Source organism: Python bivittatus, unplaced genomic scaffold, assembly GCF_059951505.1.
Source record: "Python bivittatus isolate LINGU-HERP-01145 unplaced genomic scaffold, Pbiv_v1 ctg000980_np1212, whole genome shotgun sequence".
NCBI classification, from domain to species: domain Eukaryota; kingdom Metazoa; phylum Chordata; class Lepidosauria; order Squamata; family Pythonidae; genus Python; species Python bivittatus.
Window position 1 is genome coordinate 663,692 of NW_028277125.1, and position 561,310 is coordinate 1,225,001.

The window sequence follows — 561,310 nt, forward strand, 5'->3', positions numbered from 1 at the left end:
CCGCTCCCCTGGACTGCGGGGCTCGGGGGACTGGGCGGCTCCTGGAATGCCCTTCGCGGAGGGGGCGGCCGCCGCGGGGGCAGGGGCAGGGGCAGGGGCGGCGGGCCCATTCCGGGCCAGGAGCGCTGGCAAACAGCCGCGGCCTTTCTTCCGCCGCCGCCTCTTCCAGGCTTACCGCCGTTGGAGCCGCAGATCCGCCGGGCTAATCTGGAAGATCAAGGCGGACAAAGGCGCCCCCCCTGCGGAATCTGTTTGCCAAGCGTGCAACTGTGTCAACCTGCAAAGACAAAGGAAGCGGCTGTGTCAACAGGCCCCGAGCGCAGGTAGCACGGGGTGAAGAGGGGCCGAGAAGCCGGAGGCCCCCTCCAGGCCAGGAGGCTGGCGGGGGGTGGGGGGGCTGGCGACCCTGTCTGAGCCTGCCTGCTTTCGGACAGGGACTGCGGTCCTCGGAGCCATCGAGCGACTGCGCCGTCCGTCTCTCTGCCCGAGCGCCTCCCAGGGTGGTTGTGTGGGGAAAAAAGAAGCGAATGTGTACACCGCCTCGAGTTGTACAAAATGAAGGCAAGACAGAAATCGAGGGTCTCCCGAGTCTGCTCCAGGACAGGCTGCACCCAGAGGTCTGGCTGGCTGGCCCAAGTCCAGGAGGGGCCGAGATCACTTGTGCCAGCCAAGAGGTGCCATCCTCCTCTGCTCACGTGGGTCTCCTTCCTTTGCAGTGACTGCAGCTTTATTTAGAGACCGCAAATCACAGGTCTGAAGCCCTTTCATGGCTTCAGCTCCCCTGAAAACTCCTCCGGAAAGAGATGCCAGCTCAGAGAGGTGACCTCCTGGGTGTTCTTGGGCTGCTGACTTAGAGGAGAGTGCCAGGACCCTCACCCCACCCCCCCACCCCAAGACCCATGAGGACGTTTACTGCTGGAAGCCCTGGCTGCTCTGGTACTGGCGATTGGTGGGCCTTGGAGGGGGAGGACGTGGCAGGGCATTAAGGCAGGGGATGCGCCAGCTTGGCTTTGGGGAGGGCCACTCCCTCTGTGCTGAGGCCAAGAGATCCTTCCTTCCTGGGCATGTAGGCCCCCTTCCAAATGCGGGGCTGCCCCCCCATGCTAAGTGATGTCAGGGTGTCCTGGCTGGGGCCAGCTGCCCCACTGCAGAACTAACCTTTCTCCCTGCTGGCTAGAGAAGAAATGAACAGGGCCCTCCTCTTGCTCCGCTCCAGCTGTTTCTTGACTGCGTGGCAGCTGAACTTTGCCCCCCCCTCCAATGCAACTTCCCCCCTTTATAGTCCCCCCTTTGCTCCCCTGGACATGCTGCTTGTAAAAAATGGGATGCCCCAAGCCAGCCTTGGGCTCAGCCAGCTGCAGAGTCTGCTCGTGGGATCCTCCTTTGGAGCGCTGTGGCCCCCTGCGAGGGCCAAGGAGCACAGAGGGGCACAGAGGGCCACACCCCTGCAAGCACGCAGCCGTCCAAGAGATCAAGTGACCAAGAGAAGCTGGGAGCCCTGAACCCAGAGGCACTCGTGTGGCTGGGCCGAATCTGACCCCTGCCCCCTTCTCGGGAAAGTGGGTGAGCAGACCGGGTACCCGTGGCCAAGGGAGAGGGCCTGGCCCCTAAGCAGGGCCAGTTGTGGGTGCCCTGAGAGCTCAGTGGCAGGTGAGAGGTCAAGGACTAGGGGCAGGCGCTCGGGCCAGCGGTCCTCAGCCGTAATCAAGCTATCCCACCAGGCGGCGTCTGGCTCTGAGCCAAGTGGGGGGGCTCATGTCAAGGGAAAAATGGACTGACAAATTCCAAGCAGCGGGAGGTGGATGTCCTCTCCTGGGTGGTGGCTAGAAATGCCCGCCACCTCTGGATCCCCTTGCAGCTCTCGGACCCAGGACTGCCAAATCCTAGCTCCCTGCTCCCCTCCGCTGGTCGTTTGCAATTTCCAGGGACATGGAAGGGGAAGGAGGCAGACAGGGGCCCTGCTCAAGCCCCTTGGTCTGGGGACTCCCACCTTATCCTCTCCTGCTTGCCAGGGACTTTGCTGATGGCGCCTTGAGGCCATGGGGCCCCTGCCACAGTGCGATTTCTGGCCCTTGCGGTGCTGCTCCCAGGTGGAGGGCTGTCCAGACGGCCCAATGCAGGGGAGCCCGCTGGCTGTCTGGCCACGTGGGAGGACCAAGGAGAAAGCGCTGCTGTTGCGGAGCGGTCATGCCACCGGGGAGTGGGAGTGGGAGCCCGGCTGAGAGAGAGGCTTCCTATTCAGCCTATTGAGCAGAACCCGGAGGACGGTCAACGCAGCAGGGCGTGTTGTGTGAACTCAATGGGCGTGGCCCACGCTTTTGGGTGCTTCCCCCGAGGACCCCGCCCTGTGGCTCAAAGAAGTGGGAGGGGCTCCCCGTCCGGGTTCTGGTTCCCTTTCCAGCTGTCACCCAGGCAGGGTCTTCCTTTGCAGCGGCCCCCGGCTGAAGGAGGGTAACTCCCCAGGCACGCTCATCCCTTAGCATTCCCTGGCTGTTGAGGGTCCAAAGTGGAAGGATCCCGAAGGAGCCTGCGCATCTCACCGCAGGGCAGGCGGGGAGAGCGTGGGGCAGGAGCCGAAAGAAGCCAGATACTGGAGGGCTTCGGCGCTGTAAAACTGATTAATTTCCCTTGTGACAACCGGCACGAAAAAGGGAAGGAGCGGCCCTGTGGCTGAAGCTGCCCTTTCGCAGGAGCAGCCGGGGTCCTGGGAGGGTTTTGTGCTGGTCAGCGGGGCAGCCCTCCCTTTCACACTACCTGCTGCTCTGGACAATGCAATCCGACACACTTTTCAACATGATGGAAAACTTGTTCAGACCAAAGGGCCTTTATGTTCAGCCAGGGACCCAGGGGGCAAAAGAGAGGGGGCTCCTTGGCTGTGGAGGAAGAGGACCCTCGCTCTCGCTGCGCCAAAGGGGGCTCCTTGGGAATCCAGCCCGGGAGCGGAAGAGCCTCTCCTTGGGAGGCAACCCAGAGCCCGCTGAGCCCCACAAAGCACCAGGAGGAAGGAGGAGGAGGTGCTGGGCCCCCTCCGCCCCCCGAGAAATGAGCCCAGGGACAAGCCCTGAGTGGGCCTTTGGTTGAATTGGGTTGGGGGGTGGTCATGTCCACCTTCGCTTTCTTTCCAGCTGGAGTTGTACATCAGCAGACTGGTCAGGAGGGAGAAGGAACTGGCGCAGCCAAGAGGCACTGAGCTCCATCTGCTGCCATGCTCTGTCCCGTGTTGGTCTTCATCCCGGCCTGCCAGCTAGTAGGAACAAGCCCCTCCACAGAAGTGCCAAAATACCCACTCCGCCTTTCCCCGCCAGGGTGCTTAGTGACAGCGTTCATAGGCTACAACCTGGTGGCTAAAACTCGTTTTCTGATTTTGTACCACGGACTGTACCAGGAAGAGCTGGGTTCACACAGTGTGGCGCCTCGTCTGAAGGAACGTCCCCGTTGGGCCTTTCCTTGATCTAGTTCGGCCTGTGTGTGAACACGCCCCGTGAGATCCAAGCAGGAACAGCACCTTCTTCCCGAGCCAGTGAAGAGGGTTTGGGGGAGGAATCCCACTGGCCCAGCAAGAAGCTCAGGAGAGACCTGGGTCAGGGAGAGGAGGCGGGCATGACCGTACAGGGGTGTCTTAGGGCACGGATTCCCCCTCCTCACATCCAGATTGGCACCTCCAGGGACTGAACCCCTTGCGTTAAAAAAATACTGGCGCGTTCCCAGTTTGGTCTGAAGTGTTTTGAATGAGATGGACCCAAGGGATACAGCTGGGAGAAAAATCCCTCCCAAACCTCAGAGGGCTCCAGGAACCAGATAAGAATCGTAAAAGGTCATATTTCATTTTCTTCCTGCTTCTACACAGTTCCAAGAAAACAGTTGGAAAATCTGAAGAATGAGGCTCTGATCTCAGGAAATCTCAAAGTGTCCTTCCAACCTAGCTAGGAAAACTCTGCAGCCAGATGTTCCCAGCGTTTGCAGGGATGTGAGGAACATCTGGTGAGATGGTGTTAGACGGCCCGTCCTTCGGCTCTGGACTGTAGAAAAGATAATAAATCTGCTCGGCTCTGGGTGTATTGGCTGGGTGTACAGCTAGGTCTCCTCCACAGAGAGCTTCCCATCGCCCCAGTCTCTGTTGAACAGGTGGAAGAGGGTGGGATGGTGTGGCCTGAACAGCACGGGGAAGGGGCCTGTGCCCCCAAGCAGCAGCAGGAGCCTTGTTGGCAATGGTGGGCGCGCTGATTGGTGTTCCTCACCCTCCCGCTTGTGCCTTCATATACTTGAGCTTGATATACCATACAGCCCCCCTTTTTTTAAAAAATAAAGCAGCTTGCAAGTTTATAAATCATTTGTAATTGGAGTTTAGGAACCTTGTAACTTATTTGGTTTCCATCAGCTTAAGGGATGCTGAAAAGCAACAGTGTGGAGACCAAAGAACCATTTTCCAGTTAAGTAGTAACTCATTTTTTCCTCCCTTAAAATATGGCCACTGTATTAAGTTTTGTTTGCAGCTTAAGAAACCAGTCAATAAAGGTGTTTGAACATCTGTTCTCATTCCTGCAGACGAAGGAGCAGCAGCCTTCATCTGCACAGGCTCAGAGACAGAGATGGATGAGGGTCACCAGGGTAGGCCGAGCCCACTCGCAGCTCCTACAGTGGCCAATTGATTTTCCTGGGCCACTGCACCCACTGCCGGCTGAAAGGTGGGCGTGCCGGAGATTGTTTTCGCCAAGGTATTTTGGAAGGAGTTTCCCCCCCCGGCATTGGGGGGAACTGGGAAGGCGGGGCTGCCTTCCTCTGGTGAATGGGGGGCAGAAGCTGCGTCGTGGCAAGGAGGGCTGCCTCTGCACCCCACTTGCCACTGCTTTGTTGGGGTCCTGGGAAGGGGCTGCCCTAGGCACCAGACCCCAACTGGGGAGACCCCTCCATGGCAGGGTTTGGCTTCCTTTCCTCCACGGTTCAGTTCGAGTGCTGCCCCCCCGGGAGAAGCCCAGGTTCTGCTTTCAGACCTGTGGATGGTTGAGGGAACCCCTGGCAGGAGGAGGAGAGTGAGGGAGCTTCATTCCCCCCCCCCTACTCTTTGCTCTCACTGGGAAAGGCCGGACTGAGCGCTCCTTCGCTTTTCCATCAGGATTTTGGGATCCTGGGCCAAGCGGGCATCCTGCCTGAGGGCCCTGCAGCCCCTGGGTCCGGCTTGGCTGCGGAACCATTTTGAGGTTACAGTTCTGGATGGTTCACAGATTATCTTGACTTGCGTTTTTACAATGGCCAAATGATGAAAAGTACATTAATTGTTGGAGGGCATCAAGAAGAGGGGCAGCCTTGGCCCTTTGCAGGGTCCCATCAGGAGCCGAGAAAGGGTGGGCTCTTCCTGTCTTTGGAAGCCCAGTCCAGCGGTAATAAAAAAATGCCCTGGCACTACAGAAGCACGAGCCCTGACTTCAGTACCTTTAAATAAAAGCGTAGTGCGGGTCTGCGGAGCCTTCCCATTGCCCTCTGCACCCCGGGGCCGGAAGGGCCTTTCCTTCCGAAGATGGGCCCCACCCCAGAGAGGGGTCAGAAGAGTCACGGGGGCAGCCTTGATGGTGCGACTGAAGCTCCCCGTTTTTTACGCGCGACACACAGAAAGCGAGGCCCGCAGCATCGTGGCACGCTCTGTCCTTTTCTGGCCATGCCCTGCAGGCATCCCCGGCCACGGAACTGGCCGCAGTCGCCTTCCTTGGGAACCGTGGAAGCCAAAGTGGCCAGAGGCCTGCGAAGCAGAGGGCAGGCAGAGCCCTTCCCTGGTGGGCAGGAGGAGCACCCGCTGAGGGTTTCCAAGCAGCTGGAGCGATTTCTAAATTCTTTGCAAGGAAGTCTGGCCATTTTTTAACATTTGCCATTCTTGCTTCCCGGCCTTCCTGTGCGTGTGCGTGCGTGCACACACACACACACACAGATGCACCACACTCTCCTTCCCTCTCCCTCACCCACAGAATTAAATAATTAAAGAAATCCAGCAGATGTGGGGCCTGTTTGATCTCCAGGCTGAATAGAAACAAAAGAGTTTGAAGTCTCTGATTATGGAAAAGCAGTTAAGAAAGGAAAGGAGAAAGATATTCAGCGGAGAAAGGGGTCAGTCCGGAAGGAGCACTTCCGACTTTGATCTCCGAGTGCAGGCCCTGCCCCCGCCCCCCCCGTCCCTTGTGGGGACTTGGGAGCAGCATTCGGCCTCCTCCTTTCAAAGGGAGGCGAGCAGGAGCTTCCTCCTCTCACCAGAAGAAAATATGATCTGGCTTTGCCTTTGACAGACGCTTTCAGGAGCCAAGGAGGCCTCTGAGCCCAGCTGCCCCGGGCCTTCGGTCCCCGGCTGGTCCCTCCGCACTGAGCCGGGGACTGTGAGAATTCGGCCCCCCGAGAGACAGCCTTCTCCAAGCGGAGCACTCCTTGGCTGGACCAGAGCAGGTGCTCCCAGCGGTGCCTTCTTCCCCAGCACAGCAGCTCCCTGGCTGGAGGGGCTCCTGAGGGGCTCCATCTGGCCCACACCCAGCGCCTCCTCCAGGAGCAACGCGGGCAGGCCAGCTGAAGGGCATCCCAGAAGCCCAGGTGCTCCTGGCTGGCTCGGGCCTTTTCCAGGGTGTCCGTGTGCATGTGTGAGAGAGAGGGATCAGGAGCAAGCTGGGCCAGAGGGAGACCCTCCTCCGCCGGATCCCTCAGCAGCAGTGGGACTGGCTGGGGGGAAGAGGAGTGCGGCCTGGGCATCCTTGGCGAAGGAGCAGAACCCCCCTTTCCTTGGGGGGGGTCCCCTGGGCTCAAGCGGCGGCCATGTCAGCAGCCAGTGGGCACACCCTGGGCACCAGAGCCATTCCAAAGGTGGGGGTGGGGGGATGAGGGTGGTTCGCATGGAGCTTGTGTGCCAGCAAGGGAGGGGCACTGCCATCGCACAAGGAGGGTGAGGCCAAGAAGATGACCAACCCTCTCGTGCCCCCCCGCCACGTTCCCTTTCCTCGGACTCCCCACCCAGCCCCCAGCTGGGTTTCTTGCCATCAAACCTCCCCCTCAGAAGAGGCGTAGAACTAGCTGAATCCCCTTCTGGCCGGAGCCCCCCACCCAGCCCGGCCCGGCCAGGTGGAATGGGGACAGCCATTCTGCCGCTCAGATAATCCAGCCCATCATCCCCGGAACTGGCCTAGCCCTTTTCCGCAGGGGAACCCATGCATCGACTCAGGAGCCACTCTAACAGCCCTGCTGGGTAGGCCAGCTTCACCCTTCAGGCTCCCACACGGCCACCCGTTGTGCCCTGGAGCTGCCGGGGAGCCTTCCAGCTCTCCTTACGCAGGAGCTGCATGAGGGACAGGCTGATTGGTGATGGCGCCTGGCGGGGTGGACCTTTCAGGGTGCCCCAGACCAGCCAGGCCAGGGTGTTGCAGGCAGCAGCAAAGTCTGCCTTTGGCCAGTAAGCTCTGCGGCTCCTCCCTCCAATGGGAAACGGCCTGAGCCAGGACCCCCCCCCCATTTCACTGCTTCCGCACCACTTGTGCCAACAAGCCCAGCCCAGCAGGATATGCGCTCCCCCCGCCCCAGGCCCCTCTGGGGCCCTTCAGAGAGTCAATATTGACCAGGCCCCTCCCCACCCAAGCAGCCAGGCTGGGCCTCCCCAGGAACAGGAAGCAATGCGGGGGGAAGAGTAAACAGGAGTGGCGAGCTCTGCCAGTGCCCCTCTCCGCTCCTGCTCCCTCCCGACCCCGGCTTCGGTTCCAGCTTCAGGGGGGGGGGGCACTGCTGTGGTGCAGAAGCAGCTGAGATAGTGGGGGCTCCAGGACCAGGACCAGACCCTTGGTCAGCTCAGCCAAGAGGGCCGTGACAGAGGGGCTCTGGATAGGACTCCCCCACCCTTTTTGCATCAGTTGCATCATAAGCGGATCCTGGTGGGGGGGAGTTCTCTTTCATCAGGTCCCTGGGATGGAGAGACTTCCTGTGGGTGAAGCTTGGCCAGAACGTGGTCATGTGGCAGTGGTCACGACGGGCTGCAAGGAAAATCCGCACCCCATGCCTCTGGAGCAGAAATGCCACAGGGGGATTCATGCAAGGGCCCCTCGGTAGCCATTGTGCAAAACCTCAGCACTTCCTCTGCGGCCCTTGCGTGCACACCCCTCACGCACACGCTGTCTGGGACTTGAGGGCTCTCCCGCTTTAGTTGTGCACGTGTGTGTGCACGCAGGAGAGCCTCCTTGAAGGGACAGGAGCTGGACTCTGGGGGATCTGCCAGGGCCGAGTCTACGCTCCTCCAGAGAAACAGAATCCAGCCCCAGGGCAGGCAGGGGATGATAGCATTGCTCCAGCAAGTATTGGCCGGCATGAACAGCCTTGACACACCTGAAAGATGCACCCCGAGGGGACTGGAGGAGCTTTGGCAGCAAAAGCCGACAGGTCTGTGCTGAAATCCCTCTGAGCAAACCCAGTCATCCAGGGAGCACGAGTGGGTTAAATCAGTGAATGAATAGGTCTCACCGCCCCGTCCCAAACGTTTTTCCTGCAGGGGTGAATGTGTGCCCTCAGAAGCTTTCCAAGCACTCTCTGGCCACTTTATCCATCCCTTGCTGCTCTCTGCGGAGGATGAGAGGCCGGTTCCCGTCTGTCTCAGGGGTTGGCCCAGAACGTCACGGGAAAGGAGAGAAACGGAGGCAGGCGGATAAAGACAAGAGGAACCAATGCCCGAAGCGAAGCAGTTGCCCTTCCTGGGCCAGGACAGGTGGCAGAGAGGCCGGGGTGCTCTGGGCCGGGCCGGGCCTGGAGGGGCAGCGACTGGCTGGGAGAAGCAGCTGGAGCTGTGAGGCGGTCCTCCAAGCGGGCATCCCCAAAGCAGCTCTGGAACCTCACCCAAACCCTATTCTGGGGCCTTTACCCCCTTCCGACAGGAGATGCTTCCAGCAGCAGCAACCCCGGCCCGGAGTCCACCCGGTTCAGCGCAGCCCCTTTTGGAGACAGTGAAAGACCCCGCAAGGCCCCTGGAGACTGGAGGTCCCCAGCAGCTGTGCTTCCTCAGCCTCGGTTGCTGGGCGCTGGAGGATCCGCTTCCCTACCGTCTGTTGTTCAGAGGACAGTGTGGCAAGAGGGTCCCCCCTCCACTGGATGCAGATGCAGATCCCCCATCTTTGTTAGCCAAACATCTGGACTCCAGTGAGCCTCGGAAGGAGTCAAGTGCAGCTCCAGAGTTCGGGCCTTTCTTTATAAACGTGTGTTGAACGAATAGTTAACCACATACACTTTCCATTTGCTGAGAAACAGCTTTCCTGAGATGGAGCAAATGGGCGCCCTGAATAGGGGCCTAGCAGAGCACCGTGTGCGGGATTATTTATTCAAACATCACTTTTATATAGCTGCCCATCTCACACAAAGCGATGCTGGGTGGTGTACAACAATTAAAATAAAATAAGTGAATATGAACAGGCATCATAAAAAAAGTTATTAGAATAAAAACATTATCACACATTTTAAAAAATAGATTTTAAAATATACAAACCCCACGGAGAGAGCAGAATATCAGTTCCAATGGAGCGACCTAAGAATGTCTCTGGTTCCCAAAGACCCCCGGGCCTGATGACCCAAGCAGGTCTTGAGGGACCTCCTAAGCGACAGCAGGGAAGGGGGGAGCCTCACTTCCGGGGGGAGGATGTTCCACAAGGAGGGAGCCACGGCAGAGAAGGCCCGCCTCCGGGACCCCCCCAGTGCAAGTCCCTGGCCGGTGGAACGCCTTCCCTGCCGGATCTGATGGGACAGGCTGATGTGACCGGGGAGAGGCGGCTCCTCAGATAACCTGGCCCCATGCCGTGTGGGGCCTTAAAGGTGAACACCTTGAATTGGACCCGGAAGCAAACCGGCAACCAACGCAGCTCACGAAGCAGAGGTGTGATACGTGTCCTTCCAGGAGCACACACAACTGCTGGCACTGCTGCGTTCTGCACCACTTCCGGATACTCTTCAAGGGCAGCCCCATGTAGAGCGCATTACAGTAGTCCAATCTGGAGGTGACTAGGGGGTGAGTGACCACGAGCAGAGCCCCTGATCCGGGAAGGGGCGGAATTGGCGCACTGCACGAAGCTGCGCAAAGGCCTCCTGGCCACGGCTGCCACCTGCTCTTCAAGCAGGAGCCGTGAGGTCTAGGAGGACCCCCAAATTGTGCACCGGGTCTGTCCGGGGCAGGGCCACCCCATTCAGCACCAAAGCTGGAACAGGCAGGACCCTGAATCCAAGGCCACCCCGTTTTGCCAGGGTTCAGCTGAAGCCCGTTGTTCCCCATCCAGACCCTCACAGCCTCCAGGCACCAGGTACGGTGTCCGCAGCAGGACCAGGGTGGCGAAGCAGCGAAGGCTGTGGCCTGGGCTGGGGAAAGGCCGGTGCGAGCCCCCCTTCGCTCTCTCCGTTGCAGGGACATGGCTGCGGGTGTAAACTGGGAGGAGGGGATGCAACGCGGGTGCCTTGAGCCCCCAGAGGGGCAGCAGCCTCCCCTCCTAAGAGAACATGCAGGAGGAGGAAAGGCCCACTCTGAAGGGCCCCAGTGGGGGGGCTTCCTTGGGTGCCCCACCCTTGCGTGGCTGCTCTCCCCACTTGGCTTGCTTCCTTCGCTGCGTTTGCACAAGAGATTTGGCCCCACAGATCAGCGGCCTTCAGCACTGGAGACGCACCATCTGCCATCACCGTCATACCGGAGCCGTTCCCCCTGCCCCACTTAAAAAGGGTTGAGAGCGAAAAGCCCCCCCCCCCGGCCATCCCTGAGAAGCCGGTCCGAAGGCAAAGGATCCCTCTTGGCAGCTTCCCTCCCATCAGAGCCGGGGGGGAGTGGGAGCAAAGAGCGAGGTCAGTTCTGCTCTCCACTCACAGACCCCCCACCCCAGAAGAGACACCCTCCCTGCCCCTGAAGTGTCAAGCCTGGCAAGTTTCCATCATGGCTTCTGACCTTCTTTTTACCGGAGACAGGGCCTCCTCTGAAGGCTCTCCGAAGGGGAGTCACCCAGCATCAGACCAGATTGTTGACTCCCCCCTTTCCTGAAGCCCCAAAGCTATTTCTGCCCAACTGAAGCCGCAGGAAAGAAACCCCGATTGTGATCAATTTCCATTGCAGGAATGTGCTTGAAAGTCTGTCTTCCACCCCCCCGAAACCCCAGCTCCTCACGCCCACTGCTGGTTGCCTCCGGGGCCAACGGGGAAGGCCCTGGAAAGCCTCCCGTGGAGCATGCCCTTGCCCTGACCTGGTTTGGGTCAACATGGCATCCCTGGCGAGGAGACAATACTCTGGCTCTGCTCTGCGCTGGGTCCTCCCCAGGTGATTTGCCACCAGCACTGCCAAGAAGGCCCTCCGGTTGTCCGCTGGCCTTGCCTCCGAGGAAGGGGCTCCAAGGGGCTTCGCTGGCTGACTGGGCCTTTCCAGGCAGCTGAGGCACAGGGAGAGTCTCTCTCTCCCCTCTCCCATGCCATCCCGACTCAGCTGGAGAGGGGTGCAGCCAGGTCTGAAGAAGGGGAGCCCCACGCAGTCCAGCCAGGAGGGCCTCTGGGGTAGGTCAACCTGCCCACTGCCTTGCTCTCTCAGGGCACCTGCCTAAGGTCTTAAGAGGATGAAACAGCTTGGTTGCCCATCTTGGAAATGCAGAGGGCAGGGGGCAAGTATCTTGCTCCCGCCCCCCCCCCCCCAAGACTGGCTCTTTTGGTCATGGAAAAGAAAAGCTAAAATCAACCAAGAGAATACTTTTTATCAGGCCTAGTGAAAATTTATGAAACCGAAAGCTTTCAAGAGTTCCAGAAAACTTGCAGGTCTCACCCTAATAAAGGCATCACCACTGTCAGTTTAGTGTCCTGGGCCTGCTGGAGTGTGGGCAGGCAGAGGGGCCTTTGGCCCCAGTGGCACTTCCTGCCCTGTGGGAAGGCCGGTGCTCCTCTGGCACTGCTCCCCAACCCATGGCCCCTTGCCTTCATGGAAGCTGCTCCCCCGAGCCCCCATGAGGAGTGTGCCAGATGGGCACCTCCAGAGTTTTTGCATCTGGGCACACTTGGACAAGGAGACAGCAGCCCTTTGGGAGAGGAGTGCCCATGCCCCTGCCTCCCCTCCCCCATCGGTTTCCTGCCAGTCAACCGAGCCTTGTGCCCATGCCCCCCTACTCTGCAAATCTGGAGTCATCCCCCCTACTCTGCAAATCTGGTTGTTCCGACAGCCAGCTTTGCAATGTCCCTGCCCCTTGCTTCAGCTGCCAGGGTTTCTCTAGATGTGGGCAGAAATCTGGCACAGCCCCAGACAGCGCTAACACCAGTAGGGTGGCACCTTTGGCTTCCGCTCTGCTGTGTGGGCCTTGACTCCCGGCCCTACTCCTGGGCACTCTGCGAGCCTCTTCCGAAGATCCACTGAGGAACGAGCAAGCACGAATGTCTGAGGGAAGCCTCTCGGCTTGGGCCTGTGCTGTGAAGGCTCCTGTGGGGCCGGTGTCCACCTCCCCACTCCACGGAGGGCCAGGCAAGAGCAGGAAGGGCGGGGGACCAGCGCAGTCCTTCTCTCATCACCTGGGTAGATGGGCGCGTGAGGTGGGCTTCTCAACAGGGCCACAAGCAAGGCGTTCCGGGGCTGTTCCTCCATTCCAGGCACTTCTCGCAAGGAGACACCATGCCTGGAATGGAAGACACCTCCAGAATGGGACCACTTCTGCACCACGCTACGGAGCAGGGCTGCCTCGGCACAGGAGAAGCCCCAGAGCCTTCTCCTGCTCGGGCATTGGAGAAGAGCTGGCTGCCCCACGGCTATGCCTGCTTCCAAGGTGGCCTGGGGTAGGCAAGGCTAGGCCCCCCTTGGCTCCCTCTCTAGTAATTTTCACCAACCTATTTATTTTGGAAGAGGGGAAGGGGGCAATTTTTTATCCTCCTGCCTTTAAAATTCCCAATTTCCCCACGATTATGGGAACCGTCTCGCAGTTTCAGAGGGTGGGGGGAGGGGCGCCGCCACCCGCCCCTTCTTCGCTGGCTGCACAGCTGCGGGATGGCTGACGGCGATTCTCAGTCATCCAGGTGGAATTACCTGGCGGCTGAGTCACGGCAACCGGACGTCTTTCTTTCGGTCTGATACGTGGCGCTGCTTCTCCAAGCAGCTTCTTCAGTCTGAAGAAGGAAAGAAATCCGCTTGCCGTGACTCAGCCGCCGGATACCTGCAAGATGGGTCAGCCGAGTGCACCTGGGAGCCGAGGGACTGCGGTGGGCTGGAAGCTCCGAGCAGGAGAAGGGAGGACAGGCGGGAAGCTGTGCGGGAGCCCCCCCCCCCCCCCCGCCGCTCTTGGGCTTCTCCGAAACAAGCGCGCTCCTGCTTCGGGGACGGGGGCCTCCTGCCGCCGCAGGAGAATTCCCGGGAGGCAGGGCTCGGGAAGCAGGCTGTGGGTCTTCCCGGGCCTGGGGCCGGCTTTCCTTGGGGAGCGAAGACGGGAAACGGCCGCTCGGGGAGCACCGAGGAGCGGGAGAGAGGAGGGAGCAGGCCAGGGACGGACCTAGCGGACCTCTTGCACTCCCACCCTACGCAAAACTGGGTTACGTTAACCTCGGTCACCATTCGGTGGTGTAGCGTGCTGTACAAAGCCAGCGCGAGAGTTTATGGGTCTGCAGTGTGCGAATGCAGAAAACGGATCAGCTCGGGCAGAGCTAAGTCGGCATGAACGTGGGACTGTTGTCGGAATGAGCATCACGCAGGCTGGCTGGCTGGCCGGCCGCACAACACCCCGTAGCAGGGAGTTCCGCCCCGAAGGACTCAGGGTCGGCCCGGCTCGGCTCCCGCGCCCCCGCCGACCTCTGCCGGTCCGGAGACGCCGCGCTCGCTCGCTCGCTCGCTCGCTCCTCGGGCCGGGCTCGGGGCTCGCGGCTCGCGGCTCACGCGCGCCCTCTGCAGGCGGCCGGGGGCGCGTGGCAGGCCGGTGGCCGGGCCCCCCGGAGCCGGGCCGGCCTCGCCAGGTTCCTTGCAGGGCAGAGGGCGCGCGCCTCCCTTCGCCGCCGCCAGAAGACGAGTGGGGCCTTGCGCGGCCCCGCGCGGGGAAACCGCCAGCCGCAGCCCTCGACCGGTGCCCGCGGGGCCGCCTCGCGCGTGGCAGCAGCGCTCCAGCCCGCAGGCGCGCCGCTTCGGTCCCTGCAGGGCAGTCGAGGGGTGGCAGAGCCGGGCGGTGGCCGCCTTCTCACGGTCGCCCGGATCTTGCAGCCCGGCGACGGTCCCCGTCGGGAGGCGGCGGTGCCAGCATCCACCGGCCAACTCCCGCCAGATCTCGGTCGCCCAGCCCCGGAGCTCCGGAGGGCAGCCCCAGCTCCCCACTCAGAGTGCAGCTGAGCTCGGTGCGCCCCCCCCCCACCTTGGAGGCCGCACTGCTGCCCTCCAGCTGTGCTGGGCTGCAACTCCCGTCATCCCCACGCCAGTCTGGAGGGTTGCAGGCGGCTTTGAAGCCAAGCAAGAGCCCCACCTTCCCTGCCCGGTGGGGGGGGCCTCTGCAGAGGAAAGCCTCCCCCCCCCCTTGCCCTCCTCCTTGCCTGCAAGCGAGAGAGAGGCTCCTGCGTGAATGGGGCAGCCCCTTGCTCTGGCTGATGTGCCAGGTCAGCTGCGGGTCCTGCGAGCAGCTCCTGGGACAGGGGCAGCCCTTTGCTCACCAGCAGCCTGGCCCTGAGCGGCCCTTTATTATCAATCCTCCTTCCCTTTTTATCTGGGGGGGGGGGGCAGAAGTTATCTACCATGATTGCCCTGTGCTTCCCGGGACCCTTGGGGTGGGGGCTCAGCCTCCTCCTTGGAGCAGGGTCAGGAAGACAGTCTGGCTCGAGGGGCCATATAAGGAGTCCAGGTTCCAGAGAGCGAGCAAGGAGGAGCCTGGCAAGGGGGTTGGGGGAGCGTCCAGAGGAAGGGGCTGGGGGATCCACAGGGTGTGGTCAAAAATGTCAAGAAGATCTTTATGATTGTGCGAACGATGCTCTTTATGTGCATTCTGCAACTCACCTAAAAACCAAGCCAAGCTTTGACTGCACCCTTGTGGCCCCCATCTTGACTGTGTGCAGTGCCTGCTTGTTGTCCGAAGGGGAGGAAGGGTCCACCTCCGCAGGGGCAGGTTTGGGTCCTTTGGGGGTGAAAGTACAGGGACGTGAGGAAACAGTGGCTACTCTCTTGGGGAGGGAGCGATGAAGCGGACAGCAAAGAACAGGAAAACCACCCCTTTGGCAGAGCCCCAAAGAAGCAAGGGGACCAGGAGGCACTCGATGCCAGTGGAGCTCAAGAACCGATGCCAGGTGGCCCTGAGAGCGGGCAATCCACAGCCGCCAAGCAAACCGTGCCCAGAACATTGTCGGAGGGCCTTGGGCCCCACGGGAAGCCCAAGAGCCTCCCTGGGGAAGAAGAGATGCATCACAGGTGGCATGTGCAAAACCACGACGACTTCACGGGGGGCGTGTGGCCTTCCAAGGGCCGGCCTGCAGGATGTGGCCACTGAGACTGTTCCAACCCTCTGACAGCTACATTATCTCTGTGGCGGGTTCTGGGGAAGAGAGGGGGTACATCTTCCAAAAAATGGGAGGGGAGTGTTGGCAGGCACCTTGCCGGCCTTACCAGAAGAGAACTAGATCCAGAGCAAAAGCCCAGATCTGGATTTACAGCCAAGGATTGGGGCCAAAAAAGCAGAGCTTCAAGCAGGAGGACAGGATGGGGACAGGACCTGTAAGGTGGCTTTCAGGACATGACAAGGGGGTCCCAGGACTCTTCAAACCCACTGGCAACTATCCTTTCCCCTGGATCTAAGGGTGTTCGTGTGTATGTGAGACAAATGGTGCAGCCAGAAGAGACCTTACAAGGGTCTTCAGGGTCTGCCAGGCCTGGAAGATGCAGGTGGGGAACTGGGACTTTGGTCAAGCCTGGGCTGTGCAGACGGTGGCCCCACGAAGGGCTCAGGTTCTGTGACCACCGTCTCCATTTCCTTCACAAGGGACTCCTGGAAAGAGGCGGGTCGCATCTCACAAAAGCGTTGGCAGACACTGGTCGGTCATCAGGCAGCACAAAGCAGGAAGGAGGGTAGCCAAAGCCCTAGCTAAGATGGGGGCCAAGACAGCAGATTGCCAAGGGAAAAAGCGGGGGCCAGGATGGAGCTCAGCATGTCACAGGATGCTACAAGGGGGGCACCAGAAGGTGGTCCGTCAAGCCTCAGATGTTTCTGCTCCGCTGCAGAGAATGGGAAATGAACAGGAAACGGGGGGGGGGGGCGCTAAGTGAAAAGAGAAATGCAAAGTGATCAGCATCAATCAAATGGGGGGCAGGGGGGCAAATTGGTTCACTGGCCCAAGAGATGGGCTCCCTGGTGGCTGCTGAAAATTGGAGGGCAGAAGTCCCCGCCTGGTCCTGAGCTGCATCCTTCCCACAGCCCCACAAGCCGCTTCTCCTGAGGCGTCCCCCACAGAGCCTGGGGAGGCGTAGCACCCAGCTGGCCGGCCTCCGGAGCCCTCCCTGCCCAGAAGGTTGCGCCCGGGGAAAAGACCCTGCTTGAAATGGTTTTTCCACTGAGTTCCTTCGCTTTTGAAAGGGGGTCACCACCCACCTCGCTGGCCCTTAATGGGGAGCTGCAATTTAAGGAGGGGGGATCCACTTGCTGCTGTCTTGAAAAGTGAGGCAGATCCACAAATCTTCTTTCATTTGGAGCATCTTTTGGGGGAGGCTTCCTCCCTAGTGATGCTACAATCCTTGTGGTCCAGAAGCACCTTTTTCTTCCCAGATGCAAAGGTGGGACCGACCCCCAAATGCAGTGCTTTGGAGGGGTCCCAAGTTGTGTTTCCATCTGATTTCCCTCGCTGAGAGTCACGGGTGTTTCCATCCAGTGGGAGATTACCGGATTCCGGCGCTGGAGAGAGGAGTTCCTGGCCAAAGGTCTCATGCCATGTGGCGACGTACTTTGGGGGTCTTGAAGTGGCTGCCAGCCAAGGAAATGTGGAGGCCTCGGAGGTGGTGATTATGCTAACGAGGCACTAAATGAGTGCATTACACGCTCCATTAAGTACGACTGTGCGAACCTGAAAGCACTAATAAATTTTCTTTCTGGGGTCAGGAATAATCAAACGATGGATTCTCCGCCACAACTTAGCCCGAACCTTCGAGCTTGCCGGTCGCTTGTCCCTTCCAGGCTGCTTAAACCGCCTCCTGCTGCTGCCCCCAGAGGTTCCCTTGCCAGGAGGGCTCCAACACGCCCTGAGCAGGGGGCCCATCATGGCTCGACGTCCTATCTATTTTACGTATATGACAGTTCCACCAGAAATGGCACTTGGGGTGGTTCTGTTTAATCAAAACAAGGCTGTTATTCAAATATTAAAATTTGGCCCTGAAAGTTGGGGCTGTGTGGGCTTTGCTTCTTCCAAAAGTCATTCAGGTTAATGCAACTTTTGAAGCGCTGTTTTGCTTATTTAGTTTTGAAACCTTATTGACTGTATTTGGGTCGGAAAGGGGTTTGTCACGGGAAGGGCAAGTAAGACTAGTAGGCAAGTAAAGAATTAAATAAATTGGAATCCAGTGACAACAAATTGGTTGTGTATCAAGATTTCTTTTATATCATTTTTGTATTTCCACTTGTTTTCAACTGGAGAGTTCTGTGATGATAGGAAATTTCTGTTTTCAACAAAGGCGCAACAGCTATGGTTTGATCTAGGGCTGGACAGGGGCATCCGTGGGATGCAAAAATGTGAAGATGGAGGCCACAACCGTGCATTAAAAGGGGGGGGGCTTCAATCACAGCTGCAGGGGCCACCTTGACTTTTTTGACCCCTCCTGCAGACCCTCCTGGGGCTGTTTGGAAACGGACGGCAGGAAGTGCTTTGGATCTCCCACCTGGGCAAGCCCAGCGCCTCCCGGCTACTCATTAAAGCCGCTGGTCTTTCGCAGGCCCCTTCATGAAGAAGCACGGCTGCTTTAAGACTCCCACCCGCATTCAAGAACCAACTCCTTAAAGTCATCACGTTTTCTGGGCCTCCGTGGAAGCCCCGAAAAGATGGGGGTGCTTTGATGTGTGGCAGAAGGTGCTTCGTCCACATGATGCCCGAGGCACTGTCAGAGTGTGAGCAGCCCTCATAGGCACAGTTTAAATATTTGTCTGGGATTGTTTTATTTTTCTAGTCTCTGGAAAGGAAAAGTAATGTTGAACTCAAATCTCTCTCTCTTGGTCACTCTTGGAGATGTATATAGAACATCTGGAGATATTTCTTCTCAAAGTATAAATTATTCCCTCTAGACTGAGCCAGGAGAAGAGAGAAATCCACTGGCTTGAAGGGCAAAGGCTCTATTCCATTTTTGAAGATTTGCAACATATAAATTAGTGTCACTTTGCAACTTTCCATCATTCTTAATTAGAAATCTGGCATGTCATCAAAAGGAAATTCTCTCTCTGTGTCTCATCTATCTATCTATCTATCTATCTATCTATCTATCTATCTATCTATCTATCTATCTATCTATCTATCTATCTATCTCCATCTGAGGAGTGGTTTGGAGATGTGTAAGCAGACTGCGCACTGGTTTGGCTAGAACTAAAGACCATATGGAAAAATGGGGGTTTCTTCCTGAGGACAAGGATATTTACTGCGAATGTGGCGCTATTCAAACAACCATCCATCTTTTACAGTGCCCCTTGGGACTGACATGCACACAGAATGACTTGCTGGCTGGAAATATTTTTGGCATCAACGTGGCCCAGCGTTGGGCAATAATTATATAAATCTATACTTTTATTAAAGTTTATAATTTTCTAGAATATTTTTTTTTACATTTAGATTAATAATTTTCCCTTTCCCAGTTCCTGCATTTGACACAAGATGAGACGAGATCTAGCTATCATCTATCTATCTATCTATCTATCTATCTATCTATCTATCTATCTATCTATCTATCTATCTATCTATCTTTAGAGATTTGATTGAGGTTTTTCTCTAGCCCCGGCTGCCACTTCCGTCTGATGCTGGCTTCCACCCCCTTCTCTCCTCCTGGGGCACTCTGTCTTCATTTCATTGTCCAGCCTGTGATGAAACCACTTAAGGCCACAATTTAGTTTCTGGCTTTCCCCTTACACCACCACAGCCCATCACACTTCAAGGGGCATACAGTCAACTGTGTTGCACCTCCTCTAACCTTGCAGTGAAGCCAGGTGACCAGGATGGGGGGTGATTAGGTATGCACTGAGGGCATGTTGGGGTGCGGGCAGCTGGAGGCCCAGGAGCCGGGTGTTCCTGGTTCTTCCCGTATGATGGACTTTCCCTTTCCAGTTCTGAATGGGCAGCCCTCTCCTGGACAGAAGTGATGCCCAACTGGAGGTCCTCCTGGACCCACAGCTCCTACTCAAAGAGCAGGCAACAGCTTCTTCAGGAAGGCCTTTGAGCCTTGAGGTTCATCTGGTGTGCCAGCTATGGGCGTACCTTGATACGCTCTTGTGTGTCAGCTGCTCTGGTTACCGGTGAGCCTTTGGGTGCATTTCAAGGACCAACGTTCTCCCATTGTGTCTGCCCACGAGGAAGATTCAACCAAGTGGGCATGCTCCAGGTCCCATCTTTAAAGCAGTGCCATCTGATGGCGCCCAGGAGATGTGCCTTCTCCTTCCCCAGAAGAGTATCCCTCCAGAGGGCAGCCCTGCTGTCTTTTCAAGGAGGCCTGATAGATAGAAAGATAGATAGATAGATAGATAGATAGATAGATAGATAGATAGATAGATAGATAGATAGATAGATAGAAAAAAGAAAGGAGAAAAGGAAAGAAAAAAGAAAGAGGTGGTCCCCCCCCGCCAGGCTCTGGGTTGGGAGGAATAAGAGTGAGCGAGAGGGTGCTGATGTGCCGGTGCCCGTTGGCTCCCTGGCTCCAGCCGTCCATCCCCAGAATACCAGTTTTCCTCCTCACCAGTTGCAAGCTTTGCCACCAGGTTTCACGTGCAGCAGGGAGGCCGGGCATTACTTCTGCGATCCACCTCTGTTGCTTTGCAGCCTTCTTCTCTGTGCTCCCTTGAATGCCTCAGAGATGGAAGGCAGGGGAGAGGTGCAAGGGGCGGAGGGCCCACAACCCTCCTCCCGAGGGAAGAGGGGAGCTTGGCGTCGCTGCTCCCCCTCCCCAGCAGCTCCACTCCTGTGTCGGGGGCTCCCCCTTGCCCCTCCGCTGAGCACAAGGGCTCCCCGAGACACGTCCAGACTCCCCTTGTCCACCCCCTGGGCTCCCTTGCCCACCATTCCTGCTGGAAGCAGCCGAAACAGCGGGGCTGACGACAGGCCCTTTCCGCCTCTCGTTGCGCGCAGAGAGAGGAGGCAGGGACACCAGCCCTGCAGTGTTGGCGGTGCGTCTGCTGCTGGAAGGAAGGAAGGTGTTGAATCCAGCACAGCTGTTCTCTGGATGGGTGTGCGTGGGTGTCTCCGGGCCCGTCCTGCTGGCAAAGCACAAGGCGCGCAGGTGGGCCAGGACATTTCTTGCAGCGCGTGTGGGGGAAGCGGGGCTGCCCTCATTCCAGCCCCGGCTAGTGACAGCAAGGCGGCTGGGCCGAGCAAACGCCCATTAATCACGGACGCCTTTGCTGTGCTCCTCAGAGACTTCAAGGGAAGTGCAAACTGGGCCACTAAGGAAGAGGCTGGTAATTAACTGCCGAGGGAATAAGTTTCCGCAAAGGCCTCGGCTGGGGAGCTGACCTGGCTGGTTTCTTTAGAGCGCTGCGCTAGATCAACGGGTTGGCTGGAAACCTCCTTTTCATTCGGTTGCCAGCGGATGGCAGAAAAGCCACCCTGGTTTGGTCGTAAGACCGAGGCAGAAGGGCGGGGCCAGGGGCAAGTTAAGGCAGAAGGGCTTTGGGGGGGAGGCAGGGAAGCAGCTGCAGCGCAGAAGCAGCGCTGCGACTTAGGCCCCCCCCCCCAGTTCTCCAGAAATGGCAGCCCTCACCCTGCACCTTTTAGCAAAATGGCTTAGTGGTGGATGGGGATGGCAGCAACTGGGAGAGCCCAGCCGGTTTTCTACAAAGGCGACTCCATGTCCAAGGTGTGCGACACTGTGAAGCGTTCCTGGCAACGCCTGGTGTGCTGTTGGCCCTCTCAAACGATAACTGCCCCGATTAGCTGGCGGCTGATTTGATGCAACTCTGCGGGGTGGACCATCCCTGTGGAGCGTCTGGTTGGAAGATGCGCTTTCCTAGCGGGCTGCTCCGGAAACCCGGCTTCTCGACACTCCTCTTGCTTCCAAGAAGGGATCGGGGGAGGCCAGGATTCTGCAGATGCTTTGCGGCTTTCAGGGGACAGTCACCACAAGGCCTCCAGCTGCCCAGAGCTTCTGCTGCAGGGACGTGCAGGGAATCAGAGAAAAATAGGGGGCACGTGCAAAGGATCGCTGCAAAATCTGGTGAAGGTCGTGGCTGAAGTTCACCCCTGTTGAACTCACAAACAAGAGCTGGGAGCTCCTTGCTCCTGTGAAGAAGGCAAGGGGAAATTCACACAGGAAATTGGCACAGAAATGCAGATCTAGGTCAAGCAGCATGTAAATGCAATCAGAAGGAGGAACCTCTCCCTGTCGGGGAGAACCAGAAATGTATCCGGAGAGGTCTTGTCTCCTGCTAGTTGTTCATCCCAGAGGACTAGAAGCATGGATGAGGGGGACTGCTGCTGGCCAGGGCCAGACGCTGCTCTGTACCACCTCTTGTGCCAGGCAGGAGGAGCCAAGGAAACTCTTGCTCCAAAGCAGCCATGGTTTGCCCAACACACGCAGCCTCTCTGGGGCCAGAGAGGATCGCCATCTTTGAAAACGTTCAGCTTTCAGTGTTTCACTTTCGAGCAGGTGCCAAAATACCTGTTTGCAAGGACCAAGAGGGCCCAGAGTTTCCTGGGGCCAAAGCCAGAGAGAACCTCAAATCTGCCAGCATGCCAGTGCCAGGACTTGGGACCCAGAAGCCGGAGAGAGCAGGTCCCGCAGCTCAGGCGGGTTGCTTCTCGCCCAGCCCCCTCATTTCCCAGAGCCAGCGGGGCTCCCGAAGTGGCTTCTGCTTCAGTTTGACTGGACGATGGTGGGCTGCCTCTGGGGGATGGTGGGTGTGTGTGGGATATTGTAGAAGGGGCTTCCCAGACAGTCATCCCCGCCAAATCATTCTAGTCAGTTACTAGGTGGAGAAGCAGCGGGTTGCCAAGGGATGAGCAAGGCGCAGCCTCTCTGGCCAATGGCGAAGGGGGCACTGGAGCCCACTGCTGCATCGTCTATGCCCCACTGGAACCACTCATTTTGAGGCTGGGCCACACGCCAGTTCCCCTTCTCTTACAACCAGTGCACAGAGGGTAGCGACTGTGATGAGAGCGCACGGGATCCTCAGCACAACCCGTCCTGCTGTGCTGGAATCATGTCCTTCTGAGGGGGCTGACGGACCCCCCTCCGACGGCTGAAAAGCATTGTCCTTGGGTGCGGGGGAGGCCCGGAGAATAGTGGCTGACAAGTCGCCTGCTTTCCCTCCCAAGGAACAGGTTCCTCCTCCAAGAAGCAACAAGTAATTATCATCGGGATACTTTGCATACTCCTAGGGCAATGAACACAAGGTCACAGCTGGACTTCATCTCATTAAATAGCTTTCCCCTCTTCTTTTTCAGGAGAGTCTAGGCAATGGCATATACAAAAGAAGGAGTTGTTTGGAGTTGCACCGTCTTTGGGAGACATACGTACAGTATGTGGACAGGGAGGCAAATACTGGGGTGACCTGCAAGGCCACCCAACCAAGGAGAAGATACGGATGAAATCTTTGCACATCAGATGGCTGAGGTGTCCAGTGGGGTTTTTTAACTACCTCCATATCAAGTGGGAGTGAAACTTTGCAGAAAGTGGGGGATCCGACAGGTTCTCAATGTACCTTGTCCAAAAGACGAAGGAGGCAATTAGGGGGTCAGGTATACTGGATGTAACGCTTACTAACAGAGAAGCTGCATGAGCCTTAGGAGTGCGATTCTGGCATTCCCCACAGGGCAGGCAGGGAGAATGGAAGATAATCAGATACACGGGAGCAGACTTCAAGAGAGCTGACTTCCATAAGCAGAGGGGAAAAGATTCCATGGATGGAAACCCTGAAGGGAAAGACAATTTGGGAGGATTGGGAAATTCTGAAAAACGAGGGAACCCAGGCTCAAACACAAACATGACTGAAGAGAAAGAAGCCGTTGACAAGACTGGCGTGGTTGCATAAAGAGTTCTTGGACACAGGAAGACCCAAAAAGGACAGGTTTAAAAAATGGAAAGAGGAACACAGGACAAAAGCGGAGTATCGGGAAATAGCCCAAATCCGTAAGGAAGGCCAAGAGTCAGGAGGAGCTGAGGCTTGCAGTGAAAGCCAAAAACGACCCAAAAGGCTTCTCTGGGTAGGTGCAGAGCAAGAGGAAAAGGCAAGGAGACAGCTGATCTGCTGGTTGGAGAAGTTGGCAGGAGGGCGATGGGCAACAGAGAGAAGGCTGAGTGGTCCAAATCCTATTTTGCATCTGACTTTTCAGAAAAGAAAAGGGTGACCCAACTTGTCGGAAGTTGCATTGCAGGACAAGTCCACGTAGGCAGCCAAGAGGTGAGAGAAGATCCTTCTGCTTCAAGCCGCCCAGGCCTGATGGCTTCTCTCCCCGGGTGGCAAAGGCATTGACGGGGGTGACCTCAGAAGAACGCTGAGAGGAAGGGGAAAGGCCAGGAGACAGGAGATGAGCCGATCTTGTTCTGATACTTTGAGAAGCGAAAAAAGTGGACCCAGGAAATATGAATACCTGGGAAAAGGACTCCAGGTGGCTTCGCTGTTGACTGAACAAGACTGCTATGCTCCCTTCACCCACCTGCAAAAGAGGAAGCCGGGAAGGTTGTGCATCCTGGCTCTGTGCCCGCCGAAGCAGGAAAAACTGGTTATGTTGCTTATGGTTGCCGGCCATGGAGCAAGGAAAAGGCAGCCCTGAGCCCCGGGGGATGGCCCTGGACCTCTGGAGTGGCCCGCTGGTGCTGCTGCGACGGGCAAGCGAGGAGAGGGCCAGCCTCCAGAGTTCCTTCTCCAAGAAAAGAGCCCACCTGGGCAAAGTGCCCATCTCAACAGAACCCCACGGTGCTTCTCTGCTGGACCACCAGAGGAAGTGGCTGGGGTGGCAGAAGGTGCGTGGCTTCTGGCTGCTCGGTCCCACTCTTGACCGATCCAGCCCTGCCCTGGCACCAGCCCGGCCACTCCTCTTCTAATCCACATCCGTCACTGCCGTTGTTGCCTGGCGACCCCCGGGTTCCCACAATGGCCGACCCACCTGAGGAAGGCCTGCAGGTCGCTCAAGGAGAGAACGTGGCTTGAAAGACCCCCCTGCCTTCCAGTGTGGCACAACTTTGGGAAGAGGAGACACGAAATGACCGGCATCCATTTCACGTGGTTTAGAAGGAGGCTCCCCTTCGGCATCTGCAGCAAAACCTCGTCATACGTAGCAGCAGCGTAAACAGGCTTCTGGGCCCCAGCAAGAGTGCTGCCAACGGACTATGATCAACCTCTTCAGGAATGGACTCGCTGCACAACTTAGCTTTGGCACACACACACGCACACCTTTCTCCACACGTGATTAAAAGCTGGAGTGAACGGGGCTGAAATCCAGTGCACGCTGCTGAGGCTGAGAAACGGCCCGGCCCGGCCCGGCCCAGCCGTGTGGTGGCTGGACACTTGACCTCTATCTATCTTCGTAATGAAGTCCGTGGAGATGGCCTCCTCAGCCTGCGGAGCGGAGGAGCCCAGCGGGGGCGGGCGGGCGGGCAGGCGCGGATGGTGACTGTCACAGGATTTTTCCAGGTCACAGCCTGGGAAGGGCAATTAGACGCCTCTGGGGCAGTGAGGAAGCCTCGCTGCCCAGCCCCGAAATCATTAAGGCCTCTCGCTTCCTCTTGATAAATGGCTGGGCAGAGCGAAACAACCTGCAACCTATTAATCTGGGCTAATCAGCTTGAAGGCTGACTTGTTTTATTTAGCAATTAACGGGTTACTCAGGGAGGGGGAGCGAAATGATCCAACGCAAGGATGAAGAGCTGGAGGCAGCTGCCGAAGGTCTTCTGAGCCCTGAGCAAGTCATGGCTTCTCATAGGATCCTGGGGTTGGAAGGGACCTTGGAGGTCTTCTCGTCCAGCCCCTGCCCAAGGCAGGAGTCCTCAGACCATCTCGGACAAAGGGTGGTCCAAACTTTTCTTGAAGACCCCCAGCGATGGAGCTCCCACATCTCCGGGAGACAAGCTGTCCCACGGCTGAATAGTTCTCATGGTCAGGAAATTCCCCTTATTTCCAGGTGGGAGCTCCCTCTGACGTTGCTTCTTGTCCTACCCTCAGGTGCCACGGAGGAGAGTAAATCGATGCCCTCTTCCCTGGGGCAGCCCTTCAAGGACTGGAAGATGGCTTTCGTGTCTCCCCTCAGTCCTCCTTAAGCTGAACATACCTAGTTCCTTTAGCTATTCTTCATAGGATTTGGCCTCCGTCGGGTCAGAGGTTGAAAGGGGCTCTACAGGTGGGCCAAAGGAAAGCCCAGGTGCTCCTGGACAGTCCCTGGACACCCACAGGAACTGCTGCTCTGAAGTCCAAGACACACCGGCTGGTGGGGTTCCCAGACTCCACCCTTGGAGGCCCACACCACCTCCGGCCGATCTTCATCCCCCCCCCCCAAGAAGTCTGGCACGTTGGAGGGCCTGGGCTGCCACTGGGGGCCTCAAGCAAGAAGGTTCACCCTGTGCTGGGTGCAGAGTCTTGCTGGAGGCAACTCCCACGCCAAAAGCCGGGTATCTCCCTCTCTAGGCAAAATCTGCCTTCAGCATCAACAGTTGGGTCCAAGGAGCAGGGGGACAATATGGTGCCTCACCTTGGAAGCAGGTGCTTGTCAAGAGTCACAAAAGTGCTGCCTGTGGGATGGAGGCGGCACCCAGCCGGGGGCTTCATTCAGCAAAAGTAAAGGGGCGCCGGGCACAAGAGGTTGGGCATCTCCTCTAGGCAGAAGGCAGTCGGGGCGGGTGAGAATGGGGGTGTCGCTCTCAAAACCCTCCGAGGGGAGGCTGCTCTCTGGGGCAAGATGGGCCCTTAATGGCCTGGCCCCCAAGATGGAGCAGGGGGTGCTGAGAGGACCGCTCAGGCTCAGCCACCTGGCTGGGAGAGACTTGAATCGCTTGCGGTTGCCAAGGGCTGAAGTGAGACTCTCTCACTGGCGCCGCAGCTCATTGGTGTCTCCCCGGTGGGCCCCACTCCACCCCACCACCCATCCCTGCAGGCGGTTGGCCGCCGTCAGCCTTTGTGGCCCTTGCTCAGCCCTGCGCTGCTCCGCTGCTGCTCTGGATGGCATCGCGGCAGCAGCTCTGGGCCAGCCAAGCTCGGGGGCTGTGCTCCCACTGGGCAGGCTTTGCCAGACGCGGGGAGGGGGGGGATCCCAACTGCCGGCCTGGGAGTCAGAGCGGGGAAGGCTGTTGGGACTCCCCGGTGCTGGGGCCCCGGCCTGGCTCCGCCTCGCCTCGCCTCGCCTCGCCAGCTGTCGGCTGCAACTGCCAAGCCCTGGTCTGGCCTGGGGTGCCTCGGTGGCGTCCCTTCAGGGAGAGAAGAGGGCCCTGGCGTTCACCCCTCGCTGCTTCGGCTCCTCTTCCCAAGGCCTGCTGGGTTTTTCTTCTCGTCCCCGTTTTATGTGAAGGCAGCCAAACGTGCTTGGGGGAAACCAGCGCAGCTGAAACCCAAACCCAGCAACTGGCAGCCTTCTTGGTGCCCGCCGTTGCCAGCACCAGCCATGCCACCACCGGGCCTCCTGCGGTTAGGCAGGCTACGGAGAGGTAAGCCTTCTTGCACTCCTCGACCAGGTCCCCACAACAGGAAGCGAACCAGCTGGGAGAGTGGTAGGCTGGGCTCCCCTGCAGGGCCGAGCGGCCATTCTTGGGCGCGTGCCTCTGGGCCGTGGGAGAACCCAGCTGCCCAGTGAGTTCGGGACACAGATGCAGGGAGTCGCGTGGGCACAGCAATTGGGCATCCAGGCTCAGCGCATCAGAGGCAGCTCAGCCCTGTGGCCAGGAGGTCCCGCTCTGGGTTCACACGGTGGCTCTCTCTGGACGCAGCGTGGCCGTTTTTGGCCCTCAGGCGGGGCGTTCACTCCTCCCTCTCCGCATCGTGTGGGAGCCAGTCTGAGATCCCCCGTGGCCGTCTCTGCTCCAAAGCCCTGAACTTCCAAACGGTGGTGGTGTGATTGCCCACCCAACCCATCTGAACCTGCTAATCGGCATAACCTAGAGAGCCCCTCCCTGAGCCAGGCCCGGGAAAAGTGCCCCAGTTTGGCCCCTGGCCTGGAGTGCAAGGGGCCCTGCCCCATCCACTGAGTTCCCAACAGCCCTGCTTTCATTCCCATACAGGCCGACTAGCCGGTTGCCCTGGAGGGGGACCCAACCAAGGCTCCCTCCTTGGCGAAAGCCAGCCGGGAGGGGCTCGGCTGGCCCGGGAGTAAACCCTTCCCCGGGAGGGAGAGCTTCCCAGGGCCTTCGGTGTCCCGCTGTGAGGGGGTCCCAGCTGGCTGGCTGGCTGTTCTCGGCTTCGGAGCAGCAGGCCGAGGGCTCTAGCAGGAGAGTAAATGGGGGCTTCCGGGGGCTGCTTACACACGGAGCATGATTCCAGAGCCCCTTGCCAAGTTCCACTTCACAGGAAGAAAAGAAGACAGTGTGGCTCACGGGGCTGTCGAGCTCGACATTAGTCTGATATTTGCCCTGCTGGCATTTTCCTCGTTCTTCCCTGGGCCCCTGTTCTTCTCTCATTTGCACCGTCTGGGGTTTGGGCAGCAGCTCAGCACCAGAGGGGCAGGGGCAGAGGCCCCTGGGCAGCTGTGGGATCCGGGCAGTGCTTGACAGAAAAGGCCAGCCAGAGGGACTGCAGACTCGATCTGCACGAGGCCAGATCTGCAGATTGAGGTGGGTGGGACGTCCTGGAGCTGCTCAGTGGAGAGGGAAAGGCCCATCTTCCAGCCGGGAACCGGAAGAGCCATGGCCGGATCCTCGGCCTTGTGGAGCCGCTTCTTCATGTGCTGCGGCCCACCAGGACACAGGGGCTGGCTTCATGAGCTCACACCAGGTCCGCTTCTGGACAGTTTTTGTGGCTTGGTCCAGGTATCACTTCCTCCCTTGGACAAGGAGGGGCAGTGGGGTCCTTGTTACGAGATGGGCAGCTATAGGAATTGTTTAAATAAATAAATGCCCTCGAATTTGCCTTTTTCAGTCGACTCTCTTTGGGGGGGCTGGGGGGTTGGTTGCACTGATGTTCCCAGCCCTGAGGAGCGTCTTCTCTTCAAAGTGTTGCTTGCCTGGCAACACCCCTTCCCATTAAATGGGCACTTGACGAGAGGGAAACTCGCCTGACCAGCCTTGGCTGCGGAGCAGGGACCCCGGGAGGCTGCTGGCTGAGGAACCGCTTGCTAAAGCCCCCGCCCTGCCCCGTTTCCGGCCCTGACATGAGGGCTGCTGTGCTTGGCTGACTTGAAGGGCGGCTACGATGGCGGTTTCTCCCACTCCCCTTCCCTGTCCCCCAACCCCCAGGGGAAAGAAAGAGGAGGAAGAAGCAGGGCAGGAGAGAAGCTGCCTGCGCCCTGGAGGGTTGGCGGCCGGCAAAGAGCCCTCCCGGGGACGTGCACTTGGGGGCCAGTGGTCTGGATGCTGAGCCAGGAGGAAAAGCTGGCCATGCCCTGCCAGGAGGGGCAGCCCCTTGGTGCTTTTGGCAGGCTGACCGGAGAGGCGGCTTCTCTGTGCTTATTGTCTCAGCCGGTAAGAAAAGGGTTGCTGGTGAAAGGAAGGCGTCCCTTTCACAGGGGGGTTCCTTCGGGGGTTGCTGCTCATGGAGAAGATGACTTGGTCTTCAGTGATGTCCAGTAAAGGCCTCTGGTTAGGTCCGTATGACAAGGCATCTGCTAGGCCTTGGAATGACCTGGTGGAGGGGTTGCAGGAACAGAGCCCATGGGGTTGCTGAGCCAAACCTTAACAATACGGCCACCAGTGCCACCATGCCAGTTCTAAATGTCCGTGTTGGCCATCTCTGTCTAATGCAACGTTCTTTCAAAAATTTGAGGAACCGAATCCTCGCTTGACCCAAGCTCCCTTTTCCTCCGAGAGCCCCATTGTTGGGAAGCAGGCGATGGCACTCTCGCGGGAGAGGCAGTTGATGCCCGATTAAAAGAACCAGCTTGATCCTGCCGGGTGGCTGGGTTCACACCAACCACTTCAGCTGCTTACTGGGTTCACCCATTTTCTGGATTTACAAACACTGGGAATCCTAAACTTACCCAACGGGTTTGGGCGGGGCCGCTGCATCTGGGCTGCAAAGTCCCGCTCGGCCACTAGATGGCTCAGAGAGATACCAAGAGCTGAAGCCTTTGCTGCCACCTAGCGATCATCTGGAGATTTGCAGCCCAGACCTGGAAGCTCTGCTGTAAGTTTAGCCAACCAATAAGGCCACGGCAGGCTCCAAGCCGGGACAGCAAAATCAGGCCTTGTCCGGAAGGGTGGTGGGGTGTCCGCTTGGGGAAATACTGAAGCCGGTGTAAATACAGCCAGGGTTCCCACGTGCCGTACACCAAAAGAGGGTGGGATGGACCACGTTGTTCCACTGTTCCTTCGATTGATTTTACCCCATTTCTTCTCCCAAGGGGCCCAAGCGAAAACAGTTTCCAATGAAAGCAAATCAGTAACATCTCCTATCCTAAAAAATGCAGATATCAAAAACAAAACTCAGAAGGGGACCCAAAGGGCAGGCCGTAAAGGCTGGGGGTGAGCAAACCGGCAGCGTGTGCCTCCTCCTGCCGACAAGGCCTCCTTCTGTGGGGCTGACTCTCTCTGGGGCGGAAGATTTAGGAGGCGGGCTGAGGACCCTGGAAGGGGCAGCGCTGGGGCTGCTCAGGGCGGCCAGAGGAGTCTTTGCGGGGGCCTCAAAGGCCCCCCTAAGCCCTTTTGCAGTGGTTGCAGCTTCCGGACTGTCTTCAAGGGAAGCCCCATCTGGAGCCCACAGAGGCAATCCAACTGCACGGATATTAGGCGCGGGCTGCTGGAGCCAGGCTGTCCCGTAAAATCTGGGCATGGAGGAGAGCCTGTTCCTTCAGAGGGGCCGCCATCATTTATGGAGTTGCTGGACTGATGCCCTGCCTTGCCTCCAGGAGCGCCCCCACTGCCTCCCCCATAATGAAATCCAGCGGGCTGAGAGTGAGCAGCCGGCCCCAAGTCCACTAGGACTTGGTCTCCCTGGTCCCGGATGCTGCCTCCTCTGCTCCCAGCTGGCTGAGACCCACCTGGCTCCTCGGTCTTGGACTGGGGCTCCTTCCAAGCCACGTTCCTTGCTCCCCAGGCATGGTGCGTCCCGGCAGGGGGTGCGTGTGGGCACACAGGTGGGAGCCTGACTCGGGCATCTTGCATGGAACCCTCCCTGGGACAGACTCCCTGGGCTGGGCTCACCTGCCTCTCGTGCAGGCAGCGCCCCCGTTGCACAAGCGTGCTGCTGCTGCAGGGCAGGTGTGCGAGAGGCTGGGCTGCTCTGCGCTCCCCCCGCATCTGGCACTTCCTTGTGAAATGGGGGGGCATCCAATCACACCTAGAGCTCTTTCTGCTCTGGTGGGCGCAGACAAGGTGGGCATTAACTCCCGTCATGCAAAAATTATTTGAAACAAATGCCCGAGGATGTCCCTCGGCCCCTGACAAGGCTGCCAACAAATGGGGCAGGAACCGAGGCACAAAGGGCTCCCCGCCCCCCGCCCTGAATTAATTTACCTACCTCAGAGCCCATTCAGGGAGAGGCGGGGGGGCCGCTTTGGGGGTCGCCTGTTACACGGCAAGATTGGACTGGCCTCCCCCGGCCTGCCCGCTCTTTGTTGCCACATAATAGGCAAAAAAAAGAAGGGGGGTGCTTGTGCCCGTGGGGGGAGGAACCCCACCTCCCCTGTGGCAGTGATGGAGCCAAGCCTTTGCAAATGCAAACCGCCTGTCCAGCTTTCTGAACGTTGATGCTGGCAGGAGAGAGAGGAATTGGGGCTGGGGGTGGAGGGGAGGGGCTCCTGAGGCTGACCCAGTGAGGAACCCCAAGGACTCATGGGGGGTCATTCCCTCTGTTGCTCCTCCCCTAAGACAGAGGCACGTTTGGCCCCTAGCCCTGGCCCCGCTCGGGACGCGTCCCACCCTGAGGGCACCGTGGGCCGCTGAGCGCCAGGGCTGCAGAGGCCGCGCACGCGGGTCCACGGGCCACCCTGGGCTGGGCTGGAGAGCAGCCGGGCGCCTGGTCGGAAACCCTGGGAGAAATGGGCCCTTGAAGGCAGCCAAGTGGTGGCCTCTCCCGGATCAGCCTTGAACAGCCCTGGAAGAGTTTACTTCCCCCGATGACAACGGCAGGACTAAAGAAGGAATGAAGAAAGGACTTTGCTCGCACACCTATTTTATCAGTGGCAAATGGGTCACAAGCACAAGTATTTGTATTTACTTAGACAAACCTTTCTCCTCTTGAATTTACCGCGAAGCATTCTTGCAGCTTTGCACGTGCCTTGAGAGCTCCTCTTTGGTGGGCGTAAATCCAGTGAAAATCACCGAGACCGTTTTCTAAATCTTCACACTGAACTATCGATGTGCGTTTTAACCCTCGGTTCAAGAATCTTTCCCATTTTTCTCTCCCTCCCTCCCTCCCCAATCCCACTCTCTCCAGTGAAGATTTCTGCCTAAGCATCTTATTTGCAAATTTATGGGATGGACTAATCCGTGGGCTGCTCAGTAATGCACTGTAATTTCTGTATGAAAACAAGTAATAAAATAATTAGGGTAATTTTATTTTAATACCCCCTTAAGTAAAATGTAGCCAGCCACTCTCTCTCTGGATGCCGGTTTGAGTAATTAAAAGAAAATCAATTTTTTTTTGCACTTAGCGATCGCTATAAAATACCCAATGCTTGGTGCTTTTACCAAACCAATCCATCACAGCTAATTAAAGAAGACGGAGGATTAGCACTCTAAAGAAAGACCAAGTGCAGTGTACATTTTAAACTCACTTTTTTTCCCTTGAAAAAGTATGAGGAGGATAAAACCTCTTGTCCCAAAATGAGACAGCAGCGAATAACTCCTCCGACCTGCTTATTTATCTCCACCTTTCATTTCCTCTCCTTCAAGCCAGGGCATCCCTTGCACGCCGGCTTCCCATTATCCAGACGTTGAAAACAAAACCGTTCAAGAGTCGGCCCCTGTGACTTCCCAAGGAGAAGCGGTCGCAGGAAAGCATTGCCTCTGGAGAGGAAGCGGGAGCAGAGACCGCGTCCTTGCGATGGGCTCCAGGGTGGGGCCTGGTGAGGGGCGCTGTGGCTTCTCCTTCTCCCCAGTTAGCACGGGCGGTGGGCGGGGAACAACCTCCAAGGCAGAGGAGATCCCGGGAGACCCGCATCGCAGCCTCCGCCCCGGGGACTCTGCCCTGGGCTAATCACCTGCCCTTACGGGAGACACAGGAACAGGTCGGGCCAAGCTGGGCCTCTCCTTAAACGGCCTCCCCGTTAAAACCGGAGGCCAGGATGAAGCCTGGCCGTATTTGCCTCTGGGGGGGCAGCCCTCACTCCCATTGTTGGTATTGGCTAAAAGAGGCCCCCCAACCTCTGCTGCTCGCCCGCGCACAGGGGCCGGGGCCCTCTTAGGTGGCGGGAGAGGCGGCCCGGCAGCCCGGAGTCATATACGACACTTGGAATTAAATGCTCAAAACCTGCATTTATTTTTCTTCCATGACACCTGCATTCAATAAATAACTTTCAGAGGGACATCGTCTGAAGACACAGAACAGCAGCAGAGGTTATAATCAAAGTGTATCCGATGGCGCAAATTAAAAAGATCAACATGCCATAAAAAGGGGGTGCTGGGTGGTCCCTACAAGGCGGCCTTCGGCAGAGCTCCCTCCCCCTCGCCAATGCAAACAGCTTCGGCCGCTGGACCATTCTGCACCCCACCTCTTCTTCGCTTGGTTCTTAAAAGAACAGACTTCTCCTCTTTCGTATTTTCAAAGGCTGAAGATAGAGAGCATCGGCACCCGCAGAACGCCCCTGCGTTTTTGCAACATGGAGAGCGGAAGCCCAGCCGAGCTCCCTGTCAATCAACGTGTTTCTGGTCTCAGCAGGCCTAAGTGAGGGGCGCAATCAAGGAAATCTAAGGCAAGCGCTGGAGGGGCAGCAGCATTGCCCCCTGGCAGGACCTCGAGGAGCAGCCTCCCATGAAGAGGCATGCAGGAGGGAGAAAAGGATGCTTAGCTTTTGCCTTTCCTTAGAAAAGGAAAACCAAAAGAATTTGCAAGCCCGAAAAATAAGGGGACAAGGGGACTGGCAAAAGCAAGTTCCTCACTCAGGGTCAGTGCAATAGGCTGCTGCTGCGATCCACGCCGGGCCTTTCAAGAAGTGCAGGAGCCCCTCTGGAGCCACTTGCTCCCTAAGCCTCTCCAGCCCACCAATAGCTACAAAGAGGTGACCCGTGGTGGTGTTTTGCGACAGGGCAAATGTGATGATTTGCAGAGGCCTGGGACCGGGGAGCCAAAGAACTGACCTTTCATTTGGGAACTCACTGCAGCCTCAGAACAAAGGGGCAGAACGCAAACTGGGCGAGGTCTGATAAACTGGATTGTTTCCTTAAGATTAGTCAGGAAACAGAACTCCCGAAAGTTCTCCCAGAGTTGCTTATCATCTCAAACTGCCATGGCATCATCATTCATCTGCTACCGCCTGGGCACGCTGTTCTTTCAACACAAAATCAGAATGAAATTCTACCGGGGACCACGAAACATGGAAATGAGATGTGGGTGGCCAAAGGGCTCCCTGCTCCACCTGAGAAAATGGCAGCAAAGTGAATGGTGAATGAGGCGGTGCTGCGGGCAAGGTTTCCACAAAAGGCATCAGGAACGTCCATCTGCAAATCAGCGGGAAACACACAGGGGCTGCTGTCCCTGTCAAGTCCTCTCAAGTGCTTCAGCCAAGCCTGGAATTACTTTGCTATACCCGCCTGGTCTCTCAACAGAACATTTGCAAGCAAAGTCACTTGGGGGACATCTCAACATACTGCATGTACAAGCAAAATATTCATTAAAAGGTGATATTGATATACATACAGATGCCAAAATTTTATTTTAAGCTCCTCGGGTCTCACACATAATGGAGGAGACGAGAGAGAAGATCATCTCAGGCCGAAAATTCCTCACTTCTGTTTATCCCATCTTCAAAATAAAAAAAGGGAGAGGAGAATTGCACAATCTGGATACCACCCCACCAGCTGTCACTTCAAGGATGCGATGAAGTCCAGGTTTCAGTTGTCTTCTTGGTTTGCTTCTCATTCTGAAGCGCATCCGTTAGCATCCATCCGTCTCCCTCTAAGTGCAGCATTCCCTTTTGCAACATTCTGGGAGACTCCAAAAAGTTCAGTGGAGAGATGATCACCATGTACTCCAGAGCAGGGCCTTCTCTTTCCATAGAACTGAAAAACAGAAGCATGCAAATGAATTTATGAAGGAAACATGGAGCAATCGTCAAGGCACACTGTTATACTTCCAAGTGTGTCCCAAGCCCCGCGAAGCTGCAGCTTCTGCCCAGGATCAGCACCCAGATGCTCAGCTCTCTTGCCACAGAGCCTGGAGGAGCTCCTGGAAAGGCTGCCAGGCTGCAGCAGCAGACCTCCCGTTGTGTTCAGAGTCCGACCATCCAAGGATTTCACAGGTAGGAACCGGGAGGCATTTGACCTTACAGGAAGCAACAGCTTAAAACAAATTGTGTTGGATTCGGAAGCTCCAGGTTCAGCCCCCAACTGGCTGGGAAACTGATTAGGAGGCCCAATGTTAGGGGTGCCACGACAACAAACGAGGCAAAGTCTGTAAGATGAAGCACAAAGTTCAGCTGGGTGGCCTCTCAGAGCCATTTTGCCCAGAGATGTTGGGAGGCGGGTGGCATATAAATTTAATCAACAAATAAGAGAACTGCCAGGATCAGACCAGGGGCCTCTTGTTTCCTAAGGAGGCGATCAGGGATCCCTCCACCAGCACACCAGCCCAGGAACATCTTTCCACCCAGCCCCAGAAATTAGTAATGACGAGTTTCATGCCCCCAACCAAGGACAGCCACTACTGGAGATGGGAACACGCTGATTCTTGACAAGACTAAGTGAATTTCCATTGAAGAAGCTCAGCGGCATTACCTGGGCGAACCCGTTACTTCTCCTCTTGATGGAGGGCTTCAATGAAGACTTCAAGCTTCTCCTGGATCTCCCGAACTTTTTCTGAAACATCAAGTTCCCAGCTTTAGGCACAGAGAAGGAAGTCTAGGAAGGGCAGCAAGAGGGTCTCTCGTTCCTTCTCTATCCCAGCAATCGTCAGAGGACTCATTGCATGCAATGAGATTCATTCAGACCAGCTCTCAAACCGGCTTCCTCCAACTTGGTTCCTTCTAGATAAATCTATCATATAGCATATACTTAGCAATGAAAAAAAAATGTCCACACAATTGTATTTAACAGCAGGTACCAGTAAGCAATATAACTAATTATTCAGCCTTTACTGAAACTCACAGAAGTGTGTCTAAGGGCCGGCATCCTATGCTGAGACATGCATGCAAGTTGAGGGGGGCCTAATGGGCAGCCAGGCCTTCTCTCTGCCTGGGAGGAATAGCATTTTCTCTGACGGGCCCCTCCCTCACTGCTCCTTCAGCAGGTGCTCCAGTGAAAACCAAAGGCAGCCCCACGCAAGCCAGGGTTTGTGTCTAACACGCACCCTGCCTGCCTGGATTTGCACCGAGTCTTAATCTGAAGGAAGCCATGTTCTGGGTAGCACCATAAGGTGCTAAAAGGGCTACATTTAGACAACCCACCAAGCCACTGAAAGACCAAATCAGGCCCTAAACTAACCAAGCTTAACACGCTGTATGGTAACCAAACTAACTAACTGGGTTGAGTGAACCCAGATCCTGGATGTGGTTAGAAGCCAGCAATGGAGAAGCTCTGTTATTTCTTCCTGAAGAACAATGCGGGGCAGGCGCTGCTCCCTCTCGGAAGGGGTGGGGACGGGGAGGGCGCATGGCCAGGGCTGCTGCTCCTCCCAGAATGGGCCTCTCCACGTTGGTCAAGCGGTTTGATCAGCTTCAAAAATGCAAGGAAGAAAAACATTAAAAACGCCACTAGCTCACAAATTCCAGAAGCTCCCACTTCTTCCGGAGGGTTGACTGTTCTAACAGAACATTTGAATGAAACAGCCCGGAAGAGGCAGGTGGGCCAGCAGAGAAAGGCGAGGGACTGCCCTGGCACCGCTGCAGAGGTTGTGCTCCATTCCTCAAAACGTGGAGTGGTTTAAAGATTACGTGGAAGACTAGGGCCAAACGCCGGTTCCTGTACTCCAGTCTGCTCCAAGGAGCAGTCCGTCTAATGCAGACCCCGCTCTCCAGGCTAGATCCACCTAGCTCAGGGCAAAGTGCTCCTGCCCAGAAACTCAGCTGGCAGAGAGTCCCGAGACCCAGCCTGGGCCCCCAGCAAGCTGGCACCCCAGCCGAGATGCCAAAGCGGAACTAGGTTCGCCTCGAGGCAGAAAGGTGGGTGAGCTTGCCCCGGAGCGCAGTGGGGCAGGAGAGGCACGTCCAGGCGCGGGGCAGAACAGTCAAGGTGGCCAAGCAGAACTGCCGCTTCAACCCGCAGCTGCCAGCCAAGGTTGGCTCCCCAAATACCCTAATTTGCACCATAGGCCAGCCTGGTACCTCTGGGCCGGGCCACTGGGAAGCCCACAGTGCCTGGAGGACAGCAGGCTGGGGAAGGCTGTCCTGCCGGAGATCCCCCCTAGGCTTGGCGACAGTTTCACCCTCCCACCGGTCACCCTGTGGGGTGGGCTGAGCTGAGGGGAGACGAGAGCTGGGCCCCCCTGGTTCTTGGCCAGCACTGGCATCACCAGACCATGCTGGCTGTGGGATCGTGACTGGACCGCTGGTAGCCTTGGAAAGGCCACCGCCGCCGCCAACATGCTTCAGCAGGATGCGTAAAGGCCCCTGAAATGTGGAGGGCGAGCCCCTTGGGCTCCACGCTCCCCAGGAAAATAAAGAGCCTATCCGAGCCAGTACTGGAAGTCAGGCTCCTCCCCGCTCTACGGGCTCCAAGCGATGCCCATCATGAACAGCGAAGCCGAGCCAAGTAATCCTCCGTGGAAGCATAAGGTACAAACACACAGAAAGGAACAAGCCTCCAGGGTTCCCAGATGGCACCAGCCGTGAAAGGAAGACAACCTTTCTTCAACCTCCCGGACATCGGGAACCCTCAAAGCAGGATGCCAGGTGCCAAACTGGCAGCTTGGGCAGAAGAGCTGCGGAGACAAGCAGCCATCCCGTCTGTACGGCAGAGCTTGGCCCAGGCCCCCAAGGGCAGGAACCGGAAGAGTCAGCGCCAATTCCGAAACCGGGAGGTAGTGAGGTGCCCAACCGGCCAGCTCAGCCCCCGGGCCTCATTTCCTCGGGGCACCCGAGCTGCGCCACTGGGGATTCCGGGCCAACCCGGGGGCCCCGCTGCCGGCTTCTCGGGTCACTCGGCCTTGTCCGTTTCGCATCTCCCCTCTTGCGCTGGATGCCGAGGAAGGGCTCCAGACAATGCCCCTTTGAGAGGGTGAGACACGAACGCCCCCTAATTCTCCCAACACCTGTTAAACAACTCTCCCACCAGCAGCCCCCAGAGGCACAAAGCCTCGTCCCAGCCTTGTGACAATGGACCCGTTGGGCCGAGTGCAGTGAATGCCCCTTCTCCCTTCCATTTACTTGGTGTTTACTCAAAAGATGAGCTGCTCCAGGCTCCATTCTTCCCAGCCCCTCATCTGGTCATGAATATTCCCATAATCCTTTCTCCCAACATCCCATAAACTCTGCCTGACACAGAATGAAGAAACCCTCTTCTATTCAGCAACTTCAAGAGACCCATTCATGTTTGTCGGCTCTTTATCCCCACATGAAACAACATCCATGGGCCACTCATTTTCTTTTCATTAATCCTCTGATACTGGGCTCAAAAACAGACTAATTGATCTGTAATTAGGGTTTGAATACACACTGAGAACACAGAAAAACAAAGCCACAGGGCCAAGGACTGCTTCTGCTCGTAACATCAGCTCAAGATGGAAAGAAGCCTTCAAAAACAACCTCCCAGGATCAGCCTGTAGCACCACTTGGTCCTTGCAAGCAGCAGCGTTGCGGAGAACGAGGCGGGATTTCAGCCCTGGAAACTGGAGCGTGGATCGGGGGTGCGGCTTGGAAGGGAGAGCAAGGGGGGCATCTCGTCTGCCAAAGGCCAGGCTCCTCAGCCAGCCCCCCTTTGCTCTCCATGCGCCCAAGGGTGGTGGTGGCGGTGGCTACAAAAGGATGCCCCTGTTCCCTGCAACCAGGGAGCAGATGGGGCAGCCTCTTTCTAACGACGGATCTGGGTGCCTTGTCATTTGGCCAAATGGGCGCCCAACCACGGGGAGACGTCAACCAATGGGGGCCGGCTATCTGGAGCGCCCTGGGCAGGAAGAGAAACAAATGGCTTGGGAAAGACTTGCTCTGGGATCCTGAACCCTTAATGCCTGGAGGAGCTGGCAGGCGAGCGGTGCCTCACCGCCGGACTGGGCTGCCACGCATCTCTCGGGTTCCTGGCTCCAGAGGTTCCAGGAGCAGCCCAGAGAGCCCCTCTTCCCTCGGGAATCCTTTTTCCTCCAGAATCGGTTCAGCAAAAGGGAGCCAGCTCCGGCCGCAAAATGTTCCACAACTATGGCCCCCATGCTGAAACTGGCTGCTAGACCCTGGCACTGCCCCAGAACCCCACAGAGACAACCATCCTTTTATTTACATCAGGATTTAGAGTTAGCTCATAGCGCTGTGAGGGTGACAACACGTGAGGGCCAGTGGTCATCGCATGGCTGAGAATGATGGTTGCCATCTGCCGAACAATGCAAAATTTATCAGCACGTAACCTCAAGCGATGCTACCCCACACGGACGGAGCAGCCGGCTTCCTAACGTTCGGAATTACCAGGTCACCAGTGAAAAGTGCCCAATGAGATCCTGCTGTTGCGGTGCTGGTGGCTCTCAGGGTGTTGCACAGGGCTGAGCTACAGGGTGCCACCCAGAAACATGCAACGCCAAAGAACACTGCTAACTTTGCCACGTGGAAAGTCTTAAGGGGTGCCCGAGTGGGGAAACCAGAGCAACCCTCTACCGAAGTGCCGAAATAGAACAGAGCTGCTCATTTCAGCTGAACTGCGGATCTGGGTCTGGATCTGCCCAGGAGATTTCTGATGCAGATGTTGCTGGACACACCGTGCACTAGTGCTACCCTGGTGGTGAACATCTGCGATGGGGAATAGGATTCATAATCAACAACAGGGGCAACTAATCAGTAACATCACCCGAAGCAGTTTTGGACTATATTGCCATTTGGATCCTCAACAGAGCTGTACCGACGATCAGCCCTGCGGCTTCTGCACCAACACAGAGAATGGCCAGGGCAAAACCAACCAACCAACCAACCAACCAACCAACCAACCAACCAACCAACCAACCAAGGTTTACAAGGATCTACAGACCATCATCAATGGGGCCCTGAACAGAAGCCTCTGGAGGCAGAGTTTGGTAACCTGCAGCTCGGCGGGGAGCAAGTCATGGGCAAACCAGGTTCTGGTAGCATGGGTGATAACGGGCTGCAGCTGACCAGTTTTGCACCATTAAACCCACCGCTCATTCGCCACGTGTCTTCAAGCAGAAACCCATCCCTCCATTTGCCTGGTATTCCCAAGCACTAAAGTGCTGCTTCTATGATCGATTAATTCCATTTGGGTTCTCTTTTGAATGGTGATTCACCAGCGACGTTCGATCGGGAGCTGGATGTCCCAGGACCACCTCTAATACTGAATGGGGAGCGAAGCCAGAGAGAGATTGCCACAGCCATCAAACAACCCAGCAATGCAGAACTGCAGGATCTGACCAAGTCACTATGGAGATGCTGAAGGCATGGCTGTTGATGATCTTCACAGGTTGCTCTCAATAGCATGGAAAGAAGAACTGTTGGCATTGTGCCCGTGTTTAAAATGCAGAATTCCTGGGCCTCTCCTGGTGTGACTGATGGTGGAATGAGGACCTTTGAAAGATAAGCCAGCCCACAGCTGACAGTATGACCAGCAATGATGCCTTCGTGGGTTTGAGCAGGTCTGCAGAACGGAGGTAGCATATCCTCCTAGGTGACTGCTGGAAAGGTGATGCCCATCTGGCTGGAAAGTAATAAAAATGCCCCCCAAGGATCAGGGTCAGCCAGAGAGAGGCTGGGGCGGGGCACGGCACTGCAGAACTTGCAGTGTCTGCTCAGGTCAGAGAACCCAGGAAGGGGATCTGCAGGGACCTATTAGCCACGGCCCCCACGATTCAGTACTAGAACTGATGGAAGCAAAGCATGCATGATGCTTAGTGAAGGGTTCAGTCCTGAGCAGGGAGTAAAACAAGGATGTGTGATACCTCCTTGGCTGTTGAATGTGTTGTGGATAAACATACAAGGAAATTCACTCGTGGTGACGTTGGAGATGTGCTGCTCAGAGATACAAATGTACATCTATCTTGCATGCAGATGATGCCCTGTTGTTGACTGAGAACTTAAACAATGTTCAGCTAATGTTAGATGGAATGATGCAACGAAGATTTGAGAATTAAAAACCAAATATCAAAGCAGTTGGGCTTACCAGAGAAAAAGGAGTGAATGATTGCAAGCTACTTATAACTGGCAAGAACCGAGAACAAATTCATCTGTGTACTTTGTTCGTTGTGCAGCTATGTCAGTGCTAACAAAATGACAAAAGGAAGAGGTGGTCTTGCTGCCAGGAGAGGATGGTAGGGTTATGGCTCTGCTGGAGATGCCTTCAGAGGACATGTCCAGCAGGGCCATAAGGCAGGACAGGAAGCAACGGTGGGAAGAGGGCAGAGCTCCTCTACTACTTTGCTTTGGTCTTCTCCTGATGAGGAGTGGGGTTCAGATGGACCTAAGCAGAACAATTCACAAAAGAAGGAAGTGACAACCCAAGTCTTCAGGACCAGGACAATTATGTGCTTGTGGATGACATCTCAGACACCTTTTCTGTGATCTTGAGAAATCATGGAGGGCAGGCACAGTGCCAGAGAACTGAAGGAGGGCAAAAGTTGCTCCTTCCTTCCTTCCTTCCTTCCTTCCTTCCTTCCTTCCTTCCTTCCTTCCTTCCTTCCTTCCTTCCTTCCTTCCTCCCTCCCTCCCTCCCTCCCTCCCTCCCTCCCTCGGAGGACCAGGGTAATTCCAGACTGGTTTGCCTGATGTCATTTGTGGGAAAACCCTGGCCTGATAATTAAGCATCGATTTGTAAGCATTTAGAAAAGAATATAATGCTCGGAAGCAGCAAGCAGACCCACATCAAAAACAGTTAAATTGCAAACCAACCTAACCTTTTTTGATGGAATGGCCAGGTTAGTTAACCCAGGAATGTCTGCAGACTTCAAAGACTAGTTCAGAAGAGCCCAAAATGTGAGCTGGACTCTGCTTCCATTATATAGAGAGGTGGGTGAACACCCATACCCAAAACAGTGAGTATCAATGGCTCCCCATCAAGCTGGCGGGATGTGTCAAGGGGCCAACTGTGGGGTTCCTTTCCAGCTCTGTAATGCTCAGCATATTTATAGATGACTTAAATGGGGGGACAGAAGACAGAATGATCACATTTGCAAATAAAGAAGACACTATAATAAGCAGAAGCCAACAAGACGAATTTCAAGGATGACAAAGATCTGCCTTTTGGAGGCAGCATCTCAAGGCTTCCGGGCAACAGAAGAGAGCAAGGCCCTTGCTCCAAAAGAAGGGCTGTGAGCGGGTGTGTGTGTATGTGTGTGTGTGTGTGTGAGACTTGGGCCTGATGGCTTGCAATGGCCCTTCCAACACTGCAGTTGTGCACTTATTTCACTGCGCTTCTGCCCTTCCCCAGAAAGTGGCAAATGGCCCACTGGCGGCTCTTCTCTTCTACCCTCGAGACAACAGCTGCGGCACCAGGTAAGCTCCCCACTGAAGGGGAACTGGGGAGGGTCCAGGACCTGCACCTGGCGCAGGCTTCCCATCCCAGAAGACGCCGGCCCTTCCTCCACTCACGGCCCTCCCCCTCCGATCGGAGCAGCCCAGGTTCTGCGCTGGCTGGAAAAGCACCCGCCCAGGAGAAAGGCCCCCCTTAGCCGCCCCTCTTCCGCCCGTGTGGAAGACCACCACGTGACTCAAGCTGCTAGAATGAAGTGATCTGAACTGGGGTCACGCCATGCTGAATGGCTTGTCCTTTTCTGTAAAATCGCTTTACACGAATGTTTCACATTTTTGAGCTGGCTCCCTCTTGTTCGCATCCCAGGCAGGCCAAGAGGGAAAGGCCAAGCCAGGAAGAGAGCGCCACCCAGGCTGCCCTTCCAGCGGCGGCCATCATCGATCACCCGCAAAGACAGGTTTATAAGAAGGGCCCTCCCTCCCCTGTTTCTGTAAGGCTGAAAAACCAGATGGGGAGTGAATGGGCAGGCGGTGGGTCAAGAAAACGCCAGGGAGGTTCCGCCTGTCTGATGCATTTGTGCTGCCGGCAGAGAAAGGGGGTCAAGACGGAAACGGCGCGGCCGGCGGCTGGGAGGCCCCTTCTTTGGGCGGCCACAAAGGCCGACGCTGTTCCTCATCCCACTGTCAAGCGGGGAGAAAGACGGGCTTGTCCAAAGGTCTTCCACAGCCTGAGATTCCCCAAGAGGCAGAGACAGGCAGATGAAGCTGGGGAATTCTTAAACAATTAGCTCATTAGTGCAAGGAAGCCAGGAGACAAAAACAGCCAAAGAGAAGGCCTCTGAGTGGGATGTGGAACAGTTCAGGAAGACTCGCCCCATGAAGCAGGACAAAGGGGGGTGCAAGCTCCAAGTGAAAGCTGACACCACGACAGACGCAGTCCTGCGCTCGCATCAATAATGGAACGGCGTTCAAAGGCTCCGTTGTCAGCTGTGGGGACGGAAGCCAATTCCTGCCAAGCTTAAGCAAGCGCTTCCTGGGAACTTCACCTTACAGAAGACATGACCCGGAAGACTGGAAACCACGGCAAAGGTGCCACATCTGTACCACTGAATGTGGGAGGAGGAGGCCAGCGGCGTTCGGCTTTGACCTCCTTGCCCATGGGCATTATATGAAGATTGCCCCGCTCGCTGTCTTTGCAGGCACCAGCTCCTGAGACAACCCCAAAGCCAGAGGCTCTCAGCCAGGACAGAGGCCTGATCCCCACCACGGGCTTTGGCTCCCAGGCTGCAGGTGGGAGCTCTGGAGACGACCCGAGACCCTTCTCTCAACAACCACCCCCTCGGGTACCCTCCCCAAGGGTGTGGTGGGGGGCAAAGGTGCACCCTACACAATCCCATTGAGAGCAACAGTTGGTATTCCACAAGCACTGCTACAGAAGAACAGAACGCAGCTGGTGCCCAGGCTTGCCCTCGTGCTGTGTGCCTCAGACACTGCAGAAGGGTGTCCTCCTCAGCCCCAGGTGAAGATGCTGGAGAATATTTAGCAAAACTAAACTTTGCTGTAGACTGGAATTCGCTGGGAGTTGGGTGGCATGTACATTCAGTAAAATATTTGTTAAAACAATGCCTGTCTATTTCAGAGTATGATTAGGTGAGTCTCTTTTAAAGAACAAGAGCTATGTGGCTTAGCTAAGGCTCACAGAGATGCAGATCTTGGATGCTTCCCTCCATGAGATTTCTTAAGAAACAGGACAATGGTGGTCAAAAGGTCCCACTCGTGCCCAGCATCAGCAGCTGATTCAGAAAATGAGCTATCAGGTGACTCAAAAAAAGAAGAGGCCAAATTCGGGGTGATTGTGCACAAGCTCAGCTTAATATAAATGTTCTCAGACCTGGGAAGCAACTTGCAGAGGATCGCAGTGGTTGTTTTCCTTGACCAAGGACCAAGCAGTCCTTTTCACTCAGCCTCTAGAGTCACTTTTATCGCTGCCCAGAGTCACTCTTATGTGAGTTGGGCGGCTATATAAATATGATAAACAAATAAAATGAAGTTGGCGCGAATGGCAACCGGAACACACCTGATCGCTGCATTATTGGTCTCAGTGGGAGATCAGGAGCCCGGATCTCGCACCTAGACTGCGCGAGGCACGCTGCGATGAAGAACCAGTGACGACAGCTCAGCTGGAGAGGTGGCCGCCCAACCCTTCGGCCGCTTCCACCACCCCATCTCAAACCGGAGACAATGGGGCAAGGGGTCACAAGTACAAGGCCGGCCACTTTCAGCAGGGAAGGATTCTGGCGTGAAGCCTGGTGGGCAAGGTCTCTTGCCGGCCCTGCCGGTCTCTCATTTGCAGGAGAAACGCAGGACCTGTACCCAAAGTGCCCTGGGAGCATGAATTTTGCCAGGCCCCTTTTCAGGTACACAAAACAGCTCCCGCAGAGGCAGCAGGGGAAGCACCGTATGGCGAAGGCTTCTTAGACCCAGCTCACCAGGGTCAAAACCACGGAGCAGGCACATCAGGGCCCCACCCGAAGGCAGAAGGCAGTGCAAGGGCTGGCCATCCTGAACACCAGAACCACCAAAGCCCGTTCTCGCCAAGGGCGTGAAAACAGAGATCTGCTGAGAAAGACCAGCGTGGTTTCTGCAGATGGCAACGGCCATCAAGATGGAGCGCCCCCCTGGAGTTTGGCCCCTAGATATGCTGGACTTCAACTCCCAAAATTCTCACAGTCAGAGGGAATTTATCTCAAGGCTACCAGGCCAAAGAGGGTTCCTCTGAATCAGCTCTCAGGAATCTGCTCTAGTTCCATGGCTGAGAGGAAGCCTTTCTTAACAGGAGATAACTTTTAGTTGAAAACGTTCAGCACTCTGTTTTATCTCACGGGGACCAACGCAGGGATCCAAGCAGGCCAGCAACTCAGGTAGCCCGAAGCCTCAGGCGCAAGTGGCACTGAAGCGCTCCAGCCAGGCTCCTGTGATCGGGCTCCCAGGCAGAAGGGGGGGGGGTCTGTGAAGAACAGGGCTGTGGCTGACCTGTGCATATGCACCGGGGCCAACATGTCATGCCCTGATAATGACCTGGAGGGAACGAACACCCCCCCCAATACCTTTCCAGGCAGGCCCCTCTTCCCGCTGCTCCCCTTCAGGGACATCCCAAACCACCAGTATTTCTGAGCAGCTGGAATGAAAAGAAGCCCAGGGCCCCGTTCTATTTTAAATATTTGCAGGGAAACATTCTCTTCCTCTCTCACATAATACCTAGTCAGGACCAAGATCCCAAAGCGTGTAGAAGAAGAGCGGAGAGCCCTTTCCCGGCTAGGCGGAGGAAGGGAACCCAAAGGCCGGCAGAAGAGGCCGGGAATGCCGCAGAAACAAGCCTCCGCTGCCACGGGTCAGCCAGCAAGAGGGAGAGGAGATTGCCCCGGCTGCAGGTTTCGCTGGGCGGAGGTTCGTGCCCGCACGTCCGGGGCGGAGGAGAAGCCGTCTTGTTAAACAATGCTCTGAATAAACGTGAGTGGGTGTTTTTCACAAGAACACTACAAATGTACCTCCACCCTGCAAATTTGGATTTTAAGATTGTGAACTCCACTGTCAATAAACCCCTCTTTTCACTGATTTGAGTCTGTTTAAAATGCTTTTAATCTCTCCTGCCCAAAGCCTGAGGCAGAATGGATCTCTGCAGGGTGAGCCTTACTGCTGGGGCTCAATAAACTGCTAAGCGGCGCTTTCTACTGACTTCCTTCCGTACTTCTCAGAATGTACAGCACCTTCGAAGCTCTCGACGAGCTCTAACCCCTGAGACAGACTGAGACTAGCCCTACGTTCGGGAGGCGCTGGGGGGGGAGGGAAGAAACAAACCCATTCAGGTGTCCAGGAGCCTCCCTTCCCAGAAACCCGATGCCTGGAGCTGAAAGGGAGGAACCCCCCCCCCGGACACCTTCTGTGACAGTTCAGGCACGGCTGGGGGAGGGAGCGGTGGGGGCCTGTGCTCAGTCGCCCAAGGAGCCCAGCATCTCAGCCCGAGGGGAGGGGGCTTCCAAGGGAAGGGGCCACCGGGCGTCTTCTGAGTTAGTAACAGCCACCCTGGTTGGTAGCCCAGCAACTGCCCTACATGCCCCCCTGCTTTACCTGGAAGTGGGGAAGCCCACCTTTGGAAAAGAGCTGGGAGGAAGGATTTGGGTCAGAGAGAAAAGAGGCTTCCAAACTGCCAAACCAGTGGGAGGCTAAGATGGGCAAGCCCGCACAAGCCCCGAGAAAGGACTTGGGAAGCGCCCCCGAGTCCCTGCCCATGGCCTGGGCGATGCCAAGGGTGAGCGCCACTTTCCTTTCCCTGCTGGCTGCTCTGAGTGCCGCTCGCCTTCCCCATGGCTCCCCCCCCTGCAGCTACAGCACAAGCACCGTGAACCAGAAGCAGCAGAGTGACCCCTCCCCCCCGGTTGCCAGAACTGGCTCCCAAAGGCTTTCAGGCAGCGTGGCTGAGGGGTTCCTTGCTCTGCTGGCCAAGATTCCCGCAGCAACTTCTGGAGGCGGTGGGGAGGTGGGGTTCCTGCTGGAGGGCTGTGGCTACCAGCTCCTTTTCTCCATCCCTCCAGGGGTTTCCTAATCCTTGCGATCCTGGGATCAGTTTCAACAAGTAAAAAGAGGCAACTGAGGATGGAAATGCCTGGTGAAATGAGATCACCACCCTCACGGCTCCCTGGAAGAGGTGTGTGTGTGTGTGTGTGTGTGTGTGTGTGTGTGTGTGTTAAGAAGTAATCCCAAACTCACTGCCAGTTCCAATTCCTACACAACTTTGGCCTAGCCAGGATAATTCCCAAGAGGAATCCTAATTGTTGTACACCACCCAGAGTCGCTTTGTGTGAGATGGGCAGCCATATAAATGTGACTAATAAATGAAAAAATAAAATAAAATATTCTAAGGGATGGGAAGCTCTGCACACACAGAAAGGCACAGCTGACAACTTGGGGACAAACTAGATGATCTGTTATCCCATAATCAAAATTACCAATTTTTAAAAAGCAGCTGAGGGGGCTTTCTACAAATCTGAGCTGCTCCCTTGGGGGGTGCATCCTAGCTGCCCACTGGCCTGCCATGCAAAGCCTTTGAGTCCACCGAGATCGCACCCACTTGTTGCCACCCCCGGTCCCCTCCCAGGGACCAGGAGCAGCTCTGGAGGGTCTGCTGGGATCTGAGTGATGGTCAGTGAGGAAGACCACCCACACACAATGCCCCGACTGGCTGCTTTGAACAGCCTGCTCCTTTGCTCTGATCCCCCTCTCCTGGCTAATAGGCTGGGCAGGGCCTGCCCTCTTAACTAGCGCCGGTCTGTTGCACGGCTACCGGGGGGAGGGGGGTTAAACTAACTCTTAGCAGGATCTAAAGTACTAAAACAACTCCAGGACAATCACTGCTGTAGCTCAGTGGCTCCAACTGATCGGCTGGGGTGACTGAGTGCATAACCAGAGTGTCCACTCCTTTCTGGCACCACAAAAACCAGTATGTGATTTCTGCTCAACGTTAATGCTGAAGCCACTGAAATTCCAAAAGGCTGAAGCATATTTACCAAAGGAATAAACACATACTTCATGTTTTCAGGCTTCCCTAACACAGACAATGAAATTGCAGGATGGGCTTTGCTCCAATGCTTTTCCAAGAAGTTCCTTCAACAGCTGAAGCACGACCGTCGTGAAGAAGAGGAAATCAACGCCCAGAGGAGTGTCCCCAGCCAAACCCCCGAGCTCCAGAGGCGAGGGAAGACCAGCGCCCAGGCCCGCCTTCCACTGGAGCCAGTATCAGCCCTTTCAGGGCAGCCTCTGAAGAGCAGGCATGCCATCCGGGGGCATCCCCGTGTCAGCGGATAATGGCAACGCCTCCAGGCAACATCCTGGAGTAATGAAGGGCTGGCGCTGCCTCGGCATCCGGAGACAAGCCCCGACAGGAGGGCGGCTTTGTGGGCCAGGAAACATTTCTAATACAGGAATTCAGCGGGAGATTACGGAGGACAAATACTGAAGGACGACCTACTCAGCGGCTGCCACCCACCGGGAAGGCTCCTAGCCTGGCGGGCAGCTGACTGCCCCCAGACGTGATCTGCCCTTCATTTGGGGGCAAACAGAGCGGCCCCCCCGACAGCGGGGCAAATGAGACGCACCCTGACCCAACGGACGTTTCACCCCCTTTTTCCCGCCTGCAGAACAGAAACCTGGGGAAAGACTCTTCTTTCTTGCCAAAAACTGGTTTGGAGGCTTTGTGGGCCATAAAGACAGCGTGGCATCCTGTTCTAAGATATTTACAAGGGATGACAAGCAGAATCAGGATGGCTCTCGGAAAGAGGCGCCCACGCCTGAACTCCTTAGGGGGACACACGTGAGGTTCAGGCACAAGGACCCAGAGACAGCTAAGGGGTGAGGTGTTGCTTGGGCTTTTTAGCCATGTGAAGTACGACGTTTCTCAATTGGCGCAGCGTCCGCAGGCCCCAGGCCCCAGTGGCTGCAGGGAGGGAGGGCTGGGCCCCGACTTTGAGCCAGGAATACTCACTGAGGTCCTCAGCAAGCTGCACTCGCTTCCCTGTTAGCAACGTCATCTTCTTCCCACAGTCTTCTGCAAAGTCCTCCAGCACTTCCTTGACGTTCTTCTCCAGGCGCCTCACTGCAGAAAAGACCTACGTTTTAACAAAGCTATTTTTGCAGGAGGGCAAAAGGGCTCAAAACAGAAAATATTGCCTAAGGGAAGAACTAGCTTATGCCTCTGATCTAGAACTAGGTGCTGTTCTAGAGGAGACGGGTGTCTGCCCTCCAGCCAGGCTGGGCACTCTGGCAGGAATGGATCTCGGGCCAAGCGACCTACGCCCCGGCAACTGTAGGATCTGCAGTAGCATTCTGGGAGGGATACATTTCCCAGCTCCTGGAGGGCGTCAGAGACCAGCAATCACAGGCAAGGCTGAAGCAGCAGCAGCAGCAGCAGCAGCAGCAGCAGCAGGGCCTCCCACATCCCCCCACCCCCAGCTAGGACAGCCTTTGTCCCTGCCAGAAGCCCAAAGCAGGCTGGGAGAAAAGGGCCTTTACCTTCGGTGTTGGCGAGCTGCTGCCTCAGGGTGTTGGCGGTGATGGCCAGCATCCGCTGGATCCGCCAGAAGAGCACCACATCGTTGCACTCCAGCTAGAAGACCAGAGGGACGAGTGAATGCCGGGGGACCCAGCAATGCACCCCAAAACCTGCTCATCGCATTCAGGTGGGGCACAAATCCAGCACAGCAGAGCAGGTGAGTGCATCCAGAAGATAGGTAAACGCAGTAATCAGATGAACTGCGCTCCACAGATCCACAACTGAACTACAATTACTTTAAAATGCCACAGAACTATTAAAACCATCCAACATCCTGCTGAAATAAGGCAGTCTTTCAGCTTTTCTAGGAAAAAAAAATCTGTCTGTGAGCTTCTCCTTCCATGCAGGTTATTTTTTTTATTTTATCAATTGGTATGGTTGCCGCAGTCACGAACCGCAACTGGGCATGTAGCAGGACTAAAATCCAGAAACCAAAGAAAAAAAGAAAAAAAAGCGTAATGTGACGGAGGCCAGCCCAGAGTCATTCAATTTCACACCACCAGAGATGGGCTCATCCACCACCCTGGCCAACAGGGAACTTCGTGTAGCCTTTGTGGGTCACCCGTTACGGAAGGCCAGCCTGGACACTCGAGCCTTCTGCGGACTGTAACTGCCGGCAGGAGAAGGCAAGGCGGTTTTGGCTGGAACCTTGTGTAATCTGGGAGACTCGGGCCCCTGGCTCCTGCCTGAGGAACAGGTGGTAGCTGTGGCCACAAAGGCTTTCACACAGATTCATCTCCTGTGGCAGCTGTGCCTATACCTGTCCCAGCAGGCTCTTAAAGCAGTCATCTGTGCCTTGGGCACCTTATGTTTGGACGATCGCAACGCCCTCCACACGGGGCTGCCTGCTGCAAGACCATGGCTGGTACAGAACGCAGCAGCACAAGCAGTCACGGGCGTGTCGCAGTACTCCCGCGTAACACCTTTACCAGCAGGCACGTGATCACCTGCAGAGCCTTTCATAGGGGCATAGTTACTCGAGGGCCGCCTGTCTTCCACAGCTGCCGCCTGCCCGCCCTACATGATCCAGCATAGTCGGCCTGCTCTGGGCCCCATCGATCAAGCAATCCACCTGATGGGGCCCAGGAAGTCTTTGTCACAGTGCCTGCCTGTAACAATGACACCTCCCCCCGAGATTCGTATGGCCTCCCCTCCGACCCGATTCTTTCCCCAGGCCTTGGGCTGGAGCGGATGGTGGCCCTTGAGGGCTGTTCAAAGGGTGAGAAGGTGATTGTTTGTACCAGATGTTTCTTCTGGTACTGTGTGGATGGTTTTGTTTTAAATGCTGTATACTGTATGCTGCCCAGAGTCCCCGTGGAGTTGGGTGCCCTACACATTTAATAAAACAAATGCATAAAATAAACCTTGGCTCCTAAGTATGTAATGGAGGAGTGCTGGGCCAGCCGGCAGAAAAGGGAGACCAACCCTGCATGAGGGGGCCCTCTGGGAGCCGAGAGTTTGCCAGACAAAGCAGTAGGGATCCAACGCTTACGGCAAGACTACCACCTAGTGGAACACCACAACGGCACCACCCGGTTGGAGCACCCTCTCTCCTGGCCTGGCTGGGCTGGGCTGGGTGGGAGAGCCCCTGTTCGTGGCTTCTCCACTTACCTCCGAGTCCACAAAATGCCTTTGGTAGTAGTAAAAGCCTCTCCGGCAGAGATTGCAATGGCTCAAGGCTTTCTTCAGGAAATGCTGTCTATAAACCTGGTGCCAGGTATCTTTGATCTGGGGGCAGAGAAAAACACCTGGTTACTCCGAGCCTGAATGACAGCTTCAAATGGCCATGGAAGCAAACCAAGTATCTCTTGCCAAGGAGATTGATCAATCCTGGATTGTGGAATGCCCTCTCCCAAGGCCCTAACCCTGAGCAAAAGGCAATCTGCAGACTCCTTTCCCTAAAATGTTTATGGAGATCTGCTTAATATTCTGTTTGGACCTCCTTGTTGAATACAGTACCTCCAGTACAAAATAAGAGGAATATCTGCTCTCATTTGGCTTCTTTCAATTTCCCTAGTTTGACCATCACAAGCCTGGGAATTAAGTCACGCAAAGTTTTTGACTTTGGAGGTTGCAGCCGTTGGCTGGACCTTAAGGGCCTTGAGCTTGATGGAGAAACTCTGACATTGAGCAGAAAGAGAGAGGGAGGAAGACCCAGGGGTTCCAATGGTCAAAAGAGGAATCCTTAGGCTGATGGTGCCTTCCTGAGATGCTTGGTTTTAGGGCCCACTTTCCTCAGCCAGCATGGTCCAGTGGCCATGAAGGGAGCGGCTAACCAGCCTATGCGGGGGACACTAGATAGGGGAAGCCGGCCTGAGTCACGCTCACTGCTACTGCTACTTCTATCCAGCACACCTCAACAAGTTCTGGGGAGCTCCAGTACCTGAAAACCAGCCAGTCACTTAGCAGCCAGCAAGCATCAGAATCCTCCCAAGAACAAGACTTGGCAGGCAGCCGACCACTGATTTACATGACGGTTGCTTATTTAAAACCCATCTTGGATTCCCTCTCGGTGGAATCCGAAACATGGGCCAACCTCGGTGGAGACACCTTACCAAGCAGGGATCAACGGCTACCCCACGGGCTTCAAGGTTCTTTCGGACGGTGGTGACCTCATCGTTCGCAAGGTAAGCTGGGTGTTCTTCATTGCATCTTATCATCTTCTCAAGTTCATTCTTTGTTTCATTGCGGATTGTCTGAAATGAAGGGAGAGGAACCAGCTTGCTCAGCCTTTTCTAAATTTCATTAAACGCTTCAGCTGTTACAGAAGGGCTCATGCAGCCCCCTGGCTTTTCCCCTGGGCATTGGCCAGGGGGCTGGATGAGCCTCCCTGTAAGGCTCGGCGTGTTTAACGAATGGCCTTGGTTTATGCTGTTTTTGTTGGTGTTATGTTTACACTACTGGTTTTGATTTTAAGCCTATGTTAACCACCTAGAGTCATAATTCATAAGCTGGGCAACCACATAAATTGACTAAATAAACAAATAAAATTTTAACTGTAGTTCTACTTTAAACTAGAAGGAAGGGAAAGCATTATCATACCTGACATGCTGAAGTCTCCCCACCCTGAATACAAGGCGCAGGGAAAACTACGTGGAAGCTATAAACATTTCGGTTTCTCTCTCTACCTTCCTGCTCCTTTTCATAAGCCACCCAAGGGCAAAAGGCCAATCGTGGGGAAGATTTCCCAGCCCTGAGATTCAGAGGAATGTGCCTCAGATTCTATTGCAAACTTAACTACCACCTGAATCCCAGTCAGCCCATTCTTAAGCCAGCCACTGGAGATTTGATCCCAGGTTGAGTAAATGAAATGAAGGAGTTGTGTTGATCTTCTTAGTCAACTCTCAATCCACTGCTTTGGTCCACAGGCAAATCTGGATTCAGAGTATTTTTTACGATGCATTTATTTGTTTGTTTAAGCAATTTACCCAGCCACCTACTTCACAGCTGTGACTCTGGGTGACGCATACAGGACTAAAACCCCAAACCCCCGGGACATAATATACAAAATACAAGACCCAGATACAGGCCCCTACCCTCCTGGCTTTCTGGAAAGGATTAAAGACCTGGCTCTGCTAGCTTGTGTGGGGTAACAACAATCTTACCCAATCCTGGGGGTGGCTGGTGCCTTGATGACACTCCCCGAGTGAACGCCAATTTTAACATCTATCCTTGGATTTATTTATTCTTTATTTATGTAGAATTATTGTATACTGTAATTTTAATTGATTTTAACTGCTTTGTAAACTGCCCAGAGTCATTTTAACGAGATGGGCAGTGATAAATTTGATATAGAAATAAAATTTAAAAAAAATCTCGATCCAAAATAATACAAATGATAATAAAACACCATACACCCAGGTTCTAAAAACATCCCATTTTCCACAGGGCTGGTTTAAATGCCTGAGGGGACATCCGGGTCTTTAATGCCTTGCAAAGGGTCGGCAGGCACAGCGGAGACAGAAGAGGCAGAGCCGGTCGAGCGCTTCTGGGAAAAGCAGAAGCTCCAACTCCCTTCGGCTCTCCTCACCCTGGAGCGATGGCCCCTAAGTGCTGAAAGAGGAAGCACAAATGCCGCAAAGAGGCGAACAGGCTCCGTCTGAACGACCAAAAGGCAACTCCACACATAAGATATGTCTCAAGGAGTTAGGAGGAGCCCTGGGGGACACTGTTGGGGAGCACCTGCATCTACCTGGGAAACCGCGGGACACGGCTGCCTCCTCGTAGGCCCAGGAGCCAGAGGGGGGCGTGGGGGTCCTCCAAGAGGCGTGACCCCCATGCTCAGGTCTCCCTGAAGGGTGTGCAGCCAGCCGTGGTCTGAACGGCGGCCTGGAGAGGAAGCTACGCGAGGAGGGAGAGCCAACTCCGTGGGACGTCTGGGCGTCCCTTACCTGCTCTTTGGAGCGCTTCACCCAGTACAGCCACCTTTTTTTCCAATCCGGACCCACCATGTCTTCAATAACTGACTCCGCTAGACCGGCAGACAAAGACAGAACAAAGCCTTGAGTCCCGCAGTGCAGCAAAACCTTGGTGGAATCTTCCTAGAAGGGGCGCCAAGCTATATCCTGAAGGAGGCTGCCAAGGGCACAGCCACCCACCCTAGGCCCTGGCCCTGGCCCACCAACCACTTCCAACTTTTCCCCAGGAAGCCGCTCCAGCCGGGCCTTCAGAGCAGCCGCCGAGAGGGTGAAGCCCCCGGGAAGGAAGAGGGAACTCACTGTCTTTCAGGCGACTCTGGAGGGTCTCCTCCATGAACTGAATGGCGGCGTCCCACTGCTGCTTGTCGGAGATGGACCGGTCTTCCAAGGCGTTGTGCTGGATCACCCTCTGCCAACACAGAGTGCAGCCATCAGGACGGCCCTCCTCCCCGCCTCCCGCCCGCCCCGCCTCAACGAGGGAGGGCAGGCCCTACCAGGCTGTCTTCCGCCCGCTCGTTCCACTTGTGCCGCTTGATGCTCTCCTCCTTTACGGCCTGCTTCAGTTTGTCGAAGATGTCGTCATGCTCCTTGCCCTTCTGCTCGGTCATGAAGCGAGAAAACTCCTCCTGGAGGGTCTCCCAGGCCACCTGGAGAGGGGCAGGAGGGACACCCCTTAGCGCACCAGCAGGCAAAAACACCAAATCCACCTCGGTGCAGCTCCAGCACGTACCCCACAAGCCCCCCTCCTGCCCGCTGGACACGAGGCTGACGGGGGAGTGGGTCTGATCCCCCCCCGGCCTCCCTTTTAAGCCAGAAGCTGCAGCGGGGCGGATTCTCCAGGCAGCTCACCCTCTTTTCCGAGGGTCCTCTGTTCTCTACAGAAGCTAGCCAAGGACTGGACCCAGCTTAATTTCTTTTCCGAGTCTGATGAAGTATTATTCTATTCATCTAGATCGGCCTCCCTCCCTACAAAGAGGAGGAAGGACTAGCCAGACACTGCAGCTCTACTGGGCCAATAGGAATTGTTTCCTTTTTATCTTCTTTTCCCCCGCTTTGCTTCCCAGTAAGTTGTACAAACCGCAAGAGCCCTGTCTCTCCGCTGCCAGGATTAGTGGGAAGATGCTGGCCAAGGCTTCTCTCTGGGAAATGCAGGGTGGCAGGGAGGAGGCAGACAGGGACAGAGGACTGGAGACTGCCCACCCAGTGGGCTCAGTCCCGCTGCCATCCCAGCATTCAGGCCAAGAGGCAGAAGCCATTTAAGCCGCCAAATAGGGTAGTGGCCCAATTTCAGAGGCATCACGAGTGGAATGGCCTTAAAAAAGGGGAAGGGTGCTTGAAATAGAGCGCAAATGACTGGGGAAGTAATCGGCTGATTTGGTAGGCAGAGGAGACTCTGCCCAGCACGTGGGACAGGCTGAGAGAGCTATTTTTCACCACTATCTGGAAGGGAGATGACAGAGGAGGATGCACAGAGGAGCAGTCCTACTAATGGGAGGTCTGGAGTGGGGGGTGTCACGAGCTGCAGGAACCCGAGTGTGAAGCGTCTCCTGGCTCTGCGCTTATCTGCCTCTCTCAGAAAGGAAGAGGTGAGGCAGGAACGCCAGAGGAGCCGGGCACCGAAGTGCAACCTGATCTGCCGCTCAGCTTAGGGCATCCAGCTGTTCCCACAGAGCTGAAAGCCAAGAGGTTTCTCTAAGGCTGCCAGAACTCACCTCTACAGCTTTGTTGGGCAGCTGCTTGTCAGTCCACTGCTTCAGCCTGATGTCTACGGTGGTGTTGAAAGTCCCAGCATTCAGAGACTGCGCCGCTGGAAGGTAGATGTTTTCTATCACGTGTGTCGAAACTCTGTCCCATAAAGACTTCTGAAGAATTTCCTCCCTAAGAGGCAAATGCAGGAATAGATGAAATCAGAACCAGAAGGATCACAGAAAGGGGAGAAAATTACCACCGGTTGCCTAGATTGTAATCATTATTATTGGGCCGGAATCTAATAACATAGCTATATCTTCTGCTTACAAAAGAAACTCTACAGCAGCTCAAAACAAATTATCTGAGATATTTTAATAGTATTTCATAATATTTACTCCAGAAAATTGAATGTTAACAGTTCTGAAAGGCAACCTTACTTCATCTTCTAAAAATCTCAGTCATTTGGTAGAACTATCGTCTGCCACTCAGAAAAAGAAAGTATATTAAGTTTTAACTGATGAACCGAACTCCTTATGCGCTGATATAAACAGATGTTTCCATTTAAATTGTCATTTTAATAAACGAAATTGTAATTACTATAATATAAGCATAGTTATTCTATGAACTGCAGAAGCCTTGAATGCTTTTGGGGAATGGACAGGAATGTATTAGACTTGCAAACATAAAAGTGGTTGCGATCCGATGGACCTTCCATGGAAAACAGACTAAAGGAGCAGGGAGGAGGGGGGAATCCACATGTGGTGAGAATTCAGCCCTTCTCTTTGCTTGCTGCGTGAACCAGGCCATCGCAGGAAGCACTGAGACAGTTTGCTTGGACACCGCATCCAGTATTCTGTGAACACAGCCGTGGCATTTTGTTAACTGGGGGGTGAGGATTTAGAGAGAGGTACAACCCCAGTAGAAGAGGACTGTTAACACACAGGAAGCCCTGCACCATTCAAGGCAACAGGGCAGAATTCTGAAGACGAGTAATTTGGGATTAATTAGAAAGAAATCTAGATCAACGAGGCAGAAAACTAATGCTGCAGGGATAGGGGTGATAGGTTGATAGTCCAAAGGGTGGAAACAGCCACGGTTAACATAATGAGCCTGAATGTTAATGGGTTCCCTCTGCAAAAGGAAAAAGGTTTGCAAAGAAGGGGAAAAGATTTTCTTGCAGAAAATTTGCTACTTCAAGGGGTGTTTGGTGAGTGAACCCATTCAAATCTCTGCTATCCTGCTAAAGTTATGACACTGGAGTAGTAAATAGGTCCATATGGATTCCAACCAGCTCACTTCAAGCTTTAGAAAAGCTACATATGAGAACTTGAAAGGATACCAAACACTTAAAAAAAAAAGTTGGAAAGACTTGGAAACTAAAAGCAGAAGTTTCTATTGTCTTTGGCCAAATGATGCTTAATGCCGAACTCTTGCCAAACCAGATTGATCTGTTAAAAAACAGCTCCATAAACGCACACGTGCACTTCAACGAACGTGCTGTTGGGGGCCTCCTGATCTGATCAGACAAGAGGCAAGTCAAAAGCCACAGCCCACAGGCCCGAGCAAGCCCCCAATCCCTCCTTGTGACATTTCAGCAGCAGGATTCTGCTTGCACGCACGGCAGTGATTCCCGAGACCCCAACGGAGAAGAATCATGCTAAGCACATACACGGTTCTTAGTCCAGCATCTCTCCTGCTCCATCTTGCTTATATACAACGCTGTTATACAATACAACATTTGAGGCTGCTTAGATTTTTGCTTGCTCTTTGTAAGCCTCTGCATGCTCACAGATGACATTTGTTGGGCAACCAGACACACCTGGACTCTATTTAGAATATTTACAGCTGTGCACAGCTGTTTCACCTCCACTGCCCCTCCTTTTTGGCTGTTTTTAATCACTCCTGGACCAAGAACAATCCACAAATGGGATGATTCCTCCTAGGGGGACTGCAAAACTGTCAGTCCTCAGCAGAACAGCCAGAGGTCACCCAACTTACTTCAGACACGTAGAACCATCAACACTGAGAGTCCCAGATGCATTCCGAGAACTCTGTGCCATCAACAGAGCATTCAAAGCAGCCCATTTTAACCTTAGCATCTCAACTACGTTCCTAACAAAAACAAAAGAAATCAAATACTGTACCAGTGCTTAGGGGTCACCTGGCTCAAACTTATGACTTCATCAAGGATTTCGTTCTTGGCTTTTTCAAACAGCTCATTCTAGACAGAGAAACAGAATTACTGACCATGAGGCGTAGGATAAATCAGGTGCACAAACAGGCACGGCCATTTTCTGCCAACTGAGCCCACTCGGCAAGAACAGCATCCTCTGGAGTGGAGCGATGACGCAAGTCTCTCCTGGGGACTTGAGTCTTCCAGTGGGCTGCTGGAGAGCCTGAATTGCTCCTTGGGCAGCCTCTTCCCCCTCCTGCCCCAACCCCAAATTCCTCCTTTCGCAGGGCAAAGGCGGCAACCGCCGTGCTTCTCCATGGCTCCATCTGGCCTCGTCCAGCGCTTGCTCCTTTCCAAGGCAAAGGGAGATACCTCCGTGGCTGGACTCAGCAGGGCCCTCTTCCACATGGGGTCATGGGGTCAAACCACGACTCCCTTCATCCCTCATGGAAAAGGCCAATAGCTGGAGAGGAGGAGCTGAGCCAAACATCCACAATCTTCAATACCATCCCTGGTTCCAAGGCAGCTCAGGTCAAGATCCTGGCTGCCTCTCTCTTTTCTAACTGTGCTACTATGGGGGATGGAGAGGGGGATGCTGATCGTAATTTGTGCTTCAACTTCAGACGTTCCATGAAAGTTTTATTAGTTAATTATACATTTGTGTTATACCACACACATTTTAATTTTGTGGTAAGCCACCATGAACTGGTGGCAAATAAATGCAACCAACTGATTAATAATACATTTTAGCTTTGAAAGGAGGTGCCGTGAGAAAAAGACGAGGAGGCCACACGGCTGGGTTCGTCCTGCCCCAGGGAGTGCCTTGCAGACCTAAGCGCTGCTGGCAGAATGAGTCCAACCGAGCACGGCGTCTGAGCCTCTATTCCTCCTGGCCCCCTCCTCCTCGCTCCTGGCCCCAGGGGCTCCGCAAGATCAGATCTTGGCGGTGTCTTCCCAGGCCAGATCCCTCAGCGGAGACACAAGGTCGAGATAGGGGCCATTTCCCGTGCTTTAATATGGAGACACGGATAGGCGGGCCTTTCAGGGGACGCCCCCTTTCAGCACAGCCCCCTGCAAGCAAGGCACAGACTAGAAGGTTCCGAGCTGCTCCAGCTAAGGCGAGCACCACCAGCCAGCTCCTGGAATCAGTAAGCCGTATTTCCATGTTTAGAAGATTCCCAAAGTAGGGAAGAATATCAAAGAAAAAGAAAAGCCACGAGGAATATGGAACAACAGTTAATTGCGGGGCTCAGGGACAGGCCTCCACATGGAAGGATGCCTGAGGCCCAGGAGGAAGTTCAAAGGGCTCTGAGACAGACAGGAACTCACCCGGTCCAGCTCTCGCAAGCGGGGGTAGTTATTCTTCCACTCTGTTTCCAAATTAAAGCGGGTTGCTAGGGAAACAAAACATTATTCCTAGCAGCGAGATCCATACCCAACTGCTTGCTCGCTCACTTTTCTGGAGTGCGCCCATTACACACACTGGAACTTCCCAAGACACGCTGGTGCACTCCTCCCCTGACCTGGGGCTTGAACTGCATGATACTGGTGGGAAAGACTGTCTTTATCTTCAAAAGCTATCTGCGTATTTATTCAGCCATTCAGGCATTCAATTCGTATACTGCCAAATCAATAAACCCTCAGGGAGGTTTACAGCAGCCCAGTAAGAACGTACGACCCGTTAAAACATCCACAGTCAGCATCGTTAAAATCAAATGATCTAGAGCCCTAGAATACGGGACCAAAATGGAACACGGTGGTAACTGAAGCTGAAAAGCAGCGACCGTTAACCAGTCGCCGAATGCCCTGTGAGGAGCACGAGGCGGGGAGCACAAGCCTCAGTTGCAAGGGAGGCAACTCCATCCGACCAGGCGGCGGCTGAGAAGCAGCCCCTCCTGGCCTCTTTTCCCTGGCCCTGCAGCAGTAAGAGAGCCACGAAGCCAACTCTTTCGTGACCGGAGAGTCTTCCCCAGGTTTTAGGCAGCTGAGTGGAGAGGCACCTTCATTCTGCCTGCTGTAGAAATGCTCTCCCATTCCCTGAGCTGGTGTTTCTCAACCTTGGCCACTTTAAGATGCGTGGACTTCAACTTCCAGAATTCCCCTAATCATGGAGAATTCTGGGGATGAAGTTCACGCATCTTAAAGTGGCCAAGGTTGAAAACATTGCCCTGGGCCAATCCTTCGTCGAAGGAGTGCAGGTTTCCTTTCCTCCTGCCCCGCCCCACTCCCCTGGGGGTGGCCGAGTGGAGTGATGAAAACCTCTCTCCCATCCCATCCCACGAGCTTGGAGTTCCTTTCCCGAGCCAACATTTTTCCCCACCAAACCCTCAGGATCACACTCTGCCCTGGGAACGCACGAAATCTCAAGGGGCCACAGAGAGAGGCAGAACTGGAGCAGCCAGGCGTCTCCTGCCTCCAGAGCGTTTTGCCTGGTGGCCACTCAGCGCAGCTGAAGGCGGCTTCCCTGTGTCACCCCCTGGGTCCAGCCCCGAGGCTCTTCCCCAATTCCATTCCAGCTGTAGCAGAGCCCTAGAAGCACCGCGGGCCAAGCCCAGCCCTGAACGCTGAGCTTGTCCATCGAAAGCGTTGCCTGAGACCTCCTGAGACGGCTAGGGTAGGGTCATTTCCCTGTACCCCGGAGGCATAGGAGCCACAGGCCTGGCCTAACAATGTGCAGGGTCATTCATGCATAGCCATACACCCCGCCTGGTAAGGACAGCTCTGCCTCGGAGTCTGCCCCTTTACCTTTGAAAGCATCCGCCTGCTGCTCCACGGATTCACGCACCATTTTCCAAAAACAGTCTGACACAGCAAGGCTGAGGTTGCGCGTGGTCACCTGGTGGGGTTTCAGCATGCAATTCCTGCAAGGAAAAGACACTAACGCTGCAGAAAGGTATCAAGCGAGGGACGGACGCCTCAGGATCGGAGGCCCGTCTCCCCCTGCCCCGCCCCCCCAAGGGAAGGAGCACAGGAAAGGGTGGCGGTGGAAACACTCACGCCTTCACCCCCACACCCGTTTTGCCTTTTTCCGGGTGAGGCGGCTGCATTTTCGTTTAGGAAGGGGAACCTACCAGACGCACAGGTAGGAAAAACCCAGGCAGTGCCTGGTTCAGCAGCGGTCCTCAGGAGAAGGATCTGGGTGTCTTGGTATTAGATTTGGCGTAAGCCAGCCGCGTGCGGCAGCTGCCAAAAGAGCCAATGCAGTTTTGGGCTGCATCAACAAAGGTACAGACTGCATTGGTCAGACCACACCTGGAACACGGGGTCCAGTTCCGGTCACCACAACACAAGGCGGAAACGGAAAGAGAGTGGAGAAGAGCAACAAAAATGGCGAGAGGGTTAGTTAAAAGAACTGGGCGCGTTTAGCCTAAAGAGGCGGTGGCCAAGGAGGGACACGGGGAAGAGAGAGTGGATTTCTTCTCTGAAGTCCCCAAGGGTAGGGCGGTGTAGATCCAAGCTCAGAACAAGGAGCTGTTTCCTGACCCTGAGAGCTTGCCTCTTAGATTTGGGGGGGGGGGGGGCTCCACACCGGAGGGCTTCAAGCCCAGGTGGGACGGCCCTTGGCCTGGGATGGACTGAATATTCCTGCCCCGGGCAGGGGGCTGGACTAGAAGACCTCCAAGGGAGCTTCTAATCCTAGGATTCTAAGTTGTATTCCCAAGCTAGATGTCCCCCGATCCTTTATGGCGAGTCTAACTTGACTCCTAAGTGTATGATTTTGCAACTGCCTCTTAAACTCCATTCTGTTACTTTCAGCCCATTTCTCTGCTCTAGTAAGATCACGGTGAATTTTATTTCTGTCTTCTAGGACGGCAGCATCCCACCCAGCTGCTCCAGCGAGCATCCCTTCCGCTTCTCTATCCGAGCCATCGCTGAGAGACTGACGGGGCACCCCATTCAATTCCTTCCTAATCTGGTGGGAAACCACCATCAACAGTTGGGATTTCTGAGCCAGCCAGGTATGCGTGGATGTTTCTGCCACGCAGCCCCCACTTCACCAGCCTGCTTATTGGGCTGCTGTGGTGTCCTGTGTCAGGCGCGCCGGACAGGGCGCACTAGGTAGGTCATGTCCACAGCATTTCCACAATCTGTTAAGGAAGTTACCCAGCCAAAAAAGGAGGTAAGATTAGCCCAGCAAATCCACACCAGCTTCTGGTAATTGCTGGTGCTTTGCACCTGGTGTAAGCACCTGGATTCCAAGGTGCTTACAAATCAATGTTTTTATTACCTCCTCCAGAATCTTCCCAGATCTCGGTGTCAGAGTGGTAATACTAAACCACCACAAATAGTGTCTTTCCCCTGTTTCTGAGGAAATCATCTGGCACTTCACCAGTTCTCCAAGATTACTCAAAATGACACGTAATAATTTGGCTAGACCATCAACCCATTCCTTCAGCATCCTAGATGCCAAACTTCTTGGGTTTGGAAATTTACGCTTGTTCAAGAAACGCTCCAATCCTGCTGCTTTATCCTGTTCTTCCCAGCTGGCCCAGCCTTTTCTTCTAGCACTTTGCTTTATTCACGGGGCACCTGGGATACTGACTTTTCCCTCTTCCTTTTATCTCAACGTGCAACAAAACAAAGAAACCCTAACGTGGCCTGAGAAGGCTGCGCAAAAACACGGTAGCCAAAGAGTGACTGTGAGAGCCTCTGCACATAATCACTTGAAAGTGAATCCTGGGGGTGGCTGGTGCCCTCAGGACACTCCCTGAGCTACTCGCCAGTTTCACTGATTCTGGAATTTATTTATTATTCATTTAAAACTGTTTTTATATTGTATTTTAATTGATTTTATCTTTTCTGTAAACTGCCCAGAGTCGCTTTTTAACAAGAAGGGTGGTGACAAATTTTATTTATACTGTGTGTATGTATGTGTGTATATATATATATATATATATATATATATATATATATATATAATAAATAAATAAATAAATAAATAAATAAATAAATAACTGTCAGCAGAAGCATACACAGACCAGCGTTTCTCAACCTTGGCTGGCTGGGGAATTCTGGGAGTTGAAGTCCATGCATCTTAAAGTTGCCAGGGTTGAGGAACCCTGCCCTAGACTTCTGTTCCTCGGAAGCATGTAGGCTGAGGCTGTAGCCTTAAACATGCTGATTAAGGAGAATAAGCCCTACTGGATTCCAAACACTGATAGGGTCGCGCTGTGCAGCTCCTTCATAGGAATGCAACGTTCAGACCCCAATCCATCCAGAAACAAGTTGTTGCATTTCTCCAGATTCACAGTGCGAGTTCATGTCCTAGTTCGGAAGCATATTCTGCCAGAGCTCAGACACTGGATCGACCTTGCAGCTGAGAAGGCTGAAGGCTGATGGTGGCCTTCCGCCTCCTGATGGAGGGGCCTTCCATTACTCAAAGGAAAATCACATTGAATTGGAAAGTTTTCAGGACAGCCAATTCCAAGTCAGACTTTATAAGCGTGATACTGCCTGGGCAACTGAAATGCTTTACATCCTCAAAAATTCTGAAATATGCCTCAGCAAGTGGCTTTAAACCAGCAAGACATACTTTAAAAACCAAGGATGAGCATACTTCAATAGTTTGGAGTTTTGGAAAAAGTCCTCTTCATAGTCTCTAATAGATTCAATGCTTTCACAGCTGTTTCCTAGAGAGAGAGAAAAGAGAAAGAGATTTGAGATCATCCATACAGGAAGGAAATGTCTAGTAGCTGGACAAAAGCCAACCTTAAGATACCTTTTCCGGTAACCACAGCAAAATACCCCAGAGCCTTCATTGGGAAGAGTTTGCCTTCGATGATTTGCTGAATCTGTAAAAAGAGGGAAGCTGCACGAGTTTTGCTTGGGTTTCCTTTACCCACGAGGCAAAACCCGCCACCCAGTCACAAGGTGCCCTTTAGATCAGGGGCCAGTCCCCCTCTGCTCAGGGCAGAAATCAAAAGTAAAGCACCCTGACAGACCAATGGCTATCTGTCCACCACCTTCCGTGAAGAGGACCCTGCCATCTCTGTAATTCCACAAACTCCCCTCCGCACCCCTCTACATGCAGAGCAGGGGAACTCTTGTAGCCAACCCAGCCTGGCAGCGTGAATTCAGAGAAGCCCCAGATTACATCCTGGGGCTGGGAACGACGACACCGGCCCAAAGCACAGCAAGGCAGAATTCCCGATCCTTTGTTCTGCACCCGCATGACTGTGTTCAAAGCTGAGGGCAAGGCAGGAGGTCCCCTTGATGCCCCACAGAAGCCATTTGCATACACAACTACCATTTGTCTAGAGTGGTGTTTCTCAACCTTGGCAGCTTGAATGTGTGTGGAAGTCCACACATCTGCCAAGGTTGAGAAACACTGGTCTACAGGCACTTTCCTATGAGTATCCAACTAGCACACTAGCCATGAAGCATGTTATTTTTTTTGTAGCTTCAGATACACACACACACACACACACACGCACACAGAGGAGAAAACACACCCAGAAGACATAAAACCTTTGCTAACTTCAGCTAATGAGCAAACTTTCCATGGAAGAAACAAGGAAGCAAAATTACAGACCCAGAATCCGCCCAGCAAACCTGACCAGAATCGTCTGGTTATTCCTACCAGGTAAGAGCTTCCTATGGGAAACATGGCGTTTTAAAAATCTTTTTGCTAGCTGAGCAACTTCTGCTCCATGAAATCGTTCTCCCCCTCACCCTGCTTGGACTGGTCACATTTTTCTCCGCAAGATCCACTTTGGTTAAAACAAAGATGGTCCTCCTGCCCTGAGGGTCCATTTGGCTGACCAGGTCGGTGACAATGCTGCGTTCCGCATCTACAGACCCGTCTGGAAAGGAAACGAAAGCTCAGAGTTGCTCCTGGAGGGAAAGCAGGGGCTCCTTAAAAGCGAAAGGCAGAACAGGCATCCCTGTTCAACTCTGGGAGCAGCTGAACATCCAACCGTCGGAGAGTGGAGCACGGACAAGGACAGAATCATCCCTGCCCTGCCTCACTCTGCTCAGGCCAGGGCAGGAGCAAAGGACAGCCCGCTCTGCAAGCACCACAGCCCAAAGCCCAAATGAACGCAGGGTTTCATCTTCCATGAGCAAAACCTTCCGAGGGCCCAGCAAGACCCTGGTTACCTTGAATGCACAGGATGATGGCATTGGGATTCTGCATGTAGGCTTTGCTGATGCTGAAGATGGTGTCTTTTGTGTTTGGAGCCATCCCTGAGGTCACCGTCTGTGAAAAGAGAGGGGGATGACACGAGAGGACCGTGGGGCCAGCTGAGGCTTGTTTCCATGTCTGTATTTGACGTTTCTGTGGAGGAACAATGTGCAGCTTCTCTAGGCAGCTGCATTCAGGAGCGAACTGTTCATTTGGGATGCTTCAAGTCAACCCTAGCAAGACTGAACGGTTTGGGGTTCTAAGGCCCCTCGGATCTGGGAATTTGCTGTCCTTAGTTCTCAATGGGGCGGAATTTGGGGCTCCTCCTGGATTCAGATTCCGTTTGAGCTATAAATGGCAGCCATGCCCAGGAGGGCTTTTGCACGGATCCATCTTGTGTGCCAATTGCACCCCTTCTTGGATCAGGAGGCCCTGCTCTTGGTTATTCATGCTTGGTTACCTCCTGAATGGATCACTGCATTGTGCTCTACATGGGGCTGCCCCTGAAGACCAGTCAGAAGTTGCAGCTGGATCGGAATGTGGTGGCGCAGGCACTTAAGAGTGCACCTAGCTACGCCATGTTATACACTGCTCTGTGAACTGCACTGGATCCCAGCAGACTTCCAGGGGCAATTCAAGGTGCTGATTATCCCCTATAAAACACTTCATGGCATGGAAACAGGTTATTTGTGGGATTCTCTCTCTCTGTTTTGGCCCAGCCCACCAGATCTGCCATAGTGGGCATGCTCCAGGTGCTTGCCGCCTATTATAAAGTACCCAGGGAACAGACCTCCTCTGTCATGGCTCCTGCCCTTCGGAACATCAAATCACTTGAGATTCATTTGGCCCCAACTCTGCTGGCATTTCGTAAACCCTTGAAGACCTGGATGTTTCCCTGGGCACAAGGCCTGCAGGTCGGGTGAGCCCATCATTGTGGTTTTCTTTGGCATGCCTCTGGTTAAGTGGCTTACGTTTGATTGCCCTCAGGTAGTACTGCTGCTTACTGTTATGATTTATTATTTTTGTTCTGTTGGTTTTTAAGCTTGTGTCTGCTGCCCAGAGTTGCAACTGTGAGACGGGCAGCTATGTAAAGTGATATAATAAACAAACAAACAAATAAATAAATAAATATTTTCTTATGCAATAAATTTTTAAAATTTCATGCTGGGATACTCATGGAAATGTTTAACAGACATATTTCTGTGGTTTAAATCTCTTTTTTCTTGTCCTCAACAGGCTGGATTAATTAGGGTTTTCTTCCCTAGCCTGTCCTATTCTATGAATGGACTGATAATGTTTCGAGCACCAATTTCTGCAACACGTAAGCGAGCCAAACTCCAAACCCTGAGAGCAGCCTGAAGATCAGGAAGACTAAGCCCAGTAAAAAACAAGGCACCCCCCAAATGGCGCTTCCCATCGGCTCAAATCTTGGCCTGTCAACTCAGCCGAAGGAAAGGCCAACCGGCAGCCAGCGCAGGAAGGCCTCCTCTGGGTTGAGTGAGGACCATGTGGCCCTCTTGGTAGGTTATGGAAGCAGTGCTCCACGGCCACCTTCTCCAGGGGTGAGATCTGGAGCTAGGCCGGGGCTGCCTTAGCCTCCAGGGGGTGCCTCCTGCTGAGACCAAGTTCTAACTTCATCCGGGAACCAAGTTCTCCTGAAGGCTCCAGGAGGGAATCTAAGGAAGTCCCCCGAGATCTCCTCACTGGCCAACATTTTAAACTTTTTTTAAAATTAAAACAGCTAAGACCTCAAGAGGTAACCAAAATGCAGAAGAGGTCTGTGTCAGATTTCGGCCATTTTAATTTAGAACACATATTTCTTTTAAATTAAACATTTAAAATGTATTTTAAATGCTGCAGCCCCCAAGGTAGAAAAGGCCACCTAACCTTGGTGTACGCAACACTCCCTCTGCTAACAGCAGCCTGGTGAGGTGATGTTGGGTTGAGAGAAATGGCGTAGCCCCAGATCATCCCCTGGGCTTCCGTGACCGAGTGTGGACCTGAACGTGGATCATACTGCGACCACAACACCACTCTGACTTCTTTGCAAAGAATGTGGGGGATGCCTCTTTCATCCATTCCCAGAAGGACAGCAGCACCCCCATTTTACAGCCAGGGAACTGAGGCTGATGGAACGATGCCCAAGGCCCACCGGAACTTCAGCACTGTCTCCCTCCCCAGCACAGGACACTTACACTGATGACCCCGGGCAAATCCACCAGCACCATCCTCTGCAGGCCAGGACCTTTAACGCTGAGTGATATCGTCTGCAAAGGAAATAGCGCAGCTTGAGGGGGAGAGGGAGAGGGAGAGAGGAGCCCAGGACATTCTGCACCCCAGGGACTTTCTAGAAAGCCTCTCCGGAAGTAGGAAGGGGATAAAATGATGCGGGGCAGAAGAAGACAGGCCTTACCTCCGAGCTGACCGTGCAGCCGCTGCTCACGCTCTTCTTCATCCTGATCTCAATCTCATTTCTCAAGGCTGCCAGCTGTTTCAGCACAATCAGAAATGAACAGAATCAGACCTTAGCAGTCCTGAGGGGAAACACTCAAGGCAGAAGTCTCTTCTACCACTCTGGAACAACAAGAGTGTCGAGCTGCACAGAATCTGGTCTTGGAAAAGGCATCCTACGGCATGGCAATGAAGAAGAGAGCAATCATAGAGGCCACAGAGGACGGGCGTCCAGAGTGCTTACTGTGGAGCTTTTGTGGAGTGGGGCTGCCTTATAAACTTGGCCAATCAATAAACAAGCAAACAAACAGACAGACACGTTCACAGATCCTCCACCAGGCATGACAGAAAAGGCTCAACTCTCCCCTCCCCACCTCACTGAAATGACATCGGACAAGCAGATTCCCCCTGGATTAGGCCACCTGTGGAGAATCGTGCCCCAAGCCATACAACCAGCACCTGGAATTGCATCCTGAAGCTGATGGGCAAACACTGCAGCTCCCACAATAGAGGTATTACGTGGTTAAATTGGGCCTGAGCCATTATCACGCTGGAAGCTGCATTTTGAACCATTTGCAGCTTCTGAATGGTCCTCAAGGGCAGTCCCATATAGAACAAATTGCCATTACCCTCATTCATTCGACCAGCGACAAGAGCATGAGTGAACATCAATACAGCCTCCCGCTCCAGGAAAGGCCGCGCCCGGTGTGCCAGCCAAAGCAACCCCTGGCTGTGGCCTCTACCTGCTCTTCTATCAGAACCCGAGTCCGGGAGGACCCTCACATTGTGACCTGCTGTCTATGGGGGCAGAACCCATCTGGAGTCAGTCAGAATACCATGTTTGATGGTATTAAAGGTCCCAGAAAGGCCCCACAACAGCTCAACCACAAGTGAAAGGTCCCATGCAGTTTCAGTCCCATGCCACGGTCTGAATCTAGGTTGAAAAGGACCCATACGCTTCACCTTGTCCAGGACGCTCTGTAACTCTGTCCCATCACCTCAACAACCTTCCCCCAAGAAAGGAAACTGGGAGATACAGCGAGAATTCCCTAGAAGAGCCAGGCTGAGGCCTTCTTGAAGAGAGGGGCACCACAGCCTCTTTCAAGGACACTGACATCACCCCTTCCTCAAGGAAGGATTCACCACAGCTCACTTTGGCCAGGTTCCATTTGTAAAATGAGCCGATCTCTCTTGACGCCACTGACCAAAAATGTCACACATCTACTGACAGATAATTCATTCTACAGGCTGTGGGGTATGATTAAAAAAAAAGCAAATACTTTGATAGCATTCTGATCCTTGAAACTTACGTCTTCCTCCTTGGTCAAATCAAATTCTCGAGAACTATCCTTGAACACAGCCACGTGGTGAGGACCTTCGCTGAGAGTGACCTAAAGTCCAAAGTGGATTCAAAAAAGAGAAAGCACCCGATAAGACATCGGAGCATATCTCACTGGGATCATGCCCAACAGGCTCTCCTTCTGGAAAGCTCATGGTTTTGGTAGTTCAGTTATTTAATATCCCCACCTTAACAGGTGAGCGTGTCATCATTTCTCCTGAGCCTCGAGGGAAGATCCGGGCTTGAGCTATCATTTCCAGCACACTGGTTTTGCCAGCACTCTGGTCTCCAACCACAACCACCTGAAATGCAAATGCTGGTTTTTCAAAGAAACAAATTATTTCTCCTGAGTTGGGACAAACTGCACTTTTTACCCGCCACTCCAGAATTCCTATTCTGTAAGAGGCAGCTTCCTGAATTTTAAACGAAGCTTTTCAAAAGTTCCAGTACAGAAGATCCAATGACATCAAGGGAAATACATGCCATGTAGATATAATCTACTTAGGATGCCCCAAAACTAGGGCAGAAATTGCCTACCCTCACAATTTGGGCATGTTCAGCCATTACATAACTGTAGCAGCCTTCCTCTTCCTCACAGCTGAACTGGAAGATAGTAATCTACCCATTTTCAGGGTGAATGCAGGCTCATCTCCAACTTACCCGAGGCAGGTGGTCATGGGTATTGTAGCTAGCATCGTAATCTGACAGCGTATCCAGAACTTCAGAGTACATGTCAATCAAAGATTTCTAAGGAAGAAATAATTCACTTGGTGAACGCGGCCAAAGCCAAGCACGGGGAAGAAGGAAGATTACCACTGTCATAGTACAACTGAAGGCAAATACCGGGAGACGCTCTAGTGCAGAACTGGTGTGGAAAGATCCACACTTAACTCCTTGTGGACTGCTCTGGGTCACTCACCCTCTTTCAGTCCACTCTATGTTGCTGGGCCACAGCTGTGGACTGAATAAGCAAAGAGGAGACTGCCTCGCAAACCATGCTGCTCTCAGAGGAAAGGTGGGAAATGAATGCCAGGTTCCTGAGGGTATGTGCCGCACCCAAGGGGGGCATCACAAGAAAATGCCTCGAGAACTTGTGCTATCTCTAAGATACGACATCATCTCCAAAATAACGGGGATGCCATCCATGCGAGGGCACGCTTTTACAAAGTGAAAACTGCTACTAGGAATAGCACCAACGAGTCACAAGAGCATGGAAGACGTTCTGTATTCATTACCTTTAGCTTCCTCTGATGAATGCCTTTCTCATCTTTCTGCAAGACAATCTTCCTCAGCTCTTTATTCTCCTTCTCTAAACGCTCAAGCATCCGTTGATATTTCAACTGCAAAAAGATTGAAATGGTGAATATTAGAACTTGAGAGTGAAGTGCAGGAGAAGAGCACGCAGGGAGATGAAACAGGCTACAGAGTTTGCTGCTCTCTTACCCAGCACAATGATTACCAATAATTTAACAACAAAAGGTCTTGGATTCCTTCAAAACATTGACTTTTGCTTCCAAGGAAAGGTGAAACAGTTCTTCAATAATGCTATTTCAAAGTGGTGGCTGGTGTCACTCTCAAGCCTGCCCTCCTCTTTCCCCAGCATTGTTCATCTTCTGGAAGGGGAAATCAGCCAAATGGGAGTGTCTCACTTCACCTGGTTGGAAACCTTGGGGAGCTTGATTGTGCCTCCCCTGTCGCCCAGAGGGTAACGTGGCTGCCAAAACCTCACTTTTGGGAAGCCAAAATCAGTGGCAACGCAGGTAGCCTCCAAAGGTGAGGAGGAAGCCCCATACAGACATTCTCTTTACACAATGTTTAGGATTTGGGTTAAAAAAAAAAAACCTGACAAAAATATCCCAAAGGGTATGAACTTATAGATAAATGGTATATTATATTAAATCTGAGAAATATTTCAAAATGGATCTGATTATATCTTTAAATGGCATTTTTTTTCAAACTCTCTCAACAGCAAAATAAAATGGGCACCAGCTGGTCACGGGCGATACAGTTGCTGCTGTAGCCCTCGCTGAGTTGGAAGGTGAGGACTCTCCAGGCACAGAACAAGCATCGTGGACCCACGTCTGGATCTCTACCTACACGCGTCTGAAGGACACAGCAGTGACTGGTCCCAGCCTGATCAGCCGCCCAAGCCTGGCACATCTGGCTCTAAGCTCATTCTACGAGACCAGGAAGAACGTCACCATCAGAGCGGCACCCCCCCAGGGGATCAAAAGTTCAGGGGGCTTAATTTATCTTGCTTTGTTTTTTCGCAATTCATCTGGCAAATTAAGATTTTGGCCTCAACAGCAGCAAAGTTCCCATACCTGTGTACGTAATAATTCTTCTTGGAGCTGATCAACCTTTTCTTTATCAGAAACCTGCAACAGCAAAAGAACACAAAATGCATTCTGAGCATTTTAGATGTTACCTATGTCTATATAGTGGGATATAAATTAGTTTAATGCTTTATTGTTTTAATGTTGGTTAGATTGAAGAGTCTTGTATGAGTGGGTGGCCATAAAAGCTGAAATTATAAATACACTGAAAAAACCAAAATATTTGAGATGCAAGAGATCCACAACCCATAAGCTTTAAGAGCCATTACTTTTACAAGAACGATTTAGTCAAGTCCTTTTGCCAAACTGATAGCTTGGACCTGAAAGCAAACTTGTTCATAACAGTATTTTGCCATAACGGCTGCCACACTTACTCAGATGCCTTATTTCGCAAAGCAGCTGCAGATTTATTAGCAATGTACTTGAGAAAGCGCACTCTTAAAACGTTACTTCCTAAGGTGTCCTTGGGAACCAGGTTTTTCCAGATGAAGAGACCTTTTAGATATGCACTGTAATAATATAGTTCACTTCTCCTAAATCCATCTATCTCTGCACAAAAAAAGTCTGCTGAGCTATTAATAAAGAGTTTTTAAAAAAAACGTGCGCAAAGATACGCACTGGGTTTTATGATTTGGGGGAAAGATTTCTCTTAGGCTCATTAATACCTCTTTCATGTATTTCACACCACTATTGTGCTTCAAAAAATTTCAACTGGGGCAAAGATGGATAGGGTATTATTAGAAACTATTCTGATGTTCAGAATAACAAGCTGTCCAATTTCAAAGTTGTCTGAATTGAAGAGAAAAAGTTGGCATTTGTTTGTACCCCAGAATGGAGTCCGGTATTAAGGGCACAGACACTCCTTTGTACACAAAGGGCCTTTCCAAAGTCTGCAGCCATTCAACAGGGAGAGCCTCTCCGTCAGAATGCTTTCAACTGCCCTCCATTCAGCCCAAGACGACCCCTGGGCTGGCAGCTGGGACGACACAGCTAGCAGCGCCTCTGCTGGGAGGGTTTGGAGACAAGGTGACATTGGGGATAGCGACTGGCTGTTTACATTTCTAGAGCCACCCAACCCTGGGTGATGTACAAAGTTAAAGCAACCACCCAATAACGCTGGCCTGCTCTCATGTGAGCCTCTCTGATACCCAAAGATGAGCACATTTTTCAGCAATACTGAAAAGCACCCACAACAATCCCCAAGCTGTGCAAAAGGTTTATGCGTTCTGCATCTCCTGCTTCTCCAGAACAGTTAAGGTACTGTTGGCCAACCATCGTGTTTTCTCCTTTCCTTTATGAACAATTGGTTCACAAGCAAGAAATCAGAAAAAGCATCTCCTTTGCCTAAACCTGTGCCTAAGGATGTTCAGCTCTCTCAAGCAAGACCATTTTGGTCCTAAGACAGGCAGGGAGATCTGGAAGACGCTGGGAACAAAACGGTCTAGGGGGAATTTGCAGCTCAGAAGCAGCGTCTCCAACAGCCTCTTCCACTGCTGCTCCCTTGCAGCTGGGATTTCGGGGAAGGCAACAAACACCGTCAACACCAGGAGCCGCTGAGAGCCCAAGTGCTCCATGCTTTGGTCTAATCCACCCTTAGAATCATCTTCGGTGGTGGCCATCCATTCAAGTTCGGTTCTGAGTATCATGTTGACAAACATGGTGGAGCTTGGCCAAGGGGAAGGAGTCTTCAAGCATCTGAGCAGCTACTCTGCAGGAGAGGAGTCACCTCGTTGTCTGCCTCCACAGTGGCAGGACAGGAGCCGAGGGGCAATAAGACTTCCTAATGGTCAGCACTGTTCAGCAATGGTCACGCTGCCACAGGAAGCAGGGGTTCTGTTTCACCAGAGCTGCTGAAGCAAAGCCACCACTGTGTGCTGCACTGCAGACAGTGAATGGAGGTGGTTGGATTATATGACTTTTAAAATCATCTCCCATTTAAGGGGTCTATTCTGCTTGTTCTCCACAACAGAAAAAAAGCAGAATTGATTGAAGCAGCTGGCAGCCTTTAACCCTTCACTGGGGCAGATGAAAATACTGAGATGGCTTTGGCTGTGGATTAATCCATTTTCTCTAAAAGAAGAGATTTCTGGGCTGCAATAAAATCCAAGATATGGATGACCACCACCTGTACATGGAATAGAAGATCCTGATATACCTTGTTCCTTGGTTCACAGAAAGCAGATTAAAGCAATAATCACCATCCAGGACTAAAGTACAAATTCGAAAAGCAATTAAGCTTATCTCTGGGTGACTATCCAGTCATTAAAAGCACTGGAAGAGTTAAATATTAAAAAACTTTTCAGCATTTGACCAGGAGGCTGACAGGAACTTCCCAAAAGGAAAATGACTTGCTGTCCTTCCATGCTACCTCTCTTACTGGCTCACTCAACAGCCTTGGCAGTGAGACAGCAGGCGGAGCTCCGATGGCAGGTCTTAGAGCCCATGCTCGTCTACACAGAAGAGGGATCTGTTTGAGAACCAGAACAGTTTGCGCCACAACCTCACCTTGGACCTCTCCAACTGTCTTGCCTCTTTCCTCAACTCTGAGCTCCCCTTGCCATTCCCATTCTGTGTTCCCCCACCTTATGTGAAAGTTCTACAGAAATTGCAAATCTGTAGAATCGGGTGGATCTTTCAAATTCAGAGGCACAAACATAAAATGTGGAGGGTCTGAAGTTCAGATATGACGTCCAAAAGCTGTTCAAGATACTTTACCTTCTTACCACTGATATCTACTGAGCCATGCTGGAAAAGACCACAGAGTGCCTCCAGAAAGATCACCATCATAACAGCCTTTGTCCCCATCAGCATACATTGGTCTCAGAAGTTGATGGAAAAACTGCCTGGTTACACATGCATTTTTTTCAGGGCTTAACATCGCTTTTGTGAGAATTAAAAAGACAGGAATCAACATGCTAAAAGGACAACCCCGTGATGAAGTAGGAGCAAACGGATTGGTGCATTCTTAAAAAGAAGGAGTTGAGCAGAAAGCCCAGCAACCAAAGTTCAATCACTGCGAAGGGCCTGATTAGGTGAAAGCAGGGTGGAGGAGAGCAGGAGCATCCCGGGGCCTTCTCTTTCTATCTGAAAGCCATCACCTTTCGCTTCTGCTGGGAGGAGCCTGGCCCATATTGGTCAGCGGCTCGGCGGACCTCCTCTTCATGCTGCTGGATTTGCTGCTGCAAGAGAATGAGCTCGCCCAGAAGACCCTGCCACACGTTTGTGAAAAGGACGAGAAGGAAAAAAATGGAGGTGAGGGGAGCCATAATGTTAACCAAAGGGTGCAACACAAAGACAGGGCACACAACAGAACCAGAGGAATAGCTCAACGCAAAAATGACAACGGGCAGAAGCCTTCATGCCAAACATCTGCTTTCTAGGAATTCTTCAAATGAAAGCAGTTCTACTCAGTCACGACAAGAGACGTTTAACACAATTAAGGTCCCCTTGAGAAGTTTCCCTAAGGAGGCCTAGACAGTGCAACATAAAACAGGAAAACCAAAAGTACTTGAAGAGTCCAAATATGCCAGCCCTCTCTGGAATATTTGGGACTGTCCAGACAATCATAATTTGTGTTAAAATCTTGCAGGACAGAATATTCCAAACGTGTTCATCTCACTGCCAATTCAGTTATGCTGCAGATGTACATATAACACCCGCACAGTTGGCACAATCTGTGCAAATATGGGCAACTTTCATTTCTTTGAGTGCCCTTTCTAGCCACACAACTAGAGAATCGCTTTAGAACTGCTGTGACCAGGGCACAGGAACGCAAAGAAGCAGAAATGATGGGTAAGATTTGAATGCATGTTCTGGGAGATGAGTTGCAACCGGATGGCTGATAAATGAAATTTACCCATCCTTAGTGCTCTCAAAAACGTTCTGGACCAACCAGAGGCAGTCTTTCATTAGCATTCTTGTTTCCTACCGGGTCAAATATTAACACCATTGTGAAAGGTGTGGTTTTGCGCACAGGCTTCCAGGAGGGCCAGTAAAGCCTTCCTTCCCCAGACAGAAGCCCCCAAGGCCAGCGACACAAAGGGGTCTGGCAAAAATGGGGTGGCACTGCAAAGTGCAGTCGGACGCATGCTGAGTTGGCACCACCAGCCTCAAAGGCTGCCTTCTTTAGGGAAGGGAGCGTTCTGGAGTTCGGCCCTCTCCGGGATAGTTAAGCAGCCCCCTCTCTTCCACTGCCATTCCAACCCAGGGGCACTTCTCCAGGGAGGGAGGGGAGCAGGAGGGACGGTCACGCCACAGCGAAACAGGCTTCATCAAAAACCACCCTCCTTCCTGCTGAGTTCCCCCCACCAGGCAGTTTTCTTCTATGGAGTTTTTCAACGTATCAGTCCAAGAAGACCCTCGCTGCTCAGAAACACACCTTCCCTCCTCTGCTGCTGTTGGGGTAGAAAATCCCTGATGCTGCTGCCACGAAGAAAATATTCACTGTGCGATACACAGGCAGAAAACGTGAGATGATGTGCTGCTTCACACATGCACAATGTTGCCTATGCCCTTGTCCAGTTCTACAGAAAGATGAAGGACATTTCACAGAACAAAACATTCAAGCAGAAGGGAGAGAGGGCATGCCAGACTGCAAAAACATAGAAGAAAAATCATTTCTCCATTGTGCAACATGGTCTGTGTCTGTGTCCCGGGGAGGAACTGGGGCCTTCTTTGGTTCTGGGTGGGGGTGAGGGGGGCCCAGCCACTACAAGACAGCACAAGCCAACATTAAGCTTTCTGCCCCCTTTAAAAGTGTCCTAAACAGAACATTAGCTATGCACAGAATGCTGCTTTTGTCCTGCTAAAAAAGAATAAATGTCTGCATGACAGTTGAATTAGACACACTGGTGACATAGTGACCCATCTACTGAATGACTTTGTTTTGCAAAACACCATAAAATCATTTATTATCTTACCTTTCCTTCTGCAACTGAAGGTAGGACACATAGCATCCCCTTCCCCAATTTTATCTCCCAGCACCAACCCTGTGAAGTATGTTTTGCTGACAGAGGCCCAAATTGCTCAGGGAGCTTCTGTGGGGAAGGGAAGCCAGAAGGGATGACGGTGCTCAGGGAGACCTCTGATCTCACACAGAGACCTGTGGGTCTCAGATCAACAGGGGCTTCCCATCTTACCCCCAGAGAATTTTTGGGTGACCACCTTCTGCAAACAACACTGGGCTAGAGGGTGGGTGTTCTCCCTTTCCAGCACAATCATTTGGCACCAGCTTTGCTACCAAGCTGGCCTGGAGCCTCTGCCCAGCACTACACCATGCATGGTTGCTGCCGGCCAAGGGGGATCCTATGTCCAGTGTTACACCACAAGGCAGCATCCTAACAAACTGATATGAGAAGCAAGGTGGGAACAGCCTCACTTAGCTACTCCTTGCTAAAAATGAAAGAAAAGAAAAAAAACTTGAGGCAAAAGATGACAGTCATTTCAGACCACCAGCTTCAACTCTGCTGAAGCCATCTTCCTGCCCATCACGCCGTGTGAACTCCTGGTCTTAGGAGGGGGCCTCTAGCAGACCCTTCACAATCACCGCAATCCCTTCTTGGATCAAGCGTCCTGTATGTGACTGTCTATCCAACATGCAAAACATTAACCAACTGCACCTCGGTCTGGCCATTCCAGGAACTGGCACATATCTGAATCCTAACAACTCTAGAGCGTGGGGTCATGTAACCACATGGTACTCCTGTTTCCTTTGATTTCTAACAGACTTTCCTGGGCTCACCTTAAGCTGCCTTCTTAAGTAAAAACACTAGAAGTAAATTCCACGGAAGTTAATCCACACCCCAGCACCTAGTCCCTCATCCTCTGGGCTCAGTGCAAGGTGCTGATTAAGGGCCTGGGCCTTCTTTCACTTCCTGTGGGACCGCTGAGAGAGCCCACAGACTCAGGCTCCGTCTACGGTGTCATCTACCAACCAAACCCCCAGAGCAAGAAGTGAAACTGGGCTGGAGGCTAACTCTAAATATGCAGGAGGATTTTCTGCTAGTTCTCCAGGGCTATCCTTGATTGTCATTGATTAACGTAGGCAAAAATGGTGAAAGCAATTTCAACTTTCCCACGCTAAGGATTTTTCTTAGATGAAGAATTTGTTATTTTTTCCCATCTTGAAGTCTAGATACCCATTCCAAAGCAAAGGATTTTGGAAAATTAAATATGCAAATAAATGTGTTTGTGACCTGGACAGGAAGGACTAACTCATCAGCAATACTTTTCTGGATTAAAGCACTGTATCCTGCTGAATTGGAACACAGCCCCGCCCAGCCTTTCAGTCCAGGCTTCTCCTAAATCTATTTCCTACAGACCGAGCTCTGTGCCTCCGCAGCTCACCTTCTTGTGCTGCTTCTCATTCTCGTATCCCTGGTCTGTGGCTCTGAACGATGTATCACCGGAAGAACCTGGGAAGGAAAAGGAAGGATTCCCATAACGTGGCGCCCAAGTTCAGCAGAACCCGGATAAGCCACAGCATTTCAGAAGCAATCTGCTCATTCATTCATTCATTCATTCATTCATTCATTCATTCATTCATTCATTCATTCATTCATTCATTCATTCATTCATTCCAGCAATCTGTATGGGCCCTACTTACCAGACCGCAGGTGGCTCACAATACTGAAAGCCGTATTGCAAAATACAGCACCGTAACATACAAAAATCACACATTCACATCCACATATACTGGTGTCCCTCTTAGGGGTCTTCCTCTCCAAACGCCCTGCCAAAGAAGACTCTTCTAAAGCAAAAAAACAGTGGGGGCTGACCCAGCTTGTGGGGCAACCTATTCTGCAGGGAGGGAGTTCCTCTGAGAAAGTCACCCCAAAGTCACCCCAGGCCCCAACAACCCCAGCAGTTTTCTTGTACGAGTTTCTCCACAGGACACTAAAAGCTCTCTCACACATATTTTTAATCTCTTGCTTAAAAATGCACAAATGGAGCAAATTCTAATGCGCCATGCAAAATTTCTCCAGGTAGTTTGTAAGGAACAGGGTACTGTAGCCATGTCTGCTGTCCCACCAGGACTCACTGTCACGCCTAGGAAACGGCTGGGCCTGAGAGTGACCGCTGATTTGCGGGGGCGGTTGGGACCATCCTAGTCAATTAAGTTTCTCTGGGTAGACCCTTAAAAATCTGGACCCTTTTGTCACACTCCCTGAGCCTGGGGCAATGTGAACAAGTTCAAGGGCTCCTGAAACAATTAACTGAATAGGGAAGAGTTGCTTCCAAAGGGTTTATTAGGATTGAGAAACAGGCACCTTTGAACAGGCACTCAGACCACAATTTGTTTTTATCAGAACAGAATTGGGTTTGTAACTGTTACACAAAAGCCTATTCCTGTGTGGATGTTCATTTCCCTCATCTAACTATGTGGAAAGAGTGGTTTCTTAAGAGCAATAATAAAATAATTAGCAGCTCTTGCAAAACTCTGATCAATAATCTAGGAATTTATTAACCGAGCCTGGTCTAGCTTTTTCCACTGTAGCTTAAAGGCAGAAGACGACCTTTTTGTGAAGGAGCAGAACCACCTCAAGCCATTCCAGCGTGATTGCACAGAGGAAATTACTTTTCCTTTATCCTTCTTATTCCACTTATAGTTCCTTGATTCTTTTTCTGTTCCCTGGGGCAGAGGGAGAAAAGGGGGATACTGGGAAGGGTAGAGCTAGAGAAGGAGAAGAGGAAGTTGCAAAAGGAAAGCCAGGATAACTGTGGAACATCTGCTTTGAAATGTTAGCTTTGCAAAGGAACGGAAAGAAGTAGGAAAGATTTTGCAGAGAATGGAGGAGAAATACAGGCGTGCAGATTTGCTTAGTCCAAAAAGCAACCCTGAGTTTTGCTTCAGAGCCACCTTGATTACCGAAGCTGCTGGTGTGGAGAGAGGCGGTAGTCTCTGGGCACAAGGTGCCCAGCCAATGATAAAGGCAAAACCCTCATTGGGGTGATCCAAGGAGACGGGAACTCGCTTTGCCACTCTGCCCAACAGGGACTGAACGGAGTTGACAGGAGGGTAAAAGCTCAGCCATCTCTCTAGTTTAAGGCGCGTAACAACTTATTTAAAAGTAGATATGATCCTGCCTTTCTGGTGACATGGACATTGGCATTGGAATGAATTTTCACACACACACACACACGCCCCACACCATTTATAAGTTTTAATTTCTCTCAGGAGGGGCCCTATTTTACTACCATCTGTGGGACGTTTTAATGCATTATTTGCTGAGACCATCAACGCACTAGTAATGCACATTTTACCTACCTGCAATTGTTTTATTTCTTCCAGCTCTAATGGAAAGAGTGGGCAAGGTCCATCACAGGATTCCCTTTCCCATCTTCTTTTTTAAATTACATGATTTTGTTGCCGTAATGTTTAAAACTGGTGATCCATTTATTCATTGCAGTATATGTATTAAAGATTTAAAAGATCCTAAAATATTCCTTTCTAAAAAAATGATGTACTGTTGGTGTATGACTCCAGAAAAATTATCTAGAATGTATAAGGGTACTTCAAATTTATCCTGGAAATGTGGGAAACCCAAAGGATCATTTTATCATGCCTGGAGGACTTGTAAAAAAGCCAGAAATTTTTGGGTTCAAATACATACACTGATACAAAGAATTTTAAAGGCTAAGATTCAACTGAAACCAGAACTTTTCTTGTTGGGGTTAATGGACAGACAACAAGAAAAGAGCCACGGAAGACTATTTTTATATATGATTACTGTTGCAAGACTGCTATACACACAAAAATGGAAAAACTCTGATATACCCGCAATGGAGGAATGGTTGGTGAAGAGGACAGAACTAGCAGAGATGTCAAAATTAACTTGTTTGCTTAGATTACATTTATTAGTGACTGGAAACCCCTTTTGGACTTTATGCTGAAAAAAAGCAAAAAATGAATTTGCGATTTATGCGTTTGATGATTAGAAAGAGTAGCTTATGGAAGAAGGAAATTATGATGTAACTTTAGAGAAGGTAAAATATAAATGCATTTATAAACGCTGCAAAAAGATCAGAAGCTGCTTCTTTATAATTTTTCCCCTTTTTTCTTTTTCTATTTTCCTTACTTATTCACTATGCTTTTTTAATTTTGTTTCTTTTCTAATAGTGGTATTGCTTTTATTTTGCTAAAAGTTTCTTCAATATAAATTATATTAAACAAAAAGATCCTACAATGTTCCTGAGCACAGGTCGTTCAACTATTTCGGTAGGATTGCTCTGATGTGATGCTCGCTCAAAGACAAATGAATTGGGTTCAGGAATGCCAGCAGAAGTGGTGCTGGTGACGGGGGGGGGCAGTTAGTATATTTTGGGGACTGAAGCTTGGGACAAATGTTGGCTTTCCTCTTTCCCAGCTCAGATGCAGAGCTGAAGGAAGATACACTGTGAAGGCTGAAAGACCAGGAAGAACCAGCTTAAAAAGAAATAAAACACTTCCTGTACCATAAACTATTGTTCAAGGCTGGTAAAGCGAGATACTTGGGTTCAGAGGGTTATCACTCTTCTGGAAGATAATGCAATGATTAAAATAAACAGTGAAAAATTTATTATCTCTAATCTGGTTTTGTTTGTTTATGGAGCAATTTAGCACTAATTACCGTTGTGCTTAGTAATGGGGACATATAGCTACCCAGGGTACTCTCTGGGCAAAAAGCAAATAAAATAAATTATCACTCCATTCCCTTCATAAGGTATTCTGAGATGTGCTAGATAAACAGCAACTTCATGTTGCATGCCAAAGGGTGGATGGATTGCAATGTTCCCAGACTGAGCAGGATCATTTTCACTACATCAGCTGTGGGAGGGCGCTGATCGGATTCTGAGCCACAATTCTGTTAAAAAAGGAAAGTTCTAGAACCCCGAACATACAATCAGAAACAGGGAAATCTTCGTAACCTTAGAAGAGCAGGACATTTGGCCTGTCGTTTGGGAAAAGAACCTCTTCCTTCAGTTCTAAAGAAGTGCTGGCAATCATCGGTTACCAAGAAGGGAAGGCAGCTAGGCAAGATCAAAGGGAAATAAAAATCTCTCACTGCATGCGTAGAAAAGGTGGCAAGCAGAGCGCACGAGAAGGTTCATTCGGCCTGTGTGACAGATGCCGTCGACTCTATTTGGACCTACGAGACCACGCTGCAGGGTCACACATCTGATGGGAATAATACAACTGCGTGAGTTCTGAATTTCAGTTCGGTGCAATGCAGCTTCTCGTTTTCAATTCTAATTCAGCAGCAGGCCCAGGTGAGGCTCAGGCATCAGCTGGGTTTGAGTCCCTGACGGCCCTGCTACTTCCTTCTGGAAGGTAGCCAATTCCTGGCCAGCAAAGGTTTCTCCTCCGCAACAGGTGTTATTTCCAAGGGGTGTGATTTGCTTGAGATACGGTGGCCTCCTTTAATGCCCTAAAGATTTGAGGGAGGGTGTATTGGCTAGATATGGATGTAATTATGTGTATACCATCTAATTTATAAACAATTGCATCAGTGAACTAGTAGCAGACAGAAGGGAATGCTGGACAGGTTGGCTTTAAGGCCTTGTGTAAACCGTGTCAGGAGCACACAGTGCAGCTTGCTTTTGTGCAAATGCGCCCAGGAGGGTTGTCTCCACGGAGACCCAGAGTGAAAAGGACCTGCTCCCAGACCAGCAGCAACCGAAGGGACGTGTCTGTCGTTTGCTCTTTCAGGCTGATGGGACCTGCTTTGCTTTTCCTAGAACTCCGTGATCTATCCACTGGGACAGATTCATTGCTGGAAATTGTGAAACAGGGCACCTTTGCATACCCTTGAACATGTAGGCTTGTTGTCATCAGAACAGAACTGGGTTATTAAGCACACTCCTGAACGCTGGCTCCACTCATGTAGAAGGAGTTGCTTTCTAAGGGCAAGGGTGAAAGAGTTTGGGTCCAGCAACTGGAAATCAGTAGGTCTATATATAGATCCTGCTTACAGTTCCCCAGTGCTGGCTTAAAGAAACTTCAGGCTGGAAAGAGACTGCCTTCTTTTCTCCCCGCTTCCCCCCACCCCGATTACTTTTCTCTGCCTAGAGAAAAGAGGTTCTCACCAGCTGGGTTGATTCCCTTAAAGCACCAGCAGGGGACGGGTTTGGCTAGAGGCCTGCAGGCCAGGTGAAAAAGCAGGCCCTGGGATAGATCACCCCCCACCCCCAAACATCACACTCCAGGAATTAAGGCTACTTGGAGAGTACTCTCCCTGCATGGCTGATACACGCAACTCAGGCAGCTGATGGGGGTGGGAGCCCCTACTCTGTCCTGCATGGAGACGTTTCTGCCACTTTACCCGCCCCTCCCCACCACTGGGTGAAGCCCGGCCGGGCAGAAGTCCAGCTCCCGGCAGGGCCTCCGGCTGGAGCGCTTGCAAGGGAGGCTCAGCCAGCATCGCCCACCCTGAGGCGTGTTGCCCCTCCAGAGGCGGCTGGGGCAGCCTAGGCAAAGGTGCTCTCCGAGCATGGCCCTAAGCAGGTGCCTGCCCAGGCTGACTTCAGAGGAGGGCCATGGGGCAAGCAGGGCAGAGCCACAGCTGAGGTGCCTGCGCCTGCTGCAACGTCTTCACTGGAGGCTCCGGAGCTGCCTTCACCTGCGGGTGGTGGCACAATTTAAGACCCTGGTGTTCTCCTTTAAACCTCACAGGGCGTAGGGTCTGACTGCCTTCCCTACAGAAGGGGCCCTTCTGAAGATGCCCCGCTGCCGGGTGCTCTGGGGTTGGAAACACAGGAAAGGGTGCTAGGCTGCGGCAGGGCAGGGCAGGGACTCCGTAAGAGGGTGCGTTTGGCTCCCACGAGGAAGCAGCTCTCTTTCACCAAGCTTTTAGTAGCTAATTATATTATGAGGACTAACTTGAATTTTGATTTTATTCTGTTTTTATTGCTGCAAGCTGTCGTGATGTTGGCATAACAAAGAAGCAGGGTATCGATTCCATAATAAAATCAAATGAGCAAACAGCCAAATAGAATATGAGCGAAATGAAGACAAAGAATAACAGGAAGGGGTACAAGCAGAGATTGCAACCTGAACTTCAGCAGTGTGCAGTTCAAAACGTCAACACTGTTAAAGACCACACAGAACTGAAAGAGCAAGGTAGGCATACAGACACTGAGCTGCAGAGAAAGGAAATACGGCAAAGGATTTGAGGGGACTCTACTATAAACACAGATTAATCTTCAGCCGATCCTGAGGGGCCATACGCAGCGTGGGCGTTCACCAGGGCAGAAATAAGTCTACGCATCAGGCAGGGGAAGAATCCACAAAGAGAGGAGGAGGAAGAATTCCAAATGCTCCTCACATTCAAGCACAGAGGGGGTGCCACTCTTGGGACAGGAGGGGGTGCAAAACTGGGTGCAACTGGGAGAGACAGTTGGTCAAAGTTTGGATCCTTGGGCAGTGCCATCGGGGGGGGGGCAAATCAAGCGGTGCATGGCTGAACTTTGGTTTAGGCACCAAGAATCAGAAATTAATTCACCCCTCCACTCAGTGAACAAGGTGATTTATGATTATTATCTTGTATTTTTAAGATGGTCTAATCTTAATTAAAAATCAGATAATATTGGTAATGACATTCAATATTTCAATAATGAAATGACAAATAGTAATTGCTGCAATGTTGTATTTAAGAAACTTACACCCGCATCTGAACAGATATTTGACATAGTAACAGATGAACATGTACATATTTTAAATTATATCTGCCCAGATTCTCCATTACTAATAGGACATTTTATACAATATATGCTTAGAGCATTTACACACTTGCAATTTACATTTCATCAAATTGCAACTGTTTTAATTGTTCCTGTTTATTTGAATGGAAAGAGTATCCCAGACTCATCACAAGACCTTGTATATTATTTCAATGTAAAATTTATTGATCTTCCCTTTCTGCTTCACTGGTCATTTTTAGTGTTTATTGGGACAAATTAAAATTAATGAAATAAAAAATCAAGTTTTCAAAAGCCACTGAATTTTAGTGCACAAAACTGCTCCAACTTCTCACTCTTCCTTAAAAATTGTTTTCTAAAACTGAAAAACTATTCTACGAAGGAAAGACGATACTATTAGCCTGACCTGAGCTCACCAAGACTAGCTCCGGGATTCACAAGTCTTAAAAATTACATTCCATCTTAACTGAGGCATTGTCTCCTATTCCTGCAAGCATTTTATTTATTATTACAATTTTTGAAAAAGGGAGGAATATTAAATGGTAATAAAGAAAAGTGCATCTTACACACCTAACAATAGAAGTAGATCAGAAGCTCCTATGACTTCATTAACCAAATTGTAACCTGTGAGAAACCAGCAGGGGGGGGGAGAAAAATTATAAATACTACAAATGGCAAAGCAAATGCAACACCACATGGTAGGATCAACAGCAAGGGCCACGCAGACACAACCACAACCTTCTCAAAGGTATTGGCAAGGGGGTGGACCAAAAATGAACTACCATGAAGGGAAGAGGACATTCCAATTTCCAAAATCCAGAAGCACACAGGAGGGTCTCATCTACTGGTACCACGTTTCTGAGCATATCCTCTCCTCCTCCCATCCGCCACCCCCAATAACCAACCCCCTCTCAAGGCAAAGCCAGTGCACCGGAAGCTTCCAGGAGGGGCAGCCGCCCACTCTTTTCCTCCCACGTTCCTGCATCGGCTGCTGCCTCTGGTTCCACAACACCACTTCCCAGGTCACATCTGGTAAGAGGCAGCGTTATAGCAACGCTCAAGTTGCTATAACACCTAGAGTCACCCGTTGGGGGAGATGAGCGGCATACAAATTTAATAAATAAGCAAGCAAGCAAGCTGGCGTCCATATAGAATGACCGTATTGCTGCAGAGGAGAACCAACTCAGTGAGGAATCAGGTCTGGGATTAACTCCCTGGACAGGATCCAGAACCAGCACCAGGAACATCCCTAAGAAGAAACTGCTGGACCTGTGAGCTAAAAGATGCACATCATCTCTGCCTGGAGACTAGTGTGGTCTGAAAAAGTGGTTTCCTCCAGGAGGGACCCACTTTCTAGGCTGTCTCTAATGAGGAGAGCAAAGAGGGAGGAGGGGGAGTTCTGACAGGTCTGAAGGCTTGGGGGAACCCTGGCTGGTTGCAGGGGGAGGCAGGATGAGCAGGGGCAGCCCCCGGTGCTTTTCACAAAGCCTAAGATTAAAAGGATTAGAACATACAAGGTGATTCCTTTCTAGCTTCTCCAGATTATACTCATTGTGTCTCACTCTGCCAGAGGAAAAAATTCCCTTACCAGGTGTGAAGAAACTGGACAAGGAACTGATGCTCTCGCTGATCTTGTGGAAGTCGGGCATTAGTTTTGCCAGCTCTTCAGAATCTGGAAGAGCCTTTTTAAGTTTTTCTAGGAACAAAGAACAGATTCTTAATGGGGAAAAAAAAATCAGTTTTGCTTCAGTTTGTTACATTTTGCAGAGCACTTCATGCAATACTGCTATAAAAGATGGCTGAACCTTCCAGCAAATGATATCTTCAAAGGATCAACAAGTTCCCTGATGTTTGGAATTATTCCAACCTCACAGGCTACCGGCCACAGCAACTCAAAGCTCATATGAAGCCAAGAACAAACTGGTCAGTTCTGCTCCTGATGCTCCGTACACACAGAGAGAAGACTTCTATATGTGGAAAGGCAAGACAACTCTTGCACCCTCCCTCTTTGGTTCTCACGTGTCTCCATTTCAGGAGGTAATATCACTGCATCTGAGGGGGGACATCTGACTGGAGCCCAGAGCCCAGAACCCCACCAAAGACTAGCTGAAACCAGGCAGGTCCTGAGGCCATAAGTTCCTGAAAAGAGGGCAGCCGAGGCCCTGAAAGGATTCGATTCTGCTGCCAACCGTGGAGATCTGCGCCCGGGAGAAAGGCTAAGAGCAGCTCTCTCCTTCCTGAAGGGAAGGGGGAGGGGGCTTGACAAAGCCTGTTTACCAGTCCAGAAATGGGAAGCAGATGTTTTACTCATCACCTTTCTGTTATGTAAATACTCAAGGCAGCCTACAGCAATTTAAAAAAAGCAATTTATAAAACATAACAGCAAAATAAAGTCAAAATCTAGTCAAGCTACCAGTGGAGTAGCAGCTGCTCTGATATGGTTTTCTCCTGCCTTTCTTTCTAAGTTATTTGTTCTTATATTGTCTTCACTGTAAAACAGAACAAAATACTAGTACAAAAAGTAACACAAAATGTTGAAAAATTACAACAGATATATTTTCACAAGCAGCTAATATAAAAGTGAAAATAATCCACCGACTTTCTAAATGCTGTAAATAAAAATTAGAACAGAAACACTAACCAAGTAGTGGGGGTTAAGATGCCCTCCTGCTGTACTGTTCTTAATTTTTTATTTTTTAATTGTAACAGTAATTTTAGCTTTAGCTTAGATTTAATTATTATGGGTTTGAATTTGTTTTGTGCTTGGCTTGGTTACGATATGAGTGAGTGTTGAATTGGATATAATTCAGGTAATAAATAAAGTACACCAAGAAAGAGAGAACAGAACATTTGTGCAAAAGCACCAGACAAAAGGTTGTATGGATTTGAAGGGCTGCTCTAGCCAGGAAAAATGTATGAGCGCAAGCCAGCAGAAAACAGATTCTTCTGCAATTGGATCAATAACTTTTCCTGTATAAAACTGAGGTTAAACATTTTGTGTGGTTTACCAGCACAGCAAACAGCGAATGCCACCCTCTGCGCTTCCCTTGCCACAGGGGCAAAAGTGGGCAGGAGAACAACTTGGTTTTAAAGGGTAAATTACGTTGACTGCTTTAAGGGTGATGTCTCCCGGAGTTACATGCAGGTGAGATGGGCGGCTATACAAACTCAATAAACAAACTTTTCTGAAGCAAAGAAAGAAACTGGAAAGAAAACGAGGAGCTTTGCTATACTATATACCCCAGATTAGCATCAAAACACCAATGAAAAACCCAAAAGTTGGATTTGGTGAACAAACATCTGGAATCACACTGGACTCAACAAGAACTGTGTAAGAGGTGATAGGAGAATTAAGCACCAACCGAAATCAATGTATTCATCCATTTCCCACAGGAAGTCAGGAATAATCCATTTATATTCGCTGAGGTCAGGCAGAGCATCCTTCCACTGGTTATACGTCTAAAACAAGTCAGAAAAAAGATCATCAAGCTTTTGTATACGTAGGAGAAACCTGAAAAAATCTTCCACAAAATCCAGTCCTGATCAACTAGTTCTTACATATTAAGAAATCCACTAATGTAAATTCATATCTGAATGTGCCTGTGAGACTGGAAACATGGCGTGCAACAGGAGCAGGCAGAGGCAGACTGAGTTCTACCATGATAACTATGAGAGGCTTGCAGGTTATCATCCCAGACGGCTGACTTCTGACTATCAAACAGTAACTCCTGAGGTCACTTCTACAAGCAGCCAAATTAGTTTACTGAGAAATGGGTGCCACGTGAAACCTGGGAGTTGGGTTTTGCACAAAAGACTTTTACATTAGGTCTAGTACCAATCCCCTATCCTACGTGGAGTGTCCTCCAGAGAAGCCCACTGCTCCTTAATCCTTAGAGCAGCCTTTCCCAACTTTGATGCCCTCCAGATGAGTGGGCTTCAAGTCTTACAAAAGGCTGGCTGGGGACTTTTGCATTGAAGTCCACACATGAATCCAGGTTGGGAAGAAGGACTTCAATTAGATCCATTCTTCTGGGCTGCCATTTTTCCATCTGGCTACTGCTGGCAGACTTCAAGGCTGCGTTAAATCTGATTATGGTAACCACACCGAACTGAGTCGCTTATTATAACCAAAAGGGCACTAGTAAGGAGCTTAGGATATTCCAGGCTTAACTTACCTTTGGGTTCCCGGCTCAGTTTAAATAACTGGCCTATTTGCAGAGTCATTCTGAGCAGTCAGTAGCCATTTTTGTACAGAATTATGAATGCCAACTGGACTGTCACACCAACAGATCTTGAAAAATCTAGCCTTCCTGTCTTTTCCTAACCCTTGTAACAGACACGATGCTAGTGGCTCTTACAATCCTGCAACGCTGAGTTCCATAACACAATCATGCGGCCACTTCGAATCCCATGTGTCTCCATTTCAGGAGGTAACATGACAGAGAAGGTGACATTTCCTGACCACATTCAGGGAATAAAGGAAAAGCAGGGTCACTCAACTCCAAATCTGGCTCAGTTCTTCCCCAACAAAAAATTATGTGTTCACAGAAACTGAAGAGCATGACTGAAGCCTGAGTGGACAGAAACATGGCCAGAGAACATACCTCTACTTAAAAGAAAGGTAAACCTTCAGACTTGCTCCTAGAGCATCAAAGGAACTAGCTGATGATCTGGATGTTCCTTATGCATTACCCTTGAGAAAACCTGGAGTACTGGTCAAGTGTCAGAAAAAGGCAGAAGAACAAATGCCGCCCATGTTATCAAAAAGTGAGGAAAAGAAGATCCTCTCCAATGGCTCATCAAATCAGAGAGAGGTGCCACAAAGTCAGCCCCGGACCCTCCACCCTTCAGTATTTTAACTAATGATTTGGACGAATGGAGGAGGAACGCTTATTATATTTGTAGATGATGTACACTTGGGTGGGACAGCTAATTCCTTGGAAAACAGAAATAAAATCCAAAATCTTATTGATGGGTCAGAAAAATTAGCTCAAATTAACAGGATGAAATTTAACAGAGACAGCTGCAAAATTCTTCATCTAGAAAACAGAAAACAAATGCACAGATACAGATTGGAGGATATATGACTTAGTAACGGTGTTTTGGAATAAGCCGCTCCTTGTTTAGCGACTACCTTGATTAGTGACCATTTGCAAATACAATGGTAATAAATGGTAATAAAAAATTCATTTTCCAACCAATGCCTGCATTTAGGATCAAATTTCCTGTGCCTCACAGCAAAAGACTTCAGTATGAAACTGATTAAAGTCTGGTCAGTTTCAGGCAACAGTGAGAGTTGGAGGTTCTAATCAACTAATTAAGGTCACACAACTGAGCTTGTTAACTTGCAGTTAGCACTTTTTAGGGACACACTGCTCTGGGAGAAAAGCAGCTCAGAAGAGATAGCTTGTTTAAGCAATCTCTCCCACCTGCAAGGGGGCAAGAAAATGGGTGAAAAAAACAGGTCAGGCACAGGACACTGTAGGAGAGAACCTTATCTGAATGAGATGGCAGCAACCAGTGATCTTCACAGCATCTCTCTCTCTCTCTCTCAGTCAAGTGTTCACTTAGTGATCATTGCCCTCAACAACAAAGTTGCTGGAATGGACTGCAGTCACTAAATGAGGAGAGGGTGTAGCAGTTAACTGCAAACTGAATATAAGCCAGTAGTGTGATATGGGTGTAAAGAAGGCAAGTATAGCTTTAGGATGCATTAGCAGAACTATAATTTCCAAATTACAGGAAGTAATCATTTTACTCTATTTTGCTCTGATCAGACTCTACCTCAATTACTGTGTCCAGGCCTGGGCACCAAACTTCAAGAAGGATTTGAAGATGCAAGAGTGGACTCAGAGAAAACAGTGAAGATGATTAGGGAACTAGAAACTAAGCCCTGTGAAGAGAGAGTAAAGGACCGGGATGAGTTTAGCTTTAGGAATAGAATACTGGGGAAGGGGGATAGGATAATATTCTGGGACCTGCTTTAGAAAGTGTTCATTTTGCCATGGATCTGATGGGCATGAAAAAAACCCAAATCAACTTCAACAAGATTCATGCTGAATTTCTTTTACATTGCAAGCTTGTGAATCAAATTTATCTGGTGAGAAAGATGAAAAACAGTTGGTACTGACCTTGAAAAAGAGGAAGGACTTTTGCTATAGGCACATCAGAATGAAAAACTCAAGAGACCTATTTTCATAATATGACTTAAATTAGAAAAGGATTTAATTTTTTTAAATTAAATGTCAGGAAAATATTTATATTAGAATCAATGTTGCTGGTCAGGGAAGAAATTCTGTTTTTGAACAGAAATGTCTAATTCTTAGAATCCTTTTATTTATAAAAGATAACTCATTCAAACCTATACCTGCAAAACATATCTATGCATCCTGTTTCATTTCTCCTGAAGCCTATAGGGGGAAAAGGTCCTCTAGTTTACTGCCATTTCCGCTCAGCGCATGATCCACTACAGTGACTATCCTGCCCTTTCGAAGTCCTCTAGCAAAGGAGGGCTCACCATTGCATGTGGCAGTCCGTTCCTCTAGCCTGAACCTCCTTCCTTGTACAATGGTTTTAACCTCTCCCCCCCCCCCCGTTAACCCTCTGGGGCAAGAGAGAATACAGGCTTTAAGTTCCAGGAAAGCAGATTCTGACTGGATGTTAGTTCAACTTTCCTAACAGGAAGAATAATTCAACAACAGAACCAATTCTGCAGAAAGCCTCCGCTTCGCTGGGTGCGTTTGTCTGTTGAGATGCTTTTAGACTGTGGCCCTGGGCGCAGGGTGAATGCCAAAGGCTTCAGTGGCCCCCTCCAGCTCTAGGCCTCTCTGGATTCCGCTGCTCCTGCCACTCTCAGGGCATCCCCTTAGGGGCTGCTGCGAATGAAGGAAATAAAAGCTGCAGGAGGCCCTCCTCCACGGGAAGGGCAGCGTACCTGCACAGGCTCCTCCTCCTGCCATCTCTTGGTACAGAGCAGAGCGCGTGCCAGGTGCGCGTCCTGCCCATCGCTAATAGCTGCCCCTCTGCAGTAGAAGCGCTAACCTGAGCCCTCACAGAGAGAACAAAGAGGAGCTTCATGCCAGAGAAGAACAACTTGGGGGGCACTGAACTCTATGGGCCTCGTTCCAAAAAGTACTTGGTGGGGCCAGGACAAAAACTCAGTTGTATTTCCAATTCATACAGAATTTAAATACAGTTCATATGATTATTCCCCAATCAAATATGTAATCATCTTCTACTCTTTCCATATTACAATGCAGTGCCACGTTTTGGGTTTCTTGGACTTGTGTTCATGTTTTTCAGTAGCGGCCTCCTACCGTGGGGCTTCGAGCTCTCTGCTCAAGCCCTTTGGCTCCATGCTGAAACCTCCTTTCTCTGGGGTCTGAGTGAGAAGAAGGTGGCCCAAGAGAAAAAAGGAATGGAAAAGGAGCGTGGGGGAACAAACCCTGGAAACTTCCTTCTCCCACAATTCTTCATATTCTGCCAATATACTTAATGAGATCCCTGCAGTTCCATAACTTGTATATCATGTAAGATGACAGCCACCACCTAGATAACCATTTGTGTACGCTCTACTCCAACTTCTATTTTTTGAAGGGATACCTAGACTATACAAATTTCAAAAACAAACCATCCTCAAGAAAAGATAATCGGAACAGTCTCCGTTACAGAACTGCCTACCTTTTGGGCTGTGTAGCCACCACCCACCGCAGAACCTAGGACGATATAGCGGAGCCGCAACAGCCTGGACGCTACTCGAGCAAGCCAAAAGTTCCTATAAGGCTGGAACCCGTACTTTACAAGGAGCCTGGGGTTGTGCAAGGGAAGGCGATTAAGGGTGGAGTATGGTTGTGCCAAGGTCCGTAAGAGAAGCCTTGGTAACTTGGAAATGGGATGGCAGGAATGATGAGTTTTCCGTGAAACAAGATGCAATTTCTGCAGCGGCAACTTTCCTCTTGCTCTGTGGGTCCCATTGGATAAGTTCTGACAGGCAACGCTAAAGGGAAGGAAATGCAGATTCTGGATTATTCACGCAGGGTTCTTATCTTCTCAGAGTCTTAAATACATGCAATTCAAACAATTATTGACCATCAACATCTCACTTTGAGTTTCTATAGCTACCCCCAAACCATCAGCTGCTACTTCCCAAGAGACTGTGCGCAACCTCCAGAAGCAAGGTTCTGGGGTGCACGCGGAGGCTAGACCAGAACAGGCAAAAAAGATGCTGCAGGAGGAAATAAGGGTCACTGAGGGACATTCTTTTAAAAAGCACCAAATCTGTGCTGAAACCATCCTCCGCTTCCTCTTCAGGAGCACAGTTTATGGTCAGAGGTCTTGCAAAGCTCCCCTACTTAAAGTCTGTGGCCATCAGGAGAACACTTGCTCCCAGTGCTAGAAGTACCATTCACATATCAATGATGAAGGAAAACCACACCATTCCATGGCAGTACACTCTTTAGGCCCTAGCCTTCCACAACATGGTACCCTCTGGAATTCCTCAATGGGACATGTAGTCCCACACACCTCGAGGGAATCTGGCTCCAGAAGGCCAAACAAGGAAGCCAGAAACAGGGCATGCTACTTCTTCCAAATGGCCATCCTTCTACCGTAGTTACACAGAGACAAGGGATTAAGTTCTTATTCTCATGTTTATTCCATGAACATAAGCTTACAATGCTGCTAATTATAATGCCTATAAAAAGCAGGACAGGGCCTTCTAACTGGGCATTCAAAATAACCTTTGGACACCCCCCCTTTTTTTTAGCCTTCGGAAGGCTGTGAAGACCCAGCTCTTTGCCCAGGCTTTGGGCTAGGATAGAAGTGAGCCCAGCAAATGTAGGAGCATGGGGAATGTAGTGGATGTTGCGGTGCTGGGGTTGGGATATATGGAGTTAGTAGTAGTAGTATTAATTCCATTTAATATAGCCGCCCAGTCCGCTGTTGCTGTGGGGTTTGGTTGGTTGATTTGTTTTTACTGAATAGGGTGATCTTGTATAAGATAGGTGGCCATAAGAGTTTCTAAATAAATTAATCCCAAAAGGGGGATAACAGCACCTTAACGTGGGATCCAACGAGCACCTTTTTAAGCCTACTTTACCAACAGAAGAGAATAAACCTATTTCATTACTGCAAAAAGCCAGGGTGCTCCAAGGCCGGGAGCGCTGCTCTTGGATACGGGAGAACCGGGTGTCTGTCAGCACAGCTGGGCGAGGCGACGGGGGCTCGAGCGTTGCGCGCGCCCGGCCCCTCCGAGCTCTGTTTCCCCGGTTGTCCGCTCGCGCCTCTGAGTCAGCGGGACTCCTGGAGGCCGCCTGGACTAGTCCTGAGTTCTCTCGGCGAGGTCCGGGCGGGGCTCCCCCTCCCAGGGCAGAGCGCGGGACCGGCCCAGGCTCCCCCGCCGGCCCCGCGCCGAGGCGGGACTGGAGCGCGCCCCTCCGGCTTCCCGGCAGGCGCCCTAAGCGGGCAGCGCGCGGGCTGCCCCCCGCCGTTCACCGCCGGAGCAGCGCCCGTCGGCGGAAGGGCCCCGCTCGCCTTGGCCCGGAGAACCGGCTGCGACAAAGCCGCCCGTTCCCGCGGGGCCACCGAGTAGCCCGCGCGCGCGCCCGAGGCCTCCTCGCCCGGGCTGGGGACAGGCGGGGGGGCGGCGCCCGCTCCCGGGGGCGCTCGAGGCTGCGGAAAAGCAGGCTTCCCGCGCCCCGAGGGAGCAGCGGGCGGGCGGGCGGGCGGGGCGGGGCGGGGCGGCCCACCTCCTCCCCTCCCCTCCCCTCCCCTCTGGAGGATCCGCGCGGCGACGCCTCCGCCGAGCCCCACCCGGGCCGAGCGGCCGCAAAGGCTGCTCCGGGAGCGGAGCGGCCCCCGCCCCCTTCCCTTGGCCGCCCGCCCGCCCGCCAGAGGGATGCAGGGAGGCCGCTCGGGGCGGGGTCCGGGCGAGCCGCGGGCCCGCCAGACCCCGCCGGGGCCAGGGAGCCGGCCCAGGGTCCGCGAGGCGCCCCGTACTAACCAGGCCGCCGCCGCCGCCGCGCGGGCCCGCCACATCCTGCGCCGCCCGGCCCGGCCGGTCCTCGCCGCCGCCAGCCGCCGCGCCCTTCAGCCGCTTCCGCTTCCGGCCCGTCCGCCGAGCGTCCGCCGGAGCGCTGCGCCTGCGCGCGAGGTTCCGGGCGGGGGCGCGCGGTGCCGTGGACTGGCGGCGGCCGGAGGGTCGCACTCCGCGGTCCGCACCCGACTCCGGCCCCGCGGGCGACTCCCCTCCGCCCGACGCGGAGCTCCCCGGCTGGCCCGCCCTTTCCTGGCCGGAGACGCGCGCGCCCGCCCGCCCGCAGCCCTCTCCTCTCGCCCCCCTGCCCCTGCCCCTGCCCCTGCCGCGCCGGGTCTGGCGCCGCGCTGGCCGAGACCGTAGCCAGCCCTTCTCGGGCTCCGCAACTCTGAGATGGGTGGACTCCGGCTCCCAGGAGCCCCAGCCGGCACGCAGTGACTTCAGGTCCCAGAATCCCCAGCCGGCAGGCTGCTTTTCTTAGAGGTGATCCCTCCCGTGGCACCCAAGAGCCTCGTTCGGCAGCTCAAGACGGGCAGTCGGAAAGCTGGCCAGGTGGCTCCCGCCGCCTGCCCGCCTTAGCCTGCGCGGCCCCCTCCGCCCCCGGGGGCAGAGAGCCGCGGCTGCGGAGCCCGAAAGGCCGGCGCTGGCACGGCGCTTTCTCTGCCCGCCTGGAGGAAGGCAGCTCAGGGAGCCCCGGGGTTTCTCAAAGCCGCCGCTGCATCTCGGCCACCGCCCTGCCTGAGAAAAGCGGAGTGCATCTGAACGCTTGCTCGGTCTGCCCCTTCAGCTTTGCACCAGCTGGCATCCCTCCTTGCCCCCAGGGAGTGACTTGACTCCCCGGGGCGGGGGCGGGGGCGGGGGCTCCAGTGCACCCTCATCCCGAGTCGGAGGGGAAGAGGCAAGGGTCGGTGAAGCGTACCCAAAGCGGAGAGTGGAACGGCCGGGCGTCTCGGGACTGGGGTAGAGCTGCTGTTTACACATCGTGGTCTGTTTTATTGACCAACGGAAGGAATAAAAACCCTCTTTAAATCTAGCGGCTAACATGAAACCAGGTAATAATGAACGTAGGGTTGGCGTGCTTCTGTTCCGATTGTCGAAGGGTGTTACATTTTTTGTCCCTGACCACAGGCTGCTCTTCCGTTACCCATTTTTCCAGCATTAGGAATCTTTATAGGTGAAGTTAACAAGCCAGCCAAATTCTGTTTCGTGCACTGCTGGCTGGACTGCGCCAGGCACTTCACCTGTTCTTCTGGGGAAGCTCACGTTGGACGGAGAGTTTTGAGGCAGTTTCCCTATACAGCCACTCCTTGTTCAGTGGTTACTTCATTTAGCAACTATTTGCAAATTCAACAGTAATTAAAAAAATTCCAACCAACGCGCACACTTACAACCAAATTTCATGCACCTGACAACACCACACACCAGAGTGAGAGTAACCCTGCCACAGCTGTATGAGAACTTTATCCATTGTCCTTCATGCTCTAGTCACCTCCTGACTGGATTACTGTAATGCGCTCAAAGTGCGGCTGCCCTTGAAGAAGCTTCAACCAGTGCAGAATGCAGGGCAGCCCCAAATAAACAAACAAACAAACAAACTTACTTACTTACTTACTTACTCACCCGCCCATCTCCCCCCAATGGGGGAACCTCGGGGTGACTCACAACAAACAATTAAAAATATAAATATATATAAATACATAAAACATCAGTTAAAAGCATTACTAAAAAGGGGAAGGAGAGTCCAAGAAGATGAAAAATCTGAGGCTGAAGACAGGAGGCCTCTGTGGGGCTAGCCATCCCCATGGTTGAGGTATTCTTAATTGAGGTATTCAGTTCTTAGTAATGTACTCAAAATTGCTTGTTCCTCGCCTCTCACCATGGAAACCCCGTTGCTTCAGGTGTGTGGTGGTTCGTTCCCTCCCTCCCTCCAGCCAGGGAAGACCTCTTGGAGGTAGGAGATGCCAAAGGGGGCTGTCAACTTTCTCCCAATTCTCCTCTCTTCTCAAAAGGGCCTGAAGACAGGCTTGCTCTAGTAGGCCTTTGGCTCCCAGGGTGGTTGGGGCGCCGGTACTTCTTTTATGTCTGTTCTGTGGATCCTGTTGCGTTTTCTTTCTTCCTTCTTTCTGTGTTGTGCACCACCTGGAGTCCTAGTGATTAGAATGGTGCGCACAAATAGTAAGCAACCCCCCCCCCCATATTGGTGACTTTGAATATCACTGTGATTGTGGTTCCACCCGTGAAAGCTGCTGCTGCTGCTGCACTTTCTGGTTTCCTGCTCTGCGGAGTGTGAGAAGCCGAACCCTGGACTTCAGCCAGCGCCGAGAGGAGCTTGGGAACTGCTGGTTTGTTTTATCTGTAAAGTGCCCCTCCTCTAAGGAGAGCCTCCAGTGTTAGTGGCAGGCACCGGAGACATGTACTTCGAGCAACAATAAATGGGCTTTAATGGAGCACTGATACCTTTGAAATGCTCGATCAGATCCTCACCAACAAATGAAGAATTTCATTCCTTGACAAACCTGAAGATAGTATATTTGTAGTTTTCACCACAATTTGAAAGGTGTTCTGGTATGCCTATCTGAAAATGGGAGGAAAATCAATATATTAATCAATTATCAGCACACTTTAACTTGCCCTTGTAGCTGCTTTATCGAACTGCCTTGAACTTTGGCTGGGTTGTAGTCCTCAGTGAATAAATGAGAGACGCAACGCTTCAAATTATTCAGGAGACTCCACGTTAGCCACCAATGTCTGAGGCCTGTAGGGTGAAAACATTTGCCTTGAAGTTCACGCTGACGGGATGATCCTGCATTAAAAATGCCGTGGAGAATGGCACATCTTTTGGGCGGTGCAGCTGTCACTGCTGTCAGAAGCAGTGGTGGCCTGACTCACCTGGGTGGCAGGCAGAGAGCGAGCGTCGGGGACCCGCTGAGCCTCCTCTCTCCTCCACCTGCCGAAGACCAGGAAGACCGCTTGAGCATCTGCAGGGGAACCAGCTGAGAGGGGCTCGCCCAGATTGCGAAGGGCCGTCTGCCGCTTCTGCTTCCTGGCTGCAGCGCTTCCAGCTTGTCTGGGGTCAGGTAACCACTTCCATTTCTGGGGAGTGGAGTCACCAGGAGCCCAGCTTAACGTGTAGGTGGAATTTCTCTGAGAAAGGGCCTGTGAGTTCCAGAGAGCCAGAGAACGGCTCACAGAACGGCCCACAAGTGTTTATTTTGCCATGGATCAACAGACTGTATGTCCGTGGCTCCTTCTTTAAGGGTCAGCTTGTCCTCCTCCTCCTCCTCCTCTCCACAGGGCTTCCTCTGCCTTCCCAAGATGCGAGGCAGAAAAGCAAGGGATTTGGGGGAAGACATCTTAGGAGCAAAGACAAGGCGAAGAGAGGAGGAAGCACCTTCAGAAAGGCCAAGCGCAGAGATGTGGTGCAACAGCCCTCCTCTGATCCAAGTTGCCTCTCTCACACAATCTGGTGTGGCAGTCGTACAGTACCTGCCTTTGTCAGGCGCCCGCCCCAACGCAAATCAATCTGATCCCTGCAGGCAGGGCTTCTTCCTTTGCCTGGCCTGGAGCCCGCCTGGGCACGAGGGAACTGCTGCTCTCCTGTGGCACCATCAGGAGGGAGCCAAGTCTCTTCCAGGGTACAGCACCGGAGAAAGGCGGGAGGGTGGAAGGTGCATTTCACCTGGAGCTCCGGGGAGGGGCTGTCCCTCAGCAGCAGAAGCCTCCTCACAGGAGGAGGGTGTGTTCCTGCAGGTCAGCTGGCATATAAGCTGCTGTCCCAGGAAGGGCTGTTGCACTGACCCTGAAGAAAGCCCAGGAGGCTTGGGGGAACCTCAGGAGACCCGCCAGGACCACTGCCCATGGGGGAAAAGCATGGAGGGAACCATTGGGCCTTGCTCAACCAGGGAGAGGAGGCGGAAATGGTGAGTCTTTGCCCCACGCTGCTCTTCCCCGCTGACTGCCCTGGGAGGAACAGCTGTTCCTGTGGGGTTGCGCCAAAAGTGCCATCCTGGCAACCAACCAAAGCTCTGGAAGTGGGGGCCGAGAGGACTCCAAGGAGTAATGCCAGAAGGGAGCAAGCGGGAGCTCTTTCCAAGAAAAAGGGTGTTTCGCTAAGTCCGTGACAGCTGTCCTCTTCCCGCTGCTGCTCTGAACTGTGAGACCTTCTGTTGAGCTTGGCAGTCCCCTCCGATGGTGCAGCCTCGCTGGGAGGGGGCTGTATCGGAAGCGGCACAGACCACTGGCAAGGAAGCAAAGTTGCCTTCCCTGGGCTGGTGGTACCAAAAAGCTTAACAAGCCCGCTTACTGCTTAACCTCTGACTTACCTGCACTCTACACTACACCAGCCCTGAGAATCAGTTTGGTGAAGGGGCAACGGTGAGTTTGAGTCCTGCCTTAGGCACGAAGCTGCTGAGCGGCCCTCTCTCCGCCCCAGGAGGAAGAAGAAAAAGTTGACTGGAGCCGGGAGTGAACCGAAGACGCAGACCCGCGCCTCACAAACATTTTACGTGCCGCTGAGCGCGCACCCATCTTCCCAAAGGGCCATTTTCTCCTTGCTGGCCGAGCTGTAGCAAAGTCTGGGCTGACCCCTGGAAGCCAGGGAGCTTCTGACCTGCCGCGGAGGCGCTGTCTGTGCCGGGCGTCTCAGGCGGGGCGGGGGGGGGGGAGGCGCCGCAGCGCGAGCGGGGAGGGCGCCGGGCCGCTTCCCCGCCGGATCTTCTGCGGCTGGCCGCGGGAACCGCGCCGGTTCCCCTCCGCAGCAACCCCCGCTACGCCGCGCTTTGTCCCGGCAGCCGCTCCCCTCTCCCGCCCGCCATGCCTTCCTCCGCTCTCCCGCGCGTGAGCGGGGTCTCCTCCTAACGCCCCCTCCCCGCAGCCACGTCCGCCCTCGGGCGAGCGGCGTCTCCCTTTCGTAGTCGGAGCCGCGGGCACGGCCTGGAGCTCCTCGGCTGCCCCAAAGTCCCAGAGGGGGAAGCAGCAGAGGGCGGGCAGGCAGGCAGGGAGGGAGGGCTTGGGCCGGCCGCTTCCATACCTCTTCGTGGCACGTGGGTCCCAGGACGGTTTGGTGGCTTTGGGCAGCAGCCTGCCCCTGCACAGCGCCCGGGCAGCAGTGGGATTCCTCCCATCTTTCTGGGCATGCCTTCAGTCTGTGTAAGGAAGGGCTGGCATCCTCTGGAAACCCCGAGCTCGGTGGAACGTCCCGGAGGCCTGGGCCGCGGTCCCTCCCTCGCCTCCATCTCCTAGCGGAGATGGCACCAGGACGCAGCAAGCGGGCACTCCAGCGTGCTCTCTTGGGGCTCCTGCCTCCTCTCGGGCTGCAGTTTGGACTCCGTGCCCTGCGGAGAAGGCCCCCCCCTTCTCTGGTCTTCCCTGCCTGGCCCTCCCCTCCCTTGACGCCTGCTGCATCACAGCCTTCTCCTGCCTATGTGTCCACCTGCAGAGGCGAGCCAGCCGACCAGCTCCAGATGTTGAGGCAATCTGGGGCCAAACAGCAGGCAGCCCGTGGAAGGGTTGGGCAGGGGAGGACCCAGGCTGCCTGGCGGAGCGGAAGGCCCTGCTCCTCGGGCTTGCCCAGGCCCCCGCTGCAGCCCATCCTCCTCACAAGGGGGGCTTCCCTTCAGCTCACCCATTCCTCAGGACCCGGCCTGCTTCTCAGGCGAGCGTGGCCTGCTCCTGCTGAAGATGCTTCCGCTTCTTTCCTTAAGACAGATGTGGGGGTGAGGACATCCCAAGACCCCCGAGACACCTTCTGCCAGTCCAGGACCTACCAGGTCCCATTCAGGGATCCCTTGGACCCAGCTGCATCCTCCACCAGAGGCCCAGACCTGGAGCTGTTCTACATTTTTAGCCGAACGCACCCTCTGGGGTGGAAAAGAATTGCCGAGAGATTCTCCCAGGCGAAAGCAGGAAGCAGCTTCATCTTTTCTCTTGGGTCAGGCCCCCCAATTCATCACTCCAGAAGAGAAAAAGGGGAACAGAAGACCGCAGGAAGGAGCCAGGGCTAGAGACAGCAAGAGTCCACACTGTGGTGCCGAACAACCTGGTCCCCTTGAATCACCCGGGAAAGCCCCAAGCAGGATCTGCCAGCCTCGGCTGGCTTGGCAGCTCGAGACAGGCGCCAGCCCTGCATGTCTGAGGCTGTGGTGGTGGTTTTGTCAGGTGTTCTCCAGAGAAGCTTGCCAGAAAATACTCTATGCTGTAGTCACAACAACCCCAAGAGGAATAAAAGTGGACGATTAGAGGAAATGGAGGGGAAGCAATTAAAGTGGTAGATTAAAACCATTAAACCCCAGACTTCTAAAACTCTGCCAACGCGGCTCCAGGGAGAGATCCACAAATGCAGCGCCACCCTTAAGAACCCGTGACTGCCCGCCTTGCCCTTAGTCAGCTGGGAGGCACCTTCATAATCTACTAGGATGGGACTGACCGGCCTTAGCTGCCAAGTTCCTCGCACACGCGCCTTGCTCCTTAGAACTGCATTTGCCAGATGGCCCTCCTTCAGCAGTGCTGGACTTCAGTTCCCATAATCCTAGACTAGTATGACTAGTGGCAGTGTGGGTGAGAGATGATGGCAGATGATCGCCGGCGTTTCTGGAGCAGAGCAGCTTGGCGGAGCTTTCCTTAAAAGTTCAACTCAGGCTACGCTTGGATGCCAAGAGTAAACGCGGGACGGGATGGGCCTCTCGCTCGCTCGCTCGCTCAGAGCTTCCGTTCCATAAGCAGGATGGAGCTGGCTGGGGCTCCATCTCCTGGAAATGCAGTGCAAAGCGAACCTGAAGCTGACTGCAGGAAGCCTTCTGAATTCAAAAACGCTTTGCTAGCATTATTTAATCCCACCTGTGCGCTTCAATCACCTGGCTGCCGAAAGTAATTTTGCCTGAAACATAGCTTGGTTTATTTTGGATACATCATATTTGTGGTTTGGTAGCTTGCCAGGTAGTTGGGTGAGGTGCAGATCAGGTGAGAGGATGAACTAGCAGGGCTGGTGCGTGTGTGAAGAAGGCAGTCCCTCCACGCGGGGAGCCTGGAACCCAAAGAAAAGAACTCACTTTCTTCTCCCGAAAACCTACTTGCTCCTCCCCCCCCCCCGCCCCCGTGACGTTACTTGAATGGAGAAGGTCCTGTTAGTCTCTTGGGAGACAAATCAGCAGGAGTTGTACCTTAAAAGTGAGCAAATGAATTCCTACAGAAGTTCCTTTGGATCACCATCTACTCCATCCAGCAGAGGCATACGGTCTTCTTCTGAGAGAAGAGCATCATAAGTACATCCCTGATCGATAGGGACCAGATCGTCATCGTCATCATCTGATGCATGACACATACCTCCTTGTCAGACCTTGGTCCCTGTTGGCTAGCTGCAATAGCTCGTGAGGTGTCAGGCGGTCGTGTCCCCATCCGACTTGAGGATGCAGAGGTTGAGCAACGATCTGGGACTGGCTGTGTGCAAGACTGCCGTCTCCCACTGGACTACAAAGGACCCGGGCATTGTGTATGGCAGGGACCGAGTGAGCCTAGCTCAGGAGGCTCTCCTTGCATCCCTGCCATCTTCTTCATTCAGACAGCTGCAATTTACTCAGGAGACACCGAGTCTGGGAGCGCCTTCAAGACTAACCAACTATATTGGGGAATAACCTTTCCTGAGCAGCAGATCACTTCTTCAAATACTAGACTGGGCTCACTATTACCGGACTTAAAGACAGAAAATTAAAGGGGTCACTGAATGGGTTAGGAGAGACTGAGAGGAAGATCTCAGAGAGAAGGATGGGGGGCGAGTGCCTTGCCCATTAGCAAATGGAATGAGCTAAGAACCTATGGTCCCTGTCCAAGCTTTCTGTAGTGGATAACATTTTCCTAATATGCCATATTCTTTCCTTGTATTATGGTGGGGAGGTTTCTCACTTCCAGCACTGCCAGCTTGAAATGAGCAGTGGAGTATCCTGGGAGGGTGAAATGCCTTGTTGCTGTTTTGAACTCTGGTGTCCCGTGGTGTCCGTTTATTCTTTTGCACAGCATCTGGCTAGTTGTCCTATGTAGAATTCGGGGGGCGTTGCTGGCAGGTGATGCCTTCTGTCACATTAGAGGAGGAGCAGGTGAAGCACCCAAACATTGTGGTGACATGGTTGGTGATAAATCTGTTGGGTTTGCTGCAAGGTTTGCTTCTTGTGTTTGTGTTGTCCGGTTGTATCTTGGCTGCTTTAAACTGGGTGGTTGTCAGAATGCAAGTGCAGGCCTCCCCACCTGGATTCACAGACAGCGCAGTGTACTTCTTAAAAAATTACAACACATTGACTCAAAAATGATGCAAATATGCAAAGGTTTGGCGTTTCCTCTGATATTTAAAAGTGGTGCTCTTAGCATTGTCAGCATGACAAAGCGTGGTCTGAGGTGTTTTTCAGATCTGCAGCCTAGAGAATCCCTTCAGCTTGGGAGTGAGGAGATAAACCTCCACATCAAGCCAGGGAGAAGAACCTAGTGGCAAAATGTCCTGCCTGGGAAGTTAAATAGGAAAGGGCTGCAGGTCCTGGCCTTCACCTTTTGTGCAAAGCGGGTTCATGTCGCTAACGGATTCTCGTAAGCTTCAATAAATGGAGCCCCTTTGGATGACCCCTAAGCAAAGTAGTCTGTGAAATCCACATGAAAATTCTTCATGTCTTTACAGAGTATCTTGAAAGCTGTCTGCTTCAGAATAAAATCCAAAATTCATGCAGTGTGCAAGCCTCAGTGTCCCAACAAATATATTTTATGCAGCTGGGAAATCTGTGTGTCCAATATACAATTATTGGTTGTAACAAAGACGGTTGATTGTTGTGGGAATAGCACCTCACAGGTGCCACGAAATGAGTTTTCACAAGGATTGAGCCTTCGCAGGGGCTGAGCGGGAAGAGCTTCTTCACGGTAAAGCCTTTCCTTCCAGGAGATCTTCGGCTACAAGACCCAAGGCGTCCGCAGGGCCCTGTGCCTGGCCGGGTATCTCCTGTCCTGCGGAGGGCTCCTGCTTCTCTTCCACTGGAAACCGGAGTGGGACGTGTGGGCAAACTGCGTGCCCTGCAGCTTGGAGGAGGCCGACGTGGTGCTGCTCAGGACTACGGTAGGTCCTGCCTGCCTGCCTCCCATCCGCAGAGCCTGGATTTCCCATGGCAGCATGGTCTCTTTTGCTTCTGTGCTTTGATGTTGGAACTCCAACATGGGGGGAATTTCACCTTCTGGATACATCACCTGCATTGTAGCAAGAGCCAAATATGTCCCTATTTGAAGCTGATCTTCACTCAACCTGCCCTCTGTGTGTGTGTGTGTGTGTGTGTGTGCACGCGCGTGCATTTTCATAGCACAAGCCACTCCTGAAAAGTAAAAACAGAGAGTTCACTTGCGAGGTTTACATGTCCCTCCGATCGTTACCTTCTGTGGGTGGTATCAGCCAGCTGCCAGAGGACTTTCCAAAATGAATTTTCTTTAGGGATCTTCTTTTCTGAAAGTTTGGATTCAGGGTTCATTTTAAACTTCTTCTCCTTGGGTCCTAAAAGCAAATGTGTCCATATTTGGGGTGATTTTTCTGAAGAAGAAAGTTGCAGTTTTTTCTTCCCTCCATCTCTTCCTTCCTACCTTTCTCGTTATATCCTGGCAGCTGATGGTGGATAACGAGTCCTCGTTTATCTGGTGCTGTTGCTGCCGTGAGTGCATCCTGTCTAAGATCAGTGTGGCAAACAACTGGGACATCTTCACACAACTCACTCATCCCAGTTGTTTAATTAACCATTTTCTTTGCCTGACACATTGAACCAAACTTAATCATGTAATTGGGTTTGAATGGTATGCTAAGCGACACCAAACCTAACCAAGGTTAATATTATCCAAGTCTAGCATGCTGCGCACACGTCAAACCCTTCCCTGATCTAGTTAAGCATGTCACACCCATGGGGCGAAGGGGCTGAAACTCTAAACTCAGCCAGTCTAAGCTGCAAAGGAGGGCGAGGTAAGAGAGAAAAATGGAGGAAGGAGTTACAGTTTTACATTCCCAAGAAATCATTTGGGCTTCAGAGACTGGGTGTGTCTTTCCTTTAATCCGGAACCTCCTATGTTCTTGATTCAGCCTCCCCACGCCCTTCTCTGAGCAATGGTGTGTTGGTCAGCACAGACCCCATGCAGGGCCTCCAGAGGAAATGGGTCCCCCCAAAGACAAGCAGCCTTTCAGACAGCTGAGTTTCCAAACCATCAGAAGTGAATGGAGTGCTGTGATATTCTGTTCATTAACACAGGTGGGGAAGGTTTCATAGCAGCCTTGAATTAAAATCCTAGGCCGACGTCAGTGCTGACCTGAAGGGGCTCCTGAGAAGAAGATGCTCAGGAGGGCAGGAGGATGGCTGGCTGCTGGCCTGCAAGGCTGACCCTGGGACCATCTCCAAGCAGGCTTGCTGGTGGATGTGGCAGGGTGGCCTGGGCGCCTCCACGTGGCTTTCGGAAAAGGACGTGGGCTGTGCTCAGCAGGAGGGCCCAGGGCTCTGCTTCTCTTCCTCCACAACGTCTGCTCTTTCCTCAGGATGAATTTCAGATTTTCACCCAGAAAAAGGTGACCTGGATCCCTCTGTCTGCCCAGTTGAGTCCCAGCTATCTTGACATGGATGATGAAGGGTCGCTCCTGAACAGGATCATTGTGAAACCAGAGTTCAAGGTAAACCAGAATCCCGCAATTTTGTGTTGCTCTAGAAGCCTTCAAGAAGGGCGGAAGGAAGGGATAACGGGGTGCAGGGACCGCTGGCTTCCCTCACCACTCAGCCCATCCACCTACGTCTGGAGAGCTGCTTGAGTCACCTGGCTGCTGGTGGTCCTGGAAGAGGAAGATCCTGCCCTTCAGGCACAACAGAAAAGGCTACAGCTGGCCCAGAGCCAAGCGTTTGCTCCTCTTACAAGGCCCGTGGCGAAGGGTAGGGGGCCCTTGGCCAGCTTCCTGGCTTCTGAGCTGCATGGAGGTGAAATCAGGGCACATCTCCTGCTGGCACAGCAGTGCAGAAATTCACCAAATGCACTCTTTAGAAGCCCCCAGTTCCCATAATCCACAGCCATGCTGGTTGGGGGGGTGCAGCTGTAGTCCACACATTGGTGGGGTGCCAGGTTGAGGAAGGTTGCCACTGGCTGGAAACCCCTGCCTTGCCTCTCAGGGTGATGCTGTGGCTTCACCAGGATGCTGTTCCTGGTGTCTGCGTGGCTCCTGCAGGAAGCTTTCAGGGGCTTCCCCTCCCTCCCTTTGCAGGGCCTGGTGCTGCTGAGTGTTTAGCGACCCTGGGGGTCTGCGGTCTCCCCATCTCTATTGGAGAGAGGGGACGTTTTTCTCCGCTCCCCTCATAACTGGCCTGGAAGCAGCCTTCCCACCCCCACCCCATTTTGTCTGCCCTTGGCAAGGCCAGGGCTCGTCTGCAAGAAGGGCAGCTGGGTGCAGAAGCTCTCCGCCAACTCCCCCATTGGGGGAGGGCAGCCGGTGCATGCCCCTCTCTGCCAACAAAGCTGCGTATGCCCATGGAGAATGGGCAGGAAGGGAGGTGCCTGGGCTAGCACTGGAGCCCCTCAACACCTGTTCCTGACCTGCCCTCTCTGTGGACCCCCAGGGTTGGTGTGGGGTTTGGAGGCCCCTTTGCTTCATGCTGGACCATCTGTTGCTGTGGCAAAAGAGAGATTCCAGTCCTGCCTCTCTCCCTCCTCTGCCCACAAGAGCCACACTCATGGAAATTGAGGCCAGGACAGTTCTGCAGATGCCCAAGTCCAGCCATGGGCCTCAGCCAAGGTGACCGGCTTGCTTTAGAGGAACAGCCTGGGGACTGGATCGGACTCAAAATCCTTCTAGTCCCAGCAGGGGCTCAACTGGGTGCCACACGCCAGTCAAGGAGTCCATGGCCTGCCCCACTTTGGACCCACCCCATAACTGGCATTCAGGAATCACCCCCCTTCGTACATTTGTATGAAGCTGACCCAGCCGGTGGTCGTCCCTACAACCTGTGGCAGCAAATTCCACTGGTGAACAATATGGATTCTGAAGAAGCTCCTTCTTTTTCTCTATGGTCCATCTCCAGCCCATCGGTTTCCTTGCGCAGTTGCTCCTTGTATTATTTTTTTTCTTCCCCCACCTCAAGCTCTCCAGTGCTGTCCCCCTCACCCAGCTTGTTCACTAAAGCTTGCCATGATTCCCCCCATCCAGGTCTGGGGAATAGCGGTGAGCCCTTTCCCCTTACCATGCCTGCTGTCCTTGCTTGGCTCTGCAGGTGCGATCCATCCAGGTGCAGAAAATCCGGTACGCCTGGGACTTTTCTGCTCAAGAGTTTCGGAAAGTTGGGTGAGTCCTGTTTCTGCTGCTGGTGAGGGAGGTGCAACCAAAAGGAAGCCAATCTCACTTGTGTACCATGCTGGGCCCTCTTCTGTTTCAGAGTCCTTGAGGACAGCTACAGCTGCGTGGAGATCCATACCAAGTTTGGAACAGGGCTGACAACTCCAGAGCAAGAGCTCAGGTATTCTCTCTGAGCAGGGCCAGCACATTTGATTGGGCAAAAATTATGCTTGTGTGTGTGGGTCATTTGTGGCTCAACATGGTGGGAATGTCTTTGTATGTGGGGTCCACCAGGTCACCTTCAGCCACAAGATGGGTTACCTGTTTGTCCATAGCACATTATGGGAACACTGGCGGGTTTCTTGTCTGGTTGAGAGGTTGAAGGTTGTGTGGCCATTTCTGGCCAGCATGCCCCATCAGCATCTCCCCACCACCCAGGCAAGTACCCTTCCCAGGCCCAGACAAAGGGCCCCTTCCCCCACTCCCAGTGGCAAGCCACTTGGCTTGGGTTCTGCAGGCCTCTGCTGCTTTGTAGCAGCATCCCAGGGTGCTTCCCCAATTTATTTATTTGGTGTTGATGTGTTTTAATCTGAAGGTTCTCATTGCAGTATTGTAATCTGAGGTGTAACTTGCTGATAGTGCCTTGGACAGCATTTTGGGTGGGAGCTGGGATATAAAAACACAGGTAGCTAAATAAAGGTATGGGGTAACTTCTTGCTCTCAAAGGCAGGGCGGGGGGGAGGTTCTAATTTGGGAAGGACCTGATGATATCTTCCACATCTTCTGTCTTCTAAGGACAGACTTTGTTTCAGGAGAGAAAGGCTACTGCATGTCTGACAGCACATGCATTAGGAAGGTGTATTAGGAAAACTCAGGGGTCTTCTGCCCCCAGAGCAAGAGAATCACTGTGGCTCTGTGAAGTGGCCACTCAGGCCACCTGCAGACCACTAACTCAGCATTGGCTTTAGCATAAGTGTTTTGATCCCCACTGGAGATCCAGTGGGACCTTGGAGACTTCTGAATGCCACATCCCTGTTAAATAGCTCCCTTAGCCAAGGAGGTAATCCATCATTGAAGGCTTTCTAGCCAAAGTTGGACAGTCATGGTCTGGGGATTTCTGCCCTGGACAGGGGGTTTGGATTAGAAGACCTTCAAGGTCCCTTTCCACCCAAGGATTCCATGATCCATCTTTTGTATTTCTTGGAGCTGGAAAAAAGAGACCTGCACACTTTCTACCAAGGACAGAAATCACGGACTTCCCGTCCACCTTCCAGAAGCTCTGCTGTATTGGCTTGCTCTGAAATAACATTTCTCCATCTGCCAAAACACAAACAATGGAGTGATTATTTCCTTGGCTAAAGACATATTGAACCATATGTGATGCCTTCTACCACTTAAAAGACAAAATCTTGACAGCAACATTCATGAAATAGTGTGCACACACCTAGTGTGTATGGATGTGCTCAGCAAAGAACAACAGTCTTGGCCACCACAACATTTAGCTTCTAGAGGGGTCTTTGGGGGGAATTGAGGTAAACTCTGGGACCCTGCAAGGAGAAGCACCCCAAAGAAAGAAGGGCAAAGGAGAGAGAGGTCTGTCCCTGCTCTATAGCAGAGGAGCGTCTGCAGGCAGGAAGGCTGGCCTTCCTGTTTGTTCGCCCATTTCTGTGGCCCTGAATTCTGTCCCTCTTGGCCTCTTTGGGTCTGGAGTGGGAAGTCCTACAGGAGCAAAAGATGGCCAGAACCCGTTCTGGGGATGGAAGCAGAGGACTTGGTCAGGTGTTGGCCCTGAAGGGGGATACTGGGGTCATCTCTCACTTCCATATTCACAGGAGAGAAATCTGCGGTCCCAACGCCATCGACATTGAAGTCACACCTATCTGGAAGTTGCTTGTCAAAGAGGTACTTTCTTTTCTACGGATCAGCTTCTCTGGCATAGTCTGTGGATCAAGGCAGAGGCTGTGGGTCTTCGGCTTCCCTTTCATCACCATGCAAAGGGCAGCGGGGAAGACTGGCATCTAGTGCAAATGTGACATCTGGGGTGGGAGGGGGGGAAAACAGTGGAAGCTTGCTAACAATATGGATGGTGGTCATCCACCCACATAGGCAGCCTGGGACTTTGGGAAACCTCCAGGGCTGCTCTGGGTGCCCTGCTGTGCAGTGGACGGTGGGCCCAAGTCCAGCCTCGCTCACCTCCCATCCGTCATCCTCCTTTTCATTTCTCCTTCAAAAAGCTGCAGTTTATTCGAAAACCTCAGTTGTGTGCGTGATATTAGATCTGTCTGTAGGAAATGAAATGGGATGGGTTTCCAGGATTAAATCATCTTGTGCTTTTGCAGAAGTGGCTTTCCCACAGCGCGTAAGTCAGTAAGACAAGAAAGGCTGTGTTTATTCAACGTCCTTAACTAAGTCAGATAAAGACCAAGTTGATATTTTTGCATAACATACTAAACCTGTTGTTTGCTGACCGTTGTTTAGCGCCAGCTGTTGTTTGTGACTTTGCCTGTTGTACGAACCGTTCCCGTTTGATTCATTTATTCTACAGACCAGAAAAAGGGTTAATTCAGTAGCCAGCTTAAGCATGCTGCATGAAGGCAGCTATTGTATGTATTGTGAGGAGGGGAAGGTCAAAAACAACACCGCTCCAGGAATGGTGCTCAGGGGAACACATACCTGCACTGTGGTTTTGTTCTGAGGCTAAATGAAGATCAAGCTCAGCTTGAAGGCAAGAGTGGCGGTCAAAGTGAGTTCTTCCGCACGAGTCTCCCCAGAACAAAGGGAGCTGCTGGGATGCTGAGCTGCACAGAGAACTGTGCAGCTTTGGGGGGAAGGCAACCTTGTGCCCCCCAGGAAGGCAAGAAAGGATACTCTTCAGGATAGCAGGAACTATCAGGAACCGATGCACCCGTTCTGATCTTCAGGTCTGTCCCACTGAGGGGTCATCATATATCCCTGCATTCATTGGCCTGATTTCTAGCCTCAGAGAGAATGTTGGCTGCAAGAAGTCACAATTTCCTTCTAAACCACTTATTCCAAATGCCTGCAGGGCAGAAGGCTCTCAGAGCGCTTTGGGTAGAGATATTGCAGCTCTTTAGACTCCTTTGGAAGACGGAAGATCTTGTCTGAGTTTTACATTTTGTGCTACCAGGTACATGGCTCAGTGCCAGCATTTAGGTGGCATCTCTGGTTGGACAACTTCCCAAAGGCCAAACATTCTTGTTAGGTCTTCTAAACTGAGGCATGATGCTGACACAAGCAGCTTTCCTTCTAGTTTCCAATTGTGCACTAATGATGCCTGGTTCAATGGTGAGGGTTTATTCTGAATGAAAGCTGGTTAAAAGTTGCACGATGCTGCCGAGTAGATTGGCAGTTCAACCTGATGGCCATTCTACTACGGACCTTGCAGATGCAATCAACCTGCTGCTGTTGTCGCTTGCTGGCACGTGCTTCTGGATGTGTTCCAACACGGATGGGTGGAAGCCTTGCTGGCACAGGCTTCTGGAACCTATCTGTGCTTTTAGAAAATACCTGTGACATGCAAGGCTGAGAAGGTTTACAGGCTTTCTTGGTATCCAATTTTCTTTTTTTCTATCATGCCTAGAAACAGGTTACTTCTGGTTGCTGGACTCTTTTATTGCTCAGCAACATGGTGGTGCAGAGTTTGACTCTCTGCCCCGCTGGAATCTGGCATGCCATTCCATTCTCTTTCCCACTAACGCCAGGGCAGACCAAAGACCTCGTCTACAAGGGTCAGTTCAGCAACGAACAGAGACTTGCCATCTTCAAGGCATCTCATTTTGATACTTCATGGTACTAAAAAAAGAGCAGTGGTGTCACCATTGATTCTAGACCTCAGCGATTTAAAGAACTTCGTTATTCCTTGAAAATTCCTTCCACTCCTGATAGCAGTTTCTCTCAAGTGGCGGAGAGGCCACCAAATGTATAATGTGAATTTTTTGACACCTTGTGTCTTATACAGACAGCTGAGCACAGCATTTCCCAACCTTGGCAGCTTCTAGATTTGTCGATTTCAGCTTCCAGAAACCTTGGCGATTACTATGCTGGCTCACGTTGTAGGTGGACAGCTGTGTTAGTCTAATAGCAGCCAAAAAACAGGAGTCTGGGAGCACTTTTTCAGACTAACCAATTTTATTAAAAGACATATTGGGATGGTGGTTTTAATCTTTGCCCACCACCCAGTGTCACTGTAGTGAGACGGCTGGCTTTATAAATCAAGCAAACAAGCAAGCCTGATCAGTTAGCAATTGTAGTGTGCTAAAAGCCCATTGTGTTTGTTGAGTCCTTCTAAGATTGCCTGAAATCTTTTGATGTCTGTGAGTTCAGCAATCTCTCTCTTGATAGTCCTGCAATTTTTCTTTTTTCCAAGTTGGTTATATTGAGATTTGAGATCCGTGGTGGCGTGTCCTAGAAGATTGAAATGCTCTGATATTTCTTTGTCCTCGTGCATCTTAGTCATTCCGTGGTGGCTCTGTGCAACTGTGCTTTGTGGACCATCTTCAGACAGCAGAAACAATCTCAGCTGATTCCCCCTTTGAGACAATCTCCTGTCTTGGTTTGTCCACCGTTCACCTGGCAACAGCCTGGACACTTCGTCCTCCTCACCAGCTTCCTTTTTGGTACAGCAAGTACTGGAGACCTCCTATAACTCCAAATGGAAAGCCTTCTGAAATGTTCCCACCACAAGCTTTCCCCCCCACTTTTGTTGCTTTTATAGATTGCACCCTGCAGTTTTTGTCAAGCACAGATATCTTCTAGTTCATCTCTAAAGGTTTATTTGACCGCTGTCTCCACGAACTATGCTCCTGCTCCCAACTGTTAAAAAGTTCAGATCTAGTCTGCACAACCGTTCCAGACCATTAGGTCCCTGACATCTCAGGGTATCCTTTGGTAGCGTTCCCTCTTTGAGACAACGGCTCATTAATCCTGCAGTTCTTAATATGGATGTGACTCTTCTGGTGGCAGTCACCCTCAGCATCAGGGCCAGTGAATTTTCAGCCCTGCGGATTGACCAGTCTTCCCTGATCTGGCTTGGGTTATCTCTGCACTGATGTCTCACCTTCCTGCAAGGGTTTCTGCTCACTGCCAAGGGCCTTTTGACACAGAGGAACTGAGAGGATTTCGGTGGGCTGATGCTCTGTAGGCAGCGGTGGTCTGGGGGCTCCTACCAATGCAGCTTAGCCAGAGAACGTTCCATTCTGGGTAACTGGTCTGCATAGATGCAAACCCACCCATGTACCCATGCAGAGGATCCCTGGTATAATCGCAGCAAAGGTAAGTATCCTGCTGTTTTCTGGGAGCCAGATTAGCAGTTCAGTCAACAAAGGATTTATCCACCCAGTTCTCGACAGAACATCCTGTCTTTTCTGGATCAGCAATTCCTGTTTCTGCAGCTGCTGGGCAATTCCTATGAAGATTTTCTGAACCTAGTCAAGTCATTCAATGTTAATTAAAATTCTGCTTGCAAAAAGGCCTCAGGAGATTCCAAATTAATCCTTTCCTACAGGGCCTTGTGGCTTTTCTTGGTGCCGCTGGGAGCATGGAGCGGGGAGCAGCCCCTGTGTTCAGCCATGCTTGTGGGGCCGTCTGAGGGCCGCATAGCTTCCTTGGCATGGTGCAGGTTCAACGTGGTGCTGTCTGTCTTTAGCTAGGCAAGGGATCAAGAATTGCGCTCCATTTAAAATGTGCAAATGTCTGGCCTGCTGTATCAGGTCCACCACTGATACAGCCTTTCTAGCCATTGACTCCCTCCTGGGTGTTACAGTTTCTATTTTTTAGAATGTATTTTAATAAGGATTCTAACATACAAAGTGATTTAAAAATTATGTTAACCAATCATAATCAGAAATAATAATATGGAAGAAGAACCTGTAGTTTAAAAAGAATAGGGCTTGTCTCTTCTCCAGTGAAGATACACTTGGGGGATCTCAATTGTTTAAATAATGAAGTAATCAAAATGTCTTGTAATGCATTAAAACCTAAATGTTCATGAAGAAATCATGGGGATCTAACCTTTAAACATTATTTGGACGTAACCTTGGTAGCTTTTCTGATGTGCTGCTCAGTGCTGGCCTGAGAAGGTTTGCTCGCTGAGCTATAGGCAGGTGGATTCTTGTGTAGAAGGACTGTGAGGCGTGTTGGGTGCTCCTGCCCAGAAAAAATCCCTGAGGTCTGCATAAGGACATGCAAGGGGTCTTCTCCACCCCAGACTCCTGTCCTAGGGGGTCTCAGGGCTTCCTAAAAGAAGGAAGCCGTGGTTGGCCTGCTCAGCCCTGGCATCGGGGGGGAAGGGAGCCTCCATGGTGTCTGGGGTGGAGCTGTGCCCAGCCCTCTTGGGAGTGCCTCAGCACGGTCAAGACAGGAAGTGTGTGCCCGGGAAGCTACAGGTGCCTCCCTAACCACCTGATGCCTTCTTTTCTTTCACAGGTGCTCCACCCATTTTACATCTTCCAACTCTTCAGTGTCTGCCTGTGGTTTGCAGAGGGTTACATTGAGTACTCCGTAGCCATAATCATCATGTCCCTCCTTTCCGTTTCACTCACTGTATATGATCTCAGAAAGGTGAGCACCCTACCTGTCCCTCCCTGGTCACCAAAAGGTCTTCTCTTCCCACTGTCAGCCTTAGGCGTTGATCAGGAGCTGATGAGTTCATTCCTCAGTCGCTGCCCAGGATGTTCTGCCTCATCTTCCCTGAATGACCTGTCGTGATGCTGCTGCCCAGGATTTGCCCAGGCCCACAGGAACTCAGATTTATAGAGAGGGTGGTGGAATGGCGCCATTAAAAGAATGGCTGCCAAAGAGATGGACTGCCACCCAGATGCTTCATGGATCTGGATGAATTCTGCCGGGTGCCAGGAATCTTGGGGGCAGTTCCTGATTGCCCACTGGGAACAGGAGGTGACCCGGATGCAACAAAATTGCTCTAAAGGACAGATCCTGGATAGCCCCTTGGTTTACCAAGGAATTCTAGAAGATGAAGTAGCACGAGTGAACCTGGAAGAAGACAAGACGATGTAATGGTATGTGGGAATGGCCTTAGGAGACTGGGCCCAGAGACACTGCCTAGGGACTAGTCAGATAAGAGACAGCATAGCCCACAGCTGGATAGTGGGCGGGGCAATTTCTTGGGGATAAAGGAGATGGCGGGAGTGTTGTACCTTCAGACTTGCAAGATTCTGTTAATGTAACCTTACAATAAAGTAGAATTAGCTCATCTGGCCGTGTTTCCTGTCTGGTCTACCTGATAAGGCTGACCGATGTGAACTTGATCAGGCATGAGGGTTTGGGTCAAGTTCGAGATCACCCGTGGCAATAACAAAGTGTCACTGTTTCTCCTCCCAAGGAAAACTGATGCTGACCTTCATTTCTGCAAAGTATGAAGTAGAGTGGAGGTTCACGGGCTCCTGAGCAGCCCTCCTTTAGAAACAATCTTGAGTTTCACGTTTTAGCCTTCCAGAAACTTCTGGATTCTGTGTTTCTCTGGGTGGCCTGTGGGAGGTGACAGGACAGCAGGACTGATTGGTTCTATTCTGCTTTGAGGTTTGATGGTTCTGTGTGTCTCTTTCCTGTGGATTTTGACGGCCTTTGGTTTTCTTGATGCTCTTAATTTCCATAAACCATCAAGAGTCTGGTTGATTAAAAAGATAGATAACCAAATGGTGGCTTAAAACAAAGAGCCCCAACCTCACCTTGAAGCCTGGGCAGTTCTTAGTAAGAACTCCCCTGGTGTGCTGCCAGGCAGCTCGGATGAGACTGAACATGGCTGAGGGCAATGACAATACACAGGAGCCTTCAGACCCTTCACCTGCACTCCGCTGGAGCCCTCAGAGCAACCCTGGTCTTCGTTCTTGACTTCATTCTGGAAAACTGCCAAGAAAGGGATTGTGGCTGGCATGCCATCTCCAGTCACCTGATACCAACCCATCGGGGTAGTCCAGACAGGAAACCAATACTATGAGTACTAACACTACCTTCATTGTAAGATTATAATAACAGAATCTTGCCAGTCCGAAAGCACATCTCTCCTCCCTTGCCTTTATTTTCCAGAGAAGTAGAGAGGCTCCCTTCTGAGACGCTTCCCACGCCCCATTCCTTCTGTGGGCTGAAATGTCTCTTATCTGACCATCGCCCTGGGTGCAGCTCTTCTTCCTCCTCTCTCTCAAGGATATTCCCATAGACCATTACACCTTAGCTGCTGGAACCTTTCCAGCAGGCTGGCAGAGGTCTTACCCATCTGCCCACTGGTTGGCACGTCCCCCTGTCCCCATTCTTTCCTGATCTGATTCTCCCTTTCCTTCCAACACAGCAATCAGTGAAGTTGCACCAGCTGGTGGAATCCCATAATAGTGTCCTGGTCAAGGTGTGCAGGAAGCAGACAGGTAAGTCCAGTGCCCAAGAGGACTCCATCATCCTGCTCATTTTGCCAGTGTCTCTGCCAGGGATGAGAGAGAGCAACGAGGGGAGCGCTGGGGAGGAACCAACTCTTGCTAGATTCCCATGGGCGGCGGGCCTGCCTGGAAGAGGCAGCAGCCTCAGGGCACCCCATCTCTGCGTGAGGAGCAGCGATGCAAAGGCTGGCGCCAAGCTGCCCACCTAGACTGGGACTGTGAATGGCTTGTGCAGAGTCAGGCAAAGGAGGCACGGGGTTCCTGGGCTTAGCTCAGAGAGAACTGAGGATCTGCAACGCAGAGACTGCAGCCTTTGGAGTGACCGTGCAGAGGCTGCTCTGCAAAGACCCTCCCTTTTCTGGCAGGCATCCAGGAGATAGAGTCACGCCATTTGGTGCCTGGAGACACCCTGATCCTGGACGAGGGCAAAAGTCTGTTGTCCTGCGATGCCATCCTGGTCAGTGGGCAGTGCGTTGTGAATGAAGGCATGTTAACGGGTAAGCAGTGCTGGTTTGATGGTCTTTACAACTGCTTGCCCCAAAGTGGTAGCGTAAAGCGCTGAAGCAGCTTCCCCAATGGGGGGTGGGTCTGGGTCAGTGGAGGGCACTACAGCTCCCCTCCTGGCAGCTATGTCCAGCACGTCTGGTCAGAGTGAAGCGGGGGGGGGGGGAGATTTGCTTTGTAAGCCTGCTTTAGTGGGGTGGAGTGCTCCGTCTGGAAAGGGGACATCTGCGGACATGAAATGCAGAGAGATGCAGAAAGGGAATCCTTCTGGTGAGGAAGTCCAATGAAACCTGAGCGGTTTCTGGGAACATTCTGAGTCTGCAAAATAAGTTGGCTTTGATATTGCAATATTGGAAATTATGAAGAACATGATTGTGTCCTTTATTTTCTTTGTTTTTGTCATATCCATGTACAAAGTATTATAGGGGATCCATATGAATAAAAATATGCCATTCATATTGTTAATACAGGTAGTCCTCGACCTATGACCATTTGGTCAGGAACTGTTCCAAGTTACAACGGCACTGAACTAATGGTGGTTATGACAGGTCCTCAGACTTCTAGCCATCCCAGCACCTCCATGGTCACGTGATCACGATCTGGGTGCTTGGCAACCCATTTGCATTTATGACCAGTTGCCAAGTGCCCCGGGATCACATGATCGCCATTTGCAACCTTCCTTGTCAGCTTTCCCAGAAAGTCGATGGGGAAGCTGGCAGGGAAGGTCGGAAGTCGCTGGGGTAAGTCTCCCCACCTGTGCACCTTCCCCCAGCCCCTCTGCACTCACGTTGCGCCAGCCACTCACGTATCCTCCCCAACCTTTGCCATGCCTCCTTTGCACCCTCATGCACCCCCTTGCACCCCCTGCACGTTCCACAACCCGCATGACACTTCCCTTGCACCCCCGCGCACCCTCCCTGACCTATGCAGCGCCTCTCACACGCCCTCCCTGATTCCCCCTGACCTGCGCCATGCCTCTTGCGCACCTCCTCGCACCTCCCTGACCCTCCCCAGTCTGCACCATGCCTCTTGTGGACTCCCTTGCACCCTCGTGCAACCTTCCCGATCCATGCTGTGCCTCTCATGCACCCTCATGCACCCTTCCTGACCTGCGCCACACCTCTCACACACCTCCTTGCACCCTCGTGCACCCTACCTGACCCTCCCCCAGACACCCATACACTCCCTCGCTCCCTCCCCCACCTGGCAGCAGCCGCTCACCGGCCTGCAGGCCTGAGACTTGTGGCTTCCTGCCAGCTTCCCCACCGACTTTGATTGTGGGAATTGGTAGGAAGTTGCCTCACCTAACAACTGTAGGATTCAGTTAACAATGGCAACCGGGATTGCAGGGATTTCCATCACTAAGCAATGCGGTCGCCCTTTACGACCGCATCGCTTAGTGACAGAAATTCTGGTCCCAATTGCCACTGTAAGTCAAGGACAACCTGCAACACAAAATCACAATAAATCAATACAATTCAGCAAAGTGGGCACATTGTATAGAAAGAGGGGGCAGAGCAGGAAAAGCAACAACCGCCAAGTGCAGGCCAAGGAAAGTGGACCCTGGATCCTGGCCTGCTTGCCACCCTGAACGAAGGAAACGTCTCCTGCCAGCCGAGCCAGAAGAGCGCAGGGCAGCGCTGAGTGGCCCTCTCCAGGACAGCCTCTGTCCGGGGGGCTGGCGGAGCCAGGAGAGGAGAGGACCTCTGGTCTCAGGTTCCAGAGGGTCTGTAAGCTCCCCACAGCAACAGAAGTCACCCAGTTTGGGTTGTGAGAGATGGGGTGTGGAACAGGACAGCAGCGGCAGGCCCAGCTGCTTCCTTCAGGAGGAGAACTTGGCTCTCAGCCGGGTGGTGCCTTTGGCCAACGTTGCCTCCGCTCAGCGGGGCTGCCTCAGGAGCGCGTGCCACCCTTTCTGTAAAGCTGCAATGGAGGGAGACGCATCACTGCAGAATTCTGCTTTCCTATTTTCAGCCCACAAGTGTGGGTCAAGATTAGGGCAACCGAGAACCCAGCTTCCATTAAAGGAAGACATGGGCGCACGCGAACCAGCTGCTAAGCCTTAACCGGTCTCTCTCTGCACCCGTGGGGGTGCCTGGGGGCAGGGGGCAGGGATGGACTCCCTTTCCTGTACTGTGTTCTCCTCCAGGGGAGAGTGTTCCCATCACAAAGACCAGCTTGCCCTGCGATAGCAAGAGCACCCAGCCATGGCATCTCAGCTCACCCGAGGACAGCAAGAGGCACCTTCTTTTCTGCGGGACGGACGTCATCCAGGCCAGGGGAGAGGACAGCGGGCCAGCGAGGGCTGTTGTGCTGCGGACTGGTGGGTGAACAGGCAGGTTGTGTTGCATGTAGTGGAAGGTGTAAGCTAGACGGTGTAAGGGGGACAGCAACCTCCTCCCCCCTCAATGCCTGGACTCCTTGAGATCTTGGAAGCGCCCCCCTCTTTGCTCTTTTCATCCAAACCACCTGATTCTGGCATCCCTTTGGCCATCCGGTGTCCACCCCCAGATCTCTTCTGATGTGGCTTTCAGCCAGGGATGAAGTGACTCTCTGGCGGCTCAGGATGTTTCAAAGGTTCCTCAAGCACATGAGGTCGCTGTGGCTCAACAGGTCCCCCTGTTCACCTGCAGAAAGCACCTTCCCATTCACGCTTACCCTGATCCAGGTAGGAGCAAAAGTCTCTGTCCTTCAGCCTGGTCTCTGATGCGCTGCCTTCCTCTTCCTCCACCTTGTCTCTACTCCAGGCTCTGTGTGAACTGAACTATAAACCTGCAAGCCAAACGGTCTTCCATCTCCTCCCACCCTCAGGATATATCTAACGGTTGCTGTTCCTCTCTCTTCTTCACCATCTCAGGTTTCAGCACAGCCAAGGGAGACCTGGTGAGGTCCATCCTGTATCCCAAGCCTATGAACTTCCGGCTCTACAGAGATGCCATGCAGTTTCTCTTGTGTCTCGTGGCGGTTGCTGGCATTGGAATGATCTACGCTGTCTGTGTCTTTGTAATCAACGGGGTGAGCAACTGGGGAATGGCAGAGTCTGCCCAGGGGCTTCTGCAGGGCAAAGAGGGGAGCCCCTTCCTTGCTCCATCAGTCCTGCTGGGGGCTCTACAAATCCATGTTCCATGCAACAGTTCAGAGTCTATAACTGCTGCAGTTGTCACAGCTTTAGTCTAGAAGGATCTAGATCAGTGTTCCTCAACTTTGGAACTTTTAAGATGTGTGGACTTCAGCTCCCAGAATTCCCCAGGCAGCCACCCAGGCAGCCATGCATCCTGGCTGGGGAATTCTGGGAGCTGAAGTCCACACATCTTAAAGTTGCTAAGGTTGAGGAACACTGATCTAGATTAAAGCGAAGATCTATCTGCCAGGTCAGAAAGAGTGGGCACACTCCAGGTCCCTTCCCTTAAATGTTGCTGTCTCGTGGAGCCTAGGAAGTGTGCCTTTTCCATAGCAGCCCCTGCCCGATGGAGCACCTTTTCCCTTGAGATCCGGTAGGCCCCCACCCTCTTAATCTTCCGGAAAGCCATAAAAACTGCCTTTTCCCCAAGCCTTGGGACAGTAAACTTGAAGCCTGCGGGACTGTATAGATGAATGGGTGTAGTTGTTGGCTTAGGCACCTGGTTTCACTTGGTTTTTATTTTATTATTTTTGTTATTGATTTTATTATTGTTATTGCCACCCAGAGTTGTGTTCCACAAGAAGGCAGAAATAATAATAATAATAATTATTATTATTATTATTGAAAAAGATTGAATCAGCAGAATCTTGCTCTCTTTTCCCTCATTCTCCCATACCTTTGTAGCAATTTTCTCCATGGGAAATTATTTTTTTCTGGCATTTCTTCACAAGAAAACAAGCCTTGGATGGAGTGATATATGAATCCATGAGATTACTGTTGTTTTATCGTGCCAGAGCCAGTCTGGGGTAGAGGTTAAGGCACGAGGCTAGAAACTGGGAGACCGTGAGTTCTAGTCCTGCTTAGGCACAAAGCCAGCTGGGTGACCCTGGGCCACTCATTCTCTCAACTCAGGGTGGGGTGGGGAGAAGAAGGCAGCGGCAAACCACTTCCACAATCGTGCCAAGAAAACTGCAGGGACTGGTCCAGGCAGTCACCAGGAATCAAGACTGAATCGAAGGCACCCCCGCCCACTCAATCAATCAGTCAATCAGTCAATCAGTCAATCAGTCAATCAATCATGATTCCAGTATGAGAAGGGTGACGTTGACTGGGTCCATCGGATTTGGTTTCCTGGGGCAAACAGCTGTGACCGCTCCCATAATGACTGGCCATGCTGGCTGGGGCTGATGTGAGTTAAAGTTCAAAACATCTGGAAGGCAGCTGGTTGCCTCCTTGATGTTCCTTGGTTGATGGCTTTCAAAGAATCTTCTCTGAATTTTCCTAGCATGAAGATGCAAGCTGGTTGAGCACCCATATTCTTTGACGTACAGCCTTTCCATCTAGGCATGGGTTCTCTATCTGCTCTTGCTGACTGCCACCATCCTTCCTTCCACATGTCCACTAGCAAGAGGCAGGAGAAGTGGTGAAGAAAGCCCTGGATGTCATCACGATCGCAGTTCCTCCCGCTCTGCCTGCTGCACTGACCACAGGGATCATCTACGCCCAGAAGAGGTTGAAGAAAAAAGGGATTTTTTGCATCAGCCCCCAGAGGATTAATGTATGTGGCCAGCTGAACCTCATCTGCTTCGACAAGGTGAGTGCTTTCTCTCCCAAGGGAGCCAAGAATTTCAGCTTGAGGATGTTGGTAGATAAATACAGTTGTTGACGAGTGTTGTTGGGTTGCTTTGAAGGCTGCGAGTCAAAGCTCTTCAAGTCCTTGGCTTAGTGGTAGGAGGGATAGAAAACTATGGGGTGGGGAAGACTCTTTGTCATCCAGTGGCCCTGTCTAAGGACACTGGTAACTGTTTAGGAAAGGACAAGTAGGATGATGTGCTGGGATGTGTTTACAAGTCATTTTGCTGACCCAATTGCTCATATGCAGTCCCACAAAGGCAGAATCTGAGGAGGTGTAGTGACATCATCTGGGATTCATTTCAGCTTGTGGACTCTGAGGAAACAGACAGAGTTTTCTGAGGCGCACATTCCTTCACCTGCAGTTTGGATCCTTGTGCCCTGGGGTCATTTGGCCTGTTTGCGTGTGTGTGTATGTGTGTGTGTGTGAGATGGGTATGTAGCTGGATTTGAAAAGTCATTAAATCCCTCTTTGAGAGAGGGGGTGAGGCCACCTGTCCTGAAGGAGGTAGTGCTGCAGACCGTCCTGAAGAAGCCATCTCTTGTGTTGGACAATTCTCCTGGTATCCGGTTTTTCATTTGTATGGAAGGTTTTGGGAAAGGTGACAGTCAGTGCAAAGAATCCTAGATGCGAAGTATTTGGAGTGCTTTCATTTGGGGTTCAGTCCTGAGCCTGGGATGGAACCTACCTCAGTTGGTCTGGTAGATGATCTGCATAGGGACTTGGATGGATGGACTGAGTGGTCTAATGGTCTTATTAGACCACTCAGTGGCATTCAGCATCAGCCAAGGTACATTTGTGGGCCACCCACAAAGTTGAGGAGAGATGGCACCATGTTACAGTGGTTTCACTTCTTCCTGAGTGGGGTGTTTCAGCCACCGGTAAAGGGGAGGAGCAATCAAGGCCTTGGCTCATCCTTTGGGGGGTGACACGAATTCACCATCTCTGTGCAGCTGCTGGAGGAAGTCTTTCATCAGTATCTCCCTCTAGGCTGGTCTGGTCTTCACCCAATGACCAAAGGCTTTGAGGGACTGGATCCCAGTAAGGTGGCCTTCCTGTTTGTTCAAAAACCATCTGGCTCCTTTCTGGCTTTCATGATGGTTTGGGGTGGAGCCCATTGCCAAGATTCAGGACTCCTGCTTGGTCAGCAAAGAGACCAGCTTTGGTGGGTGGGCCAATTGGGACTCTTTTTGGAGCAGGAGTTTTTAATGATGGCAACTCATGCCACCATCCCCTCAAGGTGACATGGCCGCAATGCCTTTTGCTTGGGGCTGCCCTTGAAGACTGCCTGCCTTGGGCAGCTACTCAGGAAAAGATGCTTTGGATCCGTCCCTTTTGTGTGGGGGGGGGGGTAGGAGCTTGGAAGCAGGCCTTTTTGTTGTCCCCCCCCCCTTCAGAACAACAGTCATGGCATCCCGGAGGATATTTATTTATTTATTAAATGCATACAGCTGCCCATCTTAAGTGTATAACTCAGCGAGCAATACACCCAACCCAATATAACCCCCCAAACCATTAAAGGTTACAGCACGAAAAAGACGCAAAAGCCCAAGGCACCACAAAACAGCTCCATAACACAAAACACACACACGTGTTGGGTTCCCCAGCATCCCGGCCCTGACCCTTGGGAGGAAAGCCACATTTTAACAATCTTCCGGAAGGCCAAGAGGGTCCGGGCCATCCAAATCTCCAGGGGGAGGCCGTTCTGTAGGGCAGGCACTGTGACAGGGAAGGCTCACCTCTTTAGTCTCACAAGATGGCACCGTTTAAGAGAGGGGATCTGGCGTGTGCCCACCCTGTCGCATCTGGTGGACCAGGCAGAGACCCTTGGAGACAGGTGGTCCCACAGGCAACCTGACCCCATGCCATGAATAGCTTTATAGGTGGTAACCAGCACCTTGGACAGCATCCAGAAGCGCAGCTGTGGCGTTGCGTGGCAAACTATGAAGTACTCAGGACTGTGTGAACTGCCACGTTCTGCCCCAGTTCTGCCCCAGTCTCTGAGCGCCCTTCAGGAGCAGCCCCATGTAGAGTGCATTGCGGTAATCCAATGGGGAAGGAACTGAGGTGTGTTCGATGGTGAGCAGAGCATAATTGGTGCACAAGAGAAATCTGTGCAAAGGCCCCCAGGCCACAGCTGCCAACTGCTCCTAGAGCAGGAGCAGAGAGTCCAGGAGGACCCCCAGATTGTCCACCGGCTCTGTCTGTACCCCATGAAGAGTTAAGGACTCTTCTGCCATTTAAGGCTTAAGGAATTTCTGAAGCCCTTTAAAAAAAACTGTTAACTGTTTAAGTTTTAACATTGTTATAGGGAATTATGTTTTATGATTTTATGCGAACTGTTTGGAGTTTGCTGAGCTGGGGTAGGCCATAGGAAATATATGATAAACAGGGGGTCCCAGTGAGTTCCTGGGGGGGTGATTCTGGACTAGAACGTTTAGATCAGTGCTGTCCTCCAGGTAGGCTGAAGTGCAGTTCCCGTCCCAGCCAGCCCTAAGACCTGTCAGCCCCACAAGGTAGGCAGGCCAGGAAACTGACTCCACCGGAAGACTAGAGCCATACTTCATTGAGACAGGCTCCAGTAACAGAACCTTGCAAGTCTGCCCGCGTTTGCCCTTCCTCCCTTTTCCTGCCCCAGGGAGTTGGGCAGGGGGCGGGGGAGCCAGTCTGAGTTTCCTTCTTATGCTTTCCCACCCCCTGGGCTTAACCCATGCTTCTTCTGCCCCTGTGGTGCTAATGGCTACTGGATGCCTTCTCCAAGGTAATCTCTGGGGCTCCCTACAGACTACTACCCATCCTGACTTGGCAATTATAATCACATACTAGTGCATGTTTCAGAAACTTGTTAACCTTATCCATGAGGTGCAAAGATCGGATTTGTGGCACAATTACCCTGAACCCCAAAGAAAGCTCACGAGTGCAAGATTGCATCTGGGAGGACTTGGCAGGTCCTTCTCGCATCTTCCTGCTTCCTGACTGTGCCTGTTGTTTTGTTCTTGCCTCGACTCTGGCACCTGGTGGACCCACTGGCAGACTGGCACGCTAACTGAAGATGGCCTGGATCTCTGGGGAGTTGTTTTGGCTGAAGGAAAGAGGTACCGTCTTCCTGCTTTCCTGCCTTTTTTGACTTCCAGCCACCTGTCTCTAATCTCTCACTGTGTTTTCAACTAACGGCTATATCTGAGAAGTAGAACATATTGCAATCATCTTGCCTAGCAGATGTTGGAAACCTGGGTAACTAAAGGTCCTGATCCTGCTACTCATTGAAGCATATGGGAAATCCAGAGTCTCAGCAGATGGCAACACCTGACTAATCTTGCCTGACTTGGAAGCTAAGCAGGGTTGGCCCTGGTTAGCACTTGAATGGGTGGCTGGGCTGCCACCTGCTGAGACTAGACTGGAGAGTCCACAATCGTCCCAGAAGAAGGCAATGGCAAACAACTTCAGTGTTACTGTCCAAAATCTGGACAGAGATGTCCATGAAGTCAAGCTTGAGTTGAGGGCATCTATCCTGCATTTCAGAAATTCAGTCGGATGAAACCCCAGAATAAAATCTCCATCCCCACAGAAGGTGGATCTTTTCCCTCTTCCCCAGGAGCTCCAGGAAGGTTCCAAAACCCCCTCACTTTGCTGAAACCAGAAGGGTTTTTGCTGTGTCCCATCAGATGCTCACAAGATCTCCTTGCCTCCTAGTTGGCTCCAAGCAAATAGGTTGCCCACCCAAGGTTATCCATCTCAGAGTGGGGGCACAACCCTACTTTGCAAGGCACAGGGGTCCACAGGTCTTGTGGAAGAACAACAGGAGCTGATGCATAATTTCTGGGAAGACCTGGAGGCTCAAAACTCAAGGCAACTAAATATGCCTTCATCTGGGGTGGTTGGTTTCCTGCCTCTGTGGGGCACCCAAGCTTGCCTGTGCAAAAGTGTGTGACTTGCTGTCTCAAACTCAGCTTCCAGGAGGTCCATTGCTTCTCTTCTGGCCGGATGATGCCCTGGAGCCCAGCGTATGCCGCCATGGCCAGCTGCCATTCCTTGATGGTCCTGGATGGGGAGATTCAGGGAGATCCGCTGGACCTCAAGATGTTTGAGGCAACTCACTGGGTGAAGCTCCATGTTGTTCTTTTAGAATTAGCCTACATCTGGGATCGGTGCCGTAGGTGTCCCCTGATGTGGAACCTGTATGAAGTGTGGGCGTGTGAAGTAAGAGGGGAGAGATGCCCCACTTGGCCCGATCTGCAGGCTTCTTGCCTGATTAAGTCCTTGGTGTGCAATCTTTCCTGCTCTCCCTCCAGCCAAACTCACCCCCAAACAGATTCCATTTCACCCACTTCAGTCCCCCTCTTGGGGCAGCAGGCCGGCAACCTTGTCTCTTCACTATGTCCTGGCACGTCACCAAACAATTTGTTTCACCATTAGTTCAAGACCCAGAGGGAGGCATCTGAAACAAGCCTAAATGATGCCACGTGGGTCACAGTGTCATCACTCAAATGATATGAATCACATCATTGCATTATTTGCATGTTGGTGATGTCATGATGTGCCCCCCCCCCCCCCGGTGCTGATTTCTTTTCAGCAGTTTGACTTTATCAGAACAGTGTGTTTCTTGAAGCTCTCCAGCTCCTCTTTAAAATTTTGGGTAATCTTGTCCACCTTTTAAACAAACATAGAGCCCATACAAAATAACTTTTCCTTCTGTTTAAAACAACAGGAATTTGTGGACTCCGTTGGTAGAGAAGGAGGACCGGCATACTCTGTGATGGTCAGACCGGGATCTGAAGCTGCGGAGGTGAATGGCCAGTCCTTTGGCCAGCCCTTAACAGCAGGAGGCACAATTAGCAAAGAAGAGAATCTCCTCTCTTCCTTTGGGCATTTGTCCGCCTATAAATCTGTTCAAATTTGCATTAGTAGACATGACTTTTTAAAGCAAAAAATTGCACATGTTTGCATTTTTATATGCACTGCTTTTAAATGTATTTTGATGCTTCTTTTTTAAGCCAGCAACTGCATCACAGCATTTAGGAAATGCAGGATCCAGCAGATGACTAGGTTATTATCTGCCCATCGGCTGGGAAAGTGCACAGCCAATCAGGCGGCATCTACTTGTGCAAAGATCAAACCTCTGAGATCCCTACTTGCAGCTCAGCGCGTGGAGAGCAGCCTCTGGCTGATCCTGTCTATTAAGCTAATCAGAGCAGAGCAGGAGACCACCTGGGCAGGAGACCATCTGGACACCCCAGGGGTGCGGTGCCTGACCCTTAGTCCTGCTGCTAAGAACTGTGCTCAGCTCGACTTGCGAGAGAGGGCTCTGTACATGCTGGTCTCCTTTAGGCCTGGCCTGCTGTAACTGGACCCCTAGATTAAAGCAACTCCATTGAGTTGAGAGATGGGGGTCAGTCTGGACGGGGGCAGCGCAGCCAGCAAGTCCAGCCTTCCCCAGCTGGGCTTCCTCCAGAAGATGGGACCTGCAGTCTGAGTCATCTGAAGACTGCCACGTTGGGGAAGGCTGATCAAGGCCGCGCCATGCCCAGGCTGAGGTCTCCTCGGGCCTTTGCTCTTAGCCTTTACTCTGCCCACTGTGCAACATTAGCTATTTATTTAATCACTTTTCGAAATGCCTGTTCTCATATAATGACATATCCTGCCTGCAGTTCTTAGAAATAAAAAGCAAATTCAAACCATATTAGAAATGGCGCTCCTTAAAAAGATGCCCAACAGACTCACTGAGGCAATGTTCCTGCAGAGAAGCTCTGAGGGATGGAGACTTTCCAGAGGCATTAAAGGAACATGGCTGGGGGGCAAGAGGGGGCATTCCCCACCCCAGAGAGAGGGGGCTTGCGTGCAAGTAAGGAGCAGGTGGGCCCCTGGCAGGGCTCAGCTCGGGGACCAAGCCTTGTGGCCACTCGGCCTGACGCTGTCCGCCCGTCCCCGAGTTGTTGAGTGCCTTTGCTGCGAAAAGGGAAGCCTTGAACTGGCATTGGCTCCCACTTGGCAGCAGAGCAGCTGCTTCAAGCGAGGGGCAACGGGTGGCCCCACTGCCTGCATGAGCTGCAGCTCTGGGGCCAACCGAAGGCACTTGTCCTGCTTATGGTCTAAGATGTTGCGGAGGGGGCGAGTCTGCGGCCACCAGGTGGGTCCATCTCCTGGTGCTGCAGGGACACAAGCCATCGTCCCCCCATCCTGGCCCCTCTGTCAGTTGGGTGGCTTTGGCCACGGGTCCACCTCCACAAGTGGAGAGGGGCCCAAAGCCTGTCAGGGACCCAGCCACGATGGGTGATGGGTGTTACCTCCGGCTGCTGCCAGTGGGCAGAGTGGGAAGCACAACCCGGGGAGCTGGGGTGTAAACCGCTGGGACCCGTGACTCGGTGCGAACCAGGAAGCCCTATTCTGGCTTCACTAGTTGGCCAGCTTCACACGGCATGCTAAAGAAGGTGCTGGGCTGGTTCCCGTGACCGCTGACCCGTCAACGTCCCAGTCCCATTTCTGCGTTATGCGGACCAGGCAGGGCATCGCTACGTGCGCAGGAAACACCTTTTTCTCTCCTGTGGCTGGGAGGCCGGCTCAGCTCCTGCCTTTCTCCCCAGGTGCCCGTGGAGGCGATGGCCGTCCTGCGGCAGTTCCCGTTCTCTTCAGCCCTGCAGCGGATGACTGTGGTCGCCCAGGAGCTCCCCGGGGACTGCCAGGTCTTCATGAAGGGCGCTCCAGAGATGGTGGCCAGTTTCTGCAGGCCAGAGACAGGTGACCCCTGGCCTGGTGGCCCGGCCCCTCAGCTAACAGAGCTTGGCGTTGCTCTGAACCACCCTTCTGCCCGCCGTGCCTGGCTGGGCTGCACAGCAGCGAGGGCTGCAGAGGGAAGGCCCTGCTCTAGCCTGGCGGCTGGGGAGGAGAGGAGAGGAGGCGCTGAGCTCTGGAAGGTCTGAGCTGGGGGGCTTTCTCTGTAGGACCCTAATTTATGCAAGTGCCTGAAGGGAGGTCTTGGCTGGTGCTGGCCCCCAGGGGCACGCGGCCTTTCTCACAAGGGCAATTGCAAGGCGGGCTTCTCGTTTGCTGAGCCCCCCGGCGAGCTCTTCCACGAGCAGCTGCCTGGGAGAGAGGTCACCCAGGGCCTGACTGTCTCCCTCTCCCCCAGTGCCCCCCTGCTTCGCCAGCGAACTCCAGGGCTACACTTCCCAGGGCTTCCGGGTCATTGCCCTGGCACACAAACGCCTGCAGGAAGGAAAGGCGGCTGCCTCTCTGACCAGGTAAGGGGCTTGGTGGCCCAGCGGGCGGGGCAGGAGAGGGACCCACCGCCGCTGCCACCGCTGCCCCTGCTGGCTGCCCGGGGATGGCCAATGCGGGCTGAGACAAGGCGCCTCTCTGGCCCTCAAGGCAGCTCTGCCCCGCCTGGCCTGGCAAACGGTGCTGGGGTAGAGTAGAGTTTCCCACCTCCCGCCTGGAAGGCTGTTTGGAGGACGACCAGCCCCGAGGCTGCCAGGCAGTCTGGCAGAGGACAGGAGGAGAGAGAGCCGAGGGCGGCGGATGGCAAGGTGGGGTCCCTTGACCTGGTGCTTGGGTGGCAGGGGCTGGCGCTACTGCCAGCCAAGAGGCGGGCAAGGGGGCCTTGCTGCCTCCAGGCGCCTCCTCGGCTCTCCTGGGTGGCTGGGCAAGAAGGACCACCTTGGCTGCTCCTCCTCAAGGGCCCACCTGTCCCTTTCCTCTGTCCAAGGGAGGAGGTGGAGTCCGGCCTGACCTTCCTGGGCTTCCTGGTCATGGAGAACCGCCTGAAGAGCGAGACCAGGCCCGTCCTGGAGGAGCTCAGCAGGGCCCGCATCCGGAGCGTGATGGTCACAGGTGGGTGACCTGAGAAAGCCTCTTGCTGCGCTCCACGAGAGTTCAGCAGATGGTCCAGCCGGCATCCACATCCTGGTCTGTGGATCAGCGGTGCCCGACGTGGGTCGCATCGGGAGCAGGAGCCCGGGCTGGGCCTTGGAACAAGCCCCACGAGCAGGCCGCTTCTCCCAGGCTTCTCCTGACTTCTCCTCCCGTTGGGCTTCCTCCTCCACCACCACTCGTCCCGTGCCTCCCTCCCTTTGGGGCAGCAAAAACAACAAGAAGTCTTGTTTTGGGACAGCAGAGGCATCCCCTTCTGTGCAAGGAAAGGGGGTATGCCGCCATCTGGCACCAAAGCGGCGCCCTTCTTGCCCGCTTCCCCAGCCCGTCTGCCTGAAGATGAGGGCGAGGGTGAGGCAGGGCCCGTCTCCAGCACAGACTTCCCGGAGCTCCAGGATCAGTCAGTGACTCCGCCGTCTCGACTTCCTTCCAGGCGACAACCTTCAGACCGCGATTACTGTGGCCAGAAACGCAGGCATGATCCTCCGGGGCAGCCAGGTGATTCTGGCCGAGGCCGGCGCCCAGCCAGGCCAGCCCTCGGCCTCCGTCAGCTGGCGAGTGCTGGAGGAGGTCACCCTGGGGGGCGGCAGCTGCGCAGAGGTGAGTGGACCGGTGGAAGGGGGCCAGAGGTGCTGGTGTGGCTGGGCAAACCTCTCAGTGGCTGCCCCCTCGCCCTCCAGGCTCTGTCAGGATCTGCCCTGGCTGGGGTGGGGAAGAACAAAAAGGCCGGGGGGGCGGGCACCGCCAGAGGCCCTGGCCTCGAAGAAGCACGGCCTGCTGAATGCAGCCAGCTTGCTTTCTTCCACCGGGGAGGCCACCTCCCCCAGGGAGGGCAGGGGGAGAGGGGAGAAGAGCCCTCCTGGCATGTGGCCGTGGGAAGGACTTGCGCCTTTACGTGGCATTGGCTCCTTTGGGAGATGCCAGTTTGCCAGGGGCATTTCTGCTCCGGCCCAGTCTGTGCCACACGGTGCCCTTTCATCTCAGGCCAGAGCTGCCTTCCGACCCTCTTCCTCCACCCCTAATTGTGACACACCCTGTTTCTCCCCCGGGGTTGCACCTGTTGGACCACTGTCTGCCCCGGCAACCTGCTGAAGGGAGGACCCCGCGTCCAAAGGAGGGAACGAAACATAAAGCGGGAACAGCCGCCTCCCTCCTCTGGATTTTGGAAACCTTAATAAAAGTGATGGGAAGGGCGTTGGGAAGGAGGTGACGCTGAGCCCCCGGGAAGCCTGGGAGAATCCCTTCCCCTCCCCTCGTGAGGCTGGGGGTGCTGAGCTGTGTGCTGGCTGGAGAGCGCTCTCCCGCCAGGCAGGAGGCGCCCCTTCCCCTTCCTCCCATTTCCCCTCCCTCCTTTGCAGGCAGCTGCCGCTGAGCCTGGGGGAGACTCTCCGCCCCGCGGCTACCACTTCTGCCTGAGCGGGAGCTCCTACGAGGTCTTTAGCCAGCACTTCGGGCACCTCCTCCCACAGGTGAGTGCGAGGCCCGGCCCGGGGGGGGGGGGAGGGCTTGCCCGGCCAGCTTGGTCTCTGCCCCCTTGTCCTCCCCGTGGGTCTGCCCCCTGTGAAGCTGACAGCTCTCTCCCGCAGCTGCTCCTGAATGGGACGGTCTTCGCCAGGATGTCTCCTGCCCAGAAAGCCCACCTGGTGCAACAGTTCCAGCAGCTCGAGTGAGTGAGGGGCCCCATGGGCCCCTGAAAGGGAACCGGGTGGAAAGGAGAGGAGCTGCTGGGTGCACCAGGACTCACAGAAGGGGGTGGGCGCTATCTTCTCTTCCAGTTACTACGTGGGCATGTGTGGAGATGGGGCCAACGACTGTGGGGTGAGTCTTCAAGTGCTTCTCAGCAGTGGGCGTGAATGGTGGCACGCTTTGGGAATTGTTCACTCTGCCAACAGTGCTGGCCCTCCCCTGCCAGGCTCAGGGCAAGTCTCCCCTGCCAGGCTCAGAGCAAGGCAAGAACACTTGGCACCTTTGCCAGGCCCCAAGCAGCTCTCTGGAACACACTGCTTGGCAGCAGCCCATTCACAAGAGCAGGAGAGCCTGCTGGGCCAGGCCAGCACTTAGTTCTTGGGCCAAGGGAGATCCGCGAGCAGAGCAAGAGGGCCACGGAGCCTCTGGCCCTGAGGCAGCAGGTAGTCGTGCCCGTGCGAGTTGGTCTGGCGCTGCAGGACAGAGATCTGGGGAGAGTTCTGGGTGTCGCCTTCGCCGGCCACCCTCAGCCTCCTCTGGCCCCTCTGCCCCCTTTGGGGACCAAGCTGGGTTCTGGCACAACGAGAGGAGGGGTACCCATTTCCTCCATGCCACGGACCCTTCTGGCAGTGGGATCCATGGCTACCTCCTCGTTCTTTCTCTTGAGCTAGAAAGCCTGAACTCTTGTTGGGGCCCTTGTCGCCGTGGTCACCCTCTGGGTCTGTAGAACAGCTTTAAAACAATGGCGATTCTAATTTTGGTGGGTTTCCTAATAATCTCCAGTTGCTCTTTTCACAGCAGCTGCCCCAAAGCCTCCGAGTTTTCTCTGTGCAATGGTCCCTCCCCCACCTCTCTGGATAGCAAGAAAAGGGCAAATTCTTTGTTTCAGCCAGAGGCGGGCGACTAAAACATCCAGCAGTTCATACTAAGGCAGGCAGCAGGGTTCAGGCGATAACAGGAGACTGAGCCTGCTCTGCTGTGGGGTCCGGATTACCAGTTTTGCTGGTGTCCAGTTGTTATTCATTGCTGCACTCAAGGGGTTCGGGGGGGCAAGCGATGCCACACACGTCGTGCAGATGATGAAGCGGCTGCAGTTCCCTTCATTTGCCTTGTGGCATCATCTTGGCTCTGCTGGACATCAGGGCAACGTTATGGGGTGGGCAGCCTGCCTGCCTGAAGTAAAAGGAGAGGAAGCGTGCCTCTGGCTGCCAAACAGGAGTTTGATAGGCTTATTCGACACGTCCCTCACCGATTCGTAGTAGGCAAGAGATGACTGGCGGGGTGCGTGTGATTACGCTGAGCTTTTCTCAAAGGTCCCGAATCAAGCAGGTGCTTCTAAGGGGGTATGGAATTGATGCTAATGCTAATGCTGCTGGAGACGGCCCTCGTGATGACCTTCCGTGCCCAGGACTTTCTGTTTAAGATGCAGCCCTGCTCAGTTGCAACCCACCCACAGTCAAGTGAAGCCAGCGGTTTATTTGGGCATCCTCTTCCAGGCCAAATGAAATTCATCCAGGATCCTTAGGAGGGCCGGGGCCCCCGGCCAGGAGCTCAGCTTCAGCCAGAGAGGGAAGATGCCAGCCAAGCTGGTGTCTCCGCCTTGGGAAGAGCAGCCGTTGGCACCCAAGGTGGCCTTAGAGTCTGAAGCGGGACCTTGCAAAGATGGAGCGCTTAGTTTCTAGAGCAGGGTTTCCCAGCCTCAGCCACTCTAAGAGGTCTGGACTTCAATTCCCAGAATTCCCCTGCCAGCATAACTCCCAGGTGGATCGTGAACCAGCTCAAGGAACAGCCTCCTTCCACCTGCCCGTGAACCTGGCAGAGGGGCTTGGCTGATCCAGCCAGGGGTCTCTACCCGCTTTGGCCAAAGCGCTTCAGTTCAGGCTAGCTTTTCTTTCACTGGCTGGGCAGGTTCCCCAGGTCTCCCGACGGATCACGGGACCGATCGCTTTCTTGGTCTCCTTTGCTGCGGTTGGCCCGAGTGGTGCACGAGCAGCGGAAGTCCAGGAGTCGCCCTTCGAATCGTTGCGGCGGGGGTGCAGGCGGGTCGCCGGTTCCCCAGGCCTGGCTCTGAGCCCGGCTTCTCTCCTTTCAGGCCTTGAAGGAGGCCCACGCGGGGATCTCCCTCTCTGAGCAGGACGCCTCCGTGGCTTCCCCCTTCACGTCCAAGATCCCCACCATAGAGTGCGTGCCGGAGCTGATCAGGTGGGGCGCAAGCAGAGATGGGGCAGGGATGCCGAGGGGAGCCTGGGGCTCTGGGTTGGGGCTCTGCGCCTGCGGTGTCCGTGGGGACTTGGACGTGGTGCCTGCTGCCCCCCGAGCCTCGAAGGAGAGAAGCCTTTGGGTCAGCAGGATCTGAATCAGAGGAGCAGCTTTTCCAAAGGGGCAGCGGCCTCATAACCACCAGGGGCTCCTTTGGCACAGCCGGGCTTTTGATGGGCCCCCAGATCCAGGGGAGGGGCCGTGGCTCCCCTTCAGGGCTTTCTCTCAGGGAAGCGGCGGGGGGGCATTGCCTGCGGTGTGTGCTGGGAAAGGCCCCTCCAGAGCACTTGCAGCCTTGAGCTGAGCGGTGCATCTTCGTGCATCAGGAAAAGCCTGTTGGAGGAAGGGCCCCCTTTGCTCCACCAGTTCAGTCAAGCCTGGGCCCTGGGCACAGAAGAGCTGCTGGGCTTGGTGTGGGCGGGCAGCTGGAGAGCCTCTCCGGAGCGCCCCGTTTTTCCCCTCCCTTCTCCTGCAGCAGTTCCACTGCCCCTTCTCCTCCCCCCTCACCGGCCTCACATTGGGCTCTCCAGACAGGGCCTGGCCCCCCTTGCTGATGCTCTCCCCCTCCCGCTTCCCCAGGCACGGCCGGGCTGCCCTGGTCACCTCCTTCTGCATGTTCAAGTACATGGCCGTCTTCAGCCTCGCCACCTACATCGGCGTCCTCCTGCTCTACTGGGTATGGCCGTGGCACCCCTTTTTCCTGCCAGAACTGGGGCAGGGCGGGCACCGCAGGGATTAGTCCTGCCAGGAGCCAGGCGTCTTCCTGGCAGCGACCAGCAGCATCGCCCGTGGGACCTTCAGACCTGAGTCTGGCGGCTCTTCTGGACGCCCTGCCGTTCCCTGCAAGGGCTCCTCCTCCATTCCCAAATAACACCCCACGGGGCTGGGCAACTGGAAGCTGTGCCTCCTAACAGCCACGCGGGCGGGTGGTCTTAAGGGGCTGTTGGCTCAGACTGAGCTTTTGTCCACCAACAGAAAAGCAGCAGTTGCAGCGAGGTCAGGTTGCCAGTGGGGAGGGTGCCGAACCACAGAGCCTGCCCCCAGAGGTGCTTGTTCTTTCCAATGGTTCCTCCAAGGAGCTGGCTGGATTTCTCCCAGGGCCCCTAGTCTGGTGGGGAAGCCCAAGCCCCTGCCCCTTTTCCTCTCATCCCCTCGGGGGTCTGGGCTGGGAGGGAGAGGGAGAGGGAGGGGGAGCGGCCGCCTCCGGGCGTTCTGGGGCTCAAGACTGTAACTCTGCTTCTTGCTTTTAGCAACTCAACTCCTTTGGAAATTACCAGTTCCTCTTCCAAGACCTGGCCATCACCACCGTCATCGGGATGACGAGTAAGCTGTCCGCACCACGCCGTGCAAAGAGACTGGCCTATGTGAAAAGCTTGTCAGGGTCTTCCCTGGAGACCCGGTGAGGGCACCTGCCCTGCAGGAGAGGAGAGGGCGAGAGGGGCTGGCTCTGCCCGATGGGCCATCACTGCTCTGCAAAGCAGTGGGGCTGAAAGGCTTACGGGAGGGAAGGGCCCCCTTTTGGCCTGGCAGAGGCCCCTTCTTTCTGGGCAAAGCTGCCCCCACCCAGGCCAGGGGAGCCTCGTTCAGGGTCAGATCCTCCAGGTCTGCTTCCTTCCGACTGCCCCAAGCCAGGGTGCCGAGGGGAAGGCTGGCATGCGTTCCTTCATTTACCCAGAGGGAACGTGCGGGTGAAAATGCTGGGGTCAATTCAGGGTGCGTTCAGCAACATCCCCACGCCTCCCACACCAACCCCCCAGGCTGGCACCTGCCTCTCCAAAGCCCTCGGGTGGGATTCAAGTTGGGGCTGCGGCTCTCTGCCCGAGCCAGGCTGCAGCGGAGCTGCTCTGGCCCAGAGGCATCTGGCAGAGCTGCGGCTGCAGACCCCGCCCCGTGCCCTCTCTTGCAGTGAGCCTGAACGGGCCTTACGCCAGGCTGGTGCCCTACCGGCCCCCCACGCAGCTGATTGCCCCCCCGCTGCTGCTCTCCGTGGTGCTGAACCTCCTTTTCAGCCTGGCTGTGCAGGTGTGCGGCTTTCTGCTGGTGCAGCAGCAGCTCTGGTACTCCCCCAGCGACATGCACAGGTAGGCCAGCCCTCTGGTCCCAGGGCATGCAGGAATCTGGCACGGGGAGGCAAGGGGGCCCAGAAGAGCTGAGGCACAGACCCTGCTGCGTGGGCAGTGCCAGGCTAAGATGGCTGCCCCCGTGGACAGCCCTTCTGGGCCTGCTGCTTGGAATGCCCCTTGCTTAGTCCTTGGCAAGAGTTCCTTTTCCGCTGCCCTCGTTCTGGCATTCGTGGTGGAGCGGAATGGGGCAAATCTGGAGGGCTGAGTATTCGGCAGCCTCAGCTCAGCGGCTGGGTTCCCACGAGAGGCTGAATCAGGCCAGGGAGCAGCCCAGGGTGGCAGGGGCGCGGTGTGCTGATGTGCCCGACCTTTAACCTGGGCCCAGGGTTTTCTGCAGCTTAGCATGCTGCTTGCACCCAGGCCACCAGCACGTTTCTGCTTCTGTCTGTAGCAAAAACCCAGAAAATCAGTTAATTTGGAAGCTGGTTCTGTGCTGTGTGATTGCTGCCCCTGGCTCTTCTAAGAACAGGGCGGAGAACACAGCCTTGCACAGTTGCGGATTTAAAGAAAGGGTTTCAAATATTTTTTTATCAGTCTAGCTCCCTACTCAGAAGGTGGAGTGTTTATTGATGTCTTCTAGCACAGACAATAGCTTTTTAAAAAAAGAAATTGAATTTCTCCCCCAGAAATTTACTTAGCAGCTCATGATGATAAGAGAGCCTCTGTGTGCAAGGGAGCCTCCATCCGCATGTCCATTGATCGAGAAGCTGCAGTTTGGTGGGGCTGCTCTACCTTCGGGCCCTGCTTCTGAGGCGCTGGGCTGGTGTCTGACTGCAAGAACTGTGGCCTGGTCTGCCTCTGACTCCTTCTGCTTGGGAGCCTCCCACGTAAAGCTGGAGGATGTTATTTATTTACTTAAGCAATTGATATGGCCACAAATGCAGCTTTGGGTGGCTCCCAGTAAGTTAAAAACTACCTACAGAACATCAACCCCAAATAGTCAGGAAGAGTTACAACAACAGTCAAAGACTGTGTGCTTGAGATCCCCCCAAGTCTCCTCCACCTTGCAACGCAATAGCCAACAGATCTGTCTCTCTCTGAGAGCAGTGGGGCAGAGCTGCCTGGTCTGCTGAACTCAGCCCCTGCCCCCGGTGTCTTTCCAGCGCCTGCTCCGCAGAGAACACCACTCACAGGGGGCTGCCGGAGCCAGTCAACAGCAGCCTGGGCAAAAGCCTCAACCCTGGGGACAGAGCTCCCCTGCCAAGAGACAGCTTCCAGAGCTATGAGAACACCAGCGTGTGGCTCCTGTGCACTGTCAACTGCCTGATGGTGGCCCTGGTCTTCTCCAAGGGAAAGCCCTTCAGGGAGCCGGTCTACAAAAACTGTAAGAGCCACCAAGCAGATGAAGGGGTGGGAGGAGCCTTCCCAGGGGCTGAGTGACTACAGGTTCCCACCTGCCACAACCTGGGGTTCGGTTGCCCATCTGCAGCCCCTGAGGAATGGAACTCATTGAGATGAACCCAAGTGCCCCAGACCCACCTCTTGGGCTTGGCTGCACATCACTTTAGTCTGAATGCATTTGGACATGCTGAGTCTGAAACTCTTGAAGGCATCTGACATGTCAGAGGAGAATCAGTTTCACGCTCAGTGGAACAAGGAGATAATAGGAGTTTTGTTTGGGGCACAAGGCCCCCCCCCCCCCGCTTTGAGCCTCTACAACAAAAACCTCCAAGAGAAGTCTGGAGAGATGGCTTGGGGGTCATTGGGCCCCACTCTGAAGTTCAACTTGTCCCACCAGGGCAAGGGGCAGAGAGGTGCACCTCTACTCCTCCTGCAAAGGGGACCATCACAGCTTCGTCTCTGGCCAGTGTCCCTTGCCAAGAGATCTGGAAGTGGCCTTGGGGTGAACCCTGCCTTCTGGCCAGGGGAGCTGGGGCTTGCCTGGTTGTGTTCCAGCTCTGGCCTTGGGGCTCTCTGTCCCCTGACCCAGCGTGAGAGCGCAGCCTCTTGCAGGGTGGCTGCCAGTCACAGTCGCCCAAGCAGGACGATGGGTTGCCCAGCTTGGCTGGTGGAAGGTGGTTCCTTCTGAGTGACAGCCCCAGGCAGGGTGGGCTATTGCAGGAAGAACCGCCTTTGAGAGGGGTTCTCTGGAGCAGATGGGCATGAGGAATAAGCTCCACTGAGCCTCTTCTTCCTAACCCCCCCCGCCCATCCCCGTTAGCATCACGGGCCTTTGGGCTGGCTTCTCAGATCTGCATCTTTAAAGGCCCCTGTCTGGGATGGAGCGATTGAACACCTGAGGGACTGTCAGAGGGCAGGCGAGGGGCCCTGGGAACCTCCTGGCTCAGTCATTTTGCCCTTTTCCCTGCTGGCACCAGCGCGTGCCCTTCGCCTCTTCCCGGCCTGCTTCCTGAGTCCCCCAATGCTTTCCTCCCCCAGACATCTTCATGGCAGTCTTGACGGTGCAGCTGGCAGTTTGCCTCTTCTTCCTCTTTGCCAACATAGATGAACTCTATGCCCAGATGGATGTAAGCGGGATTTGGGGGCAGGGGAGGCCTGGCTCGGGGGTTGGGAGGGTGCCATCCAAGAGATCCACTTAGCCTGGCCGGGGTGGGCCGGCTTTGCGCTGAGCCTCGGGGCAGGGCCATGGGGGGCCTCTTCTGGGATCCAGCTGATGGCAGAAGGTTCAGCTGACGGCCTGGAGGTGGGCGGGGGGGGGTCCTCTTGTGCCCGCTCCAGTTGGTGCTAGAGTCAGTGTGAGGCTTAGAGCAGCAGCGAGCTCGGCTCTTTGACTCACTAGCAGTGACCACGCTGCCGGACTCACTCCACGCCGTCGTTCAGGGCATCCCCCGTGGATGCCACTTGGCTTGTGGAGGGGGAGCTCGGGGGGCGATCCGGCAGCCCGTTGCCTGCTGTTTCCCAGGCCTGAACCTTGGCCTGCAGCCAGGCTGGCCATCTTCTGGCTGAACGAGACCAAGGCCTGCCCTTGGGACCCAGAGGACCAGGACCCTCCCTGTGGCCGAAGCAGGGGTGGGCAGGAACCCCCTCCAGGGCCACCCCCCCATCCCATGGCTTGCAACCTCTGACCCGAGGCTCTGTTGGCTGCGCATGATGGGAGTCGGTCTGGTCCACTGGAGGGCTTCAGATTGGGGCAGGCTGATGCCAAAAAGGCGGGCTGCCCCTTTGCGGGGTGGGGGGTAAAGACCCGGTCAGTAGCTTCCCAGGGGAGGCAGCAAGGGGCGTCTTTAGCCAAGAGGAGGCACGGATGGAAGGGGAGGGGCCCCTCAGACCAGAGGGGGGAGCAAGATCAGGAGGCCGCAGATGCAGGGCCCACCCCTCTGGCCCCCTCCCTCTCTGACCCACTTCCATCTCCCCCGCCCCCAGCTGGTGTGCACTCCCACCCTGTGGAGGGTCTGGCTCCTTGGCCTGCTGCTGATCGCCTTTGTCGTCTCGTTCACAGTGGAGGTGAGTGGGGTCCTGCTGTGCTCCCCCTCCAGCCGAAATCCCCCCCCCGGGATTCCATGATGGCTTAGGAGCAGTCGCGGCTCCCGCACCTGCAATGGGCACCCACCGTGGAAGCTGCCGGGGAGCCTGTGGGCAGGGTGTGGCGCAGCTGGCATGCCCTTGGATGCTGGAAGGGGACTGGTTCCTCAGTAGCTGGAAGCAAAACGCCCCCGAGGGCCTCAAAGCAGAGGGGGGCTTCCCCCTTCTGACCCCTTGGCTTGGCGGCTGACTGTCAAAGTGAGCCCCCTCATGCCCCGGGGCAGGAAGGGTGGAAGGGCAGGATGGGCATCTCGGTAATTTGGAACTAACCAGCCTCCCCTCGGGCCCACCACCCGCTTTGCATCCCAGGGCCAGATCCGGACCGTGCTCGGGGGCGGGTGGGGAGCTGCAGTGAGACTGAATGCCCCTCCCGCACATTTGTCTTCTTCAAGGGAGGCTGCAAAGAGACTCTGCAAGGCTTCCTTGGGGTTACCGGGCTACAAAAATCCGGAGGACCCCCGGGGGCAGCTGAGAGCCGCAGCCCTGCAACCTCGGCTGCCCCCTGGCGCTTCATCAGATCTCTGTCTTTGGCATGCAGGTCAGAGCTGGGTCCTGGCACGGGGTGCCCACGGTTTATCATTTTTATGGACCCCCAAGAGTGGCGAGGTGGGACCGTATATCGATTAAGCAGAGGAAGGTGTTAGTGACACCTAACCTCGGCGGCCTCCAGCTCCTGAATGAAACTCTGCGTGCGCCGCTGGCTTTGTCCGCAGGTGCTGCAGACATTCAGCTGAAGTTATTTAACCCCGTTGCCCATCTAAGACTCGTCCCATGAAGCCGAATCTGGGAACCTCACGTGGGTCGCCGTGCAGTTCTGCTGGCAGCAGCGCGGAAGGGAGGTGCCTCTGCCTCCTTCTGGGCGGGCATTTTCTCCCTTCCCAGTCTAATCGAGAGTCTAAATAAAATGCATTGCAAGTTTGCACCCAAATTAGGCAGGCCCGTGAAGAAAAACGGCGTATTTTTCAGCATTTTTTAACTCAAGGGGCCTGTGGAAACTTTGAATGGATTGCCTGAAATTTGGCCCGTTTATGGTGCTATAGCCATACGGTCCTGGAGCTGGGGGGGGGGGGGCACAAAGGAATCCACGGGTGCCTGGGAGGCAGCTGCGGAACAGGTCACAGACTATTTGGGCTTATAATGGCAGAAACATTAATGGTTGAACTTTTAACCCCCTCATTGACAAACAACACAAAAGAAATAGAAAATGTGAAGAACATAAATGAATAAAATATCAAAAGATGCGTCCCAATCCATGGGAACAATGGTGCAGTTTACTCAACTGACGGTGAGTTAGGCGGTGGTCCTGATGTCCCCCAATGTGCAGTGTGCGTGGTGAGTATCCATGCGTGTGCACAGGTGCAGATGTGACTTGCGTCTCAACTGCCTTCAGGGCACCCTTTTTTAAAACTGTTCAGGTTCTGAGATGCCTTCGAGGCCTGCCAGCTCCACCGGTCTCATCTGCCGCACCAGAAATCTGCCAGGGGCAGCCTTTGCTCCCAGGCTGTTGCGTCCTTCCGGAGAGCAGCTGGGGAGGACTCTGCCCGCTGGCCCTGCCTGACAGCCCTTTCCTCCTCTTCCTGCAGGAAGTGCTGATTGAGAACCGGGCGCTCTGGAAGCTGATCAAGAGACGCGTGGGGTACCAGTCCAGCAGCCGCCACAAGCAGCTCCAGCGGGCCCTGGAGAAGGACTTGGCGTGGCCACCCCGGGACAGGACGGACCTCTTGGGCTCCGCCGCGGTCCACGTTGAAGGGCCGGGGGCAACCTACAGCAACCCGGCGTTTGTGAGCCACGAGCAGCCGTCCCAGGACAGCTGAGGCCTCCTTGCCCCCGCCGGCCGGGTCTCGCTGGCAGCACAGTCAGGCCCAACCTCGGGGGACACGGCCCCAGACGCCCTTTCGCGCCGGCCCTCTGGATCTTGGGAGCAGCAGGGAGATGCCTCCCGGTCGGTTGCCCTCCCCCGTGGGCGTCAGTAGTTGGGAGGCAGGAAGGGAGGGGAGGGAAGCGCTGGGGGAGCCTGGGAAAGGGCTGGGAGCAGCGAGCCCCCCGATTGTGTGGATGGTCCCAAAGGACAGGTGCTCAGAAAGAGGAATGGGGCCCCTAGCTCTGAGTCACTGCCCCATTGAGCCACAGCGGGCAAAGTCCAAGGACGCCCAAATCCCGGGGGTGGGGTGGGCTTGCCCCGGAATGTTCTGCTGGGCAGCCCTGGGCCGAAGGGGCTCCGTTTGTTTCTCCGGGTGCTGGAAGGGGTCACAGCTGCTCCAGATCGCCCCCCCAGCCTGGGGACAGCCTTCCTCCCCCGGCTGCTCTCCCGATGCCTCGGGTTGCTGATGCCATTGTGCCCGGCCAGCTGGCCCCAAAGGCTGTTGTGCAGATAACAGCTGGACTCCCCCAACATGTGGAAGAGTCACGTAGTGAAGGGAGCCAGGAGTTCAGCTTCGTGGGAGCCGCCCAACCATTGGAGGGACGGGCCAGCAAGGTCTGGTTGCTTCGGAAGACCGTGTCACGCGAACGCAACGGTTGCCCTTTGGAATCCAGGCTTCGGGCTTGGTGTGCTATGTGACACATCCGTCTGGGGGCTGCCCTGTGCAAGAGCAGCCGAGATCCAAACACCCGTCTCGCCCAGCACACCGCAGAGCCCCGGCAGCTGCGCTTCCACCCCAGGCCAAGCTCGGCCGGTGCTCACCTTGTTCGTCTTGCTGTGACTCCCTTCAGTTGCTTTATTGCTCAACCTACTTGCGAGCCTAGAAATGGGTAATCGGCCAGCAGCTTGAGCGTGTTGTGTAGACACAGCCAGGGCGAGCTGATGGCTGAGGCAGCTCCTCCTCCAGCCTGTTCCATCAGGGATCTTGCCGAGCTCCCTCCCTCCCTTCCTCAAAAAAGGGGCCCGTCCTGGGCCTCAAGGGCCAAGCCTTGTTTCCTCCTCACCGTTCGCCCAGCAAACGTCTCTTCTGCTTTTCTTGAGGCCCAAGACGGGCCCCTTTTTCCCTATGGGAGTTTCTCAGGTGCCCCCAGCCCAGGTTATAGAAACAGCCGGGCTGGAGTTAGGGATGGCCGCCCTTTCGTTCCACCACGTACCTGTGGTCTGGGGACCTCTAGTGGTCACCTGGGCGCTGCAGGTGCAGGTCCTGAAATCAGGAGGTCACGGCCACTGTTTGACTTAAGCTGGTTTTTGTCAAATGTGGAGTCCCGTGGGGCGTGCGTGTGCCAGGGTGCTGACCAGCAACGTCCTGATGATGATGATGATGATGATGATGACGATGACGATGTCGATGCAGAGCTCTGCTTAAAGCAGCAGCTCAGGAACGTTTTGCGGAAGTTCATCTTTCTTTAACAGCGCCCAGCCAATCCCACCCAGACTTTTCTGTTCCGAGGAAAGCAGAGGAGGAGTCCGCAGCTTTAATTAAATGCAGTTGACATGCTTACTGTCTGTATATCTGATCATTCCCCCTGCGCGCAGTCTGAAAATTGCAGCCTCTGGATGAGGTCTTTGGGGCCACCTGCTCCCTGGGGCCCTGGACGAAGGCTGGGGCATTGGGGGCTGGGCTCTTTCGCCCAGGATCCCCTCGGCTGTACCAGCCGGCAGCCCTCTTGAGGGCGGCTGCCGTCCCTCCCAGCCCTGAGCTGAGCAGCTGGAAAAGGCCCGGGACACCACAGAGCCACGTGGAGAAGCAGCGGGTAGGGGTGGGGGCACTTTTCCTTGTCGGGAGAGAAAATACCTCCCTCCCAGGATCCTGTGGGCTGAAGGGGACCCTTTGGGGAATGGGAACTCAGTTCTGGCGCTGAGCAGCCCCACCACAGGTCCTGGCTGAGCTGCAGAGCCACGTTCCATGTTGCACAGCCTGGTCTATGCAGGGTGCCCACCTGCAATATCTGCAGGTGAATAGCTCGGCTAGTGTGGGGCTTCGCAGCAGTCAGCCCGTGTCCCCTGGACACGCTGAAAATGCCAGCGCCCGGCTCGTGGTTCTGCAAAGAACAGAAGTTGAGTATACACTTTAAAATGGTTTATTTGTGTATTTATCACAGGCCTTTGCACGTGGTAGGAAACAAAGCACAAAAACCCGCAATAATTACCAATCAAGTTAATAAAGCCAGCTCAGAACCCAGTAAACAAGTATTAGCAACCAACAACCAACACGGCATTTAAAACAGTGCCCGGGAAGAGCACTGAGTATAGATACTTCTGGAACTGTTCAAAACAGGTGTTAACCTGGAACGGCCAGCTAAATAAGGGCAGGGTAGAAAGACCAGGCCCTACACAAACCCACTAACCAGATTAAAAAAAGGGGGGGTGGATGGATCATTCATTCATTCATTCATCAAACACATCTCTTGCACCTCACAATCAGGCAGCTTACACAGACTTCAAAAAGACAAAACTTCCAAGGTAACTTCTAAAAATACCCCCACAGATCATGAATAACAATAAACCACACCGAGCAAAGAACAATAAATTGAGAATAAAAGCTAAGGAGGGCCGCATCACACTGGGGGAGGCCGTCCAGAAGAAACATTTTCAGAATGTCAGCAAGGGGGACCCAGGCCGGTCTTCATGGCGATGGCTTCATAGCGTTGGCGCTGCAACAGAAAAGCAGCACCGTCTCGCTTCAGCCCCCCGAGGCTCCCCAAAGTGGGATTTGCAGCTGTTTCTGCCTGGTCCATCTAATCAGCTGGGCTGGTACTGGTCAGAGTAGGTGGTCCTGCAGGAATCCGGGCACCAAACCATGAAGGGTTTCATAGATTAAAACCTGCACCTTAAATTGTACCCCGAAACCAATCAGGACCCAGGCAGGGTCTGCAAAACAAGTGTTACGCACGCCCAAGGTCAGGAGCCAAAAGCACGTAGGCCACTGAATAATGGGAAGTTTGTGCCCAGAGGATTGTAAGCCTGGGCACCGGAGGTTTGAACTGGCTCTGGCTCGAAGGGGGAACTGGCAAAGAGGATGGGCAGCACGACAGAGGGCACAGCCAGGCGGGCACAAAGAATGCTAGGCTTCAGTCTGTATGCCAACTGGAAACTATACTGGCGTAAAACGTGCTGCCTGGTTCTGCCTTACTGAAAAAAATCCATGCCCTTGGCACAGACCCAGCCATCGTCCTCCAGCCAGGCACTTCGCCCCACCACGACCAGCACTGTCCCTGCGCTTTTGATACGGGACGAACTAAGGAAAGCAAGGGGCAGATTCTTGCCAGCCTTGCCTTCCCTTCCACCAAGTGCTACCTGCCAGTGGGAAACAACCACCTGTGGCTCTTCCTAATGCATGGTGGGCAAATGTAGGCAGGTGCTTGGAAGATGCGCTTAAGTTCCTCAGGTGTGGCGCGCCCGAGACTTGTCAGTCAGGCTATTTCTGAACACGGGTCTAATGGCTTTCCGAAACAGCGCTGAGCCTGCGTCCGAAAACAGACTGGCTGAGAGGCCACGGGGTGGAGGGGGCACGGGGGACTTGGGGTGACTGGCTGTTAATGAGCCAGTTGGTCTCTGAGTAGTGCTGCAGGGAAGGACCGGGCTGTCCAGGAGTCCAGTTCTCCCTTTGCCTCAGGGCTGGAACGGAGACGCCTCTCAAAGTGATAAAAGCCATAAAAAGTCCACCCGTGTGACTTTCCTGGTCAGCAGAAGCAGCGGAAACCCTGTAACGCACCCACTCATGCCCGAACGAGCAGTGCACGGTTGGCAGGACCCACCTCTCTGTGCCCTGAAGGGCAGCTGCTCTCTTGAGTCAGGACCAGCTTGTCCCCCTTCTTACAATTCGGGCTCTGTGACCGTCCCTGGCTACGCCCGGGGGCTGCCAGCCACCAGAACAGAACCGGACGGATGGCAGCCTGCCCAAGGGCACAGCAGGCTTGTTGCCAGTCCCTGCCTCCCAACCCAGGTCTAGCGCTAAAGATGTAGATATCTCGAGTCCCCATAAGTCTTGATAAGTGTCAGCCCTTCGAGGTGGCCCGGACAGGAAACCCGAACCGTGAGTGCTAACATTACCTTTTTTGTCAGGTTACAGGAACCGAACCTGGCCAGTCTGAAAGGGCTTCCCCTCCCCTGCCTCTGCTTTCCAGAGAATAGCCAGGGTCCCTTCCAAGACCCTCCTGCTCCCGTCCCTCAGGGTTTATTCTCACCGCCCACGACCGCAAGAGCCACGGAAAGTGCTGTGCCAGCAAGGTGCCTCTGCAGGAGCTGAATGTTGGGTCTCCCGCGGGGCCAGAGGAGAGGGGCCGTGCCCACAGCAGCCAACGGGAGCTGGGCAGGCCCACCTCTGGCCAGGTCCTCCGCCACACTGTCAGTGAAGCCCGTCAGAAAGCTGCACGCAGCGCGAAAGAGCAGCGCCAACACTTTAGCCCAGGAGCGAGCCAAGTCGGTCTGAGCGGGCTGGCGTGAGAGCCGGGCAACGCGATCTGTCGCTTACGAGCGGCTACCGGGCCCGCGAGGGGGGAGTCAGGATGCCTGCCGATTCGTCCACGTCGAGGAGGCCTCTGTTTTTCGGCTCCGTTCCCAGTAATCGGAACTGACCAAGACATCAGGAAGTGTGGATTTTGTGCGGGGGGGCGGGGGGCGCACTAAAATAATGATTATACGATACAGAAAAGATGAACCTGCAGCTGATTTGCAACAGGGTGTGTTCTCTGGGAGCACTCAGATTCACCTTTTTCACAAAAAAGGGACCAAGGACCGGGAGCAACTGGGCAGGTTTTTTCCCCTGGGGGGTTTATGGCAGAATTTTTCATTTCTCCTTCTTCTTCCTTTAATGCTACACAACATCGTTAACCCCAACCAGCTGGGGAGGACGGCTGCACCGGCACCCCCCCCCCCACGGAGACATCCTTTGGGGTGGCTGGTTTTGCACTATCAGAGAATGGTCTATTTTTAGCAGCCCCCTCACGGGGCGGGGGGTGAGGAGGTGGCTGTGCTGAGGGCAGTGGGGCTCCGGATGAAGGGCCCGAGCTCTGCATGGGGCATCAAGGAGGGGGTGTCCGGGAGGGGGAGCCATGGAAAGCGCGGCTGCCAGGGGCTGCTGGGGGGGGCTGGTTCCGCATCTGCGCCTGCGCGGGTGAGTGTGCGCGGGTGTGCAGGCTCTCCTTGCAGAAGAGGTGCTGCTGCGACCCAGGCCGGGCCCCCTCTCTCCCAAGGCCCCCGCCCGCCTCAGTGCACTTAGCTCCTGGTGCGAGGAAGGCAGGGAGGTCTGACGGGCTCGTTATCCGGATGCCTCCAGCCGCTGCACCTTCTTCCCGGACGCTCCCTGGAAGTGCCCTCCAGCGGCTGACATCAGGGCGTCTCCTCCACTTGCTGGCATCCTGTGGGCACCGCTCTCGGGTGAGGGATTGGCACAGGGAGGCGGCCCCCCAGGCACTTGCAGATTCCGCTCCTCCTCCTCCTCCTCCTCCTCCCCCCCCAACATGACCTGACAGGCTCCGGATGGGAATCCTGCACGGGGGCGGGGACAGCAACACTGTGGGAGAATCCGCCGCTCTTCCGCCCCTTCCCTGCCCTCAGAAAAGATCTGTGGCGCTTCGTGGGGTTGCTTAGGGCTGCGCAGGACTTTCAGGGGAGGGGGCTCGGGTGGCCGGAGAGCTGTCAAAGTCTCCAGGATGCTGCCCTGGGCCAAATGGCAGAGACAGCCAGAGACCGGGAAGGACAGAAAGCCCCGTCTTCAGGTCTTGCAACTCTGAAGGAGGAGATTATGAGATGCGACGGTTCGGTTCGTCATCCGCAGGCGTAGCTCTCCTTGCAATCAGGGCGGATTCCCAGCGAAGCACTTTATGTTTCTCAAGTGGGATTATCTCTAGGTTCTGCAGCATGACCTAGGGGGGAAAGGTGTGCGGCTCTCCGGCTCCAACCTTCAGGGGATGGAAATGCCAGAGTCTTCTGGTGGTGGATGCCACCCTGACGAACGTCTTCCAAAGGGGTGGCACCAGCCCAGGCAGGAAGAAGGGGAGGGAGGAGTTGATGGGAAAGGCCCCTCTGTGACCAGCAGCTAAAGAGAGACTCCGCCCATCATGTGAAGCAGCACTGGGTGCGGAGGGTGGCATGGCCTCTGCCCACAGAGACAGCATCCCAGCCCGGGTGACTCAGGGTGACTGCCAGGAATTGGTAGCTGCTTGGCATTAAGGAAGAAACACGGCTGGGGATGACACTGGTCCTGGTTTCTGTAAGGTGTGACAAAGCATCAGTTGTTCCTTATTTATTGTTGATAATTTATTGTAAAAAACGATGTGGCCATCTCGACCACCGTGGCTCCAGGATGCATACAACCAACCCAAAACAGAGCATATAAACGCTTCTAATTAAAATCCAGCCAGATGTGAATAGGTCAGAGGCTCCCATTCACACCCCCTTCAAATCATCTCAGCCCCAACGTCCAAGGAAAAGGCCAGGTTTTTACTGCCTTTTTGAAGGACAACAGGTGGTGGCCAACTGCGTGTGGATGTCAGCCCTGTAAGAATTGCCCAGAAGCGCCAATAGATCCAGAATGCAGTGGCCCAGGTCGTTCTGGGTGCGCCTCGGTGTGCCCGTGTAGCACTCCTACTTCACAAGTTGCACTGGCTTTCTGTAGGCTTCCGGGTGCAGTTCAAGCCTAACATTCAGTTAAAGACCTGTATGGCACAGGGCCGTGTTGTATGCGGGACCGCCTCTCCTCCGTGGTATTTGCCTGTCCCCGTGCTCCCATGGCATGGCCATGCTTTGGGTCCCTTCCCTGAAACAATGCCATTTGATGGGACCCAGGGAGCATGCGCTTTCTGTCATGGCCCCTGCCCTCTGAAGAAGCTCCTTCCCCACTGTGGCGGGCGGGGGGAATGGAAGGGCCAGCACCGAGGCAGCCGTCAGTGCATAAGACAGGTTTGAGCCCCGGTCCAGAAGATAATGTGACAAAACATCTCAGACAGGCCCCTCCCTAGTTCCCCTGGAGATAAAGCTCATTCAGACCTGCAAGATCCTGTCACTAAAGCTGTCCCAGTAAAAGCAGTGGCAGACCTGTATGGCATTGGCTTCTTAGTCGACCAGGGCACGAGTGACAGCGGGCAGGACCTCCCAGTCCACGAACAGGCGCAACTGGCACTCAAGAGAAAGTTGTTCACTTGCTTCTACAACACAACTCCCCCCAAAAGGAACAGCGTTGAAAAGATGCATCCAGCAGATGGGCTAGAGAATGTGAGCCGGCTGATGAAGATGCAAGATGGCACTTGGGCCCCTCAGAGGCAGAGCAAGGGCCTTCCCAGGATGAGCCAAACGGCGGGTGTGGAAACCTGCAGGAGACCCCAGGTGGACCAAAGAGGACTGTCCAATCAGTGAGTTGAGTGGGATGATGGACAATGTACCACAGTCATCTGCCCAATCAGGAGCTATGTGGGTTGTACCCACCAGGGTCCTGAAAAGACCACCTGCGGCCCACTTAAACTCCAGTTCTTGATCTTTGTGTTACACAAGAACGTGTGTAATCGAGTGTTACTGGCTATCTAGCTAGTGCCTGCGTCTTTGGAAAGGATCCAAAGTATGCAGAAATTTAAGATCAGTTCCCGTGCGACAAACATAACACGGTTCTTTGCCTTATTCTTCGCAATGCTTTGCTTTGCTTACCAGTTGAAACAAAGCCCTGAAACTTTGGGAGGGACTTTGAGCTATTCTCTCTCTGCATGTCACCAAAAGCCATTTCAGTGTGACAAGAGGAAATGCAAATGGGAGTAGTCATACTGTTACTTAAAAATAAAGTTGCTACTGTGGAGTCCTTGGGGTTCTCTGGGCTTGGTTCTTTTCTTGCAAACATTTCATTACCCGGCTAGTAACATCTTCAGTGCTAGAATGGGATGGGGTTTGCTCTCTGTTTATATGCTGTGGCAGTATACTGAACAAAGAGTTTTGGAAAATGCTAGAAGAGACAAGAAGCAGTCTTTACATCTATAAAGACATTGAAGATGGAAACGGACGCAGAAAAGCAAGGAAAGTCTTTCAAAATATCTCTGAACTCAGGAGGAGATTCCACTCTCAAACTGGTCTGCTAAAGGACTCCAGTGGACAGATAATAACCAATTCAAAGGAGATCAAACTAAAATAGAAGGAATGTACTGAAACACTGTACAGAAGACTTGTCAACATCCAAGATACCTTAGAAGATATTCCCTACTTATAATAACCTCTAGCACTAGAAGATGAAGTTAGATCAGCACTTTGTTACCAAGTTGGAAGGCTACAGGAAACGATGGAAGACCCACTGAAATAAGGCAAGCAACAGAAGAAGAATCAGTAAAGATTCTAACCAAGCTACGCGAGCAAATCTGGTGAACGACACGGTGTCCAACAGATTGAAAGAGGTCAATCTACGTCCCAGTGCAAAAAAAGAGAGACTTAACAGAGTGTGCAAGCTTTTGTACTGTATCCTTAATTTCATGTGCTAGCAAAATAATGCTTACAATCATCCAACACAGATTAGAGCCCTACACGGAAAAAGAGATGCCAGATGTTCAAGCTGGGTTTAGAAAAGGCTGAGAAACATGAGACATTATGGCCGATGCACACTAGATAATTAAGAAAGTCAAAGAATACCAAAAAGAAGTCAGTATGTGCTTCACTGATAGTAGAAGGGCCTTTGTGTTGATCATGTCAAGCTATGAAATGAGTTCAGAAAAAGGGAATCCCAGAGCCTCTCACTGTCCTCATGAGAAACGTATATACAGGTCAGGAAGCGACAGTATGGACAGAGCGTGGTGAAACAGACTGGCTTCTGGTTGGCAAAGGAGTGCAACAAGGATGAATGTTATGTTAAGGGAAATTGGATTGGGAGAAGATGAATGTGGTTTTAAAACTGGAGGAAGAAACATCAGTAATGCTGATGACATTACTCTAATAGCTGAAAAGGCAAAGGATCTGCAAAGTCTACTAATAAAAGAGAAGGAGCATAGTGAAAAAATGAAACCAATTCTAATATAAAGAGGACCAAATTAATGACAACAGATACAACAACCAGCCTTAGAATTGATAATGAACGTATTGAAGTGGTAGACAGCTTCTGCCTTTTAGGATCAACCATCAACAGTAGAACAGCAAGCAGTCAAGAAATACACTGCAGACGGGCACTCAGTAGAGCAGCCATGAAGGCCTTGGAGAAGATCTTCAGATGCCATGATGTGTCTGTACCTACAAAGATCAGAATCGTGCAAGCCATGGAATTCCCTGTGACACCCTATGGAAGCCAAGGTTGGACTTTGAAGAAGCAGGATAAGAAGAGTATTGCTGCTTTTGAGCGTTGGTGTTGGAGAAGACTCCAGGGAATACTGTGGACAGCCAAGAAAACTAACAAATGGATCATTGAACAAATCAGCCCAGAGTTCTCCCTTGCGGCCCAAATGGTCAGGCTCAAGTGATCCTCCTTTGGACACATGATGTGAAAACCCAGCTCTCTGGAGAAGGCTCTGAAGCTGGGAAAGGTGGGCAGAAAGAGAAGAGGACGACCAGCAGCAAGGTGGAGGGACTCGGTTACGCTGGTGACAGATGCACTGTTGGGAGAGCTGAAGGATCAAGTTGAGGGCAGATTGTCATGGAGAAAAATCTATCTAGATGGTTGCTAAGAGTCGACACTGACTTGATGGCACATAATCAATCAATCAATCAATCAATCAATCAATCTTCTTCCTCATCCCAGGGCTGAATCTCTGGGCAGGGTGGGTTGTTCTTCCACTCCAGTCCAGTCCAGTCCATATTAATGAGGTTATGTCCTTTCCAGCAGCATTTGAAACATGAACCCCTCCCTCTTTCTCTGCTCTCCCTTACACTTTTTATGTTCTATCTATTTTATGTTCTATATCTAAGGCGTGTATGTGCCACTCTTACAGGTGCTTTCTAAGCATTTTCCCCTTTTCTGCCGATGTGTTTTTGGGCTTGGGCTGACTCGTTTGCCTTTCCTAAGAAAGGTAGGACCTTGGCACAGCCCCGGCCAGGCGCTCCCCCCGCCACGGGCGGCATCTCCGTCACTGTCTTAGGATGTTTTCAGCACGGGCAGTCAACCCTCATGGCTATGGGTGTAACTACACGCAAAATCAGCAGCATATGGTGAACAATGCAAGATCAGCAGCATCGGAAGAGAGGCAGCAGCCAAGAGCCGGGGGAAAGTGGGGAGGCGGCCAGGCGTTTGGGCTTTATTTCTGTTATGTCGATTTAGACGGCCACCCACCTCACAGATGGCCCTCTGGGCAGCGCACGTAGGGTTAAAACCAAGCACACCTCATAAGAAATATAAGAGAAATCACGGCGCCCGAAAACAAACCCTTCTCCAGTCACAAACAAGGCCCACTCCCCCAACCTCCAGGCCCCAGGCCCAAGGGGACATCCAAGTCTTCAGCCTTACGGACAAGACTGGGCCTCCCCCCGTCGTGGGCGCCTTAAGCCCTCCAGCTTGATGCCAGTCTTGTGGGATGTCCTTGTTCTGTCTCCTTCGGCAGGTCCATGGCCACGGGCCAGATGCCCACCAGAAGTCCTGCGCCAGGGGAAGGGGGCCATCTGCATCTGCAGCCGAGCATCAGACCGCTCGGTTTCAGCCCCATGGTGCAAGGCCTGAGCCTCTAATGGCCAGCCCGGCTGGGAGCCTCCGGATGGGCTGCTGAACGTCTTTCCTTCCCGCACAGCCAAGGGCAAAGGGCCGGGGATTATGTGAATGGACGTCCAGGCACGGGGGGCAGGGGGGAGACATACTGAGTTATGAGCACGGGATTGGCAAACGCGCCCACTCGCTAAGGTCTGAAGGCCCATTCCCACATGTGGCTGAGGGTTGGACCCACCCTCGCACACACAAGGGCTTACATAACATCTGGAAGCTGGCCAACCAGAACAGGTTTTCTCAGCTATGGGTATTGCAGACATCGAAGGTGTGCATTGCACAACCCTCGAAAGCCACCAGTGGCATTATCAGCAAGAAGGAGTTCCTGCCCAGAGATCAGGTTTTTGCAGCTGAAGTGGGGATCGCCTTCCTCCTGAGGCCGGCCACCCGGGCACAAGGGCAGCTGCCAGCGTGGGGAGGAGGCGTCCCATGGATCCCCAGCATGCCTTGCTCAACGAGGGGCAGGAGGGCGAGACGGTAAGAGTGGCAGTGCCCCATCCCCACCCCGGTTCAGTTTTCCAGGAACCCCCACAGCTGCCCCCACCGGACCGCTGGGCTGCACTGGCTTCTGCTCGCCTATCGCTGCCCACCCCACGGCCCAGCAGCTGTGGAAGGAACAGCCCCAACGGTTAGGGGCCATCCTTTGGGGGATGCTCGGGTTCCCCTCCTGTAATTCAAGGCGGGTGGGCGGGGATCTGCTGCTGGTCATTCCTCAGGGACTGGAGGGGGAGGTTGGTGGGGATGGGGAGGGAAGAGAGAAGTTGGCATCGCCTGGAAACATTGTCCAGTTCCAGTCCTCATCAGCCGTGTCCTTTTCCAAGCAAATCCTCCAATTCCAGGGGTCTTAACTGAGGCCGTTTCGTTCACTTTATTCTTCTGTTTTGAGCTGCTCCTGCAAATCTTTCACAAATCCCCCTGCAGAAAACAACACTTGCTGCCTTTCGGCTGCATAAAGGTACTTTTCTGTATTTGAAAACCCCTTTCCTGTGCGTTGATGGTGTTGGAAAGGGGAGTTCTGCTCTTTGGGTTTTCTGCGGTGAGGTCCATGCCTGGTCCGTGGGTGAAGGGATTCCTTCCTCCTGCAGCCGGCATTTGTGGGTTTTCCGGAGTATGAGTTCTGCCTCTCCTCTCCGACATCAGTGACAGAACCTATTTGGGAGCCTGTTTATAAGATCCAAGCTGGTATGTCTTGGCCCCTCTTCCTATAAACCTGAGTCAGCAGCGAAGTGCGGAGGCTGCTCGAAACACGGCTGCCTTCCTGGGGCGTATTAACAGGAGCACAGAGTCCAGATCACAGGAAGCGATGGTCCCCCTCTGCTCAGCTCTGCTCAGACCCCACTGGGAGTTCTGTGTCCAGTTCTGGGCACCAGGTCCCAAAAGGAGGGGATGACCTGCAGGATATTTAGAGGAGGGCTGCTAAGATGGTGAGAGGTCTGGAAACCAAGCTCTGCGAGGAAAGGTTAAAGGATCCGGTACGTTTAGCCTGCAGAGGGATGGATTAAGGGAGATGCTTCAGATATCTGAAGGGTGGTGACACACAGAAGGCGTGAAGTTACTCTCTGCTGATCCAAAGGGCGGGACCAGAGTCAGTGGACTAAAACTACTGCACAAGGAAATGGGTTCAGTCCAGATGCCAGGAAGAACTCTCTAATGCAGGAGCTGCCCGCCAGTGGAACAGGCCGCCACATGAAGTGCTGTGTTCTCCTTACTTCGAGCAGAGGCTGTCCAAAACACTTTCGCAACTGCAGAGTGAGCGAGTGTGCTTAAGCTGAGAGGTTCCTCATAGGAATAACTCCAGTGATGGAGATGTAGAGGAAGAGGAAGAGAGCTCTCTTCTCTCTAAGGGAAAGGAATGCCAGGTGGCCATGCTCCTGTTACGCACCAGGGACAGATGTGGCCAGAAACAGACTCAGTCAGGCCCCATCCAGCTTTCTTGGCTCAGAGCAACATCTGCCAGGCAGGACCAACAGCTGTCCTCTCCAGATGTGTTAACCTTAAAAAAAACCCCAAATCCTGTTTGAAATGAGTCATTCTCCTTTATCCTTTGTCCTAATGGCATTTTGGCTCCATTCGTACAATCAGGAGGTTAAAAGGGGTGCGGTTGTTTGAAGTTCAATGTGTTGCTGGCACCAGCCATTATCTTACATGTTGTGTGAATCAGGCGATCATGTTAAGCTAGAATACAGCTTGTTTTGCAGTGTGGTGGTTTGGGTCTGACATGCTGTAGGAATACAGGAATTGCATCAGGTTAACCTGAATCGAGCCATTGATTCTCTGTTCCAAAGCGCTTTGTATTTAAAAAGATTGGTTTGCGGGGTGAATAAAGTCTCATTTGCTGGGATAACTCTGGCATAAGACATCAGGACTGTGCAGGCCTCTCTCTGCCCCACCTTATACCAGAGAAAATCAAGGAGGGATAATTCCGGGTTTCTCTCGTGCGCTTTCCTCTTTCGGAGGACTGAGAAATCCTGTCTGAAGATCCCCCTTGACAGGTCCCCTTCCCCTTCCCGGCTGCGATCACTGCAGGGACGACTTTGGGTTTCCAAGTGGATCTCTAGGATGAAAGACAAGTGAGGCATAACTATGATCTCCATACTAGAAAACCATTATCCTGCTAACTGGCTGCATTTACACCATACACTTAATCTGGTTATGGAATGAACACACTTTTTGGATTTGCACTACATAACAAACCATAAACTAAACAACTGGACGGGGTTGATACAATGCATTCAGCTACCCCAAAAATGAACCAAGCTTTGCACACTATACAAATGCAGCAAGTAGGTCATTCACTGACTTGGTTAAGTCTATCGTGTGCGTAAAGCCAATAGCTGTGTGTGGATCACACAATAAGTTCATCCAACTTATCAAATTAATTTATTTTTGGAAAGGCAATGCACAGAATCTCACCCTCTCTCTGTCTTGCGCACACACGTAGTCTCCTTTGTTGGTTTATGGTTCCATATATTGTGTGAACCCAGGAAATGGATTAATTTATTAACTGGGTTAGGGATATTGTGTGAACGCAGTCAAGGGTCCTTTCATCCATGGGTACCACTGTAAAAATGCACAGGTTGCAGTTTTGCTGGAAGATTTTGATTTGTGTTGCACAAAAAGTCATTCCTTGTTGCACTGCTGCAGAAGAGTTCCATTTTGCATAGTGCCCTGGGGAAGAAATTAAGCCGTTCGAATGTTATTACATGTTTTGGCACAGAGCTCCTGAGCATAGTGAGAGTATAAACTGTAGCAGCAAGTATTTAACAAGCAAATACACTTCAAGAGGACATTGTTTCTTCGTTGCATTAGGCTGTCTGAGTTAGATGCAAGACGAAGTGGTTGCAAAGACTGCTAGAGCAAGATGCTAGTGGAAAGTTTTGCCACTGCACAGTGCAAGTCTAACCCACTCACCTCTGTCTTTGCGTTTCCTCTGTAGCCAATCATTCTTATGCCTCTGCAGCTTCTTGTTGCTTAATTATAGATCTGGCTTATTGTCTTTGTTCTGAGGTCTTGACCCTGGAATGCTACTGATCACGTCCATGTGTGCTTGAGCTGTCTTCGCAAGCCCACCATAAAGTGTGTGAGTTACTCTGCCGTTCTGCGTGAGTAGGCAAGTCGAACGTCATCTCGTGTCTGTGGGGCCTAATGGGAAGGGAGAGAAAATGTAAATCAAAAAATGGGATATAAGTCAACAGAGAATTTCCCTCTCCAACAGCGCCGAGCAGCAAGGTTTTCAGAAGGCAGAAGGGCTTGCCCATCAAAGGTCAGGAAGGCTCCCTGGGCCATGCCTGGATCGCAGCCCAGAGAACCTCCCTTGGCGTAGCCAGGGGTGGCGAGGCTAACTGGCACATTGCCCTCCCCAGTCTGAGGCTAGCTGGCAATGGCTAGCAGGGCCGGGGTGAAGACTCAGGTGCTGAGAGCAAGTGCCGACGCTTCTGGGGCAGGCGGGGCGGGGGACATGACAGCCTGTGGGGGAGAATTCCCCATGACCTAATTTATGACCGGAGACTGCAGGATCTGCTCGAGCCGAGTTTATCTGAACAGCGCTGGGGACAGATCTCAAGATTCGGCCGACTGAAGGAGGGTACAAGCAACTTTTATATGGCCATATAATCAGTGCTAACCAGAAATGATGTCAAACGCCAATCATAACATGGTTTAGGTTTTCTGCTTATAGTGAGAATACACAGTTAATAAAACAGGTTGGCACAAGTCAGTTTTTGTGGTCAGTTACTTCCTAGTTTTCCCATTTAAAAATACAAGCGCTGATTTAAGATAACTCGTGAGCCAGCATCGGCAAATGCCCGAGCGAGCTATTCAGGAGGCCGACTGGGGTTCAGGGGCCTCGCTGGCTTGGAGGCCTTGGTCCGGGTGTCTGCTCAGAACTCAGCGGCCTGAACGGTCTGGCTGGGGGTGGGGAGGACATGGGCCGCCCTACGGGGGGAGGCCAGCAAGGCCGGAGAACTCATGAGCCCCAGGAGGGCAAGCGGCAGAAACCAGCTCCCGTTCAACGGTTGCCTTCCTCCTCGCCTTCCTTGGCAAGCCTGATACTTGCTTCCTTTACAAGATGGCTTTCTGTGGAACCGCTCGGCTCGGTCACCTGCGCATCCCCCTTCTCCAGGACAGGAATGGACACCGCGTTCTCCCATTTCTAGGCCTCGCCCTCTGGGTCCCTATTAGTTTACACCCTGTTTACCTCCCGCTTTAGTTGATTCAATTTCTGGTTCATCAGCTGGGTTTTTCCCTATTGCACCACAGTTTCTATGGAAGTTTGTCCTTAAATATGCTTTTCTCCAGAAATGTTTGTCAATCTACAGTCCTGTTTGCAAAAGTTTCCAGTGTTGTTTCCAAAACCCTTCATCGCCTTTGCCTCCCTGAGATCCCTCCCGTGGTCACTCCTGAACGCTCCTCTTCCCTGTGACCTTCGTTCGCCTCCTGGACGGAGCTCCTCGTCCTCCTTGCCTTGTGACCTTCCTCTATTTCTTGGCGTTCTCGGCTGAGGTTTCTTCCTCTGCCCTTTCTGGCCTGATGGCGGAGGTCTTGCTGCCGGGGCGTTGGTATTCCGACTTCCCCCGACTGGCATAAAAGGTTGGCTTGAACCTCCCGAAGCTTTTCTTCTTTACGATTTTTGGAATCGTTTTACCTCTTTGGATTTCCTGTTGCCTCTTCTCTCTCCCCAGAGCTCCTCAGGTTCATTTTCACACGTTAAGCAGATTGAATCTGTGCCTTTCACTGATTTTATATCCATAGCTTGCTTTATTTATTTATAAACTCACCAATAGCCAAAACTTTCTGGGTGGTCTACAATGAAGCGCAGTAAAAATACAATTTGAATAAAGACAGGTACATTAAAATGCAAAATAAAAACACCATATAAGCTAGGCAACTGCAAGGAGGTCGTTCAAAAACTGAAATAACATGAATGAAAATGCAATTAAAGGGCAGTTAAAAAGTCTGGGGAAAAAAGGAAGGTCTTTATCTGGCACCGAAGAGTGGGCACTAGATGAGCTTCTGGGGAGGATTTCATATATGGGGTGCCACCACAGAAGAGGCTCTCCCCCTTGTAGAGGCCGACCCCAACTCTTAGCTTAATGGCAGATACGCTCTTCAGTTTGAGTGATTATCTGTTCCACGCTCTGCCCCCGAACGCCGCTGGTTGACTGAGCTGTGTTTCTCCATCGGCTTCCGGGTACTTGTTTGATTCTGAAGTGTGAATCTGGGGATGCCATGGGCACGGTGGCATTTATGTTACTTGAAGCACCTGTTGCCTGTAAATGAAGAACTCTCTTCACAAAACTCTCTTCGCCTATCTCTGCACGGTTGTGTTTCTCCCATCCCAATCTCCACGGGATTCTGGGTTCCTCCATTTCTCCCTCCCAATTGCCCAGGAGCAGTGCTGTGTCCTTCCTTGACCTAGCACCACTTGCAATTTGCCATAGAATCCCTCGGGGCCTTCGTCCATCGCGCCTGTTGTGAAGTGTGCACGTTTGCGTAACATTGCTGATTGCCAGAGACCTACTAATTCTAAGAAATATCGTTCTGTGGTTTATTGCATTATGCGGGATGCAGCGTCTCCCTCAGCCACCACGCCTGGTTTGGTTTTGTCTCTTGGAAAAATCCAGCCATGGTGGGTTTTTCTGCGCTGGCCTTGCAGAAAACCCCCGAGAAGCCTTGGTGGGGGACCCTCGGCAGGATGAGCTGCTGTTCCTCCCCGGCTGGAAAGGCAGCTTACCAGGGCTGCAACCCAAGCGAGCCGCCCGCAGCAGCTGCTCTGCAACCGGGGGGAGGAGCAGGAGGAGGAGGGGTCTCCGCCCCCTGAAGGCAGGGCCCCTGTGGGGGTCTGCCCTGGATGGAGGGGCATCTCCGCAGCGCCTCAGAGCCGCGATCCACACGCCCCCAACCACCTGTGGGCAGGTCTGGTGGTGCTTGGCACCGTACCGGCTCCTCGTAAGCAGGGGCTTGGCCTGCCTGGGGCCTGGGGCTCAGCCTGCCCCCGCTTCTCCCACCTGTTCCCCCTGCCCCCTGCCTGACCCGGACCCAGGCCCCCTTCTCAGCTGACTGTCGCCCAGCAAGGAGCCAGGGAGCATCTTGGCTGCCGTTGGGGGGCTGGCACCGAGCACACCTAGGCAAGCAGGGCAGCCTGACGTTTGGCTTCATGGGCAGCCTGTTCCACCGGCTGACCATTCGTACAGTCGGACCGTTCCTCCTGACGTCTAGCCCAAACCTCTTCCTTGCAGTTTCCACCCAGCGGCCCTGATCCTGCCCTGGGCCAAGAAGTCCCCCCCCCCCGTCTTCGGCGTCTCTGCTCCACCGAGGCGTGAGGGCTGCTCCCATCCTCTGCTCAGCCTCCTCCTCTGGAGGCGACCCACGCCCCGCGTTTTCGCCACTGCTCTGAAGGAGCCAACCTCGACTGGGGAACGGAAGCCGCTGCGATCTCTCGTTGCCAAAGCAGGCCAAGAAGCAGACGCTGAGTCTCCACGTTTGTTACCGTCTGGCTTCGAACAGCTGCCTTGTCCCTTTCCGTGGTGGAGATTTATCTCCCGCTGCAGCTGTTCCTGGCCAAACTCTTCCTCATGGAGCAAGGCGTCAGCCTGCCTGCCCCACGCCTGCCCCAGCTATGCAACTGGAGGAGACGCTGTCAATCCGTTGTATGCAAATTGCCTTTAAGGTGTTCCTACATTCTTCCTTGTTCTGACAAACTCAAACTCTCCTACAATTATTTTTTAAATGGATTTATTGATTATTAAATCATTAATAATCTATCTAATTATCACTGAAATCCCATCAAGAACCTTGCATTTGATGGGTGGAAAACACAACCTTCTGTCTATCAAAAGGGCGTACTGTATTTGAGACGGACAAGGTGACAAACCTGCATGCGCCGATCTGTATTAACCTGTTACCCGTTCACGGATCTTTCCCTTTGAACACTTAACCTTCCTTCTGCAAGCAGAAAGCAGCGTGAGAAAAGAGCTGCTTGCTCGCGTGCCTTTTTCTCTTTGCACCCAGGACATGGAATCAAAAATGAACTAACCGGCCTGGACTCACACCATGCATTAAGCCCAAAAAAGCCTAACTGAGGTCAGCAATAGCTACACTTAGGGTGTTGTGCAAATGCCACACCGAGTCTTTCACTGACCTGGCCGAGCCGGTTGGGTGGCCAGATTAATTGCTACCCTGAGTCTTCAATTACCCCTTGGAGGTACCCTGGGTGAATTACGCAGCTGACTTGTATCTGATCCATTGCTGGTTGGCTAATAACACATCATATACACACAGCTCACCTTAACTGCTGTTCCTTGCAATTGTTAGGAAATTGCTGTGGCCAGTTTCCAGCTAGTTTTGCACCCAGCCCATCCCAGATCCAGATCAGGGCAAGCGCACCTACGACTCAGCTCAGCCAGCCAAAAATGTGGCTTGAGGCTCATTTAATGAGCAGCAGCAAAGATCAGAACAGTTGACTGGCAAAACGGGGCAAGAGGAGGCAGGGCAGAGCCGGGAGATGAGCGACCGGCAACCATTCACATTATCTACAGTATATCTTCCTGCATCCGTCTATGTCAAAAGGCGCAGGGCTTTCCAGAGCCCCTGGGAAAAAGCCCGGGTAATTAGCCTGGACAGTCCCAGGGAGGGGCCTTTAGTAATTCCAGCCTTGACCCTTTTGTAGACATAATGGCAGAACGATAGAGATGGAAAATAGGACACCAGGTGATCCTCCTTTTCTGCACCACGAATGAAAGCATTTGGTTTCCGAGGATGATGTATCCAACAATCTTGCATCTGAAGATGACAAAATTAGGAATCAGATGCACCTGGCCAGATGATCTCAAGTACATCTGGTGGCAATTTTGTTCAGAGATGTTTCCGCTCTGGGAAAGGCTGCTGGGAATAGGGGCTGAGTGGATCGTAACACTGCAGGAAGGAGGCTGTCATGGAGTGCTCTTCAGAAGTTGGGGATCGTGCTGGAAAGAGCCTTCCTGCTTCTCAGGGGATCTACCTTCTGCCTCTTTCTCACCCGAAAACGGTTCTGAAGCAGAGACCTAGAGTGTGAATAGCTTGCCTCGTTCAGGCCGAACCATTATTCCTGTTTGCATTTGACATGTGAGAACAATCTGGAAAATTGCTGGGTGTCACATCCTCAGACCCTAGCGCGCTGTGGCTTTATCAGGTTGGGCAACACCTACAGCTGTATTCACACAACATGCGAAGCTGGATTAATCTTAACCCTGGTTAGGGTTTGCGCTGTCGTGTGTTGTACAGCTGCTGAGTTTATGCTTCAGTACCTTGTATGGGCTCATTCAGCCACCAGGTTGAGCACGTTGTGTGAACTCATCCGGGGTTTACCTCACACCGATGTTCTTCCCAGGAGATCTTCGGCTACAAGACCCAAGGCGTCCGCAGGGCCCTGTGCCTGGCCGGGTATCTCCTGTCCTGCGGAGGGCTCCTGCTTCTCTTCCACTGGAAACCGGAGTGGGACGTGTGGGCAAACTGCGTGCCCTGCAGCTTGGAGGAGGCCGACGTGGTGCTGCTCAGGACCACGGTAGGTGCCTCGTCCTTTGCCGAAGCAGCCCGCCTCCCCCGCAGCCGCAGCCGGGGCGTTGCGTCTTGCTCTGCACAGTACTGGCGTGGCCCCGTCTCTCCTGAGCGAGAACCCTGCTCTGCCCCGAGGCGCTGGAGAACGGGCAGCCTCCCTCCACTCTCCTGGGCACAGACATGGCTCGGACGTGCATTTCAGCGTCTCCTTTCTTGGGGTTAAACCGCGACTTGGGCGGTCCACAGCGGTTTCGTTTCTTGGCTGGGAAGCATCCACCACTTGGGCTACGAGGTCATATTCGCTTTTCAGAAATCCAAAGATCGGGCTGGTTGGAAACAGAATCCCCACCATATTCAAAGGGGGAGACAACATATTCATCGTTTCTTCCTTATTCTGATTTCATGCTGGGTCCTGGAGTTGACAGATTAAATCTGAAATCCTTAACCTGTTTCCATGGAATCTAATGTAGTCTAGAAATCTGAAATCGTTTTCCAGCATAGTTAGTCTAATGAAGATTGAGAGTTCTTGGCAACCTGACAAATCTCACTTGAAGAATTAATTATACCTTTTCTAAAATGTTTGTTATTATAGCTGAAGTTACCAGGGCCCAGAGCGAAGATTGATTGAGTGATTGAGTGATTGAGTGATTGATTATGTGCCACCAAGTCAGTGCCACCTCTTGGCGACCACAGAGACAGATTCCCTCCAGGAGGGTCTGTCCCCAGCCTGGCCCTTCGGGTCTCCCAACGGTGCCCCCATTGCCACCGTGACTGAGTCTGCCCACCTTGCTGCGGGTCGTCCTCCTCTCCTTTTCTCCTTCCACAGGGAAAGGAGTCGGCATCATTATGAGACCCGCACCTTAGTCTCCCGCTCAAGCAATAAAACAGTCCTGCTCTAACCGAAAAATCGCTAACTCTGAAGATTCTCTTCTTCCCCCCCCCCCCAGGATGAGAGTAAAAAGTACGCGCGGAAGAAGGTGATCTGGCTGGACCTTCAGAATCTCTTGGGCCATGAAAAATCGGAGTACAGCTTCAGTACAGACAAGCATTCAGTCCTCAGAAAAGCCATAAAGATGCCTGACATGAAAGTAAGCAGGGGGGGGACCTGGGGTTAACTGGAAACAGGGGGGGGCAGGGGGGGGGACCGCGGAGAGCTTTCCAACATGTCTTGCTCTGCCACCTGCTGAGTGAGTTCCATCAGGCACAGCCTGAGGTGAGAGCAAGAGCCTCTAGCGAGCAGCCGCCTCGCCTTGTCCGGTGGAAAAATGCGCGGCGCTCCACCTGCGGGCTTCTGGCGTGGCCTGCATTCCCTCCCTGGTTTCAGACCTCCGGGGCCCAGCCAGAGCCACGGTGGGGGCCTCATCGGGAGGCAGGGGGAACGTCAGCTGCGCAGCACTGCCCTGGGCACCTCCAGAGGCCACGGGGCACCCCTGTACATCGTGGCAACCCTTGGCGCCCTGCGGGGGGAGGGGGCGGGGCTGATCCTCCCTGCCGACCCACCCCGGCCCCTTCCCAGGCAGAGCAGAGCCCCAGGGCTCCTGGCTCGCTGTGCGTTCCCCCGGAGGGCGGCCCTCTGCTCCCGGCCCGGCTGAAGCGGCCACTGGGGAAGGCTAGCCAGGCCCTTGGTGTTCTCATGTGTTCGTGATCTGTTGCTCTTATAGGGGAGATATATCCAGGTACAAAAAATCCGCTATGTCTGGGATTTTTCTGAGAAACAGTTTGCCCCAGTTGGGTGAGTTTTCCGCTTCTTGGAGGAGAAGGAGGAGCCGGAGGGTCCCTGCCGATCTCCATCATGTTTCGGTGTGCCTCCTTTCCTAGGTCCCTCGAGGACAGCCACACCTGCTACGAAATGCATCACAGATTTGGGGAAGGGCTGGAGAGGAAGGAAAAGGGTCTCAGGTATGCCCCCCCCACAGCCAGCACCTCCCCCAGGTGGTCCCCCCTCCTTTCCTTCTCTTTTCACCGGGCTCTGGAAGTCGCTGAGGCTGCAGGGTCACCGGCTGGGAACTCCATCAGCCAGAAACTCACCTTCCCACAAGCCTGCGTCTTAAAACAGCTGCAGTATTAAAAAAGTTCCCCATATGCTGTATACCGGCACTGAAATATTTTCTCAGCCTTGACTCTGGCCAAGAATCGCACGTGCAAACACACACAGAATTAGATGTGCATGGACCCTCTGAACTTTTTTCTTCTTTTGTTTTAGTTCCTTCTTTCCTTTTTTTAACTCAATTTTTTTAGTCTTTGTCTTAATGTTTTATTTGTTCCGTAAGGGTTGGGAAGATTTTTCAAGTGCAGAGGGTTGCAAATAGGACACACAAGCTTGTCTGTCCAGGGAGTGAGAGGGGAGGAAGTGCGCTTGCCTGGTCTGGCCTTGGAGGTTCCTACATCCGATGGGCAGTGGGTGGGGGGCCCGGTTCCCCTGAGAGCACCTCGGGCGGCTGGGAGGGGTCCTGCCCTGGCCCGGGCTCCTTCCTCGCCTGCGGCTTGCTCCGCTCCGCTCCGCAGCACACTTGCGCTTCTCCCTCCTGCCTTCACAGGAGCTTAGTGTGCGGCCCCAACACCATCAAGATCGAAATCCGTCCCATCTGGAAACTGCTTTTTAAAGAGGTAACGGGCTCTCTGGCAAAGACTGTGAGGATGGTGCTGAGCAGGCTCGGGGTCTTGGGTCAGACCCTGAGCTCCTTTGTAAGACTTCTGCATGCTGGCAGGTCTCGGACAAAAACAAAGAGGGCGAGGAGCAAATTCAGGAAATTCACGGTATTTGACATTCCTCTTGGGAAGTCGAACAACAGCAAACCTTGCTCTCCCAAAACGATGGCGCTCTCGCAGAAACTGGAGAGAGATTATAGTCCCCGCCGTTTGCGATGCCACAGCGCAGAGCCAGCTCAGCCGTGGGCGCTGGGCAGAGGGTGGGGCTTCCTGGCAGCTCCTCCTGAGCCGTGGCGAGGGAGCTGCAGCGGATGCCAGGCGGAGGGCTGCACTTCTGGGGGCAACCAGGTGTTGGCGCGGAGCTGGCTTGCTGTTGCCTCCGGTGCAAGTCAGATCCGGCACTGGGGTTTGCAGGGGGCCCAGGCCACAAACGCCCTGGGAAGGCCGTGGAGGCCTGTGTGGCTCGAGGGCACCCTGCGTGGCCTACCAACGTCACGCCTGTCCTTGCTGTTGCTGCAAGGCTGAACGTCTGTGGGCACTTTGTCAGGTGCCCCACGGCGGCCCTGACAGCCGGTCTGCGTTCTCTGCCGGCAGATCCTGAACCCCTTCTACGTCTTCCAAGCCTTCACCCTGTCCCTCTGGCTCTCCCAAGGCTACATTGAGTTCTCCGTGGCCATCATCATCCTCTCCGTGATCTCCATTGCGCTGACCGTGTATGACCTTCGGCAGGTGAGCAAACACCGCTGCCCCGGCCAGAAGGCCGGCCCTGCCCATTGCGATCTCGCGGAAGAGGGGTTGCCGCCCCACCCTCACTTGACGGACTTGTTAGATCAGCGCCCTGCCTGTCCCCAGGCGCTCAAGGAAGTACATGTGCACACCCTCCTCCAATTTCCCCCCATAACCACAACCCTCTGAGGGAGGCAGGGGAGAGAGAGGCTGAGCCAAAGTCACTTGGTCAGCTTCTGTGGCTGGGACTCCCTGGTCCAGTGGTTCTCCTTACTCTGGCTTTGTTCAGAGATGGAGTGACCTGCTCAGGGGACTCTGCACATGCTCAGGTGACTTTCAGCATACTGATCGCTTCCTGGGTTGCAAAGCTGCCTTTGGGGTGATGAGCCTGTTTTGGGGATGGACCTGACCGGGGGATCCCCAGGCCCTGAGGCAGCTGCCCCGGCAGACTTCTCCCCTTGGGGGTCGATGTGGGGAGGGGTCCCGGGGAAGACCGACTCCTCCTCCAGCTCTCCCAAAGGGGCCTGAAGCGTCTTTCTCCCAGGGCTGCTTTTTGTGGGGGAGGGAGGCGCTTTGCAGTTCTGGACTTAGGGTACGGGGGAACAGAGCTCTCTTCCCCCAATTCGTTTTTCGTGGGTGTTTCTTGCGCTGATGCCCGAGAGCCCGAGACGTGCCCTTTGGCCTCTGGCTCTGGAGCGCCGTGTCACAGAGTTGCCCATTTTCACTCTTCGGTCGCTTGGAGCAAGAACACCTCAGCTGCAGATGAGCACGGGAGTCCTGGTGCCCCTCTCGGCTTCCCGCCCCGGGAAGCGAAGGGCAGAGGAGGCGGGGGGGCCCAGCCCCAGCGGGAATCCACACAGGGGCTGAGTCAGTCCCGGGGTCCAGGCTCTGCCTCCGGCCCAGAGGGAAAGGGGAGCGTGCGCCCCCGCCTTCTCCCTGCTAACCCCCATCTCCCCTTGGCAATGAGCCTCGCCTTTCGGGAGAGGCCTTTGTCCTGCTGTTCTCCCCCCGAAATCTGCGGTTTTAGTAGACAGGGCCAGTTGTCCATCTTTGCTCTCCAACGGCTTCTCAGTCTTCTGTCACCATCCAAAAGACTCTGAAGGAGAGAAATGGATAACGCTCCCCCACGCTTTCGTGGGTCGTCCCTCTGGGAAAACCCTTTCTGTGTGTGTGTGTGTGTGTGTGTGTGTGTGTGTGAGAGAGAGAGAGAAAGAGAGAGAGAGATGGGTAAATGGCTTTCTTATTTATTAGTCACGTTTATATAGCTGCCCGTCTCACAGAAAGTGACTCTACATTTTCCATTGATAAAATTTGGCAAATCTCACGCACCCCCCCGGGATGTGGATGAGCCTTCCCCCCCCTGCCAGAAAGAGGGAGGCAGGGGAGATGGACTGAGCTGGGGGCAGGGGCAGAGGCGGTCCAGGGCCAGCCCTTTAACCTTCTCCCCTGCCCCCCCCCCCCAGCAATCCCTCAAGCTGCACAAGCTGGTGGAGGAGCACAACCGGGTCCAAGTCACAGTCTGGATGAAAGGCGAAGGTGGGTGTGGTGAGCCGATATCCCTCCCCTCCCCTTCCCTCCCCTCCCCACATCTCCCTCCCCCCCAGCCACTTGGGGAGAGGGGCTTCCACGCTGCCTTCTCGGGCTCCCTGATCACTCCAGCAATGTGACGTGGGGCCAAGGTCTCCTTCAGTCCAGGCAGGCTGGCCAAGAGAAGCGTCCAGGAAGGTTTTTCTGCCAGTCTCCTTCCCAAACCACCGCAGTTCCTGGAGCAACAAAAGTCTCCTCGCCTCCCCTGCGTACAAAAGCGAAGCGAAGAGAAATGGTTAGATGGCTTCAGTCCATGTGGTGTGGCAGATTTGTGATCAGGCGAATGTGGCATCTCTCTCTTTCTTGTCCTCGCCAGGGAGTTGCACCTTGGAGTCTTGCCACTTAGTCCCGGGCGACGTCCTTCTCCTGGAAGGCCAGCGGTTCTCCCTGCCGTGTGATGCCATCCTGCTAGAGGGGAGCTGCGTGGTCAATGAGGGGATGCTCACAGGTACAAGCCGGCAGTTCGTGTGTCTGGTGGTGCTTCTGCTCCCCCCAGCCTGTGGGTCTGGCAGGCAGAGAAAGGGGTCTTGCTGGGGGGGACGTGGGGAGAGGGTTGGTGGGCCGGTTTTACGTGAAACTCTGGCTGTTTCATGATGGAGGTGACTCGCCACCAAGGGTGCCCTGCGCAGCTGCAGCCATCCAACCGGGAGAGCGTTCCCCGTGGCTGCCGGCAGCAGCCCGTCCTCCCTCTGGCTGCATCTCCGCTCTGCAAGCTGCTTCCGTCCGTGGACGCCTGTCCTTGAAGGCCATTTCTAGGCTTAGCTGCGTGTTTGCTTGGAGACCCACCCGCAGATAATGGCAGCTGGTGGAGAAATGGAGCCACGAAGCCCTTGAACCTCCCCGTCTCCCGGAGCGCAGTAAGGGCAGCGAAGGAAGAGGCTCCTCTTGCTCCCGGCTTCCATTTCCCTCCGTTTCTCCTCCTGAATCAGAATTCAGCCCGTACGTTCCTTGGGGCAGTGGCCGGTACCCCTGTCGAGGAGGGGGGCGGGGCACTGGGCTGTGTGGACTCTTCCATGACCTTTAGGTGAAAGTGTTCCGGTCACGAAGACCCCCCTGCCTCACACCGACAACACCATGCCCTGGAAAGTGTACGGGATGGGGGATTACCGGCGGCACGTCCTCTTCTGTGGCACGGAGGTGATCCAGACCAGGCGGGCAGGCCCAGGGCCCGTCCGGGCCGTTGTGCTGCAAACAGGTGAGTCCAAGCAGCGGCGGCTTTGCCGGGAACAGCGCAGTCTGGCCCCCTGGTCCAGACAGAAGGTACGCCGGAGGCCCCGAGGAAAGGGGAGCGGCGATGCCGTACTTAAGCCAGCAAAGGAACTAGCAGGAACGATGCCAAAGCAGGAAGAACAACAGCTCAGATTAAGCCCCCCTTTTAGGGCGTGGCCCTCGGTGATCTCTGAGGGCCGTTTCAGCTTTGTGAACCTGTTCCATTGTTCCGCGTTAATCCAGGATGCCCGCAGCCTTCGCGTAATAACCTTTCTGGTGCCAAACCGTACCATATGCTCACAAGCGAACAAGAGCAGCCGGGCAGAGAAGCCCGCAGGGCTGCCGCGTTCTGCAGGAAGGGTCCCGTTTCACGGAGCGATTCCAAGCGGCATCGATCCCAGCGGCTGATCCTTGAGCCGGCGCTAGGCCCGCCCTTGAACCTGGGGGTCGGTTCTGCGCAGGGCGGATCTTCCTGCTTCCCAGGAACCGGGCCCCCTTCGCAGAGCTGCAGGAAGGCAGCGGCTCTGCAGAGTCCCACCTGGGCAGCTGATTCTCCCCCGGGGGTCCCAGCGGCCCCTTTACAGGCGGGACAAGGTGAGGCATTTTCCGTGAGGGAAATCTGGCTTTGAAATGAACCAGGAACCTTTCTCTGCAGAGACGCCCCTGCTCGCGTGGGCTGCTCTGGCTGGGCTCCCTCCTCCGGAAGGCGGGACGCTGCCTGAGCCCTCGGCAGCCTTTGCCACAGGGATGAAAGAGGCCTTCTTTCTTTCTGGAAAGCGGGGCCAGCTGAGGAACCCCCTGAGATGCTGAGCTGGGAGCAGCCACCCCTTTTGCATAATCCTCAGCCGGGACAGGTTACGCCTGCTTTGGCCTGGGCAAAGGGGGCCCTCGGAAGCTTCCAGGCTGTCTCCCCCCACCCCGAGACAGCTTTGGACTGGCACCCTGAGTCCCCCTCGCCTGCTGCATGTTCCCCTGCAGGCTTCAGTACCGCCAAGGGAGACCTGGTGAGGTCCATCCTCTACCCAAAGCCACTAAACTTCAGGCTTTACCGAGAAGCCTTCCAGTTCATCGTGGGCCTGGCTGTGGTTGGGATCTTGGGGCTGATCTACGCAACCTGCGTGTACGTGATCCAGAAGGTGGGTCCCGGAAGAGCCCCAGAATAACTCAGGGCCCCCAAGAAAGCTTCACGGGCCAGCAGGAGACCCAGCGCTGCTGCTGCTGCTGCTGCTGCTGCTGCTGCTGCTCCCTCCCTCCGCCTGGCTGGGCGCTGCTGGGTGCACGGGGAGGAGACGGGGCTCAAGCAGCAGCAAAGGCTTGCAGTGAGGAGGACCGATGCACCTCTGCTGGGAAATCCTTGCCAATCCCCCCCCCCCCCACACTCCAATTTTGTCTCTCAGCTTTGGGCGGGCCTTTTCCCCTAAAGAAAAGAGGTTCATGGTTGGCAAGTTTGGGGCATGCACAGATTCCAGGGGGCGGGAAGGGGCGGGAGGGTTTGCGCTTACCTGGGACGGTGCCCGGAGGATGTTCTTTGGCTGAAGGCTGCCCAGAAAGGCTGAACCGAGGTGCAGATGCTGCACAGCTGGCACCTCAACAGTTTCCCTTGTTCGCAATGGCTGCTTGCTTAGCAAAGCGGAGGACCGTCCTGGGAATCGAGTCTGAGCATTTAAAGGAGTGGGGTCAGCCCGGGTTCCCTTGCTGGGTATTTTCCGACAGGGTTCCTGCACGCTGGGAAGTCTGGGGCAGTTGCCCGGTATCCTGAGCCCAGCCTGGGTTAATGGCCTGCAGCCTTCCCTTGCTTGCAATGGCCCCCTTGCAACTGGCAGCAAGGGACAGGCCGACCTCCCCCACCACGTGTGCTCCTCTCAGAAGAGACTGTGAACACCCTCCCCATCTTGGGAAGAGCGGCCCCCCAGCACTGCCAAACTTCCACCCCCTGATCAGGGCTGCCTTTCTCGGGGGGGGCGGGTGGAGCTGAGCAACCTACACGGGCTCCTTGGCTCAGCCCGCCCACCCCAACCACGGTGTCCTTTCCCAGCAACCCGTGTCGGACACTGTGGCCATGGCACTCCTGCTCCTGACCGTTGCCGTCCCCCCAGCCATCCCAGCGGCCTTGACCACCAGCATTGTCTATGCCCAGCGGAGGCTCACCAAGAAGAAAATTTTCTGCATCAGTCCCCAGAGGATCAACATCTGCGGCCAAATCAACTTGGTGTGCTTTGATAAGGTGCAGCCATGTCTGTGTGTGAGTGTGTGAGTGTGAGTGTGAGTGAAGGGCTCCTCTTGGGGGGGCGGCCTGTCTTCTGGGAGGCTGTTCCCAGCCGGCTCCACCTCCTCAGGGCCGCTGCCCTGGCAAAGGGGGTCAAGCAGCTCTTCCACCCGCAGAGCGCGGCTCTCCCCAGGCTCCGGCCCCGCCTTGGGCATGGCCCTCCTGTCCCCTCTCCCCTCCCTTGTCTCCATTCACAAAAGTGGGGGCGGCCGTGCCTGCACCCCTGCCCCGGGGGGCTTAACCATGGTGCTTCCTTCAACCCAGACAGGCACCCTAACCGAGGACGGGCTGGATCTCTGGGGTGTCGTTCCTTGCCAGAACAAGAGGTAGGAAACGCTGGATGGAAATCTGAGAGGCGTTTGCAATCTCGGCCATCAGTCATGGATGCACAGAGACTGAGCGCGATGCCGGGAAAAAACATCTTTTCTTAGCTGAGAGCCACACTGAGGGGTGGAGGGCTGCAGAGTGGGTGGGGTGCCATCACACACAGGTGTTTGGGGGAAATTAAGGGGGAGAAAACAGTGATCAGCCTGCTTGGGGGCAGATTTATAACCTTCATCTGTTGCTCCCCAGAGCATGGTAGTACATGTGTCTGGCCGAAGGAGCTCTGGGGACTGGAGGAAGGGGACTTGGGGGTGTCCGGTTGCCCCCTGCCCTGGGCTGCCTCCTTCCTGGTTCCCCCTTGGGGGAATGACACGGACCAGAGCCTTGCAGCTCCTCGGTGGCCCCCAGCCGGCCATTTTCTTAGCTGACCTGCCCTGGAGGCACAGAAACTCCCCTGCCCAGGGGATGTTGGCATTCAGGCCCAAGTACGGCCAAAGTAGGAGTGAGCTGCCCAGGGGTCTCCTGCCATAAAGCAGGTGGCACATCTGCCCAGGGAGCCAGCTGGGAAATGACCTCCTTCTGCTCCGCACACAAGTGAGCTCATTCCACCCTCTGCCTCAGCTTCCAGAGCGTACACAGCTTCTCAGGGGCCCCTTTGGCCTGGGGGCCCTTATGCAGCGCCATGGCCACTTGCCACTCCCTTTTGCTGCTGGATGGGAAGATCCAGGGAGATCCGCTGGACCTGAAGATGTTTGAGGGCACGGACTGGGTGAGCCTAACGCCCTTCTAACTGCTTCCACCACCCTTAAGTTTTCCAGCTCTTGCAGGGGAATTGCAGGGAGGGGGAAGAAGGTGCCTTCCTTTTCCTCGGGGCTGCAGTGGGCACTACCAGCTACGTTCCTGCCAGAGTCACTCATTGCCACGTTTTGGGCTGGCACAGAGGGGTGAACAAGATGGACAGTCTCCCCTGCTAACAGATTGCATGCTGAGTTCTGGGCTCCCTGAATTGCGGGAATGGGTTATCGGATGGAAACAGGCGGCATGAAAGAGCAAGTTCCAGGAAGGGAACAAGGGGGTCCCAAGACTATAAATCTTCAGGAACCTGCAGAAGGTTTCCCGGCTGGCAAATTCCTGTAGGGCGCTCGCTTGACCCATCAGCTGTTGAGTGTTGCCTGAGGGCAGGTGCTGCATTCAGCTAAGCCTCTGAGGATGGGAATGTGAGGCCTTGGGGCTCCAGATCACCCCCTTGCTCTGGAAAAGGAGAGCTGGGCAGGCCAGCCACCCACACCCTGGGCTTCCTGCAGCTGCCCTCCCTAATGCACGCCAAGAAAATAGTTTTGAAGCATAAACGCTTTTATTCCAGCAGTGCAGGGGGTGTGATTGAGAACCAATGGGTGGCTGTCAGGATGGTGAAGCCCTTGGTGGTGGTGACTGAGGGGTTCTCAGCCATGGATCTTCTGTGAACCAACAGTGGTTCCGCCAGCCCCGCTTTCTGCCTTGCTTCAGAGAGCTCTTCAGTCTAAATGGAGTTTGAAATGCAGCAGGGATTGCTCTGGGGTGTTTTGATGATATCCAGAACAGGTGGAGGTTTCAGTCCGTGCACTTGCGGTTGGCAGGTGGTTGGCACAGTAGACTCGCTGCTGGCTGTAGTCACATGGGCAAGGCTAAAGAAAATGGTGGCCTGCCAAATTCAACAAAGAAGACCTTGAAAACTGGCGCGGGGGGGGCGGGGAGGTTCCACTTTAGGGCTAATTTCACCTGCTTGGCCCTGCCCCGTTACTAAGTGTCTGAGCAAAATGTGCCCTTGGTTTAACTCCAGGATGTGATTTTCCGTTTGCTTGTAATGTAATAGTCTGAGTGAGATGTTGGTTCAGCCTCCCCTTGCTTCTTTCTGGGGTTGGAAGGATCAGGTGTTTGTTTAATTTTGTCGTGCTTAATTGCAATGCCTTTTCTGCTTGCGTTACCAAGTTAAGTAACACACACGCCCTGGGATTATGGTTGGCGGAGCGTCACGTGTCTCAGGAGAGGAAGATCGTAGCCTGTGGGGGGACTGAAGAACGGGTTTGGTGAGGGAAAGACCTTGGGGGGGGGCGGCTGGAGGACCATTCAGAAGACTGACCACCAGTGAGGATGCCGGTAGATTAAAGAGAAATCTTGCCCGATAGGACAGGGAACCATTCTGCCCACGAACCAAAAAAGAGCTTTTCGAGGGGCACAAACTACTCAGCTTTGCAGGTACTCTGTGCCTTCAGACCTGACCAGACTACTTGTATTATGAAGGAAGAGAGTGGGAATTGCTGCTGTAGGAAGAAGTGGATCCTCCAAGTAGCTAAAGAGAGAACACAGCCTTGGTTGTGGCAAAGGGCTGCATGTAAATTAGGGCTACTGTGTAAGTGCTAAGACACGTAAGTCCGGCCTCAAGGAGGACAAACGGTGCGCCTTCCATGTCTTTTACACATGCGAGCAAGTTGACCTGTACTCTCCCCACCCACCCCAGGCATGCTGGTTCAGTTTTTTCCCGCTGGTGCTCTACTTCCACAGTGGCCAACCAGGCATGGCAGGGAGGAAAAGCAGTAAAGTGAAGGGACCCACATATCAAGCCGACCAGCCTTCAGTTATGGGGCAGCTGGGAGACGGTTCCTCCAGGCTTTGACTGGTGCACAATGACTCCTGATAAAACGCCAGCACCAGAAGCCCACAGGCTGAAGTACCTTCCTAGTCCTGAACCACCAAACCGGGCTCCTCCTGAAAGCAAAACCAGGTTTTCAGCACCCCGGATATTGCGCTTCTCGTTCACATCACCTGCACGCACACACCAGCAGGCTCTAGAATACCTCCTAATGCTTCTGATTATTTTTCCTACACCAGGAAATGGAACAGCCCCAGCCGGACAACAGCCGAACCAGCCTACCCGAGTCATGCGTCGTCGTGAAACCAGGCCCTGCTGCTTCCCCAGTAAGCCAGTTCTCCGGCCCTGGTTTTTCCCCGTAGAAACCGAGGGCTCGGCTGCCAGCCGGCGGTGCAAGCGAATGAAAATGGGAGGTGCAGGAAAATCAGGGGTGGGAGTTCTCTGTCCACGAAGGCGGGAAAAATCTAAGATCACAACAAACCAGCAAGAATGGGTTTGGCTCTGGAGCTTATTTTCTGCACAGATGCAAGCAGATGGAGGTCTGAGGATTTGTACAATTATGGTATTATTATTTAATCCCTTTATTTATTTAAGCCACTGTGAGGCAGGAGCACCTCTCCACATTGAGTGGTAGTGCTGGCAACTTGCTGGTGGGCAACCAGCAGGATCTCAGAGGCTGTTCTTGCAGGGCTGTGTGTGCGGGGGAGTCTCCTTTCAAGTAATCTGGATTTAAAGTTTTACAGCTTTAAAAGTCAGAATAATATTGGAATGGAATTGGGAAGCGTGCTGACAAGGAGGGCCACTTGGGCCTCCTCCAACAGCAATTAGCCAGTTCACAGACCTGGTCCTTCAGAGGGAGCAGGGCCCTTCCCACTTACAGGTGAAGCTTCTCCTTCATCAGATCTCCCAGCCCATAATAGTTCCATCTACTCTTGATTAAAGCCCACCTTGTATGCCCTCATCCTCATGCCCATGTTGCCTCCAAGCACCAGTTCATCAGTTCCAGACCCTCCTTCTGAATGTTGGGTGGGAGAGAGCTGATCAGCAATATATAGCATTAGTGACGACAGCCCAAACTTTCATGTGGTGGACATGAACAACAAAGCTGGCAGTACCCACAGTCCAAAGGCAAAGGTCCCCCTTGAGCCACCTTCTGAAAACACTGGTGCCATCGTAGCAGCAGACTCTCCAACCAAACTAAGCCAGGCGCTGCTGGAGGAGACCGTGGTCAATGGCATCAAAATCACAGAGAGGTCCAGGAGAAGTAAGAGGGCTGTAGCCTCCTTGGCTATACTAGGAGGGAAATCCACTAGGATGACCAAGCCCCAGAGCAGGTCCAAATTTGGATCAGAGTTCATCCAAGGAACTCTTTTCCACGAGGCCTCTACCAGCTCCTGAAGTTAGCTCCAGAACTGAAGGTCAGGCCCAGCTTGACCAGTTGTGGAAGCCTAGAGTTGGTCTTCTTTTCAGGAGAGGCCTAACCATTACATCCATAAAGGCCGTTGGCACCTTTCTTTGTCTCAAACAAGCATTTGTTCCTCCTAAAATCCTGCCTGGCAAACCTATGGGCAGGTTGTGGAGGTTAAGCCCTCAGCCTGCCCTGATGTCAACCCTTCGAGGCAGACCAGACTAGGAAATCAAAGTTATGAGTGCTTATACTGCTTTTGTTATAAAGTTACAGTAACAGAATCTTGCAAGTCTGAACGTACCTCCCCCTTTCAAGAGAACTACGGAGGGTCAAGTCTGAGACGCTTTTGCAAATTACATTTCTTTTCTCTGACCACTGCCTTGGTTGTGGCTCTCCCTCCTGTTCCTCAAGGTTATTCCTTCATCCCACTACATCTGCTTCCCTTCCCTCCCAGGCCCCTGTGGAAGGAATTGTAATCCTGCATCAGTTTCCCTTTTCCTCCTCATTGCTGAGAATGTCCGTCATCACGCAAGAAGTGGGGAAGAGCAGGTACGAGCTCTACATGAAGGGAGCCCCAGAGACGGTGGCCAGCTTCTGTGAGGGAATGACTGGTAAGGGACAAAGAACCAGCACCCCTGAATCAGAAAGGAATCCTGTCTCCATGTCCAGCTCCACACTTTACAGGGAACTCTGGTGTTTCTCTCAGCAGGCATGTAGGGTGCTTAACTCTTACCGGAATCATCTTAACCTCACTGCTCACTGTGTTTGTGTGTGGATTGTTGGAATTGGCCAGGTGGGGTTGCAGCCTTGGGGAGCTTCCTCTTTACCCCAAATTCTCCATGTGGCACTGACCTCAACAAGGGTGATTAAAGCCCAGCTGGGGACAATCTCTTGATGACCTCAGCTGAAAGGAGATAAGAGGTTCTGCACAACTGCCTTGGGGATGGGAGTGGAGGTGAAGTCAAGGGAGCAACCAGACAGAAACCAGTGGAATGGGTGGGGGAACCCCTATGGCCAATGTTTGGCTCATGAGCTAGACCTCGCCCTTTCCCCGTTTCATTACTGGGAGGGCACTGATAATCCTACACCAGCAGAAGTTGTTGCAACAAAATAGGTCATCTTCCTAACGTCCCTCAGCCTTTATACAATAGACATGACATACAGGGTAGTGTACTGTCTTCTTCTGGACACTGGTTTGAGATTCTTTTTCCCAGCTGTCTGGATTGTTTCCTTGTGCAAAAGGGAAAGTGTGTTCAGTGGCCTTTCAGGGCAGTTGTGTTCTTGAGGTTTTCTGAGGTACAGTCAATGTACGGGGCCCATTGTTCCATCAGTGGCTTCACATAATTGTGGCCTTCTCTTTCTGTGGTTGCTTTCCTCTAGTTCCAGTAAAGGGGTGGGATGGCGAAGGAAGCACAAGGATCTGCACTGGGCCAGTTGGCCACAGCAAGAATCCAAGAGCAAGGGAGACCTGGATCTGGACCAGATCCAGGCCCAGTTTGATGTGAGACCATGAAGATTTGAAAATCCCAGATTGATTTGCTGAAAAACTGGGCACTGATTCTTGCCTGGTTGGTGGGGATGAAGGAGGAGCCTGGATGGTCCAGGGCAGCTGGCACAGCGACGGTTGGAAGAAGGAAGGGCCTGTGGAGACCAGGAGCCCCAAAGCCATGGCTGTGGATTGTCCAGCAGTTCTGCTGCCTTCTGTCTCATCCCAGTGTTGCCTGAGCAGATTGAAAGCGTGGAGGGTGCCTTGGGGTGAACATCTTCTCGTCACTGACTGGAGCCATCTCCCCTTCCCCAGTTCCAACCAACTTCCAAGCTGAGCTGAAACACTTCACGGCTCAGGGCTTCCGAGTCATTGGCTTGGCCCACAAGAAGCTTGTCCTTCCTGAAGGAGCGGCCTTCAGTGACCTGGAAAGGTAAGCCGGGACAAGGGGCAGCTGCAGCCAACGCTGACCTCTCTTGGATGGGTACTTAGGAGCAACACGGTAAGATCCAACTATTCAGCTCACAGACTTCAAAGTTCATAGTCTCACTTCTCCAAATTTTAGCTCTGTCGAAATGCTTGTGTTCAAGGCAACCGGAGAAGAAGGGTGGGTGGGGAGATGGAAATATTTGCAACTCTCTCAGCCCCAGTGCACCGAGCACCCAACTGGGCATCTCTGGAGTACACCCCCCACCCCACCCCATTATTTCTCCCTACATTGAGAAGTGCCAACTCTTGCAACTTTTGGAGCTGAATTTCCTTGCCATATCATCAAAGAGAAAGGCCTCCAAACAAGCCCTGCTCCAGAGCAGGCCACGCGGGACCCAACCAAGGTGAGGACAACAGGCTTAGCCTCTTCCCTGCCTCTCCTTCTCCCTCCCTCACAGAGAGGAGTTGGAGTCCGGCCTGACCTTCCTGGGCCTCCTGGTCATGGAGAACCGCCTGAAGAGCGAGACCAAGGCCGTCCTGCAGGAGCTCAGTGGGGCCCGCATCCGGAGTGTGATGGTCACGGGTATGTTGGGTGGGAGGGTTCTTGGGTCGAGTAGTGGGCCAGGGTGAGAGGGCTCAGCTGCTGCACAGCAGCCAAGGGGGCTCGCTGGATTGCCTGTCTTTTGAACTTGCTCCCCTCGCCTTCTAGAGCAGCAACGGGTAGAGGAGCCCCTCGGCATCTGGTTATGTTGCACGTTTCCCAAGAATCTCCCCCGTTCCAGGAGCTGCTTTGGTCCAAGGGCCTCAGAACTGCCCGCCAGCAACTTCTCCTGCTCTCTCCTCTGCCACGAATCCCCTCACCCTCTTTTCTTGCCTCCTTTAACTGCTCCAACTCAGTGGCCTCATTCCAGAAGCGCAATTACGCTTTCTAGACTTTTCTCACCTCCCTTGATTCCTAAACCAGGAAGCGCCACTCTCAGCATCGTGTCCCAGCAGCCTGTGGGGGCTTCTGAGGCCCCCGTGGGAAGGGGCTGCCTCCGACTTTCCCAGCTCTCTTCCAGTCAGGGCTGCCACGTAGCAACACTGGGATCCTGGCCCACAGCTGGATATTCGGACTCACCTCTCCCACCTCCTTGTCATTTCAAAAAAGACACAGGGTTTTGGTGCCCAGGGCTCGATGCTGTCCCTTTGGGAGAGCTTGCCCGTCAGACTCCAGCCTAACCGACTGAGTCACCTGCTGCAGACGTGCGGATGGCAGTGACTTTTATTCTGAAGACTGGCTCCACTCATCTCAGCCTCCCTCATCCCCAGGTGACAACCTTCAGACAGCCATCACCGTGGCCAGGACTGCCGGGATGCTTCCCAGCACCAGCCAGGTGGTCCTGGTGGATGCCTGTGAGCCGGAGGATTCCAGCCCGGCATCCGTGACTTGGCAGCTGTTGGAGGAGGAGGCGCCCTTAACCGCAGGCAAAGAGGAGGTAAGGCAGCTGCCCCAGAAGAGAGGTGACTCCGGAGGATGAGCGGGAAGGGCTTGGTGGAGGAGGAGGAGGAGGAGGAAGAGGAGGGGGGAGGGGGAGGGGGAGGGGGAGGATGATTCTGGCCCCAGATGTTGGCTTGAGTTGCTTGCGGGTCAGAGGAGAGCCAGGATGGCCACGTTCCTTCTCACTTTCTTAGGAGAAGGTCATCTTGGTCCATCTGGACCAAGTTTCTCAGACTCCAACTGAAGATCTCTGGCATCAGATGTTCCCCAATCCCTGGCCTGGCTGAAGAGAAGCCCACCTCTGGCAGGGTTTCTTTAATCCCTCTGCTGGGGCGTGAGCAGCTGGGGCCATGACACAAGGCCGGGGCAGCAGCTGGGGTCAATTTTGTGAATTTGGGCAGGTTGGCACAACACACTAGACTAGGCTCAAATGGGGTTGGGGAGTTCAGTTCAGGATATTGTGGGAACCCAGACCTTGCCTTGGTCTTGAGCGAGACGTCCTGTCAGATCCTTGCCAAAGGTGAGTTGGGGTGGGGGTGGGGAGCCCCCTTGCTGCGGATCCTCAGTCCAGATTCAGTTCCCCTTTCCCTTCGCAGGAGGCCATTCTAGAAAACCATTTGTTTTGGGCATCATGGGTTGTGTGACTATGGCAGTTGGGCTTTGTTAACCAGGTTGTGGGTTTAAGGTGTTGTGTGAACCTGGCCAGTCAGTAAGTGCGTAGTTTTGGTTCTGTATGGGAGCAGTGGCTCTGCAGCTCTTGGGGGCTCCATTAGAAGAAGATGGAAGGTTCACTCTTTCTCCGTGCCTCAGTTGTGACGATTCTTGTGGGTTGAAATAAGGAATTTGTTATGAGCATTCTTGGTGGGGCTGGGATGGAGATCCTGGGGAACTGCTGAAAAATCTTAAGGTTCTCAAAGGCTGTGGCAATGCCTGTGCATTAAGTCCAGCAGGGCCTGTCCTGGTGCACTGGTTTCCTCTTAACCCACGGCTCCCCAGGCCCTTCTAGCCACAGCATTGACGTCCGTGCATCCAGGGCCAAAGCAGCACTGCTTCCGGGGAGGGGATGTGGGTCTGCCGCTGTGACCAGGGGCGGGGGAGAGGAAGATTCAGGCTGCAGCTGGACAGGTTGGAATGGGATTTCTTTCGGGGGGGGGGAGTGCCAGGGCAGACAGAATTTTCCTTTGAGGGTCTTTCCCTTGGGACAATTGGCTCATCATCCGATGCCTTTATGCATTTCATTTCCATGAGCCCCCCACAAGCAGGGGCAAACAGTAATTGAAGCCTAATTTTCAGGGCCTCTATATTACCCTGGAGGACTCCAGTCCAAAAGAGGGGGGCCGTGACTTCCACTTTGTCTTGACTGGGGCATCCTATCAGACCCTCACCAAGTCCTTCAGCAGCCTGCTGCCCAAGGTGAGTGGGGAAGGGAGCCCCCTCGCTGCCGAGGGGTCCTGACTCCAGAGTCGGCTCCCTTTTCTTTTCGATTTGCCCCCCTCATCACTTTCAAGGCATCACCCCCCCCAGCAGGCCCTGCCTTCCTCTCCTCCTGGGCAGCAGAGGAGGAGGAGGAGGAGGAGGCCCTTTTCCGGACAGTTAGGTAAACGGTGGCCTCTTTCTTCTGCAGGTACTCGTGAACGGAACGGTCTTTGCCCGGATGTCTCCAGCGCAGAAGTCAAGCCTCGTGGAAGAATTTCAGAAACTTGAGTGGGTTCCTCTCATGATCTGGGGGAAGGGGTGGGCACCGAGCTGACGTCCTCTCTCCCCACCTGGGGCCTAGACTGGCAGGAAATAGGCTGCCCCCATGGCCGTTGCCGTGGCTTCGCCGGCACTCCGACCCCTGATGAGCCCCCAGCGGACTCTCTCCTGACCGTTGTCACGAAGCGCCCGAAAGGGCTGCTGTGAAACTGCCCTCCCGGGTCAGCCAGGGCCAGCCAGCCCTGCCCGCAGGCTCCGGAAGCAGCCATGACATGCAGGCGAGGGAGGGAAGGGGGGTCCCCGTGCCCAAGCGCCCCGCCAAAGGCCCTCCACCCTGGCAATGCCAGAGGGCAGAGGAGGAGCGGTAGAAGGAGCAGAGTAGCTGTCCACCCAGGCCATGACCTGCGGGAAGCAAGGACTGCCTTTGACCCCAGGATGGGCAGCAGACCATTTTGAGCCTGGGGAGGACACGAGGCAGATGTGGCAGGAAACCCTCCCTGGGGAGGATCCGCCCTGGGTGCCTTTCCATGCCCAGAGAGATTAAATGACCACGGGCCTCTCCTTCTTCTTCTTCTTCTTCTTCTTCTTCTTCCAGTTACTACGTTGCCATGTGTGGGGATGGAGCCAACGACTGTGGGGTAGGTGAGAACCCTCCCCAGGGTCTTGCTGATGTTTTCCTACAGGTTGCCACCCGTCTGATCCTGCTCCCCAGATTGGGCGAACGAAGGCAGACATAGCTTTTAAAAACTCACCCTTCCAGCGGAGAGAGAAGATTCGGAACCCTCTCAATGTTTAAAATCCTGATTGCGGATGCAGAACTCTCTTTTTATCATCAAAGCATCTGTATCACGGCTCCTGCTCTCACATCTGCACGTTTATTAGAATTAAAACACAGAAAACCGCCCCAAGGGCGCCCTGGGAGACTCTGTCCAGGAATCCTGAGTCTGGCCCTTCAGGAGGCACTTTGGTTTCGCCCCCCCCACCCCACCACTTGGGTCACCTCCATTTGCAGGGATGTGGTCACAGCTGGAACATCTGGACGCCCAGGACAGAAGGGGCCACATCCTTACTGTCGACACTGACACAGGGGCAGCGTGAACGAGTGCGCTTGCTTTCCAGGCCCTGAAAATGGCTCATGCTGGGATCTCTCTGTCCGAGCAGGAGGCCTCGGTGGCCTCCCCCTTCACTTCCCAGATTCCCAACATCGAGTGTGTGCCAGCACTGATAAGGTATGGGGGGGGGGGTCCTGGGGGTCTGTTCCTCTACAGCCGGCTTGCAGACGGGCCACTCTTCCCGCCCCTTCCCCCCTCCTTTCCCGGGTGGGAGGACCCTGAGAGGGGCTCCGCGAGTATGGTCCTCCCGTCTCTGGGCGATGCCTGCCTGGGGAGCTGAGCAGGGAGGGAGATTGCTGCTTTCCTTCACGCAACTCCCTCTGCTCTCCTCTCCCCGACACAGGGAGGGCCGGGCCGCTCTGGTGGCCTCCTTCGCCGTCTTCAAGTATCTGACCCTCTATGGCATGCTCCAGTTCTTCGCCGCCACCCTGCTTTTCTGGGTAGGTGTGGGGCCGCGCTGGGGGACCACCCACAGGGCCCGAAGTGGGGGAAGCAGCTGCCTCTGAGAGGATCGGGAGCCGCCTGGCACAGCCAGGGCACGTCCACCGGCTCAGCCCTCATGGCCCTGGGAGGTGTTCAGAGAGCTGAAGGTCTGCCCAAACTGTGGACATCCCATGCTGCGGGACGGAGGCCAGGCCCTGGAGACACTTGGGAGCCCGAGAGAAGGATCTGTCTGCGGAGCGTCTTGGCAGGCTGCCCATTCCCGTGCCAGCCTCCTTGCCCGCCATGATCCTCCTTCTCCAGCTGCCCCGGACAGAGGCCAGGGAGCAGAGAGGGGGAGCAGCTGTAGACGAAACACTGCCTGCCCCTGGAACCGCCGGTCTTGGCGCCGCTGCAGCTGCTGCGTGAAATGCACGTTCCCGGTTCTGGCTTGATCACCGGAGGATTGGGGCGGGGGCGGGCTTGGCTTTTGAACTACCGCGCAGGCCATCCTGTGCTGGAGGGTTATGAGAGAGCAACGCTCTGGGTGGGTGGGTGGGGGGCTGTACCTGCCCCCCAGTAGCAATCTTGGGGTCCTTTTGCAAGCTCCAGGGCCCCTTTGCACATCCCTGTGAATGAAATGCTAATCGGAATGTGGCCGTAAAACCCTTCTTGGAATTAACACTTTCCTTTTAGCAATTACAGATTTTTGGGAATTACCAGTACCTGATTCAAGATGTCTGCATCACCCTTGTTGTTTGCCTAACAAGTAAGCAGCCCCGTTCTTGCCTGTTTTGTCCCAGCCACATCTGGGCATGCTCATGCTGGCTGCGAGTTTGGGGAGGGGCTTCCCAAGACATTGGCAAGGCGGCGGAGCAGGGAGGGCTGCTCTGCACCCAGGTGCTCCTTCATACAACATGCTTGAAACGGGTTCCCATTTTCTGGGTTCCCACAGTACGATTACTGTGGGAGGACTAAATTCAGCATGAGCCCCATGCTCCTGGGTGTAACAGATGCTGAAGGGATTCTAAGTAACCGAGTGGCCCAACATCCCATCAAGGAGACCCAATAAAAGTGCTGTAACTGCAACTGTTTGGGACCCAGAACATGCCAGCGAATGCCGAAAGGAGCCTCGCCCCCATCCACACCACATCTTGGAGAGAGACAGAGGAAGGTCCCTTTGGGTCTCTTAAACCCAGAGGCTGTTTCACAATGATCAGACCAGAGATCCCACTGTGGGAGCCCTCTTCCCCTCATCTCTAGTCATCAAAAGGCGCCAGGGTGCCAGGAGATGCCCTGGGAATCATAAGCTGAGCAGACTGACTGGGTTGGCGCCAAAGTCCTAGCCAAGCTGAGCGTCTTGTCTGAAACCACCTGACAGTCCTTCCTTGCACAGCTGAGCGTGCTTCAGGTTGACCCTCTCCCAGACTGAGCTCAGCCACAAGGAGCCCGTCTGGACAGGCAGTGCCAGGGTTCGGATGCTGGCATCACTCTTGGGCACGGGCACCCCCAGGAATGGCTCTGCTCGGGGATCAAGCAGGCATTTGCCTGCCACTCTGCCTCTTGCTCCCCCTTGCCTGAAGCAACGTTGGGCAGGAGGGGGCCCCGATGGGTGGCGGGGCGGAGAAGGATCTTGCTTTTCCTTGGGGCACCTCTGGAATGCTCTTCCCCTCCCCCCCAGTGAGCCTGACCCACGCCTACCCCAAGCTGGCCCCCTACAGGCCCCCCGGGCGGCTCCTCTCTCCACCGCTGCTGCTGTCGGTCCTCTTCAACGTGTGCCTGAACCTCCTCGTCCAGGTCTTTGGCTTCCTCTACGTGAAGCAGCAGGCGTGGTATTCACGGCTGCGCAGCCACTGGTGAGCACTCCCCCAGTGGTTGGGAGGTCCTTCCAGTGGGGAGGGTCCTGGGGCTGCTGCCCCCCAGGTCTTGGCGCAGGCGGGCCTGCTCTGCCTCTCAGCACCACTGGGACGCTTCCAGGGCGGGGCAGGGAGGGCAGGCAAACCCACGTGCCCCTCCCGCAAGGCTGCTGCACGGGGGGGGCAACTGGAGGGTGGGCGGGAGGGCTGACGCTTGGGGCTCTCCGTCCTTTCCAGTGGGTGCCCTTTGGGAAACCAGCCCGCCTGCCCGGGCAATGGGACGGCCAATGCCACAGCGCAGGAGCACGGCATTTTGAGCTATGAGACGACCACCCTGTGGCCCCTCGTGACCGTCAACTGCGTCATCATAGCCTTCGTCTTCTCCAAGGGGAAGCCGTTCAGGAAGCCCGTCTACACCAACTGTAAGTGGGGCGCCCCCCTCCCCTGTCTCGTCTCCCCACTCCTTGCCTGGGGGTTTGCAGAATCGTTATCGATATTGTGATTCTATTACGTTTGGAGGCCACCTGGCCCTATTGCCAGGTAGGCTGCAATTAGAAAGGAAGGAAAACGAACACAAACATGAGTGAAACAGGGCCATGCACCATGCAGCAGAAGCAACGGGTGGGGCTCAGCTGCCACCTACCCCCGGCCCGGGCGGACAGCCGGGCATCAAAGGCGTTCGGGGCGGCATCAAGGCGGGAGCTACGTGGCTCTCTGCTTTCAACCAGAACGCGTTGCAGGGCTGTGGTTTTGCGCACTGACTAGGGGCACTAAAACGCCCCGAGGGGCATGAGTCCTCCTGCCCTGTACCCGCCTGGGGAGGGAACTGGGGGTCAGAGGCCCCCTTTCTTCCTTGCCCTCAGCCCAGGGGCCCCTTGCGCACCGGACGCCCCGCATGACTGCCCGTCCCTCTGTTGGGTGTGAGAGGTCCGCTTGTTCCCTGGGACTGACAGGGTCTCCCCCTCCCCCTCCCCCTCCTCAACCTCAGATATCTTTTCTGGCATGCTGTGCGCCCAACTTGCGGTCTCCCTTTTCCTCTTCTTTGCCGACCTGGATGCTGTCTACAAGACGATGGAGGTGAGTGGGCAGGACGCTTCGTCCTGGGCACGAGGAGGGGTGGACCTGCAGGCTCAGCCCAGCCAGGTCAACTGACGGGGAGCCTCTCCCCTCCCCACAGCTTCTCTGCACTCCAACCATCTGGAGGGTCTACGTCCTGATTATGCTCCTGGTCACCTTCCTGGTCTCGTTCTTGGTGGAGGTAAGCCACACTGTCCTTCCCCAGGAAAGCATCCGTGGCTCCTGGGGTGGATGCAGCTTAGCTGGGAAGCAAACGTCTCCGGGTCTTGGCGTCCAGTCCCAAAAGCCACCCACAAGTTTCCGCCAGGGAAGAGTGGGGGGCTGCAAGGAGGGCTGGCTCCAGGACTTCTCCTCTCCTGCAAAACGGGGCTAGAGGTGGCCTCTGTGGGCCTTTTCCCCTCCTGGAGTCCCACTGCCTGTCCTGATGGCCGGTCCCTCTGCTGCAGTCCTTCTAGGCGGGGGTTACTTTGCTCCCCTCCCCTTTCAGCGGGAGCCCCACAGATCAGGACGGCATGGGAATGGGGAGGGTCTGCCTTTGGGCTCTGCCTGGGCCGGTTTGTTTGCCTGTCCTGCCAAGCCCCACCAGGGCACCCCCCAAGTGAAAACACTCTGACACAAACCTGGGGGACACCAGTATGGAAGTAGCCCCCCAGAGGGAGGGAGGCAGCCTTGCTGGGACTGTGCAGCTCACTCTTTCTGAGGGGGAGAGGCGGAACAGAGTAGCTGCTGGCCCCCAGTTCCCTGAGAGCCTCCCACCTGGGGGGGCGGTGACTGAGGCTCAGAGACTCCCTTCCTTCCGCCTTCAGTGGCAAGGAGCAGGCCAGGAGAAGGCCACTGTAGTCCCTTCCTTCCTTCCTCCCTGCCTGCCTGCCTCTTCCAGGACGGCATCCTGCAGAACCGACGCCTCTGGCTGCTGATCAAGGCGCTCTTCCGATTCCGATCTTCCAGCCGGTACCGCGTGCTGCAGCGGCAGCTGGAAGGGGATGCGACGTGGCCTCCCCTAAGTGGGCGAGACTTAGCAGAAGACGGAAGCAGCCCGGCCTACCTCAACCCCGCCTATGAGCCGGAGGAGGCCACAGGCTACCTGGGGACCTGCACCGGGAGAGCCAGCAGCGGCTGTGCGCAGCCAGAGGGGAGCAGCCCCGGTGCTTTGCCCACCAAGCCCTTCAACAGGGGTGGCGCCACTGAGGATCAGGATGCACAGGAGATCCCTCACCGGCGCCCATCCTGCATCTAGCCCTGCTCAGAAGGGACCCCTCCCCATTTGGTTGCGCCCGGGTCGGGGAGGAAACTGGCCCAAGGACCCAGCTCCTCCCCAAGGAGAACTGAGCGGGTGAAGCTGTTTCAGGTCTCCTAAACAGGCTGCTAAGGTCCCCCGGTGCAAAATAAAGTCGTTTTTTTCCCCTGGGGGAACATCACATGGTTTGCTTGCCCGCTCTTTGTCAGCAACAGAAATGGGGCCGGGGGCCGTCGGGGTACCGGGGGCAGGGTGTGGTTTTGTGAGGCTAAGGAAGGAGGAGGAGGACCCGGAGGCCTAAGGAGAGCGTCTGAAGCGGGACGTCTCGACTCGCCCAGCTGGCCTCGGCCTGAATAAGAGATCCTGGGGAACATTCATGAGCTGCAGCCGCCACACTTCGAAAAATAATTTGGTTTATTCTGGCTGGAGGCGGGCTGAGGGAGGCGGACTCCAGGGCCAGGGAGGCGCGCCTTCTAGTCGTGCTGAAAGCCGGGGTTGGCGTGAGCAGACCGGTCCCGGGTCCGGAGGGGGCGGGTGCGTTTCCTGCCAAGACAAGGCTGGCGTTAGAGCAGGACGGGGAGGCGGGGCCAGAGGAGCAGGGGGGTCCCAACGGGGGGGGGGCTCGCTTGATTAGAGTTTCAGGTTTCCAGCCCTGAGGGTCAGAAGGGGGGCTCTTCTATCCCTCTTTGCTTTGGGGGGCTCTTTGCTGACTCGGGGGACCAAGTGGAAAATGCTGCCGCCAACGGTGCTGGCATTTGGGGGATGCGCTCGGGGGTGGCGGCAGCAAACGAGAGCGGAAACAGCCGATGCCCTAGCAGCCCCCCCCACCAACTCGGCCCAGGTCGGCCTCAGCTGCTTTTGCCTGGTTTCCTCTCCTTGTTGCCCGCGGGGGAGGGTCTTCCTACGTTCCACTCTTTGTCTCCGTGCCCCTGAATCCCCCCGGCGGCACCCCCTCTGCCCTCTCGCTGCTGGGTGCTGCCCTCGCCAGCCGGCCGGCCTCCACACACCCAGCGGCCTCGCTCGCTCGCGAAGACCCGCCCCGCCTTTGCACCCCGGCCGGTGGTGGCGGCGTCTCACCTGCGCGCCCAGAAGCAGGTGGCGATGGCGACGAGCAGGGCCAGTAGGACGGCAGCGGCCGCCGCCACGCCCACCGCCACGTAGATGACGGTCCGGTCGTCCTCCCCATCCGGGGGCAGCTGGTCCTCTGCGGGAGAAAGGGCAGTCGGCGGGGCTCGGCCGGGGGCGCCGCAGATGGGCGGGGGGCCCTCGAGCACTTGGGCTGCGGGGGTGTCCAAGCCCAGGAACGGGTTGGCTCGGTCACCAGGCGCTGCTTCTCAGGCGCTGGGAGGGCAAGCGGCTGCGGCGCCCCTCTGCTCGTGAAAGGCCGTGGGGCACCTGCCTTCGGAGGGGGCAGCGTTAAGCCGTTCGGCTGACCTGGGACGGTGGGGAGGCTGCCTCTTGGATGGGAGACCATCAGGAACTCGGAGGGTTGGCCTGGAGGCCAGGCTGGGAAGGTGGAAAAGACGTCTCCAAGAAGGCAAGGGCGGCCTCTTCCGCACGAGGCCAGGGCGCCTCAAGGGGCCGAGTCCTTTCTTTTCGCATGCATGCTTGGGGGCCCTATCAGACACACTTAACTGGCTGGTTAAAGAGCAGAGCATCCCTTTGTGCAAAATGCTAATGTTGGCTCGGGTTAAGCTCGGGATGGGCCAGGGGCGGGGGAACAGCTCAGGCCATTGTGTGAACCTGGCCTGTTCGGTTTTGAATCGATGCGTTGTGCGGACCCTGAAGGCGGGCTAATTCAGTCTGCTGCCTGCGTGCAGCCTCCATACGTTAAGGGGAACGCCGGCTTCCCTCCGGCCGGGCAGACAATGTGGCAGTGCTCGGCTGGGGTCCTTGCAGGGCCAGCCGCACTGGCCAGAGAAGTCAAAGAGCAGAACGGCTGCTTGCTGTGGCTGGGAACCCAGCGCTGCTGCTGGCAAGAAGGGCCTGGTGACTCTCAGCCCTGCTGATGCCGAGCACCCCTCCCTGTCCAGGCCCGAGGAAGGAGAGGCCCTGTGTCCTCCCCAAGGCCTCTGCGCCCAAGAGCCTCGGGGGAAGCCTAAGGAGAGCCTGGGGAGAAGGCTTATGGCGGGCCACCTTGGACAGACTCCTCCTTGGGTGCGCCAAGCAGCGGGAACCCTCTTCTCTTTGGGGCTCCGGGAGGGCAGCCCAGCACCACGCACAGCCCTGCCTGGAGAGCAGGCGGCTGATGGCCCTCAGCCTGGAGCCGAACTGACCGCCTGGGACTGACAGGGTCTGGGGACCCTTCCAGGGCCCAAAGCAGCCTGCACGCTTACGTCAGCTAAAACCACGGGGGCGGGGTGGGGGCGGGGTGAGGAAGGGCTTTACCTTCTGGCGTAACCTCGATATCGCAGAGTTTTCCATGATATTTCTCAGGACACATGCAGTAGAAGGCATCCAGGGTGCTATCGGGCAGACAAACCCCATCATGCAAACAAGGATTTGGCTGGCAGGGGTCGGCTGCAGAGGAAAGGAGAAGGGGGTTGGAAATGGGCAGCTGATGCCCCCTTTGGAGACGTGGGTGGGGCAGCGCCTGTGTCTGCTGCCCTCCCCCCCTGCTGCGGCTCAACCGTTCGGCGTCTCCAGGAACACTCACAGCGGTAGCACCCACGGGTGAAGTTGGAGATCCCGCAGCGATAGTCCTGGGGACAGGCTGTCGGGGTGCAGGAGAGGCCGGAGCTGTCCATGCAGATGCAGTCCTGGCTGCAGTCATCGGCCATGAAGCGTTGCCCAGCCTGGCAGAGGAGGAGGGAGCAGGGGATGAACCTGGCCTGGCCAACCAGGGCCCTTCCCACCCGCTTCACCCCAATCAGCCGCTAACAGAAACACTCAGGAGGAAGAAGATTGCCTAAACGCTCGGGTTTCTCCAGCAATACGTGAGCGATGGGTGTGAGAAGCCATTTCGGCCAGACGTGCCTGCGATGGCGACGAAAAGACTGTAAAGGAGAACAGCAACCTCTCCTCCATATCATAACCTCTGTGAAAAGGCCCGCTGCGGCTTACAATGCCGCCGACATTTTCGGCATAACAAGGAACGGAACTCACTCCTGGTACGGGTTTAAAGGAAGCGGGTTGCTGAGGATGAAGGGCTGAGCGGTTCCATGAAGGATGCGAGCAGACTGAGAGACTGTAAAGGGGGGACAGGCCTGTGGGGGAGAGTCAGGAATCAATCTGGGGAGAGAATGGACTGGGAAGAAAAGAACAGAAGAGACAGAAACTAGAATGAAAGTAGAACGACTGCTGGAAGAGAAAGTCTGTGTCTGTTAAGCAAAATGGAATAGAAAGTCATCGCCTGAGGAGGAATGGGGAACGGGCGTAAGGAAAGATGATGTGGAAGCTGAAAAAAAAATTAAGATACAGAGGTCCACAGAAGTACTAATGGGAAACACAAAAAATAGGCTGTTTGGTGGGAAGATACAGTGAAAGAGGAGAAAAACATAAGGAAATGATTGCTGGGGGGGAAGAAGAAGAATGTGAATGTGAAGAAAGGACAATTACAAAGAATGCAGTCAAGGAGAGCAAGGAATGATCAGGATGAAAAGAGGTAAAGAAAATGCAGAGGAATTTTGATCGAAATAAATGTTTTGGAAGTGGGTGAAGAGGTCTTAGCGAAGGGCCTCCAGCAGAGCGACCGGAATTAAGAATAAAACTATTGAAATGACTTGGAATGAAACTGAAGTGAGCGAATGTTGGAAGGAGCATTTTAGAGATGAGCATTAGAATTATAGCAACATGTGGAACTTAATCACATGTTATAAATGCTATTGTTCCACACAAGAAAGGAAAAAAAGGAAGTCACACGTGCAGTGAGAACATTAGTGTAAGATTGTGGGTGTAGATGAGAAATGTTAAAATGTGGTTGCAGTTTGCTTGTGCGTGGCTATAGGACATTTTTAATTGCGCGTGTGTGTGTGTGTGTGTGTGTGAGAGAGAGAGAGAGAGAGAGAGAGGGCTGCATCTGTGCAGCCTGATGACTGAAGAACACAGTGCAAAAGGAAAGGGAGCAAGAGTGAGTGCAAAAAAGCACAGGGGGTGAGTTGCCTGAGAAGGTGCTTGGCATAATTCTGTGGGCAAGGAGAGGGGCAGTGACCCTGAGCACGGCCCGGGAAGGGGAGCGTGGCTTTATGCCACGCAGCGAGCACGCAGCCCACATTCTGTCACTGAGAGATGTGTGAACACAGGGAAGACATCTTAGACGACATTTCCTGTTTTAGGGAAAACGTACGATAAAGCCAATGCTTTGCAAGAATATGGAAGACTGATTGCTGAAAGCGATACGAATGGTGTCAGGGGGAAGTAAAGCCCGCGAGAGGATCCATGGGATGCTCAGCAAAGGGTTCAGCATTGAGCAGGAAGACAAAGATGTGCGATCTCCCCTCGGTGGCTCGATGCGTTTACGGACAACGTACGAGGAAAGCCTGACTATCGGAGGCGTCTGCACCGGGGATGTAACTGTACCTGCGCTTTCATACGCCTGCGATGTTTTGTGGGCTGAGAATCTGAAAGATTAACAGGGCACGTGAGGCAGATTGTACCACGCAACAAGCAACGTGGATCGGAAAATGATCAAACACGTCAAAGACCAACGTAGCTGGCTTTACAGAGAAAAGGGGGTGAACCGCTGTAATGTATAAATGGCAGAAAACCAGAGCGGGTAGATGAATCTGCGTGTCTTCGTAGAATGGTTACTAAAGATGGAAAACGGGGGGGGGACTTTTAAGTTGGACAAGCGCTGGTAGAAAGGTGGTGGTAGCATGTAGTCTGTTGTGAGGAAAGAACGTTTGTTGAAAGAAGCGAAGCTGGTCGTGTGGAGAGTGTGAGGGGTGAGCGTGTCAGGAGAAACATCAACGTTGCATGGGGTTGGGGTTAGGGTGGGAATAGGGTACGCAAGAAGCGGGGGTGGGACAGCCAGAGGAGGGGCTCTGGAAGGGACAGGCCCTGAAGGCAGGGGCATCAGAGGGGGGTGCCCGACAGCAGAAAAGCCAGCTGAGACGGTTTGGTCACGCAGCGAGGACAAACCGGACCGAATCCCAGAATGAGGGTATGCAGGGAGACCCCATAGGAGAGGAAGGGGCAGACCAGCAGAGAGTTGACAGATGCTCAGACAAAGGGCAGGGAGAAGGCTGAAGGCCGCGTGGTGACTCGTTTAAGGACAGGATGGAAGCAAGGATGGTCCGCGGGGACCCAGAGGCATTGGAGTCGGTGAAGGGCGTGAAGAGGTTTTTCCTCTTTCCCCTCCTGCCTTTAATTCCTTGTACTCGCACTTCCTCCTCGTTTCCTGTGCTCTGAACTGAAAGAGCAAGGTCTTTATGCACACGCACGTGTGTTGGCAGGTAAGCTTGTCACAATGTCCGGTCCAGGGATCCTCGCCTGGGGGTTGAGACAGCCCTCAACCGTCTCCCTCTTTTTTGAAATCATGCCTCAGGCCTGGCGCCTGAGCCTGGATCTTGAGCATCCCTAAGCTTAAAAGCAGTTGTCCGCTCCTTCCTTTCTTAGCGGAGGTGTGAGGGCTCCGAGGAGGAGCTCTGGGGGACGAGAGCAGCCCCCTTCGCCTCCCAGCAGGCAGGAGCAGTCCCTGGCCTGTCGGGGGATCCGGTCTGTCCCAGGCTTGCAGCACCCGCGGGCCGGAGAAAGACCCTCTGCTGCAGAACAGGGAACCCGTGAGTTGGCCCTGAAGGGGGTGACGGCTGGTGGGGAGCAGTGGGGTGCAGGAGCAGGCCCGTACCTGGTAGTAATTGCCCATGAAGCTGCAGCCACAGTCCCGGAAGGGCACACAGTCGTAGCCGCTGAGGACGTAGCCGTCGTCGCACTCACAGCCTTCCTGGCAGAGGGGGCTGCAGTCGTCAGGGACAGCCAGCTCTGAGCACGACGGGGGGCAGGCGGACATGCACGGGTTGTACTTGCTGTGGGGAGGGCAGTTGGGTGCTGTGGACAGAGAAGCAGAAGCAGTCAAGGCGAGAGAACGGCCCTCCTCCACCCTGGGGAGCCTGGGCCCCCTCCCTCTGGTCCACCAGGAGGCAGCCAGGGTGAGATTGGGGGCTGCCCATTGGCACCATGGGGAAAAGAGAGACCCCCGGAGGGCTGGGGCAGGAGAGGGGCTGGTGATTCTGCTGGCTTCCGAGGCCAAGCCTTCATCCTGGGGTCAGCTCAAGGAGAAGAAAAGCTCTGCTGGTTCTCACCGCAGCCCATCACTGCCCTCCAGGTGGCCACCGAGACGTTCTTGCTCTGGCAGGCCGCGGCGTACTGCTCCAGGATGGGGCACAGGCGAGTGACCCTGTTGGCTTCTCTGCACATGTCGAAGAGGCAGCTCCTGCAGCAGGAGGAGAGGCAGCAGGCACCCGGGTGAGGGCAGGGGCCCAGCCCTGCCCGGGAGGGGCCTCTCCAGAGCAGGGAAGGAAGGGGGGCCCCAACACTGGAGGAGGAGGAGGAGTGTAGGAGGAAGATGGGGTGGCCTTGAGGGAGGGGAGGGAGAACTGCATTGAGACTTGGAAGATCCTGTTACCACTAACAGTACCACAGGTCTACCTTACTTTGGTTTCCTAATCTGGTCTACCTTGAAGGGCTGATAGGCAGTGGCCGGTCCCCAACAGACGAGGGATGCCTCCCTGCTCCTGTCCCCTACCCAGGGGCCCTCTTCCCCCATCACACTGAGGCCCAGGGGCAGCATTTCCAGCAACCACAGCCACTCCAGGTGGGTCTTTGTGGGGAGCCATGTCACCTGGATCCAGCCCCTTGGGCCTCTCGGCAGTTCAGCGTATGGTGTGAGGTCCCAAAATGGGATAATTGAGGAACTAGCTGAAGCATCCGGGGTAAACCCAGCTGGGGGGGGAAGGAGGTAATAAAAGGTGGCAGAAATGGAAGAGAGGGAGAAAGAGTGCATCAAAAAGCAAAGAATTGGGGGGGATTATTTATTTTGGGGGTGGGGTGGAGTAGGGTGGGATGAAAATGTCTCTGAAGTCTACCAGATTGGAAATTCCTAAATCCTGGGAGGCTGTGACTCTTCCGCATACTAAAGGAGAGGCTTTACTGCTTTGGCTCTTGGCTAGGGCAGTGAGAGCAGGAGGGTGACTGTCCTGCATCGGGTGCTGCCCAGAAAGGGGGGTGAACGCGTGGGGCAGAGGAGAAAACCACCCTCTGGAAGGACCAGGGAGACACAAGGGAGGAAGAGGGCCTCTCTGGGCTTGCGATGGCTGCCCCTTCCTGCCTCTCTGCCCAGGCCCTGCCATTCCTTGGGCTTCCTCCCAGGTGGCAAAGCCTGACAGAGCTGGCCCCCCTTGCAGCTGCCATTGGTGCTGCAATAAAGGGGGAGGTGCCCCAAATGCCAGCCCCGCTAAGGACACTTCAGACCCACTCACTTATGGGCTGGGCTGTGGGGAGAAGACGAAGACAAGGCCACAGGGATGGGCAGGAGGAGGAGTGGACTAGGGCACGTTGGGTGCAAGGGGGAAAGGCTCTTGTGGGGCCTCGCCCTGGAGCCCAGATCCCCATGGCCACAGGGAAGGGGTTTGGGCACCGAGCAGTGGTGGAGGCGGCCATCAGGAAAGGAACCAGCCCAGAGGCTCTCTCGGTCAGCCAGAGGGCTGCTTATCGCCCCCAAGGACTCCTTGGGGAGGAAGCGCAGGACGGAATCCGGCTGCTGCGTCCTCAACAGCCAGAACTGCCGGGGAAGGCGGTCCGCAGCCCCGAAAGCCCGCAGTTCGAGTGGCTTCGGGCTGAAGTTCAGTGCTTGCGGGCTCGGGGGCCAGAGGAAAGAAGAGCGTCACGGGGAGAAATGACCGAATAAAGGTTTTGAAGCGGAGACCCGGAGAAGCGGCCGAGGCGCCCTGAATTCCGCAGCCTCGGGGGCCGCGTGGGGGTGCAGCGACTCCCCCGGTCTGAGCAGGTGACCGGCTTCCCCTCCTCCTGCAGCCTCCCCGCGGCTCCTCTCCAGCGCGTTCCCCGGAGAAGAAGAAAGCGGCACTCACTGCAGGAAGTGCCCGGGCGCCTCGTGGGCGAAGCACTCTCGGAACGGCCCGCTCAGGTCCGCCAGGACTCCGCAGGCCGAGCTGCTGTTGGCCGCCCGCACGTCGTCTTCCGAGCAGGTGAGGGAAAACCCCACCTCCAGCTCCGCCTCCTCCGGGGCTTCTTCGGCAGTGAGGTCTCGCCTGGAAGGAAAAGGCGCTCGGCAGGGGGAAAGGTGGGCGGGTCTTTGCCCCGAAGCCTGGGGACGTTGGCAACAGAGCCCTCCGCCTGGGCCGCCCTGGCAGACATCCTTCCTCGCGCAGCCCGGCTCGGGGGGCAACAAGGAAGCGCCCGGGGCCGGTCTGGGCACCCACCGCACGGCCACGCTCATCCCAGGGAGAGGGAAGAACTTTGCCAGGAGGGACCACGACCAACACGAGTGAGATCTGCAGCGGGCCCGTGCAAGAGGCAGGAGGGCGCTGTTGTGCCCAGAGGGATGGCAGCTGTTGAGTGGGACAGGTGCCCTGGACCCCCCACAATCCCTCCTCCGGCCAAAGAATTTGTGCCTGGGGATGGTCAGTTTGCTCCCATCTCTCCCTCCCCCCTCCCCCTCCCTGAGATTATTGCACACCTAGTGCAGGGAGGGGAGCACAAGTTATGGGGGGGCGGATTTGTCATTTCCTGATGACGAGGTGGATCTTTCACCTGCCATCTAAAGCAAAACTAAAGGCTTCACTCGCCCCTGCAGCTGTTCCGGACCCACAGCTGCTGACGTTTCGCCAGTTCGGCTGCTTCTTCGCCCTTTCTCCACCCTGCCCGTTGCTAAGAAGGCAACAGGGAAATCCCTCGGCTCCTGGCTCCACCAGGCAGCCGGCTGTTGCGGGCCCGTTCTGGACCTGACTGAGGCCCCCACCGCCGAGGACAGAGGGGCCTTGGGGCTGCCCAGCTACCGGAAGAAACTGGGCGAGGGAGGCAGCAGCAGCAGCGTCCACCAAAGCGGCTGAGTTCTCAATCGGCGCCCTCGGAAGAAGGACCCAGCACCCCGAGAGATGGGGGTCCCCATTCCCTGGGTGAGTCCAAGCAGAGGCTAGGCAGGCACCGGCCAGGAAGTGCTCAGAGCAGGGTTGGACTGGTGCCTCTGGGGACCTTCTGGCCTAGGATCCGGGGATACCGGTGCAGGACAGGCTTTGGGGGGTCTGCTGTCACCGCTTCCCCCCCCATGGGTTAATTCTGCAACCAAGCTTAGGCTACTGTCAAATTACACCCCTTGGGACCTTGCTGACCCTCCTCCGCAAGGAGCATGCCCCTGGCAGCGTGGCAGGAGGGGGAGGGGGCCGCGGTGGGCCTGGGGAGGGCTCAGCCTGGCCTGCACTGCTGCTGCTGCTGCTTTGGGGAGCCAGTACCTGAGGCGGGGGGGTCCTCTCTCGACGGGGACTTGCCAGCTGTTCCCGAAGGCATTCACATCTTTGACCAGGGTGCCATCTGGCCTGGTGAAGTCGTTCTTGTATCTCCCGTCAAAGTTGCCACACAGCCCTTCAAGGTTCGTTTTGTAGCTGTTGGGGAGCGCGATCCCTGCCAAGAGGAAGAGGCATGTTGTGGTGGGGGCCCGAGGCTCTGGGCCGATCCAGCCCCCCCAGTGCTGAAATGATTTCCTTCAGCCCGAGCCCAAGGGGAGCCTTGGAGGGTCCTCTCTCCCCTGGGCAGCTGCTTCACCTGAATTCTCCACGCCGTCAAAGCTGACCGAGAGGCCAAAGTCGGACTCCAAGAAAATCTGCCTTCCGCTCTGATGGATGCGAAGGCCCTCGTGCGGTCGCGCCGGGGGCACAGTCTGCACACCGTCCACCTGGGCGGAAGAGATCGGAGTGTGACCCTGGTCCTCCAACGGCAGCGTCAGCTCAGCCAGGCAGCTCCCCTGGCTGACCTGCTCCTATTCCAGAGGGAGGCTTCTTGGAACAGCCTGCCCTCCCCCCCAGGCCAGGAAAGATGCCAGGCTGGGCCACTTCGGAAAACGTGTGCAGGACGTGGAGAGGCAGAGCATCCCAGAGCCGGTCCTGGCCAGGAGCTGGTGGGCTGCAGGCCGAGGCTACAAATGGGGAAATTAAAAGTGCTGCCCCTCCCTCAGCCACGAGTCGGTGGCTTTGGGCCAAGGATCGCCCATCTGTTTCCTTCCTTTCGGGCGGCAGAGGGGCAGAGGCTAGCAGGAACAAGCCATTTTAAAGGACCTTCCTGGGAAGGTCCACAGCAGCTCTCAGATCTGGACATCATCCTTTCGTTGTGGTCTGATGGCAGCGAAAAAAGTCTTGGCAGCACAAATTAATCTGATTAGGAGATGACCCATGGTGCTGGGCTAACAACTGCACCAGGCCACCGTGCTCTGTGGCTGAGTTTACCGGGGGCCGTGTCCACGCCAGCCGGGTCCCTGCTCCAGCAGTTCGGCCTCGGCAAAACGGCCGCGCCCTGTCCTGACCTCTCGTACCCTCTGCTCCTCTGCGTGCCTCGGCCCGTGTCTGCTAAGTGCTCGGTTGCCCAAATGTAGCTCAGGTGGGGGGCCACCCTCCCAAATCCCTGCTCATCCCCCCATCCCACGTCCGACCTTGGCCGTCCCCACTCTCGGCGCTCTGCTCTTAGATCCTGCCCCCGCCAGCTGCTCCAGGGCTCGCCCACCCACCCCGCCTGCCCAGCAAGAAGGCGCCACTCGCCGTTTGCTCAGGACGAGAACGCGCAACGCCGTCTTCGACCCAACCCCAGCCCACCATGATGGCCGCCCCATCCCCAGTTTCTTCCACTGCAAAGGCGCTATTTTCCCACTTCTGCCGGAACAGGTGGGTGGCGGGCCCTGTTCTGGTGGCCCCCCAGGGTCTGGCACGCCAAGGAGAATCTGGCCCTCCCCTGAGCCAAAAGCCCTGAGCCAAAAGCCCCTCTCTTCAGCCTTGGGGCCTTTGGGGTACCAGCTCCCCCCAGCAAAGAAACCCTCTTCCCCCAACAGAAGGAGAAAGGGGGGCAGTGGGGCTCTGGCGATCAGTGCTCCAATCTCGGGGTGTCAGAGAACTGGCAGCAAAGGAGCAGGTCTGCCCCTTTCCCACCTCTTCTCCTCCTGTCCATGGGTGGCAGGAGCACTGGGGTGGGGAGAGACAGACCCTTTGCTTCCCCCCACAGAAGGTCCCCTGTCCCGAACTACCAGTTCTGCCTGGAGCCCTGCGAGGCAGGTATGGGGAGTGTTCACCCATGGAGCCCCAGGAGAGCCCAGGGGATCCCAGGGCAGCCTTATGCGGGGTGCTGCTTACACCCCATTTGGGGGAAGGGAACTCCCCAGCTGCCATGCCGTGGGGGGACGTGGCTCTGTTTGGCAGCCAAGAGCCTCTTCCATCCTTCTCTCTGGGGGTGGGGGGGAGGGAGAGAAGCAGGGAAATGTCTCCTTTGTGGCCCATTCTCCAACCCTTGGCAGGGATCACCCCGAGTCTCCTGCTGTCAGCACCTTCACCACAAAAGCCCCCCCCCCCGCTTCTCCTCCCCAAACTTCCCTTCCTCTGCCTCGCCCAGGCAGAGCCCGGCCTGGAGCTGCAGAGAGCCAGACACTTTTCTGCCCAGGAGAGCCTCCCTTTAGGCTTCGGCAGAAGAGGAGGTCTGGCCCAGAGTCGAGGCTGAGGGGAGGGTTGAGCCTGGCTCTTCCAGGCCTAGCCAGCCTTCTCCCCCCTGCACCCTCATGGTCCTCTTCGCCTTCCTCTGCTGAATTTTAGCAGGCAGGAGCCTTGTCTCACCCGCTCCTTCAAATGCCCAGCATACTGCTGGCTTCAGGACAGAGAGCGGGATCCCGAGCCCACTCACAGCCTTGGTAAAGGGTGGCAAAGATCCAGGGCTTTTGTGCCACCCGGAGCCAAGGGAGCGCGAGGTGCAACGACCCCTCCTGCTTGAAGAGGGGACCTGCCAGGGGTCCTTCTGGCGCACCAGCTGCTCTCTCTGCCCCTCGGTTTCAGGACCAGAGGCTGGAAACAGGCCTGTGGACTTGCCGGCAGCACCTCATCCACCCCCCCGCCACCCCCTGGCACTTGCCAAGCTGGATCAGATGGTGGGGCCCTGCAGAGCTAAAGCTGGCGAAACGGCTTTGAAGGCAAGCCGGGCAGCCTCCCCAGGGTGCAGCAGCCACGCGGAAGATTGCCAGGAAGCCTTCGAGCTCAGCATTGGCGCAGCGCTGCTCTGTCAGGGGGCGCTGGGGGAGTCCTTACCACGAGCCTCCTCCTCTGCTTGAGGAGCACCGTGTGGTTGTAGACACGGATCAGCAGCTCCTTCAGCACGGAGGGCTGGCTGGCGCCCACCACCACCCGGTTGGTCCCCTCGATGCTGAAGGGCTCCAGGCGTTCCGAGGCAGCGGGGTGGGTCTGGGAGAGCACGTAGGTGCGCGTCCCTTGGAAGTGGTGCAGCAGGCCGTCAAAGGTCATGTAGTGGGGGTCTCCCGTGATCAGGCACTTCCCAAATCCTGGGGAGGGAGGGAGGGAGGGGAGGTCAGCCAGCCACTCCTGCACCGTCACGGGCCCAGGGGCTCCAAGATGGAGGTTCCTCAATGCTATTGTCCCCAAGCAGACTTGCCTGCGGTTCTCCTTTCCCAGCAGCGGGTCAGCTGGCAGCATCCGCCCATCCTGAGCGGGTCACTAATTCCAGGGACCCTCGGGCTTTGGTCCCCCCGCAGCTCTCTCCCGGACCATGCCCCGGTTTCTCCCCAGCTGAACCCCCAGAGGCGGGGAGGGGAGGGAGGGGGTTTCCTGCTCAGTGGCGGCTGCACTTTTCAGAAAGACAGCCCCGAGGGAGACCCTCCTGCCCAGAGCTTCGGCTTCCCTTTCCCCTCCCCACAACTAGCACTCCTAGCACTAACCCGTACCTGTTGATTTGCAGTGTAACTTCCCGTTTTTCTTGGCATTGCAAACCTCCCCGGGTTCACAGCCAAACTCCTGGCACTTGATGGTGCCCCCTCGGCGACAGCGGCACTTTTGGCTGCAGTGGGGGGTGAGCCAGCTCTCTCCGATCTGTCAGAACGAGCATGGCTTAGGGGCGGGCGAGGGGGGCACCAGGGGAGTCCCTTGCCTCAGCCGCTGGCCAGCAGCCAGCCTCGGGCACCGCTGGGGCTCCCCCCCCCACGGCCAGGCCGCTGGGGCAGAGACGGGGGCCGCCCTGCCTGGGGCCGCCCCACTCACTTTGTGGTACCGGCCGTCCTTGTCCTGACAGCCGCACTGGCTCAGCGGCACACACTGGTCGTCGCTGAGCACGAAGCCCTCGTTGCAGACGCAGCCTTCCAGGCACTCCCCAGGTGGCTTCTCGCAGAGCTCGCTGGCGTAAATATTGTTGCAGGTCGGGGGGCAGGGCAGGGCACAGCTGGAGTAAAAGCTGTTGGGAGGGCAGGGCAGAGCTGGGGGAAGAAAAGGCAGCGGCTTCAGCCAGAGTTCCCGGTTACGCAGAGGCAGACCGGCTGGGGAAGAGCGTTGGCCAGGTCAGGTGTTTTGATGCCCGCCCCCTCTATGGCATGATGACCCGGTGCGGTCCTCTGTTCCTATTTGGACTTTTCCTCTTTCACCTCACCGATTCTTCCCTGGACACCCCCCGCCCCCCGATTTGCTTCCCAGGGTGCTTACGGCAGAAAGTGCTGTTCCTCCACTGGATGGTGACTCCCTTGGCCTGGCAGGCATCTGTGTAGGCTTGCACCACCGCGCACAGCGTGGCACGCATCCCGTCATATTTGCACATGTCATAGATGCAGGTCTGGATGAAGAGGTCTGGCTGCACCAGGGGGTGGCAGGGGACAAAGGCACTTGATTGCAGAACGTGGCACTGCTCTTCCACAGACGGTCGGGCTTCGGGGGTGCAGGGCGGACCCAGCTCTGGACGTGTGTCTGGCAGGCAGCTGCAACAGAGGCAGGTGGAAGGGGTTTGACCGGGGAACTAGACACGGAGTGGGACTAGGTGCCTCTCAAACTCAAGGGGAAGGGGGGCGGCCCCAGCCAGCAGCCCTGGCAGCATCTGCAGCTCCTCCAGCAGACCAAGGCTGGGAACCCCTCACAGCTCAACTACTGCATTGGCTTCTACACGGGGCTGCCCTAGAAGACCACTTGGAAGTTTTAACTGGCCCAGAATGCAGTGGCACGGGCAGGGGTGGGCTTGCCAAGGCATACCCATGTGACACCTCTGCATTGCGATCTGCACTAGTTATCAGTGTGCTTCCAGGTGTGATTCAAGCTGCTGGTTGTTCCTTGTAAAATCTGGCATGGCATAGGGACCAGTTATTTGAGGGGGCACCTAACTGCCGAGGCTTCTGCCTGGGCAGTATGAGCCGACAGGGTTGGCACAGTCTGGATCCCTTTGATTAAACAGCGTCATCTATTGGGACCCCAGAAGCGTGCCTTTTGTGTCATGGCACTGCCCTCTGGAATGCGATGCCCCCTGAGATCCAGTTGACTCCCACCCAGATTGCATTCTGGAAGGCCTTAAAGACTTGGTGGTTCTCCCAGGCCTTGGTGTCGGGTGGATGGAAGCCCTTATCGGATGTCCTTGGCAGATGGTTGCATCTGTCTTTGGTGGATTTTCTGTCTTGTTCATTTATTTGTTTTTTAAATCTTGTTCTTTTATATTCTGAGTCACCCAGAATCAATTTGGAGTCAGGTGCCACCGTCATAGAATTAAATAAGTAAATAAATAAATGGCGGGCGGGCAGGGGGACACACCTTGAATCATCAGGATCTTCCACCTTCCAACTGTTCCCAAACTGAGTGACGTTCTTGGCCTGGGATCCATCGGGCATCAACAGCTCATCTTCCGTTCGGCCATTGTAGTTCCCACAGAGGCCACGCACCTGAAGACAAGAGGGAGGTTCACAAGTGCTCCTGGACCCCAAGTCCAAAGCACAGACCCTAATGCACAGCATGGCCGTGTTTCCATCTGCCGTTGCCTGGTAGAATGGGGTAGTTTCATCCTCAGAGCATCGGGGCAGTTCAGTGCCTCATTCCAAACCATCCTCTGATGGTTCAAGATGCTGAGTGAATCTAGAATAGGGGCTTCATTGGTGGGAGGAATGCTGTGAAGACATCTGTGATGCCTTGGCTAGCCCTTTCCCGGAGGAGTTCCTGGTTCTTCAGAGGTCACCTAAATTAATTCAGGGTTTTCTGAAGAGGAGGCCTGTATCCATTTCCCCAAACTCGCTGCTGTCCAGAGATACTGGGCTTCAGCTCCAAAATTTTTGCTTGCCCCTTATGGGAGTTGGGGCTGCACATATGGAAGACTGACAGAAGGTTAGAAAGGGTGGGGCTTCAGCAAGGCAAGTTTGACACAGGGATGTGAAGTTCTGCATGCTGTCCAAATATAAGATGCAGATACATGCTCCTCCCTTTGTTGTGAGATGAAGTCCAGGGCATCCAAGGAAACTGGCAATCAATACAGAACAAGCAGAAGAAAGCTCTTATTCACATAATGCACAATTAACTTATGGAACCCAGTGCCAGAAGATGGAGACCAGGGTTAAACCCATTTGCAGAGGACCAAATAACTCTTAGCTGTGATAGCTCAATGGGATTCCATTTTCAGAAGCAGACGGCCTCCGATAGTCAGCTGATGGAAGGTGACCAGCTAGGGACCGGCCAACTGACTTGAATCTTATTTGGGAATTTCCTAGAAGTACTTGGCTAGCTATTGCTGGAGCCAGGATGCCAGGCTCAGAGGATCTTGGGCCTAACTCAGGAAGCCCATTGGTGTGCCTTAGGAGAACTACTAGTGAGCAGGAGAAGTCAGAGCCATAGAGCTGTGGTTGAGGGTACCAGCAGGAGTGTTTGCTCCCAAGAGATGAAGCTGAGAACAAACCCAACATTTCAGCCTTCACCTGGATCCCTTTTCATCTGAGACTCACCTGAGAGAAGTAGGAGCTTGGCAGGCTGATCTCCAAGTACTGATTCCCATCATATTTCACCATCAGCCCAAAGTCAGTTTCCATCACCACGTAAATTCCGACGTTCCCCACTGTCACGGAATTTTGTTGGTAGCGGCTTTCCACTGGTGTGTAGGTTCTCATGCTGTTGAGCTATGGAGGACAGTCATGAGTCAGCACTAGGATGGAAGCAGCATGCGCACATGGCCAGAAAACTGCGGTGTTTCCTTGGTCCCCCCACTGGGAGAGCCACAGAACTACTTGGCTCTTCCCAAAGGATTGAACGGTTCTGGAAAGTCCCTGTGAACAAGCGCAGACTTCAAACCAGCCACGGCTATAAAGGGAGACTCAATACACGCCTAAACTGAAGCTCAGTCAAAAGTGACTGGTCACTGGCAAGTGCCCAGAAGACCTGAAGCCACCCCAGTTCCCGTTTGTACCAGAATCTTCTTGTTTTTCTGGAGCGTGATCCGGATGTCGTACACGTCCACATGGACCTCCCGAAGGTAGGTGGCTCCTCGTAAGCCTCTGTCTTCGTTTTTCCCAGTGATGTTGAAGGGGGTGACGGTGCATTTCTGGCTGTTGTCACAGGCAGTGACCAGGGTATACAGGCAGGTACCCAGGAAGGTGTGCATTACTTTGTCAAAGGTGTAATAATGGGGATCACCAACCACGTGGCATGATGCTCGGCCTGCGTGATGCAAGGAGACTTGGCTAAGCTCAAGGGGGCATATTTACAATGGCTGTGCCACCCTGGACCCCTTCTGAAGATTAATCTCTCTTGCTTTCCCCTCTCGCTGTACCAAGTCTGTCTGGTGTGCTCAGGACCAAACCCCACCTCCTCCCTGGAGACTTTCCTCGGAGCTTCTAAGGGACTGGTCTGTTGGGCCAGAAGACCGATCTCTCCTCTTTGCCCTTGGAAGGCCAGCATGTTACGCTGATTTGCCGGCAGCTCTGTCAATTCCCCATCCTGCCCATCACAAAACGTATGCCAGTCTGAAACGCTGGCCATCACTAAACTTACTCTTGGTGTAGCAACCCAGCACTCCATCCTGAACAGCGCATTTCTCCTGCACGCCACATTGCCACGCTGTGCACGTGATGCTGTTGTTGTGCCCGCAGGTGCAGCGTTCGCTGCAGAGCTCACTGGTGAACCAATTCTCCCCCAGCTGCCAGAGTAAGAGGAGGAGGAGATCATCAGTTAGGAAGCCACTGTAGCCGCGTGACTTCCCCTGCAGAGATGCCCCCCCCATCACCCCTTCTTGGGTGCGGGCTGCTCCAGCCCAGCCTCCCTGTCGCTCAGCCCTTTCTGTCTCTGCCGGCTTTCCGCTTCCCCCAGATTGCACCTCGGATGGCCCGAGCTCTGGATCCCGTGTCCCGTCGAATACTGGTTCCGAAGAGGCAGATTTCCGCCCCTCTTCTGGAGCGCAGCCCCTCTGTTGAGAGAGCCTGCAGCACAGAAGCGCATGCGGGCCAAAGCCAGCCCAGATCACGCCCCCCACCTCCCACGCCAGAAGAGAAACACCCGCCTGGTAGTAGTTGTGCTGGTGATCCACACAGCCGCAGTCGCTCCTGCTGACACATCTGTCTCCACTCAGGACGAACCCTTCGTCACAGAAGCATCCTTCTACTGGTAATGGGCTGCAGGGGGGCAGCCCTGGGGGCGTAATGCAGCTGGAAGCACACCGGCTCCCACAGCTGCTGTAATGACTGTTGGCAGGGCAGGAGATGGCTGGAAGAGACGCCAGAGCAGTCACGGGAAAGACCTCTCTCACCCACACGTAACTTTTCATATGAAATCCCAGGACTTCAGCTCCCCTAAACTCTAGTCAACATGGCCAAGGGACTGAGGAGGACAGGAGAGGAGAGGGGTGTGTGTGTAGAGCCAGACTGGTTGCCTGTTGCCAGGGCCGTGAAGTGGAGGAAAGGGGAGAAGAAGAGGAGTGGGGGGGGGGAGGTAGAACAGGCAGGCGACGAGGAAGAGATAAAAAGGAAGAAGGCAGCTGGGAGGGGCTGAGAGGTGAACTGGAATGGCCCAGGGCGAAACTGACAGCCGAGAGCAGCTTCGCCCACTTGGTAGTGGTAAGGGGAGAGGTTGGGCCATTAAGCTCCCCGTTACGAGGCTCAGTCCTTCTGTTCAACATCCCACATGAAGCCACTGTCCCCCGCCGGGACTGAGCTATTATCAACACGTTGCTGATGCCTAGTGATAGACCCCAGGGGCCATGGGGTCTGTGATGTGCTAGAGGTCCTGACCCAGTGCCTGGACTTCCAGACGTGCAAGATCAATGCCGGCCTCCCAAGTAGAGCAGACAGGAAACACGACAAGATGGACTAATTCAACTTCGTTGTAAGGCCACATTAACAGAATCTGGCAAGTCTGAAGTACAAATCTCCCGCCGTCCCTATTTACCACCTGATCAGTTAGGGCGGGTCCTTCCTAAGTTTCTCCCTCTGCCCGTCGCCCAGCTGCGGGCTCCTCCCCCTTTTGTCTGATCCTTCCCTGGGCGGCATCTCTTCCCCCGTCGTCTTCCAAGGCCGTTCCCGCTCCCGTTCCGTCCTTGGCCCCCTCTGCCACGGCTCCGCTCCCCCCCCCCCAAGCACAGCACTCACGGCAGAGGGTGGCGTTCCGCCATCCCACACACACTCCCGCGTTGGAACACGATGCAGCGTAAGCTTGCAGCCCGTGGCAGACGGAGGTCTGCTGTCCCTGGGTGAGGCACACGTCATAAATGCAATTCTCCAAGAAATGGGTTGGGTCCAGCACAGCATGGCACTGCCTGAAGGGGCCTGTGCGAAAGAAGAAGACGCCTCAGCACTGCCAGAGCCCCTCGGCGCTCCCGTTGCCCTGGCCGCTGAACAGACAAAACGCCGGTACCTGGACAGGACCTGTTGCCCAAATGGCTCCTCTAGAGAAAGCCTGCAGCTCGGCAATCAGACGTAAAGGGGTCTCCGAGTCAAAGTCATTTGCACAGAAATTTTTCTCAGCCTTGCTGCTACCCGGGACTCTTTTTAAACCGGTGGTGCCACAGATGGCAAAGCATCCGCCACAGACTCAGAGCGTGCACGGCAAATAAAACCTACCTCCGCCCTTTACCTTAGAAGCCCAGCTTGCCCTTTCAAGCGCAGTGTGAGCCGTTCCGTCCCATCTAGGGCTAAGGCATTTATTTACCTGTTGGATCTGTGATCAGGTGGCAAGCAGAGTCCCTCTGGAGTTCATCCTCGAGCTCCGGCGCACACGGTTCTGATGGGCTGGAACATCTGCCAGAGGGGGGAATAGCTCAGGACGATCCCATTTATGGTCTTCTTGAGCTACCAGTCATCTTTATTGGGAGGGAGGGACATTGAGTCCCCCCCCATGAAAGATGATGGGGAATGATGGGAAGCACAATTCAACATCTGGGGGGCCCAATCAAGCTAAGAAACACTCAGCTTGAAGTCTCTTCTCTCAGCTCAACAGCTTTTATCGATTGCGAGTCAAGTCTTATCGTTCCTGTTCCTGATGCCTATTTTACCAGGCTGTCCTAAGAGCTATCAAAAGGGTTATTGTGGGACACTATGAGAGCTCCTCTGTAAGAACAAATGATTGATGTGGTACCACAAAGAGGGCAGCCCAAGGGATCATGGCCAAGAATTCTGAGAGTTGTGATCAGGGATAGTCTCAGCCACCACCTTGACTTTTCTGACCCCTTCTGGACACCTCTGGTTGTAATTCTAAGACATCTGAAGGCACCAGGTTATGGCAGGCTGACAAAGATATTTTGCGGAGGATGAGTCTAGAGGCCTTTGAACAGGGGAAGCGTCATCTACAAGGAAGACACTTGTAGCTCTAAGAGTCACGGAGCGCTTTGGGCAGTCGCTCCACAGCCATCCTTATGCCGCCCGCCACTTACTTGCTGTAGTTGCCTGGGACAAGCCAACTGTTTCCGAGCTGGGTAGAGTCTCCTGCAGGTTGTCCATCTGGCTTTAGGTTGTCATCTCCTGGATTCCCGTTGAAATTACCTTTGGGGGAGGGGGAAGAGAAAGCATTCATCTCTGGGGCCCCATTTCTTTATCTGATCAGCATTTAACATTCTGTTCGAAAGGGGCGACCACTGCCCTCTCCTGGCCAGGCAAAGAGCTGCAGGACCGCAGGTCTTTGCTCCCTCCCTTGCTGATCCATCGCTATCATCCTCCAGGAGCTGCCCTCCCTTGTCCGTAGCAAGGGCCCACGTCTCACCGCACAGGCCGCAGAGCAGCCCCTCGTATGCACGTGGCAGGGAGACCTCCACGTGTTGGTTCCCATCAAAGCGGATGCCCAGGCCAAAATCTGTTTCCAGGAACACGTAGCTGCCGCTCTTCTGCACCACAACCTTGTTGCCCTCGATGAACACAGGCAGGTTCCTCCGAGCCCCGTTGACCTGGGGAAGATTTCCAAGAAGAGTCATACCCTGCAACCCCCAAGCAAATGACTGCCCCACACCCTGCAGTGAAGCCGAGGAAGCCTCCTTGCTGCTTTTCTCCATGTGGGAAAGAGCACTCAAGAAGGGTATGTATAAATAAACAAACAAACAAATAATCCTTGGGATCTGTCCTCCTTGCTCCTAAAAGCCAAGGGCCACTCCCAGGACACGGCCAGGCCTTTCCCAGCAGCTGCCCACCCGCTCTGCTCAGGGCAACTCCCAGCACGGGGTCCAGGTAGCTTGACATAGATCGTTTTCTAAGCACAACCAACAAAATTAGTTGGGCCAAAAAACTTCCACAGCTCTTCCTCCCAACCTGCCCAGCCAGGTGCTCTGTGTCCTCTTTGAGGAATAGGGAGGTTAAAAATAGGCTTGTTTTACATAGGACAATTTGTTTGTTATTTATTTAATCTATTCTATTTATAGATCTGCCCATCTCACATAAGTGACTCTGGGCACCTTACAAAATACATAATATAAAATAAAAACACATAGCAGCTGAGCTTAATAAATGGCCATCAACAACGCCAAGAGGCGGGCTCTAGTGTGCTCCCGGGGCTCCAGGCCCAGGCACAAAACCACGTTTCAGGGCCTTGAGAAAGGCCAGCAGCGTCGGGGCTCACCTAATTTCAGGAATGCTATAAGAACAGTTGTATTCCCCTGAAGAGAAGACAGCCCTGAATTTAAGACTACAATGCTCTCTCGAAAAACAAAACAGCAAAGGAGAACTGGAATAGCTAATCTGTGTTAGCCTCTGCTCAGCAAATCTAAGACGATTCCATCATTTGGAAGAAACATTATTTGGCAAAAAAACACCCTGCCTTCCTTTTAGGGAAACGTGCTATTCGTTTTTTAAAAAACAAATTATATATCCATTTGCAGAGCTAAGTTATAAATCAAGAAAAAATGATTTCTGGAAATCTTACAAATTCTGGGCATCTCCAGGGCAAAAACCTGTTGGACATCCAAAGGGGACGAGACGCCTGGGCTGGCAAAGGCCTTCCTGTGCCTGAGAGTCCAAGAAGTGTGGCCAGCCGGAAAAGACTCCTCCCCTTCCCACCTGCTCCCTCCGAGAGCTCCCAGGATGCAGTTCCCAGCGTTCCCGGTCAGTGGGGCTCTGCTGGCGGAGAGTCTCAGTGGCAGCCTCAGAAACTCACTCCGTGGGTTGGCTCAATTTCCTTTTTGCCTGCTTTCTCAGGATATGGGCACACCTCCCACAGCGGCCATGGAGAACCTCGTAGAAAGGCCTGCTAGAGGTGGCCCTGCCCATACAGGCTCTAGAGTTGCCTTTTGAAGGAAGGCAAAAATCGAGATCTGGGGGTAGCTAAATTCTGCCGCGGCCATACCAGGCTCACCCACTCTCAGCATGCGTGAAAGTCTGTCACCTCTGCAACCAGCTGCCCAACCATTCATGGATGACCTCGCCCTGACATTTTGGAAAGACGGTGCCACCCTGCAGCCCCCAGCACCTGGGTTCCCTTACATTAACTCTCCTGTTCTTCAGCAAAGACACCCGGTTTCCATACACCTCCACGTGCACTGAGTTGACATAGGACACAGCCTGGTTCAAGCCTCGGTGTTCATTGGAGGTAGACACATCAAAGACACCCAGGCCACTGCTGGAATCGGTGCAGACTTTGGCCAAGGTGTAGGTACAGTTGCCCATGAAATGGTGGACCCGGCCATCAAAGGTGGTGTAATGAGGGTCGCCTGAGGCCATGCAGACAGCACGGGCTGTGGGGGAAAGAAAGAGGGCATTGATTGGTTGGAGATCTGTTCATGAGTAGCATGGTCAGCAAAGCTGCCACAAACTAAACAGCTAGAAGATTTCTGCTCACAAAATCTAGCAACTCATGCAAAAAGTGTGTGGTAGCAGGATTCCCCCCGCTCCATTCCTCCAAAACCCCCTTAATGAGGTGTGAAGTCTCCCGCTTCCTCCAAATTTCTCTCCAGAAAAACAGCCTCTGCACTCAGAGATTTAAAAACAGGAACAGAAGGAGTAGAACAATCTTGGATCCAGCCTTGGAGTCAGGAAAGGAGGAGATGGTTTCTAAGCACTTTTCAGCTCAGAGTTGGGGCAATTTTCCAAGAGCTCCACTTGAACACTCTTGGAAGGGCAAGGGCTGCAAACCAGACATGACAATCTCATACACAGGTGGGGCTTGGCTTTACCATACTGGGTGATTATATTTCTGCTGTTTCTCTATATTGTTCTAAGTTCTTGTACAGCTTTTCGGTGTTGTTAGCCACCCAGAGGCATGAATTTGAGATGGGCGGCCACATACTACCTGCCTCATCTTTTCCTACTGGAAATGTGCAGCTGGATTGAGGCCGTGACTATCCTTCAGGAATTGCAGCCAAGAAAGATTTGAAATGCAGCATTACCTGGGACAGGCGGTTCCGTGGGAGTGGATGTTGGTTCTGGTGGACGAAGGAGAGAAGCCAAGTTATGATCAACCCTCCCATTGTCATTCATCCCCTTAGCAGAGATGGAGTGTTGGTGTCGACCGTTATGGCTTTCAGCCCCCTTAGCCAACAGGGTAGACAGGAAACCACCTGTGGGTTCCTGCCCTGTCTTTTCCTGCTTGAAATGTGCACCTAGACTGAGGCTGTGGCTATCCTTCAAACATCATAGTCACGATAAATTTGAGGGCCAGCATTACCTGGGCTGGTCGGCTCCACGGGAGTAGGTGTTGGTTCTGGTGGACAAAGGAAAGAGGCTGGGTTGTGATCAACCTTCCTATTATCAATGCTACACCTTATGACCAACCCTTTGATAAGAAGGAATGCCACCTTATGATCAACCCTTCCAGTGTCATTCATCCGTGTAGCAGAGGGAGAGTGCTGGTGTCTACCCCATGGCTGTCAGCCCCCTTAGCCTTGGGGTAGACACCAGACAGGAAAGCACATGTGGGGCCCAGCCCCGCCTTTTCCTGCTGGAAACATGCAGCTGAATTGAGGCCATGGCTATCCTTCAAACATCGTAGTCACGATAAATTTGAGGGCCAGCATTACCTGGGCTGGTCGGCTCCATGGGAGTAGGTGTTGGTTCTGGTGGACAAAGGAAAGAGGCCGGGTTATGATCAACCCTCCTATTATCAATGCTACACCTTATGACCAACCCTTTGATAAGAAGGAATGCCACCTTATGATCAACCCTTCCAGTGTCATTCATCCCCGTAGCAGAGGGAGAGTGCTGGTGTCTACCCCTATGGCTGTCAGCCCCCTTAGCCTTGGGGTAGACAACAGACAGGAAAGCACATGTGGGGTCCAGCCCCGCCTTTTCCTGCTGGAAACATGCAGCTGGATTGAGGCCATGGCTATCCTTCAAACATTGTAGTCACGATAAATTTGAGGGCCAGCATTACCTGGGCTGGTCGGCTCCATGGGAGTAGGTGTTGGTTCTGGTGGACAAAGGAACAAGGCCAGGTTATGACCAACCCTCCAGTTGTCATTGATCCCCGTAGCAGGATTTGGGTCAAGACAAACGTGGCCCTTCTGTCCTTTCGGCCACAATGCTACACCTTATGATCAACTTTTCCATAAGAACGATGGCCACCTTATGATCAACCCTTCCCCTGTCATTCATCCCCATAGCAGAGGGAGGGTGCTGGTGTCTACCCCTATGGCCGTCAGCCCCCTTAGCCTTGGGGTAGACACCAGACAGGAAAGCACATGTGGGGTCCAGCCCCGCCTTTTCCTGCTGGAAACATGCAGCTGGATTGAGGCCATGCCTATCCTTCAAACATCGTAGTCACGATAAATTTGAGGGCCAGCATTACCTGGGCTGGTCGGCTCCATGGGAGTAGGTGTTGGTTCTGGTGGACAAAGGAACAAGGCCAGGTTATGACCAACCCTCCAGTTGTCATTGATCCCCGTAGCAGGATTTGGGTCAAGACAAACGTGGCCCTTCTGTCCTTTCGGCCACAATGCTACACCTTATCATCAACATTTCCATAAGAACGATGGCCACCTTATGATCAACCCTTCCCCTGTCATTCATCCCCATAGCAGAGGGAGGGTGCTGGTGTCTACCCCTATGGCCGTCAGCCCCCTTAGCCTTGGGGTAGACACCAGACAGGAAAGCACATGTGGGGTCCAGCCCCGCCTTTTCCTGCTGGAAACATGCAGCTGGATTGAGGCCATGCCTATCCTTCAAACATCGTAGTCACGATAAATTTGAGGGCCAGCATTACCTGGGCTGGTCGGCTCCACAGGAGTAGGTGTTGGTTCTGGTGGACAAAGGAAAGAGGCCGGGTTATGACCAGCCCTCCTATTATCAATGCTACACCTTATGACCAACCCTTTGATAAGAAGGAATGCCACCTTATGATCAACTCTTCCCCTGTCATTCATCCCCTTAGCAGCGGGAGAGTGCATGTCCTTAGCAAGGGAGAAACTTAGGGTGAAGAACACCTTCGCCACCCCAGAACTTCAGAACATGAATGGATTGTGAAGCCCTGCCAAAGGAGGGGCAATGGCAGTGGGGGCAGCTGGTGAGACAGAGAGTTTCCACATCCGGCACCTAGAGAATTCACGCTGCCAAAACGAGGTAGCTACTTTTGGCAGCTCCGCACACGGCTTAGCGCTCATTGGCAGGAACTCTGTGGAACTGTACGGCAACGTTTCCACAAAGTACTTCCGAGGGTGTGGGATGTCTTTCCAGAATCCTGCTTCTTTAACTGCTCGGATCTCATTTGCTAGCCCCCGTTGACACCTTCAGAATAGCTGGAAGACACCCGAGTCCCCAGAACAGGTCAGCTCACCACAGGCCGTATCCTTTCTCCAGTCGCCGAGGTCTACGCCGTTGACTTCGCATGCGGCGGCATATGCTTCCAGGCTTTTGCACAACTGCCCTAGATGTCCCCCGGTGGCACACTGGTCATACACGCAGCTTTCAAAGTACAGCTGGGGAGGGACGCTCCAATGGCAGGCCGCTAAAGGCCCGTTTGTGGACAGAATCACTCTGCACTGATCTTCGAAAACGGCCTCTTGCGCAGGGTCGCAGGGGAGTGGAACTGGGGGTTCTGGGAGACACCTAGGGGCAGGAAACCAGCCAACAGTAAAGCACCATGCGTGCAGAAATGGACGTCCTAACTAACCAAGAAGGCTCCGCCGGCCTTCTTGTTGTGGCACTAGGTGGGCTCAAGTGCTGAACAAGGTAATGACCAACCAGGTAATGTCCAGTGGCTGCCCTTGAAACCCTACATCGTTTGGCTTCCTTCCTGCTCTCAGGCAGGGATGGCTTTCTCGTCAGCGTACACGGTACCGCAAAGCGACCGATCGTGACTTCACAATGCAAGTCAAAGAGCTAGATACGGAGGCCGTAGCGGAAGCCCTCAAAACGCCTTGGTTACAGCCACTTACCTCCACTGGTCATCTGCCGCTCTCCAGCTGTTGCCAAATTTGTTGGGATCCTGTTCCAGGATCCCGTCTGGCCGCTGGAAATCGTCCAGCTGGTTGCCCGAGTACGTGCCGCACAGCCCACATAGCTGTCCCTTGTATCTCTCGTCCACTTGGATAAACAGCTCTTGATCCCCATCAAACTTCACCAGAAAGCCCAGGGGGCTGTCAACAACCACATACGGAGGCTGTTCCTCCACCCGGAACTCCGGCTGTCGCTCCAGAGGAAGATCCACTTTGACTCCATTCACCTGAAGAAAGGAGAAAGGCCAGCACGCTGAGCCCCATCTCACTGGATTTCTGGAGCAGGCCAAAAATGCCTCTTGTCTACCACGCCTTCCCTGGCCACCACCTCTCCCACGCCCCTGGAAAGATGACAGGCACACCGTGCTACGCCTCCTATTCTCTGTTCCTATCCAACACATGGAAAACAGGGCTAGCCCGCTACCAAAGTTCTGGTTTCAGTAGCTTAGCACCATGGATAATAAGATTCTTCATCCATGTTTGCGGTAATGGGCAAGCCTGCTTTTCACCCCTATTGCGTATCTTCCTCTTTCTCTGTCCCCCACAAAGAGGTCCAGAATTCCAGTTCCAGCTGTTTCCCAGTTTATCGTGTGTGTCAGAGTTCTTCCAGCGTGGACCGTGAACTCAGTGGATCAGAGTGTAAGGTATCTTCTGAAATGTGGGCTGCTACAATAAACTCATTGAATATGACCTTCTAACACTGATCTAGATTAGCGTTAGAAGATTAGCGAATCCAGGCAGGTGAGTTCCAGGTTTCCCTTCACCTTTGCGGGCTTGGCTAGCTTTTAGGGGACACCTGGGGCTCATATGCTCACCTTCTGCATCCGAGTGCTACGTGGTGTCAGGAATGACTGTATCTGCTCCAGCCAAACTTTACTGGAGTGCTGGCGGATGTGCAGGCAGAACCCCAGAGATTCAGCCGGGATGGCCCCTTGCGCTTGCACAGCCCTTCAGGGTGTAATACTCACGTAGACCTCTCTGTTCTTCCTCAGAGCCAAGTGGGTGTTTCGCAGCGAGATGGCCACCGAGTTGAGAGCCGTCCAGTGCTGGCTCCCGCGATGTTCGTTCCGAGTCGTCACGGAGAACTGCTGGGAGGAGTTGCTGCAGATTTCGACTGCAGTGTAATTGCACCCACCCTGGAAATGGTAGAGCCGGCCGTCGAAGGTGACGTAGTGTGGGTCTCCGTAGATGTGACAGGTGGCCTTGTCTGGAACGTAGCAGCCCAGGATGCCATTCTGCACTTTGCAGACTTGGCCTTCTTTGCACCTGTCCGGGTGACAGACCAAGCTGCCATTTTCTGCACAGCGACATCGGCCGAGACAATCCGACAGCCAGAACGTCTCTCCTTTCTGTTGGAGACAGGGCGAAGAGAAAGATGAGAACCGTGCACCCTTCTGGCAACTCACAGCAGGCTGTCGTAGCCACAGGCGTTGCTTGGGAACCAACCTTGTAATATTGGTCTCCATCGAGGCAGCCGCAGTCCTCCCGCGGCACACACCCTGCTTCGCTAAGGACAAAGCCTTCGTCGCATTCACAGCCCTCCACGCAAGGCTTGGTGCAGCTCCCTGGAGCCAGTGGACTGGAACAGGTGGCGGGACAGGAAGTGGTGCACACGTTGTAATGGCTGTTAGCAGCGCAACGCCAGTCTACAAAACAAAGCAAGAACCAGCCAGGCGGTCAGGCTACGCTTCCCAAGGCCACATCTGACGCGAGCGTTTTCCGGGTCCGCTTGCTGAGAACTAGAAGCTGCCGGCGGTGCTGGGAACTACGGGGACTCTGCCTGGATTTTACATGCGCGGGGAACCACACCTGCCAAGCGGATCGCAACAGAGGGAGCCACGGCATCTCTCCTCTTTGGCAGATAGATGACCTGCAGGCTGAGGCGATAACTGAGCTGATGGCCCACCTCCCACGCCATCACCCCCCCCCTTCTTAAGATGGGCTGGTCCTTCAGCCAAAGGCAGATTGCAGGTGATACCCGCCTTTCCTTCCTTGAAAACTAGGCTACCACTGCAACCGACTGAGAAGGCATTTCCCCCCGCCTACGGCGGTTTCTCATCTTTTAGAGTATTGTCAGACAGGGACTCACCGCAGGACGTGGCATTCCTCCAGTCGGGAAGCTCCACGCCAGCTCTTTGGCAGGTGTCAGCATAAGCCTCCAGAGCACCACACAAGGCCTGCTGGGACCCATCCAAGGCACAGAGGTCAAAGACGCAACTGGTGAAGAACCTTTCGGGGTTGATGGCAGAGTGGCAGGCTGCCAGCGGCCCCCGGCTACTCGTAAGTTGTCCGCAATAGGCCTCCGTCTCGTAGAGACTTCTCAGCTCGGGGGGACAAGGTGGTGGTGGTGGTGGGATTGGCGGATGGACCCCACAATTGGGGGGGTCGTACTCTGCATTGGGAACTTGCCAGCTCTGTCCCAGCTCATTGGAATTCTGGGCTCGCTCTCCGTTGGGCATCATGTAGTCATCCGGCCTGCGGCCGTTGAAGTTCCCGCACATGCCGCAGGTCTTGTTGAAGAAGGTGGTGGGGAGCCTGATTTCCACCGAGTGGTCCGTGTCGTAAGAGACCGTCAGCCCGAAATTAGTTTCTAGGGTCACGTAGCGTCCGCTGATGCCCACTTGCACGGAGTCGTTCAGCATGCGCACGGAAAGGCTGGTCAGCACTTTGTTCACCTAGAAGGAGTCGGACAGAAATCCTAAATATCTTTCCTCAGAAAGGAAGCATCTCAAGGCCTCCTTGGGAACTACCAGGATGCGAAGGGCTCGCTTCCCCGTTACTAAGTCCCTAGACAGAAGTGCTGCCTCTGACTACAATTCCAGGAGAGGGAAAAGAAACATGACACCCTGGTTCTAAGCGAAGGAGGGGCTGCTATGACTATTCCTTCCATGCTTAACCTCGTTCAGACTGATACGCAACCAGAAAGGCCTTGGCGAGGTTTTGGAAAATACAGGGCTCAAACATCACTGCTGTGTTTTGAAATGGCTTCCCCCGCACGTTCAGATCGAAACCTGACTGGCAGAGGCTTGAGAAGGAAGATAGCGCTCTTCTATTGAAAAGCACAAGTAGGAAGTCAGAAAGGGCATTTGCTTACCAGCACTCGGCCCCTGTCTCCTTTGAGAATTTCAATCCGCTGCCCGTAAACCTCCACCAGGACCCGCTGAACGTAGGACACGTAGGGATTCCCGCGATGCTCGTTCTTGGCCTCGACGTTAAAGTGGTGCAGCCCCGTCTCGTTGGCGCAGACCTTGACCAGGGTGTAGGTGCAGCTGCCCATGAAGTGGTGTGTCTCTTTGTCAAAGGTGTTGTAGTGAGGGTCGTTGTGGACGCGGCAGACCCCGTACGTACGAGGGTAGCAGCCTGGGACACCATTTTGGACTCCGCAGTAGTGATCTTTTGGGCAGGAATCGCCGGAGCACGTCACTTGGCCACCTTGACTGAGGCACTTGCATCTGGTGGAGCAGGTGTCGTCGGTCCAAAACGCAGAGCCCACTGGATAATGCTTACCCTGGTGCCAGCACCCACACTGCTGGCTGGGCACACAGGTGCCATTGTACAGGGAGAACCCGGGGTCGCAGACGCAGGCTTCCGCGCACGGCAAATTGCAGCTGGCCGGAGCACTTGGGTTCGCGCAAGTGGACGGGCAGGCGTTGGCGCAAGGCTCGTAGTGGCTGTTGAGCGCGCAACGAATGGCTGCAGGAGGCAAGCAGATCTCCGTGAGGTCAGCGCCGAAGGCTCGGTCCCGAAGGACGCACCGCCTCCCTCAACTGAGTGGGATGCGAGTCCCTCACCGGGGGAGGGTCTCTTCCTAGATCGCATTCCCTGCTCTCCAGCATCCCAGCCAGAGATTTAAGATAGTTGCCCTCCGAGATAAGCTGGAGTTGCAGACCGCGTGTCTCCGAGAGAGAAGGTGGCGCTCTCTGTGCGTCACTCAAAGGGAGTGATTCTCTTCAAAGAGAAGGAGAAAGCGCCCGCCCCTTTCAACTGATCCCCAGGCTTCTCCGTTCGCGCACATGCTCCCCCGCGCTCAAGGCAGGCTGCGGGCGCCGCTGCCGCGAGACTTACGACAGAAGGTTGAGTTGCGCCAGGGCTCTACGGGAACGCCCAGGGACTGGCAGGCATCTGCGTAGGACTGCAAGCTCCTGCAGAGGGAGCCTGGATCCAGGTGCAAGGCGCACTGGTCATAAAGGCAGCCGGCAAAATGCCCCATCGGGTCCAAGATGCGATGGCAGTGTCGGAACGGTCCGCTTGGATCCGTCAGGCGTCCGCAGGAACTGTTGCTCCGGGCGATGTCTTTCTCGGCCTCCGTGCAGACGGGAGCAGAGCCTGCGGAGCAGCTGGGGACAAAAGCCACACCGTGGTTCGATACCCTGCGTCTGCATCCCGGGGAGAAGCCGCCGCTCGCGGATAGCAGCTACAAACCTGGTGAGGTTGGCCACCTGCCAGCTGTTGCCCAAGCTGGTGGAGTCGGGCTCTGGTTCCCCACGGGGGTTGAGGAAATCGTCAGAAGGGTCCCCGTTGTAGTTTCCACACATGCCGCAGACCGCCCCTCGTACGAGCTGGGGAGGGACACTTCCACTTGGTGGTCTCCGTCAAACTTGACCCTCAGCCCAAAATTCGTAGAAACCACCGTGTAGAAGCCGCTGGGTAAGATCTCCACACCCCCTGTGGGGCTGGAGGGGACGACCACCGGCTCCCCGTCCACCTAGAAAGAGATTCGGGCATGGCTGTTGGGGACTCGGGCCCAAAGGCGCTATTTCGTGCCCTCGCATCACAGCAAAGGCGTCCTCCGCCAGCGCCACCTACCTTCGCCGTTCCTCCCTTTCCCAGGGTGACCCGGATGCCAAAGACGTCCACGTCCACGCTCCCAACGTAGGAGACGTGCGTGTGGCCCCATCTGTGCTCGTTGCTGGCTTCCACGTTGAAATAGGGGAGCAGAGAGCTGTTCCGGTCACATAGGCGAGAGAGGGTATAGGTGCAGTTGCCCATGAAGTGGTGAGTCTGCTTGTCAAATGTGTAGTAATGGGGGTCACCCGATACCAGGCAGGACTCTGGGAAAAAACAAGGGGAGGTCAGACGCACGCCGGCGTTAGCTGCTTTGAAACCGCAATAGGTACAGGCTATAGCTGGGACCACCCATTCGTGAGAGGAACCGCATTTCTGCTTCAGTCTCGAAGAGACTCACCTCGGGTGAGAGGAATCGGTGTGGTTGTAGATACAGGGGTGGTTGATGTCCATGCTGAAAAGAGAAATGACGTTTGTATTTTGCTCTAAGAGTGAGAAACGTAAAGGATCATTAAAACATCACCAAGTCTTCCTGTCCAACCTTGAAGCACCCTTGGGCTTGTGATACGCATTCCAGAGGGGAACTGGAGAAGCTCCTCCTCCTTGGCTTCATGCATGGGGAGGGACGTGACACCGTATCTCAGCAGATTCTGGCAATATCGGACAGAAATGCGTCCGCCAGTTGTCCACTCCAGGCATCAAACGTAATTCCATCGGTTTGGGGTGGACAGTATCCCAGAGGGCCTTTTTTCCTTAACCTCCGGGGTCCATTCCCGCTCCCCCCACCCGCTGGACATTTCCCGTTTCTGCATGAAATTCAGTAAAAGTCGAAGTTGGACAAAACTGGAGAAAGAGGGATTCCCCTGGGGATATTGTCCCACATGACCTTCAAAGTGTGCACGAAAGGCCAGCTATAGGGCAGACACCAGGCTAGCTATAGGGCAGACATCTTTTCTTACTGGAAACATGCAGCTGGATTGAAGCCACGGCCCTCCTTCAGGAATTGCAGCCAAGAATGATCTGACAGGCAGCATTTCCTGGGACAGGGCTCTCCTCAGAAGGAGGTGTTGGTTCAGGTGGACCAAGCAAAAAGCCACATTATGATCAACCCTTCCAGTGTCATTCATCCCCGTAGCAGAGGGAGAGTGCTGGTGTCTACCCCTATGGCCGTCAGCCCCCTTAGCCTTGGGGTAGACACCAGACAGGAAAGCACATGTGGGGTCCAGCCCCGCCTTTTCCTGCTGGAAACATGCAGCTGGATTGGGGCCATGGCTATCCTTCAAACATCGTAGTCACGATAAATTTGAGGGCCAGCATTACCTGGGCTGGTCGGCTCCATGGGAGTAGGTGTTGGTTCTGGTGGACAAAGGAACAAGGCCAGGTTATGACCAACCCTCCAGTGGTCATTGATCCCCGTAGCAGGATTTGGGTCAAGACAAACGTGGCCCTTCTGTCCTTTCGGCCACAATGCTACACCTTATGATCAACTTTTCCATAAGAACGATGGCCACCTTATGATCAACCCTTCCAGTGTCATTCATCCCCGTAGCAGAGGGAGAGTGCTGGTGTCTACCCCTATGGCCGTCAGCCCCCTTAGCCTTGGGGTAGACACCAGAGAGGAAAGCACATGTGGGGCCCAGCCCCGCCTTTTCCTGCTGGAAACATGCAGCGGGATTGAGGCCATAGCTATCCTTCAAACATCGTAGTCACGATAAATTTGAGGGCCAGCATTACCTGGGCTGGTCGGCTCCACAGGAGTAGGTGTTGGTTCTGGTGGACAAAGGAAAGAGGCCGGGTTATGACCAGCCCTCCTATTATCAATGCTACACCTTATGACCAACCCTCTGATAAGAACGAATGCCACCTTATGATCAACCCTTCCAGTGTCATTCATCCCCGTAGCAGAGGGAGAGTGCTGGTGTCTACCCCTATGGCCGTCAGCCCCCTTAGCCTTGGGGTAGACACCAGACAGGAAAGCACATGTGGGGTCCAGCCCCGCCTTTTCCTGCTGGAAACATGCAGCTGGATTGGGGCCATGGCTATCCTTCAAACATCGTAGTCACGATAAATTTGAGGGCCAGCATTACCTGGGCTGGTCGGCTCCACGGGAGTAGGTGTTGGTTCTGGTGGACAAAGGAAAGAGGCCGGGTTATGACCAGCCCTCCCGTTGTCATTGATCCCCTTAGCAAAGGGAGAGTGTGTGTTCGTAGCAAGGGAGCAACTGGGGTTGAGGAACAGCTTATCCACCCCTAACCTCCACCTATTTTGCCCATCCCTGGAAAATAGGGTGGTCTCTTGGGGACATTGTCTTCTCCAAGTGACCACATGACCTTCAGGGTAAGTGGCATGTGCCATTCCAAAGGACAGCCAAAGGGGCAGACACCAGGCAGGAAAGCACACGTGGGTTCCTGTCCCGTCTATTCCGGCTGGAAATGTGCACACGTGACAATTGGGATGGATGTGGTGAAGAGCATTACCTGTCACCGTCGGCTCACCAGTTGTCGGGATGGGTCCTGGTCGAAAAGGAAAGGAGCCGAATCATCTTCAACCCCCCTTGTCATTCATCGAAAGAGAACTCTTAGCAAAGGCAGAGCGCATCGACTTACCAAGGCAGCAACCCGCGGAAAGGGACACCTCGTCCACCCCCAGGTTCATCCTTGTTCGGTTGTCTGCACCGGTCACAGCCTCCAGAATGATCTGCAGAAAAGGAGATCCCCGGTGAATTCAGGGAACGCTCTCGCTCTCCGAATGTCAGGCCGCTGGCTACATCGGGCTGTTTCTCACCTCCGGAGGAACTGAAGCCCCAGGTGGCCCCGTCCTCCTCCCCGCATCTTTCCGTTCCCTTTACCTGGAACCTGCCAGAGAGGTGGAGATCCACCTCCGCTTGAAGCCACTGCTCTCCTTTGCTCCCCGACACTAGCCACACCAACAGGGGCTTGGGCTCTCCTTCCAGCACCAGGTAGACCTTCAGGGCATCATCCTCGGTTACTCCCGTCATGCGGTACCAAAAGCGGAAACAGGAGGGAGTTCGGAGGCTGCACTGTGGGCTCATCAGTTGACCCAGCTCTCCCACACCGGTGAACTGGCTGTCGGCAAAGATGTAGTAGTCCCCTGGAAAGGAAGGGAGCAGGTGGGAAATCAGGGCGGCCAGAGGCTGGCCCACCACGGTGGGAATGTTTTTGCTTCTTCTCGCTGAGAGTGCAGAAGGGCGTGGGCTATCGACTCAAAGGCCAGCAGACCCCAGCCCTGTCACCCTTGGCCAGAAACCTACCTGATGAATTGCACATAGGCTCGGCACCTGGCGTACCCTCCAAGGAGCAACGTGGGGCACGACTCCAGTCAAAGTCATCTGTCACAGGCTGATGCCATTCACAAAAGTCTCGGTCAAAGGAGCAGTTAAAGAAGCAGGATTCTGGAAAGACATCCCCGGATGGTTTGGGTCAAGACAAACGTGGCCCTTCTGCCCTTTCGGCCACAATGCTACACCTTATGATCAACCTTTCCATAAGAACGATGGCCACCTTATGATCAACCCTTCCCCTGTCATTCATCCCCATAGCAGAGGGAGGGTGCTGGTGTCTACCCCTATGGCCGTCAGCCCCCTTAGCCTTGGGGTAGACACCAGACAGGAAAGCACATGTGGGGCCCAGCCCCGCCTTTTCCTGCTGGAAACATGCAGCTGGATTGAGGCCATAGCTATCCTTCAAACATCGTAGTCACGATAAATTTGAGGGCCAGCATTACCTGGGCTGGTCGGCTCCACGGGAGTAGGTGTTGGTTCTGGTGGACAAAGGAAAGAGGCCGGGTTATGACCATCCCTCCCGTTGTCACTGATCCCCTTAGCAAAGGGAGAGTGTGTGTTCGTAGCAAGGGAGCAACTGGGGTTGAGGAACAACTTATCCACCCCTAACCTCCACCTATTTTGCCCATCCCTGGAAAATAGGGTGGTCTCCTGGGGACATTGTCTTCTCCAAGTGACCACATGACCTTCAGGGTAAGTGGCATGTGCCATTCCAAAGGACAGCCAAAGGGGCAGACACCAGGCAGGAAAGCACACGTGGGTTCCTGTCCCGTCTATTCCGGCTGGAAATGTGCTCACGTGACAATTGGGATGGATGTGGTGAAGAGCATTACCTGTCACCGTCGGCTCACCAGTTGTCGGGATGGGTCCTGGTCGAAAAGGAAAGGAGCCGAATCATCTTCAACCCCCCTTGTCATTCATCGAAAGAGAACTCTTAGCAAAGGCAGAGCGCATCGACTTACCAAGGCAGCAACCCGCGGAAAGGGACACCTCGTCCACCCCCAGGTTCATCCTTGTTTGGTTTTCTGCACCGGTCACAGCCTCCAGAATGATCTGCAGAAAAGGAGATCCCCGGTGAATTCAGGGAACGCTCTCGCTCTCCGAATGTCAGGCCGCTGGCTACATCGGGCTGTTTCTCACCTCCGGAGGAACTGAAGCCCCAGGTGGCCCCGTCCTCCTCCCCGCATCTTTCCGTTCCCTTTACCTGGAACCTGCCAGAGAGGTGGAGATCCACCTCCGCTTGAAGCCACTGCTCTCCTTTGCTCCCCGACACTAGCCACACCAACAGAGGCTTGGGCTCTCCTTCCAGCACCAGGTAGACCTTCAGGGCATCATCCTCGGTTACTCCCGTCATGCGGTACCAAAAGCGGAAACAGGAGGGAGTTCGGAGGCTGCACTGTGGGCTCATCAGTTGACCCAGCTCTCCCACACCGGTGAACTGGCTGTCGGCAAAGATGTAGTAGTCCCCTGGAAAGGAAGGGAGCAGGTGGGAAATCAGGGCGGCCAGAGGCTGGCCCACCACGGTGGGAATGTTTTTGCTTCTTCTCGCTGAGAGTGCAGAAGGGCGTGGGCTATCGACTCAAAGGCCAGCAGACCCCAGCCCTGTCACCCTTGGCCAGAAACCTACCTGATGAATTGCACATAGGCTCGGCACCTGGCGTACCCTCCAAGGAGCAACGTGGGGCACGACTCCAGTCAAAGTCATCTGTCACAGGCTGATGCCATTCACAAAAGTCTCGGTCAAAGGAGCAGTTAAAGAAGCAGGATTCTGGAAAGACATCCCCGGATGGTTTGGGTCAAGACAAACGTGGCCCTTCTGCCCTTTCGGCCACAATGCTACACCTTATGATCAACCTTTCCATAAGAACGATGGCCACCTTATGATCAACCCTTCCCCTGTCATTCATCCCCATAGCAGAGGGAGGGTGCTGGTGTCTACCCCTATGGCCGTCAGCCCCCTTAGCCTTGGGGTAGACACCAGACAGGAAAGCACATGTGGGGCCCAGCCCCGCCTTTTCCTGCTGGAAACATGCAGCTGGATTGAGGCCATAGCTATCCTTCAAACATCGTAGTCACGATAAATTTGAGGGCCAGCATTACCTGGGCTGGTCGGCTCCACGGGAGTAGGTGTTGGTTCTGGTGGACAAAGGAAAGAGGCCGGGTTATGACCAGCCCTCCTATTATCAATGCTACACCTTATGACCAACCCTCTGATAAGAAGGAATGCCACCTTATGATCAACCCTTCCAGTGTCATTCATCCCCATAGCAGAGGGAGGGTGCTGGTGTCTACCCCTATGGCCGTCAGCCCCCTTAGCCTTGGGGTAGACGCCAGACAGGAAAGCACATGTGGGGTCCAGCCCCGCCTTTTCCTGCTGGAAACATGCAGCTGGATTGAGGCCATGGCTATCCTTCAAACATCGTAGTCACGATAAATTTGAGGGCCAGCATTACCTGGGCTGGTCGGCTCCACAGGAGTAGGTGTTGGTTCTGGTGGACAAAGGAAAGAGGCCGGGTTATGACCATCCCTCCCGTTGTCACTGATCCCCTTAGCAAAGGGAGAGTGTGTGTTCGTAGCAAGGGAGCAACTGGGGTTGAGGAACAACTTATCCACCCCTAACCTCCACCTATTTTGCCCATCCCTGGAAAATAGGGTGGTCTCCTGGGGACATTGTCTTCTCCAAGTGACCACATGACCTTCAGGGTAAGTGGCATGTGCCATTCCAAAGGACAGCCAAAGGGGCAGACACCAGGCAGGAAAGCACACGTGGGTTCCTGTCCCGTCTATTCCGGCTGGAAATGTGCTCACGTGACAATTGGGATGGATGTGGTGAAGAGCATTACCTGTCACCGTCGGCTCACCAGTTGTCGGGATGGGTCCTGGTCGAAAAGGAAAGGAGCCGAATCATCTTCAACCCCCCTTGTCATTCATCGAAAGAGAACTCTTAGCAAAGGCAGAGCGCATCGACTTACCAAGGCAGCAACCCGCGGAAAGGGACACCTCGTCCACCCCCAGGTTCATCCTTGTTTGGTTTTCTGCACCGGTCACAGCCTCCAGAATGATCTGCAGAAAAGGAGATCCCCGGTGAATTCAGGGAACGCTCTCGCTCTCCGAATGTCAGGCCGCTGGCTACATCGGGCTGTTTCTCACCTCCGGAGGAACTGAAGCCCCAGGTGGCCCCGTCCTCCTCCCCGCATCTTTCCGTTCCCTTTACCTGGAACCTGCCAGAGAGGTGGAGATCCACCTCCGCTTGAAGCCACTGCTCTCCTTTGCTCCCCGACACTAGCCACACCAACAGGGGCTTGGGCTCTCCTTCCAGCACCAGGTAGACCTTCAGGGCATCATCCTCGGTTACTCCCGTCATGCGGTACCAAAAGCGGAAACAGGAGGGAGTTCGGAGGCTGCACTGTGGGCTCATCAGTTGACCCAGCTCTCCCACACCGGTGAACTGGCTGTCGGCAAAGATGTAGTAGTCCCCTGGAAAGGAAGGGAGCAGGTGGGAAATCAGGGCGGCCAGAGGCTGGCCCACCACGGTGGGAATGTTTTTGCTTCTTCTCGCTGAGAGTGCAGAAGGGCGTGGGCTATCGACTCAAAGGCCAGCAGACCCCAGCCCTGTCACCCTTGGCCAGAAACCTACCTGATGAATTGCACATAGGCTCGGCACCTGGCGTACCCTCCAAGGAGCAACGTGGGGCACGACTCCAGTCAAAGTCATCTGTCACAGGCTGATGCCATTCACAAAAGTCTCGGTCAAAGGAGCAGTTAAAGAAGCAGGATTCTGGAAAGACATCCCCGGATGGTTTGGGTCAAGACAAACGTGGCCCTTCTGCCCTTTCGGCCACAATGCTACACCTTATGATCAACCTTTCCATAAGAACGATGGCCACCTTATGATCAACCCTTCCCCTGTCATTCATCCCCATAGCAGAGGGAGGGTGCTGGTGTCTACCCCTATGGCCGTCAGCCCCCTTAGCCTTGGGGTAGACACCAGACAGGAAAGCACATGTGGGGCCCAGCCCCGCCTTTTCCTGCTGGAAACATGCAGCTGGATTGAGGCCATGGCTATTCTTCAAACATCGTAGTCACGATAAATTTGAGGGCCAGCATTACCTGGGCTGGTCGGCTCCATGGGAGTAGGTGTTGGTTCTGGTGGACAAAGGAACAAGGCCAGGTTATGACCAACCCTCCAGTGGTCATTGATCCCCGTAGCAGGATTTGGGTCAAGACAAACGTGGCCCTTCTGTCCTTTCGGCCACAATGCTACACCTTATGATCAACTTTTCCATAAGAACGATGGCCACCTTATGATCAACCCTTCCAGTGTCATTCATCCCCGTAGCAGAGGGAGAGTGCTGGTGTCTACCCCTATGGCCGTCAGCCCCCTTAGCCTTGGGGTAGACACCAGACAGGAAAGCACATGTGGGGTCCAGCCCCGCCTTTTCCTGCTGGAAACATGCAGCTGGATTGGGGCCATGGCTATCCTTCAAACATCGTAGTCACGATAAATTTGAGGGCCAGCATTACCTGGGCTGGTCGGCTCCACGGGAGTAGGTGTTGGTTCTGGTGGACAAAGGAAAGAGGCCGCGTTATGACCAGCCCTCCCGTTTTCATTGATCCCCTTAGCAAAGGGAGAGTGTGTGTTCGTAGCAAGGGAGCAACTGGGGTTGAGGAACAGCTTATCCACCCCTAACCTCCACCTATTTTGCCCATCCCTGGAAAATAGGGTGGTCTCTTGGGGACATTGTCTTCTCCAAGTGACCACATGACCTTCAGGGTAAGTGGCATGTGCCATTCCAAAGGACAGCCAAAGGGGCAGACACCAGGCAGGAAAGCACACGTGGGTTCCTGTCCCGTCTATTCCGGCTGGAAATGTGCACACGTGACAATTGGGATGGATGTGGTGAAGAGCATTACCTGTCACCGTCGGCTCACCAGTTGTCGGGATGGGTCCTGGTCGAAAAGGAAAGGAGCCGAATCATCTTCAACCCCCCTTGTCATTCATCGAAAGAGAACTCTTAGCAAAGGCAGAGCGCATCGACTTACCAAGGCAGCAACCCGCGGAAAGGGACACCTCGTCCACCCCCAGGTTCATCCTTGTTCGGTTGTCTGCACCGGTCACAGCCTCCAGAATGATCTGCAGAAAAGGAGATCCCCGGTGAATTCAGGGAACGCTCTCGCTCTCCGAATGTCAGGCCGCTGGCTACATCGGGCTGTTTCTCACCTCCGGAGGAACTGAAGCCCCAGGTGGCCCCGTCCTCCTCCCCGCATCTTTCCGTTCCCTTTACCTGGAACCTGCCAGAGAGGTGGAGATCCACCTCCGCTTGAAGCCACTGCTCTCCTTTGCTCCCCGACACTAGCCACACCAACAGGGGCTTGGGCTCTCCTTCCAGCACCAGGTAGACCTTCAGGGCATCATCCTCGGTTACTCCCGTCATGCGGTACCAAAAGCGGAAACAGGAGGGAGTTCGGAGGCTGCACTGTGGGCTCATCAGTTGACCCAGCTCTCCCACACCGGTGAACTGGCTGTCGGCAAAGATGTAGTAGTCCCCTGGAAAGGAAGGGAGCAGGTGGGAAATCAGGGCGGCCAGAGGCTGGCCCACCACGGTGGGAATGTTTTTGCTTCTTCTCGCTGAGAGTGCAGAAGGGCGTGGGCTATCGACTCAAAGGCCAGCAGACCCCAGCCCTGTCACCCTTGGCCAGAAACCTACCTGATGAATTGCACATAGGCTCGGCACCTGGCGTACCCTCCAAGGAGCAACGTGGGGCACGACTCCAGTCAAAGTCATCTGTCACAGGCTGATGCCATTCACAAAAGTCTCGGTCAAAGGAGCAGTTAAAGAAGCAGGATTCTGGAAAGACATCCCCGGATGGTTTGGGTCAAGACAAACGTGGCCCTTCTGCCCTTTCGGCCACAATGCTAAACCTTATGATCAACCTTTCCATAAGAACGATGGCCACCTTATGATCAACCCTTCCCCTGTCATTCATCCCCATAGCAGAGGGAGGGTGCTGGTGTCTACCCCTATGGCCGTCAGCCCCCTTAGCCTTGGGGTAGACACCAGACAGGAAAGCACATGTGGGGTCCAGCCCCGCCTTTTCCTGCTGGAAACATGCAGCTGGATTGAGGCCATGGCTATCCTTCAAACATCGTAGTCACGATAAATTTGAGGGCCAGCATTACCTGGGCTGGTCGGCTCCATGGGAGTAGGTGTTGGTTCTGGTGGACAAAGGAACAAGGCCAGGTTATGACCAACCCTCCAGTGGTCATTGATCCCCGTAGCAGGATTTGGGTCAAGACAAACGTGGCCCTTCTGTCCTTTCGGCCACAATGCTACACCTTATGATCAACTTTTCCATAAGAACGATGGCCACCTTATGATCAACCCTTCCAGTGTCATTCATCCCCGTAGCAGAGGGAGAGTGCTGGTGTCTACCCCTATGGCCGTCAGCCCCCTTAGCCTTGGGGTAGACACCAGAGAGGAAAGCACATGTGGGGCCCAGCCCCGCCTTTTCCTGCTGGAAACATGCAGCGGGATTGAGGCCATAGCTATCCTTCAAACATCGTAGTCACGATAAATTTGAGGGCCAGCATTACCTGGGCTGGTCGGCTCCACAGGAGTAGGTGTTGGTTCTGGTGGACAAAGGAAAGAGGCCGGGTTATGACCAGCCCTCCTATTATCAATGCTACACCTTATGACCAACCCTCTGATAAGAAGGAATGCCACCTTATGATCAACCCTTCCAGTGTCATTCATCCCCGTAGCAGAGGGAGAGTGCTGGTGTCTACCCCTATGGCCGTCAGCCCCCTTAGCCTTGGGGTAGACACCAGACAGGAAAGCACATGTGGGGTCCAGCCCCGCCTTTTCCTGCTGGAAACATGCAGCTGGATTGGGGCCATGGCTATCCTTCAAACATCGTAGTCACGATAAATTTGAGGGCCAGCATTACCTGGGCTGGTCGGCTCCACGGGAGTAGGTGTTGGTTCTGGTGGACAAAGGAAAGAGGCCGCGTTATGACCAGCCCTCCCGTTGTCATTGATCCCCTTAGCAAAGGGAGAGTGTGTGTTCGTAGCAAGGGAGCAACTGGGGTTGAAGAACAGCTTATCCACCCCTAACCTCCACCTATTTTGCCCATCCCTGGAAAATAGGGTGGTCTCTTGCGGACATTGTCTTCTCCAAGTGATCACATGACCTTCAGGGTAAGTGGCATGTGCCATTCCAAAGGACAGCCAAAGGGGCAGACACCAGGCAGGAAAGCACACGTGGGTTCCTGTCCCGTCTATTCCGGCTGGAAATGTGCACACGTGACAATTGGGATGGATGTGGTGAAGAGCATTACCTGTCACCGTCGGCTCACCAGTTGTCGGGATGGGTCCTGGTCGAAAAGGAAAGGAGCCGAATCATCTTCAACCCCCCTTGTCATTCATCGAAAGAGAACTCTTAGCAAAGGCAGAGCGCATCGACTTACCAAGGCAGCAACCCGCGGAAAGGGACACCTCGTCCACCCCCAGGTTCATCCTTGTTCGGTTGTCTGCACCGGTCACAGCCTCCAGAATGATCTGCAGAAAAGGAGATCCCCGGTGAATTCAGGGAACGCTCTCGCTCTCCGAATGTCAGGCCGCTGGCTACATCGGGCTGTTTCTCACCTCCGGAGGAACTGAAGCCCCAGGTGGCCCCGTCCTCCTCCCCGCATCTTTCCGTTCCCTTTACCTGGAACCTGCCAGAGAGGTGGAGATCCACCTCCGCTTGAAGCCACTGCTCTCCTTTGCTCCCCGACACTAGCCACACCAACAGGGGCTTGGGCTCTCCTTCCAGCACCAGGTAGACCTTCAGGGCATCATCCTCGGTTACTCCCGTCATGCGGTACCAAAAGCGGAAACAGGAGGGAGTTCGGAGGCTGCACTGTGGGCTCATCAGTTGACCCAGCTCTCCCACACCGGTGAACTGGCTGTCGGCAAAGATGTAGTAGTCCCCTGGAAAGGAAGGGAGCAGGTGGGAAATCAGGGCGGCCAGAGGCTGGCCCACCACGGTGGGAATGTTTTTGCTTCTTCTCGCTGAGAGTGCAGAAGGGCGTGGGCTATCGACTCAAAGGCCAGCAGACCCCAGCCCTGTCACCCTTGGCCAGAAACCTACCTGATGAATTGCACATAGGCTCGGCACCTGGCGTACCCTCCAAGGAGCAACGTGGGGCACGACTCCAGTCAAAGTCATCTGTCACAGGCTGATGCCATTCACAAAAGTCTCGGTCAAAGGAGCAGTTAAAGAAGCAGGATTCTGGAAAGACATCCCCGGATGGTTTGGGTCAAGACAAACGTGGCCCTTCTGCCCTTTCGGCCACAATGCTACACCTTATGATCAACCTTTCCATAAGAACGATGGCCACCTTATGATCAACCCTTCCCCTGTCATTCATCCCCATAGCAGAGGGAGGGTGCTGGTGTCTACCCCTATGGCCGTCAGCCCCCTTAGCCTTGGGGTAGACACCAGACAGGAAAGCACATGTGGGGCCCAGCCCCGCCTTTTCCTGCTGGAAACATGCAGCTGGATTGAGGCCATAGCTATCCTTCAAACATCGTAGTCACGATAAATTTGAGGGCCAGCATTACCTGGGCTGGTCGGCTCCACGGGAGTAGGTGTTGGTTCTGGTGGACAAAGGAAAGAGGCCGGGTTATGACCAGCCCTCCTATTATCAATGCTACACCTTATGACCAACCCTCTGATAAGAAGGAATGCCACCTTATGATCAACCCTTCCAGTGTCATTCATCCCCATAGCAGAGGGAGGGTGCTGGTGTCTACCCCTATGGCCGTCAGCCCCCTTAGCCTTGGGGTAGACGCCAGACAGGAAAGCACATGTGGGGTCCAGCCCCGCCTTTTCCTGCTGGAAACATGCAGCTGGATTGAGGCCATGGCTATTCTTCAAACATCGTAGTCACGATAAATTTGAGGGCCAGCATTACCTGGGCTGGTCGGCTCCACGGGAGTAGGTGTTGGTTCTGGTGGACAAAGGAAAGAGGCCGGGTTATGACCAGCCCTCCCGTTGTCATTGATCCCCTTAGCAAAGGGAGAGTGTGTGTTCGTAGCAAGGGAGCAACTGGGGTTGAGGAACAGCTTATCCACCCCTAACCTCCACCTATTTTGCCCATCCCTGGAAAATAGGGTGGTCTCTTGGGGACATTGTCTTCTCCAAGTGATCACATGACCTTCAGGGTAAGTGGCATGTGCCATTCCAAAGGACAGCCAAAGGGGCAGACACCAGGCAGGAAAGCACACGTGGGTTCCTGTCCCGTCTATTCCGGCTGGAAATGTGCTCACGTGACAATTGGGATGGATGTGGTGAAGAGCATTACCTGTCACCGTCGGCTCACCAGTTGTCGGGATGGGTCCTGGTCGAAAAGGAAAGGAGCCGAATCATCTTCAACCCCCCTTGTCATTCATCGAAAGAGAACTCTTAGCAAAGGCAGAGCGCATCGACTTACCAAGGCAGCAACCCGTGGAAAGGGACACCTCGTCCACCCCCAGGTTCATCCTTGTTCGGTTGTCTGCACCGGTCACAGCCTCCAGAATGATCTGCAGAAAAGGAGATCCCCGGTGAATTCAGGGAACGCTCTCGCTCTCCGAATGTCAGGCCGCTGGCTACATCGGGCTGTTTCTCACCTCCGGAGGAACTGAAGCCCCAGGTGGCCCCGTCCTCCTCCCCGCATCTTTCCGTTCCCTTTACCTGGAACCTGCCAGAGAGGTGGAGATCCACCTCCGCTTGAAGCCACTGCTCTCCTTTGCTCCCCGACACTAGCCACACCAACAGGGGCTTGGGCTCTCCTTCCAGCACCAGGTAGACCTTCAGGGCATCATCCTCGGTTACTCCCGTCATGCGGTACCAAAAGCGGAAACAGGAGGGAGTTCGGAGGCTGCACTGTGGGCTCATCAGTTGACCCAGCTCTCCCACACCGGTGAACTGGCTGTCGGCAAAGATGTAGTAGTCCCCTGGAAAGGAAGGGAGCAGGTGGGAAATCAGGGCGGCCAGAGGCTGGCCCACCACGGTGGGAATGTTTTTGCTTCTTCTCGCTGAGAGTGCAGAAGGGCGTGGGCTATCGACTCAAAGGCCAGCAGACCCCAGCCCTGTCACCCTTGGCCAGAAACCTACCTGATGAATTGCACATAGGCTCGGCACCTGGCGTACCCTCCAAGGAGCAACGTGGGGCACGACTCCAATCAAAGTCATCTGTCACAGGCTGACGCCATTCACAAAAGTCTCGGTCAAAGGAGCAGTTAAAGAAGCAGGATTCTGGAAAGACATCCCCGGATGGTTTGGGTCAAGACAAACGTGGCCCTTCTGTCCTTTCGGCCACAATGCTACACCTTATGATCAACGTTTACATAAGAACGATGGCCACCTTATGATGCTATACCTTATGATTAACCCTTCCCCTGTCATTCATCCCCTTAGCAGCAGGAGAGTGCATGTTCTTAGCAAGGGAGAAACTTAGGGTGAAGAACACCTTCGCCACCCAAGAACCTCAGAACATGAATGGATTGTGAAGCCCTGCCAAAGTAGGGGCAATGGCAGTGGGGGCAGCTGGTGAGACAGAGAGTTTCCACATCCGGCACCTAGAGAATTCACTCTGCCAAAACGAGGTAGCTACTTTTGGCAGCTCCGCACAAGGCTTAGCGCTCATTGGCAGGAACTCTGTGGAACTGTACGGCAACGTTTCCACAAAGTACTTCCGAGGGTGTGGGATGTCTTTCCAGTATCCTACTTCTTTAACTGCTCGGATCTCATTTGCTTGCCCCCGTTGACACCTTCAGAATAGCTGGAAGACACCCGAGTCCCCAGAACAGGTCAGCTCACCACAGGCCGTATCCTTTCTCCAGTCGCCGAGGTCTACGCCGTTGACTTCGCATGCGGCGGCATATGCTTCCAGGCTTTTGCACAACTGCCCTAGATGTCCCCCGGTGGCACACTGGTCATACACGCAGCTTTCAAAGTACAGCTGGGGAGGGACGCTCCAATGGCAGGCCGCTAAAGGCCCGTTTGTGGACAGAATCACTCTGCACTGATCTTCGAAAACGGCCTCTTGCGCAGGGTCGCAGGGGAGTGGAACTGGGGGTTCTGGGAGACACCTAGGGGCAGGAAACCAGCCAACAGTAAAGCATCATGCGTGCAGAAATGGACGTCCTAACTAACCAAGAAGGCTCCGCCGGCCTTCTTGTTGTGGCACTAGGTGGGCTCAAGTGCTGAACAAGGTAATGACCAACCAGGTAATGTCCAGTGGCTGCCCTTGAAACCCTACATCGTTTGGCTTCCTTCCTGCTCTCAGGCAGGGATGGCTTTCTCGTCAGCGTACACGGTACCGCAAAGCGACCGATCGTGACTTCACAATGCAAGTCAAAGAGCTAGATACGGAGGCCGTAGCGGAAGCCCTCAAAACGCCTTGGTTACAGCCACTTACCTCCACTGGTCATCTGCCGCTCTCCAGCTGTTGCCAAATTTGTTGGGATCCTGTTCCAGGATCCCGTCTGGCCGCTGGAAATCATCCAGCTGGTTGCCCGAGTACGTGCCGCACAGCCCACATAGCTGTCCCTTGTATCTCTCGTCCACTTGGATAAACAGCTCTTGATCCCCATCAAACTTCACCAGAAAGCCCAGGGGGCTGTCAACAACCACATACGGAGGCTGTTCCTCCACCCGGAACTCCGGCTGTCGCTCCAGAGGAAGATCCACTTTGACTCCATTCACCTGAAGAAAGGAGAAAGGCCAGCACGCTGAGCCCCATCTCACTGGATTTCTGGAGCAGGCCAAAAATGCCTCTTGTCTACCACGCCTTCCCTGGCCACCACCTCTCCCACGCCCCTGGAAAGATGACAGGCACACCGTGCTACGCCTCCTATTCTCTGTTCCTATCCAACACATGGAAAACAGGGCTAGCCCGCTACCAAAGTTCTGGTTTCAGTAGCTTAGCACCATGGATAATAAGATTCTTCATCCACGTTTGCGGTAATGGGCAAGCCTGCTTTTCACCCCTATTGCGTATCTTCCTCTTTCTCTGTCCCCCACAAAGAGGTCCAGAATTCCAGTTCCAGCTGTTTCCCAGTTTATCGTGTGTGTCAGAGTTCTTCCAGCGTGGACCGTGAACTCAGTGGATCAGAGTGTAAGGTATCTTCTGAAATGTGGGCTGCTACAATAAACTCATTGAATATGACCTTCTAACACTGATCTAGATTAGCGTTAGAAGATTAGCGAATCCAGGCAGGTGAGTTCCAGGTTTCCCTTCACCTTTGCGGGCTTGGCTAGCTTTTAGGGGACACCTGGGGCTCATATGCTCACCTTCTGCATCCGAGTGCTACGTGGTGTCAGGAATGACTGTATCTGCTCCAGCCAAACTTTACTGGAGTGCTGGCGGATGTGCAGGCAGAACCCCAGAGATTCAGCCGGGATGGCCCCTTGCGCTTGCACAGCCCTTCAGGGTGTAATACTCACGTAGACCTCTCTGTTCTTCCTCAGAGCCAAGTGGGTGTTTCGCAGCGAGATGGCCACCGAGTTGAGAGCCGTCCAGTGCTGGCTCCCGCGATGTTCGTTCCGAGTCGTCACGGAGAACTGCTGGGAGGAGTTGCTGCAGATTTCGACTGCAGTGTAATTGCACCCACCCTGGAAATGGTAGAGCCGGCCGTCGAAGGTGACGTAGTGTGGGTCTCCGTAGATGTGACAGGTGGCCTTGTCTGGAACGTAGCAGCCCAGGATGCCATTCTGCACTTTGCAGACTTGGCCTTCTTTGCACCTGTCCGGGTGACAGACCAAGCTGCCATTTTCTGCACAGCGACATCGGCCGAGACAATCCGACAGCCAGAACGTCTCTCCTTTCTGTTGGAGACAGGGCGAAGAGAAAGATGAGAACCGTGCACCCTTCTGGCAACTCACAGCAGGCTGTCGTAGCCACAGGCGTTGCTTGGGAACCAACCTTGTAATATTGGTCTCCATCGAGGCAGCCGCAGTCCTCCCGCGGCACACACCCTGCTTCGCTAAGGACAAAGCCTTCGTCGCATTCACAGCCCTCCACGCAAGGCTTGGTGCAGCTCCCTGGAGCCAGTGGACTGGAACAGGTGGCGGGACAGGAAGTGGTGCACACGTTGTAATGGCTGTTAGCAGCGCAACGCCAGTCTACAAAACAAAGCAAGAACCAGCCAGGCGGTCAGGCTACGCTTCCCAAGGCCACATCTGACGCGAGCGTTTTTCCGGGTCCGCTTGCTGAGAACTAGAAGCTGCCGGCGGTGCTGGGAACTACGGGGACTCTGCCTGGATTTTACATGCGCGGGGAACCACACCTGCCAAGCGGATCGCAACAGAGGGAGCCACGGCATCTCTCCTCTTTGGCAGATAGATGACCTGCAGGCTGAGGCGATAACTGAGCTGATGGCCCACCTCCCACGCCATCACCCCCCCCCTTCTTAAGATGGGCTGGTCCTTCAGCCAAAGGCAGATTGCAGGTGATACCCGCCTTTCCTTCCTTGAAAACTAGGCTACCACTGCAACCGACTGAGAAGGCATTTCCCCCCGCCTACGGCGGTTTCTCATCTTTTAGAGTATTGTCAGACAGGGACTCACCGCAGGACGTGGCGTTCCTCCAGTCGGGAAGCTCCACGCCAGCTCTTTGGCAGGTGTCAGCATAAGCCTCCAGAGCACCACACAAGGCCTGCTGGGACCCATCCAAGGCACAGAGGTCAAAGACGCAACTGGTGAAGAACCTTTCGGGGTTGATGGCAGAGTGGCAGGCTGCCAGCGGCCCCCGGCTACTCGTAAGTTGTCCGCAATAGGCCTCCGTCTCGTAGAGACTTCTCAGCTCGGGGGGACAAGGTGGTGGTGGTGGTGGGATTGGCGGATGGACCCCACAATTGGGGGGGTCGTACTCTGCATTGGGAACTTGCCAGCTCTGTCCCAGCTCATTGGAATTCTGGGCTCGCTCTCCGTTGGGCATCATGTAGTCATCCGGCCTGCGGCCGTTGAAGTTCCCGCACATGCCGCAGGTCTTGTTGAAGAAGGTGGTGGGGAGCCTGATTTCCACCGAGTGGTCCGTGTCGTAAGAGACCGTCAGCCCGAAATTAGTTTCTAGGGTCACGTAGCGTCCGCTGATGCCCACTTGCACGGAGTCGTTCAGCATGCGCACGGAAAGGCTGGTCAGCACTTTGTTCACCTAGAAGGAGTCGGACAGAAATCCTAAATATCTTTCCTCAGAAAGGAAGCATCTCAAGGCCTCCTTGGGAACTACCAGGATGCGAAGGGCTTGCTTCCCCGTTACTAAGTCCCTAGACAGAAGTGCTGCCTCTGACTACAATTCCAGGAGAGGGAAAAGAAACATGACACCCTGGTTCTAAGCGAAGGAGGGGCTGCTATGACTATTCCTTCCATGCTTAACCTCGTTCAGACTGATATGCAACCAGAAAGGCCTTGGCGAGGTTTTGGAAAATACAGGGCTCAAACATCACTGCTGTGTTTTGAAATGGCTTCCCCTGCACGTTCAGATTGAAACCTGACTGGCAGAGGCTTGAGAAGGAAGATAGCGCTCTTCTATTGAAAAGCACAAGTAGGAAGTCAGAAAGGGCATTTGCTTACCAGCACTCGGCCCCTGTCTCCTTTGAGAATTTCAATCCGCTGCCCGTAAACCTCCACCAGGACCCGCTGAACGTAGGACACGTAGGGATTCCCGCGATGCTCGTTCTTGGCCTCGACGTTAAAGTGGTGCAGCCCCGTCTCGTTGGCGCAGACCTTGACCAGGGTGTAGGTGCAGCTGCCCATGAAGTGGTGTGTCTCTTTGTCAAAGGTGTTGTAGTGAGGGTCGTTGTGGACGCGGCAGACCCCGTACGTACGAGGGTAGCAGCCTGGGACACCATTTTGGACTCCGCAGTAGTGATCTTTTGGGCAGGAATCGCCGGAGCACGTCACTTGGCCACCTTGACTGAGGCACTTGCATCTGGTGGAGCAGGTGTCGTCGGTCCAAAACGCAGAGCCCACTGGATAATGCTTACCCTGGTGCCAGCACCCACACTGCTGGCTGGGCACACAGGTGCCATTGTACAGGGAGAACCCGGGGTCGCAGACGCAGGCTTCCGCGCACGGCAAATTGCAGCTGGCCGGAGCACTTGGGTTCGCGCAAGTGGACGGGCAGGCGTTGGCGCAAGGCTCGTAGTGGCTGTTGAGCGCGCAACGAATGGCTGCAGGAGGCAAGCAGATCTCCGTGAGGTCAGCGCCGAAGGCTCGGTCCCGAAGGACGCACCGCCTCCCTCAACTGAGTGGGATGCGAGTCCCTCACCGGGGAGGGTCTCTTCCTAGATCGCATTCCCTGCTCTCCAGCATCCCAGCCAGAGATTTAAGATAGTTGCCCTCCGAGATAAGCTGGAGTTGCAGACCGCGTGTCTCCGAGAGAGAAGGTGGCGCTCTCTGTGCGTCACTCAAAGGGAGTGATTCTCTTCAAAGAGAAGGAGAAAGCGCCCGCCCCTTTCAACTGATCCCCAGGCTTCTCCGTTCGCGCACATGCTCACCCGCGCTCAAGGCAGGCTGCGGGCGCCGCTGCCGCGAGACTTACGACAGAAGGTTGAGTTGCGCCAGGGCTCTACGGGAACGCCCAGGGACTGGCAGGCATCTGCGTAGGACTGCAAGCTCCTGCAGAGGGAGCCTGGATCCAGGTGCAAGGCGCACTGGTCATAAAGGCAGCCGGCAAAATGCCCCATCGGGTCCAAGATGCGATGGCAGTGTCGGAACGGTCCGCTTGGATCCGTCAGGCGTCCGCAGGAACTGTTGCTCCGGGCGATGTCTTTCTCGGCCTCCGTGCAGACGGGAGCAGAGCCTGCGGAGCAGCTGGGGACAAAAGCCACACCGTGGTTCGATACCCTGCGTCTGCATCCCGGGGAGAAGCCGCCGCTCGCGGATAGCAGCTACAAACCTGGTGAGGTTGGCCACCTGCCAGCTGTTGCCCAAGCTGGTGGAGTCGGGCTCTGGTTCCCCACGGGGGTTGAGGAAATCGTCAGAAGGGTCCCCGTTGTAGTTTCCACACATGCCGCAGACCGCCCCCTCGTACGAGCTGGGGAGGGACACTTCCACTTGGTGGTCTCCGTCAAACTTGACCCTCAGCCCAAAATTCGTAGAAACCACCGTGTAGAAGCCGCTGGGTAAGATCTCCACACCCCCTGTGGGGCTGGAGGGGACGACCACCGGCTCCCCGTCCACCTAGAAAGAGATTCGGGCATGGCTGTTGGGGACTCGGGCCCAAAGGCGCTATTTCGTGCCCTCGCATCACAGCAAAGGCGTCCTCCGCCAGCGCCACCTACCTTCGCCGTTCCTCCCTTTCCCAGGGTGACCCGGATGCCAAAGACGTCCACGTCCACGCTCCCAACGTAGGAGACGTGCGTGTGGCCCCATCTGTGCTCGTTGCTGGCTTCCACGTTGAAATAGGGGAGCAGAGAGCTGTTCCGGTCACATAGGCGAGAGAGGGTATAGGTGCAGTTGCCCATGAAGTGGTGAGTCTGCTTGTCAAATGTGTAGTAATGGGGGTCACCCGATACCAGGCAGGACTCTGGGAAAAAACAAGGGGAGGTCAGACGCACGCCGGCGTTAGCTGCTTTGAAACCGCAATAGGTACAGGCTATAGCTGCGGCCACCCATTCGTGAGAGGAACCGCGTTTCTGCTTCAGTCTCAAAGAGACTCACCTCGGATGAGAGGAATCGGTGTGGTGGTAGGTACAGGGGTGGTTGATGTCCATGCTGAAAAGAGAAATGACGTTTGTATTTTGCTCTAAGAGTGAGAAATGTAAAGGATCATTAAAACATCACCAAGTCTTCCTGTCCAATCTTGAAGCAGCCTTGGGCTTGTGATCCAGATACTCCTTTGCCGAGCGGGCATAGAGAAGAAGGAAACATCTGTACCACTCGACCTACCCCTCTCAAACTATCCCCGTGCTGACTGAGGTAGGGTCTAAGCTGTTGAAATGGGTCCCCGGGGATATATGTCCCTCCTTCTTCACACTGGGAAAAAACACAAAATCATGGGAAATGCCCAGCAAGGTTCCCATGATGCTATCCTTCTTCACTTCATCTCGGGGCAGTGCCAGGTGCCAACTGTGAGAAAAGATATAAGCTGTGAAGTCTTACATAGGCAATAACCATCCTCTACAGAGATGTCATCCACGGCCACATCGCTGCGGAAGTCTTCTCCCCGCATCCCTTCCAGCAGTATCTAGGACGAGAAGAACACCTCCAGTCTGTTTCAGCCAGGGGCAGGATTCTGGGACATCGGCCAGACGTTTGGTGGCAGAACTGCCGCCCTCAGCCTTACCTTCACCCTTCCTGTGTGAGCCACGCTGAATTCTGCTGTCTGCCACCGGTTGCCCTTGTTGCCCGTTTCAGACCAGACCAGAAAAGGTGGTGCATCATCCAAGAGGACATAAAACCGCAGCGCCATCGCGTGGGCTACGCCATACATGTGATACCAGAAGCGGAAGCACAGGGGCCTCTGAAGGATGCACGTGGGGCTGACCAAGTGTGCCACATCCCCAAAGTTGGCATCGTTGCCATCCAGGTAAATGAAATAACCCCCTAAAGAAAGAGACAGTGGTCAAAGCGACAGGCTTCCTGCGAGACGTGGGCTCCCCAGTCAAGGGCACAGAGCAGCTCTCCTGGTCTGATGCCTTGAACTTCCAAGCACTCCATCGATCCTTCAGTAAGCGCTGGCAAATGTAGCCTCTCTCTAGCAGGACTCCACAAGCCCTTGGCTTGGGGAAATGGGTCCTACATCTCCATCGCATAAGAACGACTCTTTCATGGGAGGGTGGACCAGATGGGAGGGCAGCAGGGGGACAACCTGAGAGCGCAGAGGCGGCAACGGCTGAATATGCAATTCTGCATATTTCAACCTCTCTACAGGAAAGGTTGCGGGCCTGCAGTCCAAGAGAAGGGGAAGGGGGGAAGAACGCCGGTGGATGTGTCCAAGCAGAGGCTCAAGGACCCTCGTCCCCCTGGCCTTTGCTCACAACGAGCAGAGTTCTCAGCTGACGAGTGATAGAAAACACAGTTCTGATTGCCACGTTATTATTTGAGTGTGTGTTACAGAGAAGTATTGTTGTGTTTGTTGATTACGGTCCTGTTTTGTTTCCCCCCCCTTCTTTTCTTCTGGTACGCCACCTACAGTCCCGTGGTCTGAGCTGGGCAGCCATATAAAAGTTTTAATAAATAAAATAAGTAACCCTCTCTTGGGGATGCGACAGTTGGGATTCCCGCAGTGAGCAGGTGGTGGACACCCTTGGGTAACTGGCTCCTTCCAGCTGTATAATGCTACGAAAGAAGGACAACGATTGTCTCCCTCTGGGAACTTGGGAAAGACCCCTCTGTGCCAGCCTCACCTGCAGTGGTGTGGTCGTACGAGGGTCCTGTGTCCGGCGAGGAGGTTGGGCCCTTGTGCCGTCTCCAGTCAAAGCTGTCAGTGGACGATTGGGTCCAGGAGCAGAAGTCCTCCTCAAAGGAGCAGGAGAAGTTGCAAGGCCGTACGTTATCTAGGAATGCAACAGAAAAGAGACCGCTGTGTGTCTTGGGAAGGAAGGTCTTGAAATCCTGAATGGATTGTGAAGCCCTGCCAAAGGAGGGGCAATGGCAGTGGGGGCAGCTGGTGAGACAGAGAGTTTCCACATCCGGCACTGAGAGAAATTCACGCTGCCAAAACGAGGTGGCTACTTTTGGCACCTCCGCACAAGGCTCAGCGCTCATTGGCAAGAACTCCCTGGAGCTGCACGGCAACGTTTCCACAAAGTACTTCCGAGGGTGTGGGATGAGGCCACAAGGGAGAGGAACTCCATGGGCTCTCAAACCACAGCTAAGCTCCTCAGTCCCCACACGTCCCTCTCTTGAGCCAACACGGATCAGTGGCAAGCTCAAGCCACAGGAGGACCATCATTCCCTGAAAGATGGAAGAAGAGAACTGGAGAATGGGTCTGCTCCGGCTTTGTGGAGACTTGCCTGTGGAGGGAGAGGTCGGGCTGAGGGTGGAATCTCCAGGGGTGGTAGTTATCCATGCTACAAAGAGAATGGTCGTGTGTGATTTCCTCTCAGTTGTGTGTCTCTCTCTCACACGCACAGATAAACACGGACCCGCAGTACAGGAAATGGGAAGGAAATCCAAGGCTTTGTGTTGCTTCCCATAAGTACAGTCAGGAGCACAGAACCACTGCTCTGTGGTCATCTAGCCCAGTTCATTGCACGGTGGTGGAAGGACAACTGCTGCTTATTAAGATGGGAAGAAACTGAATCTGCCCACACGATTGACCTCTCCTGTCTTACAGCTCCACACAATGTTCCAGGAGCACGTGGTCAATAGCTAGCAAATTGTCAGAAGATGCCACAAAGGAGCAATTTCTGGCCTGCTTTGTTCCAAATGGGACTCGGCGGAACGGAAAGGAGGCTCCCGACCACTCACGTGTGCCAGAGGAGCCATACGCTGGCTGAGGAGGAGACCCCAGGCACAGGTGCTCTCACTCGGATCTCATTTGCTTGCCCCTGTTGACACCTTCAGAATAGCTGGAAGACACCCGAGTCCCCAGAACAGGTCAGCTCACCACAGGCCGTATCCTCTCTCCAGTCGCCGAGGTCTATGCCATTGACTTCGCATGCGGCGGCATATGCTTCCAGGCTTTTGCACAACTGCCCTAGATGTCCCCCGGTGGCACACTGGTCATACACGCAACTTTCAAAGTACAGCTGGGGAGGGACGCTCCAATGGCAGGCTGCTAAAGGCCCGTTTGTGGACAGAATCACTCTGCACTGATCTTCGAAAACGGCCTCTTGCGCAGGGTCGCAGGGGAGTGGAACTGGGGGTTCTGGGAGACACCTAGGGGCAGGAAACCAGCCAACAGTAAAGCATCATGCGTGCAGAAATGGACGTCCTAACTAACCAAGAAGGCTCCGCCGGCCTTCTTGTTGTGGCACTAGGTGGGCTCAAGTGCTGAACAAGGTAATGACCAACCAGGTAATGTCCAGTGGCTGCCCTTGAAACCCTACATCGTTTGGCTTCCTTCCTGCTCTCAGGCAGGGATGGCTTTCTCGTCAGCGTACACGGTACCGCAAAGCGACCGATCGTGACTTCACAATGCAAGTCAAAGAGCTAGATACGGAGGCCGTAGCGGAAGCCCTCAAAACGCCTTGGTTACAGCCACTTACCTCCACTGGTCATCTGCTGCTCTCCAGCTGTTGCCAAATTTGTTGGGATCCTGTTCCAGGATCCCGTCTGGCCGCTGGAAATCATCCAGCTGGTTGCCCGAGTACGTGCCGCACAGCCCACATAGCTGTCCCTTGTATCTCTCGTCCACTTGGATAAACAGCTCTTGATCCCCATCAAACTTCACCAGAAAGCCCAGGGGGCTGTCAACAACCACATACGGAGGCTGTTCCTCCACCCGGAACTCCGGCTGTCGCTCCAGAGGAAGATCCACTTTGACTCCATTCACCTGAAGAAAGGAGAAAGGCCAGCACGCTGAGCCCCATCTCACTGGATTTCTGGAGCAGGCCAAAAATGCCTCTTGTCTACCACGCCTTCCCTGGCCACCACCTCTCCCACGCCCCTGGAAAGATGACAGGCACACCGTGCTACGCCTCCTATTCTCTGTTCCTATCCAACACATGGAAAACAGGGCTAGCCCGCTACCAAAGTTCTGGTTTCAGTAGCTTAGCACCATGGATAATAAGATTCTTCATCCACGTTTGCGGTAATGGGCAAGCCTGCTTTTCACCCCTATTGCGTATCTTCCTCTTTCTCTGTCCCCCACAAAGAGGTCCAGAATTCCAGTTCCAGCTGTTTCCCAGTTTATCGTGTGTGTCAGAGTTCTTCCAGCGTGGACCGTGAACTCAGTGGATCAGAGTGTAAGGTATCTTCTGAAATGTGGGCTGCTACAATAAACTCATTGAATATGACCTTCTAACACTGATCTAGATTAGCGTTAGAAGATTAGCGAATCCAGGCAGGTGAGTTCCAGGTTTCCCTTCACCTTTGCGGGCTTGGCTAGCTTTTAGGGGACACCTGGGGCTCATATGCTCACCTTCTGCATCCGAGTGCTACGTGGTGTCAGGAATGACTGTATCTGCTCCAGCCAAACTTTACTGGAGTGCTGGCGGATGTGCAGGCAGAACCCCAGAGATTCAGCCGGGATGGCCCCTTGCGCTTGCACAGCCCTTCAGGGTGTAATACTCACGTAGACCTCTCTGTTCTTCCTCAGAGCCAAGTGGGTGTTTCGCAGCGAGATGGCCACCGAGTTGAGAGCCGTCCAGTGCTGGCTCCCGCGATGTTCGTTCCGAGTCGTCACGGAGAACTGCTGGGAGGAGTTGCTGCAGATTTCGACTGCAGTGTAATTGCACCCACCCTGGAAATGGTAGAGCCGGCCGTCGAAGGTGACGTAGTGTGGGTCTCCGTAGATGTGACAGGTGGCCTTGTCTGGAACGTAGCAGCCCAGGATGCCATTCTGCACTTTGCAGACTTGGCCTTCTTTGCACCTGTCCGGGTGACAGACCAAGCTGCCATTTTCTGCACAGCGACATCGGCCGAGACAATCCGACAGCCAGAACGTCTCTCCTTTCTGTTGGAGACAGGGCGAAGAGAAAGATGAGAACCGTGCACCCTTCTGGCAACTCACAGCAGGCTGTCGTAGCCACAGGCGTTGCTTGGGAACCAACCTTGTAATATTGGTCTCCATCGAGGCAGCCGCAGTCCTCCCGCGGCACACACCCTGCTTCGCTAAGGACAAAGCCTTCGTCGCATTCACAGCCCTCCACGCAAGGCTTGGTGCAGCTCCCTGGAGCCAGTGGACTGGAACAGGTGGCGGGACAGGAAGTGGTGCACACGTTGTAATGGCTGTTAGCAGCGCAACGCCAGTCTACAAAACAAAGCAAGAACCAGCCAGGCGGTCAGGCTACGCTTCCCAAGGCCACATCTGACGCGAGCGTTTTCCGGGTCCGCTTGCTGAGAACTAGAAGCTGCCGGCGGTGCTGGGAACTACGGGGACTCTGCCTGGATTTTACATGCGCGGGGAACCACACCTGCCAAGCGGATCGCAACAGAGGGAGCCACGGCATCTCTCCTCTTTGGCAGATAGATGACCTGCAGGCTGAGGCGATAACTGAGCTGATGGCCCACCTCCCACGCCATCACCCCCCCCCTTCTTAAGATGGGCTGGTCCTTCAGCCAAAGGCAGATTGCAGGTGATACCCGCCTTTCCTTCCTTGAAAACTAGGCTACCACTGCAACCGACTGAGAAGGCATTTCCCCCCGCCTACGGCGGTTTCTCATCTTTTAGAGTATTGTCAGACAGGGACTCACCGCAGGACGTGGCGTTCCTCCAGTCGGGAAGCTCCACGCCAGCTCTTTGGCAGGTGTCAGCATAAGCCTCCAGAGCACCACACAAGGCCTGCTGGGACCCATCCAAGGCACAGAGGTCAAAGACGCAACTGGTGAAGAACCTTTCGGGGTTGATGGCAGAGTGGCAGGCTGCCAGCGGCCCCCGGCTACTCGTAAGTTGTCCGCAATAGGCCTCCGTCTCGTAGAGACTTCTCAGCTCGGGGGACAAGGTGGTGGTGGTGGTGGGATTGGCGGATGGACCCCACAATTGGGGGGGTCGTACTCTGCATTGGGAACTTGCCAGCTCTGTCCCAGCTCATTGGAATTCTGGGCTCGCTCTCCGTTGGGCATCATGTAGTCATCCGGCCTGCGGCCGTTGAAGTTCCCGCACATGCCGCAGGTCTTGTTGAAGAAGGTGGTGGGGAGCCTGATTTCCACCGAGTGGTCCGTGTCGTAAGAGACCGTCAGCCCGAAATTAGTTTCTAGGGTCACGTAGCGTCCGCTGATGCCCACTTGCACGGAGTCGTTCAGCATGCGCACGGAAAGGCTGGTCAGCACTTTGTTCACCTAGAAGGAGTCGGACAGAAATCCTAAATATCTTTCCTCAGAAAGGAAGCATCTCAAGGCCTCCTTGGGAACTACCAGGATGCGAAGGGCTCGCTTCCCCGTTACTAAGTCCCTAGACAGAAGTGCTGCCTCTGACTACAATTCCAGGAGAGGGAAAAGAAACATGACACCCTGGTTCTAAGCGAAGGAGGGGCTGCTATGACTATTCCTTCCATGCTTAACCTCGTTCAGACTGATACGCAACCAGAAAGGCCTTGGCGAGGTTTTGGAAAATACAGGGCTCAAACATCACTGCTGTGTTTTGAAATGGCTTCCCCTGCACGTTCAGATCGAAACCTGACTGGCAGAGGCTTGAGAAGGAAGATAGCGCTCTTCTATTGAAAAGCACAAGTAGGAAGTCAGAAAGGGCATTTGCTTACCAGCACTCGGCCCCTGTCTCCTTTGAGAATTTCAATCCGCTGCCCGTAAACCTCCACCAGGACCCGCTGAACGTAGGACACGTAGGGATTCCCGCGATGCTCGTTCTTGGCCTCGACGTTAAAGTGGTGCAGCCCCGTCTCGTTGGCGCAGACCTTGACCAGGGTGTAGGTGCAGCTGCCCATGAAGTGGTGTGTCTCTTTGTCAAAGGTGTTGTAGTGAGGGTCGTTGTGGACGCGGCAGACCCCGTACGTACGAGGGTAGCAGCCTGGGACACCATTTTGGACTCCGCAGTAGTGATCTTTTGGGCAGGAATCGCCGGAGCACGTCACTTGGCCACCTTGACTGAGGCACTTGCATCTGGTGGAGCAGGTGTCGTCGGTCCAAAACGCAGAGCCCACTGGATAATGCTTACCCTGGTGCCAGCACCCACACTGCTGGCTGGGCACACAGGTGCCATTGTACAGGGAGAACCCGGGGTCGCAGACGCAGGCTTCCGCGCACGGCAAATTGCAGCTGGCCGGAGCACTTGGGTTCGCGCAAGTGGACGGGCAGGCGTTGGCGCAAGGCTCGTAGTGGCTGTTGAGCGCGCAACGAATGGCTGCAGGAGGCAAGCAGATCTCCGTGAGGTCAGCGCCGAAGGCTCGGTCCCGAAGGACGCACCGCCTCCCTCAACTGAGTGGGATGCGAGTCCCTCACCGGGGGAGGGTCTCTTCCTAGATCGCATTCCCTGCTCTCCAGCATCCCAGCCAGAGATTTAAGATAGTTGCCCTCCGAGATAAGCTGGAGTTGCAGACCGCGTGTCTCCGAGAGAGAAGGTGGCGCTCTCTGTGCGTCACTCAAAGGGAGTGATTCTCTTCAAAGAGAAGGAGAAAGCGCCCGCCCCTTTCAACTGATCCCCAGGCTTCTCCGTTCGCGCACATGCTCCCCCGCGCTCAAGGCAGGCTGCGGGCGCCGCTGCCGCGAGACTTACGACAGAAGGTTGAGTTGCGCCAGGGCTCTACGGGAACGCCCAGGGACTGGCAGGCATCTGCGTAGGACTGCAAGCTCCTGCAGAGGGAGCCTGGATCCAGGTGCAAGGCGCACTGGTCATAAAGGCAGCCGGCAAAATGCCCCATCGGGTCCAAGATGCGATGGCAGTGTCGGAACGGTCCGCTTGGATCCGTCAGGCGTCCGCAGGAACTGTTGCTCCGGGCGATGTCTTTCTCGGCCTCCGTGCAGACGGGAGCAGAGCCTGCGGAGCAGCTGGGGACAAAAGCCACACCGTGGTTCGATACCCTGCGTCTGCATCCCGGGGAGAAGCCGCCGCTCGCGGATAGCAGCTACAAACCTGGTGAGGTTGGCCACCTGCCAGCTGTTGCCCAAGCTGGTGGAGTCGGGCTCTGGTTCCCCACGGGGGTTGAGGAAATCGTCAGAAGGGTCCCCGTTGTAGTTTCCACACATGCCGCAGACCGCCCCCTCGTACGAGCTGGGGAGGGACACTTCCACTTGGTGGTCTCCGTCAAACTTGACCCTCAGCCCAAAATTCGTAGAAACCACCGTGTAGAAGCCGCTGGGTAAGATCTCCACACCCCCTGTGGGGCTGGAGGGGACGACCACCGGCTCCCCGTCCACCTAGAAAGAGATTCGGGCATGGCTGTTGGGGACTCGGGCCCAAAGGCGCTATTTCGTGCCCTCGCATCACAGCAAAGGCGTCCTCCGCCAGCGCCACCTACCTTCGCCGTTCCTCCCTTTCCCAGGGTGACCCGGATGCCAAAGACGTCCACGTCCACGCTCCCAACGTAGGAGACGTGCGTGTGGCCCCATCTGTGCTCGTTGCTGGCTTCCACGTTGAAATAGGGGAGCAGAGAGCTGTTCCGGTCACATAGGCGAGAGAGGGTATAGGTGCAGTTGCCCATGAAGTGGTGAGTCTGCTTGTCAAATGTGTAGTAATGGGGTCACCCGATACCAGGCAGGACTCTGGGAAAAAACAAGGGGAGGTCAGACGCACGCCGGCGTTAGCTGCTTTGAAACCGCAATAGGTACAGGCTATAGCTGCGGCCACCCATTCGTGAGAGGAACCGCGTTTCTGCTTCAGTCTCAAAGAGACTCACCTCGGATGAGAGGAATCGGTGTGGTGGTAGGTACAGGGGTGGTTGATGTCCATGCTGAAAAGAGAAATGACGTTTGTATTTTGCTCTAAGAGTGAGAAATGTAAAGGATCATTAAAACATCACCAAGTCTTCCTGTCCAATCTTGAAGCAGCCTTGGGCTTGTGATCCAGATACTCCTTTGCCGAGCGGGCATAGAGAAGAAGGAAACATCTGTACCACTCGACCTACCCCTCTCAAACTATCCCCGTGCTGACTGAGGTAGGGTCTAAGCTGTTGAAATGGGTCCCCGGGGATATATGTCCCTCCTTCTTCACACTGGGAAAAAACACAAAATCATGGGAAATGCCCAGCAAGGTTCCCATGATGCTATCCTTCTTCACTTCATCTCGGGGCAGTGCCAGGTGCCAACTGTGAGAAAAGATATAAGCTGTGAAGTCTTACATAGGCAATAACCATCCTCTACAGAGATGTCATCCACGGCCACATCGCTGCGGAAGTCTTCTCCCCGCATCCCTTCCAGCAGTATCTAGGACGAGAAGAACACCTCCAGTCTGTTTCAGCCAGGGGCAGGATTCTGGGACATCGGCCAGACGTTTGGTGGCAGAACTGCCGCCCTCAGCCTTACCTTCACCCTTCCTGTGTGAGCCACGCTGAATTCTGCTGTCTGCCACCGGTTGCCCTTGTTGCCCGTTTCAGACCAGACCAGAAAAGGTGGTGCATCATCCAAGAGGACATAAAACCGCAGCGCCATCGCGTGGGCTACGCCATACATGTGATACCAGAAGCGGAAGCACAGGGGCCTCTGAAGGATGCACGTGGGGCTGACCAAGTGTGCCACATCCCCAAAGTTGGCATCGTTGCCATCCAGGTAAATGAAATAACCCCCTAAAGAAAGAGACAGTGGTCAAAGCGACAGGCTTCCTGCGAGACGTGGGCTCCCCAGTCAAGGGCACAGAGCAGCTCTCCTGGTCTGATGCCTTGAACTTCCAAGCACTCCATCGATCCTTCAGTAAGCGCTGGCAAATGTAGCCTCTCTCTAGCAGGACTCCACAAGCCCTTGGCTTGGGGAAATGGGTCCTACATCTCCATCGCATAAGAACGACTCTTTCATGGGAGGGTGGACCAGATGGGAGGGCAGCAGGGGGACAACCTGAGAGCGCAGAGGCGGCAACGGCTGAATATGCAATTCTGCATATTTCAACCTCTCTACAGGAAAGGTTGCGGGCCTGCAGTCCAAGAGAAGGGGAAGGGGGGAAGAACGCCGGTGGATGTGTCCAAGCAGAGGCTCAAGGACCCTCGTCCCCCTGGCCTTTGCTCACAACGAGCAGAGTTCTCAGCTGACGAGTGATAGAAAACACAGTTCTGATTGCCACGTTATTATTTGAGTGTGTGTTACAGAGAAGTATTGTTGTGTTTGTTGATTACGGTCCTGTTTTGTTTCCCCCCCCCTTCTTTTCTTCTGGTACGCCACCTACAGTCCCGTGGTCTGAGCTGGGCAGCCATATAAAAGTTTTAATAAATAAAATAAGTAACCCTCTCTTGGGGATGCGACAGTTGGGATTCCCGCAGTGAGCAGGTGGTGGACACCCTTGGGTAACTGGCTCCTTCCAGCTGTATAATGCTACGAAAGAAGGACAACGATTGTCTCCCTCTGGGAACTTGGGAAAGACCCCTCTGTGCCAGCCTCACCTGCAGTGGTGTGGTCGTACGAGGGTCCTGTGTCCGGCGAGGAGGTTGGGCCCTTGTGCCGTCTCCAGTCAAAGCTGTCAGTGGACGATTGGGTCCAGGAGCAGAAGTCCTCCTCAAAGGAGCAGGAGAAGTTGCAAGGCCGTACGTTATCTAGGAATGCAACAGAAAAGAGACCGCTGTGTGTCTTGGGAAGGAAGGTCTTGAAATCCTGAATGGATTGTGAAGCCCTGCCAAAGGAGGGGCAATGGCAGTGGGGGCAGCTGGTGAGACAGAGAGTTTCCACATCCGGCACTGAGAGAAATTCACGCTGCCAAAACGAGGTGGCTACTTTTGGCACCTCCGCACAAGGCTCAGCGCTCATTGGCAAGAACTCCCTGGAGCTGCACGGCAACGTTTCCACAAAGTACTTCCGAGGGTGTGGGATGAGGCCACAAGGGAGAGGAACTCCATGGGCTCTCAAACCACAGCTAAGCTCCTCAGTCCCCACACGTCCCTCTCTTGAGCCAACACGGATCAGTGGCAAGCTCAAGCCACAGGAGGACCATCATTCCCTGAAAGATGGAAGAAGAGAACTGGAGAATGGGTCTGCTCCGGCTTTGTGGAGACTTGCCTGTGGAGGGAGAGGTCGGGCTGAGGGTGGAATCTCCAGGGGTGGTAGTTATCCATGCTACAAAGAGAATGGTCGTGTGTGATTTCCTCTCAGTTGTGTGTCTCTCTCACACGCACAGATAAACACGGACCCGCAGTACAGGAAATGGGAAGGGAAATCCAAGGCTTTGTGTTGCTTCCCATAAGTACAGTCAGGAGCACAGAACCACTGCTCTGTGGTCATCTAGCCCAGTTCATTGCACGGTGGTGGAAGGACAACTGCTGCTTATTAAGATGGGAAGAAACTGAATCTGCCCACACGATTGACCTCTCCTGTCTTACAGCTCCACACAATGTTCCAGGAGCACGTGGTCAATAGCTAGCAAATTGTCAGAAGATGCCACAAAGGAGCAATTTCTGGCCTGCTTTGTTCCAAATGGGACTCGGCGGAACGGAAAGGAGGCTCCCGACCACTCACGTGTGCCAGAGGAGCCATACGCTGGCTGAGGAGGAGACCCCAGGCACAGGTGCTCTCACTCGGATCTCATTTGCTTGCCCCTGTTGACACCTTCAGAATAGCTGGAAGACACCCGAGTCCCCAGAACAGGTCAGCTCACCACAGGCCGTATCCTCTCTCCAGTCGCCGAGGTCTATGCCATTGACTTCGCATGCGGCGGCATATGCTTCCAGGCTTTTGCACAACTGCCCTAGATGTCCCCGGTGGCACACTGGTCATACACGCAACTTTCAAAGTACAGCTGGGGAGGGACGCTCCAATGGCAGGCTGCTAAAGGCCCGTTTGTGGACAGAATCACTCTGCACTGATCTTCGAAAACGGCCTCTTGCGCAGGGTCGCAGGGGAGTGGAACTGGGGGTTCTGGGAGACACCTAGGGGCAGGAAACCAGCCAACAGTAAAGCATCATGCGTGCAGAAATGGACGTCCTAACTAACCAAGAAGGCTCCGCCGGCCTTCTTGTTGTGGCACTAGGTGGGCTCAAGTGCTGAACAAGGTAATGACCAACCAGGTAATGTCCAGTGGCTGCCCTTGAAACCCTACATCGTTTGGCTTCCTTCCTGCTCTCAGGCAGGGATGGCTTTCTCGTCAGCGTACACGGTACCGCAAAGCGACCGATCGTGACTTCACAATGCAAGTCAAAGAGCTAGATACGGAGGCCGTAGCGGAAGCCCTCAAAACGCCTTGGTTACAGCCACTTACCTCCACTGGTCATCTGCCGCTCTCCAGCTGTTGCCAAATTTGTTGGGATCCTGTTCCAGGATCCCGTCTGGCCGCTGGAAATCATCCAGCTGGTTGCCCGAGTACGTGCCGCACAGCCCACATAGCTGTCCCTTGTATCTCTCGTCCACTTGGATAAACAGCTCTTGATCCCCATCAAACTTCACCAGAAAGCCCAGGGGGCTGTCAACAACCACATACGGAGGCTGTTCCTCCACCCGGAACTCCGGCTGTCGCTCCAGAGGAAGATCCACTTTGACTCCATTCACCTGAAGAAAGGAGAAAGGCCAGCACGCTGAGCCCCATCTCACTGGATTTCTGGAGCAGGCCAAAAATGCCTCTTGTCTACCACGCCTTCCCTGGCCACCACCTCTCCCACGCCCCTGGAAAGATGACAGGCACACCGTGCTACGCCTCCTATTCTCTGTTCCTATCCAACACATGGAAAACAGGGCTAGCCCGCTACCAAAGTTCTGGTTTCAGTAGCTTAGCACCATGGATAATAAGATTCTTCATCCACGTTTGCGGTAATGGGCAAGCCTGCTTTTCACCCCTATTGCGTATCTTCCTCTTTCTCTGTCCCCCACAAAGAGGTCCAGAATTCCAGTTCCAGCTGTTTCCCAGTTTATCGTGTGTGTCAGAGTTCTTCCAGCGTGGACCGTGAACTCAGTGGATCAGAGTGTAAGGTATCTTCTGAAATGTGGGCTGCTACAATAAACTCATTGAATATGACCTTCTAACACTGATCTAGATTAGCGTTAGAAGATTAGCGAATCCAGGCAGGTGAGTTCCAGGTTTCCCTTCACCTTTGCGGGCTTGGCTAGCTTTTAGGGGACACCTGGGGCTCATATGCTCACCTTCTGCATCCGAGTGCTACGTGGTGTCAGGAATGACTGTATCTGCTCCAGCCAAACTTTACTGGAGTGCTGGCGGATGTGCAGGCAGAACCCCAGAGATTCAGCCGGGATGGCCCCTTGCGCTTGCACAGCCCTTCAGGGTGTAATACTCACGTAGACCTCTCTGTTCTTCCTCAGAGCCAAGTGGGTGTTTCGCAGCGAGATGGCCACCGAGTTGAGAGCCGTCCAGTGCTGGCTCCCGCGATGTTCGTTCCGAGTCGTCACGGAGAACTGCTGGGAGGAGTTGCTGCAGATTTCGACTGCAGTGTAATTGCACCCACCCTGGAAATGGTAGAGCCGGCCGTCGAAGGTGACGTAGTGTGGGTCTCCGTAGATGTGACAGGTGGCCTTGTCTGGAACGTAGCAGCCCAGGATGCCATTCTGCACTTTGCAGACTTGGCCTTCTTTGCACCTGTCCGGGTGACAGACCAAGCTGCCATTTTCTGCACAGCGACATCGGCCGAGACAATCCGACAGCCAGAACGTCTCTCCTTTCTGTTGGAGACAGGGCGAAGAGAAAGATGAGAACCGTGCACCCTTCTGGCAACTCACAGCAGGCTGTCGTAGCCACAGGCGTTGCTTGGGAACCAACCTTGTAATATTGGTCTCCATCGAGGCAGCCGCAGTCCTCCCGCGGCACACACCCTGCTTCGCTAAGGACAAAGCCTTCGTCGCATTCACAGCCCTCCACGCAAGGCTTGGTGCAGCTCCCTGGAGCCAGTGGACTGGAACAGGTGGCGGGACAGGAAGTGGTGCACACGTTGTAATGGCTGTTAGCAGCGCAACGCCAGTCTACAAAACAAAGCAAGAACCAGCCAGGCGGTCAGGCTACGCTTCCCAAGGCCACATCTGACGCGAGCGTTTTTCCGGGTCCGCTTGCTGAGAACTAGAAGCTGCCGGCGGTGCTGGGAACTACGGGGACTCTGCCTGGATTTTACATGCGCGGGGAACCACACCTGCCAAGCGGATCGCAACAGAGGGAGCCACGGCATCTCTCCTCTTTGGCAGATAGATGACCTGCAGGCTGAGGCGATAACTGAGCTGATGGCCCACCTCCCACGCCATCACCCCCCCCCTTCTTAAGATGGGCTGGTCCTTCAGCCAAAGGCAGATTGCAGGTGATACCCGCCTTTCCTTCCTTGAAAACTAGGCTACCACTGCAACCGACTGAGAAGGCATTTCCCCGCCTACGGCGGTTTCTCATCTTTTAGAGTATTGTCAGACAGGGACTCACCGCAGGACGTGGCGTTCCTCCAGTCGGGAAGCTCCACGCCAGCTCTTTGGCAGGTGTCAGCATAAGCCTCCAGAGCACCACACAAGGCCTGCTGGGACCCATCCAAGGCACAGAGGTCAAAGACGCAACTGGTGAAGAACCTTTCGGGGTTGATGGCAGAGTGGCAGGCTGCCAGCGGCCCCCGGCTACTCGTAAGTTGTCCGCAATAGGCCTCCGTCTCGTAGAGACTTCTCAGCTCGGAGGGACAAGGTGGTGGTGGTGGTGGGATTGGCGGATGGACCCCACAATTGGGGGGGTCGTACTCTGCATTGGGAACTTGCCAGCTCTGTCCCAGCTCATTGGAATTCTGGGCTCGCTCTCCGTTGGGCATCATGTAGTCATCCGGCCTGCGGCCGTTGAAGTTCCCGCACATGCCGCAGGTCTTGTTGAAGAAGGTGGTGGGGAGCCTGATTTCCACCGAGTGGTCCGTGTCGTAAGAGACCGTCAGCCCGAAATTAGTTTCTAGGGTCACGTAGCGTCCGCTGATGCCCACTTGCACGGAGTCGTTCAGCATGCGCACGGAAAGGCTGGTCAGCACTTTGTTCACCTAGAAGGAGTCGGACAGAAATCCTAAATATCTTTCCTCAGAAAGGAAGCATCTCAAGGCCTCCTTGGGAACTACCAGGATGCGAAGGGCTCGCTTCCCGTTACTAAGTCCCTAGACAGAAGTGCTGCCTCTGACTACAATTCCAGGAGAGGGAAAAGAAACATGACACCCTGGTTCTAAGCGAAGGAGGGGCTGCTATGACTATTCCTTCCATGCTTAACCTCGTTCAGACTGATACGCAACCAGAAAGGCCTTGGCGAGGTTTTGGAAAATACAGGGCTCAAACATCACTGCTGTGTTTTGAAATGGCTTCCCCTGCACGTTCAGATCGAAACCTGACTGGCAGAGGCTTGAGAAGGAAGATAGCGCTCTTCTATTGAAAAGCACAAGTAGGAAGTCAGAAAGGGCATTTGCTTACCAGCACTCGGCCCCTGTCTCCTTTGAGAATTTCAATCCGCTGCCCGTAAACCTCCACCAGGACCCGCTGAACGTAGGACACGTAGGGATTCCCGCGATGCTCGTTCTTGGCCTCGACGTTAAAGTGGTGCAGCCCCGTCTCGTTGGCGCAGACCTTGACCAGGGTGTAGGTGCAGCTGCCCATGAAGTGGTGTGTCTCTTTGTCAAAGGTGTTGTAGTGAGGGTCGTTGTGGACGCGGCAGACCCCGTACGTACGAGGGTAGCAGCCTGGGACACCATTTTGGACTCCGCAGTAGTGATCTTTTGGGCAGGAATCGCCGGAGCACGTCACTTGGCCACCTTGACTGAGGCACTTGCATCTGGTGGAGCAGGTGTCGTCGGTCCAAAACGCAGAGCCCACTGGATAATGCTTACCCTGGTGCCAGCACCCACACTGCTGGCTGGGCACACAGGTGCCATTGTACAGGGAGAACCCGGGGTCGCAGACGCAGGCTTCCGCGCACGGCAAATTGCAGCTGGCCGGAGCACTTGGGTTCGCGCAAGTGGACGGGCAGGCGTTGGCGCAAGGCTCGTAGTGGCTGTTGAGCGCGCAACGAATGGCTGCAGGAGGCAAGCAGATCTCCGTGAGGTCAGCGCCGAAGGCTCGGTCCCGAAGGACGCACCGCCTCCCTCAACTGAGTGGGATGCGAGTCCCTCACCGGGGAGGGTCTCTTCCTAGATCGCATTCCCTGCTCTCCAGCATCCCAGCCAGAGATTTAAGATAGTTGCCCTCCGAGATAAGCTGGAGTTGCAGACCGCGTGTCTCCGAGAGAGAAGGTGGCGCTCTCTGTGCGTCACTCAAAGGGAGTGATTCTCTTCAAAGAGAAGGAGAAAGCGCCCGCCCCTTTCAACTGATCCCCAGGCTTCTCCGTTCGCGCACATGCTCCCCCGCGCTCAAGGCAGGCTGCGGGCGCCGCTGCCGCGAGACTTACGACAGAAGGTTGAGTTGCGCCAGGGCTCTACGGGAACGCCCAGGGACTGGCAGGCATCTGCGTAGGACTGCAAGCTCCTGCAGAGGGAGCCTGGATCCAGGTGCAAGGCGCACTGGTCATAAAGGCAGCCGGCAAAATGCCCCATCGGGTCCAAGATGCGATGGCAGTGTCGGAACGGTCCGCTTGGATCCGTCAGGCGTCCGCAGGAACTGTTGCTCCGGGCGATGTCTTTCTCGGCCTCCGTGCAGACGGGAGCAGAGCCTGCGGAGCAGCTGGGGACAAAAGCCACACCGTGGTTCGATACCCTGCGTCTGCATCCCGGGGAGAAGCCGCCGCTCGCGGATAGCAGCTACAAACCTGGTGAGGTTGGCCACCTGCCAGCTGTTGCCCAAGCTGGTGGAGTCGGGCTCTGGTTCCCCACGGGGGTTGAGGAAATCGTCAGAAGGGTCCCCGTTGTAGTTTCCACACATGCCGCAGACCGCCCCTCGTACGAGCTGGGGAGGGACACTTCCACTTGGTGGTCTCCGTCAAACTTGACCCTCAGCCCAAAATTCGTAGAAACCACCGTGTAGAAGCCGCTGGGTAAGATCTCCACACCCCTGTGGGGCTGGAGGGGACGACCACCGGCTCCCCGTCCACCTAGAAAGAGATTCGGGCATGGCTGTTGGGGACTCGGGCCCAAAGGCGCTATTTCGTGCCCTCGCATCACAGCAAAGGCGTCCTCCGCCAGCGCCACCTACCTTCGCCGTTCCTCCCTTTCCCAGGGTGACCCGGATGCCAAAGACGTCCACGTCCACGCTCCCAACGTAGGAGACGTGCGTGTGGCCCCATCTGTGCTCGTTGCTGGCTTCCACGTTGAAATAGGGGAGCAGAGAGCTGTTCCGGTCACATAGGCGAGAGAGGGTATAGGTGCAGTTGCCCATGAAGTGGTGAGTCTGCTTGTCAAATGTGTAGTAATGGGGGTCACCCGATACCAGGCAGGACTCTGGGAAAAACAAGGGGAGGTCAGACGCACGCCGGCGTTAGCTGCTTTGAAACCGCAATAGGTACAGGCTATAGCTGCGGCCACCCATTCGTGAGAGGAACCGCGTTTCTGCTTCAGTCTCAAAGAGACTCACCTCGGATGAGAGGAATCGGTGTGGTGGTAGGTACAGGGGTGGTTGATGTCCATGCTGAAAAGAGAAATGACGTTTGTATTTTGCTCTAAGAGTGAGAAATGTAAAGGATCATTAAAACATCACCAAGTCTTCCTGTCCAATCTTGAAGCAGCCTTGGGCTTGTGATCCAGATACTCCTTTGCCGAGCGGGCATAGAGAAGAAGGAAACATCTGTACCACTCGACCTACCCCTCTCAAACTATCCCCGTGCTGACTGAGGTAGGGTCTAAGCTGTTGAAATGGGTCCCCGGGGATATATGTCCCTCCTTCTTCACACTGGGAAAAACACAAAATCATGGGAAATGCCCAGCAAGGTTCCCATGATGCTATCCTTCTTCACTTCATCTCGGGGCAGTGCCAGGTGCCAACTGTGAGAAAAGATATAAGCTGTGAAGTCTTACATAGGCAATAACCATCCTCTACAGAGATGTCATCCACGGCCACATCGCTGCGGAAGTCTTCTCCCCGCATCCCTTCCAGCAGTATCTAGGACGAGAAGAACACCTCCAGTCTGTTTCAGCCAGGGGCAGGATTCTGGGACATCGGCCAGACGTTTGGTGGCAGAACTGCCGCCCTCAGCCTTACCTTCACCCTTCCTGTGTGAGCCACGCTGAATTCTGCTGTCTGCCACCGGTTGCCCTTGTTGCCCGTTTCAGACCAGACCAGAAAAGGTGGTGCATCATCCAAGAGGACATAAAACCGCAGCGCCATCGCGTGGGCTACGCCATACATGTGATACCAGAAGCGGAAGCACAGGGGCCTCTGAAGGATGCACGTGGGGCTGACCAAGTGTGCCACATCCCCAAAGTTGGCATCGTTGCCATCCAGGTAAATGAAATAACCCCCTAAAGAAAGAGACAGTGGTCAAAGCGACAGGCTTCCTGCGAGACGTGGGCTCCCCAGTCAAGGGCACAGAGCAGCTCTCCTGGTCTGATGCCTTGAACTTCCAAGCACTCCATCGATCCTTCAGTAAGCGCTGGCAAATGTAGCCTCTCTCTAGCAGGACTCCACAAGCCCTTGGCTTGGGGAAATGGGTCCTACATCTCCATCGCATAAGAACGACTCTTTCATGGGAGGGTGGACCAGATGGGAGGGCAGCAGGGGGACAACCTGAGAGCGCAGAGGCGGCAACGGCTGAATATGCAATTCTGCATATTTCAACCTCTCTACAGGAAAGGTTGCGGGCCTGCAGTCCAAGAGAAGGGGAAGGGGGGAAGAACGCCGGTGGATGTGTCCAAGCAGAGGCTCAAGGACCCTCGTCCCCCTGGCCTTTGCTCACAACGAGCAGAGTTCTCAGCTGACGAGTGATAGAAAACACAGTTCTGATTGCCACGTTATTATTTGAGTGTGTGTTACAGAGAAGTATTGTTGTGTTTGTTGATTACGGTCCTGTTTTGTTTCCCCCCCCCTTCTTTTCTTCTGGTACGCCACCTACAGTCCCGTGGTCTGAGCTGGGCAGCCATATAAAAGTTTTAATAAATAAAATAAGTAACCCTCTCTTGGGGATGCGACAGTTGGGATTCCCGCAGTGAGCAGGTGGTGGACACCCTTGGGTAACTGGCTCCTTCCAGCTGTATAATGCTACGAAAGAAGGACAACGATTGTCTCCCTCTGGGAACTTGGGAAAGACCCCTCTGTGCCAGCCTCACCTGCAGTGGTGTGGTCGTACGAGGGTCCTGTGTCCGGCGAGGAGGTTGGGCCCTTGTGCCGTCTCCAGTCAAAGCTGTCAGTGGACGATTGGGTCCAGGAGCAGAAGTCCTCCTCAAAGGAGCAGGAGAAGTTGCAAGGCCGTACGTTATCTAGGAATGCAACAGAAAAGAGACCGCTGTGTGTCTTGGGAAGGAAGGTCTTGAAATCCTGAATGGATTGTGAAGCCCTGCCAAAGGAGGGGCAATGGCAGTGGGGGCAGCTGGTGAGACAGAGAGTTTCCACATCCGGCACTGAGAGAAATTCACGCTGCCAAAACGAGGTGGCTACTTTTGGCACCTCCGCACAAGGCTCAGCGCTCATTGGCAAGAACTCCCTGGAGCTGCACGGCAACGTTTCCACAAAGTACTTCCGAGGGTGTGGGATGAGGCCACAAGGGAGAGGAACTCCATGGGCTCTCAAACCACAGCTAAGCTCCTCAGTCCCCACACGTCCCTCTCTTGAGCCAACACGGATCAGTGGCAAGCTCAAGCCACAGGAGGACCATCATTCCCTGAAAGATGGAAGAAGAGAACTGGAGAATGGGTCTGCTCCGGCTTTGTGGAGACTTGCCTGTGGAGGGAGAGGTCGGGCTGAGGGTGGAATCTCCAGGGGTGGTAGTTATCCATGCTACAAAGAGAATGGTCGTGTGTGATTTCCTCTCAGTTGTGTGTCTCTCTCTCACACGCACAGATAAACACGGACCCGCAGTACAGGAAATGGGAAGGGAAATCCAAGGCTTTGTGTTGCTTCCCATAAGTACAGTCAGGAGCACAGAACCACTGCTCTGTGGTCATCTAGCCCAGTTCATTGCACGGTGGTGGAAGGACAACTGCTGCTTATTAAGATGGGAAGAAACTGAATCTGCCCACACGATTGACCTCTCCTGTCTTACAGCTCCACACAATGTTCCAGGAGCACGTGGTCAATAGCTAGCAAATTGTCAGAAGATGCCACAAAGGAGCAATTTCTGGCCTGCTTTGTTCCAAATGGGACTCGGCGGAACGGAAAGGAGGCTCCCGACCACTCACGTGTGCCAGAGGAGCCATACGCTGGCTGAGGAGGAGACCCCAGGCACAGGTGCTCTCACTCGGATCTCATTTGCTTGCCCCTGTTGACACCTTCAGAATAGCTGGAAGACACCCGAGTCCCCAGAACAGGTCAGCTCACCACAGGCCGTATCCTCTCTCCAGTCGCCGAGGTCTATGCCATTGACTTCGCATGCGGCGGCATATGCTTCCAGGCTTTTGCACAACTGCCCTAGATGTCCCCCGGTGGCACACTGGTCATACACGCAACTTTCAAAGTACAGCTGGGGAGGGACGCTCCAATGGCAGGCTGCTAAAGGCCCGTTTGTGGACAGAATCACTCTGCACTGATCTTCGAAAACGGCCTCTTGCGCAGGGTCGCAGGGGAGTGGAACTGGGGGTTCTGGGAGACACCTAGGGGCAGGAAACCAGCCAACAGTAAAGCATCATGCGTGCAGAAATGGACGTCCTAACTAACCAAGAAGGCTCCGCCGGCCTTCTTGTTGTGGCACTAGGTGGGCTCAAGTGCTGAACAAGGTAATGACCAACCAGGTAATGTCCAGTGGCTGCCCTTGAAACCCTACATCGTTTGGCTTCCTTCCTGCTCTCAGGCAGGGATGGCTTTCTCGTCAGCGTACACGGTACCGCAAAGCGACCGATCGTGACTTCACAATGCAAGTCAAAGAGCTAGATACGGAGGCCGTAGCGGAAGCCCTCAAAACGCCTTGGTTACAGCCACTTACCTCCACTGGTCATCTGCCGCTCTCCAGCTGTTGCCAAATTTGTTGGGATCCTGTTCCAGGATCCCGTCTGGCCGCTGGAAATCATCCAGCTGGTTGCCCGAGTACGTGCCGCACAGCCCACATAGCTGTCCCTTGTATCTCTCGTCCACTTGGATAAACAGCTCTTGATCCCCATCAAACTTCACCAGAAAGCCCAGGGGGCTGTCAACAACCACATACGGAGGCTGTTCCTCCACCCGGAACTCCGGCTGTCGCTCCAGAGGAAGATCCACTTTGACTCCATTCACCTGAAGAAAGGAGAAAGGCCAGCACGCTGAGCCCCATCTCACTGGATTTCTGGAGCAGGCCAAAAATGCCTCTTGTCTACCACGCCTTCCCTGGCCACCACCTCTCCCACGCCCCTGGAAAGATGACAGGCACACCGTGCTACGCCTCCTATTCTCTGTTCCTATCCAACACATGGAAAACAGGGCTAGCCCGCTACCAAAGTTCTGGTTTCAGTAGCTTAGCACCATGGATAATAAGATTCTTCATCCACGTTTGCGGTAATGGGCAAGCCTGCTTTTCACCCCTATTGCGTATCTTCCTCTTTCTCTGTCCCCCACAAAGAGGTCCAGAATTCCAGTTCCAGCTGTTTCCCAGTTTATCGTGTGTGTCAGAGTTCTTCCAGCGTGGACCGTGAACTCAGTGGATCAGAGTGTAAGGTATCTTCTGAAATGTGGGCTGCTACAATAAACTCATTGAATATGACCTTCTAACACTGATCTAGATTAGCGTTAGAAGATTAGCGAATCCAGGCAGGTGAGTTCCAGGTTTCCCTTCACCTTTGCGGGCTTGGCTAGCTTTTAGGGGACACCTGGGGCTCATATGCTCACCTTCTGCATCCGAGTGCTACGTGGTGTCAGGAATGACTGTATCTGCTCCAGCCAAACTTTACTGGAGTGCTGGCGGATGTGCAGGCAGAACCCCAGAGATTCAGCCGGGATGGCCCCTTGCGCTTGCACAGCCCTTCAGGGTGTAATACTCACGTAGACCTCTCTGTTCTTCCTCAGAGCCAAGTGGGTGTTTCGCAGCGAGATGGCCACCGAGTTGAGAGCCGTCCAGTGCTGGCTCCCGCGATGTTCGTTCCGAGTCGTCACGGAGAACTGCTGGGAGGAGTTGCTGCAGATTTCGACTGCAGTGTAATTGCACCCACCCTGGAAATGGTAGAGCCGGCCGTCGAAGGTGACGTAGTGTGGGTCTCCGTAGATGTGACAGGTGGCCTTGTCTGGAACGTAGCAGCCCAGGATGCCATTCTGCACTTTGCAGACTTGGCCTTCTTTGCACCTGTCCGGGTGACAGACCAAGCTGCCATTTTCTGCACAGCGACATCGGCCGAGACAATCCGACAGCCAGAACGTCTCTCCTTTCTGTTGGAGACAGGGCGAAGAGAAAGATGAGAACCGTGCACCCTTCTGGCAACTCACAGCAGGCTGTCGTAGCCACAGGCGTTGCTTGGGAACCAACCTTGTAATATTGGTCTCCATCGAGGCAGCCGCAGTCCTCCCGCGGCACACACCCTGCTTCGCTAAGGACAAAGCCTTCGTCGCATTCACAGCCCTCCACGCAAGGCTTGGTGCAGCTCCCTGGAGCCAGTGGACTGGAACAGGTGGCGGGACAGGAAGTGGTGCACACGTTGTAATGGCTGTTAGCAGCGCAACGCCAGTCTACAAAACAAAGCAAGAACCAGCCAGGCGGTCAGGCTACGCTTCCCAAGGCCACATCTGACGCGAGCGTTTTTCCGGGTCCGCTTGCTGAGAACTAGAAGCTGCCGGCGGTGCTGGGAACTACGGGGACTCTGCCTGGATTTTACATGCGCGGGGAACCACACCTGCCAAGCGGATCGCAACAGAGGGAGCCACGGCATCTCTCCTCTTTGGCAGATAGATGACCTGCAGGCTGAGGCGATAACTGAGCTGATGGCCCACCTCCCACGCCATCACCCCCCCCCTTCTTAAGATGGGCTGGTCCTTCAGCCAAAGGCAGATTGCAGGTGATACCCGCCTTTCCTTCCTTGAAAACTAGGCTACCACTGCAACCGACTGAGAAGGCATTTCCCGCCTACGGCGGTTTCTCATCTTTTAGAGTATTGTCAGACAGGGACTCACCGCAGGACGTGGCGTTCCTCCAGTCGGGAAGCTCCACGCCAGCTCTTTGGCAGGTGTCAGCATAAGCCTCCAGAGCACCACACAAGGCCTGCTGGGACCCATCCAAGGCACAGAGGTCAAAGACGCAACTGGTGAAGAACCTTTCGGGGTTGATGGCAGAGTGGCAGGCTGCCAGCGGCCCCCGGCTACTCGTAAGTTGTCCGCAATAGGCCTCCGTCTCGTAGAGACTTCTCAGCTCGGGGGACAAGGTGGTGGTGGTGGTGGGATTGGCGGATGGACCCCACAATTGGGGGGGTCGTACTCTGCATTGGGAACTTGCCAGCTCTGTCCCAGCTCATTGGAATTCTGGGCTCGCTCTCCGTTGGGCATCATGTAGTCATCCGGCCTGCGGCCGTTGAAGTTCCCGCACATGCCGCAGGTCTTGTTGAAGAAGGTGGTGGGGAGCCTGATTTCCACCGAGTGGTCCGTGTCGTAAGAGACCGTCAGCCCGAAATTAGTTTCTAGGGTCACGTAGCGTCCGCTGATGCCCACTTGCACGGAGTCGTTCAGCATGCGCACGGAAAGGCTGGTCAGCACTTTGTTCACCTAGAAGGAGTCGGACAGAAATCCTAAATATCTTTCCTCAGAAAGGAAGCATCTCAAGGCCTCCTTGGGAACTACCAGGATGCGAAGGGCTCGATTCCCAGTTACTAAGTCCCTAGACAGAAGTGCTGCCTCTGACTACAATTCCAGGAGAGGGAAAAGAAACATGACACCCTGGTTCTAAGCGAAGGAGGGGCTGCTATGACTATTCCTTCCATGCTTAACCTCGTTCAGACTGATACGCAACCAGAAAGGCCTTGGCGAGGTTTTGGAAAATACAGGGCTCAAACATCACTGCTGTGTTTTGAAATGGCTTCCCCTGCACGTTCAGATCGAAACCTGACTGGCAGAGGCTTGAGAAGGAAGATAGCGCTCTTCTATTGAAAAGCACAAGTAGGAAGTCAGAAAGGGCATTTGCTTACCAGCACTCGGCCCCTGTCTCCTTTGAGAATTTCAATCCGCTGCCCGTAAACCTCCACCAGGACCCGCTGAACGTAGGACACGTAGGGATTCCCGCGATGCTCGTTCTTGGCCTCGACGTTAAAGTGGTGCAGCCCCGTCTCGTTGGCGCAGACCTTGACCAGGGTGTAGGTGCAGCTGCCCATGAAGTGGTGTGTCTCTTTGTCAAAGGTGTTGTAGTGAGGGTCGTTGTGGACGCGGCAGACCCCGTACGTACGAGGGTAGCAGCCTGGGACACCATTTTGGACTCCGCAGTAGTGATCTTTTGGGCAGGAATCGCCGGAGCACGTCACTTGGCCACCTTGACTGAGGCACTTGCATCTGGTGGAGCAGGTGTCGTCGGTCCAAAACGCAGAGCCCACTGGATAATGCTTACCCTGGTGCCAGCACCCACACTGCTGGCTGGGCACACAGGTGCCATTGTACAGGGAGAACCCGGGGTCGCAGACGCAGGCTTCCGCGCACGGCAAATTGCAGCTGGCCGGAGCACTTGGGTTCGCGCAAGTGGACGGGCAGGCGTTGGCGCAAGGCTCGTAGTGGCTGTTGAGCGCGCAACGAATGGCTGCAGGAGGCAAGCAGATCTCCGTGAGGTCAGCGCCGAAGGCTCGGTCCCGAAGGACGCACCGCCTCCCTCAACTGAGTGGGATGCGAGTCCCTCACCGGGGAGGGTCTCTTCCTAGATCGCATTCCCTGCTCTCCAGCATCCCAGCCAGAGATTTAAGATAGTTGCCCTCCGAGATAAGCTGGAGTTGCAGACCGCGTGTCTCCGAGAGAGAAGGTGGCGCTCTCTGTGCGTCACTCAAAGGGAGTGATTCTCTTCAAAGAGAAGGAGAAAGCGCCCGCCCCTTTCAACTGATCCCCAGGCTTCTCCGTTCGCGCACATGCTCCCCCGCGCTCAAGGCAGGCTGCGGGCGCCGCTGCCGCGAGACTTACGACAGAAGGTTGAGTTGCGCCAGGGCTCTACGGGAACGCCCAGGGACTGGCAGGCATCTGCGTAGGACTGCAAGCTCCTGCAGAGGGAGCCTGGATCCAGGTGCAAGGCGCACTGGTCATAAAGGCAGCCGGCAAAATGCCCCATCGGGTCCAAGATGCGATGGCAGTGTCGGAACGGTCCGCTTGGATCCGTCAGGCGTCCGCAGGAACTGTTGCTCCGGGCGATGTCTTTCTCGGCCTCCGTGCAGACAGGAGCAGAGCCTGCGGAGCAGCTGGGGACAAAAGCCACACCGTGGTTCGATACCCTGCGTCTGCATCCCGGGGAGAAGCCGCCGCTCGCGGATAGCAGCTACAAACCTGGTGAGGTTGGCCACCTGCCAGCTGTTGCCCAAGCTGGTGGAGTCGGGCTCTGGTTCCCCACGGGGGTTGAGGAAATCGTCAGAAGGGTCCCCGTTGTAGTTTCCACACATGCCGCAGACCGCCCCCTCGTACGAGCTGGGGAGGGACACTTCCACTTGGTGGTCTCCGTCAAACTTGACCCTCAGCCCAAAATTCGTAGAAACCACCGTGTAGAAGCCGCTGGGTAAGATCTCCACACCCCCTGTGGGGCTGGAGGGGACGACCACCGGCTCCCCGTCCACCTAGAAAGAGATTCGGGCATGGCTGTTGGGGACTCGGGCCCAAAGGCGCTATTTCGTGCCCTCGCATCACAGCAAAGGCGTCCTCCGCCAGCGCCACCTACCTTCGCCGTTCCTCCCTTTCCCAGGGTGACCCGGATGCCAAAGACGTCCACGTCCACGCTCCCAACGTAGGAGACGTGCGTGTGGCCCCATCTGTGCTCGTTGCTGGCTTCCACGTTGAAATAGGGGAGCAGAGAGCTGTTCCGGTCACATAGGCGAGAGAGGGTATAGGTGCAGTTGCCCATGAAGTGGTGAGTCTGCTTGTCAAATGTGTAGTAATGGGGGTCACCCGATACCAGGCAGGACTCTGGGAAAAAACAAGGGGAGGTCAGACGCGCGCCGGGGTTAGCTGCTTTGAAACCGCAATAGGTACAGGCTATAGCTGGGACCACCCATTCGTGAGGGGAACCGTGTTTCTGCTGCAGTCTCGAAGAGACTCACCTCGGGTGAGAGGAATCGGTGTGGTGGTAGGTACAGGGGTGGTTGATGTCCATGCTGAAAAGAGAAATGACGTTTGTATTTTGCTCTTAGATTGAGGTATGGAGAGTATTTCCAACAGAATCAAGAAGACTTCCCACTCAGCCTTGCAGCACAGTTAGGGCTGTGAACCAGATGCTGTTGCTCTCAGGAGATGTCTGTTCTACTCAACCCATCCTCCTAAAATCATCCTCATGCTCACCAAGATAGCTCTTGGAATATTTTCCTAAGGGTGTATGTCCCTCCTTATCCACTTGTGGAAAAATAATATAAGCAAGAAAAATGATGAGTGATGGAGGAACTATTTTTACTTATCAAGACTGGAAGACAGCTGTCTGCAGAAGTAATTGAATCGTGCTCAGCAGCTCTTCTCTAGAGAAGAGTTAGGTAATTGTCAAAGAAGACAACACCAAGAAGGAATTTCCTGCCACAATTTCTTCCAGATGTGACACTGGCGAAGGGAAGGTAGGCATGCAACCATTCACAAGTGCCTGAGGTGCTAGACCCTGACCAAGGAGGAGATCCTAGGGGAGGGTCCTCTCACTGAGGTCTCATTGGCTGGCCATTGTTGGTACTTCCAGTCCACTGTATCCTTGAGAAAGATAGCTAGGAAGGACCCTGGTGATAAGCACAAGCTTGCTTGTTTTCTTCTTTACAAGCAGTGTTGCAACACCCTCAGGATACTTGAAAAAAGTAGGGCCACTTTGAAAAGTGGTGTAGAAACTTGCTTGATACCCCAAATCATTTTGAATAATTTTCAGAGTATGTGTGTTTGTGTATATATACTCTGAAAATTATTCAAAATGATTTGGGGTATCAAGCAAGTTTCTACACCACTTTTCAAAGTGGCCCTACTTTTTTCAAGTATCCTGAGGGTGTTGCAACACTGCTTGTAAAGAAGAAAACAAGCAAGCTTGTTATATATATGCAGGTCTAGTAGACACAGATTAGCAATTTGAGCATGTGTGAATGCTAGGCACCCTGTATAATCTTTTGACAGAGCTTTTGCCTACATTCACCTGTTCTAGATTAATCTTTTACTAATCTAGATACCAAAATCATCTTTTGGCCTTAGGAATAATTCAGAGATCAAGATGGTAAAGGTGAGATCCGGGAAAACAAGTGCCCAGGATGTCTGGCCTTGCAGCTCAAAAAACAAGTGCATCTCATTACTCTGCGAGGAATAAAACCAAGGTACAGGATAAGGATTTTGACTATCGTGGAACTGTTCACATGTCTTTAAATTTGAATTTAGGAAGTTTAAAAACGTGATCAAGTGACTAAGTTTTACTTCAGCTAGATGTACGGTCCCACATCCAACCGTCGGAGGCTCGTGCACCCTGCAGACCATCGCTGCCACCCTCTGTGGTCTGCGGAAGTGGGGTGGCAGGCAGTCCCCTGAATGGGACTAAGGGACCCATAAAGTCAGATCCATGTGTGGTTTTTCAAAATGGCCTGATAATTCAGGGCATTTGTGCGATTTGATTAAACTTAGAATATTGCCGTTGCACAAGGAGGAAATGGTGAGCATCCTGCTGACGGTACAGGAAGCAGAACCCTTGGCCTGACGTGTTCCGCACAATTGCTCAACTTAATCTAGAAGAAATTATGGGGGTAAACCTCTATCTCCCCAAGCAAACACTGCAGCAGTTATCTGAGAAAGGAAAATCCAGCCACTGGCACTGATTACAGCCGATTACAACTTAAGCAAGACGTTCTTATAATTCTGCTGATTAATGGCAGGGTGGAGCCCCAGGACGGAAGTCTGTTGGTGATCCATCAATCGCTCTTGTCACCTGAAGCAAGTGCACCTGCAAACGGGATATCTGTGGAACAAGAGGCAGCTGGTTGTCTCTTACGTTTCAGTGCCCCACTGACCTGGGAGGAGCTTGTGCAGCAGGTCAGGCTGAGCATCTGGACCTCTGTAATCAGCCCTGCTCGCAGCTCACAGGGGCTGGTCTACCAGGGAAGGCTGGCTAGCCCAAAGGTTTTCATCAGTCCTGGGGTGATTTTGTGCACCATCCCCATCCCTCTTTAAAAGCCCTGTAATGGTTGGTGCCCAGGTGAAAAAGGCTCTGTGTGTTCCCAGATCAGAGCAGGTCCTGCTCTGTATTCCACCACACTTGGCCCTCAACAGTTGGGCTCTCTCTTTGTTCTAGCAGCCCTATATTTGGAAGAGATATCGCCCTACCTACCTAAATGAAAAAAATGTCTCTTAAATTTAAAGAATATGCCTTGGTTTAAAAATGGATCAATTGTAGTTTGGGTTTGGGTTTTTTTTTTTCTTTTATGGTAGATGACACCAGAGCTGTGTCCCTGAAAAAGTGAAGGAAGTCCCTTAAGAGATCTCCTGCTAAAGATCACCACCATCACCCTCTAAATTGTGGTTGCCAGACACAACCAGGGGAGTTCCCGCAAGGCTCTTCAGGGCCTACAAAAACGGATCTGAGACAGGAACTCTTCTCCATCCTACAGGCTTTGAATGCCTCCAGGGATATTCCTGAAGGAGATGTGTATGTATGGGACAAGGGTGGTGTTTCCAGAAAAATCACTATTCCCCCCCCCCAATATTGTAACACTTTCTTGAAAGTCTGTACCTAAACACAACAATCAGGTTTTTTAAAAAAAAAATTCCATCTCCTCCTCAGTGATGTGATTTGCCACTTTGAAAACTGTTCCATCTATGCTGCTATTTGTCTTAAAAACTTCTCTGACCCTTTCAGTCTGGAGGCTGGAAAAGCTTATAGTATTTAGGTGGGGCTATAATATTGGCTAATTAAATGTCCTCCCTGATTTGCTGGCTTTAGCCTGGTCATCTGGCTATTGGTGTTTCTGCTGTATCTTAGGCAACATTCAATCTAGTTTGGCCTTTGCTTATGGGAAGAAGAATCTTATGGGCTTTTAATATAATGATATTATCAGACAGAGTTGCAATTACTTCAGAATAACTTCATGGATTCTGCACACGAGCCCTGAGTATTTTGGAGTTTGGAAGGCCCCGCACATCTCCCCCAGGGCTGAGAAATGCTTGATGGCTCCCTTCCATTTCCTGCATTCATCTGGGAGCAGTTATGGCTTGAAGACTGAGGACATCTTCTGAAAGGTCCTTTGGTTTTTCAATCCAAGATAAAATTCATAGGAACACTCTTGGACTGAAAAGCTGAGATGAGGAAGGAGTCACTTACTGCAAGGCCCTCTCCTGACAACCACATTGTCCACAGCTGTGTCACCATATTCTGTCAATCCTCGAATGGCATCAAAAGCCACCTATGAAGAGTTAAAACAAGTCCAGTCAGAGCAAGGAAGCAGCTGGGTCTGCAAGGAGCAAAGGGAGGAGCCCCTGTGGAGGAGCCAGAAGGAAGGAGCCACTATCTTCTTCCAGATGAGGCCAAACTGCACTTCCCATCATCCCAGTCCTAGACAGGGAAAGGCTGCCATGAGGAGAGTGTGAGAACCTCAGAGTAACTGAAGTTTTTTCTTTAACCTCATAGCCAGAGATGGATGTCCTAGTTAATGACTGTTATCTGTCCTTTCTAGCTCATTGATTTTGGTTAGTGTATGAATTATGCTTGTTTCTCTTGTATTTTCTCTTGTTCCCCTGGAGAAAGTGAAGAATTCCACACACACACCCACTTTAAAATGCTACAACCCAGGTGTCACCCAATAATTCTGAATAGACTTTTGGGGAAAGGGAATTTTCATGCAGCATTTTAAGATGGTCCTCAGCTTGGGTGGCTTTAAAGGAGGGCTAGTCTGGCTCTGACTGGAGGCGAAGGTTGTCAGCAGCTACCAGCCTCAAGGGCTGTAACTGCTGCCAGAGCTGCCAGGCTCGGACTGCCAGCTGCTAGGAGGGGCCACTGCCCTCAACTGCCGAGGGGGGCTCAGCCTCATGGGGGCCTCTTAGTGGCCGTTCGGGGAGCAGGACAGAAGGTGCAGTGAAACTTTGGTCCAACCTAGCAGTTTCCTTCCATACTGTAAGAGCTGCCAAGCTGTTACCTTGAGGCGACTCTCCTTTGTGAAGTAGACCGCGGTGAGCCCATGCTGCCACTCGGGGCTCTGGCTGCCCGTCCGGCTCCATACCACAGACTCGCCCTCTTCCCCCAAGAGGGTCACGTGCAGCTCGTTGAAGTCCTTGGAGCCAAACATGTGATACCAGAAGTCGACGCACACTTCTCCAGAGACCACCAGCTGGGGGCTCTCAAGCCTGTTGAGGTCGTAGGGAATCAAGTTGCTGGCTTCTTGGTAGATGAAGTATCCTCCTGCAAGGAGAAGGGAAGATGCCCGGAGCAGTTTGTTGGAACAGAGAGCAAGACTGTGTGGCTGCTTCGGCAGTGCCCGCAAGAGAGGGAAGGGGTGACCAGGTGAGATCATGAAGCCCCGATCAGCTTCATGCAGCGTGCTTAGTCCAAACCACGCAAATCATGTGAGAGCTTCGTGCGATAGGTAGACAAAGCCTAACCGTTGGGAGGTGACAATGTCAGAGCAACCTCGTTCAGATCTGAGCAGAGTCAACAAGTTCTGCAGCAGGCCTGAATCAAGATAGGGGCCCGTTGATCCCATGCGACCCCATGCGAGGGGGCTGTTGTTCTTCCGGAAGCAGGGCCTTCCTAAGTCCTCATGAAAGAGAAGGCCGGGAGTCTTCGCAGATTCCAGATGCCTCTGCAGGGCCAACTTAAAGTGACGCTCCCCCAAAAGACCCTGGTCCTTGAAGGCCCCGTTTGCACCATCCCCTCGTTTTAGGCACCCATAGAGAAAGCGGCCATGGGGAGGCTCCACACAACACACTGAACCACAGACTAGCCTTGTGTGTTTCAGCCTAGAGCGTTGTGTAGACCCGTCCATGTTGGTCATTTAAGATTCAGGGTGTCGTGCAGCCTCAGACAGCTGGGTTAATAGAATCAATTCTGCTTAGACTGAGCGTGAGCATCTGTCGAGGAAAAACAATGCCCGGTGTCTGCCTACGTGTGTCCCCCCCTTTCTAGGCAGGGGTGGTGCTGTGCAGTCAGGAAAAAAGGAGAGAGGAGCATCCAATGGGACGGGCGAACCATGCTTGGCCGCCGGGGAGTGCAGGCTTCCCCGTTCATCGCGAGGGCACCAGGGCTGCTCCGCACGAGGAACAGGGCAAGCCGGCAGCTGTGGCCCCTGGGAAGGACCATGGCTCCCAGGGCCTCCTGACTGACAAGAGGGAAAGGGGGGTGGCGGAGAGTTTGCAGTGGCATCTCCTTTCTGCCTTCACCCCAGCTCTTCCGGGCTGATTCTGTTGGCTCCTCTTGTCAGGGCTGGAGAGATGGAAGCCGTGCTGGGGAAGAGGCGCCTTCATAAACCAGGCAGTGGCTTGGCTTTGAGGCAGAGGAGCATCTCTTTTCAATGCGAATCCACCAAGGATGGGGAGATCTCAGGCCCTTATTTTGCTTCTGGGCTCCATATCCCATCATCCCTGGCCAAGGACCTAATGGCCAGGGTCTAAGGGCAGCTGGAATCCAGCCAGCTGGGCAGGGGAGGGCGCATAAACACAGTGGCCTGTGAGAAAGGGATCAAGGGCCAGTGAGAACAGGGAGGGGAGGGCAGGGCAGGGCAGGGCAGGGGAGGGGAGGGGAGGGGAGGGGGGCTTTCCCCATTGCTGTAACGGAGCACTTACTTCCATCCGGACAGTCCCCACTTGGCCCCGTGCCGGGGGTGGGAGTATCATGCCTGGTGCGTATCCAGGTGCCTTGGTTGGTGCCACAGGTCTGGGTCCAGTCACAAAAGGGCCAGGAGTTGTTGTTGAAGTCACAGCTGGCCAAGTAGTCTGAAATGGGGTGGGGGGTGGGGAGGCACAGTGAAAAACAGCCGTGCAAGCTTTCCAGCAGCCTCCCTTAGCCTGGTGCCTTCCAGAGGCCTTGGAAAAGAACTCCCATCATCCACAGCCCATGGGCTGGCAAGGAAACCTGAGAAGGGTTTTCCAAGATGTTTGAGAGATGCTGAGCTGGGGGGAGGCTGCTTTAAGGGCATCCGGCAGGAATGGGGGGGGGGGTACCTGCATCATGAGTCCAGATCTCCAGACCAGCCACTCGGTTGCCTTCTTCTCTCCTGCCGAGGGAGGTGGAGAAAGTTGAGGCGTCTTCCGTGTGCCCACATCCTTCCCACGAGACGGACCGACGGACCCATGAGAAGAGCAAGGCCGGCCCCCAGCCCCTCAGATCCCGGGGAAGATGCACCGGGAGCAACCCAAAGTGTGCACCATCAGCGGAGAATGGAAAGGACCAACCCCGTCGAGCTGGAGCCGAGGGGGAGACCATAAGCAAACGTTACCACGCTCAGGCAAAGGAGGACTTCTTCCCTGGTACCCAAAGGATGGCAAATCACTGCCAGTTGAAATCTTCCAAGGAGGGAGCTCTAGAGTTGCTGGGGGGGGCTTTGTCACCGCCGCAAGCACCACACGCCCAGCCGGCCGGCCCTCGGCTGCAGACGGTGCTGCCTGGAGCAACCGCGTCCCAAGCCGGGGCTCCGGTGACCTGCTTTGCTGGACACGAGGCATGACGGGGGCTGAAAACGCAGGGGAGGCGGGGATGGCGAGCACCCCTCGGGGAGACTTGGGGGTTGGGGACGTGCTCAGGAAGGGGGTCTGAGCGAGGGATGCGTTTGTGTATTTGTGCTTCGGGTTGTTGTCCACCTTTCGGCCAGCGGCAGAAGAGCCTATGGTGGCCCCCAAACAGGAGGTGCCGGGGGGCATCTTTTCCGACGACGACGTTTGTTTCAAAGGCAGACGCTTTCACGAGCTCCAGCTTGCTTCATCAGACGCAGCACATATATGTTACGTGTGCATTTAGTGTATTCAGTGTATTAGTATATAGTAACTGTCCTCCTCAGAATTGCCACCACAACAATCCAGTGAGGTTGTGCTGATAGCGAGTGGCCCAAATACACCCTGTGAGCTTCTGGAGGCTGGCCCCGGTCTCCCCACCGCGAACACGCCTGGGGAGGCATTTAGGGGTCGGGGGAGCGGAAGGCGAAGGCGAGCGTGCCCCCAGCGCCCTCTTTGGGCCTCCTGGTCCAGCCCCGGCCCCTCCAGCTGCGGCCACGGCGGGGGCAGCAAGGCGGCCTCCCTGGGCTTGGTGGAGGAGGAGGAGGAGGAGGAGGCGACCCTGAGCCTTTGGAGGAGAGAAGCCCCCTCCTTGCCTTCCCCCTGGAAGGCTGCCCGGCAGGGCCCAGAGGGGAGGAGGCCCTGGAGGGAAAAGGAAAGCGAGGCGGGAGCACAGGGAAACTGGGAGAGCAGAAGTGGCCTGAGAAGAGGCAACTTTCCAACAGAATGAGGCTTCCTACAACTGAAGGGTATGGTCAAAAAAGTCAAGATGGCACCACGATCGAAGCTGACAGTTAAATACAAATAAACATGAGCTTTGCAAAGCCAAACCATTTTGAATCAGCAGATAAACTAGGGAAATGGTTAGCGTACGAACTGAAGAAAGAAAGAAAGAAAGAAAGAAAGAAAGAAAGAAAGAAAGAAAGAAAGAAAGAAAGAAAGAAAGAAAGAAAGAAAGAAAGAAAGAAAGAAAGAAAGAAAGAAAGAAAGAAAAAAAATGATACTAAAGTTGCAGAAAGGAAAAGATATTACAACACACAATAAGGAAATGCAAAAGATTTTTGAAAAATATGATGCAAAATTATATAAAGGCGAGGAAGTTCAAAAGGAGGAAATAGATGAGTATCTAGAGAAGTCAAAATTGCCTAAGTAATGGGACAACAAAAACAGATGTTGGATGGGGATTCTGGGAGTTGAAGTCCACACATCCTAAAGTTGCTGAGTTTGAACAGCACTGAGCCACCCTTAGCTAACCAACCCATCCCTGGCCCTAACTCTCTGCTGCTCCTCTCCAGTGCGCTGGCCCCGGGGCCCTTCTTTAAAGGAGGGGCAGAGACTGGAGACCCCCAAGTCCCCCCCCTGCCGGTCGGACTCTCCGCACTTCCTCCTCCCGCCCGGCCTCAGGGGCTCTGCGGCTGCAGGTTCCCCGCCTGGAGCAGACCGAGCTCGGGGCATCAAAAGGAGAAGGACCTTGCCCAAGCTGCTGGTCGCTTGAGTTTAGGGCCAAGGGTGTCGGCAGCAGGTGGAGCAAAAGCCTTTCCCCGCAGAGAAGCCGCAACCAGGAAATTGGGAGCAGGAAAACCGTCCTGGGTCAGGGTGAAGTCCCCCCTCCTCCCATCCCCCCTTTTGACTTTCTAGTCCCCCCCCCCAAAAGCAGCTGTGTCTGTTTAAAGAAACAGGTCAAAGCATCATGTATAGCTTGACCCCTAGTAATGGGCCAGTCACCCTTTGGGGCGTCGCAGTGACCGCTTGCAGCTCACCAGTTTGGCGAAAGCTGCAGTCACGCAACGCGCTAAGCTTAATTAATATCGTCCTGGGTTGGATTCTTTTGTGGCACAGGGAGTTGTTTCAACCCTGCCCGCTGGTTAACTGGCGGTTCAGTGAATTGTGCCCCTTCTGAAGACAGGCTGTCTTAATCCCCAGGTTCTGTGTGTTGTATGGGGACAGGCAATCTTTCACTAATCTTTGTAACGTGCTGCAGTCAGGCTACTGGCTTCTTCCCATTTGACAGACCAGAGAAGGCTAAACGTTAGCAGGAGAGGCTGGATCAGGCAATCCTCCCCAACGTCACAGAAGCAGATCCAAGCCTGCAGGAGAGGGGCCCCCAGGAAGTTGTAGCTACGGGTCTCAAGCACAGTCATGGGGAGGGCGCTCCCTGGAGTCGATCTTGTTGCCAGTGATGTTTGGCCCTTCAGGGAGAACTTCTGGGGGAACCTTCAGCTGTGCAGATTAGCAGCAATGATCTGACCCCCCCCCACCCCGCCAATATAAACTGCTAGCTACAGATAGGCAAGTGACAGAAACACCCCCAAGTTTTGCTCCAGTGGGAAAATATGAACGGAGGAGAAAGACCGGTGATAAACCTTGTTGACAACTCAGAGAGGAGCACCCAGATGCTGGCTTTTCTCAGAAGGCCCAGAAGTTACATCAGACAGGGGGAGAGAAGGCGATGCCTGTGGCCGTCAGCCGGAGGACAGACACCTCCACTTCTCCCCCGGGGTGCCAAAGACAGAGGAAGAAGGGAAGGGACCTGCAAAGAAGCTCCCAGCTGTTGACCTGAACCCACTGCCTGCTCCGAGAAGAGAAGCAGGGATTCGAATTTAACATTAACCAGGCGCCTTGCCCACGGAGGCTGAGTCGCTTACCCTTTGCTCCCCGGCATGGAGAGGCACAGGAAGACCAAGCTGCCCACGAGGCACCACCCGGTCCCCATGGCGCAGGGGAGCATTGGAGGCAGCTGCTGCTGCTGCTGTTCTGCTTCCCTCGCTGCTGCCGCTCGGCGTAGCCTTAATCCATCGCGGCTGCAGACCAGGAGTGGAGTGAGGACCGGCCCGGGTGACACAGACCCCAGCAGAGTGACAGGAGGGCGGAGTCCAAGCAGCCATAAAGGTTTCTCCCGCCAGGTGTAAACACGAGTGAAACAAAGGTGAAGGCGGCAACCCCTGGCCACGTGGGTGCCTGGAAGAGCCCAGATCCACAGTTGGGTCGTGCCCTTCTCACGGCCGGCTAAACGAGGCAGGAGAGCCTGCAAGATTTCGGGCAGGAGGAGGAGGCGGGCTGAGGCACGCCAGAGGGAGGCCAGACGTGTCAGCCCAGAGGCTGCCCTGCCAGGACGGGTCGCTCATTCCTCTGGCAAAGGTGGAGGAAACTCGCAGCAGGGTGTCAGGGGGACCCGACGGGGGTTTCCTTCATGGGGACGCACAGCCGCCCAGCTCTCCAGCAGGGCTCTTCGGACAGTGGGGCAGCAGAGCCCTCATGGCCCCGGACCCACTGGCTGGGCTTTGGGTCCTTTCTTCCGCGGCTCCCTGTTTCCAGCTTTTCAGGGGCAAGGGTCCCCCATCAGCCACGTCCCTGGGATGCAGCCTCGGATTTTCCGTTCGTACCCCGTCCGGCTTTGGCCTGGATTTCCTTTCCAGCGGGGAAGCTGTCTGGCTGACGCTCCTGTGCCCTGACCCTTCTTTCCAAGTGATCGTGGCTGGGGAAGGCTGGAGGGAGAGGAACCCCTGCCTCCCCCAAGGCTACGCTGGGGCTACCTTCACATCACACAAAAACAGCCAGGCTGTCTGCTGATGCCAAGTCTTTCTCTGACCTGGTTAGGCGTGGGGGGGCATCCAGCCAGGCAGTCTCCTCCCGAGCCGAGGCCTTTCCGGCCAGTTCCGGCTTGCAAGGCCAGCATCCCAGCCAGCCCTCGCCGGCCAAGCTGCCACCGGCTCTCCTGGAACCGAGCCGCTCCCAGGACCGTGCGTGTGCATTTACTTTATGCGTGTTTCGGTCCTGTGACTGGCTCTCACAAAAATGCTGCTTCTGCTCCACACAGCCCCTGCAGCCTTGGGGGGGGGGAGCAGGTGTCTTCCTTCCCCCGCTATGCTCCTGTTCCAGCTCCCCCCAACCCCCAGCCAAGTCTATGCCGCGCTTCTTCCCACTCAGAGCCATTGGCAGAATTTGGTGAGGGAACATTTGGACTGAAAAATAAAGTGCAGAAGGAAAGGCCAGTTCTGCCTCCCTCACAAAAGGTGGCTTGAAAGTAAGACCGAAGTGTCCAAGGTGGGAGAGACCCTTTCTGCCTGGCAGTAGCATGTGTGGAAAGGATCCGGGTGTCACGTCAACCCAAACTTAAACATGAGCCACCAGTGTGATACGGCTGCTAAAGAGGCCAGTGCAATCTTGAGGTGCACTAACAGAAGCACAGAGTCCAGTTCCTGGGAAGTCACTGTCCTCCTGGGCTCTGTCCTGGTCAGTGGCATCCTGTGCCCAGTACTGGGCAACAGAGTTGGAGAAGGACGGTGACAAATCGGAGAAGAGGGTGACCAAGCCGGGGAGAGGGCCGGAAGCTGAGCCCTTCAAGGAGCAGATAAAGGGTCTGGAAAGTTAGGCCAGTGAAGAGACGGCCGAGGGGAGATTCTCCGTTGCTCTAGAGGGCAGGACCAAACCTAACGGGTCAAAGGTCCTGGGAAGGAGGGTCAGACTGGTGCCGCCACGCGAAGTAGTGGGTGCCGGAGTTCTTCAGATGGAGGCCAGATGGCGACCTGCCCAAGGCGGGTCCTGCACCAAGCAGGGGCTGGGCTGGATGACCTCTGAGGTCCCCCCAAACGCTGGTTCTGTGATTTCATGACCTTTCCGCCTCTGTTTGTGTGAAGGAGGAGGCAGTGGCGGCAGTAGGCCACAAACCGCCCTGGGCTGACCCTGAACTTGCAGGAATCCCTTTGCCACATAAGCCATTCGGTGGCTTGTTTTTCTGATATTTTATGGCAGGAGCAAAAGGCAATGACCCCGTATTTCTCAGGTCAGGATCTCGGAGCATAAACCAGGCTTTGCACCTGGCTTTGCTGGCGAAGGCAGGGCCCCGGGTCCTCCCTGCGCTAGAGGAAGCCAGGAGGCAAAGAGGGAATTCGCAGACGGACAGACCGGACATCCAGCCAGCCCCCTTCGCCCCGAGGATAGGCGGCCCTTTCTCTCCCCTCCCACCTCAATGCTGCCAGGGCAGTGGTATTTTGTGGCTCCATTTTGTGAAGCTGGAGAAGGGGTCACTTCCGAAAGAGCTGTGATGCCTCCCTTGGGTCCCCCACCTTCTCATTCTCCAGACTGCTTTCCAAGGGTTTGGGGCAGGAGAGCAGGGCTGGGTTCGAATCCTTCCGCAGACGTACAGCCCATCAGGGTCCGTCCTCAAGTCTTCTGATGCCATGGAGACAGGCTCTGGGCCGCTTCCCAACACTGGGATGGATCCATCGTTTCTGGCAGCCACGGCGCCCCCGCCCGCAGAAAGCTGGCCAACTGGGGTCTGAGGCGAGGATGAGGCTGATTCACGTGGCCAGGCTGCTCCTGCAGCGGCGGAGACCTCAATGCAGATTTCAGAAACTTCAAAATGTCGCCCTCTGGGGATAATACAAATTGTGCAACTGCCTGGCTGGCATTTGGGTGGCATTTGTGCAAACTGGCAAAACCCCAAGAGGAAATTGGAAAGGTGGGCGGTGACAAATTTGATAAATACATACATACATACATACATACATACATACATACATACATACATACATACATAGGACTCCAACAGGTTGAGGCTTTGCCTGCAATGCTGGTAGCTCTGAGGGTCTTGGGCCTTCCAAATGCGAAGACTTCCCCATTTGGGGGCAATCCTTTACAGCAACCACCTTGCAAAGCGTTAAGATCTTATTTATCCCCTTAAACCTATCACAATTAAGAGATCAGGCACCCAAGATAGCAGAAATGCTTCGACTTCCAGCAGGATTTATGTCTCTCGCCAGCCTGGCTGCGTAACCTGACACTTGCCGTCAGCATTACCGTGGCCAGGGTTGTGGCAGGAATGCGTGGCTGGCAGTGCCGTTGCTGGATCGGCACTCGGCGTCCCCAGATCCTCCCAGGCTGGCCGGTCCAGGTCGGCTCGGACTCAGCTGGCGTGAATGGCTTGGAGGGAGGGGGTCTCCCCGGGGCCAAAAGGGGGAACGGTGAGGGACCTATGGAATAAGGGAGCAAGGGACCCCAGTTTCAGCTGGCCCCAGCCACTTATGGGGAAAGTGAGTTGAGAAGGGCAGGGAGGCCATGGCAGGGGAGGATGGGAAGGGATGTTCCGGGCGGGATGAGATCGAGGCGACAGGAAGAAGGGCAAGGGGTGGGCTGGGGGCCTTGAGGAATGTGCTGCGTGTGGTCAGGACTGTCAGAAGCCCGAGTGAATGGGCTGACTTGCGATCAGCAGCATCTGGTCACTACACGACACTGATACAGCGCACGATTTCTTTTCCTTTGTCCTCTCTCTGGAGCACCGTTTTCTTTGGACCAAGAAAATAAACGTTGCCGTTCCCATTTTGGTCGGGCTCTTTGCCTCTCAGGGTCAAACAGGCCCAGCAGACCGATCCGGGCTAGAAGGAGGGGGCCTGGCTGTGTCCCAACGGCCTGATTCCCTGAACTTGTCCTGCACTGAGGCTGCCCAGGTGGCGCCCTTGCCGGCCTCGATCCTGAGGCAGAACAGCCTGGGCAGTCGGGCAGCACCCCTGGTGCCAGCGTAGTTTTCTGCTGGTTCTCAGGCCAGAGGAGAGCAGCTGGATCGGCCACCTGGCCCTGCCTGTGGAGCGAGGAAAGGCTCCTCGCCCACCCCAAATTGACTGGGAGTCCTAACATGGTTTCATGCAGGTTAAGCTGGGTTCCTGATTAACAGGACAGTCCAGCTGCATTCACACAACCCATTTTAGCAGGCTGTTTAAGATGAGAGATGATGAGAACACACAGAGTGTGAGAAGCTGGGCCAGGTTCAACCTTGGTTTCTTCTGGGCTGTGTTTGGGGGGTGGGGAGGATTTAAGGGTTGTGCAAACACAGTCCATGGATTGGTTTCTGGTTCAGGTATTGTGCAACCCAGAAAGCCGATAACGCTGTGACGCCTTTATCAGCTCCCCAATCTAAGAACAAGTCACACCCGGCAATAGTTTAGTAAGGCCATGCTGACTTTCCTGCCACTTTCCCAGTCTCTCCCTCCCTGCCATCTCTGTAAATGCAAATAATATTCCAGGAAGCTCTGCTTGCCCCCGGACTCCCACACAGGGTATGACCCACCAGGGCTGCTGCGGCCCTCCACGGCCGCGCCCTTCCGCATCCCAAAGGCGCTGAGGTTGCTGGCGCTTTCCTGGCCAGCTGGCGGATGACCCTTCCCTCGCGTGAGGCTGAGCCCCCAGGCCAGCCACCTCATCCGCCCCCAGCCCCCAAGAGCAGCATCGGTCCGGGGGGGGGGAGGATGCTTCTGCAGTTGCATCCCAGGACGGGACGTGGGAAAAGGAAAGGGTTGCAGCCGCGGTGTGCACCCGCGGCCTTCTGGGGCAAGCCATGTGGATAGAGGGCTTCTTCGGCTCCCAGCGTTGGGATTTGCAAGCTATTCACCCCAGTTTCATCGCTTCACACCCGTGGCCAGAGAGACTTGGCTAGGGAAAGCCCCACTCCCTTCTTTCCCCCTTGCAAAGCCCCCCCCCGGGGCTGCCGGGAAAGGGCATTTATGGTTTGGCCGGGGGGGGGGCAGCAGATTTCTCGCAGTTGGAGGAGGGGAGTTTCATGGCTGCAGCCAGCGGGGGGAGCTGCCTCCCCCCAGGGTAATTCCTCTTTCAAGCATGGAATGAAGGTTGTGGAAGGGCTTCCCACCCTGGCAAGGGGACGTGGGGAAATTGGCAGCCGTGTCAATGATGCTTCTACTGCCCCTGAGAGAGGTCGCCCCTCCCCACCAAAACCCTGGGGGAAGAAAGAAGAGTGGCTTCCATTTTTTCTCCTTGAAGAAATCATGTTGGCGTGTTCACATGACTCTAACTCTGGGACACTGACTTTGTTCTGGCGGTAATCATTTAATTGCAGGACGGAAGGATTAAACAGGGAAATCCCCTGCCAGAAGACTTCCTGGGTCATGCCTTTTGCAACTCGAGGGGTTCCCTCCCAGAAGGAGGTCGAATCCATCCTTCAGCACAGAGTCATCTCTATCAACTCATTTCCTTCTCAAGTCCCCAGAGAATGGAAGTTTAAGTGATATGGGCAGTTCCTCGGTCTTGCTGGGGTTATTCTGGAAGAAGGAAGGAGATAATCTCAGCGGAGAAGGGAATAAACGTCACGGCTGGAAGCCAGGGACCCACTTTTGCAGAGGGGAGACTTTCCACCGGTGGGACTCCAAGCCAGATGGCCATTTTCTGCCTGGGGCTTGCAGGAGAGCCGTGTTAGTCTCTGGTCACCAAAGATCAGGAGGAGCTGGGGAGCGCCTTTTGCAAATGACCCCTTTGATTGAAAGGCAGAAGCTTTCGACCGTGGCAACTTTAAGACAGGTGGACTTCAACTGCATAACTGGCTGGGGAATTCTGGGAGTTGAAGTCCACCTGTCTTAAAGTTGCCACGGTCGAGGAACACTGACCCAGCCCCTCTCTGCATCGGAGGAAGAGAGCCACAGCTCACAGAAGCTTCTGCCTTTGAGTCCCAGGTCCCTGTGCGTCCTTCAGTCTGCTCTTGACAGAAGCCCACTCTGGCCACACTACAGCCTGTCCTGCAGCGGTGGCAGTGGGCCGGGCTGGCAGTTGCGCATCCCCCTCCTTTGCCCAGGCTGCTCGTGAACATGCGCCTCTCCGCAGCACAGGAGGGCTTGAGGGGGGGAGCAGGGCGGGGATGTCCTCCAGGGGCTGGGCACCGGGTCAGCCGCTGGGAATGGGGCCCTCAGGCAACTGTCATGGCCAAATGGCACCGTGTAACTGAATGAAGATTCCTCTTGCTTTCTGGGCACGCGGCCAGCATTTCAAAGGATGGCTTCTAGAGCTTTGGCCAGGAATAGGCTAATTTACAAGGTGTACACACAAAGCAGATTACAAGGACAGAGTCATGCTAACTCAGCCATGTCTAGGAAAGTCAGAGTGGTGTAGTGGTTAAAGGCACCAGGGTAAAAGCCAGGAGATGGTAAGTGCCATGGGCATGAAGCCTTGGGCACGAAGCCAACTGGGCGACCTTGGGCCAGTCCCCTCTTCTCAGCCCGAGGAAGAAGAAGGAGGCCAGGGTGAACAGCAGACGATTGTAAAAACAACAAACGGGGAGCCACCACAACATGACTTTCAGGGGTCATTCCCAGAAGAATCCCAGGCGCAGGATTCCCCCGCTTGCCTAATTTTGATCTTATTCCGTGGTCTTTTTCTGACCAGGCCAATTAGAAGCTACATGTACACGCAGCTTAGTTAGTTAGTACCTTGCTTAATTTTTAAAATAGTTGCATTGCTCAAACAGAGGAAAACAGAACATGGGAATATAAATTTTAAAAAGAAGGGTAGGAAAAAAAGCCCCCATCCAACCAGAAAGTAAAACACAACAATGATTTACAACTAGGTGATGATTGCTATAACTCACTGGTTAAACAAGAAATGAAACCTTGACTACACAGAATCATATTGTCCAGTTTTTCCTTGACGTTCAAAAAAAAAAAAGCCCATTCAAAAGCTGAGCGTTGGTACATTTCATCAACCCAACCTTTGGCATCTGTACGACTCTTCCAGGAACATGCGATCCTTTAAACAACAATCTGGTCATAGTAGATCCAAAGTTCTTCAGAGATAGAGCGATTCCAAACTTTTGCAATATCTTTAAATCTTATCTATGCCAGAGTAAGAATTCGCAGCCAATATGAGGCAAACGCAGGGCAGGGCCAAGGACTGTGAACAAACGTGTGCTCAAATTCATTGCATTTCTGGCACAGGGAAGCATATCGCCAGTGAATTAGAACAACTATTTTAATGAGTTAATCTCAGATTAGTAGCATAAGAAACGTATTTACCAGCTTCAACAACCAGACAGCATTGATTCCGTAAAACAGAAAACTCCAACTTTCTGTTCCAAATTTCATAAAAGTTATTCCTATTTATTTCAGCCCAGCTTTTTAGTTGGGTAACCACTAAAAATGCTTTTATCTGGTATGTTCCAAAGCATTCGAGTTTCTGAGAAAACCATTGCATCGAGTCTAGGAAAAGACACTGCAAATGTTTTAGCTGAATGTATTGTTATTCAGATGGTTTTGGTGAATTATGTTCTTTTTGTTACTTTAAAAGCTTTGAAAATGTCGTTAGTAATGACCTGATCAGCTCAAAATCTTGGCATCCCAGCCCGTCTTGGTGGTAACACAACCTCCAACCTGTACCAGCCTGACCTACTAGACCAGGGTTTCTCAACCTTGGCAGCCTTCAGATGGGTGGACTCCAACTCCCAGAATCCCCCAGCCAGCATGGCTGGCTGGGGGATTCTGGGAGTTGGAGTCCACACGTGTTCAAGTGGCCAAGGTTGAGAAACACTATTCTAGAGCATTAAGGGAGAAACTCACAGTGTGGGGATCAGGGCAGGCCCTCCCTTTCATGGCCTTCAGAAGGCTGTGAAAAACTGAATTTGTCCAGGGAGTGTTCCAGGGATGCTTATCCAGTGCCTCATCTTTTATTTTTTTATTGTGATATCATATAGAGTTGCTAGTTTTATGATTTTATGACTGTCATGGGTTCCTTTTTAAACCGTACCCTCTAAGGGTTGGGGAGATGTTTTATTTTGCAAAAACCAACAGGGATATGTGAGTGCTTTGTCTCGCTGGGCCCCTCTGCCTCTCCTCCTGTCTTCTGGACCACCTGCTCCTTCTGAAGGAAAGACCTCCCGGCTGCAGAGCTCCAAAACACGCCTCTCCTCCGCTCTCCTCCTGTCTCCCCAACACCTGTGTCAAGGCGGCAGCTTTACTGGCAACTCTGCCGTGCTGACGCTGGGGAGAAGCCTGAAGTAGGAGGGGAGGGATTGAAATTTTTATTTATTTTATTTATCATATTTATATAGCCGCCCATCTCACACAAGGTGACTCTGGGCGGCGTACAACAATTAAAAAATAGATACATAAAAACAATTACACCTAAAAAACGGTAAAAACACACAAAACAGGAGGGGATAAAATTAATAAGGGAGCCATCGCAAAATCTCCCCGGTCTCCTGGCACCCCCATAGCCAGGTCTTGATGGACTTGCGGAATGTCAAGAGGGATGGAGCTAATCTCACTTCTGGGGGGAGAAGATTCCCCGAGGCGGGCACCACGGCAGAGGAGGACCCTCCTTCTGGGACCCGCCAAATGGAATTCTCTGGCAGACGGGACCCGGAGCGTGCCTTCTCTGCCGGACCTGATGGGATGGGCAGATGTAATCAGGTAACCTCGTCCTGTGCCATGAAGGGCTTTAAAGGTCAAAACCAGCACCTTGAATTGGATCTGGAAGCAAACTGGCAACCAGTGCAGCTCACAGAGCAGAGGTGTAATGTGAACCACCCTAGGGGCACACATAACTGATCGGGCCGCTGCATTTTGCACCAGCTGGAGCTTCTGGATACTCTTCAAGGGCAGCCCCATGTAGAGCGCATTTCAGAAATCCAAACGGGAGGTGGCCAGGGCATGAGTGACAGTGATTAGGTCCCTCTGATCTAGGAATGGGTGCAACTAGAGCACAACACGAAGCTGTGCAAAGGCCCTCCTAGCCACGACTGCCACCTGCTCTTCGAGCAGGAGTTGTGAGTCCAGGAGGACCCCTAGATTGCACACAGGGTCTGTCTGGGGCAGTGCAACCCCATTCAGTACCAAAGATGGCATAACTCTAGCACTAGAAGGCCCCAACACCCAGAGCCACTCTGTCATGCCAGAGTTCAGCTGAAGCCTGTTGTCCCCCATCCAGACCCTCACAGCCTGCAGGCACCGGGATAAGACATTCACTTAATTCTCCAGGGCAGAGATGTATAATTGGATATCATCAGCATACTGATGATACCTCACCCCATGGTGACGGATGAGCTCACCCAGCAGCCTTATACAGATGTTAAATAGGAGGGAGGAGAGCACCAAACCCTGTGGCACCCCACATAACAGGGGCGAGGGCGGGATCTCTCCTCCCCAACCACCACTGACTGGAATCAGCCCCGGAGGAAGGAGGTGAACCAGCACAACACAGTGCCGCCCACCCCCAATCTTCTGAGCCAATCCAGAAGGATACCCTGGTCGATGGTATCGAAAGCCGCTGAGAGGTCAAGTAGGGCAAGGATGGATGCACAACCCCCATCCCGCCCTCGCCAGAGATCATCCAAAAGCACGACCAATGCTGTTTCCGTCCCATATCCAGGCCTGAATCCCAACTGAAGGGGGTCCAGATAATCCGCTTCATCCAAGGTCCCCTGAAGCTGTTGCGCAACCACCTTCTCAATCACCTTCCCCAAAAAGGGGAGGTTAGGTACTGGTTGAACATTGTCCAGTATAGTGGGGTCTAGCGATGGCCTCTTGAGGAGGGGCGAACCAAGGCCTCCTTAAGAGGTGAGGGAACAACCCCCTCACTCAAAGATGCATTCACCATTGCTAGAGCCTGTCAGGATTTTCATTCTCATGGGAAAGGATTCATCCCGTTATCTTTACAACAATAACAAATAATATTTTGACTACAGAGATCAAAAACACCTGTTATTGTGTGTTGTGTATTGTGCTATTTACTGCCACCTATTGGCGTGTGTATGCCAGTTACCCAGTGGGGGTGGCATAGAGCTATAATACAAGGGGAGGAAAATGTTCAGTCTCTCTGAGTAGTTGTTAGTTGTTTTAGTGTTAGCCACTATGTAGGTTTTATGGGCTACGTAGTTGTAACAAAGTACCAAGTAGTGTACCTCTTCTCTAAGAGTTTGTAGCTAGAGATTTTGTTAAGCTTGTGTTGCTAAAAAGTCTTGGATGCTACATTAAATGAGAAGATGTGTTTTTCTTTATATTTTGTATGATATTTGCATTTTATGGAATTTTGCATTTTTATCAATAAACACCAGTTAGTATATATTTTCTGACTGGATTTCTTTGGGAAACAAGAAATGGACATTGCATTGTGTTTGCTTTCATGGCTAATAGTTTGCTGGAGTTTTTGCTGCGCTCTGCACAAACAGGAGTGTTTGTGATTATCACTCTGCCCGACAGAGCCCACTCGTGTGACACCCCCCGGGCTGCTTTCACTAGCCAGGAGGGGCATGGATCTGGAGAGCAGGTGGCTGAGCTCACAGCCCCAAGGACCCTGTCCACTTCCTCAGGTCCAACAGGTTCAAACCGTTCCCAGATAACAGGGCGAGACTCCTCCCGAGGCACTTCCACTGGACCCACAGCAAAGCCAGCATCCAACTGAGAACGAATCCGAGGGATTTTATCCGACAGATGCCGGGAAAATTCCTCCGTGCATCTCTACAGAAGGTTCTCCGAGCCATCCTTACCCAGGAGGGCTCATGTCACCCGAAACAGGGCTGCGGGGCGGCTATCTGTGGACGCAGTAAGAGCGGAGGAGTAATGACGCTTCGCCGCCCTTATCGCCACTAAGTAGGCACGAACAGCCGCTCTAACCCGTGTTCAGTCGAGTTCGTCCTGCGTCGAGCGCCAGCAACGCTCCAGGGGTCTCTTCTCTCGCTTCTTCTCGCTTAGCTCTTCCGTAAACCACGGAGAGTGTCGGGATCTCCGAGAGTGGAGAGGTTGCATGGGCGCGATCCGATCCAAAGCCTCAGCCGCCCCTTTATTCCAAGCGGCGACCGAGGCTTCAGATGGACCGTGCAGCAGGCCAGCAGGAACAGCCCCCAGCTCCCTCTGGAACCCCTCCCGGCCCATCAGTCGCCAGGGGCGGACGGATCTAATGGGTCCAGCCTCCCTGCAGTGGACAGTGGCGCTAGGGGATCCCATGGTGATCAGGGCGTGATCTGACCAGGACAAGGGGGACACCAGAAGCTCCCCCGGTTTCAGATCACAGAGCCACTGCTCCGACAGTGTATGGCCACTGTTCCGTGTCGGGCTCTGGAGGATTTGGGATAGCCCCCTGGCCGCCATGGTGGCCTGAGCCACCTCAGACCCCACCCCAGGGGAGGCAGATTGAAGTCCCCCAAGACCATAAGCCTGGGGAACTCCACTGCCAACCCAGAAATGGCGTTAAGGAGCCCAGGCAGGGAAGTTGCTGTGCAGCAGGGAGGCCGCACATTTTGCCATGCAGCCTGCTCTTCCGCAATGACTCCGTTAGCTTTTGTCTTCATCGTACCTCGGAGGCTTTGTTTTTTATGTTTGCGTGTATCTTGTCAACCACCAAGAGTCATGTTGTTGCCATGGTAGATGCTCGCCTGCTTTCAAAATAACGAGTGAACGTTGGTTAGGGCGGGTCTTCTTTTTTGTTTAGCAAATACGGTTGTTTTATGGTTTAACCCGGTGTTTCACAACCTTGGCAACTTGAAGACGGGTGGACCGGACACCAGAATTCCCCAGCCAGTGTGCACATCTTAAGCTGCCAGGGTTGAGAAACGCCGGTTTGACATATGGCGTGAGCCCAGGGACTGGTGAGTTCAGCAACCCGGTTGAGTGTGTCCTGTGAATGCAGGCGCCGTGTCACTAGGACACTTCAAGGGGCTTGTGCTGGCATCGCTCCGCTTGGCATCCTAAGCAGGCTTCAGGATTCCAAGATGAGCCCCGGCAGGGAGAGCTGACTGCTGGCCCGGGTGACTTCTCACCTGAGGGAGGAGAAAGAGGACCCGTTTTTTCAAGAAAGGGAGAAAAAATTAATCACTTCCTTATAGTGAGCAGCAAAGTCAGTATTCCTCTGGCACAGCTATTTATAGATGATTAAAAATGAAGTCCCAGAAACGCATCCTTGCTTTTAATGCTTGGCCTTCCTGTACAAACTGAATGTTGCACAGAAAGTCTGCTTGGCTGAGGGCAGGACCACACGGGTTTGTAGCTGCTCCAAACTCATGGCTTCCAAGCTCCGTGAGCTGCACCCTCAGCCAGTTTTGTTTTCACCCAAGATTAAAGCTGGTCCCTTAGCCAGCATTGTTCCTGGGGAGAGCTTGGCGGAGGAACCCACCTCTTCACCTCTCCCTTGGTGGCAGTTGGGCAGGTGCTCAGGGGATCAGGGTGGGAGAGGAGGGGCACCGATAAAAAACAACCACCACGACACAGCCCCTTCCCCTGAACTGGCAGCAGGCAGCCTGTAGATCCCTCTGGCCCATACTTGTTGTAAGAGAGCGCTACCTGGCAGAGGGCACTGCCTCTCTGTACCCCTCCTGGCACTGCCCTGCAGCTGCCTTTGGGCTTCCCTCCTGTAGGGGCAGACAAGGGAAGCTACTCCCCCCCAAGTCTAGTGGTTTTGCAGAAACAGATGGCAGCAGATGTCCAACCTTGTCTGGGCTCGGAAGCTAAGCAAGGCTGCTCCCGATGAGTCCTTGGATGGGAGACCTCTAAGGACTCCCAGGGCTGGGAGCTAAATTGGGAAGTCAAAACAATGTCCAGAAGCCGGTGTCAAAACTGCTCTGAATTGTTGCCAAGAAAACTGCATGGCCATGTCAGGCTCAACTTCAAGGAAACTTTACTTACTTTTATTTTACACAAGGCTCCTGCATTTGTATTTTACGCCCCACACAGAGCGATACGCAAGACCCTGTTTCTGCCCAGCAGACTCCAAGGCAGTGTTTGCTATCCTGATTTACTACCTTTTTAGTATTTTTCCTCCAAGAGCACCAGGAAGCTCTTATAACTGGAGCGCTGGAACATCCGATCATGGAACACCGGCGGCTGGATGTCTTAAAGAATGTTAAATCGGTTTCATCAGAGTTAAGGTTAAAACTGATTCATCAAAAGATTTTACTTCAGGTTTATTGGGTGCCCCAAATAACGTATTTGAAAGGATGGGCATCGGATTATCTTTGTAGATAATATAAAAATTTTGAAGGGTACTTGGCTCATATGGTCTTGGGAGTCATTGGCATCTTCTGGAACAACGTTTTACCATATGCAAGTAGGTTTATGAGGAAATATCTTAACATTAAGGATGTTAGGTTAAATTATGTTTCAAAACTGTCTTCCTCCTGCCAAGACTCAAAGACCACCCTCAGTGGCAAGAGACCCTATCAGCACCTGGACTTTTCTCTTTGCCCTCCACAGGAATGCGAGAAAAGACTCCCATTTGTCCCCCCACCCTCCCCCGGCTGATCTGCATGTCTGAGAGGTTGCCAGTTGGAGACATGAACCAAGGAGGTTGCCTTACAGTGGCCCTTTAGGGAACCCCTCAGGTCACTGCCAGTGCTGGCAGAGCTGAACCTGTAGGCTGACAGCCAGATTTGCCCCTCCCCAGGCCTGGCCGACCTTGTCTAAATTCTGCTGAGTTGGGCACAGCTCCGTTGAGTAAGACTGCAGTTAAACCCAGCTTGATGGCCAGCAGTCAAGCAATCAGGTTGTTAAGGCTGGGAACAGAAGTCCAACACCTTTAGAAGGGTAGGGCTGGGAACACTGGCCCAAGCTCTGCCGATAGGCTTGCTAAGAGCTCCGGCCTATCGGTAATAGATTGCTTACTTCATTCCCAGACTGCCGTGGGACACGATTCTTGACAGATTAGCTGGAATAAGGGAGGAATCCCTGAAAGAGCAGCCCCACCATCGATTCATCTCCATGCAGCTACCCCCGGCTGGAGTATTGGACCTCCTCCTCCTCCTCCTCCTCCTCAAGGACCGAACATCTTTATTGAGAACAAATCAGTTTTTACCAACAGAGGAGAATCTCTGGGGCTCAGGGTTGCACTGGGGAGTCCTCGGGGTTCTCTGAGCTTGGGGGTTTTCTTGCAGACGTTTCGTTAGCCGGCTCGGCAACACGGAAGATGTGACCTAGCCAGGTAGCGAAACATTTGCAAGAAAACCCCCAAGCTCAGAGAACCCTGAGGACTCCACAAATCAGGTTTTGCCCTGCCTGCCAAGGAAAACATGCAAGCAGGAAATACTCATGTCTGACTCATAGTTGTCTCTCTCAGACAATTATCGATTTTTTGTGCAGGGCAAAGTTTTATGGAGAAAGTCCGTCTAAGTGGCTGATATGGATTTGATGGAACTTAATCAAACACTTTATCTTCTTCACATGTGGCACAGGTGAACACACAAGGAAACCACTTCTTTCTGCCACGGCCTCGAGTTGTCCAGCGTATCCCCCATCTCCAGCTGAGACCTTAGTTGCCTTTAGCTGGCCCAGTTTTAAAGCCGTGGGCCATCCGGCCTCTCCACAGGCCATTCTAGGACGCTGCCAGCCACAGCACCCACCGCCAGCCCTGCCCTCCCTCGGACCCCTAGGTGGAGGGGGCTCGCTTGTTCTTGAGCATCCCTCTCACCTCACCACTTCTTGGGACCTTGTCGTGCCAGTAACGAAGAGACGGCTAATCCCTTCAGCAAAAATACCAGCAGAGGCTGTTCCTTAACTCTTCCTGTCTTCACTGGAGCAGACTAAAACCCTACAGAGGGTTCCTATTTGCCAACACAGTCAACTGTGTGCCTCAGTGGGATTAAAGCTACCAGGCAGCAGGGTGTGGACCCAAAAGACATCTCTTGCTGTCCTGCCAGCAGACTGTAGACAACGGCATATTGCCTGACTGCTCCTAGTATATCTTCTAAAAGGTTGACCTCTCCTTCCTTCCTTCCTTCCTTCCTTCCTTCCTTCCTTCCTTCCTTCCTTCCTTCCTTCCTTCCTTCCTTCCTTCCTTCCTTCCCTCCCCCCTCCCCCTCCCCCTCCCTCCCCCCCTCCCTCCCTCCCTTCCTTCCTTCCTTCCTTCCTTCCTTCCTTCCTTCCTTCCTTCCTTCCTTCCTTCCTTCCTTCTTCTCTGTTTTATGTTGCTGTAGTATTTCTTGCCATTGCTAAGTGTCCAGATTCAAACTGGGATATTTGAGCAATTTTTATAAATTCCAACAAAGATGGCTTGATCTGCACCAAACAGCCTGAACCAGTAAAAACATTGACAAAGTACCCCATTACATGGTGATTGACAAGCCAGTTGAGTGTCAGCTGGATGGCAGGATCATAAAATGAATGCATAACTGACTCAAAAACTCTTTCAAAGAGTTCTCGCACTGTAGGATCAGTCCCAGCCCCTCTAGTGTTCAATATTTTCATTAATGATTTGGAGGGAGGTGGAGAGAATGCTTATCAAATTTTCAGATGATACAAATAAAGTGGTATTACTAATCCTCTAGAAGACAGAAATAACTTTCATAATGGTATGTGATCAAGTTGCACTTCCCCATTCAAAACTGACGCACGAATCTAGAGATTATCTTTGGATACACAGTTCCTGATCAAAGAGCAGGTGGCAGCTGTGACCAAGAGGGACTGTGCCCAACTACATCTGGTGCACCAGCTGTGCCCTTTCCTAGATTGGGAGGCTCAGCAGACAGTCACTTATGTCCTAGTCAGCTCACGGCTGGACTATTGTAACGTGCTGTACGTGGGGCTGCCCTTGAAGAACACTTGGAACTACAGCTGGTCCAGAATTCAGCAGCCCAGGCGGTGCTGGGCATGCCTCAGTATGCACATGTGACATGTCTTCTCCAGGAACTGCACTGGTTGCCAGTTGGCTTCTGGGTGCAATTCAAGGTGCTGGCTATCATCTACAAAGCCCTTCCTGGCCTAGGGACTGGTTATTTGAAGGACCACTATCTGCCATGGCTTCTGCCCATCCAGTAAGATGGGCAGAGTCGGTGTCCTTTGGGTCTCAAACAGTGGTGCCTGTTGGGAGCCAGGAAGCACACCTTCTCAGCTGCAGCACCTGCCCTCTGAAATGACATGTGCCTGGAGATCCATGCAGCAACCGCCCTGATGATCTTCTCGAAGTCTCGATGAGGTTCTCTCAGGCCTCGGGGCAGCTAGTTTGTGGACTCCTGTTGGCCGTGTGTTTTGTTAGAGGGTGTGTGTTTGTTGGGGTTTTCTTTTTATGGTTCTCCTTTTATTGTTCTTATTTTTAGTGTAAGCCACCCAGAGTCATTCTGGAGTTGGGCAGCCTCTAAATCTAATAAATAAATCCACCTGGATAGGTTAGAGAAGTGGGCCAAATGTAATAGAGTGAAACTTAACAGAGACAAGTGCAGAAGTTTTTCCCTTATGAAACAAACATCAAATGCACCGATATTAAACGTGGAATACTTGCCTAAGTAATAAAACCTGTGAAAAAGATGATGCAACTGCATTTGATGGCAAACTGAATACGAGCAGCAGTGCAAAAGTGCAGATTCATACACAGAAATATTGTTTTCAAGTCACGGGAAGTCATCGTTCACTTTATTCTGTTTTGGTGAAATCCAGGCGTTTGCATCTCGCTTCCATGCACTGGTGCTCCAGGAGACATCAGTGGCAATCTGAAAATAGCTGTGCGTCTTTAGTCTGTGGGAATTGTTATTTGTTCCCTGAAAGGGCTGATGTGCTACTTGTGATCACCAACAAAATGTTAAAACACTTCAGTTGAACTTCTTCCTGGATAAGCCTATCTAGAACTGCAGCTTTTGAAGTCTTGGGCAAATTGTGCCTTTTCCCTTTAAGTTCTGTAATTTTATACCGTGACCTTTCCAACTACAGTTTATTTTATGCTAAGATGTGGTGACATGAAAGTCTAATGGGTTGGATATTTTATTTACTTTGTTTTAAAGATGTGCATGTTGCTCTTCGAAGCAGATTTTTAGAAATGGCTTGCTTTATGAACTGCTGATGTGATTCGCTGGTACAGGCGATGCTCCCTCATCATTTTACCCTTTAGATTGTAAATGCTAGTTTCCAGTGGTGCAATCTGCCTACTGCCTTATTCTTTTTATTATTAATTTTTATTGAGGAATTTTATACAAGAGTAAAAATGATACAAACTTAAGAAAAAGAAAAAAGGATAAAGAAAAATGGTGAGTAAAGAAAAGAAGAAAAAAGAGAGAAAAAGGAAAAGGAAAAAGTATAAAGAAGCAGCTTCCGATCTTCCTTACGGCAGCTATAAATAAATTGATTGCCTGTTCTCCCTCTTTAAGGTTACATCACGATTCCCTTCTTCCCATATTCTACCCTTTCTAATCATCAAATCCATATATCACCATTTTTTTTCATTTTCAGCAAAAAGTCCATAAAGGGTTTCCAGTCACTGACAAATGTACTTCTTGTCTTTTCTAGACGAATTCCATTTTGCCATTTCTGCAAATTCTGACATCTTCACCAACCATTCCCCTGTGGTAGGTATTTTCGAATCTTTCCATCTTTGTGCATACAATAATCTCGCTTCGGTTATCATGTATAAAAACCATTTTCCATGAGTCTTTTAGTTGACTGTCCATAAGTCCCAACAACAACAACAAAAACAAAATCTGGTTTCAACTGAATGTTAATCTTTAACATTCTTTGTATCGCTGTCTGTATTTGGACCCAGAATTTTCCAGCTTTTTTGCAAAGCCTATTTCCTTATTCTATCTTTCTTCCATAAGTTTCATAAGTTGACAAGGGGCATGGGGTACACCCAGATTGTTCTAACACAGGGAGTCCCCTGTTTAAGACTGAGTTCCGTCCCAAAGGCCTGTCCTTAAGTCAGATTTGTATGTAAGCCAGAACGGTATGATTGTATAACACTGCATAAGCCGTGTTGTGCAATAAACTTGAAGCACTGTGTATTTAAGTCGAATCATTGTGTATTTAACTTGAATTTTGCTACAGTAGGCTCCTTTCTTAACTATGGGTTCTCCTTAAACCCGGCATTCTTAAGGTGGGCACTATCTGTATATCTTTTTATAGTATGAAGGGTAAAGTTCAGTTATAGCACAAAGTTCCTCAGCCTATACCTGGGCCCTACAGAAACCAATGGGTGTTATGAAGCTGTAAAAGGCATGGCTGAATTATATGGGGCTTTTTCTTTATCGTTTTATGAGGGCCACCTAGGCCCTTTTGAAAAAGAAAGGTAAAGCCTTGGCCATCCAGCAAATACATTAAAATAAGCTTAAAATGTTTAATATTTGTGGGATTTAAAATGTTAAAGCCATATTGGACAATTAGTTATTTTACCAAAGAAAATCAAGTGGATCCTCAAGAATTTGTAATCCCATAGAACTATTATCCGGAAAAGAGGCCGCTTTTCTCCATCATTTGCATTGAACTCCAGTTCCCATCAGCCCCAGCCATCATGGCCATTGGAGAAAAATGAAATTAAGCTATGCCCATATCCAGAGATGAATATTGTTGCATTTCCCCCTTAAATGAAAACCAAGCCATAAAAAATGGGAGGAAAAATTTGAAGTTTGTTGTATAAAAATCCAGAAATTAAATCTACTAAGCAAAAGCATTGGTTACCAGCAGTTTTATTATTCCTTCATGGGCAAGATGAGGCAGAGAAACAAAATGCAGAAATATTCTATTGTGCTGAAACGTGTCGCAACTCCGGCACCCCTCTGTGGTGCTCACCCGGGTGGGAGGCGCAGAGTTGGCAGCGGCTGGAGAAGGAAGCGAAGGACGGGCAGAGGAACCCAGTAGCCTTGGGCAAGGAGAGGTCCAGCCAGGAGCCTGGCCAACGCTTCTAGGGTGGGAAGGTGGAAGGCTCGGAGTGAATAGAGCTCAGGGATGGGAAAGAGACTGGACAAGGGGCTGCGGGCTTTGTCCATCCCAACTTCCCTTCTCCTTTGCGTGTACTTTTTATCCCCCAGCTGTAATGAAATCTCCACTTTCACAAACGTTGGGAAGTTCCTTGCCAAGCAAATTTACCAGCCTTGCAATGTTATGGCCATTCCATCCCCGTAGCACAACAGTTATGAAGGTGGTCAGATCCCAAAGCCTGAGGCCACATCAGGAACAAGGTTCATCTGGTGGAGTATCCACTTGTTCGCAGCTGTCAGTCCCTCCTGATCCTCTGGGAAAGTCCCACACAGGACATAAGCATCAGAGGGCTTTTCTCCGGAGGACGTGCTTCTTTGATCAGATCTGCTTCACCTCCCAAATATTCCTCCTGATAAACGCCTCTCCAGATGGGCCCATGGGGCCTCCGAGGGCAGACAGAAGGAGCAGGAAGCCTGGCTCAGATACCGGTGAAAGAATGCAAGGCTGCAAACAGTTCTGAGGGGTCCTTACGCACGCAACATCCACTTATCAGGGGGACCTCTGCCACTGCTACCTCCCTGAGAAAATCTTTCCCTCTCATGGCTTCCACAATGGTCTAAGAAGAGGCACCAGGTTAGGTAAGTCAGCACCATCTTCCTTCTCAGCCACTCTGTGTGTGTGTGCGGCAAAATGGAAACTGCCCTGGTCCACACGGGCGTGTCATTCATCCCTTGTGACCGAGAGACAGTTTCTCTTCATTGTTCCAAGGCACTCCAGGCGAGAGTGCAGCTGGTCCATCCAGCGGCTCGCCTCATCTCCACAGCCCAAAGCACGGACTAGTGAAAAGGATGTGTGTGCCATCCCCAGGCGTTGCCCGGGTTCTGACATCATCAAATCAAACAGAGATGGTCTGGCTTCCTAATTAATTGGATTTGTGAGTCATACCCGAGTCACGCAGCTTTTCTGTGAGGACAAGAATGACCCGGGAAGGGCTCCTTTGAACTGTAAGGAGCCACCCAGTTTTATAGCATTTTTACAGGTTCCATGACACCAGGCCAAAACTGCACTGAAATCACGAACTTTCTCTGAGGTTTTGGGCACACCTTGCTCTCGGAATGAATAAGACTTGAGCAACATCAGAAGAGAAAGAACACCAAGATAGTGCAGCCGTGATTTCCCAGAGAACAGCCTTGCATGGCTTGCTAATGTTTACTTTGCATGATTGCACCCTTCCCCTTGCCCGAGTGAGTCCACCCTTTTTACCACACTGATGACCTGTCCACTAGCCTCTGACATTCATGCCAGCAAGGGGGGTCCACAGGGATGGTCAAAAAAGTCAAGATGGCAGCCAGGATGGTGCAGTTGAAGCTTCCCCAGGTTTTTGTGTGTGCTGCAACGCACCTAAAAACAGGCTTCAGTCACACCCAGGTGGACACCCCTGGAGCCAGCATACACACACCCTGGCACCCCCCCCCCCCCACTTCCATGCATTTCTGACAAGATTATTAATTCCTTGCAGAAGTGCACTGAAGATGTAAGCCAGTGTTTCTCAACCTTGACAACTTTAAGATGCGTGGACTTCAACTCCCAGAATTCCCCAGCCACAGAGCCGTGCTTCCAGAGCTACCCTCTCTAGATCTTGGGAGAGTAAGGCTCAAGCAGGAGCAAGGCGCTCTCCTACCCTGACCTTGAGAAGATCAAGGGTGTGCTGGAGAGAGGCTGTGCAGATGACCCCTTGAAAAGCCACTCCAGTGGGGAAGCCCGCCTTCGGTCTTGGTGGCCCTGCATAGGCCGACCCTGGGAGACTAGCAAACTGGCCAGCAGGGGAGCATAGACCCCCATCCCAGAGGCTCTCCCCCAAACCATTAAGAAGGTTCCTACTTTTTCACGCACCCCATTCAACAACCTTCCCCCGTCTGCCAGAAGAAGCCATATTGTTGATGTACAGGTCACCCGAGCCCTTCCATAGGGCTACCAAACCAGAAGAGGGAGGGAAAACTCTAATTCAAGCCCGCCATTGAGTGCCCGTCTGGGTCCCAAGGACTCAAGGAGCATGGCAGTTGCCAGGTGGCACAATGGCTGTGGTGCTGGCAATGCGGTGCTGGCAGTTTGGGAAGAATGCCCTGTAAGGAGAGGCAGAAACAAAATTCCCAACGCAAGGAAGATGGAGCAACCACCATGGCCTGTGAAAATGTGCAGTCCCCCCCCCACACTGCTCTCTGCTTGCTTTGACCGCCTTCCTGTGAGATGCAATGGCTTGACATGAAGCTGGCATTTGGCCTGGGCCTTGGGGCAGCGTGTCCCTTGCAGATGCCCAGCAGGATCTAGTCAGGCCTTCCTCCTGCAAGGCATCAGGTCCCAGGCCTCGGAGGGAATGCTTCGGGCAACTCGTCCCCCTGCCTCCTTCCTCTTCATGCATGCTTCCCTCCTTTTGATTTTAGGTGAGTTCCAGGTACAAACTTCCACCTGGGCTCTCTTTTATCCCGCTCTCTCCCTCATCCACATCTGTCAGCAGGAGGCCCTCCTTTTCGGGTGGCCGGTCTTTCAATTCCACAAAGACAGCAACGGGTTGGCCAAGCGGATGCTGATACACTGATGTGCTTACTTGCCCCTCATGCGTTACGGTAACTTCCACGATAGCTGAGTCACTTGAGAACCCTGGCGGGTTAAGCTGCCCTTCTGTGTTTGCTTGATGAAGGCGCTGCATCGCTCGCCCGCTTGCCCTGAACGCTTGGCAAGCCCTTGGAATCTGCATCAGCGGACCCTGGTTTGCAGCATTGCTACGGTTTGCCAGAGGATAGCTGGAGCTGCACGTTGAGAGCCCAGATTCCAGTGAGAGACACAGAAGGAAACTAACTAAACATAAGGCCACCAACGCTGTTATAGCCATTTCTTGTGCCCTTCCCTTTGTAGCATTCGTATAGTTCAGATCCTAGCGCTTCGGAAGAATACGGCGGAGCTAGAACAGTGAAACCAAGAGTGATCAAGCCGTCCAAGGGCTGTGCCACCCCCTGTGTGGAATGATTCATGCTACTTAGCATTGGAAAAATGGGGGGACGTGACAAGAGATAAAGATAATGAGGTAAGTCAAGGAAGATTCTTTTCATCCTCAAGCTGAGCATGGCTGCCTGGTGGGCGATTCACAACCCAGGAAATGCCTGGGGGATTAAAGAAACAGCTCCCCAAGGCCGCTGATGAGGTGTCGGGGCAGAGGCGGCCAGTCTCCCCAAACCAGCAGCTGAGGAGCCTGAGTGAGAAGGAGTCCTTCTGTCTTGAGTTTCCTGTTGGGCATCTGTGCCACGGATTGAACAAGATGCTGGTTAGACGGGCTTTCCTCCGGTCCAGCCAGGCTCTTCTTAGGCTCTCGTTATCCCGTTGCAAAGTTGATGAGCACCAAGGAGAATGGGCATGAAGGTAAATTGGGGTCTTTCATGACTGCCTCCCTTCCATTTGGGTCCTGTAGCAAAGGCCGAACTCAGTTTAACAATGCCCAAGTTCCACGGAAGCATCGTTAGAAGACAACGCACTTAGTGTCACCCTTAGTCCGTAACCTGAAATGGCAAGTGCCAAGCCTGAGTGGCATGGAGAGGGTCAGGTGTCATGTCAGCTCTACAAAGTAGACCAGATTAAAAAGTCAATGCCATATAGGTTAGGACTACTTTTATCATAACAGGTATAGTTACAGAATCTTGCAAGTCTGAATGTGCTTCCCCCTCCCTCTCTCCCATTATCTTTGTGAGAAGGAGGGAAGGTCTTGGCCGAGTCGAAGTGGTGGAAGACTGGAGTGAGGAGGTCCAAGGTCATCGGGAGAGGAATCCCAAGCATCTCCTCAGCCCACAGCCTGAGCATGTGAAAACTAAGAGGATGAGACTGGCACCACCCTAAGGAATTCAGTGTTCAGTTGCTGTCATTGGGGGTTAGAGTTAGTCTGGCGAGATTCTGTCTAGTAGGTATAAGCTAATAAAGTAACTGAACTGTTCCTGAATCTTCCCACTGAGTTTCTTGGGCTGAACCTGACAGACGTTTACTCACGTTACTTCCTTGGCCTGGGCTCAGGCCCCTTTGATCTGACCATTGCCTTGGGGGCAGCTGTTCCTTCTGTCCTTCAAGGCCATTCCCTCTTCCCTCTACAAGCTAGACTGGTGCACCAAGATGCATGGCAAGTGGAGCTCAGGCCCAGGCGAGACCTGAAGGAGATGACCATCAGACCCAAGGGAAGCATGGAGGCGCTGGACAACAGACAAAAGTCCAGGGCCAGTGTGGCCAGGAGACCAGCTCTGGGGGAAAAAAAAACCCAGAAAGCACGCCTGCCTTACACACTGCTGGTAACAAAGGGAAAATGTGGACAGACTAGGATCTCTGCTTCCCTTTCTAAGGTGGGAACGTGTTTTTTTTCCAACAGTAGATGGAGCTCTAACCTATACGGTGAATTGATCAAAGCCTCTCTTTCTTTCTTTCTTTCTTTCTTTCTTTCTTTCTTTCTTTCTTTCTTTCTTTCTTTCTTTCTTTCTTTCTTTCTTTCTTTCTTTTCCTTCCTTCCTTCCTTCCTTCCTTCCTTCCTTCCTTCCTTCCTTCCCTCCCTCCCTCCCTCCCTCCCTCCCTCCATCCCTCCCGCCTTCCTTCCTTCCTTCCTTCCTTCCTTCCTTCCTTCCTTCCTTCCTTTCTTTCTTTCTTTCTTTCTTTCTTTCTTTCTTTCTTTCTTTCTTTCTTTCTTTCTTTCTTTCTTTCTTTCTTTCTTTCTTTCTTTCTTTCTTCATGCTGTGAAATGTTGCTCACAGTCTGTTGGTGCCGCAACATCAGGGATCAAGGCTAAATCTCAGCAGTGAGGTTTATGGAGCAGAGATGATGTGTTCCTCACTAGGACCCGCTGCTCTTTGAATGCTCATCTACAGGTTCAAACATGGGTGTTCAGTGGCTGTGCCGTAATAGCATGTTGGGATGGCCTTGGGAGAACCACAGCCAGCGGAACCGTGGGGCAAGAGGTAGCTTCACACTCAGCAGAAATGTGGACGTGGCAGTCATTGCAGAAGGGACCCTCCCTAGTTTCTTGGGCTGTAAAGGAATCGGGGAGAAGTGTACTTTCAGACTTGCATGATTGATGTCAGCCTTGCGAGGTAGTCCAGACAGGAAGCATGACCGGATGGACCACATTAACAGAATCTTGCAAGTCTGAAAGCACATTTCTTCCCCTTTGCCTCCCCCTTCGACCTTCATTGCCAATTCTGTATGCAGGTCAGAGCAAGACACCTGGCTCAGTTGAGCTGGCAAAAGATGCAGCTTGATACTTGCTTATTCACCGTCAAAAAGCTATCTGGCCAAACAGGGGAAAAGGCAGGTGAAAGCAGGGAGGGGAGACACAGAAGTGACAAAGGGCAGAAGAGTTAAGATCAGCTATCTATATTATCTGCAAATCTGGCTGGCTGGGAAATTCTGGGAGTTGAAGTCCACACATCTTAAAGTGGCCAAGTCTGAAAAACACGGATGGCCATAATCAGGGCAGAACAGAGGTGGTAAGTAGGACACCTGGCGGCCCCTCCTTTTTCTGCACAATGAAAGAAGCAATTTGGCGGACGGGGATGAGGCATCCGGCCTGTCTTAATCAGAGCCCCGGTGCAAGACTGTCTCTGTGGGTGGCTTGATGAATGGTCCTTGTCAATAAGTAAAGCTTGGGGGCTGCATCTCCTCCAAGTCAGTGGAAACTTGTGGCCAAGGGCCCCTCCTCCTGGCTGATTCCCGAGGGAGGGGGGACCGAGGGGGAGGGTGGTCACACGAGAAGAGAGGGAGTTGGGTGCAAGGATGAGTCAGGGTGAAGCTTGGATCTTCTCCTGGGGCTCTCTTGTAGTAGTCCGAGAGACCGCTGTAAACAACAGTCACTTCCGATGCAGAAAGCAAGCAACAGAAGTGTAATCTGGTGACGTTACTAGGAGTCAGGTAGCTCATTTGTCCAGGAGCAAAATCCCTGAACATTTACTTAAGTCATGTTCCTAAACAATTGCAATTTTAGCAAATATTCACCAAGCCAAGCCTGAGCATCCTCTAAAGGTTATCAGGAATTTGCATTTCTCTTTTCTAAGAAGACCTGTATCCAGGAGGAAGCACTGGTTTATCCACAGCAAGATGGTTGCGCCAAAATAGCAGTCCAAGGTGTCATGCTTAGAAACAAGAATAACAAAAATAACATTTATTGTTCAGCTTAAAAAGGTCCGCTGAAGTTTGGCTTCCTCAAAACTGAATTAAATTTAGGAGAATGCAAATTTCAGCTGACCTTTTAAAGTGGAATAATAAATGCTATTTTTGTTCTTTCTAACTATGACACCTTGGACCGAGTCTATCTACTGTATGGTCTCCCCATGTACCACTAACACGCATTACTAAAATAGATGGAAGAGTTCAAAGCGAGCCAAGATTTGGTCTAGGAGTAGCCCAGGAGGGGCCTTAGTGAACTCCCAGAGCAGGGTTCCTCAACCTTGACAACTTTAAGACGTGTGGACTTCAACTCCCAGAATTCCCCAGCTAGCACATGCTGGCTAGGGAATTCCGGAAGCTGAACTCCACACGTCTTAAAGTTGCCAAGGTTGAGGAACCCTGCCCCAGAAGAACATACTTCCCCTCCGTTCCTAAGGAAAACCCAAACAGCCTCCTTGAGATCCCCAAAACTGCAACAGATAACCCAGAAACAACTCCTCAGAAAATTGCTCAAAAGCGTGATAGCGCCGATGGCCTCCTATCCAAGTAAAGCTGATTATGTCGACAATAACAGAATTGTTCTAAAGCTTCACGCACAGAGCCATTTTTCAAGCCGCTGAACATGAAGCAGGGAAAGAACGGAATCAACTGTAGGCTTATTTCAGAAGTGGGGGGGGGGAGCAAAGCCATAGCTATTAAATAGAACTAAAGTCATCCGTCTTTCAGAACTCACTGAGCGACCAGAGTTATGCCCTATGTGGGGGGCAGGAGAGCAAAGGGGGCTATTCACAAGACTCCATTTGCCCAGGAATGATCCACAGTTTGGGGAAGGCGGGAGGCCAAACCGCCTTCGTAGGAAGGGGATTATTGAAAACCTCTGGAAAGCACCAAGCGGTGACTCCGGGAAGGCCCAGATTTCTACGTTAACCAGCCCATCGCCCTTTGGTCTCGGCCGCCAAGGAACGTGGGAAAGTCTGGACGCACCAGAGGCTCCACGGGACCCCCAGGCCTGTGAGGCAGGTAGGGAGGGGCTTTCCTTTGCCAGCAGCGTCCCTTAATCCATGGCCTTGGCACGCCGGGGCCGAGCGGGAGGGCAGCGGCGACTCCTTGGTTCGAAGGCGACTGGAAGGAGCAGAGAAGAACCTCCCCACACACACTGGCCAGCCATGGCGAGCGCTGCTGTGGTTGGCGCTTCTAACCGTCCAATGTCTCTGTCCTCTCTGAACCTTTCGCAGAGATTTGGGTTTGCTACACCCTAGCTTTCCGCCCAATACACCCATGCGCGCAGACACACCCCGAACAAGAAACCCTTTTAGCTACTTAAAGGAAAGAGTGAATACAGCCTTTCCAGAAACGGAAGCGTTTTTCTCCTGCCAGACTTGGTTTTCCTTTTTCTTGTAAACAAACAGCTCCTTCTGAGTCCCCCTTGGGCAGCCAAGCTACCAAATTAATTTGCTGGGAAGTTTCCACCATCCTGTTCAGAGCCGCCCAGCCCCCCCCCCCAACATTTCTCCTTTGCATTTCATGTCCTTTCCAGTCTGATCCACCAGCCACAGGCTTAATCCTGTTACTGGATTAAAACAGGGCACCGCTATCCAAGCGGGCTGGATCAGACAACATGCTAAGCCCCAAATACTTAACCAGCGTGAGCATTAACTGAGCTTAGTCGGCTGCCTCCCCCAAAAGCTCCGTCTTTACACTGCCTGATTCAGCGATGCACGAGGCCAGTCCTGAGTTGCGTCTTCAAAGCCAATGGGCCAGGGTGGTGGGGGGGCAGCCATGGCGCTCAGAGAGCGGTGCTTCCTCTTTCCCACGGGGTAGCTGGCCAGGCCAGATCACCTCCCAAGCTGCAATGAGGGGCCAATCTCCCACTCCTCCCCCACACACTGAACCCCAGTGGAAAAGGGGGGACGAACTCAAGTTGTCCTGGGCCTCGGTCGACCACGTCGGTGCTGGCCTACCACCAGCCTTTCCCGCTGAGTGGGCAAGCTTGTTTGGGGAAACTTTGCAGACACGTCCGTGCAGTTATCTCGGCAATAACGCAAAAGTTGCCTTTGGGGGTGTGCTTCTGGTCTCCCGGTCGAGTCTCCAGCCCTGGCATTTCCTGGGCGGCCTTTCCGTCCAAACAGTAGCCAGGTTGGATCCCTTGAGCGCTTCTGGTGACAGGCAAGCCGACCGGGCTGCCTCCAACCGGGCACCTAAAGGGAAAGGAAAGGAAGGGATGGGAGGGCCTTGCCGGGGTGGCCTCTGCTCGCACTCCCGCTTGCTCTCAGCCCCAGGGAGAGGTGTGGTGTGCCCAAACGCCTTCTGAGGTGCAGCAGTATCTCCGTGGGAACAGGGAGGGTCTTGCACGGGATGTGGCAGTTCTGGCCGAGCGCACCTTTCTTCTATCTGACCGTTGTCTCGGTAGCGGCTCTTCCTCCAGTCCCTCGAGGCCACTCCTGGCAAAGACTTGATCCAAATTTGACTCATGGCGGCCATAGGAACCTCACTATTTATTTATTTATTTATTTATTTATTTAATATATCAAATTTGTCACCTCCCATCTTATTGAGACAACTCTGGGAGGTTTACAAAACAGTTAAAATCAATTAACATCACAAAAGTACAATCTACTATCAATAAATAGAAAAGAAATAGATCCAAGAATAATTGGCAGTCACCCAGGGAGCGTCATCAAGGCACCAGCCACCCCCAGGACTGGGCAAGATTGCTATCCCCCCACGCAAGCTGGCAGAGCCAGGTCTTTAATCCTTTGCGGAAAGCCAAGAGGGTGGGGGCCTGTGGCACCTCGGGGGGAGGTCGAGAATGTTCCAAAGGGCGGGGCAACGGCAGAGAAGGCTCCCCTCCTGGGCCCCACAGCACGCTCTCTCTGCCTGACCGGGTGGGACGGGTTGATGTGATGGGGGTGAGACAGTCCCTCAGAACTATGCTGTTTGCATGGCAACGACACAGAAGTGGTTGGCGTGCCTTCCTCTTCCAGAATGGTTTCCAATCTAGCTCACCGCCCTGGGATTTTCTGGTGGTCTCCCATCCAAGTGCTAAACTGGCCTGGCCTGGCCTGCTTAGCTTTTTAAAGATCAGTCAGCATAGCACTCTTTCCTACTGAGTTGCTCCATGCATAATTTTATAACTTCTGAATGTGTTTTCCTTTCTAGACGGAAAAGTCTCCAAAGGGACTGAGGCTCCCTCACCAGGGGGTTGTCCAGCTCCCGGGGTGTCCTGGTCACCCTCTCCTGCCTCCCTCCCGACTCTGCAATATCTTTCTTGGCTCGGGGAACCAGGGCTGTCGGCAGTGTCCATGCCCCAGAGAAATTTGCAGAGAAATATTTGGCTCTGGGGAGCTTTCTGTTTCGTCTCTTCCCTGACGGCTCCCTGCGTGGAATCTGTCTTTCTTACAACAGCCACACGCTGGGTGGATTAACACAACGCGTTTAACCCGGTTAATGAAATAACGCGGAACCATAAACCAACCAATCAGGCTGAATGCACGCAACGCGCAAAGCTGCAAGGGGAGCGAAAGAGACGGGGACTAAACCAACAGGTTTTTAATTGACCCGGTGAAGTGTCTTCCGCAAACCCACGCAACGCGCTCACAACTTCAAAATCTCTTCCCTGGCGGGCGGTCGCGGCGGCTCGGTCTCTTTTAGCAGAGACGGGTTGAACTGCTTCGTCCCCGTGTGTGTGATCCGAGACCAGTTTTATGGGGATCTGGCCAGCCCTGCTGGGAGGGACCCTTTGGGAGCTCTTCACAACCCATTTTGATCTGCCAGATAATGCTGGCCGCGTCCACCGTGATAGGCTGAAATCCCTCGCCCTTAGAGCCGCCGGACCCGGGACCGGCAGCCGGAAGCCCCCGCCAGGCCCCTGGAGCTGGCGGCCAGCTTTTGCCTCGGAGCTCTGCGGCTGGGCAGAGCAAAATCCCACCCCGAAGCAAGGCAGAGGCTGCGCGCAGCCCTCGAGGGCGAGAGCGGCGGGAGTCTTGCAACGAGCGGGCTGCGCACCGGAAAAAGGGAGGAGGGCCCCCCAGGACCGACTGCCGCCCCCTCCTCAAGACCTTTAAGGGCCACGCCCAGGTTTGTCTTGAAATGATTTGGGAGGGGGGTGTTGGCTGACAGGTCCCTCGAGACGCATCTGGACTTCTTTCCCCACATTGCCTAGCCATCTCCCCACACATGGATGATGGTTGACAGAGCACACTAAACCTGGGTTAATTAATACAACTGCAGTATTCAGAGAACAGGCAATGCCCAAATAAGTAAATTATTTTATATTATGATTTTATTTTATTACTTTTGTTTCATTTTACAAGGCTTCTAAGCCCCACCAGTCAAAGCTGACTGAGTGGCATACAATTCCCATCTCCACAATTCAGATTTAAACAAATAATATCAACTAATACCTTTAGAAAAAATGTAAAAAACTAGGAAGACAGCCATCTGTGGCCCCAAATTAAGCCTCATTCCTCACAGAGGAGGCTGTCATAGCATTCCAGTTTTCCAGAAAGGACTTAAGTACTGGCTTTGTCAGCTTGTATGGGGCAACAAGAGTTGCAATCACTCGTGGGGGTGGCTGGCACCCTGATGACACTCCCCAAGCAGTTCGCCAATTTTATCATCCCTTGGAATTTATTTATTAATTATTTAAGATTGTTTATATTGCGTTTTAATGGATTTTATCTCTTCTGTAAGCCGCCCAGAGTCGCTTTTTAACAAGATGGGCGGTGACAAATTCGATAAATAAATAAATAAATAAATAAATAAATAAGATTTTCAAGCCCCCAAACCTTGAAATGGCCATATTATTCTGGACTTCCTAAAAGCTAGGGATCTGCCAGGACAGTATCCTTGAAAAAGACCATCCAGCCTCTGGTCAAGCACCCCCAGTGAAGAAGAATCTGTATGGGCAAGAAGGGGCTGCGGCTCAACCTTGCCAGGACTGAGCGGCCATGGGTTTGGGTCCCCCAGGTCTGGGAGTTGCAGAGTTTTCAACTCTGGTTCTAGATGCTGTGGCACTACCCCATTCAGATCTGGTGTGCAGTCTGGTGGTTCTCCTGGACTCATGGCTCCTGCTCAAGAGCAGGTGGCAACTGGTGGGGGGCCTTTGTGCAACTGCGCCTCGTGCGGCAGTTGTGCCCGTTCCCAGACCAGAAGACCCTGCTCGCGCTCACTCATGCCTTGGTCACCTCCTGACTGGACTATTGCAATGCACTCTACGTGGGGCTGCTCTTGACACGATCTGGAAGCTTCAGTTGGTCCAGAACGCAGCCGTGTGTGTAGTTATGGGCACCCCTCATTATGCCCGTGCTACTCCGCAAGCCGTACTGGCCTCCAGGTGGGATTCAAGGTGCTGGTTATCATCTTTAAAGCCCTTACTTGAGGGGCCACCTTCTCCCAAGGACATCTGCCCACCAGACACGCTCCCTAACCCTTTTAAAACGTGTCATCTTATGGGATGTAGGAAGACTTTTCTGTCATGGCCCCTGCTCTCTGGAATGACCTTTCTCCCCCCCCCCATATGTGATAGGCCCCTACTCTCCTCACCTGTAGAAAAGCTGTTAAGACCTGGCTCTTCCCCCGGCATTAGGAGCCAGTTGGGTGGGGAGCCCCTCTGTGGTAGTTCTGTTCTGCTCTTGGTTGCCATTTTGTATTTTGTATTTATATATTACATCGTTTATCGCTATATGGGCTTTTTCTTTTTTTGATTTATTGCTTGTTTTTATTCTGTACACAGCCCAGAGTCACACTGTTTGAGTTGGGTGGCTTTGTAAAACGTACAAATAAATAAATGAATAAATAATCCATCCACCAGACGAGAAGCTAAGAAAATAACCGGCTTCTCACAACGTGCTGAACTACAGACTCCGCAATCTCACTGATAGCCTCTGATGGTTAAGCCTGACTCCCCACCTTATTTTCTCTTGATGTGATGGAATGGACTCATGAAGGCCAGGCTCGGGGAGATAAGCGTGTCCTTAGCCCCCAGCAGGAGCGTGGGAGGTTCAAGAGGATGAGGCTGGCACCTCCCTGAGGAACTCATGGTGTTGTGGCTGGCTGGCTGGGGAACGTGGGTTCAGTCTGGAGAGATTTTCTGTCCTGAGGTGGAAGCTAATAAACGCAACGGAACTGTATTTGCACTGTCTCGGGGAGTTCTTTGGGCTGAACCTGACACTTGGACCCAAATTTGGTGCCTTGCCAGGTTCTCCGTGAAGTAACAGAAAACTTGCCTTCTTTTCTCCATACTTGCCTCTAAATATCAGTTGCCTGTTTACGTTCTCTGCATTCCAGTCTTGGGAAGCCCAGCTCTGAAAGGAACTCTAGCTCCAGGCCTGTCCTGATGCGAGAAGAGGCAGCTGGGAGAGGTGGTATGTGACCGTTCTCCAAATACCTGAAAGGATGTCCCTTGCAGAATTGTCCTCCCTCACTCCAGAAGGTGGAATAACGGGTTTGTCAGTGGAAGGCAGACTCCCAGTGAAGGTAAGGGGAAACTTTTAACCATAGTTCAGTGTAGCCACTGGCCCAGAGAGGTGGGGGGCTCACCTGCACCGGCTGGGTGCACTTGGAGGCTAGACAGGCATCCATCTGGGACGCGCCACACAAAAGTTCGCCATCCTCCTGTTCAATGCATATTTTTGGGCATTAATTGAACGATTCCCCTTTAAGAAACGGATGGCACCCCCAGCCTGCAGCCCTGGAGAAGGGGAGCTTTGCCTGTTCCACTCCATGGTGGTCGTGGTACCTCTCGGGAAGAGGGAGAGAGGCTGGCCGAGGCGTCTGAGCAGGACTTCCCCAGCGGCCTTCCCGCCCAGCCAGGCACGGGTCAGAGGCCCTCCTGGAAGGCCAGGAATTCTGCACAGGCGGATTTTGCAGGTGGTCGAGTGAGCACCTTTGGGCTGCCGTGACGGTGAGGTTCAAGATGCGGCAGGAGTCGTTACAAAGTGCCTCCATCTCAGAAGTGGAGAGGCGTTTCGTGGCTGTTCAGCGGAGGACAGGCCTTGGGGGCTGGGGTCCCGGGTCCCAAGGCTCCCCGACGCAGGAGGGCTGGTTGGGATCGGTAGAGTAGGAATGGGGATTGCTACCTGAAGACAATCTGCTGAGTAAGTTAATTACAACCAGAGTGTAAAAGTATCTCCTGCCATCCCCGCCCTCTGAATGCTTTATGGCATTTTTACCCTGGAGAAAATGTCATCTAATTTTCTTGCTCCTGATTATAGAAGTTCACATAACAATTGCATCATGTTATTTTCTTATTATACACACCACACACATGGCGTAATTCACATTACCTTATGCAAAACTCCAAATTACATCTAAAAAATTAATTATGCAAATTGATCTGATGCATAAATAAAATGTTTCACTAACACTACACAGAAACATTTAAATTAATTGGATATTTTAAGGGAATGTAAATTTTCATATAAAATTATGCCTATGCTTGCCAGCCCAGAGTTTTTGTTAATTAAAATCAAAATAAATTAATTTAGTGTGAATATTTATTTTCCTTCTTTCTTCTATGAAAGTGTGCAAAACCCCTCTCGTGGGGTCCCAAGAGGATCTTCTGGGTAAGCACTGATCAGGCCTGGCCCAAAGGTTTCATCCCGCTTGGATGTGTTCAACCACAGCTTCCAGAGAAGCTGCCTGGCCGTAAGGATAGGTGGGAAAGGCCTTGGGAGGCTGGGCCAAGAGGCACTGCCAAGGAACAGTCAGATAAGAGGTGGCACAGCCCGCAGCTGGATAGTGGGTGGGGCAAGAGACTCAGAAGGGACCCTCCCTACTTTCTTGCGTGGTAAAGGAGACTACCCAAGGGGAGGGGGATTGTACTTTTATACTTGCAAGATTCTGTCAATGTAGCTTTACACTAAAGTAGAATTAGCTCATCTGGTTGTGATTCCTATCTGGTTTGTCCCGCGAGGCTGACATTGGCCAATTCCATCCAGATCTTAAAAGCCCCCCGGCTTCTTAGAGGCACCTGCCTTCAGACACAAAGGGGAGCCTTTTGCAAGGACCCCTCCCCAATATCTTAATTATGCATTTATTCCAGTGATTTATATGCCAGCTAATCATCAAGGCTCAGGTGGCTTCGAGTATTAAAACATGGAGACCGTCTACCAAAATATAAACTTAAAAATATATTCTTTGCAGTTCCCCAATTAAAAGTCTCTCTCTCTCTGAAGGCTTTGTGAAACACCAACTTCCTGAAGGATAGAACGGTAGGGGCTACCCTGACCACAGGGGCGAGATGGTCCTCAGTGAAGGGCCTGCTGCTAAGGCAGTCATCTCTGGGCCCAGCCCCCTTGGTCTCCTGAGGCCTGGGGGCCTGCAGGATCCCCCCCTGGCTAGACCAATACCAATACCAATACTTTAATGGCCAAGTATAAAACATACACAAGGAATTTATCTTCGGTGATAACAGCAAAATCTGTAAGGTTAGCAAAGGCTGCCAGGTGCTATTCTGCTGAAGGGTCGGGCGAGTGCAGCCAGCCTGCAGCTCCATTCGGTGCCAGCTGCAGCCTCCAGGCCGTCTTTAGGGGCAGTCCCACCCACAGCAACTTGCAGTAGTCTGGGGATGACAAAGGTGTGCATCTGTGCGTCACTTCGAAGGTGTGAATTGCTGCCTTCAGCGCTTCCTGGTCCAGGAAAGGCCATAAAGGCGTGGAGCAGCAAAGCAGGAGCCATGAGTACAATGTATTCCGTTTCATCACCAGTTACTCAGGTATTTTAGAAATCTGGGCAAGGATGGCGATGGGGGGGAGGAGGTGGGCAGATGGACAAACACGCCTAGAGATATTTTTAGCCGTAATGTTACAGCTTTGCTTAAAAGAATGGAAGAGAAAAAAGGAACCTTTATTTTACAGCACATCACCAGATTTGAACTGGGGCCAAGATGTGTGTAAAGTGCAAGGAAAGTGAATCTCTTTTGTACCTTAGAGACTGGCTCCTCCTCCTCCCCTTTAACGGTGGAGAGAGCGCTGGGCTCCCTGCTTGGCGAAAATGGGTAGATCCGCATCTCCAAAGAGCAGGGAAGCCTAGTTTATTATTTATACGTAGCCACTTTAAAAAGTCCACCGGCAGAGCTGTTTAAGAAGGAACCAGATGCTGCAGAGATTTGGCAGCAGATGAAGGATGGCGCCTCTGTGTCGAGGAGCAACAAGCCAACATACAGAGCGGCTTAGTGTGAACACAGCCAGCATGTTCACCTATGGATGTGTGCAAGTCTGTCAAACCCCGTCCCTTTTGCATATTTCTCCTCCTACAATGCCTACCCCCATCTGCATCCTCTCCCCCCCCCAAAAAAAACACACAGACCTCAAGCTCAATCTAGGAAGGCAGGAAGGAGAAAGAAGAGAGAAAGATGAGCAAGAAAAGGAGGGAGGGAGGAAAAGAGAGAAAAAGAGGAGGGAGGGAAGAAGGAAGGAAAGATGAGAGGGAGGGAGGGAGGAGGGGAGGGAGGGAGGGAGGAAAGAAGGAAGGAAGGAAGGAAGGAAGGAAGGAAGGAAGGAAGGAAGGAAGGAAGGAAGGAAGGAAGGAAGGAAGGAAGGAAGTAAGTGTTGGAAGAAAAAGTTATCTTACCAAGTCCGTTTCTGAGCCGGGATTAAAGACACTGACGAATTGCATGAAGTTAGATTTATTCTTCACCCAAGTGCAGAAGCAATGACAGCAGGCAGTTAGGTGGGCAGCCGCACTGGACCCCCGCCATACAGCATATTATATACCTTTTGTTACAGTCAGACCTACATTAAGATGTCATGACCCTCTGATCCAGTCAAAGCCAGTTACCTCAATCCATACTCCTCCCTTTACCCAGGACCCCTTTCTCTGGTCCTGATTAAGATTCTCCCTTCTTGTATGTAAACTAATTTCTATCACCTTGATTGTTTACAGCCATATGTAAAGCATCCTTTATCACTCTGCTTGTTCACTGAGTGCTGTCCTGATCTACATCCCTAAGAAACAAGGTCAGGACCGCTTATCTCTCTTTGTGAAGGGTCATCTGAACTATCAAGTCAAGATAGTTTATCTGCTCACATGAAGTGTCTTCTTTCCAGTCAGGAAGAAACAAACCATGAGAGCAATGATCATATCCTTGAGATATTGAGAAGTGTTGAAGGTCACACCCTTAAGAATGCAACCTTTTGATAATTTTAATAAGGTCAATTACTGTGAGGTCAACCATACATACAGGAAAGGGAATATTGGCATATTGCTGGGCCTGCCTTTACTTCATGTTACACAAGCAGGTAAAGGCAAGTGTTTAAAACATCTAAATGTCCAAATATCCAAAATGTCTACAAAATCTCTAAAATTATATATATATATATATATATATATATATATATATATATATAAATAAAATGCCTATATGTCCCAACCTTCTAACAGAAGGAAGGAAGGAAAGATGGGAGGGAATCAGAGCACCCATGAGACAGCGGGAGGAGGCAGGGCTGTGCTGCTCCTTTTAAGGGCTAAGCAATGGGTCATTTAGGTCTAACGTTTTGCCACACATAGGCCTTTGTTCTGCTGGACCAGGAGGGAGAGCTGGCAGTGGGCATCCAGCCAAGATGTTTTAATTATCACAGAAGTAAACAAGCCGTGATTAAGAGGGGAAAAAGTTAAGCATTCTCCAGAGTTTGGAACCAGTCTAGAGCCCCCTGCAGAAGCATTAAAGGTTTTAAACAGCCAGAAGCCTTTCATGTCATTTCTATTAACTGTATACTGTTAAAGGTTTAAAACTGATACTTCCATCCCCCCAGCGCCCCCCCCATTCTTCCACCTGCTGTTTTGATTCTTTTGTACTCTAGAGAACCTGGCACCTGTGTTCCTTTTCGGGTGGTCTGTTCAGCCACAATAAAAATTCTGTCCAGCTGAGGGTTTCTTTTTCCTGAGCATTTTTATTTTTTTTTAATTACCTGAATACAAAAAACAAAGAAAAAGAATACAAGAAATTATAAAGGAAGGAAAAAAGCTAAAAGAAAAAGAAAAACACACAGGGCATATAATTATAGGCCTACGTACAAACAAAGAAAGCATAAAGAGGGCATTCTGGCAGCCCTCCTCTCCCCCCCACCCTTTTCTTCCAGCTGCTAATTGCTACTTGAATATTTTTATATTTTACTTTGAACATTATGACTCACTTGTTTGGATCATTTTGATTATTATTATTATTATTATTATTATTTTTGACAGTTTCTCTTTTTCTTCAAAACACATCCTAAGAGTTTTTGGCTTGCCTTGCTGTGTGAGATACATATACGTATAAGGGAACCGCTCCGGCTTGTATTTGGTTAGACTTCTGCTGTGAATAGAGATAGGTTTTCCATTGCTGCATTTCCGTCAATTTTAGTCTCCCACTCCTGTACTGACGGCAAGGTTTCTCTTTTCCAATATTGTGCCAAATGGATTCTTGCCGCTGTTAGCACATACATTAGATTAACAAATCATGATGCCTTTTGTTTGTATTCTCTGGGATCATACCTAATAAAAATATCTGTGTTTTTACTTCAAATTTTATTTTCAGAGTTTTCTGAATGTTTTCGCGTATTTCTTTCCAGTACTCTTGAGGTTGTTTTGCATATGATAAAACATTCTTTCTTTGTTGTGGCATTTCCACCATTTATTGTTATACGATTTATCCATCTCGGCAATTGTGGACAGAGTTATACACCATCTGTAGAACGTTTTGTACCAATTTTCCCTCAGATTGTAGCTTGGTGTAAATTGCATTGATTTTTTTCCATAGATCTTCCCCTTGTTCCACTGTTACTGGTTCTTTTAAAGTTTGCATCCATTTTGTCATTTAATTTTTTATTTGTTCTCTCCATATTATATTTAAGTAACAATTTGTAAATCTGTCCTAATAAATGATCTTGATTCTGTGTAAGTATTTCAAATTCTGTCATCTTTCTCAGGGTCCCTCCTTCTTTTTATTTTTCCAGTCATTTGCAAAAACATTAACAATGGTAAATTCCTCCCCTCCTTAAGTAATTCTTTATGTGTCTTTAGTCTAGGTCAGTGTTTCTCAACCTTAGCAACTTTAAGATATGTGGACTTCAACTCCCAGAATTCCCCAGCCAGCTAAGTTGACCTGCGGAGGCTCTTCTGAAATAGGGGAAGATACCTCTAAGATACCCTGGTCTGGCTTCCATTTTTTCTCATAGGATGGAGGACTATGCTATGACGCTTAGGTTTTGCAACTTTACCATTTAATTTTTGTTACTGTGGGTGCCTTATCTTTGTTCCATTGTTGCAAATGCTGAGGACAGGCAGGGAAACAGCTGGCTAAGTTCCTCTTTCGCCTAAAGAGGAAGAGGAGACCAGCGAGACTCCACTGTGCATATCTCACGGAAGTGGGGGGCCCAGGCGGCTGAGCTCTGGCAAAGCTGTCCAGAGGACGTTCGCGCTTCAGCAAGGCTTCGGTGCATTTAAAACCCAGTGCCTCTGGCAAAAGCAGGCTCCTCGGCCTGTCACGGTTCCTCGGGGGCCAGGAGTGGGGCACGCTGATTCTGGTAGGAGCGAGGGGCGTTCAAAGATACCAGCCAGCACCTTGCCCTGTGCTTGGAGGCTAATTGGGGGGCTCGGAGCACCGGGGTCCTCCCTTCACGGTGGCAAGTGCCCCCCAGTAGGTGGGCCCCTGCATTCTGGACTTACAGAAACCTCTGGGTAGTCTTCAAGGGTAGCCCCATGTAGAGTGCCTTGCAGTACCCCAGCCATGCGCTGAGGAGGGCGTGAGTTGCTGTTGGGTGCTCCTGCTGCCACAGAACCTTCAAAGCTCTAATTTTCCTGCAATGGCACAGCCAACAAGTAAGACCGATAAGCCACGGCTTATTGCTTAGTGCGTCAAACCGCGTGTAGTTCTTGCATGCAGTAACTCATTAAGCCAGCCTTTGTTTTGCACAATATGTGAACCCAGTTCTACACATCCTACACATCACTGACGTGTTGTTCTTGTTCAGTCGTTAAGTCGTGTCCGACTCTTCGTGACCCCATGAACCATATTGTGCCAGGCCTTCCTGTCCTTCACTGCCTCCCTGAGTTGGCTCAGTTTCATGCTCATTGCTTCAGTGATGCTATCTAACCATCTCGTCCTCTGCCGTCCTCTTCTCCTTTTGCCTTCAATCTTTCCCAGCATCAGGGTCTTCTCCAAAGAGATCTCTCTTTGCATTAGGTGACCAAAGTACCTGAGCTTGAGCTTCATTATCGATCCTTCCAATGAGCAATCAGGGTTGATTTCCTTTAAGATTGACTGGTTTGACCTCCTAGCAGTCCAGGGGACTCATAAGAGTCTTCTGCAGCACCACAGTTCAGAGGCATCAATTCTTTGGTGCTCAGCCTTCTCTATGGTCCAGCTCTCACAGCCGTACGTTACTATTGGAAAAAACACAGGAGAAAAGTGTCCAGTCTTTCCTGTTGAGCTCAACTCCAGGTGAAGGACACCTCAGACTGTTTTCCTGGGAAGTGCCTTTCCAGGGATGTTTTTTGACTCTCCAGTCCAGCCAGTGGTCCCCCAGGTGGGGTTCCCCGGTGGACTCCCATCCAGGCACTAAGCAGGCCTCCTCTGCTTAGCTTCTGAGCCTGGCTAAGGCAGGAAGGACACGGGAAACACCAATGTTTATTACTGTGTGAATCATCCAACGGGCCTTTCACAGTTTAGAGTTTTGAATCACAGTTCAAAGGATGCGGTTTACCTGGCGACCGGGCGATGGGGCAAAGCCCTGGCAGAGTCCATCTCCCGGGTGCGCAGCCCTGTGTGGCTTTTCCGTGGTTCAGTGTTCCGGCTTTGCACGGGGCAACCCTCCTGCATTTCACCAGGTCTGCTACTGCCCGGGGAAGAACTCACCCAGCATCTGGCCACGGGCAATGGACTGCACCGCTTTCGCTGCGGCTGGTGGAAGAGGGGCACCCCGTTTCTGGAAAAAGATGCGGGAGAATCTGCTGGAGGCAGAAGCTCTTGAGGCGGGGCAAGGAGAGGCTTCGCTCCCTCCCCGCTCAAGAAAAGGGGGGGAACCACCGTAGCTTAGACTGGCACGGTAAGCCTGGGGACCGAGGTAATCCCGGCCCCGAAGTAGCGCAGAACCTGAAGCTCAGCGAGCCGGGGGCGGGGGTCCTGCAGCCCCGCACCCGCAACCGTGGCCAAGGTTAACGTGCGCCGCGGGAGCCCGTCGGGAAGGCGCAGCCGCCGCCGTTTTCCGGGCCAGGCGAGACGCGCCGCGCGGCGCCTCCGCTCCGACGGTCCCCTTCGGCGGCAGCAGCCCTCGGCGTGCCCGGGCTCCACTTGGCTGCCCGAGGGCTGGGGCCCCGCGCCCCTCGCAAGCGCGCTCCCCGGGCAGCGCGGGCGCCGCCCGAACCCCGCCGCAGCGGCAGGGCGCGCGCGCTTCGGAGGCGACGTCCCGGGCCGGCCCTGCCCTGCCCTGCCCTGCCCTGCCGGCCGCGCGAGCGAGCGAGCGAGGGAGCGACGCGCCGCCCGGCGCCGCCCGCCGGCTCCCTCGGTCCCTCCTCCGCGCCCGCCCGCCTCCCCGCCCGCCTCCCGGCGCGGGCGGAGGAGGCGGAGTGGAGCGCCAGGCGGCTCCGGGGCGGCGGGCGGCTCGGCTTCGCGCGAAGATGGCCGCTCCGCCTCTCGCCGCCAAGGCCGGCTGCTCGGCCGCCGCCGCCGCCGCCGCCAGCGCGCTGGGGCCGGCCCGGGTGGCCGCCGCCGCCGCCTTCCCGGAGCTGGACTTCCGCTCGGGCGCCCGCATCGAGGAGCTGAACAGGCTGATCCAGGAGTTCGCGCGGCAGGACCAGCGCGAGTACGACGACCAGCGCGCCCTGGAGATCCACACCGCCAAGGACTTCGTCTTCTCCATGCTGGGTGAGCCGCGCGCCGCCGCCCTTCCCGCGGGCACGGCGGGCGCCCGGCTGCAGCGGCCGCGACGGGAGCCGGGCGAGCAGCCCGGGCGCGGCGCCGCCCCGGGAGCGGCAGCTGGCCGGCCTGTTGCGTGCGGCGGAGCCCGGGTGGGCCGCCCCCCGGGAGCCCGAGCCCGGGCCGGCCGGCCGGGGCCGCCAAGCCGCGGCTCGCGGCCGGCGGGAGGGCTGCGCTGGACTGGCCGGGCGGGCCGGGCGGCCAGCTGGCCGGCCTTTCTTGCGCGGCCCGGCGAAGCCGCCCCGAGCTCCGCGCGCCGGGCGGGTCCGGCTCCTGGAGCGGCGGCCGGCGCCCCCCCCCGCCTCCCTGCCTCCCACCCAGTCTGCGGTCGGGCCGGGGGCCCCCCCCGCCCCGGCCCTGGGCTCGCCTGATGAGCCGCAGACAAAGGGAGCGCCGCGCCGCGGCGGGGGGAAGGGGCGGGGGCAGGACATTCCTGCGCTTCAAACAGGTCCCCTCCCGACCTGGGCAACCCCGCTGCCTTCCAGGCTGCGCCGCGGTGGGGGGAGGACGGGTCCCGCCCTCGCTGTCATCCCCAAGGCCGCCTCCCTGACCGCGCGGCGGCGGTCCGGGCGAGCGCGCGTGGCGGCGCGAGCGGGCGATTGAGTCGCGCCGCCGGGACCCCCCAGCTCTCCCCCCATGGGGACCCCTTCCTCGCCTCTAACTCCCCCGCCGCTCTGCCAGGATTTTGCTTGAAATCAACCCACCCTGGGCTTGGCGCCCATGATTTTTGAGATCTGTGGAACTGGCTGTATTGGGGTGGGAGTTAAACTGTGGTTTAATGCTAGGTGGGCGAACCAAGCTCTGTGGATCTGCAGTAGGGTCAAAAGTGGAATCGTTGTCCTCCAGTTTCAGGTAACCAGAGTTTAGGGTTCTGTCGTTGGGGTGTCCTGGCTGCTGTTTTCTGACAAGGGTGGGCTTTAATCTGACGCTGAAGAAAATAGATCCACTTCATCAGCTGATTAAGGGCAGCCTACAATTCAGAGGACCACCAAACTGATTGGAAGCGGGAGAAGGTCTGGCAGGCTTTGCAGGTGGGCAATATGTGGTTCTGATGTTTGCATGCCCAGCAAGAAACCATGGGACCCCCCGGGGGCTTTTCAAGGATCATTTTCTCAGACCAGCAAACCCATTTCGCGCGAGGGAATCCTGAGCACGTGTCCGTTCCACGCGTAAAGGCAGCGGAGGGCTTAGCATGAGTGTCTCCGTCCCTGGGACCACAGCGCAGCACAGCGCCCGGAGACTCTGGCTTTGTTGGCGCAAACTGCCAGGCCGTGCCGAAGGGAGACTGGGTCATTTGTGGTCCAGCCTGTCCTGGGAACCCAGCTTTTGTTGATCAGGTTGTGCAAATGGACCATCAGGTTCAGTCCTCGGGTCTGTTTATTTGGGCATCACAGGCCATGGGAACCTGGCGCTTGTGGTTCAGGCGCCGGGCCCTGATTTTGCTCCCTCAGCCCTTGGCTTTTCCTGCTGTGCCTCTGCTGCTTAGGAGCAGCCCCCACCGGCCTTTTGAACCTTGGGGCATGGGGTGTTTCCGTCTGCTGCTTCTGGGGCCACCCTCTGCTCAGCTGGGTATGCTTGGGGAGAAGTGGCTCTCTGAGAAGTGGCGAGAGGGGGGAGGTCTACCTGAACTCCCGCCCTGCTTGTCATCGGTCAGCATTTGGGACCGAACCGTTCAAGCAGCGCGTCAGTCCAGTGTGAAGCTGGACTGGATGAGGTTTGATTTCCCCTCCCGCAGGATCTTGCCCCCTCCCTGCCAAGGAGCCCCCACGTGTTCTCTGGCTTTCCAAAGTGCCCCGAGTCTTCCCTGGGCTGCGTAGAACAGCTTCCTCCAGCCTGGCTCCTAGCAGCTGAAGGTCCTCTGGAGCAGAATCCTGTCTGCCAAGATGCCACCTGTGGTCAGGCTGGCCCTTGGCACCATCCTGCAGAGGCCTTCAGATGTGCGTGTGAAGCCACCGCCTTCCCACTGCCTGGAGGGCCAGCCAAGGAGGGGGCCTGTGTGAGGCCGCCTGGCACCCTCGTTGGGTTGGGTTGGGCTGAAGCTCTCCAAGAGGGGCCCTCAGCTGCCTCCTTTTCTGCACACGCTGCGTTGCCTGGGACTTTGGGGAGCATCTCAGGGACGTGGCAGACAAGGGGTGAGAAAACATGGCGGCGTTCATGCGGGTGGATCAGTAGCCACGTGGGAAGTTGGTGTTGGGGTGTCTTTTCTAAGAGGTGGTCAGAGAGCAGGTTGGGGCTGCCACAGGAGACACAATCTTTCACAAGATGCCCCCCCGGGGGGCGTGGCCAGCTAGGTAGTGCCCATTGATCCAAAGGCAATGGGGGAAGCTGCTGCTCACCCTCGAGGCACTTCCTGCTACCTTCTCCTGCTGGCCAGGTGGGCCCTCCTTCAGAGAAAGCATGAGAAAGCCATGTCTGTGTGCCAGGGATGCCCTGAGGGCCCAGAAATATTCTCAGACAGTTGGAGGTGGTGCTTTGCAACGTGCCAGCTGGACGTTTCAGCTGCGGATTAAAAGAATCCTTCCTCCCCTCCCCAAACCAGCTGGCAGCGGGTGGGCCAGTGAGGTCTGCGTGGGCACCTGAGGCCTGGCTGTGGGAGGTCTTTCCTATCCCCCAGTCCTTTGAAGGTGGTGGTTGGGGGGCAACCAGAATTTCTTAAAGATGGCGGTTAAAAGCTGCATGACTGGGGAGTTCTTTGGGTGGGGGGTCCACCCAGAGGAAAGAAAGGCTGTGCGAATTCAGCTGGAAAGGTCTGTTGCCCGGCCTGGCGGTCCTTAGAGAGCCCTGCTTGGCACAGAGGAGATTCGGCTGTTGGGTTTTCTGAAAGACTGGAAGCTTTCACAGATGCTGGGGAGGGGCTCGTCGTAAGGCCCTCCAGGCCATAACTGGTACGCAGAAGTGTTCTGGGGTGCCTAGAAGAGGGCAGGACCTCCCTGCTGGAGGTTTTCCACAAGGCTGGATGTTCCCCGTCAGGAACGGCTCCCTGGATTTCTGCACCCGGTGGTTGAACTCGGTGCCCTCTCGGCACCTTCCAGCTCATATCCTCAGCAGGTCTGCGGTCCCAAGGACCTCTGGGTCCTCTGGCGCTCGCCCAGCCGGGTGCAGTCAGGGAAGATGTTGGTTTGGTGCCCATCCTGGGTCCTGGACCATTCCCAGCCAAGCTGCTGTGAGAAAGGCTGGAAGAGGGGCTGCTTCCGTGGCCCAAACGCTGTCGGTGAGTAACGTCCTGATGAGGACCGTTGGCTTCCGTCGGGGAGGGTTTTGCAGGTGTGGAGGACCCCACGCGCCTGGGGCAAATGCCTGGGGTGGACGCCCCCCCGCCCTAGTTCTGAAACAGGAAGTCCACCATGCAGGGCCTACCTTGGGTGAAGCTGGTTTCCTCCTGGCCTGTGTCGCAGAGGAACCTGGTCAGGTTTTGTCGGCAGTCTTGAGATCGGCAGACTCGGAACTGCCACCCTCATGGCGGGACCCCGGCCGAGGCTCGGCTGCCCCGCTCGTTCCTCCTTGCCTGGTGGTTCTGTACTGCCCTTCCCTGCGAAGAGCCCTGGGGTGGTCCTACAGAAACCCGTTGGCAGCCATGGGTTTGGGGTGACCTGGTCTCTCTCTTTGCTCCCTGCGGGTGCTTGGTTTGGACTTCTGTGTCTAAGAAGGTACCTCGAGGGGCAGGTTTCTGGCACCCCTCTCTGGGCCCTGGAGGGTTGGGGTTCGCCCAGTTCCGGGTGGCTTTTACGCGATTCATCCTGCCCTGGCTGGGTCTGCGCGGGGGGCAGATGGGAGAGGTGGTTGGGATTTGATTTGATATGATCTTTTTGTGGGGGGGGGGGCGGTCTGGCTGGCATATGTGTAAGTCTGCTCTTTCTGTAAAATAATAGAATCTTAGCTTTGGGAGGTGCCATTAAGACCTCCAAGCTGAAGTTAAAGCACCCCTGCTCTTGTCTGGTTTTGAAAAACCTGATCAGAGCAGGGCTGGATTGTTGTGCTTGGAGAGGAGACCACGAGGAAATCCACATAACCTAGACTACAAGGTCTGCCTGTCCGTCCCAGAAGACGGCAACAACCGACCTCGGTCAGCCTGTTGCCCGGAAGGCTCCCTGGACCGCTCAAGCCCCGGAGGGCGGAGTGGAGCTTTCGCCTCAATAACGAACTCCCTCAGCGAAGGCCTGGAGAACTGCAGCCTCCCAGGGGCTGCAGGGGAGGCGCCGGCAGGGCAAGGGGAGCACAGTGGCTTTGGGGGGCCAGGAAAGGCCCCGAGGAGAGGGGCAGCCTCCTGGCCCCAAGGTGCGCCCCGTGCAGCCCAGAGTCCCGAAGGGGCCCGGGGGGGTCGCAAGAACATTCTGTGGGGTGCCTTAATTTAGCCACTGGATGAGACCCGCGTGACTCCGTTTGAAGAGGTGGGGCTCTGGCACGCAGTTCTGCCTCTCCGAGTGGCAGCTGCAGTGCAGCTGAATGGTGGCTGGCCGTGGTGATTCTGCACGTGTGCACGGTTGAATCCGTGGGTGTGATCTGTGCTCTGCTAGCAGGGCGGTTCTTTCTTGGACGCCAGCTGTGCAACAGCTGCATAATTAACGTGTGTGTGCTCTCTGTCGCTCTATCTGGGAGAGGCAGCTTGTAGAGGGAGACCTGTGTATGCTGTAGAACAAAGATTTGGGGGGCACGTTAGAGAAGTTTCATGGACCGTGATCCACTTGAGAAGGGGTTTTTTATATACGCTCAGGAAAATGGGAAAGGTCAGGCGGGGTGGGGGGCAGGGTGAGTACCCACCGCTTGCTTGATAGTGGCCATTCGCAAAACAGCCGTTGCACATAACACAGGCGGTCGGAATCAGAGGCTGGTCAGCACGCGAAATGTGGCATGCGTGATGCAATCTGTAAAATTCATTAAGATAACGTAAAAATAGACAATACTGTTAACATTTTAAACAGCAACATTTTAAACAGCAACAGTACAGTGATGGCAAGGCGCCATTGTTTGCCAAGGGAAATAGGGCACAACCGGGCCATGGCAGCTGTGCCTTGAATGGGGGAGTCCAATGCTGGGGCTTCCTCTGGCGCTGAAGAGTAGACGGCGCTAGTCCGGCCAGGTCCCGGGAAACGGCTCCCAGAGCGGACCCCAGCGGAGAAGATGCTCCCCGGTATCCCCACATATACAGTAGTCGTGCACTTCTGAGCCAGAGGAAGGAGCGGCGGAGGGGCCCGGCTCAGGGAAGTAGGCATTCTGGGGGGCACCCCGCCTTGACGTACTTTTCTGGCTGCTCGTTTCAGTCACAGCGCTAAAACTCTCAGAATCCAACCGGTCCTGGGGCTGGCCTGTTCTGAGAACTGGTGCTGTTGGAGCCCCTAAACCAGTGTTGTCCAAACTTGGCCACTTTAAGATGAGTGGACTTCAACTCCCAGAATTCCCCAGCCAGCCATGCTGGCTGGGAAATTCTGGGAGTTGAAGTCCACTCATCTTAAAGTGGCCAAGTTTGGACAACACTGCCCTAAACTCTTGTTGCAAGACAAGCTTGCATCCGTGCTTCAGGCCCAAACCTGGGTCAGGGCCACGCTGCAGTTGGAGTAGTGCTCCCTGCCTCCCCCCGCACAGGAATCCAGTTGCTTCCAACCAGGGAAAGCCTCCCTGCCCCCCCCCCCGACTGCTTTGCCAGCTGCCTTTCTCCTTTGAGCAGGAGAGGAAGCCGTTGCAAGCGGGCACATCTGCAACCCCGTAAGAAGAGGTCAGGTAAATGATTGCCAAGCGGGCTGCAGCAAACAACACACAACAGGGCATGGGGAGTTGAAAAGGCAGCTCCTGCTTCTCTCTCTCTGTCTCTCTCTCACGTGCACATTCAGACAGTCTGGATCACAGACAGAGAAGGGAGCTGGCAAGATGGTCTCTGCTCGAAAACCCAGCTGTGGCATGGATTTTGCTGCTGGTGATGTTCTGTATGGAGTGACGTGCCCAAGTGTGTGTGAATTATCCTAGTGCACCAAGCAGACAAGCCAGGGTTAATGCATTAACCAAGCTCGGCCCGTGGCCCGCAACTTCCTCTGGCCTGGCTAAGCATGCTGGGTGAACCCTCCCCGGGATGGGCACATGGAGAGGCTGGCACAACTCCCCCGCTTCCCTCCCCCTGGGAGCTGGACTGCTGGCTTCTAACTCATCTTTCACGGGTCCCCATTTCCTGCCTCCCTCGAGAGGAAGGCGGGGTCCCCAGTGGCTGAGCGCCTGCAGATGTGGCCACGGCCCTACTCGGGAGGAAGGCCTGCTCCCTTGATGGGGTCACATTTCCTTGGCCTCTCCTGAGGAAGCGGGGCCTTGTGGTTGTGAGTGTACTAAGTTTGGGGGGGATCTTGAACCCCCTTTCTCCCTGGAGGGACTCAAAGCTCCTCTGGGGGACTGTTCTCCACTGAGCCTTAAATGGCGGGGGGGGAGTTGAGAATGTCCGAGCCAGGGGCTGAACCTGCTAGAAGAAAATGGTGGCTTCATTTGGGGGTGGGGGAGCGGGGCAGGGGTGCTGGAATGAGGGGGTGGTCCGCCACCCATGGCTTCCTTTGGGCTCTGGTCCAAGAAGTGAGTCTGCTGGGGGGGCTTGGCAAGGGGGAGGAGGGCAATAGGCTCTCATTCCCTCCCTTTTGAATGGGGGGGGCTGGAGGCTGACGGCCTGCGTGAAGCGCCGGGGTCAGCGTCAGCATCTGTTGATCCCCCACTTAGGCACTCAAGCCCCGAGGTGGAAAAGGACACGGAGGCTGCCCGTGGCTTCAGCCGGCTGGGCCCCTGCGCTGCGCTCCCCCGGGCCCAGGGGAGAAGGGGAGGGCGCTGCCAAAAGGGCCGGCTGCCTCCGGAATCCCTCCTGGGCCACTGGCAGGATCTGGGTTGCGGCTCCTCCCAAATCCCCGTTCATTGCGGCTTTTGGGGCACTTCGTGCCTTGATTTATTAGCTTTGGAGCCTGCGATGACCCAGGGCCAGAGGGCAGCGGAATGTGGCCCCGGCAAGGGGGACTGCCGTGAGGTTGTGGCTCTGCGGGTATCAAGCGGCCCTGCTGGGGTATTCGCTTTTTCCAGGGGGGCCGAAAGTCTGGCCGGGGTGCCAAGCGGGGGCCCCAGTTTGAATCTCGCAGGAAGCAGCGTAGAGGAGCGTACTTGCAGTCTAGCCTTACCTGCGCAGGTGACTTTGCACGTTTCATCTACTTGATTTATCCCCGCCCCCCCATTTCAGATCCCCAGATCTGCTGCTGCGCTGCCAAAGGAGCCGTCCCCGAGCCATTCGTGGGCAGCTGCAGCCACCTTGCTTTGCAGCGACTGGCGCCCACAGGGATGCCTTCTCCTGTCGCCAGCCTTGCGCCCTCGTGACTTGGCCGCCCTTCCAGCTGTCCGTTGGCCGTCCTCCATTGTCCGTGCTGGTGGCGAGGGCCTGGGAATCCTCTTGGCAGGAGGAGCCCGAGACCACTTTTGGCCCGGCGCTGCTCGCCTCCCGGGTGTGCTCTCGGGCTGCGACTGGATCCAGTTTCCCTGGAAAGACAGCCAGTTGGCAGCTCCAGTTTAACACCCCCACAGTCCAATGACCTGCCCCTCCCTTTGGAGAGGGGCTGAGGGGGACCGGGGCAGTGGCCTGCCTGCGCCAGGCTCTCTGCGATCCGTGAAAGCGGATGGGCAGCCCCACTTGGGCAGTTTCTGCCAGTCTGGGAAGAGAGCCCCCCCTTCTCCAGCTCTTGCTGCACTGGCTGTTGAGGGCAGGCTGCAGGCCAGCGGCAGGGCCGTCTGGTTCAGTGGGATTTCCTCGAGGTGAAGTGTAGGGTGGCACTGTTAAACTTTTAATAGCAAAGCATTGGGAAATGATGTTGATTTTAGCCTGACGGTGGATTGGCGGAGTCTCGGAGGGTGGCAGCGCTTGGCCAAGCTTGGCTGATCTCCTCCACAAGCTAAAGGAGGTTGGGTTTGGGTGGTCCATGGTGGGATGGGACCGGAAAACCCCACAGACGGAAACTGGACAGGGGAGGTAGAAATCTCCCAGGAATAGACAGCGGCAGGCCGTTTCTGTACTGTGGCCAAGACAGTTACAGGGACGTTTGTGCGCAGCTCCCAGCAGCTGAACTCAGATCCAGGCCCCTTTGAGGTTTTACACCGACACACCCTGGGGAATGACTGAGACTTAGAGGGAAAAATCGTGCTACCTTCAGAAAAGGCTGTGGGTTGCGAATGTGTGTGTAAAGCTTGGACAACCTGGAAAATAGCGGTTAAAATGTAATCTGTGGAAGCGTTCTGGGTCGCTTAGCGCATTCTCAGTGTTGTCCCGAGAGAAGAATACCTCTTTGCTGGGCAGCCTTCGTACCCGCCGTGGCCAGGATGTTGCCCTCAAGCCTGTCTCCAGTCATCCTACAATCCAGAACGGAAGCGGGCCGCTTGCACTGTGAGCCCACCTGCCCTGCCTGCTCCAGACTGAAGCCCCCCGAGAGATGGCCGCCCAGCCGGGGGAGCCAGCCCTCCTTGGCTCGGGACCCCCGAACAGCTCTGCTCTCGGGGCGCCGTTCCTGGGTGCCCTCAGGCTCTGCCTTCCTGGACCCGGAGTCCGTCGGTCCTGTCCTGCTTTGGCATGAGGTCTTCACCTCCTCCGGGGGCTCTGAAGGGGGGCTGTCATGTCTCGCCCGCCTTTGCCTCTCCCAGGCTAACTGTCCCGTCTCCTTCGGCCTGTCCCTGCCACCTTCCTCTGAATCAGCTCCAGCTTCCCTGAATCCCGCTGAAAGGGTGGAGCCCAGGACGGAGATGGGGCTTTGGGAGGGGCCTGAGCCCGGCAGAATAAAAGAGCAGGGTTGCTTCCCACGAGTGGGAAATTATTCTTCGATGGTGCAGCCTGAAAGTGCATTTTTAGCCGCTGCGCCCCGCTTCAGGCTGAGGGTCAGTTTGCAGTCAGCTGCTATGTTGAGATCTTTTTCAAATCACAGCCCTCAGTCAGTTCTGCATCGCGGCTTGATTTCTGTTTCTTACCGAGCCTGCATTTCTCTCCGTCAAATTTCATAATTCAACAAGGGTCAGTTTTGCTCCACATCAGGACTGTAGGAAACATTGTTTAAGCCCTGGCAAACTAGGTAACGTTTGGAAGTGGCTGAAACAGGACCCCTCCCTGATTCCCAGGAGCAGGAAGAGGAGGAGGAGGAGGTCCAGCCGTCCAGTCAGACTGGCCTGAGTCTGTGAATTACAGCCCATCTCAGTAAAAGGAGATCTAGGCTTCCTGCAGAGTGGATAGCCCGGCCCGGCCCGGCCCGGCCCGGCCTGTCTCGTGGGGCTGGCAGTGCTTTGCTTTTCTTCTGACGATTTCAGCAAAGCCTTCTTGGGTCCTGGATCTGCTCCCAACAGTCTTTTTGGGTTGCAGTTGATAATCCCAACTCAGACTTCCAGGAGCAGCCATGAGCTGATTTAGACCCGACAAACACAACAACCAGATCGGGGAACGTGATCACAAATAACTTGTTCAGTGGCGAAGATGTGCAGCTGCGTAACCCTGCAGCCAAACACATGCAGACATGCCACGCTCATGCCTCGGCAGCTGAAACCTGTTTCGGGGACTGGCTCCCATCCCAACGTCCGGCTTTGGCGCTGTGCGTTGTGCAAACGCAGCTCGTTGTGTTTTATTTAATGAACGGTGTTTGAGCTAACCGTGGCCTGGGGGCACGCACGGACCTGCCGCTGTGCCTTTTCAAGCACCCCAGATCTCCACTGACCCCCATGGTGGCTTGCGCCCTCTAAACAACATCAGCTCTCCTATGACCAGGAGCTCAGGCAGACTTGATTTCAGGTTGCAAGAAACCTGGGGCAGCGAGGGGAATGCCCTGCTTCTTGCCCTCTTCCCCCACCCCGTTCCCCAAGATCAGAAGCACTTTTTAAAAAATGCCCCAGATGTGACCCCTCCCCAGCGTTTGCCCCGTTAATTAAATCCGAGGCATTGTGTTTAAAGGCTGTTTTTTCCGTGGCCGCGCACTGTGCTCTCCCCTGCCCTGCCTTGTTTCCTCGGCCTTCTGTGCAGCCTGCAGCGCCGTGCCATCTGGCACACGTGCTCACGCACATGCCCGGGAGGCGGATTAGAGGAGAAAGCCTTTCAGTGGGATGGAGGTTTTCCCTGCCGGAAGGAGCCACGTGCTCGTGGGTCTGGATTTCACGCGGAGGGTATTGGACCTGCTTCTTACAGAAGAGAAAGCAGTTCGCGTCTGAGCTGGTTGGAGGGGTGAGATATGGGAAGAGGTGGGAAGAAATCCTCCGGAGGGGGCAACCCGTTTCCAGGCACAGCTCAGGGGAATATTTCTGCCCTTTGTCCGTCTTCTGATAGGGTGCCCGGGCTCCCGTATGGTGGTGCTAGGTTTTTTTAAAGAAATCCTTATTTTGCTCCGCCGCCACCGTGGATGATGTAGAAGGCCTCCTTCGTGTGATGATGGCATCGTGCATGTGGCATTGCGGGGGGTTCAGTCAGATGCTTCTGGGTGGCTTCACTGTAGGGCAGGGTTTACAAGCTGGGTTCCGACTTCATGCCAGGTCAAATAAGGTACACTGTGGCTCACTATGAATCCATCTAGTTTACTCCAGGGCCGCCTCTCATTTTAGAACAGTGTTTTTCAACCTCGGGAACTTTAAGAGGTGTGGACTTCAGCTCCCAGAATTCCCCAGCCAGCCAATTCCCCATGGCTGGCTGGGGAATTCTGGGAGCTGAAGTCCACACCTCTTAAAGTTCCCGAGGTTGAAAAACACTGCTTTAGAAGGAAAAGTCCGTGTAGCCTTTTTCACAACAGTATGGAAGTGGCTATTCTTCCAGGATGAACTTCAGTTTCCCAGCCTGGCATACAGCCCCTCCCGGGACTAATCAGATCTGGTCCCGCTTATCTTTGGAGGTCCACCGGCTTTCTCCAGCCAGAGCTCTTCGGCTGCAATCGGCAGACGTCTCCGAATCCCCTCGTTCCGGTTGCAGAATTTGCAGCCAGCCTGGACCCAGCACGTTGAATGAAGCAGCTTAGGGGTTGCTCCAGAAGTCCTAAGCTCTGCCCAGGGCCTGCCTTGCTCCCCCCCATTTCCTGTTCTGTCGGGTGGGGGGTCTGGAGTGGAGAGGGAGACAGGAGGTAGGCGAACCTTTCCATTTCCCCTCCGCCCAGCCTTTAAGAAAACGCAGGCGCTTTGTAGATAGCCAAGGAGAATAAGTGAGGGAGAAGTGAGCCTGGGGTGGGTGGGTGCCAAGCGCGTGATCTGCGGCCGACTCAGCTTTGCCGAAACCAGAGGTGAGAATGGATCCCAGGCCCGGCTTTCTCTTGCTCTGCGGTTGCAGGGCACACCTGTGTTTCTTTTTTTAAAAATTTTTTTTATCCCACCTTTATTATTTTTATAAATAACTCAAGGCGGTGAACGTACCTAAGCTGGATGGGCCCATGTGGAAAGATTCTCTGATTTCTGTTTCCTGCAGTCTGAAAGAGTAAACCTGTTGGAACTGAAAAGTGTGGCCGTGGGAGCAGGTAACCATTCTGCGTCCTCTGGAGCTCCTCTGATGTTTGCAAAGCCCCCTTTGCTGCAGACAGGAATCGTGGCGGCTGGGTCTGCCGAATGCCTGGGGACCCGCTGGCCGTGTCCGGCATACGAGCAGCCTGCTTGGTGCCCCACCTTGCAGCTTACAGAGGGTGAGCCACTGGGAGGCTTTGCCCCCGTGCGGACCCTTCCCTGCCGCCGAGAAGGAGCCCCTTTGTTTGTGTGCCTCCCCTGTGGTCAGGCCGGCCCCGGAAGGAAAATTCTCCGCCTGTGGGGCGGGGAAGAAGCAGGGCAGCACCAGCCACCGAGAGAGAGCTCCCAAGGCAGGGAGGGGGCCTGGCAAGCCCCCCACCCGCTGGCGGCAGCCCTTAAGAGGGCAGGAGCTGCTCCTTCGCAGTGCAAGGAAGCTGGCCAGTGGGGGAAGAGCGAGAAGAGCTGGCATCTTTGGGGGCCTCTGGCTCTCTCTCAGCTCCTTCTCATCGCTCCGGGTCTTCTGCAGCAGGGGGGCTGTCTGGGCACAGGGAGACTGTGTGCAGCTGGGCCTGGACTTCCACCCTTGGAGCCTGGGTCACGTTGGCGGCTTGGAGGTCCCTGCCAGAAACTGCCTTCTGACCGATGTTCGACGGAGGAGGCTTCGTGCCGGGTGGCTGCCCTTTCCGGGTCCGCTCTGAAGCCCAGCCCAGCCCAGCCACAGCCAGGATTGCGAAGGAGGCACAGACAGGTCTCGATACGGACATGTGGGTGAACAGCGGCTTTGCTGGCCTACGTGAGATGGGACATTGGCGTTTCGTCCAGAGAGCTGCCCAGTGCCCTTGCAGCATCTGCTGCCGCCTCTCTGTGGCTCATTTGCAAAAGGAGGTTTACTTCTGTGTGACGCCTGTCCAAATCCTTGTGGGTCACTGCTGATTTTGGCAGGACTTTGGGTGGGGGGTGAGCCTTGCTCTGATGTTCAGGGCTTCTTGGAAAACCTGCTTAGGTGAAAATGGTCTGATTACAGCGGCTTCTGTCTGTATCAGACTCCACGGCGGAGTTGAAGCACCCCTCTGCCTGTGAACTGAGTTTTGCTTGCACTCAGCATAATTTCAGGGTTGGGCCTGGCAGCCGTTTCCTTAGGGCACGGCACGGCATTCTTGGGGAGCGCAATCCTACAAGCCCGGTTTTGTGCAAGCTGGGGACCACGGGCCTTGACGTCAGCCCTGTGGAGGGCATCCTTTTGCAGAAAGGTGCCACGTTATGTCCTTCTGGGCACCTGCAGCCTTCTCCCCAAGGTGGATGTGAGTTCCAGGTTGCACCTTGTTCTACTCCGGTCGTTGCTCTGAACCAGGGGTGTGCACCGACTGGCTGCCTCAATGGCGGTCCTTCTGCCTTCGGTCCAAGCCTGGCTTTGCACTGGGAGGGCCCTGGGGACACCCCGATGCGCCAAAGGGCCCTGGAGCATTGGATCACCAGGAGGATTTTGTTCTTAGTTGCTGGCACCAGTTTATTTCAAAAGAGGCCTGCTGTGGAATTGCGCCACCCGGGGCTCTCAGCAGGCTGGTCGCTTTGGAGCCAGCAGGGTGAGGTGCCAGCTTGGGCCTCCGCCCAGGAGATGCCTCCAAGTGGCAGGCTTTCAAGCCGTGCCCCTCCAGTGCCCCTCCGCCCCAGGATTCAGTCACTTTCCACTTTGCCCTCAAGGCAAGAATCTTGCTAAGCCTGTTCCGCTTGCCGCCTTTTGCCTTTCGCAGCTGAGAGAATTTGCCCGGGGGGTGCGGCCCTATTGCCTTTCTCCACCTTTTTGTCGTCTTTGGGGCGGGGGGGGGGGGAGAAGGCTGCAGCCTGAAATGAGTTGCTGGTTTCCTCTGCCAGGGAAGAAGAGGCTGGTGCTGATCTTGGCTCTGCCCCGTTCTCCCTCTGCGTTTCACGGCAGGAGAGATGCAGCGGAACAGATTGGCCTCTGCCCTTCCAGAGCCTTGATCCGTGCCCAAAGACCGCTCAGCTGCGGGTAGGGAGCGCGCTTGTGGAAAGTTGGGCCATTGTCGCCGGGAGCTGTTTGAATCGGGGGCGTGAAGACACGCGTCTCCCCCCATCCCACACTTGCACGCAGTTCTTGTGGTTGCCCCAGCCCCCCGAAATACAGAGTCGTGGGATCTGCAAATCAGAAGGCTATTTAACCCTTGTGTAAGGTTGCCACCCTGACTGGGCTTCCGGGGGAGTAAAGCCTTTGTAAAGAGGCAGCTGCGGGTTGGTCTTCTGCAGCCGAACCAGCAAAGGTGCTGCGGATCATGGGAATGGATCGGAATTCAGGAACGCTCAAGCTTTGCTTAACCTTCGTGGTGCCACAAGACTCGGTGGTTTTAATTCCGAGGAAATATCTTTCTTTACTGTTCTGGTGGTTTGGCTAGAGTGAGCCTGTGAGTAATTTTTCTGAAGAAAAAGTGTCATAATGCGCTGCAGGACCGTTGAGAGCGCCAGGCAATATCGGGGGCACCTCGGTTGTGGGACGTGATGTTAACGTTGCTCCTTTTAATTGATGATCGTGATGGATTTAGCTTTGGTTTTATTCTATCTTAGCTTTTGTGTTCTGTTGCTGTAAACACCCGTGTGAGTCGTGAGATTCAGCAGTTGATAGACTAAACAAATAGATTAGCAATCTTTATGCAGATTTTTAAATCTAGGAATCAAATGAAAAGTACCACAAGATCAGGAAGCCAGATTAAAGCGAAAAGTAAGGAGACTTTGCCCGGGGTCAGCTGCCGGACCCCAGGCGGCCACTGCGGGGCCCTCTTCGGCTGGGTCTTGGGCCCAAAGGCATTTCGGGCTTTAAAAGAGGAAAGCGACGGTTCGAATGGGGACGCCTGGAAACCAGCTTGTGCGGACGGTTCTCCCGGAAGCTGCTCGGAGGGCGTGTTTCGCCCGGCCTGCTCTGCTTCCTGGAGCAGCCCCCTTTCCAGCTGCCTTTCATTGTAGACTTGCTCGGAGGAGAACCGCCTGGCCTGTGGCCGCCCCAAATCAGCGGGAGTCCCGTAGCCCCCTTTGAGCCTAAGGCGTTTTATTTATTATCAGGCTTAAGCAGATCAGTGTGATTTTCAACTCCTTTCCTTGGAGCTGCTGCAGTGCCCTGTCTCCCCATATAAAAAGTAAAGATGTGACTCCTGGCGACCTCCATGCCCATGTTGTTTTCTTGACCCGGTGCAGATGGGGCTTGCCAGGGTGCACGTGTCTTCTCCTCCATGTCTAGCCCTCAGCTCTGAGCTTTTCTTGTGGTCTCCAACCCAGAGACTGCTTAGATTCCATCCCCACCCCAAATATCAGCCACGTGCTCCCGCCGGCTGGCTGCCCCGTGAACGGGTGGCGAGCCAGGGCCATTTCTGATGGCTGCTGGCGCTCTGCTTCCCTGTGGCGTGGAACCCGCGTTGGGCCTTGGCGGAGGGAAGGAGCAGCAGGGCCTCCCCGGAGACATCTTTGCGATGCCCCCACTGGCAGGGCAGGGCCACGGCCGTGCCTGAGACGTGGGAGGGGGTGTAAGCAGAAGGGGCTGAGTTCTACCACGGTGGAGGGAGACCTCCCACGACCACCTTGCTTGCTTTGCACTTGGTAAGGAGGTTCATACACCCCTCTGGTTGAGGCTAACATGGATGTGGGAACATAGCTTTGCCTTCACGTCTGGCGTGAATGAGGCCCTCGCATTAAGCTGTGACGTGGTTCATATGTGTGGACCACAGCTGTTTTGTGTTTTGTAACCTGGGTTTGGTGTGTTGTGTGAACCCAGCCTGTGGAGAACTTGGAGGGAGGCAAGGATGAAGGTGCCACGATCGACAACTCTGCCTTGCTCGGCCATCAGACCCAGCCTTTCCTACTTGCCCAAATCCCCGGGGAGGCGAAGGTGTGGCTCCCCACTCCAGCTGCCCTGCCCTGGCCCTGGGGTCCCACTTCACCCTGCCTCTCCCCCCCCCAAAAACCTTTGAAGCGGTTGGCTTCCCCCAGTGCTGCATCTTTGGGCTTCCACATTCCACCCCTTGCTTTTGTTTCTTTCCAGAATGTTCCATTCTGCCTCTCCCTAGCCCCCCGCCGTTCTCCATCCTTTGTGGGTAACACTCTCCATCCCCAAAATGTGCACAATGAGCAGGGCCATCTGCTCCTCTGCTTCCCCAGCCATAAAACTGCCTGAAAGGGAAATAGGTGTTAATCACAGCCGTTGAGGGACAAAGAGCCTGGAGGCCGTGGAGGGACAGGCGGGTGGAGGAGGAGGAGGAGGATGCTTCTGGGCCACCAAAAGCATAGATCCCACCAGACCTCTGGGATGCGCAAAAGGTGGCGATCTGGGCCGCCACGGAAGGGGGTCTGCCGGAGGGTGAGCCGGTCTAACCTGGTGCTGAGGCTCCCGTAAAGTCTGACCCGCAGAGCAGGTTCTCAGGCCCTCCTGTTGGGGGATTTTGGGAGCTGGGTGTCTGAATTACTGGACTTGACGGCATCTCTGCGTGATGTGAGCGCTATTTCATGTTAGCTCATATGTGATGTTTTGTTATGTTTTTCTCTCTCCTTGAAGCAGCACAGGGCGTCGTGCCTGTTGCCTGCCTTCACACAACACAGTTAATCTGGATTCTGACGAAGCCATTTCTAGAGTTTGCGCTGCGCGTTGAAACAAATTGATCCCAGGAGCTGGATGTGCACCCAGATATGCTCCCAGCTAAGCCCAGCTAGCCTGTTGTGTTGCACAGATGTGGTCTCTGGGGACACGTGGAGCGGCAGGGTCTTCACCTGCCCTTGGTCCAACGCAGCGTCTGCTTCTTACGGTAACGCTTCCCGAGCACTGAGGACGGGGCTTTAGGCCAACCAGGTGCACCAGTGAGCACAACTGCACCTGTCTCCAAAGGCCACCTTAGATGGGCAAGAGGACCAGGACGAGGCACCCCAGGAGGAGGCCCCATTCTGCCAGGCCCAGCAGGCTCGCCTAAATCCCTTCGAGGGCAGAGACGCGCAGCACTGCTGCCAGCATTAGGCCCGGGAGGGCTCCCTGGGGCGGCTGCTGAGGAGGCCAGACCTGATCAGGAGGAGCTGGGCTGTGCTGGAGATTTGGGGAGCAACCTGGGCTGCCGGGACACCGCGTTAATCCAGGAAAGCCCCTGTGGGCTCCTGGGGTAGAACTCCCAGCTGCAACTTCTCCTGAAAGTTTGACTCAGCTTCTCTTCGGATTCTGTCTCTGGCAGCTCGGAGGGAATCTGCTTGGACTGGGTTCGTGGTATCAGGATAAGCCTGGCGGATTGGCTGCTGCCTTAAGCCGGAAAGGCCCAGCTGTTCGTGAGGCTGGAAGGCTGAGTGGGTCTTCGGGCGCTCACAAAACCAGCCGCCCCGGTGAAGGTGTTTGGTTCAGTGGTCTTCACCTCCCTGTGGCCTGATGAGCACTGGCTGTCCATCATAAGTGCTTCTTGGCACCCTTCTTGGCTCCTGCTTGTGCCATTAGTGATGGCATGTAGCCCCCTCGTCTTCTCTCAGCCCCTTCTGCTGCCTTCCCTTTCTCCAAGCGTCTTCTCAGTGAGTCCTCCCTTCGCATTGTGCATCCAGAGTATTTAGCTTCGTGATTCATGTTTCCAACCAGCAGGTGGCTGCTTCTTGTGGAGTGAGATATTCTTGCCGTTTTCTCCAGCGTGGGCAACAGCAAAGCTCCCCTTTTATCAGAAACCCACCCCCTTTCCCCGCCACCTCTCGGCTGGTCTCCTGCCATCCTTGGCTCCCGCTGGTCTTTTTCTGGCCTCCCAAGCCAACATCTGACCTGCAGCCACTCTTTGTTTTATTTTCCGAGACTGGCTCCAAGAGGCGTTTTTGGAAAGGAAGGGTGATGCCGGGGCTGGTGCTTTGTTGGGTGCGTGCCCACTTTCCCTTTACTTTAATTAGAAAAAACGAATAAAAATAAAATCAAGGGAGGACGGCCATGCAGGCTGATGGTGGTTTGAGGCAGCATGAAAGCTGGTGCGCTTGCTTGCTTCGGGGCGTGGGGGAGATTTAAAGGGCCTTATGTGTATGAGAGAGATCCTATCCTGGCTGCGGATCGTGGCAGGAAATAGGCCCATGGCAGCTAGGCCCATGGCTGCCCTCCACCACTCTTGGTGCCAGGACCCAGGTTGCTGGGGGGGGGGCATGGATCCTGCAGACCCGCTGTTTGACCCTGCAGGCCGACGGCCTCCATCCAGGCCCCCGTGTCCTGTTCTGGGGGCGCCAGGCGGCTGCTTTGCGCTGGGCTCGGCTGCTCCCTTTGGGGCTTCCGAAAGCAGTGCTGGGACAGCCGCAGGCGCGTTTAACTTGGGAGGCTCTCAGAAGCTGCGCACCTTCCTCTGTGCACGAGAGAATGTGCGGGGGCTGGTGGCCAGGAAGGAGACGGTCTTGGGCTCCATTGTTGGCAGGGATATTCTCTTTGAAAGACAGAAATCCAGCATTCAAGGGTTGCGATCAAATCAGGGGCTGGGAAGTGGGCAGAAAGCCGGAGCGTTTGGCTTGGGTGGCCGAAGGGGGTGGCCGGGCCCCAGGACTCAGGCGGCCGCTGGAAAGCCAATACCTGTGTGGGCCGGACCAGGAACTCCCAGCGCAGCACAGCCTCTCCTGGACCGGCCGCTGCCTCCAGGGGCCCGCCCTCTCCTGGCCCGGGGTCCAGGGAGACCCTGGCGTCATCCTTCCTTTCCTCCAGGGGAGGGGCCGGGGCCCACCCAGCGGACTCACAGCTTGGGCATAGCCTGATCTGGGGGTTCAGCACAAACGTCGCACAAGGCACTGAATTTGTTTTTCTGTGCCGCTCCCAATGCTGTCTGGAGCGTCTCCTGCACCTGGTGTCTTTTTCGCTCCGTGCTGGATGGAGGCCGTGTTTGCGAAGGGGTTTTTGAGTTTTTGAATTTGACAGTGTGTGTGAGTTTGCCTAGAAGTTCCTCGCTTGAACTTGGCATTTCTAGCACCGCGGCTGGGTGTGCAGACACAGCCAGGCGGCCTTCAGAGCCTTCCCAGCTTGGCGCTGAAGAAAGAGGCGGGCGAGAGGCATCTGCTGCCCACATTTCGAGAGCAGCCAGCTGCAGTGGCAGCGGTTGGAGGAGTCACCTGGAGACACAGGGACTAGTTGCTTCTGAAATACCCGGGGCTTCCCGCCCCAAGCCAGCCGGCCAGCGAGGCCTCCGGGCCCAAGCGGGGAGAGGAGAAGGTGGGTGGCAGGCAGGACGTATCCCGGCTGGGCGGGGTGAGCTGAAAGCCAGGGGTGCCCATAAGGGGGGCCAGGAAGGAGCTGCATCTGGGTTTAAAGCAGCAGGTCAGCCATGTGCCGAGCAGGCGGGGCAGCAGCCAGCCGAAATCGGGGAAGGCTTGGCAAGGCAGGCTGCGGTTCAAGACGTTGGTCTCCGTGCAGCTGTGGAAACACTGCTGGCTCTGTGTGCTCTGTGTGTGGGGGGGAGCAGCGAGCCGGGCTTTGCCACCAACAGAAGGGAGCTCTGTCTCGCTGCAGATCAGTTTCTGCGGCCAGACACCTGCAGCGCCTTTCTCTGGCCACCGTGCAGAAACCCCAAAGCGGACCCAGTTCGGCCCCGCGGCTTCAAGCGAAGCGGCGATACTCGCTGGCTTGTTCTCCTCTTAGGCGAGGCCAGAGCCGCTGCGTCCGGGATGGATGTCGATGTCCTAGGAACCTCGCGCTTAACGAACCGCCACCGCCAAGGCAGCGTAGCCCTGCCGGGTGCAAAACCAGGCTTCCAAAGAGGCAGACGAGGCCCGGGGACCAGCTGGGATTTATTGCTGGAACCGGGTTTGAAGGGGTGGAAGATCCGGCGCTGGGGCCAGCCCAGAGGGATGAGCTGTCCAGCCTGAAGTCCCGGGACGAGGGCTTGGTGGCAGCAACCGCGGGGGAGCTGCTCTGCTCCTCGCAAAGCGACCTTCCTGGCATCCCAGACCGGCCTCCTCCGGCCCCTCACGGACAGTGGCGTGTGCAGGGAGGAGTCACGGGAGCCCGCACAGTGAAAGCAGAACACGTCGAAGCGCGCCTGACCTCAAGCGGTTGGGAAGACCCTCCCCTCGCGGTGGATCCGTGAAGCTTCACGCTCCCGGCTGTGTTCCGGAGGATGGAGCAGGCCGATCCGTTATGGGGCTTGTGGTCAGGAGATCAGTGGGTCAGACCCTTTGGGGGCCTTGGAGGGGGGATGGCAAATTCCTGGAGGAGCAAGCGGGAGCGGACGGCTGGCCTGACGTTCTCCGCCGCTGCAGGGCCAGAGACGGCCTGGCTGAGGAGGATGGGAGGTGGAAGCTCTTCCGCCCCGCTTCCGTGGGTCGGCTGGGTCGGAAATGGGGCCTCAGGCTCTCCTGGGCTCCCAGTTGGGGGCCGGGGGAAGAAGAAGCGGCTGCATCCGCAGAGAGCCCTGGACGGGCAGGTGTGTGTTGAAGGGAGGTGTGAAGAGCGTCCCCCGGCCCCCTGCCCATTGACAGGAAGACCTCAGGCTCATGGGTGGGGGCCAGGGCCAGGACTGGGGCCCCTCGTGCGGGATTCTCCGCCTCCTGCAGGAACTCGTCCTTTGGGAGAAACAGGGGAACCCCCACCAGCATCCGTGAGAGGAGGTTGGGCTCTGGGGGGTGGGGCATGTGGGGAACATCCCCACCTGGCCACGGCTCCTTTTCTTTGCAGTCGGAGAGCCCGCGGGGACCCTTCCTTGCTTCAATTGGGCTGGTTTCAGACAACAAGCAAGACCCGGGTTCACAGAGTACCCTGGGCGAAATGAGTAAATCATACTGTGGTGTCTTGAGATGGTCCAGTTTGCTGAAATAGTAAAGCAGGTGGGGGAGAACGTGCCAGACCAGAACCTCCCCATATGGCATGAACTGAGCCACGAAAAAGAGGCCGGGATCCGCAAGTGCCCTGGTTTCCTGTTGTCAACCTGGAGCGCCTTCAGGGGTCCTCCTGGGAAGCAGGCAGGAGCGCCCAGCCCAGCCAAGGCGCAGGCAGCTTTTGGGGCCCACCTGTCGTTCTCCTTCCTTGCGCCGGTGGTGCCAGTCGGAGCCAGGAGTCAAGCACGCCCTGCTCAGCCGCACAGCCCTCTTGAGAGCTTGACTGCTGGCGGTGCTCTTCCGAAGGACGGCGACCCTTTGGCTGCATGGCGTCGGTCTTCCCAGAGCACAATAAGCCCCACTATCCCTGGCCTTGGAAAAGCGGTAAGAGAGTTGCAATCCAGGGAGTAGGGAGGGGATGCACGGGGGCTCCATTTCTGTGGCTCAAAGTTCTTGACCGACACTTGGCTCAGAATGTCCACGTCTCCCAAGAGGAGTTGCCAAGGGATGCCCCGGCTGCATTCACGCAATACTTATAACCCGATGCTACGGATCGTCCTGTTCTCTAGGCACATGCAATACACTGACCCCTCAATCTCACAGGGGGCTTGGTTGCTTTAAGGCCACTCCGATGTTGGGGGTCTTACCGCTTCCTCTTTGTTTCTCTGTATGTGAGGAAGCAGAAGCCCTGGAGGGCTGGCCAATCAGCCTTGATAAGCAGGTGCCGTGTCCCAGGTGGGACTTGATAAGCAGGTGGTCCTTGAGCTGGGGGGGGCTCGAGCTCTGCCTTGGCTGGCAGGGTCAGGGGGGCACAGATGCCCCCAACCCTGGCCCGAGCACTGCCTTTCTCCTGTCCATCGGGGTCAAACCAGGGATCTGCAATGAGGTGCCCTTCGGGAGCCCTGGAGGCAGCTGGCTGAGGGTCCTTGGTGGAAAAGTCCTTTGCTGCACCGTCTCCTTTTCTGGGCCATCAACAAGGACCCCTTCCTGGAATCCCCAGGAATTGCGCTCAGCTCAAGGGGGGTTGCTGATCCCCAGGGTGAAGTGGAGTTGGCCCGGGTTAGTCGCTGGATGGGGGACCGCCTGGGATGCCAGGCATCGGAAGCACGTTCTGCGTGGTGAGGGGGACGATCAGCTGGCTTCTTTTCTAACAGGGAGTTTTGTGTGAGCCCAGCCTGTTCGGTTGGTTTAGGGTTCAGTGCATTGTTGAAATGCAGAAAATGGGTTAACTGAGTAATTGCATGTTACTGAACGCAGCAGCCCAGTTGTGTGAACCGCCTGTTCAGGAAGGTGTGCTGGCGCTGTTATGGCAGTGTTTCTGCCGCTGCTTTTTAAGCCTGCTGGCCAGCTGCCTGCTTTTTGCTCTCGTGATTTTACCCGTGCTTAAGCCACATTCAACATCATACGTGTTCCTAAATCTCCACATCCATGTCCTGTCCGGACCAGCCTCGGTCAGGCTTATGGTTAACTGGAATTCTGAAGCTGCCTTCAAACTCCTGGCTTGTATGAGTCCCTGTTAACCCTGGTTCAGTGTGGCGGGTGGTGGGAGAGGGAGGGGGGGTCTCCCTGTCTCTCCCGGTCTCCTTCCTCTAGCCAGGGAAGGTCCCTTGCCGGAGCTGGTGCAACTCGCCCTCCAGAGGCCCGACGTGGAATTCAGGCTGGCTCTGAAGAGAGGTTGGTCTGGCACAACGTGGACCCTGAAACCCTCTGTGGGCAACAGAGCCCCTGTGCCAAACGGGGGGGGCAGCTTAGCTCAGGGAAAGGGGACACGTTTGCCTGCAGAAGGCCAGCCTCAAGTCCTCCAAGGGAGACTTTTCCAGAGTCCTGTGAAGTGACAGCTGGCGGAGGAGTCCCGCCTGAGCCCCACAGGTCGGCCCCCTCCTGTGACCCATCAGACTGTTAATCCCATCTCCTTTTCACCTGAGCCCTTGGTCATTAGTGGCTGGACATGCAGACTTGTTGGAAAGTCAGCCTTGAATTTCATTGGGGGTGTTAGTCGCATACCGGAATCTGCCTTTACGCCCTTTCTTGAGGCTTCTCTCTCGGTACCAGGACACGCTCCGGCTCCACGTTAAACAGGTCACCGTAACGTCAAGGGGTGCCAGGAAGAGCTGCCATGACCTCCAGGCTCTTTTCTGGCAACAGGGCAGAAATGGATGGCCGTTGCCATCTTCCTGGATGGTGTTTTTCACTTTCCGGTCTGGCCTGCAGTCCCGGGATTTGCTCGCGGTCTCCTCTCGGAGGACAAACGAAGCCTAGCCTGCTTGGCATTCAGACCACGTCGCCGATCGGCTGCTCCTCCGGAGCCTGTAAGGTCTGGGGCTGCCGGAGGCTGGGTGGCAGCATGGCCGGCCTGATCTTTCTCGCGGGAGAGCTGGGGCGGCTTTCGCACTTTCTCCGTCTCTTGGCTTAAGCCGTTCTTTGTGCCTGGAGAGCGATGAGATTAACTTGACAAATATCTCCACAGCCTTAAAGTACCTGCCTTTTAAGTGTTTCAGCGCGTACATTTTTGAGATGGCACACGCCTGTTTTCAAGGGTGGGACCCTGTGCTCCTCCTCCCGTTTACGGCTCTGTGTCTTTCTCATGCGCCGGTCTGGCCCTCAGGAAACCCCATGGCTTTGTTCCCACGGTGGGGGTCAGCACGTTGTACGGCCTCTTCCACCCTGCTGGTTTTATGGACCTTTTCGCTCTGGTTTTACAGACAGACAGAGCTGGAGGACACCCCCCCCCCAAAAAAGCCTGTTTGTCCACCAACTCTGTGGAATAAGCAGATGCCATTACGGATAACGGTTCAAAAGCTACCAGGATGTAAAGTAATGACAGTATTGAAAAGCTTGACCGTGTTCACAGGTGTTGGAAGAAAAAGTTATCTTACCAAGTCCGTTTCTGAGCCGGGATTAAAGACACTGATGAATTGCATGAAGTTAGGAGATTTATTCTTCACCCAAGTGCAGAAGCAATGACAGCAGGCAGTTAGGTGGGCAGCCGCACTGGACCCCCGCCATACAGCATATTATATACCTTCTGTTACATTCAAACCCACGTTAAGATGTCATGACTTTCTGATCCAATCAAAGCCAGTTACCTTGATCCATACTCCTCCCCTTACCCAGGACCCCTTTCTCTGGTCCTGATTAAGATTCTCCCTTCTTGTATGTAAACTAATTTCTATCACCTTGATTGTTAACAGCCATATGTAAACTATCCTTTATCACTCTGATTGTCCACCAGGCGCTGTCCTGATTTACATCCCTAAGAAACACGGTCAGGACCGCTTATCTTTCTTTGTGAGGGGTCATCTGAACAAGAAGAGACTGTCAGGTCAAGACAGTTTATCTGCTTCCATGAGTTGCCGCCTTTCCAGTCAGGAAGAGGCAAACCATGTCAGCAATTAACACATCCTTGAGATTTTGAAAAGCGTTAAAGGTCTCATCCTCAAGAATGCAACCTTTTGATAATCTAAAGTACAGTCAACCACACATACAGGAAAGGGAATATTGGCATTTTGCTAGGCCAGCTTTTACTTCATATTATACAATATATAAAGATAAATGTTTAAACATCTAAATGTCTTAATATATAAAAATGTCTACATGCCCCAACCTTCTAACACAGGAATGTTTAAATTAGAGAACCAGGTAGATGACTAAAAACTGGCTCTCAGCATAACCATTTTTCTCTTAAGTCTGGTCTGCCCAATTTGCGAAGGGCCTCCTTAGAGGCAGGTAAATGCGCTTGTTTTGCGAAGACTCCTTGAGAGTCGAAGTGGGGCTTTTCCTCTGTCGATCCCCACGGGAAGTTCTGGGGGAGCGTTTTCGTTTGGGGTCGTGTGTTTGAATAGGGAAGAATCGCACCCTTTTCATTGGTCATTTGACTTCTTATTGCTGTGGGGCCCGGCCATTTTCGTGAGGCCAGCCTTCAAAGGCCTGCCCCCTCCTGGTTACCCGCCCCCCCCCCCGCACTGCTTTTTGCATCTCCTGCTATCGTGCAAAGCCTTCCTCCCCACCTCCCCATCGGCGCCTCGCAGAGAGAGAGGCGGCCTTCTGGGGCTTCCAAGAAGCGGAAGCTCCTCGGCAGGTGGGACTGGTTGTGCTGCCCTGAGCGCACCTCCTCGGTCATTGCGGTGTGGTTTTTCTCTCGCACATCAACGCTGCAGCTGCAGCACAGGACCCGGCCCCCTTTCTGGCTGTGCTGAAGGGCTGGGAGAGTCACCCGAAACCTAAAACCTTCTGTCTTCAGAAGCGAGAGTTGGACACCCGCCTGGGGAGCAGCTTTGGCCCCCTCAGGATTCCCACCTGGGCAGGGCCCGTGGAGCCCCAGAGCCAGGGCTCTCTTCTGCCAATTGAGAAGAACAAGCTCTTTGCTGGGGGAGACCGTGGGTCCGTTGATGGGAGTTTGCTGTGGGTGGAAATCTGCTTCGCCAAACTTGTGCCCCCAGTGATCTGGGAGTTGACCTCCTGTAGATAGGTGGGGGGGAGTGGGAGCTGGTAAACCGTTAGCTCCCCTAAACCAAGGAAATGCCACTCTTTCTAAAGGGAGGGCTCCAACCTTACCGCTCCCCCCTTTCCAGGCCCGGCTTTGACTCCATGCCCTGATTGAAGGGTGCCAGAGGCATGCTTGGATAACGGGGAGGCCTGTTGGGTGGTGCCAGTCTTCAGAGGATGGCCCGGCTGTTGCACAGTGTTGCTCCATTTAACGAGGGTTAGTAAAGTTATTTTAATTGGCAGCTCTTGAGCAATGCTTGCTGTTTGTGGAAAAGTTCGGTGCAAAATTGCTGGCTGCCCTTGAGGGGGTAATTTTAGTAGAGGTTGAACTGGGAGGGGGAGAGATACCAGGAAGATCTTCCCCCCTCTCCCCCAAGAAGTTATAGCTCCTTTTATTACCTCTCAAAGTCTCTGAAATAGAGCACAGCATCACGCTCACCCAACATGTGATTTTAAAAATAGTCTCTCCAAAATAACTTCTGACATCCCTTAGGAAGTCTCTTTCGGAGGCAGGTTGGCTTAACAGTGTGCTTAGAAAAATAAATAAATCAATAAATCAAGCAAGCAAGCAAGCTGGTTGGATGCTTAAGACGCCCCAAGATGTGCCTTTTGCCCTCCCCCCATCTATTTTTCTCATCTCCTACCCTGTCCTGCTTCTATGCCAATTTTAAAAGTTGCTAGCCCTCCCTGTGCAAGACCATCCAGATTTTTTTAAAAAATGGCCTTTTAAAGTTTTTTGCATGATTTTAAGGAGTTTCACCTGAAGGATGGCCTTGTTCATCAGTTCATTTAACCTGCTATCTTACAGGTTCACTTGATTCCTAGAACCATAAAGGAACCCCCCGGGTGGGGAAAGAGGTAAGCAGCCTTCTGAGGTGCTGTGGGGTGCATCGCCCCTCACTGTTGGCCTGGCAACATCAAAGGCAGCCCAGCCACAGCTGGGGTGGGGGGAGCCTCTGCTCCCCTTGGGTGCAAAAAAGTAGGGGAGTGATTGAGCACACGGCAGCTGCTCACCGGAAGGAGAGAGGCACAGAGCCAGGCATCCGGGGGCAGAGGGAGGACGGCAGACGGCATGGCCTTGAAGGACAGGAGGAAGAGCTGCTCCCAAGGGAGCAGTCAGATAAGAGGGGCCTGAGCCTGGACCAAGAAAGTAATGCGAGTAAATGTCTCAGATGAGCCCCTCCATAGTTCACACAGGAGGGAGGGGGAAGTACATTTGGACTTGCAAGATTCTGTTACTATAGCTTTACGATAAAAGTTATACCGACTTACCTGGCGTTGGTTTCCTAGTCTGATCTACCTTGAAGGGCTGATGCCAGGACAGCAAGTGGCGTCTTTTGTTCTTTTTTGGCATAACAGCTCTTCCTGGGACAAGGCAGGAAGGGTAACAAATCAAAAACGCTGTAGATCCAAGAAAAGTAACTCTACAGCACCAAGTTAGAGCTGGAAAAGATTGAAGGTGGGAGCTAAAAGGGAGCCGCGGCTGGTTCCAGTTACAGGGTCCAAGCAGGGAGCCCTCGTGCCAGGACAGAACAGCAGGATCAGCGTTGGCGGCTGCGTGGCGTCTCTTCTTAAGGCAGACTCTCCTCCAGGTCCAACTTCTCTCCTAGTGGACTTGAGTCATTTTTTTTGGCTACAAACGGAAGCATTTTGCCTTTGGGGGGACTTCTCTGGCTAGTTCCAACTACAGCATAGGGTGGACAAGGTGGTGTTTTTTCACTGCGCACTTCTTAGGTGGCACCCGTCTTGCAGGCAGGGTGATGCCATAGCACGACTTTCCCCATTTGGGTGCCAGCCACATCTCTTGGCTGCCAACGCCAGAGGGGACTGCCAGAAGAAAGGGAAACTAGAGAAGGATGACAGACAGGTTCAGGAGCACAGATCCTGGCACTTATGTCCGAACTTGGCTGCCAGCTCCTCTGCTTTCTTTGCCAACTAATGGGAAAGGACGTGGGCATTGACTGTACTCCCAAACACAGACCTCGAGAGGTACAGATGATCACCTAAATAAGGGCGCTATAACCTCCTCAGAAGGTTTTGTTCATCCAGATCGAGGAGGCAGATTAGACAGCCTCTGCGCTCCCCCTTTGACCCTTCTAAGCGGGGAGTCCATCCATGTCTTCCAAAATGGAGGGGCGTTCAAAGCCCAAAGGTTCTTCCATTTTTAGCTTCTGAGGTGCTTTCTGCTGGGGATCGGCCAGTTCTGGAAACACCCGAATAATGATTTAGAAGGAGTTGGGAGCTGCCGAGGTGGCATTAGAGCAAGATGGGCTGGGAAAAAATCTGAGAGGGACACCAGATTCGGGTGGGCTTTGAGTTGCTATATCTCAACAGTTGGATATGGACTTTTCCTTTGAAACAGAGCTTAATTTATAGTTTCAGGCTTAAACTTGGCTGAGAAGAGCTTTGGGGAGATGGCTGGGTCACAAGGCTGTTCCTTTCCAAAGCATCTCTCTGTTGTGTTCTTTTGCGGGGGGGCTGTCTTCTTCCCTTTTTTGTCACTCGGGAACAATCGTGTAGCAAACAATGCTGGCTGGTGCTGAGAGTCTCCCCCCCCACAAAAACACCTTCTTACAGCTGGCGTCTGTGTCTGCTTGCTTTGTGCAAGACACCAGTGTGCTGAACCACTAAATCCACTCTTCTGAACGCAGACTCTTCAGTAGTCCTTTGCTGCAGGAGCAGGTCAGCAGGAGGCTGCCTTTTGTACAGCGGTCATCCTTTGTAACTGCTTGCTGGGGAAGTGGCCGATGGGGCACGGTCGGGGCTGCCAAGCCAAAGGCTATTGTTGCAGGTCACCTTGATTTTTCCCCTGCGGAGGACCTGGGTCAGGCCAGAGACGTTGTGAGAGTTGTGCCTCAGCTTCTTAGAAACAGCACCCACAACATTTTGGCTTCAGAACATACACCTGGAGGGGAAACGGATGGTCTCTACTCCCTTATTTGGGGGCAGGCTCTGAAGCACCCTTGGGTGCTCTGTCCCATGCTCTTGGCTCTCTCTCAACTCGTCTTCCTCTCTTCTTTGCAGGCATGGTACAGAAACTTGACCAAAAACTTCCAGTCGCCAATGAGTACTTACTGCTTTCCGGAGGGGTCCGAGAAGGAGTGGTGGATCTTGATCTCGATGAACTGAACATCTACGCTCGTGGCACTGACTATGACATGGACTTTACCCTCCTTGTGCCCGCACTGAAGCTCCATGACCGGAACCAGCCTGTCACCCTGGACATGCGCCACTCCGCCTTGTGTCACTCCTGGCTGAGCCTGCGGCTCTTTGATGAAGGGACCATCAGCAAGTGGAAGGACTGCTGCACCATCGTGGACCATCTCAACGGGGCTACCAACTACTTCTTCTCCCCCACCCGGGTGGCTGACTGGTTCCATGATTCCATCAGCATCGTCCTCTCGGAGATTCAGAAGAAGCCCCAGCGGGGGATGCCCAAAGTGGAGAAGGTGGAGAAGAACGGCACCCTCATCTCCATCATCCTGGGGGTTGGCAGCAGCCGCATGCTGTATGACATCGTGCCCGTGGTGTCCTTCAAAGGCTGGCCAGCCGTGGCCCAGAGCTGGCTGATGGAGAACCACTTCTGGGACGGGAAGATCACCGAGGAGGAAGTCATCAGCGGCTTCTACCTCGTCCCTGCTTGCTCATACAAAGGCAGGAAGGACAATGAGTGGCGACTGTCCTTTGCGCGGAGCGAGGTGCAGCTGAAGAAGTGCATTTCCAGCAGCCTCATGCAAGCCTACCAGGCCTGCAAGGCCATCATCATCAAGCTGCTCTCGCGCCCCAAGGCCATCAGCCCCTACCACCTGCGCAGCATGATGCTCTGGGCCTGCGACCGACTGCCCGCCAGCTACCTGCTGCAGGAAGATTACGCCGCCCACTTCCTCCTGGGCCTGATCGACGACCTGCAGCACTGCCTGGTGAACAAGACGTGCCCCAACTACTTCATCCCCCAATGCAACATGCTGGAGCATCTCTCGGAGGAGACGGCCATGCTCCACGCACGGAAGCTCTCCTCGGTGCGCTCCGATCCCGCTGAACACCTCCAGATGGCCATCGAGCACGTCAAGGCTGCCAACCGGCTGACGCTGGAGCTCCAACGGAGGGGCAGTGCCACCAGCATCCCTTCCCCCCAGTCGGATGGAGGGGACCCCAACCAGCCTGACGACCGGCTCGCCAAAAAGCTGCAGCAGCTGGTGACTGAGAACCCGGGCAAGTCCATTTCTGTCTTCATTAATCCAGACGATGTCACACGGCCCCACTTCAGAATCGACGACAAATTCTTCTGAGACCCCGGCGACGGGCTCCTGCCCCACCTCAGACTTTGGGAATCCTCTCGCTCACGCTCTCTCCATCTGGGTCTGTTTCCTTTGTGAACATATCCAGCCTGGAACGGGCCTGCAGGTGGGGCTCTTGGGCTCGATTTGCTGCTATTCCTGTCTGGTTCAGAGGCCTTTTACGTTTTCCCGGACCAACTCGAACTGGGTGCAGTTCCTGGCTGCCTCCTTTGGCAAAAATTCCTTTCTACCTTCAGCACATCCACTTCTCTGATGGGGTGGGCTGTCTCCCCCCCCCGACATCCTCTTGGTATGACGAGCTTTCCTGCCCCCAACTTCCCGTGCTTTCAGAGGGTGACTGTGAGAAACACCCAGTGGAAAGTTTGGCCGGCCGCCTGCTGCTCGCTTGGCTCGTTCGTCCCTTTGCTCTCCCAGAAAGACCAAAATGACATGCTAAGTGATGACCCTGCAGACTTCTCCAAGTTGAGGGCGTTTTCCTCCCTCGATCACCTTTTCTTGAATGTAATTGTTCAGAGTCCGAGCTGGAACAGAACAAAGGATACGCTTTCTGCCAGTGGCTCCTGCAGCATAAGATCCAGGGACGTCAGGTCTTCGCTGTGTCCTCACTCAAAGCCTTATTTCAAAGCGATTAAAGGACATCCGGACGGTCAATGCGCACTAGCGACAGGCCTGGCTCCCTCTGGCTTTTCCCTTCCTTAAGGGGCGGGTTTGGTGTCGGGGCCTCCTTTTGCAAGGCCCTGCAGAGGGTCTACGTGCTCTGCTCTTACGCGGGTGAGCCGTTGCAGAGCAAGCCCAGGCGCTCCTGCCAAGGCAGCGGGTGGAGCTGGCGTCCTCCACAAGGGCGGTTCTGGAGTTGCCAAGGAAATGAGGGGTCTGGGTGGAGACTGGCGGGATTCAGGGCCATCGTGCTCCAAATGCCAGTGGCCCAGCTGGTAGTGAAGGGACACGTCAGCCCGAGGTGGCTTCCCTGGGCCCGAGGGTGGGTGCCCTCCTGGCGGGTCCTCGGGGTTTTTGGCTGGTGGTTCCCTGGCACCGGTCCTCCCATTTCAGTCAGGCCAGTGTGTGACCGTTTCTGTCCTGCCAGAGCTCAGGGCACCCCGTGGGTTCGGTTTGCCCTGCGTCTGGGGAGGACCCTGCGGGCTTTGGCAGAGGTCTGCTTCTGGGCCGGCCCCCTTCCATCGCAGGCCTGGGGAATCTGCCTCCTCGGGAGCTGAGGCTGCCCAGCGGGCTGGACTGGCCTCAGTGAGACTGGGCAGTTTGCCATAAGGGAGCCATGGGAACCCAGCCATTGTCTGAGAGGAGAGGCCAGGGGAACCAGCCATCCTCTTCAACCAGGTCTGTGGATTCCTGCCCTGGGCGGGGGGCGGGTGGACTAGACGGTCTCCAAGCTCTTTCCCTTCTGTGATCACTGTGGCAGAGCTTGCTTCTTGCCACACTACGTGAAGGCAGCCACTTTGCTTTCCTAACTCAGCGAATGCAGCCAGCCAGCGGCTGGCCCTGGGTCTCCGTGCCTTCTGGAGCTGTTCTTCTGCGCTGGGCCTCCAGTGCCACGCAGTCTGACCTTCACCTGGCCAATCCGAGGCTCACGGTGCCAACCTGGTACATTGCAGTGGGGAGACTTGGGCAGACTCGCCCAGGGAGCCCATGGGGGGGGGGGTCAGGCGCGATTCGATCACTGGGACCCAAGGCATGCGCACCCTGTCTGCTCCTACAGGGTGGGCAGAGCTGGAAGTTGGAAAGCCCAGCTGGCCGTCAGCAGACCCCGGGGCCAGGAACCGCCTGAGTCCTGCTTCTCCCTCTTCCCCTTCTGCAGCCTCTTGGCTGGGATTTCAGTTAAGAGGCGGAAGCCTGGCCGATCGTCTGGGAGGAGGAGTCCCTGCACACGCTGGCTGTGTGTACACGACACGCTAGGTTTGGATAGTGTGAACCTTGATTAGATGATTCTTTGCCTGGTGTATTAAAGGAACCCAGGCTGGTGGGTTAGTTTATGGTTCAGTGTTTCCCAGAAAAGTCAGTAGCCAATTCACACATGTTCCGCAACACAGGCAGAGTACCTTGGTTCACGCATTCTGGCCCCTCATAACTCGGTCATGGTTTAGTCTGGGGGCCGGGAGCCCGGAGCCCACGCGCACCAGGGTGCTTAGTGCCGCTAGATGGCGCCCCGAGACTGCCAAAAATAAATAAAGCCTCCAGAATGGCCAAAGCTGGTCAACTATCCCAAGATTGCTTTGCTCTCATCTAAGATCCCGTGAGGTGGTGGCATTTGGACGAAGAGCTCTTGGTTAATTAACAGGGTCATTACTTAATAAGCTGGGAAAGGAGCGAAAGGGCATTTTGTCTTGTCCAAAGGAACGAAAGTACATAATAAGGCATGCAAAGCAAAACTGAATATACAAGTAATATTAAAAGCACCAATGAAACGTAAGGTAAGTATATCAGAAGTAGGAAATTAATGCATTGTACCTAAGATCTTCCATAGCTTGCTGTTTTTGCTACTTTCTGGCCGCCAGTGACTTCTCTGCCCTGCCCCGTGGAGACATCTCAGGGGGTGGAACAGCTTCTGTCTGAAAGGGGAGGCTGGAGGGGGAACCACGGGGCTCTGGGATGATGTTGGTCTTGGGGTCAAGGGAGGAGAACCCTGAGCTTGCTAAGGCCTGTTGCGGGAGAGGAGATCAAGGATGTCCATGAAAGCCTGTCAGCCCCCAGGCCCCACCTCTCAGACCGTCCAGTCCTGGGCCACAGGCTTCGTGAGGCAGTCGCAGAAATTGGAGGGGCTTCAGAGAAGGGCCGGGAGGTGATCAGGGAACTGGCAACCAGGTCCAGTGAGGAGACGCTGAAGAACTCCACGTGCCCTGAGAAAGGAGCACTTTTCCAATTCCTGGAGGGATCCCCACGGGGGTGGGGGCCAGAAGCTGATCTGTCTCCGTCCAGGGAGTGGGACCCGGAAAAAGGGATTCAAGTTCCAAGAGGACGCTGAAAAGCTTCCTAGCAGGGAGAGCTGTTGGAAAGTGGGATCGATGACCCTGAGAAGTGCCAGGCTCCCCTTCGCCGGATGCATTCAAGCAAAAGCTGGGGACCCACTGCAGAGGGGGGTCTTTCTTTGGATTCATGCACACAGCTGGACTGCTTCCAACGCCAAGCTTCGGTAATAATGGAGTTAAAAGGAAATGGGAAACTGGTGCAGCACAACTCCAGCGTCAGCACCTACCCTCGTGTACAGAAACAGGCAAAGGGGGAGACTCATTCACCTCCCCACCAGTCAGCCCCTCCCTCGTATCCTGTACACCGGGGTGGGGGGGGGCGGGGGGAGGCTGCGAAAGGGAAATGGACGGTCCAGAGCAGCCTTGCTTCTGTCGGCCTGCTCCCACCGGCACGCTGCCTCTGATGCCCAGGCGGGAGAGCTAAGCTTCCTTTGGGAGTTTTGTAACATTCACTGTTCTGGGTCACATGAAATGCGCCATTTAATTTAATTTAACAATTTAATATTTAATTTAATTGGGTGGCTCACAATATAACAAAAAGAAAAAAAAAATTAAATGCAACAACAATCCAAAACAAAGCCAAAAGACAAGTAAGAAGCAGATAAAAACAAGACGACGTGCCTGACCAACAACGGAGCTCCCGAGGGGCTCCAGCCACCCCAACCCAAGGCTTAGGAGAACAGCCAGTGTAAATCGCCCTGTCGTGGGTCATGCTGTATGAACCTCGTAGCCCAACTGTTTCCGGGCCGGGATCGTGACCAAAGTAACCCTGGCGCGCCAGAGGGATTTATCCAGGGCTCCTCACGTCATTAGGGGTTAACAAGGTTAAACCTCCCTTCGGACCTCCGGATAGGCGGGATGTGAGCGTTGACTGCTGTGTTGTGTGAACCCACCAATGAACAGAGACAAGAAGCTAAAGGGGCCCCAGAGAGTTCGCATGCTTCAGCCTCTGGGCCCCCACTTTTCAAGCATGGGGGAGGTGGAGGAGCATCTTCTATGGATTTTTTAAAAGCGGCAACCTCAGCACATGCCGGCCAACTAGACTCCCAGCGTAACTGGCATTTCTCTTGGGTCCTTATTTCATTGGGACTCTCTGCGTCAGCACAGAATAGAAGTTGGGCGTGCAAACGTGGCCGGTGACCGCCCAAAAGCACCCTGGACCTTCCAGAACTGAGGACGGCTTTGAACTTGCACCGTCTTAGTCTGAGCCCCCAACGGCTGCCCTGCCCTGGTGCTCCATGCGGTGCACGACCAGCAACCCTGCAGCTAAGCTTGGCTTCTAAACCAAACCAGTAGAGCCAGTGGGACCCCCACGCTCCCCCTTGCCCCTTCAGACCGTGGCCACGGGCAGAGCAGCCTCCCTTGGGGACCGGAGGGGGAGAGGGCTGCAGATACCCAGCACGCCAAGCGACATGACGCGTTTTCAGTCACCCTCCCCGCAGGTCATCCAAACCTTAAAACAAACTCTCAGGTAGCCTAGGTAGAGTTTCCTTCAGTCTTACGGGGTGGGTTCTATTGCCACCTCACAGGTCTACCCTCCCAAAGATTCGGAAGTGAAATGCGTGGAGGCGGGAGCCGTGAGCCATCTTCCTGTTGCTGGGACCGATGTCGCTCACGGGGATGACTGTCCTGGCAGCCGTATCTTCAAATTGCAGAATGCAAACAAGGTTTCTCTTCTTGCCACTGTAATGGCCCTTTCTAGAGCTTTCGGCCCGTCACCCCGATGCCAACTCCCTCTTGTCAAGCAGAGCGCGCCAGGTGAGGAAGAAGAGCCTCTGGGTGACTGTAACGAAGCACGAAAGGTCTTTACCAGACCTGCTCAGCGGTTTTTTCCTCCGCTGGTGCCTTGGCCTGCTGGCGTTCTTGCAGCTTCCTGCGGCCGCCTCCATATGGCAAGCCAGCTTCAAAGTTGCCAGGAAAGTTAGCCCGTGAGTGGGGTGGGCGGGAGGCCTTCAAAAGCAAGGCAGGACTGTGGTTGGCCTGTGCTGGCCAGAGTTGGCTCCTTTGCTGAGGATCAGTGGGATGAACGTCACAATGGATGGAGGCAAATAACCTGCTGTCTTCTGGGTCAGCCTCCCTACAGGTGGGCTAGGATTCCATCTCCTGGAAGGCCCTGCCGGCATTTGTGCCTCTAGCTCAGTGTTTCTCAACCTTGGCAACTTTAAGATAGGTGGATTTCAACTCCCAGAATTCCCCAGCCAGCCTTGCTGGCTGGGGAATTCTGGGAGTTGAAGTCCACCTATCTTAAAGTTGCCAAGGTTGAGAAACACTGCTTTAAATGATGGGGCTGCAGGACCTCCCCACTCTCTCAGCCCCCAAATGGGTGGAGACTCCCCACTGAGGCCCATGGCTCTGAACTGCAAACCAGGAGCCACACAATCGACACACAGAGAGAAACACGCACCACAAGTACTTCATCACAGTTCCCATTGACGTCAGTGGAGTCCACATAAGGGGGTGATTTGGGGGAGGAAGTGCCACTTTCCTTTCACAAACGCCCCCACTTTCATGGGTCACGGAAGGCTTCAAATGACCTCCACTGATAAGGATGGAAGATCCTGAAAAGCCGGATGGGGAAAGGTCCCATCAGAGACCCGGTGGGGATGGGCAGGGGAGGCGGTCTTGGGAAAGAGGAAAGGACAAACTGCTTTCAAGCCAGGTGAGAAACTAGGGCCATCATGGGAGGGTTCAAAGGAGTCAGCCGCAGCTGTGCAATCAAAGCCCCACCGCCTTTTTTCACGTGCCCCACGAGATGAGCCCTGGGATCCTGCTGAACTGGGTGATTCTATGCTGGGGCATCTGCAAGGGTGTAAAGAGGGTGAGACGGCGCCCAAGACCAGGCCGTCAAGACCCTATGGTGATGTGCCTAAAAAGGGGTGGGGGCTGCGATCACAGATGTGGCCACCATCTTGGCTTTTTCGACCTGGCTACTCTGTCCAGCCTACCTCGCAGGAACGGGTGGCTGAAAGCCAGATTTAAACCTGGCAAATACGTTTTCTTCTTGCGTGTGGGGGGGATGTTGAGAGCTGCCTTGAAGATGCCTTTTTGGAGAGAGAGAGGTGTGGTGGAAATAAAAATTAAGGGGAGTTTCTGAAACATTGCTTTAATGGATGTTACTACAGTGAGGTACCATCTTTAAAAGACTCCTCTTTTCTCACTGAAGAGCAGAGAGTGCTGCAGGAAGAGTCGCTGCAATATATTTATTTATTTGTTGTATTTCTAACTGCAAGAAGCTGGGATATACATGAGCAGAGCATCACCTTAAAAACATGCTGCCTCCCTCCCCCGCCCCCGCCCCGCCCCGCCCCGCCCCGCCCCGGTCATTAGTATTGCCTTTTCTTCATATGCAAATTGGATGCTGCCTTAATTGATTGATCCGCAATGCCTTTGTTTTCCTAGCTGAAATGAGATGGTTTCCTGATTGATTAGAAAGCAGCTTTTTGTAAACTGCCAGCCAGCAGAAGGGAAAACCTCCGAAGGCATTTTCTTCTTCAGAAGGGGAGAAATTGTATTGTAGCCTCCCCCAAGCTGGAGTCCTCCAAATACGTTGGACTCCAACTCTCATTGTCCCCAGCCGGGATAGCCAAGATTTCTGGCTGTGGCCTGGGGGGTTGTGCTCCAGCCTGGTGCGCGGATGCTCTTTTAATGCTTCGGCAAAAGATGCCCTCTGCCTGGTTTCCCCATCGCCGCGGAGAGCTTGACATTTGGCTGTTGACATTTCCTTTGGAAAGCTGCATCCTGTTTGGGGGGAGCCCGGACATGTAAAGTCCAGCTCTGCACGGGAAAGCCAGAGGGGCAGGGGGGTTCTGGTGTAGGTCCGTGGGCCTTCAGCGTCAGTGGCCCATTTCAAGAAGGTGTCAGAAAGGGCTGCCTCGCCGGGTCGTTGGGAATTGTGCTGACTAAGCGGAGCTCTGCTCCTCGAGAGCAGCGGCTCACGCAAACGCTTCCTCGCGCGCGACGTCTTGGTGGGCTTCCCTTGTCCTCCAGCCGAGCTTCCTCCGCGCCCATTCCTTCTTTCTCGGGGGTCCCTCCAACCGCGCAGAAAGAGCCAGAAGGGGGCAGGCTCTGGGAGGCGGAGAGGCCGCCCGGGCCGGTTCAGCACCAAGGACAGCGCCCTTCCCCACGTGGCTTCACGCGCACGGCCCGGGTCACAGAACATGCTTAATCCAGGAGAAACGTATGTGCGCATCTTAACCCTGGTTAGTGCTAATCTCGGTTAGTTCTTTAGTGGCTTACCTTTTCATAGAAATCTAGCTGGTTGGTTGCAGTAGTCTGGAGTTTCATGTGCCACGCAAGCCCAGAAAATCTGGAGCCGAGTGACGCAGGTCCTTCGATTAAGTAGCCTAATTCTTCATTGGTGTATGTGGATAATTGTATATGAAGTGTTCAGACACCCAGTGGCCAGCTGTCCACCCAAATAACCAAGGCGGAATGCACAGCTGGCATCTTTTGCCTCCTTCCTTAGCCTGCCATTTTCAGAAATAATAACCCTTTGGATCTGAAATTTCTCCCCCATCAAATGCAGACGCTTCCCCAGATGAGCTCAGCCCTTCTCCCTCTTCTTTCCGTGGCCTCCACCCCGCTTGCAGTTGAGCTTCAGGTCCTGTCAGGCCGCCTCGTTCTAGACCCAGACCTGCAACTGAGGGAGGGGCCTGCTTGGCTCCAGCGGGCAGTGGCCACTGACCCACCTCTCGATTAGCCCCCCCGGCCTCAGCTGCGCTGCCAGCACACCTGGTGCTGGGAACACGGGCAACTGGCTGCCTTGCCTTGCCTTTGCTAGAAGAGGGCACTCGCAACTCTCCGATGTTCAAAGCCTTCCAGGTCCACCAGCCTCGGGACGGCTGTGTCGGCCATGCGGCAAAGGCACTCTCTGTCAAGGGAAGGGAGAGTAAGCATGCAGATGGCGGAGAAGCTGGCTGCTCTTGTGCTGGGCTTGACCCTCTACAGCAACAGCCTGCATTCCTCCAAGCTCGCCTGTGGCAGAGCGCAAAGCATTTACCCACGGCAACAGACCACGTATTTCAAAGCATATGGCACCCCCAGGAGCTCTTGGGCATGCCGTGCGTGGAGCTGGGAGAGGAAGACTGGAACAGGCCTCTCTAGATCTATAGGGCCTCGGGGAGGCCCTGCCCCTATGGAGCTCGCTTTCTACATGGCAGGGAGAGAAGGAAAATTTGGGTGGGCGACATGAGAAGTGCTCAGCACTGAACGTTTTGAAGCAGAGTAGCCTTCCAGTCTAACCCAGCGGTCCATATGCTCACATATACGCCGTAGGAGGAAACAATCTGCAGAATCTCAAAGGGTAGAAAAAAGAGGGGTCTGGCTGGAGACACACATGACGCTCTGTGCATCCTGAATTCCCCCCACCCCACCCCACCCCACCCCAAGAGAGGGCAACAAGGAGGAGCAAGTATGGACCTTTCTCATACATCTATACAAACTTGACATGAGGATAGTAAAAACTTGAAAATTCCACCATAATTAATCTTTGGGGAGATGAAATGGCATATTTTTCTAAATGAGGCTGCCAAGAAACGCTTCGAAGTGGAGGCGGCTGGCAAACAAGTGTTTAAGATGGCTGGGAGAGTGGCAGCTCAGCCCTCTTTCCTGGGCACGATGCGCCCCTTCCCTTGTACTCGGTTGGCCAGGGTGGTGCATGGAAGTATCTGACTGGGGGGTGTATGATTGGTCAGGAGGCCCACTTCTTCACCCACGCACACCCTGCAACTACTCAGGGTCCTACTGAGCTGAACGGAATGGGTCTCCGTCTGTAGGATCAGGTGCTCCCAGGGCTGCATTTGCAGAGTAACACCTCCCCCCCGCTTCTCCCATCTGGCTGTGACCTTGAGTAATGGCAGAAGGGGCTGCCTGTCACCTTGCCGCCTCTGCCTCTCCATGACACTCCTTTGTCCAGCTCACCCTTGTGCTTTGCTGATAAATGGGAGCCGGTGCAGCTCCATTGTCTGAAACACAATCTGGGCCCGCTGGGTTTCTCTGAAGGACAAAACCTGCTTTGCAGAAAGCACTCAACTTTTGCAGCTTTGATCCATCAGGCCCAGGCGGGTGGCTGAATGCCCAGGGCAACCTGATCCCACTGCCCAGCGCAGGTTGGCTGAAGGAGACAGAAGCAAGGAGGGTTGGGGAGTGGGGGGAGGAGGAGAGACAACCAGAAAATCTCCCCAAAGAAAAATTGACTGCCAGGTAGGAGGCGCAGCTGGTCTTTACTGAAAGTGTTCTAAGCAAGGTGGTCTCCTCGGGGCCTTCCTCCGGGTCGGGGATGAAAATGTTCCCTCTGAGCTGAGGTGGAGCCATTAAAGGTCACTCTCTGGGTGTGACCCTTCAGCCTGCTGCAAGTCCATCTAACATACTCAGTTCAATTCAGCTGAGGTGCCGTCTACTCTGAAGCAACCCTGGGCAGCTCATAACATAAAACACAAAATACATATATATAATTGGAATAAGAATTCTAAACATGAAACAAGGTGGCAAATGTAGCCAACGACCACAAAACATGAAAGTGCACTTTACAGGGAACTCCATCCACCTGGCCCCGAGGCCTGGGAAAACAGCCAGGTCTTCAGGGCTTTTCAGAATGCCATCAAAGTGGGAGCCACTGGGATCTCTGGCGGGGGGGGGGGGATCATTCCAGAGGGCAGGTGCCACGACAGAGAGGGTATGCTTCCAGGGTCTCGACAGATGGCACTGCTTGGTTGAAGAAACCTGGAGAGTGCCAACTCTGTCAGATCAAACTGACCAGACAGACACCATGGGAGACAGGCAGTCCCTCAGATAACCAGACCTCATGCCTTGTAGGGCTTTATAGGTCTTAACCAGCACCTGGAATTGCACCCAGAAGCAAACCGGCAACCAGTGCAGCTTACAAAGCCGGGGAATCACATGGGCATGTCAAGCCATGTCCATCATTGCTGCATTCTGGACCATTTGAAGCTTCTGGGTGGCCTCCAAGGGCAGCCCCATGTAGAGTGTATTGCAGTAGTTAAGCCATGAGATGACAAGGGTGTGAGTGACTGTCTGGAGGGATGCAACTGGTGCACCAGATGGAGCTGTGCCAAGGCCCTCTTGGCCACAGCTGCCACCTGCACATTGAACAGGAGCTGTGAGTCCAAGATGACCCCCAGATTGCACATCAACCTTGAATGGGGAAGGGCAACCCCATCCGAGGTTAAAGATGAATATTCCCACATCCAGGTGGTCCTGATGTCCACTGATACTGTCTTGATAGGATTAAGTCTGAGTTACTTCCTCCTCATCTAGGCCTGTACAGCCTCCAGGCACTGGACAGAACCTTGACCGGTCAATCTGGGGTCAAAGGTATAGTACAGGTTACTGATATTTGTTCTCTAGTTTCAGAACCATACTATCTTCTTCCAGTCCAGCCACCCTCAAAATATATTTGGTATTGAATAAATAAGGGGAGAGTATACAGCCTTGTGGCACTCCTTTGCCCACCTGGAGCCAGTCTGTTTTGCCATGTTTTGTCTGTACTGTGGCTTCCTGACCCTTATATAGGTTTCACGTGAGGACAATGATATATTCTGGGATTCCCATTTTCCAAAGGACATTCCACAGCTTGACAGGTTCAGCACAATCAAAGGCTTTTCTATAATTAATGAAGCACATATTGATTTTTTTTTTATATTCTTTGGCTTTCTCAATTATTCAGAGTGCATCAGCAACAATGGCTCTTGTTCCTTGGCCTTTTCTAAAGCCAGCTTGAGCATCTGTCGTCTCCCTTTCTGTGTAGGACTCTATGTTGGGCAATCCTAAACATTATTTTGCTAGCAAGTGAAATTAAGGACATTGTACAATCGTTAACACACTCTGTTAAATCTCCTTTATTTGGCATTGATATGTAAATGTACTTCTTCCAATCTGTTGGCCATGGTGTCATTGTCCAGATTTTGTTAGAGCCTTTCCTGATTCTTCTTCTATTGCTTGCCATATTTCCACAGATATTTCTTGAATTCCTGTTGTTTCTGACTTAGTAATGACTGGAGTGCTAATCTAATGTCATCTTCCAGAGGTAAATAGGGAATATCTTCTAAAGTCTCTTGGAAGTTGACACCTCTTCTGTACAGAATTGCAATGTTCTCCTTCCACCTTTGTTTTATCTTCTTTGAATTGGTTACTATCTGCCCATTGGTATCCTTTAGCACACCATTTTGAGATTGGAACCTCCTTCTGAATCTGGAGATCTTTTGGAAGGTTTTCCTTGTGTCTGAATGTCTTCTTGTCTTTTCTAACAGTTCTCTGAAATTCTTCATTAACGTCCTTCCTGAAATGTTTGTCTTGGCTTTGACTTCTCTTCTTTTCTTGGCAATTTCCACCATTTGTTCTGACATTTTGTTTTCTTTGTTTTATTTCTTTGACTTTGGCTGTTTCTCTTCAGCATTTAAGATTGCTCTGCATATATCCACCTTGGCCTTTTTAGAATTCTCTCATGTTTCCTTCTTATGGGGATTGTTTTCAATTACACCTTCAGCATCTCATTTCATAGAATTTCCCATCCTTCCTGGACACGTTAGTCTACTGGGATTTCAAGACATTGGATCCAGCCTACCTTCTCTTAGAGGTCATCAGAATCTGAACTTCTGAAGCCCAGGACACAAATCTGACTCCTCTATTCCTCTGCCTCTTGATAAAATGAACTCAGGGATAACATGATTGCCTTCTCCCAAGGTGCCGGTCACCTTGATTTGTTTGAGGAACTACTCTCTGTTGGAGCCCAGGACAGTGAATGCCCTGCCCCTTCATATTCCTTCTTGTTTTGTCACTATCACATGCAACTTGGGTTGTCTGACACCAAAAAGCCTTATATCTTCTGGCTGCATGTAGCCTTCCAGAGCTACGTTCTAATTGTGTGTCATCACACGGATGCCTATGACATCCAACTGATCCTCCTGTGTTAGGATTTCAAGTTGTCGCTGCTTGCTTCCTGCATTCTGCGTGTTGCTTTAGAAACATCTGAGATTGGGAGTGGCACTCCTTACTGGCTTCGTTGTTTTAGTTTCCTGCCAACCTCTGCCTCCGCCCTCTTGCTTCTCCCTTTGTCTCCTGGGTTGTTGGCCTCAGTCCATAGCTGCATATTTGGTTCTGGGCTTTTGCCATCCTTCTTTTGCACTAGTTTAATGCCTTCTTGATGAGACTGGCAAGATGCCTGTCGAATACATCCTTCCCAGTCTTTGTGAGATATAGCCTGCCTCTTGCCAGGAATCCTTTATGTAGATAATGCAGTCAATGGTTGAGGAACCCTTCTCGACAGCACCATCTATACAGCCAGTGGTCCACTTCTAGAATCCTGTTCCCTCTTCTCAAAGATGGACAAAAAGGTTCTTTCCCTTTCTTGCCCAGGGCCTCCTGCTCTCTGGAGATCCAGTCTATCAACCATTTGATAGAAAGGGTTCCTGCTGCTTTTCAGTGGATTCCAAAATATCCCCTGATTCCTGGTTGGGATGTCTGGATATTTCCCTAGTAGTGAAAGCAGGGATTACTTGAGAGATCAGTTTTTGGGAAGACAGGTGAGCTTTGGAGAAGCTGCCCTCTTGGGTTGTACAGGGAGGTTTCCCAGTGGGCCTTGGGTGGCCCTTTGTAGGAAGAGTCTCCTGGATTTCAATCTGATGAATATGAGCCACCAAACTCATATTCATTCATTTGCTGGATTTCCTCCAAGGGTTGAAGGCACATCCTCTGCCAAATTTATCTTCCCAGTGACCTGGTGAAGAAGGTCAAATGGAGGGGCAGCAAGCGGCTATGAGCCACCCAGTGGGCTCTGTAGTTGAGCCGTACTCGAACCAGCATTGCCCGTCCCCTCACTTTCCATGGCTGTGTTACTCTGCCCTGCATGGGGGGTGGGAGGCCTCATCAGGGACCCCATTCAGCCAGGGGCCCTACTGAATCCAACCTTCTCTTCCCACAAGGCCAACCAGCTGCTGCTCCCCCTCCCTCCAGGGACGAAGGCCACAAGAGGGGCACGGCTGTCCCCACTGGTCTTCTGCCTCTCTTGCATCCTTGCTTTGGCTCAACTCTTTTATGGTCTGGGCTGGGGTCTTCCCCAGCAGAGGCCTTGCCCCCTTCCATCCTGTCCAGACAGATGTGGCTTCTCACTGGGCCCTCCTGGGCTGCTCCTCATGTCGGTCTTCCTGCAGCTGAGCCTCTTCTCCAGGTGCTTCACCTGATCAGCTTCCGCAGAGAACAAGCCGCTTCTAAACCCTTCCCATTTCCTGTCAGCCTCTCCTATTGGGCTCCTCCTTTTCTTTCTAAGAAGAGGGCAGAGCTCCTGAGAAAGCATTGTTTACAACTTCTGCCAAGAGCAAGAAACATTCTCCCAGCTCCCTTTCCGCTCTCAGTCAAAGCACCTTCAGAGCACTTTGGCCCTTGGTCTCCGGTTTGATGAGCAACAAAATCTAAGCATTCCTCTGCTTTATCGCAGCCTCTTAAATATTTCAGCACTGCTGTTCTCCACTGTTTATCAATTTGTTCAGTAGCTTTTAGAATGAGACGTTTCCTTTGTCCTCCGAGCTGTTTATTGCTTTTGCTGATCATCCTTCTTCCTTAGCTCTCTGCTAATTATACATACTGTATTGATGGCATTCACACAACATGCTTAACCTGATTAGTGAATTAACTCATTTTCTGGAGGTACTCATCCTTGCAACCATAAATCAGTCAGACTGGATTTGCACTGTATGATAAGCCATAAAAGACTGAATCAAGGTTAACATTAACTAAGCTTAACATGTTGCATGAATGTAGTTTCTAGATCTTTACTTGAACCTGGTTAAGAGTATTGCATGAAAACAGCTGATTTATCTGCCGATCCAGGCCGAGACTAGGATGGTCCCATCACTGCCTGTTTGTGACCCTTGTTCAGTCTACTTTTTAAAATCTTGCTCATCGCTGTTGCTTTAAAAATACTTGTGGTTTTCACTGACTCAGAGACCGGAAGCAGTTGGAGAAGCCACGTTTCTAGATTGCTTGATTCAGGAAGGTGCTATTCCTTCTGCACGCTGTGTGTCCTGCAAGATTGCCACTATCTCTCCGTGTCTGTGTGTGTGGACATCTTGCCCTTAGGACCTAAAGCAACCTAGGTTATGCCTGTGGGTAGCCAGTGATTGGCAGGGACCTTCTGTGGTGCCCAGAGGTGGGCCACCCCTCCCATCTCTGTGACCTGGGATCCGTCCTCACTGAAAATGCCAACAGGTTTTCTTGCATGCAAACCCTGTGCTTTGCCCCTGGGGGGAAGGGCATCTTCTTCCTGAGGAGCATCTGGAGGTCAGGGAACCCTCTTTCCCCATCTGTATGCATGTCCCAAATCTTTGAGTGATGAGGCTCATGGAAGCTTGGGCCCTCTGCATTTATTTTCAAACAGACAGGTTGAGGATTTGCTTACATCCCCCAAGGCGGCCCAGCCCTGCTGCTCTCCTGGCAGATCTTGCAGGGAGCAGTGTGCCTTTCCGGCAGGAGTTTCCAGGAGTTTGAATGCCATCTTCTGCAGAACTGGGGTGTGTGTGGGGGGGGGTGACCTCCTCCACAGAACAATCCCTGCTACCTTCCTGTAGTCCAGGGTTCCTCAACCTGAGCCACTTTAAGATGGGTGGACTTCAGCTCCCAGAATTCCCCAGCCAGCCATGCTGGCTGGGGAATTCTGGGAGCTGAAGTCCACCCATCTTAAAGTGGCTCAGGTTGAGGAACCCAGCTGTAGTCAACCATCTTTCCCCACAGTCTTGGTTCTCTCAGGGCCCGTAAGCTCCACCCCCACCTGGCAGATTCACACAACACACCTACCCAGATCAGGTGAAGGCTTATCGGCGGCCTTCGTGCATCTGAGTCAGCTGGATGAGTTTAACCTTCATCTCTTTTTGGGTCACTTTCTCTATGCAGACCAGGCTGCTTCCTTAGTTTACAGTTCACCGAATTGTGCATCCCAGAAAACGGATTAATTCAGCAACCAGAATAAGGTGGTTGTGGGAATGGCGCCACAGTATCTCAGAAGGAACTCAGAGAGGGTCTCCATCACAACTCTTGATCTTGAAACAGTGACCAAGATCCCGGAGGTTCCCTTACAACAGCAAAAGGATGCTGGGAGGAAAGAGGCTTACACTGCCTTAATTATTTTTTGGCTGATGTAACTGCACACTGCCTGACTCCAAGCAATTCTAGACAACTTGCCTTTTAAAAGCAAGAAACAATAAAAAATAGAGAACGTGTGTCCAGAAGAGAAAGCCATACAGTACCAGAAACAGCCTACGGGGCTCGGCAGCCGCCCTGCTCCAAGGCCTGGGAGAAGGGCCAGGTTTCCCGTCCCTTCTGAATGTCGTCAGGGTGGGAGCTGCGCGGCTTTCCAGGGGGCTGTTATTCCAGAAGGCAGGTGCCACCACAGACAAGGTGCATTTTCGGGGTCCCCAGAGATGACCTTATCGAGGGGACTGAGAGCTCGCTCCCCCTGCCTGATTTTTCCAGATGGCAAAACCGACTGGGGATGGGCGATCCCCCGCAAGGATGGCGTGGGATGCAAAACGTGAAGCAAATGACCTCTGGTAGCCTTCACAACGTTTATTCACACGAACTCCCTCCCCAGAAAGCATTTGGCCTTCCGCACCACTTTTAATAGGAAGGGCGATTGTTCAGCATTTCCCGGGCAACCATCCAAAGTTTCCGGATCCAGCTGCCATTAAGCAAGATCCTGTAAGTTTAATGGGAGCTGGCCTTAACGCAATGGCCTAATGCGATGCACCACCTTCAAGCAGACCTCAAGAAGGGCTGTATCTCCCTCTCATTCTGGGGAGTGGCTCCTTCGTGGACAAGACGCCCACAAGTTCCTTAGAGGCTCAGATTCCCCGTGGATCTTCCCAGGCTGCGTCCCTGTGAAATTTGGAAGCTCTTCCTCCAAAGGAGGGTTATCATTTGAGTTAGTGTTTTATTCACAAAACGATCTGGGTTTGCAAGACAGGATTTCTGGGCATCTTCTTGAAGCCACAGCCTCTTTGCAGGGAATTGTTTCTGGAATACTTTCTTCCCACTGAAAAGGGTTATTTCAGGGAGTATGCGGCTCCTACACTCTTCACCAAGGGAGGGGGGCTGCGTGGGAGAGACGCACTGCCTTGCCCTGCGAACTCTCTTTCTGTCTGGATGAAATGCTTTCCAAACACCTCTTGCAGCAAAGACCCCTCCGTTGCAAGGGTCTATAATGCGGCGTTGATTCAGGATCAGCAGCGAGCCAGGAAGACTTGTTTGAAGGGAGGGAAGGGGACGGGGCCAAGCAAAGGAAGAGAAGCAACTGGAAGTCTCCAGCACGGAAAAGCCTTTCCCGCTTGGAGACCCGGCTTTGCTGCGAAGCTGCAGAGAGCCAGACATCTGGCGCAGCCCAGTGGCTCAGCACCGCCCTGAAGCCTCCGCTTAGAGGAGACCAAGTATGAAGCGGAGGTCGGCATTCTTCCGGGAAAGGCGGGCAGAATCCTCCCTGCGGCTGGGCGGGTGGACAGGCCCCAGAGAGGCCACTTTCTACCTTCCTATCGACGCAACTGCTTGGGTGTGTGTTAGAAGAATGGCCCCTTCTGTCTAAAGCAGATTCTTTGGTATCACCCTTCCCAGACCAAGGCTGTCCTCTGAGCCCTGGGTGGCTGGCTGGCCTGGTGGGCCTTGTAATTCACATGCCTGGGGAGCCCCAGCCTGGGAAAGGCTGCTCTACATTAGTGCCTTTGCTGTCCCCATGTGCAAGTTGAGCACATGTTCCTTTTGGGCTCCTAATAGACCTCCATGCACTGGCTTACCTTCGTCTGGCAGATATTTTTAATTTATTGCGATGTCTGACCCACAGCTCTGCTACATGCTGGCTTAAGACTGCTGACTTCTCCCCTGCAACTCAGGGGCTGCAGGCACACACCGCCCGGCTGATCTTGGTCCAAAGTTTTTTCCCCCAAGCAAGATTCTCATGGAATCTGTCTGGCAAGAAGGGATGGATTACAAGAATTCGAGCAGCTGACCTACTTCCCATTGAAGACCAACACAGCCCTTCGTACAGTGGGGCTGAGACCTTTGGACGGGCTTCCTAAAAGCCTGCCGATGAATCAGTGAGTCTCCTCTTTGGCAATTTACAGAACTGCCTTTTGAAGCTCCGTCAGTCTGGGAACCAACACTGCAGCAACAGGCTTAAGCTACGGATTCCTCAGCCGTGACTCTGGGCTCATGCAAAGGGCCCAGTTTGCCAAGATGCAATTCCTAGATGCACCTGCCTGTTTTTTAGCTGACGAGGCCGAGTGCATTGTGTAAATGCCTGTTACTCACAAGCAAGCCCCCAGGCTGTGCCTCTGAATTGCCATGCCCGACACCCTGCAAAATGTTGCCAAAGATGGCATTTGTGCGCCAGTTTCCTCGGACCCTGGAGCCCATTGCCTCCCAATGCCTCTTCCCCCTCTCTCCCAGATTCCTCTGCATTCTGCCTTATGATTTGGTGCTTTATGGCACCCAGAAAATGGGTTTATTCAGTAACCAGGTTAAACATACGGTATGAGCAGAGCCTTTCAGCAACCTCTTTGCTGCTCAGGAAATGGGAAGGGGGCTTGGCCACCCAGAGGGAATGTTGGCAGACCACCGGGTGACTAGTGGGTGACATAAGGGTCCTGGTCTGGACTAGCTGCAAACTGAAATGATTGTGCCCTTTGTCTCGCCTAGACACACCTTCCCTTGAATGTGGGTTATTTATTCCCCTCTGTTATGCCTTCAAAGGAACTACAGAGTAACATTAAGAACGAACATCAGCAGGAACATGAACATGTAAAGCAATCCCTAACTGGGGTTTAGGACTCCTCCAAGCACTGGGTGGGTGTCCTCTAACATGGAAACCAGAGTAGCTGGAGAGCTGCGCCAAGCTGTTGGATACATCATCCTCGGAAACCAAATGTTTTCCTTCATGGTGCAGAAAAGGAGGATCACCTGGTGTCCTACTTTCCAACTCTATCAGTTGGGTTTTTTTGCCCAGGCAGGTTTGGTGGCTGGGAGGGGAGGGAGAGGATGTAGTAATGTGGTCCTGTGGCAGTCGGACATCCAGCAACGCGTTCAATGCCAAATCTAAAATGGGAGAAAGGAGGACGTGTCAACTCCCAGCCTGATGTCACTTGACCCCGGCACGCATTCGCAGAGGTGCCTTTGGCGTCCAGACACAACGCTCCCTCCTGATCACGGAGAACAGCTTCCCCGTTGTTTAAGCCATTATGTTGTCATTGTTATTACTATTATTGCTATAGCTACACGGTCACTAATGGAAGTCCTTAACTCTGGTTCCCTGCTCTGAACAGCTCATCCTGTCCGTTCCACACATGGATGCAACCCTCGTTTATGGATTTATTGCATTGGTTGAGCCCACCCAGCTCCAAGAAGACCCCGGGAGGCATACAGTCAGTCCAATGCATATATTAAAGCGGCATTAAAACCCGCATGGTTGCCCTAACCGAAAATAACACTCCGCAACTGCAAAAACTCAGCAGGGCCTCCACAGCCAGGCCCGAGGAGACTTCCAAGGAGAGCGGGGGGCACGTGCCTCTCTGGGGGGCAGGGGCCGCAGCAGAGAAGGCACGCTTCAACAGACTCGCAGGATTACAACGCTCGATGAGGGGACCTGGCTCGTGCCCACCTTGGCTGGAAGCGACCGGAGACAGGGGATGCCGCCAGCGACCCGGCCCCGTGCCATGACGGGCTTTATAGGTGACAACCAGCAGCTTGAACTGCGCCTGGAAGCCAACCAGCAACCAGTCCAGCTCATGGAGCAAAGATGTCCCACGGGCATAATCCGCCTATTGTAGGGGAGATGGGTGGGAGAGAAATTCAATAAATAAATAAATAAAAATAAAAATAATGAGAAGCAGCCATTTCTGCTGCACGGCTGCATTTTGAGCCAGCTGAGCTTCTGGACGATCTTCAAGGACAGCCCCATGTAGTGTGTTGCAGTACTCCAACTGTTAAGTACCTAGGGTGCGAGCGACTGTCTGAAGGGCTTCTCAGTGGAGGAAAGGGCACAACGGGTACACAGGATGGAGCTGCGTAAAGGCCCTCAGGCCACAGCTGCCACCTGCTCCACCGCAGAGACTGCCCACACGGTGCGTTAGTCTCAGGTGGGGAAGGGACACCCCATCCGAGACCAAACACCCCAGACCATGGAGGCCCAAACAGCCACAGCCGCTCAGTCTTGGCAGCCTGTCCCACACCTTCCAGGCCTGAATAGCCTCCAGACCCCGGGCAGGACGTTGCCAGCTTCACCTGCACAGCCCGGGATTGAGATGCACACCAGACTGATGATACCAAAGGATGGCCTCACCCAGCAGTTTCACATATATGCTAAACAGGAAGGGGGCGGATGCTGAGTCCTGAGGGACCCCTCACCCGAAGGGGGGCGGGCGCCATCTCTCCTCTCTCATCAGCACTGACTGGACCTGACCCCTGAGGAAGGGCGTGCACCGCTGCGCCTCCCAGCGCCAACCCCTGCAGCCGGCTCGGAAGGAGAGGCTGGTCCTCGGTATCAACAGCTGCCGACAGATCAAGGAGCACAAGGATGGGCGCACCACCCCATCCCGGCCCCCCAAAGGTATCAACAAGCATGACCAGTGCTGTCTCCAAACTGTGCCTGGGCCTGTACAGATAGAACGGGCCCAGAGAGTGCATTTCCTCCAAGATCCTCTGGAACTGCCGCCCGGCCACCTTCTCGACAGCCTTCCCCAGAAGAGAGGACTGGAGCCTGGACGATAATTGTCCAGAATGGAGGGGTCCAGCGATGGCGTCTTGAGGAGGGGGCATACCCCTGCCACCTTTAAGGCCAGCAGGACCACCCCTCCCTCCCTCAAAGAGGCTGATATCATTACACGGACCCCCACACAGGTAACCTCCCACACAACCCGGGGGAGGCCTGGATCTAACAGACAGGTGCATGAACTTACCACATGGAAGACCTGCCCGCCTCATCAGGAGTCGCGGAATATCACAAGACTGCCACGGGCAACTCATCTGGACCTGCCGAGCAACTTTATCTGCCAGATGGCATAAAACCTCTTCCCCGCAGCCTCTGGAGGGTCCCTTGGTCCTTCCTTCCCCAGGATGGTGACCAGGGGGTCACCCTAAACCAGGCCAGCTGGCGGCTCTCGGAAGACACAATCAGGGCAGGGAAACGCCACGATGCAGGAGCGAATGTGGGCTCTCCCTCGTCTCCGGTTGGATTCACTCCATGCCTTCCTGAGGGGGGAGACCCAACTCACTTCTTCCTTTTTTGCAGAAACCTGCCCTTAAATTGATTAGGACTAATAGTCCTCCATAGGGCCATAAAATGTGGATTTTCACTCTGCAGCCAATTTCTCGAGAATTGCCCAAGGAGGATGATTTGTGCTGGGTTCCCTGCAAGAAACTTTGGAAGTGGGGACAGTTATTTCCCAGAATTCATCTCCCTTGATCGGGCTGGCTAAACAACTGGAATTATTCATCACACTATGCTATAGCTTGCTTAATCATGATTTACTGAATAAACTATAATCAGCTAGATTCACACAACAAGCTAAATCAATGTTTCTCAAACTTGGCAACTTTAAGATGTGGGGACTTCAACTCCCTAAATTCCCCCAGCCAAGCAAACGTCATTATGGCTCTCTGGCTGATTTTCTCATCTTTTGCCATTCACGTTCATTGTAGTTCATAATTGGAAGTACCTGCAAAAAGCTATGGAGACATCTGTCACTATTTTATTCCATATAAATGCCAAACAAACCTGGGCAAATTTCAGAAAAATCCAATAAAGTGGCTAAGTTACACAAATTTTAACTTTTTCCATGATGCTTTTTTGTTTTCCTTCCTTTGAGCTAAGCTATTCTTTCTCTTACCAGATGAAGTTTTGTCAGAAACTCAGGGACATTAGACCAGGGTTCCTCAACCTCAGCAACTCAGTAGACTTCAACTCCCAGAATCCCCCAGCCAGCCACGTCCAGAGGCAGCCTCACCCCACCCAGGCTCTTAGCTTGCCAAAGCAAAGGCTAGGACAGAGTGGGGTGTGCGTGCGTGTGGGAAAACAGGAGATGAGCAAAGGGGAAGCGGAGGCCACATCTGGAGACTGGCGGCTGTCGCCAGCAGGCAAGAGGAGCATCATTCAACAGCCAGGACCACAAGTTGTGGCCGGCGGCAGCAGCCTATCCTGGGGGGAGTCCTGCCTGGAGCTTGGAGCTCAGCACCAACTAGAAGAAAAACAACCGACTTACAGACTTTTGCTTGAGCTAAGTATTAAAAGACTGAGTGTTAAAGACATATTTACACAGCAGCAGCATCACCTTGTAAGTCCTAGAAGGGTAGAGAGCAATAGTCTGTTATTGGGGAAGGTGCACGGTGTAATAAAGCACTGTGGTGTTTTTTTTATCTGCACACAATCGTGGGTGATTCTGTGGCAACTGCCTGGACGGGTCCCTGCAGTTTTCAAGGCAAGGTGTTTCGGAAGGGGTTTGCCATGGCCTCCTTCCTAGAGCGGAGCCCAGCCGGCGAGCGCAGGAGGCGGGGTTTCCGTTGCTTCGGGCCGTTTCCGGGCTTAGGCGACTTCTGTGTTACCGGCAACTGGTCCCGTCTCCCGTGCAAGGCGCCGCCAGTGTTTTTCCTCCCACTGGGGTGAGAGTGCCCATTTATCTACTCACGGATGCTTTCAAGCTGTTGGGTTGGCAGAAGCTGGGGATGAGACAGGAGCTCATTCTGTCGCATGGAGCTGGGCTCGAACCGCTGAAGTGTCAACCATTCCTGGCCAGCAACTTTCAGCATCATTAGCCGCTGTGCCACTGTGTCCCCCTAAAGCATTGTGTACACATTTGCTACTCTGTGGTGTGTCCAGTCCTTGAAAGCAGAGAACCCTCACCGACCCTTTCAGCCGGTTTCAGCAGGGTGACAAATATCTCTGTGGGGTGTGCACCTTGTCATGATCACATCTTAACATTTTAATGGGAACTTTAGGGAAGAATGTGGGAAAAATGGCTCTTACTCAACCTACGGTTGGGGTCATGGCTCCAAGATGCATCTGTGCAAAACCACTGCCTATGCCGTGCTTAAAAACAGGATGAAGTGCATTAATGACTTGTCTGCAATGGGCTGCAGGAGGTTTCCCAAGGTGGGTTTATTATGCTCCTGCTGATGTAAGGGGAGATGTCCTTCAGACTGGGATGTCTGTGGCTCCACAGGTGGGTCTCTCTCTCTCTCTCCCACCCCCTTCCTAGCCGTCTGGGCCTGTCAGTCCTCCCTACCACCATCGCACAGTGCAGGCCCATGATATGGAAAAGTCCATCAAGATGGCCCAGTATTTTTGACATCACCTCACCTCTTGTGCAAGGCAAGGAAGTGAACAGCATCCAAGCTCAGAGAGGCTGTTACTAACCTGATACAAACGCAGGGATCAGATCTGAACGGAAGCATGGATGGCGCTAACCTCCAGCAGCTGCGAGGTTGCTCCGGGCGCCAGCCTCCCCCCGCGCCTCTCCGGGGTCCCCAGAGCCGAGAGGCTCTGCAAGGCCAGGCGGGGCCCGGAGGCCTCGGCCAACGCCTGGCTCTGGGGAAGGGATCCGAGCCGCCCCGGCGAGCAGCCCTTCCTCCGGCAGATCTGGCCCGCCCCGCACGCGCTTCAGACGCGCGACCGAGGAAGCCGTGTCGGCCGCGCAGTTGGCGCCGCAAGGAAGCTCCCCGAGCGGAAAGCGGCGGTGGGCGCAGCTCTTGGCCTGCGCGGGCAGCTGATGCGCTTGGCGGGGGCGTGTGGGGGGAGGGCGAGCGGGTGGCAGGCCCCCTTCGGAAATGCTCCGGGATGCCAGGCCGGGCAGGAGGGCCGCTGACGGCCCCCGCCGCCGTGCCCGCGCTTCCTTCCACCCCCGGCCGGTCCCTTTGCGCAGGAGGCCCGCGCGCACCAGGGATCGCCGCCCGGCAGGCCCGCGCCCGGAGCAGACGGCAACCCCCGGGAAGGCCCGCGGGGCTCCCCCTCGCCCTCCCGCAAGCCCGGCGGAGCGAGTAGGGCGGCCGTTCGGCCCCGCGCGCCTCCCAGCGGCTTCTGCTCTGCGGGAGCGCGCGAGCCACGCGCGCGCCGCCGCGATCCTCCGGCCCCGCGGCGGCCTAGGTCGAGCGTGCGCCCCGGGGCCCGGCTGCCACCCGGGCTTCCGCTGCCCAGCGCGCTTTGGCGCAGTCCCCGGCCGGCGGGGAGCCCCGGGCCGCAGCCGGGGGAGGCAAAGGGCCCTCCGCTTCAGGGCCCCGGGCGGCGGGACTCCCGCGAGAGGCGGCTGGCGGGGCCGCATGCGCTCTGGAGCCTCCCCGGCGCCCCTCAGAGGCAGGCGAGGGGCTGCGCGTCCAGTCCTACCTGCAGTACCGGCGGCGGCGGCGGACAGCTCCTGCGCGCTCGGGCCCGCCTCCCGCAGGTAACCCCTCCCCCCGCTCTGGCCCCGCCCCGTGGCGCAGCTCTCGGCCCGCCCGCCCCCGCCCCTCCCGCCTCCCTCCCCTCCGCCTTGCGGGCGCCGCGCTCTCTCATGCCCCGCTCCTGGTGCTTCGCTTGCAGCCTCCGGGTGTCGGGAGCAGAGCCCGCGTCCTTCGCGCCCAGGAGCGAGGCGCCGCCGCCGCCGCCGCCACCAGCCCCGGAGCAGGGCGCTCGCACCGGGACCGCCCAGGAGGACCGACCCTGAAAGTTCGCGGCAACTTCCCGGCGCCCCGCCATGGAAGGCAAAGGTAGGCGCGGGAGGACTGCCGCAGCGACCCAGCCCAGCCCGTCGAGGCCCGGTCGGTCCCTCGCCGTTGCAGCAGCGGCGCCCGGCGCGCCCTCCACCCGCCGCCGCGCCGGAGGAGGAGGACGAGGAGGGAGGCCCGGCTGCGTTAGGCCCCTTCCCGCTGCCGGGAGCTGCGCGGGGGCTCGGAAGGCGCAGGGCATCCGCGTCCCCGTAGACCGCGCCGCCGCCGCCGCTGCATGCGGTGCCGGGCGGCGGAAGGGAGCACGGAGCGTCTCGTGCAGCCGAGCCCGCGCTGGCGGAGCCGCGGAGCCCTAAGCAGGTGCTCGGGGCTCAGCAGCCCGCTGCCCCCGCCCGACCCCGGGCAGCCAGGGTCGAGAGGGCGGCCCAGCCGGCGTCCCCGGGCGCCACCGCCACCGCCACCGCCAGTTCCGCCCGGTTCGCCGTGCCTGAACTCCGAGCGGGAATTCCTGCTGGACGTGAGTGGCATCTTCAATCAGCCAATCCGTGACTCCGCTGTAGCCCCCCCGCCCCCCCGCCCAGGGCGGCTCTGGCGGAGGAGCCGGCGCGCCTTTCCCGCGGGCTTTGGATTGACGGCTTCGGCTTCGTGCCCGGAACGTGTGGACGTGGGGAGATTTCCTGGGCGGGGGCCCCTCCTCCCTCGGGCGGCCTGGGGCGGCGAGCGGTGCCCGCGGCTGAGCGCAGGCCCGGGGAGGCGCGGCTTTCCCCGCCGCCGCGGCGGGAAGGTGTTGCGGGGATACGGCGGTCTCCGCCGTCTGCTTGGCGAGGCCGCCCGGCGTGTCCCCGGCGTAGCGGCGTTGCCGGCTGCCCCTTTCACTGGGGAGATGGGAGTCGTACGGCGTAATAACAGCCCCTGCTCTGCACCGTCACGATTCCCGCCGGATGGGTCTCTGGACCTGGGGAGGGAAGGGGAGGCCGCCCGGGCAGGAGTCCCGCCGTGCGGACCGCCGAGCGGGCCATTCCCGGCAGCTCGGCCATCGCAGGCCGCCGGGCCAGAGGCTTGGCCGCGATTCCGGCTCCGCTGCCGTAGTTTGGGGCTCGGGAGCCGCGCAGACCTCTTTCGGGCAGGCTGTGGGCTTCGCTGGGGAGAAGGGAGTGGGGGCAAGAGATTGTTCTCCGGGGAGGAAGCTCGGGAGCCGCTGGCCGGAGCCTCCAGGGCCAGGCTGGGGCAAGGCGGCCTTCGGCGAAGAGCTCTGAGCCCCAAAGGGGCCAGCCTCCCTCTGTGGGTCAGGGGCTTGCAAGCCCTCCTGGCCTGGGGGAGGAAGGGGAGAGGGGCTGGGTGGTCTGGGGCTGGGTGAGAGGTCATCTGGCTCTCTACACTTGGCCACCCAGTTAGGCTCTGTGTTATCCTGCCTTCACCAGCATGTAAGAACAGCCCTCCAAAGCCAGCTTGGTCCGGCTTGTCTCCTGATGCGGCCGTCCAGCCATCTTTGGGCTGCTGGCAAGCAAGAGACGGAGACCCTCCCCTCTCCTGCTGTCTCCCCCGCCACTGGGCCTGGGTGTCCTGGTGCCTGCAGCTGGAAGGTAACCTGGGGCCTTGGAAGGTAATAGCCTCAGTACCTCTCCAAATCTCCTTCCAGTCAGCTTCACTGGATATCCCCAGTCCTAGGGTTTGGGGAAGTGTCCTCCTTGTCACCCATGATTTTATACCCCTTGACCAATCCTCCCCCCCTCTTCCTTTGGCCCCCAAAAGCATCCCAAACGGTACAGCCTTTTCTCTCTGGGAAAGAGTTTGAACTCGCCCTCTTCTGTAGACTCTCAGCTGTCTCTCTGCAGCCATGAGGACTAGCAGCTAGATAGAGCAGGGATGCAAGGGACCAGAGCAGGACCATGCCTGCCCAGGACCTAGCAAGACGCTCTCTTTCGGACATCCAGGCAACTTGTCATGCAGAGAGATCCAGGCCTTTAAAAAGATTTTCTGCAATAATAAGACAAAGAGGGTTAGAGGGGTGGGATCCTGCCAGTTCCGTTGCAGCCTCAAATTCCCTGGTGGTCGTTCTCTGTGCCGTTCTGGAAGTCCTCTCCCTGCTCAGTTTGCGTGTTCACAAGAACGTTCGTCCCCGTCACATCCATTCTTAGTGTTTCAAAGCGCGAAGTTCCTTCTTGCGGAACGGAAGTGATGGTGGCCGACGCCTCCCGTTTAGTCAGCTGTGGGACCCCATGCCAGGCCTGCCGGCCTCCCTCCCTCCCTGCTGCTCTTCCACAGGGAGGCCTTCTCCTGTGGGGCAATTCCACCCCTTCCCCACAGGCCCTCTGGATGCAGGCTGGTTGTTCAGGCCATCCCTGGGGCGCTGCATGCTGACTGCACCTGTCAGAGACCAGGTTTGACCATTTGCCTGGCCTAGTTCGCCTTTTTAGGGGACATTTTCCTCCTTTGAGGGGACATTCTGGGCAGTCTTAGAAAGCAGGAATTTTCCAGTCTGTATTGTGCCTCTCTACCTTCATCCCCTTGGATTTATATCATGTCAGCCGCAGTGCTGGAGTTGGGTCTGCAGCTCCTCTGACTAGCCCGGGCCTCTGAGAAGGATCTCTTCAGAGCATGGGGGTGGGGGGGAAGCTGTTTTCTACCAGTTGAACCCCACCCCGAGGTGGTCCAGAAAGTCGAATGGCAGGAGCTTCAGAGGTTTCCTTTGGGGAGGGTCAGACCCAGAAGCCGGTGGGCTCACAGGCCCGCCTCTTCCCAGGAGAGCTGAGACATCAAGAGTTTCAGGCAGAGGTATTTCACAAACTTCCCGGAGTGTTTTAGGGGGAGACGGGAGCATTTAATGGAAGCGAGGACCTCTCTTTGGGACGTATGGGCGGCAGGGAATGCAGCAGGCGGGTCATTCTAGGAGGAGGGTGGCCAAGGTAGCACGACGGGAGGTTGGGACAGGCAAGGTCGCCCCCCTTCCCGGCCCATGCAGGATCAGCCCAAGCAGTGGCCAGATGTCCTCCTGACCCCAGAGCCCCTCTGGGTATGCATAAGAGATCGGACCCCTCACACTCCTGCACTCATTCTTACATCTTTCAGCAGCCTTTGCTGGTCTGTCAGAAAATGTAACTTCCACCTGCCCTTCCTGATGCCTCAGCTGACCGAGCTGATGGCATTCGTGCCCCAGTCAAGGGAGCTCCTCCTCCTCTGCTGAAGCCTCTGGTTTCCACCGAGCTCGGAGAAGCGCGTGAGGCAGGGCTGGAGGCCGAGGATCTTCTTGTGCCTGCCTGCAGCCCCGCTAAAGGATCTTGGAGGGCGACTTTTCTTTGTCCTCGGAAAGAGCCACGGAGGGGACTTATCCAAGGCCGCCTCAGGCACGGTGGCTGCCTTCCACCAGCTTCTTAACTGATGGCCTTGAAGCAATGGTCTGACTCCACAGTATGTCAAACAGCCTGAGTTCGCAAGTGCACTTGATCTGGTTTCGAGTTAACTCATTTCCTGCATTCACACAGTACTGGGCCATGGCCTAACCTGAGAACTAAGTTTACCCAGCGTGCTGAGCCACAACCATACCGCCAAGCCTAACCTCCCTGAACTTCATAGGTCTCGTCTCGTCTCGTGTCAGAAATGCAGGAACTGGAAGGGAGATAATTATTGATCTAAATTTTAAAAAATTGAAAACTTCATAGGTTGTGTGTCTGCAGCTGCTGCATCGTCCCTGACCTGGTTAGACGTGTTGTGTGGCTCAGGGGCTCAGGCTGCCACTGTGGAGCTGGAGGGGCAGGGGGAGACCTGGTCCTTTTCCCTGGGTGGTGGAAGCCAGTCTTTCTCTTGGAGCTGCTGTTAGCTGTGGAACAGAAAGCGGGGGGGGGGGGGGGGATGTTCACAAGTTTGTCAAAAGCATGAAATTCACAGGAGAAATTAGGGATGGGGCCAAGAGAGAACCACACCTTCTTGCTAGCCATCCCTGGGAGTTTGGGCGGAACGGAGAGTTTTACCAGGCAGCCTCCTTCGCGCCTCTCTTGTTTTGGCATCCACAAGGCCCGCAAACAGGGCTGCCTCTTCACTAAGAAGCTATGGGTGGTGCAAACAGCTGCGTTGCCATCACGATCCCTGCTGGGGAGCCTGAAGATGTCCAGGTGGGATCCAGAAGGTCCAGGTTCAACTCTGCACTGAGTTCTCTGTGAAGTCTGGGCAGCTGCACTTCTGCTGTCAGCATAGCCCACCTTGCCCAGGCATTACGGAGGTAAAATGGGGGTGAGGTGGGTGGATGTAGGAACCTGCGTACCCCCCCACCCCCAGTGGCTTAGAAGGAATGCCTGCCCGGCCTGCCCCCTCCCTCAGTGCACTGTACTTCCAGCAACGGGGGATCAGAGCCGGAGCCTGCTGACGCTGATCCAGCCTGGACTGGAGCTCCTTCCAAACATTTCCTGGCTGCCTCTGCTTTGTCACCCCACTGCCTGCCCTTTTTCCTCTTTTGAGAGGAGGGGAGACCCTGCCTCCCCCTTGTGATAGTGGATCCCCACAGCTCTTTTCCACCTCTGTCTTCAGACCAGCTGCCCAGGGCCTCTTGGCGCCCTCTCACTGGCACCTCGCCCCCAAGAACTGTGTCCTTGGGGTGACACCAGGATGCTCAGCTCATCCTGCCCTTGCCAGTCTTTCCCTGCTGGCTCCTCCAGTCCTTTGAGTCAGGAAGGGCAGAGGGGGATCAATCAGCTCCCGCCATCTGCTTTTCCATCTCTTCTCCCTTGCAAGTTTGTGGCCTGTTGGGGCTCTTGCCCACTGGGAGCTGCCCGCGTTGTTGTTGATTGCTGCCCCATGGATTCCCACCCTCCATCTTGCCCACCTCCTCTGCTCTGGCATCAGGGCTTTAATTCATCATTTCCCCCTTCCCCAGCCCCATCCTCCAGGTCTTCCAGGATGCGCCTTTTCCTTCTTCCCTGGGTAAACTTGCTGACAAGAGGTGACCCATGAAGGAGGCTGCCTGTTTATCGCTGGCTGTTGTTGCAGGATGGTTTTCTGGCAAGCGGGAATGGCGGGTTTGCTCAGCACAGTTGGGAGACGCAAGAAGGGCAGAGGCCAGGAGCTCTGATGCTGATCCGAGGGCCTGGAGACGGGAGCCTTGTGTGAGCGGAGGAGTTTTGTGTGGGGCACCTTCCCAATGTTTCCTCTGCTCCACCAGCTTTCTGCCTTGGGACTTGGAAGATCTCTTTGTTCCCTGCAATCCTGTTTTTGTTTCTTCTTCTTCCCTGCCATACCTTTGATTGATGAAGCTTTAATTAGTGAATGTTTCTATCCAGAGGATTGATGAAGAGCAGTCCGTAGCATTAAATGGTGTGTTTACCCAACGGGGTCATGCAGGTGCGCATGACGCACTGTGTATAGGTGGGAGGAGTTCCGTTCTGGTGCTAAATTATTAGCAATACATTATTAATGGGGAAGCATTTTCCCCTGGACTTAATGACTAAGAGAAGAAACAACCAGAAGAATGTGGATTGGGGTAGGTAATTTGGCACTGTCCAGATGTTTTGGACTACAGTTTCCACACTCCTGTGGTATGGTAAGTAATCCTTAGGGATGGTACCAGTGTGGCATAGTTTCAAGTTTGGGATCAGGAGTGGGGAGATGCAGGTTCTAGTCCATCTTGGGCATGGAAGCTCTTGCGGGACTTTGGGCCTGGCTGGGCCACACATTCTCTCTCAGGAAAAGCTACGTAATGGGTTGCTGTCACGGGGATTAAATGAAGGCCACGTGAGCTGCCTTGAGAACCTTTCCTGCCCAAAAGGCCAGGCTGTCTTCCCTGGCATCGGTCACTACAGCTGTATAGAGCCAACCGGGGGTGAGAACCAACAGGCCGGTAGCTTGGAAGACAGAACTTGGCCTTGGGCCGTTCCAGGAAAGAGAGAGGCTCCCTGTCAAAGGCCTTTTCCTCCAGCAGCCCAGCCCTGGACACCCAGAGCTTCTGTGAGGGTGGACTGGTCTCTGGCCCACCTCAAAGTCTGTCTGATCCCAGAAGGACCCAGAGGGCGTCTCCTGTCACGCCTGGCCAGTGACAGGAGAGACGCGCTCACGGGCTTCCCCAGAGGGCCCCTGCCAGAGCGCTCTCGCCAGCCGGCTCTCTGCAGTCGGGCCACTTACTGCAACTCCTTTCTTCTGAGGATAGAAAAGCCAAGAGGCTGTGTAAGGAAACCCAGCTGGATGGTCCTTGGGCTAGGGGACTGAGCACTGGGGATGTTCTGCCGCTTGCAAAATGGCAGGCCAGGCCCTGGATGCCCTCTTGCGCCTGCGCCCGGCATTGACCCCAGAGGTGGTGAGGCATCCAACCCCTGTCCTGAGCCCAGGGGACCTGGGGCCTGAGCCCTGAGGAAAGCTGCTCTGGCTGGGCAAGGTGAGAAGGCAAGGAGACCTTCCCCAGGCAGATTAGGAAAAGGGGGCTGAGGCTGCTTAACAGGTAGAGCTGGGAGCCAGTAGCCCAGCCCTGTGCGGAGAATGGGTCCTTGCAGCAGGAACAAAGAGGGTGAACTGGATGCCTACGACTTTGGCCCAAGTTGGAGTTTCCCAGGGGATCGGGAGGATCGTGCTTCAGGACGCTTACAGTGCTGGCGGCTGGAGGTATGGATAGAGATGGCTTTCAGGGCAGGCAGAAGACTTCTTCTGTGGGTCGGGAGCCCTGAATTCCCATCCGGAGACTCTTGGATTGATCTGGGGCTCTGAATAGGTCTACCCCGCTTCATGAGCAGCTCCCCGTGAAGCAGGAAACCAAGGGGAGCCCTGGCTGTGCCTTTGGGGGAGAGAATCGGGAGGAGGCTTGCGGGTGCTGGCTCAGCGCTGGCCACAACCCAGGGTCCCTGGCCCCCGTGACAGAACACGTGGCTGCTTTTAGACGTCATCCTTTGGTTTCTAGTTCTCCATTGTACTGATGCATTTTCTTGGCGGATTTCAATCAAGCAGAGTCTGACCCGGCTGGGACTCGGATGAGAGGCTACCAGGAAATCTCTGGCGTGTGGGTTAGTTTAGATCATCAGACAAGCAGTCGTAACTCTGGAGGGAGGTAGCGAGAAACCATTCTTGTTGTTCTCAAGAAGATCACACGGACCTGTCCCCAAAGTTGGGCTCAGTGAAGGCAACTTTATGCCTTTAGCCCAGGTAGGAGGCAGAGCCTAGGTGACCTTGGCGGCTCTCGGAAAAAACAGGCAAGGTCAGACCTGGTTCCTCTTTGTACGGGAGGCCACCTGGAAATCACTTCTGTCCTTTGGACGAAAAAGCTCTGACGCCAGCTCAGCTGAAGGAGCATCACATGGCCCAAAGCTGCATCTGGATGCGTGATACTTCCCATGTTCTTGTTTCATTATTGCGTTTAGGCATTTTCAGTTTCTGTAGCATTTTAGCAGGAAGGTTTCTGCATCTAGCTTGGCTGTAAGAGACGGGCTCACTTCTTCCCAAGACGACCCCGAATTCAAAAATACGCTACGGTCATTTTTTAGTGGAAATGGTTTGCAGATGTATTGTAGTTGTGCTTAGAGAAAGAGAGAAAAGACAGTATCGGATTTTATTTAAAGGCTGGCTTGTGGCAGCTGATTAGCTACAACGTCACAAGTTTGTTTTGTTTTTTCCCCAAAAGCAAGTAGAAAAAATAGATTTATTTACACACAGTTGCTGGTTTACAGGCATTGCAAAGGGTTAAAAAGGAACTGCTGTAAGAAGGGAGGGTGAAAATTCCCACAAAGCCGTGATCTGAGGTGACCCGTTTCCTTCCTAGGTCATCTCAGAATGGACACTCAGGAACCCAGCAAGACTGTTGACTCGAGGAAGGGGATTATGGTGCTTTGAGAAGGACAGCTGGGGTGGGTGGGTGGGCAGAGAGATGCTTTTCAAAGACCTCCTTCTGGAGAGCATCAAGCGTGCACCCTTTTCATGCTTCCTATTCTCAAATGCCTTGTTTATCTGCCAGATTGTGGATGAGCGAGAAGAAGCCGGGGCTGGGGCTGTGAAGGCATAACATTGGTTGGTCTAATCTGTGCTTCTACTGAGCTGGAATATCTGCAGGTCTCTCTGGAATGGGCAGATGCTTTGCTGGAAGACCCCTGGGAGGGAGCAGGTTTCTGTCAGGTTTAGACTGATGAGGTCTAAGGGCGAACTGGTGCAGACCTGACATCAGCAGGGGACATGCGGGTGATCGGTGTCCTCCACTACTGTGTAGGTTTGTAGCCAGGTGTGCGCCTGAGCACGGGCTTACATCCCGGCGGAAGGTGAATTGGGCCTGGCCTCTTCTACGGTCCCTCTGTGGCTCTTGTTCCCCCTTCCCATCATTATAGAGCCTTCAGCAAGTTTAGGTAATAATCGGTCAGCCCATTCCCCGCAGAGGTGCGGCCTGAGGTGTCCAGCTCCCGCTTAGGCGGAGTGGATCCCCTTTGCCTGCTCGGATCCCAAGCTGCCAGCTTCCCCGGCGGCAGAGAACCTGTACAGAAGAACGATTGGCATCAGAAGGGATCCGGAAGGTTCTCTGAAATGGATTTCAAATGCCAGACTGGGCTGGCTGCAAAGAGGTGCTGAAGGCAGCCCCTGTTTCTTGCTGCAGCACCCCCAGGGTGCTGGGCACTGTCAGTACAGAAGCAAAGTGCCCCCTTCCCAAAGAAACATGCTTCGTTTGGGCTGTAAATGGTGGGCAACTGGCCAGAGTGGGCGTCCCTAGAAATGTCCGCAAGCGGTCCTTCGTTAACCCCGTCCAGGGACGCAGGTGGCGGAGGCCCCGGCTCCTTTGGGGACAGGGATTTGTGGGGAAGTTGCAGCCGTCCCAGTCCGGAGGAGCCCTCTTGAGCAGAAGGCGGGGGCTGAGGGGGAGCAGGAGGGCCAGAGCCAGGGGGCAGCCTTGCACGGCTGGGCGGGCAAAGGGGAGGAAGATTCCCTCGGAAAGGAATCTGGGGGGCCCTGCGGGACGTCGACAGGGTGATCCAGCAGGGACAGAAGTGGGGAAGGGGGAACAGGGAAGGCATGGAAGGGAGCCCAGAAGGGCTTCCGGGAACACGCCAGGAAGGTGGCTCTTCTAGAGCCCCTCCGTCCAGGTTGAGGTGGGTGTTTTGCTCTTGCAGTGTAAGGCAATCTCGGGGGTTTCTGGGCAGCTGCACCCCACGGAATGGCCCTGGGGAGCAAAATGCCACGCCCACCAGGTTCCTCTTATCACCCCTCCCCTTTCCTCCGTGGCTTTGTGCTTCCCAGCCAATAGCACAGATCGGTGCCGGTGGGCGTTGGCTACACACTGGGGCGATCATTGGGGAAACGCAGCAGGTAACAGACTTGCTTTTGCATAAGGTTGCCTTCCTGCCGAGCTTTCATAAAGAGCCACTTTGTGTGAGATGGGTGGCTATATAAATACGATACATCAATTAAAAGATAAACAAAATAAAGGGCCAAGCACGTACTGCAGGAGGAGAGGAGCAAAAACGTTTTCCCTCCCTCCAGCTAAAAATGCTGAGGATTCAGTCACACTGTCATCCCCGTGCAAACTGGTGTCACTCAGGGCTGAACAAACTTCAAAGCCCCCATCTGTGCAAGAGACGCCTTGTGAGTCAAAGTGTTCCAAGCCTGGGACCGTGTTGGGAACAGGTTTCTACCACGGAAGGGAGCGTAAAGCCCCTCCTCGTGCACCAAATCAATGTCCCACCCAAGGCTTTCTCCCCTGAACCAGAGCAAGGAGGTCCCTCTGTGTGTGGGAGGGAGTCTTATGGGGAGGAGGAGTCATGGAGGTGGGGTCACGCTGCTGCTGCTGCTGCCACCATTAAAAGCTGTGGGGTGGGAAGCCTCCCTGATCTCCTGCCAGTCCTGGTGAGATTCTACCAGTAGATACTTACTCCATCTACTATTCCTGATGTGGCTGGTGACTCTCCAGCCATAGACACAGTAGCCATGTAGGGAAATCTTTAGGGCTCCAGCAAGACTTTTCTTCTCCAAATGTGCCTGAAAGTCCACCAGGTGGGCCACGTTCCTGGCAGAGATGCTCCAGTGAATCTTACACTGGGCAGGGGTTGGGCTAGATGACTTCTAGGGTTCCTTCCAACTCTCTGGTCCTATCACCGCCAAAAGACCGTTGGTTTGCCTTTGGCTTAATGCAGTGTTTCTCAACCTTGGCAACTGTAAGATGTGTGGACTGCAACTCCCAGAATTCCCTGGCCCGCATGGGGTCAAGGTGGAGAGGTGAGGTGAGGTGAGGTGAGGTGAGGTGGTGTCAGCCTTTTGAGGTAGTCCAGACAGGAAACCGAAACCATGAGTGCTAAAGCTATCTTTGTTGTAAGATTATGGTAACAGAATCTTGCAAGCATTCCTCCACTCCTTTCCTTTTACTTTCCAGAAAACCAGGGAGGGCCCCTTCTGAGATGCTTCCCACTCCCCTTTTCCTTCTGTGGGCTGAGCTGCCTCTTATCAGGCCGCTGCCTAGGCTGCGGCTCTTCCTTCTGTCTCCCAAGGTCATTCCCACAGACCGTTACAGGATCTCGAGCCAGTTTCTTATCCTTCTGGGCTGCATTTTCATCGTATGCAGTACTGCATTTCTGGCTTCAGCCAACCTGATCTTGTTTGCAATAGGTGCGTGTTTTGGCTGTGGCTATCCTGGCCATTTCTGGTCAAGAAGGCATCGAAAGGAAGAGCCATTCCATCGTGTTGGTCTTGACCTGGAGAGAGACATAACTGGAACATCCCTCCCTCCCTGCAAGATGGCCCAGGGTTGGAAGAAGTAGCTTGGCCTCTCTGGAGCAAGGACAAAACGCTGCCGACTCCACCGCTTGTGCATATGATATTCTCTCTCCCTTTCCTTGGTTTTTGATGTTGAGCAGGAAACGTCTTTCTGCCAATGAGACAAGGGCAGGGTATCATCAAAAATCCTCCTCTAATGAATACTGGCCAAGGAACGGGAGTTGAGGCCTTTCTAAATCTGATTTTCGACTCGGTCTCTGAAATATTTGTCTTTTCTGTTTTGAGCTTAAATTCTACTTTCTCTTATTACATCTTCACCGACATGCTTAACCTGGTTCCTGGATGAGCCCAGTTTTTTGGGTTCACACGATGTGCTCTACCAGAAGCTGAGAAATGGGATGGGTATGCCCAGCATACTAAGCCAGATAAATAAATGACCACGGATAAGGTACATTAAGTTCAGTGTGTGGTGCAAATGTATTCCTTAAGCCTTTACTAATCTGGTTACAAGCATTTTCATCATCAGAGGCATTATGTTAGAAATATACAAATGCGAAGCATCCATGGTTCAAATCAAACTGTTCTGCTGGCTGAACTGCCAAAGACCAGGCCCCAAAGACTGAGAATTGTAGGAGTCTCAGCTGGTGGGGTCCAGACATCGTGCTAAGCCTTCACAGGGCTAGTCTGGGCTTGTTTGGGTCCCGCAAAAGTGCGCTTGTGAACAGCAGCAGAACTTGCCGGTCTGGCCTCTGAGATGGGAAAGGCCACCCAGTGCTTTGTATCCTTCCCAACCCGATGCCCTCGAGGTGTGTCAACCTCTATTCCCAGAATTCCCCGCCTGTTTGGTTGTTCTGCTAGGGAGTTATGGGAGGGCCCCAGCATGTTCCATTGGAAAAGCTGGTCAGTTCATTGCAGAAAAATGTTCTGCTGTGTCAAATGCTTGGAGAAGCCAAGATATAAACTCCTTGGAACAGTTGCTTTGCCATTCTTATTCTCCAGTGCCATTCCTTCCTCTGCCATGTGGTTAGGGAACTTCATCATGCATGCCTTTGCCTTTGCCTTTGCCTGTGATGGACCCCTTTAATTGGATTTTGGCTGCTAGTTCCTTGTGAGGCCCTCTGCTTCTCGAAATGCCTCACGGAAGGCTTGCTGCAGGCAGAGAACTGGCATTAGGAGAGGAAAATGCCACGCGGAAAGGGTGGTCCATCACATCAGATGCTTGGGTTGCCAGGGTGCTTATGCTCATTTGGGTTTGGGTTTAGCAGGCTTTCTTTTTCATAAGGCTGTGCTTTTTAGACTTAATGAGAATGATAAATCAAGATCTTCTTCTCAGTCTGCAGACAGCAATTACTTGCTCGTTAGAGAAGATTCTCCTTTTCCCTGAACGGAGGAAAGGGTTGTTTTGGGTGGGGGCTGTTTATGAGGAGTTGCTTAGCTCTCTTAATTTAGTTCAGGCAATATTTGGTAGTATATTGTCCTGACTTCCTTCTGGCTGAAGGACAGTAAATATACAATATGAACAAATATCTAAATAGAAGCAGACTGAGCAATTTGTATCTCTGGTTGGTGTTGCAGAATGATAGCTTTGAGCAGAAGATGGGGACTAGCAAACCACATTCCGCCCCCAAAGGCAGGAATATTGGCCCTCCTCTTAACTAGGTGGTGCAAATGTCTCCAGTCTCCATCTTCCTTCTCTTGCTCTTGGCACTGGGAGGGGCATCAAAGAGGGTCTTCATGATGCATCTACTGTTACTTATTGTTTTTCCAGAGACTCAGGATGTGTAGAAACAAACGCAGGTTTGCAGCTCTTAATGCTCCCCTTCTAACTAAACACTCCCTCACAGACACATCCTTGATCAATTGTTGATGTGCCATCAAGCCATTTTTGACTCCTAGCCACACATAGATTTTCTTCATGATGATCTATCCCTAACCTGTTCTTTCAAGTTCCCCAGCATTGCCCTCGTCGCTACTGTAACTGAGGACACGTCCTCACTGCCTTGCTTATCTGCCCAGTTGGCCAACTGGGTTTCAGTTCCAGAAGCACTGAGGTTGGGTACCCACCATGTATGGCACCTTGTTCTTTCCCAGTAGTAGAGCATATGTGCAGCTCAGGGTGGAACTGTTGGGTTCTTGGAGTTCTCCGAAGATGTTACCTAGCCTGATAACCGAGGAGCCAGGAAAATGACCAAGCTCTACACCAGGATCCCAACTGTGTCCTGTGTGGTGGGTGCAAAGAACTACAGTTCCCACCACTTGTATAACTTCCAACAAGGCTTGCCAGCACTAGCTGGGCTCTCTTCCTGCCACTTTTCCACTGGAGTGCTTGAGTCTCATCCCGTTCATCTAGGGCAGTGTTTCCAAACTTGGCCACTTTAAGATGAGTGGACTTCAACTCCCAGAACACTCATCTTAAAGTGGCCAAGTTTGGACAACACTGATCTAGGGACTGTCATTGTGAGAACCATATTCTCCCACACCCCACTGTGCTTCTTCAAAGCCAACCTCCTCCATCTGCCCATATGTGGTTTTGTCAGGTTTATCTTGAAAAGTGGGCTGTAAAACAATAATAATAATAATAATAATAATAATAACAACAACAACAACAACAACAACAACAACTACTGCTTTTGGGGGGTGGACCGTCCTAACTGTATGCAACATCACGGAGTCCTCTCTCCTTTTGTCCTGAATCGAAGTGGACTATTACCCCGAACCAAGGCCACTGGCCAGAGTAGTTCTTCCCCCTTTCCAAGGAGGTTGATCAGAGCTTTTCTCCAGAAGGTGAATGAATGTTTGCCTGCCCACGAGAAGGTGTAAGTTTGCCTGTAACATGGATTAGGGTCACATTTTCCAAACTTCTTCATCAGGAAAGCTTGATGAATTCCTCAAAGGCATCAACACTCCGCTCACTTTGGGTGTAGAAATTCATCACACGCAGCTTGGTTTTGCCTGCGGGGGCCTCTGCTGGTGATGACCTGGGGTGCTGGAGTCTCCAGGAGCAGAGGATTTGGAGCAGGCAATTGCTGGAAAGAAAACCCCAGAATTAGCTCTTTAATTCCACAGACCTTTATGGTTGCCTTTTGAGACACGTGTTCAGGAAACAAGGAGGAATGAAATTTCCCCTTCCCCTTCCCCTTTCTTCCCTTCTGTTCTGGATAAGGTCATCTGGCATCAGTCCCTTTTTCTGAAATCATGCAACTCGGTGCTCAGAAAGTTTTGTTCTCTGGGCCACTCCGGCCTTGCTCCCGTGCCTCTTCTCCAGACTTCTTTCCTTTTGTGACTCCGTGGCCAATCCTCAATTTTTCCACTGTTCTCCCCCTTTGCTGACCTCTACAGATTCCCTGTTGAGGGTTTTCCTCTTAGATGCAGCAATCAAGGAATCTTTGGCCAGCCTGTACGAGAGCTGTCCAGGAGGATGGGAACTGTAGGCCAAGAATATCCGGAATGGTCTTATGGAGGGTGGGTTTCCCACAACAGCTGCAGGTGGGTTTTCCAAGCCCAGAAGGATACACCCCCACATGCCAGCAGAGATGAGGGGAAGGGGGAGGAAGTGGACTGAGATGGGAAAAGGATTTGAATCATGTGGTTAAATGGAATTTATTACCTAGACAACTTGTTCATAAATAAACTGGATTTAAGGGTCAAGTGTGAGGTAGCCAAGCTTGCTGAGGACATCAAACTCCTTAAGGTGGTTAAAAGAAAGGAGGCTCATCAAAAGCTCCAGCGTGGCCCAATGTCAGCAAGTGTCTAGTAAGCTCCATTGACCAAAAGATCCCTATTACCAGAGAGGTTGAGGGGATCTTGGCTGAAAGTGATGGAGCACAAATTATTTCTTGGGACGGATTGGAGAGGTTAAAGCAAATGGGTGCAGGGCTGTGAAACGAGCAAGGTTGATAGGGAAGGAGTGGAAACCAGAACTCTTCCTAATATAACACGTTTTATGCATGTCTGTGGGTGGTGTCATGCTGGAGATGTAGGTAGACCTTTCTGGAGATCGCAGAGGCGGGAGGAGGTGTGCATAAAGATCAAAGGGTTGGAGACAGGTCACAGTGAATGGATCTTTTTAAGGAGGAAAAGAAAGAATTTAGGATACACCTACTCAAAATTATGCATGCAATAATGAAATCTAGTGGGGCAGATCCCCCACCCAACCTCATAATCCTAGAGCCAGTTAAGATGACTGCTGAAAGAGGCAAGACAGATCAAAGGAAAGGCTTCTTCGCACGGCCCATTGCTGATCTCTGGAATTTGCTGCCACCAGATGGTGAGATGGCTCCCAACTTGGCTTTAAAGGGAGATACACCAATTTGATAGCCTTGTTCTTGGGCAATGAACGGCTACTCCCTGTGAGAACCTTCCGTAGGAACCAGAGGGCACTTTGGTGACCACACTCTGCTGGGGGGCATAATCCCGTTGAGGCACTTGGCTGGCCTTTGCGAAGGCAGAATCCCGGACTCTGTGGGCCTGCAACCCCTTTGTGGGTCCTTGTTCTGTTCTTTCAGTAGGACTCCAGGATCAGAGCTGGGACCCCCTGACACACAGATGCTGGAGATGCATTGTGGCTGTCAGGCAGCTGGTTGGCCATTGTCAGGAATGGGTGCGGAGCTGCGCTCTGATTCAGCGGGGTGCTCTTCGCCCACAGAGCTTCCGAGTGGTCTGTGCTTTGGGGCATCTAGTTTGGACTGCAGAGGCCAAGCCGCTCTCCTTTGCTGGGTGCAGGGTTTTGACTGAGCTTGGATACGCTCGCCCTCGGAGGCAGGTCTGCCAGGAGAAGGGGCTCCACAGTTCCACGCCCAGTTAATACTTCGTATGGTAGCCTCTTGCCTTTGTGTGCTAGGAGAGAGCGCTCAGGAATGATTTCCTTGGTCAGCGGGCAGCAGTAACGGAACGGCTGGTTCAGCCTGGTGCCACAAACCCAGGACTTTCAAACAATGCCCTTGAGCCTACCTTTTTATGCATATGATTTTTACTAAAAGTTTTAAGAACAATAATAAGAACTACAACAAACTAAATTAGAACAGAAAAAGTGAAAAAGACAGACAATAACAGGAAAAGCTAAAAGTGCAATAAGAAAAGACCACAGAAACAAAGAGATACGAAGGCCTACAAGAGAAATGAGGCTATATTTATCGTTCTGGAGAACGACGCCTTGCTGTGCCGTCGTGCAGAGAGGTGAGACGTGGCTCAGCAGATGGCACTGGACTGTGAAGCTGAGGCTTGGGTGGGCAACGTGGATTCCTGCTTTTGCTGTTACTGCTTCCATGGCTAGAAAGGGGTTTGAGGGCAGGAGTGCGAGGGTGCAAATTTGGAAAGATTTAGGGAGAAGTAAAATAATGGACAGGGATGCTGGAGTTGCCCAGCTAAACTCCTCTACCCCTGGGCTTAGGTATCCAGCATTCCAGAGACCAAGCTGAACGTAAGCCACTCTCAGTTCAATCGGTTTAAAGGAAGCCTGGCACTGGATGCCCCTGGCACTCTCTTGCCCTCTTCCATCATGCATCTTGAGCAGAAGGTGGATGGACGGATGCTTCCAGTGGGTGCAAGACCAGGAACTGTCCTGCACCAGCAAGGCGTGTGGGGACCCTTGAACTCCGTCCAATGGTCGTGGCTTTGCTGAAGTCTGGCCACTGGCCAGCCAAGATGGAAATGGTCTCAGCCTGAGGATGGCCCCCATTTGGGATGGTTTTAGGGAGGGGCTGTGCGCCTCAGTGGCTACTGCTCTTGATGTTTTGCTCCTGGCCAATTGCAGACTGCCAGCCTCTCCCTCTGCTCCTGCTCAAGGAAGGCGCTTGAGTGATCCTGGGTTGCTCTTGTGCATCAGGAAACTCTTTGCCCTCCAAGAAATCTTTTATTAACTGAATACAAGAAAGAAAGAAAGAGAGAGAGAGAAAGAAAACACAAACTTATAAAGAAAGAAAGAACAGACATAAATGGCTATAAAAGGTTTTTGAAAAAAAAGTTTTTTAAAAAGGGTATTTTGGTAGCTCATTTCTCCCCCTGCCTTGTCCCCCCAGCCACTAGTTGCCACTTGAATATTTTTACACTTTAAAATGGGCATGATTACTTCTTTCTGTTTGGATGACGGTGACGATCTTTTCTTCGGAAGCCATAAAATACTCTGAGCATTTTAGCTTGTCTTGCCGTGGGATATGCGTGTATACGAGGGAAGCACCCCTGTTTGAGTTTGGTTAGATTTCTGCTGTGAATAAGGAAGCCCTTATTGTCTGAGCGTGCAAGGAATTTCAGGTGAAGAAGCCCTTTTCCCTGGTCTCACAGGGAAACGATTCATTTAGGGTTGTTCTCAATCTCTCCTGTCCCTGATTCTCGAACCCAGAAGGGTAAGTTGTGGCGATTCGAAAGGAGACCCGGCAGTCCTTGGAATGGGAAAGAAGCAGCCCTCGCCACGGCTTGCAGGGGGTGAAGGGGGACTCTTAAGAAGGGAGGCTCCTCATTCAGAGCAGAACAGCCCTTTTTCAAGAGAGTTCATGTCACCATGGCAGCTTCCAAATATGGGCATTGGCCCAGCCTTGTAGCTCAGTTTTGCTGGCCAGATGATTAGTTCTGATATGGAAAAGTGGAGAACAGAACTTCAAACTGGGGGTGAAGTGAAAACTGCTTTGTGCGAAGTGTCGTTAGGCTAGTTCTTCCTCTTTGTCAGAGAGCAGCCAGGACGGGGCTGGGCCGGCCTGGCATTCCCGCTCCAGATTTCTCCTGCGCTTGGGCTCTCGGCTGGCGCTGCTTCCTGCCTGCCCGGTTCCCGCTCTCTGCTGGTGGACGTGGTGCTTGCTTCGGTGGGTCTGTTCTGCTCTGGGGTGAAGCTGAGATGAGAACCTGCGCGTTTTGCCTCTAAGCCCCAGCCCGGAAGCAGAAGCCCACCGGCTGAGGAAGGGGTCTCCCGCTGGGACCTGCTCCGGAGCTGGGAAGCGCTGGGAGACGCGCCGCTCTCGCAGCCCGTGGTGGGGAGGGAGGGGCGACTGACCCAGGGCCCATTTATTTTGGTTGAAAGGCATGGATTTTTTCCCTAGCTTGTAATGAGATGTGTTGGCTTTTCACTCAGGGTGATCGAGAACCGAAATTTTTAGGGTGGCTTAGCTTTCACCGGCCAGAAAGTGAGGCGATGAGAGCAAAACCAGAACAGTCTCTGTGTTTTGAGTCTGGGAATATCTCAGTTCATCTGAGTTTTTCTTTAACAGACAGGATGACATTTGTTGGGTGAGGCTGCCCGTTTTATTCTTTTTTCAATATTGTACCCTGGTGTCCTGTTTTTAGCTTGCAGTCCGTATCTTGATTTTGGCACAGGGTATCAGCTAGTAGGTTTTGAGGGGTGTCTGCGACCCTAGAATTGAGAAATTAGGAACGGACAGCACCGTCCTTGAGGGACGTCTTGCATTCTGCGGCTCGTGTTCACTCCCACCAGACGGTGCACGTTCAGCCGCAGCCCATCCGGTCTCTTCCATCCACAGAGCTCAGCGTTTTTTTCCAGCCCGCCTCCCTGGTGCGATTCTGACACGCTGGGCAGCCTCGTGTGGGAGGCTGGCACTCTTGCGTCAGCGTCAGCGGTTGCACCCGACCCAGAAGTAGCCCGTTTTGGGGGCTTGCACAATAGGTTGAACCATAGTCAGCCAGGCTAGGCTCACACAACATGCTGTGCTGAGCCACAGAAATTGCCCAAGAAGATCCCTCACCGATTTTAACAGGTTGTGCAAATGGACCTGCAAGGTCTTCGTTTGACCTGAAGTATGCTGTGTGAACTTGGCAAAGGAAATGTGTAAGAGAGCCTCACCCCATCCGGCGTGGCCAACTCTGGCATCGGCTCCCCTTGCGAGTCTGCAAGGAACGCGTTGGCAAGGTTCTGCCCAGCCAAGGGCCCCGATGAAGAAGGGCTGACCGGGAGCCGCATGGAACAAGAGGCTGGCAGCCCGTCTAGGGAGAAAAATGCAAGCGCGGGGTTTGCGTGACTGACTGCTGCAGTGGTGCTTTCTCTCACAAAGCCTAGATTGCCAAGATGCCAAGGAAGTCTGCCTGTTGTTTTTTTTAAATCCGTCACACCGCCTCCTACCCGTCCGCCCCTACAGACCTTTTCATTCTGCCTTTAAAGCGGCACAGGAGATCTGCTTTTCTTCTAAGAGGTTATTCTGACATTACCACCTCATGCGTTACTTGAATGACTTCTCAAATTCTGTGGCAGGCTGGGTGTCAGCTGCGCTTGGCGCCAGGAGTTTGCCCAAGGAGAGCCAGCAGCTCAGAACAGTCAAGGTGTCTTACTGCTTATAATATCCGGTTAGTTTCATTTTTCCAAGCTACAACTAGCTGACCTCAGGGGTCCCCTCCACTTCGGTATCTCTGAGATGGCAGAGCTGACATGCCAAAGGAAAAAGGGCGGCGGAGGGGCTAATCTGTCAAAGGATGGCATCTTAATTCCCTTTGAAGTGGGGCAAAAGTCAGTTAACGCCATCATCTAGCAGCCATGCTTCTCCCCTGGAACCCTCCAGATGTTTTGTTCTGCAGCTCCCATCACCCTTGTCTTTTGGCACTTCTGGAGGGCACGTGGATGACCTGCTGGGGGCTTTTCAGTGCCAGGGAAAACCAAGAATGAGCAGCTGAGGTGGTAGAGGAAGGAGAGGAAGAAGGCTGGTTGCAGAAGCAGGACAGCTTCCCCCACAGACGTCACCCGGGGAGACTTTTGGAGGCTCGTGGCAGAGATGCCCTTTGTGGCCCAGGGTTTCTGCCCAGGAAACTGCCAGGCTGGTGACCCATTTTTGCAATGCAAGCTTAGCCATGTCAGGGAAAGGCTTAGGGGCTGCCTTTGCACCATCTGCTCAGCTTGGTGAGCATGGACTTTGTAGTTGGTCTCAAAGTAATGTGTGAACCCAGCCTATATCCTTAGCTTGTGAGTGTCGTGTGAGGCTCCAGAAGATGAGATAATTCAGTAACCAGGTTAAGTGTGCTGAGCAAAGGCAGCCTGGGCATTCCTGCAGCTGCTTTTGGAAGCTGAGATCCATCCCCCTCGGATTTGTATCTTCACCCCACCACTTCCACTCCACCTTTACCAGTAAATTCTGCAGGTGCTGAGCCCACCACCCACCAGGAAATAGCTGGGTCTCCGGACAGTGGTGTTGCTGGCCTGAGGGTGACCTTTGTCCAGGGTTGGTATTAGAGGCACGCTCTTGCCATCAACCAGGTTGCCACGTCTCCTGAGGGTCAGCCAGGTGGAAGGTGAAGCCAGGGGAACTGGGGGGCTGGGGTCTCGTGGAAGAAAAGCGGTGCTGTGGTCCTACCGGGGCAGAAGGTGGCTCCTGCCGTAATGGGAGCAGCTCCCTTGGTGTGCCTGTGCCTCAGGATGAACGGCTGCCCACACAGCTCTGAAGCAGGGCTGCGGGGCGGAGGCACATCTTCCTTCCCGGCTGGGCTGTCACGACTGTTTGAGAGGGGACCCGGGACTCTGCTGGGTCAGCTCCAGGGGGGGCTCCTGCCTGTAGCCAGGGGGCCTAAACCGTTGGGCTCTGAGAGAGGCAGGAAGGAAGGGGCGCAAAGCCAAGAAATGGAAATATGCCTGGCAAGGGTTCTGGCAGTCCCACTAATCTGCCTGCTCAGAGGAGTAGATGTGAGGAAGGCCCTGATCCTGGCTTCTTTTGGCAGGCCTGCCTTCATCATGTTTGCTCAAAAACAGGCCTGCCTTGGGTCCCTGGGCTGAGGAGGGCAGGGTCAGCCCCACTGGGCGAGTCTTGGAAGCTCAGGTCCATTTGGAGAAGCTCTTCAGAAGGGTGTTTGGCAACCCTGGTTCGGTTCTCGTCTCTCCGTGTGGAGAAATCGCAGCCCTTTGTGTGCGGAAAACCCTCTCTGTGGGTTGTCTGTTCATACACCACCTTGGAAAGAGGGAGGGCAGTGCCGAAAAAGAGGAGAGTGAGTGGCGCAGCAGCTGCAGAGGCCAATTTCTAGCACAGATGCCCACAGGACTCCAGTCGGGGGCTTTGCTCCCGGTCCAGAAGAACCACCAACTATGTCTGGGCAGCTTCCAGCCCCCGTGAGTTCTTCCTTCTGGTTCTTTCTGCATAAGCCAGAGCTGGACTGGAGAGACTTCCCAGGAGGTAACGGTGTCCTGTTGCAGGATGCAGGATCGCCCCACCTTTGGCGTGGGGTTAGGAGAAGTTTTGCTTTGCCCGTCTCTGGTCCTCTGGTCTTCCTTGGCCCTTCGGGAGCACGGGCCATCCTGGCTTTCAAGGGAGGGAGGGTGGGGACTTCTGGACCTTCCTGTCTGCCGGGAGGGGCGCGGGATCTTTCCGCGGGGCAAGACCTCAGGCCGGACAGCAGCAGTTCCGCCCAAGGAGTGTTCCTCTCTGGGTTTCTGAACACTATTTATTTCTTCCAAGCGGTATCACGGGGACTCTCCATGCATCACAGAAGCTCCAGATGACCCAAGCTGCTTTCGCATGGCATACCTAACCAGACTGACTGAGGCTCAAGCGAGTGTTTCCACACAATAGGGAAAAGTCGACCAGGGCTGATTTGGGTGTGGCCTGGTATGTTGTGAGAACTCAGCCTGTTGGCTACTTTTATTTTATTTATCAAATTTATATGCTGCCACCTCACTGTATAAGTGACTCTGCTTTATGGTTCAGTTTGTTGTACAAACCCAGAAACTGGGTGACCTCAGTACCCAGGTTAAGCATGTTGCAGAAAGGCAACTCGGTGACTGAATCCACCCATCTTCTGCGTCTGTGTAGTTACACGGGGCTACAGACGAAGCAAATGAGGTCTGCAAGGACAACCACCGCCACCACCAAAATTGACAGCACCCAGGTTTAGCATGCTGTGCGAACACACGTCCTAGGCCTTTGCTTGATCTGGCTAAGTGTGTTGTGTGAACGCATCCATGGGATAACTTTGGTCCCTTGAAAGGGCAAGTGTTTGGGCTGGTCAGGTGATACGGGCTCAGAAGAAAAGCCGGAGCCTCTTCTCTTCCTTCTCCTGTAGCTGAGCTGGGGGGGGGCGTGAGGGGTGTGCCCGGGGAGCAGGGCTGCTCTGCTGCAAGAGAAGATGCTGGGCGCCTAGAAGAATGGCTCCAGGGCTCAGAACAGACTTCCTCGGGGGCTGCCCCTTCTGGCGGACGAAGGGGGCAACAGAACCGCCAGGGAGGGATCTTTGTGGGAACCCCCCTTCGCTGCTAAGAAGCCTGCTCGAGCTTCCTTCCTCCCATCCCTCCGTCCTCCAAGCCTCAAGCTTTAGCAGAAGGACAGCGTTGGCCTTCTGCAGCCACAAGCAAGATTCTTTGCCAGGAGAGCTGGATTCTGCAAGCTGCATAGGCATTACACAAACTGAACTAATTCCCCCCCACCCCCCGTTATTTTTACAATTTTGCACCATGTCCTCTGAGATTAGGAGAGTTTAGCACAGCCTCTCTGGTCGCTAGCCCTGCTAGCCATGCGTCACAGCCATGAGATGGGAAACTTGGCTCCCCCCCTACAAAAAATCTGACCTCCTGCCAGAATGAACCCTGCCTCTGCTTCCACAGGATCCTTACCACACACAGCTTTGGTATTAGTATACAGTCGACTTCCAGAATTTTCCACCAGTGCTTTTTGATTTTTCCAATTGAAATAATGAGATGCCATTAGCAATCTCGGCCGCTTCAGTCATCACCAAAGATCACAGAAGCATGGAGTCATATTGTGACGGAGTGTATCTACGAAGAGGAGGGTGATGTGAGACAGCCAGGCTATCAGGAAGGAGGGGGTACGATCCAGGAAGGGAAAGGAGGCAAAAGACAACACAGTCCGGAGATGGGGCGTGGGAAGCGAAAGAGGTTCAGGACGGCCACTCCCTGGAATCTCCCAGGCTAGATCCACCAGTTGCAGTGGGGTAGATTGAGACTGGCAAGATTCTGTCTATGTGGTGTGAGCAGATAAAGGAACTGAACTCAACTGGACTGTTTCACCGTGGTTCTTGGGCTGGGCCTGACACATATGGAGAGGGAAGAGATTGTAGAGGTCACCTAGTCCAACCTCATGTGCCGTGCAGGATCCACTAGATGATCCGTGGCAGATGAACATTCAACTTCCCTTTGAAGCTATCTAGCAAAGGAGATGTTTCCATTTCATGTGATAGCCTGGCAACGAATAGAGACAGGAAACTCCTTCTGACATCTAGCCTAAAGTGCCTTCCATTAATTTTAGCCCACTGGTTCTGGTCCTGCTCTCTGGGCAGTAGACAGTGTCTACTCCTTCTCCTCTGTACGACCTCCTTTCAGGTATTTGAAGACTGTGCTCACATCTCCCCTCAAAGCTAAACTCTCCTAGAACCTTTATCTGTCCCTTGCAGGGCCTGGTTTCCAGACCCCTTACCATCTTGGTAGCTTTCATCTGAACTTGCTCCAGTGTGTCACATCTTTTCTGAATTGTGGTGCCTAGATCTCCCAACGATCAGATTAAAGAGACACATGAATCTTTGCTCTTTTCCCTAAACCCACCCCTCCCAGCTTTATGTCATCTACACATTTGATGAGAATCCTGTCGACTCCCTCATCAAGTCATGTATAAAAACGTTGAACAGCCCAGTGCCCAGGATGGAGCCTTGGGGGACTCCCTCCATTAATGAGCATTCTTTGGGTGCAGTCATTTAGCCATGGGGAGTCCATCTTACAGTATCACCCTGCCCATATTATATCATCCTATGAAGGAGAATATCGCGAAGGCTTTGCTGCGATCACGGTATACTATGTCTACAACCTTCCCCAGATCTACTAAGCTAGCAGCACTATCACAGGAGATCAGGTCAGTTTGGCATCACTTGTTATAGTGACGGAGCCATGCTGGCTGCTGTTAACTGTAGTTTGCCTATTCAGGTGCTCACAAACATGCGTCTTGATAATCTCTTTGAATCCCTGCCCAGAACAGACATCAAACTGAGAAATCTGCAGTTTCCTGGATCATCCTACTTCCCCTTTCATGAGCAAATAAATATCAGTTTGTGTTTTCCTTTTATTCCCTAAGTTACTTTTTAAAAGGTTTAATTTGTCCAGTTTTCTGGTGCGTTTTTCCTCTTCTGTGTTGGGGGGTTGGACTTCTGGCTGCGTTTCCCTCTTCCTGTCCTCTGTAGGTCCATCTGGCAGGCAGGAAGGCTGCTCGAGTGATCCCCTAAATTTCTTAAGGCTCTGGCCCTGAGAAAGGAGTCGGGGGCTTTCTCTTCTTTTCGGTCACCTGCCATTCTCTGCCCACGCATGCCGCGTCCCCCTCCACATGCCCCACTTCCACCCAAGAGGTTGGTTCAAAGGAGGGATAATGGCTGCCCCCACTGAGCCAAGCGGGGATGCGGATCTCTGGTCCCACCACCCTCACCAGACGGACAGGGGGGCCACAGAGGAGCGCCGCTGGTTCTTCCCGAGGAGCGCCCAGACTGGGGCTCTCCCAGCTTCCCACGGGTCCTTCCTTGGAGCGCAGGGGATCAGGCTGCCTTGGCCCAAGGCTGCTGCTGCAGCAGCTTCTCCTGCTCGCATTTCCCTGTGAAATGCCGCCGAGAGAGGCTGGCAGGCAGGCTGGCAGGAGGCAAGCAGCAGCCAGTGGGATCTGTGACTCAGCCGCTGCGGTTTTGCCCCTGCAGTCAGGGCCGAGGGCTCCTGAGTTGCTTTTCTGGATGTAGCATCTGCCCCCTTTCCTCTTCTCCACCCCCCTCCACCTTTCCTCGGTCTTGCGCCATCAGACTTTAAAAGCATCTGCTTCGTATTCGCCTCCTGAACTTCGCTCCACCTGTATCTCCTCTTGAGGTGACGCAAGCTTCTGTGCCCACGCGATCAGGAGCCCGGGCAGGCCCTTGTCTTCAGCTGGTGGGCAGCAGAGGGCTGGTTCTGGGCAGCAGCAGCAGCAGAAGCAGATGATCCCCCCCCCGTGGCCCCGGAGCTGAAGGGCACTGGGGCTCGCTTCATGCCACCAGCTAAGCGAGGCAAATGTGGGGTCAGACATCAGTTGACGCTCCTGAATGAAGCTCCCTTCTGTTGCCTTAACCGCTTTATGAACCAGGAGGCGGCCGTGAAGGCAGCACAGAGTGGATTTGGTTGGACGGCATTGTTGAGATGAACGGGCAGCCCGTTGCTAGCCCAGGTTTAGGGCTTAGGTTGTGGCGTGAACCAGCCGGGCAGTGCCACCAGGCTGCCCACGAGTGGGCATCTCCAACTACTGAGACTGAAGAGGGCTCTCCGAGTGAAGTCAGACAACAGTTCCCAGGGCAGGTGAAGCTGGTTTGGGGAGTTCTTTCGAAGGGGTGTCTGTGCGTTCTACGTATGTTCCACGGAGTATCCCCCAACAGCGCCTGCTTGACATCGTGGCTGCACCTCACCAAAAGGTGGGGCTGCCTAGTTAGTCTCAGGGGCCAAGGGATCTCCCACGGAAAGGGCCCGAGGGCTCCCGGAGGGTTACAAGGGAGGCAGCTAAGTGGGTGCCCGCCTGTGAACATTTGTGGAGAATTCGGTAGCTGCTGAAGAAAAGGGGGAGCAGGGAGAAACTAATGGACTTTCCCCCCTTTCTCACGCCTGTAAATTATAATACAAGCTGAGTCCAATCATTCTGTTTTGGACTTGGTGCACTTTGAAGGGGCTGGTTGTGTCAGGCCCAGCCCCAGAACCACGACGAGGCCACCCAGTCCAGTCCAGTTCCTTTATTAGCTCGCACCTAATGGACAGAATCTCGCCGGAGTAACCTATGCTAAAGCAAGTAGTGGGTGTACCCCGTGAGGCTCTAGAGAGGGGCTATCCTCATCCTCTTCGTCTTCCCATGCTCTTGTCGCGGGCTGAGGAGGCGCTTGCCCCTGAATCCCCCTCCCTCCTGACAACCTTGATCCTCCATTCCAGTATTTTCCTTGCTCATGCCATCCATTACAGGTTGTGACAAACGGAGTGGGCAGCCAGGCTGCTGGGGCTGTGAAGTTGCTGAAGAGGGCAACACTTTGTAGGAAGGTCTGGAAATTCAGAGTCAGCCAGTGAGCAGCCACCCCGCCTGGGCTGATGTCCACGCGGGGAGCGATCAGAACAGGGTCTTCCGGATGGTGAAATTCGGCTTCTGGTGTGGCACAAATGCAGCCATTAGACTTCTGGTTCAAGGCAGGTGGATATTGTCGCGCACTGCATTTTTAGGATATGTCAAAGCCCATGTATAATTTACTTCAAAATATTAAAATGTGAATGTGAACAAGAGGTAATGGAGGTATGATCTATTGGATTTGGGGGGATTTATTTCTGAGTGGACTAGATCCCTCCAGGATGTTCCCAAGCAAGACATAAGATGCCCCCGTTGGGTGCAGTTCCTGGGCCTTCGGGAGCAAAGCGTGGCCTTTGACCTGGAGACCCTGCCAGGGTCCCTGCAGAGCAGAGACGTTGGGGGGTCTGTACAGGAGAAGAGCAACCCAGTTTAGCCATGTTCACACCAGGCTGGTTGAACACCCAGTGGCTGCATTCCTACAATATGGTAAGCTCGGTTGTCATAGAGTTACCAAGCTGGAAAGGTCATTTTGGTTCCTGGTCCATAGCAGCTGGCAACGCTTCGCTGGTCTTGGCTGATTTCCAAAAGCTAAGTGGGGTCTGGCTGACTTTCTGTCCCCTTGCCAAGAATGCATCCACGTCGTATCCAGAAGCCCGGCTTGATTTGAGGGAGACTTTAGCTTCAAGGACCGGGTAATACTCCGTAGGTCCCAACTCCACATGTTGATCAACAAGTTACTCGCAGTGCTCAGGAAATGGTTCACCCGCCCGGATTGAGAAGCTTGGCAGCGGGATTGCTTTGGGGTCTGATAAGCAAGGAGAATCGGGGGCGGGGGGCAGGTATATTTTGCTTAGAGTTGCGTTCTCCGCCTCCATGAGATTTGCTTTGGTCCTGGCTGGCCCCGGCTGCAAGGGGGCCATCCGAAGGGCAGATGGAGGGCTTGGCATCCTGTCCCTTGCAGGAAGATGGAAATCTTTCAGGGGTATCATGCAGCTTGATTGCAAGGGAACTGGGTGCACACAGGTGCATTTTTGTAATTCAGCATTTATCAAGGAAAAAAAGAACAGAACCACCAAGCTGGCATTTCCAAGAGAAGGAAGTGCATCTGTTACAGAAATGTGCAAGGTGGCACCTGACATCCTGGGAATCAACTGCAAAGGTTCCTGACAGGCCAAATCTTGGGGTCCAGGATAACGGGGGTGGCAGCTGGGAGAAAGTTGAATTCCACGTGGAGAATTAAAGAAAGGATCCAAAGACAGACCGCCAATGTCCCGGCACCTTTATGTAAGTCTGTGGTAGGGAGGAGTGCCACCTTCAGGGGCTGAAGGCACGCTGGGCTTGGGCAGTTGACTCTACCAGAAAGAACCCATTTCCCAGGCAGGACTCAATGAGTCTTTGTGCCGGATGTGCTGAGGTCACAAGGTTTGCCGCGGTTTCCTATTGGAACTGACTGATCTTCTGAGTCGTAAGGGTGGGGCCCTCCGTAATATATTTCTCATGGCTTTTCTGTGGACTGGCAAGGAAGCGTCTCTCTTTATTCATCGTGGTCATCGGTGTCTATTTCTCCCACCATCTTCTAAATTTTCACCAGCCTGAGATACTAACATTTAATTAATTTAATTTTCTGCTCCCCACACATTCACACTATATATATATATTTCAGTGCATTTATTGGTTAGATTTTGACATGTGTCTCATCTACAGAGGAGGTGGCAGAACAAGGCAGGGAGAGGTGCTGGTGGCAAGATGGTTTGTTGCTGGGGGAGGCAGAAGAGGGGGCCGCATTGGACTCCCCCCAGGTGGCTGCATGGGGCTCTGTGGCTGAATGTTGTGCCCCTCCGTTTCTGGGATTTTATCTTTTCTTCCAGTACCTGATCTCAGAAAGGAATTTGTAGCTCTGGAAAAGTTGCTGGAAGGGCTGAACAAACTGCTTGCGTTTGTTATTTAATCTCAGTGACGTCCTTTGCCTTTAGAGGAAATCTCCCCGAATGTTGGCGCTCTGGGTCAGCCAATTAAACTGAAGGGCGGTGGGTTTGGGGAGGCAAGAGAGTCCGGCCTCCTCCGTGTGCAGTTAATTGGTGGCGTTCCCTGCCCTGGCGGGCCGGCCCTTTGCCTTCCGAAGGGGGTTGACCACCCCGCAAAGAGGATGGTGGTCTGGAAGCTCCAGGCCCTGAATCCAGATAGTGCTCTGGGGGTTGTGGGGAGAGTGGTGCTCTCAGGCCCTGTGTGGGGCCTCCCTAAGGACGCAGGAATAAGTGTGCCAGCTTCAGAGTTTTTATTTGGGTCAGGGTCTGATGGGGCCAACCCCAGCCTGGAATGGGGTGGTTTGATCCAACCCAGCCAGGCAGTTGTGCAGCAGCTTCTGCCAGAGGTGCCAGACAGATCCGCAGTGGGTGGGTCTGGGGCAGGAGCAGGAGCAGGAGCATCTGCCACTCTCTAGCCAGAGGTGGGGCAGCAAAGCACTGACTGCCCCACTGCTGGGTCTGGGCTTGGGGAAAACGGAACTGAGGTTGGTGTCTCTGCTCTGGGCCTGTCCAATGGCACAGTTATTGAGCCTGGAGGGCGCTGAGTAGATGGTGGGTGGAGAAGGATGGGTGGTAAATCAGCTGCGCCTGGTATGTAAGACCGAACAGAATCGATAGGGGAGAAATGGTCACATCCACCTCCTTCAGCGAAATCTGGGCTCTGGAAAGAGAAAATTGGTTCAACTCCTGGTCAAGCTCAGCTGTTTTCTTCTGAGACTGAGAGGAGGCCATTTTCCACTGGTCAGCAGAGTGATTTCTAAAGGAACCCAGCTGCCGGATGGAAGTTGGGGGGCCGGGTGAGTGACTTGCAAAGGAGGTTCAGCAGATGGGTGGGGCGGGGTGCTTAAAGGGTGCCTGCGAGCTGCAGTGCTTCGCGGAGCCTCTGTGCTCAAAGGCAGCGATTCATTCCTTTCTGCCTGCTTGCAAAGAACCAGCGGGGAAGATTGATGCAACCTTGCACCCCTCAAGAGCTTTCCAAAAACATCTGTCTGCCCTCTGTGGCAAACAGGATTGAGTCTGCTGGATTCATCACTTTCGGTCACGGGATTTGCCTGCCCAGCATCCTGGAGACCGGCTTAGTTTGTGACTGAGGGCCTAGGCTGGAGTCACACTTTCGAAGTCAAGCGAACCCCGTTGGCTCTTGGAAGCTGAACAGCATCTCTGGAGACGTCCAGCTGTGGGAGGTTGTGTTGCAACTCCCCCCCTCCAAGAAGCCGGAGCTCTCGGTCCTTTGGGGTCTCCTGGGAGAAGCCCTTTGCTGTCCTTCTTTCGGCTTGTTTGGAAGAAGGTCCCACATTGCCACCCCTTTGGCATCCAAGGGAAGATGCTTCGGCTGGGAGGTGATTTTAGCTGCCCATCCCAAGCATCCCTTGGCCCGCGGGAAGGTGGCAATCTGCACCAGTTACTACTTCGGGCCGCCCTCTGCGGACCTGCGTCCTGTCAGAGGCACCTGCCAGGTGCTCCTAGGACCAGGTGCAGAGAGCACATCCAGAGGGGGGCGAGGGCAGAGGAATGTGTCTCCTTGGAAGGAGCTCCGGGGCTGGTGGTCTCCCAGGATGTGCTGGTCAGGGGCATCTCACGATGGCCTGATTCTAGCTAATTAAGAACTGTAAGATGAATATGCTTGACCAAGCCAGATACACTTCACAACATGCTTTGCTTGCTTACTGTTAACCATGGTTAGGTTAAGCATGTTGTGTGAGCACATCTGCTGTGTCATTACACCAATCAATCAGGACAAGCAATTGATTCTATTCTCTGAACCAGTGTTTCTCAACCTTGTCAACTTTAAGCAGTGTGGACTTCAACTCCCAGAATTCCCCAGCCAGCAAGCTGGCTGGGGAATTCTAGGAGTTGAAGTCCACCCAGCTTAAAGTTGACAAGGTTGAGAAACACTGCTCTAAATGCTTCAGCCTTTTTCCTTTTTTCTTTGTCTTGAGATCTTTGGGGTCCGGCCTGCTTGCAGAAATGCCATGGGTCTAATTGACTGGATTCAGACAACATCCTTAACCCAAGTACTTTCCGGCTTTGCTCTGTCCCTTAACCCTCATCACCGCAAGCCAAGACCAACCCTTGCCTGCCTTAGCAGCTGGTGCAGATGGACCCCCTGAGCCTTTAGCTGACCTGGTTAAGGAGGGCCTTGCGTGAACACGGTCCTGTGACCGAGAGCCGTGGCTCAGTCCCTCCCTTGCCAGCTCCAGGCTGCCCTATTTAGGCTAATCAAGCCATGTTCCTTCCTGGGGTAATTTATCTGAACAGATTGTATTTGGCCAGTCAGCACGTTGCCGACCGACAGCCAAAGAAGTTAAGAATCAGCAGAAAAGGAAACGCCACTGGGAGCTAATGAGAAAATGCATTAAGGGGGGGGGGGAGAGACTTTGCTTTATTTGCCTAAACTCTTCTGCTTAATTTTATTCTTGCTTCGGAGGAGAGGAAGAAGAACCATAGAGTTAGATGGGGTGCATGAAGGCATCCAGTCCAGCCCCCTGATCAGGCCAGGAATCCTGGTTGAAGCATCCTCACTGAGAGCTGTCCAGCCTCCACTGGACGCATCCCTGGGAAGGGCAGCCTGCCCCCTCTCGGGGTCCTGCCCCCTCTCTGCCACCCGCCCCAGGCCAGAGTTTTCTACCATTCAGCTGGGCTCTGCCTTCCTGACCTTGAATCTGCTACCCGCTGTCCTGCATGCCATTTGATGGCTTCTGAAGTGGGAAGAGGTATTTATGAATGTTCACCCTCTGGCTTTCGGTCCACCTTTCCAACCTCTCACGAGGGTTGGTCTGATGAGGGCCCGCCGTGCACCCCCTTCTTTGCCCTGCCGTCCGGCTCCCACGCAACTCCCTCCTGACCCGCACGTGCGCTGCTGAAATCGGAGAAGGGATCTGAAGGAGAACAAGGGCTCTCAGAAGGAACATTCCAGGAGCTTGGAAATTCTGGCCTCCCGAAATAACAAGCTGAATGGCATGAAAATAGAGGTCGTGGAAAGGTCTGCGCTCCGGAAATGGGCCATCGGTGATTGCAGCTCAGGATGACAGACATTAACTCTTCTTGCCTTTCAGGTAGCCTCAGATTCAGGTTCCAAGCATTCACTGAGGTTGTGGGCAGGTCGAAAGGCTTCCCCAGTGATCCACTCGCCCTTGGAGTGACGGGTGAGCCCCTCTGCTCACGACAGCAACAGGGGTCTTTCTCCCCCCCCAAAAGCTGGAAGTCTCAGAAAAGGAAGGGCTGAACCATCTTCCCAGCTGGATGCCTTCCAAAGCGCACTGGATTACAATGCTTATGCCAGTGTTTGTCAACCTTGGCTGCTTGAAGATGTGTGGACTTCAACTCCCAGAATTCCCCAGCCAGCAAGGGTTAGGCTGGCTGGGGAATTCTGGGAGTTGAAGTCCTCACATCTTAAAGTTGCCAAGGTTGACAAACACTGGCTTATGCTGTAGCTCCTAGCCAGCTGTTTCGTATTCCAGCACAACTGGAGGACACTCTCAGCTCAGGGTGTCTGCTTTTAACCCTTGGCTGGTTCATAACTCCCCACCTCCACCCCTAAGCCTTCTTGCTCCAGTCTCAGGCTGCTTGGGCTCCAAAAGACTTGGTCTGGACTGAAAAAGGGACCACCCAGCACTTTTTTGATCAGGACTTGATCCAAATGACTCGTCCCGGAGGTTCCCTACTTAGTTAATTAGCTTAATCCAGCAGTGGATTATTCTGTGCAGGGCTTCAGATTTGCATTGGACTGGTCAGAGGTTTCCTAATGACTGAGTGTTTGGAGAGTTCCTCTGTCGGCCATAAAGCAGCTTAGAACTATAGGATAAAGGGAAAGGTGGGCCAATGCCAAATTCGGCTTCTCTCCTGGGTATTTCTGGCATCTGCTGTTGCGGAGTATGCGTGTGTCTGTGTCAGTGCGCATTGGGGAGGGTGTTGCTATTCCTGCTCAGAAAGCTGTGTTCTTTCTCAGGGGAACCTGAGGACAGTGAGTAATACGGCTGAATTAGAGGAAGGGGATTCAGTAGGACGATGCCTGCAGCTCAGCGGGGCTGGGGGAAGGGCACTGCAGGTGGAAAGGGCAAAGGGGCTTTGCTGGGCTGGGGGGCAAGAGGCCAGCCCCCTGGTTGCCATCGGATGACCCTGCTTTGAACTGCTTGGCGTTGGCAGCCAACTGATAATGCTTGATGCATCTACTACTTGGCTGCTCCAGCGCGACTCACTCCTCCTTGAAACGAGCTCCTGGATTCTTGAGCAGCTCCCTTCACACCAGAGGAGGACCTTGTGGCCCATGTGCCCAGCCCGCCCTGACCGAAGGTGCAGGGGAGGCTTCCTTCTTTGGTCTCCGTTCAGGGTATTGCTGGGCTGTGGTGCCCCGCCTTTCCATGCGCTGCACTCCCACCGAGACTTGTTCATCGGGTGCTGGTGGACTGAGCCCTTGGAATATATATATATTTATTTATTTATTTATTAAATTTGTACGCCGCCCATCTCCCCCAGGAATAATCGGATTGGTTATGCTGGAAAGCAAGAATGGCGACTTCCCTCTTCAAAGACCACGAAGCTGATCTGGTTCTGGGGAGAGACGTCCCCTTGGCATACGGGGAACTCCCCAGCTGGCTCTTAAGCCTGGGAGGTCCGGCCTCCACCCAGTCCTGGAGAGAGGTGGGGTGACCGGTGCAGATGCCCGGAGGACAGTTCTGTGGCTCTGGAGGCTTAGCAATTCCAGGCAAGGTCAAGGCAGAGTCCTAAGAGACATGCGCAGCAGGGAGGCTCGAGTGCTAGACTGCAGAGAGGAGCAGAACCTGGACCGTGGGGATGTCCGAGTGGGCTGGGCGAGTTTGTCCCCTGTTCAGGGCAGGGAGGAATTATATTGGCCTGGTTCGCTTGATGTGCCAACCAGTGAGCCCCGCTTCCGGTCAATCCCTGGTGTGGCTCTGTGTGTGTGCTGCATCTATGTTGGTATGGTCAGGGTCACTGTGGACAGGCACTCAGCCCATCCATTGACCATCTGGTCAATCCCTGATGTGGCTCTATTTTCAACCCCCTCTATGGCTGTGTGGAAAATCAAAATGAGTCCTGAAATGTTCACTCCACTGACATCCCCTTGTTCAAAGGAAAGGTCAAGGAGAGTTAATCCCAGTCAGTTGTTTGGACAACACAGTAGGCCAAAGGTGAGACCTGTTTGGTCTGTTTGGGGCTAAATCTAATTTCTTCTGGATTAAGAGAGCTTAATTCAGAGGTCAGTTCAGTTTTCCAGTAAGCCAGATGTGCTAATGCTCCCCTCCCTACAACCCAGTTCACCGTGCTGTATGAAGAGGGCAGAACGATGTCCCCTGGCCAAGAGGCCCTCCTTCATCCTGGTCTCCTACCCCAAACTGGAGGATCTAAGATCCTGAGGGCACAATACCTGCACAGTAAGAAGACGAAGATGAGCCTCAGGGTGAAACTCAAACCTCCCTTCCCAGAAACCAGCTGGATCTATGCAGCCTAGCCTGGCCTCTGGCTTTGGTGGAGAAGCTGGGCCCTTCTTGCTGCCTCCGCCTGGCCTCCTGCCCCCTGCCACTGTGCACCTTGCTGTTGAGAGAGAGAGAGAGAGAAGAACGTCTTCTGCCCTGCCTCTTGACCCTGCAGCACTGATGCTTGTAGGGGGGGAAATCAGCCCCTCTCCAGCCCCTGGAAAAGCTGTTTCCTCTGGGTCCATTGGGTAGCCTTCTTCCTGCAAATTCCAACTTTAATCAGAGGCTGGGGGGGGGGGTCTTAGCTCAGCACCCCTCCACCCCCAGCACACAGCTTCTTGCTTGTCTCCCTCCTGCTGCTGGAGAGCCTCCTAAAGCAGTGTTCGTCAACCTTGGCCACTTTAAGCTGCGTGGACTTAGGCTGGGCTGGCTGGGGAATTCTGGGAGTCGAAGTCCACGCAGCTTAAAGTGGCCAAGGTTGACGAACACTGGCCTAAAATGTTTCCACCTAGAGAGGGAGGGGTGTTGGGGGGTCTCTCCCTTGAGCATCTCTCCTGGGGAAGCTCCTGCTGGAGGCAGAGGGGGAAGGGGAACTGCCCACCTTGCGGAAGCAGGACAGGGTAGGCCTTTCTTCGTGGGTAGGATGCTTTGAAGCAAAGCCCGTCTTGAAGCCCCCCAGTTTGGGAGAAGGGCTGCGGGAACCACACTGGCCTGCCTCCTTTGCTGGCCAGGCTCTCTCCTGGATAAGCGCTGGGTCTGGGTTGACCGGCTGCTCTTGCCTGCCCCGATCTAGCTCAGGGAAGCAGTAACTCTGTTGCCCTTCAAGGTGCTCCAAACCTGCTGCCCTGAGATCCTTCTTTGGGCCTGGCTGCGTTCACACAACACACTTAACGAAGTGGGGTGTGGATCTACCGGAGGCATTGGCACAACGTGCTCAAAGTATGTACCCTTGCCAGCATGTACTGCGAACCAGGCCATTTGGTTCGCCGCACGGTGCAGACTCAGAAAATGGGTTAATTCTGGAACCAGGTGAAGTGTGTTGTGTGGGGGCAGCAAACGGACGGGCGTTTTTCCTCCTTTTGTCTGGATTTCAGGCCAATCGCTGCGTGGAGAGGATTCCTTAAGACAGCTAAGCCGGATGGGAATAATGGATGTTCTGGAAAACACATTTAGACAGTGCCAAGTTGAAGAAAGCTTTCTGATACTGAGTTCCACCTTAGCCAAGGTGAGAATCAGTCACCAGCCTTGTTCCCACAACACGGTTAATGCCAGTCCAGGGAAATCTCCCGAGAGGTTGCTCTGGCAGCACGTAATTGCATTAAGTGGGTCAAAACCCACCACTTGGAAATGCAGGGTCCTTTCCCCCCCTTTCCTGGAGGGCTAGTATTTGGCGAACCAGGAGATTCTGGCAGGGCCTCAACCCATCACTGGCAGCCCCTTCCCCTGGCCAGGCAGCCGTGGTTAGCCCGCTGGTGCCCGGGGGCGTGTCCTGTGCTGCCGGGTCGAGTAATGGAGAGGCTCGCTTTTTCAGCCGCTCTTTCCCTTCAGCTCTTTTTCTTGGAGGACCTGCTGGGCCAAAAGGGCCCACTGACCGTTCCCATTGTGTGGCTGGCTGGGTGGCGTTGAAGACTCTGCGTGGCTGGATCTGCCCTGGGCTAAATCTAATCCGCAGGGGGTCTGTTGACTAGGTGAAGAAATGCCCTGTTTCTGGGGTTCCACAGTCCTTCGGTCCGCCCCGGGCCAGATGAGCACGCTGCTCTGGTAGCTTAAGGGTTGCTTCGCCGACCCCTCCCTGGATGCTCCCCGTCCGAGATCTGCCCTGTGCGTGTGCTTTGGCTTGGTTCAAGGAGCCAAGTGTTGCCTAGAAAGCGGATAGGCCTTTGCCTCCCTCCCTTCTCCCGGATGATGTTTGTATCCCAGTGCTAGTCATCTTAGCGACTGCAACTTGGTGAGTCCGACGTGGCCTGTGATGGCACAGCTAACTCTTCACGTGGCTGGCTTTGGAGGAGCAGCTGGGCAGCAGCGGTTTTCTGCTCCTCCCACCCCCTGAAAAACAGGAAGCGGAAACTGATGGGAGTCGTTCTTGGGGCGACTCCCCGGGGTCTTCGCAGGAACCGTGTCTCCTGGAATACCTTCCTTACCAGGAGCCCCTTTGGGAAGCTCTCCAAGGAGTTTAGATGGCTGTGGTTCGCTGTACGGTGGGCTGCCCTCGAAGACCAGTTGGAGACTTCAGCGGGTCCCAGATGCGGTGCCTGACCTGCTTACCCAGCAGCCTTGCTGCTGTCACATTGCACGGTCGGTGCAGTGCCAGCGACGTGTTTCCAGGTGCGCTTCAAGGTGCCGGTTGCTCCTTCGAGGGCCTTGGTGGCTCAGGCCTTGGGCTCCTAAGAGGCGGCTGTTCTCTGGCCAGACCTGCCAGGGAATCTCTGCTTCGGATCCCCACCCAGCAGGACGCACGACAGGAGGGGGCCCAGAGGTGAGCATTCTCTGTAGGGGCTCCCCACTTGTGGAACCGCTGACTGTCTGAGACGAGGGTGGCCCCCACTCTTGCGGCCTTTTTGAGAGCGGTCAAGACCCAGTTTCCACGGGGGCTGTCTGGGATTGATTCCACAGCCATCAGTGTCACACTTCTACTATCTTTCTGTTTGTTTTGTGTTTACATTGTTGTGTTATTGTTGCATTTTATACCACCCAGATTCCTATTGGATCGCAAGCGTGTGTAAATTTCATGTAGAAGTATGACTTGGCCACCTCCCTGGGTGCTTCCATGTCAGAAGGGAAACGTTCTTCTAGCCAGTGAATCCATGGGTCCGTGGACCCCCACCGTGGCCCCACATCTCCTGGGGTGGAGGAGGGTCCTCCCAACCCATATCCTTAGTGCTTGGCAATGTGAGGAGGGGGCCTTGCATGAACGTGGCAGTCCGAGGAGGTGCTGCTTTCGCCCAGTTGTCGCCTTCTCAGAAAACACAGGTTGCTGTTGATTGCGGGTCGCCTTCTGGAAATGGAGAGCGGCTCCTTCGGTTCTGCCTGTGGAGGTAAAGTCAAGCAATCATTGCGCTCTGCCTTTGCATAACACCCTTTTACATAATGAATTTATCATGCAATTCAGCCTTCGCCCATTACGGCCTTTCAGGGGTGGTTGACTACAACTTCTGTCATTCACAGAGATGGTGTTTGCGGGACACACTTAGTGCAACCAGTGAGTTTCAACAGCTAAAAACTTAGGTGCTCTGTTGGCACAGGATCCCAAGCTTCATTACGAACTGGGGCCTCCCATAGCACCAATTCTGTTGGGACATGAACCCAGTAAGTTACTAAAAAGACTTTGAATCCATAACTAATACATTTATTAAAGAATATTTGAGGCTACTAGCATGTTGGACAATCCAGTAATCCCTTGATATTCAGTAGTTGCAGATCCCAATTTGCAGACTATCTTCGATAGTCTAAGCAGTTGACAGTCTCAAGGATAACAGAGATCTTGAGCATTTGGCAGCCTAATGATGAATACGGAGATCTTAACCTACAAGGGAGAGTGTCCTAGGCTGGCTGCAGGAAGAGTAGAAAGTCAAGTGGACAAAGAAGCTTAGGAGAAGGAAGGGGAGGGGAATGTCCAGAAGTTCATTTTGTGGGGATTCCTGGAAAAGGATGTACTTTCCAGATCAGTTGAGGAAAGAGCAATGAAGTTGCCTGTCCTTGTTTGCTGTGTTACACTTGGTGGGAGTTGGCTCAGCTTCTGTTGGTTAAAGAAAAGGGGAGGAAGAGGAAAGAAAGAGAATCCTTGTTTTCCACTGAATAAAAACCAACGGGAACAAAAGAGTTAGGAGGGTTGTGGCTGCTGGATCCTCCTCTGACTGACTGGATGGTTGAGAATCAGTTGTGTTCTTTCCTGGGGGACTGAGCAAATAAAAGACTTCAGGAAGTCAGGGATAACCTTGGCGGATGACATCTGTGGGGATGTGGCTGGAAGCGTGCATCGCTTTTGGGCACCGACCAGAGCATGGGGACTGCACAAGCATTAAGCCAGTTAAGGGTACGATTTGGGGGGGGGGAGGAGAGAAGCAAGCACGTCAAGTAACAGCTTGGTTAGTTTTAGTATTTCTAGTTTCCTCTGTCTGTCTCTCTATCTACATACCTATTTAAAAGATTTTAAGGCCACCCATCTCAACCTAGTGACTCCACTGACAATATAGCAAAATAGAGTCAAAGCAACACAGTGCAACGCAAGGGCCGTTCCATAGGACAGGGGCTATGATGGAGACCTCCAGGGTCCAACTAGCTAACCCTGTTTACCAGAAAGGTGTAGTGCACACTCAACTCCTTTGGTGAGTTTCTAACTCAGTTTCATGTGTGAAACCCCAGCAAGGCTTAATTCAGTAACCAAATTAGCGTGTTATGTGGACGCAGAGAGAAAACTGTAGCCCAACAGATGCTGAAAGCTGAGCTAGAGTCTAAGAGGAATCAGGAAACCCAGGATGGAAGAAGATAATCTAGTTTGCTGAGGAAAGATGGCCCGCTCTCTTCTGTAAGCCCAAGGGTGCTGTGTGGATTCTTCCACTGGTGAAAAGTTCTTTGGTGATTGGAATTCTTTCTGAACGTTGAGTCCGACTCTGCTTTCCAGCAAGTAATGATTCCCCGGTCCAAACTCAAAGCATATGGTCAGAAAACTATGTTAACAAGTATTTGGATGTTGTGGAAAGGCATGAAAAGAATCTGCCATGATTCTCCCAGCCCTTATTTACAGGCATCTGACAAGCCCCACAAAGCTGTAGCCAAGAGGCCCCTCATCTCTTGCCTGCGTCCAGCTTCAAGCATCACAGATTGAGAAGGTGGCGATTCTCTCTAAATCCTTTATAATACCGTGCTGCTTTTTTTGGGCTTGTTTCTCGACATCATCTGTTTTGGATGAAAGCAGGGGAAATCCATCAACGTGGGCTTTTCTGGAGCCACCTCTTGCGTGCAAGCCAGCTGTTTGCTGGCCCAGACATCTTTCCGTCCAGCCGCCAAGAGAAAAGAGCTCTCCGGTCAGCCAGGGGCTGGATGCCATGCCCACCCTTCGCCTTGTTCTGGGGCACTGGACATCCAGCCTCCAGGGAAGGCAGCTGAGTCTTCGCCAGCCTGGCTTCCCCCAAGAGGCTGAGACGGGGGTTCCAGGCAGTTCTCAGTCCGCCATCACAACCAGCTTGAAGGGGGCTCGGCTGGGGAAGGCTGAGCTGCTACGGGGGCTCTCTTGGTAAACAGCGAGGACTCTTGCTAACAGCGGCTCTCCTTCTGAGGGCTGCCTCAGGCACGAGTGAACGAGATGGTGACGGGCAAGCACGGAGCGCCTTTGAGGCAGAACCGAATCGAGCATCTGCTGAAGCAGAGGAGGGTTTTTGCCCTCAGCTCCGGCCATCAAAAGAGGGTTCCTCTTTCTGTTTTCCTTTCCCCAACAGATTTGCTGGGGAAAAGAAGAGAGGTGAGGTCACTGTAGAAGCATCCTTAGCTGTTCTCCTAACTCCCCCCTTTCGTTCACTAAAGAAACAGGCTCCCTCCGTCCTTCCCTGCAGCTCCTTTGCAGCAAGAGCTCGCTGGAAGCCGGGTGAGGCCCGGTGATGCTGGCCACATTTTGCCTCTCTCGTTCTTTCGACGTCACCCTCTGCTGTTTCCACTGAGGAAAGCCTCCCGTTGGCCTGAGTCGGTGGGGGCTTGCCCCGCTGGTCAGTCCAGCGTCCGCAGCCCGGATCTGGCTGCAGGCGCGTGGGTGCATGGGTACCGGAAGCTGAACCCAGCTGCGCTCCGCTGGGACACTCTCACTGGGCTCAGGGTTGGACTCTACATGGTCACAACTGTGAAAATGGTTCCAAGTGCCCAGAATGTACTCAGTTTGAAATGAAGCTAGTCAAATTTCACTTCTATTCTGTGTCTGAGGAGGAGCTGATGGGTGCTCCAGGGCGAGGGGCATTGCAGTGCTGTACCGAGTCGCTCCCCGCCCCCAGGAGTTGCCACTCCACACTTTTTGGCATTTGAGCAGCTGAACCTGTTCTTTACCTTTTGGCCTGTGAATTCTGGTACCATCAGAAATTCAGGAAACACAGTATATCTAAAGGGTAATTCCTTAATTTCTTACTCCATCCTACCAAGGAACAAGCTGAGAAAGCAATTTGGAGAAAAATAGCACCTTCCCCGCCCCCCCGCCTTCCTGTTCTCTTCAGTGGGCGATTACTGGCCTATCTGTTTGGGTAATAACTTGGGAGTGCTTGTTGTAGACTCTGTGATGTTTCTGCAGTTCCTTTTGTAGGGAAATTATGAAGCGCGAGGCTCAGGAGTCACCCATCAGAGGCTGTTGTGTTTTTCTTCTTCTTCAGGCCTTTGGTGCCTGCTGGGCTTTGGGCGAGATCCGAGTCAGGCTCGGAAGGGCTTAGCGAATCTGGCGGAAAGGCGTTGGCGCCCCCTGGTGGGCATGCGAGGGACGGCGCATCGGCTCCCTGTTTGTGAGCGGCGGCTGCGCCTGAGGCCAGAGAGCAGACCGAGGCGGCGCCCCAGACAAACCGCCAGCCGCAGAAGCTGGATTCCCCTTGGGGTAGAGCCGAAAATAATTTCTGAGAGCGAGCATTTCTGGAGCGCTTACCGCGGATGCTGAATGTCCGAACAGCTTCTGAGCAGAGGAGCTCCTTCAGAGTGCCTTAGACATTTTCCGTTAATCCCTAAGGTGGTTGCTGAGAGCTGACGATGACTCGATGGCACGTGACCAGCCGATCAATGAATCGATCAATCAGTCCCCAAGAAATACCGTCTGACTGTCCCAGCACTGCTCTCATGAGGAACCTGACAGTTCTTTTAAGAACACCAACTGTCATGTGAGATTCCCCTCCCAAAAATGTTTGCGTTGGCTCATCCTGTCAGGATGGGCCATTTTCTATATTGCAACACGGCTCAGCTGGTCCATAATGTTGGGCCCCACAAAGAAGGAGGGCCCCTACAGCTCTCCCCCGTCCCCAGCAGGCCGTTTCTGAGCACTGGGTGAGGCCTCCCGGGAGAACAGGATTAGGGTCTGAGCCCGTTTTCTGAAACGCCACGTCCTTTTGGCATCACAGAGTTCTTGTTCTGCCTAGAAGAGAAGTTTCCCTTTCTTTTCAAAGGAGGAGATGATCCCGTGGCTTTGGGACAGAGGCAGGCCTTAATCCAACCAGCAGTAGAGAACCAGGGGCGGGACACCACGTGGTTAGCATTGGGGGCTTGTTGCAACGGGCTCTTTCTGCCCAGGAGGGTCCAGGAGGACTGTCAACCGAGGAGGCGTTGGCGTTGGAAGCATGCATCAGCGGAGGGAGTAGAGCAGAGGGGCCAGACAGTGGGGCTTCACCAAGGGGGAGGGAGGGGAATTTCTGCCGGCAGCTTCTTGCCTGCTGTGGTTGCTGGGTATGTTCTTGACAATGCCATCCAGGCAAGCATAGCCGAGCTTGCACACCGCACGGAGCTGTGATCTGTTTGTGCCGCGCCTTGTTGAATAAAGCACAGTGTCTGGCTTCACACAACCCACCAAGCGGAAATCAGACTGTATTACAGCTTCACACAGTATGTGAGCCCAGCTGACGTGCATCAGAGATTCCTCATTGGACCAGTGATGGACTTTGTGTCTTGAGAAATGTCTAGCCCCAGCTTTTGGGCTTCCTGGATTTTAAAACAAAACGAGGGAGGTGGGGTTAGGTCTTGTTGGGAGCCGGTGGCTGGGATGTAAACTGGCCGAGTGAGCAGGAAGTGCCGTGTCTTCAGGGGACCACCTTCATTCAGGCGTCTTGCTGATGACTGAACAAGCACCTTCTTTGACCTTTTGAGAAGGATGGTGGGATCCCCAGGTCCTACAGGTGGAAGAGGCCGTTAAAACCACCTAGCCCACCCCCTGCTCAGTGCAAAGCTTTCCGAATAGGCAACCAGCTTCTGCTTAAACACATCCAGGGAAGGGGAACACAATTCCTCTGGATCATTTGCTCCCCACCTTCAAACTTCTCTAGCATTTTTTTCTGACACTTGATTGTACTCTGTCTTCCTGGAACTTAAAGATGTTGTTCTTCATCCTGCACAAGAAAAACCAGATCTTGACTTTCTTTCAGGGCTATCATGTCACTCACTCACTCACTCACACGCGTACACCCCACACCAATTGCTTTTCTCAGGACTTAAACATTTCCCATTTCTTCTGTCTCTTTTTATATAACTTACTTTTTGTCCCCCGATCCTCCGCCTGGCCCTTCTCTGAACCTCTTCCGAGGTCTCTGACTCGTTCTTAAGTCTCTGGGCCAGAACCGGCGCATAGTATTTGAGGTGAGCAGAATAAAGTGGAATGATGACTTCCCGTGATTTGGAAATTAGACTTCTGTTGATGCAGCCAGAAACTGCATTTGCCTTTTTTGCAACCACATCTCACTACTGGCTCATCCGTAGCTTGCACTCAAACACTATTCCAACCTCTTGTTCACCTCACAGAGCCAGGTGTCCACTATTCTCTTCTTGTGCATTGTTGTCCAGCACTTCTTGGTGCTCGGTTTCATTTAGTTACTTTCAGCCATTTCTCTCACTACGCACAATAGTCACGAGTGCTATTTCTGCTTCTAGCAGTTAAGCTATCTCACTCGGCTGTGTGCCACCCGCACGTTTGATAGGTGTTCCCTCCCACTCCTTCAACCAAGAATGAAAACATTGTAGAGGATTCTGAATGGAGCTTTGTGGCCCCCACTTGAAACCTCTCTCCAATTTGGGAAGGAACTACTGTTGAACTCTTGTTACGATTTTTGTGCCAGCTGTGCATCAGCTTAATCCTTAGTACTTTGCCCTCTAATATGGTCACCACCACTTTGTCAGATGCTTTGCTGAAGTTGAGTTGTATGATATTTATTTATTTATTTATTTATTTATTTATATTTTTCAACTGCCCATCTCCCCCCAATGGGGGAACTCTGGGCGATTCACAACAAACATTAAAAACATAAAACATATAAATACATAAAACTTTAATTAAAAACATTACTAAAAAGGAGAAGGAGAGTCCAAGAGGATGAAAAATCTGAGGCTGAAGGCAGAAGGCCTCTATGGGGCTAGCCATCCCCATGCTTGAGGTATTCCCACCCCACCCCAGGCCAGGTGGCAGAACCAGGTCTTCAAAGCCTTACGGAAGGCCAGGAGTGTGGGGGCCAATCGCACCTCCGGGGGCAGGATGTTCCAAAGGGCGGGGGGTTATGCAGAGAAGGCCCGCCTTCTGGACCCTGCTAGTCGGAGTTCTTTTGCCGAGGGGGTCCGAAGCATACCCTCTCTGTGCAATCGGGTGGGACGGGTTGAAGACATAGGGGAGAGGCGGTCCCTTAGGTAACCTGATCCCATGCCATGTAGGGCTGTAAAGGTGATAACCAACACCTTGAATTGGACCCGGAAGCAAACTGGCACCCAATGCAGCTCGCGGAGCAGAGGCGTTACATGGGCCCTCCTTGGGGCTCCAACAATAGCTTGCGCGGCCGCATTCTGGACCAGCTGGAGCTTCCGGATACTCTTCAAGGGTAGCCCCATGTAGGGCGCATTGCAGTAGTCTATCTGGGAGATAACAAGGGCATGAGTGACTGTTCGAAGGGCATCCCAATCCAGGAAAGGACATAACTGATGCACAACCTGAAGTTGTGCAAAGGCCCTCCTTGCCACGGCTGCCACCTGCTCTTCAAGCAGAAACCGTAAGTCTAGGAGGTCCCCCCAGATTACGCACTGGGTCTGTCTGGGGCAGTGCTACCCCATCCAGCGCCAAAGATGACAAAGTCCCGGATGCAGAGGAGCCATAACCCACAGTCACTCCGTCTTACCAGGGTTCAGCTGAAGCCTGTTGTTCCCATCCAGACCCTCACAGCCTCCAGGCACTGCGAAAGGGCGGCCACAGCATCACTTACTTCACCAGGGATGGAGATGTATAATTGTGTATCATCAGCATATTGATACTTCATCCCATGGTGGCGGATGATCTCACCCAGCGGTTTCATGTAGATGTTGAAAAGGAGCGGAGAGAGAACCAAACCCTGTGGCACTCCACAGAGGAGGGGCTGAGGATGGGACCCCTCGCCCCCCATCACCACCAATTGGGATCGGCCCTGGAGAAAGGAGGCGAACCAGCACAATACCATGCCGTCCACCCTCAATTCCCTGAGTCGTCCCAACAGGATACCGTGGTCGACGGTATCGAATGCCGCTGAGAGATCAAGGAGAGCAGGGATGGCCGCACTTCCACCATCCTGCTCCCGCCAGAGGTCATCCATAAGTGCGACCAATGCCGTTTCCATTCCATAACCGGGCCTGAAACCTGACTGGAAGGGGTCCAGATAATCCGTTTCCTCCAGAACCCTTTGGAGCTGTGAAGCCACCACTTCCTCAACCACCTTCCCTCACTCCTAATCCCTCACTCATCCCAGGGGGATGTTACGTGTTGCCTTCCTGGTGAACTTTTGAACTGTTCTTTGTCTTCCTGGGGACAGTTGAAAGGGTAGCCTGGAAAATGGGAGACAAGTTGTGTCTGAGGCCTCCACCTCTATTGATTAGGAGTAAGACATCTACATCTCAAAGACTCTACTAATCACATCTCCTATTGTCCCTTCAAGGAGCCTCTCATGCTAGTAAGAAACAACAGCCACCCTGGAAGACTTTTATGGGTCCCCCAGCTAACTATTTTAGACTGAAGAAGCTGCTTGGACAAGTAGTGAAATGTCTCTAACCAAAAAGAAAAGAAGTCCAGTTGCCATGACTCAACCTCCAGAAAAAAACCAAAGTTACAACTAATCAAGTTTAGGATAAAGCAACTAGACCTTTAACAACCCTGGTTAAGTGTGTTATGCAAACAAAGCCACAGAAAAGTATTCCGTGGCTCAGTTGCCCCCAACGCGCTTCTGTAAGTCTGTTAGTGGCTTAGTGGGCATGTTTTGCTCAATGTGAAGCTAGAGATGAGTCCTGTGAAGAGAGAGGAAAGAAACTGGAAATGCTGAGCCTTGAGAAAAGGCAGCTGGGGGCGGGGGAGGTGGTGGTGCTGGTGGTCTCTCTTATCAAGATGCAAGATGTGGGCTTAAGCTTCAGATGCAAGATGGGCTTAAGCTTCAGAAAAACAGGTTCCAAGAGAAGTTGGGAAAACAGAAAACGCAGGCACCTACAAGCAGCAGCACAGAGACCTAAGAATGGGGTTCTTCTGTGAGGGCAGTTTTGTCCCACCGTCAGCTTGGCTGCCATTCAAGTGATCTCCAAAGGTAGCCCCGCATAGAGTGCATTGCAGGGGTCCGGCCAAGCAGTGCGAGTCTGCGTTGCTGAGGTCTCCTGGGTTGCAAGCAGACCCCGAGTGACGCTGGATGGAGGCGCTTGGCCAGAGCTTCCATCTGCTGCTTGAACAGGGACTGCAGGCCCTGAGAAGCACCAGGTCCTCACCCAGCTTCTTCAGGGGCTGCGCTGCACAGTCCAGAGGAGTGGCTGTTACTGGATTGCTCTGATGCTTACTGGCAACAAGCAACTCTATTTCTGTTTGGTTTGACCCGAGCTTGTTTTGCCCTACATGGCCCTGAGAGGGTCTGGGCACCAGTTTGGGCTTTCTGGGGCATCTCAGCATAGCCTGGGGTGTGGGGGTGTTTAACGGGGTATCCTCCATCCCAGACGTAACCTTGCTTTGTTCTTGGCTAGGGCAACCTGATTTAACAGCTTTGCTCCCAACGGCTCTTCTTGTCTGCTCCTCCCCTCCCCCCATCTTTCCAGGCCTGGCTGAGCACCCTTGTGACGGTCCAGGTTTGGTACTCGGTGGGAGGACTCTCAGCAGGATCAGAGCTAACTCACTCCTGAACAATATTTTGTGGTCATAACGTGTGTGCCTAACTGGAGGCTTGCAGCCAAAATCTGAATTGGCAAGTTCAAACAAGATTTGGAACCGTGTCCATCATCCCCAGCATTTGTCTCCTGCCAACTCTCCTGTTCATGGGCTTTGTGGGAGTTCCCCAACCCTGTATTTTCTGTCTATAGGCCAATTGATCCTAGGATGGTGACATGGCATCACAGCAACGCAGCCAAAGAAAACCCCCAGTTTTCATGGAGGCATGAACCATTTTGTTGATAATATAGGAAGAGAATTAGTGAGATAAGATGTTTCACATTTGCATCTCATTTCAGTTTTGTACCAAGGTCGGGAGAGGAAGAGAAAACCCAGCCACCTGGTGAAGGCAAGATGGTAATTCTCGAGTTGCAAATTTTCTGCAGTTGCCAGTATGGGTAAAAGTGAACTAGGAAGCTAAGTGTTTGCTGTAATTTGTAATCACCATCATTATCATCATTGCACATGCATGGATTTGGGCATATATAAACACGTTGGCACACGCGTCGCAATATGCCCATGATGGGTTTTGCTTCCCCATCAAGATGCTTTCTAGATATATTGGATTTCAGCTCGCATAATCTCCTATCAGAGGCAGTTGGGGAAGAGAGACGTCTGGAGAGGCAGCATCTTGATGTAAATCCTAGAGCTGGAGGGGGTGTCTTTTTTCCTGGTGACCTGGCCGTAGAAAAAGAAGGTGGCCATTGCAAGTTGTTCTTGGAAACACCCCAGCTAGACACTGGCTGCGTTCACACGGCGTGCTTCATCAGTTCAAGTAACCGTCTAGCGGATCATTCACACAACATGCTGAGCTTGATCAGAATCCTTGGAAGGGGCCATTAAAGACACCGAGTGCCCGTGGCTGTCCAGCCTCTACTTGAAAGATGGTGTCACCTTGTGTTTTTTTCTGGTAAAATATGTCCCGCAAAAGTAGCTTGTTTGGTTAGTTTGTGGTTTAGTGTAATGTGTGAGCCCCGGAAGTGGCTTAATTCAATAACTGGGTTAAGTATGTTGTTCGACTGCACCTGATGCATGCCCCGCTTCTCAGGGATGTGGAATGCCAGAGCAGAGAAGCCGACCCGCCTGCAGCTGTTTCCTGCACAATCTCCAGCAGCAGGGAGGCCACAGGCCCCGTGGTGCCCTCCTCCGGGGTCTCCTGGGGGAGGCGCAGCAGCTGCGCCCACTGCTTGGCAACGGAGCACATGGGGCGGCGGGAGTTGGCAGCACTTCCACCGAAGAGCCGGGGGCCTGTTGGAAGGCGAGCAGCAGCTCTCTTAAGCAGAACCGGCTCAGCCAGTTTTCCATCTGGGTCCTCCTGGGGCTCATTCTTACAGATCCCAGCTGGGATTCTTTTCATTTATGCTGAGGATTTTTCTGGGAATCACAGTCCCCCAAATACCCCGAATCTCTGGTCCCCAAGACCAGCAGGCAAAGGGGTGTTCCTGCCCCCTCCCCGCTTTCTAAGCATCGTCTGGGAGGAGAGGTTGGCTCTGCCCCTGCAGCTGAAGCCTCGTCTGGCAGGTTGTCTGTCACCCGTTTCCGTTCGGTTTAATCCCAGCCCAGTTCTTCAGCCTGCCAGTTCTGGGGCAGCTGATGTGCTCCTTCTCCCGCGTTGGCTGCAGGGAGCTTCGTTCGCTCAGGGGATTCGTCTGTTATTGGCCAGATGCAACTGCTGTTCAAATATGGATGTGAGAATGTGCCTTGGGGGTTTCCAGCCAATTTTCGTGCCCCCCTCTCCTCCTTAGGTCCACAGGCACCCAGCATTCTTGGAAGAGGAATTTTGTGGCCAAGGTTGATGTGACTTATCCCCTCCCCCCCCTTTTTTTTTGCTTTCAAGACATGGAGGGGAAACAAGGGAGGAGTTTAGGCTAATTTTATTCCAAGTTGATTTTATTTTGTCTTTCAAACCCAAATCATGAACAAGGAATCCGGATTCTGGAGACATCCGCTTCCTGTTCAGGAGGGCTCGAAGGCTCCGGCAGGGCGTGTCTGCAGGTGAGGTCTGGCGCATGAGGCCGCATCCCACAGAGGCCCTTGCAAGTTTGCTTCCCCCTTGGGTAGTTTCCTCTTGTGCGCGTTGCCTCTGGCTCTTCCTCCCCCCCCCCTAATCGCCGAGCTGCCCCTTGCACTGGAGGGAATCGGGAAGAGCAGGCTCTCTGGGAAGGGCATGTCTGCCCATCTCTGACAATGGGCAGGATCGGCATGGCCTCCAATTGAGGTTCTCGCTTCCCTGGGTGAGTTGCTCAGCCACGCTCTCCCCTTGGCCCAGAGTTGGCCCTTCTTTTGAGGATAATCAAAATAGGAGCAAAACCTGTGCAATTAGGACCTGGTGCGCCACAGGCAGGGCTTCTGCCTAGACGGCCAGCCAGGGCTTGCCCAAGGTCCCTTCCAGGCAAGGCCATTCCACCACTATTTGGGTTTTCAGACCCCCCACCCTCACTAAGCTTGCTTGCTGTTAATCCACTGTTTCTTAATCCCTCCCCTCCATGGCGGTTTTGGTTGCTAAAGGCCAGCTGTGCGTCTGCCCGCTTTAAAGTTTCTCCAAATCTGGGATTTAAGGAGGGTGTGGTTGCTCTTTTAGCTAAGTATAGGATAGGACTTGGGGGGTTGAGTCAGTGTATTGAATGAGGAAGGCAGCAAAAATATTGCAAATTAATCAAATGCTGTACACTTTTTCTTTCTCAGACGATGATGACGGGTTCACCCAACCAGCTGAACCAGGCCCCCTAAAGATCTCATAGCTGCATTTTTCTGGGTGGAGAAGCCAGTCCAAATTCCTATAGGTATTGGCTGTGTGACAGATTGGTACTTTGGACATGCTCGAAGGAGCCCTTCACAAGTCTGAAACTGCTGTCTTTTGATTTTCGTTCTTTAAAAAACCTTGGCCTGTTGTGTTGTAGTTCTGCAGTTTCATGTTCCGCACGTACAGTATGCATAGACTGTGTAAATACAGTAGTAGCCGTTATAGTGTGGAACCAAGGCTGTAGAGACCCAGGTTCTTTGCTTTGCAGGGCGCTGTAAGAATGGCGTGATGCGCTGTGGGGAGGACTGGACGGGTCGCTCCGAGGGTCGGAGGATGGCTGGGAGAAGAGTCTGTAGACAAGCAGTTCAGGAAGGAACCGCTGCAGAGGCGGAGTCCCGGCCAGCGTTCGGGGGTGCCGCTGTGCTCGGGTGACCCGGCGCCGGGGGGAATGGGCGAAGGGGGCAGGGGCGCTTCCTCCGGGAATTGCCCCCTCAGCGCGCCAGCGGAGCCCCGGCAGCTGTTCCGCGCGCCAGCGGAGCCCCGGCGGCAGGGGGTGCGGCCAGCGCCCGGCAGCGCCTCCCCCTCCGGGCCGTGACGTCCGTCCCCCGCCTCGCCTGCCCCCCGCCGCTCGGCCAAGTCCCGGCAAGTCGCTCCGGAACGCAGCCGATCCGCAACTTCGCAGCCGCCTCCATGCGTCCCTCCGCCGGGCCTCTGTGCGGCCGGAGCCCCGGCGGTGGCGCGCGCTGCCGAGCCTGGGGCGGCCACTAGCTGCCGGCGGGGGCCCGGGCGCCTTTGCGGGCCCGCGGCAGGACTCCATGAGGATCACGGGGCTGCTCTGGATCAAAAGCAAGCATATGCTGCAGTGTCTCTGTGGAGGGCGCCTGAGTTCCAGCACCTCTCCAGGTGGGTGGTACGACCGGCGGCGGGCGGGCGGGCGGGCCGGTGCCCGGCGCGGTCCCGCTCCCCTCTGGTCCGGGGGGCCCCCGGTCTCCCAAGCGCGATCGGGCGGGCAGCGCTCTGGGGCCTCTTCCCGCAGGACAAGGGCCGGGTCCAGCACCCTGGACAGCGCGCCTCGACGCTGTCCAGGGTGCTGAAAAGGGTGGCTCGGAAGGAGCCGTTGATTGGCAACCCCGGGATCCCTTCCCTTGAATCGGGCCCTTGGCCTGGAGCGGAGGAGAACCCCTCTGATTGTTCCCAGAGGCACCCTGGCCTTTCAGGAATTCTGCTACATGTGCAGGATTTTGGTGCAGGTTCCTGCAGCGTGCTAAACAAAATATATTTGCTCTGTGCATGTTGCTCCAAGAATAAAGGTTATTGTGGCTTAAGGTGGCAGCCTTACTTTAAGACCCACTGGAAGAAAATAGCTGGGTTTTCCACACCCTTGCCCCCAAAATCCAATTTTTGTCTTATCTTGCATATTTAGTGAATCTAGAAGTTTGTTGCAATTTTTGGACTTCTCTTTTCTTTTCTTTTTCTGAGAAAAAGTCTCTTTTCTCAAGTTCACTTTAGACCTGTGGCATCCATGTCTCTCTGCAAGCAACAGACACACATTCCTGTAGTGTGTGTAAATGTGTCTTCAGCAAACAAAGTGGGGGGCAAGGGCTCAAATATTTATCCAAATAGCAGGACTGTGTTCACACAAGATGCTAATCTGATTTCTGAATTAACCCATTTTCCTGGTTTGTACTATACATTAAGTCATAAATTAATCAAATGTTGACACTAATAAGGCTTAACATATGATGTGAACGGAGCCACTATGGCTTCACCTGACTTGGTTAAATACGTTGAGTGAATACAACTAATGTCTAAATAAAATCAGAGTGGCTTCTACATGTCACTGATGTGAAAGCTAGCTTTAATTTTTAGGAGCAGGCCTCAGAAGACGGGAATCGGGGGGTTGTGTGGAATCTGTTTTGGGATTTGGGGTGGGAATAGGCGCATAAGGCTTGCCATCCCTGAAAATCAAGTGAACAGTGGGCTAGAAATGTTCAGCCTGGACCCTACTGGCATGGTTACTGCACCTCCCAGCAGGTTGGGAGGCAAACTATGGCCCCACTCACGAAGCAGGAACTTTAAGAGACTGTGGCAACCATGGTTAATTGGTGGATTAAACAAGCCACATCGCTGTGATTCAAGGCAGAATGGCTTTTGTTGCCACTGGGTCACCATGGCGCGATTGCTGATGGAGGGGGCCCAGGGCCTAATCCGGCCCACTTTTCCTTAAAGAGCCCCACCCTCATGCCTTCCGCTTTGTCCTAGTTGACTCAGATACAGCCTGTTCCCTGGGCACAGAAATGAAGGGATCCACAAAAAGGGGGTGGGTGGGAGGTAGAGTGATTGCAAGCGGGGTCCCTGGCAGAGCATCAGAATTGTCTGGGCATGGGATAAGAGAAGGGGTAAGATGGTTTCCCCTCCACAGGCAACCAGCCATGCCACCTTGCTAGACTGGAGCAGAGGGAGCCCCTTGCTGAAAGTTGCAAACTTTGGAATGACTTATTTCAGTCCTTTTGGCTCTTGAATTTCTGATTCTGATAATTTTCCAGTGTTGTGCATTGAATTTATTTGAACCAAGGAATACTTTAAAATATACTTGTGTTTTCTCAGTGTGGAAGGACAGGTGAGACTTCTACAAACCTAATGGATTAACTTTCCAACACACTGAAATACATTTGCTTTCTAGTACTGTATTGGTAATCTTATTTCATTGAAAGTGCAAAAAAATGAGTAACACTATTCACTGATGTTAGTTTTCTTTGTCAGTTCTTTATACTGCAGCTTTCAAACATAACATTATTGTATTTTATTGCTGCCCTCCAACCCTTATGTGTAGCCCCCCAGGGTCCCAAAATTGTGCTGTTGAAATGTGGTTGTCATATGGCTGATTTTTGGTGGCACATTCTTTTTTTCAAAGAGTAAGGGTGGAACTGGAAGGTGTCTGGAATGCATTGTCCCAATTCCCACCCTTCAACTTCTTCAAGCTCCTCAGAATGGCCTGAAATTAACTGCTAAAATTTAGCCATGGGACAACAGCTTTAAACACTGACTGAAAAACCCACCACCACTTCCTGTCATGTCACTACTATACCCATCTAATGTCATCGTCAATAGAGGGTGATTGTGGTGCTGTAATTGCAGCCCCCCAGCTGATCAGGGAGCAAATGATAGCCCCCTGCTCTGAAAAGGTTGCCCTCCCCGAGATACCGGAAGGGTTTTGTTATATTAGTCAGCCACTTGTTGTGATGCAGAATCCATAGAATTAAAGGTAGAAAGCAGCTGAGGTTGTATACTTGGGCAAATCCTAATCTAGGACTAATTCATCTGTGACCAGGTGGAATGGAACGTTCTCCTGAGTACATCTGTGTTGGACTGATTTCTCAGTGAAATGGTATTATTCCAGGCTTATGTAAATTTTCCAGTTACAAAGTGTTCTTCTTTCACAGCTAATCAAACCATTCTGTATAAGGCAAAAGCAGTTGTAATGTCATACAAATCAGCTGGGTCAAGACTAAACCGATTTAGCACATATATTCTCTTCTACTGATTTAGGACATGGCAGAACTGAGGTTGTGGAACTGGGCTAGGCAGACATAGCCGTAACCAGGAAACTTTCAAACAACATTTGCAGCTCTTTCTGTCTCAGGGCGATGGCCCTCATGGCCCTCCCTTCCGGATCTCTGGTCTGCTTTGCTTACTGAAAAAGAGTTTCAGGGAACTTGGAAGCTGCACAAGGCTTGGTGACATTTTAGCAAGTGACTAAAAGTGGATTTGAGGGATCTGCTAATCCCCATTTGGAAAGGCTTGTTCTAAAGAGCAGCGATCCAGGGCGTGACTTGCTGCCATTGCCTTGGCAACAGCTGCGTTGTTTTCTTGTGCAAAGGTCTCCTCTCCGGAGAGAAAAACTCTCCCGCCTGGCAAGTAGGCTCCTCCTGGTTTTCTGTAGAAAGAATGGAGGCTGGGTGTGGTGCTCTGGGGGTTCCTTCTCCCCCTGAAACCGGATCGCTCATTAAGACGTGCCAGCGCTTGGTGCTTCAGTAAAGGCCGCTTCATTAGGAGACGGGGCTGGTGCAGACGTGGGGCAAGTGGGGCAAACGTACATGCCAGTGCACTCGCAGCACTTCCACTCCCCTTCGTGCTCCTGAGGTGGTGGCGTAGCAGTTGCGGTTCTCCCTACCCGTTGACTTGAGCACACACAAGATCCCTCTTGGGGACGGCTATGGGGCTCCTGCCTGCATGGCTGATTTCTTGCTTTGAACTGGGGCCAGGGCAGGGGACTGGCCAACCTGCGGGCAGAACGCTTCTGGCATTTCCACATTAACTGAGACAATTGACCAGTCATGAGAAAAGTTCTCATCTTCCTCCCTTTTGTTGTCATGGAGCTTCTAGAGAGACTTGGGGCTGGAAAAGATGAAAGGAAAGAGATTTGCCGCTAAACGTGCTTGCATGTTTCTTCTCATTCTTTTCTTGAAACATTCAGAATTCCTGCAGGAATTCAGAAAAGTAAATGATTCCTTCAGAGGTCTGGCAGAGGGCCACCAAGGAAAGGGTCTTCCAGTCCTTTCAAATACAGTTCTCTTCTTCCCCCCATTTATATTTGTTTTCAGGTCTTTTTTTAAATCTTGGTTAACTTGGTTTTATACTGCTGGGCTATTACGCTTCACTTGGCTACTTACTGTCTGGGTTCACAAAATACAGTTAACTCCATGAACAAATTAATCCATCTTCTGGGTTGGCCCAATTCTCTGAATCATAAACTCCTTGATGGGTAGGTTCATGCCACACTTTAAGCCAAAGAATAAAGGAACAAGCTAGGTTAAAAGTAATCAAACTTGGGATGTGGTTCAAGTGCTGATGCTGAATTTTAACTGATGTGGTTTCGAGTGTTGTGTAAACACAGTTGTGGTGGCGGTTTTTCTTTGTTAGCTGACTTGAGAAAGGTAATATTGAAGGATCAGGGGAAAGTCTTCAGAATAAAGAAGTGGATATCAAAAGTTGATCATGAACTCTGATTCTACAGCCTTGTGGAGTTTCTCTTTATTCTTCCAACCCTGGGGCAGGATCCGTGAGGAAAGGGCTGTGCACCCAGACCCAGATTGCCTACAAACTGTGCCCACAGCCTGCAGCTGGACCCAGCAGGACCCCCCTTGATTTCTGCTTCGCAGAGTATTCCTCTCTGTTTCAGGTGGACCACGGCATCTTCTCAGCCAGCCACCAGTTGTCCATTCCATCTCCTCTTCCAGCCCCTGGTTCTTCCTTGGCCTCCTTTTGCCAACACTTGTTAGTCAGTGGTTGCCAATACAGGCAGTCTTGCAGGATCCAGAGGAAGACCCCTTGCTACTGTTAATGTTGGTTCACTTTCACCCGAGTTGTCTTTGTGGCACAGCAGAAATACAAACAGAGGAAAGGGGCATTTCAGAAGATCCCAGTCACTGTCTTTGAGTGCTAGTATAAATTATCTAGCGATAGGCAAACACTGGCGGTTTCCCCTGGAAAAACTTTACAGCCTCAGATTAGTTTTAATGATTGAGTCTCAGTATTTGGCCCAACTTGACTCCGGTGGTAATCGACTTCTTCCAGACCCTTCCTGCCACCGTATGCTCCCTTGCTTCCTGGAATGTCGGGGGGGGGGAATCTTGCGTTAAGCATTGTGTGGGGTGGATACCGATAGACCCTTCCTCTACTGAGCCCTCAGTGGATGAGTTTTAGAAAGCAAGTCCCAGCGCACGGGGAGCAGTTGTTAACAGAAATACAATACAATACAATACAAATACTTTAATGACCAAGTATAAAATATATACAAGGAATTTGTCTTTGGTGATGAACAGCAAGTTGCCCAGATGCTACTAAGAGCTAAATGGTTAACAAATGATTTAAAGCTCCTTTCTCTACTCCGCTGTCTGTGCTGGCACCTTAGAGGCAGACCCGTGCGTTCTTTCATAATCATTCAGGGTCACAGCCCACTCCATCAGAGGCTTTGGTTGAAGGCTTCGGAGCAGGCAGAAGAGATGTCATGCAGCCTAAAGAGCAGGTCGGTGGCACAGGGGTGGCTTTTATCTCCGAGGGCAACGTCCAGCTCCTTGCGGGCCACAAGATTCTCCTGGCTCCCAAGACTGATTCAGAGCCAGGGTTTTTCTAGCTGGCTGGCAGTTGAGGTCAGCAGCAGACGGGCTGAGAAACAGGCTGAAGGAGTGCTGCGTTGCTCAGGAATAAAAGCAAGGTCCTGTGGCCTATCCTGAAGACATCAGGAAGGGTTAGGGTTAAAGAGTTGGTGTTTTGCTTAACAGCTGGCCTCTTCACTGCCAGGGATTGGCTGCCCCTGGAAAAGGTGTAAGAAAATAAAATGGTTTCTGCCATTTTGGACACTAGGAAGATTGGCCACACGTGGCTCTGTGTGAGCCAGGAGCAGGGATCTGTGTCATCACAGCAGCAGCGAACAGGAGGCTCAGGAAGATCTTCAAGCAAAGCGCCTTCCCAAGGCTGGTGTCATGAGACAGTAGGCACCCTCGCTTCTAAGGGTGCAGCAAGGCAGCCACAGGCAAACAAGGGTCCCCCAAACTGGCAGGAGCCGGAAGAGGCTTCTGGGGAGGGGCCGCGCAGTATAGAAGACCCCTTCAGCCTTGTCAGGTGCTGATGGAGGTGGAGAGGAGGCGACAGAACAACGCAGAGCTTCTCTTGCGCCCTCTTGTCTCTCCATGAGGTGAGCCCAAGCCTCTCCAGAGAGAGTTAAAGGAAATGCTGGAGTTTGGGTGGTCTGCTGGGGGCGAACCCTTCTTCAGCTAGCCCAGATCCAGAGAGGATCTCAGCCTGACTCATAACAACCAGAGTATGAAGTAAGGGCTTCTCACATGTCTTCCTCTTCCCTTGCTGTCTTGATGAAGCAGTCATCTCCTTTGCGATGCCTCCCAAATATGCTTGGGCTACAGCTCCCAGAATTCCCAGCATCTACAGCTTTAACACATCTGGATGGGGCCAGGTGCAGAAGTTTGCTTGAGCAAAGTGTAGATCTCTTCAACCACTTCTGGGTTTGCTGGAGCTCATAAAAGGAGGGAGAGTGGGAGGCCTCCTTCCTTCTGAAGCTTGGTCTGAACCAAGCCAGCAAAACCTTGTGGCACATTTGTTGGGGCACACCTCTTCAAGGAGCGTAGGCCACTGTGTCCAATGCTACTTGAATTATACATGCATGTACATTGGGTTGTGTGAATGGTGAACTTCGACACTGGAGGGAAAAGAAACGCAGAAAGTTTACAATGCTATACAATACGTACTTCCTTTGACATTTGGACAATCTGGAGTTCACGCTCAAACAGCTTGGACTCTTCTTCCATGGTCCCCAGCCGGCATGGCTGATTGACAGGGAGTTTGGGAGGGGTGGGGTCAAAGACCCAGCAGACCCCTTACTGTGAGGTTTGGAGCCATCAGTATTTCCCCTCCAGTTCTGTGATTCTGGGTTGTAAGACTGGGGGTAGAGGGCAAATAGAATCAAGAGGGGTGTGAAGGTATTCTGGATGCCCCCCCGCCCCCGGGCCTTTCATATGCAAAGAACACGACACACTTTGGGTGTTTTTAAGGGAACTTGTTCAGGGAGAGTCCCTGAATGCCTATTACCTGGTCTTAGGAACTCTTATTGAGGGTGGCTTAATGGGAGCTTACTTTGAGTATCGGTAGTACAGTCTGGACGTGTGCAAAAGAAGTGTGCGGGTGTGCTTTGAATCCACCAGGGCTCTGCCTCCTTCCTGGGATTTAAGACAGAGATGGCAGCTCCTTGCACACCTGAACTGCTGGGAATCTGGTTGAGTACTCAGAGGTCTTCGCAGAGCTCTGCCCCTCCTTCCCCAGGAACGAATTCCAGGGTTGCTTTGGTAAGCTAAGCCTCTGAGCCCTCTGTCAGGCAGGGGTTTAAATAAATACAGGCCCCAGATTTGAGAGCTGGTGGTATCGCTGGTGCTTCTCTTCCCAGGATTTTGGAAGTCCTGGTAGAGCTGTTCTTCACTCCCTTGGTCCTGGCTCATCTCTGCCCCACACAGCTTTTCCTCCTAGATATCCAAAAGGTGGCTGTGCGGGTGTTGTGCCCCACACTGCTGAGGTAGAGCAGTCAGGTTGGCTTGGGAGAGGTCACTAAGATGAAACATTGGAGAGAAAAGCACAGAGATGCGTCCAACTTCTCCACTCGACATCTGGATCCTTCTGCCCTCCAGGTCTCTCCTCTGTCACTTGCATGGTTAAGACAACACCTTTAAGTTGACTTCTCTGTTGGCCTATTTTCTGGGGTTGCCCATAGATTGAACCATACAAAAAGGGCTAACCCACAACAAACCTCACCAAGATTAGCATTAGCTCTTACTAATGTTAATGTTAAGTCCCAGTTAAGGGTGCCTCTCCTTCTTTTGCAAGAAGAATCTCAGGTTGCTTGTCCCTTAAAACCACTTCCTGCTCCGTGTTGCTCCCCATTTCAGAGGGGCAGGGCAAGCAAAGAGGAAGACAGCGCTGGCTGCAGACGGAAGGTCTGCTTTCGGTAGAGGCCTCCTTGGTTGGTTACGTTTCTTTATGTCAAATACAGGAAGTCCCCGGATTAAGAACAAGTTCCGTTCCCAGGGTCTATCCTTAAGCCAAATTTGTATGAAAGCCGGAACAGTATTATTGTATAATACCATATAAGTCAGTGTTTCTCAACCTTGGCCACTTTAAGATGTGTGGATTTCAATTCCCAGGATTAACTTGAGTCATGGTGTATTTAACTCAAATTTTGCCACAATAGGCTCCGTTCTTAACTGTGGGTTGTCTGTAACCCGGGCTTTTCAACCTGGAGACTACTGTACATCTTTGGCTGGGGGTCCTGAATGACTCCTCCATCATGTGTTAATTCTGTGTGGGGTAATGGTTCGTTTGTTGTTTACCTCTCTGAGTAGCAAAAACATGTGGGCAGAGTTCATGTGCTCAACCAGGTCAATGGCTCTGTTTGCACAGGCCTTTAACTGGGTGAAGTTGTTTTGTGGCTTAGCATGTTCCGTGCACCTGGGTCCTTATGGGTCAGAGGAATGGTTCTCATAACCGGTTTAGCCAAGACAGACTCAGAAGATGTCCTTGTCCAGCACTGCCATGCCATTAATTAGCATTAAGCTTGCTTCATTTTTGTGTGGAAAAATTGGGCTAATGTATCCAGTCAAATGGGTTCAGTTAAGGGTGTGGAAGAAGCCCTTCCAAATAAGGAGGGCAGGTTAGCAAGCCATGTCTGACACCTCCTGAGGCTGGTGCCTCTCATTGGCCTGGTGTTCTTCTGTCTTCTTGCATCAACTTGTTCAGAGGGGGAAGAATCCTTGAAGTTCTTCAGCAAGTGATGCTCCGCGCTCCTTCTCCCTCCCTTGCTCCATGTGTCCTCAAGCATCTTCTGCTTTCTGATGACTTCATGGGTTTGTATTTGAAACTGAAGAACGGCTGATTGGAAACTGTCACAAGAATAGCACAAAAGAGTCTTGATTCGGGGGTGGGGGCGCATTCAAGATTGGGGACTAATTTGCGAGCGCAATTGCAGTGATTGCCAAGCAGTTGGGCAGCTGAGAAGACACACTTTTGGAAAGCTCCCAGGTCCTATTTTTGGGCTCTGGTAGCGTTAGCATCTTCACGGCTCCAGTATTTATTTGCCTTTGACTTCAGTTCCTCTGGCCAAGGCAAGGTTTGGATCTGTCTCTTCACCACAGCTGGAGCTTTTTAACAGGGCTGATCTGGGGAGTCCTGCTTTTCCACGTGTTTGGGGGACTTGGAATCCAGACCCTGGAAAAAGATTTAGGGGTTAAGGTGGGGGGGGGGAGAATTCCCACGTCTACTGGTGCCATCTGGCAAGGTTCCACCGTGGTGGCTCGTGGCCAAGATTTCTTGGTTGCCCCTTCGGCTCCTTAGTAAAGACTCCCTGCAGAGTTGAGCGGCTGACATCTTCTCTTCGTTCATCTTAAAACCGACCCTTTTGAACAGTCTTTCAGCTGTTGAAGAGTGGTTAGTTTCTGTCTGTGTTGCTTTGATTTTCTTTGGCTTCTTTATTATTGTAATGGCTTTTAATGTCTCGATTTTACATGTGCCTTTATTGTATACTGCCCAGAGACATCCAGGTTTGGGGGTGGACTCAGCCGCATATAAAACTACCACAGTTTCCAGGGCAGAAGATGCTCTTGGCTTTGGGAGCCAAGACACGGGTCCACAACAAGAAATGGGTGAAACCAGAATAGAAAATGGCCTGAACAAAGCAGGAATAATAAATTTGACCCGGCTTAACTGAAAAGATGTAGAATGAATTAAAAACTCCCCATAGTTTTTAATAATGTCTTCATTCTGCCACAGATTAGAGGCAAATTTTTCAGGCTTCCCTGGAGGGAGGGCTGCAGGTGATCCTGGCACAGCTGTAGGGGGAGTCCCAGTCTGGGTCCCCTTGTTGCTTTCATGCTAGTTGGCTTTCAAGTCTTGGCTTCTCCCAAAGAACCCCGGGAGTTGCAGTCTGTTAAATGTTGAAAGCTGAAGAGGCCCGTTTTTAAATTCACTTGTTTATTTACAGAATTTATATGGCCGCCCCCCTTGCAAGAATGTGATTCTGGGCAGTGTAGGATGAAAGCAACATTGCAGTAAACAGAACTCCATGGAAAACAACCCCCCAGTGCAGTTGGGACACGCCAACATACGCTCCAGCCCAAGGGGCAAGATTCTGTAACCAGCCAGCCCCAGCGCCGGAGGGAACGGCCAGCTCTCCCAGGCTGTTGCGGAGGTGAATAGGATGGGGGCAAGTTGACTCTCCAGGGGCTCCTTCCTTTGCCCTTCCCATCATGTTCTGCAGTGCCCTGGCAGGGGGAGGCCGGTGGCAGTTTGGGGACTGAGTCACACTATGTTCTGTTTCAGTGACTACAGTTCCCAGAGACCAGCATCCCTCTTCCCAGGGCTTCGTGGTTGTGGGCATTTATTATTTTGTTAATTAATTTGTAGGCCCTTGAACTCCCAAACGATTCTGAGCAGCTTGTAACCAAAAAACAACATATAAAAATGCAACTAACCAGAAGAGCCACATACCCAAACCAAGCCCACACAGGTCAAACCAACCTAACGCAAAGCAGAGACACCGCCACAACCGCCCCGGCCCCCAGGCCTGGGAAGGCAACCCGATCTTCTTTAGTTTCTGAATGACATCAGGGAGGGAGCACCCAAATCCCTGGAGGGGGGATCCTTCCAGAGGGCAGGAATCACAGCAGAGTAGCACGCTGCCAGGGTCCCAAAAGATGAGAGTCTTTAATTGATGGGACCCGAAGTGCACCCACCTTCCTGGGCTGAACCCAGCGGGCAGAAGCAGTGGGAGAGAGGTGGTCCCACAAATAACCTGGCCCCATGCAAAGGTGATAACCCCTCCCCTTGAATTGCGCCCAGGAGCCGACAGTGCAACTCACAAAGTAGTGGGGTCACATGGGCATAACGCGGTGCCTCCATCTCTGCCCCCACTGTAAATGTTGCGGGACCTCTATAGGGAGATGTATCCGGAGTTAAGACACAACATAGTAATAAGGAATATGGAAAGGAATCCTGATTCCACTGAGAGGATGGAGCTCGGCTTGAGAAGGAATCGGTCACCTGAAGGTCTGCAGAGACTTTGGTAAACCAAGGCTTGAGCAAGGCTTGTGCGCCTGGAAGAGCCTTCCTCAAGGTGGGAAGTGAGGAAGGGAGGGCGAAAGGAAAGAGTTGACCCGGGGCGGCTGACTTTCCTGTTTTCCTTCAGAACTGAAGGTGCTTCTAAGGGCTTCCTCACTTCTTCCTTGGTTGGAGTTTGACTGGAACAGGAGCAAGGAAAGGCCTGCCAGCTGTGGGTAGTTTTGAGGAGCTTTCTGAGGAAGCTTCTGCAGCCGTCTTGCATGGCTGTGTCCGTGCAAGATATTTGCTGCTTGGTTTCTGGACTGATCTGCTTTCTCTTTCCTGGCTCTACAGTAATGCTATCCTGTGGTCAGATCTCAAGCCACTCACTTGAATGAACGTAAAGATTTCTCCTAGTCACTCTCCACTGATTGATTGATTGATTGATTGATTGATTGATTATGTGCCATCAAGTCACTGTCGGCTCCTAGCAACCACAGAGATAGATTTTCTCCAGGACGGTCTGTCCCCAACCTGTTCCTTCAGGTCTTCCAATGGTGCCGCCTGTGAGATTTGCCCCGTTCGACAGAGAAACTCTCGTGACACGTGTGGTTCACAAAGAAGGTTTACTCATGCGTAACGTAGTAGTCACAAGCAAAGCCAGGACTGGCTTGGTACAATTGCATCACTTGTTATATTCCCCCCTTCCCGCGCTTTTTCCCGCCTCGTGATCGCGTTGCGGCTGTGGGCTATTAGGCCCCCCAATGTCCCCCCTGATCGTTCATGATGGCAGGGTCGGTCAGAGTCCATTGTCCTTGATTGCCAGTCCCCCTCCGGCTGGGTTGGTCCCTCCCTGCTACGTGCAGACCCGCGGGTTCTGTGCTGCGTTGCGATCTTGTTTCGCTGCCCTGCGGCCCCGTTCCTTGCATGCTCGCGCCGTTATCAGTTCATAGTTAAAAGCTTCCGCTGTGGTTTTCCTGTTTAGCTGGCCGCAGGTGGCTCGTTAATTAGCGGCGCTTTCGGTTCCTCTTTTCCCCGCTAGCTGCCGCCGGTGGATTCCGCGTGGTCTGGTTGCGAGCTTCCCTGCAGCCCTGTGCTTCCCTGAAGCCTCGTGCTGACCGAACCTGACATGCCGCCCCCCTGAAGACAACTCCCCCCCCTCGGTTCTATTTCGGCTTCCCGGGGTATTTACTGTAAAAGTCCCGCACTAGGTCCGGCGCCCTTATGTGGGTTTTACTCACCCATTCGCTGTGGGACTTGGGGAAATGTTTCCATTGCACTAGGAGCTGGGTCTGCCCCTTGTGCCTCCGGGCGTCCAGTATCCGGTTGATTTCGAAGTGCTGCTCCCCCCCGACCATGATGGGTGGCGGCACTCCCTCCGCCTTGTGCCAGGCGTTCCCCGGCTGGTGCAACTTTAGCAGGCTGCAATGGAACACTGGGTGGATCTTCCCGAGGCTTTTCGGGAGCGTCAGCCTGACGGTCACCGGATTGATGACCTCCGTAATGGGGAACGGCCCCACAAACCTCGGGCTGAGTTTTTTCGATGCCTGGTGCGTCTTTAGGTTTTTGGTTGACAGATACACCTGGTCCCCCACTTTCCATTTCTCCTCGGGGAGCCTCTTGCGGTCCGCGTGTTTCTTGTAGTTGGCTTTGGCTCTTTGCAATGCCGCGTGCGCCGCTCGCCGGGTCTCGTCGATTTGGGCGAACCAGGCGTCTAGGGAGTTGATCTGGGATTCCGGCTGAGGCAGCTCCGGCATGGGGACGAAATCTCTCCTGGTGGCTACTTTGAACGGAGAGAACCCGGTACTCTTGTGGACGGCGTTGTTGTATGCCACCTCCGCGAATGGTAGTAGCTCCGCCCAATCGTCCTGTTGGTGCCCCACGTAGCAGCGCAGGTACTGTTCGAGCTCCCCGTTCAGGCGTTCCGTGGCTCCGTCCGTCTGCGGGTGCGCCGCAGAGGATAGGGCTTGTTTCGTCCCCACCCGCTTCAGGAACTCCCGCCAGAACCTCGCGATGAAGTTGCCGCCCCGATCGCTGACGACCCGTCGAGGTGCGCCGTGGAGTCGGTAGACATGTTGCACGAACAGTCTCGCCAGCCCCTCGGCCGTGGGGACTCGCCGGCACGCTACAAAATGCGCTTGTTTGGAGAATAAGTCCGTGACCACCCAAATGGCGGTCTTCCCCTTACTCTCCGGGAGCTCCACTATGAAGTCCATGGCGACCTCTTGCCAAGGGCCGTCGGGTTCCGCTACCGACTGGAGTAGGCCTCTAGGTTTGCCTTTGGCCCCTTTCGCTGTCGCGCACACCGGGCAACCCCCCGAGTACGCCTCCACGTCCTTCTGGAGCGTGGGCCACCAAAACTGCCGCCGGATTAAGTGGAGTGTCTTTACGAAGCCGTAATGCCCCGCGCTCCGGCTGTCGTGGGCTCTCTCCATGACCTCCCGTCGGCAACCCTCGGGCACGTACAGCTTTCCTTCGTGCCACCACAACCCCTCTTGCCCGGTTAGCACCTCTCGGTTCTGCTTGAGCCAAGCGTCCTGCTCCGCCGCCTCCGCGAACCCTTGCCTTACTTCAGGCGCCGCGTCCCGTCGCTCCCCCTTGGTCTGGCTTCGGGTCACCGCCTTTGCAGCCAGCCTGCTGGCGGGGATGACGGAGTCCACGATCTCCTCCCGTAGGCTGGCGTGTTGGGGCATGCGAGACAGTCCATCTGCTAGGAAGTTGCGCTTCCCGGGGATGTGTTTCAGTGTGAACCTGAACCTCCCGAAGTATTGGGACCACCGTGCCTGTTTGGGGGATAGCTTACGCGGGGTCTTCAGGGCCTCGAGGTTCTTATGGTCCGTCCACACCTCGAACGGTTCAGTTGCCCCCTCCAGTAGATGCCTCCACGTGGCCAGCGCCCACTTGACCGCGTACGCCTCTTTCTCCCACACCATCCACCTCCTCTCCGTCTCGGTGAATTTGCGGGAGGCGTAGGCGCACGGGTGGATGGCCCCCTCCGGGCTGGGTTGGAGCAGGACTGCCCCCGTTGCCACGTCTGATGCATCCACTTGGATTATAAACCGCCGCTCTGGGTCGGGATGGCGCAGGATCGGCTCCGCTGTGAACCGCCGTTTTAGTTCCTCAAACGCCCCCTGGCATTCTGTAGTCCACGCGAGTGCCATGCTGGGCTTGGGGGGTTTCCCAGTGCCCTTGGTTTTTAGCAGGTCGGTTAGGGGAAGGGCGATTTGGGTGAAGTTCGGGATAAACTGGCGATAGAAGTTTGCAAACCCTAGGAAGCTTTGGAGTTGCCTCCGGGTTCGCGGCGCTTCCCAGCCCAGGACATCCCTTACTTTCGCCGGGTCCATCTCAATTCCCCGGCTGGATATTCGGTAGCCGAGGGAGTCTAGTTGCTCTCGATGGAACTCGCATTTCGAGAGCTTTGCGTACAGCTGTGCCTTCAGCAGTCTCTGGAGCACCGTGCGCACCAGGCTTACGTGCTCCGCCAGGGTCTCGGTGTAGATGAGGATGTCATCCAGGTAGACCAGGACGCCCCGGTAGAGTAGGTCGTGCAGCACCTCATTTATTAGCTGCATAAATACCCCCGGGGCCCCTTTTAATCCGAACGGCATCACGGAAAACTGGTAGCTTCCGAGCGGGGTGTTGAACGCCGTCTTCCACTCATCTTTTGCGCGGATCCTGACTCTGAAGTAGGCTTCGCGCAAGTCCAGTTTTGTGAACACCCTCCCCTTCGACAGATGCGACATCAAGTCCTTCATCAGGGGGAGGGGGTATTTGTACTCCGTGCTGATTGCGTTCAGCCCCCGGTAGTCTACGCACATATGGAGCGAGCCATCCTTCTTCTCCCGGAATAGCACCGGGGCCGCTAATGGTGACTTCGCGGGTTGGATGAATCCCCGTGCTAGGTTCTTGTCTATGAACTCGCGCAGGGCCCCCATCTCCCTCCTCGACAGGGAGTACATTTTCGGCTTAGGCAGGGTCGCTCCTGGCTCTAGCTCGATGGCGCAATCACTGGACCGGTGTGGTGGGAGCTGGTCGGACTCCTTCTCCCCGAACGCTGCCGCCAGGTCTCGATACTGCCTCGGGATTCCGCCGCCCGTCGGGGGTTCCCTGGGTCTGGCCCCTCGCTTTGCGGTCGCCTCGCCAGTCGCCGCTGCCTCCCCTCGCCTCGGGATCGTGGTGGGTCTCCGGGGTCCCGGCGCTGCTGCTGCTGCTGTTGCCGCCCGGGTCTCGGGCCCCATCTGCTCTCGCCCCGTCTCCTGGTGTCCCGGACCCTCCGCTTGCCCGCCGGTGGTTGCGGCTGCCTCCGTCTCCACGGCTCGGTCCCCTCTGCTCTCGCCCCTCGCCGGTCTGTCGACCCCGAACCGCACTGCCTCCGCCGTCCAGTCGACTCGTGGGTTCCGCCGCCGCAGCCACGCCAAGCCGAGTACTACCGCGTAGTCGGCCACCGGGACCACCACAAACCTCAGTTCTTCCCGGTGACTCCCGATCGTCATCTGGACCGGCTCGGTGTAATACTGAGCTGGCCCCCCCCTGCCAGCGTGCCATCTAGCTGGCTGAATGAAATGGGCTCCCGGAGGCGCCTCAGCTGTAGCCCGAGCCCCGAGACCACCGCTGGGTGCATCAAGCAGTGGGTGCAGCCCGAGTCCAGTAGCGCCCGTAGCTGCGTCTCCCCTCCGGATCTCACCCCCCGGACGTGTATCCTCACCCGGAACGGTGGGCAGTCCTCGTCTCCTATTGGGTCCGCGCGCCTCGACTCCCCTGCTCGCACTGGGACACCGTTCAGTGCGAGCGCGCCTCGTTTCCCGCCGGCTCCGAGTCCTCTCCGGAGGATGCTGTCTCCGGGGTCGACCACCCCCCGCGTCCTTTCTCGGTCACCGCCGCCACTGCCCCCTTCCGCAGTCGGTCGCCGGTCCTTTTTCCGTTCGCACGCGGGGGCTTGACTTCGGGCCGTGGTGGGGCTCCTTCCCGCTCCGTCGGGCACTGCGCCGCTCGGTGGCCTCTGCCTCCGCATCGGAAGCACAGATTCGGGGCTCTGGTCGCCTCTCGCCCCCCGGTGGACTGCCGCCGACCGCTCCGCCTCTCCTCGGAGGTCCTCTCCCTCGGCTGGTCCCTCGTCTGGTCCCGTCGTCTTGTGCTCTGTTGGATCTGCCGCCACGCCGATTCCGCCGTTCCGGCCAGCCAGATCCAATCCTTCACTGTGGGCGGGTCGTCCCGCCCCAGTGCCCGTTCCAGGAACTCTGGGTTGAGTCCCCTCTTAAAATACTTCACCTTCAGGGACTCCGGCCAGTCCGTGAGCTTCTCGGCCAACCTCCGGAACTCCAGGGCATACTCCGATACCGATTTGCCCCGCTGTCTGAACTGTAGGATGTCGTCCTCCGCCCGCTTGGCGCTCAATGTGTCCTCGAATCTGTCCCGGAGCGCCTGCATGAAGTCCGGGAAACTCTGTAGTTCCGCCGCGTTGGCATCGTACAGCCCGATCACCCAGCTGGCTGCTTGGCCATCTAGCAGCTCGGCCACGTAGGATACTCTGTCCTCGTCTCTAGCGAATAGGTGACATGAACCCCCTGACGTGCGTCAGAAAGTGCGGCAGCTGTTCGGGGTCCCCTGAGAACTTCCCAGTGATACCTCGAAGTCTCAGGGCGTCTGCCGCCCGTTGGTCCTCCGACCGGGGCGCCGTGGGTGGTGCCGGCGGGGGTGCCGGACCGGCCCCCCTGTCGCTCGCCCCCTCGTTCACCGCCGGTGACCCCACTCTCTGTAGTAGGGTCTGGAGCATCGCCTCCACGGCGTCTAGGCGTCGCTCGACTCTCTCCTCTAGTCGGGCGAATTCCTCGCTCCACTTGCGGTTCCGGAACCCCGAACCCCGGGTCATCGTAACGCCTGAACCGTCTGGTCCTTGGTTCACGCCCACCGACCACCGCTCGGATGGAGGGCGCCCGGCCCTGGCCGCTGCCCCGTCGCTCCCGGGTGGCTCCGACCGCCCTTCCGCGAGCCTGGGTTCCTCGCGCTCCAGCTGACCCACGGATTCCTCGTCGCTGGTCATGCCTGTATTGAGAAAGAAAACGCTCCTCGGTGGTACCGGGTAGCGCTGACGGTGAGTCCTGGCTTTATGTGAGATTTGCCCCGTTCGACAGAGAAACTCTCGTGACACGTGTGGTTCACAAAGAAGGTTTACTCATGCGTAACGTAGTAGTCACAAGCAAAGCCAGGACTGGCTTGGTACAATTGCATCACTTGTTATATTCCCCCCTTCCCGCGCTTTTTCCCGCCTCGTGATCGCGTTGCGGCTGTGGGCTATTAGGCCCCCCAATCTCCCCCCTGATCGTTCATCATGGCAGGGTCGGTCAGAGTCCATTGTCCTTGATTGCCAGTCCCCCTCCGGCTGGGTTGGTCCCTCCCTGCTACGTGCAGACCCGCGGGTTCTGTGCTGCGTTGCGATCTTGTTTCGCTGCCCTGCGGCCCCGTTCCTTGCTTGCTCGCGCCGTTATCAGTTCATAGTTAAAAGCTTCCGCTGCGGTTTTCCTGTTTGGCTGGGCGCAGGTGGCTCGTTAATTAGCGGCGCTTTCGGTTCCTCTTTTCCCCGCTAGCTACCGCCGGTGGATTCCGCGTGGTCTGGCTGCGAGCTTCCCTGAAGCCCCGTGCTGACCGAACCTGACACCGCCATCGCCACTGTGACTGAGTCCCTCCGCCTTGCTGCCGGCCGTCCTCTTCTTCTCTTTCCTTCCACCTTTCCCAGCGCTGCAAGAGGACCCATTTTGAGGGAGCTGGATCTTCACACTCCACTGATGAGTGAAGGCAAACTCTCTTATGGCTTTATTCCCACAACATGATTAACCTGGTTACTGAGTTAATCCCCTTTCTGGATTCACACAGTACCTTCCAGCATAAAGTAAGCGAACAGACTGTATTAATGCAACCTACCAAGGTACAAAAAAACTTAAGTCAGGTTAACCCTAACCAAACTTTGGCACGTTGTGTGAATGCAGCTGCTGGGTCTTTCATTGATTTGGTGAAGCTTGGCGAGTGAATACAGCTATTCTGGAAAACTGTTTAGAGAGATCACAAAAGTCTTCTCTCTCCTAAACATGCCATGAAGTGACAAAGGGAACTAGTCCACCTGATATGAACATGTTTAATATTGATTAGATAATCCGGTTTCTGGGTGTGTACAATACAAGGAAACACTAACCAAGCCAGGTGGCTTCACACGACACACTAAAGGAAAGCAAAAAAGCTCTAACCAGTCTTAGTAAGTGCAAGTCCAGCCGCACGGGGTGTAATTGGTATGGTTAAGTATTGAGGGAACATAGGCTTTTTTGTGCTGGGAACAGATGGTTAATGATATTTTAAGAGAAGGACTTGGTTCAATCTTCCCTCAGCTGGAAAAGAACGTCTTATGGCCAGACGGAGGAGGAACATGTAGCCTTCGGCCTTGAAGGAAATGGAACAAGCAGGTTGAAGGTCTGAAGGGAATTGTTCAGTTGGTTGGCCGGTTCCTGCAACAGGCTCAACCCGGCCAACCAGAAACCCCTTCCAGTCTCCTACTGGAGGTACTGGGAGCATCCAGTCACCCCAACTGAGCCAAAGTCCTCCATTCTCAGAAGGCAGAGCCCAGCCCACTTTCTTCCAGGAGGACCTGATCACCCGTGATATTACTGGCCAGGCTTCATGACATTCAGTAGTTAGCCCATTCCTGCAGGCCAAGCAAGACACTTGGGCTGAGTGGATTTCAGAAGTTCATTCCTGCCCTGCTGGGATGGGGTGCTGAATTCGGAGATGGAGAAAGCAGCCTTTCTCTCCAACTCTCTTACTTTCCCTGGGTAGAGAAAGCGGGTCAGGTGCGATGCGACTCTCTCGGTATCCCTGGACCACTTGGGCATTAGTGGATCCCCAGTTAGCAGACCAGGCCAATGAGCGCCTCCTGGTGGTCCAAGGCCCCCTTCCACAGACTCGGGGGTGTCACGGGAATAGAGCCACTGGGCTTCACGTGTTTGTCCTCTCTTGCGCCGGGGAACGGCCGTGTGTTTTGATATAACTTGGTGTGCCAGAAAAAGGGCTATGGCGGTGCTTTGACTCCTTGCACTCGGTCTCCGGAGTATGCCTAGGGCGCTTTGTGAGGGGGGTTTCCCCACAGGAAGCCCCCAAAATGCCCCGTCCGAGTTGCATATAACGAACACAAGTGACCGAGCCATTTAAAGCCCTGGGTGGCATATTTGCACAATGTGCTAAGCTTGGCTATTCTGTCTTGGCTAGATCGGAGGGGCTTGGTGTGTTGTGTGAACGTATCCACTGAGTCAGGGCTTTGTAGTTGGGCATTGGCAGGTCAAAGCCGTGAGCAAGGAAAGGACACCCCAGCAACGGGGTGGGCAGGAGAAGCCGGGAGCTGCATTGCCTGACACCTGAGCCAGGAAGCCTCTCTGTAGCAGTTGCTGCTGGAAAGGAGGGGTGTTCTCCTGGCTGGGGATTCTGGGAGTTGTAGTCCCAGGCATCTGGAGAGTCCCAGCTTGGGGAAAGCTGCTGGCCTTTTTCCTTGCTGCAGATCTGATTTCTGGAGCGCCTGGATTTTTTGGCTTTTAACCACGCCATCTTCAAGGGCTGTGATTTCCCGGGGAAGAGAGGAGAGGACCCCCCTTCCTCTCAGCAGCTGATAAGCAGAGATAAAAAAGGCTGATTAAAATTGTGGGCTCAGCCCTGTCTGCGTGATGCTGGTCTCCATCCTGGCTTTGCTCTGAATCGTAATCAGAGCAGCTGCAATGGCAGACTTGGCGATTGGGCACAAAGGGGGCGGGGGGGCAAGGGGGAAGGTGCCGCTCCCTCTGGGCAGCCCCCTCCTGGCAGCCTCGTCCCCAGCTCTGCTCGGGACAAGGCCGCTTAGATCATGTCTGCCCTGAGGCCCCTCCTGGAGGAGTCAGCAGCCCCCCCCCCCAAGCGCGCAGACATGACGCCAGCCCAGGAGGCGGTTGGGCTGGGAGCTTACAGTTGGGGGGGGAGGGGGTGCACCTCCCATCCTGAGCTGTGTCTCCGTTGGAGTGATTGTGCAATTATGGCTGGGTTGGCAGTGCCCTCAGATCTCCTTCCTTCACACAACAAAACACACACACACACTCACACACACACATAGAGCAATTCAGGCAAGAGCCTTTATTAATTTCTTTGATGCTCCAGATGCTGAAAGTGATGTTATGAGTCGAGGAGAGCTCATCTTCAGACAAAACTGCTTAAACGAACAGAAGCAGACCCAGGACTTGACTTAAGAAGACAAATTCAATTACAGGCTGTGAAAAAACAAAACAAAACTGTACAACTCAGAATAGCTGCTTGGCAGGTCCTGGACGCGGGCTGGATTTTAGTTCTCTGCCAGCTGAAGAAAATGGGCGTGGAGTAGATGGCAAAGCAAGGAGGGGCTTTGCCCAGGCAGAGCCAGTCTGCTCCACCGGCAAGCCTGTCTCCACAAGGCCCACCAGGAGGGTCTGCCTCCCTCCCCCGCAGGATGGGTGTGGCAGACCCTCTGGGTTGGGAGGGTCTTTCTTTGACTACCCTTCATTCTGCTGCCCGCCTTAACCCTTTCAAGGCCTAGAAATGATTTTAGCCTGTAAGGTAGCATAAACTGTCCGTTGGAGTTGGGTGGACAGTAAATTCAGATGGGTGGGTAGGTAGCTAGGTAGGTAGATAGATAAGATAGAAAGAAATTGGGGAAAGTCTAGGATGGCAGAGACGCTTGGCTAATATTTAGACAAATGATTTCACTTCATTAAGTAACAGCCTAGTTTTAAACAGGTTCACCTGGTTCTATAGTGTAGCTCTTCCAGCCAATATTGCTTAGCCTGCCACTACATATATTCTGTCTCCCTGATGGGGGGGGGGTGCCTGCTTCAGCCCCGTCCTTCCACCTGCAGCCCCACATCCCTCTCCCCACTCCCCCCAGCTGCAGCCTCACCTGGGAGGTGGGCCCGGCCTTGCACTGGCAGTGCCACCCCCATTCATCGCGAGGGTCAAGGCATCACCCTGCTGTTGCTCCACACGGCTGCGGCCTGTGGTTGGAAGCCGGTCCCGCCCCACGGCTGCCCCGGAGGGCCGCTGCTGGCCCTTGGGTGGGCCCTTCCCAATGCCTTTCAGCAGGTCGGGGAGGGGAAGGGAGGGCTCATGGCCGCCTCGCAGGATGTGCTATGCTGGGTTACTCTTAACCTTAGTTTGTTTTGGGGCGAATCCTGAGGGAGGCTGGGCAAGCCTTGCACAAAGCCAGCCTCCTGCTTGCGGGGTCAGAAGCAGGGCGGGGTCCCTGAGGCTTCTGCCCCTGTGGAGCGCCCCTGTGGTCCCCGTGTGGAAAGCCCTCCCCAGAACCACACTCCCGGCTGGCGGTTGGGGTGGGACCCCGAGGTGGGGACGCCCCAGCCGCGGGTGGCCCTGCCTTTCCTCCTTTCGCCTTCTCCTGCTGGCTCCTTCGTGGGGCAGCCTTGGCAAGCTCACGTCTAACCTCAGCCTAGGCGCATCTGGCAAGCTTGTCCCTTCGCGCGCGCCAACTTGCTCTCAGTTTCCCCTTGGTGGAAAGACGCGGCCCGGTCGCGCTCCCCGTTGCGGAAGGGGCGCCAGCTCGGAGGGCTGGCAGGCTGCTGCTGCTCTCCCTGCGGTCCCTGGGACGCTGGCCTGGCTTGGGGGGGGGGGGGGGCGCAAAAGTCCCCGCCCGCTGAAGTCCCGAATCGGGGCGTGGCGGCTTCGAAGGAGCCGCAGACGTCCGGGCCCCCCTGCCCTCGCCGCCCGAGGCGGGGCTCCGCGGCCGCCGCTCCGCTTCTGCTCCCCGCCCGGTGCTGGCGCCAGGAGCAGCTGCGCGCGGCTTTGGCGCCCCCCTGCGGCCCGGCCGCAGCACGGCGCCCGGCGGCCCGCTTTCCCTCGGTCCCTGCCCCGGGGTCCCGAGAACGGCGGCGGGACGGCGTGAGCTGGGACAAGGCCGAGGCTCGCCCCGCCCAGGCAGGTCGCTGACAAGCGAGGGAGGGTCGTCTCGGCAGGGTCCTGGCAGAGACTGCGACGATGGCGCGGAGAAGCCCGGGCAGGACCGGCCGTGGCTACCTGCTGGCTCTGGAGACGGACCTGGTCCCACCCACAGAATAGCCCCATCCGAAGGAAGGAGGGAAGAAGGCGCCCTTCGTCGGGCGGGGGGGGGGGGGGTCAAGGGACCCGGAGATGCCGAGCAACGCTCTGGGGCGAAGCTCACCTTCGCAAAGCCGGCTCCCAGCTCGCCCTGCGCTGGTTCTCGCAGCCCGTGCCGGGTCGCGCGCAATCCCGGCCTGGCGGGTCCCCCTCGCTTGGCGCCCTCGGGGCCTTCCCCGCGGAAGCGCAGCCTTCTTGGCCAGCACCGGCGGGCGCTCCCGATGGAGGGACGTTTCCCCTGTTGCGCCGATCAGCTCCGAGCGGGGCTGGCTGCGGTCTCGCTCAGGTTCCTCAACCTCGGCCACTTGCAGATGGGTGGACTTCAATTCCCAGAATTCCCCAGCCAGCCATGGGAATTGAAGTCCACCCATCTTCACGTGGCCGAGGTTGAGGAACCCTGGTCTGGCGCGCTCTTCCCTCGGCTCCCCTTTCTGGCCAGGAGGAGGAGACGCAGCAGGATTCCGAGCGCGCGTAGCCGGAGGAGGCGTTTGGCCGGTAGAGCAAGGATGAGGCTGCTGTATCTGTAGAAAATAAGGGGATTATAGAGCGAGTACATTTCATCCCGTGTTTCCGCTTCCCAGAGAGACCTTTGTCCCCTCCAAGGGGCGCCACAAGTCTTTCGAGTCTCAAGGCAGACAGGACGGGTGGGAGGAGGAAGCCGGCCAGCTGAAATGGGGGCGCTGCCCGTCCGCCCGGGTCTGGTCCCCGGCTCCGCGCGTGCGACGGGCAGGGGGAGTCTGGAGGGCGATGGCGCAGCGCCGGCCTCTGGCCCCGAGGCCTCTCCTCGGACGGCGGGCGCCCCAGTCGGCCGCGCGGGGGCAGCGTTGCGTCTCGGACGGCGCAGCCTGGCGCGAGCCAGAGAAGTGGGCTGCTGCCGGCGCCCGCGCTCCTTCCCGGGAAAGCCGCTGTCCGGCCCGGCGGTGCTGGCGGGCGGCAAGGCGCGCGGGGCCTGCGGGCCCGAGGGCCCGTTACGGGCTGGGTGCCCAGTCCCGCAATTGCCGCCTCCTCCCCCGCGCTCTTTCTCCCCGGGTTGCGCTTCAGCAAGCCTCTGGGTGGGCAAACACCCAGTTGCGGTCCCAGAGGGTCTGTTCCATTTTCTGGCCATTCTTAGTCTTCCCCTTCCCCATTTTCTCTGGCCGTGGATGAAGGTAGCTCAGATCGCCTGCCCCCCTGAAGCGAATGCCAGGCTCCCTGGAGGGGGGCATTGAGCTCCCAAAGTTTTCTGCCTGGGCTTTTTAGGCATCTGGAAGTGGCGGGTGTCCGGAAGGCCTGGGTGCCCGTGCTGGCCTCCCTCCCATCCGCAGAACTTCCTGCTGGAGCTCCTCTCCGAAGTACTGCTGGAAGCCACAGGCAGCAGCCATGCTGGCAGGCAAGGGAGACCCCTAAGGAAGAGCCGGGGAGGGGGGGGGGAACAGGAGAGGGCAGACAAGACTCATCGCTCCTAAGTGGGAAGCAAGCTAATTCGAGGTCTCTTTGGCCCGGAAAGTCCTGGGAACAAAGCATCAGGGGCTTCATTTCAGGGACAGCTGCGGGGCAGAAAGGACACCTGGGCCTCTTCTGGGGGTGCAGAGACAGCCATGCCCCCATGGGGGGCCCACTTGCTAACAGCCAGCTTGGAGCTGCCAGCTTTTCCAAGGCTGAGTGTGGAGCTGAAGGTGGGGAATGCCAGTGCAGGAGTCCAGCTGCATCTTCTTGCCCCCAGGCCCACTACTAAGAGTCCCAGGTGGCTCTTGGCAGGAATGGCCCCATCTCTCCCCCCCCAGGGAGGTGTCTGTTTTAAGTGGGCAAAGCTGGGGTGGAAATGCAGGCTTTGGCCCCCTGCTGCCCCCCTGCAGGTTAGCCCACTGCCATCTGGTGTGGGAGAGGTTGCGATTGGTCAGCCAACCCCCCCCCCAGTCTCTGCAACAGCTGGCCCTGCCCCCCCCCACTGCATGCCCCAAGGGCAGTTCTCTGGATGGCAGGGGGCTGTGGCTGCAAGAGAGGCAGAGGGTGGGCCTGAACTTGGGTTTTTCTGTTTGTGGGTCAAGTCCTTTACACCTCCTCCCTGCCCAGCTTTCTGATCCCGGGGTTTTTGCAGCCGGGGCTTAGGGCTGCTTTTACCTTCGGATTTTGCTAGAAGCCTTTTTCCAGGGGTGCGGCAGAAACTCTGCACATGCCCTAACCTGCCGGATTCTTGGTCAGGCCAAAGGGGCTGACCTTCCCGTGGGCAGAGAAGGAAAGGAGGGAGGGGGCTGTGACTGTAGCTGAGAAAGGGAGAACAAAGGTCACGCTCATTCGCCCCTTTACGCGGGCAATTTGCTGGCTTTGCCAGTGATGCCAGGCGGGATCCCCTGCTCTAGGCAGCAGGACTCCCTTCTGGCATGCTGAGGGTGTGTGTGTGGGGGGGTCTTTTGTGCCTGCCGCTTGAAATGCCTCTTCCAGTCCAAAAGGCATCTTCTCTCCCGGCTCTGTTGCCTAGTCTGTGAGGTGGGGGAGGCAGCCCCCCTCCAGGTCTCTCTCCCCAGGAGGAAGGGCAGTTTTGGCACCCGAGGCCAGTCAGGTGATGGGTGTGGTGAAGCAGAGGCTGCATTTTTCTAAGGACAGGCCTGTCTGTCGCTGGGTGTTCCCCTTGATCACTGCCTGCCCAGCTTTGGCTGGGGCTGGGGATGATCACGCTTGGCCCTCCCAAGCTGGTGCCCCCCAGATGTGTTGGGTGGCAGCCATGAGAGTGTCCCAGGGTAGCCAGGGAGGCTGGGCGGGAGGCTCAGGGCCAGGGAAGCCCCACAGCTGGGCCCAGGCCAAATTCGTGCACCTTTTAAAACTTGCAGAGAAGTGGTGGGAACAGGAATGCACCCTTTGCACTCTCACAAGTAGGATAGGGCTGCAGAGCCCAGCATCCAGTATAATTCTCTTTTTAAAACTGATTTTTTTTTTTTTTTACTAGTCTCTTACCTCTTTACCGCACCTGTTCCGTTTGGGAGAGTTACCCTGCTAACAGAATTCTGAGCCCCTTTACATCATTGATTTCCAATTCTGTTAAGCTGGAAGGCATAAGTAGGGAAAACTCTAACTTGGACTTAGTTCCATATAAAATACATTTATCTTCAATGGAAATATGATTACTCCCCAGTTCTCCTCACGCAACCCCTTTAATCAGTTCATTCGCCTGCTGCACCGAGCTTGGTTAGTGTTATCCTTGTTTAGTTCAGAGCTTTGCCTGTTGCGCAACTAACCAGCCCACCTGGTTGGTGTCTGGCTCAAGATTCAGCACGCAAAGGTAGTAAAGGGGACAAGACTTCACCTGGTTAAGCAGAAGGTCTGAACTCGGCCCCCAGATCGTTCTTGGGTTCATTCTTCTCTCGCGTAAGAAGAAACCCTGGCAGCGGTTTGGGGAGGGTGTTCTGGCCTGGGAGAGGGAGGGGCTGAGGGAGAAAGCCCCAGCGCCGAGGAGGAGGGCGGAGCGGCCGTGGGGAGGCGCAGAGGAGGGTGGTGGCGGGGTGGGTGTGCCAGTGGGCGGGCAGGCGGCGGGGGGGGCCCTCTTCTGAGCTGCTTCGTCTGCTCTGGGTTTCCTCCCAGGCCGGCTTCACCCGCAGAGCCTCATCCAACAAGAGGCGGTGGCAGGTCTCTAGGAAAGGATCCCTGGGCCCGAGCCCGGCTCCACCTCTGCCCGCTTGGCTTCCTGTCCCCTTCTTAGGCCAGTTTCCAGAAAGGGGCTCCGGGCATCTCCCGGGCAGCCTTTGGCTCTTGGCCTGGTTGCCAGCTAAGCAATGCCAGAACAGCTGGTCGAGAGGAGGGTGGAGCCGGTGTGCCAGCGGTTGGGTTCCCAGGACACACTTCCCCTGGCCCGGTGGAAGCCTGGCAGCTGCATTTGCTTAGTGTTGACCTGGGTTAGTCGTTTTGTGGCTTAGGATGTTGCGTGAACACAGCTTCAGCTTGCGAACCCAGTCTACGGGTGAATTCAGTAGCCAGGCTAAGGGTGTTGTATGAATGCAGGTGGTGCGAATCAGGATTTGTTCTCTTCTGGTCTCCTGCGTCAAACTATTCCCAGATTCTTCTCGGCAGGGCCTTCTGCAAACAGAAGCAATTTCTTGCTCTGTCGAGTTGCAACTGGAGCCGCGTTGTGTCTTTGCAGGAAGACTACCCTGCGTGTTGGAAAGGAGATTGCCGGGGGATCCCTCACTTCTTGGGGCTCCTGCCCCTTAGATTTCAGGGATGTTGGGGTGGAGGGTGAGCCCTGGTGACCGAGAAAGACCTTGAGAGGACTTTCCCCCAGCAGCTTCTTCGGGCTCCCCTTCCGCCGTCAGCCTCGGGCACAGGGCACAGCGGTGTCATGGTACAAATGGTCCCTCGTGGACACCCATGCCATCAAACCATGGCTTGTCTGCTTTCCCCCAGTGGGCGTTCAGTTCCCCATCTGTCTTCCTTAAATGACATGAATGATGGTTAGAAGTCTCAGCAAAGTACATTCCTGTGGGAAAATTGTATCTTGGGTAGTTTGTAATGAAGTTGGAGGGTGAGTCTCTCTGCCGGCCATCCCAAGGTTGCCATGACATGGAAATGCCACAGCGTGTCCCCCCGCCCCCCGCCCCCCAGCATGTCATTCCTCCCAGCCAGGCAGGCTCCCCCTTGCTGGCCTTGTAGGGATAACCTGGAGCGGAAGCACTGAGTTGCCCCCTCTGTAGCCCCATAGCCAAGGGTTGTGGCACTTGGAGGGAAGACATGATCCGGCCCCAGGGAGAAAAAGGGGCATTTTGCACCCAGGCTCCACCCACAGTTGCGCTAAGCCTTACCGTGGCTTGCCAAATTAGCCACACACGCTGGGTCCCCACGTTTGTTGTTTAGTCGTTAAGTGGTGTCCGACTCTTCGTGACCCCATGAGCCACATCGCGCCAGGCCTCCCTGTCCTTCACTGCCTCCCTGAGTTTGCTCAGTTTCATGCTCATTGCTTCAGTGATGCTATCTAACCATCTCACCCTCTGCCGTCCTCTTCTCCTTTTGCCTTCAATCTTTCCCAGCATCAGGGTCTTCTCCAAAGAGATCTCTCTTTGCATTAGGTGACCAAAGTACCTGAGCTTGAGCTTCATTATCGACCCCAAGTTGGGCTGTGCCAGAGATCAGGCGAGCAACTGTTTTGTGCCCATGTGATGCCCTGAATGTGGCGTATGGGGAAGGGGAGGATGGTGCTGCGATGTGGAAGAGCAATGATAATGCACGTGCTCAGGGCTGTGGCGCTGAGGTGAAGGGGGTGTTTTTTCAGAACTTTATTTAGGGCTTAAACAAAAGACTCCTCGAGCTGAACTTAACTCCCGGCAAGGGCCAGTGTTTTCCTGGCAGGCGTTCAGAAGCGGTCGGCCACTGCCTTCTTCTCGATGTCCAGGTCCAGCTGGCAGCCTGGGATCCCTGGACCAACCAGACTGAACCCAGCTTAGTTTTGCCTTTGCCTGGATTCAGCGCTGCTGGGAACGCTGCATGTCTGATGGGCGCACCTTTTTCCTTCCTTTGAAAATGCTCCCGGCATTCGGCACCTCTTTTCTTAAGGCCCAGAATCCAGGCGTTCTCCAGGGATGTCCCACTCCTGTGTCTGGGCACAGCGGGGGCAGCAGCGTGCGTGTTGGGCCCCCTCCGCTTTGCCTAATGCAGATCCTCTTTCGTGCGCTTTCTCGCTTGCTGCCCCCCCCCACGGCATTTCACCAGAGCTTCCTGGGCGGCAGAGCTTTGTGAAAGCAACCTGCCGATTGGGGAGTTGATGCCCCCAGCAGGATTCCCGGAAACAAATGGAGGCTGACTCCCTGGGTTGCAGCGGCTGCTGTGGCTGAGGCTGACTTTCGCCGGCTGGGCTGTCATTCCAGCCTCGCTTTGATTTAGCTGCGGAGAAGTCGTTCCAGCGCGAGACGAGCTTCTGTTGTCAGGCAGAAACTGCGTCTGCCACCCCCCCCCGGCCTTTGCCAGGTTTCGGCTCTGACCGGTGTCTGCTGAATGCCCTTGTGGGGGGTTCCTGTCCTTGCGGGGTTCCTGGTATTCTTCCAGCTGGCTTTTCTGTTTGCGGACATCTCATTACCGGGCTAGGCAACCTGACCAGTGCCCCGACACAGCGAGGCGGTGGTGATGGGGGGGTTGGCTGTGATGAATGGTCAGCAGGCCTCACTTCCTCACGTCACCCGACCGATGAGGTTCCTGGTCCCCAATATATCCTCCACTTTTGCACTCCTACCCTCTGCTTAAGTAAGGGTGCCAGGACTGCCTCACCACTGATTGTGGTAAAACCAACAATGGTTCTTACAGTCTGAGCGAAGCCCAGCGGCCAGAATGTGTGTGCAAAGCGGGTATTTGGGGGAGGAAGAGGCCAGATTCTTCCCCTTCTGCAATTTGTCTTCCTCTCAATCTTCTGGCTGCATCAGAAAGAGTTGGGCAAATTGCATTGGAGGGTAAACCTGGCACGCTAAAACTAAGCACGAACTAAAACGTATGGATCGTTTTGGGAGTCAGAACAGCCTTCTCGGGAGCAAGTCTGGCCAGAGTAATTATCGAATGTCTTGATAGGTTAACTTCCTTTAAAGATTGTGGAAATGGTTTGAGCAAAGCATTTGACAAAGTACCCATGACATTCTGATTAGCATGCTAATTAAACAGGGGTTAGATAGCGTGACAGTTAAGTGGATACGTAGGTCCTCCAAGGGTTCTCACCAAATTGAAAGGCGGTTTCAAATGGGTTCTGCGAGGATCAACCCTGGGCCTTCCACCCTTCACTATTTCTCCTAAAGGATGAAGAGGTCGAGGAAAGGTTACTTCCCCTGCAGATGAGACAGATCTGAACCAGGCAGCTTGTACCGAGAAAACGGAACTAAATTCCAAAACTATTTTGATGGGTTATGGAAATGGGCCGACAAGAAGAAAACGAAATTTGAGACAGGCAAACGCAAAGTTCTTCTCTTAGAAAACAAAAATCAAGCCCCCAGATAAAGGATGCCCAGCCAACGGTACTTGTGCAGAAGATTTCAGAAGACTCCTTGGTCATAACCAGTCAGCAGTGGCTCAAGGGAAGGATCAGTCCACGTTGAGGTTGCATCAGCCAACGTGGTTTGAGATCACAGGAGATGCTCTTCCTGCTTAACCTGCATAGGTCAGCCCCCCCACCCAACACTGGGTCCAAGTCTAGATACCCCCCTGTAAGAAAGTTTCAGAGAAATTGGAACAAGCTCAGAGGACAGTCAGGGAAGAAAAACGGTTGGAGGAGCTGGAAGCTCTTAGCCTGGGGGTAAGAGGAGCAAAAGGGGATCTGATAGCCCCTTTCCAAGACCAGAAAGTTTGTTACAGAAGAAGATCCAGAGGCCTTCTCTCTCCTTCCAGAGGACAGGGAACAGAATCGTGGATTCAAGTTACTGGAAGGCAGGGTCCAACTGGATGTTAGAAAAACCCTTGAGGTGGCCCCAGTGATGGGGGGCTCCCCTCGCTTGATGGGCTTGAGAAGGACTGGGTAATCTTCCATCAGGATGGATATTTTTCTGGATCCCAGAAAATCCCAAGGCTGAAGGGTAGACAGAGAAGTTTAAATAATAATAATGTAATAAACCTGGGTGGAAATGTTCAATGTTTTTCAACCTTGGCAACTTTAAGGTGTGTGGACTCCAACTCCCAGAATTCCCCAGCCAGCATGGGGAATTCTGGGAGTTGGAGTCCACACACCTTAAAGTTGATGAGGTTGAGAAACCCTGAGTTAAACCAATTTCCCGTGGCTGCCAGGAAGACTGTAAGTCACCAAGAGTCAACTCAGCTGGAAGGAGACATTATTTTTTAACCTCCGGGTGAGCTGTTAAACCAACCGAGGCTCTGAGTTTATAATAGATTTGTTAGGATGGATTTATTTGTTTACTGGGTCTAGAGGCCTCTCCATTTACTGAGCTTACCTGACATTTGTGAATCAGGTTAAAATCATAGCTGTGTAAAACGAAGGTCAAAACTTCTCAACACGAATAAACCTTGGGAACCTCGCCTAATCGCCCCCCAAACGTAGTTTAATGCCAGAGGAGCAACAACACCGAAGTACTGCTGAAATAGCCATGTCTGCAAGGGAAAGTGGGGGGGGGGGGCTGTTTCACAGAAGGGGGCTGTGATGGGGAAGGCTCCATTGCAGGACTCCCGTGGTTGCTTTTCCCAGACCAGGGGCACGAGAAGAAGCTTGCTGTACCAGACCGACTGGGCAGACCGAGACCAGGGAGCGGGTGGTCTTGCAGGTACCCACCCCCTGAGATGTGAAGGGCTTTCAAGACTCCTTGGATTGCCCCCAGAAGCTGACTCAGGTGGTGGGGCCCTCGCTGCGCCCACAGTGCCTCTGGCCCGTGCAACTCTGGCTGCCGGGTGGTGTTCAAGGGCAGCCCCGTGCAGGTTCACTGCAGCAGGACGGGGGGAGAGGGGATGCTGGAGGAGGGCTGGCAACTGGCACAGAGGATGTGGCTGTGAGGCCTTCCTGGCCACCACTGCCCCCCCTCGCTCATTGAGCAACCGTTGCAAATCCGGGCAGGAGGAGGGGGTCTGAGCTACGAGCCGGGGCAGGACAGGGGAACTCAAAATGGCATCTCCCGGGAATTGGGTGGGCCAGCAAAGGAAGGTCCGGGCTTCCAAAAAGCGGTCAGGCAAAGAGACGTTAGGCCACCCCGAATCTCAGTGGCCCTCGGGGTGAAGAGCGAGGTGCTTTGGCTCCATCCGGAGGGGAGAGGAGGTGTTCGGCTGTCTTAGAAAGCCCTTTCCTCACCAGGTAGGGCAGGGAACGTATTCGGAATGAAAGGCATCCCCCCACCCCCCAGATTTTTGTCTCTGGGTTGCTTCCATTTCAGGGGCTGGGTCTCCGGAGAAGCGGGCAGGGTTTGGCGGGGGGGGGGTGGACTTTCTCAAGCCTGAGATCCCCACAGCCTCTGCTGGTGGGAGGGGGTTTCTCCTGATCCCCTTGCTCCCCCCCAGGGCCAGGAAAAGCCTCTTGGGTGGTGGGCACTTGAGTCCTAACCCTGGAGGGCTCCAGGAACTCAGGCTGGCGGAGAGGCCCCTCCAAAAGGCTTTCCACCTACACCAACCCCAGCAAGATGAATTTTAATGATTTGCTCCCTGCACAAAAGCTGCCTGGAGCAGATAAGCCTAAAACATCTTTCTTGTTTCTGCCTAACAGGCAGCTCTGGCGATGGCGATGGCTGGGCGTTGAGGCAATTCGAACACGGGCTGCTGATGTGCTGGGCTTTTCCCTGGAGCCAGGAGCGGTGGGGGTGGGTGGGTGGAGGAGAGCCTGGGGAGGGGCCCTCGCGGAGCAGAGCGGGGGAAGCCCCCTTTGACTCCTGCTCTCTGTGGAACCGAATGCAAATTGGAGAGGCTGAGCTGTTGGCCGCAGCAACAGAGCTGTTCCTTGGGGGCACCGTGAGACCCCAGGCCCTCCGGGCGGAGAAGCTACCCGCCCGGGGGTCTTTCTCGGGAGACCTTCAGCAAAAGGGCTGATTCAAGGGCAGGAAGGCAGGCTTCCGAAAGGGAATCGTGCCCTGCCCAGTGACGGGGCCAACCCTTGGACTCTTAAAGCTGACTTTTACCCTGAGAAAGGGAATGTCTATATCAGTGTTTCTCAACCTTGGCCACTTGAAGGTGGGTGGACTTCAACTCCCAGAATTCCCCAGCCAGCTGAAAGTTGACAAGGTTGAGAAACACTGGTCTATATGAATGTTAGCAATGCATATTGTAAGGGAATGCTGTTGGTTCTTAGCATTTCATAGGCTTCTGGTGTATTCTGGGCACTTCACAAGCTGCTAATACAGTCATCTTCCCAACAAGCCTGTAAGATAGAACTGAATCCTCAGATTCACCTGGAGATCAGGGCTGGGAATGAACGGGGTAGGGGGCTGGGGGGGAAGAGAAAGAGGTCAGACCATAGGGAGAGTTCAGGGAGATTTCCTGGATCACGCGCCCAACTTATCCAGTATGCTTTAGAGAACCATCTTGAAAGTGAATGCAATTTCAAGTCCATGCAATTTTTATATTTGAACAGCAGATGTCGGAGACACAGCAGTTTCGTTAGCTGTGAGTTGCTTGAATAGTTTGGGAAAAAAAGTAGGAACCATTCCATCTTCCAAAGAAATGTGGATCCTTTGAGGAAAGATCATTTGCAGAGACTAACCCTTTATGTGTGTGTGTGTGTGTAATTCTTATTAAAGAAATTTTTAAAAGAATAAAGACAGTACACATTTTGAGAGAGAAGAGTAAGGAAAGGAAAGTAACAAGTGAAAAAAAGTGCAAAGAAAGAAAGAGAGAAGAAAAATTATAAAGAAGCAGCTTCTTAACAGCAGTTACAGGTATATCTGTGTTTCACCCTCTCTCTCTAAGGTTACAACATAATTTCCTTCTTCTTGTAGTCTACCCTTTCTTAATCACCGAACCCATAAATCACAAGTTCATTTTTTTTCTTTTTTCAGCAAAAAGCCCATAAGGGGTTTCCAGTCACTGACAAACGTAGTTGTGGGTCTTTCTCTAATCAAACAAGTCAGTTTTGCCATCTCTGCTAATGCTGTCGTCTCCACCGTCCATCCTCCATGGTTGCAGAGACTAACCCTCTGGTCTTCCTTCCCGTAACTGGCACATTCCTATCCAGAATTTGTAAAAACAAAAACGAATACGAGGCCAGGGCTGCAATTAAGTCCAGGATCCGCTGCAGGTACGTGTGCCGTGTTGTTTCACCAGTGGGAGTGACTATCTCCATGTCTTACTGTTTCTCATCTGTACTAAACGTCCTATCAAGGTACACAGATTTATTTACACGCTCTGGTTTTTTGACACTTCTGCTTAACTTGCAATTGTTCACCCCATTTTCTCTGCCTGATACAACTGCTTTGGTCCTTAATACATTAAATTTCAGATTCATGCTTCTTGCTGCATCATAAAATCTAACATTTGCTGCAACTCATTTAGGTTGTCAGCCAAAAGGATGGCTGACAAAGTAGTTGTGTATTCATGTCACACACCTTATGTCACCACAAGCCTTCCTTGTACAGGTAGTCCTTGTTTTGTGACCACAATTGGGACTGACAACTTGGTGGTTAAGCGAAGTGTGGTCACTAAGTGAAACCGCAGCTGTGCTTATCATCTTACTTCAGCTTTCCTTTGCTTTGCAGACCTACGAAGCCAGTTTGGTCTAGTGGTGAAGGCCCCAGGCTAGAAAGCAGGAGACTGTGAGTTCGAGTCCTGCCGTAGGCATGGAAGCCGGCTGGGTGACTTTGGGCCAGTCCTTCTCTCTCAGCCCAACCCACCTCACAGGGTGGGTGTTGTGGGGAAAATAAGAGGAGGAAGGAGGATTAGGTATGTTCGCTGCCTTGAGTTATTTATAAAAAAAAAGGCAGGATAAAAAAAAACTTTAAAAAATGTGAGGATGGGTCATAAAGTTACTTTTTCATCACGAATGGTCGCAAAACGAGACAGTCGCTAAACATCTGTACATTTATCCATACGCGCATTAAATAACCAAGAAGAACTTGTACATCTTTTTCTTACTCTGTGCAGTGTTCAACCATTCACGAAGCACTCCATTTGTTCTCACTCATGCTTTACTTCCGTCATCCTGCTCTTACCGCATTCCGCGTACTCCTTATTCTTTCAAGACATCCCATAATTCAAGTCTGCTTGCTTTATCATGTTTTCTCTAAATCAGCAAACGTATAAATACACTTTCTCACTTCCGTACTTTCCTCAGTGACCTGCTGAAGAGCAGAAATCCGGTCTGCCCAGCCCCTGCGTGGCACAAAGCCAGAGGGCACTCCCCAAATCGCGCCCATTGTCACCTCTCGCATCCTTCCAAGCAGAATTCTGCCAATGCCTTCCCAGGCAGGCCTCAATGAATCCCCCGCAGCTCGGGCATTCGTTCTTGCTTTTGTTCTTTGGTAGAGAGGAACAATCATTTTTCCAAACGTCAGCCACAGATGCATCCTCATTACTATGTGATTAACACCACTCTTTGTGGGTTCTCCTCACTTCAGCTTCATCCCAAATCGCTTCTTCATCTTTATTTTACTTTCCTTCCCTCTGCTGGGGGCTCTCTGTTAGCCGCTTCCCAAGCAATGCTCATTCCCACCAAAATCCCTCCGCAGTTCCTCTCCCTCTTCTGATCTTAGCTATTCCTTGCTCTCTCTGACTACTTTATTTGCAACTGTCCTTTCTCTACTTCCACGTTCTTTTCTCATCTTTTCAGCAGCAATCACTTCTTTGCCCCCTTTGCTCTTCTCATCAGCAGCCACTTGCACCCGGCATCCTTTCTGCACTGCCGGTTGGCACCATTCCACCGCTTCTGGGACATTCTGGAGCAGAATTCTTTTTCCGTGGTTCCACTTCTCCTTCCTTGGATCCCCTTCCCATCCATTCTGTTGGAGGGAAATTTAATGCTTTTTCGTACAGGACGTGGACTGTCCTCTCTTTTACTTTTTCTTTCTCTTCCCTGTCCATTTCTTTGCCAAGTTCCATTCTTGATCCTACCCAGAAATGGCCTGTCAGAGCCTCTCATTCCCTTCTATCCTCACCGATTCTCTCAACCTTTCATCAGAAACAATCCACTCCGTCGTCTTTTAAATGGCTTAAAAGGTCCTTCATTCCTCTGCCTGCTGCACGTATGGAAAGTCTTAAACTCCATATTCAAACCCAACAGACCTTTTCCTACGTAGATCCTCACCCGTCGCCATCCTCATCCCACTTTGGCCTGGAGGACTCCATTGCGGGTTGGGGCTATCGGGGTTTCTCGTCCTGATGGCAGCTGACTGCCAGCGGTTGGGGATCGACAGCAGAAAGAGGCGGTCGCTGGTCTTCTGTGCTTCCCAGTGAGCCCGATCAGCCCCCGTGGAGGTGGCAGGAGTGGGCTCGGCTGACCCGGCCTCAAGGACCTTCCTGCGTTCTTAGGACTTCTGCCTCATTCCAGAGCGTGTTTCGTCTCCTGATTCTGGGATGGGCGAGACGTGATGAGCCACCACGTTCCTTTCCACGTCTCTCCCTGCCCAATCCGTGGCTTGACACCCCCGGACAGGTTGCTTGGCATGCCTCTAGACGAGGGCATGTTCTGCTCTGGGAGGATTTGAAGAACTTTCTTTGGGGCCGTGATTTTCAGCTGCTCCCCTCTTTGCACACATACCTCTCTGGTCCCCCTGAAGTCTGGTTGGTCTACCCCCCTTCCCTTTCATTCTTGGCATCCCCTTTTCCCCCTTGCGCCACAAGCCTTGTTTGGGCAACGTAATCCGGAGAGAAACATGAATAAGGCAAAAGCTGCTTTTATTGATTAGATTAGCAAAATCAGATATGCAGCTCAGGTACAGGAAGTGGCTGGGTTAGGGAAGAAACAGCCACCCTAAACCGACATTCTTGATTGCTGGGTGGGGGGCTCCCTCCTACAGACACAAGCATCACCCCAGGACATTTTCTCCCTGCAGTAACGGACAGATGTATGTGTGAACCTCCTTTATCTTGCTTTTCCCTAATTTTGTTCTGCTCGCTATTGTGCATTTCTGCTTGAAAATAGAATATTGTTGGATTCCAGCTGTTAAAAACTGGCCCCAGCAAAGCCGGCAGTGTTCGGAGCAGCCTTCCGGTCCTGTAAATAAATAATGTGTTTCCAGCATTTGGCTTTTGTGGTGGCAGGGGGTTGGAGGTGCAGCCCTGACACTCAGCTGGCAACTCACGGCAGGCTGATGGCACACCTGGCTCTCTGGTGAGGCTCCAACGCAGACTGTGGTTGACTAGAGGAATAATGTGGTTTGAGTTGCTGGAGGAAAATCTTTCTCCACAGTAATGGCTGAGCTTTGTCAATGGGAAGTCATGGCAGGAGTCATTTCCAGATCAGCACTTAGGGAATCCCACAGGAAGTATTTCTGGAGTCTGGGACTATGTGATTTATTTTTTTTAATAAATACAAAAGCAGGACAGATTGGAAGAATACGGATTTCTCTTTGGACACGGGATAGCCTTTTTCTCAGCAGCTCTTTGCTTGTTTTATAATCTGACTGTACATTTGTGAGTAAATCCTGTGGTTCTGACCCATCAAAAGGAACCAAAAAGGTTTCACTTCTGGAAGGCAGCTCCTCTTGGAAGGGCCTCTGCCATAATTTGGTCTGAAGGGGTTTCATTGGAGTGAGGCTAAGAACGGCCATAAGGAAGCGAGTGTGGGTCCGCTCTGGGTTGCAGGACTGGAGAGAAGGCGGCGGCTTGGAATGGGGCACTCACCAGCATCACCAGCCGCTGCCTGAGTGCCCTTCCCAACAGGATGCTGTGTGTGTGTGTGTGTGTGTGTGTGTTGGATTTTCTTTCTTGCACAATCCTTAGCCCAGTTTTGAACCTGACCTTTCATTTCCTGCTTTTGGTCCCATTAAGTTCGGCTGCTGGAGCATCGCTGTGCTGCTGGACAGACAGACAGACAGACAGACCCCCACGTCCCTTTCTGTCCTTTCTCTCCAGCATTGGGTTGGAAAGAAAATAAATGACTTTTCCTATGGGAACGTTCTTCACCTCTGATGTAGATCAACTTTCAGGTTTTCTTGCTGCGACGGGCCTGCAGGATCTGATCCACTGAGAACATTGATAGCGCTCTCTATAATTTTACCTTGGCTTTAATCCTCGAAAAAGAAGTGGCCCTTAGCTTTACTAACTTGTTTAAATGTGGCCAAGAGTGAGAGACTGATTAAATCAGATTGATTTAAAAGACTTACAGGGTTGCTGGCCTCAGCATATGACTCTGGGCAGCTGATAACAATGTCAGGCACCAACAGGAACATACATCAATAAATAAATGCTGAATTTTTCAGAGTAGTCAATCAAAGAATTGGGAAGAGCTCCAAATAGACTGGGGGTGGGACTGAGAGGGGGAAACAGTGTCTGTGAGCAGGAAGGCGATGCACAGCAGAGCAATAATCAGTCAGAAATCCAGATTGAAATACATTTCATAAATAAAAATAAAATAGCGGGCGAACCTCAGCCACCCTCGCAATCTGGCTACAACAGTTGATCCTCCTGAGGGCAGCTGGTGGCAGATCCAGTCCCGGTCCTTGTGCCTCCAAAGGGATCTTGCAGGGCCTGAGCAGAGACAAGAAAGGGCCTCCAAGAGCGAGCTTAGCCTTGACCGGGCGGGCAGAGGCAGAAAGCGGCGCTGGGCCACAGAGGGCCGCGCCATCGGGGGCACCGGTGCCTCTGCCCCCCGCTGCAGCTCCACAGGTCGCGCGGCCCCTGCTCCAGCGGTCCGCCTGGCAGGGGCTCCCGGCGGCCAGTCGCTCTCCCGCCGCCTCCGGCCCCGGCCCCGGCCCCGGCCGCCAAAGCCCTGCCGAGGAATTCCGCCTTGGCCGAGGCAGCGGCGGCGGTGCTGGGTCCGCAGGCAGGGCCTGGCTGGGGTCGAGCAGCGATGCCGGGCGCAAAGGACGCCGCCGCCGCCGCCGCCGCCGCCGCGGAGGAGAAGCCGCTCCCGGAGCCTCTCCCGCCGCCCGGCCAAGCCTCTCATCCAAACCGCGGTCACGTAGGATTGCGTAGAAACGGGGCGCTGGGGAGGGGAGGGGGGAGGGGAGGCTGGCCGGTTGGCCGGCCGGGGCGGCGGAGACGCCGCTGTCCCCGCAGCCGCCTGCCCGGCCGAAGCGCTTCGCTCCCCTTCGGAGCGGGGCTCCGCAGCCGCAGCCCCGCCGAAGCCGGCGGCGGGGCGGCGGCGGCGGCGGCGGGGCGGGCGCGCGCTGGTCCGGCGCGGGACGATGCGGGCGGGGGCGGCGGCGGCGCGGGCCCCCAGGCGGCGGGGGGCGGGCGCGCGCGAGAGCCCGCCTTCGCCCGCCACGAGCGTGAAGACGGGCGGCGCCGGCTTCGCCTCCGGAGCTGCTGGCGGCCAGGCCTGGGCGATGCGGGGGGCGCCGCTGCCGCTGCCGCTGCCGCTGCCGCCGCCGCCGCCGCCGCCGCCGCCGCCGCCTCCTCCTCCCCGGCCCCGCGGTTTGGCCAGGCGAGCCCGGCGCTGCCCAGGGGAGCTGGGCGGGAGAGCCGCCGCCCCGTCGGAGCCAGGCGCCGGCTGCTGAGGCGTGGCCGGCCGCGGCGGTTGCGGGCAGCGGGCAGCGAGAGGCGGCTCCGCGGCCCCCCGCCCGCCCACCCCCCGCCTCCCTCCTCCCTCCTCCGTCCCTACCTCCGGCGAGGGGCTTCGGCTGGGCGCGCGCCTGGACCGGCCGGCGGCGGAGCGCGGGCTCCCGGGCTCTTGGGCTCTGACCGGGCGGGAGCCGCCGCCTGGCCGCGGAGCAGCTCCTCCCGTCGGAGCCGCCCGAGCGGACGGGCTGAGGCGCCTCTCCCCCCAGCCCCTGGGCTGGGGGGGCGCAGGAGGGCGAAGGCGCTTCGCGGAGCGCCGCTCCTCGGCCGGCCGCGGGGCTGGCTCTGCCTGCGCGGATGGGGGGCCGTCGAGGCGGGCGGTGATGGCTCGCGGCCTGTGACCGCTGCCCGCCCCGTCGGCCATGGCCGCGGCCATCGCCAGCTCGCTGATCCGGCAGAAGCGCCAGGCCCGGGAGTCCAACAGCGACCGCGTGTCCGCCTCCAAGCGGCGCTCCAGCCCCAGCAAGGACGGGCGCTCCCTCTGCGAGAGGCACGTCCTGGGCGTCTTCAGCAAGGTGCGCTTCTGCAGCGGCCGCAAGAGGCACGTCCGGCGGAGGCCAGGTCAGTCGCAGCCCGCGGGAGGAGGGCGGCGGGTCCGCGGCGGGCAGCGAGCGGCCGTCCCGCCCCGTCCCGGGCGAGGCGAGCGCCTCCCCACGGCCGGCTCCCTGCTTGGGGCGCCCGGCCAGCAGCCCTGCGCGCCCGGCCCCGGCCCTTCAGCGGCCGGGCCAGGGATAGACTGCAGCTAAGCTGGAGGGGTGCGCTCTCCTCGTCCTTTTGGCCGGCGGCTGTCAGGCAAACCCGCCGGACTGATTTCGCGCGTCACCGGAACAGGGTCGGCTGCGGACCTTGGTTAGTCCCCGCGGTGTTTCTTGCCCGTGGTTTTTGTGGCGTCGCGTATTGTGCGGTCCCCCTTGGTTGATTAGTTTAGGGTGCAGCGCGAAGCCCGACGCTGGGCGGAGAAGGACCAGACGGAGGGTGCTGCGTGCGCGGAGCCGCGGAGGGTCGCCCGCTCGCCCTGTGTTGCTGCGGCCAAGGCTGGGTCCGGTCGCCGACACGGGGCCCTTGCTGGTCTTGAGACGCCCTTGTTTCCTCAGCCAGTGCCTCCCCTGGTGCCCTGGCACCAGCACGGCCTGTCCCGAAGAAGGACGCGGCTGCGTTCACACCGAGGGTTTTGCTTTAGTGCTTGAGGGGTTTGGTCTGCCGTGCAAGCCTAGTCTGCTTGGTTAGCTGAGGGTTTGGGGTATTCCAGGAATCTGGTGACTTCATTAACAAGGTTGGGCACGTGTGTGTACAGCGCTGCCCTTTGCAACATGCCCCCTGGATTGCTGAGTCAGGGTTTCATCATACCACATTCCAAAGTTACACAATGATGGTTTGCTCCTGAGCCAGGAGAAAGTGTGCCCACACCTGCTTTTCAAGGCCGGCTTCTTTCCGAAGGGACCCCCTGCCCCTTTGGCTTCACTGGGGGCCTCACCAGGGCCACTTTTTCCAGCTTCTGGCTGGGTTTGCTGTTTGCTGCAGGTTTACACAGAAGTAAATGAAATGGTGCACCAAGTTGCCATCTTAACCTGGCCAGGACCCCCACAGCAGCTGACCATGTGAACGGAGAGTGGCGGCCCAACTGGGGAAGAAAAGGGACAGCACCAGTCAAGGGTCTGGTTGAACTGCTGACCCAACAGGTGACCCGCTGTTGGGTCAGCAGAGTTAAGGCCCTCATGGGTGCAGTCACGTTTCATGCTAACCTTGGCTAGTGTTACCCCTGATTTCCATTTTTCTCATTTAGCACGTTGGGTCAATCCACTCTCAGTTGATGGGTTTGGGTGAGGGGCAAGTGATGTCCTGCCAGCTAGGATGTCATGGTCCAAAGGATACACATTGTGTCACATACATGATGACATTCCTGCCATCGTTGTGGCTTCCACCAGATGTCAATGCCTCTGTCTGTAAAATGGAAATATATTCCCTGTCGAGGCTAATCGGGAAGGGGAGCATGGGAATTTCTCATGCGTGGCTCTTTGTTGGAGATCTCTGGTCAGTTATGGGTCTGTCCCAGGTGCCCCTTCCCAGTCCAAGCACTGTTTCTGACTAGATCCTGTCCCACTTGTGGTGAGTTCACCATCCATCCATCCATCCATCTGTGCTGATCTTCTCCCTCTGTTAAGAAAGAAAGAGACGTAGCCTCCTTGTGTTGTTCTCAGGTGTGTAGAGTGTGTGCAGGAACTGATTACTCAGCATATCTCAGAGCATCTCAACCAGTTGCTAAGGGCGGGCTGCCTTGCTCGGAGCAAAACAGCTGGAATTTCTGGAGTACAGCTGGGTGGAATAGCTCAGCAGTTGGCTGAAGGAGCTTGAGTTGTCTTGAGCTCCCGTGTTTCTCTACCCTACCAAAAATGGCTGACTTTGTTTTCCCACTTTTGCTTTGCTGTGCCTTATTCCGCTGACGTCCGTGGACAGTGCTCGTGTCCAACCACGGTCTGCTGGGTCCCCCATCCATGTTGAGGTCCCTCCCTGCGTTGTGTCACTGCACGGCCGAGGCCTCCGCTCTGCTCGGGGCCCGAAGACAAGCCTCTCCGCGGTGGACATGGTGTAGCTGTGGGGTTTTTTCCCTGAAGGCTCCAGGATGGCCAAGGGGACCTTGGGTGTTCATATGGTTACGGAGAATGCTGCCCCGGGTCTTCGCCTGGTTTGGCTACAACATGCTAGTGGCTGCATTCATCTTAAGCATGTTAGATTTCATTAGGGTTTACCTTGGTTCAGCATGCACACTTTATGTGTTGTATGAACCCGGCCTGTTTGTTAGTGTGCAGTGTATTGTAGGAGCCCAGAAAATGGGTTAATTCAGCAACCAGGTTAAGGCTGTTGGGTGAATGTGACCTTTCTGAAGTTTCCTTTGCACTGAGTTGGCCTCTGCAGTTTAGAATATCCTCTGCTTGGGCAGCATTGGTTTTGATTGTGATGGTGCAGCAGAAAGACAGGTGTGCTGCCTTCCCACAGTAGGGTTATCCGGGCCAGGTAGGACCCGACAGATCAGTCTGCACAGCGTGGTAAGCTTACTGGGTCTAAACTTGGCTCAGCTCTGTCTTTCGTGACTGTGTTGTATGAGCCAGCCTGGATGGCCAGGAGCGGGCCCAGTGCATTGTTAAGTGTGATGTGGATCTAGACTGAAGATGCAGTACTGTATGAACATGTGCTCCCACAGCTGTTAGCACACCTGCATTCCTCCTCTGTGTTCCCTTGTGGTGCAGATGCTTCGAGATTAGGCTGGCTCTGTGAACTCATCTGCTCACTTGCTCTCTGCCCCCCCCCCATTTTTCAGCATGCTGTCTGGGGAAGCCAGGGTTTCTTCAGCTTCATCCACAATCCGTGGCAAAACCAGAGAATCAGAGAGGGGGGTGTGGATTTGCTCCCTCCCCCTCTTAACCTGATGTGGGCATCATTTCAGATTCTAAAAAGATGCCTCCTTTTGTGTGCATGTGTGGGGGGGGGAGTATGAGAGGATATGCAGCTTTGTCCAGATGTTGTGCCAGGAGGAAGAGGATCTGTGATTCACCTTAAGGAGAATTGGGGAGGGGGGAGGGAGGTGTCCTTGTGTTTGAATCTGGGAAAAATCTCCTCACCTCCAGCAATGCTGCTGTTGTGGCGCCATGTGAATGTTCTGTTCAGCCCTCCAGCACATGGCTTAGCACCCATCTTTGAGCTCTTAGGAATGGTCCCCTGCGTGGACTTTCTGCCTCAGTCTGTACATAGGTCCAAGTACCCCCCACCCCCCGCAGGAGAGAGACTCGGCACCGTGCGTTCCCACGACGTGTAGACACGTTCCTACGGTCTTTCTCTCCTGCCGTGTTCAGGAGGAGGCTGTACAGCCATCTGTCTGCGATGTTTGAATTTGGACGCCTGCCCTGAGCAGGGGGTGGAGTTCCCACCATTTCAGAGATGGGGGTGCTGTGAAGTTCTCAGGCACCCTAAACTCCGGGGATACGGCAAGGTGGGCTCCCACTGTAACGGTAGTACAGAAGGTGGCAAAGAGGGTTTCTCTTCCCCGGTTGGAGATAAAGACTCCTGATTCTTTGTCGGTGTTGTGCGGAATCGACGTCCAGGCTTAATGCGAAATCTGTTGGCTGTAAGAACCCTGCCCGCCTGCGCACCCATCAACCTGCCCACCTCCTGCCTTCTGTCCAGGTTACAGTCAGCTCCAAAAATGCATTTCTGAATTGGGCCGTATCCTAAGAGGCAACCCTAGCAAGCGATCAGAATTGGAAGTGGGGCTGGGCTCCACTGCCAACGGGCATGATTCCAGCTCTGGAAATGCTGGGGGCTTGTGGGAGGGGCTGTCAGTTTTGTCCCAAGGAGTTCTGTGCATAAATGGTGGGGAGGGGGAGAAAACGCAGACTAGACTTTAATTACCTGGAAGCTCCCCAGAGGCCTAGTCAGTGCTGCGGAGCAAATACCATACCTGGGTCTGCTAGGTGGTACCCAGGACCAGGAACGCCGGTACAAACGTGCTCACTGACGGAGGAGGAGAAGAGGAATCAGGCTACGAACCGAATGACCCCAATAGGAGCTTTAGTCACTTTGTGGGATCTCCTGGGGTCCCTTGGAAGGTCCCGGAAGGGACAGGCGTCCCTTGCTTCCTGCTCCCCATCCAAGACTGGTCCTGTACCAAAGGTGCAAGGGATGGAAGGATGGGGCGGAGAGGCTGGGAACGCAGACGAACGAACAAAGGGATCAGGAGATGCAGGGAAAGCAGAATGGTGAGTCACTGCAGGTCGGGGCCCAGAGGTATTGCAGGCTGCATCAGACGCAAGGGACAGGGGCCACCCTTGGCTGACTTCGTACAACATGGAGGATGGGCCTCTTGAGGGTTATTGGTCTGAAGACTCCATATCACCTATGGGTTGGAAGCCCTGTGGCTCCAGATCCCAGTTGCAGGGGAACAGAGATGGTCTCCGCTCCTGGACCGAGATGGCCCTTGGTTCTTACACACATATAACCAGGTCTGCTAAACAAGGTGCTTGTTTTTGGTTTGGCACAGCATGTTGAACTAACCCAGATGGTTTGATTAGTTTCAGATTGATCAAGTTAAGCAAGTTGTATGAAAGCAGCAGTTGTGGTTGTTGGAAAAGGGTCATATTGCTCTTGTGTCTACATTTACTAAACCTTTTTATTTTGCACAGTCCCATCTTCACATTTTCTGCTGTCTGGCTTGGGTAGAAAACCAATTTTACTGCATAAAGTGGTAGAACCAAATATTATTGGGTAGCAATATTGTGGGGAGGAGGAAAAGAGTGTTTCTGTTCCCTGCTGCAAAAAATGTTTCTTATTTATGGCCTCTCTGGTCTTTTTTTGTTTAATATGCTCTGTTGTTCAGCCCCTTCCTGCCCGTTTTGCAGCTCAGGAGAAGAGGTGGCCCGGCTGAGTGGCAAAACCCGGTGTGTGGAGGGTCCTGGGTTAGTCTGGTCATTGTGGCAGGAAGAGATTGGGCGGAGTGGTCAGGGCGATGCGTTTGGCCGAGGACAGGACCTGCGTTCAGCAGACGCAGCGGCGGCACGGTTGGGGTCGTAATGCTCGCTGGCTCGAGAATTGGTGCCTTGGGGAAGAGCTAAGGCTGAACTGCAGGCTCGGCTGCTCCCGGTGGGCAAAAGAGATGGAAGGGCGTTGCAGGCTTGTTGCCCACGCTGTTCTTGGCCTGGGAGGGACCTTTCTGCATTATTACAGAGCTGAGGTCCCAGGCAGGGGTGCGTTTGATCCCACCCTCTTCCCGTGGCGCTCTCCTCCCAGCGCAGGTGGGAGAATGGCCTCGGCCCCCTCCCTTCGCTTCGCCTGCAGGTCTGGAGGGGAGCGGCCAAATTGGACTTCAAAGCAGCTGGAAGAGTGGCAGCTTTCTGGCTAGCATTTTTCTTAGGTACAGTAGCTCTGTGGGCCTCCCACCTTGCGCGTTGGGGGCTGAGGGTGAGCAGCATCCCTGGGAGGGAAGTGGCAGCCGAGGGCGGGCCTCCCGTAGAGTTTGGCTCAGCTGAAGACCACGCGAGTTCTGCAGTGCGGGCCACTTTTTGTGGGAGACAGGAAATGCACGCCACCAGGGCCCGGGGATGGCTGTAAATTTTGCAGGAATCTTTTATTGCCGATGAGCTCTCGGCCCACAAGCACAGGCCCTGTTGCCAGGGATGCAGGAGGGAAGCGGGGTGAGGAGCTGGCACTTCTTGGAAGGGCGTATGTGTGAACACTTGGGGTGGGCACCATGTGCTTCTGGAGACTTAAAAAACCTTTGCATGCTGAAACATTTCAAAATGACTTCTGTGGGAGATTGTTCTGGAGCAACCAAGTCTGTAGAAACTCCTCCGTCCTGTGTCTCGTCCTGGCCAACATTCCTGTGCTAGAAACAGGCTTGAGGGACATTGTAGCCCTCTTATCACCATTAGCAATAACGTTCGTTTTTATTCAGCAGTTCCTCAGAGTTCATTGGACTTAATGCAGCTTAATGCGTGTTGCAGAGGGTTGGAGTAGATGATCTTCATGGCCTCTTCCAACTTCACAGTTCTATGACTCTGATTTATGGCGTAACTCTTACGGATGGCTTGTAAGATGAGCCACAGTCACGCACTGGACACCTTAAATCGGGGGTGGGCATCTCACAGCATCCCATTTATAATATCTTCTATTTCTCAAGGTTATTCTGTTGAAATTCACCCCTCTTAAGCTCTCCAAAAAGCAAACCGCTCCCCTAAACACATAAATGGACAGTCCAGGGTTGTGTGAAGGGAACGGAATACTAGTGCTGCCTTGGGGAACTTTTCTGAGCAAATTCTCACCATCCCCACACCTGATTTTGTAGGGTGGTGGGTCTTTTTGTTCTCCTGCAGCAGCGTTCCCCACGGCTTCCCTGGAAGCAGGCTGAATGGGTAAGGCCGGCGTCCCGTTTTGAGCAGGAAGGCAGGGGTGTCCGCAGCGAGTGTCACGTGCCCATAAAAAGGGGAGCGGGTTTCATCATGCCGGCTTCATCTTGACCGTTTCCATCTGCCCACTCCCCCCCCGAGCGCCCTTGCTCAGCTCTTGCAAAGTTTTTTCCAGAACAAAGCAACAATTGGCATTATTTTAAAGCGGGGGGGGGGAAGAACTCTGCAGAACAAATTCAGAATGGCCTGCCCTGCCCAGATTGTCCCCAGTTCTTGCCAGCCCCGTGAGGCACGGAGCCCACTGCAGTTGGCAGCCTCAGCTCCGGTGCCCCTGGTGAAGCCAAACGGATGACGGGCAGCAGCAGCGGCGGCCTCCCCGTGCCCTGCCGGAGAAAAAGGTGGATGTTGCATAACACGCGGAGGCCAACTGTAAATCCGAAATCACCCATAGATTTAAATCAAGTGAGGTATCTTCCTTGTTCTACTAAAACCACAAAATTCTGCATTAGATTCCAATGGAGATCAGCCCCCCCCCCCACCCCGGCATTTGGGAATCATTGGCCAAAGCATCAGGACGGCAGATGTGACCTTTAGCAAGTCATGAAGCATCTGAGGGTGAGAAAAAGGATTCTGCAGCCCGGGTCCCTGCAGACTTCCTTCCACTCCCAGTTTGCCCAGCTGGTTACGCTGTGGTCCCAGCCCCCCGTGTGTGTCGTGGGGGGCACTCTGGAGGCTTGGAAGGATGAGGGAGCAGCGAATTGCAAGGACAGGCCAAGAATATTGGCCCTGTGCGGGCTGCCCATCCGAGTTTCCCCAGGGGCCATGAGGTGGCATGGAAAACATATTTCCTGAGTTGCCAAGCAGCTACTCCTTTGGCACGGGCACTGCCCTGTGCTATTGCTGGGGGAAAGGGTGCTCGGTGTCAGATGGTGGGTCTGGAGTCCCAGAGCGGTGAGGGCCGGTCTCTTCCTGGGAGCCGCTTCAGCCCCCGCCCGGATTCTTCCAAGCGGTGGAAAAAGCTTCTGCTTGCAGGCGCCGTAGATGAATAGGATTGGCCGTGCCAGCCTCTCCACCTCCTCACCCCGCAGTGGCAGCCACCCGACTGCCTTGCAGCTTGGCACATTCTAGGAAGGCCCTGGAACCGGATCTCTTCGGAACTGGCTCCTGCTCCTTCCGTATCTGCGTTTCACCTGTCTGTGTGCACGTTCTCATGGAGAGTGTGCAGAGTCCTCTGGAGTTCTCCCTGCATTGGTCTTCTTGCTCCTGCAGGAAGTTGGGGGGCATACTGAGGGTTTTCCATCCCGCTTGACTTCTGCAGATCTCCATGAGGTGGGGGGGGCTGGCAGGGATTTCTCCCGGGTGCTCGTTTAGGTTTGCCGCCTTATGCGTGCCTTGGGACATAAGTGAGAATCCGGGAACAGCCTCCCTCCCATGGCTATCAGCTTCAGGGTGTCAGTTAAACAAGCAATCTGGAGCCCTTGCATGAGTGTGACTGGGCTCACGCAACACCCCAAGATAATGACTGGATTTCCCCATACTGAACCCAACCCAACCCCACTAATTTGGTGACTTGATGGTGCTGTGCAGGGTGCAACTCTAGAGGCCGCCTTTGTACAACACGCTCAGTGCAACTACTGAATGAATGCGTAGCAGAATACATCGGATAATAAATTAAATGGGCAGAGCTCACATAATACCATAAGCCATAAAACAAGCCAACAAACAACCCCCATCCCACAGGTCAGATTTCACCAAGGTGAGCCTGTTGTACAAATGTACCACTAGGTCTTTTCCTGTCCTGTTTAAACATGTTGTGGGAAGACAGGAACAAAGTAGATTAATTCCGTGGTTGAGGTAAATACATTGTGCAGACAACTAGGATATGTGCTTCCATGTGTCTGTGTCTTTGAAGCATGAGCCATGCAAAGGATCAGATGGGGAACTTCATGCGCAGACACTCACCCACACGGCTCATTCACACTGCGAATCATTTGCTTGCCATTGTGAGTCTCAAAAGAAGCCGTTGCAGTCTGGGGAAACGACCCCTGTGTCCCCGCTGCTCAACGCATGACTCTCTGCTCTGCTGAATAATGCCTTCCTGAGTATTCACATTCACACGTGGCAGGGCGCTCCCTTTGACTGGCGCATGGCCATGAAAGAGGAAGGGTTGGAAACCTGAGCAAAGATCCTCAGAAACATGGCTTGGGCCACCAAACCGTCTGGTGTGAGTGTGTGTAGTTTTCTGCTGCTCTGGACAAGGAGGATGAGCTTTCCCCAACCAAATGCCCCCAAGTTGGTCACACTACAAATCTCATTGTCCCCTGCCCAGCATGGTGGACACAGGATTGGAAAGGTTAACAGAATGGAATTGGTCTTGAAATGAATGGAAAATTGGAGTCTGTGCCTCACTTGCTTTAAAAAACGCTGATTCTGGGTTGTGCACTGACTGGGTTGTGACTGGATTGCTGTGCTGGAAAAAGGAATATAGGAACCAGAAAAAGTGCAGAAGAGAGGAGAGGGGTTGTGCATCTTCCCTCTGAGAAAATGGCAGAAAGCTTGGGGCTTTCAGCTTGGGGCTTTCAGCTTGGGGAAAAAACAACTGGGAAAGACATGGTTGGGGTGTATCAGATCAAGCCTGGAGGGGATAAATGCTTATCTGGGATTGGGGGCATCTAGCAAAATAGGCCGAAGGAGATTTAGAACAGATCCCAACCCCCCAGACTTCTTCATCCAGCCTGTAATTACCCTGTGGGATTCTTTACCACAAGATGAGTGATGGCCAGTAATTTAGACAAGGGCCTGGATCAATTCATGTCTGTTAAGAGCTGCTGTCTTGAAGACTCACTGTCAACTCCAGCGTGGGGTGGGGCAGCCTGGCTCCAACTCCGCATATGAAAATAAGCAGTGTCCTGCTGGATCGGACCCCTGGCCCCTCTAGTCCAGCAGGCTGTTCTCAACTGCCCAAGGAACTCCAGCTGCAGAGGGACAGTGGTCAGCGCGGGGAAGGTCTCCATCTCTTGCCTGCAGCACCTCAAAGGAGGCCTCCAGTTGGCCATGGTGGAAAATGAGTTGCTGGACTAAGATGGATCTTGGCCTGATCCTGCAGGGTTGTTCTTACGTTTTTTGGGACCCAGGCAAATTTCCTCTTCAAGTTGTTTGTAAGAACCCTGGCCAACAGAAGACATTCTGCTAATTTGGGAAGGCCTCCTGTTGATCAGACGTGAGCCATGCGATCCAGTCCTCTGCAGGAGACGGTCCTCTAACGCTTAAGGAGAGCGATTCTTTTTCAAAAGAGGCCACACCAGGAGGTTGAGTTTGGTATAAATGTTTGGGGGCAGGAAGGGATGAGCAGGTCCTCCTGCAGTCTAGCCCAGCTCTGAATCTTCCACTTGATGCAGTTGATAACTCAGCTCTTTCTGAAAGGTGCCTAGCTGGTCCAAGTTTCGGGTTGGTGGTTCATGCCATTTCTTGCTGGATGTAGACCAAGTAAAGCATTCAAGAAACACCCTTCAAGCAGCACGTGAGCCAGGAGACGGAGAAGGACCGCTTGTGCTGGGTATCTGTTTAAAAAAGAGGTCTCTTGTGGGCGCAACCCTGCGCTTGTGTCCTCGGCCACAGCGAGCCCGTTTGTGCTCTGGGCCTCCGGGAGAGGTGTAGATCTGGGGGTCCTTGTGCTCGTGGGCGAATTTCTTGGCATCTGCCTGGCTCCTTGCCTCCCTGGCTTTTAAAAATAATAGTTCCTTTTAGTCAACACTGAATTAAATGGGAAGCTGGCACGCTGCAAAACAAAGCCCACCGTCCTAGCATCCTCTTGCTGTACAAAAATGCCCCCGGGCCCCCCAGGCGTCCTTAATAAAAATGGCAGGTGGCTACAACACAGGGCTTTGCTTGGAAGCATGCCCCCCTGCCCAGAAAAAAGGCAAAGGTAAGCTGCAGCGGTGGGGACCATCCTGGGGAGGCCACGGGGGGAGGAAGGGTGTGCTTTGCTTGTGCTGTATCGGCTGGTGCGTATTTTGTTCCGTGTTTTTTTTTTTAAGCATGTGTGGTTTACGTGTGAGCTAACGGGGTTGTGTTTTGCCTATGTAAGAGATGTGTGTGTGTGTGTGTGTATGTGTGATATAGAGGGTTTGCCTGATTTGCGTGTGTGCGTGTGTATGGTTGTAGACAAGTATGTATTTTTCTGAATTGCTTAGAGCTTTGTTCAGGCAAGTACTTGGGGCTAGACCCATTTCTGCCGTGAATTCAAGTTCTAAGGCAGCGTCTCCTTTCGCCTCGCCCGTTTTTCTTTTAACAGGCCAGTTTGCTGGAGTAACCGTTTTGTGCATGGATGAGCGCACCGATGGCTAACCATGTTGTGAGACTGCCTAAAATATGTTTGAGGCACACCCGCCGGCCCCAAAGGGACGGAGGTCTCTGCCCCAGTTAGCCTGCCTGCGATGGGAGATTGGCAGGGTCTGAGCTGCTGTGATGTCACCGAAGGCTCGGCACATTCAAACGTTTGGGCTGCAGGCGAGGTGGGAGAGAGCAGGGAATTGTGGGGGGGGGGGATGGAAAGTCCCTGTGGTAATGAAGGGTGCTGGGTGGGTGGGTGGGTGGGTGGGAGATCTCAGAGATCTGGGACTGCAAGAGCTGCCCGCTCGCTTCTGCTAAGTAAAGGCGCTTTGGAAGTTGAAAGAGCGTGAATCTTTGCCAAGCAAGCCTTGAAGCCAGAGAATCAGGAGGCTTGATTTTAATTTCCCAAATGGAACTAATCAGATTATAGGGGCATAAAACCTGTTGCTTGACATCTGGGAATTTTTCCTTCTTGGCTTCCACAGGCTCTTGGGAGGCCCCCAGAGGATCACGGGTAGCCTCTCTTCTGTACGCATCTTCTGGGAACGCTGGTCTGTTCCACGTTTCTCCACAAAGAGCCCTTGCAGGAATGGACAGCTTTGTCCATTGGCCGGCTCTGCAGATGTGTTTTATTTATTTATTTATTTATTTATTTATTTCATTCGATTTATTGTCCGCCCATCTCCCCCCAATGGGGAACTCTGGGTGGCTCACAAAGTACATATCATACAATTATACAATTACAAGTACAATTACAATTAAATACCCTGTGTGACCAGCAGGGATCGCTAGGGGGTCATCCGGGCTTTTCCTCCTCCGTAGATCTTCCTCGCCGCTCGCCGCTCATGCCGGCTGCATTCAGAGTTCGGTCAGCACCGGTATTTTGCTCCCTGCGCAGCACCGCCGGTTCCTCCCATCTAAACGGGAGTACCCATTTATCTACTTGAAGGCCTCTGCACCACCATCTCAGGGTGGCTAGAAGGAGGGATTCCCCCCCCTCCACCTGGCACCAGGGATCATGGGGGGTGGGGTGGAGAACCACCACCACAACAGTAACCAGGTTGGACTGGGAGCCTAACATCCCCCTTAGGGGAGGTCTAACTGGTCGTGAGGGTGCAGTTAAGTTCAGCATTTCCTTGCCCGGGGGGGGGGGGGGACTTCTGGTCTTGGGAACCCTTTTGGCTTGTGTGTTTGTACCTTTTACTGTCAAAGGGTGATGTTGGCCTATTTCTGGGGTGGGGGGAAGGCTCACAGTGTCTTGTGGCATTGAGAGAGTCTAGAAATCTCTGTGGCTGATTCTTGGGACTGAGTGGTGTGCGCTGCTGGCAAAATGTTTAGGCTTAGAGAATTGAATTCCTTTATGTGCCATTTCTTTCATCAGGAGGAGCCTGGTAGCGCTTTTTCCGACCACCAGAGCCCTTCTGATTTTCGGCTACCATAGACTAATACGGCCCTCCTCCTATAGTGTCTAGATCAGTGTTTCTCAACCTTGGCCACTTGAAGACGTGTGGACTCCAAGTCCCAGAATCCCCCAGCCAGCATGGGATTCTGGGACTTGGAGTCCACACGTCTTCAAGTGGCCAAGGTTGAGAAACACTGATCTAGATGGACACAATCTGAAGATCCCAAGTGAATCCTGTGGTCTTCAGGAGGAGCAGTGGTGAACGTCATTCTTAAAGAGGCTGCTTGCAGGGAGGAGAGATCTCCTGAGCCACTTCCTGTTCCAGGGGACAGAAATTCAGAGGTTGGGGAAGGAAGCAGGAGCAACAGCTGGGGCGGCAAAGGAGAGCATGTTTTGTTCTCAGCTTGGGGGAAAAAATCCCCTCAAAATATTCCATTGGTAGGGGTGAGCTGGCTGTATTCCCCCAAAATATACCCCAAGATGACTGGAGTACTTAGTTTCAGCCTTGGAGCAGAATCCTAGGATGCTTAAGTTTTGTTTCCAACTGGTTGTGTTTTGCTCTCGCTTGATGTGTCCTCTTCGTCCTGTGGATTGCAGAGCTGGGTCTCTGATGCAGAGAAGGCCTTACACGCTGTGCAGGCTCAGCAGTTGACCTGCTGTCCGCGGAGGTGACCCAGTAGGACGTGGGTGGCCCCCTCTTCTGCTGCTAGCCCAGGTTTTTAAGAAGCTGGGAGTTGTCCAGGCATCGGGCAGGGCACACAGTTGGTGACCGGTGGGCTACCTGAGCTCAGGTTTGTCTGAAATGATGCCACGTATCAGCTTTCTAGGCTACACGGTGCTGATGCTCCTGGCCCAGGAATGCGAGGCCGTTTCTCACGAGTGAGTGAAAGCAACAAAGGTACACCACGCAGACAGTGGAAATGCCTGTTTTGTCGTATTTGCCAGTGTCTCTGATGGACTCCCCTGTTTCAAGGCATGCTGTGGACTTGAACATTAGCCAAACTTCTCAGGCTGACGCATGTATGGTCTTAGTCTTTAACTGGCCTGGTAGGAAACCAGGTAGTGTGTAAATGGGCCCCAAATTAACAGGATGTTGGCACAGGGACCTCTTCCCATGCCTCCTTGGGAGTTGTAGACCCATTCAGGGGACCAGGAACTGGAAAGGCACTTTTTAAAACGAGGACCATTCAAACTTGGCATTAGAAGACCGTTTGAAATTAGTTGCATTTAGGGCTCCTTTGAAAAAAGTACAGATAGCAACCACAGGGGAGGCCCATAATTATTGAGAGCACAGCAGGAGGGAAAGTGGAAATGTATCCCCTTCCTCCATGGTTCTCTTCTCAGTGACAGTCACCACTCTGATGAGTTTCTGTTTGTATTGGGAGAAATACTCCTGCTGATGCCAGTTAGAACTTCCTCCCACTATCTCCGGAGGTACTGTATCATTTTCATCTGAAGGATCCTTGTTACATCCTTGATAATTATCCAGGTCCTCCGTTGGTGGTTCTTGTTTTTTAATCATCTGCGTGCTACATCTAATTTGGCTGTGATCGGATACCCAGCTGTGGACACCGGCTCCGGCAGCATTGTTGAGGTCTGCGGTACTCCGTTGTCACTCCACTGGATTTTTTTATGAGCAACAAAAGGATGAAAACTGTGGGCTTAACCTTGTGACTTGGAAGCAGCAGAAGACCGTCATTCCATGGAGTTGCAAGCATGGCACCAGCCTTCCGTGCCCGAGGCTTTCCAGATGCATTGAGACTCAGAGTTCAGAATTGTCAGGTTGTGAATCCCGAGAGTTAGTGTTCCAACACAACTGGGAGGTACTCAGTTGAGGGAAGTTGCTCTACATGGTATCTGAAGGGCTACCTTGTGGTTTCTGGTCACCTACTCCACCAAAGAGTAGCCAGGAATTCTCTGTGGAATATATCTTTTGCAACAGTTTTTGTGTCTGTCTCATAATTTCTTGTTCTCCTTGATACCAGCTTTGAAATTTGCTTTATGATTAAGAAACATCTAATCTTTACAAATGCTCTCTTGATCCCTGAACTAACACATCATTCTTCACCTCCTTGGAAGCTGTCACTTACCCAAATTGCTTCTCCTTCTCCCCTGGTGACGCAGCTGTGTGTGGAGAAGGAGTGTGGGTGGTAGAAACAGCTCTTTAAGATGGAAGTGTAGGAATAAATCTCACTGCTTGGGGAATATGCCATCCAGAGGGAAAGGGTAATCTGATGGCTCCGGTGAGATGGTTTTTGAGGTGGTGGTCAAGTTCAGTTTTGGTAAATCTCCAGCAGACTTTGCACATCCCTGAAGGGGTGGTTCTTGTTGCAAAGTGGAAACTAGAGTCTGCAATGAGATCTCCTTTGAATTAGCAAACTTAGCTCTTGAAAACCAGTACTGTACTGAAGGGGAGCAAATCAGACCAACGACAGCCTTTCGAGGCCGGTTTGCGAGATGGAGAGGGCGGGAGACCAGCTTTAGCAGCAAGGGAATGCTGGGTAGAGAACTGTCCATCTGAATAAAGTTGCCTTTTGCTTTTTCAAAGCCAAATTCACATTTATACAGGAAAATGAAAAGAGGGTGGTAAAATGGTTGCGAACTTTAGATGCCTGACGCTTCCCGGCCGCTAATAGGAGGGCATGAAAATATGCATGTTGTTGTCCACCTTCTACAACGGCGCCATTTGGAGTGTGGGGTTGTAGGTTCCCAGAGTCATGATCCGACTTCTTCACCTGCCACTTCCACAGTGCTGTGCTGTGGGTGTCGAGTCAGTTTTGGGTCTGCTGCCCTGTGGAGGCTGCAGTAGTCTCTACTAGGTATTTTCTCCTATTTTCAGTACAGGTAGTCCTTGCTTAATGACCACAGTTGGGACCGGAAGTTCTGTCGCTGAGCAGTGCAGTTGTTAAGTGAATGATCATGTGACTGCTTCGCTTAGCGACTGCAGTCCCCGTTGCCATTAAGTGAATGCCCTGGTTGTTAGGCGAGGCAACTTCCTGCTGGCAGGAAGTCGCAAGCCCCAGGCGCTGCCGGGTGGGGGAGGGAGCGAGGGGGTGCGTGGTCTGTGAGGGTGCGTAGGGGGGCGGTGTGGGTCGGGTGCGTGAGGGCCTCAGAACTGCTTGGATTTCCAGCCCAAATCAAGAGACTTCTGAAGCCTCTCCACTCCGGGGCTGAAAATCCTGCTTGGATTTCGGCACGGGGCGCTTTCGGGCAGCCCCCAGGGACGAGAGGGGGTCCTCGCAGCAGGGGCCTGCGACCTTCCCTGCTGGCTTCCCCGTTGGCTTTCTGGGGAAGCCGGCAGGGAAGGCTGCAAATGGCGATCGCATGATCACGGGGCGCTTGGCAACCAATCCTAAGTGCGGACCGATTGCCAAGGGCCCAGGTTGCAATCACGTGACTGTGGGGGTGCTGCAACGGCTGTAGCTTCGGGCCCGGGTCATAAGTCCCTTCATTCAGCACCGTCATAAATTTGAACGGTCCCTGAACGTATGGTCATTAAGCGAGGACTACTTGTAGTGGAATCTTGGGAAGCGGCAATAATTTATTAAGATATTTCTTGCTGTGATTGTTCATCGTAAACATCTGAAAATCTCCCAGGATGTCTTATGTTCAGAGGGTTGTTGGGAGAGCCTCACGGGTCCACGCAGGTGACCATGTCAGCCCGGGCAGCTGAGTCCTCTCTGCAGGGCTGGCCTTCCTTTCTCTGATGCATTTTGCACAGTCCTATTTGCACATTGACTGCAGGCCCAACCCAGAACAGCTGAGTTATGAAACTTGTCTGAAGCGTGCAAGGAGGTGTTGGCTTTCTCCTTGGCATTCTTCTCTGCCCCTTTGAGAGAAAGGAAAGAGCTCAGCAAGGAGGCGGCCTGGTAGCTGCACCCTCCCCACCTGGTGCCTTCCGAATATGTTGGATCTCAGCGCCCGCAGTCACCAGCCAACACAGCCAATCTGTGGCATCTTCTCTGCTGCAAGGGCCTCTCTGTGATCACTTGCAGGACTTTCAGGACTGTGGCTGTGTCTGCTTTGCTGTGACGGGGCTAAATCATTCTTGGTGCCAGTGTGATTTTCCTGCTTGGCATTCCGCTTCCTCCCATTTCACTTTTGCTCTGCTCAAGCTGGAGCTTCCGATTGGGAAACAGATTGATGAGTCAGTTGCGTCTCCTCCCCCCCCCCCCCCCCCCGCCGTAGGCATCTGCACTTCAGAGAGGAAGGATAAAATACTAGTGATTGGCTTTATGAACGAGGAACATTCACAAGAGCTTTTGAGGAGTGCAGGATCTTCCAGAAAGATGCCCTTCCCCAAGAAGCAAGGGTCAAGCCAGCAGGACCTCCATCTCCACCCCACTTTTGAGAAGCACTAGGTGGAAAGGAGGTTCTCCATAGCTGGACCTCAGTCTCCTAATATTGTTGGTCTCTCCCTAAACCAGCCCAGAGCATAGGCAAGTAAGCTGATGCCCTCAAAGGGTTTTGGATAACAGTCCACCATTCTGTCTAGGAGGGCTGTGGTCAGGGATTATGGAAATAGTGATCTGGAAGGCACTAGGTTGCCTCCCCCTGACTTGCAATGAGGTGGATACCTGCTGAGCAGAGGTGCTTGAGAAGGAATCGCTTCCTTGAAATCCAACAGGACGGGCTGCCAAGGCGCCTGAAAGTGTGCCTAGATCATTGTAGACGTGGTGTTTGGCTTTAGTTTGCTCTCCCACAACTAATCTTGGCACATTTCTTGGTTTTTCTAAGCACATGCGTCTTCCTTCAGAATATGTGAGCGTATTGAAGCCCGTTTCTGCCATTGATTTGATGAGCACATTGGATCAATCAGCCCATCGTTGACTCCTCCAAGGCCTTAGTCAGAAGAGAAACCCTCCCAGCCTTTTTTCTTGAGATAAGGGACATTGACCCTGAGACCTTCTCTATTTGAATCACATCCTTGGCTTCTGTCTCCTTCATATACTAGGAAAGTCTTTTTAATAAATTGATGCCATGATAGGCAAGAAAAAGAAAATGTGAGGAAATCTTGAGAGAAGGTTATAAAATAACCAAGCCCTAGTTTGTGGAGAAGCTTGATTAGGAATGTGTGGCTGCCATTGATTTAATTTATTTACTTATTTAATCAGTTTAGAGGCTGCCCGACTCCTAATGACCCTGGTGGCTGACAATAAAAAAAAAAGACAAAATCACAGGGAAAAAAATTCATAACAGGCCCAAAGATAGACAAACACACCCCAAACCATCAACCATCAACCTACCCCACGGCCTGGCAAAACAGCCAGGTCCTCAGTAGCTTCCTGAACAGCATCACTGATGGCCTTGTTCCCACGACACCCTTAACTGGATCAAAGGAAGTGAGGATTAATATATTGTGGGGACATCAAAAAGGGGTTAATAGACCAGGGAAGTTACCTGGGGGTTAAATTTAATGCCCCACAGGACTAAAGGAACGCAGGCAAGTTAGTCATGGGGAACCTAAGCCCGAGTTGGCCAGAGCCCAAAGAGCAAGTGCCTCCAACGTCAGCCTCCCCGCCGATGCTGCCTTCCTTCCAAACTCAGATGGGCTGCAGTGGCTACTGTTGCCCGACTGGCCAGTAAGGAAGGGCCCTGGGATGTCCTGAAGGCCTGCAGTATTTTCCCAAGGCGAGGGCTCCTGGGACACCAGGCATCTCCTGGGGAGGTGGCAGGGATTGGGTATTCTCCAAAGGGGTGTCAGTCTGCTTGTGGGTTGCCATAAATTGTGTTTGACTGGGTTGTGGCAGACTGAATTAAGTGTGCAGTGGGCGCGGGGGCCCATGGTCACTAGGAAAACGCCACAGAAAAAGTTAACGATGGAGAGTGCTGCTGGATCATAACAAGGTGCTCAGAGGCATTTGCTGTTGCAGTCTGGAGCGTGGGATTAGGCCCAGTGGCAAGTGATTGAAGGGTGTTTTCTGCCCAAAAGCTGCCTCTGGTCCTGTGTTGGCTTCCGTTCTAGCTAAAAGTTGCTCAGGTGGAGCAGACGAGACAGAGCAGCTGGGAGCTGCAGTCCCAACACATCTGGAACAAAAATCCCAACGTTGTCTTCCAGCCTCCTGTGCTCCTTTGCTTAGCATAAGCTTCCTATCTCCTTTGTCTCGTCATGAAGGAAATTGCTTCTGTCTGAACAGATCTGGGCACATGGAAAGATCTCATGGATGTCTTGCACTGTGTCCACGGGGCACCATCTGCCCCGAAGTTCTCTTCGAATGCCACAGAGACGACTACAGAAGAGCCCTTCCTTTCACTGGGTTCATGACCAAAGACATCTTTTGGACGGCGCTTCCGTGGTGCATCCGTATGGAGGCTTGTCAGCACCACGGTTTTCAGTGGTACTCGCTTTCTACTGGTAATTGCAAGAGCAACAGCTGCAAAGCTGAGCTGAAAGGTGGCCAGGGGGACACAGTACAACAAATGTCTCTGGCATCAGCACCCTCTCTGATTCCTTTTCAGGATTGCTTCCACAAGCATTGCTCCTTCTTGGTCCAGTGAGGATCGGCTTTGCACAGCATTATTGACCTTATCAGTTCTTCAGACCTCAATATGCAGCAGAATATGTCCTTGGCAACTTGCATAAATTGATAATATAATTAATATGGAATGAAGCCTCTGGTGAGCCAAGGAAGAGAAGGAGCTAACTAGATCTTTGACTAGGGTCATAGCTTAGATGGAGAACTTCATTTGGGAACAAAATGAAGGCACCTAATAGGTGGAATCCCATGTGGATCTACTGGGTTAGAGTGATCCTGCTTTATTGGGATGGTGGATTTTAACTGAGGGGACCCAGGTTGGCCAGGAGAGTTGTCACCCAAGGGCAGCGTCTGTTATTCACCCTCTCCTGCAGATTATAGAGGGGAAATTAACATAGGTGTGAAGGAGGACAACCACAAGTAGATTTGTGTGTGGAAGAACTGTGTTCAGGTTCTTTCACAGCCCGGGGCCCTTTCAGTTCCCCAGATCTCTGTTTTGGATTCTGGGGGTTGAAACTCAGCATGCCAGAGGGCACCTGAGGAGGTTGGGACAGCTTCTTACACTAAAATGAAAAACAGTTACCTACCATGGATCAGTAAGCTCCAAATCTATACGGTTCCACAGTTTGCCTGATTCTTCACTTCTGCCCCGGTTGCTGTGGTTTCAGACTCTGTTCCTGAGAGGCATGCAAGATGAGTTTTGAGGGAGCATGCTGGCCCCCAGGGGCTGCAGAGAAGTTGTCTTTCTTGAGCATCTCACTGGCACGCTACCTGGGCGTGCTAATCGTGAGGCGTCCAGATGGCCATGTCTCCGGGGATCAGCTGGCCCCTCCGTCCATCTCAGCTAGAACCATCCTCAAAGTGTAGCAGCCACTTGGGTGCTGCAAGCGATCGAGGCATTGCAGTGAGCCAAGCTGACCTGAGATCCATCTGTGGAAGGAAGGAAGGAAGGAAGGAAGGAAGGAAGGAAGGAAGGAAGGAAGGAAGGAAGGAAGGCAGGCAGGCAGGCAGGCAGGCAGGCAGGCAGGCAGGCAGGCAGGCAGGCAGGCAGGCAGGCTTCTCTGTGGGGTCTTGTTGCTGCCTTGGCACAAACACCCACCTTGTGTTGCTGTTGCCCTGGGGGGGGGGCATCTCTAAGCAGTCAGGGTAGAAGCTCTTTCTGCTGGGCAGAGGTCAGATCAGGTTGCAGGCAGAGCCATCGTCCCTCGGCCGAGGTTGGAGCCCTGAGCCCAGCTGGGGGGCAAAGCGTTAGCAAGCCTGCCGGGCCAAGCGAGGGGGAGCCGGTGGGTGCTGGGCTTGGAGCAGCAACCTCCCAGGTCTCCTGGTTCAGGCTACGAGTGGGGATGGGCTTCAGGGAGACCCTGCCCTCGCCACAAGCGGGCAGGGTGTAACTGACGTCCCAGCCAATGGGGCATCACTGAGCAGAGGATCCAGGCCTGTGTATGCCGTGCAACCCACTGAGGGGGAAGGATCCGTTCTCAGCCGGCTCCGGTGCCCGACTGTTCCTGGCACTTACTGGCAAAATGAGCTCTTCGTCTGCCCGAAAAACCCACCGGCCAACGCTTGTGGGTCCGCAGGCTGGTTTGTTTGGATTGAGAAGGGCAGGGCATTGGTGCACGTGTATTGGAGTCTCCTTTGGGTAACTGCCTCTTCAACCCCCCCCTCTGTGTCAGTCAAGCCTTTTTAAAATGCAAATATTTATTAGTGGTTCATCTTTTTTTTTTTTGAACTTGCAAGAAAGTAATGGATCCTTTTCCTCTCAATAGTCTCCTAAGCTTTCCTTCCGTGCTCACCCTCCTCTCTGCTGATGCTGGCTGTGGATGATGGGCATAATAGTCCAGTGATATTGGGGGAAGGCTGCTGTAGGCACGGCCCAACAATCAAAACGCACAATACTTTGTAAAAACTTCCAGAAAATAAATCACGACCCCACCAGGGGTTGCACGATTATTGTTCCTTGCGCTTGTACTCATTTTATTTTTCTTGTGCTTTTGGGGGGAGGGAGATATAAAAGTAGTATTAAAATTCACTCTTGCTGGGTGCATTCACATGACCCACTGAAACCAGACGGGGTAAGACTTTGCAGTTGCATTTGTACAATGGACAACGCTTGATTGTGTGTATGTGTGTGTGTGTGTCCCTGCAGGTTGTACAAAGCAGTAGTTCATCATATTGTGCAAACTCCCCAAAAAGCTCAACTGCTGAGGAGAACACGGAGGGCCTTGACGGAAAGATGCAGCAACTGTTAGCAAAACATTAGTTTTACAACTGTTAATTTATTTTATGTCTATTTCAAATAAACAATTTGTCACCGCCCATCTCACTGCAGAGCGACTCTGGTTTGCCCCGTTCAGAGAACGGGAAGGCGCGAGAAGGAAACTCGAGAGTGCCCCGGCTTGACTCTCTTTCGCATAAGAGGGAGGGAGGGAGGGAGGGAAGGGGAAATGCCGTCAGGCCTTTAAGCTTGTCGTGAAAGCCTTTATCGCTAAAGGAGAGCTCTAGCATTTCTTGCAGCGTCTGCTTCCTAACACGGCCTACCTCGGAGGGCTGACCTCAACTGAGTAACCAGGTTAAACACACAGGCGGACTACGTTCTTTTCAGGGATCCCATTCCGGTGTAAAACGAAGGATAACGAAACTGCAGATGATGTGCCCGTGGGCATTGTGTGTGCTTGGGGGGTAGATGCTGAAGCCTCTTTCTCTCCCTCCCTCCCACCGCAGTCTACCTGTATTTGCTCCTCCTCCTTTCGTTGAGCTGGAGTTTGCTAAGCCAGCTTCAGGATCTGCTGCAATCAAGCAAAAAGGAGGAAGCGCAAAAACGGCGAGATGGTGCAGACGACCACACCCGAACCCTTAAAAAGCGTACTTTGACTTCTGCGCAAAAACCCGCCTGCCATTATGTGCTGGCGTAAAGTAACAAACAGCAAGGCCACGACCAGGGATAGGCACGGCCTTTACACGTGCACCAAGGTCTGCTCTCTAATTAGCCATCATTAGAAACTGCAGATAACAAGACCCTGGAAAACTAGGGCTGTCTGTATTGTGGACGCAGCGGGGCGTGGCGGTGGAACGAGAACTGGGGAGACCCACATTAAAATCCACCTCAGCCTGGAAGCTTACGGGTGACTTGCATTTTTTAGCTGAGGTGGGCATCCTGTTTTTGCTGTCTTAACTTTAGATTACATTGATTTTTCCTGTACCTTGTCCTGAGATTCCTCTGTAAGGCAAACGGAAGGTATTAGTAAGCATAAATAATGTGACCTGGGAGAAAGCAGGGAGGCATGGACTCACGCTGGAAGAGTCTGAAGGATTCAGCTGTGGAGGAAGACAGATGTTTTGAGCCCACCCTGGGAGTGGAGTCCTTCCAAACGTCCAGAGGATGGGCTGGGCAGATGCTTGACCCTTTCATGCCTGGAGACCATCTTCTGACGTCCGGAATCAGCTCAGACATCACAGCTTTGCTCGGTGTGTCAGAGCGGATCAGTTAAAGGTGTGGCAGCTCTCTTTGGACAACTTGGTTAGAGTTAACTATAGACTGCTTTGTGGCTTCTTGTATTGTGTGAACTCAGACCGTTAGGGCCCAGCCTCCTGTGGGAATCCAGAACACGGGTTAACGCAGTGACCAGGTTAAGTGTGCTGCGTAGACCCAGCCATTGGGAGGGTGTCATGGTTCAGAAACTAAGCTGGAGACCAGAGAGCCCCGGTGCGTATCTTTCTGCAGCTTGGCATGCCTTAGGAATAAGCCACAGCGACATCCCGCGTGTCGTGATGTCTTTGCGCACGTGAGGTCAAGCAGGCGATTTGCACAGATCCCATCACCTGCATTGTTTGCGTGGTGATGCCATAGGACGTAGAACGCCTGTAGCCCCTTCTCACATGCAACCGCATGCCTCCTGCGCTTGGACCTTTTTCCGTGCTTGCCGCAGCATTGGTGCCCCCCTCTGAGGGGAGGCGAACTGGCTTCCGAGCTCTTCCGGGGTGGCAGAGATGTGCCCCTCCTGGCTAGGCTGTGGGGTTCAGAGGGAGCATTCCCCTCTGCGGGAAAACCCGTGGGCAGGGTCTGTTTATCTGGCATCCGTGCCTCGGTGGCGCGTGTGTGTATCGCTGGCTCCGGGAGGCCCGCCAGTAATCCCAGGCTCTTTTCTGCTCCTCCTCCTCTGTAGAACCCCAGCTGAAAGGGATCGTGACCAGGTTATTCAGCCAGCAGGAATATTTCTTGCAGATGCACCCAGACGGAACGATTGACGGGACCAAGGACGAGAACAGCGACTACAGTGAGTCCCCCGGCCTTTTTTCTGCCCCGCTACAAATCGCCTCCCTAATGCACGAGTTCTCCGGGCTGCTGCTGCTGCTGCTTCTCCTCTTTTTCTTAACAGGGAAGGTGTTAAATTACAGCCCAGGCAGCTGTTTCCAGCGGGCAGCTCTGCTGTCAGCGCTTCCCCCTCCTGCATCGTTATTCACACTTTTTAAAAATGCTTTGCCCCTGATGTTAGAGCCGCTGTCTGTGGGGAGCAGAGACGAAAACTCTCGCTTCCCAGGCAGCGATGCTGAGCTCTGGCCAAGAGGAAAGGGGCAGGGGGAGTCCTCTTGAGGGAAGAGGGACCTGTGCAGTGGGGGGGGTGGGCAGGAAGGACACTCCTGAACCCCCAGCAGGCTGATGCTGTTCATGCGCCCGGACCCTCCCTTCTAGTGGGCGCAGCTGACTGCCTCCAGCCAGGCCCGGGAGGAGGCCACCCCGTCTTCTCTGGGCACGATCTCTGGGTTCTGGCATCGCGGACCCTCTTCTGACGGCTGAGATTTTCACTGAGCCGACCCACAGGTTTGGCTGTTTCCATTTGGCTGGCTGGGGACTTCTGGGAGTTGAAGTCCACACCGCTTAAAGCTGCCAAGCTTGAGAAACACTGCAGTAGACCCCACAACTGGATCCACACATTATGGTTAACCATGATTGGCTTAATCTAGTTTGTGGAATAAGTCATCACTGATTAAGCTCCCACCACATGCTAAGCCACAGATAGTCACCTTTAGCAACCCTTGGGGACCAGAAGTGGGGCTGAGCCAGGCTAGTTTCCTTTACCAAAATGGAGTGAGAAGTAACCTCTTGGGTGAAGTTTTTACCTGTATGAGGAAGACCTCTTGTACATGCCAGGAAGCACATAGTTCAGGCTTCTTCAGCCATGTAGCTGGCAAACGTGAGCTTGAGGCTGCACAGACCCCCCTTTTTATCCATTTTGCATCAGAACCTTCAAGTGAGGGAGGGATCGATAAACCACGAGGTTCTGCTTGGGCCCCCCGAAGGATGAGGTCCAAGGGGCCTCAAGGACCATCCAATCCAGGGTTCTTCGCCCCTGGACGCTGTGGATTCCTTTGAAAGTCTGCGAATGCAACCACATGCCTCCTACACTGGGACCTCTTTTGTGAAACTGTTGACCCCTTCTCAGAAAAACTCATTTAAATGCAGTAAATAAAATAGATCGACATAGCTTGCATTACTAAAGGAAACCAATTACAGGCAAATACAGTTATCAAATTATTAAAAAATAATTCAGATAATTCTAGATGGAGAGAACAGTTGAAATCAACAAACATTTTTGCAATCTAAAGACTATATACAGTGGGGCAAAAAAGTATTTAGTCAGCCACCAATTGTGCAAGTTCTCCCACTTAAAAAGATGAGAGAGGCCTGTAATTTTCATCATAGGTATACCTCAACTATGAGAGACAAAATGGGGGAAAAAATCCAGAAAATCACATTGTCTGATTTTTAAAGAATTTATTTGCAAATCACGGTGGAAAATAAGTATTTGGTCACCTACAAACAAGCAAGATGTCTGGCTCTCACAGACCTGTAACTACTTCTTTAAGAGGCTCCTCTGTCCTCCACTCGTCACCTGTAGTAATGGCACCTGTTTGACCTTGTTATCAGTATAAAAGACACCTGTCCACAACCTCAAACAGTCACACTCCAAACTCCACTATGGCCAAGACCAAAGAGCTGTCGAAGGACACCAGAAACAAAATTGTAGACCTGCACCAGGCTGGGAAGACTGACTCTGCAGTAGGCAAGCAGCTTGGTGTGAAGAAATCAACTGTGGGAGCAAGAATTAGAAAATGGAAGACATACAAGACCACTGATAATCTCCCTCGATCTGGGCTCCACGCAAGATCTCACCCCGTGGGGTCAAAATGATCACAAGAATGGTGAGCAAAAATCCCAGAACCACACGGGGGGACCTAGTGAATGACCTGCAGAGAGCTGGGACCAAAGTAACAAAGGCTACCATCAGTAACACACTACGCCGCCAGGGACTCAAATCCTGCAGTGCCAGACGTGTCCCCCTGCTTAAGCCAGTACATGTCCGGGCCTGTCGGAAGTTTGCTAGAGAGCATTTGGATGATCCAGAAGAGGATTGGGAGAATGTCATATGGTCAGATGAAACCAAAGTAGAACGTTTTGGTCTAAACTCAACTTGTTGTGTTTGGAGGAGAGAGAATGCTGAGTTGCATCCAAAGAACACCATACCTACTGTAAAGCATGGGGGTGGAAACATCATGCTTTGGGGCTGTTTTTCTGCAAAGGGACCAGGACGACTGATCCGTGTAAAGGAAAGAATGAATGGGGCCATGTGTCGTGAGATTTTGAGTGAACACCTCCTTCCATCAGCAAGGGCACTGAAGATGAAACGTGGTTGGGTCTTTCAGCATGACAAGGTTCCCAAACACACCGCTCGGGCAACGAAGGAGTGGCTTCGTAAGAAGCATTTCAAGGTCCTGGAGTGGCCTAGCCAGTCTCCAGATCTCAACCCCATGGAAAACCTTTGGAGGGAGTTGAAAGTCCGTGTTGCCCAGCGACAGCCCCAAAACATCACTGCTCTAGAGGAGATCTGCATGGAGGAATGGGCCAAAATACCAGCAACAGTGTGTGAAAACCTTGTGAAGACTTACAGAAAACGTTTGACCTCTGTCATTGCCAACAAAGGATATATAACAAAGTATTGAGATGAACTTTTGATATTGACCAAATACTTATTTTCCACCATGATTTGCAAATAAATTCTTTAAAAATCAGACAATGTGATTTTCTGGATTTTTTCCCCCATTTTGTCTCTCATAGTTGAGGTATACCTATGATGAAAATTACAGGCCTCTCTCATCTTTTTAAGTGGGAGAACTTGCACAATTGGTGGCTGACTAAATACTTTTTTGCCCCACTGTATTACTTTATTCGTTACCGAACAAAGAGCTAGTGAAGGTTAGTGAAAATAAAGTTGTAATTTCCTTCCCATCCAAGTTCACAGACTTCCAGAAGTCCATCCACGGACCCACAAGAGGTCTGTGGGCACCAGGTTAACAGCCCTGGTCTAATCCAACCAGGGCCGCTGGCAGGAAGGATTCAAAAAGTCTAGATGGTGCCGTGGCTGCGTGGCTGGATCCTCTCCCCGTTTTTGTGCCATTGCCATCTTGACTTCTGCAATGCCAGGGCAGGTGCCCCTGAGCCCACCCCTTTGCAACGTGCAGGAAAGCCAAAACGCTGACTGCAGGGTTCTTAGTGCACGGATGGGGAATCTGGGCGCTGTAATCACACTTGGTGGCTGCATTTATTCAGCCTGTTTAACTTGGTTACTAAATGGACCCTTTCTGTGCATTTGCACAATCCAGTGAACTGGAAACAAATGAAATGAGTTGGGTTCACACATATTAAGCCACAAAAACGCTGAGTCACCACACTTAGTCGGATGTGCAGCTCTTGCCTTTCAGACATGAGGATTTTTGCTGGCCTGGTTAAGTGTCGTAGGAACACGGCCGCTTATGTTGGGGAAGGCTGTCTTCAAAGAACTGCCACCCCGTCCCCAGCGAAGTGAGTGACCCCAGAGAGGCAGCCGTCCCCTCCTCTCTGTGCTAAGGTTAATTGAACGAAATCAAGGAGGACGCACAAGCCCTGGAGCATGGAATATTTGCAGGAGTCTTTTGGAGGCTCTCTTGCAGGGGATGGTTAGAGCCGATGGGCTGAGCGAGGCAAACGCCTGTGGTACGCAGTGGTTCTCCTCCGATACGTCCAAGACTCTGAATGAAACTGTTGTTGAAAAACAGGTTGTTGCCTGCTGTCACCTACGTGTGCTCTTGGGAGGATCATGAGAATCGTTCAGGGTTAAAAATGAGCCGAAAGCAAATAGGGATAATCTTTGCTGCTGATGTGATGCGGACTAGATAGTGAAGTGGAGAATGCCCTTCTCCTCGTCTCCTGAGGAGATGCTGCCAGCCTCATCTTGAAGCAGCGAATGACTAGAACAAGAAGAGACACTTCTTAGGTCTGAGTCCTCCTTCCTTGGTGCCCCAGATGAGCGTGTTCTGTGGCTGCCCATCTTTCCTTGATTTGCCTTTAGATCCCACCACCAGGGGAGGTTGGCTGGATAGTTGTGCCATCCAACACCAGAGGGGCTCTTCCCCACAGCTGGCCTGCTGCCACACGCAGTGTGATGGGGCTCTATATGAAGAGCAAAGCAAAGGGGCCGTGCTCTGATTCGCAGCTTCTCCCAGTTTCTCCAGCATTCACCTCCTCCGTCGTGTCTTTGGCAAACCATGCCAGCAGAAAGGCGCCCCCACCTTCTCCGATGTGCCCTCGCCAAGCCGGAAGAAGCTTCTGCCAGGTGTAGCACCTGGGCAGAAGTCACTTCCAGCTTTGGCAAGTGACCAGTAGGGGACAGAGAGGAGCCTTGGGGCAACACTCAGGGCTTCCTCGTCTTTTTTGGTTTGGCAAAGACTGTTGTGTTGCCACCGTTGTGTGAATCTCTTTGTTGAGGAGGGAACACGGAGGGGAATGGGCGGGCATTCCCCGCTTTTAGCATCAATACAACGCTGCGCTTAACAGTTTTACCTTTCATGAGAGAGAGTCACCTACTTGAAGGAAATCCTCGATGGACCCCAGGAAAGTTTGTTTGTTTATGAAATTTGTATGCCACCCATCTCCCCCAAGGGATGACTCTGGGCAGCTCACAATTAAAACCACAAACCATTAAAAACAGTACCATATAAATAATTAAAATTCATTAATCAATTAAAAGTCAGACTGTAAAACAAACCCTATACATAAATACTAAAAACATTCAAGGTGACGTGGGGGGGGGCAAGGTCAATTATCCCACAAGCCACTTCCGCTGGTGGGAGCCCCCATCTGGCCCCCAGGCCTTCTGGCCCAGCCAGGTTTTCACGCCTTTCCAGAAGGCCGTGAGAGTGGGGGCACACCAGACCTCGGGAGGCAGATTGTTCCATAGGGTGGGGGCCACAGCAGAAAAGGCCCTCTGCCTAGACCCCACCAGTCGAAGTTCCTTGACTGGTGGGGTCTGCAACCTGCCCCTTCTGCTGGACCGAGTGGGGTGGGCTGAAGTTACCAGGGTGAGGTGGCTCCTCGGATAACCTGGTCCTGTGCCATGAAGGGCTTTAAAGGTGATAACCAACACCTTGAATTGGACCCGGAAACAAACTGGCAACCAATGCAGCTCACGCAACAGCGGTGTTACATGTGCCCTTCTAGGGGCATTAAGAACTGTCCGCGCCGCCGCATTCTGCACCAGCTGTAGCTTCCGGATACTCTTCAAGGGTAGCCCCATGTAAAGCGCATTACAGTAGTCCAACCCAGAGGCGACCAGGGCATGAGTGACCATGCGGAGGTCCCCCTGATCCAGGAAGGGGCGTAACTGCCGCATGACACGAAGTCGTGCAAAGGCCCTCCTGGCCACGACTGCCACCTGCTCTTCGAACAGGAGTCGTGAGTCCAGGAGGACCCCCAGATTACGCACCGGGTCTGTCTGGGGTAGTGTGACCCCGTCAAGAACCAAAGATGATAAACTCCTAGATCTTGAGGCTCCGCACACCCACAGCCACTCCGTCTTACCAGGGTTCAGTTCAAGCCTGTTGTCCCCCATTCGGGCTCCTACAGCCTCCAGGCACCACAAGAGGGTAGTCACAGCATCACTTAGGTCACCCAGGATGGAGATATATAGTTGAGTATCATCAGCATACTGATGATACCTCATCCTGTGGTGACAGATGATCTCACCCAACGGTTTCACGTAGATGTTAAATAGGAGTGGCGAGAGCACCGAACCCCGAGGCACCCCACAAAGTAGGGGCCACAGGTTGGACCTCTCACTCCCTATCAACACAGATTGGGTTCGGCCTTGGAGAGAGGAGCTGAACCAGCTCAGCACTGTGCCACCCGGCCCCAACTTCTGCAGCCGACCCAAAAGGATACTGTGGTCGATGGTATCGAAAGCCACTGAGAGGTCAAGAAGAGCAAGGATGGATGGATCCCGCTCTCGCCAGAGATCATCCAGAAGTGCGACCAATGCTGTTTCTGTCCCATAACTGGGCCTGAAGCCTCTGATGGGGGTCCAGATAATCCGTTTCCTCCAGGATCCTCTGAAGCTGCTGCGCGTCCACCTTTTCCACCACCTTTCCTAGAAAGGGGAGGTGGGAGACTGGACAAAAATTGTCCAGAAGGGTGGGATCTAACGACGGTTTCTTGAGGAGGGGGCAGACCAAAGCCTCCTTGAAAGGCTTTGGGAACACCCCCTCCTGCAAGGATGAAGACAGTTGGCCGGAGCACGTCTGTTTCACGGGTTGGGGCTCTGAGTAGCGAGGGGAGCAGCCCCACGTGGGGCACCCTGGGCAGAGTGGAGTGGCGGAGTGGGGCACCCTGGCGGAGTGGAGATCCTCAGGGCCATCCCACAGGTGCTGGTCTCACTTCCTAGAGTTGAATGGCACCTCCAGTCTCTCTTAACCTGTGGATCCTCCTGCTCCTGCTCCTGCTCGCGTTGATTGTAGCTCATTTGGTGACCGCGGTGTGTTTTATTTGCGGCTGCCCTCGAAGTCCCTCGGGAGCTGCGCAGGACCGGCAGGGGACCCTTGGATTGTTCCAGGCTGTCTCCAAGGCTAAGGAAGGAGCCAGTCCTTTCCTTCAGCTGCTTAGGGGAAAGCTCCGTGGGGCGGTCCCGCGCAGTCTCCTGCCCCATAAGCTCCCTCGGGCCGGCCTTTTGCATCGGCCGCAGACCGGCTCCAGCAGCGCCGGGGAGATTCTCCTCCCGGCCCTCGGCGGCTGCCCTCTCTCTCCGCGTGCCAAGATCGCTCGTTACGCCAGCGTTTAATTCTGGTGCTTAATTGAACTGATTTATTATGAGGTTCAGCTCTTCGGGGCTTTTTGTTTTAGATTTTTTATTGCTTTTTGCAGCGCGTTTAGTCTGACAGCCTTGTTGTTCATTGTTTATTCTTGGGGCTGCCGCTGTTGCATTGGTGGGGAAAAGCTGGAGGTCACGTGTTTGCTTTTTAAATCCTTTTTGTGCCTTCAAGTCAGTCTGGACTCCTGGCAACTGCCCGGACAGATCCCTGTGGTTTTCCTAGCAAAAACAGCGTTTTCCGGGTTCGCTCTTGCCCTCTTCTTCCTTCGGCTGCGAGGGAGGGGCTGGCCCAGAGCCCCCCAGCTGGCCTTGGGTCTAAGGCAGGGCTGGGTCTCCACCTGCTGCCTTCAGCCGCCACCCCAAGCTTTTTGCGCAAAACCTTTCGCATCTTAGCTTGCTCTACTCATCAGTAAGGAAGCGCGTTCCCTGGATTCTCCTCAGGCCCTGGGGGTTCCCGTGTGGGGTTCCCAGGGCTCAGAGCTCTCCCCGACATTAACATCTCCACGAAATCGCTGGGGAGGTCCTCGGCTGCTTGGGGGTGAAGCATCATCAATATGGGAGGCTGCCTGGCTGTACTTGGTCCCGAGCTGAGCTGAGCTGGAGACGCTGCGGAAGTTGCTAGTCTTGTGATTAGGTGGGCATGGGGGGGGGGGAGAAGCTCAGATTAAATGCTCCCAGGATGGAGTTGCTGGTCAATAAACGCCTGGGCAATCCCATAATGCTGGCCCCAGTAAGTATACCGGACTAGTTGGACTCCCCCTAAAGCCGTGGGTCCGTGGCTTGAGGTCCACCTGGACTCTCAGCTCCTGCTTGAGCCAAAGGCGAAAGCTGTGGCTGGAGGGGGGCGGGGGTGGGGTGGGGTGGGGCAGCCCAGGTTCTGCTGGAAACCCAGCCACAATCCTGCTTGAAGCAGGGTCCCCTGGGGGTCGTAACTTGTGCTGGGACCACTGCATTGCTGGAGAGGGTTACAGGCTCTAAACGTGGTGGCCTTTAGAAGTGGCCTGAAGGCTACAGCACAGACAAAAGTGCAGCTGCCGGACTGTCCAGTGTCTGTCCAGTCCGGCCATTGGGAGAGGGCTTGTTGAGGGTCCCCCTTGTGAGGGACGTGGGGCATGGACTAGTGACAGACCTCTCTGCTCCTGGAGCCCTCCTTACATTTTGGAAACAAGTTAAAGCAGTTTTATTTTCTAGCATCGTTTTGCTCTTTAATTCATTGGGCATCTTGGATTATATGGCTTTTAATTGCCTGCAAGGTGTCTTTATATTAATTGCTGTTGCTTTGTATTGTCGAAGGCTTTTGCTGTTGCTTTGTTCTCTCTTGCCCAGGGTGGGAATGGAGCAAGCTATAAATAGGGTCAAAGAAATAGAAAAATATGAACAGGTGGTAGCTTGCAAGTAAATTTTGCCAGTTTTACTTTGTTTTAGAAATGTATTTATTTTAAAGATACCTGAACACAGAAAAAAAGAAAGGAAAGGGAGTTAAAAGAGAGTACTTTAAAGGTTTGCAAAATATAAAAATGCATAAAGAATTTACAAAATATTAAAAGAAAAAAAGCAACTGTTATTCTAACAAGTCACATTAGATTGGGAAAGGTATCAAGATAATCATACCACGGTTTAGCACTTTAAAAACTAATATTAGAATCAGATCAGAGGTTGACAAAAACAGCCAAAATAATAAGAATTTATGAGAATTTCTAACCTAATGCCATTCATCCTTAACGCTATAGCCAGCCAGACAAAATCTAATGTTTTAAAACCTTTTCTGGAAAGAAACCTGAACTCTGGATGTGGCAGATGGCTACGTGCATAATTTATAGTCCATAAACAATTTCCAAATTCAGTTAAAGTTAATACAGTGTTTTTCAGACTTGGCAACTTCCCAGAATTGGGAGAATTCATGCCAGCTGGGGAATTCTGGGAGTTGAAGTCCACACATCTTAAAGTTGCCAAGTTTGGAAAAACACCGAGTTAGTATCAGACTTATTTTTTTAGATCAGAAGTCGCTTTTGACACGGATGTATCTTCTCTGTTGAAGGGGTTGAATGTCATATCCCGCGAGAAGCGCAGAGCACCCGGGGTGTGTTCATCACACACTTTGGATTGTTAATGAATGGGGAGGCAAGAAACCTCGTGACTCTTTGGCTTCTTGGATTTTTCTCGTTTGCCTAAAAACTCTCCCATGGGTTTTGCTCCGAGTAATCCACGGAGTGGATCATATGCGAGAACCCCATGAAGGTGTTGGGGGTTGGAGCATGAGAAGCAATGCTCCCTGTCTTGGGACGTGGTGCCTGGGGTGGGAGTGGTCTCCCTGGTTTTTACCCACAGCCTCACTGGCGCTTCTGTTTCCCTTTCTCTCTTCCAGCCCTCTTCAATCTAATTCCAGTGGGGCTCCGTGTGGTAGCTATCCAAGGCGTGAAGGCAGGCCTTTATGTGGCCATGAATGGCGAGGGGTACCTCTACAGCTCCGTAAGTGTGTGTGGGGCTTCTTTGGGGGACTGGGGGTGGTCTAGTGGAATTGCAGAAGAGGGGGGCTGGATCTGGGGAAGGCACGTGGGCCAGTCTCTACCGAGGGAATTCTGCCTGCGCCGAGAACTTAGTTTTGCAACTTGCTTTCCAAAGTAGAGTCACCTCTAGACATCTGTGATGATAGGTCGGGCCCTCTGCCTTAAAATGAGTTGAGGGAGCTGGTGTGCAGACGGGTATGTGTGCAGAGTCCAAACTTGCTTTCACGAAGGGGAAGTAGATTGAACAATATTCTGGGCTCTAACCAATGTTGGCTTCTTCTTAGAAACTGCTAAAGCGTTTACACTACAGCTGTCCTGGTGCAGAAAGAGATGTGATAGGATGGGGGAAGTTTGCATTTGCTCAACTGGTTTTAAAATATTGTTACCTCTGTCTTCATTTTAGGCTTGCTTTAGCATAAACTGTCAAGGACGGTGTTGGTGTCCAAGCATGAGTTCTCTTCCAACTGTTACCCAGAAGTGGTTTCTGGAGCTTACCGTTCAGCCTGCCCCAATCATAGAAGCTGATCTTACAGAGGCAGGACATGACCCAGGATATAGGGAGGCTTGGCCACCATCTGAATTAATGAAGGCTTGTTGGGGGAGCACAGAAACTGATTGCGATCCGGAGTTGATCGTTGTGCGAAGCTGGATGAATGGACACCTTAGCGGGTGTTACGCAGATGCCTTAAGAATAGCAGACAGGGAGACAGCTCTGACACTCTGAGCATGCGCACCGGTGAATATGCTTCTGTACGAACCAACGTGATGTTTGTGTCCCACCTTGCTGTCAGGTGAGGGCTGAAATGCCTTGGAGGCACTTGGAGGGTTGTTGGTTGTCTTGTACCTGGGTGATTGATGGGTCAAAATGAATCTTGCCAGTTCCATGCTTGGAGGTGTCAGGGGCAAAGTGTTATGGAAAACTTATGTGTGGGAATGGAGGCGGGAGGAGAAAAAATTACAGTAAAAACCCACTTCTGCTCCTTAAAAGGGTCATCAAAGAGCACAGGAATTACTCATCAGAGAGTCATTTAAAATAAATTATTGATTTGTTAAACAGGGCAATTTGTTTCCATGAAGAATTCGCAGTCTACTCAATTGCTGATGGATTGAAGCTTTCCTGGAGGGGGGCTCTCGGCCCAGCCCATATCTAGGCTCAGAGGAGGGCCCCCGGAACCGATGGAGACATTTGCTTGGCTGGCCGTTCCGGGATCCTGCAGAGCCAGTGGCTGCAACCAGCTGTCAGCCACATCAGGGCCACCAGATATGTTAGGATTACAGCTACCAGAATCCCCAGCCCAGACATGTATGGGTCCCCATACATTTGAGGGGTGGATGTTGGGGAAGGGGCTGTAGACCATGGCCTGGAAATGTCACATGAGCTCCAGGGAGGTGTATTTCTGAGAATGACTCCATTTTCAGACCAGCAGCTTCTGTAACAAACCACGATGATGTTGAAATATGGTGCTCACAACAGGACCCCATTGTGCAGTTGACACACTTACGTCACGACGTCCGATGCAAGTATGTAAGTCGTGCTGGAATCATTTCCCCCTTGCTCCTACACAGTTCACACAATGTAGTAAGCTTGGCGAGGGTTAGCTTGTTTTCATTTTGGGGTGGCATACAGTGTTGTATGAACCCAGGCCGCTTGGTGAACGCGTGAGTCAATGTTGTATGTGACTCTGGCAGATCCCAATCGAGCGTGTTGTAAAATGATGAGGTTGGATTGGAATGGGCCTCGTCTGCTAGGAGTTCTTTATAAGATATTATTTTTATCTTATGGAAGATGTTTAATTTAAGCCATTTTTGTGCCAGCCTTCTTCAAATAAGGTGTCATAAGCTTGTTTCACGTCTTGCCTAAAGCATCACCTCCCTCGGCTGGTTTTTGTTTGACATGCTGTATGGAAATAAGCAGTGAGGTTTGGGATGACAATTTGTGGCTTAGCATATGGTGGGAGCTTAATCAGTGGTGACTGATTCCACAAACTAGATTAAGCCAACCATGGTTAACCATAATGTGTGGATCCAGTCGTAGGGTCTAGTGCAGTGTTCCTCAACCTTGGCAGCTTTAAGCTGTGTGGACTTCAACTCCCAGAATTCCCCAGCCAGCCTTGCTGGCTGGGGAATTCTGGGAGTTGAAGTCCACACAGCTTAAAGCTGCCAAGGTTGAGGAACACTGCTCTGGTCTATTTAGGACATCCTACAATGCAGTATCTTTGGCTCCATTGCGGTGTGTGCACTACCACTACCATAATCCTGAGACATTTCATGTTTGCTAGGCTCGGTGGCCACCCCAGTCTGAAATACAGGTGGGAAGGTGGCAGTGCAGTCACAACCCCGCCAAGAGGAAAAGCGGAAGGGCAACGTTTTAAAAATGACCGAGTTCCTCTTGTGGTTGCATTTCTTCTGAATCTCTGGATTTGTGAAGAGTTGCTGTCTCTTAGGCATGCTGGACCAGAAAGCGCGGACCTTCTTTCCACTACACAGGGAGGTTCCCGCGGAATCCCGATCCTTCCACTGAGTAACCTTGGTGGAGGGTTTCCTCCCTGTTGCATTCCCAAGAGGGGGGAGAATTTCTGTTCTGAAAGCGCCCCGGTTCCTTGAAAGAGAGGAGCGATCTTGCTGGGAAAAGGCTGTTGCCTGGGGCGCAGGCCCCACTCTCTGCTCCCTCTTGCGCCACGTGCAAATGGCCTTCGTGTGGCAAAGAATTTCTTGTTGCAAACCCGGTCAGGGAAGAAGGTAACGTGTGACTGGGGAGGGTCCGCACGTTTGCCGGAGAAAACTGACCCCTTCGGCTGTTTTCCCAGCATCACTTCTGCCAGCCTTCAATTTTGTATTTTGAGACCATTTCGGAAAGAAGCAGATTCTGGAACCTCCCTTCTTGCAGATGAAGGTCTCCTCGTTCTTTAGAGCCTGAAACTCGTTCAGTGGTGCACAGATGGGTTTGACATTCACACTCTTACCCCAGTTAGGCTTCCCTCTTCTTACACAGCAGTCTCCCTGCGTATCTTAGCTCCTGGGCCCCCAGGATTGGTGTGCCCCCCATCCCCCCTTCTTCACACACACGCATGCACGCACGCATGCACACACACGCCCTCCCGGAAAACTGGTTTGCAGACCAGGGTGAGATGATCACTGAGGCCCTTTTTCCTTGCCCGGCCTTAAATGTCTTGCGTTGTCTGGAGGAACCAAAAGTCTACTGTGCATTTGTATAATTTTGGAACCGCTGTAGACATTTCCAGAACGCTGGACCTCCGCCTTGCATTTTAATTTCTTAAAATTGGGTCTGCTTTGCTGCTAACAGATAGTCCCTTGCCATTTAATTTTGGCTCAGACTTCCTTTGGAGTAGGCAGCGGATAATGAAATTATTTAGGGGAAACGATTTTGGACGTGGAGAGTGCAGTCTGCTGTCTTTTTTTCAAAAAGTCCCCGTTGGGGCAGAGGGGGTTCGGGCTGAGAAGCCGATAGGCTGAAAAGCAGGAATTATAGCTCTGGGTTGTGCTTCAAAGGCATGGCACGATTATGCAGAAGTTGCTTTTTATGAGGGCGTTTTTTTCAGAAGCTGTAAATAATGGCGAGCGAGCGTGTACTTGTGCATCCATCTATTTTAAACAGCGCCTGGTCCCTGAGGGTAGTTTTCGTTTCCCTTCTCAGCTTAGAGCCTTTATTCTGCTGCATCCCTTTGCATGCAAATAAACAGCAGCCGCGCAAGGCGGGGGGGGGGGGGCGGCTGTGGCAGAAGGTTTTCCCGTCTCCCGGTTGTGTCAGCGATTTCAGAGCTGCCTCGCTGAGGACCGGTACAGTTTCATCGCTGTCAAGGCTGGTTCTTGGCTGGAAGAGGACACACGGGCTGCCTTTTTACCGAGCCGACCGGCTGCTGGAGCATTTGGCACGTGGGGGGCCTGAGAGCGGGACCGAGGCATCGAGAACTCTGTGCCCGTCTCTTGCGCTTGGCGCTTAGCAGAACCACCCGATAAGGTCTGGGCCCAGCGTCTCTGGAAGACGCCCTCTTCCCCCGAGGACCCTCCCCGTGATTAGGCGTGGCCCTGCGTGGCCCTTCTCAGAGTATCTTCTTGGCTTTGGCTCCATGGCTTTGGGATCCACCCCTGGGAGATTCAGCACCTTCAGTCGAGGGCGTTTGGGGACTGTGTGCATCAGTCCAAAAGGTTTCCATTGCACGTGTTTTGGGTTTTGATTCTGCCGAAACTTCCGGGTTTGTTGCTGAGTTTTCCTACCGTTTGTTTCATTTCTGTAGATGCCGGCCCTAACTCTGGTGCATTTGGACATGCGCAGACAAGGTTTAGCACCAAGGTGATGCTGCCTGTTCATTTGGGAGGGCGCATGGGTCTTCCATGATGCTGCTGGGGGTTGGCCGCCAGCGCCACCCCGTGCAGCGTGAGGGTCCAAGGCTCTGGCACGGCCGAAGGAGGCCCCCTGTTGCTGCAGGAGGACAAGTCGCTTCTGCCCAGGTTGCAGTCAGAGAGGCTGGCTGGCGAGGGAAGAATGCCAGTGTGAGGAACCAGAGCAAAGGCTCCCCCAACATTTGGCAGGAGGGCGTCTCCTCCCGTCCCCTGGGAAAGCAACGCTTGAAGCAGAGGAAGAGCAAGCAAAGAGACCCTGCTCAGGACAGAGGCAAACTCACGGCCTCCCTTCCCACTGTTAAAACACATGCAGTTTCTTCAGCACTGGTGGGAGCAGGACCCTCACGCTAAGCCCTGTTGGCCAGCCCAGAAGGTGCACTTTTGACCTGCTCCGGAGTACCATGCAGAAAAGCCTCTGTGTGCCGGGAGGAACTTGGGTGCTTTGCTTCCTCCTTGTGGTTCTCTGCTAGGTTGCAAAGGGAATTCCCAAAGCCTGCAGGATCCCCTGGTTCCTGGCCAAGCACTGATCGACGGCAGCCTCTCCCAAGTCTTCCTGCCTGTTTCTTGTGTTTTTTAAATGAACTACGTCCTTTCCCCCTCTTCTGTTTAAGGGTGGCCCCTTGGGGCTGTGGGGAAGAGTGGCTAGAGAGCAGGCGGTGCCATTTCAGTGGACCAGCCAAACCCTCTCCCATCGTTGTGCAAAGTGGGTAACGGTAAAGGGCTATTTTGACAGAGGGAGATCCAAGCTCAAAATGAGTTATTTCCTGACCCTGAGAGCTGTGAAGCAGGGGAAGAGTTTGCTTCTTGGATTTGGGGCGGGGGGCTCTGCACTGGAGGGCTTCAAGCCAAGGTGGGACAGCCCTTGGCCTGGGATGGTCCATCTGGGCAAGGGCAAGGGTTGGACTAGAAGACCTCTAAGGGCCCTTAGAGATAAGGAATCTGATGAAATAAATTGGGTAGGACAGCTGCCTCCAAGAATTTTGTAGGATTGGAAAGTGGCGGTGGTGGGCGTTCAGCAAAGCTCTAGCTTCGTTCTCTCAACCCCTAACCAGAGAATAGAATTCCAGCTCGACGTCGGCCCTTCCAGCAGCTTCTCTGGCATGGCTCACCTGAGTTTGATGCGGGAGGACCAGCTGCCCTCCAAGACAGCTTCAGACCCCTTGTAGTCCCAGGAAGGTCTTCCCAGTGTTGAAACTCCCTTTCTTCAGGAGCAACAGAAAATAGACCCCAGAGCCATGCCATAACCTTCCACCTGTTGCAAGGACAACTTGCTTCCTCTTCTTTATCCTCTCTTGCCTTCTTCATCCTTTCTCCAGAGGGACCCTCCTCTGCACCCCTTCAGGGTTGCAGGTGTCCTTCTCTGGCTGGGGGCCCTGAACTGGGCAGTGTTCCAGGGAAGGGATCGATGCGCTCGGCTGTCCTTCGCTGGCACCGCTGGATGGCCAGTTGGGGATTCCACTTCTGCCCCAGCTGGTTAACATGTGGAAGTCAACGTTGGCCTTTTGCATCTGCCCCCCAGCTTAGGGAGGTGGATTTCCAGCACTGGAAAACGGTGTTGGCAGTTCTGATCAGAGTTCTGACGGATCAATTGTGAATTTCCAGCAATATTGCACTTTGATACAGTTTTATATATGAGTCTTGTAAATTTCCCAGTCCCAATTTTGACACCTTTCCTCAGATTCCAGATGCAGAATTCTTGTTGTGAGAACACCTTCCCTTGCTGAAACAAATTTTCCCCAAATTTTCTCGGCATGAGGGAGCCCTTTCAAAATTAGGGCCTATCCCGCTTTGCTTGTTGGCCCCATTCAGACCCCGCCCTGCTATTGAGCAGTTCTGCGTGACTTTCTTCTCTTTCACGTAAACATCGATCGCCAGCCATAGAGATCAAGGTGGGGGGCGCACCTGGCTTCATTATGACTTTTGCTTCATACCTAAAAACACATTAAACTCAAAGTACAAAGCAGATTGCTTGATAAATGCAAACTTTCTGTACTGTTACAAACAGTAGCTAAGACATGTATAGAAGAGGCTTGAGTCTGAATCTTTGGTAGCCTAGTTTGGGTTTGGGTCTTTGGTAGCCTAGTGAATGGTGAGAATCCAGCCCTGATTGATTACTTTATGGTTCAATATACTATGTAAAACCAAAAAACCAGGTTAAGCAGGTCATCCGAACAGAGCCAGCATGTTTAAGCCCTTGTATCCAACTCCCTGGTCCGTGTAAGAATCCCAAACCAAGCATTTCCAACGAGGGAGCCGGCCACTCCCTTTGGGCATCGGTTCCATGTTTTCCTGTTCATTTTCCTTAATATCCCATGGTCCATATTGGTTTTAAGAATATGCAGATAAGGGCCGGATCCCCCAAAATTCTATTTTTCAGGTAATTCCTAAATACCAGAGGAGATGCAAGTGTTTCTGTATATCATTCTTCTTCTTCAGTTGCAAACTGCCAAGAGTCGCTAAGGAGCCAGGCAGCCTATAAATTTGGATCAATAAATAAAATTAAAGTCACATTTGCCCCCCCCCCAATCCCACTTGAAATACACTGTGTGCAGGGTCCCAGTCTGTTTGGGAGGGGCTGGCTCAGGTTGTAGAGAGAGCCTCTGCGTATTCCCGCGGGCACCATCAGGGCATCTTGTCCCTGACGCTAGGAGCCCTTGGTTAAAAGGAGTGGGGGGAGGATTCTAAATCAGCTCTGCCTATCCCCCTCCCCTTGACGGAAAGATACGGTTGATCTGCCGGCTTTTGAAAGAACAAAATTTTATTCCGTTTCCAATTTAAGCAGATTCTGAGTGGGTGGGTGGGGTGGGGAGATGCCAAGTGGGGGTGGGGGAGACTCAGCTTAAAATGGTACAAGCCATTTCCTTTCCTTTTCTCCCTTTTATCTAGCAGGAAATAAATCTTTCCCGGGATGTTAATTGCTGCAGTGAAGGTGTGTATGGAGGGTAAAAACTCTGCAGTGTGCCAACCCTGGCATTTTTTTTTCAGTTCAGTTTGAGAAGGGCTGTATATTCGAGTGATTGGTGACTGAGAGATAGAATTTTCTGCTGTAATTGGGCCACGTTTCCGAACGCCGACTTTGCAGCTGAACTTAAAAACAACAAGAAAGCACAGTGGATGCCTTCGAAGGCCCCGAGAGCCCATTCCCCCCTCTCCTCCGAGGAGATAACGGTGATCGCAAAGTGCCTGCTGGCTGTTTGCAGAGAGCTGGTCTTCGTAACCTCTCTTGCAGTAAAAACAAGAGTCTAGTGGCACCTTAGAGATGAATCCGCTGATTACCGTAGAAGCAGTAGTCTGCAGATCACTGTCCACTTTATCGGAAGAAACGTCCAGGAGAGCCCAGGCCACGATAAATCTCCTTGGCTTGAAGGTGCCACAAGGCACTCGGCGGTTTTCTTCAGCTCCGGGTATCAGCTGCTGTTGCAGGAGGGGGCACCCCTGTAGCGGGAGGCCTCGCGCACTTCCTAGAAGCCCAGCCAGGGTGTTTTCCAGGAAACAGCAACAGCAAAGCTGCCGCACATCTGGCTGCCGATTGTTCCCCGTGACACGGTGGACAAAGAGGCCTCTTGGGGCCCTTCTCTTCTGGCTTCCTTCCAGAGATCTGCTCCTTGCTTTGAGGGGCTGCAGCAGCGAGGGGTGGTCCAGGTGGTCCCACCCTTCCATGAATCTGGGCCCCCCCAGCCTGTGCACTCTCTGGCTCTGCCGGAGGTGCCTGACAGCCACAGCGGAGCTCCCTCGACGGAAACGAGGTGGGCTCACTAGTAAACCTGCTGCCTCTCTGGTTCTTCCCTCCCAGGAAAACAAGACTTTCCCCTTTAAGGAGCTGCGGGCTCTATGCTGGACTGCCTGCTGCCAAAGGGGCTGGTCTGTGCCCTGCCAGGGAACTGCTGCAAGAGAGAGGCAGCTTATGAGAAACATGTCTCCTTTGCATGGAGAATTGTGTTGCGATGGAGCAAGCCTCGGTTGATGAGCCAAGGGTGCTGAGGGCCGGAGGAGCATAGCGTGGGTGACTTATGGAACCGGGGCCCCTCCCAGTGTGGTGTTTCGGTAGAAATTCTGACTAAGGGCGAGTAGGCTGGTGATAAATCCCGGCTTAGCTGCAAAGTACACCAGATGACCCCGGGCTTAGCATACCTGGCACGGCTGTTGCGATAAGAGAACGGGCGAGGCTGTAAGGAGGTCCTATTGTGGGAGAAAAACTGCAATGTTACACGTATTAATATCATTTTCCGACGGTATAATCTGTTTCCACAAATTCTCAAAGCAGAGAAGAATAACTTATGTATCCTCGGATAGTAGAACCGTAACAAAAAGGCAGTCATTTTCTCCAAGACAAGGGGAAGAACTATAACGTGATGCAACTCGGCTACTGTTCCAGTTCTAGCATTTGCTCAGAGGGAGTCTAGAGACTCTTACGTTGCAGGAGGACAGCTAGTTTGGAAATGTCTGGGCGGGACTGTTCAGAACCTCTCCCTCGCTGGCTGGAGCGCCCGGTTTCTGCAAGGAAGATGGGAATGAAACAGCGGGAAGGTTGTGTCCAGCCACACGCTTCACTGAGTCAGCGGCATTCACACAACGTAGCAAGCTTAGTGGTTTGTTCTTTGTGCAAGCCCTGCTTGCCTCTTTGGCTTTTGATCCAGGCTACTGAATACTCTCTTCGGTGGGTACCCACAAGATGCTCTCCTGTAAAGCCCAGTTAAAAAGCAAGCTCCTGCCACATTATGCGCAAGAAACAAACCATCCTCTGGCTCCATCCGATGGCCCGGGTTACACAGCCTACTAAGACAGTGATTGATTTCTGCAGTGCCCTGAACCACAAGCTCCTGAGCCACATCCCAGCCTCTTTGGGCATGTTGGGGTTGCTGGTTTCGTCTTCCCTGCGTCCGGACAGTGGGCCTTAGCAGAGGGATGGCCGGAGGGCCTGTCTTCCGCGCTTCTTCGCCTTGGCTGGGGGGCGGAGTTGCCCATCCGGTGCTGTTTATTTCTCTTTCACGTGGCCCCCGGCTTCCTTTTCTGGCAGCTGCCACCCCCCAGATGTTGAGGTGATGAGTTCTAGTCCAGCTTCAGTGAAGGCTCCTTCTAATTGTGAAGCGTTTATAATCCCCTGCCTTTTGTAGGCACCACACCTGCCTTCGGTTACAGCTGATGATCCTGGGGCAATCAGATCTGGGCTGCAACACTCCGAGCGACCACCCGGTGGCAGCAAAGGGTGGGCACTGGAGCCTCTTGGCAGGGAAGGGTCAGACTGAGATCAGAGTCACAGCCGGGCCAGGGGTCAAGGAGTCCTCCTGGGGAAGGCGAGGCCTAATCTGCCCCAAGCATTTAATTCTCGTAGCTCCTCTGCATGTGCACGTAGGCAAAGGAAGCTGCTTCATGTACAAGAACAACAAAACCTTTCTTTTATGCAAATGTTCTTCCAGGATATATAATCTTATGAGGAACTTTCCCACAAGAACCAACGTCTTGCAGGAAAAGACAGCTACTGTCAGGATGGGGTGAAGGAGGCTGAGAGAGGTGGAACGGCTCTTGTCACTGGGTGGCCCTGCAGCAGCCTAACATACCTCACAGGATTGTGGCGAGAAAAAAATAGGAAGATCCTGAGAAAAATTCAGAATATGAATTAAATGTTTTTTCAGAAACAGTGGTAGACTTGCAAGAAAGTCTCCAGATTAGCTGTTTTAGCTTGCATAGAAAAACATAAGCATACTTGGAGTAAAAGTGGGATTTGGCTATGCTTGTGGCATCCTGGGCAAAATGGGCCCAAATTGATCAATATTTTCCTTATTCATGCAGCTAAGGTGGTAACCTGGTCTACACCTTCTCTATCTTGTCAAAATAAAGTCATATGAACACCTTGACTAACAAAAGCCATGATGGACAGAAGAGGTCAGGATGGGCCCATCTGGAGATGACCACGGAGGTGGAAGATGGTGGCTTGAAATGTAAGAGGAGCAAGTGGTAAAGAGCAGGAATTAGGAGATGAGATGAGAGAAAGAAGATTAGATGTGTGACCATGAAACTAAGAAAGAGGAAGTTTGAAGGTTGTCTGATCTTGTAGAGTAGAGTTTCTGAATATACGCAGTCTACCATGATCAAATGTATGTCACAAAGTATTCATTGGGAGTCAGGCGGCGTACAAATTTAATAAATAATTGGAGTCATCTTGGTTTTTTCATTGTGTATGAAAGTAAGACTCCACAGGTTAGGAATAGGAGAATGTTACCTTCCAGTGAATTATGTTCATGGAAGAATCAGGTGAAATTGTGCAACATTATGAATAACTGTGATCCAGTTATAAAAGGAAAAACCTTTAGTCTGCTAGGTGACATGGATGGGTGGGATTTGAATGAGAGGGTTCAGATAAACCAGGTCATTTGAACACCCAAGAATGAAGGAGAATGGGGAATGGTATTTCCTTAGAAAAAGATTTGCTTCCATCTCATACATGGTTTAAGCATAAGCTTATTCGTATATAAATGTGGGTAAGGGGAACATAACTAAAACTACGACTGGTCTGACTGTGTGTGACAAGGGTACCAGTAAAGGATTCAAGGATGATGAGAGCTTCTGAATGTGGGGCAGATCATTTCTTGGTAGTGTTAAGGATGGATCTGGGCAAAAGTGGTTGTAGAAGAGAAGAGAAAATGAGTATTGGAAGTAGAGAATATGCGCCGGTATGTCCAAGTGTTAGAAGACGATTCATCTTGCGATGGAATGAGTGAAAAGAGGATGTAGAAGCTGCTTGAAAGAGAGCGAAAAGAATAATCTTTCCAAGAGGGCCACGGAAGAGCGAGGAGTTCTGCTGCTGGCTTGTATGGAGGGGGATGCTTCGTGGAACGATAAAGTAGACGTGGCTGTGGATAAGAAAAAAAGAAGAAGAGTTGTTAAGAAAAATGAAGACGAGAGGCACGTGTCTAGAGAGAGAATAAGAGTTTCAAAGGATGTAATCAAAGGGACAATTAAAATTAAAATGCAGAATGGTTTTGTTAGAAATAAACCTTATTTTGGAAAGTGGGCGGAGAAGGGTAAAAAAGGAATAAATGGGATTGATCAAAGTAATAAAGTGACCTGGGATAAAACTGAAGTGAGGGAATGCTGGAAGAAGTATTTTAGAAATTGGTATGGGGGAGATGGGTGGCATATAAATGTAATAATAAATAAATAAAATAAAATAAATACGAAAGAGTGGAATTGAAACAAATGCTATAAATATTAATTCCAGGAAGAAGTTGGCATAAACAAAATTATAAATGCTGTGAGGATGTTGAAAAACAGTAAGGCTGCAGTGTAGACGGTATAACTGCAGAAATGTTAAAATACGGGGTGGTTTGCTTCTGTTGGGGCTGCGCAGTTTGTTTAGCGTGCGTGCGCGTGCGTGCGTGCGTGTGCAAAGGCTGCCTCTGCGCATGGCGATTGGAAGAACGCTGGCTCCGTTCGGCTGGCCCAGGGCGAAGGTGGCGGGAGCGCCTGCCAGGCCAGGAGGGGCACCGGCTGGCGAAGTGCGTCTCGGATCGCGCGTAGAGGAGTTGTGACTGAAAGGCTGTCAGAGGCAGCAGCGAGCAAAATGTGGGAAGTGATTTTTAACGGGTCATTGAGAAATACGTGAATGTGAGAAAGAAAGCTTACTGTATTTTTGTTGATTTAGAGAAAGTATATGATTGTATGTTTCCGCAAGGACTGTGTTTCTGAAAATTAACGTGTCACAGTCCAGGCTGTTTGACAGGAGAATGACACAAACAATTGCAGGTTGCAGTTCTTTGCAGACGTTTCAGCCCCCATCAAAACTGACACCAATTTCCATACTATTCAACGTTTTAAAAAAAGACTTGTCTCTTGCCTCCCATTCACACCGCCCATATCGATAGGCCCGGCTGTTGTGAAGTTGGAGGTAATAATATTCCCCTGGTTTGAAACTGCCATCTAGAATTAGCAAACATTGATTCTCGTTTGCAACCTGTTTTTGATTTGTTGAAGATCTGTTTTGATTTGTTGATGAATAATTTGGTGAATCTGTCCCTTCTGTTCTAGAAAGAATTGAGGCTTTTATGTGTCACTGTGTCGCGTGTGTATTTTATGTCTGTTTGGGCTGTAAACCTTTGCAGTGTCAAGTTAACTATTTTGTTTTATCTCTGAGAAGCAGAGTGGTATTAACTTCTGAAAGAATCTATAACAGCTTTCCACTTAAATCTGTGGCAAAGCCTTAAAGCCAACAGAACGACGCATCTTTTAAAGCTTCTGACAGAAACTGGTTGAAGGGAGACATTCCAAAATAAGGTCTGTGTGACTTAGGACCTGCCAAGCCCATCGTGGTATAGCTGTGCTCTTAAAGAAACCAGGGGCCACGGAGCTCCGGACCACCATCCTGGGGTCCCGGGGCCACTTTGCACAAAGAGTGGCAATATGAGGGCAGGAGGCTTAAGACCAGCATCTTTCAGACACCCATCCTCGCTTTCTCTCCCATTCATCTTGTTAACTGACAACATGGCTGGTTTTGCAGTGCTCAGTTAACAAGATGAGTCAAGAACCTGCTTAAATCTTGTGAGTATCATAATGTCTCCTCCCCCACTTCTGGTTTTGATAAGGCTGCAGTCTTCAGCACTGAAAATAGGTCTTGTTGATTTCAGGAGAATGTATTTTTAATTAAACTGGGCTCCGTTCGGATGCATGTTCAAAGAGATTCTTCAGGGATATTGGCATTTCATCTCCTCCTCCTTTTGGATCACTGGTTTTCAGTCTCCCTACTTTCGATTTGTTCATCGGCCAAGGAATGTTTGCCAGAGAAACGCAATGTGTTGCCAGATAGTCCGGTTCTCAGGTGGACACTCCACTGATGCTGGTGCAGAGACCAAGTTTCACCTACTTTGCATTTTTACCTTGGGAATAATGATTTCAAATGTGTGTTGGGTAGTGTGGAGAGAACATCTTTTCCATAGCTGTTGACCCTTGGGCTCTTTCAGTGCTGTTCGCCGCCTTGACAGTGCTTTAAATTTTCTTTAAATGATCCCAGCCAATCAGGGATTGCTTAGTGGATATGGCAGTATCTCAGCATTTCATATTGAGGTAGATTTAGCCTTGAGATGGGATCCAAACATGAGTAAAAATGCTTCTTTTCCTAATGACGCAGAGGCTCCTCCACAACAAGGAACACTTCATGTGCAACAAGGAACATTTCATGTGCTTTCTCCATCCTTTTGCAGAGACCTGCAAAAAGTGACCGAGAGGGTGGTTCCCTTTCAAGATATTGCACCGTTCCTGTTTTTCACATGGCTGCCATTCTTTTGCCTCTGAGGCTTGACTATGTAAACTGATGCCCCTTCACACAAGATATCTGGGAACAGGTCTCCAAGCATCTCTTCCATTTTTAACCTTCAAATTGGCTGCTACATTTTGATAAAGTTAAATCATCTCCAGATCGGCTACAGGAGGTGATCTGAGCTATCGTTAGCTTGTTCTCCATCCTGACTGGGTCTGAGAGATCAGCTCCCCATCAAGATACATTTCCAATTCCTTCGCCCTCTTTCCACGTTTGCTGGGAATATTGGAAATCGATTATGTGGTTGTGTCAGGTAGGAGAAGGTAACTGCCTTCCTTTGCTCGTAGGAAGAGTGCCTGTTGATCAAAGCCCACGAATGGCTCTTTGGCCAAGTAAGTGTAGAATCAGAAATGTAAACCAAAAAAATGGATTTAATCTGGCCTTTGCCTTGCAATAAATAAATGAAAAAGATGAAACGCTGGGTATTTTCTAACCTGTGCAGCTCTGTTTGCTACTGTCTTCTCTCAGGGGACCTGTGAGCAGACTTGCAGAACAACGTAGGCAGGGGAGGCTGCAGTGTGTGGTTCAAGAACAGGAGGAAAGACGAGGTTGCTTAATCAAAGCTCAAGCCAGGTTGTATTATACTGCGACATTTGTAGAGCTTACGCGCCACCCTCGTCTCTCCTAAAGGGTGGTACCTACCACATTGAGAAGTTGAGGTGCACATTTCGCTTCTTCTGTCAGGACCAACGTTACCCACTCAGTAGTTAAATTTTGTTCTGTAATTACAAAAATTGGCTCTCAGGTGACATCACTGGGCACTTACCAAATCTGTAACATCCTCCAGATCTTTAACTGCTCCATGGAGAGAGGAAGGGAAGCTTCTGGAAACTTTAGATCAGTCAGTCTGAATTCATTTCCAAGAAAGATGGTGGCTCAGATGGTAAGTCACAAGAAAAATGTGACTTCCTCTTCTTTTCATACCGGCTGAGGCTCTTTGGTACTGGGTTTAATTCTCAGTATGTCCCTTTAGCAAGGATATAGACAAAGCGTAAGACATTCAGAGGGAAGCAAGAAAGATATGAGGAAGATGATCCTATGAAGAAAGACTGAAGGAGCAGAAGAGAAAAGGAACTGAGAACAGACAAGTTAAGGGAAGGACTCCCTCAGGTTGACCTCAGCTCCTGGTGACTTCATGGACACACCCATAGCTTTTTTGGCTTCAGTGCAGAAGTGGTTTGCCATTGCCTTCTTCTGAAATGGACTTCTCAGTCTCGCCTGAGGTTTCCTTGTGGGGGCCCCTTCAAGAATTAACCAGATCCAACTGTATTTAGTTTTTTTCTCCCCAGTATCTCCAAGGTCAGCTAGATGCAGTCTTTAAGTACCTGAAGGGATGTCACACAGGAATGGACAAAACTTTGTCCTCTGCAGAACAGGATGAGATCCCGCCAGCTTAAACTACAGGAAGAGTGAATCCTGACTGCACCCTTGAAGTGCCTCTTAACAGTAATGATCCAGTGACCTTGAGGTCTAGTGGCCTCTAAACGCCCGGAGGCCTTTAAGCAAGACAGGACAAGGGAGCGCTAGCTTGGATGTCTGGATTGAGCCAGGAAGCGATGAAGGGCTTCCAAGAAGACCCCATCTAGCAGTTGCAGGCTGTGAGGAGCTGAGCTTTGCAGAAAGAGGAGAGCGCTGAAGGGTTGGGCGGACTCATTTGGGGGACTGATGTGCTCCAGGGTGTTCTTGTTTCTAGAAAAAGGAAAGCAGCTGCACGGGGAAGGGAGAAAATTCTGTGCAGCTGCCCGGTGGGTTGGAGAGGAGGCTGAGAGCCCGAGGAGGTGGCTGCCAAGGGCTGGAGGATTTTGGCTGCTGAGCTGAGCAATCTGGACACGGCTTCCGAGGGGCCGTGGGGGCCGCCGAAGCATGCAGCCCTCTCTCCCCAGCCCTCGCTGGTCCTGCTCAGTTCCAGTCCAGCGTCGGGCAGAGGACGAAAAGGGGAGTCAAAGGGGGTGGGGGGGATGATGGGTGGAACAAGAGACTTTGGGCTATTATTGTTAAAAGCGTTTGCCGTGAAGGACAGTTTATTAATGGGCGCCAATATCTGTATCTTTTCTGTGGCTGAGAAGTTAAAAAGGTTTAAAACTGAGCCAGGCAATAGAGGATGTAAATTAGTATATTCGTCCCAGTGAGTTTCTTTCAGAAGCAATGTGCCCCAGGCTGAGTTGCAGAGTGTCTGCTCAAAAGCCCATTTTATTTGCAAATATGTAGAACAGAAAGGAAATCCATATTATCATCTTCTGGCAATCTGTCATCCATGGAAGCTTCTCTCTGCAAGAGAAGGAGGCAGACAGCTCCTGTGAGGCTGGGCAACGGAAAGGCTTGGAAGGTTTCCACGCTCAACCCGATTTCCAGAATTGGCCTGGTTATTTCAGAGCAGTTCCCTTTCCCTCCCTTGGCCCTTTCGTCCTTCCCTGGCCCCACTCCCATTCCTCAGGGGTCTTTCTTTGTCTGCCCCTTTCCCCACCAACAGACTACAGACTGTTTCTTCCCTAAGGTTTTGGATGAAGCTGCCCCCATAACCCCCCAGGCTTTTCCTAACAATATTTGGAAAGGGTTCTGACCTGAGCTTGGACCCCAGAGCGGAGCTCGGAGGGTTCCTGGGGGCCACCCAGTCCACCCTCCTGCTCAGGGCAAGAGTCCAGATTCAGGCACCCAGACAGGTGCCCATCCAGCTGCTGCTTGTGCCCACCCAGCAAAGGTCAGGCAAGTAGAAACCCGCTGATTGTCCTTCATTGAACGCTTCCAGCCTCCACGAATCTGTCCGAAAAGGTGGGGACCAGAACGGGGCACTCTGCAAGGGAGGGTCTCACCATATCCGAACAGAACAGATTATCCTGCCCTTTCCCCATTTGGGTGGGTGAGTGGAGGGGAAATGAGATTTTTAGGAAGTAAAATGAGCTTGGAAAGTAAAGGAGGTGTGTTTCTTTCTCATTTGCCCAGACCCTGTACAAATTATAGTGCTGTTCTTCAGCTGTTTGTCACAGGATATCAGGGGTATCATCTTGGGTAGGCAACGGAGGCTGCCCCAGAAAGGGGCCTGGGTGCCCTTCCCTCCTTTCAACAGGCTTTAGTTGTCTTTTGATTTCTTCTTTCTTTATGACTTTGTGTATTGTTTATTTTTGTTTTGGCTTGTTCTGGCTCTTCAGTTAACAAAAGTAAATCGTAAAACCCTCTGAACGCCTCCCAAATACAGGCTTGGGCACAATTACATCATCATAGAGCAATGTGTCTCATTGAACATCCATCCAGCTCTCCCAACCAGCTTTGGGGCCTTCGGAGGCTGACTCCTACCCATTCCAAAGGCTGGGTAAGCGGGTCCTTCTGTGGATCCTTCCGTGGAGATGCCCAGGTTCAGTGGGGTTCCTGACCCGGGGTCTGTGCTCTGCTGTGCCTCAGAGCAGAGGGGGACTGTGGGGTTTTTCTTTTCCTGGTTGGCCTCCCTGAACGTACGGGAAGTTTGTAAAGGAGTTGCGGATCTGGCCTTCCACACAGCCGATGCCAGAAGAGCGCAGGGTGTGTCTGTAGGCCATGCTTACTGCAGCCGTTGCAGCAATATTAACATGAGTCCTCTCCTCCGAGATTCCCCAGGGCATCGTTAAGGCGGCTGTGGCATTAATGCAGCCCATCTTTGCTCCATGCGCTTGAATTTCAATGTGCCGTAATTGACCCCCCTGGTTTGGTTGGTTGGCTCTTGCAGGGAGAGTGTGGATATCCCAGAGTGATGATAAATGGGAGAGTGCCCTCATGCTCGCTGTGACCTTCATGGTACAGTTGGCTGTGTTTACACAACAGTCTTAACCAAGTCAGGGAAAGATCCAAGAGCTCATTTGCACAACATTTTTAGCTGGTGGCGGTGGGGCTGGGGCGGGTCGTTTTTGGCTTCCATACTGGGCAAAACCAGCCTGCCGGGTTCCTTTGCTGTGGAGCCCTTGGGGTTCTCGGAGCTGGGTGGTTTTCTTGCAAGCGTTTCCTTACTCGGCTGGGTAACATCTTCAGCGCTAGATTGAAGAGCACATTCTAGCACTGAAGATGTGACCCAGCCGGGTATGGAAACGTCTGCAAGAAAACCACCCAGCTCAGAGAACCCCAAGGACTCCACAGTTCAACCCTGAGCTACACATACTCGCTTTATTTACTGTTCAGTGCATTGCGCATACCCAGAACATGGATTTATTCACTAGCCGGGTTGAACGTCTTGTGTGGTGGCAACCCCAGAGTTTCGGAAATGCTTTCATCTCATCCTTCAATCAACCACCCCTTCGAGCCAGCCTTCCACACCAGTTCTGTGCTTGCGTGATGCAGCAACACACTCGATGGCCGGTACGTGCAAGGAAGCCTGAGGCGCCAGCCAGGAAGGGGTTCCGGAGGTCCGGAGCGCCCATGGCAGCAAAGACCCCGGGGGGCCGCCCGGCATCGTGTTGACGGATGCGATTGGGCATTCCATAAATGTGGGCAGCCGATGCAACGTTACGGCCGCTACGCAGACCACGAAAGGAGAGGGATTCAGTCTGTGATGTGCCCTTCATACAGACTATGCCCCTCATGTTTCGTGGAATTTTGCCCTCCCCCTTTCCCATTCCTCTCTCCTCCATCCCATTATAAATTATCATGAAAGCTCAGAAGCTATAAAAGCTGTATATCAAAAAAATACATCGCACGCATACACACACGCACGCATGCATTGCCCAAAAATGAATCCTGTGCTTTGGCAGCTGGAAAAGCGAGCGCCCCCCCCACGCTCCCCCTCTTCAATATGTATATTGTTCTAACTGTGGTCAGGCACTGTCTTGATCTGTGGTCCTCCCGAAGTGCTTATATCATTCTTAATGCATTTGGGAACAGCAGATCATCAACAATCCCGCTGCCATAAAATGCGGTGTGTATACAGTCCAACTACGTGTAGAGGGCAGTTGCACGATTTTACAAGATTCTTAAAAATATCAAATTGTAGATGAAATCCAGAGCAGAAGATAAAAGGTGTGGGAAGGAGTTGTTTAATCTCTTTCCTTACTGTATTTTGGCACGGGGGGCCGGGGGGAGGACAGGAACTCAGGTGGAAGAGCACGAGGGCATAGGAGGGAGATTCGGGGCAAACGCATAGTTGCCCTTTCTTCATTCCCCCCTCAAGCAAGTCCCCCCCAGTTTCAATTAATGATAAAAAAGTGGAATTGCCAGCCAAGCACGTTCGGTCTGTCCGAAGAGACGTCTCCATGCCAGGAGGCATCCGCTGGAATCCCTTGAAGTTGGGCCTCTTCTAATTGGACCTTTCCTGAGGACTGGCAGAGAGTGCATGCCACGCCATGCCACGGACAAGTTTACTTACTGCCGTCCCAGGCACTAAACGTAGGGAGAAGCAGACAGAGCAGAAGGACCAAAGTTGGCCCTAGAGAAGAAGGTGCCCACGTGCAGGAGCAAGCAAGCTGAAGAGAGAAGGAAGTCAACCCTGATGAACTCGAGCTACGCAGAAGAACGTCAGTGGCCGTGCAGCAAGTCAGCCTAGCAGGCCAGCCAAAGGAGAGTGGAGGCGATGCTCGCTGGACTGCTGGTGGCATGTGGCTGGCGAAGGGTAAGAGGGAGGTCTGGTCAGGAGACCCCCATTCGTGTCCACAACTATCATCCATGGAGTGTTCCTGTTCTCCCCAATCCCCACCCGTTACATGGCCGGGGCGCAGTGAAGCAAGTGAGTGAATGTGCGCATTTGTGTACGTGTAGTGCTTGAGCAACTGTAATTAAGAAAGCTTCTTTAGATTAACCGAGATGCTCTGTGTGCTGTGAGTCCCCCTGAGCCCTTCATTACTACATAAGATCCCAAAGTTCATCACTCTAACATCATGTTCACAAAAGCAACTCTCCCAGGCCATGTTCACATAAAACACTTAACCGGGATTCTGAATTAACCCTGTTCTGGATTTGTACAATGCACTGAATGATAAACAGACCCAAAAGTTTTGACTTGTACAACGTGCCAAGCCCCCAGATGCATGCAGGCCCCTGACCACGATTAAAACTGGCTTAGTTTAGCATGCTTCACAAATGCATCTGCTCAGTTTTTGCCCAAACGGATTAAGGGTAGGCTAAACCCTATCGGTGCATTCATAGAAGAGGAAGACCGAACCATAATAAATATGTTCAAAATAAAAGCAAAACAAAATGGTATACCGGCTGTTCAGTGAAAATGGTAAAATGATAATAGATCGCAAAGAGAAAAAAATGAACTGCTCAACTTTTGGCTCAGCTTCCTTTGAGGAGAGACTGATCTAGGCAGATCCAGCTGAAGGAACAGTTTTCCAGCTCATGCTTCGTAGCAGCTGCAGCCAGCATGGGAGAGGAGAGACTGCAAACACCTTGGAAGACAGACTCAGGGTTCAAGAGGATCCTGACAGACTTGAACACGGGGCCCTGTCCAACAAAACGCTATTCAGTGGTAAAAAAAATGTAAGGTCCTGCACTTAGGAAAAAACAGATGCACAAGTAAAAGATAGGTGGTGCCTGGGTCAGCAGCGGTGCTCGTGAGAAGGGCCTGGGCGTCTTGGGAGACCGCAGAGTAAGCATCAGCCAGCCGTGTGCTGCAGCGGCCAAAAGAGCCAACACAGTTCTGGGCTGCATCCACAGGGCATAATGTCGAGACCACAGGAAGTGACAGTCTGCATCACGGTGCACCCGACAGACCACGCCTGGCGTGCCGGGCCAGCTCTGGTCCCCCGAGGACAAAAGGAAGGGTGCTGAGCGATCTGGGAAGAGCGCAGAGAGCAGCGACGAGGGAGGGGGGCTCAGGGGCTCAGACCCCTGTGAAGGGCGGCGAAAGGAGCTGGGTCTGTTCAGCCTGGAGAAGAGGAGGTGGGGGGGAGACGCGGGAGCAGGCTTGGCATCCTGGAGGGGCTGCCCCACCACGGGAGGGTTTTAAGCCAAGGTGGGACAGTCTGGGATGGAAGCTTTGCCGAGGGAGACCCAAATTCAGAATGTGTGTGGGGGGGGTTTCCTGACTGTGAGAGCTGTTAAGCAGGGGGGTTGTAGGGGCTTGTGAGAGTTTCAAGCAAATGGGATGGTCTGAGGACTCCTCCTTGGGTGGGGGTTGATCTAGAAGACCTCCAAGGTCCCTTCCAACCTAGAGTTCTATGCCCTCTACTGACCTTGAATCTCTATAAATAAATAGATTGTATCCTAGAGCATTAAAAGAAATTTGCTGGTGGTTTGGCCAGACTATCTAATTATCTTTCAAAAACCCTGTAAAATGACGAAGGACTAGATGCCTAAAGGAGGGCAAATATTGTCCCTGTGTTCAGAAAGGTGGGAAATGGAAACTGCGCACCCGTCAGTCTGACATTGTGCCTAGGATCCTACGGAGCAGTTCATCACCAGAATTATCTGTCAGCATCTTAAAAACAATGCAGCAATTTTAGAAGCCAGCCTGGATTTGTTGAGGACCGTTCTTGCCTGGCTGGCCGTATCTCACTTTTGATCAAGTAATTTCCTTAGGAGACTGTGGGTATGCTCCAGACATATATCTTGATATGACAGAGTACCCCACGACATGCTGATCAGCAAGCCAGAGAACTGTGATCTGGATGGCATGAAGCTAAGTGGATCCAGAGCAGGTTCAAGAACTGTAGTTCCCTTCAGGATTCTGGTTTTGAGTAGGGGAGACACAGAGTTCAGGCATGGGCGAGGTGTTCTTCAAAATGTTTTTATTCGTGCTTTGGATGAAGAAGTTGAATGAATAACCGGTTAGGAAGCAAAATCCAACCAGTCTGTAAGTAAGTGAGTAATTTCTCTCTTTTGTGAGTGAGAAATTAATGCCCAGGTGTAGAACGGGGATACCTGTCACCCTTGTGAAAGATATCTTGGACGAATGGTAATTGATTATCAGTTGAATATGACTCAGCAGCATGATGTGGCTGTAAAAAAGTCAAAGGCAGTTGTAGGCTGCATCAACAGAAGCATCGCTGGTAACTCGTGGGAAGGAGGAATTCCAGTTTATTTTGTATTAGTCGACCTCACCTCACGCACTGTGGGGTAGATTCAGAGAAGCTGGAGCATGTTCAGAAGGCCTTGAGAACGACTCAAGTAGATGACCCAAGTAGAGATCCTATGGAGAGAGTGTGGAAGAACGTGGTGTGTTCAGCCTTGGGAAAAAAAGCTAAGAAAGGGTGTTATATAGCAAAAGGCCCAGGCCTCTTGTTCCACAGTGCAGGATACAGAATAACGGATTCAGGTGTCCGATGGAATGTCGGAATAGCGGCCAGGGGGACGGGGCCGGCTAGCTGGACAGAGCCAGAAGTGGGACAAACACCTGTCAGGGATGCTGTGACCTGGATTCTGGTCTGGAGTTCAAGGGTGTGAATAGTCCCTTCCAATTCTGATACTTGAGGACTGTTCTGTGCCTCCCCCTCTTTTAGAAATTCATTCTGGAGCAAATGCCATCGTTCCCTGGGCATCTGATCTTTGAGGAGGAGGAGTTCATGCCCTCTGCCCAAGGCCAATATTTGAGCTCAATATTTAAAGTGTGTATTCACCTAAGAAAAGCAGCCATGGGGGACGTGGAGACACCTCGAGATTGGCAGGGAAATTAGGTTTTGAGAAGGTTCCAAAATGGGTGGCCCAAATCTCAGCTTTGCAATTAAGTGTATTGGAGGAATTTGGCCTTTGGGAATTTTAGTCCCCAAGGAAATGCTTGTCTGTTACTTTTGTTCCCATCTCTCAGAGTGCTGATTCTTTTTTGCTTGATGTCCAACGGGCTCATGCAAATTTTCAGCCCACCAGATGATCAGCTGAGAAGACAACTCTCAGAGCTTCAGTGATGTCACCTCCTCATGGTCTGGCTGCTCCCCTCCATCCCTCCCCCTTCCTCTGGTTGGAGAAACAGCCAAATCATGGTGGGGGGCGGGGGGTGGGGGGCAACCTTGTCATCCCAAAGATTGGATAGTGTCCTGCGAAGGGAAGGGCCTCCCCTCCGCCAAGTCCTTGCGTCACGATGGAGGAACAGACTGGTCTCTTCCTTCATCGCTGGGTTGCTCCATTTGCAGGGAGGCAGTGAAACAGCTGGTTCCGTGCAGTGCAGTGGGGATTGGAAAGAGGGCTGGGCACAGCAGTTGAGGCAGAGGGTCTGCATTTCATCCTCAAGTCAAGGGATCTCCATCCCGGGGTTAAGTGGAGAGCCAGGATAGCTGTATTCATGTGATAAATTTAATATAGCAACCTGTTTGCCTAAGGACTACGTTAGTCAGTGCTTGACGTTTGTATGGTGCGCTGAGTCTTCTGTTGTCCAGGGGGCTGGATTTGCCCAGCACAGAGAGCCGGACTGAGCCTCGCCATGTCCAAGCTTAGCTCTCTGTGCCAACGCGCCTGCCGGCTCTTAGCTGACCTGGGTCCACGTCTGCATGGGAAAGGCAGGACTCTTTTGCAGCCGGAGCACTTGCTGATGTCTCGGCTGGAGAACAAATCACAGCTGCTGGCCTTTCCATTCTTCATTTCTCCCGACAGCAGCTCAGCCGTTTGGTGAGAAAATATCTCCTCGTTCCTGCGGGCGGGGGCACTGCTGATTCGGCGGGGAGGTCCTTTCCCAAGCCATTAATCTCCGAAAGCTGTTGAGTCCGGCTTTCTTCAACCAGTCAGTATTGCAGAGGCCCCCAGATCCCAACCCCGAAATCCGCTGGGCGTTTTCAGAAGGACGGCCTGGTTTGTAACGCCAGAGCCTCGCGTCTAGCGGTCCTTCGCTTGTGCCTTTCTGTGGGGGCCGAATTGCTCTTAACTGGGGTAGCAGTTGGACCTGTGCAGATTCAAAGCCAGCTGCGCTGACTTAAGAGTAAAGGGCAGGGCCAAGTATGACCGGGACCGCTTGCATCCAGTGGTCTTTCTGCACCCCGCCAGCACTGGCAGCTGGGCACGCTCCCAGCCCCGTCTGCTGGGGAGTGTTCTCTGGTCAGACCTGGGAGCCAGGAGCCACAGCCCCTGCCCTGAGAAACAACTTCCCCCGGGGGACCTGGATGGCCCCAGCCCCTTTAGCTCATTGCAAGGCCTCAAAGACGTGGCCAGTGCCCCGGGCACTGGGGCCAGGAGGTTACCCGCTTGCCCTCAGCAGCCCTGGAGATGGGCATGCAGAGAGGCATGGAGTGATGTGTAAGTGGGGGTACAAAGGCGGGTTGCGGTCTCCTTCCGCCAGCCTCCCTCCCACCATGAGGGGCCTTGCCTGGTCAGAGAGCCGTGGGCCTCTGGGGCGGATGGCAGCTCCTCCTTCCGCATCAGGACAGCATGCCCAGACCTGCCTTGCCGACCCTGCGCTCAGGAGGTTTTCCTAGGGGATATGCCAGCCAAGCCCCTGGAAGGGAGGTCCCTCGCCCCCCAAACACACCCAGGAATATCAGTCGCCTCGCCCTCGGTTCTGCTGCCTCCGCAGCCCAGGGGGGCCTGATTTGCCCCGGAGCATTTGGGACTTCAGCTGCTCCAAATGGGGCGGATGCTGGATCCTCTCCGATTCCCAAATCAAGGTTAGGGGTGTCTGTGGATCTGAGTGCCGCTTCTGCGCGGGCAAGGAAAGCCCCTGGGGGCCGCCGGGCCTTCTGCTCCGGAGTGCTCGGCCCTTTGACCCTCCGCATGGTTCGCATCTTCAGGACATCCACATAATTCAGGCATTAAAGCTGATGCCAGTATTTAAAGCGGATCCAGGGAATCCGTGCTTGAGAATTGTGCCGGCTTAAGGGGGCTGGAGGTAGGCTGTGAGAACCTGTTAGTGGAAGCCTGTTTCCGGCACAGCTGAGCGGAGGGTAAATTTACCCCCCGCCGCCTCGGGGGTTCAGAATCTTCCTCGTCTGACTCCAGACACGGAGTTAACACGAGTGACCAGCAGACCGGTCCTTCATTCATCCGTTTCTTAAACGAAATTGACAGTTGTCCCCGGGGCATCCTGTGTCCGTGAACTGCACGCCGATTAGTCAAGGCGTGAAGGAGCCTGTCGAGTGGGCAGGTGATGGCTGGTCTTGGCTGGTCTCAGAAGGCCAAACCTGCTTGGACCGGGGTAGTAGCTGGGCAGGGCAGTAGAAGAATGTCGCATGGCCGGGAGGAGGAAGAGGAGGAGCAGAAGCGGGGGAGGAGGGGGGAAATGGCCGCCCAGTCCTGGGAACGTGGAAAGCTTGGGGAAGAGGCTCAGAACTGCCCCACCCGGACTTTGCTGCCCTAAAATGGGGGACAAAAGGCTCGGGACAGGCGTCTGAGGTTCTGCGAAAGGGCCCCGCAGCCATAAAGCAGCGTTTGCTTGTTTGCTTGGTGGATTTCTATGGCCGCCCCTCTCACGTGCGTGACTCTGGGCAGCTCGCGATGTTAAGAATAATGAGAACATATGCAAAAGCACAAAACCCATAGCAGCTGGGGAAAAGATCGCAAAGCCGTGCTGCGCCATTCATCCCGGCCAAGCCGTGGCCTCCATCCTGCACCTGGATGGAGGTGAGGGATTCCAGCACTCCCAGAATCCTCGCCGGGCCTGTTTTTTGGGTCCTGGCCCACCTCGCAGGGCTGACAAGGGGCATCCCATGGCTGTCGGCCAGCCTGGAGATCAGCTTTCCAGAAACGGTGATAGCCAGCCCGCCACAAGTAAGTCACGAGCTGAACCCTGGCTGGCGGGTGCTGGGGTTCTTCCTCTTGTTCTACGGCTTTTTGCTATTTTAAGGGCAAGCCACCCGGAGTAATTTTGGGGCTTCTAAAACTAACAAGTGCAGCCTTGCGCTCCCTCGCTCAAGGGGGCTTCCCCTCCCCTCTGGAAGCGGGCTGCCCCTGTTCCATGGGGTTCCTTCGCATGCGTGAAAGGAGAAAAGCAACCCTTCCGGCACGCGCACCGTCGCTGCCACGCTTCTGGTTAACGGCTGGACTTCTATGCGACAGCCGCAGCTGCGCCGTCATCCCAAGTGAGTTCTGGGGGCTGCTTTATGCCCCCCAAAAGATCCAGTGGCACCTTAGGGGACCAGGTCAGGACCCCCGGAAGAAACAAGGTCACTGCAGGTTCCGGGGATCCCCGCCGAGCCCCAGCTGGCCTTGCGCTTCTCTGCACAGACATGGTGCCATGACCAGTGCCGGCTGGGGATGATGGGCATTGCATGCTAGCATCCCCGGAGGGCACCTCTTTGGGAAGACACTTTGAAGGACTCCTGCATAAGTAAATCTCGAGGACAAAGGAGAAGGGCAGTCAGATTCAGGTTTTCCAGATGAAGGGAGGTGCGTCAAGGGAGAATCTTCTGCTCTGTTTAATAGGGAGGATAAAACGTGCGTATCTGGGGCAGGGTGGATCCCAGGAGAATACCTGTCAAGGCCTTTCTTTATCTTTCTCACCTGGGGGAGTCCTTTTCCTCCCTTTTCACCCACAAGCCCCGTATGCAAAATCCATCCTGCAGCTTTCCTGCAAAGCTTGAAAACCGAGCCCCAAACTCCTCACTTCTGGTTCATTCACCCCAGACCCCAAATGGTAATGTCTGCGTGGAGGCGACTAAGGACGGGCCTCATTTCCTTGGTCGGTAAGCCATCCCGGCTGGAGCTGAGCACCTTCTGGGGTGAACTGAGTGCGAAAGAGCGAGAGCCCACTCAGCCGAGCTGCTGGCCCTCACTTTCCATCTCCCCATCCAGGCCGTTGTGGGGGGTGGCTGGGGGGCACCCCGCCCTGCTGGGCAGGAGGAAGAGGGAAGCCAAATGGCTGCCTCATGATGAAGCAGCCTCTGGATGGTCTCCAGATATGTTGGACTACATCTCCCATCGCTCCCAACCAGCATGACCACCAGCAACCCAGCTTTGGTTTAAATGGGATTGACTTGCCCCGCTCCAGAGCAGGCACAGCCCCAGCTCTCTGGCCGGAAGGAGGCCCTGTCTAGAAGGGTGGCAACCTTGGTTCTGGGCAGCGGGTGGCCAAAATACGCGCAGAGTCCAACCCACCCACCAGCTCTGGGGATCCCAGCGCCCTTATTGCGCCACAGGCTAGGAAAGGGCAGGCAGGGAAGATGGAAGGTGCAGGGGAAGGCCTTCTCCGAAATTGCGCAGAGCCAGAGAGAGAGGCAGAAGCTTGCTGAACCTCAGACTGCGGGTTGCCCTCAAAGAGCTGCCGGGGGCACCTGGGCAAGCAGGTGGGGCTGGAAGCAGGCGCTGAGCGTCCCTGCTCTGGCCCCTGCCTCTCGCTCCCTGCTCCCTCCGGGTAAGAAAGGGGTGGGAGGCACCAGGACCCTGAGCTCCCACCAGAGGCGGGGAGGCCCTGGCTTCCCCGTGGTTGGGGGGAAGAGAGAGTGAGGGTCTGCCTTAAGGCTCTTTGAGGAGCCCTGCCCTCCCAGGAGCCTTCAAGGGGGGCAGGCTGACTGCCCCCCCCCCCGGTATCCAGCACGCTTCACAATTTGAACCCGGTCATCTCTGGAGTTCTCTTCCGGCCCAGGGTCTCAGCAGGACGCAGCTTGGTGGCCCCCTGCGTCCTCTTGGCGAGCCCTCGGCCTGGACGAATTGCGCCTTCGCCTGGCACAGGAAGTTTTGGAAGGACGCTCTCACTGGGTTTTGGGGCGGGTAGTTGCAGTGGGGGAGGAATTTGCATTTATTTTGTATGCTGCCCGTCCTCTCAGTCCCATTTAGGAAGAGAGGTTTAATTCCATCTTCCCACACTGCAGTGCCTGTCCAGGTCCCGACCCTGCAGGGTGGGCTTTGCAACACAAACCCATCGTAAGAAGGACGAGGCCCAAGTACATGAACGGTCCAAACTTTATTTAAACCATTTTAGCCCACTTTTCATTAAAAGTGATCCCAAGTGCAGCAAAATTTTAAAAAACACCAGTAAAATAAAAAGTACTCTGAAAAATATAAAAAGCTACAAGTGAGAAGTATAACAAACGCTACAAAACTTTACTTATTTATACTGCTTTTGCCTGTTTTTCATGAAGAGAAATCCCAAAATGAGATGCAATAAAACCATCAAAATAACAGAACATTAAGAAGTTAGAACAACAGAAAGTTACAGAAGTGAGAGCCGTGGCAAGGATATAAATACAGTACAGTACAGTACTACAGTCCTCCTCCTGTAGGTCCGACCCTCTGAGGTGGGGAGGAGGCAGGTCCCAAATTAGGCCATGCAAAATGAAGAGGCCCAGAGGGCTTTAATTAAGATTTATTGATAGCCCCTTCTCCGAGCCTGAGCTTTGCAGGGGATTGAAGGCCAAAGAGCTCTCAAGATGGACCCCTTGGGCAGAAGGTATTTGGCCAAGATGGGGGCTTTGGCCAGCTCCCCCAGTGCCTGCCTTTGCCTTCTAGAGAGGGGGAGCCGTGGGGCGCTGGGCTGGGCTGGGCTGGGCTGGCATACAGGGCTGACTCCTGTGGGTGCTGCATGAAAGGAGCAGACCTGCACCTCCATCATCCCCCGCCCAACACGTCCCCACCAGAGTAGCAAGAAAGCGGGGCCGAGTGCAGTAAGAATATCCCGTTGGGTTCTTTGAGCTTGGCTGTTTTTCTGCAGACGTTTTGTTCCCAGGCCAGGTATCCTCACCGGTGCAGAGGAGAATGAAGTTCGCTGGTCATTTGTGCCTAGCAGCTTGCTCTGCCAGTCTTGGTTTCTTCCTGGAGGATGCCTCGATGAGGGTTTTGTGTCTTCCCCGATGGCTTCTCCGGGTCTTCCTGTGGGAGAGGATGTGCTGGGGGCTCCTTCCTTCCTTCCTTCCTTCCTTCCTTCCTTCCTTCCTTCCTTCCTTCCTTCCTTCCTTCCTTCCTTCCTTCCTTCCTTCCTTCCTTCCTTCCTTCCTTCCGACTTGGGGTTGTGTCCTTGAAATGTTATTTTGGTGAGTTTTATTTCTCCGGGTCTGTGGATGGCTGATCTGTCTGAATGCCAGGCTTCCAGGAATTCCCGAATATTTTCAGGCTGTTTGGTCTAGAATATCTACAGTTTCCAAGCTGAAATTGTGACTGAATGTGTCTGTGTGTCGAGCGATTGAGGAACTGTCATCCTGTCTTCTGAACTCGCTCCCAGGTAGATGAGAGACGAGGCCAGCCAGTGCTCAGGATTTGGAGGAAGGGAGGCTGAGGGGCAGTCTTGGATCTCTGAGCTCTGCATGAGGCCTTGAAGGGGGGCTTCAGGTTGGGGGCCTCCAGCCTTCCTTCAATGGCGCGTGTCATGCAAGAGCTGCCCTCTTCCCTAGTTGACGTTTTCTGCCAAGCCCACCAGGGTCCTGCAAGAATGCCACTCTAGGGCAACTGTCCAGGAGGGGGCATTCTGGAGATGGGCTTTCCTCCGCCCCTTCTTTCCTAGTTTGGATCAGAATCCTGGAAACCCCATTTATTTAGAAAGCTGGCTCTTCCTGATGTTCAGATATCTGCAAGTAGGGAACAGCTGAGGTTCCTGGTCCACCCAAACAGTGCAGATCTCTACTCTAACCCCATCCCAAACCCAGAGGTTTTTCAGCGAATGATCACCCATCTTGGGTCCAGAGTAGCTACCAAACGTGGCTGCCAAAATCCAGGCCACCACGAGGTGAGAGCTGTCTGAAGGGGCTTGACCTCCCTGCAGCCCAGCCGAATCTCCCCCCATTGAGGAAGGAGAGACGACCCTGCGCGCTTTTTCGGTGGAGGATGTTCCTGAGCACTAACAGGCTTTGGCCACACGACCGAGTCTACAATATTAGGGCCTTGAGCATTCCTCTGGGAAATTTTGGTTTAGATACGGATGGGACCAACAGCTTTATTTTATTTTTTGCCGATGCTCCTTTTCCAGGGCAGAAAAAAAATCTAGCAGCTGGAGCCATGGGTTGCAGTGGCCACTCCCGCGTAGCTCTTTGTTTTTCACGGCACGGTAATTATTGGATGGAAGAAGAAGGGAGAGCCCAGTGAGATTTGGAAAGAGGAAAGGCAGCCCTGCCTGGGAATGACCGCCTCCCCCTCTTCCCCAGCCGGGCTGCTGTTTCGTGCTTGACCTTGGTTTATTATTAGCCCCTTCAGCGGGCTGGAGCTTTGCGGGGTTATCAAAGGCGAGCCACTCCATAAACAGTGACCAAGACAGTCTCTCTTTGGCCACAATCCATTTTTAATGGGGGTGGGGCAGCCACACAAATTAATTTATAATGTTAGAGAGCACAGCACCACAATGATTAAGCACCACTGCAGTATGAACGGTGCCACAGCCGAAGTTCCCTGCCAGAGTCTGGGTGGGCAGTTGGAGCTCTGGATGATGCCAAAAGGTAACCCAACTTGGGCAGGGAAGATGGGCTAGTGGAGATGCCCCAGAATAATAGAGGAGAGGGATTGAGCCAAATGGAGCTGAATCAGGAAAAATTCCTTGGAAGTCTGACCCAAGTGTAACTCCATAGCTTCCCCATGGGTCTCTTGACCAGAATTCATTTGGCGAAAGGAGATCCGGCCAAGAAAATTGGGGACGGCCAGGAAGACCAGGCCCCTGCAGGCTCTGGAGCTTGCTGGAGTATTTCCATCAGAGCCCATGCCTGTGGTCTTCTCAGTGCATCAGTTCCAGTTTGGTGGGGATGGAAGGAAGCCTCAGAGGCGAGAAGAAAGATTGGATCTTCCTCCTGCACCTTTTCTGGCGTCCCAGTGAGGGCCCGTTAGTGACCGGTAGTCATTCGTTCTCCATCGCCGTTGGAAGGGAAGGGTTATACGCGGCCTTCCTGTTTGGAAAGACAAGACGGATACCTGCCTGCAGGGAGCTTGAACTGTAAATGGGAATGGGAGGATGCAGGAGGAAGAATGGGCCTTAAAGGGAGAGTGGGGAAAATGCGGACATTTGCAATTTCACGGATTTTTGGGAATGGGATTCAGAGGCTCATCAAAGGCCACGTGGAAAGGGGGGTGGGTTGGCTTGAGGGGAGCTACGGTGTCCTTTTCTGACAGGTCAATTAACCCTCCGGGAGCATCACTCCCCTCCCCTCCTGCACGTGCAAAGTTATGCACGTGGAAATTGCCTGATGGTCAGATTTATGTCTTACCATCTGGTGTAATAAAATCTTGAGATAACGGGAGAAAAATGTCGAGGCGGGAGTGGGAGAAGCCGTTAAGGCTCTTCTCCCCCCGTTATACACTTTAGAAACGGCCATGTGGGTTCCACATAAGCACACAGACGGTGTGGCTCCGAGGGCAGAGAGATCCAGGCCCCCTTTTTCCTTTCCTGGACTCTGAATTCTAGACCAAGGCAATGGAGCCTCCTATTTAGAAGGCTGAAGAAGAGGAACAGCAGTGCACCCCAGGGAGGGAGGTGTCCTTGGCTTCTGGGGGGCAGCTGATGCTCCGGGCAGGGTTTTCCCACAGACGCCTGTGAGAAGACCCAGAAAGGCTTGGGGTCCCCTGACGCCGACCTTCGGTGGCCCCAAGAGAGGACTCGACAGCCTGTTCTGCGACGGTGTGTCTTACTCTCCTGCAAGGCCCTGTTTGGTGAGCTAATCGCAGGACTGCAGCTGGCATTTACAAGGTGTAAAAAGCCCAAGGACAATTCTTATTTTGGTCAAGGTCAGCTGCCGGGAAGAACTGATCCAGCCTCATGGAGAGGAAGGGGAGCCTCTTTGGCCCCCAGAAAAAGATGTGGTCTGCGTCGGGAATGCCGTGCCGGGGGGGGCAGAAGGCAGCTTTTGTGCCACAGAGCAGAGCAACGCGGCCATGTTGCAAGGAGCAGCGAGGGATCCATGCCGCCGTTCCTGCACGTCCTGCTTGATTTGATTGCTCCCTTTTCAGCCGCTCTGAGCAATTCATCCATTTGATAAACACTGCTTTAGAAAATTGAAGGTTTCCTGCGGCAAGCATTTCATTCCATCTTTAAACACACGGGCAGCTTTGCCCTCGGGGCAGTGTTTTTCATTGTGCGCTGATACTGCAAAAATATGATTGGCACATGCGGAAGAATGGAGTGAGTGGTGGAATCTGAACCCTTGATCTCCATCTGTTTCTGAATTAAACGAAACCCGAAGCATCTCCACGGGATGTTAATTAGTTGTGCTGCAGAGGCTTCGGCGCCGTTCCTGAATGACCTGATCCTTCTTTATTGCTCCCCTTTAAAACTGATTAGCAGGGTCCTTTAACTGACCTATTATAGGTGCAGTGAAAGCGTTGGGAGACCCTCCTGCACGAACCCCGGGGAGCGGGCGGCCCATTCAGCAAATCTCTTGTCTCCTAAGGGGCTGGTAACGGAGACGCCTGGGAGAGCAACCTTTTTCTCCTGCCACTTCTGTACAAGGCAGCTTCAGACTCTGACAGCTTCAGGATCACACGTGGATCCGTTGGGAGAGCTCTGAAGCAGGGGAGCAGCCTCCCTCCTGGAGTCTGGGACCCCATCACCGGGGGGCTTTAAGCCAAGGCTGGTCTGGGGATCCTGCCCAGGGCAGGGGCTGGACTACAAGACCTCTAAGGGCCCTTGCCACCCTAGGAGTCTGTGGCTCATTGGTTAGCAGTGCTGGCCGGTCTCCTGCCTTTCACTCTTCCCGAATTGTGTGGGTAAACTGCACAGGCCGGATGGCATCCGGGGCTTTCCATAGCGCTCGACCAGGCTTAGTAACGGTGCGGATTAAAAGCAGAGGCAGCCCAGTTCAGCTCTCCGCCAGGCTGAGAGGCCTGTTGGGTGAACATAGACCGGTCCCCCACGCAGACCCCCCCTACCCCAAAGGAGAGGCGAAGAAGGGAAGGTTGCACTCAAGCCCCCGTTCCGCAGAAAACCAGCGGGAAGAAAGTTCGCTAATATCCAAAGAAAAGTATTATTTCCACTAGGGATTATTTGGAGGCCAGTGGAAGATTCTCGGGGTTCTGCAGCTGGCTTTCTGTTGAAATGTCGATTTTTGGACTTTGTACGGAAGACCCTTCTGGGGCATCACCCCTTGGGGGGCGGCTGGGGAATTGGGGGCTTAGGGAAATCGGCCTCGGAGGCTTGGACAGCAAAGTGCCCTCACCTGGACCCAGAGAAGTCCCACTGAAAGCAGCGCGCTTACTCCTGAATCGGTGTGCCGGCTTGTGGGTTCTCTGTCGTTGGAGCTTTTAAAGAAGGAGCGAGACCCCCGCCTCTCAGGACAGGTTTAACTGGTTTTCCTGCACTTTGCAGAGGGTGGGACTGGATGATCTTCAGAGCCCTTCCAGCGCTGCAATTTGGTGATTCTTTGCTGTGATCCAGGAAGTCTGGAGTCCGGCTCTCACCTCTTACTGCAAGCCCGCTTCTTGGTCGGAGATGGCCGCACTTGCGGCCATCCTTGTCGCGAACGCTGAAGGAGGCCGGATGCTCAGACGGCTTGCAACAGCCAGGTCCCAGCCCAGCTTTGGCCATTGTCTAGATCCGGATTTGCCTGTGCCTTAGTTGATTTGGGTGGGGCTCTGGAAGAATGCTTTCTAAGCAACTGAGCAATAAGTACAAATAGGAATATCTGGGCTGATGTATTCCCCGGCAATTTTTTCCAATTACACCGTGAGCTTTGCTAATCCATTTGGGATTCGTAGCTGCAACCCCCAAACGCAGAGACTGACTTGCTCTGGTTCTTTGGGGTTGTAGCTTGCTTTCCTCCCATGGGGGACTGTGCAGGGTCCTCCCTTCCTCCTCCCTCTTGAATTCAGTGGGGGACCTTACAGGAATGGCGCCAAAGTGCAAGCCGGAGTGTGTCTCCTCTTCCTCTTCAGAAAAAGGACCACATGAATCCGTTGTGCTGTTCTGGCATTTGGAAATTCAGATTTCCACTTGGAATGGAATTGCAGCAGAACAGACCTCAGTCCAGAGTTCCAGGAAATTAATGGAGCAGAACATTGCTGGGTCCACGTCTCTCTGCTGGACTCTCTTCGTTCTTTGTCTACCAATACCCAGGCCTGGAAGCTTCATGAACATCGGTTGAGAGATTACGCAATTCATGAAAGCAAGGAGCTTGGCTAAAATTAGCGGCCTGCATTTCAAATTCAGAGGAGTTCAGGCATGAAACAGGCATGGGAAAGAGAAGTGGGGTTGGTGGTGCCTGAGAAGGTCCTGGCGTCAGCCAAGGGCCCTTGGTCCTGCAGCGCCCACAGGAAACTTGACAACGTGGATGGGAAGCGTCTCCCTCCTCCGCTGTCGTGCCCCAGCGGCTGATGTTAAGGGGGTGCTGCCTCCGATTCTGACAGTTGGGATCAAACATCAGGACTGTAGCCATTGATGGCCCTGATCCACTCACTCAGTCCCCTTTCCAAGCCATCTCAGTTGGGGGCTGAGGGACAAGAGAAAGACCACCCCCCCTCTTTAGGACGTCCTTCACCAGCCAGATGCCAGCAATTGTGCCAGCTGGGGGAAAGGCTTTTGTAGTCCTTACATTGGGGGAGGAGGCTCCAGACTGGGAAGGCCAATTTGGGGGCTTCAGACTGCGGAAGGCATGGGCCTGATCCGTCCATAAGTAGATAATGGGTGGGAAACAGTTGAAATCTGAAGAGGGAGCTTTGCAAAAAATGTCTTCTTTCTCTCCGGAGCCTCTGATTTGCTGTTTCAAAAATCCAGACTCTCCACCTCTCAGAGTGGGCGGGGGGGGGGGTGCAGCTGCCTCCTCGAGGGGCACCAAAGCTGCCCAGGATGCGAGATCCAGACAGGCTGCCGGGACCCAGAGCAGCCACCGCGGCCCCTCCCCTCCCCTCCCCTCCCCGGCTGTCTGCCAAGAGGCCAGCGGCTAACTGGGCCATGGTGGTTGCCTGTCAGAGAGTTGTCAGCAGCTGAATAAGCTGAGCGTGGCAGGGGCCTTGGCAGGACAAGTGTGGGGACGTTTTAGTGACAGGGAAAATTGACTTCCTGGCTCTGCCAGCTCTGCAATTGGGCTTCAGGGCGGGGGCGCAGGAGAGGGATCGATAGGATCGGCCAGGCTGCCTCTCCCCCTCTCGCCCCAGGCTCGGATTCAAGCAGATGCTCCCTGGCAGCCACAGCGGGAAGGCCGATGGGTGCCGCAGGCTCCCTGGGGCGGATCTCGGGAAGCTGCTGCTTCTGCCTCCCCCGGCCGGCCGAGCCTCCATCTGGGCCAGGTGAGCATGACCTGGGAGAATGCGCCTGGTGGGCACAGGCTGCCTGGCGTGGCTTGGCACCCAGTCGACCCACTCCTGGGGCTGGGCGGGGGACCCCGGCTGCAGGACAGCAAAAGAGGCAGTCCTTGTTTTCTGCCTTAAATCGGTGGTGGCGTTTATTTGGGCAACAGCTGCCTGTGAATTTTCTGCGACCAACCGTGCTGGTGGGCAAGGGTGGGAATCACGGTCTACCCCATTTGGGGAGAGCCAGGGTTGCCCCCTGGGAAGTCCCAGCCCCCTGCGCGTGAGGAGGGGCACCTTAGAGGCGCTGCACAAGTGAAGGGTGGGGTGGAAGGCCACAAATGCAAGCCTCATGCAGACCAAAGCTAAGAGGAGCATTCCCCCCACTGCAAAGCTGCGTTTGCACCACAAGCTTTGCCCATTTTCCGGGTCTGCATCCTCAACCCTAAACTAACCAAATGGGCTGAGTTGGCGCCGCATGCTACGCCAGAAAACTCCAAACCCAGCATCTCTGTGGCCAAGCTTTGCCCTGACCCCGTCCCTCTGCCCCCAGGTCCTCCTCCCCTAATGCTGCCCTCCAAGAGGTTTCCTCTGGCCAAATCCGACGTCTCTCTGCAGCCTGGAAGTGCTGGAGAGGCCTTTGGGAGGGACTCCCCCCATCCAATGGGCCTCTGGCACTTGGCTGCCCCCAGGACTGGCAGGCTGCAAAACAGCCTCTTCTCCACTTAGCCAGTCTGCTGGGAGGGGTGAGTGGGGTGAGAGAATCCAGTTGTCTTAAATGAGGCATTCCTCGTCCTAATAGGAAGTGCAAAGGGAGACCATTTGCTGCCTGGCCAATTAAATTAAACTGCATCCTTTTACATCCAGGCTTCTCAGTGTCCTTTTGCAGTAATTGCGAAACTCAGCAGGTCCTGAGGTTTGCGCAGCCTCTTGCCCTGGGCTAGGCAGACGGCGTATGTGCGTGTGTGCATAAGGTTGGGTGCAAATTGGGAACACCCAGACTTTGCAAAGCTCACGCGGTCAACTTGGGCTGCGTCACACAGTCTCTCGCTTTTGGTCTCCCTACCTCACAGGGTGGTTGTGCGGGAAACACTGTTTTGGGTTTCTTTGGGAAAAGGGCGGATGAAGAAGGTCAGCAACTAATTTGGGAGGCTTGGACAGGGCACGTATGTGATCACAAAGGTAAAGCCCCCAAGGCCACCGGAGTCTTTATGCCCACGTTGGAGATTTCCCCTTAGTTTTCTTGAAAGAATATGAGTCTAGTTCTAGACTTCCTTCCAGCACTAATCAGAGCTTTTCAGGAAGACGAGGCAAGGGCCTAGAATTGTAGGGTTGGGAGGGTGGAGGGCTTCTAGTCCAGCCCCCCACCCCCATGGAGTCACAGGGCAGATCGGTTTCAGGGGCCCTCGTGGGTCTCTGCTGAACTGCTTATGTGTTAATGATACCAGAGTTCCTGCGGATTTGGATCTCCAGTTGGCCCCCAAAGGCAGCCTGTGTTTCTCCCCAGAAGATCAGCCACGTGTCTGGTCCGGGGGGGTTGGGAGGGCATAGGAGGCAGGGGGAGAAAGAGGGCTGCTCCATCGTGCAGCTGGGGTGGTGGCAGAGGGCCCCTTGGGGAGGAACCTCGTGCACTTGAAGGCCCTTTCAGCAGATGTCTCAGTGGGGCCAAACGTTTGTGGCTCATTCTGCATTGCTCTGAGATGAGCATTTCTGGCAGCAGATGGCCCCCTGCCACGTTCGGAGCCTTCCCTTCCAAGTCCAGCCAAGCGGCTCCTTCCCTTCCCCTTCTCTTTCTCCCCCCTTGCAGACCAAGGTGGGGGGGGGCTGGGGAAGAGAGCCGTCTGAGCATAAGCAGAGTTCATGGAAATCCTCGTGGGATTGTGAGGAGTGCTGAAGATCTGCCCTGGGGAAAGTTGAGGAAGTAAGGTTGGCACCGTCTTCTTCGAGCCAAGCTTGGCTCCTGAGCCGCCCGGGTGTCTCAGCCACAGCCTGGGAACAGGGAAAGGCTCCACCGTTGGGCTCCCAGTTTGGAGCAAAAGGGGGTCGTGTGGATGTGAAAGGAGGCCACGGAATCGGACACAGCGTAGAGGACTCAGACCGAGAACATTTCTCCTCTTTCCCAGGCAGGGAGATGAAGGGCCGACCGAGAAAAGTTTTTTGGCTTTGAAGAATGGGATTTGCTGCTGGCAACTGCATGAGATGGTCTGAAAAGGTGGGGTAGTGGGGGGGGGGTTTCATGGAGGATCAGGCTGTCCATGGCTGCTCTTGCGGATGGCTGTTGACTCCTTCGGCCATCCTGGGTCAGTGCCTTAAGCCCTGGCTGCTGAGAAGCAGCGAGCTTCCCAAAGGCACCCGGTCATCCCCTACAGAAGGCTGGGAGAGAGATGCCCGGGGCCTGATCCGGCCTCGGGCGCTTCTGAAGCCTGGCAGGGCCAAGGGCAGCCCTCTGCTCTGGTGCTGCTGCTGCTGCTGAAAGTACCCGCCTGGCCCAGCCAACGTCGGTGCCCTCTTTCTCTCCCCGCAGCAGATCCTCTTTCGCGGCACGCAGCTGCACGGCCTGGGGGGCTGTGGCGGTGCCCAGCCCAGAGAGCCAGAGGCTGTCCCTGGATGACGTCACTGTGGCTGATGGTTGGAAGTCCCCTTTGCAGACTTCCCAATCGCAAGAGCAGCAAGCCCACGTGCCAGAGGGAGGAAAAAGCATCAGCGGTTCTCGCGTGGGAAATTGTGCTTTCTCAGAAATGCTGTCAAATCATTCTTCAGCCTCGCAGAGAGAGGACAGCACGCCAAGCGGTCAAGCTGGGCAGTTGTTCCATGCAGAGGCTCAGCCTTGCCTCCCGCAACGCACCCCAGGAGCTCTGGGAGAAATTTATGGAGCACTTTGGCGACTGTAAACGGTTAGCAAGGAACGGGGAGATGCAGCCTCATCTCTTATGCTCCTCGCTGCATTGCACTGAAGTTTTAAAAACCCCTGGGGAAAACAAAACAGGTTTATTTTTTTCATTATATTGCAAATGGTAAGCCTGCTATAAAATTTACAATTGATTAACTGACATCAGTCCAGTGAACTTAGAAAGTGCTTAGAAAGGGGGAAAGAAAGAATAAGAGCATCTTCTTTCTGACAACGGCTTTGGTTCACTCATAATTCAGTATTTCGGGGCATCGGCTTCAGAAGGAACAGAAGGCGGTGCGTGTGCTCGCGCGGGGGAAACGAGCGTGGTTGGCAGGGACCGAGAGCGATGGCAGATGCTGCTGCTGTAGACTACAGTCAGCTGGATTTCCTTCCCTGCCACCGCCTGTCTTCAATCTCCTTCGCCCAGCTCGTCTCTCGCTCTTACTGCACTTGGCTTAACGTTGTGCATCCTGCACGGGAATGCTGTGATGGATTCTTGCTTACTATTTCACGGATTTTGTAACCCGCCCCAATCCACAGACTCTGGCTGGGGTACAACCCGGTACCAGTGCAGAATAAAAACACCAAGACAGACCCCGGGTGGCCACCAGAGAGACTTGGTCCTGGTCAAAAGCCTGGCGGAGGAGTGCTGCGCTTACGGCTTTCCAGAACGGGGGGGGGGGGGCGGGAGGCTGCCAAAGGACGGGAGCCGCCACCAAGCAGGCCACGTCCCCCCTGCTGCGGAGAGAGGACCAAGCAGGCCTGCTCTCGATGGTCCTCCTGGATGGGCAGTTTCAACCTTGGCCAGGCAGTGCCTGACTTCTGCCTGCCTGCAGTCTCTTTTAGCAGATAACTAGTCCGTACTGAGTTGCTGGACAAGCTGTCTGCTTTGCCGAGGCAAAGGCAGCCTTTGGCCCCACCTGGCCCTTTCTCATGCTCTGGAAGGGCAGCTGCTTGCTTGCCTGCTGGTCGGGGCAAGGACCCTCTCCCCTTCACAGCGGCTGGGAGAAGGGAAGGTGGGCCAGCTCAGCAGACGTGTTGACCCCCTTATTAATGGAACCTGCCTCTTCCGGCCCCTCTCTGGAAATCCAACGCCTGAAGTTGCCCGGCGGGGGAGGTCAGTTGCCCTCGGCCGTTTGTGGCATCTGGGCAAGGCTTGGTTGGGTGCTGCTGGTGGGTCTTCCCCAGCAGATGGCCTGCTGTCCCGGATGCCCTCAAGCACCTGCTCCTCAAACCCCCTTCCACGTTGGGGGGGGCAGGCTGTCTCCTCTAAGGTGATTTTTAAGGTGATTAAGCTCAACTCTTGCCGTAGGGCACAGAGATGATTGTGCGGCTGGCGAGTCTCCTCATCTGTTCCTTTTCTTTCTCCGTTGCTTTGCCCTAGGACATCTTTACACCCGAGTGCAAATTCAAGGAGTCCGTCTTCGAGAACTACTACGTGATCTATTCCTCCACGCTGTACCGGCAGCAGGAGTCTGGGAGAGCTTGGTTCTTGGGACTCAACAAAGAAGGGCAGATCATGAAGGGCAACCGAGTGAAAAAGACCAAACCGTCCTCACATTTTGTACCCAAACCCATAGAAGGTAGGGGGGGCTTCCTTCACAGAGCACTGGTTTGGGGAGAGTGTCGGGGAAGTCAGATGAACAGGAATATTTCGCATTCCTTGGTCAAATGCAGCTGGTCTCACTGACCTGAGTCAGCTAAAGCTCCTTGGCTCTGCTCTACACAAACGCTGCCCCACGTCCCTGTCCCCTCCCCCTCTGTCCTTTCTACGGCCGAGATTCTTCTTTCCCACCTGATGGGGGGGTGAGGCTGGAGGAGGGTGCACGCAGCCAGGAGGGGGCTCTGCGGGTGCCAGAGGAGCCTCGCTGGGTGCTTTTGCATCCGTTAAGCAAGGAGCAAGGAATGCACAAGAGGACAACAAAGGAAGAGGAGACCTTTGTTGGTGCCTTGTGACACTTGCTGTTGCTGAATTTCTTGGAACCCCGTTTGAGATGCACGAGGCCAAATCCTGTAGGGGAAAACGGTAGACGTGCACGAACAGCTGCAGCTCGAAGGGAAAGGCAAAGAGCCGAGAAAAGGAACCGGACCACACGGATGCTTGCACTCGGGTGCTGGTTAGTTAATGCATTTAGTGTGGTGAGAAACCTTGGTCTTTGCTGAATCCACGATGGGTGGTGTTAAATCTTCTAGTGATGAAAGCACTTTTGAGTGCTAAATCTTTGGATGGGAGACCACTAGGAAATCCCAAATTGTAGGGTAGATGAAGAAGTTTAAAAAAAAAATCTCAGAAGGAGGCAGCAACCAAGAATATCACTTTCAGGTTCCTACAAAATCAGCAGAAATTGAGCTTGACTGGAGGGAGTCTTAACGTTTTGCATAATACTCCTTTCTCAGGACAAAATGCTAACGCAAAGTCCTGTTGACTGCAACCCACAAAGGCAGATGATGTGAACTCCTGCTAGCTTCTAAGGCCCCAGTGACCCTTGGTTTTGCTGCCACCACTTTTCCTGGAAACCCTGAGAGCTGATTGCCAAATATTCAGCGCCTGTTGTCTTCCCACACGGCATCAAACTCAACCCTGGGAAGTTGCCTGCCTGCGAGCTGCTTTTGAAGAACGAGCCTTCCTTCCAGCTGAGCTGAGCTGAGCTGAGCTGAGCTGAGCTGAGCTGAGCTGAGCTGAACCGCCTCCCGCCCTGCAAAAAAGTTGCCCTGGGCCTGGCTGCAGGAAGGGAGGAAACCCATGGCCTTCCCACTCCTCCCCATGGGCAGCATCAGGAGCATGTCAATTGCCCTCCAGGTCCCCGGTGCCCAGCCTTGGATCTTCAGTCATCCTTAGCTGGCGTGCGCTGCAGAGATGGGTAGCCTGCAAGGTTTTCCACCGAGGACCAGGAGTTAAAGGAAAAGATGACCAAACAGGCCCAGCTGGCTGGAAGTGGTTGGTCAAAGAGGGCATCGCTTGCCGTGCACCAAAAGATTTGTGAGGACTTGTAGAATTAGGAGGCTGAAAGGTGTCCTTGAGGCTCTCAAGTCTGACCCCTGCTCAGCGCAAGAATTCAGATGCGTGCACCCCCGGCAGATGCCTGTCCAGCCTCTGCTTGAACACACCCAGCAAAGGGGGGCCCCTCGCCCTCTGGGCTCCACAGGGCATGGCCCTCCCTGTAACTTTCAGCAGGCATCTGATCTGCCTTCCCTTATTCCACATCCTGCTCCGTGGAAGGAAAGAAAGGCCCCGACCATTTGCCCTACCGCGCCCTTTCAGGTCCTTGAAGAGGGCCCTCGGTCTTCCTTTCTCAAGGTTAAGGCTGCCCAGCTCTGGAGCATCCTGGACTGGTCCACGGGCTCCCATTCGGCACCCCTCCTGTTCAGTAAGGAAAGTGATGGGTGCTTCTGGAGCCCCCTTCCTTGTGGGCACTCCCCTCGGATTTAACTTTGGGTGACACGACCCTGCATCTGCAAGCACCCTCCTGCAAGAAAACACATCCTCCTCTGGAGTAGCTCTGGAGTGCTGTTGACCCAGGACTGTGAGAAAAGAATACCTCCCTATATCCAAAAAACCCCACACGATTGCTTTAAGGGCACCAGTCTGGAAATCACAAACGTGGGTCAGCTTTTGAGGTGTGGGTCAGGCCAGGGGTCTTTTAAAGCACAGGTTCTGGGCAGATGCAGAAGAGAAGGGGAGGCTGACTGGCAGTCTCGATGTCTGACTCCTCAAGCAATGTGGGAGAATCTGCAGATCGCTAAATTGGCCTCTGAGGTTGAACCAAGGACAAATTCATGTATTTATAATCCAGAGGCTCTTGGCAGTCCACGGTTCAGTTCCTATCCAGAGAACAGGTGGATCCAGTAACCAGATTAACTGCGCTGTATTCCTGCAGCCAGAGAAGGAGCAGCTGATCCCGTTTTTATAAACACAAACTCCAGGCCTCTCCCGTCCCAGATGAGGCTCAAGACAGGGTGGTTGGAAAAACAGATAGAGAAACATCGTTGTTTATATCTTAAACTGAAAATAAAGTTTTAGGGACTGTAGGAGGTCAGTAAACTGTCAGGAAAGAAGTCCCGGTCACAAGATGCAGTGCCTTGTCTAAGATCCGGGAGGGGAACAGCTAAATTGGGTGTTTGTTGATTGTCCCACGCAGAGGATCGAGGGGCTGGAGCAGCTGCCTCCAGAGGAGGGAAGGTTGGTCATCTGGGGCTGCGTCGGCTAGAAAGGAGGCAAACGGGAGGGGGCAGGATGGCGGTGCAGAAAGTCATGCAGGGGGCGGATCCCGTGGGCAAGGAGCAGCTGTTTTCCCCTTCCCCAAATATTAGAACCAGAGGTCACCCAATGACATGGAATCCTGCAAGAATCAGGACAGACCAAAGGAAGATTTTGGTTTTGTTTTTAAACACGATGCATAATCAAACTTTGGAATTCGCTACCGTGAAATGTGGTTCTGCCCGCCAGCTTGGCTGGTTCCCAAAAAAGGGCTGGAGCATTTCATGCTGCCTGTCTTCGGGGCTGAGACCCACGTGAAGGAAAGGGGTGCGTCCTCCTGCTTGGAAGGTGGTGTCTCCCCCGTGCCTGCTCCTGGGCTCCGTGGTTGTCCTGGACCCAGACGGGGGTCTCTCGAGGATCCCCCCAACAGACGGCCTGTAGAAAGAAGCAAGCGGGACACGTTTCCCAGGGGTCTGTGGCACATCAGCATCCTTGGCATCTTTGGGGTCGTTCCTACCTCTCTGCAGCTCCCCAGGCGGGCAGGGCATCGGGAAGCAGCCCCCCGTTTTTGCCAAGCCACGCGCTGGGGGGTCTTAGAGCGGGGCCAGAGCCCCCCTTCTCCCGGCGCTTCAGGCTGCTGCTCTCCGCTCACTCTGGGTTATTTCGCCCCTGCTTTCAAGACGGGGACTGCTGGGATGGCAGCTGCTGCTCCGCCCTGCTCTGGCAAGTTCCTCTGCCAAGTCTGAGCTGCTGCAGCTGCATCAGCCAAAGGCGTTTGCGGTCCTCATTGCGTTCACCCCAAAACACCTCCCGTAATAAGCATCGCCAGGCCACGTCCACACAGCCTGTGGGTGGATTTGCACAACATGCGTGAGCCTGGTGTTGACCTTGGCTTGGGGGGCTGTGCCACCCCAGCCCTTTGGGCTCAGTGTCACTGCAAGCCCAGGAAATGGGCTAACTCAGTAGCCAGGCAAAGGGTGGGTGAATCTGGGCCAGGCAGGCTGAGCGGGGCTCTTTGCTGAGGAACGTCAGGAGGCACCCCAGGCCTTCCGCCCTCTGCATCCGGAGGGGGGTGGGGGGGCTGGAAAGAGGCCCTGATGGGGCGCTGGGGAGGAGGGTGCCAGGAGAGGGGACGGGGAGCGTTGCCCAACCACCAGGTGGGGGGGAGCAGTTGGGTGTTGACTCTTGCACAGTCGTGGGTCTGTGTCAGCGTGCGTGGCTGTGTTTCCCCCACATGCCCACCTAATTAATCTATGGGGGGGCGTACAATCCAGTGAACCATAAATGATCCAGTGGGGCCAGATTGATTCACACGTAAATGTTGTATGTTGTGTGAATACCGCCAGGTCTCTCTCTGAGCCCAGGCGATTCTGCTGCGTGCACGCAGGCAATGGTCGGTGCCACTTGACCCACAAGCAGGGCAAGATTCCTCTCCACCATCCCTTCCATCAGCCCATTTCTTGGGGGTCAGGTTGAGGGGGCAACCCATGTAAAGACCAGCTGGGCATTCCTGAAGGCCAAGCAGATGGACGCTGCTCCGGCTTGGCTTTTTCTTCCTAGCTCCCCGTCTCCCGATGTGGCTTCATAAGCCGGAAGGGCCGGTCTTCCCTTCACACACGCACCTTAACTAACCACCAATCCTGCGCTTATCCCACTTCCCCAGGCTGCCATCTGGCTGGGCCGAATGGCCCTTGCCAGGGGGAGTGTGGCAAAGCCTTATGAAGCTGGGAGATGAAGCAGCTCCAGAGGGCGAAAGCAGGAGCAGCAACGGGGCCCACCAAGGGGGTCTCGTTCTGCCGGGGAAAGCCCATCGAGAGAGACGAAGCAGCGTCTGGCCTGCTCATCCTGGAGTCGGGCCCGGGATGCTGCTTCTCCGTCCACCCAGGCAGCCTGGGGAAGGGGCTGGGCTGAGCTGAGCACGGGAGCTGCCGAGCAGCACGGGCATTTCCCGCCCGCTGGGCAGCAGCTCTGATTCCAGGACAGCAGCTGCTCGGGCACAGGAAGTTCACTGCTCAGTTGGGGAGCAGAGAAGGGGGGGATCGGGTTGGCTGCCCCTTGCCTGCTCCAGGGCTCGGAAGCAGCAGCAGCAGCAGCAGTTCCGGTCTGAGCTTTGAAACCTACTCGGCTCCGGAAAGTCACCTTGCCCAAGGAGCTGCACTCCTGCCTTGCCGGGCAGGCTCGCCCATCTTATGGCTTTCTAGCCCCCCTTGGTGAGCCCTGAGAGGTGGTATCAAGGCCAGTTTGGTCTCTGGCTTGGGAGCCCGAGTCCCGTCTGCACCACCCCCAGACTGGCCGAGGCGCCCCAAAGCAGGGCAGGGCTGGGGGCAGTGACTGCAAGGAGACAGGCAACGCTGCTTGCAAGGGCAGGGAGGGACCCTGGTGAGGGGGGCAGCTGCAGGCTGGAGCAGCCAAGGGGATTTGGGTGGACAGCGAGAGGGTGAGGAGTGGGATGAAGAGGAAGAGGAAGCTGCGGGGGGCGGGGGGCCAAAGGAAAGGCCCTGGGGGAGCAACGGAACAGGGCAGCCTGAGACCAGGAGCCAGGAATGGAGGGACCGAGCCAGCTTATTGGGGGCGGGGGGCGGACTCAGCAGCCAACCCATTTCCCCCAACAACCAAAGGCCCAAATGGTGTTGCTGAATTCCGTGGCTGCCACTGCAATCCCAGGGTGCTGGGGGGGGGTTTAAGAAGGGGCGAGGGAGGGGGTGGCCTAGTCCCATCCCAGTCCTCTGGGCGGGACGGGGTGGGGCTGCTGAGCATGGGCCACCCGCCCCCCCGCCCCGGGGCGCAGGCTGCTCCTCGGGCACCCCGTGGGGCTGGAAGGTGCTGTGCGTGACAGTCCCTCTCTTCTCTGCCTGCCCTGCAGTGTGCATGTACAGAGAGCCTTCCCTGCATGAAATCGGAGAGAAGCAAGGACGCTCCAGGAAGAGTTCGGGGACGCCCACCATGAACGGAGGCAAAGTCGTCAACCAGGACTCCACATAGCCGAGCGAGCGAAGCGCCCACTGCCCTCCCTCGCAGCCGTGTCTCCCAGCCACCTGCCCCCCAGCCCCCCCAGCGAGGCTGGAGCTTCCCGGAAGGGCCACGATTCCACGGGCGGCCTTCCCTCCGTGCAGGGCGAGGAGGCCGCGCCTCCTGCTATGGGGCAGAGTCCAGTGTACACACACATGCGCGCACACGCACACCCCCCCCATGTGAAAGGGAATGTATATTCAACGGAGTGTGGAGGCAGGAGAGATTCATTGAATATATATTCCACCAGGACTCCATTAACATTTTAAAACAGCAAAACTCTTTGCTCCGTTACGTGGACGGGGGAATTGGTCATCTCTGCATAACAATGATTATTATAATAAATTAATTATTATCTAACTATAATAAATACATAATAAAGGTGTTATCTTTAAAAATAAAACAGATTTGCTTTTGGAGAATTGAACTTTCTTTGTAAGATGGAAGCAAAGTGCAACAGTTGGCCTGAATCGGAAGCAGCAGGACTTCGTGGTCCTTTTGACTGGGGGGGGGGCAGGGGGAGGGAGGGCCTCCCCAGATCCAGCCCTGGCTAAAAATGGCGGGGGGGGGCAGAAAGAAGGACTCGGACTCTCGTGTCCTTAAGAGCGCCTAACTTCATTTAACCTAGCATTAGAATCGTTTCCTGCAATAAACCGCCTTTTGCACATGTGAAGAAGTCAACTCAGAAAAAGTTGAGCTCCTCTGACCTTATATCTATAAGGTGCACTGGGGATGGCATTTAATTTCGTTGTACGAGGTACAATGGCCATAAAGTTTACAACCACGACAGCTCCCTAAGGCTTCTCCCCGTGTGACTACATTCACACAACACTCTTCGCTAGGCCGAGATCAAGCCATGATACGTTGCCCGGCCCACTCAAATTTCTCAGGTGCCTTTTGAAAGGAGACCCTGGGCATTTGGGGGGGGGGAATGTGTGTGTGAGATGTGTGTATCACAACATCACTGCAAATTGTGTAATTTGCATCATTTTGTGATAACATGATGCGCAAGATGTCATTGTGGCTTGTACTGGACATCTATGCCTACAAGGTCACAGTAGTGCACGCACAATTGCACACAGCACCCAAGTGTGCAAGCAGGCTCTGCTCAGCGGTTCTGCCAAAGAGGACAGGCGTTTCCGTTGGACCATCAATCCACTGAGTGTGTTTGCACCACACGCTCGATTGCAAAGCACGGTCTAACCGAGGCTCACCCTTCCTCAGCTCTGCGCACGCGGCCCTGAGGTCTTTAGCTCAGCCGATTAAGCGTGCCGCGTGCGTGTTGCCAGAGGAAATGTGGGGAGGGGGCTGGTGGGTCGCTTATGCAAAGGGGGTCTCTGAGGATTGGACCCAGGGTGCCTTCGTTCATTTGCTGCCTTGCTAATTGGTCTCGGGGTGGGGTGGGGATCCAAGATGGCCGTTGCCACTGACCAAAGCCATCTTGATCTTTTTAGCCCCACAAGACCCCTTTGTCCTAGTGGTCTGCTCGGATTATTTTTTGATAGTTATTTTGTTTTCTAACTCAACTATGCTCCCCTTCTGCCTTATTATGCCTGAATTTATTACTATTCTAACAGGTTTTTTTTCAAGAATTCATATTTCAGCTTGTTCTTGGCCATCTTGAGTTCCCTGAAGGGGCACAATTTCCCTTTTGCTCCTTGCCTTGCAGGGCGGGGCGCTTCTTGGATGGCAGTGGAGGCCAGGCAGGAGGTCCCTGTGGGGCAGATCTCAGGCTGAAAGGCCACGGCTGGTGGCTCCTAACGGCAGGAGCTGCCAGATGGACAGGCGTCTGCTGTCCTCCGCTCGCTGGGCTTTGCTCCTGAGGAGGGTTGAGCTGGTCCCGCTCCTTTGGAAAAGGGCGCTCAAAGATGCTTGCATCTCGGTGCCCCAGGGAACCTCCTCCTGCGTTGCTCTCAGGGTGGGAGCAGCCCAAGCTGCCTTTGGAAAGGGGCCTCCAGAGGGGTTTCCAGTGCCATTCAGAGATCTGGCTTCCTAACTTCCTGGTCTGGAGCCCCGGGAAGTCCTGGTGACGTCCCACCTGAGTCCTAAACAGGCCTGATTCTGTCCATCTCTGTTGTTCAGACAAGACCAGACAGATGCCGGAACCCACCGAGACTCAGCCTCTCCCTTTAGAAAGGGAGGAAAACCTTCCTCTCTGGCCAGATCTTTAAATGTTAACTATTTTAGAAGTTAAGAAGGTCTTGCAGTTTTTTTTGGGGGGGGGGCATTTCAGAAATGTTGTTTGCTGCATTGACTGTCCAGTTGAATGGAAAGGGGGGTGTCAGTTGAAGGGATGACTAAATAAATGATACACACGAATAAACCTCCAAGCGTAACCCCCAAGATGTTTTAAATCCCGACTTTCATTTTTTTGGCAAGGGTTCCACCCACTCTGATTTTGCAGTTCTCGAAGCCAGGCAGACTGGAAAATGAGCCCGTCTTCAGGTTCATGCCGGCCGAAATGAGAGCGTTCAAAATCTCTTCCTGGCACTTCAGTTCCAGCGGCTTTGCACAGCCATCATTCATGTGGTTAAAAAGGTTTCGGTGCTGCGATGTAAGTCTTTCCTTGGCAGCAGCTCCCAGCCAGCCGAGGATTCAGAGGCTTGGACAAGGTGTACGCGGAGAAGGAAAGGCTGCCTGACATTTTAAATATAAATTATGGCACTGCAACATTTTTTTAAAGAGCCCCAGTGGCCGGCGCAGGCTGTCCTGCTGCGCGGCTCAGCGATGCAGAACTTTATTTATTTTGGTCCAGTTCGCCACGTCCTGGACCATCGGGTCTGACTCTCCATACAGTTTATTGCATTTAAGGCAAAGGCTTCTGGAAAATAGATCTGGAGAGGCAGGAGGCTTCCTGTCTGCAGGGATATTAATTAACAGGAACTAGAGGCTTATGCTGGGGACGTCAGCAGGTCTCCTTTGGGGCATGCTTTGGCCAGCCATGGGGAGGCGGGGGCGGGGCTGGGAACTGGCTTTTTTTCCCGAAGCTCTCAGGTGCCAAGAGATGAGTGGGCATTGGCCCAGAGGGAGCACCTGGGCAGCACGTAACTCACAGGCTGGAGCCCAGCGCAACAGCAGATGCTCCGGTGGTGTCTCCACATCTGGGCTAAGCCCCTCCCGAACGCACCCACGCCCTAGACTGGGAAGAGCCGAGAGCTTCCCAGATCCTCAGCCAAAGATCCCCGGCACGAAGCTGGGAGGCCTTTCCTCCTGGAAGCGGTGGCCTCCCTCAGGGGGATGTTCTTCCTGGGGCTGAGGTTGGCATGCTGAGCGAAACTACTGTTGGGAGAGCCAGGATCAGCTTGCCAGTCCACACAGTCTCCCAACCTAGCCTATTTCGCAGGGTTGTTGTAAGGACGAAAATAGCTAGAGAGGTTTGGGGTGGAGGCATTAGCACTATTATAGTGAAAAGCAGATAACAAAAATAAATAAAATGTTTATCTGCTTTCTTCTCGATCATGCTGGAGGATTGCAATTAACAAAACCACACCCATGGCAGTTAGACATTCTCCTTCTCCTTCTCCTTCTCCTTCTCCTTCTCCTTCTCCTTCTCCTTCTCCTTCTCCTTCTCCTTCTCCTTCTCCTTCTCCTCCTCCTCCTCCTCCTCCTCCTCCTCCTCCTCCTCCTCCTCCTTCTCCTTCCTTCCCCTTCCCTTTCCTCTTCCAGACAGAATGTCATTATTTTCAAGGAAGCACCAATAGAAAGTTATCAGAAGATCTGGAAGGACCAGTTGGTGTTACTCTCTAGAGGTGGGCATAGAATCCTAGGGCTGGAGGGTACCTTGGAAGTCACCTAGTCCTACCCCCTGTCCAGGGCAGGAGTCCTCATTTCATCCTGGACAAACGGTTGTCCAGTCTTGCCTTGAAAACTTCCAGTTGTGGAGCTCCCCTGACCCCAGGAGGGAGGCTGTTCCCCTGCTTCAGAGCTTTCACGATCAGTTTGGAAACACCCCCCCCATTCATTCTTGTCTTGCCCTTGGGTGCTGTGGAGAATAAATCCTTGCTCTTTCCCCTCTAACAGCCCTTCAAGTATTGGAAGAGACGTGCGCCCTCCCCTTAGTCTTCCCTTCTTCAGCCTAAACACACCCAGCTCTTTCAACTGATCTTCACAGGATTTAGCACCCCGACCCCTCACCCGTTTTGTTGCTCTTCTCTGCGCTCTTTCTACTTCCCCAGGGCCCTCCTTGTATTGTGGTGACCAGAACTGGACACAGTACTCCAGGTGTGGTCTGACCAATGCAGCGTAATAAAATGATATAGAAGAAGTAAATGCTACTGCCAAGTTCTTTAGGTAGTAACAGTAATAACAACAGCAACAATAACAATATCACGAGACAAGTATTGTGGAGTCCTCGGGGTTCTCTGAGCCTGGTTGTTTTCTTGCAGACGTTTCGTTAGCCGGCTAGGTCACGTCTTCAGTGCTGGAAGGGAGTGGGGTTTGCTCCCTGCTCATGTGCAATAGCTTGCCCTGCCAGTGTTGGTGGGGGTGAGGCTTTCTCACTGGCAGTGCCTGGATTAGGCTGCTGTTGGCTGCTTGATTGTCTGCCTGAGTTGGTAGTTCCTTGATCAGGGTATTGTTCACTGCTTGCTTGTTTGTCTGGACCACCAACTCAGGCAGACAATCAAGCAGCCAACAGCAGCCTAATCCAGGCACTGCCAAGGAGAAAGCCTCACCCCCACCAACACTGGCAGGGCAAGCTATTGCACATGAGCAGGGAGCAAACCCCACTCCCTTCCAGCACTGAAGACGTGACCTAGCCGGCTAACGAAACGTCTGCAAGAAAGCAACCAGGCTCAGAGAACCCCAAGGGCTCCAGAATGCAACTCTGAGCTACACATATTCTCTTCTATTGAGACAAATATTATTATTCATCAGTAATAACAATGACTGATTGATTGATTGACTGACTGACTGATTGATTGATTGATTATGTGCCATCAAGTCATTGTTGATTCTCAGCGACCACACAGATTTTCTCCAGGATGATCTGTCTCCAACCTGGCCTTTCAGGTCTTCCAATGGTGCCCCCATTGCTACTGTAATTCATTCCATCACCTTGCTGCTGGTCGTCCTCCTCCTCTCTTTTCTTCCACCTTTCCCAGCATCAGAGCCTTCTCCAGAGAGCTGGGCCTTCACCTTATGTGTCCAAAGTAGGATAATTTGAGCCTGATTATTAATGCCTCGGGTGAGAACTCTGGGTTGATTTGTTCCATAGTCCATTGGCTTGTTTTCCTGGCTGCCCATGGTCTTCTCAGGAGTCTTCTCCAACACCAAAGTTCAAAACAATCAGCCCCAAAATGCTGGAGCACAAACACCTCCAGAATTTTCCTCTTGGAAGGTATTGGTTTGAAAGGAAGTATCAAGTCTCCTCGTATGCAGCAGGGAACTGGCAAGAGACCTTGCTCTCCTAAAGCATTCTGTACCTCCTTTAAGGTGCCTCAGCTGGGCACAGACCATTTTGGAGTAACTCCACATGCTCATTTTCCAGGTCCACTCAAACTGATGGATGGATCCCAGCTGAAAGGATCAGAAGTCCAAGAATCCCATTCCCTTGAACTGGGAGGGTTGAGAACAAGCTTTGGGGATGCAAGAAGGGCACCAAGAAGCTGCAGTTAAAACAGTCTGGCAGGAAATCTGATTTTGGAATAGAGCGAATGAGGACCTGACACAATCAGTGGTGACAGGACAATTTTCAGGCTAAATCAGAGCATTGAGAAGCAAATGGGCCTTTGCAGAGGACAATTTCGCAGCTTTGGGAAGTGCAAGCCTCCCCCGGGCCTTCTGTGGCCTCTCAGAGGCAACGCCAAGGAACAGGCCCTCATTCCGAAAGGGCAAAACGCCTTTTCCTCCACTGACAGTTAACGGCCCAGCGCAGCATTGTGGTGGACGTTTTCTGTCATTCTGCTCACACAACAGGCTTAACTTAGTTGCCAAATTAACCAACTCAGTTCTGGATTCACACGATACATTGAACCCCCAACAGGTTCATCCAGCATGAGCACATTTAACCTGTTGATTGAGTTAAGCCATTTTCTGGATATGCCAATTCGCTAAACCATAAAGTGACCAAATGGGTTTGCACAACACCCAGGGCCAGGAAACCCACAAGCAAGGTTAACCCTAACCAGGTTTAATATGCTGGAAAAATACAGTTGCCAGATCTTCAACCGTCTGGTTAAATGAGCTGTGTGAACACAGTCTCTGGGACCCTCATCGTGCTCTTAGTGCCTGGTTTGAGCCAGGCCATTATGAGAAGCCTTAAGATGCTTCATTAACCTGAGTGGAGGATTTGGAATATTTTGTGAACATCCTAAGGAACTGCTTTACACTGAAGTTAGGACAAGATTACCAAAATGATCCAATCTTTTCAGAGCTGAAAACAAACAAGCCATTCGGTTCATTCACGTTGTAAAAGGAAGAGCTTCAATCATTTTTTCAGTCGAGGTGAGTTGGCTGTTCGTTGCTTGACCTCTGGGCCAAATTCACCAGGAAGCCACTTGAGGGGGAAAAAATGAAGGAAAAAAATTAAAGAAGTTGCACGGATGGGTGATTTTATGTCTTTTTCGACTCTGCCCTTCCTCCAAGGAGTTCAGAACCATCCATGTTGTGTTCACAACAAGCCTTTGGTGAACTCTTCTGAGCTGAGTGACGAGGTGCCCCTCGCCCTTCCCGGATCCAGCCCGACCCTTTCCCAGTGACAGCCCAGGGTGGGTCAAATGAACAGAGGTCTGAACGAACAACGCCCATGGGGCAGGGAGCTAAAAAGGGGCTGCGCCCCCCTCTCCTCTTGAAGGGGCTCGCTATCCTCCTTGAGAAGCCCCCTTCCGGGGCCCTTTGCAGTCTGAGCATTACCCCCCGGGGAATCCAGTGCAAAGACAGGTCCTGGAGCCCCCCACGTGAGCCCTGCTTCCGCAGCCTCTCCTCTTGGACCCCCTCCCCGCCCCTCTGGGGCCCCGGGGCAAGTTTCAGCTCCCTCCCCAGGTGGCGAGTCCGGCGAAGAATGGTGGGTGGCAGCTCCTTATCAGCTAAGTGATGCTTTCCTTACCAGACACCGCCTGGCCACCATTAAAGCTTCCCTCGCCGGCTGCAAGCCACCCCTTGCAAATTCCCAAAGTCATCTCATTACAGGCGCTTCCTTCCTTTGGGGAAGAGGGTCGAGTGGAAGAGCCAGAAGAATCCACGCAGGTCTCCCCCAGCCCCGGGCGGGGGGCGTCTGCTCGCCAGGCCATCGTCGTGCCCGGAGTCTCTGCCTGGGACTCCAGCAAACGGCTGGAGAAGCGTGTTTCCGCAGGCCTTTCCTTTTCAGTATGCCGGAGGCACCTCTCAAGGAGCGAAGCTGCACAGAAAGCTTGCCAGCGTCTACCTGGGGCCTGTTCCCCTCCTGGCTCTGAAGAGGAACGGCAGGAAGAGGAGCGCCTTTGGGCACCTTTGGGGGGTCCGCAGGGCATGGACCAAAGAGTCCAGACCGTGGCCCAACGGTGCAATCAAAGCTCCACGTGTTTTTTTATGTGTATCACCCATAAAACCACTTCATTCTAACTGGCCACCATCCCCGTGGACTGCCCCCCTTGCGACTAGATGGAAAGAATGCAGGGGATGACCCACTCCGCAAGGGTGACCCATGGCTTCTGAGTGGCAGTGCCAGAAAAATAGTTATTCCCTGCCGTCAGCCTGGCTTCTGCAATGAGGCGCTTGCTTTGCCCTGGGGAGAACTCCCATAAACACAATTTGCCTTCTGTGTATCACCTGCCTGTGTGCGGTTTGGCCCTCCTGCTGCAACCGATGCCCCTTCTTGCTAGGGGCCGAACTCTGCTCTGCTCTGCTCCGCTGCCAGCAGCACCGTCCCACCAGGGGTCAGTCTGAGCATGCCCTTTTTCTTGAAGCACATCAGGACCTCCTCATGGGTTGGGCCAAGGACCTGTCGGGACTCGCATCCAGACCTGGGATCAGATTTCTACATATCCAACGGAGCCATTTTAGAAGAAAGGTGTTGTAAATGATGCCAGCAGTTACAGTAATAACCCCACTTTAGAGGGTACGAAATGCTTCGGATGGGGAACTGGGTTTCATATTAAGGACCCCGTAGCCCTCTTCTGGAGAACATCCCTGGGCTGGCACCTGGACATACCCAAATCTCTTGGTCCTTTTTGGGACTCAAGGTCTTCTGCTCAGCACAGTGCTTTTTCTTAGTGCCAGAGTATTTATCTGCTGAGATCCTGGGACACTCTGATTCATTCCCGGGGTTTATAGCCCCTTCTCCCTTCCCACTACTCGCCAGATGGCCAGGACTTCAGTGCCCATAATCCTCAACTGGCACATGCTGCCTCATTTGTGGAAGACCCACCCCGGTGGCACCTGCTGGGCTTCTTCATTGTTACCAGCGCAGTGCCTAACCCTGACTAAGACCTTTTCACATTCCTAACCTTTTTAATTAACCTAGTTTTTAAACATTCCTGTTATTAATTATAGATTAATGCTGTGTGTTGCCCTTTGGGTAGAGCTTTGATCATGCTGTTGCAGCTGCTGCCTTGATTGCTTTGGCCGCACCCCATGAACCCCCCCCGCCCCCCCCCCCGGCCACTTGCCCTCCTGCCCAGCCTGGGCGGGCTGGAATTCAGCTGGAGGGGAAGAAGCTCTTTTAGGAAGCTCCTTGCCTTTCACATTCTCCAACAAGACAATTTGCAGTAAAACAGGGAAGCCTTTCCCTGAATGTCCCCCAAGGGCCAGAAGCTGGTATTTTCCTCTGGTTGTTTGATCCAGATGATGAGATCTCCCCCCAGACAGCTTCTGAAGGATGAAATGGTAGGTTTCGCTTTGAGGGGCTTCTATTCTGCCATTTATAACCTCAACTGTTTGAAAATCACCTTGGAAATCCAATGTCCAAATAAAGAAACATGGATTTAATTTTCAGGAAGCCCAATTGTTTTGTCAGACTCAGTTCTGCACAAATTAAGATAGGTAGATAGATGATAGATAGAGATAGAGATAGTTAGAGATGAGAGACAGATCTGATCAATCATTATCATCTTTCTCTCTCTCCCTTTTCTATCTATCATCTATTTATCTAATTTTGCCTCTATCTAAGCAGTAAAATGAGCCAGAGTTGATGGTTCAAAGTAGTTGAAACAAATGGCAACCTGGATTCAGGAGTATCCATGGGGTGGGGGTCAAAAAAGTCAAGATGGTGACAATGGTCATGAGATCAACGCCCTGCTTCTTTTTTTACATTATGCGCACATCGACACACATTAAAAAGGGCCAGGGCTTTGATCAAACAGATGCCATCTTGGCACACACACCCCGGTGATCCTCACCCGGACCCCCAGCAGCCCTGCGGCTAAGTCTCAGAGGCCTTCTCCCTTGGTCCAGAAGTGCAACGTAGCCTTGACCACAGCAGCCCCCACCCTTGCCCCACAGCACTGCCCTCATCTTCTCTAGGGCCCAGGAGTGAAACGGGCTCGAGTCGTCTTTCTGCCTGCTGGTATAACAGGAAAACTTTCCCCCCAGTTCTGACCCCGTCCCAGAAGGGGAGTAAAGTCCATGAGACGTCGCCTCCTGTTAGCTTGGAGCAAAGGCAGCGGGATGGGGGGGGGGCGTTACGGCAGTTGCCCTCCCCAGTTGCTCCTGGTCTCCAGAGCCTCGCTCAGACCTCTCATTCCTCTGGCCCATTTTTGCAGCCACCTTCTCTCCAGCTGGGTCGACAAAAGGCGACCCCCCCCCCCATTTTATTTAGAGGAGGAGAAGGAAAGGTTACCACTCCATGTGAGCCTAAACCTGACATCCTGCCAGCAGGATCTTTACCCCCCCCCCCCCGCACTGCCTAGAGACCTGTGAAAGGGGAGGGCAGCCCACCAACCCCCGGCCATGATGATTGGCGGCGTCTGCCTCTGGACCACCCTTCCGGCACGGGGACGCCACGGAGGCCGGGGAGGGACGGGCGACCGGGGCTGGCCACGCTCTGCCGACTCAGGGAGGGACGGTGGCCTCCTCTGACTGAAGGCTTCTGCCGGGTGGCATTCGGCAGCGAGGCCAGCGCCAGGGACTGCGCCCCAGTAAGATTTAGACCTGCCAATGGCAAGAAAGGGGCGGAAATAGGAAATGGGGGCAGGGAATCCAGAGTGAGGCTGCGTCTCCTGGTTCATTTTGATGGATCAATCAGCGATGGTACATTCACAGCGCCCAGGCACAGCGGTTCTCTGGGTGCCATCCGGTCAGTTAAAACGCAGTATAAAAAAAGTAAAACAGCACAAAAACTGACGCAAGAGCTGCAGAACGGGCGAGATTAAGAGCAGGGGGAGCATTAAAAAGGGCCATAAACAACCCCCAAATCAAAGCCACAGAGTAGCAATAAAACAAATGTTCTGAAAACACTGAAATGGTTCTTTAAAAGCCCACATCTTTAAAAAACGACCTCAGGCAACTAAGATGCCCGGAAAGGGGCTTCCGCCCTTCACCACCCCCTTTCCCCCTGTCTTGGGGGCACCAAGGGAAAGGTCTCGGGGGAGGGTCTTGGCAGGGGCCTCCGTGCGGGGGGGAAGGGCGAGAAGGTCAAGTGGGCGGCCAGCGCGTGCAGGAGAGGGGCGGGGCTCTGGACACAGCCGCCCTCTTGGCTGTCCTGGCCCCCTCTGCAGACCCCGCGAGCAGGCCGTGGTATGCGGCTCAGGTGAAGAAGGGCGGAGCGCTGTGGCCACCCCGTTAAGTTTTTGGTCCATGCCCTGCAGGGGTGCGGGTCTCGTTCATTCATGGATGTCCTGCCTCGCTGCTCCCATGACCTTGGTAATACAGGTTAAGCATTAATCTAGGGCACTTTTGTGAGAAAAATACATCTTTGGGTGAAAAAGACAAGTTTTTAGAGATGAATGGGATCACCTTAATAAGACTGAAACTGAAGGAGTGTGGAAGCATCTTTGAAGCTGATTTCTCACACTTTCACGAGTGGCTAATGCGCCAGGCTGAAAGCCGCTCTGACCTCTGCATTCCACGAGGGTTAGAAAGCTGAACCTATTTGTTTCTGGCTGAGCTTCAGGGTAGTCAAACCCTTGCAAAACTACCCTTTATGGCTCCTATATGACCATTTGGTCCCTTTCAACGCTATGATTCCATGTTCTTCTCATTGGAGGAAACTCTTGTTTCCCACCGTCTCCTGGTTCCTGGGCTTCTGGACTTGCAATGGGAATGGTGGCGTTGCAGCTTTGCAGCTCCCTCCCAGCAGCCCAGGCAGAGCAAGCAGGAGTGACATTGGCCAGACCTGTCTGTGTCTGTCTCTGCACCGGGTGAGGAGGCAGGCACAGAGCTGGGCTGTCTGGGCTTTATTTTCCTTCCTCCCTTTTGCGTGGCGATGGGCAGAGAAGAGATTGTGTAGCACTTTTGCTCCTTGTTGTCAGCACTTTAAATCGGAGGATGCGAAGACACACACAGGTCGCTGTCAAACTCATTCTGAGGCTTTGGGGAGAGGAAAAGGAGTGAGCAAATGTGAGCAGGCTCCCCAGAGGCCTCCTGACTGGGTCACTTAAGCTTTGAAGAATGAGGCCGTGGTCAGTTGAAGGCGAGGATCCCGAAGCATACTAAATCTTCCACTTGGTTCACCAAACACCGTGGCTGTGTTCACACAACACTCACTGCCAACAGGCAAAGCCTATGATGGCCTGGTTGACAACACAAGCTAAGATTGCAGCTGGGTTCCTGTGCTATGGGACCCCAGATACCTCATACTGCCAAAGGCCACAATGACCCACAGAACAGCCATTCTTTCCTTGGACCTTCCCAGGGGACCAAGACAACTTTGAGAACACTATTTCTGGCCACCTAATTGTGCGGAGAGGTTGCGCCATCTCCAGACTGGCACCATCCAGATGTGTTGGAGCTGCCAGATGGGAATCTGGGCAGTTGTTACGGGGCACATCTGATGCTGGGGACTGCTGTGGATCCATCCCCCGTGCCCCATGGTTTGCAGATTTTCCGTAGGGCGGGTGGGAAAAGATCCAGGAGCCCCGAGAGAGGAGATCAGAATCCTGCCCGCTTGATAAGCTGGAGGCTTTGACATCCCTGATCAAATAACTCCTTTACAGTGACTTGAATATTGATGAACTAGAGTGGCTTGTAACAGAAAGTGTCACCTTAGAAGAAAACATGCTCTCTCCATCTGCTAGATCAAGTCCCCAGGAAAGGACGGAGAAATGCTCCAGACCGGTACGCCCTGGAGATGATCGATCACACACTCACACAGACACGCACACGCAACGGTTAAATATCACGTCTACACACCTGTCCACCAAAACGCAAAGGCAAAATGCAGCTGCTACACAAGGGGAGGGGGGGACAAAAGAAAGCAAAGCCAACATCCATGCATTTCGGGGTTTTTTGCTGTTTGTTTAAAAGAAGGGAGGCTCCACTTTGCTGCCAAAAATGCAAAAAAGTAAATAAATAAAAAGACAGCAGAGCTGCTCCTTCTTGCCAGCGGGCAGACTCGGCTGAGATGCATCCAGGCGCCAGAGGTCTGAGGGTTTCCAGGCAAAAGACATGGCGCGATCCATCCTGTGCCATTATCCAACCCAGTGTTTCTCAACCTTGGCCGCGTGAAGGTGCGTGGACTTCAACTCCCAGAATTCCCCAGCCAGCCAGGCTGGCTGGGGAATTCTGGGAGTTGAAGTCCACGCACCTTCACGCGGCCAAGGTTGAGAAACACTGATCCAAGCCGATCGGCCGTGGCTGCAGAACCAACTGAAGCCGCCCCCTCCAAGAGCCCAGCTTCCCAGCAGCCCACCTTGAACCCCTACAGCAAGACCAGCCGGTTCAGGCAGGCTGCAGTCAGGCCTTCCCGGGGAAGGACAGAGTCCCCTCCCCTCCCCTCCCATACCTGTTTAGGACAAATGGGACAATTCGCTGTGCTGGAATTGGCTTGGCCGGCTTGGCTCCCCCCCGCCCCCCAGCGCTGCTTCTGCCTTGATAACAAAGCCATAATCCCTGCAGAAAAGGACAGCTTTTAAATTGCCTCCTGTTCCAGACAGGAGACTTGGCAGCGAGTCAGCCCCATAAATGCTCCTGTCCAGATCTATGCTGCTCACAGCCTGCGGCTGGCAAATGGTGGGTGGCAGAAGGGGGGTGCCAGCAACGCCGGGCAGGAGCCTCCTGGCCAGTGTGCACCGGAGACGTTGCCCCCCCTCTGCCCCAAGGAGGGCTGCCCCACAGGGAGGAAGGGAAAGAGGCAGCAGATGGCTGGGGGGGGGGCTGGGCCACGGCAAAATAGGCTGGCATGGCACAGCATGTGAAGATGCCCTTCCCCTCCCGAGATTAACCCTGTTGAAGGGCAGCATCGGCTAGGACTTTACTAGTAACCAGGGTTTGGAGTGCTGCATGAAGCACCCATCCTGGCCAGGGCAGGATCTGGCCCCTGCCGTATCTTTGCTTTATGGCTTTGAAACGTTTGAGGGTCCCCCAAGTCAAAGGTGACAGGAGCTCCTTTCATTGATTCCTGTTTTTTTTTAAAAAAAGCATGACCCCCCCCCCCATGGTCCTGATTCCCAAGTAAGTGTACAGGGCTGTGGAAAGGGCACCCCAGTCTTCCCTCCAGGGTTTAAAGTGAGGAACTGGACCAGCTCGGAGCATTTCCATCGTCTTTGAGTTGCCAGACAGGCTTTTCTTTTCGCTCGTTCTGTTCGAAATGGCGAAGGAAGCACGGCAAAAGAGTGGCAGGAAAGCCGAACTGTTGGACCCTAAACGGGGTTCTTGCCTGGAGACAATCGCCGGACACGAGAAACCCTTTAGGGCAAAATTCCTTTATTTGGTGTGCAGCAGTAAAGGGGATACCTCTATGAAAAAAGGCTCCCCAAACACAAAATCAGGGTTTTTATACATTTTGCTTCAAGGAGATACAACATTTAGAGATTAATGATTGTTCAAGAAGTCCTCCATCACCCTAACTGGGATCTCCCTTTGACCTCTTCTGTGCTGTGGACCCATCCCCATATCTTTGTTTTCTCAGGGCACGTCAGCTACAGGTGAATGCACTTAATAGGTTACTAAGGTTAGATATAGGCTAACCTAGAAGGGTCAGCTATGGGCGAATGCATCTTTGCTGTCCTGCAAGAATCACAGGTTGAGTTTGGCTTTTCCATTCCACGCCCCTCAGAACCACGGGGGGCCATTCGGTCCGGGTTTCCAGACAACGTCGCAGTGCCCCTCCGTCCCCCCCCAAGCCCATTTCTCCCTGCCTGGAGGGTTTCTGCCCAGGTAAACTCCAGCGTTTCCAATCAGGGTCTGATGAGATTTGTACCAGGCATCCATTTCATGAGCTTTGCCATTTATTACCTTCTCAGGCAGTTCTTTCCAAGTACTCATTCGCCATAAAAATGTGCCATTAACATCCAGCTGAATGCGTGCCTTTCTCATTCAGCTCAGGAGTGGGGGTGCTTCGCAGCACTCCTTCAAACACACACACACACCTTGCCGTCAGTAGCAAAGGCCTGGGCTGCAAGGAAGGTGACTGTCCTGAGGCAGAAAATCAGCTGCGGTGCCGTAGAAAGACGCAGCTCCTCTCTCAGACTCAGCACATTCCCACTGACTTGATTTGCAAGGGGCTTACTGGGGAGTAGCAAGCAGCCCCACACGAAGGCGGCCGAGAATCGCCCGTGCAAGTCAGCCTTGCCTGGAAGAGACCCGGCAGAGGGAGGTCTTGCCGTGAGGGCTCAGTCCAGAGCCAGATGGAGCCTGGGCCCAGGGGTCGAACCAAGGAGACTTCATGTGCCAGCTGAGTCGAAGAGGCAGACCAAGGAGCACGGCCACGGCCACAGAGATCTGAGGCTGCTGAGGTGTTCCCCAGGAGGGGCTGGCTCTTAAATGGGCCAAATGCCAGGAGCCAAACCAAGCCACCTCTGCTCGGCTGTAGAAACAGCCGGAGTGTCCCGGGGCCAGCTACTTGCCCAGGATGGGGGCCGCCTCACCTGGCTTCTCCCGTGCCTGCTGCAGGGGCCAGGGGTCTGCTGAGTCCTGCGACTCGCAATCTGAATGCGGGTTCAGCTGTCAGGGTGAGGTTCCTCCAAGAAGCCTTGGCACTGCCAGTGGGGCTGCTGTTGCATCCTACTCCTGCCCCATAGCTGCTTTTTCATACCTTTTATGCCACACACATTGGGAAGAGCCCCCACGTCCTCCTTAACGGAGCACGCACTCTGTAAATACTAATGGGTCGTAACAGATGCAAAGTCTCAATGCTACAAATGAACGAGTTCCTCTTTCTCCCATATTTATGTGTGTTGTAAATTACTGGCAGAGCAGTCCTGGGATGGGTGGGTCAGGTCCGGCTGCAACCCAGCAAGGTGGAAATGGGAGATGTTTGCAAATTTCTCCCTCTTTTTCCAGCCCCTTTAAAAAATATACTTTTCTGTCCCTTAGGATCACCCAATGTGAACGATCCTTTTCCATTTTAAACCTCCTTTCCAGCTAGCTTCTTCTGAGGGTAATGGCAGGTTTGAAGGGGGATTCCTCCAGTGGAGGTGGACTACAAGTCCCATCTCTGCCTGGGATGTTGCAGTTGCCTTCCTGCCTGGAAAGGACTCGGGGCCCCTCCCAGCTGTGGGACAGGAAGCATTTCTGCCACCCTCAAAATGCTAAAACGGAATGAAGCTCACAGGCGCAGAAGGCCGGGGTGTGTGTGTGTGTGTCTGGCTTGCAGCCTCCAATCTCACCCACGGCATTTCAGCCCCCATTCGGGACCCTCCCACAGCTTTCCCCAATGCTATTTCTCCACAGATGCTCTGAATTTCTGCTCAGGTGGAGTCTGGAGATTTGGACCACAGCGGAGCTCGTGAGGACATGTCAGTTGTGATTCCGCGTGGAAGACGTGTGATATAAAAGTAAAACACAACCGATTCAGCTCAGGTGCACTGGAGGAGAAAACAGTCTCGCCACTCGCTTACTTCGTGTCTCCAATTCCTGCACCAAGAAATTCCTGGAATTTGCCTTTCTCCTACCCTGCATATCCCACCCCCCACATGGGTGCGGATCCATCTCATTCCAAGCGCAGTTAGTACATTTTTTTACTTTTAAAGAAGAAAAACCACTCCTGATGTAAAAGAAGTCCGGTAGCACCTTTTCTGGCTATGTTGAAAGACGTAAGCCGCAGCTCACAAGAGCTGACGCCTTTTAATAAAAAATAACCAGAAAAGGGGCCACCACACTCCTGATTCTTGGCTACCATAGGCTAACGTGACTCTCCTCCTACCATAACCCTGGAGGGTGTCGCTTTCTTTTAAGCCTGGGGTTTCTCTCTCCCGAAAGCCCGCGCACGCCCACCCTTCTACGTGCCACAAGGAAGGTAGCATTGGAGCAAACTCAGCATTGCATCCCACACTTCCCCAGTTCTCCTGCTAGGGAATCATCCCACCCATGGTGCGTGTACCGCAAACACACACCTCCAGAGGTGAACGCTGCCGCACATTCCTGAAGCATCTGTTGGGTCTTTTGCGCACACTGGTAATTTACCTGGCCATCATCCCTGGTCTTCCACTGACAGAGAGGGAATTTTTCCCTTAGAGCAGCGTTTCTCAACCTTGGCTGCTTGAAGATGGGTGGACTTCAGCTCCCAGAATTCCCCAGCCAGCCATGTCTGGGAGCTGAAGTCCACCCATCTTCAAGCGGCCAAGGTTGAGAAACGCTGCCTTAGAGGGGATTTCCTGGTGCCAGATACCCACAATTCAGAATAGATTTCTGCCGCAGCCGCTGGGTCTGGGCTACCAAACCCAAGGCCGCCGCCAGGTGGCAGGAGAGGGAAAGCGGGCGAGAGCAGCCCAGCTCTTTGCTGCCCTCCAGCGGCCGCCTTCCCCCCGCAGTCGGGACCCAGCCCGACGCTGCACGACGTGGCTGCCGGGCCCGGGGCCCCGTTCCTACGCCCACCTCGCGCCTTCGCAGCAGCGCGGCTCTTCCCTGTGGCCGGAAGGCAAGGGAGGAATCTGGGGCAGACTCTGAAGCAGCATGCCACCTTCCTTACTTTCCCCTGGCAGGGCGAGGCCACCTGGTGCCCCGCCTGCGGCCGCGCCTCGGAGACCACGACGGCTCTCCCGCTTCCCTGCCTTCGGTGTTCAGGAGCCGCGGGCCCCGTCTGCATGTCAGCTCTGCCCTGGCGCAAGGGGGCTGGGGGTTCCCGTTTGCCCAGCCACCGTGTTGCGTCCCCACCTCGGTGCTGGTGGCGCTGGTGCGGCCGGTGCCCAATGCCTCGCCCTGTGGGCAGAGCGCTTCTCCTCCCATCAGCCCGGCCGGGGCTCTGCGGGAGAAGGGGCGCGCGGCCGCAGGGAACTTGCCCCGCGCAGTCACGGCGGTGCCGCCTTTCCTCCTGCGCCCCCCCCCCCCCCGCTGTGATGGCAGTTACGGGCACGAGGGCCCTGCAGAGCAGCTCCTCTCCGGCGCGGTTCTTCTCTCGCCTTCTCTGAAGGAGACTTAATCCGCCGTTTTCGCTTCTCCTTCCCACGCAGCTTTCAGATCTCCCCGTCTTGTTAGCCCGCGGTCTCTTCCCCGTCCTCCCCGCACACGCTCAGTGCTGGTGGGGGGCATGTTTCTGGTTTTGCAGGGCTGAGAAAAAGGGGAAGCCTGGGCTGCTGGGCGGAGCGCCCTCCAGGGCTGCCAACGCCCCGGCCCTTTTGCGGCAAGAGGTGCCCGCCAGCTGAGACGCGCTGCCCTCAAGCTGCAGGGCGGAGCGCGAACCGCCAGGCACACGGAACCGGGGACCCGGGGCAGAGATTTCCCTCGGGTCGCAACGGCCGCGTTCGCACAACCCGCTGAGCTGCGTTAGGGTTCCCTTGCTTCGTTTTTAAATAGCGTCTTGTACAGACTCAAGCCGTTTGTCAAATTCGCGTGCGTTGCATGAATCCCGAAAAGCGGGTCCATTCAGGATCCAGGGTGAGCGTATTGTGCGAACACAGCCTTTCAAGGTTTATCCCCAAAGGGTTTCCATTAAAATGTAGAGTTTCAGGATCATTTTGAACACTGATTTATAGATGTATGTGAATAGAATGTGAAGGATGTGTGTTTTTATTTTACGGTTTTTATATCTATAAGGTGCACTAGGGATGGCATTTAATTTTGTTGTACGAGGTACAATGACAATAAAATTTACAAATTACAACAAATTTCTTTATGTATCAGATGTATACCCCGCCTTTTGTACCCAAGTGGCATACATAGGGCTCCCTCTTCCTGTTTCCCTCCCAAAACCAACCCTGTGGGGTAGGCTAGGCTGAGAGAGAGAGGGAGGGCCTGGCCCAAAGTCACCCCGGGACACGGAGTGCCTTCGGACATGCCCTGCCCACTGGGTGCAGCTGCGGGAGGGAGTCCAGAGGTCCCAGATGTCCAGATGCCCCCTCCTTTGGAGAGCTAGGAGGGAGCGGGGTAACGTGGGGAGCTTGCCTCTAGGGCTGTGCAGAGAGCCTTTCCTTGAGTGGCCAGCCCCGCCTCGGCTGGTCGCTCAGAAAGCCCAGGGTGGCTGCAGCAAGGAAGAGAGCAGCTGGCCCGCCCCTGCTTTTCCTGGCCGGCTGTCCAGGCGGAAAGCCAGCGCCTGCTGCCCTCGCCCTCCGCAAGGCAAGAGGCCTCCTGCAGGAAGAAGCGCCTTTGGGCCCTGTGGAAACGTCCAGCCCAGAGAACTCTGCTGAGTTCAAAAGCTTGCTCTGTAGCATCTACAGCCGTTAACTGCACACCTGACATTGCTTTCTACCCCGGCCTCATTTTTGTTTTGCATTAGATGTTAAGCATGATGGGTTTAAGGTTTTATATTGTGGGCTCAGTTTAAACGTTGTTCCCCGCCCAGAGTCACTGTAGCGAGAGGGTTGGCTGCAGTCTATAAATGAATGAATGAATGAATGAATGAATTGATCAATCAATCAATCCAGGCTGCTTCTCCAGCTTTCTGTATGCAAGTCGTACAATTCATCTCTCTCTCTGCAGACACCGAGGGGCCGCCCAGTGCAGGGCTAGGTCCAAAGCAGTCTGGAAGAAGGAGGGCTGTTCTTCTTTTGTGCCCAGGAGATCCACTTCTGCTTTAAACCAGCTGGTTGCAAAGAAAGATTCCTCCGAGGCTGTATGAGAGATGGGTGCTTGATTGCTGCAGGCATTTTTCAGAAGGGAAATCTCTCCCTTTCCTTACAGGTTGACTTAGAGCTGCCAGTGTCCCGGAGACCCACTCAGGCAGGAGTGGGAGGGGAGGGCACCCCGGAAGTGGGATTTCCCCACAGCTGCCAGATGCTTGAAGGGGAATTCCTCCCTGGCTCCATCTGTATTTCACAACTTTTGGGGTATCCCTAACCTTCCTTTTTCAGAGAAGGTTATTAAGACTGTGGTCGGTGTACAATTGCCAAGTACCGAGGAGAAGCAGATTTTCTGGACCTTTTCAGTCAGGATTCAGACCTGGACATGAGACCAAGACCACGTTGGCCGCTCTGGTGGAGGACCTTCGTGGTGACCTGGGTGGAGGAAGCGCCTCTCTCCTGCTCCTTTGGGACCTCTCGGTGGCTTTCGACACCATTCACCATGATATCCTTCTGGACCGCCTGCAGGGTTGAGGGTGGGAGGAGCTGTCTTGCAGGGGTTCCGCCCCTTCCTCGGGTGGGTGGGGGCAGGAGAGATCGGCCAGTGGTCATTCCCTTGTCATTTCCTGCCAGGTTCCATTCGTTCTCCCCTGCTTTTCAACTCACATGAAACTGACATCAGTTTCAGTTCAGGGCACAGACTCATCAAAATGCTGATGACACCCAGCTGTCCATCACTACCTCAGGCCACACAGGAGATGCGGCCATTGCCCTGACCCAGGGGCTGGAGGCTGTGAGGAGCTGGATGGGACGAAACAGGCAGAAGTTGATCCCAAGCAAGATGGAGCTGGTGGTTTATTGAGGTTCTCAACATCTCTGATTTTGTCTCTCAGTAGGGTGGCATTGCCCCTAAAGAAGCAGGGAGTCATCCTGGAGTCACAGCCCCTGCCGGATGGACAGGTGGAGGCTACAGCCAGGAGGGGGCCTTGCCCAGCTTCAACTGGCATAACAGTTGCAGCCCTACATGAATCATGAGGACCTTCCAACAGCAACTCATCCCTTCGTCACCACTTGCCTGGACTACTGCAATGCACTTTACACGGGGCAGCCTTTGAAGACCACCCAGAAGCTTCACTTGGTCCAAAATGTAGGAGAACTTGGAAAGGTGCGCATGGAGCACCTGTGCGTTGGGTCCTGCACTGACTTCTTGTTAATTTCTGAATGCAGTTCAAAGTGCTGGTTTCGACCTTTAAAGGCTTTCATGACTCATCACCAGAGTACTTGGAGGACCACCACCTCCAACCAATTTTTACCCACTGAACCAATAAAAGTTTTCTTCTGCAAATCTAGTCAGAAGTGGGGCACAATGGCTCAGCACCCCGCAATCGTCCCTGACTGCATGCTCACGGAGTGAAGAAGCGGAGCAGAAATTGGCTTCTACCTTGTGTGGGTGGCCAAGGGCAGCCAGTGGAAAGTTGAGTATGAACCTTGCATTGGGCTCCAGCCTGGCCTCCACCCCTGGCCACAGTTTGCTAATTTTCTTTCTCCTGAGACCCGAGTCCAAGCCTCATCTGGCAATCTAAGAAGATGGGACAGAAGCGTTTCTATTTCTCCTCTGAAAGTACTTCTCTTCTGGAGTTGCACTGGACCTAGCTGGAGGTTTTGTATCCACTCCTCCTGCCTTTCCTGCTTGTTGGTTCTGCTTTCTTCTGGTCAGGATTGTCCTGCTGCTTCCAAATCTGTGGGCTGCAGCAAATCTCAAAATGTTTGGATAATAGAGAATTTCCACAAGTAGCACCAAACAGGAGCTCCATTTTAGCTTCAATATTGTTCTTTATCTTAACTGGTTTGGTCCTCCTTGTAGCCCACCCATGCTTGGATCAGGGCATTCCAACCTGCCCTGCCCCTCCGCCCATCTCTCTTTATGCCACCCATCTCTGCCAGAGGAGTGGGTCCCTGAACAAGCTCATCAAAAAGGGGGAATCTCCTTTGGGCCGCATTTCCTAACCTCTTCGAACGGCTGGCTGCTGGTGGTGGGACGGAGATGCTAGACTGGGGAGATGCTGACCTTCCATCTGGCCTGCAAGGTCTTGTGCACTGACCGGGGGGTACATGTTGACGTCCCAAGAACCTTCGTCAAATCAAGGGGGGGCTGTTGCCCCTCGCCTGGAAGTTCTGTCTCCGTATTTCCAAGTCTGTCTCTGCATTAATGTCAAAGGGGTGTTGAAGATATGTGAAGGTGTGTGGGGTGTAAGAGGGAGGGACAGAGAAAGAGAAGGTGGGGGGGGCTTTGCTTTGTTCCCAAAGTTTGCTAACATGGCCACAGGTGCAATGAGTTCCTTCCACATCTATTTATCATCCATATGGCCCTCTGAATAATTCATGGCCGATAATTTAATTGGCCAGAGGAATGTTGGTTCCAAGCTCTCTTTGACTTGCCGTTTGAAATAATGTGCTGACTAATTCTTGCTTGCCACCGAGCAATGGCCAGACTCTGCAACCAGGGATGAAACTTGTCTGGGTCTGAACCAAGGAGAGTCCCTTGAAGGGGGGCGGTGCTCAGAGATGGTCCCTCTCCAGACACCCCTGTGACCGTGTCTGGCTTTGGCCACGCAAGGTAGCTAGACCGAGCTTGCAAGGATCTCAGCCCCATAGTATTGGGGCAGTAATAGCGGGCACCACATTTTGTTGGCTTCCAGGGTCGATTAAGAACCTCCTTGGTTTCTTTTCTCAGTTCAGATTTATTAGGGTTACCATCCACCATTTTTTCCCTTGGACCTTCTTTTTCTTCAGTCCTTAAATATCGACCTGGCTGAATTTTTAAATAGCTAAATACATCCGGTCTTCAGATTTCAGACCCAGGCTGTCTGCCTGCCCATGGCACAGAGAAAAAAGCCGCTGAAAGGCCGTGCCCTCGCCACCTCCCTTGACCAGGGCTGTCAGCCTGATCTTGGGTGCTGGGCTGGCAGAGTTGCTTCTGATGCCAAAGGCACCCGCTTCACATCCAGAGCAGGGAGCGTTGATTTAGAAGACAGCTGGAAATGCTGCAAGATCCCTTCCTGAGAAACCGATTACGCCAGTTCAAGGACTCTCTGATTTAGAAGAGAGGTTTTTATTTTTGCCAGGCTGCTTATTAAAGGTAGACAAAATATTTCAGTTCCAAAATGCTTTGACCTCAAAATGAGCATTTTGAGTGTTCAGAGCCGAAAAGAAAAAGTGAGCGATTGGGGAGTTTTTTTTCTGCTGGCGGGGAGTGGGGGGAACTTGTCCATTTTGTGGTGCGGTTCTGCCTGTTGAAGTATCAGAAACAACCTCAAAGGGGGCCATTTCAATTCCCCAAAAATGTGTTTCAGATGTTCCAAGCATGAAATAAAGTGTAGGTGCTGAGCATTTTGTTGGAAGGGTGAAGGAAAATGTTCAAGCTATTTTGAGCCTTGTTCCCAGGGAACACAGAGAACTTGACTTGTTGTAACGGTGGCTCCAAACAAATAGTGTTTTGTGCACACCCCCACGGCTCAGTTCTCCATTCCAAGACTTTTCTCCTGCCTCTTGATAAAATGAAACAATGTGGGATGGATGGTCCCACTACCAGATGGATTCACGTGAATATGTTAAGGTATTCACCATAAGTGTTTCCTTTAAGGAGTGTAGTATCACAGTAAAACACATCTCAGGTGAGAAAAGGTGGAGGCGGCACTCTATGATTGGATAGCCTACGTATAACAGTAGGCTGTTCCCCAAGCAAAGTGGTTGGGGGATGTTTGGGGAGGGAGTACTGTGGTTGAAGTGCTACATTGGACTGAATTGTAACTGTATGACCTTGGACTGTTTAATTAACCATTGCCTATTGTATATATCTTTGTTCATTGAAATACAAGTCTATTGGACTACAGCTGTGTTTGACTTATTTTACTGCTGTGCATATCTACTGGTTTAGTAGATATCATCTCCAGGCCTGTCCCCTGATAGAATAACCATGCACGGTGCCAGTAGAAGAGAATATGTGTAGCTCAGGGTTGAACTGTGGAGTCCTTGGGGTTCTCTGAGCCTGGTTCTTTTCTAGCAAATGTTTTGTTGCTAGCACTGAAGATGTTACCTAGCCAGGTAAGAAAATGTTTACAAGAAAACAGCCAAGCTCAGAGAACCCCAAAGACCCCAATGCATAGTTCTTAACGGATCTGTGTTTACAGGGAGGGAAGCACCCAACGGGGTAACTCAGGGATATGCCCTGGGCCCAGTGCTCTTCAACATTTTCTTAAAAGCCATCAATAGACAGATAAACCTGTTAAGATAATTATAATAAGGTTCCTTTAAGGAGTGTGTCATTGGAGCAGTACACATCTCAGGTGAGAAAGGGTGGAACAGAATGTAGCCAGGACGGTGGAGATTGGCTAGCCTGAATATAATAGTAGGCTGCTCCTTGGGCAATGTTGTTGGGAGATGATTGGAGAAGAATTACTGTTTAACTGCTGCTACATTGGACTGATTTGTAAGTGTATTGTTTGACCTTGGACTGTTAATGACCTATTGCCTATGGCCTATACTTGCTCATTGTAATACAAGTCTAGTAAATGAAATCTGTATTGACTTGTTATTTACTGCTGCGCATATCTACTGGTTTCTAAGTAGATATTATCTCCAAGCCTATCCCTTGATAAAACCACACTTATGCACCATTCCAAAGAGACAATAAAAAAGCTAAGAAGGAAACAAAAAGACCAGAACACATCCTCTCCAGCAGCCAAGACCCAGATAAGCAGGTATTAACCCCACACAAACAATCAAGCAGAAAACAATACCCTAAACAAGGAGAAAACCTCACCCCACCAACACTGGCAGGCAAGCTACTGCATATAAACAGGCAGCAAACCCCACACTCATTAGCACTGATGATGTTACCTGGTTGGGTAATGAAATGTCTGCAATCGAACAACCAAACTCAGAGAACACCAAGGACTCCACAATTCAGCCCTGAGCTACAGAGATTCTCTTCTATTAAATGACTTACAGAAGGGGATAGAAGAGATGTCCAGCAACTTTGTAGATGACACAAAGTGGTTGTGGGAGAGATTGCTAACATCTCAGAAGACAGAATTGGGGTCCAAATGTATCTTGATAGACTTGAACAGTGGGCCCTATTCAACACAACCTTATTCAATGGTAAGAACTGTAAGGTTCTGCACTTGGATGGGAAGCACCAGACACACAGGTACAAGATTGGTGGCACTGGCTCAGCAGTGGTACTTGTGAGAAGGATCTAGGTGTCCTGATACACCACAGATTAAACACGAGCCAGCCGTGTGCTGCAGCGGCCAATGCAGGTTCGGCCTCTATCAACAGGGGGATAGTGTCAAGATCACAGGAAGTGATAGTACCGCTCTGTGCCACACTGGTCAGACCACACCTGGAATACTGTCTCCAGTTTTGGTTGCCGCAATACAAGAAGGATGCTGAGGAACTGGAAGGAGTGCAGAGAAGAGCAGCAAAGAGGGTGAAAGGCCTGGAGGCTAAGCCCTATGAAGAGCAGTTCAAGAAACGTGGTGGGTTTAGACTAAAGAGAAGGTGGAGGGTGGACATGACAGCAGGTTTCCAATACTTGAAGGGGCATCACAGGGAAGAGGGGGTGGATTGATTCTCCCCCTCCTGAAGTGCCCGAAGGTAGGATGAAACTAACAGGTGGAGGCTTTGCCGAGGGAGATCCAAACTCAGAACGAGGAGGAATTTCCTGATTGTGAGAGCTGTTTCGCAGGGGAACAGCCCCCTCCTGCAGTTCAATGGTCCCATTGCCCTTAGAAAGGGAGTTAGGGCAAAGCACTACCCCCCACCCCCAGTCTAAAGTAACTTCCTATGTATTTATTTCTAAAATTACTGTGACCATTTTTGGTGAAGCCACAACGGGAAGTGAAGACGAATTCATTGCTAGAATTTAACATGTTGTCAAGCAGCTGCTTATGAAACTGGAGGTTCAGAAGCAGACCTGTGGAGTCATGTATTTGCTCCAGACTTCCTGGGAAATAACTGGTCCTCAGGAGAGAGGAGGCCTCCTATTCTTGAGTGGCCCCACAGCTGGGATGGGATGGGATCCCTCTCGTGGGCTGGCAAGAAAAGGCGTCCATCTGCAAAGGGTCTGACTGCTGAAGTGGACATTTTGGCCGAGGAATGTGTGGTCAAAACAAACAGCACCTGCTTTGTATATGTGAACTGGCGCAAGAGCATTATATGCTTCTTACTGGACAGGGAGTTCGATCCCTCCCTGGAAGAAGGGCTAACCACGTCATGGGAGTATGCTCTGATGTCCAGAAGAACCCCATTCCCCAGTAGCACATCTGGCTACCCATGTCTGAGGAGTCCCGATAAAGAATGAAGCCGGTCATGTGGTGCCTCCTGGTGGTCATTGTAACCGAAAGATACCACGCAGGATACAGCTTGCGTAAAAGTAGAGAAATCCCCCCTCCTCCGAGAGGGGGGTGAGGTCTTGTAGAACTCTGTACATGGGGGCATGACATCATGGCACATCTGTATCTTTCTTCTCCTGGAACTTAAGGGAAGGTGGACTCCAGGCCAGTCTGAGAGGTCCGTGTTTTAAATGTAAATCTGACAAAGAACGTCGTTCTAACTGGAAGCCATTCCCAGACTCTAACTTAATACACGGGTTGGTATCTCAACCAACATTTGACGTTTTCTATGTACAGAGTCTATATTCTAAGTTCATGGGATACTCCAGCTAGAATAGATCTTCAGTACTGGTTCACTGTATTAGAGCAGCGATTCAGCCTGCATTGACCGTGGCTCCTCATACCTGTCCTTAGTTTCAAGCTGAAGAGTGATTCCCAGCCCTTTAAAGCAATATAATATATTCTATAACCCATGAGTAATGAATGAAATAATGGAAAGCTGTAACCTCTATTGTCAGATTCAGCCGGCGCGGCACAGCGGACGCCGCTGCTCAGTTTCACCGCCCGGGCGCAGGCAGCGAAGAGAGCAAGTCGGGCGGACCGCAGGTTAATTGCCGGCAGGCGGCGGCGGCCACTGACTCGGGGCCGGAGCCGATACTTTGCGACGGAGCCGCTGCCCTCGAGCGCCAATCGCAGCCGCTCGGAAGCGCCGCAATTCAGCCGCGATCCGCAAAGCAGCCAAGGAGCCCCGGCTTGGCCGCAGAAGAAAAGCCCAACGAGCGCAACCACCCCACAGACAAGGGGCGGCGATCAGGGAGACAAAGAAACGCGGCTGCATCTGCCGTTTGGGCGAGGGGAGAATACCGCGGGCAAACCAGTAACCCAGGCAAGGGGGAGAAGGGCGGGAAAAGGGGGTAACTCCGGGTCAAGGAGGGAACCCTATAAAGCCGCTGTATGTAACCGCGCCAAGCCAACCCTGGCTTTGTTTGTATCTACCTGCATTACACCCGAGTAAACTTCTTTGGCTGAACCTGTGTTTCGCGAGAGTTTCATTCGGCGCTGAATGTGGTAACTCTTACATCTATGGCATTTTAGACCCCTTGTTTACTTCTTTCTGTTTCACTATATGTATCCTTTAATTTGTCTTCTTGTTTGTTTAGACTTTCTCTATACTGTCCGAAATTCAGGGAGGGAGGGAGGGAGGGAGGGGCACCATCGCTTTTATTAGACAACGTCCATTTCATCTCTTTGTAGTTAACATGAATTATTTTAAAGGAAAAATGAACTTTGTAGCATTGTTGTTATTGCTATTATTCTGTAAACATCTTTTGTACTAACAGATGCCCCTTTGTGTCTGTGTTTGCACTCAAATATTGTGTAAATAAACATATTTCATTCTGCTAGGATTAAAAAAAGGCAAGACTTTCTGCTTTCCTTCAGCTTCCTGTTCCGACGTATGGAGTGAGACCAAACGTGGACTTCCGTGGCCGCCCTCATCAGGTCTGATGCAAACTCTCTTTCTGACCGTTTCAAGACCTGAACTGCCAGGCGCGTCTTCCCTTGGCGTGCACCGCCCGGGACACCCCACATCTGTCAGATTTCTGCTTGCTCCGCAGCTCTTCAAGGTGCAAAAATCCTGCTCGAGGGAAGATGACAGTTGGCTTCTGCTGTATTTATTTAGCTATTCTCTGGACTCTGGTCCCCAGCCAAATGATGAGGACTTTTGGCACCCTCTCCTTCTTTTCCTACTTTTTAGCCAGGATTTGAAACTGTGCCCAAGCGTTTTGGAAGGGAAAGCCTGGCGCTGTGATCCTACACGTGTCAACTCTGTGAGACCAGGCAGGAGGGGGGCACTCTGGGTCCCCACAAGTAAATAATGTCATCTAGTGGGAGCCCAGAAGGACCCCTTCTCTGTCTTGTGGCCCTGCCTGCTGGAACCCCTTCCCTGGGAGGTTTGTCCAGCTCCCTCCCTGCAAGAGTTCTGCAAGCCTTTGAAGACCTGGCTTTGCTCCCAGGCGGGGTGTGTGTGTGTGTGTGCGCTTCTTTGAGCGCCTGGCATTTTCATAATGTGATGGGTGATTTAGTCCAGGTGCCTCATTATTTTTCATTTTTCCTTTTAACTATGTAAGCTGCTCAGAGTCATTCCAAATCCAGTCAAGAAATAAGCCCACTAACGAAGTCATGAGGACGTCTTCCGTGGACCTGGGCTGTAGGAAAGGCAGTCCGTGGTGCCTAAATCCGAACCTTGCTCCTCCCCTTCCATCAAGACTCAATAACCTCCCCTGACAAATCCTTCTTTGGCATTTTAATGGGAACTAATAAGGAGACGTTTTGGACTCTAAAGCCAACATTTCGATGCCTCCAGCATGCCTTGTCCTGTCTTCTTTTTGGGTGATGAAACCAGCCTGAACATAAAAGCCTCTTTCTCTCCTGGCTTCCTCCAGCCACTCCTCTGCGTGGTCCTCCAAAGAGACTTTGGCTGCCAAGAAAATCAGAAGCAGGCGTGGTTTTTGTCACTCCGCAGCAACCACGGAGCCCTCCTAAGAGCCGTGGTTTTCCACCCCAGGGGTGCAGATGCAAACACACTCTTGCCTCCTTCTCTGGCAAAAGGGCCTGTGGGCAGCCATCAACCCAGCCCACCAGTGGGGACGAATTCGGGGAGCCTCTCCTCACGGAGGAAGCACATTCGGGTTTCCAGACTTGGGAAACGTCGACCTTCTTGGAAGCCCAGGGTTTCTAAGCACGTCAGGAAGGGTTAGAAGTGGCGGAGAGGCTTCTCCTCCATGTTCATCTATTGCTTCCTTGAACTGTTGGTTGAATTCAGCTCTCTGCTCTTTATTTGTTCAGCCTCATTTGAGCTGAAACATTTCACAGTGCTTGTGTGCAAAATGATGGAGGATTTTGTACACCTTCACGGTCTGCCTTTGAATAACACTTGTTAGTCTGAAAAGGTGCTCCCAGACACCCCCTGATTTTTTTGTCCCCGTAGGCTAACTTGGTGCTGTTGCTCAGGAAGAGTCCTGCAAAGGCAACCAAAAATAACTAGTTCCTAGAAGCTGAGCTGGTTAGGTAATTTTGAGAAGCTGATAACCAGGACACAGCAGCAAATCATTTTCTGGTCCCTGATTAGAAGAGCTGTCTCTTCTTCCTCCTCCTTGACAGGTTCTTTCCTAAGCTGCTGTCCAAGATTTTTAAAGCAAAGGAGCTGTTTCTTAAACGGGTTTTAAATAATTTCTTCAATTCTGAGTCATGCTTTGCCTGGATAGTTTCCCCAGCAACTGGGGGAGTGGGGGGCGGGCGGGGGGAGTCAGGATGCCCTCCTTGGGGTCCTTCCTTCCTTCCTTCCTTCCTTCCTTCCTTCCTTCCTTCCTTCCTTCCTTCCTTTCTTCCTTTCTTCCTTCCTTCCTTCTCAGTAGCCAAATCTCTTTGGCCAGTTTACAGTGAAATACACCCACACAAAACTATATAATTTGAATAAAAACACATCCAATAAAATCAAATAAAATGCAAAATAAAAACACCATGTTTATTTATTTAATCAATTTATATAGCCACCCATCCTGACAACAGCTCTGGGTGGTGAACAGCAATACTGTAAATATAAAACAAATACTTATACAAAAATTAAAATACACAGTGGCTGAGAAAACCAACCACCATTCACCTAGCCAGGGGACGGGTCCCTTCAGGCACTCGGGGCCACAGGCCCCCCAGAGCCAGGTCTTTAGGGCCTTATGAAAGGCCAGCAGGGTCAGGGCCATCCCGATCTCCGGAGGGAGGAAGTTCCACAGGGAGGGCCCTATGGCAGAAGAGGTTCATCAACTGGCATTGTTTAGCCAACGGGACCCGGAGCATGCCCCTCCTGCTGGACTGGATTGGGTGGGTAGAACGAACCAGGAAGAGACGGCCCCTTAGGTCACCCAGTCCCAAGCAAGCCCTACTTGGGACAACCAGGACCTTGATTTGCACCTGGAAGCACACTGGGATCCAATGCAGCTCACGGAGTAGTGGCGTTATGTGCGCCGAGTAACTGGCACCATTGACTACCCGTGCTGCTGCATGTTGGACCAGTTGAAGCTTCCTAATGCTCTTCAAGGGTTGCCCCATGTAGAGCACATTGCAGTAGTCAAGACAGAAGTCTCGAGGGCATGACTGACTGCCAGCAGGGCCTCCCGGTCCAGGAACAGGGGCAACTGATGCGCAGCCTGAAGCTGTGCAGAGGCCCTCCTGGCCATAGCTGCCACCTGCGCCTTGAGCAGGACCCACAAGCCCACGAGGGACCCTCAGATTGCGCACCGGGTCTCATCCAAGGCCAGTGATGGACGGTTCTGGGCACCAGAAAGTCCAAACGCCCAAAGCCGCCTCAGTGTTGCCTGGGCTGAGCCAAAGCCTGTGGCACCCCACCCAGGCCCCCGCAGCCTCCAGACGCTGGGACGGGACGTCCATGGCATCACTCAGGCGGCCTGGGGTGGAGATATAAAGCGGGGTGCCATCAGCATATTGGTGAAGTGCCAGTTCAGCCTCTCTGGGGAGGGAATTCCATTAATGGAGTCTCAAAAAAGTCAAGATGACAGCCACGACCACATGGTCAACGCCCCTCCCCTTTTCATGTGCATTGCCTGGGCGTTGCTCCTCAGATCAAGCGCTTAGAAAGGGTCAAGCGGCCGTGCTTGCCGTGCGCTCCCTGTTAGCCTGCCATCATTATCCTACAGAATCCAGGGTTGCAAGGCAGGTCCCGTGTCAGCTCCCACATTCTGGAAAAGATATCCTACGAAGTCTACAATATGTCACAGCGCGTGGCTTCGGGGACAGAGAGAGATCAGATTGTCCCTTGCGCCCATTTGAACTGGCATCGTTGTAGACTATTTGGGACTGAGAATAAATTGGTTCTTCCTCTGTAAACTGCTTTTTTTTCCTTTAGGATCTGGTAGACCTAAAGATCTGGTGCTAAGCTACATTTTCTTCCCCATTTTCCTCTTCAGAAGCCATCCCTGGTAGGCACCATCCTCAGCCCTTTCTCTGTTTGTCCTTCCCGAATCTGGGTTGACCTCCAGAAGCTCCTTGACGTTCTTCAACCTCTCCAGTGCACGATCTGCCTCTCTCTCTTAGCAGCCAAATCAAGGCCTCCACAATAATTATGCAAATGCAATTATGCAAATTCATGCAAGTTAATAACTGAGTGGGGATAGTAGCTTTGGGTTCAGAGGACAGGTCCTCTCAGAGATGGGAAGCAACAGAAGGACAGGAATCTGAGAGTGGGAATGAGCGGCTACCAGGGTAAATATTTCTCAATCTCGTGATGGATTATTTGTTTTTCCTGGGTTTTTTTGTGTTACTGAAACAGAGGCAATGGCTAGAGCAGCTGGGTAGCGGTTGGTTGGTGCTGAAGTACATTTTGAATAAAAAAGCTCCCGTATTTCATCTTGCAATTTTTCTGTCCGTGCCTGTTTCGGCATCTCCCACGGAGTGACTTTTGCAGCACTGAAGGTCCTCCAGTGCTACTGGAGATCTAACAAGTGGTCAAGAACAATGAGGAGGAAGGCTGTGGCTACGTGATCAAAGCTCCTCCCCTCTTTACATGCACCACACATGTGATATTCAGTTCTACGCATGGAACACATGCAAAGAGGGGCAGGACTTCAATCACTTAGTCGCGGTTTCCCTCTTGACTTTTCTGACCCTCCCCTGCCTGCAAATATCCTTGGTTGCCAGGCCTATTGCTGCCACTCTGAAGACTCATAAACTGGTTGCCATCTGCAGGACAAAAATGAAAGCAGTTTTCCTCTCTCTCTGCTAAGAGCACACCGACCCTCCGTAAAGAAGCAGAATACGATTTTAAAAAATAAATAAATACAAGCTTAAGAACGTGGATGTTTCTTCTGGAGACATCTTTAATGATTACTTTGGCTTCTCTGGGTATTCCATTTTGAATAAATCATTTTAACATCTTGTTTTGCAGGAATCCATCTATACCAGTGCTTCTCAACCTTGGCAACTTTATGATGTGTGGACCAACTCCCAGAATTCCCCAGCCATGGGAGTTGAAGTCCACCCGTCTTAAAGTTGCCAAGGTTGAGGAACCCTGGTGTAATGGGTCTAACCCTGGGTGATAGTTCATCAGGATGCAAGAACAGCAATTGCCAAATGACAACACCCTGCCCTGGCCATGAAAAATAAATAAATAAAAGGGCACAAAGGCACCACCGACTTCCTGGCGAGCTCCCTTATGGACCCAGGATCCCTTTCACTCTACCAAGGATGCAAACTGTGGAGAAGTTCTTGCCAGGCAAATAGGCACTCCATAAAGACATGTCCTCCTTGGGTAAGCATTCTGGAAGAAATTCAAGAGATGCCAAGACAGTGTTGAGAAGGCTGTCAAATTTCTCTAAGTATATGCCAACTGGGAAGATGCCAGCCAGTCTAGACAGTCACTACATCACTGGCAAACAAGAAGGATAGTGCAGTATCCTTTGTTTAAAGCAGGCTTGCTCTTAGTTGGGAGCAGAAACGCGGGCAGACGAATGAAAACAAGGCAGTTCCTCCATCTGCCCTTGGCTTGAAGTCGAAAAGGACATGGCTGTAACATTAAAAGGGAGGCTCAGTGTTCCCAGAGCATAAATTATGGTGCTTAATTATGTTTTAATGTAATTTAAGTAGGTCAGCTCAAGGGCCAGGGAAAAGCAAGGGAATGCCCTTCACACACACACACACACGCAGACACACATCTTGTCCCTGGATGAAGCTGCCTTGTGCAGAGAACCTGCAGCAGGTGCAACCCCTCGATGGCAAAGATTGTGCTGAGCTTTGAGAAACCAAGGTTGTTAGAAATGCTGCACCCCCTGAACTCTCTCCCTGCCCATAAGTCTCCCTCTGGACAGGACTCCCTGCTCCCTGAAACCATCTCTAGGAAAGCCCTTATTTTGGACACGTTCACACAACGCAAATGCTCAGACGACGTCCCACAGAAGAAGACCAAGACCTCTCATTCCAGAATGCAAGGCAGAGAAGAAGCCCCTGTTGGGTTTTTTGACTGTTATGGCTGTTTTTCTTGTCCGGGCTTTTCAGTTTTGTTGCTATATTTTCAATTGTTTTAACTGTGCATTTGATGTGTTGTTAGCTGCCCAGAGTCTTTTGGAGTGGGAGGCTCTAATCAACTGAATAAATAATGCTAATAATTTTAAGTTCCAGGTAGGCAGATTCTGATGGAGTGCTCGGGGGGAAAAAAAGCTTCGTAAGAGGCAGGTCAACAGGGGCTTTTAGGGGATGTGTCCACTGGACCAGTGTTTCTTAACCTTGATGACTTTAAGACATGTGGACTTCAACTCCCAGAATTCCCCAGCCAGCCATGAATTCTGGGAGTTGAAGTCCACATGTCTTAAAGTTGCCAAGGTTGAAAAACACTGCATTGGACCGTTGTCTTTTGATCATGCTTGAACTGGGATTCCTGCCCTGAGCAGGGGTTGGACTCGACAGCACCTCCCAGCATGATGATTCTGGGATTCTATGCTAAGTCATAGTTTGCCTAACCCTAGATTATTAAGTAAGTCAAATTGGCTGGGTTCGTTTACACTGGAAGCCACAATAGCTGAGCGCCCAAAGCGCTTAGCCTCAGCAAAAACAACCACCCGAGACCTAGCTGGGTCTCAGGTGTGCAGAACAGCAATAGTTCTAGTGGCCTCCTTTGCAGGACTGTTGCTAAGAAGGTCTTGCAGAAGGAGAAATAGGATTGCTTCCTTTCCTTTGACTCCTGCTGCAGGTTTCCCCCACCCTTCCCCAGCACGACCCAGAACGGGGGCCCTTTGGGAACATCGATGCTCACCGAGGCAGAGAACGTCCCTGTTGGAGAGGCAACCGTGTGCTGGGCTCTCTGCAGGCAGCCGAAATGGCCCATAAATGATGGATGAAGCTGTGCGGCTGAACTGCCACTCCCGAGCGGAGGCATTAATAACTGCCAAGCTTGCTGAAAAGCAGAGTCAGGGGAAGCCTTCCGAGGGGGCCTGCCCTCCTCTGCCTCTCCCCTCCCCGGCACAAAGACGGCAAGAGCTGGGTGGGTTGTTGACTGGGCCTTTAAACGCCTTCCTTCTTGACCCTCGGGGCCCCAAACTCCAGTGCCCGGAGGAATGATCTTTGAAAGGGGCCTGGGACATAATCCCCCTGCACTCAAGAAGTGCTTCTCGAAAAAGGAGCCGCTTTTCTTGCAAAAATCGATCGAGGCATTTGGCTGAGTAGGCAGCTGCAGAGGAGAAGCAGCTTCGAAAGGAATGCCCACCCCAACCGTGCTACGTTGGAAGGGGGTCTTGGATCCCCCCGAGCTGTAGTCTGACCCCTCCCACTGGAGCAGGCTCAAAGCAGGGGCTGCTGCTTCGAAGCAAAACTGGCCGAAGGAAGGACCTTTTGGCTGGGCTTCTAAAACAAGGCAGACTGAAGAAAGGGAAGGGGGGGGCTTCGCTGTTTCCTTCACTGTGTTTGGAAGCTACTGCTGGTTATGAGGGACTCGAGGCTGCGTGCCTGGCGTGACTGTTTTTGTTTTTTTGTTTATTTGCTGTCCATTAATGTGGGTGGCTGTTTGCGTGCGTGTCTTTGGTCAGCGTGATACTGGCTGACCCCAAGGAGGCCTGGAGCCAACCCCCTGGAGCCCTGAAGGTCCTGGACCCCACGTGAGTGGCAGTGGAGAGGGAAGCAGAAGCAGAGGTAGAGACCCTGGGGAGAGGGTCTCTACCTCTGCTCTACTTAGAACAAAGAATTCCATTTGGTGTTCATCCCATTCCACCAGGAAATCTTAGCAGCTGGTGAAGAGGAAGATTTAGAGTTTGAAGAAGAGGAAGAAGAAGGTGGAGCTGCTGCAGGATCCCCAGATGCATGTCCAGCGCCCATCGTGGAAGTCAGTGAGGAGACCGGACACTGTGGGAAGGCCTGATGAGAAGAGGGGCACGGTTTGATACAGCGCAGTTCCTCCATCCTCTGTCTCCGACTGAGCTTCAGGCATTCAAAATGAAACATTAGCTAAGACTGCAATTTGCTTGGAACTCAGTCAACCCAGTCCCAGGAAGGGTTTCAGGATCTGAAGAAACTAGAACCAGACTTAAAGAATATTCTTACTTAGAACAAAGAATTCCAGTTTGATGTTCATCCCATTCCACCAGGAAATCTTAGCAGCAGGTGAAGAGGAAGATTTAGAGTTTGAAGAAGACGAAGAAGAAGGTGGAGCTGTTGCACGATCCCCAGATGCATTTCCTGCCAGAGTCCCAGATTACCATCTGAACCTGGGATGACATTGCTAACTATCAAAATGGAGAAAATTGGTCTTAAAGATGCTGGACGGTGCATTGACCCTATACCATGCTTAATGTGTAAGATCTCTATGGGTTTATTTTAATATGGACATTGAGATTCAAAAACGTGATGAAAATTTAATGAGATTTGCAGCTATCTTCTTTGAATTTAAACACTATGAACCTAAAAAAAGCTTCACCAGCACAAAGTATTTTGCCTTTGTGGACCAGTTGTTACAGAACTGTACAAAAACCCCACAGAAGCTTAAACTGTTGATCAAGAAGGCAATTTATCTTCACTTTCCTTAAACACGGCACAAAGAATCGCGTTTGGGAGCTCAACCACTTGCCAGAAAATCCTAGTTACTGCCCATGTTAGCGCTGCTCCTTCAGGAGGAAGGACAAGTAGAGGCGTTTACCTTGCCGTCGCATCGAGCCGTCAACCCTGCACAGCAGGGGATCGGCAGCGAAGCCCCGCGCCCGAGTTCAGCTCTCTTCGGAGTGGGTATTTTTAGCACGGATATTCCAACGGCTCTTGCGAGTTTTTCCTAAATGGGCTGGTAATTAAGTTCAGTTAGGTAACGTGGTTTCTTACACCTTCATCAGAAATCTTAATTAAAGTAGTTGAGAAGTCTTAATCCGCCAAACTTGATACAGCAATAAAGATATGCCGGTATCAAAAAAAAGGAAGAGGAGGAGGAGGAGGAGGCTGGAGGAAACAAACTATCTGGACCTGTTTCGGTCAGGCTTCAGACCAGGGCTCAGTACAGACACAGCACAGATCATGCATGTGTATATGCTGGTCTATGACCGAAATAAAATTGATTGATTGATTGATTGATCATGCATGTGGATGGCCTTTAGTGGAGCTGAGATAGGGGTGGGTCCATCTTGGTATTTTCTTAACCTCTCAACAATTTCAGATTGTGGTTTCCTTTTAGAGTGGCTGTGGGGATTGGAAGTGGTGAGCACCATGTTATGCGGTTCCCCTCCTTTCTCTGTGATTAGTTCCAGTCAGTGTTGATGGGGGAGAGAGGTTGAGCTCCCAGCCCCTCCAATGTGGGATATCTTGGGGCTCAGTGCTTTTACCCCTCCTGTCTGACACCTATATGAAGCTGCTGGGTGGAGCCATCTGTTGGTTTCGGGTTCAGTATCAACAGTACTGTATGTTGATGATACCCGGCTGCAGATCTCAACTTGGTCTTCCAAGTGATGTCCTGTCTGGGAGCTGTGCTGGTCTGGGTGGGGAGGAACAGACTCAGTCTCTAACCCTTAACAAGACCAAGTGGCTGTGGGTATTTGGGCCCCATGATCCTGGGGACATTTGATTTATTTAAGGCATAAGCTTCTGTGAGCTACAGCTGACTTCATCAGGTGCATGCCTTAAATAAAACTATTAGTCTCAAAGGTGCTACCAGACCCTTACCAAACTTTGGTCCTCCTCTTACAATATACAGTGTGTTTCGTATACACTGCATGCAAAATACAATGAGAGGTTTCCAAGGAAGTGTTTAAGGAATGCAGGCTGAGAATTGAGATCTCAATATATTGAAAGAGGGTCAGCTCAGGGGAGGCTGCCCTAATTCAGTGATAACTAAATTCTTTCCATTCCAACATTAGAGATATCAAAGAGATGGAAACCTCTTGTGGGTGAACTATCAAACTGATGGTGCCGAACACTGATGTTATTTGCTAGAGCTGTGTTTCTCAGCCTTGGCAACTTTAAGACAAGTGGACTTCAACTCCCAGAATTGCTGGCTGGGGAATTCTGGGAGTTGAAGTCCACCCATCTTAAAGTTGCCAAAGTTGAGAAACAGCGCGCTAGAGTGTCTCTTCTGTTTGCTGGATCTGCCTGACGACTTCAAAGGCAAACTCTTGTCTGAATTATTAGGTATTATCCCAGCTAGCGGAAGACTAATATAGCAGTAATTATGATTAATTACACTCCTAATCTTAGGGAGATTAGAGCAGTTTCATGAATTAGCAAGCAACTGAGAAACGCTGCACAGCCTAAGCATTGTTCCTACAGTGCAGAAGGAAAAGAGCAACTGGTGTGTTGGGGGGGGGGGGCAGAGGGTAGAGGCGATGCAGCAGTTTCAGCTCCTTGCAGAAGGCCAGATTTTGCCCATATCTCTTTAGGTCTTCAACTCAACCACTCATGCTTTCTCCAAATGCATTCCTTGGAATAATTCAGATACCAGCATCCAAAGATGTCATTAGAAAGGTCAACCCCTGCCAATGAAATCCACCCTGATTTCTATCTTGGCTTCCTGGACGGT

The 561,310-nt window shown here is 53.7% G+C and overlaps 6 protein-coding genes, 1 long non-coding RNA gene and 1 pseudogene across 15 annotated transcripts; 5 read left to right on the forward strand and 3 right to left on the reverse strand.

Moving 5' to 3' along the window:
* Window positions 1–32,654: 32,654 nt before the first annotated feature.
* On the reverse strand, window positions 32,655–93,426 carry OPA1 (OPA1 mitochondrial dynamin like GTPase). 4 transcript variants are annotated; one of them, XM_088131860.1, is made up of 31 exons: window positions 93,271–93,426; window positions 90,951–91,266; window positions 86,633–86,729; window positions 84,859–84,966; window positions 83,841–83,894; window positions 76,941–77,008; window positions 73,694–73,804; window positions 70,584–70,637; window positions 69,495–69,599; window positions 68,920–69,006; window positions 68,448–68,561; window positions 68,231–68,311; window positions 66,883–66,957; window positions 66,665–66,736; window positions 64,445–64,544; window positions 64,019–64,149; window positions 63,066–63,138; window positions 62,904–62,976; window positions 60,092–60,207; window positions 58,676–58,740; window positions 57,318–57,394; window positions 55,197–55,362; window positions 53,979–54,131; window positions 53,785–53,893; window positions 53,458–53,537; window positions 51,622–51,762; window positions 50,678–50,794; window positions 49,027–49,120; window positions 48,500–48,610; window positions 35,132–35,212; window positions 32,655–34,417 (listed from the first exon to the last, which is right to left on the reverse strand). In XM_088131860.1, the coding sequence occupies exons 1-30, from the start codon at window positions 93,303–93,305 to the stop codon at window positions 35,145–35,147; spliced, it is 3,051 nt and encodes a 1,016-aa protein (XP_087987986.1). In that variant the 5' UTR covers window positions 93,306–93,426; the 3' UTR covers window positions 32,655–34,417; window positions 35,132–35,144. The 4 variants fall into 4 exon arrangements, with proteins under 4 accessions (XP_087987986.1, XP_087987987.1, XP_087987988.1 ...); XM_088131861.1 differs by lacking the exon at window positions 83,841–83,894; XM_088131862.1 differs by lacking the exon at window positions 73,694–73,804.
* A 3,541-nt stretch (window positions 93,427–96,967) lies between these two features.
* ATP13A4 (ATPase 13A4) lies at window positions 96,968–140,112 on the forward strand. 3 transcript variants are annotated; one of them, XM_088131858.1, is made up of 31 exons: window positions 96,968–97,223; window positions 102,215–102,388; window positions 103,835–103,966; window positions 105,549–105,619; window positions 105,711–105,791; window positions 107,443–107,512; window positions 112,055–112,189; window positions 113,934–114,006; window positions 114,381–114,512; window positions 116,669–116,842; window positions 117,377–117,534; window positions 119,046–119,234; window positions 122,307–122,368; window positions 123,224–123,374; window positions 123,982–124,059; window positions 125,855–126,008; window positions 126,400–126,511; window positions 126,976–127,100; window positions 127,573–127,739; window positions 128,498–128,608; window positions 128,726–128,805; window positions 128,915–128,957; window positions 130,918–131,027; window positions 131,664–131,760; window positions 132,335–132,407; window positions 132,991–133,165; window positions 134,311–134,531; window positions 135,587–135,675; window positions 136,532–136,612; window positions 137,083–137,228; window positions 138,274–138,378. In XM_088131858.1, the coding sequence occupies exons 1-31, from the start codon at window positions 97,161–97,163 to the stop codon at window positions 138,281–138,283; spliced, it is 3,537 nt and encodes a 1,178-aa protein (XP_087987984.1). In that variant the 5' UTR covers window positions 96,968–97,160; the 3' UTR covers window positions 138,284–138,378. The 3 variants fall into 3 exon arrangements, with proteins under 3 accessions (XP_087987984.1, XP_087987983.1, XP_087987985.1); XM_088131857.1 differs by lacking the exon at window positions 137,083–137,228 and having other exon boundaries at window positions 96,983–97,223; window positions 138,274–140,112; XM_088131859.1 differs by lacking the exons at window positions 96,968–97,223; window positions 137,083–137,228 and adding an exon at window positions 103,388–103,553 and having other exon boundaries at window positions 102,305–102,388; window positions 138,274–140,112.
* Window positions 140,113–143,879: 3,767 nt separating this feature from the next.
* On the forward strand, window positions 143,880–182,043 carry ATP13A5 (ATPase 13A5). The gene is made up of 31 exons (XM_088132202.1): window positions 143,880–143,990; window positions 158,129–158,302; window positions 159,243–159,383; window positions 159,957–160,027; window positions 160,114–160,194; window positions 160,833–160,980; window positions 161,539–161,673; window positions 163,134–163,206; window positions 163,574–163,705; window positions 164,282–164,452; window positions 164,710–165,060; window positions 165,445–165,602; window positions 166,502–166,690; window positions 166,997–167,058; window positions 167,678–167,825; window positions 169,925–170,011; window positions 171,548–171,704; window positions 172,895–173,012; window positions 173,467–173,591; window positions 174,320–174,486; window positions 175,782–175,901; window positions 176,113–176,192; window positions 176,779–176,821; window positions 177,303–177,412; window positions 177,639–177,735; window positions 178,412–178,484; window positions 179,397–179,571; window positions 179,809–179,993; window positions 180,560–180,648; window positions 180,749–180,829; window positions 181,529–182,043. The coding sequence occupies exons 1-31, from the start codon at window positions 143,880–143,882 to the stop codon at window positions 181,883–181,885; spliced, it is 4,209 nt and encodes a 1,402-aa protein (XP_087988328.1). The 3' UTR covers window positions 181,886–182,043.
* Window positions 182,044–182,281: 238 nt separating this feature from the next.
* Window positions 182,282–272,440, reverse strand: LOC103067590 (uncharacterized). The gene is given in 138 exon segments (XM_088132203.1): window positions 182,282–182,428; window positions 182,963–183,089; window positions 184,274–184,405; window positions 184,542–184,680; window positions 187,671–187,870; window positions 188,125–188,255; window positions 189,910–190,089; window positions 191,290–191,458; window positions 191,600–191,729; window positions 194,110–194,360; window positions 194,760–194,904; window positions 195,073–195,284; window positions 195,508–195,776; window positions 196,594–196,721; window positions 197,769–197,939; window positions 198,227–198,477; window positions 198,811–198,955; window positions 199,316–199,518; window positions 200,400–200,576; window positions 200,959–201,047; window positions 201,680–201,788; window positions 202,006–202,186; window positions 203,712–203,962; window positions 204,614–204,649; window positions 204,892–204,927; window positions 205,244–205,279; window positions 205,597–205,632; window positions 206,011–206,046; window positions 206,425–206,460; window positions 206,995–207,266; window positions 207,596–207,882; window positions 208,624–209,004; window positions 209,102–209,301; window positions 209,745–210,330; window positions 210,750–211,348; window positions 211,721–211,992; window positions 212,078–212,180; window positions 212,183–212,360; window positions 212,462–212,706; window positions 212,841–212,894; window positions 213,761–213,796; window positions 214,175–214,210; window positions 214,528–214,563; window positions 214,918–214,953; window positions 215,047–215,137; window positions 215,289–215,551; window positions 215,712–215,852; window positions 216,185–216,220; window positions 216,575–216,610; window positions 216,704–216,794; window positions 216,946–217,208; window positions 217,369–217,509; window positions 217,842–217,877; window positions 218,195–218,230; window positions 218,585–218,620; window positions 218,714–218,804; window positions 218,956–219,218; window positions 219,379–219,519; window positions 219,852–219,887; window positions 220,266–220,301; window positions 220,656–220,691; window positions 220,785–220,875; window positions 221,027–221,289; window positions 221,450–221,590; window positions 221,923–221,958; window positions 222,337–222,372; window positions 222,690–222,725; window positions 223,080–223,115; window positions 223,209–223,299; window positions 223,451–223,713; window positions 223,874–224,014; window positions 224,347–224,382; window positions 224,700–224,735; window positions 225,090–225,125; window positions 225,219–225,309; window positions 225,461–225,723; window positions 225,884–226,024; window positions 226,589–226,860; window positions 227,190–227,476; window positions 228,218–228,598; window positions 228,696–228,895; window positions 229,340–229,925; window positions 230,345–230,943; window positions 231,315–231,586; window positions 231,672–231,955; window positions 232,057–232,301; window positions 232,436–232,489; window positions 232,877–232,961; window positions 233,061–233,320; window positions 234,124–234,273; window positions 234,608–234,790; window positions 235,330–235,601; window positions 235,931–236,217; window positions 236,959–237,339; window positions 237,437–237,636; window positions 238,080–238,319; window positions 238,322–238,664; window positions 239,084–239,682; window positions 240,055–240,326; window positions 240,412–240,695; window positions 240,797–240,991; window positions 241,403–241,489; window positions 241,638–241,700; window positions 241,800–242,059; window positions 242,864–243,013; window positions 244,167–244,339; window positions 244,669–244,955; window positions 245,697–246,077; window positions 246,175–246,374; window positions 246,817–247,402; window positions 247,821–248,419; window positions 248,791–249,062; window positions 249,148–249,284; window positions 249,531–249,775; window positions 249,909–249,962; window positions 250,349–250,433; window positions 250,533–250,792; window positions 251,597–251,746; window positions 252,804–253,075; window positions 253,405–253,691; window positions 254,280–254,348; window positions 254,433–254,813; window positions 254,911–255,110; window positions 255,552–255,719; window positions 255,797–256,136; window positions 256,556–257,154; window positions 257,526–257,797; window positions 257,883–258,166; window positions 258,268–258,512; window positions 258,647–258,700; window positions 261,868–261,949; window positions 262,679–262,941; window positions 264,321–264,470; window positions 264,699–264,751; window positions 267,890–268,269; window positions 269,424–269,582; window positions 271,044–271,216; window positions 272,308–272,440. Coding segments are annotated over 138 exon segments (26,391 nt in total). The 3' UTR covers window positions 182,282–182,358.
* A 34,797-nt stretch (window positions 272,441–307,237) lies between these two features.
* MB21D2 (Mab-21 domain containing 2) lies at window positions 307,238–342,789 on the forward strand. The gene is made up of 2 exons (XM_088131864.1): window positions 307,238–307,646; window positions 335,439–342,789. Exons 1-2 carry the CDS (start codon window positions 307,400–307,402, stop codon window positions 336,701–336,703), a joined length of 1,512 nt encoding a protein of 503 aa, XP_087987990.1. The 5' UTR covers window positions 307,238–307,399; the 3' UTR covers window positions 336,704–342,789.
* Window positions 342,790–352,258: 9,469 nt separating this feature from the next.
* On the reverse strand, window positions 352,259–360,090 carry LOC112543201 (uncharacterized). The gene is made up of 3 exons (XR_003086581.2): window positions 356,640–360,090; window positions 355,343–355,502; window positions 352,259–354,780 (listed from the first exon to the last, which is right to left on the reverse strand). It is a non-coding gene; the product is annotated as an uncharacterized LOC112543201 (long non-coding RNA).
* A 95-nt stretch (window positions 360,091–360,185) lies between these two features.
* On the forward strand, window positions 360,186–524,751 carry FGF12 (fibroblast growth factor 12). Of its 4 annotated transcripts, none has more exons than XM_088131866.1 (5): window positions 360,186–360,417; window positions 470,131–470,241; window positions 479,507–479,610; window positions 518,535–518,733; window positions 524,212–524,746. In XM_088131866.1, exons 1-5 carry the CDS (start codon window positions 360,405–360,407, stop codon window positions 524,328–524,330), a joined length of 546 nt encoding a protein of 181 aa, XP_087987992.1. In that variant the 5' UTR covers window positions 360,186–360,404; the 3' UTR covers window positions 524,331–524,746. The 4 variants fall into 4 exon arrangements, with proteins under 4 accessions (XP_087987992.1, XP_087987991.1, XP_025030572.1 ...); XM_088131865.1 differs by lacking the exon at window positions 360,186–360,417 and adding an exon at window positions 446,748–447,425 and having other exon boundaries at window positions 524,212–524,751; XM_025174804.2 differs by lacking the exon at window positions 360,186–360,417 and adding an exon at window positions 469,004–469,112 and having other exon boundaries at window positions 524,212–524,747.
* A 19,637-nt stretch (window positions 524,752–544,388) lies between these two features.
* On the forward strand, window positions 544,389–559,340 carry LOC148213491 (axin interactor, dorsalization-associated protein-like; annotated as a pseudogene).
* Window positions 559,341–561,310: the final 1,970 nt, after the last annotated feature.

Coding starts and splice junctions, on each gene's coding strand:
- ATP13A4 (XM_088131857.1), top strand. CDS start 97,161: ATGGGGGAAAAGCATGGAGGGAACCATTGGGCCTTGCTCAACCAGGGA. Junction 133,166..134,310: donor TCCCCCAGCGACATGCACAG/GTAGGCCAGCCC, acceptor GTGTCTTTCCAG/CGCCTGCTCCGCAGAGAACA. Junction 136,613..138,273: donor TCGTCTCGTTCACAGTGGAG/GTGAGTGGGGTC, acceptor CTCTTCCTGCAG/GAAGTGCTGATTGAGAACCG.
- MB21D2 (XM_088131864.1), top strand. CDS start 307,400: ATGGCCGCTCCGCCTCTCGCCGCCAAGGCCGGCTGCTCGGCCGCCGCC. Junction 307,647..335,438: donor CTTCGTCTTCTCCATGCTGG/GTGAGCCGCGCG, acceptor TCTTCTTTGCAG/GCATGGTACAGAAACTTGAC.
- FGF12 (XM_088131865.1), top strand. CDS start 447,227: ATGGCCGCGGCCATCGCCAGCTCGCTGATCCGGCAGAAGCGCCAGGCC. Junction 447,426..470,130: donor GCACGTCCGGCGGAGGCCAG/GTCAGTCGCAGC, acceptor CCTCCTCTGTAG/AACCCCAGCTGAAAGGGATC. Junction 470,242..479,506: donor GGACGAGAACAGCGACTACA/GTGAGTCCCCCG, acceptor TCTCTCTTCCAG/CCCTCTTCAATCTAATTCCA.
- OPA1 (XM_088131860.1), bottom strand. CDS start 93,305: ATGTGGCGGGCCCGCGCGGCGGCGGCGGCGGCCTG. Junction 86,730..90,950: donor GTGGCTACACAGCCCAAAAG/GTAGGCAGTTCT, acceptor GACTTGTTTTAG/ACGTATAACCAGTGGAAGGA. Junction 48,611..49,026: donor GCAGCTCGCCAACACCGAAG/GTAAAGGCCCTT, acceptor TCTTTTCTGCAG/TGAGGCGCCTGGAGAAGAAC.
- ATP13A5 (XM_088132202.1), top strand. CDS start 143,880: ATGCCTCCAGCCGCTGCACCTTCTTCCCGGACGCTCCCTGGAAGTGCC. Junction 167,059..167,677: donor GTTCCTTGCCAGAACAAGAG/GTAGGAAACGCT, acceptor CCTCTGCCTCAG/CTTCCAGAGCGTACACAGCT. Junction 177,736..178,411: donor CCGCCACCCTGCTTTTCTGG/GTAGGTGTGGGG, acceptor CTTTCCTTTTAG/CAATTACAGATTTTTGGGAA.